Source organism: Pelophylax lessonae, assembly GCF_965119305.1.
Source record: "Pelophylax lessonae genome assembly, chromosome: 4".
NCBI lineage: Eukaryota > Metazoa > Chordata > Amphibia > Anura > Ranidae > Pelophylax > Pelophylax lessonae.
In genome coordinates, this window is record NC_138771.1 from 239692107 (window position 1) to 240268822 (window position 576716).

The following is a 576716-nucleotide window of genomic DNA, read 5'->3' on the forward strand; positions in this document are numbered from 1 at the left end:
CCTCAACCTGTACATAGTGTCTGTATTTTGGAGTATTGCATTCAATTCCCTCAACCCTATCCAGGTTCTTCAAAAATAGAAACAACACACCCAGACTGGTCATTGAGGAAAAGGGTGGCTGAGATCATGTGCCTGGCTGTGTGGCAACCCACTTGGGAAGATTCTGGGCACATTTCCAACAGCTCCTATGGGAGTAAGCACTGAAATGGTAAATAATAGCACAAATAGGGTAAATCTCTGTAACAGGGGCACAGGTAGGAAAAACAACTTAACATTTTTTGCCTTTTGGTATACTTTATTTAAAGCTACAAAGATTTGGACTACATCTGAGAAAACATATCTCCCCTTTGCTTGAAAGGTTTTTCTACCCGCGCCAGTAAGAAATATTCTGGATTTTTAAATCACATACTTGAATTTCTAATTAACTGAATTATAAATAGGATGTTTCACATTTCTATAAGCAGTCACATGAATTATGAAGCAATTACATGTACCAGCAGGATAATATGTTATGCATTGTGTAAGACTGAGAATTTTATTTGATATTTGTATGTTTTTTTTTAATTGATTTTAGGTAACACTTGGTGGTATAAGGACATTGGTTTGAACTTCCCACGGGTTCCATTGTTTAGCAGCCTGGTATACAAAAAAGATTTTACACAATTATGAGTGTTACAATTGTAGTTTATGAAGTTGATGAAGTACTGTGTCCAAATGCCCTGGTCTATACTGGACCATCAGCCACTTAAATTGAGCAGGCAGTCTGTGGGGTACAATACTCACATAACTTTTTTTTAGCAGATTGTAATGGGGAGCTGGGTTCCTTGTGTTTAGGACCCATTTATTCCAGGTGTGGTGGGGGGACTGCTCTGAGCAGCAATTTCCAGCACAGTCCCACCAATACTCAAGTGAATTTACCCTGGGGGGGGGATTTCCTTAAACTAGAGCCGATAGAATCTGGAGCAGCTGTGAAGAGTATAGCAATCAACTTCTAGCTTCAGCTGCTTCAGTAAGGCCTCATTTACACTTCCGGTTGGATTCAGTATAAATACATATTTGAGTTAGGTTTTTACCAACATCCCACCCCAACTGCTCCCCCATAAGCTACACAGGCAGCAGACAGGGGTGTACATATAAAAAAATTATCCAGCTGTCATGTTCAGTGTGCAGTACAGTTCTCGGAATACAACCCATTCAACTGAATAAGGCTGCACTTCAACCGCCCCGCAATCAAATGCAATGTATATGGTTGAAAACAGTGAGGTGGCAACATAATTCCTCCTCACTGCCTTTAACCTCCCTGGCGGTATGATTCTTTCCGATTTAAGGTGCTGAAAGCGGTACCATTATTTTGCATGTAAAATGATGAATGAGCAGCCCAAACCAACTATTTACATATGATTTTTCTTTTCTGTGCGTTCTTCATAACATCTCGGGTATGATAAAGTTTGAAACACAAAATCATAAATTATAATATAATAAATGACTATAAATAAGTTAAAGTATGTACGTATATATGCTGTATATATATATATATATATATACATACATACATAAAAAGTACAGTAAAACTGCAGGAAAGGGCACTGGGGGGCAATCTAATGTGAATTTATTTTATTGTGCAATGTATCAGTGTGTTTGGTGTGTTTTACTTCTGAATTTGCCGCCGGTTGCACCCCCCTTTGAGCGTCACAGGAGACGGAAGCCGGGGCACAGGGAGCATCGGGAGGAAGATCCGCCGCCGCACACCGCCCGCATACATCGCTGGATCCCGGCGACAAGGTAAGTAACCCCTCTACCAGGATCCAGTGATGCTTCTGGCGGTACCCCAAGTGTGGCTCGGGGTTACCGCTTTTGGCACTGAAATTTAACCCCGAGCCACACTCGGGAGTACCGCTAGGAAGGTTAAAATGCCCTCTGAAAATCAACCCACTGGCAATTCAGAGGGTTACATAGTTAGTGAGGTTGAAAAAAGACATCAGTCCATCCAGTTCAACCTATGATGTGTGTGTGTGTGATGTGTATGTTGTGGTCTTTAAGGTGCCCGTCTAATAATTTTTTGAAACTATCGATGCTCCCCACTGATACTATTGCTTGTGGAAGAGAATTCTCCATCCCCACTGCTCTGACAGTAAAGAACTCCCTACGTAGATAAGGTTAAACTGTTTTTCCTCTAGTTTTAGTGAGTGGCCACGTGTCTTATTGTATTCCCTTTCTCTGAAAAGTTTATTCCTTATGCTAGGGTCAACAGTACAGAATTTGTACATTGATATCATATCCCCTCTCAAGCGTCTCTTCTCCAGAGAGAATAAGTTCAATGCTTGTAGTCTTTCCTCATAGCTTAGATCCTCCATTCCCCTAATTATTTTTGTTGCCCTTCTCTGGACTGTCTCCAGTTCCAGCACATCCTTTCTGAGGACCGGTGCCCAGAACTGGACAGAATACTCCAGATGTGGCCAGACCAGAGTCTTGTAAAGTGGGAGAATAATCTCTTTATTTCTGGAGTGAATCCCCTTTTTTATACATGCCAGTATTCTATTGGCTTTGCTTGCAGCGGCTTGGCATTGCATGCCATTGCCAAGCCTGTTGTCCACTAGGACCCTCAGGTCCTTTTCCATCTTAGATTTCCCCAGAGGTTCCCCCCTAGTGAGTAGCTTGTGTTTGTGTTTCTGACACCCAAGTTCATTACCTTACATTTTTCAACATTAAACCTCATCTGCCATGTAGTTGCCCACCCTATTATTTTGTTCAGGTCTGCTTGTAAGGTTTCCACATCCTGCATAGAAGTTATTGCCCTACTTAGTTTAGTATCATCCGCAAATACCGAGATTGTGCTAGATATCCCCTCCTCTAGATCATTTATGAATAAATTAAACAGGATTGGTCCCAGGACAGATCTTTGGGGGGACCCCACTTTCCACACCCGCACAATCCGAGTACTCCCCATTTATCACCACCCTCTGGACTCTCCCCTGGAGCCAGTTTGTAACGCTCCGGCGTTTGTTTAATGAACTGGATTTGCAGCTGCAGAGTTTCCACTCAGTAGTCGTGTAGAGATGTGTTGAATCACCATATCCAACTCTCCAGACTCATCATTGTGGCCCAGCCTGCCTCAGCATGCAAATATACAGACACTCAGATAAGATGTTCCTGGAGTGATAGGTTGTATACGATAGTATAGAGGTGATGTGCTGAAAGGACAGGCGTGAGTAGTGATAGCAATGATAGGCACTCAATAGTAATGTTCAGGAGTGTTAGCAGATGGTGATAGATAGTATGCAGATAGGTTAGCAATCATGTACAAATAACAGGTGGTAGGGGACAGCAGATGAAGTGTACAGGAATTGTTAACTCAGTGCAAGGATATAGATGGTAGTAGACTCAAGAGCTAGCAATCTATGTAACAGTGCAGATGATAGAAATAGTAATGCATAGATAGCAACAGTCTTTAGTATGCAAGAGTAGATAGTGTAAGTTTGATAGGAAGGAATCCCCTGTGGGGTACTTATCACTAGTTGGTTTAGAGAGATGAGGGGTCCGGTAATGAAATAAGGATCAGGTAGCGAGATACAGGATCAGTAGCGAGATACAGGATCAAGTAGTGAGACTCCGGTCTATCCAGATACTGGGAAATAGCTGGAGGCTTCGGCAGCGTCAGACAAGGCTGTATAACAAGCGGTTTGCACGAACACCTTGTGAGTGAAAGCCGGCGATTGAAATAGCCGCTCAGAGCGGCGCCTAGTGATGACGTCATGCGGCTTAAAGGGATAGGCAGGTATATGCGTTCCACCTAGCTGAAAAGGTGGGACGCAATGTGGAAGAAATGGGCTGGAAGGGTACCGAAGGTACCAGAATCTTACACAGTTCTCTTTCCAGGTACTCACCCTATGGTTCATACCTATGGAACTTAGTTTGTACAATAAGTGTTTGTGGGGAACTGTGTCAAATGCCTTTGCAAAGTCCAGATACACCACATCCACTGGCCTTCCTTTATCTCGATGGCAACTCACTTCATTGTAGAAGGTTAATAGATTGGTCTGGCAAGAACGATTTTTCATGAATCCATGCTGATTACTACTAATATAATTTTCTACTAAAATCTTGTATATAGTCCCTTAACGCCCCCTCCAAAATCTTGCAGACTACTGATGTTAGGCTGACAGCTCTATAGTTACCCGGGATATATCTCAGCCCTTTTTTAAATATTGGTACCACGGTGGCTTTTTTCCAATCAGCTGGCACCATTCCCATCTGTAGACTATCAGTAAAGATCAAGAAAAATGGTCTGGCTATCACCTGGAGTTCTTTAAGAACCCTCGGGTGCAAGCCATCCAGTCCGGTGATTTATTTATGTTAAGTTTCTCTAGTTTCATGCTAAGTCTATCTTCTGTTAACCATGGGGGTACTTCCTGAGGTGTATTATTTAATTTAGCATTACAAGCTGGGTTAGTATAGCCCCCCAATTCTTTTGTGAAGACTGAAGAGAAGACATTATTTAGCACTTTTGCCTTCTCACTGTCCTCTGTGGCCAGATTCCCTTCATTGTCTTTTATGGGGCCAATGTGTTCTGGTCTCGCTTTCTTACTATTTATATACTTAAATAACTTCTTGGGTTTTTTTTTTTTTTAACTCTCTTCTGCTATATGTCTCTCGTGTTCTTTTCTAGCCGCCTTGATTTCGCCTTTACATTTCTTATTGCACTCTTTGTACTGTTGGAATGCTGCCAATGACCCCTCAGCCTTGTATTTTTTTAATGCCTTTTTTTTTGGTATTAATATGCCTTTTTATGTTGGAGTTTAGCCACCCTGGGTTTATTTTTGCTCTTTTAAATGTATTCCCCTTTGGAATGCACTGGCCAATCCCTTTGTTTAGTATGTTCCTTAAGCACTCCCATTTTTTCCTCTGTGTTCTTTGTTCCTAGGGTTCTACCCCATTTGGTATTTTCTAGCAAAGAGCGCAGTTTTGGGAAGTTGGCTCTTTTTAAATTCAGTGTCCTTATATAACCCTTGTGTTTCCTATTACTATGATTAATACTGAAACGAATTGACCTATGGTCACTGTTTCCCAAGTTGCCCTGTATTTCTATATCCATGATCAGGTCCATATTGTTGGTAATCAGTAGGTCTAGTACCGCATTGTTTCTTGTCGGTGCGTTCACTAACTGACCCATGAAATGATCCTGTAAAACATTTAGGAATTCCCGAGCCTTGGATGAATGCGCGGTTCCTTCTGCCCAGTCTATATCTGAATAATTAAAGTCCCCCATTATAATTACATTTCCCATCCTTGCTGCCATTCCAGTCTGTAAAAGGAGGTCCGCCTCCCCCTCCTCCTCCCTCTGGTTTGGGGGCCTATAGCATACGCCCAATATTACTTTCCCCATAGTACCTTCCCTTTGAAGTTCTACCCATAGGGATTCTACCTCCTTCTTAGCTCCATTATTATTATTGTCCCTCCTATTTACCTGTACACTGCTCCTAATATACAGACATACCCCTCCCTCTTTTTTACCTTCTCTGTCTCTGCGATAAAGGGAATAGCCAATGTAACATAGCCTCCAAAATCTTAACACTAACTATTTATAAAAATGTTCCATCCTCTTCCTCTTACCTATCCTACATACCCTTTATAAAATAATCTGTATACTAACTTTTTTTTTTTTTCCAAACCTGTCCAGTCGAATGATTCTGCAGCTCCTGCTCTACTGTGTAAGGGAGCTCTAAACAACAGCTGTAAATATTGGGAGTTCTAATGTCACCCATAGGCTGCCATGGTTCAGCTGTTGTCTGTCTGCTCTCCCTTCTCTCCCCCGTAGGAGCCACTCACTGACAAAGGCGAGCCATGTGAGTACATTGGCCATGCCACAGGTACAAAAAAACTGATAGAAAAAACGTGCAGATTTGACTTGAATAGACCTGTTCACATCATGTGCAGAGACATGCATATTTATTATGTACATCTCTGCAAGGACACAAAGAAAACATTTGTTCTCCAGGTGCCCTGTTAACACCATAACACTCGTATCACGTGCAGATTTTTTCTGTGCAGAGATATGTAACATAAATTCTCTGCAAGTGCACAAAAAAAAGAGAATCCTCTATGCGCCCTGTTCACACCATAATGTTTATGTCTTGTCAGATTTAATTACTATGCAGAAAACTGCATACACATTGCAAATTCCTGCGCAGAAAAAATCCATATACAATACCAGTGCTGTGGTGTGAACAGGACACATAGAGATCAAATGTCAGTTTCGTGACACACCATATGCAGAGCCATGAGTGTTCCTGCATGTGTTCTGTAAGGGTGCAAAGAAAATAATTGTTCTCAATGTGCCCTGCTCACACCATATCGCGTGCAGATTTTTTCTGCGCAGAAATCTGCAAAGTGTATGCAGTTTTCTGCATGGAAAAAAACTGAGGTTACATCAACATTGTGGTGTAAACAGGGCACATAGAGATCAATTATTTTCTTTGTACCCTTCGCAGAGGCTGGGTTCACACATATGCGGCCATGGGTTCGTGCCTGGTGTTTGGTGTGTCCCTGTTCACCGGTTCAGATGCGAATCAGGTCTGAATTTGTGCCTGAATTCGCACCTAGATCGGACCCAAAGATTTACAGGCCCCCTTTTGAATGTGAATAAAATTGAAACCTGTGTTGAAACACACCCAAGATCTAATAATTGAATATACAACACATGCGGGTCAATCACTTCAGACCCCCAAAAAAACAAGACAAACATGAAAAAACACACAGATAAATATACTCTTAACAAAAAAGAACATTTTCATAAAAACAAAAACAGGTAAGAATGTCCCACATTGAACCTGCCCCTAATATGCATTACATATAAAAAAACACAAATCGGTCTAATGCATACTGCACAAATAAAGGTGCAAAGATCTACACCTTACATGTTATTGGAACCGAAAAACGTAATTATATGACCAAAAATGAAAAAAAGAAGAAAATATAAATAATTAAAGAATTTCATAAACAAATGAAAAATGTGTATGTATATATGAGAAATGCATGTATGATAAATGGAGATGGACCAGAAACATGCACAAATATATAGGTAGTTTAGGCTCACCTCTATTTTTAAAAGCGAATGGGAGTCCTTCCCGCACTCTTTTCCCGCTCCAAAAGCCCGCTAAAATCAGCTTTTGGGGCTATTTAATCAGCTGCCCAAGACTGTGAGGGTCAATCTGTTCTGAAAATCTACTGATTCCAAGTTTCCCCTCCCTTCCTCCCTCCCTTTTGTTTGTTGCGGCCATAATTATTATGTGGTGATGTCACCTCTATATTTTGAGGGGGACAATGTTATTTCTGATGTAATTGATGGATACATTTTTTTAAATATGTTATGTGGTTGATACGACCCGAGTTGTGATGACTGAGTTGTTTGTGATGTTATTTAATTTGATATATTTATTTATTGTCCTTAAACCAGTAATAAACGGCCGCGGCCTTATTTTGCCAACTCAAGTGTCTGTTGTGCCTAATTTTATTATTTATTTATAGTTGTTAGTTATTTAATATTTAAATCATAGCATCCTTCCTGCCATTCCATAACAGAGTGGGCAACTACATGGCAAATGAGGTTTAGAGCCGGTCCACACTGCCGCGACCTGTCAGGCGACTTGTCAGCCTGACAAGTCGCGCTCCCTCGCGGTCCATTAACCGCTACAGGACCCGTTCTAATAGGAGCGACACAAGTTGCTCCGACTTAGAAAAAGGGTCCTGTACTACTTTGGGGCGACCTCGGAGCGACTTGCATAGACTTTCATAATGTGAAGTCCCTGCAAGTCGCTCCGAAGTCGTGGTGCATGGTAATGCACAAGTTGCCCCCGAAGTAGTAAGGAGTCGTGTCGCCTTAGTGTGAACCGACTCTTAATGTGGAGAAGTGTAAGGTATTGCACTTGTGGACTAAAAACATAAACGCCCAATACACTTTGGGGGGGGGGAACCCCTGGGGAAATCAAAAATGGAGAAAGATCTGAGAGTCTTTTTGGAAGATAGACTTAGCAATAGCATGCAATGTCAAGCTGCAGCTGCCAAAGCCGGCAGAATATTAGCATGCATAAGGAACGGGATGTATTCCAGAGATAAGACTATAATCCTTTCACTTTATAAAACTCTGCTCCGACCGCATCTGGAGTATTCTGTCCAGTTCTGGTCGCCAATCCTCAGAAGGGATGTGTTGGAGCTGGAGAGAGTCCAGAGGAGGGCAACTAAACTGATTAGGGGATTGGAGGACCTTAATTATGAAGAGCGCTTACATGCACTTGATTTATTCTCCCTGGAAACGAGACGCCTGAGAGGGGACATGATAGCGATTTACAAATACCTCAATGGTGATCTCAGCATAGAAAAAAAATATGTTCAGTCGCAACAAATGCATGAGGACACGAGGCCATACAATGCGATTAGAGGAGAAGAGATTTAACCTTAGGCTACGCAGAGGGTTTTTTACAGTAAGGGCTACAAGATTGTGGAATTCTCTACCACACGTGGTAGTAACTGCAGGGAGTATGGCTACTTTTAAAAGACTCCTGGACGTACATCTCAAGGATCAAAACATTCAGGGGTATGGGAAATGATTACGTCCACACACACCTACACAGGTTGAACTGGGTGGACTATTGTCTTTATTCAACGTAACTATGTATGATTTATTCAGAAGAGCATTTACAGCTCCATTAGCCTGGCTCTTATTGTAAAAAGATTATGTCAGTATCTTGATACATAAATCCTCTTTAATGACATGCTTAAAAACAAAAGACAGAAAATGAAAACAGGTGATTGCAAATGAGAATAATAATGCATTTGAAAGTAACAAAGTAGAGGCTTTATTTACATATACACTTTCACACTTCCTTTGCAAGTCTACTTCAAGTACATGTAAATTTAAGCACTCTCAAAAACAATTGCCATTTTTATAAATAAAATATTTGTTTTCACAATACTTTTTTTTTCAGTACAATTAAGCTACTGCAGTTTTTTCTGTAATCCCTTCCTATCTATACGCATTCACTTTAGGGATAGCGGTACAGCCTTTCTCAGGGTGGGTTTCCTAATGGTGACAATAGTGGCTTTATTGGAAGTCAGCTCCACAGGAAGTCCATGTAAGTAGGTGACAACACAGAAGCATAATTATCAGACAAGAACAGAGCATTGACACTCTATGAAGCTACCTGAACAAAGACCTTCATGGCAAGACCAGCAAGTATTTTTCTAAATAAAACTGCAGACTTAAAAATATTGAACATTATTTTTTAAATGACATTAGCGTGGTACAGCTGAAAATCTAAGGTTACTCTGACCACATTGCAAGGGTTACTTTGTAATTTTTTGTCCATGGAAACATTAAAATGAATTTCCTTTTATCTTATCCCTCACTCACAGGTTTCCTCCCAGGTGAATGATTATTCCCCCGAAGTTGCTTCCCATCACAGATCCATTGGTCGCAGCCATTCTGACAGTGCGTACAGTGTAGCAGTCCTGCATTGTAAGTACAAAAACTGCAGGCCCACCAATAAGCCAGAATGTCAGAGGGGAGAAGAGAGGACCAGCTAAGAGACAAGGTTAGTAAAACCATTTTTAAATGTTTCCCTAGATGAGCATTTAAAGGAGAAGTATGGCCAAAACTCCTAGAAGCTAAATAGTGTTATCTTATGTATCCATGCACACTATATTAGGCTATTAGCATATTTTTGAGCCTCAGCGTCTAGGAGCAGTAAAAAAATTATTTTTTGGAGCGTTTTTTTCCAGCAGAAAAAAATACAGAATGCTCCTAAACGCTACTAAAACGCTGCTAACAGCTTTTTTTAAACTTTTATTTTTTATTTTTTTCTTCATGTACTATAAAAAAGCTAATGCTCCTAAATGCTCCTAAAAAGCTATTAGAAGTTGGCACAAAAATTTTATTATCAGCAATTTTTATCCAACATTCTTTTCTAGCATTCTTTTGAGGCTATAAAATCGCTAGTGTGCATGGAGCCTTATTGCTCAGCTTGCATCAGAGTTATTGGTGTTGCATATAATTTATTATTATATATTCCCTTTGTACTGTTTCTGTTAAATATATTATAATAAAACAAGGCTATTTTAACAATGTGTTAACGTATAATAATACAGCACTAAATAGATCAACAAATCAGTGTCTGTATCTACTGTATGTCTCTATGCATTGGTAAATGTTGAATATATTATAATAAAACAAGGCTATTTTAACAATGTGTTAACGCATAATAATACAGCACTAAATAGATCAACAAATCAGTGTCTGTATCTACTGTATGTCTCTATGCATTGGTAAATGTTGCCTTCCTGTGTTCTCTAAGGGACGGTTCACACCATGAATTGCACAGGAACACGCTATGCATTGCTGTATGATTCACATTCGATCCTGGTGCAGTGCAATTTCAGCCCATTCATTTAAATAAGCTGAAATAACGCTGGACAGCACCAAAAGTAGTGCATGCACTACTTTCAAAGGTGTGCGCAGGTGGCGTGCCAGGTGTGCCTGGGCACACCCTAATTACTACCTGTAGTGCCGATTCCCCCTACTGCCTGGGCTTCCCCCATGTTGGCCCCCTGCCCTGCAGTTCTGCTGGCTTCTCTCCTCTCCCCCCAGCTGCTGCGGGGATGCTTTTGGGATGAAATTTAAGGACAACTTAATACAGTGCCTTGCGAAAGTAATCGGCCCCCTTGAACTTTGCGACCTTTTGCCACATTTCAGGCTTCAAACATAAAGATATAAAACTGTATTTTTTTGTGAAGAATCAACAACAAGTGGGACACAATCATGAAGTGGAACGAAATTTATTGGATATTTCAAACTTTGTTAACAAATAAAAACTGAAAAATTGGGCGTGCAAAATTATTCAGCCCCTTTACTTTCAGTGCAGCAAACTCTCTCCAGAAGTTCAGTGAGGATCTCTGAATGATCCAATGTTGACCTAAATGACTAATGATGATAAATAGAATCCACCTGTGTGTAATCAAGTCTCCGTATAAATGCACCTGCACTGTGATAGTCTCAGAGGTCCGTTTAAAGCGCAGAGAGCATCATGAAGAACGAGGAACACACCAGGCAGGTCCGAGATACTGTTGTGGAGAAGTTTAAAGCCGGATTTGGGTACAAAAAGATTTCCCAAGCTTTAAACATCCCAAGGAGCACTGTGCAAGCGATAATATTGAAATGGAAGGAGTATCAGACCACTGCAAATCTACAAAGACCTGGCCGTCCCTCTAAACTTTCAGCTCATACAAGGAGAAGACTGATCAGAGATGCAGCCCAGAGGCCCATGATCACTCTGGATGAACGGCAGAGATCTACAGCTGAGGTGGGAGACTCTGTCCATAGGACAACAATCAGTCGTATACTGCACAAATCTGGCCTTTATGGAAGAGTGGCAAGAAGAAAGCCTTTTTTTAAAGATATCCATAAAAAGTGTAATTTAAAGTTTGCCACAAGCCACCTGAGAGACACACCAAACATGTGGAAGAAGGTGCTCTGGTCAGATGAAACCAAAATCGAACTTTTTGGCAACAATGCAAAACGTTATGTTTGGCGTAAAAGCAACACAGCTCATCACCCTGAACACACCATCCCCACTGTCAAACATGGTGGTGGCAGCATCATGGTTTGGGCCTGCTGTTCTTCAGTAGGGATGATCGAATGGTTCGGGTCATTGACTGTTCGAGGTTCGGCCGAATTTAGAACTTTTTGCTGAAAAAGTTCGGAATTCGGCAACCAGAACCAACCAAAATGCAATGGGCCAGGAAATGGGCTTTAAAAGCCTGTGATTGGACCAGAACCATTAGTAAAAGCCAATTGAGGGGGCAGGAGAATGCTAGGAATGTGATTGGAGTGACTAGGGGGTCCCTAGGCCAATCATTAGTGAATACGCTCCCCAGTATATAAGATAGCCTCTGCCAAATTCCTAGCATTGTAATACAGGGACATGGAAGAGAGTGGAAGCAGTTCTGTTAATTTTACTTTAAAAGTGTCATTTAGCATTTATTAGTGTGAGGAAAGGGATATCTAGTGTAGTTAGGGTGCTCTTTTACACTTTAGTTAGATGCAAAAATTTAGTTTCTGTAGGGAAAGTGTTAAGTGCCAGGGTGACTGTAATGTAGTGTAGGGTGAACTGACACTGACTGCTATGGCAGGGTGACCAAACCCTTCCATATCAGGGTGACCGCTATAGAGAAAAGATAGTTTCTCTTAAGTCACATTCGGTGCACTAATATGGCTTCTCGCCGGTCAGCCTGCTTTTTGGCTTTTTTGAGGACAAGTTTGGAGTCAGGCATGACATCTAAACTTGTGTATTGGGGTATATATACACACACATGTCTGTGTATATATACACCTGCACATATATAGGTGTGAAAGGAGCAGAAAACACTACTTGCGCTAATGAAATAATTAACACCAATATAGTTACGCTCCTATCACACCTATATATGTGTATGTGTAAAATACATATAAGTATGTGTGTATATATACCCCTATACAGAAGTTCAGATGTTTTGCCTGCCTCCAAAGAACCCAAAAAAATGCCCAAAAAAACGCCCAGGTTTGTTGTTGCAGGCATTTTTTTGGGGTTTTTGGAGGCAGGCAAAACATCTGAACCTGTGTAAGTTCATTCTTCTTCCTCATGAATGTACACATAGCACCCCATACTGACAGAAAAACACAGAATTGTTGACATTGTTGCAGATTTATTAAAAAAGAAAAACTGAAATATCACATGGTCCTAAGTATTCAGACCCTTTGCTGTGACACTCATATATTTAACTCAGGTGCTTTCCATTTCTTCTGATCATCCTTGAGATGGTTCTACACCTTCATTTGAGTCCAGCTGTGTTTGATTATACTGATTGGACTTGATTAGGAAAGCCACACACCTGTCTATATAAGACCTTCCAGATCACAATGCATGTCAGAGCAAATGAGAATCATGAGGTCAAAGGAACTGCCTGAAGAGCTCAGAGACAGAATTGTGGCAAGGCACAGATCTGGCCAAGGTTACAAAAAGATTTCTGCTGCACTTAAGGTTCCTAAGAGCACAGTGGCCTCCATAATCCTCAAATGGAAGACGTTTGGGACGACCAGAACCCTTCCTAGAGCTGGCCGTCCGGCCAAACTGAGCTATCGGGGGAGAAGAGCCTTGGTGAGAGAGGTAAAGAAGAACCCAAAGATCACTGTGGCTAAGCTCCAGAGATGCAGTCAGGAGATGGGAGAAAGTTGTAGAAAGTCAACCATCACTGCAGCCCTCCACCAGTCGGGGCTTTATGGCAGAGTGGCCCGACGGAAGCCTCTCCTCAGTGTAAGACACATGAAAGCCCGCATGGAGTTTGCTAAAAAACACCTGAAGGACTCCAAGATGGTGAGAAATAAGATTCTCTGGTCTGATGAGACCAAAATAGAACTTTTTGGCCTTAATTCTAAGCGGTATGTGTGGAGAAAACCAGGCACTGCTCATCACCTGTCCAATACAGTCCCAACAGTGAAGCATGGTGGTGGCAGCATCATGCTGTGGGGGTGTTTTTCAGCTGCAGGGACAGGACGACTGGTTGCAATTGAGGGAAAGATGAATGCGGCCAAGTACAGGCATATCCTGGACAAAAACCTTCTCCAGAGTGCTCTGGACCTCAGACTGGGCCGAAGGTTTACCTTCCAACAAGACAATGACCCTAAGCACACAGCTAAAATAACGAAGGAGTGGCTTCACAACAACTCCGTGACTGTTCTTGAATGGCCCAGCCAGAGCCCTGACTTAAACCCAATTGAGCATCTCTGGAGAGACCTAAAAATGGCTGTCCACCAACGTTTACCATCCAACCTGACAGAACTGGAGAGGATCTGCAAGGAGGAATGGCAGAGGATCCCCAAATCCAGGTGTGAAAGACTTGTTGCATCTTTCCCAAAAAGACTCCTGGCTGTATTAGATCAAAAGGGGGTGTGACGAGACCAATCTCGCCACTGGGCGTTGGAGAAGCCTGGTTGCTCGCCTCCTGCAATATGACTATGGACCCTCTCATCAGCCCAGGCTAAACGTAAACCCCATGGCAATTTGACTGTGTTTGTGGCATCTGAGCGCTGTTTGGATATGTTGAGCGCTCAGATCCAGGCTATCTGGGGATGGGTTGAATGTAGGGGTTCTGTTCAGTAGACTGGGAGTTATGCATTTTTGTGTCTTTTTGTGTTTCTTTAAACATGTGGCTAATGGAGCCTTGCCTCTCCTGGAAGCTAAAACGTATTCCTGTAAACTGTAAGGAACAGGAAGCCAACTCCTAATATGGGCATTACAGGAAGTTCTGAGGAGACGGGCGGTCTATTGACACTGAGAGTAATGTGTATTGAGGGCTCGTTAGGGAACCATTGTTCTGTGTCTGACTATTGTGTACATTGATTGCCCCCTGGGGCTTCTGTCTCCTTGCATTGGTCAAAGCTATCTGACCAATCCCTGTTGACTCATTTTCAAGCCCTCATTTGCATATGCTGGAGAGGACCTTAGTGAGAACTGCAAGTACTTTACAATTGACCAATGGGAAAGCGGTTGTTGGGGGAAGGATGTTCCAATTTCTGTATAAAAGTGTGCTCTGTTCTTCCAATAAATGTTGTTCCTGTTTTACCCTCATCTCGGAGCTTTGTCTCGTTATTGGGGGAATCTGCTACAGGGATTGCTATGGTCTTCCATACTCCCTTAGAGAATCACTGAGCTCTTGTAAGAGCTTGTGTAAGAGCTTATTCTGCTGCACTCTCTGGGGAAAGAGAGGTTCACCCACAGGAACCTGGAGCCTTGTCGTTGGTCCAGGGTGGGTAGGAGATGCCAAGACCCTAACCAAGCTGCGGCGGTTCGTGGAGTCTGAAGTGCTTACGGTGTCTGGTGGAGTGCTTGGAGCCCTCGGGAAGCACTAGGAGCGTCTGTCAACGGAGGTACCTGCTCAGGGGTGCCCTGTTCCGTAGCAGGGGGCTTCTACTAAATACTGAGTAAAGGGCTTCAAAATTGTGTTTTTTGATTACCGAAGTTCGGGTCCCATTGATTTCAATGGGGTTCTGAAATCCGGGCCGAACTTTTGGGAAGTTCGGATGTTCTGGCCGAACCGAACTTTTGAAAAGTTCGATCATCCCTATTCTTCAGCAAGGACAGATAAGATGGTTAAAATTGATGGGAATATGGATGGAGCCAAATACAGGACCATTCTGGAAGAAAACCTGATGGAGTCTGCAAAAGACCTGAGACTGGGACGGAGATTTGTCTTCCAACAAGACAATGATCCAAAACATAAAGCAAAATCTACAATGGATTGGTTCACAAATAAACAAATCCAGGTGTTAGAATGGCCAAGTCAAAGTCCAGACCTGAATCCAATCGAGAATCTGTGGAAAGAACTGAAAACTGCTTTTCACAAACGCTCTCCATCCAACCTCACTGAGCTCGAGCTGTTTTGCAAGGAGGAATGGGCAAAAATTTCAGTCTCTCGATGTGCAAAACTGATAGAGACATACCCCAAGTGACTTACAGCTGTAATTGCAGCAAAAGGTGGCGCTACAAAGTATTAACTTAAGGGGGCTGAATAATTTTGCACGCCAATTTTTCAGTTTTTTATTTGTTAAAAAAGTTTGAAATATTCAATAAATTTCGTTCCACTTCATGATTGTGTCCCACTTGTTGTTGATTCTTCACAAAAAATTACAGTTTTATATCTTTATGTTTGAAGCCTGAAATGTGCCACAAGGTCGCAAAGTTCAAGGGGGTCACTCAGATAAATAGTAGGCTAGAAATAATTGGAAATGGACATATGATTTTATGTTTTGACCACAGATGCAGGGTTAGTGTAAGGGTCCTTTCACAAGAGCTGTGCGCCTGATGGACTCAGTTTTGCTCAGCGGGGATCGATCTGCCGATTCCCGCTGAGCAGGTGGATGACAGCTCCATCTCTGCCTACTTTGCAGAGACAGACCTGTTAAATCCCCACTCTCCTCTATGGGAGATCGGAAGAGAACGGACCGCCTGTCCGTTTTCATCCAATCCTATCCGATCCTTCAGACGGATGGAAAATAGGGTTTCCATCAGTCCGGATTTCATGGACAGGATCGGATCGGATAGCAGCGAATGTCAGCGGAGATGTCACCCCATAGGGCTGCATGGAGCATCCGATCAGATGCGCCTGAAAAACTGACAGACGGACCGGATCGGAAAGCCCGTGTGAAAGGGGCCTTAGGGGGTTAGGAGGGCTCCTTTGCAAAGACACTGGCCTGCATTGGCAAAACAGTGGGGTTGATTACTAAAGGCAAATGGACTGTTCATTCTACAAGGGAAGTTGCACTTTGCAATGGAGGGGTGGACTCCCACCAGGCTCACCTGCCCTCTGCCTATCTATTATAATGCATTTGCTTCCACTGTGGAGGCTCTCAAAATTTAGAGTTAGGAATAAAGAAAATACTGGTGTGCCTTGATGGAGCTCTGTACCTTATGCATTTATTTGCAAATGTGTGCAAACGAAACCCTTGTTTTTAACTAATACTGTTAGACAGGATAATTTGGTTGGTTAGCAGGCTGGTCGGTAAGTTGAGCTGGGAATTTCTTTGGGTTTGTTTTGCATAGACACTGGCCTGCATTGGCAAAACAGTGGGGTTGATTACTAAAGGCAAATGGACTGTTCACTCTACAAGGGAAGTTGCACTTTGCATTATAATACATGTGCTTCTACTGTGGAGGCTCTCAAAATTTAGAATTTGGACTTCAGAAAATACTAGGGTGCCTTGATGGGCTCTGTAGCTTGCGCATGCATTTGCAAATGTGTGCAAACTAGTGGGGTTGATCACTAAAGGCAAATTAAATGTTTACTCTGCAAGGGAAGTTGCATCTTGCAATGACACTAGAAAAATAACAAAAACAAGAGAAGGGCGCACCGACCTAGTGCAATTCCATTAAACATTAATTGAAAGATAAAACAAACGGTGTCATACATCATACTCACAAACACATGTAATTTGACATGCGTATTGATTCCATGCGTTTGTGAGTATGATGTATGACACCGTTTTGTTTTATCTTTAAATAAATGTTTCATGGAATTGCACTAGGTGGGTGCGCCCTTCTCTGGTTTGTTATATTTCTAGTTCTTGCGGACCCCCATGGTCCTGAGAGGGCAGGAAGACCGTAGGCGATACAAACACCTGAGCGCAGGAGAGTAACTTTTTAGATTGAATTAAATCCCCCCCCCCCCCCCCAGGTTAGTGAATGAGGCAAATTCTGCTGATGCCCATCATCCAATCATGCGCTATCAAAAATGCTTTTTTTTTTTTTTTTTTTTTAATTTTCCTTGACCGTAACTGGGTATTCTTTCATAGTGCAATTTCACCACAGCCATTATGCTCATGGGAAACATATTGCAGAGTGAACAGCCTATTTGCCTTTAGTACACCAACCCCCCAGCCCCCACATTTCCATGGTCCCCCTATACCCCTCCAGCCCCCACATTTCCATGATCTCCCTATACCTCTCCAGCCCCCACATTTCCATGGTCCCCCTATACCCCTCCAGCCCCCACATGTCCATGGTCCTCTATACCCATCCAACTCCCACATTTCCATGGTCCCCTTATATCCCTCCAGCCCCCACATTTCTATGTTCCCCCTATACCCCTCCAGCCCCCACATTTCCATGGTCCCCCTATACCTCTCCAGCCCCCACATTTCCATGGTCCCCCTATACCTCTCCAGCCCCCACATTTCCATGGTCCCCCTATATCCCTCCAGCCCCCAAATGTCCATGGTCCCCCTATACCCCTCCAACTCCCACATTTCCATGTTCCCCCTTTACCCCTCCAGCCCCCACATTTCCATGGTCCCCCTATACCTCTCCAGCCCCCACATTTCCATGGTCCCCCTATACCTCTCCAGCCCCCACATTTCCATGGTCCCCCTATATCCCTCCAGCCCCCAAATGTCCATGGTCCCCCTATACCCCTCCAGCCCCCACATTTCCATGGTCCCCTATATCCCTCCAGCCCCCAAATGTCCATGGTCCCCCTATATCCCTCCAGCCCCCACATTTCCATGGTCCCCCTATACCCCTCCAGCCCCCACATTTCCACGGTCCCCCTATATCCCTCCAGCCCCCACATTTCCATGGTCCCCCTATACCCCTCCAGCCCCCCCATTTCCATGGTCCCCCTATATCCCTCCAGCCCCCAAATGTCCATGGTCCCCCTATATCCCTCCAGCCCCCACATTTCCATGGTCCCCCTATACCCCTCCAGCCCCCACATTTCCACGGTCCCCCTATATCCCTCCAGCCCCCACATTTCCATGGTCCCCCTATACCCCTCCAGCCCCCCCATTTCCATGGTCCCCCTATATCCCTCCAGCCCCCAAATGTCCATGGTCCCCCTATACCCCTCCAGCCCCCACATTTCCACGGTCCCCCTATATCCCTCCAGCCCCCACATTTCCATGGTCCCCCTATACCCCTCCAGCCCCCACATTTCCATGGTCCCCCTATACCTCTCCAGCCCCCACATTTCCACGGTCCCCCTATATCCCTCCAGCCCCCAAATGTCCATGGTCCCCCTATACCCCTCCAGCCCCCACATTTCCACGGTCCCCCTATATCCCTCCAGCCCCCACATTTCCATGGTCCCCCTATACCTCTCCAGCCCCCACATTTCCATGGTCCCCCTATATCCCTCCAGCCCCCACATTTCCATGGTCCCCCTATACCCCTCCAGCCCCCACATTTCCACGGTCCCCCTATATCCCTCCAGCCCCCACATTTCCACGGTCCCCCTATACCCCTCCAGCCCCCACATTTCCATGGTTCCCTTATATCCCTCCAACCCCCACATTTCCATGGTCCCCCTATATCCCTCCAGCCCCCACATTTCCATGGTCCCCCTATATCCCTCCAGCCCCCACATTTCCATGGTCCCTCTATACCCCTCCAGCCCCCACATTCCCATGGTCCCCTATACCCCTCCAGCCCCCACATTTCCATGGTCCCCCTATACCTCTCCAGCCCCCACATCCCCATGGTCCCCTATACCCCTCCAGCCCCCACATTTCCATGGTCCCCCTATATCTCTCCAGCCCCCACATTTCCATGGTCCCCTATACCCCTCCAGCCCCCACATTTCCATGGTCCCCCTATACCTCTCCAGCCCCCACATTCCCATGGTCCCCTATACCCCTCCAGCCCCCACATTTCCATGGTCCCCCTATACCCCTCCAGCCCCCACATTTCCATGGTCCCCTATACCCCTCCAGCCCCCACATTTCCATGGTCCCCCTATACCCCTCCAGCCCCCACATTTCCATGGTCCCCCTATACCCCTCCAGCCCCCCCATTTCCATGGTCCCCCTATATCCCTCCAGCCCCCAAATGTCCATGGTCCCCCTATATCCCTCCAGCCCCCACATTTCCATGGTCCCCCTATACCCCTCCAGCCCCCACATTTCCATGGTCCCCCTATACCCCTCCAGCCCCCACATTTCCATGGTCCCCCTATACCTCTCCAGCCCCCACATTTCCACGGTCCCCCTATATCCCTCCAGCCCCCAAATGTCCATGGTCCCCCTATACCCCTCCAGCCCCCACATTCCCATGGTCCCCTATACCCCTCCAGCCCCCACATTTCCATGGTCCCCCTATACCTCTCCAGCCCCCACATCCCCATGGTCCCCTATACCCCTCCAGCCCCCACATTTCCATGGTCCCCCTATATCTCTCCAGCCCCCACATTTCCATGGTCCCCTATACCCCTCCAGCCCCCACATTTCCATGGTCCCCCTATACCTCTCCAGCCCCCACATTCCCATGGTCCCCTATACCCCTCCAGCCCCCACATTTCCATGGTCCCCCTATACCCCTCCAGCCCCCACATTTCCATGGTCCCCTATACCCCTCCAGCCCCCACATTTCCATGGTCCCCCTATACCCCTCCAGCCCCCACATTTCCATGGTCCCCCTATATCCCTCCAGCCCCCACATTTCCATGGTCCCCCTATATCCCTCCAGCCCCCCCTTTTCCATGGTCCCCCTATACCCCTCCAGCCCCCACATTTCCATGGTCCCCCTATACCCCTCCAGCCCCCACATTTCCATGGTCCCCCTATACCTCTCCAGCCCCCACATTTCCATGGTCCCCCTATACCTCTCCAGCCCCCACATTTCCATGGTCCCCCTATATCCCTCCAGCCCCCAAATGTCCATGGTCCCCCTATACCCCTCCAACTCTCACATTTCCATGGTCCCCTTATATCCCTCCAGCCCCCACATTTCTATGTTCCCCCTATACCCCTCCAGCCCCCACATTTCCATGGTCCCCCTATACCTCTCCAGCCCCCACATTTCCATGGTCCCCTATACCTCTCCAGCCCCCACATTTCCATGGTCCCCCTATATCCCTCCAGCCCCCAAATGTCCATGGTCCCCCTATACCCCTCCAGCCCCCACATTTCCATGGTCCCCCTATATCCCTCCAGCCCCCAAATGTCCATGGTCCCCCTATATCCCTCCAGCCCCCACATTTCCATGGTCCCCCTATACCCCTCCAGCCCCCACATTTCCACGGTCCCCCTATATCCCTCCAGCCCCCACATTTCCATGGTCCCCCTATACCCCTCCAGCCCCCCCATTTCCATGGTCCCCCTATATCCCTCCAGCCCCCAAATGTCCATGGTCCCCCTATACCCCTCCAGCCCCCACATTTCCACGGTCCCCCTATATCCCTCCAGCCCCCACATTTCCATGGTCCCCCTATACCCCTCCAGCCCCCACATTTCCATGGTCCCCCTATACCTCTCCAGCCCCCACATTTCCACGGTCCCCATATATCCCTCCAGCCCCCAAATGTCCATGGTCCCCCTATACCCCTCCAGCCCCCACATTTCCACGGTCCCCCTATATCCCTCCAGCCCCCACATTTCCATGGTCCCCCTATACCTCTCCAGCCCCCACATTTCCATGGTCCCCCTATATCCCTCCAGCCCCCACATTTCCAAGGTCCCCCTATACCCCTCCAGCCCCCACATTTCCACGGTCCCCCTATATCCCTCCAGCCCCCACATTTCCACGGTCCCCCTATACCCCTCCAGCCCCCACATTTCCATGGTTCCCTTATATCCCTCCAACCCCCACATTTCCATGGTCCCCATATATCCCTCCAGCCCCCACATTTCCATGGTCCCCCTATATCCCTCCAGCCCCCACATTTCCATGGTCCCTCTATACCCCTCCAGCCCCCACATTCCTATGGTCCCCCTATACCCCTTCAGCCCCCACATTTCAATGGTCCCCATATATCCCTCCAGCCCCCACATTTCCATGGTCCCCCTATACCCCTCCAGCCCCCACATTCCCATGGTCCCCTATACCCCTCCAGCCCCCACATTTCCATGGTCCCCCTATACCTCTCCAGCCCCCACATCCCCATGGTCCCCTATACCCCTCCAGCCCCCACATTTCCATGGTCCCCCTATATCCCTCCAGCCCCCACATTTCCATGGTCCCCTATACCCCTCCAGCCCCCACATTTCCATGGTCCCCCTATACCTCTCCAGCCCCCACATTCCCATGGTCCCCTATACCCCTCCAGCCCCCACATTTCCATGGTCCCCCTATACCCCTCCAGCCCCCACATTTCCATGGTCCCCTATACCCCTCCAGCCCCCACATTTCCATGGTCCCCCTATACCCCTCCAGCCCCCACATTTCCATGGTCCCCCTATATCCCTCCAGCCCCCACATTTCCATGGTCCCCCTATATCCCTCCAGCCCCCCCTTTTCCATGGTCCCCTATACCCCTCCAGCCCCCACATTTCCATGGTCCCCTATACCCCTCCAGCCCCCACATTTCCATGGTCCCCTATACTCCTCCAGCCCCCACTATTCCTTCCTGGTAGCATTATAATCGTACAACTCCCGCTATTAGTGTGTCAGGTCTTGTCCCCCTCCCCTCCTCAGTGTCTGAGTCTCCTGGCCCAGTGACCGGTGTGTAGCCCCCCATGAAGTCCTCCATGAGCGCCCAGACTGCGGACACACTGCAGCTGCCAGGGTACAGGAGCATCCTTCACAAGCCGGGCTTGGAATGACATCACCCTCAGCCAATGAGCGGCGGCGCTGTGAGCTGTCAGCCGTGTGCTCAGCCTCAGCAGCTCCAATCACAGCCCGGGGAGGGAGGCGAGCTGCAGAGAGGACTGGCCGGGCTGGGACTGCAGGCAAAGCGGAGCGGAGCAGGGGGAGGGGGTTCCCAGGTGTTCCGAGCTCAAGTCACAGTCCACTGCTGCATCAGGAAGGTAGGAGATTCTTTTTTTTTTTTTTTTTTTTAATGCAAAGCATCTTCAGTCATGTTACACCTATAGTGATGATGATGATGATGGGGATCGTGGTGGGTGGAGGGGCACCCTTCATCTCTCCAAGGGCAGATGAGCAGCATTATGGCAGAAGATGTAGGATCGGGTGTGTGATGGAGGAGATCAGTGCTGCCTGTGCCCTGTATAGAGGAGTGGAGGAGCTCTCACATTCATCAGCCAAGACTTAGCTGTGACCAGCATTTTAATGCGCACCTTGTGACCATGGCTCCCATGTCAGCTCTGCTCCTTCCTATGGTATAGAAAAAAAAAGGTTTTCTTATTGAGATCACCTCCCTAATAATGATCATGGCATCAGTTCTAGGGCTGGATGATCATTTCATAAACCTCAGATGGCTTCAGGCATCACTTGACAGCTGTCAAATTTGACATAACTGGGATTTTTTTTTTTTTTTTTTTATATCTATGTGAATACTTACCAATCAAATGTCATGTGTTGCCCATCCACCCCCCCCCCCCCCCCACCCCCAAAAGCACACCTATGCAGATCTGTCCTCCATACCAGTCCTCCATACTAGACCAGTTTAAATAGCAATGCTTGTGATATATTCCTGGGACCACCTAGTCCTCCCAGTACAGGAGTCGCCGTGATTGATGTGGATCTGAATGCTAGGGATCAGCCAACACCAAACTAATCATTGCTGCCTCTCCCCCCTAAGAAGATTAATTCTCTGCCCAGGGGCTCATCTGACCACAGGGGTCCGAAAATCCTTCACATCAATTACATTCTGTATTAATAAAAAAATACATATTTAGAGGAGATGTTTCTCTACCCATAATATTTGCTGGGATCGTTCTATGGACGTGCTCCAGATGTATAGATCTTCTATTGTCATCCTTTTCATGCAGATTTCACAGTGCTGTGTAATTATCTGTATACAGTATAGTCAATGGTGCAGATTGTGCTGTATATACTGGGAGCCAACACTGGCACATTATGCTGTGAGACTTTTCTATGGGGGGGTCTGTGTCTCCCCCTGCATCTGCTCCATTATTGGGGCCCTTTATAAGCTTTTGCCTTCTGCATATGTAACATGATAGTAAGCAATGTATGGGGATGTCTGCCCTGTCGTGATCTGTAATTCGCAGCGGTTGCAGTAACATCTGCTAGTGAGATAAAAGATTGTATGGGGGAACAGTTGTTACTACTACAACGTTAGCCCTATATTGCCATGGGTAGTAATAGATCTATATATCTATAGAACTGGTAACACCCAGAGCACTGTGCATGTGTTTTTTAGAATGATGCTTTTTTTCACAGTATATATAAAAAATAATTATATTCAGGCTGCTGTATAAGCAAGGTACATATATAAATGAACACTGAGCTATTACAGTGTGTTTATGTCTAAGGTATACAGTAGCAAAACTTGGGATCCATGCGCAATATAAATGTTACAATGTACAGTGTAAAATTAAAATATTAAACCTTTCTTTTTTTTATCTTGGCACATTGAGAAAAAAAATAAATAATCGTTCCCCAGTGAACTATTTCTTACCCCAACACTTTACAGGGGACAAGGTTACAGCTTTTAATACTTCTGGCTTCTGCTGTCTCCATGCCGCTTCCCTGAACCTCTAGTTTCACAGGAAAGAGTGACAGTGGGCAATGAAGTCTGGAGTCATTTAGCTTCGAGAAGGGAGTGCCTTTCCATTCTAGACTATGGGGCTGTGTGTTTCTTTTGATGCACACAGTGTAGGGAGACACAGTTCCTGCATGCAAGAGTGGCTAGATAGCATGCTGAAAAAAAAGAGAGCCATTCTGAAACAGGAAACCAGGGGCAGCCATCATGGTTACCAGTTTAAAGCCTAAGATTCCTTTCGCTTTAGCTAGTTCACATGCGCCAATGTGGCCCAAACAAATGATTTCCATATGTCAGTTATTTTGCCTCTGTCAGTGCAGTATTATCAGAGAAGCAGCGTCAGCTACATCCAGTACATTATGCAGTGATTTGTTTCGGCAGCATCATGGGCAACTTCCCATCTGCTGCCGGGGAAAACATTCAATCGTGTTGAATGATTCTCAGCCATTCGAAAGAAGCCTAGAATTTTTTTAAAAGAATGCACAGCTTCTTCTGATTGGCTGATATGGGGAGGCAGATGGATGACATCACATAAATATTTAAGGTAAAGGAAACAGACTTAAAGCTGCCCCTAGTTGGATTGAAATGTGGCTGGTTCAGTAGGGTCCGGCTGAGATATGATCCATCTATGGGAAGACTGATTGTTCTTAAGTCGATCCATACTGAACTGGCTGAATTTCAATCCATGTGTGGCTGCTCTCACCCAACAAGAGTCATTCAAACGATCAACTTTTGTCTAAGGCCCCTTTCACACATGTCCGTTACGCCGACAGACTCCGTTTTTCTCAGCGGGGGATTGATCTGCCGATCCCCGCTGAGCAGGCGGATGACACCTCCGTCTCCGCTCTGTGTGCGGAGACGGAGGTGTCAGATCCCCGCTGTCCTCTATGGGGGAATTGAATGAGAACAGACCGCCTGTCCATTCTCATCCAATCCGATCCGCCAGGCGGATGGAAAATAGGGTTTCCATCCGTCCGGATTTGATGGACAGGATCGGATCGGGTGTCAGCGGACATGTCTCCGCTGACACCCGCTGCCCCATAGAGATGCATGGGGCATCCGTTCAGATCCACCTGAAAAACTGACAGGCAGATCTGAATGGTCCGTATGTGTGAAAGGGGCTTAATGGGCTTGTTGGAGAATTATTCCCAATCAGCGCTGATCAGTGTATTCTGACAGCTGGGAGAGTCCCCGCTGTTACAATGCAGTGTCTTAGTGAGGAGGATTCCTCCATCTACCTTGCTTGTTTGGATGGAGATAACCGCTAATTGTTTTCTGAAAGAAAAAGCCTTAAGCCGGCCATACATGGATCGAAATTTGGCTGGTTCAGCGGGGACAGGCTGAGATTCGATCCATCTATGGGTAGGCTTATTTTAAGTCAATCTATTGATCAACTTGGGTACAATCACCCTGTCAGATCTTTTACATGTGACTACTGTCGGCTATAGCTGCTAGCAGTAATCATTGTGTTCTGCTGGCTAGGAAGGCTCCCCCCCCCCCCCCCCCAGGATACAATAGTGCTGCTGGAGGCATTTCTCGATCAACATTGGCTGTGTTGGTGAGGAAATTGAGCAGTTTTCATTCCATCAACCTGTGCTGGAAGGAAAGATAATTATCTATGGGCTGCTTTAGGCTCCTTTCACACTATCCGTCCGTCGGACGGATTCCGTTTTTCTCAGCGGGGGATCGAACCGCTGATCCCCCGCTGAGCAGGAGGATGACAGCTGTGTCTCCGCGCTGTGTGCGGAGACACAGCTGTCAGTTCCCCATGCATTTCTATGGGGGAAATCGGATGGGAACGGACCGTTGGTCCGTTCTCATCCGATCCGCTGGTCGGATGGAAAATACGGTTTCCATCCGTCCAGATGACATCCGATCCCCCATAGAGATGCATGGGGGGACCGTTCAGATCCGCCAAAAAAACAGACAGGCGGATCTGAATGGTCCGCCTGTGTGAAAGGGGCCTTAGGCTTTAACCTGGAACACAAGCAACAATTAAAAGATAAAGAAGCTGTATACTCGGTAAATTATTAAATCAGCTTCTGAAATTGCTTTAAAAAGCTGAGTATCACTTTAAGGATATCAGCACCAAAAACATTGTATTGCAACAGTTTCTTGGATTTTTTCTAACAGTGGATTGCAAAATGCCCAAAAAATTCACAAACAAGTTTTACGTCTGCTGTTTTCCATTTCCCTTCTCTTGGAAGGAATATAATACTTTCATTGTGTGATTTCTTGTTTTTTTACAAAATTCCTCTAAACTTAGACACTAATGTGCTTTAACTGTGTGACTTTGTGAACTATGCGGCTTTTAGTTTTGTTCAAAGTCCTCCAAACTTAAACACTAAACACGTGCACATGTCTTCTTGTTTTGTCCAAAAGTCCTCAGAATTCTCCAAAACGTTATAAATGTAAATTGATATTAAATCCTTAATTTTCTTTTCTTTGCAGTTTGAGCTAGTTAGTATGCCCAGGGCCGTAGATAAGGGGGTACCACCAGTCCTTCTGTACGGGGCCCAGGCCAGGAGGGGGGCCCAGGCAGCATGGTGAATTCCGTGTGGACAGGGAGGGTGATCGGCGCAGTAGGAGGAGGGGGGGGGGGTAAGTTATCCCTGTAGGACTCTCTCTGCAGCAGCTAAAAGCTGGCTTCTTCTCATCTCCCTCCTACTGGCTTTCAGCTTCTGCAGAGAGAGCCATACAGGGGATCGGTTCCAGTAATCCCCCCCCCCCCCCACCACCACACTGATCAAATTCCCTGTGCACCATAAGTTTTCACCTGCCAGGCTCCCCTGTGTGCCTCCCCTCCTCTCCTTACCGCCAGGCTCTGGCAGGTGCAAGCACACAATAGGATTCTTCAGGATGGAGAGTGGGGGAAGAGTCCAGTAAATATGTCATATTTACCAACCCCTTCCTTTCCTGAATGAACACAATGAGTGATTGGTACTGATCACTCACTGGGCTCATTCATAACGGAAGCATAGCAAACTGTATTTGTTTGGGTAGGGGCCCTGTTGGCTGTATGGGGCCCCATGGTTTCTTGCAGCCCTGAGTTTGCCCCTTCATGCTGTGTTTCACACCATGCCTACCCTATATTTTTATCGAGTCCCCCCCCCCCCCTCATCACTGCCACTCTTTCTGGTTTTAGGGTGACTCTTTTCTCAAGCAGGGTTCTATGGAGCCCCCTCTCTGAGCACTCCCAGGAAAAAGAGTACATGCTGATGTGAGGATGCTGCCTACTCTGACACGTGTATCCTGATAGAAAGACAAACAGAAGACAAGCCCTACATCTTCTCAGTGCAGTGTCATCAATGAAGGGGCACACATGCATATATAGTATGTAGTCCCGAATACTATGGTCAGGTGACTTGAGATTAGATTAAAAAAGAATGTTCCTCACAGTTTATGTAATGGAAAGGAAGAAGACCAAGGATGTGAATTTAAACAGGTACTAATGCAATTCTGCACTTTTTGGCAGAACATTTTTTAATTTACCTGTGCTATTTTATTATTCAGCAAAATGATGAGGCTTCAGTTTTACTTTAACAACTCTTCAAAACTCTACACAGCACTATATGCTCATATGTGCTGATTTCTTAATGATTGTTATACTAATGGGTTTAGCAATAATGGTATGTATTGAATGGTTATAATGATCCTATTTAGAATTTTACTACTTATACATACTTACTTTTTATGATTTTTGTCATAAATAGATCAAGCATATGATAGAATTGAGGATCTGAGCCAAGCAATGATGCCTCCAGAGCAGCCTTCTTAAACTAGTGTTCCATGGAGCTCTAGAGTTCCTCCAGAGGTTGCTAGGAGTTCCTTTAGCAATGAACAATTTCAGCCTCTCAGGTAACTTCCAACTTAGGCCAATGATTGTTTTTTAGCTATCTGTAAGGGGGGGGGGGGGAATAATTCCCAGTGACCACAAATATTATGAGCAATCTTCCCAGTGGCCACCACTCTAATGTACTATGAGCTGTAGATATAGAAATTATTTGTAGGAGTTACTTGAGACTGAAAGGTTATTTCAAGGGTTTCTCTGCATTAAAAAGGTTGTGAAAATGTACTCACATGGCACAGCTTTCATTGAGATGGTTTAAAGTAAACCTGAAGTCCAAAATAAATAGCTACCTTAGTCGGGTTGTACAGCACATAGTAAGTACCTCTGGTGTTGGGCAGAGGCGTAACTAGAACCTTCAGGGCCCCGGTGCAAGAAACCATGAAGGGCCCCCTAAACACTGGTGTCAGTAGTTTTTATTTTTTGGTATTTTAATTGTAGGACAGTGATTTCTCTACATGCTGCCCCTGCCGCCCCTCCTATCCAGGTGTGCAGGGGAGCCACATAGGCCCCCTGGAGCATGGGGCCCGGTTGCAATTGCAACCCCTGCAACCCCTGGAGTTACGCCCCTGGTGTTGGGTGTGTTTTATGCTTAAACACTCTAGAATGCTTTATATGCTTTGCTTTATGCTTCATATATATATATATATATCAATAGCTCAGTCCGTTTTCATCCAATCCTATCCGATCTGATCCTCCAGAGGGATGGAAAATAAGGTTTCCATCTGTCTGGATTTCACAGACAGGATCGGTTCGGGTAGCAGCGGGTGTCAGTGGACATGTCACCACTGACATCCGTTGCTGCATAGGGGTGCATGGAGTATCCGATCAGGTCCATCTGAAAAACTGACAGGCGGACCTGATTGGAAAGCCCGTGTGAAAGGAACCTTAGGGCTCTTTCACACGGGCGTTCCGATCAGATCCACCTGTCATTTTTTTTGGCGGATCTGATCGGATGCCCCATTCAGCCCTATGGAGCAGCGGATGTCAGCGGTGACATGTCTGCTGACACCCGCTGCCATCCGTATCCGATCCTGTCCGTGAAATTACAGACAGATGGAAACCCTATTTTCCATCTGTCCTGGGGATTGGATCGGATGGGATCGGATGAGAGGGGACAGGCGGTCCGCTCTCATCCGATTCCCCATAGAGAGAAGCGGGGCTCTGACACCTCCCTCTCTGCACACAGTGTGGAGACGGAGCTGTCAACCGCCGGCTCAGCGGGGATCGGCGGATCGATCCCCGCTGAGCAGAGCACGGTCCGCAACGGAATGCGGACCGTGTGAAAGGGGCCTAACTGAAAATAGAACCAACATGCAGGGGCCTTCAGGCAACTAATATGCATCAACAGTACTGTAATAACAAAGTATTTTGTAATGCAAATTTACTTTAAACTTTTTAAAAAAAAAACACTCTAAACTTTTTTGAAAACTGTGGTGCACAGTTAGCATACCTCCCAACTTTTTGAAATGGGAACGAGGGACACATATTAACAAAAGCATGTAGGCATATGACACACCCCCTGCCACGCCCCCTTAAAGGAAAATTATTAAAAAAAAAATGTTAAACTCACAAGTACTTTTTTTTTTTTTTTTTCCATTACTATTCCTTTATACTGTTTTAATTACTTTATAATTTTGAAAATGGATAGCACTGGGAACACTTTTTGAGAGATAAAAAATGCATTTGATATACAACTTTATAGATCAGACCAAAATAAGGGACAAATGAGAGGGACAGTGGGACAGTGGGACTTTTTTCTAAATCAGGGACAGTCCCTCAAAATCAGGGACAGTTAGGAGCCATGACTTAGTAGTTTGTGTGTTGGCCAAGGGGATGAGGGTAACAGCGCACATCATCTTTAGAGAACTTTCCATGCATTTCTGCAAGTAAGGCAGCCCATTGAAATGAATTGGCTGCCCTACATGCAGCACGCAGCTGCACAGATGTGAACCAAGAGCTCATTCACAGGTGAGGTTGGGGGACAGTAAAACCATGAAGTTGAGCCATGTTTTTACACATAACCAATTTCTCCCTCTTTAGCTGCAGAGGTTATACACATGCAGTAGCCGTAACAGGAAGTATACCCCCAGGTGAATGGGGCTGCGTTGCAACCATCGCTCATTCACATGCATTGCATGCAGCTGTGGCACGTTGATGCTGCATTTAGGAGGTTGAAACAGGCGTTGAGGAGGTGACAGATCACCCCCTCACTACCCGTTCAATGACTCTGAAAAGCAATTTGAGCATGGATCACTTTTCAGAGGAGCAGCAGTCCTTGTCACTATTGTGAAGAAGACTTAGCGTCGGTTCACACTGCAGCGACGCTACTTCGCACCGCGACCTCCGAGGTCACGGTGCGAGCAGCGCGCCGCGACCTCGGAGCGGCCGCCATGGACTTCATAACATTGAAGTCTATGGCAGTCGCCTCCGGGTCGCCCCAAAGAAGCTCCGGACCCTTTTTCTAGGTCGGAGCAACTTGTGTCGCTCCTATTAGAACTGGTCCGCAGCTTCCCTATGGGAGGCGACCTGCTGCGACCTGTGAGACGACCAGGTCGCCTCACAGGTCGCCCTAGTGTGAACCGGCACTAAAGAAAAGCAGTTTTGATCATACAGGATTAAGCGTCAAGAATAAGGAAGTTTTGCACACTCTAGTAAGAAGCCTTTTCTCCTAGCCGCAGCGTTTGGCAGCAAAAAAAGCCAAATACTTGTAAAAGTGTCTAAAACTTTTACAAATTTTTTAGGGCATTTACAGGCGTCAAGAGCTTTGGCATTAGTTAATTTTATTGGAAAGAATAATAATTTATTCTAGCCATTAAAATGAATTAACACTCAAGTGCTAAACATGCCTAGCATTTAGGCGTGTTTCGATGCGTTTATCAGCGCAAGGTTTTTTTTTTTTTTGTCAAATCCCTGCTGCTCCTGGATGCACTGGCAGTGGGGGTACTTTCCTGCCACTAAACGCTGCTAAAAGCCTATGTGTGCATGGACACATAGGCTAACATGGGGGGGGGGGGCATTTAGAGGCAGGGAAAAAAAAAAGCCAGATGCCCCTAGAAGTAGCTGCAAAAACATCCAGTGTACACAAGGCCTAAAAGTTATGTAAGAACATACAGTACATTCTCACGCATGCATATAAACATACACACACTCACACAATAGAGCTGCACGATTATTCCTTAAAAAATCGCAATCTCGATTCACCCCCCTTATGATCTTAAAACAGCATTTCTTCCATTCTTACAGAGCTGTTCTCTGCTCACTCATAGCTGTCAAAAAAAAGAGCCCTGGCAAATGTTTATCAACATTGTTAAGGCTGCTAGATAACTATAAACACAATGTTTTACAATGTATCTTTTTGTTCTTTTAAATCAAAGGAATTCATTTCTGTCTGTAAGTGAGGGCAGTTTACCCTCTTAAAGACTCAACCTCGGTTCACATTTATGCGATGTGGGAAGGCTGCGAATCCGCAGCCTGTTCCCGCATCGCACGCACCCCCGGCAGTTCACACTGCCATATGCGATACGCTGGGGGTGTCAATGTAATCTTAACGACACCCCCAGTTTGATCGCATATCGCAGTGCGATCGTGCAGTTCGCACAGGATGGGATCGCACAAGTGTGAACCGCTGTGCGATCCGATCCTGATGCGGCTGCCAAAAAGGGTCCCTGTGCGTGTTTGCTGCGGCTGCGGTGCGAATTTAGCCATACAAACTGTATGGCTAAACTCGCACCGCACAGCCGATCGCATGTAATGAAGGAGCAGTGCGCTCCGACATTACATGCGAACCCCGCACAAGCACAAGTGTGAACCGGGGCTAAGTGGCGGTTCACATTTTTGCGATGCAGGAACGCTGCGAATATACAGCGTATTCCCACATCACTTCCGCACCCCTGGCAGTTCACACTGCCATATGCGATACGCTGGGGCTGTCAATTAAAAGTTATTGACACCCCCAGATCAGATCGCATATCGCAGTGCGATCTGACAGTTTGCACAGAATCAGATCGCACTAGTGTGAACCACCATGCGGTCCGATTCTGAAGCGGACCAAAAAAAGGGTCCTGTGCGTCTTTTAGTGCGATTGCGGTGCGAATTCAGCCATACAAACTGTATGGCTGAATTTGCACCGCACAGAGATCGCATGTACTTTTAGGAGCAGTGCGCTTGAATTACATGCGATCTCTGTGATCACACAAATGTGAACCGGCACTTAAATCTTTTTCGGACCCCCAAACATATATATATATTTTTTAGCAGAGACCCTAGAGAATAAAATGGCGATCGTTGCAATCTTTTATGTCGCACTGCATTTGCGCAGAAGTCTTTCAAACGCAGTTTTATGGGAAAAAATACACTTTAATGAATTTGAAAAAGCTAAACAGTAAAGTTAGCCCAATTTTTGTTGTATAATGTAAAAGATGATGTTACTCCGAGAATCATGAGAGAATCGCGATCTTTATTCTAAGTAAAAAAATTGTGATTCTTATTTTATCCAGAATCATGCAGCTCTATCACGCATATACCCACAAACATGCGTACTTACACACACACACATTTATACACACAAAATCTGCAGGACTCTACCTGCACTCACTGCTGGGTACTGCACTGCCCTGTAGGGGGAGGCAGAGAGCTCAGGACTCTGGAAGATGCCTCCCCCTTCCTCTGCTTTGCACATAAATACTATGCTGTACGATGAGCAGGAGTTTGGTCAGATCTGAATGCCCTTCTATACCACGATGCTGCAGCACCCCTGACGACCTCAGATGGCACCATGTTTGAGAAAGGCTGATATGGACCTTACTGTAGACATTCTGTACCTCTCTTTTGCCTAAACTAACTTTATCATTCATTTTGTAGGACTCTGTGGCTGCAAGTCCACCAACATATTTGTGGTGACAAACTAGCCTACCAGGCATCCTGTTCCTAGTTGTGGCTCCTCCGATCATGCCATCAGTATATTTCAGCGAGCAGAATTAGAAGTGGGCAGGATATAATAATGTACAACTCCTGATTTTTGTGAGACCAGAAGAACAGAAGGTGCCTACGCACTGGCACTGTGTGGACGTTCTCTGCTGGTTTTAGCTTGGAATAATATGCCAAAGCTACAATTTTTTTTCCTGTTTCCTGTTCACAAACTGAATAATGCAGCAACTTACAATTAATTGGATACACTGTATTTTACTTATGGTAGTTATTTTGAGTTGTAAAAAAAAAAAAAAAGAAAACCAATAAAAAATAAAAGAAGTAATCATTCAATAGTAGAAAAGAACAAAACAACTAGTTACAAGAGAAGAAAAAAAAAACCTATAAAATAATTACGTTTACATATCCGAAAAGGAGTGGGAAGAAGCAGGGCTGAAACTAGGGAGGGGCAGGGGGGGGGCATTTCTGCCCCAGGCACTGCATTGAGGGAGGCACCACCGCTGACAGAAGTAGTAACAGCGGTATCACTTCTCCTGTCAGCCCGAGGAGGAGAGAGCCAGAAGCGGTGAGTGCTGTGCTCTCTCTCCCACTCTTCTGCCGGCTTCTGTCCCCGCCCACCTGCCTATCAGACTTGTTCCACGGAGCTCAGGAAGTGATCCAAAACCCCCTCAGTTCTGTGAGTGATTAAAAGACACAAAAACCGACCAGGGGTGACATCAGTACAGCTCCCCTACCTGTCAAAGTGCGGAGCATGGAGTACGGAGAAGCCAGAAGCTCCTAGTAAACCCCTCCCTCCCCTACTCCCTGCCAGGGCAGCGCTGCGCTCCTGTGCCTGCAGAACAAGGAAACCCAAGCAAACAATACTGATGCTTGGTGGACTTGTTGTGCAACTTCACAACACAGGAGAAGGGAGCTCACATGAGGATTCCTTCCTCCCAGCCAGGGTTGGGACAAAGGGGGGCACACTAGGAGCTTCTGGCTTCTCCTACTCCGTACTTTGACAGGTAGGGGAGTTGTGCTGATGTCACCCCTGGTTGGTTTTTGTGTCTTTTAGCCACTCACAACCTCTAGCAAAGAACTGAGGGGGTTTTGGAGCACTTCCTGAGCTTCGTGGAACAAGTCTGATAGGTGGACGGGCGGGGACAGAAGCTGCCAGGACTTGACCCAGACGGATGTCATACTGCTGAAGCACTCAGAATACAGGTGCAGTGCAATGATATTCTACTATACTAAAGAGGAAATGCAGTCTGCTCACAGTATTTGTAATAAAAACATATTTGCCGTTCTGAAGCTTCCCTCCAACTACTAATATTTACTGTGATTCTGTACTTGCCAAATATTATGCAGAAATCTCCCTCCACTAAGTCTGGCTGCAGCCATTTTAACTGTGGGCAGCTGAAGCTGCTGACTGTTTACTTCCTGGATTTACACACCCACATCCACATTAATACAGACACACACACACACATATATATATATATATATACATATACTGTATATATACATACATACAGACACACACACCACTGCTTCCCTGCACATTTTTCTCCTCTTGATGAATACTCATGGATCTCTGCAGTCTCCTGTTATCCCCGCCCTCATCCAGCTCCCTCCAGCTCTCATTGGCTGTCCTATGACTCATCCTCCCTCCCTTGCTGACAAACTCTCACGAGAGTGAGAGAGAGTACTGTGCATGATGTAATTAGCCAAGGCTTTTTACAAGACAAGAAAGAGGAAGTGGGCTGTACAGCGTATTTACTGGCAAAAAAAAAAAATGCTTTACTATCCAAAGTTAAAATAACAAGAGCAGAGGATTTAATAGATGGAAAGATGAAAAAAATTACTAAAGAGCCACTTTAAGAATTTGCTCATATGTGCTCAGTGGTTCTTTATAAGAATTCTTAAAATAACTTTATGTGATATTTAAAGGATTATTCTGGAGGCACTGTACTTTATGTGTTTTCACTTTTAGGGCTTCACTACAATTGTGGTGGGGAAAGGGGGGGGTGTAAAAACATGTGGCTGAGCCATGTTTGTACTGCCCCCAACCACTCCTCCTTAAATGATTGTAAAGATAAATAAACCAAAAAAAAAAAGAAAAAACATTTCTATACTTACCTGCTCTGTGTAATGGAATTGCACAGAGCAGCTGCAAACCTCCTCTATTCGAGTTTCCTGCCAATGCTCCTGGCCCCTCCCCTCTCTCCAGTTCCCCCATGGGAAGCCACAGACAGCGGGACTCAGCCCCGCCCCCCGCTCCCTTTTCACTGGCTTTGATTGACAGCAATGGGAGCCAATGACATGTCCTACTGACACTGTCCTTTTTGGAAGGGGGGGGGGGAAATTGAAATGTCCCCAAATGTTACATATGTGACATTCATTTCTGTTTTAATCAAACTCAGCATGGGATCAGTCTAGGATCCCCTGCTGAGATTGAAGGGAGGGTGCCTGTGTGAAAGGGGCCTAAAAACAGTATATGAAATGCTCTAAACATATAGTAAACACACGTTCATGAATATGAGAGATAAAAGCATAAGTAAAAGACGTGAAATGTGTTTTAAACTACGACAGATTATGATTTACATAGGCCCTAGGCAGTACTTATACCATAAACAGCACGCTTTTCTCTGAGACTTGATCAGTCAGTGAAACATCGCCATAGCTGCCTATTTCACGTTATTTAATTTACATTTTTATTGGAATACACTTCACATCTCTCATCATATCTTTTTTAAATCCAGAAAATTTGATATTCCTTGTATTTTTTAAATGAAAAAATAATATTCATCTTTCGAAAAAAAAAAAAAAATGTTTTCAAGGCAGTCACCAAACTCTCTTCAACGTACCAGTTATAATCTAACAGTAATAGTACTGAGAGTCCCTACATCCATAAAAATACTGTTCTCCCAAAGATGTCAGTTTTCATATCAGTAACACATTGTTCTCATAAATAATTCCCCAGAGTGTCATATCCTCCCAAGACCATTGAGATATAGACCACAAGGCACTCATCTAAGCTTACTATATTTGGACAAGATCTATCTCGTAGTATTTAACTTAAATGAAGAATGCCTTTCACTCCTTTTCTCATCATGGTATGACCCATTATGTTCTACCTCTGTTTGTACTAAAGAAGAACTCCTCTTAAACATACACTTTAGTTAGAACTATGAAAGTGAATATTTTATTTGTGCTATCATTTATGTTGCCGTTATGTGTTCATTGCAAAAAATAGGTTTTCACCCATAACAGCGTTTCTAAGTGAAAGGCAGGCTTTATTTTTACAAATACCTTGTTAACCTATTTTCAACAATTATGCATTGCTATGTGCTGCTGGCCCTATTATGCATGTCAACACATTACAAACATGCACATCCACTACCATTCAAAACAATTGCTAACCTTTTTTTTTTTTTTTTCCCACAAATGCTAACCTGTTTTTTTATGAAATGATATGCAATAAAGAATAATTCCAGGCTATATTTTATATATATATATATATATATATATATATATATACATTGGCCCGGCTTGGACCAAGGTAATCATGTACATGGCATACCCACTGGAAGGTAGAATCACTGAAGTAGATAACACTACTCCAGTAATTTCCACCTGTCGATCAGCTGCACTCCTGATTACTCAACTAAGGAGGTCAGCCACTTGGCATGGGCACCATTTATAGAAATCTTTGTTTTTTCAAAGCATTCACTAATTGGACTAGGCAGAGAGGCAGGACGGTGACATCACACCCTCCACCTTGTCCAATCAAAAAATGCTTTGCATTCTTTTAGAAAATGGAAATCATTCTCTGAATGGTGCACCACCTGTGTTCACAATGCATCAGGCCGGCTACTTATCATGGGACAAAGAAGCTAATAGAGATCACTGCAGTAGTGGTGTCAACTTTAGTGATTTCCAGCTTCCAGGGACATTAGTCAAATATAGTATATACCTAGTTACATTGGTCCAAGCTGGATAAGAATAACTATGTATAATCTAGCCATGCCTGGAATTATTCTTTAAATGCCTGCATTAATACATGCAGGCCTGAATGGGACTCCTTCACTTTACCTATGCAGGGAAAAACAACCATTTTGTTTAAAAGTTCAACTTCAGGAGTACATCCACCTCCAGGAGAAGGCCCTCCCTTGTAGTGGGGCTGTGCCAAGTGTAGAGGACGGTATAAGCAGTTTTACTTACCTGATCTTAAGTTCCTCTGGTTGCCAGGGCTCCCCTCTGCTGCAACAGTGGACTGTACTATCAGTCTTGATGTCATCATAGGACCTTAAATATAATAGCATGTTATCTGCGTATAAGCAGACACATTCATCTAGGATATCAGCCCGAACTCCTGTTAGTTGTGGGGAAGTTCAGATAAGTGTCGCCAATGTTTCTATTGCCCGGACGAATAGCAGGGGGATAGTAGACAATCTTGCATAATTCTCCATCGAATAGGAAAGGGAATAGAGATGCACACATTAACTCTAAGACGCGCCATAGGGTGAGTATATAGGATTTGAACCCAAGTTTTTGATTTGTACCCAAAGCCAAATTTCCTTAGGCTTGTGGTAAGGTAGGGCCATGTAATGGAATCAAAGGCTTTATATGTGTCTAGGGCTACGACAGCCCATGGGATGTTTGAGGCAAAGGGAAATTGAAGGTCGGTAAACAATCTTTCTATATTATTATTCATAGATCTACCTGGATTGAATCCAGTTTGGTCAGAGATATTAAGTGTGGCAATCATTAAAGTCAAACGAATAGCTAGAATTTTAGTGAGGAATTTGAGATCTGTATTAATTAAGGAGATAGGCCTATAGGATTCACACCAACATCAGAGGACCTTAGACAGCTAGAGCATAGGAGAGAAGAGGCTACATTAGCACAAAGGAGCCTGAGGGAATGAGGACCGGGTAAATAAAAGTGCTTTACCGAGTTCTCTCACACACTAATCAGAAGGTAATATCTTCAGTGTGGACACAGCCCCACTGTAAGGGAAGATTTTTAGGCTTCTATGGGTTCAGATTTAAAGTACAAGTCCAACCATCGTTTTGGACAGCGTGGGGATGATTTAAAACCCTTGTCAGGTTTTTACTACTATCTGGGGCTCAGTTAGGGATTTGCCCTCACTTCCTCTCTTGCTTATAATGATTTACCAGACAGGAAGTGAGGAACGCTTTCCAAGAGCAATACAGACGGAAGTTCCTCTGGGCTGTATTTACTAACTTTGGTATGCCTTAATTTAGGACTGTTTTTAACATAAAGCAACTGTAAAAAACAGCAAACTTCTACATCACTGAAAAGGACCTGCAGGAAGGTTTACTTCTTTGGGAGTAGTGTTGCCCTTGTATGCTAAGCAGCATTGTTTCCAAATGCATACTATATATATATATATATATATATATATATATATACTACATAATAGAGCAGCAGCCCACATTGTGCTCATAAAATATATTCTATAAGGCCACATTTACATGGGTGGCAGTTAAAATCGGTGGTTGAGCCATGATTTTTCTGACCTCCACCACCCAGTCACAAATTAACATTGCCATTGACCATATTAGGACTCACTGCCATGGTTGATGTGCCAGGCAGTACCACCGCCAGAGCAATCTATCTATTCATGTGAAAAGGGCCATGGAGCAACTACCTCTGTAATGCACATGGTTGCGGCAGGGTGCTGAAGGTTTTAGAGGGTTATAACAGACATCCAGGAGGCTATATATCACCTTCAAGGAATCTGTCAGTTATGCAGTACATCTCTGCAAAACATACACATGTCCTGATGTTTTATGCCCTTAAAAAAAGTGTAACGTTACCAGTGTGTTTAAAAACAGGCTAAGGCATTTTACACTACTGCTTTTTACAATCCCGAGCACATTTTGTTTGTGTAGTTTAAATAAAATACTTGTTGAACAGGTATATGTCCAGTGAGCTTTTAAATGTTAGAGCTGACGGCGCAGTGACTTTGCTGGGCTGAAATCAAATCCAATATTGTTAATCTTGCCTGCTGGACTACAGATTACTACCTATTCTTGACCCTATCTGTTCCATTCCATGTGCATACATTATTATTTTCCCCAGCAAAATAATACGGCTGCCTTGACTCTTAAGAGCCTGCCCATGCACTGTTTATAGGGAAATGTCTCTTGGGATATGTAGTTCTGGGGACCTGCCTATGTCAATAGAAAGAAAATGAGCTCCCAGCAGCTGAATTTTACAAGCGTAGTAATTGCATCATAAAGAGTAGTAAAAGCTGTTTTATGATCTAGAGAACTCAAAAACAACATACTCAAAGATAAAAGAAATAAAACTTCAAACAAGCTAAATAGCTCTGGCAAGGCTGCTCGCATACAGGAAGGCTTCAATGGGCACCCAACAGTAGCTCAAACCATAAAAACACGGAAAGGGGTGCCAGACCAAAATCACATAAAAAAGTCCACAACCAATTTAATTGATTGCTGATAAATAAGTTATATGAAACTAGCCAATGCATTTTGGGGACAACACCACTCCATCTTGATCAGGGCTTAACACAGGAGAAAGCTTGGATGAACTCATAGAAAACAGTGCCTTCACAGATTTATATCAGAAAAAGTATTGAACGCTCCTCATGGAGAAAAAAACCTGACAGTTGCTGAGCAGCAATGGATGATCTAGAGGGGGGTAGATTAGTTTGAGGGTACATTTGAGCAATGCCTGGAGGTACACTTTAGGCATCAATTAATTTTGGAAATGTTTTAAAGATGGGCAAAGAAGCTGAAACGAAAAATATGTTAGATAAAACAACAAAACAAAGATACACAATATAATAAATGTTAGATTTGGAACATTCTTTACAGACTTAAAAGAGAAATATGGGCTTCTAAAAAAAGAAAAAATACTCACATGGATGAATGTAGTATCGATCAGATGCTGCATCTGTTCCCCACCGGCTCTAACACTGAGAACCGAGCAATCAAAGACCACTGATCGATCGGTCCTTTAGTGAGCGTTGAGCAGTGCAGAGGGCAGGAGTGGCTGGCTCAGGCTTTCAGGGGCTCAATTCTAGTCCAGGTATCTGGGCAGATCCCAACCATATGATTTTCAGTGCCTGAACTGGCTCTGTGACAAAACAGGTCTCACTGTAATGCCCAGAAGAAGTATAGATAAAATAGCTTTGGTTTTACTTCTTCTTTAACCCCTTTGCGCCAGCGCCTCCTGGGCCTTTAAGGGATTTCAGATGCTAGGAGGTGAGGTGGGATTTATGATCATGCGACCGATGTGATTAGCAAGAAGCGATCGGGAGCTTTCCGTTAGCCGCTGATACCTGGCCTTGGAGTATGCAGGATGCGTGCTCTCAGCACAGTTGTGTCTGCAAATTGGTATGAAAAATACGTGGCCCCTCGGCACCAAGGCCCACCTGCCGAGAGGTCACATATTTGCATATTGTCGGTGCCTAAGGGTTAAATACAATTGAAAATCTGTGTGTAGACATGTGCTCGACAAAAAAATGTGTTTTGTTTAGATTAATTAATCTAGTTATTTCGTTTTGTTAAATTTGGTTGATTTATTCAGTTAGTATTCAGAATTCGTATTTTGGAATTCATTCTATGTATTTTTCAAATTTTGTTCGAATTTGCAGATTTTTTCTCGATTCAAATTGTTTGAATTGATAAATTTGAATCAGTCAAATCGAACATTTTAGATTTTTTTCCGATTCAAATGCGGCAGCCGAGTAGCCAAACATCTGATTCTCATTTAAACACATTGATCTCGTTTGTAATAATATTAAGTTTATTCAAAATATGCAAAGTATTCAAATTAATAAAAGTAGTATCTTACTTTCAACATTTTACTATGTACAATACTGTGCAGAAGTTTTAGCCAGCTGAGAAAAAATATTGTCAAGTACAAATGCTTTTAAATATTTATATATTTTCCTGGTTTATTTATTTATTTTTTTTCCATAAGAAATTTTTATTGAGATTTTAAATAGAAAACATACAAAATATATACGGTACATGAAAACAGATGCATGAAGTGTATACAGAAAATTGGTATATTAATAAAGGATTGACATAACATAGCAAAAACGACTAGAGTATACATCAGTATGATTGTAGCGGGTTTATGCATCCCATTAACATATACAACATGGCCGGGTGTTGATCTTAACCTGTATGACGGGGTCCCTTGACGCAGGGAACCAGTCCAGTTAAGGACAGGCAGGAAAAGGAGTCATGTGCCACAGCGGCATCTTTTACTGGGTACTGTTAGCCAGGTTGTATACAAGGTAGGGATTGGTTTTGGCCAGGAGGCAAGGAAGGGCCCACTGGTTATGAAGTAGTGAGTCGTTTTAACCGGATAAAGAGGACGAACAACAGGTTGGAAGGGAAGGATGGGGAGGGAAAGGGTTGGGTACTGGTTTATTTTTATCAATTTTATTTTTATCAATTTTACGCTTGCAAAGTGAATGAACAAAAGAAAAATATTCATCAAATTATCACACTGACTCTTTAAGACCCCGTTCACACTGGGGCGACTTGTCGCCTGACAAGTTGCCGTGGGTCACCTGCCATAGAGTAGCACAGGACCCGGTCTAATAGGAGCGACACAAGTCGCTCCGACTTAGAAAAAGGGTCCTGAGCTTCTTTGGGGCAACCTGGAGCGACCTGCATTGACTTCAATGATATGAAGTCCGTGCCGGCCGCTCCGAGGTCACGCACCGCGACTTCACAGGTCGCCCGGCAAAGTTGGGTCGCGCCTATGTGAACCGGCTCTAAATCACTTTTGGCTTAACAAAAATAACATTATTTTGAAATGGTACACTAATAACACACACAGACTTTGATTTCATCAATATGTTTACAGTTCAAATTCAAATGGAATTCGAGGAAAAAAATTTGAGTCAAATTTCCATTTGAATTTTGGAAATTCGGAAGAATTTAGTTTCTTTATTCTGAGAATTCAGTAAAATGTTGTTTGTACTGTAACTGGGGGATTCGGATATATCCAAATAATGAAAAGTTTGTCTGAATATTTATTTGTAACGAAACGAACCGCACATGTCTATCTGTGGGTAGATGTCAAATAATGCAGTACATAGTAGATGATCTAAAAATGTCTCTGAGGTTTAAAAAGAATCTAAAACTAAGAACAAAAAATATATGTATTGCAGCTTACCTTTCTTACGATGTGTCTGAATTTGTTTTTTCACAATTTCTTTTGTTATTTTTTTACCTGCTGACAATCCTATTGTATCTAAGAGGAGCAGCATTGTCACCTTAGAAAGGCAGTCTGTTAGGACTGTATGACACCTCTCCATAACATAGGAGAGGTGTTTTGTAGTATAGTGAACAAAGATGGCTGGGAACAATTCTAATTTATAACTGTCCACAGAGGAAGACCCCAGCTCAGCTCACAAGATTTCTGACTGGTTGAACTGCTTTTTTTTATTATTTCTTTTTTATTTTTGCACTTGTCAAACACATATAAAAAAAAATGCCTTCAATGGTATATTTAACAGACCATATCGTAGCAAATACGTGAATTGTATTGTTAGAGTTTACATACTCTTTACGTAGTCTGGAAAGGCATACTGCAAACCAAATCCAATAGCTGGCTCCAATAAATTTGAACCGATGTGGATTGTGCCAAAGGTAAAGGGATATTATTATGTAGCAGAAGAATGAAGGCCAGATTTCCATATGCTGCATTGCATGACTTATTATCTTTTCAATATGTTAAACTCAGCAGATAAACAGTCATTGTGCATTGATTGTACAGAAACATGTCATCAAGTTTTTTTTTTTTTCTTGCAGAGGTTGACTTTTTCACATAGAAAATCAACAATAGGTTTTTTTGAAAAGGAATAGAAACCTTTTTATACAATCTGCATACATCAAAGAGGATTGATCTTCATTGGTCTGGGGTTATGTAGAAGGACCATTTACTGAATATTATATTGAGTAAACAAGTGGTTGTTAAATCTTAGGATTACAGTGTCTAGTGTTTGAAAATAGAACAGCATTGTTGTCCATAAAAAAAACAGATTCTTTCATTCTCCTGTAAAAAGGGACATTGGATTTGACAGGTTGCAGACAATTTGTTTTCAGACCATTTCTATACCAGTAGCATTTCCTTTCCCAGAAAGTATGGATTGACTAGAAAGCTCTTGTAGCAGATAAAAGGGAGCAGTGCTTCTGAATGATTATTTTTTAAAGGTTCAGGTTTAAAAATAGTTACCCGTGTTCATAAGAAAAATAAAAACATAATGCTTTTTGCAACACCCAACTTTGCCAGTGATTTGTTGCATATTGCTAGTTATTTTTACCCATATTTATAACCTGCCAACATTTTAGGCAGCAAAATCAAAGTGAATTGTTAAAACTACATGAGAACCCTTGGTAAAATGTATTTTTTACCTTTTATACATTATTGTTAATTAAAAGGTCTATTTCTAATAATCCATATTGTGCATATTGGTCAGTAATACATTGATCTCCACTTTATTTTTTTTATATACAAGGTCACACATCAGAACAAATAGTAGATGTCTGCAACACATTATGGATCTATGAAGGTACCATCATGGTTGATATAAAATTAAAATTTCACAATAGACCTCTCTTCCCCTATTCAAGGGTCACATTATATAGCAAAACAAGTAACATAACCAAAGAAAGAGCTAGCATTAACACCTAAAATTGTAGTGTTGAAGGAACTACAGAGCGTGGCAGGGGACACACCCAATAAAGTGTTGGACGTGATGATTCTTCTTTGCAGCGAAGACTTCAAAAACACATCCCGGACCAGGTAAGTATAACTTCTCTTCCATTACATTAGCTATATGTTTGTATTTATTTTAGTATGGATAGTCTACTGACGGGAATGGTGCCAGCTGATTGGAAAAAAGCCAACGTGGTACCAATATTTAACATAGGGCCGTGATATATCCTGGGGAACTATAGGCCGGTTAGCCTAACATCAGTAGTCTGCAAGATTTTAGAGAGGATGATAAGGGACTATATACAAGACTTTAGTAATGAAAACGGTATTATTAGTAGTAATCAGCATGGATTTATGAAAAATCGTTCTTGCCAGACCAATTTATTAGCCTTCTATGAAGAAGTAAGTTGACATCTAGATAAAGGAAAGCCTGTGGATGTGGTGTATCTGGACTTTGCAAAGGCATTTGACACAGTTCCCCACAAACTAAGGTACATATGTATGGACCATAGGGTGAGTGCCTGGATTGAAAACTGGCTCCAGGGGCGAGTCCAGTGGGTGGTGATAAATAGGGAGTACTTGAATTAGTCGGGTGTGGAAAGTGGGGTCCGTCAAGGATTTGTCCTGGGACCAATCCTGTTTAATTTATTCATAAACGACCTAGATGGAATAACCAGCACAATCTCGTGGGCAACTACATGGCAGATTAGGTTTAATGTTGAAAAATGTAAGGAAATGCACTTGGGTGTCAGAAATACAAATGCAAGTTACTCGCTAGGTGGTGATCCTCTGGGTGAATCTAAGATGGAAAAGGACCTGGGCAAGTAGTTTGGAGTGGAGTAATTTCCATGGTTATCTCTTGGACCTCAATGGTGCCGTTATTTGGGGCGTTGTAATTACTGGCTAACTGCTGTGGTGTTGTATCGCTCGGTTGTGTGTCTAGCACTGAACCGCTCTACCTCTGAGAGATATACGGTATACTGCCCATCTCAATCTAATATCTGGTAAGGAGATTGGATTGCTTTGCGGTCGTGTGGTGTGCTTTTTCTATTCACACAGAAGCTGGTGGATGACATTCATCTCTTCTCTCATTGACACTTAACTGGATATTGTTAGAGCTGCATATTGACTTATATTTGTTATTTACGAATTTATGCTGGCTGCTTGGTGATTCTCATCTGTTCATTCATTTATACATTTAATGGCGTGGATTTTCCCTCTATATTATTTATAACTTTATGATTGCCACATCCAACACACATTTGCTCACTCTGTGGCATTCTCTGTCTTACTGGCCCTCATATATATTTCAGCCAACTATGTGAGTGAGGCTGATTAAATTAATGATCACATTTGCTTAACTGAACCATGGCTGTTGTTAGGACCTAGCAATGTCACCTGGGAAGCACATGCTACACTACTGACTTTTGGGATGCAGATGTGACAGTAAAAAGTAGTTGGGGGAGCTAAGGGATGCAGCAGAACATAGCATTGACATGATACCTGGTAGTGGTAAGGGGCACAATGACATATCTGAAAGTTAGAGATGATTTGCTTTATTTGTTGAGGCCTTCTTCCGCAAAAGCTTGTTGTGATTTTCAATAAAAATATGTTCAAAAAGTTCCTTTGTTATCTTGACCCCGAAAGTACTACTCTTGACTCAAAATACTTGTTGTAAGCATACATCTTACAATAAGCCAAACTCCACACATATATAAAAGACATCAATTATTGCAGCTCTAAATCCCTTAAAGTGTTTTGTAAAGGTAAACGTTTTTTTACCTCAACCACTTGCCTACTAGGCCAATTCTGACATTTCTCTCCTACATGTAAAAATCAGCATTTTTTTTTGCCAGAAAATGACTTAGAACCCCCAAATATTATATATATTTTTTAAGCAGAGGCCTGTTAGAATACATTTGTCAGTATTGCAATGTAAGGCTTTACAATCACTATAAAGGCCTGCTTACATACTCGCCTTCAGGCTTCAGCATTGGTGCTACACTGTAGATGTTTTGCACCAGCTTTAAGACTGAAAAATGAGCAATCGCATGATTGATGATTGGTCTGCTCCCAGTAAAGAACTGTAACAGTAAGACAGGGGAGGTCGTGGGTGTGGCTAGGTGCAGATCTCAGCTGCGTGCTAGAAAAGGTGGAGCCAGCTGTGAATCAGACAACTGGGTGGATCCCAACAATATTGTCAAAATCTTCCCTGTGCCTGGTATACCTCTGCCCCTTCAGCTGATAGCAGGCAGCATCGTCACTATCAGCTGACTCTTTCTTGGTCACAGGAGTGCAAAAGTAAATGTAGTCTGGTGACCGTACCGAGAAGTGAAGCCAAAAAAATTTGACCATACTTCTCCTTCAAATTTATTTTTGAAATGCAAGCAAGTGAATTTGACTTGGTATCAACCTCTTTTACTCTACTGTATAACAGAGCTTAGACTGGGGAGGGAGAACCAGCTCAGGGATCCAAACAGTTGTACTGCAGTGTAAGGAGCACATTGACTTGATGAAAGAGCAGAGTGATAGAGTGAGATGAGCTCATCATTGCGCTTCTTCTGATTTTACTGTCCAGTCACAGGCTGGAAGAGGGACAAGACTTGTAAGTGTTAAAGAAAAATGGGTGAATGGCTGCATACTGCGACATTGCGGTGGAAAGATCGGACCCCTGACTGACATTTTTGACACTTTTTTGGGGGGACCAGTGACATTACTACAGTAATCAGTGCTAAAAATATGCACTGTTACTGCTATAATGACACTGGCAGGGAAGGGGTTAATAGTGTGGTTGATCAAGGGGTTAAATGTGTACCTAGGGACGTGTTTCTAACTGTGGGGGGGTGTGGCTTATGGAATGATCATAGAGACCTGTGATCCTATATAGAAGGATCACAGGGGCTCTGTGACCATTCCAGGGAGAAAGACGGTTGGCTGTGTTTACAACAATCACGGGTGTCAAGCGCCACCACCTGACCCGTGCATTGGCTTCCCCGCTGACGACGGGGGCAGGAGCTACCTAGCTGCAGGCGTGCAACTGACATAGCCCTACGCCGGTTTGCCTGGGGGAGCCACACTGCCGCAGCAAATACACGGCGTGTAGTCGGCAACCAGTTAACCATAACACAAAATAATGATAAACCATGATCAATCGCTGTTATCTGCATGAAACATGTTAACATTTCTATCTCCTCGTGCACTCTGTGCTGTATTTGCTTTGATTTGTTGATCACTACAATAAAGATTTGCCATCCTTCCAGAGTGTACAACCAATTATCCATTTTTCCTTGTTGATCTCAGAGGCGAGCTAGGCAGGCACCTCTGCTTCGGAAGCAACGTTAGCCTTGCAGCACTCACATCATGTTTTCTCATCATTGGACAAGTGTTAGGGAACTTCAGAGAAAAGCAATGATGTAGATCCTTTAGCATGCCAAACTGCTCTATTGTTTTTATATGTACAGCTAGCCGTTTGCCTGGAGTTCTTTAACCGCTTGCTGACCTCCATATGTGTCTATATGGCTTGCCAGCAAGTGGTTATACCAAGCCCATGGCTGCACCTGCACCTGATCTTGGTGTGATTTTTTACAGCCAGTGATCAGCTGTTTAGTGAAAGTGATTGGGGCAGCTCTTGCAATCAAGGCTGAGGAGTAAAAGGTAAATGAGGCACAATGCACTATTTACATTGCAATATTTCTGGAGTTAAAGTGATTGTAAAGCCTCCTTGTAACCTTGTAAAACAACCCATCCAGTTTAAAATAGAAATGAAAGGCAAAACATTTTTGTGTCGATATAAAAAAACATTATAAATAACTTTTTTCCTTTTTTTCATAAGTGATCACATTCCCTCTGTTCTCAGCTGCATAAGAGCTAGGGGGAGGAGAAGCAGCAGTACACTGAGCTTTCCAGTGAATGGCTGTGCAGCAGGGTCCTGTCAGGACAAGTCTGATCATTGGAGGAATGTACATTGACTTCCCAGCATAGCTAGAGAACTGATCACAATGTGCTCTCCTGCTTAGTGTGGTCAGTTTCTAATAGGAATAGTAGCAGGTACACCAAGGATTTCACACAAGGGAAGCAATACAAAGAGAACAGGACACTTTCTCATCCAAGTACACGGTACAGCAGGCACATACTAGGATTATGAAGTGTTGGGGTAACAAACACTTTAAAGTGATTGTAAACCCACTTTAAAGACTTTTACCTATAGGTAAGCCTATATTAAGGCTTACCTATAGGTGCTATAAATATCTCCTAAACATGCACTGTTTAGGAGATATTTACAGTGAATGCAACCGATGACGTCATCGGCGCATGCGCTCTGAAGGAACGGCCAACCGTGGCGTTCCTTCAGAGCCCTCTGCCGTGAACATCAGCTCCTGTGCGCATGCGCGGGAATGATGCAATCGCGCCGCCGGCTAATCAGATGGCCGGAGGACGCGAACCAGAAAGCAGGATGGCCGAATGTGTCGGCCGTCCTGTCGCTGACCGGGCGGCACTGCGGGGGGCTTTGTTTTAAGGTAAGTACTTCATAATGAGCTAGTATGCAATGCATACTAGCTCATTATGCCTTTGTCTTTACAGGTTTATTTTTTTCTAACTTTATTTGGCTGAGTTTACTTCCTCTTTAAAGCTTTAAGAATGAGACTACAGGATAATATTGCATATTTTATAAACTGTTTATTTTCACTTTTGATACATATGCAGAAGTAGAGGCATTTTAAAATATATGCTACATTTAGTGAATCCCCTTCAGCTCATTAATCTTTAATTCCCCCCGCTGACAGCAGACGCTGCCATTTTTACTGGACAGAGTTGATGAATGCAGTTGATGGATGTGGCTGTGCAGAAATAAACAATGTAATAAAATACCATGACTGTTCAACTGATTCCCTGCTTACATTATCAACTATACAAATCATATTTTGACACAGACATTCCATATTTCTTATAGTGATTCATTTTGGAGATGGGCCGGATACCTATTTTAGTCCTTGTCACATTTAATTCCAGGCCAGTACAGCAAAGAAATGACACCGTAGTTAATGAATCTATTTGGTGGTTGTTCATGTTTGGGCCTGTTTCAGCATCATGAAGTAGAATCCTAGCTTTGTTTAGAGATGCTTTTGTGTCTTTGTAGAATTGGTTGTGGCTGTGGTGTATGCAGATATCAAGTCTGGAAGAGCAAGGGCCTAATTGTAACCACAGCAGCTCATTGTGGAAGCTACATAGGCTGACTGTATAGGGAACAGAATTCACAGTGATCAGTGGTCCATTAACGGGAGCTGTTTTGTTGACGACCATAATGTAGAGGAGTTGTGTTGTGTGCTATGGCAGGCCGCCAGTGTGCATGAAAAAAAAAACACTGCAATCACTGCTAAACCATAGAACGCATAATAAAGATAACTGGCACAGTAAACGTATTGAGTACAAAGCAGAGGCAATCAATACCACCATTCACAATCAGTTTTATTAGGCAGCTTAAAAAACAAAAACGTGCTGTGGATATACTGCAGTCATCTCTATTATGTTTATGATGAAAAGTGTTCACCCAGTTAAAATATAAGAAGTGTAATCACACAACTAACCCCTGGAAAACAACCACCTGGTGATAATACTTTCCTACATATTTATCTTTCACAAACCTGCAAATGGTAATATTAATGTGTTATTTGCTGTTTTCTGTCAATTTTTTCCCGAATATTAGATTAGCTTCAATCATTCAGTAAGGCTTATTGCCAAAGGAGCATTTACTACTCATGTTTTACGTGTTTTATTGCTCTGTACAATGTATTATCTACATTTGTTGTTAAAACTTATTTACTTCAATAAAATTAGGGCTCTTTCACACGGGCGATCCGATCAGATCCGCCTGTCAGTTTTTCAGGCGGATCTGATCGGATCCTCCATTCAGCTCTATGGGGCAGCAGGTGTCAGCTGAGACACCTCCGCTGACACCCGCTGCCATCCGCATCCGATCCTGTGCTTGAAATCTGGACGGATGGAAACCCTATTTTTCCATCCGTTCAGTAATCGGATCGGATCTGATGAGAGCGGACAAGCGGTCCGCTCTCATCCGATCCCCCATAGAGGGCAGCGGGGGCTGAGACACCTCCCTCTCCGCTCTGCAAGCGGAGACGGAGCTGTCATCCGCCCGGCTCAGCGGGGATCGCAGAACGATCCCCGCTGAGCAACACGGATCCGTCTATGGAGGCGGACTGTGTAAAAGAGCCCTTAGTTTGGGAAAAAAAAAAAACAAATGTATCTAGATAAAAAAAAACAAAAAAAAAAAAAAAAAAAAACATAAGAAGTGTAATAATAGTAGGTGTCGAAATCCCTAAGCCTACTTCCCAACATTCAGAGATGGAAAAGTAGGACACATTACAGCACAATGTAGGCATATATCACACTGCTGCCACACCCCAATTGTGTGAATCATCATGTAAAATAAAGTGTATGTCAAGGGAAAAAAAACATATGCAGTACATCTCTACAATATTTGCACTTTCCCTCATGTTTTATCTCTCTAAAGACCCTTCGTATACAGAAAAATATGGACAGACAAACAAATTCTCCTGCACTCGATGTGGTGGTGATAAGTCTCTATGGCTCCGGATATATGTACAGATTTTGCTGCCCTCCTGGGGTCGGGAGAAACCTGGTGAGAATACTGGATGGCTCCGAGGAAGAGGGGATCTCCCCTCGAAACGCGTCAGCCATTCGGAGGGTCCTCTGGCATGCTGGTCACTGTCCTGGAGACCTGGTTGCTTTGGGTCCATTTTGTGGATCAGTATGCTTTTACCTAATTTTATTTTTGTGAATATAACTCTTCTTAATTAATTTGAATAAATTCTACTTAGGTAATGCACAAGGTCGGTGCGTCCTCTTTTTGTTCTTTATACAGAAAAATACCTGCTGATCTGCCAATAATGCAAGTCCTGCTGTATGCTGACAACACACAGTATTTTATGTGTATTGAGTGGTGTCAGGCCTTCCCATTATTATTAATATTATTATTATACAAGATGTATATTGCACCAACAGTTTCAATTTGTCTTTTGCTAAACTTCTTAAAGTGTTACTAAACCCAGGAGCCTGCATTCACTATATCTGGTCTCCCACAGTACACAGAGCATGGAAATGCAATTATTTTAGTAAATATAAACTGCTAAATACCTTTTCTTATCAGCAGTTAGAGCAGCCTTGTGACTTCTAACAGTGTCTGGTTAAAGCTTGTTGGAATAGTTTTCATTCTCCCCTGACTGTCCTATGAGCCTGCAATGCCCCTGACCCTCTGTCTGGACAGTGCTGATTGGCTCTGTGCTGCTCACATGCACCCTCCCAAGAAAAAAAAAACTCTCTAGCAATACACACCAAACTGAGCATGTACAGCTTGCCCCCAATGCTCTGTTCTATCAGGAGATGGTTAGGGGACAGTGATGGAAGGGGAGGATCAAAGAAGACAGGATCAAACAGACTTTTTACTAGGGAATAGGGATTGGCCGATCGACCCCCTGTTAGGGTCACGGCAGAACTTTCGAACATCACGAAAGTTTGGAACTGAATAACGAACTCCATTGAAGTCTATGGGATCTGAACTGGAAAAATCAAAAGTGCCCATTTTGAAGGCTTATATGCAAGTAATTGGGCATACAATGGTTATTGGGGTCCTGGTACTGCCTTGGGGACATGTATCAATAAAAAAAGGTTTGTACAAAAACATCATTTTTAAGTGTAATTTTAATGATTTCTACTAATAAACAAGGCTGTGCTACACTATTGGGATTCTCTCTTCCCCATTTATGAGTGCCAAGCCACAAGATACATGAGATGTGACATCCTCCAACTTACCATATACAGCTTAATAGACCCACATGTAATATTGCCTGCTTTGGTGGTACAGCACATTCTGCAAATTCACCAGATGGAAAGGCTGGAGTTGTAAGGCCAGCAGCTTTGACAAGCTTGAATTTAGACGCTTGGCATGTGGGGTGGCAGTTACTGTATTTTTTTTTTGCCTCAGAGATGGGGCCGATACATTTGCCTGCTACAGTCCACAGCTGGTGGTGTGCTACTGGCAGGTGTGCTGCAAGGACCTAGGACACCCTTCACTTTACCATTATCCATGGCAGTGGAGGCTGCTGAGAGGTCATGAGGTATAGCAGGGGTAGACTGAGGGGAGGACTGAGGAGCAGAATTGCATCTCTTTTGTGTAGCTTCCAGGTGCTCTTGCCAAAGGGCTGAGTGGTGGGAGGTTAAATGCCTTGTTAAACATGTGGTACCCAAATGACTGATGTTTTTGCTACACTTTATGTGCTTGAGGCAAAGTTTGCAAATTGCAACAGTGCGATCGGCTGCACATGTGCTAAAAAAGGCCCAGACAGCAGGGCTGTGTTAAGTGGGCTGGGAGATAACATCTCCACAATCTGATTGATTAGAGTGGCTGCTCTCTACTCTTCCAAGATGGCTGCCTCGTTGAGGTTGTGCCTCACCCTCACTTTCCTCCTCTGCTCTATCCGGCACCCAAGTCGTGTCAGTGACTTCTTCATTATCACCCCCTTCACCCTCATTATCACTGGAGACAACTTGCCAATACACTGCGGATGGGGGAACTTGACTGCCAATTTGTGTACCAGTGTTTTCCCCTTTCTGTAGGCTCATTATCCTACCTTCCTCAACCTCAGAACCAACATCTGAATCAAGTAATGGCTGTGCATCGTCAAGGAGCAAGTGGCTGACGCAGTGTTTAAATAACTCAGCTGACTCCTCTATACCCAATGCTGGGGTTATGGCAGGAAAAGCTGCGGACAAGAAGGCATAATAAGCCACTCTGGCAGCTGCAGTTGACTGCACACTAGTCTCTGCTTGGGTGACAGAGGATGAGGATGGTTTAGTAAGCCAGTCCACCACCTGCTCTGCATGCTGTGACTGAATAGCATGGGCAACATCACAAAACAGAGGAACTGATGCCCTGCCTTAGGACCGACCACATCCACCTTTGCCTGTGGACTCATATGCTGCTGGTCCCCTCACAGTGACTTGGGAATGTCTGCCTCTCCTTGTTGGCCTCCTAACAGTGGAAATGTGTACTTGGATGCACTTAAATCAATGGAAAGTAGTGTTTGGTGCACTTTAACCTGAGTACTTACTACACAGGCACATTCCACTGGCACACTACAATATACTGCAGTAAAACTGCACTGGCGCACTTCAATATACTGCGTTAAACATGCAGTAACACACTAAAATATACTGCTGTAAACCTGGAGAAATGCACTGAAATATACTGCGTTAAATGTGCAGTACGCACTGAAATATACTGCATTAAACATGTAGTAACGCACTGAAATATACTGCGGTAAACGCCCAATAACCCATTGAAATATACTGCGTTAAACAACACTAATGCACTAAAATACACTGTGTTAAAGATGCAGTAATGCACTGGAATATACTGCATTAAACATGCACTAACACACTGAAATATACTGCGTTAAATGTGCACTGAAATATACTGCATTAAACGTGGAGTATTGCACTGAAATATACTGCGTTAAACGTGTATTAATGCACTGAAATATAGTGGTTAATCATGCAGTAACGCACTGGAATATAATGTGTTAATCGTGCAGTAATGCACTGAAATATACTGCATTAAACATGCAATAACACACCTAAATATACTGCGTTAAACGCGCAATAACACACTTAATTATACTGTGTTAAACTGCATTAACGCACTGAAGTACACTGCTTTAAACGTGCAGTAATGCACTGCTATATACTGCGTTAAACGTGCACTAATGCACTGAAGTATACTACAGGAAACCTGCCCTGACAAAATAAACACTGAGACTAGCCCTGACACTAAAGTAAAAATGAATGGTCACACTACACTCACACTGAAATATCACTAGATTCACACTAAACTAATATTCTACATTGACAATAGAATCACAGTAGTATACTATATCATGCTAACTCTCTAGTAGCACTGAACATAGCCCTGTTCTATCTCTCTCCGCACCAATATCACACTGCAAATGGCCGCTACTGAAAGAATAGTTTTATAGTGTGGGGTGGGACTAAGAGCAATGAGCAATGATTGGATAGAGTCATCATGATAGTATCCAATCATGGCTCTGACAGTGCTATGTGCCCTGATTGGGCAAAGCCAATCAAGGCTTCCAATGCACCGCGCGGCGCCGAAGTGCATTGTGGTCGTTCGGCTGGCCGAACAAACGGTTGATCGCCCTGACAGTTCAGGTGTTCGTCGAATAGGCCAACAGCCAATGTTCAGCCCGAACTCAGGCTCGGGCCGAACTGTTCCCCCAACCCTACTTTTTACACAATGCAGAGGATTAACCCCTTACGTTCCTCAGTGGGTATAACAAGCGTGCTTTACTGTATATACAGACTGATGTTTACTGTTGTGGGTTTAGTAACACTTTAAATCAGGGTTTCTCAACTAGGGTTCCCCCAGAGGTTGCTGGGGGTACCTTGACCAATGAGCAATGCCTGCCTCCCAAATAAGTTCCCACTGACGCCATTGATCTTTTAAGCTATCTGTAAGAGGTTATTCTTGACCACAAGTGTAAGGAGAATTCTTCCCACTGACCATCACGCTAATGTATCATGAATTGTAGATATAATCATTTTTATTGTACACTGGAAAGTTATTTCAAGGGTTCCTCTGTGTTGAAAAGGTTGGGAAAGGCTGATTCCAATGCATCCCCTTCATATTCCCCACAACATAGAAACAAATCATTCTGTAGTCCTAAGATAACAACTAGAAGGGCTAATTAGACTCCTTGAAATAACACAGGCACAAGACGCAGAGCTAGTCTGAATTTCTGACAAGATCAACAGGGATTCTTTATAAAAAAAGATATAACAAAGCACTTTTAGTGGTTTATTTAGCAGACTAAAAGATAGTAAAAAAGAAAAGTGCATTCTTAGGGTTTACTTTTATTTTATCATAGAGAATATATTATTATAATATTGTTATTAAACAGTAATTTTATTATGCCAACAATTTGCACCGAACTTAATTAAATGAATTAATTTATTAAATTAAGGAGAGCTACAGTTAATACTATTCAATACAAAAGGGATGAGACAGCCCTGCTTTTTAGAGCTTACAATGTAAAAGGAAGGGTCAAGTGATACAAAAGTTAAAGCAGTATTAGGCCCCGTTCACATACAAGCGACGCTACTTCGCACCGCGACCTCTGAGGTCGCGGTGCGAGCAGCGCGCCATGACCTCGGAGCGGCCGCCACTGACTTCATAACATTGAAGTCTATGGCGGTCGCCTCCTGGTCGCCCCAAAGAAGCTCCGGACCCTTTTTCTAAGTCGGAGCAACTTGTGTCGCTTCTATTAGAACGGGTCCGCAGCTTCCCTATGGGAGGCGACCTGTGAGGCGACCAGGTCGCCTCACAGGTCGCCTTAGTGTGAACGGGGACTAAAACTCCAAACCAAAAATAAAATGTATTGCTGCTTACCAAGCATTAGATGGTGGCTACATTTGTTTTTTTTTTTGGTTTTTTTAGGCTTTTTTCTCTGTTTTCACCTGGTGAACTGGCCAGTAACACACCTCCTGTAATAGAATGCCCCCACTCTGAATGAATAGGCACTCAGGGTACATTTGGACAGCAGCATTGTCAGTCTGGGTGGGGAGAGTAGTGTATAGCTCACACTTTATCAGTTACAGCAACATCTTTTTTATTTTCTTTTTGGGTTAAGATTTTACATCTTTACATCAATAAATAAAAACTGATCTTTTTAAGCACCCATGCTGGTGTTAAATGACTTTCTCATCCCTAACAAATGATACATATGTAGAGGGATTGCTCTTTTGAAAAACAATAGACGTTCTGTCTGGATCACCAAATGATAATAGAACAAAGAAAGCCTAAATTAGAAAACGAGTGCAGTCATCACATCTAAGAATTGGTAAGCTGCAATATAATAAATGTTTGCTTTGATGGTTCATACTGTTTTATTAACTGTGAGGATGACCTGATGGGGGAAGTAAAAGTATAGTTTATTAGATCGGGAGGGATAGGCTTCTTTAAAAGACACCCACAATATTGGGTAACATGACAAGTAGGCTTTTGACTCCTACTTTTTCTTTTTACTGGCTTTAAAAAATGTAATCATTTAGAGCAGAAGTCTTCAAACTACGACTTGCAGTCCAAATCTGACCCACTGCAAGATTTTATCTGGCCCTCTGATGAAAGAGGGAAAACTGATGAGGACCCTGATGCAAGGTAGGACTCTGATGGGAACCTCATGTAAGGGGACACTCTGATGTAAAGGAGAATCCAATGTACTTTGTAAAAAGTTCAGGCACACTGGGTGCAGGGTCAGTTCACTAAGGTCACGTTCACATCTAGGCGTTGCTATTTTTACGGGCATTTTACAGGTGTTTTTTTCAGGTGTTTTTGCAGCGTTTTTGTGCAGGCATTTTTAGGTTGATTAGTGAGCAATGAAAAAAATAAAATAAAAATGCCTGAAATCTGCCAAAAAAAAAAAAAGCTTGTACTTTTTTGAGAGACAGGCGTTTTTCTTAAGGCAACAGACTGCTCCAATGTGAACAGGTGCAATGGAAATGAATGGGATTTGTCTTGTTGGGCCTTTTCAGAGCTAAGGCTTAGAGAGCAGAAAATCGCCCAAAAACACCTAGATGTGAGCAGAGCCTTAAGGATTCAGCATGCAATATAAAGATCACTCATTTTTCAGAAATATCGCATGAAATAAAAACAGTCAATTCATCAAAGTAAGATATCGAAAGTAAGGTAAATACTGCAAAAAAAAAAAAAAAAGATAAATCATTAAACTCATTAAAGAACACACACATTCATTATTTATCATCTGCCAGTAGGCAGTTGGTATTTTAGCAATGTACAAAGTAACAATGTGGGGAACTCTGCACTGGCTAGTAAGTTAAAAGTATACAATGTATCAGTGTGAAAATGTTCTTTTCTGAGCTCAGGAATGAAAATTAAAAGAAAATATTTTTTTTTGTATGAAAGCACACTGCTGTAGAATGTTTTCAGTTTAAGCTTTGAGCTTTTTTTTTTTTTTTTTTTTTGCCCCTAGAAGAAAATAGTGTTATCCTAGGTGTCCATGAACACTAGTATAGGCTAGAAGCATTTTTAAAGCTTTAGCCTCTAGGAGCAAAAAAAAAAAAAACACCTTTTTTTTGGAAGTGATTTGCCAGCAGATTTTTTTGTTCTTAGCCAGTGGCCCACCTGTTTCCTTAGCAACCAGTGTATAGCTGTGTGGCATCCTTAACAACAGATGACTCATCAGCTGTCAGCGGTGTTCCCTGCTGACAGCTGAATTTAAACAAAAAAAATAGCTGGCAGTACAAATTGAGAAAAAAAAAACAGCGTGGGGGTCCCCCCCAATCCATATGGGGCCCTTTATGGTCTGGTATAGATTTTAAGGGGCTGCATGCTCGGATAAGGGCTGGTATTGATTGAGAGGGGGACCCCACACTGTTTTTTTTTATAATTTTTGGCATGGGGTACCCCCAAATGCATACCAGACCCTTATCCCAGCATGCAGCCTGGCAGGGTGGGACAAGCAAGCGAGCTTTGGGGTAGGGGGGGATTCCACCCCAAATACCCTTGTCCCCATGTTGGTATGATCTGTTTGACCTGGTCCCAAAAGTATATAAATTTTGGGCAGGACCAATATATAGCAACAAGCCCTCTTCCCTCTGGCATCTCCAGCACACCGTAGGGAGCTTGTATCATCTGGCCAGGATTTTATATCCCATTTCCTGTACAGACCTCAAAATGGAGGCCCCTTATGTCACCTAAAGGATTCTCTCTTTTTTGACTTGCTGTGAATATAATGTTCAGGACTCATTCCCACTTGGTGAGCAATGTCAGTGTAATTGTCTAAGCAGGTGTCTGGTAGAGTGGATATACAAACAGAACAGGTCGTGTTGCGTCGGTTCAGTGTCTAAGCACAAGATTCAAACTGAGTAAGTGGGGGTTTTTAATGTTGTTTACCATTTTCATGCATATTTGCTATTTTCTTCCAAGTCATCATTTGTTTTTAGACACAAGAAGGGCACTTTTGAACCTTCTAGCATTCTCCACGGTAAGAGAGGTGAAAAGTACCCTGCATGCAAACATTGGGCCATTAGAGAAAGTATTAATAGAATATCACAATCTGAGACGTTACTATTAGACCCCCCCAAATGTTTTCTGAGCGTGAGATTATGGATGATTTGTCAAATGGGAAGATTTTGGATAATACAAAGCTTCTGACCTATATTTTCTTTGCAATGGGAACGTCTTTATGAAATTTCTTTTCATGTCTTGGCATTGTGTTATGCAATGGGGACAACAGGGTTTATACAGCTTCTGGTGTTCTCTGTCTGACTGACGCAAGAGCTTGTGCAGCTCTAATGTTATGATGATGGCTTGAAAGCTTCTACCACCCAATTCTTGGCTGGCACTGTGTTATTTCATACACGCTGGCAATATTTGTTAGCATGGAATGTGAAAACATGGCTTGTTGTTCAAATCCTTACTATATTTCCACATATTTTTTGGGTTAAAGTGTTTAAATTATTGTCATATCCAGCCTCATCTATTATGTGATAAATATATAAACTTTGGTTGGAATGCTGTGATTGGCTTTACAAGTTATAAAAGAATTATGGATCAGAAAGTAGGTCATGTTGTTCTGTTCTATTTTTAGGTGGCAATGTGGGATACACAAAGCCATATAGCCTTTGAATACATTGAACTATGTGGTTCAATGATTCCTTTTGTTGGAATTACTCTATAGAGTTCAGCAGGTTTACGTTTAATTATGGAATTTTGAATAATAAAAAAAAAAAGTTGGTGGCTTATTAAAATATCCATTTTAGCAAGGTCTTAACTATGCATTTTTGGATCTCTTCAATATAATTTAAAGTAAACCTTGACAAGGTGAAGGCTGCTATTTGCTTACTGAGATTACCAACGCTCTGAGACTTCTCTGCCTGCTTTTAAGTTGTCATGGTGTCCACACAAGATAATTTTTGATCAAGTACAGCAGCTGCAGATAGTCTTGGATATTAATATGAGGGTGGGCAGATATCATAGTCACCTACACAAGCTGCCCATGTTTTCAGCCTATGGGGATCAGGGCTGCTGTTAGAAATCGCGGGACCCTGTACAGACTACCTGGCAGGCCCCCCTCAAGAAAATATTAAAGATGTATTTAGCTAAAATTACAACAAAATCACTATTAGCAGACAGAAATATAACATAACTCACATAATTCCTGCTAAATATAAAAAAAAAAACTATGTTAAATAAAAATGAAGATGAGATAAGAAAAATATACAGGCTGGGCAGTTGGAGCTCAGTGATCAGAGAGACAGAGAGAGAGAAACAAAGTTACAAAAAAAACTCCTGAGCAGAGATAACATTAGAGTCAGTGCTGGGAGGGGGGCCCACACAGGGAGGGGGATTAGTGAGGGATGACTGTCTCTTTCTAAGCAGATACAAGCTGATCACAGGGAGAAGGACAGATCAGATTCAGGTGCTGGAGGAAGATTTCTGTATTTGTTGTCCATCATGAATCCCCCTCTCTGTGTGGGTCCCCCTGTGTGCTCGGGCCCCCTACAAGAGGGCTGGTGGTCCCCCCCTATCAGCAGCCCTGATGGGGATGACTACTTTGGTCCCAGCATCCTGGGAGGAAAATTATAGCAGTCATATTTTCACATTCTACAGAGTACACAGATATAGAAGCCATATCATCTGTGATTGCAGTGGTTGGAAACCTCAGGCATGAAATATGAACAAAGCATATCCCTCTATAGTGTGTACTTGTCTCAATTAGGAGCACTAAGTGCCATTTCTGTCTGCTGCTTCGTTCCTCTGCTATCTGCATGAGTCACTTCTGACAGGTTTTCTTGACACAAAGAGGAAAATGGTGACAGGGGAGGGACCTCCAGCAGAGTGACAGCCTCAGCTCTGTTTCTATGAGCTGTATGGAATGGGGTGTGTCTCTTCCCTCCAATCAGCTCTCAGAACTTTCCTCACTGAGCTCTGCAGAGTGTAACTTTAGCTCTCCGCCTCCTACTTCATGAAAGCTTTAAAATGTAGCACTTTGAATAGATGTAGAGAAGAGATGGCTGCAGATAAACAGATCAACTTATGTAGGAGGATTTGTTTAATCTCAGTGTATCAGTCGCTTCACTGGGCATACTTACTTCACTGGGTAAGGGTTTACATCCACTTTAAGTATATTACATTTGAATTTTTAATACAATGCAGAATAAACATCAACATGATCTGCTGACAGGGCATGTAGAAGCACACTGTGTGGGAGACTCTTACTCCACAAATCCTGAGCCATCTGACCTCAAAATTATAATTACAGCAACAAATCAAGCCTGCATCTATTCCACAAACATTGCTCACACAGTGGTTTAGGGGCCTCAAATTGAATGCTACCAAAAAGAAACCATCAGCAACCATATGGTCTAATTAAGGCGGTGGCCATTCCCTGCCAGCTATCTCCTGCATCAACTTGTGAGCTGTTTGAGGAGATGCAGCAGTAGAGTGAAGTAGAAAGGCTGCTATGGCTATGCATGTAATGATCACCCATTCCCTATCCTCTACAGGACCTGAGGTATAAGCTGGACTCACACTCAATGAAGTTCCTAAAAACATGCACACTTCACACACTTCCCTGGTGAGAAAAATAGATTAGGTAAAACCAGTGGTGGGATTCAAAAATTTTAGTAACCAGTTCCGACTTTCCCAGCAGAATGACCAGCGTGCCCCCTTTCAATGCACAGTGACCAGCGTTCCCCCTTTCAATGCACAGTGACCAGCGTGCCCCCTTTCAATGCACAGTGACCAGCGTTCCCCCTTTCAATGCAGAGAGACCAGCATGCCCCCTTTCAATGCACATTGACCAGCGTGCCCCCTTTCAATGCACAGTGACCAGCGTGCCCCCTTTCAATGCACAGTGACCAGTGTACATGCCCCCTTTAATGCACAGTGACCAGCGTGCCCCCCTTTCAATGCAGAGAGACCAGCGTGCCCCCTTTCAATGCACAGTGACCAGCATGCCCCCTTTCAATGCACAGTGACCAGCGCTGCGTGCCCCCTTTCAATGCACAGTGACCAGCGCTGCGTGCCCCCCTTTCAATGCACAGTGACCAGCGTGCCCCCCTTTCAATGCAGAGAGACCAGCGTGCCCCCCTTTCAATGCACAGTGACCACAGCATTGCCCCCAATCATTGCAGAGTGCCAGCCACAGCATTGCCCCCAATGATTGCAGAGTGCCAGCCACAGCATTGCCCCCAATGATTGCAGAGTGCCAGCCACAGCATTGCCCCCAATGATTGCAGAGTGCCAGCCACAGCATTGCCCCCAATGATTGCAAAGTATCAGCCACAGCATTGCCCCCAATGATTGCAGAGTGCCAGCCACAGCATTGCCCCCAATGATTGCAGAGTGCCAGCCACAACATTGCCCCCAATTGCAGAGTGCCAGCCACAACATTGCCCCCAATTGCATAGCGCCAGCCACAACATTGCCCCCAATTGCAGAGTGCCAGCCACAACATTGCCCCCAATTGCAGAGTGCCAGCCACAACATTGCCCCCAATTGCATAGTGCCAGCCACAAGATTGCCCCCAATTGCAGAGTGCCAGCCACAAGATTGCCCCCAATTGCAGAGTGCCAGCCACAACATTGCCCCCAATTGCAGAGTGCCAGCCACAACATTGCCCCCAATTGCAGAGCGCCAGCCACAACATTGCCCCCAATTGCAGAGTGCCAGCCACAACATTGCCCCCAATAGCAGAGTGCCAGCCACAACATTGCCCCCAATTGCAGAGTGCCAGCCACAACATTGCCCCCAATTGCAGAGTGCCAGCCACAACATTGCCCCCAATTGCATAGCGCCAGCCACAACATTGCCCCAAATTGCAGAGTGCCAGCCACAACATTGCCCCCAATTGCAGAGCGCCAGCCACAACATTGCCCCCAATTGCAGAGTGCCAGCCACAACATTGCCCCCAATTGCATAGCGCCAGCCACAACATTGCCCCCAATTGCAGAGTGCCAGCCACAACATTGCCCCCAATTGCAGAGTGCCAGCCACAACATTGCCCCCAATTGCAGAGCGCCAGCCACAACATTGCCCCCAATTGCAGAGTGCCAGCGATCCCCCCCCCCCGCGAGACCCATGCACTTACCTCACGGACGGTCTCGCAGTCGGCTCCCCGCGTCTCCGAGTCCTCCCGCGGAGCCTCCTTCTCGTCCAACGGCACGGTGTTTGCCTTTCGGCCAATCAGGAAGCGGGAGGACCCGCTCCCTGATTGGCCAGGAGGAGGATCATGTGACAATAGCGAATTCTCATTCGCTATTGTCACAGAATGGGCGGGCCGTGGCGCCACGTCTGCCCGAGCGCGGGACATTCAATTGTCCTGCGCGTCCTCAGACGCGCAGAGGGATTCAGCCGGTTCTGCAAACTTGCAGAAAGTTAGCAACCGGTTCTATGGAACCGGTGCGAACCGGCTGAATCCCACCACTGGGTAAAACAGCTCTTGAAGTTAAACACACACTGTTAAATTTACATTATACCTTCTTTTTCTGTATGTGGATGATGGCACTGTCATTATTTTAATTAAAAAAACAAACAAAAAGAAAACATCTAAGTACCCTCTTTCCTGACCAATATACAGCTGTCACATGACTCAGCTCTTTCCCAGTTTGTCTGGAGGGAAACAGTGGTAGGAGGAGCTTCTAGTCTTCTGCTACTGATCACATGTTAAAACAAAATTTCCTTTGGGATACAGAGTAAAAATAAATAATATCAATAAACTGTTACATTGCCATACAAATATATGCAATATATATATATATATATATATATATATATATATATTTATATATATATATATATGAGCTTCTGAAGACGTAACATTGATGACAAAACGCGTCAAGCTGGGACGCACGTTGCAACGCGCTTGTCTGTAGGTGGAACGCACGCCGACATCTAGCGAGTCCGGCTTCCATCGCTTCCACTTTACAGTGCGGGAGTCCGCATGGGAGAGTTTTTAAAATTTTTATGCTCAGGCTGCATTTAGGGGCTTTTAATAAAGGCTACAAATACATTTTCACACAATGAGGAGTCAGTTCTTCATTTTTGTTCCCTCTTTTTTGCATCAACCTTGGGGCCCTTGACCACTGAGAGAAAGGCGGATCTGAGGACCAGCTGCAGGCTGTTCCTAGTCATAGAGACCATTGAAGCTTTCCTTGATCCTCTTGTCATATGACGAGGAGGATCAACATCGTCTGGTATAGTGTCACTCTCTTCTTAGTGGGATTTATTTATAACCATGGCAGGAAGAATGTGCTGTTTTTCTTGATTATCACGGAGGATCACTATTGGGACTTTTTTTACCTAACATTGAATTTTTAATAAGTTTGTGCTCACTGTAATTAGGGTTAATTTAATAATGTTGTTGCACAAGCATTTTTTTTCCTTTTATATACTTTATACCTGTTTATCTGATTTGGTATGATAATCTGTATACACTTTTTAGAGCAAGCGCTGTTGCCTGTATAGAGTATATCACTCTTGCGGATTACACAGCATCATACAAATATATATTTGAAATCAAATCAACGCATGGGTACGTTGGTTCGCGGGAGCGCTCCTGGGGGCGCACGCACCGCCGGAGGCACGCCTGCCCCCATTAGGAAGCAAAGAAGATGATCCACGGGGCCGGCGGCCGCAATTGCTACCGGGCCCCCGGGATCTCTCCCCACTGAGAGAGAACGACGATCTGTTGTTGTAAACACAGCTGATCGTTTTTTTCTCTCTGGAATGAACACAGAGCGCCTGTGATCCTCCTATTTAGGATCAAGGATTTCTGTGTTGATTCCACAAGTCCCTCCCTCATACAGTTAGAAAACACTCCCCTAGGCTCACACTTAACCCTTTGATCACCCCTGGGTAAACCCCTTCCCTGCCAGTGTCATTATTACAGTAACATATTTTTAGCACTGAATACTGTAGTAATGTCACCGGTCCACCCAAAAGTGGCAAAAATGTCAGTTAGGGGTCCCATCTGTCTGCTGCAATGTCACAGTCCCAATAAAAATTGCTGATCGCATCCATTACTAGTAATAAATAAATAAAAATTACATAAATCTTTCCCCTAGTTTGTAGACGCAAAAACTTTTGAGCAAACTAATCACTAACTTATTGGGATTTTTTTTACCAAAAATATGTAGCCGAATACAAATTGGCCTAAAAAGGATGAAAAAATTAGATTTAACTTTTTTTTTTTCCAGCATTGTCATTTTTTTGTTTATAGTGCAAAAAATAAAAATTGCAGAGGTCATCAAATTCCACCAAAAGAAAGCTCTATTTGTGGGGAAAAAAGGACATCAATGTTATTAGGGTACATTGTCGCACGCCTGCGCAATTGTAAGTTAAAGTAACGCAGTGCCAAATCGCAAAAAAATGGCCTGGTCATTAGGGGCAAAACCTTTCCGGTCCAGAAGAGGTTAAGTAGTTAATGGGCATGGAGGATGATGGAGGGAGTGGGCTGTCATTTACCACTGTGTATACACCCACATGTGTGACTCTATAGTCACATGGGCTGCTCAGATGTGATAGGGAGAAAATACTCTGAAAACTTGTGCACTAGCTGCCAACACTGCTCTGCAAAATCCCTAACTGCAGTGGGGACATAGACAGGAGGGGTGAGATAGAGAACAGCAGGATCAACAAGTTTTTTTTGCAGAATACAGAAAAAGAATCTCATAGTGAGTATGAATAGCATGTAATACAGAATTTATTGAGAATTTTATAATGATATGGGTTTATTCAATAATCTATAATAAATTAACGCAACTCAACCGTAGCAAATAAAATTAAAATAAAATAACCACGTAAATATTTCAAGTTGCTGCTAACACCACAAAGTGTTTTCACTACGCTTGCTAAAAAATAAACCTTAAAGCAGAGTTCCGGCCTCAAATACATTTTTTAACTAAAAATACCCCTATAAAACGAATCCATTGCGATTTACAGAACCGCTATTCTCATACTTACAAGGTGTACAGTATTGGATTTTAGTCAAAATCTTACTTTTAAAAACACTGTCTGGGCGCGGCCATCTTAGACATGGGCATCTGAAGCCACAGTGTAATCTGCTGTGTCCTTCTTCCTGATTCCAGGGAGTGCTCTGGGAGTTCTTCCTGATTCCAGCCTCCTGGGAGTGATGACAAACAGCTCCCAGGATGCAATGCAAAGGCGGAAGTGATGTCGGTGGCCGTGGCCACAGAGGGGGGAAAAAGAGGAAGTACAATCAAAAATGCCCTGAAAATAAGGTAAGAGACCCCCGAACAAAATTGAAAATGCCCAATTGTTGATCAGCATAGCGAGCACTCTAGGAATCACTAAAGTTGCAAACTAGGCCGGAACTCCCCTTTTAAATCCGGTGCAGCACTACTTCAGTTCTACAGTGTATAGCTATGCAATAACAAACTAATTCTCTAAATAAAGTGCAATATAATACGAACCATATACAATTAATCAATATGATATAAAGTGCCAAAATACAAACACCTTTCCTATGCAATTAATGATATGCCATTATACTGTCATCAAAATTATTAATTAATAGTAAAGTGCAAAAAGTCCTAAAACTCCATAAACCAAAAAGCTGTAATTACAGTAAAAGGTGGTTCTAGAAAGTACTGACTTAGGGGGACTGAATACAAATGTGCGCCACACTTTTCAGATATTTATTTGTAAAAACATTTGAAAACCATTTATTATTTCCCTTCCACTTCACAATGTGGCACTTTGTGTTGGTCTATCACATAAAATCCCAATAAAATACATTTACGTTTTTGGTTGTAACATGACAAAGTGTGGAAAATTTCAAGGGGTATAAATACTTTTTCAAGGCACTGTAGTCTGATTTTCTTTTAGGGTGTTTGAAATCGAATGCTGACGTTTATGGTATTTCATTGTATAAAGTTGCTTACCCGTTTATTGGTTGCTTTTTGGGTTTAGGCCCACTCCAGTTGGGGATCAGTCGGCTAGGAGTTTATTTACATTTTAGTTATGGCATATTGCCAGAGACGTTATTCTTTCTGTGTATTTTATTGTGTTTTATGTTTTTTGTATTACTTGATTACTTGATCCCTCGATTACGTGATTGTACTGCATGTTTTTCCCCTGCTCCTTCCCATGCCCTGTTGGGTACTGGCTTTGATTCTCACCAAAGAAACTATGTTTTTTATATTTTCCCATAGTTTACATGACTAAACTGAACACATTCAAGCCTTTTTCCTGAATATAAAAGCATAGGTTTAACCACTTCAGCTCTGGAAGGTTTTTTCCCCCTTAATGACCAGGCCATTTTTTGCGATTCGGCACTGCGTTACTTTAATGAAAAATTGCCCAGTCGTACGATGTTGGGTACAACAATTGATGCAGTTTTTTTGCCACAAATAGAGCTGGTGGTATTTGATCACCTCTGCAGTTTTTAGATTTTGCACTATAAACAAAAAAAGAGCGACAATTTTGAAAAAAACACATTTTTTTTTACTTTCTGCTATAAAACCTTCCCAATAAAAAAATTAAAAAAAATCAATTTTTTTTTTTATCAGTTTTGGCCAATTTGTATTCTGCTACATATTTTTGGTAAAAAAAAAAAATCCCAAAAAGCGCAAAAGTTATAGTGTTTACAAACTACGTGATAGATTTTTGGACTTTTTATTTATTTTTTTGTTCTTATTAGTAATGGCAGCGATCAGGGATTTTTAGCGGGACCGCGACATTGTGGCGGACAGATCAGACCCCAAACTGACATTTTTGACACTTTTTGGGGACCAGTGACATTCATACAGTAATCAGTGCTAAATATTATGCACTTACACTGGCAGGGAAGGGGTTAACACTGGGGGTGAGCAAAGGGGTTGATGTATGCCTAACAATGCTTACTGACTGTAGGGGGGGAGGGCTCTGTGACAGGCACAGAGAGATCTGGGTTTCAGCTTAGCTGAAACTCCTGATCTCTCCCTGCCTGTGTGACAGGAGAGCCGCCTGCTTTGTTTACATAAGCAGGTGGGTCTATTGTCAATTTCTCAGACGATTGCTCAGGCACCGCCGAGACCGCGTGCATAAAATCAGGTAGATACGTGATTTTTGCGCAGCCGAGCCGCCCTACCGCAGTATATCTGCGGTGGGTGGTCGGCAACTGGTTAATTGACTCCCTTTCAGTATAAACCTAATGTGATGGTGGGAGATTGCTATCTGTGGCAAAAGTGTCTTATACAGTGAGGGAAAAAGTATTTGATCCCCTACTGATTTTGTACGTTTGCCCACTGACAAAGAAATGATCAGTCTATAATTTTAATGGTAGGTTTATTTTAACAGTGAGAGACAGATAAAAACAACAAAAATATCCAGAAAAGCGCATTTCAAAAAAGTTATAAAGTGATTTGCATTTTTGTTAATGATTAACTTTGTAAATGATAAATAGAAGCTGATTGGTTGCCAACACAGCTGTTTCAGATACATTCCCTTCATTGTGTTTACAGGAAATTGGATTGCACACGTGGTATCTGCTCTTGGGACTTTAAGAACAGACTTTACTGGTAAATGCTTTTATTATGACTTCCAGAAACATCACTGTGGTCTGCCAGACTAGATCTACATCCGGTGGCCTGCAATATGCAGTCTGTACATTTTTAATTGGTTTATTACCATTCTAGCACTGCCACTCACATAGTTTACAAAATCCAGCTGTGTGTTTTTATTGCTTAAATATTCTCCAAAGTGTGAATAGTAAAGACGGAGAGCCAACAGATACCTATTGAATAAGAAGTTATCAGTATATAACAGTGGTCTCCAAACGGATGTGACCCTTTGCTTGCTTTTATCCAGCCCTTGGATCATTATTCCTTTCACTGATACCAACAATGGGGCATAATTCCCTTCCACTGAGACTAGTGGAGGGGCACAATTCCTTCTAATGACACCAACGATGGGGCACAACTCTTCCTACTGACATCAATGATGGGGCACGATTCCTCCCAATACCACAAACAATTGGGCCCAATGATAGGGCACAAATTCCTCCCACTGACACCAAATATGGGGCACTATTTCTCCCACTGACACCAAGGATGGGGCGCAACCGGTCTCACTTAAAGGCAAGGATGGGGCACAACCGGTCTCACTTAAAGGCAAGGATGGGGCACAACTGCTCAAACTGAAAGGCAAGGATGGGGCACAACTGCTCCTACTGAAAGGCAAGGATGGGGCACAACTGTTCCCACTGAAGGCAAGGATGGGGCACAATTGCTCCCAATGACACCAACAATTTGGCCCAGTGAGACCAATGATGGGGCACAATTCCTCCCAATACCACAAACAATTGGGCCCAATGAGAGGGCACAATTCCTCCCACTGACACCAAATATGGGGCACTATTTCTCCCACTGACACCAAGGATGGGGCACAGCTGCTCCCACTGAAAGGCAAGGATGGGGCACAGCTGCTCCCACTGAAAGGCAAGGATGGGGCACAGCTGCTCCCACTGAAATGCAAGAATGGGCCACAACTTCTCCCACTGAAAGGCAAGGATGGGGCACAATTGCTCCCACTGAAAGCAAGGATGGGGCACAATTCCTCCCAATGACACCAACAATTGGGCCCAGTGAAACCAATAATGGGGCACAATTCCCCCGAATGACACCAATGATGGGGCACAACTCCTCCCACTGACACCAATGATGGGGCACAATTCCTCCAAATAACACTTTTTTTTCAGCTTGTAAATGCTCCTCCACAAATATGCCTGTAAATGCCTAAATGTACATGTACACATAGGCTAGTAAATAGTTGCTTCTACAGGCTGAAAGAAAACACGTCAAACACCTGTATAAGCAGCATTTTTGTATGCCCAGTGTGCCTGAGGCCAATGTGTTAACCACTTGCCGACCAGCCGCCGTATATAAGTTATACGGCGGCAGGTTGTCAGGTTCCTGCAAATCAGGGAAGCCGATCCACAGGGCACCGGCAATTGCTTCCTGTGAAGAGAGAACGGTGGTCTGCTGTTGTAAACACAGCAGACCGTTGTTCTCTCAGCTATCAACACAGAGCCCCTGTTATCCTCCTATTCAGGAACACAAGTCTCTGTGTTGATTTCACAAGCCCATTCCCCCACAGTTAGAAAGCACCCCCTAGGCTCACACTTAATCCTTTGATCGCCCCTGGGATAACCCCTTCCCTGCCAATGTCATTTTTACAGTAACAGTGCATATTTTTAGTGCTGATTACTGTAGTAATGTAACTGGCCCCCCCAAAAATGTCAGTTAAGGGTCTGATCTGTCCGCCGCAATGTCTCAGTTCCGCTAAAAATCGCGGATCGCCGCCATTACTAGTAAAAAAATAAATAAAATAAAAATGACATAAATCGTTCCCCTAGTTTGTAGACGCAATAACTTTTGCACAAAACAATAAAAATACGCTTATTGCGATTTTTTTTTTTTTTTTTTGGCCTAAAATTCTGAAAAAATATGATTTTTAATTTTTTTGGGAATGTTATATAGCAGAATTTAAGAAAATATTATTATTTTTTTTTCTTCCAGAATTGTCGCTATTTTTTTGTTTGTAGCGCAAAAAATAAAAATTGCACAGGTGATCAAATACCACCAAAAGAAAGCTCTATTTGTGGGGAAAAAAGGACATCAATTTTATTTGGGTACAGCGTCACAGAACTGCGCAATTTTTCGTTAAAATTACGCAGTGCGGAATCGCAAAAAAAGGCCTAGTCATTAAGGGGGCAAATATTCCCGTCCATAAGTGGTTAAAATGTTTCCAAGTGATTTTCAATATACTTAAAGCGGTGTTCCGCCCCCTCCCCCTCCAAAAATTAAAAGTCAGCAGCTACACATACTGTAGCTGCTGACTTTTAATATTAGGACACTTACCTGTCCTGGAGTCCAGCGATGTCGGCACCGCAGCTGATGTTTCCATTGGCTGTCGGGTGCTGCTGCCACCATTGCTGGTAAGGGAGCCCGGCAGTGAAGCCTTGCGGCTTCACAGGCAGGTCCCTACTGCGCAAAGTGTGCTGCACATCCGGAGTGTAGGAGGAGGGGACCTAACTGCGCCGCGGCGCCGTTCCCGGAAGTGGGGAAGGGTACCGGTCAAAAACAGGTACCCGTTCCCCCCTCCCCCGTGAAAGGTGCCAAATGTGCAAACTAAATGTTGTTCTTTGTGGGTTTATATCTACTTTAAGGCTCCATTCACATATGTGCGGCCGCGGTGCACAGCAGGGGTCCGGGCGTCCCTGTTCACCGATTCAAGTGTAATTCAGGTCTGAATTTTTGCTTGAATTCGCACCTGAATCGGAAACCAAAGACGCACAGGACCCTTTCCTAATGCGGACCGCAGCCGCCCCAGGGATGTGTGAATTGCCCCATTGAGAGCCAGTCACACTCTCTCGTCATGCGAATTAGATGCAGGGAAACCCACATCCAGCTTGCATAAGTGTGAACCCAACATAAAGCAGTATTAGACCCAAAATCAAAAATGTAATATATTGCAGCTTACCCATCCTTAGATGTGGTTGCTGCGTTAGTTTTCTTTTTAGGCTTTTTCTCCCTCTGTTTTTACCTAGTGACCTGGCGAGTTACATACCTCCCTAATTAGAGTGCCCCCACTCTGGATGAAGGAGCAACAGACACCTTTGGGCAACAGTATTGTCAGTCTGGGGGGGAGGGGAGTTTTAGTTGTACTATCAGATTTAGATACACTAACAAATTGAAGCCGAACTCCAGGTAACAGTTTATAAACAATTACAGCAAACAATTTTTTTTTCCTTTTGGGATAAAGGTTTTACACAAGTAAAAAAGGGCTGATCGTTGACAGTATCTCAAGCCCCTAACTGTACCATCTGCAGGACAGCTTGTTCTGTTAAAAAAAAAAAACAGACTTACGGGCTAGTTCACCTGCTAACATTTAGGCAAACAAAATCGCGGGACGCAATACGCTCCAAAGAAGCTCTTGTACTTCTTTGGAGCGTATTGCGTCCCGCGATTTTGTTTGCGCGATGTTGCCGCGATTCGGCAGGCGGAATCTGCGGCAACATCGCTCGGCGTTTGGAGGGCTATTGCAAATCAACGGGCAACGCTAGGCGTCCCGCGATTTGCAATAATCTCCGGATCGCGGGCGGAACCGCGGCGGTTCTGCCCGCGATCCAAACGCTGACATGTGAATGCAGCCTTAAGAAAGAAAGCCTAAAAAAAGAAAACTGATGTAAGTATTGGTAATCTGAAATAAAATACATGTTTGCTTTTGGGGTTAATAATGCTTTAAATGTATTTTCATTTGTCCTACAGAATGGAGATAACCGGCATCTATAAAAGGGGTGTTTTTCAGGGTGTTATTTAGACGGTGATGCCGTTGTTGCCATGGGAACCACACAAGCTACCCCCAAGGCTTTGTGTACCAAATTAATAGAGCAGTTTTGTGATTTACATAAACTGATAGAACTGATAGTGTGTATTTAGAAAATAGATAATCCATTATTTATAAAGCTGTCTAAGGAAATCTCGGCGTTGTGCTGCCATAATAGGTTCCTTCCTGGGCAAGATTAATACGTATCAGATGAACCCAGATGGCTTTGGAGAAAATTAATTTGTTTCAGTTTAATGGCAGAAATGTTTGATTATATTGTGTGTATGTCTGTAGTGTGTGAACAAGACGTGATCTCGGAGTATCAGAATAAGATCCTGTGGGATCAGGACATCTTAGGAGATATTGATGCTAATAACAGTAGCCTTGGAGAGTGTCTGCTGTCTGATTGGCTGATATACTCAGGGGACGAATGGCTGTCAGATGCCATTAACTTTTTACTTGCCAGAAATTATGGGAAGAATTCTTTCTCAAGACAATAGACTTACAGTATTGAGATGATTGATGCCTAAAAATGATGCTTGTTATGTTATATACAGGCAGTCCCCAGGTTGCAAACAAGATAGGGACTGTAGGTTTGTTCTTACGTTGAAATTGTGCTTATAGGGGAGGATACCGCGCTCAACCAAGTATCATACCTTCAAATTAAATATACATGTAAATACACAATGATTATATGTAAAAATGAATTATATATAAATTATATAAAACCATATCAAGTGACTCATCAATGAATCAGTGCAAATATAAGTGAAATCGTGAATAAAGTGCTGTATTAAGGAAGTCTCTAGTGCAAAAAAGCCACAGGAGATATCTCAATCTCAGGACAGCTGTTATCAAAACACTGCGACTTGATAGCAGAGATAAGTTCACCTTCACTCCTTCACCCCTTCACCCAGTGTGTGCAAAATAACTGCTTACCAAAATTATCAGATCCCTTGATTATAGGGTGTCAGATAAGGCGGTGATTTCACTCAACTGCTCATAGAAGGACGATGTTCCATATAGGTCCCTCCACAATGAATGTGTGCAGCTGGTATATATAGAAGTCACTCTCCCTTAAGGTGCATTGGTTCTCCACCAGTTATTAAATCATTAGGACCGAGGCATATATGTAGAGACAAGAAAGGGGGGCTCTCATGGCGTAGTATCAGCAATAAATAATTTAATAAATCGTAAAATTGCACTTACTACAATTAAATTCTAAAAAAGCCATTAACAAGGAGACCGCGGTTTCAAAGCATGGAGAGAACGCTTCCGCGTTCCACCTGCGTTCCAACTGCGTTCCAACTCGAAACCAGAACTTCCGCTGTTACGATCTCACGACCCAACGCGTTTCGTCAGCACGTCGCCAACGTCATCAGGCGACATGACCCCCGATGACGTTGGCGGCGTGCTGACGAAACGCGTCGGGACTATAATTTTTTGCACTAGAGACTTCCTTAATACAGCACTTTATTCACGATTTCACTTATATTTGCACTGCACTGATTCATTGATGAGCCACTTGATATGGTTTTATGGTTTTATATAATTTATATATAATTTATTTTTACATATAATCATTGTGTATTTACAAATATATTTAATTTGAAGGTATGATACTTGGTTGAGCGCGGTATACTCCCCTATGAGCACAATTCACGTTTTTTCACGTTTTACGTTGCAGCTCACTTGTTGGAATTTTTCCACATACACAAACAATTTATTCTTTTAATTTGACATCCATTAGCGCAGGTTGTTTGGTGACAAACACCAAAATTTTTCCTTAAGTTGAAATTATTTGTAAGTCGGAACAGGTCCAGCCAAAAAAATTATTTGTGGATAGCACAGGGAAGGGTAAACACCCCTGTACCATTTGTTTTGCTGTCGGTGCCCCTGTTCAGAAGATTTCACCTCACTTTCTTTCCCTGTGACAATTGGATTTTGAAAACTTTGGGTTGTTGTGGAAACAAGGATTGGTGATAAAGCTTCAGTGGAGACACCTTTTTCCCATGAAAACTCTCCCAGGAGTGAATTTCCCTTCCTAGAGGTAAATTTCCTCTCACTTCCTGTTGTCTCCCTCCGTTTGCAAGTAGGAGTTGTTTGTAAGTCGGATGTTTATAACCCGGGTACCGCCTGTATTCATTTTAGTTAAATTGTGCCAAGAAGTTGAGTAATAGAGGAAAAATAAGGTTCCTAGCACCTATATAATCCAAAAAATGTGAACAGACAGGGTGGAGAGGAATGAAAGTTCTACTGCTTCAAAAGGGCCATGACACAAAATGTTTACCTGCCATCATTTTTATATTGGATCTATAAATATAATATACTGGTTGTAGGGATATTGTTAAAACCACTTCCCGTCCATAGGATGTCCTATGACATCTTGGACTTTCAGTGGTTGTACCGGTGTTCTGCAGAAAACTCAGACTCGCCAAAATCTTCATCAACGTCACTTCCGGTGACTCACCATTGGAGATTTAGACGAGTTTTATACTGTGATCGGCTGCTTTGGAGGCCGGAGGGGAGATCTTGGGTCTTCATAAAGAGGACCTGTCATGTCCCATGCTCTCACAAGGGATTTGGCTAAATCTGCAAGTACATCTAACACTCCTCCCCTTCAGACTGACAATGCCTCTGTCCAAAGGTGCGACCAGTACTCCTTCATTCAGAGTGAGGGCACCCTAATACACAAGGTGTGTTACTGGCCAGATCATCAAGTGAAAAGAGTTTTATACTGTGATTTTCAAATAAAGGAAAGTAAAGTTTTTTTATATATTTGTCTATATTTTCGGTGTCTGATTATGCCTAAAAATAGTCCCACCTTTGGAGGGTTTTTTCCTTTTGGTCTGGACAAGTTGGCGGTTTTCACAGAACACCGGTAGAGTATTCACTACGGTACACAACGAGTTGTCTGTTTTTACAGAGCATCGGGTAGGGAGGAAAAAAAGTCGCCACCTTGGAGGCATCTCTATGATATAAGAAACAGGAAGTGATGGGAATTTTTTCTCCTCCAGGTTTGTGTTTAATAGCCAGGTGCCAGTCAGTAAAGCATCCAGTCAGACCAATCTGTATCTGATCGGCTGCTTTGGAGGGCAGAGGGGAGATATGGAGTCTTTGTGTTTTTGGTTATTAGTGGGCAGACTAAAAATTTCCACTCATTATATTGTGTATCGTAGTGTATACGCTGCCGAAGTTCTGTGAAAACAGCCAACTTGTTGAACTCTTCAATTATTGCTGCTGGAGAGTCACCAGAACTGACGTGGTTGTAGATTTTGCTGTGTAAATACAGTGTGACATAAAAAAATGCAACACTGCCTCTGCTTAAAAAAAAAAAAAAATATATATATATATATATATATATATATATATATATATATATATACAGTGGGTACGGAAAGTATTCAGACCCCCTTAAATTTTTCACTCTTTGTTATATTGCAGCCATTTGCTAAAATCATTTAGGTTCATTCTTCTTCCTCATGAATGTACACATAGCACCCCATACTGACAGAAACACACAGAATTGTTGACATTGTTGCAGATTTATTAAAAAAGAAAAACTGAAATATCACATGGTCCTAAGTATTCAGACCCTTTGCTGTGACACTCATATATTTAACTCAGGTGCTTTCCATTTCTTCTGATCATCCTTGAGATGGTTCTACACCTTCATTTGAGTCCAGCTGTGTTTGATTATACTGATTGGACTTGATTAGGAAAGCCACACACCTGTCTATATAAGACCTTCCAGATCATAATGCATGTCAGAGCAAATGAGAATCATGAGGTCAAAGGAACTGCCTGAAGAGCTCAGAGACAGAATTGTGGCAAGGCACAGATCTGGCCAAGGTTACAAAAAGATTTCTGCTGCACTTAAGGTTCCTAAGAGCACAGTGGCCTCCATAATCTTTAAATGGAAGACGTTTGGGACGACCAGAACCCTTCCTAGAGCTGGCCGTCCGGCCAAACTGAGCTATCGGGGGAGAAGAGCCTTGGTGAGAGAGGTAAAGAAGAACCCAAAGATCACTGTGGCTGAGCTCCAGAGATGCAGTCAGGAGATGGGAGAAAGTTGTAGAAAGTCAACCATCACTGCAGCCCTCCACCAGTCGGGGCTTTATGGCAGAGTGGCCCGACGGAAGCCTCTCCTCAGTGTAAGACACATGAAAGCTCGCATGGAGTTTGCTAAAAAAAAACACCTGAAGGACTCCAAGATGGTGAGAAATAAGATTCTCTGGTCTGATGAGACCAAAATAGAACTTTTTGGCCTTAATTCTAAGCGGTATGTGTGGAGAAAACCAGGCACTGCTCATCACCTGTCCAATACAGTCCCAACAGTGAAGCATGGTGGTGGCAGCATCATGCTGTGGGGGTGTTTTTCAGCTGCAGGGACAGGACGACTGGTTGCAATCGAGGGAAAGATGAATGCGGCCAAGTACAGGGATATCCTGGACAAAAACCTTCTCCAGAGTGCTCTGGACCTCAGACTGGGCCGAAGGTTTACCTTCCAACAAGACAATGACCCTAAGCACACAGCTAAAATAACGAAGGAGTGGCTTCACAACAACTCCGTGACTGTTCTTGAATGGCCCAGCCAGAGCCCTGACTTAAACCCAATTGAGCATCTCTGGAGAGACCTAAAAATGGCTGTCCACCAACGTTTACCATCCAACCTAACAGAACTGGAGAGGATCTGCAAGGAGGAATGGCAGAGGATCCCCAAATCCAGGTGTGAAAGACTTGTTGCATCTTTCCCAAAAAGACTCCTGGCTGTATTAGATCAAAAGGGGCTTCTACTAAATACTGAGCAAAGGGTCTGAATACTTAGGACCATGTGATATTTCAGTTTTTCTTTTTTAATAAATCTGCAACAATGTCAACAATTCTGTGTTTTTCTGTCAGTATGGGGTGCTATGTGTACATTCATGAGGAAGAAGAATGAACCTAAATGATTTTAGCAAATGGCTGCAATATAACAAAGAGTGAAAAATTGAAGGGGGTCTGAATACTTTCCGTACCCACTGTATATATATATATATATATATATATATATATATATATATATGTGATGTCTGGAGGTTCTGAGTAATTTTCTAGCAAAAAAAAAATATGATTTTTACATGTAGAAGAGAAAAGTCTTTTCTAATTTTGGAAAAATTGAGGAAAGCTTTCCTTTTATGAAGAGAGGATCTGGGTAGAGAGGGTGGGCATAGTCGGGCACTCTGAGTGCCAATGAGGGCTCTGGTAGTTCCATTACCCCTGCCGCACTAGAAGATTATGACAACAGGGGTAGAGGGAATAGATAGAGGAGGATTTCAGCTAATAGAGTAGACAGTACAAGGGACACATCCTCTTGATTGTAGGTAATGTCTCTTTTTTTTAACTCTTGACTACATTTAGGCTTTAACCACTTGCCGACCAGTCACGTTGACTGTACTGCGGCAAAGTGGTTTGTTTTCGTCCAGCTATGTAGACCTACGTTGCTGGACTCCTCCCCCTGTAGGCGGCGCTCGTGCGCCGCCGGAGGCGCACTCCCGCTGTTTTCAGTCACAGCGGGAGTCGGGCCAGGGGAGGAGCGGCGGCGATCACCGCTGCTCTTCCCCGATCTTCGGGGAATTGAGTGTGGAGATCCGCCTGCTTGTGTAAACAGAGCGGGCGGATATCCTAAGTGACAAGGAGTGACAGATTGCAGTGTTCAGCATAGCTGAACATGCGATCTGTCCCTGACTCACTCAGTCACCTCCCCCCACACACGTCAGTAAGCACCAGGCATACATTAATCCCTCCCTCTCCAATAAAATTAACCCCTTCCCTGCCAGTGTCATTTTTACAGTAACAGTGCATATATATAGCACTGATTACTGCAGTAATGTCACTGGTACCCCCAAAAGTGTCAAAAATGTCAGTCAAGGGTCCGATCTGTCCGCCGCAATGTCGCAGTCCCGCAAAAAAAATCGCAGATCGCCGTCATTACTCCTTAAAAAAAAAAAACACCAAAAATGACAGAAATCTTTCCCTTAGTTATTAAACGCAGTAACTTTTGCGCAAACCAATCAAAATTCGCATATTGTGATTTTTTTTTACCAAACATAGGTAGCAGAAAAAAATTGGCCAAAAATTTAAAAAAATTTTGATTTTTACATTTATTTTTGGGGGAATTTCATATAAAGAAAATGTTAAAAATATTGTTATTTTTTCAAAATAAACGCTCTTCTTTTGTTTATAGCGCAAAAAGTTAAAATCGCACAGGTGATCAAATACTACCAAAAGAAAGCTCTGTTTGTGGGAAAGAAAGGACGTTAAAATCGTTTGGGTACGGTGTCGCACGACTGCGCAATTGTCAGTTAAATTCGCACAGTGCCGAATCGCAAAAAGTGGCCTGGACGTAAGACAGCAAAATCCTCCGGTGGTAAAGTGGTTAAGAATACCAAATGACTTTTGTTTGTTTTTTTTTTTTTTTTTTCAAGCAGAACTACACTCTCTCAGTCATAATTGACTGTTTTTGATCATCATGCTTATAGCCTTAGTAAATCAATAGGAATGTATATTGTATTTATTTTTATTTTTTTACATTTCACTCCGTTCTTACATTTCACTTCATTAATTTCCTGCTTTCTGGCCTAGGCAAATGATGTCATACATCCCAGGAGTCTTCAGAAGGGGAGGGGGGGTAGGTTTTCTCAGCTAGGCACACCTTCCTGTCTGCATGACTGAGCTAAGGGCAGATGAATTCCAGGAAGTAAATGTTACATGAATTACCTGCTGTTACCTAAAATGGCCACAGCCAGAAATGCTAGGTTTTTTTTTCAAAGTGATTCTCCGTAAAATAAAACATGGAGACATGGAAAGATGGGTGAGTTTGCTTTGATTATTTAAAAATGAATTAAAATGTAATTCCAGTCAAAACCTAAGTAAGCTAAAATACCCCCCACCCCAAGCCTTTTCTGTCTACCCTGTAAAATGAACAGATGGCTAAACAGTATTTCCCTATTCTGAAGTCACATGATTGGGTCCTAGAGCTGGCTTTAGTGTAGAGGAGGGACAGCTGACAACGGGTGGCCCAAAGTAATTAGCGATGACATCACCCAGGCAGTGATCTCTGCTCTTCACAGAAGCCGGCCGCTGGAGAGATCATGTGACCAGACTGGGGCGCCCTCAGAATATGTAAGTATACACATCTTCCCTTTTACAGGGTAGATAGAATAGGCTTAGAATGGGGGTAAGAGTACATTTTAGCTTAGTTAGGTTTTGACAGGAATTACACTTTTTAAATAGCGTTTTTGGTTTGTGGTGCTCAGATGCGGTGTAGTTCAACTTTCATTTTCCTGGAGTTCTGCTTTAAAAAGCAGCACTTTGTTTTGATGACACCAAAGCATATGGAAATAGTTTATGATATTGACTTTACATTTATTTAATGCACTTGCATATAAAACAAGTTCTTTTTGTCTGAAGTGACTTATGAGTTGGATGGACGCTGTCGTAAGGTGGCTGACAAAGCTAAGTAACCATGGTTTACAACGCAGTTATGCTTGAATTGGACACCATCCCAAACAGGTCTGGGCTCACTTCTTTCTCTTTTGTTACACAAGATTGAAAGTTTCCACTAACACATTAGTATGTAACAAAATGAGGCCTGATCTGGCTGTTAATGTTGTTTGGGTTACTAGCCTTCACTTTTGTTACTTTTATTTCCTAGAAGAGAACATTTGTGGTTCGAGCTATCTATCTGTCTGTCTGTCTATCTGTCTATCTGTCTGTCTGTCTGTCTGTCTGTCTGTCTATCTATCTATCTATCTATCTATCTATCTATCTATCTATCTATCTATCTATCTATCTATCTATCTATCTATCTATCTATCTATCTATCTATCTATCTATCTATCTATCTATCTATCTATCTATCTATCTATCTATCTATCTATCTATCTATCTATCTATCTATCTATCTATCTATCTGTCTGTCTGTCTCTGCTGGAAAAACTCTAAAGCTGGATACACACCATACAATTTTCTTTAGATTTTTTCCTTTAGATTTACCAAAACCTTATGAGGTCAAACCTAAACACTTTCAATTTGTATGCAATCAGGCAGGCCCTTGCACTACATAGATGCAGGTAAATCTAAAAGGAAATCTAACAACAAAAGTTGTATAGTGTGTATCCAGCCTTATGCATCATTCAGAAAAGGGTTAACACCCTTTCTGTGTGCAGGCCTCATTTCTTTTTGTGCCTGCATCCACCCCAAGCTGCACACTGGCAGCCCTTTAGGCCCTGTTCACACCTGAGCATTTTTTAGCTTGTAAAACACTCATCTCGGAAGTCTCAAAACACCCAACAAGCAAAATCCCATCCATTTCAATGGTCCCTGTTCACATATGAACATATTGGTCCCTGTTCACATATGAGCATATTGGTCCCTGTTCACATATGAGCATATTGGTCCCTGTTCACATATGAGCATATTGGTCCCTGTTCACATATCAGCATATTGGTCCCTGTTCACATATGAGCATATTGGTCCCTGTTCACATATCAGCATATTGGTCCCTGTTCACATATGAGCATATTGGTCCCTGTTCACATATGAGCATATTGGTCCCTGTTCACATATCAGCATATTGAATACAGTCAGTTTTTTAAATTTGGCGCCGTTAGCCGCCGAGTAAACCGAAAGTGGTGTCACAGCGCCAATTCTGGGATAATACATTGGAGACCCGATCAAAGCCGAATCTGGCTATGTTCGGGACTCCAACCAGCTGGCGGGGGCGTCCCCTCCCGCTCGCTGGGATAACGGCCGAGTGGGTTCCGAGACGCATCGGCTGTTATCTTCTGAAAACCGCCCGCTGGCTCTAAAGATTGGTACCGAGAAGATGGGAGAAGATGACAGTGCCTTGGACCAGCTGGAGAGCTTCGTTTGACAGGAAAGTCAGCCATAATGTGCTAATATGTGGTGCATGCTAGCCCATTATAGCATAAACCCCCTAGAGCAGTGATGGCGAACCTTGGCACCCCAGATGTTTTGGAACTACATCTCCCATGATGCTCAAGCACTCTGCAGTGTAGATGAGCATCATGGGAAATGTAGTTTGAAAACATCTGGGGTGCCAAGGTTCGCCATCACTGCCCTAGAGGCTCATAAAATAATAAACAATTTAATTTTTTTTTTTTTTCTTTTGTCATGTTTTAACTTTTTTTTATTTTTTTATCTGCATGCTTGTTCAAAGTTTGTGATTCACCCAAGCAGCTCAGAAGTAGGTCAGCAATTGCCACTCTTGTATTTATCTGTATTTAATTATGTACAGGTTTCCTTAACCACTTTAAGACCGAAAGGATTTGCCCCCTTAATTACCAGGCCCTATTGGTGATCAATGGGTTAAATGTGAGACTAGGGGAGTGATTCTAACTGTGGGGAGGCGTGGCTTGTGAAATGACCATAGAGACATGTGATCCTATATAGAAGGATCACATGAGCTCTGTGATCATTTCAGGGAGAAGAGCGGCCGGCTGTGTTTACAACAGCCGACCGTACTTCTCTCTCTCAGCGGGGAGAGATCGAGGGTGTCAGACGGCAATCTGAGCCGCCTGACCCATGCATCGGCTTCCCCGATGCCAAGTGGGGGTGGGAGCGCGCCGCTGGCAGCGCACCCTCGCCCCCATCTTCACGCACCCGACTGACGTAGGTCTACATCGGTTTGCGCAGGAGAACCACCCTGCCGCAGTAAATAGGCAGCGGGTGGTCGGGAAGTGGTTAACTACTTGATGATCGCTGCCGCAGATATACTGTGGCAGGCTGCGTGAACCGCCGTACCTGTATGCCGGTTGGTGAGAGCACTCCTAGGGGCGCGCATGCACCCCCCATTAGCCAGTGGGGAAGCTGACTCACAGGGCCGGTGGCTGCGATGGTCGCTGGGCACCTGCGATCACTCCCCATGGAGAGAGAACGGCGGTCTGCTGTTGTAAACACGGCAGACTGTTGTTTTCTCAGGAAGGGTTAACCCCTTCCCTGCCAATGTCATTCTTACAATAACAGTGCACATTTTTAGCACTGATTACTGTAATAATGTCACTGGTCCCCCCCCAAAAGTGTCAAATGTTAGGGGTCCGATCTGTCCGGCACAATGTCGCAGTCCCGCTACAATTCACCAAAAGAAAGCTCTGTTTGTGGGAAAAAAGAACATCAATTTTATTTAGGTACAGTGTCGCACGACCGCGCAATTATTCGTTAAAGTAACGCATTGCCAAATCGCAAAAAAAATGGCCTGGTCATTAGGGGGGCAAATCCTTCCGGTCCAGAAGTTGAGTCTAAGTAAGCCAGCAGCACTTCTTCCCAGAAAGAATAAAGTGTGTAGACGTCCATAATAGATATAGATCACACTCACCACAGATCCATACTCCTTATTACAGGGAAATTCTAACATGACTTGCTTGGTTTACACCACACAGCACCCTCAAGCCATCCATAAATCCAGAGCAGGATCATTTCCTGTCGCAGAGCTCTGAGTGTCATTCTTCTGGTGTCATTTTGAAAGTCACGGATTTGTTGAAGGCATCAAAGAAAGATCTGTTCTGGTGTAGTACATCACCCATATTACTTGCAAGATAATCTGTCTCTACTGAATTTAAAGCTGTAGTAAAGTAAGTTGAAGATGAACAAAAAAAAAAAAAATCTCCTGCAAGGCAATGTCATATTGTGCTAGTATGCGATGCATTATGAAAGACTTACCTTAAACAAAGCCCTCCAACGCCACGCTGCCACCTCTGGAAGGGCTGTTGGTAGTGACCAAGCATGTAGCAGTCTACACGTAGTGTGAAATGCGTCTACTGTCCTACCCTGCGGTACCTTGTACCACTTATGTGAATAAAGGAACTTTTCATTGGATTCCGTGGTGGTGTGCGACCATTTTCTTCTTTCATGCTTCTCCTGGTGGCGGGCCGAGGTTCAGCACCCACCTCGAATCGTGGACTTTGACTAGCCTGAGCGGTGTAATCTCTCTTCATTATACCTCTGGGAGGGCTTCCATTTTTCCACAGTCTTCCTCTGGCTATTTGAGTGGCCAGAGGCGCAATGACATCGCAGGAGCCGCTGTTTATGGCATGGGCTCTGAAGGTCTGGCACGGTGTGCTGGACCTTTAGAGCACATGCGCCGGTAATGTCTCCAGCTGCATGCACTCTGAATATCTCCTAAACAGTGCAAGTTTGAAGGATATTCGTAGGGGTGCACCGATTCAATATTAGGATCGGGTATCGGCCTCGATACTGACAAAATAGCTGGATCTGGGATTGGAAAAATTAACAGATCCACGGGTCGATCCATGTTTACATGTTTACAATGCAGTGGCTGCTGGTGCTCCTCGGGCCGGGGGGGGGGGGGGGGGGCGTCAGACGGACCGCACCATATACCCCTACCCGGACCACATCAGGCCACACACCATATCCATCCATATATTCATTCGCTATTGTCACACAACTGGGTGGGCTCAGGGGGCAGTGCTTCTCCCATCCCCAATATACAATAAACAAAACAAACCAAAGATGTCGGAATGGTCATTGTCTCAGTTCTCACACCTGGGTTCACAACTTAAATGTGTGGAGGGTGTTACCGAGGCTAATGGCAGACCCACATCAGGCTCAAGGCCTGGAAACATTGCTACATTAGCAATAGCAGCACTGGAGACCCAAGGACCACCGAGGGACCGGCCCGAGTGAGAACAGCACTGGATCCATGAACTGGTAAGGGTCCTTTTACCACCTCTGGACAGGAAGATTTGCCCCTTTAATGACCAGGCCCTATTTTGCAATTCCGCACTGCATAACTTTAATGGACGATTGCACGTTCATGCGACGCTGTACCCAAATGAAATTGATGTCCTTTTTTTCCCAAAAAATAGAGCTTTCTTTTGGTGATATTTGATCACCTGTGCGATTTTTATTTTTTGCGCTATAAACAAAAAAAGAGCGACAATTTAGAAAAAATAATATTTTTCAAAATGTTATATGAAATTCTCAAAAAAAAATTTAAAAATCAAAATTTTTTAACATTTTAAGGCCAATTTGTTTTCTGCTACATATTTTTGGTAAAAAAAAATTCAAAATAAGCGTATTTTTGATTGGTTTGCGCAAAAGTTATAGCATTTACTAACTACGGGAAAGATTTCTGTCATCTTTATTGTTTTTTTTTAACTAGTAATGGCAACGATCTGCATTTTTTTTTTTTTTTTTGCGGGACTGCGTCATGTGGCAAAATTTTTGACACTTTTGGGGTTACCAGTGACATTACTACAGTAATCAGTGCTATACATATGCACTGTTACTGTAATAATGACACTGGCAGGGAAGGGGTTAACTTTATTGGTCATCAAGGGGTTAAGTGTGTCCCTAGGGGCGTGATTCTAACTGTTAGGGGGCGTGGCTAGTGAAGTAATCACAGATCACAATCCTACATAGCATAGAATGACAGACGGCTGTGTTTACATCAGCCGTCTGTCTTTCTCTCTCTCCTGAGGGACATCGCTAGTGGCCGGCGGACATTGGAGCCGCCGGTCACATGCGCAGGCTGAGCAGGGAACGAGCGGGGGTGGGAGAGTGGCGGCACGCGCTCGCCCCCTACAGGCTCATGGGCGAGCGATGTACCCCTAAGTCACTTTGACTGTAGGGGGCTGACTTCCGCAGTATATAGTCGTGTGGCGGTCGGCAAGTGGTTAATGTAAAAAATAAATCGAACAGCCTGTGCAATTAACCTTGCTGTACGACTGCAGTAATAGAAAGCTTGTACAAGATAATCTGCCTAGACATTGCACAGTCTTCAGATGAGCATACTGATAACCTTGTACTGAAGATAAAGTGCATTAACGCACAATCAGTGTCCTACATTACGAAGCAGGAAGAACAGCCAGTATACATATATACATATCGAGAAATTTTATCCATGCAGATAATTCCCAACCATAAATATGGTCATGGGAGGCAAAAGGAAAATCCTGGGGGGGGGGGGGGGGGTGGGAGATGGGGCATTTGGGAATATGTGGGGGACACTTGGCATTGAAAGGTGAAAACTGAAATGACAGTCACATGTAGTAAGTGAAAGCAGTGTGCATATGGCTATGTTTGCAGTGCAGTCAGCGTTCACTATATATAGGATTTACAGTAAGCTGACCTTGCTCCCTTACAGCCTTTAGAGTAGAACTAAAGGCAAAACCTTTTTTTTTTTTTTTTTTTTTTTTGCATTAGACTGAGGAGGGATTGGAATATCTGCCAGTTTTTATCGCTATCTGAGCCCGTTTAGGGAGATTCACCCTCTCTATTTTTTCTGTTTACCGTTATCACTGAAAGTAGAAGAAAATCCCACATTTTTAGTGGTCTTCACAACGGGTTAAAAGGGGAAGTCTTCCAATGGGGACAATAGTTCTGATGACTATTTCCTTCATCTTGGAGGGATTTTCTCTCACTTCCTGTTGTGACTATAGGACAGGAAGGGAAGGATTATCTCCATAATGGGACACCCTGTTTACCGTTATCACTGAAAGTAAAAGAAAATCCTAGATTTTCAGTAGTCTTCACAACGGGCTAAGAGGGGAAGTCTTCCAATGGGGACTATAGTTCTGATGACTATTTCCTTCACTTTGGGGGGATTTTCTCTCACTTCCTGCTGTGACTATAGGACAGGAAGGGAAGGATTATCTCCATAATGGGACACACTGTTTACCGTTATCACTGAAAGTAAAAGAAAATCCCAAATATTTAGTGGTCTTCACAACGGGTTAAGAGGGGAAGTCTTCCAATGGGGACAATAGTTCTGGTGACTATTTCCTTCACCTTGGAGGGATTTTCTCTCACTTCCTGTTGTGACTATAGGACAGGAAGGGAAGTAATATCTCCATAATGGGACACACTGTTTACCGTTATTTCTGAAAATAAAAGAAAATCCCAAATATTTAGTGGTCTTCACAACGGGTTAAGAGGGGAAGTCTTCCAGTGGGGACAATAGTTCTGGTGACTATTTCCTTCACCTTGTAGGGATTTTCTCTCACTTCCTGTTGTGACTATAGGACAGGAAGGGAAGGAATATTTCCACAGTGGGACACACTGTTTACCGTTATCACTGAAAGTAAAAGAAAATCCCAGATTTTCAGATGTCTTCACAACGGGCTAAGAGGGGGAAGTCTTCCAATGGGGACAATAGTTCTGATGACTATTTCCTTCATATTGGAGGGATTTTCTCTCACTTCCTGTTGTGACTATAGGACAGGAAAGGAGGTAATATCTCCATAATGGGACACGCTGTTTACCGTTATCACTGAAAGTAAAAGAAAATTTCAGATTTTCAGTGGTCTTCACAACGGGTTAAGAGGGGAAGTCTTCCAATGGGGACAATAGTTCTGGTGACTATTTCCTTCACCTTGGAGAGATTTTCTCTCACTTCCTGTTGTGACTATAGGACAGGAAGGGAAGGAATATCTCCACAATGGGACACAGATGATAAAAAAAAATCTGATGGGCTCTAACCTTCTCTTTCTCTATGTAAAGTAATAAAATGTTTCACCTTCTACTTTAAGAACATTGGTACATTTTACATCTGTATTTAAGCATTCTCTTCTAGAGTTTTTCAGTATCCTTACCTTGACTAATTTATTAATCATCATCAGCAACAGCTTGATGTATTCTATTTTTGCCCTTAATTTGGATAATGACCGAAACATTGTCACTGTGGAATCCAGAGACATAAATATTACATCTGTCTTATCTCTTCACCTCTAAAATTGCTAATGAATCTCCGAACAGTGTCTGGTTGTGTTCTAACCTCCAGACCATTGTTTTCTTTGTTTGCCATCAGTTTTTTTTTACTACATTGGTAAAAACTGTCTTTTCCCTCAGTGACCTTTTTCTCTAGAAGAAAAACCTTTCATTTCTATTTTCTTCAAAGAATTGCTCTTCTATTTCAAAGAGTTTAATGTTTTCTTCTTCTGTAAATAAATAAGTCTCATCTCAGATTTTCATTCTACTGTTCTTCAATTCAGGGTCATTTATTTTATCTCTTGTTATCGCTCTGTTTTATCTGATTTTTTTTTCCAAAATGTATTTTACCTTAAAAGATAATTTTTATATTGTGCTCCAATTATACAAGTTATCAAATTTCCCGTTAAGGGGTTCATGGGACTTTGTTTTTCTTTGTTGTTTAAAGCGGATCTGTATTGCATAGTTATGGCACTTTTCCACTGCAAGTACCGGCTCGGCTCCACTCGGCCCTGCTTGGCTCGATTTGGTTTTCCACTGCATGGTACCGCATGGTACGGTGTTGGAACGGTTCGGTACGGTTTGCTTTTCCACTAATAGTAAGTGGGTGGGATAACAACGATTCTCTGAACAATCAGTAGCTAGTAGTGACAAACAGTCAAGGCTGCATGCAAAGGATTGTGGTATGTGGTACCGGTACGGCCCTCTTGGAACCACAACCAAGGTGGTACTGTTTAAGCGAGCCGTACCGTTCCATGTAGTGGAAAAGCGCCGCCGTACCGAACCGCACCATACCATGCAGTGGAAAAGCGCAAAAGCGAGCCGAACCGTTCGGTTCAATGCAGTGGAAAAGCGCCATTAGATTGCTCCAGCTTGGCCTTATCTAAGGCTGGCCATACACAGTTGGAATCTCAGCCTGTTCAGCAGGAAATTAGTAACCCTCTAAGCTCAACAGGGACTGTCTTGTAGGGGGGGGGGGGGGGCTTGTGTTGGGTGGGCCGCAGGCGAGGTGCGCAAGAGGTGGGAGAAGAAGCTCGGGAACAAGAGTAGTTTTAACTGGCACTTTTCTGCTGTGCACAGACAGCAGAAAAGTTCCCTTTTTGCTGGCAACACTGCTTGGAAACCCCTCCACAGTAGTGGAAGACAGGTCCCGGTCACAAGTGAGACCTTTGTGACCCTAGTTTTCTACCACTGCTGGACACTCTAGCAAGGGGAATCCTTTGTAGCTCTCTTTGTTTGTGAGGGGGCTGGGCAACTGTGTTTGCCATTAACCCTGTACTTTGCAGGCAGATATTCATTATCAATTGTAACTAGATTTGAGCACCATCTAACAAAAGGTAAAAGGTTTATAGGCTGACCTTCTTGCAATGTATGCAAGACATTGGTCAGACTTGGTACAGACTCACTATGGCATTGGTCAAAAGTTCCTTTAATCAGCCATGACACCTCCTCCTGAGAAACATCTAAATAGTAAGATATTTATTTATTTTTTTTTTTTTTTAGACATGATGTGTTATAGGAAGCAAATATCAAGTACATTGTGCGGTTTTCTCAAATTTGACTGCAAAAGTGGAAATACACTTTAAATTGAACCTTCAATAAACCTAGGCAATTCAAAATGACTATTTAATGAAAAAAGTGTCAGTAGAGGATGCTTCCCTTGAAAATGATCCACAGGCCCAGAGATTTTGGTTACTAAAGTTATATACACATTTTCTGGGCTGCCCCTCCCAAACCTCCTTATTGGTCAATGAGGCTGCCTATTACTGGGGTGTCTAATAAGGACACTTGGGAGACAGGAAACTCTAGATTTGCCTGAAACTACTGCCTAGAGCCCTTGATCTTTTATTGCTTTGGTAAGCATAAGGTAACCATTGTGTATGCATTTTTTATCCTATCCCAAGTTTGAATTGATCGGGTTTGGGACAGGGTTACTTCTCCATACAGTCAGGTAATGTTTAGGAATTATTCTATTGTAATTCTTTGTTTATTATTATATTGAAGGTGCATATCATATAGCAATTATGTGAAATCAATAAAGGGAATTGATCAAACAGATGGAAAATGGATCTTTAGGAGCATCTGCATTGATCTAGCAAGCATTATCTTTGAAAAAAAAGGGGCACTATAATACATTATACTTACCTATTAAGTTAACTATGGAAAAAAAGACTTCCAGTCATTAAGTAAACCGCCCATGAACTGGTTTTAAAAAACAATCATACTCTGGTTAACCACTTAAGGACCAAGCCTATTTCTGACACATGTTGTTTAAAATCAGTATTTTTTGCTATGAAATTACTTAGAACCCCAAACATTATATATACATATATATATATATATATATATATATATATATATATGTATGTATGTATGTATGTATATATATATATATATATATATATATATATATATATATATTTTTTTTTTTTTTTTTTTAGCAAAGACTCTGGAGAATAAAATGGCAGTTGTTTTTTGTCATGCGGTATTTGGTCTTTCAAGTGCAATTGTTTACTGAATTAAAGAAAAACTAGTAGAGAAGACAAAAAAAGGGGCGCACTGACCTAGTGCATTACCATAAAACCATTTATTAAAATATTAAAAAGTGTACAAAGTACTCAAAAGACTGGTGTGATACAACACACATCAACATTGCATATGCAATCTCCAAGGTAGCCAAGGTCCCAAATGTAGCGAATAGACATGCAGATGGTCGCATGGGGCTGCTGTGGCTGGGTTGACGCATTTCAGGGGCGAACCCCCTTCCTCAAAGCCAGAATGAGTGCTGCAGCGCTCTTTCTGGCTTTGAGGAAGGGGGTTCGTCCCTGAAATACGTCAGCCCAGCCACAGCAGCCACATGCGACCATCTGCATGTCTATTCATGAGTGACCCATAGAGGAAGTTTTTATCCATACTGATATGGAGCTGCAGTAGGACTGTTCAGAGGGAGACAACTTGGATATCAGAGATACCGGTGGTTGCTGGCAATATTTCCCATACCTGACCTGTAATAATTTACATCTGGTAAGAGTTTCATCCTCACTATCTTACAAGGTGAAAGATTCAGTTGTGGGAAGACTTCATGCTGCACTACACCAGCCCTTGCAAGTTATAAAGTGTATGCTATCTTGTTAGCTGGTAAGGGTACCATCACCATTCCCACTTTTCACATGGTGTTGTGGAGGACACAAGTCTGTGAACCATTATTGCACTTTCTCATTTGCACTTTATCATCAAAAAGTTTCATGTACACATGTTTATGCACTCTTGAGACTTGAATATTATATGCGTGTTTTCACACACAAAGTGCACTTTTGTTGTGAATTTTATGTATTTTATTCTTTTATTTTATTTTTAAATAATTTATAACCTTTGATGGTTTTTTGAGCATCACTTCAATTTCTATCACATTTTTGATGATTCTGATTATATATACTATCAAGCGCACTCATACACCTTTTTCCATACACTCACTCCACTTAGGTCGGAATTTCAGTTGCTGCTGATAGGACACTCACCAGTTTGCACACCTTCAATTTTTTCTAATCAATAGCGAATGAATATTCGCTATTGTCACACGGATCCTCCTCCTTGCCAATCAGGAAGGGGGTCTGAGACCCGTGTCCCGATTGGCTGAAAGGAGAAGCCATCCCATTCGCCATGGAGGAGGAGGGAGGAGACGCAGAAGACTGAGGAGGAAGAAGCCGCCGTCGCTGTGTGCTGCTGCTGCCTGCCCTCCCTCCACATATTAAGGCAGGGTGAGTGAGTCGTTGGGGTGTGGGTATGGTGTGCGGCCTGGTGTGGTCCATGGGGGTGCAGTATGGTGCAATCCATCTGCCCCCCCCCCCGGCCCATGGAGCACCAGCCATCACTGCTGTGGAGGCCATTGGAGTACTGTGAACTCATTGTCATGTTCAAGAAACCAGTTTGAGATGATTTGAGCTTTGTGACATGGTACATTTTCATGCTTGGATTAGCCATCAGAAGATGGGTACACTGTAGCCATAAAGGGATGGACATGGTCAGCAACAATTCTCAGGCAAGCTGTGGCATTTAAACGATGATCAATTGGCACTAAGGGGCCAAAAGTGTGCCAACAAAAATATCCCTCGTGCCATTACACCATTACCACCAGCCTGAACCTTTGATACAAGGCATGGATCCATGCTTTCACGTTGTTTATGCCAAATTCAATGACCCTTTCATCTGAATGTTGCAGCTGAAATCGAGACTCCTCAGACCAGGCAACGTTTTTCCGATCTTCTATTGTCCAATTTTGGTGAGTCTGTGTGAATTGTAGCCTCAGTTTCCTGTTCTTAGCTGACAGGCGTGGCACCTGGTGTGGTCTTCTGCTGCTATAGCCCATCTGCTTTAAGGTTCGATGTGTTGTGTGTTCAGAGATGGTATTCTGCATATCTTGGTTGTAATGAGTGGTTATTTGGGTCACTGTTGCCTTTCTATCATCTCAAACCAGTCTGCCCATTCTCCTTTGACCTCTGACATCAATAAGGGCTTTTCGTCCACACAACTGCTGCTCGCTGGATATTTTCTCTTTTTCGGACCATTCTCTGTAAACCCTAGAGATGGTTGTGCGTGAAAATCCCAGTAGATCAGCAGCTTTTGAAATGCTCAGACCAGCCTGTTTGGCTCCAACAATGATGCCACGTTCAGAGTCACTTAAATTCCCATTCTTCCTCATTCTGATGCTCGGTTTGAACTCCAGCAAAACGTCTTTACCACTTCTAGATGCCTAAATGTATTGAGTTGTTGCCATGCGATAGGCTGATAAGCATATTTGTGTTACCAAGCAATGGAACAGGTGTACCTAAATAAAGTGGCCCATGAGTGTATATTGCTTTTAAATAATTAAGAGCAATCAGAGAGTTAAGGCTCGTACACACTATAAGAAAATCGGGCGAACATTTTCGTCCAAAGAATTTTCATACAATTTTTGTATAGTGTGTACACAACTTTCTACAGCCGATTCTGAATTTTCGTACGAATTTCCGTTCATCGGTTCCGATTTCCTGTGAAATAACGAGGAAAATCAGACGATCGTTTGCCCAATTTTCTTATAGTGTGTACACTTTAGGCTACAGGAAAAATGAAGTGCAAATTTCTTATAGGGCCACATTCTTGACCATTACAATATATTCTGAGATACATGCACATAATAGCTAGTCTATGGTCTAACATATGCAACAATGGTGACTTGCTCTTTTTTTAACCCCCACAGTATTATAAAACAATTCTTTCAATAGACATTGCATAGGGAGTAATACCATATCCCATGGCCTTCAAAAACAGTATTTATATCCCTGGAAAATATTTCAGAAAACAGATAAGTATGATAAGCAAAAATTGTACTAATGATCTTTTATCTCTTGATGCCAGTAACCCAAATATGTGCTATTTCCCATTTCTCTTTTTAATGTGCATTCGTGTAAACAGAACATCTTTGTTATTCCATTTTCTCTCTACCGATAATAACTCCTAATCTGTTGGTGTTAGGGATGTGTTCAGTAATTACCCAAAGATAGAGCTAGTTACAAGAATAGAAAATACAAATACTATTTGACGCTGTTTTTAGGTTAATTTATTAATGGATGTTCGTTATTTTTTTTATTTTCATCTGTTTATTGTAACCATGGCTTTTAATACATTTTAGAGCAACATATGACATTTGTTTCCTATTATTGTGCACAGACATTTTTCCATTTGTGTATTTCCATTAAAAGCTAATTAGACTTGTGCATGCCAGCATTATAATAAATCACATTCAGTTAAGAAGCTTCCATGCATGTATGTATGTGTTTACTCATCAAACTGTATTAACCAACTCCTGTATTGTAGATTTATATATCTGGCTCCCTCGTAAACATGTTACAAAAGGATGTCTGTTTTTACATGTACACAGTGGAGTATTGAAAACTCTTAGTGCCAGTCAGTACTAGGGTTTTGTCTTAAGAGGCCATTAGTATCTTGTCATTTTGTAAACTTACTCTTAAAGGATTGTCATAGCAACCAATATATTGTAAATTAATATAGATGACAGCGTCAAGTTCCAGTTTGTACCTGGAATGCTATTTTATGACATTTTAGAGCTCGCTAGCTGCATATGTATAAGAAAAACAATAAATAGAGCTTTATGAATCATGAATTTTTTCTAATGTTCAGTTTTACAAAATCTTAACCTAAAGGCTCCTCTAGGACCGCCTAAACTTTCTTTACCTTCCCTGGCGGAGCCAAATCCTCTTTCATTTGTGTCTCACACGCTCATCTTCCCAAACACTGCAGATCACAGTGGGAGGGTTTCAGTAAGGCTCCTTTCACACGGTCCGCATTCCGTTGCGGACCGTTCTCTGCTCAGCTGGGATCGATCCGCCGATTCCTGCTGAGCAGGTGGATGACAGCTCCGTCTCCGCACTGTGTGCAGAGAGGGAGGTGTCAGAGCCCTGCTGCTCTCTATGGGGGAATCGGATGAGAGCGGACCGCCTGTCCACTCTCATCCGATCCGATCCCCTGGACGGATGGAAAATAGGGTTTCCATCTGTCCAGATTTCATGGACAGGAACGGATGCGGGTGTCAGCGGACATGTCTCCGCTGACATCCGCTGCCCCATAGGGATGCATGGAGGATCCGATCACATCTGCCTAAAAAACTGACAGGTGGATCTGATCGGATCGTTCGCGTGAAAGGAGTCTAACAGGAAGTGCTGTCAATGCAGAAAGCAGTGTGGAGGGCCAAGTGTGGCCAGGTGCTGTTTGACATACTACTGGTTTGTGAATCAGCAGTGAAAATGCTGATAGGCACACCTTCTACAACATTTTTTCATCCCTCTGTACAAGCAGGCACAACCTATGTGAGTGGCAACTCCGCTCTGAGTTGGGGAGCAGTGCAGCATTGTTGTCACACCAGGGAAGCTGCATTAGGTTGGAGGGTATTTGGGGGACTTTGCAGGGCTAAGAAGAGAATACTGTAAGCGCCTAGGCACTTATAATTGGGTTTACATTATTATATCTTATAATTGATAATGATGATCACATGAAATAAGTTCAGGGGAGGACTGGGCCAGGGGGCAGGGGGGCAATTGCCCCCTGGCATGCTCTGATACCCCATAAAAAGGCTGCACTGCTTCTGCCACAGACATGTCTAAAGGATTCCTGGTGAAGAGAAGAAAAAAGTCCCCGCCACTGACCTACTGAGTGCTGGTTGAAGACAAGGACAGAGCGTAGGCCTCCTTCCCCAGCATGGATGGTGTAAATCTGAGCAGAGGCCAGTTCCATGCCCCACTGGAGACCCTCTTCCCTGGCCAGCCCCAACCAAGCTGTCCCAGTTCCCTCCAATCGCCCCCTGCTGGCCAGGTCGGGAACCCGGATTCAGCCGGTGAGTAGAGAGTGCCTGGAGCAGGGCTTCAGCCTGGAATGGGGGTCAGGAGGAGGATGAGAAGAGGGAGAGTGGGAGGGGGTTGAGTCGCTGCACCATGGACCTATGGTTTGTACTTGCCCCCTGGACTGAAAGATGCCAGTCTGCCCCTGGATAAGTTACATTGGTTGACGCTGAATGTAGCTGTTGGGTTTAACAGTTGATCAGCTAGGTTAGAAAACCTTCCCTAAATGCTATCACCTAGCCTTGCAGCATACTGCCAAGAACTTTCCCCGAGGACTGTCAGATCAAATCTGCACAATCAACCATCCTGTAAATTGTATGGCAAATTTAGAACTCGGTAAAGTACCAAAAGACATGAGATACTAGTTGCCTGATCTGGCCACTGTTGGACAGGTTAGAAATACTTTAAATGCTATTTTCCCTGTTCATAAACTGGGGTTGACTATGGGCTCCATTCATGAAGCTGTATGGAGCACCTTAAAAAATGTGGTAAAATACCGCTCAGCGTTTTTTAAAAAGTTTTTTTTGCATTCACAAAAAAAACCGCTACTAAAATAACGCATGACTTAATTAACCACTTAAAGACCAGCCGTATATCTGTGGCAGGTTGGTCCACCTGCGCAAACCGCCGTACCCGCATAGCGGCTCGCTGAAGCGGGTCTCGGGCACGCCCACGCGCCTCCGGTGGCACAATCGCAGACCTGGTGTCTAGCCCGGAACCCGGCGATCGCTGCAGGGTCTGACAGAAGCCGGTGTGCTGTTTTAAACACGGCACACCGCTCACCTGTCACTGATTGAAACAGGGCTCCTGTGTTCCTTTTATGGCCCCCAAGTCTGGCCCCCACACAGTTAAAATCACCCCCTAGGTACACATTTAACCCTTTGATCGTCCCTGGTGGTAACCCCTTCCCTGCCAGTGTCATTATTACAGTAACAGTGCATCTTTTTAGCACCAATTACTGTAGTAATGTCACTGATCCCCCCAAAAGTGTCAGTGTCAGTTATGGGTCCAATCTGTCCGCTGCAATGACGCAGTCCTGCTAAAAATCGCTGATTGCCACCATTACTAGTAAAAAATAAATAAATAAAAAAATATAAAAATTACGAAAAATTTCCCCTAGTTTGTAGACGCGATAACTTTTGTGCAAATCAATCAAAATACACTTATCAGGATTTTTTTTTTTTTTTTTAACAAAAATATATGGCAAAATACAAATTGGCCAAAAATTATGAAAAAAATAGATTTTAACATTTTTTTTTATTGGGAATGTTATATAGCAAAAAGTGAAAAATACTGCTTTTTTATTCAAAATTGTCGCTCTTTATTTGTTTATAGTGCATAATCAAAAAACGCAGAGGTGATCAAATACCGCCAAATACCACCAAAAGAAAGTCCTGTTTGTGGGAAAAAAAGGATGTCAATTTTATTTGGGTACAGCGTGGCATGACCGTGCAGTTGTCAGTTAAAGTAACGCAGTGCTGAATCACAAAAAATGGCCTGGTCATTAAGGGGGCAAATCCTTCCGGTCCAGAAGTGGTTAAAGAAGTAATTCGGTATTTTAGTAGTAAAAACATGCAGTAATATAACAACTGGTGGTAGCCGGGTATTTGTTTAAGTTAGCAAACACTGTATTGTTAAGGAGCAGGTGGCCGCCCGCTCCTTAAAAATCAGCAAACAAAATGGTTGTTAAAGAGCAGGCGGCCGCTGCTATAGGGAGCTCCTTTAGGTAGCACCTTTGCTTTTAGCTTTTCCAGACCCCCAATGAAACCAATGAAAAAAGGAGTGAAGCACCAATTTGGATGCAAACTTAAAGTAAAGGCGCAAGGTCTTTTACCTTCATGCATTTTATGCATGAAGGTAAAAAACCTTCTGTGTGCAGCAGCTCCCTCTAATACTTACCTGAGCCAATGGCTCCCGCTGCTGTAAATGACAGCCAGTGACCCAATCAGGAGACGGTAGGGGCGAGGCCGACTCATGGCTCCATGTGTGGGGGCACCAGGCAGGAAGGAGGAGCCAGGAGCGTCGGCATGGGACCTGAGAAGAGGAGGATCGGGGCTTATTGTGCTAAACCATTACACAGAGCAGGTAAGTATACCATGTTTGTTATTTAAAAACACAAAACAGGGCTTTAACCACTTAAGCCCCGGAGGATTTGGCTGCTAAAGGACCAGGGGTTTTTTTGCGATTTTTTACTGCGTGACTTTAACGGACAATTGCGCGGTCGTGCGACGCTGTACCTAAACGAATTTGACGTCCTTTTTTTCCCACAAACAGAGCTTTCTTTTGGTGGTATTTGATCACCTGTGCGATTTTTTGATCACGCGCTATAAACAAAAAAAGAGCGTAAATTTTGCAAAAATAACAATATTTTTCACATTTTTTTATATGAAATTCCCCAAAAAAAAAAGTAAAAATCAAAATTTTTTAACATTTTTCGGCCAATTTGTTTTATGCTACCTATGTTTGGTAAAAAAAATCGCAAAAAGCGTATTTTGATTGGTTTGCGCAAAAGTTATCGCGTTTACTAACAAAGAGAAAGATTTTTGTCATTTTTGGTGTTTTTTTTTTTAACGCATAATGGCGGCGATCTGCGATTTTTTTTTCGGTACTGCGACATTGCGGCGGACAGATCGGACCCTTGACTGACATTTTTGACACTTTTGGGGTTACCAGTGACATTACTGCAGTAATCAGTGCTATACATATGCACTGTTACTGCAAAAATGACACTGGCAGGGAAGGGGTTAACTTTATTGGACAGGGAGGGGTTAAGTGTGTCCTAGGGGCGTGCATTCTACTGTGTAGGGACATGGCTATTGGTGTAAAAGCAAAGATCAACCGTTCTACATAGTAGAACGGTCAGATCTTCACTTTTACACAGGGAGAACTGACAGGCAGCTTGTTTACACAAGCTGCTCTGTCTTTCTCCCTTCACAGGAGCGATCGTAGTGTGGCCGGCGGACATCGAGTCCGCCGGTCACACGCACTGACTTGCCTGTGAACGAGCCGCGGCGGGCGCGCGCCTCGGCGGGCGCGCGCCCGCCCGCTATAGGCTCGCAAGTCAGTGACAGGCGAGTGACGTACCGATACGTCACTCTGCCTGGCCGGGGCTGACCGCCGCAGTATATAGTCGTGCGGCGGTCGGCAACCGGTTAATATCGCTTTAAACCTGGTACACGCTATTACTGAAAAGCTTGGGAGAAGCTTGATGGACTGACTATGCGATATTAGTACAGCGATCTCCCTGGTGCGCTATTGTGTTCTGACAGGGGGACTGCTCTTGAACTGGCCGATTCAGGCTAATATTTGGCCAATATTCGGCCCATGTATGTCAGACTTTAGACTTTTTTTGAAAGTACAAGGAGCACAAACAGAAACAATAGCATCCATTCCCAATTACTGGAGTCAAATGAGGATAAGATTGTGACTTCACAAGGTTAACTAACAAATCTAAAAAATATTCTATATATATATATATGTGTGTAAAATAGTTTTTTCTTTGGTAAGTACAAACATTTCCATACACAGTATGTTGAAAGAAAGAAAAAGAAAGAAAAGGAAAAACACATTTATGTCTTTTTGCGAAATACCTGAACTGTGAATATCTTAATGGCTTTCCAAGTGTCATCTGCAATTGAGCAGTTCAGACCATTTCAGGTTAGCTATCTTTTATATTCAGAAAATGTGCTGAAGGCTGGATCACATCTCCTATTGAGTACTTTGTTGCTATTTCTTTTTTCGAAGAGAAATACTGAAGGTTAAAATTGCCTTGCAGGTTGAATGCAATTTAGTGCACAGCATGTTTTTATTCTGTTGCACAAACACCTTCTGTTAAGTGCCAGAAATATATGATGTCATATTTTTTTTTCCTTTTTAGAAACTCATAATTCACAATATTCTTTTCAAAATTTTGCTTACTTTGTTCTCAGCTTGAAAAAGCTTGACATTGCAAGTTGTGACATCAGTGTGCAGTGTAAAAATGGTGATAAGTGGACAGGCTTGTTTAAAGCTAGGTTCACACATGTCCGGTCAATCACTTCCCCCCACCCTGATAAGAAAGAAAAGCTATGATCTGAGGTCCTCCTTGTTAAAGGGGGATTCCAGATTCTGATAAGCCCCCTGCCCACAGACTCTCACAACCACCGGCCAGGGTTGTGGGGAAGAGGTCCTTTCCCCCATCAACATGGGGACAAGGAGCTTTGGGGTGGGGGCTGCCCCAAAGCACCCTCCTATTGAGGGTATGTGGCCTGGTATGGTTCAGGGTACTTGCTTGTCCCCTCCCCTTTCCTGGCCTGCCAGGCTACATTCTCAGATAAGGGTCTGCTATGGTCTGGTCTGGATTTTGAGGTGGTAGCCAATGACATTTGTTTTTTGGCATGGGGGTTACCCTCAAAATTTGGCACAGGGGTTCCCCTACAATCAATACCAGACCTAAGGGTCTGGTATTGATTGGAGGGGACCCCCACACTATTTTTTTTTTTTTTTCAGATTGAATTTGTGTTCAAAACTGATCAGATTTGGGATTCAGATGCATTCCCATAGAAGGCAGTGAGCCTGGAATTTGCATCTAAACCGCACCACAGTGCTCAAAAAATGCACAGGACTCTGTAAATTTGCAGTGAATTCACACTGCCACTGCGCCGCATATATGTGAACTGGCTCCATAGAAAAGACTGCCGGTTCACATGTCATGCGAATCAGATGCGGTTCAAAACACCTCCAGTTTGCATATATGTGAACGGAGATGGTGAAAAGAATAACTAAATGCTATGAAAACTGAAAAAATGATAAAAATTATGATAAAGTCTAGAGTAAATATCCTTTTCCAGTTTGTGTCTTAGGCTTAGTGCAAATTAACATTTTAAACTAATTTGAGGTAATTTTAAGATTAGACAGATCAATTTCTAGCATTCAACATCCAGCAAAATGACTTCACAAACTGATGAAGAAGTAAAAAACAAGTGCAGGGGACACTAGTCCTTAAAAAATGTGTATTGTCAGTATAGATATTTCCTATGTGTAACGGAGCTCCAATACCCAGCCTAGGTATCTCCGCTGTATCATCCTTGAAGCTGAGGAAGTACTTAAATATCCAAGGCAAAATCCCCCCAGTAACTGGACGACACACAGTTCTGAGAGTCAAACTAGACTACGTTTGTTTATTGAAAAGACAAGGGATCTCCAATCTAGGAAAACCCCTCCCTCTTTGAGCCATCCCACACACATGGCTGAACATCCCATAATAACCTTACTCACAGGCACAATAGAACAATAGACTGCAGGTATTTAACAATAACAAACCCCCACCCATCTCCTGAGGGACACTGCTCCCTCACTCTTCCAACACAAATCACACTCTTAGTGTCCATTCCGCTACACTGCTCCCCCTTAACCACAAGCCGGCATACACAGTCTGATCCATAACGGATCGGCTTGGGGATGTCCGGGGAATACTCACAGATCATTTTTCCAGTTCAGTTTGTCACGATAACCCGTCAGCATTGCCATTCTGTTGTCCATACAAGTAGGGCTGAAGCTTCTTTTCCCTGGGCAGAAGCTTTCTTCTCAAGTAGGTTACGGGTTGCTCTCTGCCATCTTCTCCAACCTGGCTCAATACTGCTCCCAATACAAACATTAAAGTGTCTGGACCTCAGAAGGCCAGTAGGTCTCTGTGATGTGGGCGTGGGATCTGGACTGGCAGGAATGCTGAGGGCAACTGGCCTAGGTCGTTCCCCAATAAGATGTCGGTGGGGAGCTCCCGTATCAACCCCACATCGATCAGACCTGACCCGTCACCCCAATTCAAGTGGACCCTCGCAGTGGGTAGCCGATGTACTGCTCCCCCTGCCATCCGTACCACTACTGAGCCTCCGGTTCGAGCGGAATCTGGGACCAGGTGTCGCTTGACCAAGGTGAGAGTAGCTCCCATGTCTCGGAGACCTTGCGCGGGCTTTCCATTTAACTGGACGGATTGTAGATGGTGCTGTCTGTTCTCTGTAGTGGCTTGCACCAGGTTAGCTTCGTGAAGGGTACCCAATTGCTCCTTGGTGGGTTTGAACCTGGGTACGACTGGGGGAACCTCTGCGGCATAGTAGGGGACCGTTGTCCGTGCTGAAGGGGGTGACCCGGGTCGGATCCCTGCAGCTTGGTTCCTGCTCTGGGTACAGTTTCGTCGATAGTGCCCAAACTGCTTGCACCTGTGGCACTGTACCCCACTGCGGGACGGGTATCTGGGTGTCTGATGTTTGGAGGAGTTTCGCCCCCTCTGTGGTAGTGGGGGTCCTGTTCGAATCCATGAAGCATGGTTCCGATTCTGAGTGCAGTCTCTCTGATAGTGCCCAAATTTCTTGCACAAATGGCACTGCACTCCGTTGTGCCCGTGGTATAGATTTTCTGGGCGCTTAGGGATTAGTCCTGATCTTTGTGGTGCTGGTGACCCTGGGTTATTGTTCAGCGGTCTGGGGTTTGGACTGAAGCTAATCTGCGATTGCCTGCGGGCATCCTGATATTCATCGGCCTGCCTGGCCGCTTCAGGGAGAGTGGTAGGTTTGCGGTCCCTTACCCACTCCTGTACCCCTGGGTTTAGTCCATTATAGAATTGTTCCAGTAAAATCAGCTGGGTGATCGCTTCTGCTGTGGTTGCCTGACTGGCTTGTAGCCAGGCTTGGGCTGCCCTCTGCATATGGCAAGCCCATTCAGTGTGGGAGTCCTTCTCCTGTTTCTTGGTTTCCCTGAAGCGTCTCCTGTACACCTCTGGGGTGATGGCATATCTTGCCAAAATCACTTCCTTTACCCGGCTATAGCTTGAGATTTCCTCCTCTGGCACGGCTCTGTAGGCTTCTGCTGCACGGCCTGACAGTTTACCAGCTAGGATCCGTACCCAGTCTGTTAGTGGTACTTTGTACAACCTGCATTGCCGTTCAAAATCTTGCAGGAAGCCATCAATCTCTTCCTCTGCTTCCACAAACATTTTAAAGGCATTATGTGGTACCTTTAATCTTGTCTCTGGTGCCTGTGTAGTAGTTGGCCGTCTCTCCAAGGCACGCTGCTCTGCCAGCCGGAGTTGGTTCTCCCGGTCCTCTCTTGCTGTGATAAAGGCATCCACTTGGGCTAACGTTGCCTGTATCAGCTCTATTGAGGGGTTTTCTCCATAAAACGCTAGCCTGCGTTTCACTTCTTTGTCAAATTCTGTATCCATGGCTTCCGTAGCTATACTGCGTGCCCGATCCTCCTCGGTCATTTTGCAATCAGCGTGGCTTTGGTTTTATTGCTGGCGATCTTCCCTCTCACTTCCAGCAAATCCTTTAACGTGGCTCGTTTTAATCCAGCATAGTTCGTCTCCATTCACACTTCCATTCGTGTAACCGAATTTGTACAAACTGCTTCCTCTTGCTGCAAGGCTTGCATCCCACCGCTGCCACCAATGTAACGGAGCTCCAATACCCAGCCTAGGTATCTCCGCTGTATCATCCTTGAAGCTGAGGAAGTACTTAAATATCCAAGGCAAAATCCCCCCAGTAACTGGACGACACACAGTTCTGAGAGTCAAACTAGACTACGTTTGTTTATTGAAAAGACAAGGGATCTCCAATCTAGGAAAACCCCTCCCTCTTTGAGCCATCCCACACACATGGCTGAACATCCCATAATAACCTTACTCACAGGCACAATAGAACAATAGACTGCAGGTATTTAACAATAACAAACCCCCACCCATCTCCTGAGGGACACTGCTCCCTCACTCTTCCAACACAAATCACACTCTTAGTGTCCATTCCGCTACACTATGAAAGAAAAGAATATTGACGGCCACTTGAGACGATCTACAAAGTACCATGGTCAATGGATTGTAGGCTTGGAAAGCAGTTTCCACGGAATAAATTTCATTCAGTCCCCCATAGCCTCATTTATCCCCCAAATATCCCAATACTTCTAGGTATGGAAAAGCAAATGACAGGCTTTCCTACCTTCCACAATGCAGCCTTTATTACTTTAACTGCATGGCTTATGCATTGTCACATGGGAGCAGGGGTTCATTAGCCCATTTTATAATGCAAATGTATACCACAAATGTGCAGAGGGGGAAAGGGGGCTCTGGTTGGCAAACGTGGAGGCATGGGAGCTCTAGTTTTTGCTGCAAAAATGATATTTCCAATTTTTTGTATTGCCATAGAAATTGCTTCCTGTGCATCACTTTTAGACAGGAAGAGACCCGGTTCACACATGTGCGATGACAGACATTGCATGTGATTCGCAGCGCACTGCTCTGCAAATTACATGCGATGTCTGTGCGATGCTAATTCAGCCTTACAGATTGTATGGCTGAATATGCATCGCATTCGGACTAAACTCTCACAAGACCCTTTTTTGGGTCCGCACCAGAATCAGATCGCATTGGTGTTCACACCTATGCGATACGATTCATGTCCAAACTGACAGTTTGCACTGTGATATGAGAACTGATTTGGGGGTGTCATTAACTTTGTATTGACACCACCAGCAATTCGCATATGACAGTGTGAACTGCCTGCGAGTTGAGTGCAATGCAGGAATAGTGGATTTGCAGGGTTCCCGCATTGCATATGTGTGAACTGGGACTAAAGTTGCCATTACATAAAGGACCAACATTGAAGTGTGGACTAAATATCTAATTAAAAGTAATGTGTGGGTGTTGATCTGTAACAAGAAAAGACAGTTCAAATGGGGAAATGATGCCTAAAATTCTAGTATTATTCAAAGAAATATCTGGTTTCTTTTAAACCAATTATATTGAATCAGAAGGTAATACAGCGCTTTTTTGTATATAAATTGTGTTAAAAAAGGGCAGAGGAGACAATCTCTCATAGGAAGAATACTCAATAACTCAAACATCACTATCAGAGTTGGTTAGTCATCAAGTTAAAAACAAATCACCCTGCTATTGAAGAAAAATATGTCCTTAAAAACAAAAAAAAAAAAAATAGCAAGCCTTTTTAACAGCACAGGCTCATCACTTTTAGTTAAAAGATGTAATGTATGCTGTCATTATTATGCCTCTCATATTATACAAAAAACAACACAGCTAAGCTTACATCAGTCAGTTGGCTCAATTCTTGCTCATATGTTGGTTTGCTATTTGTTCACATATTGATTGCTATGATCGGTTTTGGTGTGCATCTCCAGTCCTACTTAATGTAATATGTCAGTTTTTTACCCTATCTCTTTTGCATGCTTTTCAGTTACTGGAGCCATGAGAAAATAATCCCTCTTATTTTCAGAATGTGAATTATTTCTTTGTGTAAACTTGTTAGTAGATTACACGTTTCGCTATCTCTAATACTACTACTTTTAAAATGTAGGAGGGTACAAAATACAAAATTTCCCAAACCTAACCTAAGTTTCTTTCTATTCATGGAAGTTTTGCAGCCCTGTCCATTTATGTTTGTTGTAATATATCCTTGTTATGACCTAAAATCATATTTTTTATAGTTTCAGTGCAGTGTTTTGGACAAATGGTCTCCAATCTGTGGCCCATGGGTCAGATGTGGCCCTTTGCTTGCCTTTATCTGGCCCTTGGGACATTATTCCTCCCATTGATACAATGCACTTTTCCTCCCACTGACACCAACAATGGGGCACATTTCCTCCCACTAGAATCAATAATGGAGCACTATTCCTTCTGCTGACACCAACTATGGGGCACTATTCCTCCCACTGATACCAACACTTGCCAATATTCCTCCAACCAATGCCAACGATGGTGTACAATTAATCTTTCTAATGATGACAGGTGTTATGTAATTTTTCTACCCCTACAGACCATCAATCCTGAGGCATTGTTTACTCCCAATGGCGCTGAGGCATTTTCTACTCCCACTGGCCACAGTCCGGCATCCCTAAAGTCTGTAAGACCGTGCTCTGGCCCTTTCTTTAGAAAGTTTAGAGATCCTTGCTCTAGACCCATCTCTCAACTTTGCTTATACAGTAGGTGTCAATTGCTTTGCAAGCTGGAAATGTCTGTATCTTATATGGGGTGGTAGTATTGTTTCAAGTTATATATTTATTCCACCAAGTTTCAATATATGATTTATGAACTCCAAATTTGAAATAAAGCTCCTTAGAGTGTAACACCTGCCATTTTTAAGTTTATGAGTAAGGAAGAGTTGGATCCTTTATCAAAGTTTAAATGTCATCTTGTACCTGTTTCCACAGAGTTCCTATCCTCGTGACAACAGTATTATGGTAGTGAGTTTTGTTTACCCAGCTGTGGCTCCAAAGGGTTTTGCTGATGGAAAAGTAAGGGCCACTCAAACAAGACAGGCAGGCAAAGTAGTGTGGAAAATAACAGCCCACTACAAAGGGCAGAGCATTCTTTAGAATTATCAGATCCATCCTCTAAGAGTTAACCTTGACAGAAAGGTTTCCTAAGGGAATCAGACAACTGGCAAGGGAAAATGGATGAATGATTTGTGGAATGTGAGAATTTCGTATGAGATAAACATTATTGATGATTAGAAGATACATACCTACTTGCTGTGTAGGAAATAGGATTGATTGGTAAGATAAAAGAAAACAAAATCCCCTATATTTTGTAGTTATGACTGTAATAAGAGTTTTTCTTTGGAGTTTTTGGAGTATTTATTCTAACCATGTGGTGCGTTCTTATCACATCTGACCCAGGTGCCTCTGGCATACTATATACACTCAGAATAAAAAGTATCACATGCAGTATGTGTTCCAGTTGAATAAAACCCATAAGAGGAGAATGCACATTTCTATACCATAGAGAAAATACATTAAAAAAGGCCACGGGATAATTATAGTGGATATCGATTCCCAGGATGGAATGCAAACTCTAAAGTATATGAATCAAAGGTTGGAAAACAAAGTATACAAAAATGCAGATAATATGGATTTACCTAGCTGTATCTAGCAGATAAGATATTAGAGATGGAGAAGAGATTTGACAGAGTGACCCCCCATAAAGCATATAGACTAATGCATCAGAAGGGAAAAGAGGCAACTACCTCAAAGAAGAGAATAATATATATATATATATATATATATATTATATTATATATATTTTTTTTAAATAGTAAAAATAAAACGTCTACACACCCGTGTTAAAATGTCAGGTTTCTGTTATGTAAAAAAAATGGAACAAAGAAAAATAATTTCAGAACCTTTTCCACCTTTATTTTGACCAATAAACAGTACAACTCAATTGAAAAACAAACTGAAATCTTTTAAGCAGGGGGGGGGGGGGGGAGTAAAAATAAAAAAACGAAAATAATGTGGTTTCAGAAGTGTGCACACCCTCTTATAACTGGGGATGTAGCTGTGTTCAGAATTAGGCAATCACATTCAAACTCATGTTCAATAGGAGTCAGTACACACCTGCCAGCAAAAGCCATGGTCTGCAGAGAGCTTCCAAAGCATCAGAGGGATCTCATTATTAAAAGGTATTAGTCAGGAGAAGGGTACAAAAGAATTTCCAAAGGATTAGATATACCATGGAACACAGTGAAGACAGTCATCAAGTGGAGAAAATATGGCACAACAGTGACATTACCAAGAGCTGGATATCCCTCCAAATTTGATGAAAAGACTGGTCAGGGAGGCCGCCAAGAGGCCTACAATAACATTGACCACTTCCCGCAAACCGACGTACCTGTACATCGGCTTGATGAAGTGGTTGTACCGGGGTGATGCCCGCAGCTGCAGGCATCAACCCAGTACTGTTTTTAGAGTCAGCGGTCGGCTTTCTGGTGATAACAATCGATGCGCTCAGCAGCCGCTCTGCCTTTATTCCAGCGAGCGGGAGGGGACCCAGAGCCAGAGCCTAGACCTGAATCTGAATGCAAATCTTTGGGGTGATCTGAAGAGGGCTGTGCACAGAAGATGCCCTTGCAATCTGACAGATTTGGAGTGTTTATGCAAAGAAAATTGGGCAAATATTGCCGTCACAATGTGTCATGCTTAGACTCATACCCAAAAAGACTGAGTGCTGTAAAGAAATCAAAAGGTGCTTTAACAAAGTATTAGTTTAAGGGTGTGCACACTTATGCAACCATATTATTTTATATACACCTAAAAGATTTCAGTTGTTTGTTCAACTAAGTTGTACAGTTTATAGGTCACGTTAAAGGTGGACAAAGTTCTGAAATTATTTTTGTCCCATTTTTTACATCACAGAAACCATTTTAACAGGGGTGCCTTATCGAAATGTCAAAATAAAATCTCTCTCTTTTGGACTATATACAGGTACATCCCATAAAATTAGAATATCATCAAAAATGTATTTATTTCAGCAATTCAAAAGCGAAACTCGTATATTTAATATATGTGATATATTTCAAGCATTTCTTTATTTTATTTTTGATTATGGCTTACAGCTATGAAGATCCAAAATTCAGTATCTCAGAAAATTTGAATATTAGATAAGACAAAAAAAAAAAGGATTTTTAATACAGAAATATTGGCTTACCGAAAAGTATGTCCATGTTCAGTATGGTATGCATTCAATACTTGGTCAGGGCTCCTTTTGCATGAAATACTGCATCAATGAGCCTTCAGCTCATCTGCATTGTTGGATCTGGTGTCTCTCATCTTCCTCTTCCTCGTGGTATCACTGTGCTTGATTGACCAGCAAACTTGCCTGACATAAACCCCACTGGGAATCTGTGGGGTATTGTCAAGAGGAAGATGAGAGACACCAGACCCAACAATGCAGATGAGCTGAAGGCCACTATCAAAGAAACCTGGGCTTCCAGAACACCTCAGCAGTGCCACAGGCTGATCGCCTCCATGCCATGCCGCATTATTGCAGTAATTCATGTAAAAGGAGCCCTGACCAAGTATTGAGAGCATACTATACTGTACATGGACATACTTTTCAGTAAGCCAACATTTCTGTATTAAAAATCCATTCTTTTATTGGTCTTATGTAATATTCAAATTTTTTGAGATACTGAGTTTTGGGTTTTCACTAACTCTAAGCCTGAAATAAATTAACTTCATTATGATATTCAAGTTTTTTGAGATGTTCCTGTGTGGGTGTGTGTGTATATGTATGTATGTATGTATGTATGTATATATACAGTGGGTACGGAAAGTATTCAGACCCCCTTAAATTCTTCACTCTTTGTTATATTGCAGCCATTTGCTAAAATCATTTAAGTTCATTCTTCTTCCTCATGGATGTACACAGCACCCCATACTGACAGAAAAACACAGAATTGTTGACATTGTTGCAGATTTATTAAAAAAGAAAAACTGAAATATCACATGGTCCTAAGTATTCAGACCCTTTGCTCAGTATTTAGTAGAAGCCCCCTTTTGATCTAATACAGCCAGGAGTCTTTTTGGGAAAGATGCAACAACTCTTTCATACCTGGATTTGGGGATTCTCTGCCATTCCTCCTTGCAGATCCTCTCCAGTTCTGTCAGGTTGGATGGTAAACGTTGGTGGACAGCCATTTTTAGGTTTCTCCATAGATGCTCAATTGGGTTTAAGTCAGGGCTCTGGCTGGGCCATTCAAGAACAGTCACAGAGTTGTTGTGAAGCCACTCCTTCGTTATTTTAGCTGTGTGCTTAGGGTCATTGTCTTGTTGGAAGGTAAACCTTCGGCCCAGTCTGAGGTCCAGAGCACTCTGGAGAAGGTTTTTGTCCAGGATATCCCTGTACTTGGCCGCATTCATCTTTCCCTTGATTGCAACCAGTTGTCCTGTCCCTGCAGCTGAAAAACACCCCCACAGCATGATGCTGCCAACACCATGCTTCACTGTTGGGACTGTATTGGACAGGTGATGAGCAGTGCCTGGTTTTCTCCACACATACCGCTTAGAATTAAGGCCAAAAAGTTCTATTTTGGTCTCATCAGACCAGAGAATCTTATTTCTCACCATCTTGGAGTCCTTCAGGTGTTTTTTAGCAAACTCCATGCGGGCTTTCATGTGTCTAACACTGAGGAGAGGTTTCCGTCGGGCCACTCTGCCATAAAGCCCCGACTGGTGGAGGGCTGCAGTGATGGTTGACTTTCTACAACTTTCTCCCATCTCCTGACTGCATCTCTGGAGCTCAGCCACAGTGATCTTTGGGTTCTTCTTTACCTCTCTCACCAAGGCTCTTCTCCCCCGATAGCTCAGTTTGGCCGGACGGCCAGCTCTAGGAAGGGTTCTGGTCGTCCCAAACGTCTTCCATTTGAGGATTATGGAGGCCACTGTGCTCTTAGGAACCTTAAGTGCAGCAGAAATCTTTTTGTAACCTTGGCCAGATCTGTGCCTTGCCACAATTCTGTCTCTGAGCTCTTCAGGCAGTTCCTTTGACCTCATAATTCTCATTTGCTCTGACATGCATTGTGATCTGGAAGGTCTTATATAGACAGGTGTGTGGCTTTCCTAATCAAGTCCAATCAGTATAATCAAACACAGCTGGACTCAAATGAAGGTGTAGAACAATCTCAAGGATGATCAGAAGAAATGGAAAGCACCTGAGTTAAATATATGAGTGTCACAGCAAAGGGTCTGAATACTTAGGACCATGTGATATTTCAGTTTTTCTTTTTTAATAAATCTGCAACAATGTCAACAATTCTGTGTTTTTCTGTCAGTATGGGGTGCTATGTGTACGTTCATGAGGAAGAAGAATGAACTTAAATGATTTTAGCAAATGGCTGCAATATAACAAAGAGTGAAAAATTTAAGGGGGTCTGAATACTTTCCGTACCACTGTATATATATATATATATATATATATATATATATATTATTTTTTTTTTCCTAACAAGCTTTGTTTTGCAAAAACATTTATTATGGGGTGCACCTATTACAAATGAGTCTGAGAGCACTAAGGACTTAGAGGATCTAGAAGAAATGGAGAAGACAAAACAAACCCCTTACACTGCTGATGGAAATGGTATGTAAATTCATACCTTTGAAAAAATAATTCACAGAATATTATCAGTGAAGAAACTAAAATATGTAATAACAGTTACATTTCAATTCAAATCTTGTGTGCAGCTGAATGTTAGATACTGTTTCAAATAAATTATGAAAGGCTTGATGTTTTATTAGGAAGTTTCTTAGAGGAATGTATGAAGGTATTCTTGGAAATGGAATGTGGAAATTAGGATATAGTAAGCAAGCCTTATTATAAAAGGGTGCAAGGCTATCAGCAATAATACATATTGCTTGTATAAAATGGCCCTGTCATATGAAATAAATGACTGAAGGTTATATATCAAAGAAGATTCAGGGAGCATAATAAGGTGGAAAAAGTAGAGTGGCAAAGCACGGTGGTTGAATGCATTCAATAACTAAGCAAGGAGGATAGGAAACAGGAAATGGTGGAGTGTAGCCAAGGACAGAGAAGAATAAAGTAGGCTCCTGCAGAAAGAGATGACTCTTGATAGTTATTGCACTGCTACTGATGATACAGGAGAATGAATCTACTATAAGCTTGCATATATCAACTATGTGGTTTTTTCAATATCCCGCTACAGTGGTCACTTACCAAGGGACACTAGACATCAACACTTAAGATTTAGCACTCTTTATTTTTTCCACTGAGGTAGCCACAGATATTCAAAAAATGCTATACCAAGAAATTCTAGTGTGCTCTTTGGATGAGATAACAGGGTGTGCATGGGAAGGAAAATGGAACAAGGTGAAGAGGGCAGTGGTTTGTAACAGGATAGTGTGTGATGTGGTACCTGAAAGGATAGGAGAAAAGAAGAAAAATGAATACACAGTCCCATTCAAGCAACCAAATTGTGCATTCATTACTCTGAATCTCTCATGCCCAGCTAGTAGCCCAGGGGACATGTGAACCTTCTGGCCTACCACTGTAGCTACCTTTGCTTGCTCTTACTGTCCCATGCAGAATCATTGCATTTTCCTCTAGATTCTTCTAGTATGATGTCAAAAATATGCACCACAAATTCTTACCATTCTTGTCTTTCTGAGAAATAGGTGTTACCTGTGATAAACACTTTTGGGCTCATTGAGTAAGTAGTGGTTGGGGCAAAGCACAGAGTACAAAGTGCAGTGACACATACCAAGTAATGAATATTTTAAAGGATTCTGATTAGTTGATATTTGTAGTGCACTTTGCAATTTGAACTTTTTTTTTCTACCAAGCACATCAAATATTATTAATGTGTATGTATGATTCAAATTCAAAATCATATGTCCACTTTCAAATTGAATTTCAATTATGTCTAGGCTACTCTTGCTAGTATGAATGGTCCTGAAGTTTGGAAAAAATACTTTTTGAAGTTCTCTTTGCATTTACTATCTTAAATTCTGTGACATGTATTCACTATTCCCTGTAAGTAGACTGCTGTGTCACACGTTTCACAGAGCCAGTCTTCTGACCTATAGAGATGCTGATAGAAGGAGTTTTAGGAGGTGAAGTCAGTGCCGGGCCGGTGCAAGGATTTTTGCTGCCCTAGACAAAATAAAATTTGCCGCCCCCCCATATGTTATCCCACCCTCCATCCCAAGTTGCTGAAGGGGTTAAAACCAGTGGCGGCGTGTGCTCCATCAGTCGGGGGGGCGTCAGACGGACCTGGCCACACCATATTCCCCCGGGCGCCAGTTCACTTACCTTGTTCCTCCGGACGGCAACAGCTTCACCCTCAGTCTCCTCCATGTCCCCTCTCGACGGCCGTGTCCTCCCTCTTCCTCTGCCATTAGGATGCCTTCTCCTTTGGCCAATTGGGAAACAGGTCTCAGGACCCGCTTCCTGATTGGCTGGGAGGAGAATCAGTGTGGCAATAGCAAATATTAATTCACTATTGGCACACAACTGGGTAGGCTCAGGGCGCAGTGCTCTACGCCCCGAGCCCACCTTTATTGAGCCTCTGGCTCTAATCACGTGCTTCAACAGAAAAAAAAAAAACCCTCATTGGAATCCATGCATGTAGATTAGGGGGGTTGTACGCATGCCCCTGCGCCCCTAATGGACAGGCCAGCCGTCACTTGTTAAAACCCCTTCAGTGACTTACGGTAAGTCACTTACCTCAGGTCAGGCTCTAGCGGCGCCCCCTGCTAAGTTGCGCCCTAGGTGGCTGCCTAGGTCGCCTTATTGGTAGTGCTGGCCCTGGCTGAAGTCCGTATATGAATCACTGCTTGCAAGCAGTAAGTTACCTTGGGATTTGTAGTCCTTAGAAATAAAAAGTAAACCAAAGGGATGAGCAGCAGTGAATCTGCAAATCATGCAGGTTGTTGTGGAAACAGGTGACGAGCAGGTGGGCAGCACTCCCAACATATTAGGAGATTGGGGGATGTCGGGGGAGATTTATTAAAACCGGTGCACTCAGAATATGGTAACGCTGTCCATGGCAGCCAATCAACTTCTAAACTCAGGTTGTTCAATTAAGCTTTGGCAATAGAACCTGGAAGCAGATTGATTTCTTTGCAGAGCTACACTAGATTTTGCACTCTCCAACTTTAGTAAATAAACCCCTGTTTGGCTTGCTATCACAAGGCTGATATTAAGAAAGAAGGTGTATGCTGTAATTATAGATTTACTTTAATATTACAAGTCATAATATATTACTTTGACTTTTGGGCATATTACCCATCATATTGCTACAAACATTTGACATTATGTTGATTTGACAGATATTTTATTAAACATATTAAACTTCTTTGCAATAGTATGGATCCACACAAGAGGCTTGAAGTTTAGCTATCTGTCCAAATCTGGTCGAGAGTAGTTAATTTGTACCACGTATATGGGATTTGTGTATTTCTTTTCACATTGGTGAAGAATCAATAAAATACACATACAATTCCTATACGATATGAGGCTAACTGGGTATTATATTAACATAACTTGGCATGTGGCGATCCCACAATCATTGGGAAAAGATACATATGTGTCTTTTATAGTAACATCCACTACTTACACAGTGGAAGGAGTACTAGCCTTTGTGATGTAATTTTATTTTCAGTGGTGGCATTGCCTCCAATTAATAAGTAATCTGTATATAAAGCTTTACCTATGGCCACAGTGTGGTACATAGTTGCCTTGCACCATGCAGGTGGGGATCCTTTTTTGACTTGTGTCTTCTGTTTGGTGGTGGGGGTGTGTGAGATTTTCCACTATGAAAGTTTTTTTTTTTCCTTCTTGCTCAATTGATTGTTATCAATATTTGCTTAGTTAGGGCCCATCATGAAAAAAGCAGGTAACTGCAATGGCAAATATAAAACAATACAGGAACCTCTACCTACCTTTCCATTGGGATGCTGAACCTCTATTTTAAAGTACTGATCTTATTGTCTGTTCTAAACCAGTACCCACCCCCCCCCCCCCCCGGTACATCATTAGCCGCACACAAGTTTATATACTCACAGATGGCTGGAGTGTTTTTAACTCCTTAAACAGCTCAAGACTCCTACATTTACCCATTTCATTGGGGCTTTACATACTGTATATGTCCTAAGCGGTGTGTTCTGGCAGGTGATATACAAATATTAGATTGGTTCCTCTGAACCTGAAATAGGGGACTGGGTTTCCCATGTGTGGCGCCCTTTGATGGACACCCCTTAGGAATGACTAGAAGAGCTCCTGAAGAAGCGTTGAGTTTGCGAAACATGTAGAGCTTACACTCTAGCCAAATATTCGGTTATCCATACCTCTAGAAGGCACCGTAGGGAGTCCTCCAAACCTATGGACACCTATGGTTAGGTCTGGTATGGTCCTAATGATTTTAATATTGTTATGTATTTTAATGTGTATTGTGAATTTTGTATGACAATTAATACATTTTCCTTTTAACCATATGTTTTATTGTGCCTATAAAGTCCATTTTGTCCAATATCGTTTATGGGATGTGGCATATAGTTCTATACTCTCACTCATATGCACTCATTGGTACCACCCCATATTAGTGTATAACTTCAATATTAATTTTTTCTCAAACAGAAAACAATAGATTTCTGTGTGTCATGTTCACAGCAGAATGCAGTGTTACACTGCAGTCCAGAGCAGTGCGATAGTTTGCATCATTTTGCATAATTTTGCACCGATTTGCATGTCTGCTCAGTAACAGCCGTGCTGCTGTGCAGTGACATGAATGAAGTGTCACAATTTGTACACTCCAAATAAAGTTCCTCCCCGCTGCATGACTCTGCAGCCCAAAATGCTGTACAGGCAGCAGCGGTTTGGGCTGCAGATTAGTGTGAGTGGGCTCTTAAAAGATTCTCTCTTGCTCAATAAATTGTTATATTTGATTGTGCATAACTGTGCACGGTAGGTTTTCTTAACAATGATGTGACGGGCCTTGGTTGTATTATTTAGGTGTTACATGTGACCTGTGATTCCATGTGAGGTGGATCTCACAAGCTATGGATGCGTTAGGGATGTTATTTTTGAACATGAAACAAATATTTGATATTTGGAATCTGTATGCATTTTAGCATAGTCTGCGTTATAAAAAGCACTTATCAAACCAAGCTTAGATGGAATTGTGCTAGGGAAAAGATGCAGCAATTTCAAAGGGAAAACGTGGGTGGCATGGTAGACTTCCGAGCATTTTATTGTAATTTATGCTTGCAGAAAATTGGTTATCACTGAAAAGCATAAACACACCTATTGCTTGTTTAGTGGCTTCAAAAAATAAAAAGTAAAAAAAAAAACTGCATCTTCTCTGCAATCAATATTCCATTACTGGCTGCAATGATGGCTACAGGAAGTGCAGGAAGATTTTAGTGCATTGAATTATGTATGCTGCTCTCATTTCACTGTCTCCGGGCGGACTGAAAGGGGTGGCTGCAGTGACTGGGAGAATTTTCTGCATACAGTCACTGCAGTGAAATGCTTCATAGTTCCACATGTACAGGTTATAGTGCTGGCTGAAAAGCTCAAGCAGATGAATCTGGAGCTTACAGCTAAAAATGCCTGATTTGATGGCAGTTCTACAATGCTCACAGACTGGTTCAGTGGTGATTAACATGCAGTTTATGGAAGGCAGAACACAGGATGTTCTCTACATGACTTTGCTTGCTGAGATCACATTGTGAAATCTCTTTCTCTCTCTCTGTTCTGCGGCAGACGGTTAATATGTGGAGCACCTTCCCAGGACTAACTTCAATTTTAAATCCATATTCTCAGTAACCACAGTGCCTGTGTCCAGGTAGGTAACCTAATTACTTTCATTAGGTTCATTATTTTGTATTTTGCTGAGATGGTGATTTTGATGTAATAAACTGCACTGATTGCTCACAAATTACATAGTCAGGATTATCTGATAGCAGCCGCTGCTAGACACCCATAATGCAGTATATCTATACACTGCAGTATGCTACAAATTATATTAGCGATAATAACATTTTAACAACATCATACCGGGCAGCAGAGGAGTAATGGACTAAAAGGAAATGGAATTGTGTTTATTTTAGTAGGAAATTATAATGCTTATACTTGCTGTATTAAAAATAATCATAAACATACTGGTAATAATATGAAAATGTTAAATATGTAGTTTCATATCTTAAAAACTGAACAGCTTTGGAGTTCTGGTCATAACAATTTTATTATAATAAGTTCATGTTACACCACTTGGCACACATCTGCCACACTGGCAAGGGGCAAGGTATAAACTATATTTATATGGTACTAATGAACAGAGGATCGTTATCATAAGTTGTCATTTAGTTTTGACATGCGGAACTGGGCGACATTATCTTATGATAAAGACCTATGAATAACTATGATTACATTTTTGGACCCTATCCTAAGCAGATATAAGTTTGTATCTCAACTTGGATAGTGTACAAAAAAGTGGTTCCTATTTTTTTACTTTTTCCAATGAGGGTATTTGTCTTAGCTAAATCCATAATATTATCAGTAGCTTTTTGGATGTGGAGTATATTTTTGCATAAGAAAAGATGTATCAAATATCATGAGTGAAAGTATTCCCACTTTTCTCATCTTCAAATTTTCTAGTACAGGGGTGTCAAACTCAATTTCATCACGGGCCGCATCAGCATTATGGTTGCCTTCAAAGGGCCAGTTATCTACTCTTGATCGTATTATATAATTGCCTCTGCATTCAAATATTACTGGTTTTAGTAATAACTTAAGACTTAATCTTTGATTGGCAGGTGCAGACCGGCACAGAGACCACTCACACTCCCGTAGCAGATGATGCAAGTCTGAAAAGGAGAGTTGCACACTGCTGGTATCATCCACAAGAAACTTTATTAGAGACTTCTCAGACAGAGCACCAGGTCAGAGCCATGTTCCCTCTGAGTAGTCTCCAATAAAGTGTCTTACGGATGATACCCGTGGTGACCCTCCTTTTCAACTGGAAAAGAATGGTATAATTATAAGCAGATTTCCAGAGCACCCACACCCCCAATTACATCAGATGTTAAGAGCCCCCCACCATCAGAAGTCAAGGGTCCCCCACCCTCCCTTACATCACAGTGCAACCCCCATAAGAAGCTAGGGGTGGTGCTGTGGGAGAGGTGCGATGACCACGTGAAATGGCCTGCAGGGCCGAATTCCGCCCTTGGGCCTTGTGTTTGACACATATCCTCTAGTGCAGTGGTCCTCAACCCTGGCCTTCAGGGCCAACTAACAGGCCAGATTTGCAAGATAACTGAAATACATCCCAGGTGATATAATTTGCTGCTCAGTGATTGCAGTACTCTAGTCTGCATCTCCCCAAGGTAATACTTAAATTCTGGCCTGTTAGTGGGCCCTGAGGACCAGAGTTGAGGACCACTGCTCTAGTGGGTTCAGGATTGTCATTTCCATTTTTATTCAACAAGGACACAGTTTTGTAGCCTTGGTATTTGCAGCTAGCATACATGGGGCCCACTCTAAAGCCTACTGTTAACATGCCAATCTTTAGCACTCTTTTATTAAAACAAATACTATTTTCAGGAACTAGTTTTTACATTCTGAACATCTTTGATTACAGGACCATAACCACAGTCACTGAGCTTTGAGCAAATAGTCCCACTTAGAGGAGACATGTTTGCTAAGAAGTCTTCCATCTCCAGGTTTACAAAGTTAGTTAAAAATATGCATCTGAGTATAGAAAAAAACAAGGCTCCTTTCACACGGCCGCTCCGTGTGTCCGCAAATCATCCCATCCGTTTGCGGATGATTTGCGGACATAATGTAAGTGAATGGCACTGCGGGTGTCAGCGGAATACCATCCGCTGACACCCGATTTTCCTCCTGTCAGTTCTGTTCCGTTTTTACGAATGGAACAGAACCCCATTTTTCCTTCCGTGTAAAAAACGGAAAGGAAGGAAAATCGGATGTCAGCGGTGTCATCCGCTGACATCCGCAGTGCCATATACTTACATTATGTCCGCATATCATCCGCAAACGGATGGGATGATATGCGGGCACACGGAGCGGATGACACAAATGTCATCCGCTCCGTGGAAAAAAAAAAAAAGTCCCGCAGCGGACCTTTCACACGGAGCGGCCGTGTGAAAGGAGCCTATAAGGTCCAAAGCAAACTTCACCCAAAGCTTGAATGTAGTCATTTGCATGTATGCTCTATATTCTACTCTGAAGTCTTAGAAAAGTCATATGCAACAGGGGTTGCACATGACTCCATGACTCCGGTCCAGGGAGGGATCAGTTCATCTTAAGATCCCAGGTAAAACATTTCCAATGCTTGGCCATCATTATTATTATCAAATATATAATTTACTTGTTCAGTGCTATCTATAATGTGTTTTTTCCAACCGTTTACCATTGTATTTATGAAGCAGCATTTTGCCTACTAATCTAGAAAAACAAAGAACTGATGTTCGAGAAAAACAGGACATAACTTGATTACCTTTGGATGATATACAGGGGTTGATTTACTAAAACTGTAGAGTGCAAAATCTGGTGCAGCTGTGCAAGGTAGCCAATCAGCTTCTAACTTCAGCTTGTTCAATTAAGATTTGACAAAAAAACCTGGAAACTGATTGGCTTTTATGCAGAGCTGCACACGATTTTGCACTCTTCAGTTTTAGTAAATCAACCCCACACTGTCTATGTGGTTTAGATCACACCGACTGGTGTGAAAAGAAATCTGATCAGCTCTGCATCAGTGGTTGACTGGTGGCATAGGTGGTATGGCAAGTCCTCATAAACCCTGTATAATAGGAAGTTGTCATTTATGTACGTATGTTGCTAGACATCAGGATTTGGAATTTATTTAATACCAGGCTTGACAGAATTGGGTAATTTACATTCTGTTCTGCAACTAAAATTACCACTTGCCGTCCTTAGGCTGTATATATGGCCTTAGGATTGAAAGTGGTTATACCAGGATCATGGTAGCGGCAGCCATGATCCTGGTATCAAATTTGTCAACAGTGCTCAGAAGGGGGCCACCCATTCTACCCAGGATCGCTTTAAACAGTTGTGCCATCTGAAGGAGGAACATCTATTCCTCCCTCTCATCTGTGACGAATTTAGCCAGAAGTGATGAGGAATCGGATTTTGTCACTTCTGGTTTCAGTTCATTGTTTACCTGGCTGGTACCTGCCAGGGAGTCAGCTGAATTAACCAGTCTGTGTTTACTCGGCTGCCTTGGACTGAAGAGAAGGGATCAGGGGTCTTATAGATCCATGATCTCCCAATAAAGATTGCCTGTCCCTGCCTAAGCTATCACAAAGTAAAAAAAAAAAAAAAAGTTAATAAAATAAATTAATAAAAAAAAAAAAAATTAAAACCCCCTCGTCCCCCTGTGCTCATTTGCAAATGCAAATACGCAAGTAGTTCCGAAACACATATGTAAACAGTAATTGTTAATGCATCGTTAATGAGATATCACCACAAATGTCAGAGTAAGAGCAATAATTCTAGCACCATAACTCATATTTAAAGTGGAAGTAAACCACCATTTCAGCCAAAGAAGCTGCCATCTTGGCCTCTGTTTAATCTGCAACTGCCATGATGCTGCTCATGTTATCCGTTATGACACCAGCCATTGGATGGTTTGGTTGAGAGCACAACCAATGTGACAGCTAGCATTTCTGTCATGCAGGAAATAATAACCATTTTTTGAAACATTTAAATCAATGGGTTTACTTCCGCTTTAACTTTAATATGGTAATCTTTAAAGACTTTAAAAGCAGCACCAATGGGGATTTTTAGGTACTGTAGTTTGTGGCCATTTCATGGGTGTGTAAAACTTTCAGTCTTGACATGCTTGGTATCTGTTCACCGGTGCAACATCATCTTTTATATTTTATCAACAAAATTAGGTATTATATTGTGTTTACGTGCACAAAAATACATTTGAGTGTACTTTTTTTCTGAAAAGTTACATTTGATAAATGGCTGTGCAAATGACATAGAAATTTTCAAAAACCACTATTTTATGTTCTAGGGCCATTGCTTTCATATATAATGTTTGGGGGTTCTAAGTCATTTTCTATCAAAACATTACTGATTTTACCATGTATGTGAGAAATTAAAAAACGACCTAGACGGCACATGGTTAAAGTAAGCTTGTCACAAACTCAAACTCAGTAAGTGAAAAAAATGTGAGCCTGTGTTACCATTTGTAAAAATGACAGACAATTAGTAGATCTAGCTTAAGTTATATGCATTTCCTAATAAATGAGCTTTGACCCTCCCTGCTGCTTCCTAAACCTCTTTGTTAGTTGTGAGATGAGCTGTCTTTTTGGCCAATAATGAGGTTTGGACAAGAAAAAGTTGAGATTTGTTTATAACTTCAATTTAAAGTTGTATTAATCCCCAAAACATAAATGTATTATCTTGCAGTTTATCAAATTTTAGATGTGATTGCTACATTTTTTTTGGATGTTTTTTTCAATCTATTTAGGCCTTTATTTTACGCTCATCAAAACTGCCCACATAGGGCGTTTAGGGAACATTTTAAACTTGTTATTAACGCTGGTAAAATGCCAGTCTAATGCCCATAATAAAGCTCATTAACACGAGTCCAACGCACATACTAACACTATAGGAGCGTTTGGTATTAAAAAGGTAGGGTGGGAGCGCTGCCTAATGTTAAAACCTTAAAGTGCAACTTAGTGTTGTAAAAAGTGACAACAGTGGTAAAAACTTGGTGTATAAAATGATTAGCATGTAAAGTGATATGTGCATATACTGTAGATCTTGATGAACGAAATGTGGTAAAATGTGATATAAAAATGAATTGGATATACCATGAGTTATATACAATCTTATTCATGCATATCAAAAAATACATAAAAATACATAAAAAAGTGCTCTAGTGCATACAAAATCCCCCAACTATACCACACACTGTGGTATGGAGGTAAAGTGAGAGTGCGAGCAAAATATATAACACCAAATACAAACACAAAGTCCAATATAAGTGCTCGGTGTCTATATACCAAGTGCAGTGACCAAAAGAAAGGCACAAAGTTCCAATATAGATAATGGGTGACAAAACTCTGATGATAGCTATAAGGAGTGACCCCGTGGTGGGCGGTGAAGTGCTGGGTGATCCCTCTGGTAAGAAAACTCACTCACCAGAAACACCCACCCCACGCAGGGGTATTGAGCGGGTGTGTATGTATATCCTACGACCAGAGACTCCTGATATCTTCCCCTACTCCTGGATGGGAACGTCCTAGAAGTGGTCTGGAAGGTCCTATATGGAAGGGTCCCCTGGGATGGTGGTCGGGATTTACTGGGCTCCTATCGGTAGGAAGTGGTCTGGGATGTCCACGGGGTGTCACTCATAATGTTAAACCAGGGAATAATAAACAGGGCACATAGTGTGATACCGTATGGGCAATTTTATTATAGCAAAGTTAGAGAGGTAGTCACATTACAGAAGAAGGTTGCAAGCATATAATCATCTGAACGGAGCGTGAGTGCGGTCCAAGCCTCGATCTCGATCGCGAGAAAACGGAAGTGAAGCGACACGCTGTACGTGTCCCGTAATAGATACGTCCTCAGCAGCCAGAGCACTAGTATGCACTAGAGCAGTTTTTTATGTTTTTTTATGTATTTTTTGATATGCATGAATAAGATTGTATATAACTCATGGTATATCGACATACGTTACACCTTTTTAGGTTTGGTATCCAATTAATTTTTATATCACATTTTACCACATTTCGTTCATCAAGATCTATATGAACATATCACTTTACATGCTAATCATTTTTATACACCAAGTTTTTACCACTGTTGTCACTTTTTACAACACTAAGTTGCACTTTAAGGTTTTAACATTAGGCAGCGCCACCACCCTACCTTTTTAATACCATACACATATAGTCTTCAGGCTATAATTTAGGGAGGCTGCAGCCTAGTTATTTAAATTTTTTACACATCCTTTTACCTTTGCACTTATCCTCCTTTTCATCCAGATAGACCATTAGCGCAGAGTTTTATATCTTTTATTTTTACTATAGGAGCGTTTGCTAAGCGTTAGAAATTTAGTCAAGTGTGAACAAGCCCTTACAATGGTCAGCTTCGATTTATTTGTGTGAATGATTTATCCCAAACAGAAAAAAAAGATTGTTGCTGTAACTGCTTAAAAATTGTTACCTGGAAATGAGATACGATTTGGTAGTCAAGTCCATCTAAATCTGTTCATCTAACACTACCCTTTCCCCGGATCAACAATGCTGCTATCCAAAGGTGTCTCCATTGCTCCCTCATTCAGAGTGGAGACATCCTAAGATGTGTGTCATTGGCCCAATCACCAGGTGAAAATCAAGAAAAAACACCTACAAAAAGGAAACTAATGCTGTCGCCACATTTAAGGTGGTTGTGAACCCTTACATATACCCAGTGAAGGGACTACCTTCTGGTGATACATAGAGATGAACCAAATCCTTCTACATACAGTAAGGTGCATTGGTCTATCTGCAGTCTTCTCTTCTTTACATTCATTCAAAGCACTGATTTTATAAACTTTTCTGAGAGTTCCGAAAAAAAGGGGGCAGAGAGCTGAAGTTACACTCTGCAGAGCTCAGTGAGAAGAGGTCTGAGAGCTGATTAGAGGGTTGAGACACGCCCTCTTCACACAGCACACAGGAACAGAGTTGAGGCTGTCAATCAGCTGGAGGTCCCTCCCCTGTCACCATTTTTTCTCTTGCTGTCAGGGAAACTTTTCAGAAGTGATTCATGCTGATAGCAGAGGAACAGAGCAGCAGACAGAAATTATACATAATGTTTTTAATTGAGACAAGTACACAACCAAACATGTTACACTTTTTTTGTTTTTGTATTTAATACCACTTAAATGCTCTTTTTTCATGGAAGGTAATCTCTTCTTATTTATTTCTCATTTAATGCTTGGTTCGAACTGCCCAAGTTGGTGAGAAGTTTAGTTTTAATGAGGCCTAAGCTAAATACTGGCAATTCTCCAGCCTGTTTGCACAGGACTTCTGTTTATTTCTTTCCGTTGAAACAGTATGGTGCAACCACTGAAACAGTCCCTATCTACTGGGGGCCTCATCATTTGAAAATGGCATTTCAGCATCCAACTACAGACTGGGAAACGTTGCATTTTATGTGTTCCCTCTAGGTGCCAATTGTTTTGCTCTCAATTCTCGGCTTGCTTTTTCTACTCAGATGCCATTGTTCTCTACTTTTGAAATATGACCAGAGTGCCCTCTATTACAGTACATTCTACGTAACCTTGGATCTTAAAAACTTTTCACGCTGCATTTTTCCCACTTTTTTTTTTGCTTAACCTCCTTATTCTCCTTACTTAGAGGGGTATTTCACCCAATATGGCTTAGTCTGTTCCACCATGCCATATTGGGAAAATAAGAAGGTGGTCCATGGACAGTGACTACTGTTGTGGTTATCTGTGGAATACATTGGGAAACATTGTGACCTCATTAGTTTTAATGTAACCTTCATTTCCTCAATGTGTTTGGATTGCGGACAGCTCCGTTTCAGTCCCTATACCCTGCATTCAGCGGAGAGTGGGAGTGCTACCTTGAGAATGGAGGATGGTGTGTTTTTTCTTCAAACATAGACCATATGTTTTGAATGTAGTATTATTAATCCCCATGGAAGATGCACTTGAATTGCTCCAAAAAAGCTGCAACTGGCATTTTATAAAAGGCATAAAAGTAGAATGGAACAGCATCCTAACCTGCATTGATTTAGGAAGATTTTTAATTTTAATATTTGCTAAATTGCTGTTTTCTGTGTTTCTTACTATACATATCATTGGGGTTGAAATTCAGGTTGTACATGATTTGCCAAACTGTTGAACAAACTGACCCAACCAAAAAGTTGTCCACTTAAATTCCTAGCTGTTAAAGTGTGTGCAAACAGCTGGAGATCTTGGGCAACATCACTGCCAAAATGTGGCCATGCCAACCAGTATTACGAGGCCTGTGTTCACATTCCAGCAGCTCCAGGAATCTGTCATTTGGTGACAGGAGTGTTAACATCATTGGGCGATGGGTTTTCATGACTGACAAGGATTTGCATTACTTGATGCTGTGATTAAAGGTGGAATTATATCACTAGATGATGTGATTTACAAAAGATTTACATTGGGGACATTATGGACATTTTATTCTTGTTGAATTTATTGTTTTCTATATTGTAATGAAAGGGCTTTGTCACTCAGTTGGTATGTTTATTTGTGTTTAACTCTTTGTGGTAATAGGTACTAAGGGATTAATAATGTATCTCTGCACTAATTCCCCTGGGAAGGGACAGATATTTAGGGTCCTGTTTTTTATAAAAGGGGCTTTCAGCTTCTGATAAGTCCCTCTAACAAATCCCTACACTGAGGCATGGTGCCGTGCAAGGGTAGAAAGATTTACAGTCCCCCTCCTTTCAAGGTACCCTCAGTATTGAAAAGCATATGGCCTGGCCACGGAGGCTGTATGCCTGAATAAGGAACTGGTCACAATTTTAAGGGAAAATCTGCACTGTTTTTTTCCTAGCTTTCTTTTAAAGTGTCAGTACATCTGGAAAAAATTGGGAAAATAGTTTAGGGTTCTTGTAAAAATTCCAATCAGATTCTTACCTTAGCATCCAGCCTGGGTGGTCAGAAAAGGGAGGAGAGCAAATGTGCGGCCTGTCTTGCTGCACCAGACCAGGCCACAAGCCTTTCAACATTTGGGAGATGGGGGGTACCTTTCAAGGGGAGGTAGCAAGTCACTCCCCACCTTACAAGGCACTGTATCCCAATGTTGATAGACAAAGACCTATCCCCCACATTCTGTCCCCCCAAAAGGTAGGGGGGACTTTTAGAAATTTGAAAGCTTTTTGTCCATCCCACTACCAGTAGAATAAGTACAAAGGCACATTAGTACCCTTTATTACTCATTCCCCAAAAAGTGACATAAACCAACACACACATACAGTATATTGCAAAAGCTTTTAATAAAATTAAAAACAGTCCCCAGATGTAAATTCATTGTATTTCATTGTGTCCAGAGATGCAAATCCATCATCAATTATGATGCAGCCCCCTTCACACCATTGCATTTGCTTGCCAGCTTACCCTAATCACAGTCCCTGACTCCCATCCCCCATAATCATGCCTGTAGGGGCCCCTCCAATGTTCCCACCACACCTGCCACAATCCCTGCTGCCACTATTCCATCACCCCCTGACCCCATCCCCATCCCCAACCATGAACGTGCATGCCTGCTAGCACTATTTAGTAAAAATAGTGGACTCAAATCATATGTGGCTAAGGCAAGTTTACTAAACTAGTGAGTGCTCTAATGTAACTGTTACTGATAAATATCATACTTTAGGCTTCCTCGTGCTGTTTAAATAATTTACTTTTTCATTGTATATAAATGATTTTTTACTCCAAAGCATTTCTCTGTTAAGTCTGTTTATTTTGGCATTATACTAATGAAAGACTGAAGTGTAACTTTTTCATTCAGGCTTTATAAATATTGAAAGCTATTGTCATGTTAAAAAACCAAAGGCAAAAAACAGACAAGGAGGTTCCAAAATGTTATGCTGGCCATAGATGGTTAGAATCTTGGCTGGTTTGGCAGGGACCAGCCGAGATTCGAACCATCTCTGGACAGGCTGATTTTACCCAAGTTGATCCATTGATCGACTTGGGTACAACCAGCATGTCAGATTTTTACATGCAATTATTACCAGCGGCTGTAGTCACTAGCAATAACTACAGGGACAACTCCCGCTGAGAGAACACAATAGCTCAGCAATCAATGTTGATAAGGGAATCAAGCAGTTTCCTTTCCTTCAATCATTGCATCATCTCTGACCTGCCTTATTTACACTACCACCTTCCATTAATGGTGGGAACCAGCCTAGCTCCCAACCTCTTTATTGGTACAATACGTGTCTTTGAAGTTATAGCTGGATGGGAGGAGAGGGGATGGGGCATGACCTTTCTTTGTAACACGGATGGCTGTACAGAACATAAATACTTAAAGCAGAACTAAACTCTCTCAACCAACATTAACCGTTTTTAATCCATTTGATGCTAACAACAATAAAAGGTTAGGAAAGTACCGTATTTATCGGCGTATAACACGCACAGGCGTATAACCCACACATTAATTTTAAGAAGGAAGTTTCAGTAAAAAAACTTAAATTTTAAATAAAGAACTTTGAAGCAAAATAAGGGTTAGTGCCCATCTGCAGCTGCACCAGTGCACATCAATGCAGCCTCACAATTGCCCATCAATGCAGCCTCACCATTGCCCATCAATGCAGCCTGATCAGTGCTCATTTGCAGCCCCACCATTGCCCATCAATTCAACCTGATCAGTGCCCATCTGCAACCACACCATTGCAACCTGGTCAGTGCCCATATGCCCCCTCACAATTGCCCATCATTGCAGCCTAATCAGTGCCCAGCTGCTGCCTCACTATTGTAGCCGGGTCAGTGCCCATCTGTACCCTCACCATTGCACATCAACGCAGAGACGCCGGATTACAGCGCGAGGATCTCATGTTTATTCTGCGGCCACTGTAATTCGAAGTCCTGCCTCATGGACCGTCTCCTATGATAGACAGAACACTGGTCCAATGCCGGGACATGTGACGTCTATCATAGGAGCTGGGACTTCATATTACAGTGGCTGCTGAGTAAACAGGAGATCCCTGCTCTATGTAATCCGGCAGCGCTCACCCCCCCCCCCCCCCCCATTCCCCTCTGAGGCAACCCAGGTCAAATATCGGCCTATAACACGCTCACACGATTTACCCTATATTTTCAAGGGGGAAAAAGTGAGCATTATAAACTGATAAATACGGTATTTTATATTTCCTTATTTTAACCCTTTTTTTTTTTTACATTTCTTTAGTTGCTTCCTGGTTTATGATAATGCAATACATCCCAGGAGTCTTCATGTGCATTTTTTTCTTTCATTTTGAGGTAGGGAGGAGGGACTTTCTCAACCAAGCCTGCTCTCCTGCCTGCTTTCCTGAGCTAAGGGCAAATACATTCCAGGGAGTAAATGCTACATGAAAGAAAATATTACCAGTGACAGATCACTGTACTCCTCTTGATAATTTTTTTTCCTCGTGTTTTTCAGTGTTTTTTTTTTTTACCTTTGTAATGGCATATTGTTTTGAACATTGTAACATTGGTGTTTTAACACCATTATTCTGATGGATTTTGTGGAAAAAAGTACCCATACTGTATGATGTATCAATGTGAAAGGTATAGTACTCTGTTCGGTAACTTTGGTGAAATTTCTGTGTCACAATATTCAGCAACAGAAACCTTTTGCTAAATAGCGCATTTTTAGTAGTTTTTTAAAGGTGTTTATTTTAAGCTTTATACTTTTGCAGCATACAGACAACAACAACAATCGCCAAAGTTAGGATGCAGCCCTAGAATAGTAAAACACAGGGTGTGCACAAGGGGGGGATCTCTGTTAACCACTTCTGGACCGGAAGATTTCCCCCCTTAATGACCAGGCCATATTTTGCGATTCGGCACTACGTTACTTTAACGGACAATTGCGCAGTCCTGCGACGCTGTACCCAAATAAAATTGATGTCCTTTTTCCCCCCACAAATAGAGCTTTATTTTGATGCTATTTGATCACCTCTGCAATTTTTTATTTTTTTAAATAGTGACAATATTTTTCACTTTCTACTATATAACATTCCCCCCCAAAAAAATTAAAAATCAAAATTTTTTAACATTTTAGGCCAATTTGTTTTCTGCTACATATTTTTAGTAAAAAAAAAAAATCACAATAAGCGTATTTTGATTGGTTTGCGCAAAATGTTATCATTTCTACTAACTACGGGAAAGATTTATGTCATTTTTATTGTTTTTTTTTTATTACTAGTAATGGCCGCGATCTGCGATTTTTAGCGGGACTGCGACATTGCGGTGGACAGATCGGACCCCTAACTGACATTTTTGACACTTTTGGGGGGACCAGTGACATTACTACAGTAATCAGTGCTAAAAATATGCACTGTTACTGTAATAATGACACTGGCAGGGAAGGGGTTAACACTGTGGGCGATTAAAGGGTTAAATGTGTACCTAGGGGCGGGTTTCTAACTGTATGGGCGTTGGGCTTGTGAAATGATCACAAAGACATGTGATCCTATATAGAAGGATCACAGGAGCTCTGTGATCATTTCAGAGAGAAGAATGGTCAGCTGACCGTTCTTCTCTCTCAGCGGAGAGCGATCGCGGGTGTCAGGCGGCAATCGAAGCCATCTGCCCCGGACATCGGAGTCCCCACTGCCGATTGGGGGCAGGAGTGCGCCACCGGCGGCGCACGCTTGCCCCCCTAGCTGCAGGCGCTTGACTGACATAGACCTGCATCGGTTCGCACAGGAGGGCCAACCTGCCGCAGTAAATTGGCGGTGGGCGTTCCGGAAGCGGTTAATATAAAAATGCAGTCCTTGAGCTCCAGTCAATATGAAAGACTGCAGCAGAAGTTGGCATTTGCAAGCGTTGTTATAAGAGCAGCACAGATACCAGTATTTATATGATTGCATTATCTCTAAGCCAGCGTCCCTGTCCAGTACATGGAGACTCTACATGATCGCTGAACAAAGATTGCTCTGTCCTTCTGGACAGAAGAGCAGATAAAGGCATTGTTTGGGGGGAGTACTTTGATCTATGCGAAAGATAATAAATACCTGGAAGGTCACACCTAAGTTTGCCATATGTGAATTGAAATTTGGCCGGTTCAGCAGGGACCAGGCTAATTTCGATTCATGTATGGGCTAGGTGGTTGTACACAAATCGATCGATTACTCCGCTTATGTACAACCAGCCTGTCTGGTTCCTCCTGAAGGTCAGTGCCAGCAACACTGATCATTGTTTTCTGCCGGCAGGGAAGACTTCCTGCCAGGAGAAAACAACAGCTCAGTTGAGAGTGTGTTGATGGTGGAATTAGTTCATTTTTTTTTTTTTCAACCCGCTGATTGAACGGGAAAAAAATGAATCATGTATGGTCTGCCTTACACTAAGCTGGTGATACATGGATGGTTCAGAAGCATCTGGCAGAATTTCAATCCATGTATAAGCAGGGAGGTTGTGCAGAAGTTGATCTATGGATCAACTTTTGTACAGACACCCTGTTGGATTTGTTCTGCTTGATCAGCGCTGCAGGCTATAGCGGGCAATGCTGATCAGTGTATTCTGACAGTGGGGAAGTCTCCCTGCTGTCAGAATACAAAGACACAGTGGGGACTTAGTGGGCATGAGGGAATCAAGTGAACTTACTCATCCCGAGCTACGCATCTTATGGAGCTACCTGGTCTCTCATTTGGCACTAGATCTCTCTGTGGGATGCGTAGCTTGGTTCGCTCCATGGGCTGTGTGGCTCCGGATGAGTAAATCCACTCTGGCAATGTCTTAGCTACACCCTGTTAGCAACATCAAACTCCTGGGGAAGTGAACTATGTTTCACAAAAAAGCATTGAGATTTATGATGTTTTCCATCTCATTCTGTTGATTGGCACAATGATTGATGGATTTTTGTATGAAGAATTAATATAATTATGTACTGAAAAGTGGAAAACTGTAAAACAAATTGTTCCTGGTGCAATTCTCAGTTGTTAAATTGATTTTAATTTGATATGGTCTAAATAAAAAATGTATCTTTTATATATTTTATAAAATCTGTGTGTGTATATACAGTGTATGTGTATGTACAATATACATATATATATATATATATATATATATATATATATATATATATATATATATATATATATTTTTTTTTTTTAATATAAACTGTGTTTGTATGACCTCCATGTCCCATGGGCAATTATTTTCTGACTTCTTTGCTATCAGACTAACATGGGGGGCTGAATAACCTGAATAACCCATTGAGCTGCACGGTGTTGCTCATAAATGGCTGCCAGTTTCAAACCAGAGCAAAGACAGATGGTAATCATGATGCTAAGCATTTATCAAGTTACATGTGTTATATGGCTGTTTAATTTTCCTTATAGTAATGCTAGGGTGGACTTACACTTTTAAGTAGGAAACAAATGCTAGAAAAGTTTTCATTATTATTATCTATTTAATGTTCCATGGCTAAAGGGGATTACATTATTTCGAGTTTATTATTCAGAATATATTGACAGGTCGTTTATATAATAAATGATCTTAAAAAAAGAAAAAAAAAAAAGCCATTATACGAGTAGAGAGAAAATTGGATTCAGTGTTTTAGTTGAGTTTCAAGTTAGAACAAAACTGGTCATTTGTAGTTTTCACACATTTAGGAAATAGGGACTAAACCCATTGACTTGATTGATAGTTTGAAATCATAAAAGCTTTAACATAATATATTTTTGATTTATATATATATATATATATATATATATATATATATATATACTCCCTCTACAAAGAATCTGTGGGACTTTCTGTAAATTATATTTGTATTTAAGTGTTTGAGTTTTGTGGAGCCTAATTTAACAATATCTCTTGGGTCTATGTTCTATTTTTTGGCAGTGAATAAAAAGCATTTCTCAGAAATAGTTATTAGGGATAATATAATTTGCTATAAAGTTTTGTTTCCTTTTGGGCTCCATGTCTTGGAGTAGTTGATAATTGTAGTCCTTGGTGAACCCCACTATCCCTGTAATTCATAGCCAGCAGTACAGAATTTATTATTATTATCCAAAACAAAGAAACATTTAAACATTTTTGTATAGAATTTAAAGACATAAAAGTGATGTTCTATTAAACTCCATTGTCCTCTTCCCCCTTCCTGTGTGGCATAAGCCAACTTCAAACAGAGACCATACTTGTGAACATCTAGGTAAACTGAATAAGTTTTGTTTTTAGCCCTAATTGGATAAATTAATCATTGGAAAAAGGAAAGCAGTTTCCTGCAATAACTGCCTGCATAGGCAGAATTAAAGGGGGTGATTTACTAAAGGCTAATAGACTTTACTTTGTATGGAAAGTTTCCCTTGCAAGGGAACACTTCCCAGTGCTTATCCAATGTGATTAAATTTCACTTTGCAAAGATATGTCATGTGCAAAGAAAATAAAAAAAAAAAAAAACAGAATTTTGCTTGCACATGATTGGATGAGAGAAGTCAACAGAGCTTCACCTCATTCACTAAGCTCTGGGACAATTCCCTTACAAAGTGCAACATCCCTTGCAAAGTCAACAGCCTATTTGTCTTTAGTAATTCAATCCCATAATATCCATAGGAGGACTTTTTCAAAGATTCTTCACATTCAAATATGAATGCAAATCACCAGTGCCATATACTTATTTTTTTATTTATTTTTTCATTTTAAGGCGTATTTAAACCCAAAAACAAAAATGTAATATATTGCAGTTTACCAGTCCTTAGATGTGGTGGTTGCATTAGGTTCCTTTTTTTAAGCTTTTTCCTTTATTTTCACTTGGTGATTTTGCCGGTAGCACACTTCCAGGCCTAGGACAACAATGCTCATAATCTGTATAGAAATCATTATGGAGTCCTGCCTCTTCCTTATTCTCCATATTATTATTATACAGGATTTATATAGCATAGAGGGGCGTGAATCTGTCAGCATAGACAGGAAAGACAGGTTATCAGTTTGCAAGCTCAATGGGCAATCCTTTGGATCAGGGGTTTAAATTTCCTCCTCCCCCTCCTCACTATCCTACTTATTAATATTATTATTTTTTCCAAATATTTTATTGTTTTTCAAAAAGAAATACAGCAGGAAGTAAATTTGAGGTCGCAGCCACTACAGTCAAGAAGTATAGTAGGATGTACAATAACCTTGAACAATGATTAGGAGCTAAGTGCAGTCAGTTTAAAACTTTAAACATTTCAGAAATACAGGCATAGCATAAAGGCTCCAGTGAAACAGTGCGAAAACAATGTTTAAGCAAAGTGGAAAGTAAAGAGTTTTGAACAACTATATCTTAATGGATTATGAAAGATCTTGAGAATTATATTCCCATCTGAAGGAAGTTCATAGCTGGTTTTTGTGTGTGGTTGGACTATCTCTGGAGTACCTAATAATAAGCTTTGTTAACCACTTTAGCCCTGGAAGATTTTCCTGCTTAACGTCCAGGCCACTTTTTGCAACTTGGCACTGCGCGACTTTAACTGACAATTGCACGGTCATGCAACGCCGTACCCAAACGAAATTTACGTCCTTTTTTTCCCACAAACAGAGCTTTCTTTTGGTGGTATTTGATCACCTCTGTGCTTTTAATTTTTTGCGATATTAATAAAAAAAGAGAGAACATTTTGCAAAAAAATTGACATTTTCTACTTTGACAGTTAAAAAATATCCAATATATTCAATTTTTGTCATATATTTATGCCAAAATGTATTTAGCTACATGTCTTTGACAAAAAAATTCTGAATGAGCGTATTTTTAACTGCTTTAAGCTAGGAAGATTTTACCCCATTCCTGACCAGGCTATATTTTGCGTTACTTTAACGGACCATTGCGCTGTACCCAAATTAAATTTATGTTCTTTTTTTCCCCACAAATATTATAGTATTTGATAACCTGTGCGATTTTTAATTTTTGAAAAAAAGAGCGACAATTAAAAAAAAAAAAACAATATTTTTTACATTCTGATATATAACATTCCCAAAAAAATGTATAAATCAACATTTTTTAACATTTTAGGCCAATTTGTTTTCTGCTACATATTTTTGGCAAAAAAAACGCCACAATATGCGTATTTTGATTGGTTTGCGCAAACATTATTGCGTTTACTAACTAATGAAAGATTTGTCATTTTTATTGTTTATTTTTTTTTACTAATAATGGTAATGGTAACGATCTGCGTTTATTTTTTTGGGGGGACTGCGACATTGCCGCGGACAGATCGGACCCCTAACTGACATTTTTGACACTTTTGGGGGTACCAGTAACATTAATACAGTAATCAGTGCTATAAATATGCACTGTTACTTTAATAATGACACTGGCAGGGAAGGGGTTAACACTGTTGGTGATCAAGGGGTTAAATGTATGCCTCATGCTTACTGACGTGTGTGGGGGGAGGGGTTTGTGTGACAGAGACACAGATCGCAGGTTCAGCTATGCTGAATCCTGTAATCTGTCACTGTCTGTCACAGGGGAGATCCGCCCCTTTTGTTTACACAAGCGGGCGGATTTCCTCACTCGATCCCCGGCGATCGGGGAAGAGTGGCGGTGATCATCGCCTCTCCTCCTCTGGCCCGACTCCCGCTCTGTCTGAATACAGCGAGAGGGGAGAATCTGGTGACGTAGGTCTACGTCTTCAGACCTTAACCACTTGCCGACCGCCGCACGACTATCTACGTCGGCGGTCAGCCCCTCACAGGCAAAGTGACGTAGGGCTGCGTCACTAGCTTGTGAGGGTCTAGGGAGCGAGCGCGCGCCCCCGCTCCTGCGTGGTTACGGACCCCCCCGCGCATGTGACCGGCGGACCCGATGTCCGCCGGTCACTCTGCGATCGGCGGGGGAGAGGGAGAAAGTCAGGCGGCTTGTGTAAACAAGCTGCCTGTCATTCTCCCCTGTGTATGAAGGATGATCATACGGTTCTACTATGTACGCCCCTAGGGACACACATAGCCCCTCCCTTTCAAAAAAAGTTAACCCCTTCACTGCCAGTGTATTTTTACAGTAACAGTGCATATGTATAGCACTGATTACTGTAGAAATGTCACTGGTAACCCCAAAAGTGGCAAAAATGTCAGTCAAGGGTCCGATCTGTCCGCCGCAATGTCGCAGTACCGCAAAAAAATCGCAGATCGCCGCCATTAGGCGTTAAAAAAAAAACAACAAAAATGACAAAAATCTTTCCCTTTGTTAGTAAACGCGATAACTTTTGCGCAAACCAATCAAAATACGCTTTTTGCGATTTTTTTTTACCAAACATAGGTAGCATAAAACAAATTGGCCGAAAATGTTAAAAAATGTTGATTTTTACATTTTTTTTGGGGGGTAATTTCATATAAAAAAATGTGAAAAATATTGCTATTTTTGCAAAATTTACGCTCTTTTTTTGTTTATAGCGCGTGATCAAAAAATCGCACAGGTGATCAAATACCACCAAAAGAAAGCTCTATTTGTGGAAAAAAAAGGACACCAAATTAGTTTAGATACAGCATCGCACGACCGCGCAATTGTCCGTTAAATTCACACATTGCCGAATCGCAAAATACCCCCTGGTCAGGAAGGGGGTAAAATCTTCCGGGGCTTAAGTGGTTAACGAGCCACTTTGCCACAGTACTGTCAATGTGAGCAGTCGGCAAGTGGTTAAGGACTGCAGCGTGTTCAAAGGGTATCCTATGCTTGTCCTTAATGCGATTTAGGGTGTACGCTGGGAAATTGAGAATGGGGTGGGCTAGAGGGTATAATGGAGAAGATGTTTGTAGGGGATGGGGCAAAGGTGAAGATCTATCTGTGTTAGTGGGGCGGGGGGGACTAGGGTAAAGATAGGAAGGGGTAGAAACACAACATGGTGGCCTCCATAATGTACAGCCGGCTGTCAGTGGGGCTGAAGAGTCGGACTGCACTGGGCTGTGCTCCACAGGTTCTTGGTGGATTCCCAGGTTTCTTCGGTTGTCATGGGTTACAAGCACAACAGCACAGGAACTTATCACTGCATGAGTATCTTAGCATGGATCTTCATAAAGATGCTGGAATCTCCATTCCTAAAGGCTTTGTTGCAAGAATGCCAGAAGAGACTTATACTGTAGCTAAAGAAATAGGTTCAAAGGATTTGGTAGTTAAAGCACAAGTGTTGGCTAGTGGTCGAGGCAAGGGAACCTTTGAAGATGACCTTAAAGGAGGAGTGAAGATTGTATATTCTCCAGAAGAAGCCAAAGCCATTTCCTCACAGATGATTGGAAAGAAGTTGTTTATGAAACAGACAGGAGAAAAGGGCAGGATATGAAACAATGTGTTCATCTGTGATCACAGATATCCCAGGAGAGATTATTACTTTGCAATTACTATGGAAAGGTAATTTCAAGGTCCTGTGCTGATTGGAAGTTCTCAAGGTTACATAGTTACATACTTACATACTTACATAGTTAGTGAGGCTGAAAAAAGACATCTGTCCATCCAGTTCAACCTATGATGTGCGCGTGTGTTTGCTGTTAACCGTACATTGTATACCCCTGTATGTTGTGGTCTCTAAGGTGCCCATCTAATAGTTTTTTGAAACTATCAATGCTTCCTGCTGATACGACTGCTTGTGGAAGAGAATTCCACATCCATACCACTCTTACAGTGAAGAACCCCTTACGCATTTTAAGGTTAAACCGCCTTTCCTCTAGTTTTAGTGAGTGGCCACGTGTCTTATTGTATTCCCTTACTCTGAATAGTTTGTTCCTTATGCTAGGTTCGCCAGTACAGTATTTGTACATTGATATCATATCCCCCCTCAATCGTCTCTTCTCCAGAGAGAATAGGTTCAGTGCTTGTAGTCTTTCCTCATAGCTGATGTCCTCCATTCCCCTAATTATTTATATAAGGTGGAGTTAACACTGAAGATGTTGCTGCTAAAAACACAGATACTATTGTAAAAGAGCCAATTGACATTGTAGAAGGCATCCAAAAAGGTCAAGCTGTTAGGCTTGCACAGAAAATGGGTTTCCCTGAGAACCTTGTAGATGAGGCAGCTGCGTGCATGATCAACTTGTATAATCTGTTCATGAAGTATGATGCTACAATGGTGTAAATTAACCCAATGGTAGAGGATGCTTCAGGAGTAGTGATGTGCATGGATGCAAAAATAAATTTTGACTCCAATCTAGCATATCGTCAAAAGACAATTTTTGCTCTCCAAGACTGGTCACAGGAAGATAAAAGCGAGACCAGCAAGCAGCAAAAGCTAACCTCAACTATACAGGCTTTGACAGCTTGACTGTTGAACGCCAGGTGCTGAAGGATAGAGGTTTATCTGAGTCAGTGATTCTTATGCTGTTAAAAGCTAGGAAATCTACTTCTAGGAAGATCTACCATTGTACATGGAAGACGTACATTGTGTGGTGTGAGTCTCTTGGAGTTCATCCTCGCTCCTTCTCGGTGGCTCGGATCTTGACCTTCCTTCATTGGGGGGTTGAACAGAAATTGACCTTGAGTACCGTCAAGGGCCAGGTGCCGGCTTTGGCGGTCTTCTTTCATTGAACCCTGGCCACACACTCCCTGGTGCGTACCTTTCTTCAGGTTGTTCAACATTTGGTTCCTTCAGTGCAATCTCCATTACTGCCTTGGGACCTCAATTTGGTGCTTTTGGTCCTCCAGAAGTCTCCCTTTGAGAATCTTCGGGCGATTCCCTTGCTTACATCGTCGCTGATTTTCATTTGAGTAAAGACAATGTGTTGCCTTCCCTGTGTCCCAGTCCTAAACATCCAAAGGAAGTTGCCTTGCATGCCTTGGATGTGATCCAGGCAATGACTGTGTACTTGGCAGCTACGGAGTCTTTTAGGAAGTTATACTCACTATTTGTGCTCATGGATGGGCCTCAGAAAGGGTTGTCTGCTTCCTCTGCGACCATTTCCAGATGGATCAGACAGACGGTTTTTCAGGCCTATTCCATCAGGGGTCAGGTTCCTCCTTTTCTATCAAGGCGCACTCTACTAGGGCGCTTAGTGCCTCCTGGGCCTTCCATCATCAGGCGTAGGTGATACAGATTTGCAAGGCAGCCACCTGGTCGTCGGTGCACACTTTGACAAAGTTTTATAAAGGGAATGTGTTGGCATCTGTGGATGCTTCTTTTGGCTGAAAGGTTTTGCGAGCTGCTGTTTAGAGAACCTGATCCTCTGGTTGAGCTCCGGTTGCCTGGTTGGCTACTGTTTAGCCTTGGAAAAAAAATGTTTTTGTTCCCACCCCTAATGTGTAACACTGGATATGAATACCCAGAGCTGTGTCCGTCAATGAACGAAAGAGAAAATGCGATTTCTCTTACGTCCTCCGACAGTCGCCGCCATCTTCATATTCGTCACAATGGGGTATTAGACTTTGCTCCGTAGGAGTAGCTAGGCAACAGAATATGTCAATATTAAAGCTTTTAACATATCCCCACCCCAGAGGGTGGTCCCCTCAGTCTATACCCTCCCGCTTCCTGTTTCCTACTTCAGTTTCAATGTCTAGCTTGTTAGGAACGTTGGCTTGCCTTCGCCTTGCGCGAAGTCTAAACATCCGATGGGGGTGGAGTTGCACTCCTTGGATGTTGTTCGGGCGATTAGGATTTACCAAACATCGTCTGAATCTTTTCGCAAGTCGGATTCTTGTTTGTCCTTCCGGGGGTCCTCGGAAGGGCGTAGCGGCGTCCGCTTCTGCCGTCGCCAATTGGTTAGGACAGGCCATTGAACAGGCCTATGCCTTGCAGGGAAAAGTTTCCCCTTTGCCTGTGGAGGCGCACTCTACCAGGTCTCCGAGTACGTCTTGGGCCTGTCGTCATGGGGCTTCTGTGGCCCGGGTGTGTAAGGCGGCGACTTGGTCGGCCGTGCACACCTTCACTCTATTCTACGGAGTGGTTGTTCAAGCATCGGCAGATGCTTCCTTTGGCCGCAAGGTTTTTAGTGCGGCGGTTCCTTAGGGTCCCTTGTTTTGGACCTTTGGGCTGTTTGGGATTTCTTTTTATCCCTGGGTTCTTTGTTTTTTCCTGGGTTATTGCTCCCGTTGAGCAAGTTTTTTCTCATGTTGCCCAGCTGGTTTCCTTCCTTTGGTAAGGTTCCTTTCTTTGATGTGGAGACTGCGTTGCCTTTAGGCGCGGCTGCGTTTCCCACCCCTCATGTTTGCACTGCTTTGGGACGTCCCCATTGTGACGAATATGAAGATGGCGGCGACTGTCGGAAGACGTAAGAGAAAACTGAATTTTTGTAAAATCTTACTTGTAAAATTCCTTTCTCTGAGTCCTCCGACAGTCGCCGCCCCGCCCCTCTTTTGGGGTTTAGGTACTCTACTGCTATTCCACTGAAACTGAAGTAGGAAACAGGAAGCAGGAGGGTATAGACTGAGGGGACCACCCCCTGGGGTGGGGATATGTTAAAAGCTTTAATATTGACATATTCTGTTGCCTAGCTACTCCTACGGAGCAAAGTCTAATACCCCATTTTGACGAATATGAAGATGGCGGCGACTGTTGGAGGACTCAGAGAAAGGAATTTTACAGGTAAGATTTTACAAAAATTCCGTTTTTTGATTTACCATAAAATCCATTTGTCTGATGTTCATTGATGGACACAGCACCCACCCCTCTGTGGACTTTTAATTCTTCTGACACTGCTGTAACTAAACTGAGTACCTGAGTATAGAAGAGAGAGGGAATATACAGTACCACCTGGGAATGCCCATAGGCGTAGAACTCCTGCAGGGGGCAGTATAACCCAATGGTTATGAAGATCAGAAGCTTTGTCTGTCAATAGACATCAGAGAAATGTATTTTACTGTAAGTCAAAAATTCTAATTTTTTTCCACGTAAACCAAAAGTGTCAGAAAAGGCTTGGTCTTCAAGTGGTTAGAAGAGTAGGTCACGTGTGACATTAGCTTCTAATATTGGGCATAAAATGCCAGGACAGTTCAAACACCCCCAAATGACAACATTTTTAGAAAGTAGAAACCCCAAGCTATTTGCTGAGAGGCATGTTGAGTCCTTGGGATATTTTTAGGGTTGAGCGAACACCTAGATGTCCGTGTTCGACGGGTTCGGCCGAACTTTAAAAAAAAGTCCGGGTCCGTGTCCCGGACTTTTACCGAACTTTTCCCGGACACCGAACCCCATTGAAGTCAATGGGGACCCGAACTTTAAGGCACTAAAATGGCTCTAAAACACCAAAGGAAAGGGCTAGAGTGCTGCAAATGGCAGCAAAACGTAATTAAGAGCATGGCAAGTGCTCTGCAAACAAATGTGGATAGGGAAATAACTTAAAACAACAAAAAAAAAACAGAAAAATAAAACAATGTTCTTCTTCATCTCTGAAGGACGAGGCCCATATGGAGTAGGAGGGAGGTTGAGGTGGTGGTGGATGTGGCGGTGACATAGGCGTGCGCACAGGGTGTGCTGGGTGTGCCTGGGCACACCCTAATCACCTAGGGCACATAGCATTGCCAGTGAGGAGATGGGAAAGATCTCCCTGGGACCTGCTCTGCTCTATTTCTCCTTGCCTACAGGTACATGGCCCCGATACATTACTCTCCCTGCTGGCAAACACATGCATGTGTATTTCAACTTTGGGGTGCACACCTTAATGCAATAGGCTGCGCACACCTATGGGCGGTGTAGGTGGAAGCGGCGGTGGAGGAGGACCAGGGCCGGATTAACAGCATCATGGGCTTGGTGCTGAGGATTTTGAAGGGCCTTAAGGGCCGTGCCTTGCCATGCACCCAGAGGAGGAAGGGTGCAGCCATGCATGCCTAATTCAACATGGGATGCTGTCTCTGAAGCCCATAAACACATCCATGCATCGCCAACTGTCCCTCCTTGTCCGGCCTTCACGCTGTGTGGGGAGGTTCTGAGGGTGCTGCCTGGGGAAGCGAGCATAGAAGCCAGACTTCTGTGTTTACAAGTGACAGAAGAGCGGTAACAGTGAATATGGCCAACCCGGGGCCTATATAAAAGGTAGGGGCCTGGAGCTGCAGCTCCAATAGCCCCTACATTAATCTGGCCCTGAGGAGGAGGACGAGGTAGCCAACACTGCTTCTTTTCAAAAATTTTAAATGAGGGTACACCCCAAAAGAGTGAGAAAGAGCAAAAATGGAACAATGGGTGGGTAAGGTCGGTATCCATTGCTATTCTGCATAAGGTACGGAAAAGTCCCATGGGATCCATGCCTGGTTCATTTTAATGAACGTGAGCTTGTCCACATTGTCTCTGGACAGGCGGCTGCGCTTGTCTGTTATAACGCCCCCAGCCGTGCTAAATACCCGTTCAGATAATACACTGGCTGCAGGGCACGCCAGCACCTCCAAGGCGTAAAGGGCAAGCTCAGGCCATGTGCCCAATTTGGAGACCCAGAAGTTGAAGGGGGCAGACCCGTCATTCACTACATGTAGGCGTGTGCACACATACTGCTCCACCATGTTGGTAAAATGCTGCCTCCTGCTAAGACGTTCCATCTGAGCTGCTGGTGCTGCTGTTTGTTGTGGCGTGCTGACAAAGCTTTTCCACATTTCGGCCATGCTAACCCTGCCTTCTGAGGTGCTGGCGGTGCCCTGGTTGCGTTGGCGACCTCCTCCTCCTCCTCCTCTGCCTTGTGCTTCCACTGTGGCCCCGCTGTCAGATGGGAATGCCAGCAGCATGGCGTCTACCAGCGTGCGCTTGTACTCGCGCATCTTGCGATCGCGCTCCAGTGAGTGAATTAAGGACGGTACGTTGTCCTTGTAACGGGGATCCAGCAGCGTGGCCACCCAGTAATCAGCACAAGTTAGAATGTGGGCAACTCGGCGGTCGTTGTGGAGACACTGCAGCATGTAATCGCTCATGTGTGCCAGGCTGCCCAGAGGCGACGAAAGGCTGTCCTCTGTGGGAGGTGTATCGTCCGTGTCCTCTGTATCCCCCCAGCCACGCACCAGTGATGGCCATGAGCTGGCCTGGGTGCCACCCTGCTGTGAACATGGTTCCATCTCCTCCTCCAGCTCCTCCTCCTCCTCATCCTCCTCATCCTCCAGAACTGTGCCCCTGCTGGACAATTGCGTCCCTGGCGTTTGCGTGTGCAGGAACCCACCCTCGGAGCCCCTTGCGAATGACTGCCCTGAAAGCCTTGGAAATGTTACCTCTTCATCCTCCTCCTCCTCCTCATCCTGTGCCACATCCTCTTCCATCATCGCCCGAATTGTTTTTTCAAGGAGGCATAGAAGTGGGATAGTTAAGCTGAGAACGGCGTCATTGCCACTGGCCATGTTGGTGGAGTACTCAAAACAGCGCAACAAGGCACACAGGTCTCGCATGGAGGCCCAGTTATTGGTGGTGAAGTGGTGCTGTTCCGCAGAGCGACTCACGCGTGCGTGCTGCAGCTGAAAATCCACTATGGCCTGCTGCTGCTCGCACAGTCTTTCCAGCATGTGCAAGGTGGAGTTCCACCTTGTGGGCACGTCACATATGAGGCGGTGAGCGGGAAGGCCGAAGTTACGCTGCAGCGCTGCCAGGCGAGCAGCAGCAGGGTGAGAACGCCGAAAGTGCGCACAAACGGCCCGCACTTTCTGCAGCAGCTCTGACATATCGGGGTAGTTTTTAAGGAACCTCTGCACCACCAAATTCAGCACATGCGCCAGGCAAGGGATGTGCGTCAAACCGGCTAGGCCCAGAGCTGCTATGAGATTTCGCCCGTTATCACACACCACCAGGCCGGGCTTGAGGCTCGCTGGCAGCAACCACTCATTTGTCTGCTGTTCCATGCTCCTCCACAACTCCTGCGCGGTGTGTGGTTTGTCCCCCAAACAGGCAAGTTGTAAAACTGCCTGCTGTCGTTTACCCCTGGCCGTGCTGAAGTTGGTGGTGAAGGTGTTACGCTGTCCGGATGAGGAGGCGGTAGAGGATGAGGAAGCGGAGTAGGAGGAGTTACGAACAGGAGGCAAACTGAAGCGCCCTGCAATCCTCGGTGGTGGAAGGACATGCGCCAAATTGCTATCCGCCTCAGGCCCATCCGCCACTGCATTTACCCAGTGTGCCGTTAGGGAGATATAACGCCCCTGACCGTGCTTACTGGTCCACGTATCCGTAGTTAGGTGGACCTTGGCACAGATGGCGTTGCGCAGTGCACACCTGATATTTTCCCCCACTTGGTTGTGCAGGGAAGGGATGGCTTGCCTGGAAAAGTAGTGGCGGCTGGGCACGACGTACTGTGGGACAGCCACCGACATAAGGTTTTTAAAACTGTGCGTCTCCACCAGACGGAATGACAGCATTTCAAAGGCCAATAATTTTGAAATGCTGGCATTCAGGGCCAGGGATCGCGGGTGGGTAGGGGGGTACTTCCTCTTCCTCTCAAGTGTTTGGGAGATGGAAAGCTGAACGCTTCCACGGGACATTGTGGAGATGGTTGTTGGTGACCCAGGTGGTGGTGTTGCTGACAGATCGTCTGTTTGCGGGGTGGCAGGTGCCGGTATCACTACAGATGTGGCTGGAGCGGCCGAGACTGCAGCAGAAGAGGAAGCAGGATGAGCCAGAGACGTTTCTTGGTTTTGAAGGTGTGTACTCCACTGCAGCTCGTGCTTTGCACTTAGATGCCTGATCATGCAGGTTGTGCTCAGGTTGAGAAGGTTCATGCCTCGCTTCAAGCTCTGATTGCACAGGGTGCAAACCACTCGTGTCCTGTCATCAGCACATTTTCTAAAGAACTTCCACGCTAGAGAACTCCTTTGAGCTGACTTTGGTGCGCTCGTTCCCTTGCTGCGTTGGGCAGTAGCGGGCGTAGTGTCTAGGGCACGGCCGCTCCGCTTCTGCACCCTGCTCCCTCTTCTGCTGTGCTGGTGGCTCTGTGCGACCACCGCCTCTTCCTCCAAACTACTCAGGTCACCTGCATGACGTTCATTCCATGTGGGGTCGAGGACCTCATCGTCCTCCACATCATCTTCCACCCAGTCTTCACCCCTGCCCTCCTTGTCGGTCTCCACAATGCTGAACGCCGCAGCAGTTGGCACCTGCGTTTCGTCATCATCGGAGACGTGCTGCGATGATCCTTGCATGTACTCATCTTGAGAAATAAGTGGTTGGGCATCGCTGCACTCAATCTCTTCCACTTCTGGGGCAGGGCTAGGTGGATGGCCCTGGGAAACCCTGCTGACAGAGTCCTCAAAAAGAATAAGAGACTGCTGTATGGCTTGGGGCTCAGACTGCTGGCCTGATTTGCAAGGGGGTGAGGTGAAAGACGGTTGGACATTGGCTGCAGGTGCCAACTCTGACCTTTCTGCAGTAGACTGGGTGGGAGACAATGTGAAGGAACTGGAGGCACTGTCAGCAGCAAACCAATCTACTATCGCCTCAACTTGTTCTGGCCTCATCACTTCTAGGGGCGTTTGATGCCCTACCAAATACTGATGCAGGTTCTGTCGCCTACTCACACTTGAGGAAGGTGTTTCACTTGTGCGTGTAGCTGGCACAGATCGACCATGTCCTCTCCTTGCAACAGGAGCTCTACCAGCAGCACCACGACCCAGGCCAGGGCCCTTATTTGACGGTCTCCTCATATTTCTGTAATTTAAGATCTTGCCCTAGAAAGGTTTTTATTGAATAGCGGAATAGAAAATATGATCCAAAAAAAGTGTATGTATATCACACGTACACAACCACACTAGGCCCCAATTACTATTGTTTGTACCCCTAAAAGGCTAGATGAGGAGTAGGGGGAGTATGGAACAGGCAGCACCCTCAAACCTTCAGAAGTATGAGATGAACCCCAACAACTTGGAAAGGTGGATCTCTCTCACACGTACCGACACAGACTATCCCGCAATTCAATTGATCCTCAAAGGTTTTTATTGAATAGCGGAATAGGAAATATGATCAAAAAAAGTGTATGTATCTCGCACGTACACAACCACACTAGGCCCCAATTACTATTGTTTGTACCCCTAAAAGGCTAGATGAGGAGTAGGGGGGGTATGGAACAGGCAGCACCCTCAAACCTTCAGAAGTATGAGATGAACCCCAACAACTTGGAAAGGTGGATCTCTCTCACACGTACCGACACAGACTATCCCGCAATTCAATTGATCCTCAAAGGTTTTTATTGAATAGCGGAATAGGAAATATGATCAAAAAAAGTGTATGTATCTCGCACGTACACAACCACACTAGGCCCCAATTACTATTGTTTGTACCCCTAAAAGGCTAGATGAGGAGTAGGGGGGGTATGGAACAGGCAGCACCCTCAAACCTTCAGAAGTATGAGATGAACCCCAACAACTTGGAAAGGTGGATCTCTCTCACACGTACCGACACAGACTATCCCGCAATTCAATTGATCCTCAAAGGTTTTTATTGAATAGCGGAATAGGAAATATGATCAAAAAAAGTGTATGTATCTCGCACGTACACAACCACACTAGGCCCCAATTACTATTGTTTGTACCCCTAAAAGGCTAGATAAGGAGTAGGGGGGGTATGGAACAGGCAGCACCCTCAAACCTTCAGAAGTATGAGATGAACCCCAACAACTTGGAAAGGTGGATCTCTCTCACACGTACCAACACAGACTATCCCCCAATTTAACTGATCCCCAAAGGTTTTTGATTAAATAGCGGAATAGAAAATATGATCCAAAAAAAGTGTATGTATATCACACGTACACAACCACACTAGGCCCCAATTACTATTGTTTGTACCCCTAAAAGGCTAGATGAGGAGTAGGGGGAGTATGGAACAGGCAGCACCCTCAAACCTTCAGAAGTATGAGATGAACCCCAACAACTTGGAAAGGTGGATCTCTCTCACACGTACCAACACAGACTATCCCCCAATTTAACTGATCCCCAAAGGTTTTTGATTAAATAGCGGAATAGAAAATATGATCCCAAAAAAGTGTATGTATATCACACGTACACAACCACACTAGGCCCCAATTACTATTGTTTGTACCCCTAAAAGGCTAGGAGTAGGGGGAGTATGGAACAGGCAGCACCCTCAAACCTTCAGAAGTATGAGATGAACCCCAACAACTTGGAAAGGTGGATCTCTCTCACACGTACCAACACAGACTATCCCCCAATTTAACTGATCCCCAAAGGTTTTTGATTAAATAGCGGAATAGAAAATATGATCCCAAAAAAGTGTATGTATATCACACGTACACAACCACACTAGGCCCCAATTACTATTGTTTGTACCCCTAAAAGGCTAGGAGTAGGGGGAGTATGGAACAGGCAGCACCCTCAAACCTTCAGAAGTATGAGATGAACCCCAACAACTTGGAAAGGTGGATCTCTCTCACACGTACCAACACAGACTATCCCCCAATTTAACTGATCCCCAAAGGTTTTTGATTAAATAGCGGAATAGAAAATATGATCCCAAAAAAGTGTATGTATATCACACGTACACAACCACACTAGGCCCCAATTACTATTGTTTGTACCCCTAAAAGGCTAGGAGTAGGGGGAGTATGGAACAGGCAGCACCCTCAAACCTTCAGAAGTATGAGATGAACCCCAACAACTTGGAAAGGTGGATCTCTCTCACACGTACCAACACAGACTATCCCCCAATTTAACTGATCCCCAGAGGTTTTTGATTAAATAGCGGAATAGAAAATATGATCCCAAAAAAGTGTATGTATATCACACGTACACAACCACACTAGGCCCCAATTACTATTGTTTGTACCCCTAAAAGGCTAGGAGTAGGGGGAGTATGGAACAGGCAGCACCCTCAAACCTTCAGAAGTATGAGATGAACCCCAACAACTTGGAAAGGTGGATCTCTCTCACACGTACCAACACAGACTATCCCCCAATTTAACTGATCCCCAAAGGTTTTTGATTAAATAGCGGAATAGAAAATATGATCCCAAAAAAGTGTATGTATATCACACGTACACAACCACACTAGGCCCCAATTACTATTGTTTGTACCCCTAAAAGGCTAGGAGTAGGGGGAGTATGGAACAGGCAGCACCCTCAAACCTTCAGAAGTATGAGATGAACCCCAACAACTTGGAAAGGTGGATCTCTCTCACACGTACCAACACAGACTATCCCCCAATTTAACTGATCCCCAAAGGTTTTTGATTAAATAGCGGAATAGAAAATATGATCCCAAAAAAGTGTATGTATATCACACGTACACAACCACACTAGGCCCCAATTACTATTGTTTGTACCCCTAAAAGGCTAGGAGTAGGGGGAGTATGGAACAGGCAGCACCCTCAAACCTTCAGAAGTATGAGATGAACCCCAACAACTTGGAAAGGTGGATCTCTCTCACACGTACCAACACAGACTATCCCCCAATTTAACTGATCCCCAAAGGTTTTTGATTAAATAGCGGAATAGAAAATATGATCCCAAAAAAGTGTATGTATATCACACGTACACAACCACACTAGGCCCCAATTACTATTGTTTGTACCCCTAAAAGGCTAGGAGTAGGGGGAGTATGGAACAGGCAGCACCCTCAAACCTTCAGAAGTATGAGATGAACCCCAACAACTTGGAAAGGTGGATCTCTCTCACACGTACCAACACAGACTATCCCCCAATTTAACTGATCCCCAGAGGTTTTTGATTAAATAGCGGAATAGAAAATATGATCCCAAAAAAGTGTATGTATATCACACGTACACAACCACACTAGGCCCCAATTACTATTGTTTGTACCCCTAAAAGGCTAGGAGTAGGGGGAGTATGGAACAGGCAGCACCCTCAAACCTTCAGAAGTATGAGATGAACCCCAACAACTTGGAAAGGTGGATCTCTCTCACACGTACCAACACAGACTATCCCCCAATTTAACTGATCCCCAAAGGTTTTTGATTAAATAGCGGAATAGAAAATATGATCCCAAAAAAGTGTATGTATATCACACGTACACAACCACACTAGGCCCCAATTACTATTGTTTGTACCCCTAAAAGGCTAGGAGTAGGGGGAGTATGGAACAGGCAGCACCCTCAAACCTTCAGAAGTATGAGATGAACCCCAACAACTTGGAAAGGTGGATCTCTCTCACACGTACCAACACAGACTATCCCCCAATTTAACTGATCCCCAAAGGTTTTTGATTAAATAGCGGAATAGAAAATATGATCCCAAAAAAGTGTATGTATATCACACGTACACAACCACACTAGGCCCCAATTACTATTGTTTGTACCCCTAAAAGGCTAGGAGTAGGGGGAGTATGGAACAGGCAGCACCCTCAAACCTTCAGAAGTATGAGATGAACCCCAACAACTTGGAAAGGTGGATCTCTCTCACACGTACCAACACAGACTATCCCCCAATTTAACTGATCCCCAAAGGTTTTTGATTAAATAGCGGAATAGAAAATATGATCCCAAAAAAGTGTATGTATATCACACGTACACAACCACACTAGGCCCCAATTACTATTGTTTGTACCCCTAAAAGGCTAGGAGTAGGGGGAGTATGGAACAGGCAGCACCCTCAAACCTTCAGAAGTATGAGATGAACCCCAACAACTTGGAAAGGTGGATCTCTCTCACACGTACCAACACAGACTATCCCCCAATTTAACTGATCCCCAAAGGTTTTTGATTAAATAGCGGAATAGAAAATATGATCCCAAAAAAGTGTATGTATATCACACGTACACAACCACACTAGGCCCCAATTACTATTGTTTGTACCCCTAAAAGGCTAGGAGTAGGGGGAGTATGGAACAGGCAGCACCCTCAAACCTTCAGAAGTATGAGATGAACCCCAACAACTTGGAAAGGTGGATCTCTCTCACACGTACCAACACAGACTATCCCCCAATTTAACTGATCCCCAAAGGTTTTTGATTAAATAGCGGAATAGAAAATATGATCCCAAAAAAGTGTATGTATATCACACGTACACAACCACACTAGGCCCCAATTACTATTGTTTGTACCCCTAAAAGGCTAGATGAGGAGTAGGGGGAGTATGGAACAGGCAGCACCCTCAAACCTTCAGAAGTATGAGATTGTGTTCACTGTACCCCACAAAGATTGAGTTCACTGCACCCCACAATGATTGTGTTCACTGCACCCCACAAAGATTGTGTTCACTGCACCTCACAAAGATTGTGTTCACTGTACCCCCCAAAGATTGTGTTCACTGCACCCCACAAAGATTCTGTTCACTGTACCCCACAAAGATTGTGTTCACTGCACCCCAAAAAGATTGTGTTCACTGCACCCCAAAAAGGATGTTGTTCACTGCACCCCAAAAAGGATGTTGTTCACTCCACCCCAAAAAGATTGTGTTCACTGCACCCCACAAAGATTGTGTTCACTGCACCCCAAAAAGATTGTGTTCACTGCACCCCAAAAATGATTTTGTTCACTGCACCCCAAAAAGGATTTTGTTCACTGCACCCCAAAAAGGATGTTGTTCACTCCACCCCAAAAAGATTGTGTTCACTGCACCCCAAAAAGATTGTGTTCACTGCACCCCACAAAGGATTTTGTTCACTGCACCCCAAAAAGATTGTGTTCACTGCACCCCAAAAAGGATTTTGTTCACTGCACCCCAAAAAGATTGTGTTCACTGCACCCCACAAAGGATTTTGTTCACTGCACCCCACAAAGATTGTGTTCACTGCACACCAAAAAGGATTGTGTTCACTGCACCCCAAAAAGATTTTGTTCACTGCACCCCAAAAAGATTGTGTTCACTGCAGCCCAAAAAGATTGTGTTCACTGCAGCCCAAAAAGATTGTGTTCACTGCAGCCCAAAAAGATTGTGTTCACTGCAGCCCAAAAAGATTGTGTTCACTGCAGCTCACACACAGAAAAATGGATGTGGATCACTGACACCTGCCTATCTCCAATCCCACACCACACAGCAATATCGATTGTAGTTTGTAGAACACAGTTTCCCTAAAATTCAGCAGACTCTGTCCCTAACAGGATTGAGAAGAGATCGTAGATCAGGATTGAGTGCAGACCCCACCCCCCACACAGCAATATCGATTGTAGTTTGTAGAAGACACTGACCCTATAATTCAGCAGACTCTATCCCTAAAATGCCTACAACTCGCCCTGCCTAAACACTCCGACCTGTCCCTCAATTCTATCCGGACACAAATGGTTTTTTCCTGCCTATCTTTCCCTAATCAGCAGCCAGCACGTTGATGTGTGCTCTGTCCCTGAATCTAAGCAGCATAATGACGCCGCTGCGGCTGCCTCGAACTTATAAAGACTTGGTCACATGCTTCAGACGGCCAATCACAGCTACTGAGACATTTGCAGGCATGGCTGGGATGGCTTAAGGCACACCAGTTAAACGATTGTTGATTGGCTGTTGAAAGCCCGCCATGAAAAGAGCGCCAAAGCATGCAAAACCCGGAAATAAAACGACCGAACACGGATTTTTACCCGAACATACAGTAAAGTGTCCGTGTCCGTGTTCGGGTACAAAAAATCCAATTATTCGGTACGAACACGAATAATACAGGCCGTGTTCGCTCAACACTAGATATTTTATATTTTGCCCCAAGTTTCGGGAAAATTAAGATTTTTAAGCCTAGCTGTCTACGGGACCCGAAAACCAATCACCGCCTTCGGGTTTTCTAAGGGCGTAAAGTGCTCATTTTACTTCCTCACTACCTATCACAGTTTCAGAGGCCCTGAAATGTTAAGATAGCACAAAACCTTCCAAATGACCTAATTTTGGAAAGTAGACACTACAAGCTATTTGTTGAGAGGCATGTTAAGTTCATTTTATATTTTGCCACAAGTTTCAGGAAAATGACAAAAAAATTTTTTTCTTTTTACACAAAGTTGTCACTTAAATGATATATTGTTCCAACATGCCATGGCTATATGTGAAATTACATCCCAAAATATATTCTGCTGCTTCTCCGTAGTACTGGAATACTACACATGTAAGACTTTTTGGCAGTCTAGCCGCGTACAGGACCCAAAAACCAATCACCGCCTTAAGGCTTTCTAGGGGTGTAAATTGTTGTTTTGACTCCTCACTACCTATCACAGTTTTGGAGACCATGAAATGCCAAGGCAGCACAACCCCCCCCCCCCCCCAAATGACCCCTTTTCAGAAAGTAGACAGGCTTTCTAAGGGCGTAAATTGTTGATTTCAATCCTCACTACCTATCACAGTTTCAGAGGCCATGAAATGCCAAGATAACACCCCCCCCCAAATGACCCCTTTTCAGAATCTAGACAGCCCAAGGTATTTGCTAAGAGGCATGGTGAGTATTTTGCAGCTCTCATTTGTTTTGGAAAATGAAGAAAGACAGGGAAAATGTATTGTTTTCTTTTTTCAATTTTCAAAACTTTGTGACAAAAAGTGAGGTCTGCAAAATACTCAGCTTAAGGTGTCTACTTCCTAAAAAGGGGTAATTTGGGGGGGGGGGGGATTGTGCTGTCTTGGCATTTCATGGCCTCCAAAACTGTGATGGGTAGTGAGGAATGAAATCAACAATTTACGCCCTTAAAAAGCCTGAAGGTGGTGATTGGTTTTCGGGGTCCTGTACGCGGCTAGACTGCCAAAAAGTCTCACTTATATGGTATCTCCGTACTCTGGAGAAGCAGCAGAATGTATTTTGGGGTGTAATTCCACATACACCCATGGCATGCGTGAGCAATATATCATTTCAATGACAACTTTGTGTAAAATATATATATATATATATTTTGTCATTTTTCAAACACCAGTGACAAAAAAATTAAATATTCAATGGGCTCAACATGCTTTTCCAGAAATTCCTTGGGGTGTCTACTATCCAAAAATGGGTAATTGGGGGGGGGGGGGGGTTTACTGCCCTGCCATTTTAGCATTTCCAAAAAATGAGCAGTCAGAAATTAAAAGCTGCGTAAATCCCAGTATATGCACCATAGTTTGTAGACGCTATAACTTTTGCGCAAACCAATAAATATATGCTTATTGAGATTTTTTTTATCAAAGACATGTAGCTAAATACATTTTGGGCTAAATGTATGACAAAAATGTAGTTTAGTGGATATTGGAAGAAAAAGTAGAAATTTTTGTTTTTCCCAAAATTTTGATGGTTTGTTTTGTTTATATCGCAAAAAATAAAAACCGCAGAGTTGATCAAATAACACCAAAATAAAGCTCTATTTGTGGGAAAAAAAGGACATACATTTCATTTGGGTAAAGCACTGCATGACTGCGCAATTACCAGTTAAAGTCACGCAGTGCCAAATTGCAAAAAATAGCCTGGTCATTAAGAAGGTAAAACCTTCCGGTCCTTATCTGGTTAAGCTTAGTTACGTTGCTGAGTCAGATGAAATGTTTTGTGCTGTTGTGTTAAATAGGAAAACGAAATGTGAAAGTAACAACTATTATTTTGATACTGATACAGGAGATGTCTACTGCCAGCACATCTTTCAGTGTAATCATTGTAATAACAAGTGCTAGGCTATCATCCTCTCAAACACCTTGCTGAGCTAATACATCCTTTATACTGGTTTTGTCCCAAGGTGTCCTTTAGTTTTTTATTACACAAGCCCATATTTTACTGAAGAATGCTTGCAGTGGGTTCTATTTCTACTTTATAACTTCATAGCTAGCCCAAAAAAAAAAAAATATTATAAAAGGAAAAACATTTTAAGCAATATTAAAATTGTCGATGCAAACCTAACCTATATTGATTGCGTTGGATCTGGTAACAACTGAATATTTCCCTTGATCTCCTCGATTTTTCCTGGATCTTGAACAGAGCTGAAACAATGAGTCTCCACTCATCTGTAGAATCAGTTTTAATTCCTTTTTTTATGCACAAACCATTTACAAGCTCCACATAAATCAAACAAATAAATAAAATCTCAGTAATCCTTTTGAATATAGTTTAAGCCTTCCCATCAAAGCCTCATTATTCTCTATGTTTGCAGCCAAAGTTGCACAGCTGATATTGAACTGGAAAGGTCAAAATAAACAACAGGTTATCCAAAGAAAAAAAAATCAATAATATATCCCCAAAAATTCTTTAAATATATTGATTGTAAAAAGGGCTTGATTTTAGCATGCAGGCTAAACTAACTTCTAACTTCAAACGTAATACATATTTTAATTCTGTACAGTAAAAGCTTGGATTGAGAGTAATTTGGTCTGAGAGTGTTTTGCAAGGCAAGCAAAATTTTGTAATAAATTTTGACTTCATAAATGAGTGATGTCTTGATATACAAGTAGTGTCATGCCACAACTGAGTATAAAAGAGAAGAGGTGCCTCTATGTAGCAATATGGTTATATTTAATGAAGGTAGAACATTTAGCAACTCACATGGTTGATGATTAAAAGAGGCACATCTAAGTATGCATGCAACCGGGTAAAGCCGTCCACATAGACCATCCTCCACACCACAATCAATGTCATTCCTTCCACGCTGTGCTCCACAAGCGCTTCAAGTCTCGCTTTCAGATTGCTCTTCTGGTAGTCTTCCCGGTCCCGATTGCAGACTTGACAGCGGTGAGAGCTGACGGTGCAGAGGAGGGTCAATGTGGACAGCTTTACCCCAGATGCCTGCATACTTAGATGTGCCTCTTCTAATCATCAACCATGTGATTTGCTAAATGTTGAACCTTCATTAAATGGAACCATATTGCTACACTTAGAGGCGCCTCTCTTCTCCTTTATACTCTGTAGCTCCTGCTGGATTTTGCTTCTAATCCCATTGTGGAGGCTGCTGTTTGTGGATGGAAATTTCATGGTTATACAACCTATCATATTGCTATAATCTTTTAATATGGACTATAAACTGAAAGACTTATGAATAGGTTGTGGGATGAATCATCTGAGTTTCCATTATTTCTTATGAGGAAATTAGCGTTGATATAGGAATGCTTTTGATTACAAGCACGTTTCTAGAATGAATTATGTTCACAATCCAAGGTTTTACTGTATGCACAGAAAAAATGATGGTACTGTCTTTTTAATATAGCACTGTTGGACCATACAAGAACTGCATAATCATTCTAACCAAGAAGATCTTAATTAATTACCTGCAGGTACTTTTGCTAGTCATGTACCCCAAGAGCATGCATTCTATTTTGGGTCCCTATCATATGAAAAACATTGGAAGCACTGGTTATGAGGTGAAGCATTGTAGGATTGTATGAAATGAAGCAAAATATAATATAATCTTCATTAACTAAACTTTTTTTGAACTGCTCAATATCAAACTCTAATTTCACTCTTAGTTAAATTAATCATTTAACAGGACATTGGTCTCTGAGTTTTAAATGCCTAGGATAAAAGTGAGGACTAATTTAAAAAACATAAATCAGATGCTTCTTTTGGTCTTCTAATAAAAGAAGTAAATGAAGCCCACCTCTGTTTGAGAGTGACAGTAATTATTGGCTCCAGAGCACAACATGCACATATTTCACCATAGCGATAATTGTTCTCTCTGGTGATTGCGCTATTACTACTCATTTAGTTGACTGCTTAACACACACCAGAACCTTCTTAAAGTATTTAGTGTCAGGAGAAGGGTCAATTAGTGGTTGATACCTACATTGAATTTGGAAGTGAATTATCTTTTTTTGCATTTTCAAACATTCAGTAACCACAAAAATAAAAACATCTGAGTTGGTATTCAATAAAGTATTGAACACAGAAATTACAAAATGATGGCTTTTACAAAAGATAAATGTGAAGCTTTTAGATTCAATGGTTTTCCAAAAACTTATATATATATATATATATATATATACACAGTATATGTCCTAGACAGCACGTGGTTATACCAAGATCATAGCTGCAGTTTCAACCATGATTTTGGTATAATTTTTTTAAAGCCAGCAATCGGCTTTCATGTAAAAGTGATCTGGGTTGCTGTACAGCCACCTGATTACTTTTACAGTGCTGTGGAGCCCCTTCCCTTTCCCATCTCTGCCCATTGCTGTTTCCTGTCAGATTCTCCTCCATCTACGCTGTGGGACTGCTGTATAGGGATGATCGAACTTTTGAAAAGTTCGGTTCGACCAGAACACGTGAACTTCCCGAAAGTTCGGGTCCGGATTCCAGAACCCCATTGAAATCAATGGGACCCGAACTTCGGTAATCAAAAAACACAATTTTGAAGCCAATAAATGCCCATAAAACACAATAAATGCCCCTAAAAAGAGCCTAGGGTTGTGAGTCATGCCCCAGGGACTATTAATCACACAAAAAAGTTCTTAAAAATTGTCGTTTTTGATAGAGAGCCAATTATTGAAAAAATTATTTAAAAAAAAAAAAAAGAGATTTCTTTGGATTTAGTGTCTGTGGGGTCTAAAAAGTGTACCTGTGAAGTTTCAGCTCTGTAACATGTCCAGAACCAGAAAAAAAGATCATTTTTCTTAGAATTTTTATTAGCACAGGGATGGGGTTGCGCTACTTTCACACCTGGGTGTTTTTGTTTCAGGCATTTATTGGGCATTTTTTGAGTGTCTTTGGAGGCAGGCATGACATCTGAACTTCTGTATAGGGGTATATATACACACACACGCATATATATATATATATATATATATATATATATATACACATACACACATATAGGTGTAAAAGTAGCGGAAACCCATCCCTGCGCTAATGAAATTATTTGCAGGGATGGGGTTCCGCTCCTATCACACCTATATGTGTGTATCTGTATATATACATATATGTGTGTATGTATATATACCCCTATACAGAAGTTCAGATGTTATGCCTGCCTCCAAAGACGCCCAAAAAATGCCCAATAAACGCCTGCAACAACACACCTGGGCGTTTTTGTTGCAGGCGTTTATTGGGCATTTTTTGGGCGTCTTTGGAGGCAGGCATAACATCTGAACTTCTGTATAGGGGTATATATACACACACACATATATGTATATATACACATACACACATATAGGTGTGATAGGAGCGGAACCCCATCCCTGCAAATAATTTCATTAGCGCAGGGATGGGGTTCCGCTACTTTCACACCTATATGTGTGTATGTGTATATATACATATATGTGTGTGTGTGTGTATATATACCCCTACACAGAAGTTCAGATGTCATGCCTGCCTCCAAAGACATCCACAAAAAAGCCCAATAAACGCCTGAAACAAAAACGGCCAGGTGTGAAAGGAGCGGAGCCCCATCCCTGCGCTACTGCAATTCTAAGACAAATGATCTTTTTTCTCTGGCGGTCACCCTGACATGGAAAAGTTTGGTCACCCTGGCATAGCAGTCAGAGTCAGTTCACCCTAAACTACACTACGGTCACCCTGACACTTAACACTTTACCTACAGAAACTAGATTATTGAATCTAACTATAGTGATATATAGTACCCTAACTACACTAGATATCCCTTTCCTCACACTAATAATTGCTAAATGACACTTTTGCAGCAGGAGTAACAGAACTGCTTCCACTCTCTTCCACAGCCCCTGTATTACAGTGCTAGAGATTTGGCGGGGCTATGTTATATACTGGGGGGGCGTATTCACTACTGATTGGCCTCTGGACCCCCTAGTCACTCCAATCACTTTCCTAGCATCCTCCTGCCCCTTCAATTGGCTTTTACTGATGTTTCTGGTCCAATCACAGGCTTTTAAAGCCCAGTTCCTGTCCCATTGCATTTTGGGCGGTTCTGGCTGCCGAATTCCGAACTTTTTTCGCACAAAGTTCGGAATTCGGCTGAATTTCGAACAGTCAATGTTCGGGTCGAACCGATGGTCGACCCGAACTGTTCGATTATCCCTACTGCTGTAAGCCATTGTACCTGCTACCCACAGAGTAGATGGAGGAGAATCCTTTTCTCCATCTCCTCTGTGATTAATTAAACCTGAAGCGACAAGGATTTTGTTGTGCGCAGTTTCAGAGCTGTCTTTCCCAGGCCGTTACAGCCAGAAAAGTAGCTACTTAAACAGATTTGTGTTTTATCAGTGACCTTGGAGGACAGAGGAGGCATCATGGGCCTAATAGACCCATGATGTCTCTATAAAAGTACCTGTCACTGCCCACAGCCATCTCAAAGGGTCTTGTGCACCTCTGGTCATAGCAATAAAGTTAAATGAAAAAAATAAATAAAAAAGTGTAAAAAAAAAAGTTAAAAAAAATATGTTCCCGTGAACATTAGAGTGAGAGCAGTAATTCTAGTGCTGTAGTTCAGGTTTAACTCTAAACTAATAATCTGTAAAGGCTTTTAAATAATCCCCTATGTGCAATTTTAAGTACTGTGGTTTGCCGCCATTTTACAGGCGTGTGCAATTTTAAAAGTTGACATGTTTTGTATTTATTTACTTAATGTAACATTATCTTTTAGATTTTACCAAATATTGTGTTTTTGCACACTAGAATAATTTTTTCCTGAAAAATTGTGATTGACAAACGGCTTTGCAAACGTCATGTGACATAAAAAAATTGCAACAACCACCATTGCTATTCACAAGTAAAAAATGTGCATTTATTATTTTTTTTCTACAGGAGCCTGCAAAGTATTTTCCCCGCGATCAGTGGATCATGGGTTTGGTGTCAAGCTCCTTAACACTCTCCCACCACCTTTCTGCTTATATGGGCTTTCAGTTTGAAAGCTGGAGGAAAAGTGAATGGACTATGAGCGCCCTGATCAACCTGCTCGCAGTCCATTGAAACTCCAAGTCCGTCTGCTGCTGTTGCAGACATTACTTGAAGTTAATTTATTCATTCACAGGTCCCTCTGAATGAATGACGCTGCTCTGCGGGCAGATGGAGACTGACACAACTGCGCCGATTAAAAGGTGACAGCAGTCGCTGGAGAGAGGAAACCCTGCCTGCTGTCTCAGAGATGCGGGGTGGGGGTTGCTGAACATGTTACATGTTAAACCCTAAATACAAGTGTAATATGTAACATATTAAGAGAGGGAACTTATCCTTTAGAAGAGATTGACAGATGGGTAATCATTTTCTGTAATTTGTAACACATGCACCATGAAGATTTACCTTTAGTTAATTCTGTCTATAATGAACGTCGTATTCATTGCTTTATATCATTGTCTCTGTCTTGTAGATTGGGAAATATACAAAGACACCAAATCTAAAAGAAAACAGTTTTATTATAATTTAAGCTAACACTGTAACAAGTACATTCCACAAGGGATTAAAAATTCTAGGACTAAGGCTCGGTTCACACTATTGCGATGCGGGAAGGCTGCGAATTCGCAGCCTGTTCCCGCATCGCACACGCACCCCCGGCAGTTCACACTGCCATATGCGATCCGCTGGGGGTGTCAATGTAATCTTAACGACACCCCCAGTTTGATCGCATATCGCAGTGCGATCGTGCAGTTCGCACAGGATCGGATCGCACAAGTGTGAACCGCTGTGCGATCCGATCCTGATGCGGCAGCAAAAATGCCTCCTGTGCGTCTTTGCTGCGGGTGCGGTGCAAATTTAGCCATACAAACTGTATGGCTAAACTCGCACCGCACAGCTGATCGCATGTCATGTCGGAGCAGTGCGCTCCGACATGACATGCGAACCCGGCACACGCAGAAGTGTGAACCGGCTCTAAAAGGAAAATAGTATATCCAAATGGGAAAATCTAGATGTATTGAAACATGAAAGGAAATCATTTCAAATGCAGAAGAAATAAAATCAGCAAATATTGAAAATATAAAACCGATTACAATGGATACCCTAAATTGTTCAATTTTTTAATTAAAAGAAACGTAATCTTGATGATATAGGTTATTTGGTAGATAATTTAGGAATTTTAAAGCAGAAGCTGAGATCATAAGTACATATTTTTAATTAGCACAAATGCCAGATAATATTATAGGAAGTAAGAACCAAGGCCTCCTTCCTAATGCGGGAGGTAATAAGATTACTGTATGTCTAATAAGAACAAAAAGAAACACCTGGCCCAGACGGTAGAGTATTTATCCATCCATGAGTGCTATATAGGCCAGCATCTCTCATTTTCTTACACTCATTTTAATGGGACAACTTTTCAGGACAGATGTATACTGTATGTTCTATTATTGTAGAAGGGGTTAAAAAGAATAAAAAGAAAAGTTAAAAAGAAAACTACAAATTTTTTAAAGGGAATTTACAAAAATCTATAGTAGAGAATAAGGTGGTAACAGGCAATTAACATTGGTTCATGATAGATAGGATTTGTCTAATTACATGATCAGTTTCACTGAGGAAGCAAGTTCATACTTATTGCAGAAATTGTTGTTGATTTGATGTATTTGATTTATTTATTTATTTTTTTAATTGACACTGTTCTCCTTGATAGTACAGAAGTTGTGAATGGAAAGATTAGATAAAAAATTTTCTGTATGTAAATTTCAGATTAAAGGAGAAAGGGCGAAGACTAGTTGTTAATAGAATAAAAATAGCAATGGCTACCACAAGGATTGTTAGCAGGCCCAGTTCTGTACAATCTATTAATTAGTAATCTGCTGGATGAAATAGAAAATCTTATTGACATTCTATTGGAAAATCATATTGACATTTTTGTTGGAAGCATAACACTTTTTCTTTACAATATAGTGCAGTAGTTCTGAAACACTTTCTGTTGTTCCTACCTTTAGAAATAAAATTAATTGGAGTAATTAACTGAGCAAAATGTGTCAAGTTCACAGTGACTGTGAGAGCCAAAGCAAACTATGGGAGCACAGCTATAGGTGCAATCGTTAATATTTGTAAGTAGGAAATCATCTGTATTGTAAATAATACACATTTTAGACAAAATCTGGACTTTAGTTCATTGCAATAGGCAGTCTGGAAAATGTGTGTTCACTATTTTTCTTTAAAAATACAATGTCGCCTTGCTAAATACATGTCAAATGACCGTGTCAGTGTTATGCTTACCCCCAACCACCTTAAGTAAATTACAACTACCAAATTACACTATGCTGATTAGTGTTGGAATGCAGAGGGACCAGTGGCACAATCCCCTCTGCCATGTGATAGAGCTCAGGCCTTGTGATTGGCTGCTAGGCCTGAACATGGCGTTATGGGAGGAGCTCACTTTCCTTGCTTCTCCCTCTACTTGGCAATACCAGGTATTTGGCATAAGTGGCCACAAAAGAAGGAGTGGCTCGAGAATACTGGAAAGATGAGTAGAAAATGGTTGGGAAGAGCAAGATGATGGTGTGTTTTTAAGTATGTGATGTCCTCTTTTTCCCCGCATCTTTTCAACTATATGTGGTTGTGAAAACATTTATTCAAATTTGTATTCTTGGATATGATCAAAGACCAGATTATCATTTGGTGGTAGGCATTGCCTACTGTCAAGGACAGATAAACCAACAGAAGTTACAGATGCTTTAGATAAAGGACACATGCTGAAGTATAAGTGCAAGCTATGGGCATAATGCTATCAAATTCTCAGGTGCTGTGTCCCCGAGTCAGACTATGTAGGACAGAAGCTGACAAGGTTTGAAATAAGGATATGATCACAAGAATATCTTTATATGTCTTGTGCAGAATCATTTTGTCTTTGATCATTTTAATTTTTTGATGTAAAGAATGTTGATAATTGGCTGTTGCTTGTTCTCAGAAGTATAAAAGGGTAATAAAAGTATACAGACATCAAATGTTTGTAGTTCACATCCATGCAGTGTGCACTTACAAATGCACAGTATTCTTTTCTGTGCAATTTGATGTTCACAGACTTTGTAATGGCTTCTAATACCAGCACGTTCTATAAAAAGAGCAGAGGTCTAATTTTGTCTACTTTTGATTGCACGCAGCGTCCTCTGATTCTTTATGAAAATGCAATGCAATTAATAGTTTCATCTTCATCGAACAAAGATTCCTTAGTGCTTTTTCCTATTTTATTACACATCACACTGGTGTGTACAGTTTATTGCTTACTGTTGTAACCACATAACAGAATATGGGTTGACAACTGTTTTCCTGCATATCTAAGGGCTAGCTCAGTAGGGAATTTTATCTACAAGCTCTATGTTACCTAGCAACTCTCTCTGAATTGGAGGGTTTCTACATTACCCTTACATCTGTCAAGGATTCTTAAAAAACAACTACGTTGTTCTGTGAATGAACAAGGAAAATTAGTCATTGCCTGATCCAAAGTTATCTGCTTCCAATATATGTTTTAAACTAATTAAGCTCGATTGGTTTACGCATGTAAATTTGGATCGAAATGGAGTTGATTTTGTAGAGGTCGATTAGCTTTCCAGAGAGACAGTTGCAATATTTCACAGTATTTTTGTCCTTTTTACAGTATTTTTGTATTTTTTAAAAGCAATTCCAGAATAGGTGAAGACAATCAATGATTCTGGTGACTTAGAAATCGAATGTTTCGCAGTAAATCGATAGTCCCCTTCATTCACCTTCAAGTTCTCTATAATCCTCTCATGGGCATTGATACCACTGGGTACCAGAAGTATGTGCCCAGTATCTCTGGCAGGTTCCCCAGGTCCGAACATTGTGACTATCCACCACTGCAGGCATTGCTACATCACCATGCAGCCTGTCAGGGCAGTAGAATTTAGAGCTGAGGGAAACTTCTCTGGGTTTCTCTTTAGCTCTACCACATCACATGACACAAGTCAAGGGGGGCCTGGAAGGAATCCCCTTGCTTACCACATTGCACTCCTGACCCCTGCATCATGTTAATTTTCAGTGACACGATATCTGCACTCTGTGTTACACACTCCTTACCCTTGCACTCTGCACATTATATACTCACCCCATTCCTTGCACATTTACACATTCCTTGCACATGTAGTTTGTACATTATGTACTCCTGACCCCTCAACTCTATGTATTACTTACCCCTGATCCCTGCACTCTGTGTGTTATACTCTCCTGCCCCCTGTACTCTTTGTATAACTTACCTCTGCATTCTGTGTGTTAGACAATTCAGGCCACTGCTCTGTGTTACAAACTCTTAACCCCAGCAGTCTGTGCGCTACGTACCACTGACCCCTGCACTTTGTGCACTATGTACCACTGACCCCTGCAATCTGTGCACTATGTACCACTGACCCCTGCACTCTGTGCACTATGTACCACTGACCCCTGCACTCTGTGCACTATGTACCACTGACCCCTGCAATCTGTGCACTACGTACCACTGACCCCTGCACTCTGTGCACTATGTACCAATGACCCCTGCACTCTGTGCACTATGTACCACTGACCCCTGCACTCTGTGCACTATGTACCACTGACCCCTGCAATCTGTGCACTACGTACCACTGACCCCTGCACTCTGTGCACTATGTACCAATGACCCCTGCACTCTGTGCGTTACGTACCACTGACCCCTGCACTCTGTGCACTACGTACCACTGACCCCTGCACTCTGTGCACTATGTACCACTATGTACCACTGACCCCTGCACTCTGTGCACTATGTACCACTGACCCCTGCACTCTGTGCACTATGTACCACTGACCCCTGCACTCTGTGCATTAAACATCCTTGACCCTTGCATTTTTGAATTACACACTCCTGACTCCTGCATTGTGTGTTATACACTCTTGCCCCTTGCACTCTGTGTGTTATACATTCCTGACCCTGCATATGCACTACTGAGCCCTGCACACAGAGCATTACACACTCCTGACATCTGCACTCTGTGCTTTACGCACAACTGACCCTTGCATGCGTGACAAACCCTGTACTATTTATACTGAACGTGTGTGTTTAGTATCACTTTAAGGTGGGATCAGAAAAGGTTTTAGCTTTCTCTCTGTTTTTAGTGTGCACAAAAGCATGTGCAATGAAAGTGTTTCATTTGTGAAAACTGATTGTGCTTAGGTTAATACATGTCTGTAAGACTCCCGCTTGCGAAACAGCAATTAAAGCATGTTTCATGGGTTCAAGGACTGTGGCATATATGTGCCATGCATACAATGAGTAGTCTTAAGTTTTAATTACCCATGCCCTTTAAGCCTTTCCCACTGTTTACTGAATTTGGCTGCGCCCCCTGTTTGCCACCAGGTGCCCGGGATCATTTACAGTCCTATCAATACCTCTGCTCCACAGCCATATTTCACAGGGCTTCTCAAATGTGGTGTAGGTGTGTCACCTTCCTGAAGCGTGTACCTTGCAACATATCCAGTCTGTGTTTGTACTGCTAACAATAGCATGTTTAAAACTACTTGGTGACTGTGAAAAAAAAAAGTGTTAAGGATACTTCCCTCAGAATATTAATCAACAAATTTCATTGCTGGATGCTAACTGAAAGTGTAAGGGTCTATTATAAGAGTTTAGGTTGGCTATACATGTTCAACTTTTTTGTACAATTTTCAGTTGGATTTACCAAAAAACATATAATATGAGGTCAAGACCAAACAACACTTTCAATTGTATCCAATTAGGCAGGCCTTTGTACTACATAGTTGAAGGTTAATTTAACCACTTTAATACAGGGCACTTCCCTCCCTTCCTGCCCAGGCCAATTTTCCCCTTTTAGCGCTGTTGCATTTTGAATGACAATTGCGCGGTCATGCAACACTGTACCTACACCAAATTTATGTCATTTTCCCCCCACAAATAGAGCTTTCTTTTGGTGGTATTTGATCACCTCTGGGTTTTTTCCTTTTTGCTAAACAAATAAAAAAATACCGAAAAGTTTGAAAAAAAAAGTTTTTTTGTTTATGTTATACAATTTTGTAAATAAATAAGTTTTTTCCTGCACTGATGAGCACTGATGAGACTGCACTGACAGGCACTGATGAGGAGGCACTGATGGGGTGGAACTGATGGGGTGGCACTGATAGGCGGCACTGATATGCGGCACTGATAGGCACTGATATGTGGCACTGATAGGTAGCACAGATATGCAGCATTGGTGGGCACTGATAGGCGGCACTGCTGGGCACTGATAGGCGGCATTGATGGACACTGATAGGTGGCACTGATGGGCACTGATAGGTGGCACTAATGGGCACTGATAGGCGGCACTGGTGGGCACTGATGGGCACTGATGGAGCGGCACTGATCGGCACTGATGGGCGGCACGGATGGGCACTAATGGGCACTGATAGGCGGCACTGGTGGGCAATAATGGGCACTGGTGGGCGACACTAAAGGATGGCAATGATGGGCACTTGTGGGCAGCACTGATAGGGAGGACACTGGCGGGCAGCACTGATGGGGAGGGCAATGGGGGGCTCCCTGAGCCCTGATTGCCATCCCTGGTGGCCATAGTGGGCATCCCTGGGGTCATGGTGGGCATCCCTGGGGTCATAGTGGGCATCCCTGGTGGATCTAGTGGCATCCCCCCCCGAGGGTCTGCACTGGTAATCAATGATCTGATTACCAGTGCCGACCCCCCCCCCCTGTCAGGGGAGCCGCCGATCGGCGCTCCTTTACTCGTGCCTGTCAGGCACGAACTAAGGATAGCCGATCAACGGCTGTTCCTGTTTACGATGTGACCAGCCGTGATTGGACACGGCTGATCACATGGTAAAGAGCTACGTCAGTAGTCTCTTTACCGAGATCGGAGATGCAGGGTGTCAGACTGACACCTCGCATCACCGATCGCCGCTCTGCGCGCCCCCGGGGGGCGCCCAGAGCTGTGTTATCCTGCCGCCGTCATATGACGTCCGGTCAGGATAACACAACCACATTCCCGCCGTCATTCTGTTATAGGGCGGGCGGGAAGCGGTTAAAGAAAATTGTAAGACACTTGTATAATGTATGGCCAGCCTTAGCCAAATGAAATGTAGAAACTACTTGATTCTTGTTTGGTTGTGCAAAACATTTTTTTCTGTCTGGATAACTTCAATAACAACTTGACATGTAAAATACAGATCAATAGAACAAAACCACAGCAACACTGAGAACAACTTGAGCAACAGTGGAGGCCCCACAGCCTGCCCCTGTCACATTGTATGAGGAGAATCAAGTCGGTCCTCTGAGCCATTCCAATTTTTTCCCGTGTTGAGCCCTAATGAAGTGGCAGTAGTGTTGCCCTAAAACACATTGGCTGCATTTATATGACTTTTTTTTTTACCAAGTAAAATATTCTTGGACTCTTTCATTTGTTTTTGGTTAGGTGATCCTTCCTCTAATTCTAACGTATTTAAAGTATAACTAAAATCAAAACTTTTTTTTTTAGCTTTGGATAGAGAGAAGAGGGATTAGAACTCCTGTCAGTTTTTATTGCTGTCTGTGCCCCCATTAGGGAGATTCACCCTTTCTATTTGTCCTGTTTACCATTATCATTGAAAATGAATGTTAAAGAAAATCCAACATTTTGGGTTGTGCCCAGAAAAGTATAAGAGGGGAAATCTTCCAATGGGGATACTAGTTCTGGTGACCTGGGGGTCCCCAAGAGATTCTCTTAATTTGCAGGGATTTCCTCTCACTTCCTGTTTGGCTATGGGACAGGAAGTGAAGTGAAATCTCCGCAATGGGACATAGATTGCAAAAAAAAAATCTGATAGGGGTTATACCCTCCCTTACGCTATCCAAAATGGAAAAAAAAAGGTTTTGCCTATAGTTCTACTTTAATATTATCTGTTTTCCTGTTTGGGAGATTACCCTCAACTTCCTGTACTAATAGAGAGCTTTGTTGTCACTAGAGCAGGACTTCCTACCTTACTTCTTGTTCCCTTCATTTTTGTTTTACTATACTGACAGCATTCTTTGGCATGAAGTGAGGACAGGGACAGCAGTACAAACCTGAGACTAGCCTTTTCTCACTCTAAAATATAAAACGTTTTATCTAGGTATTGACTTTTAATGTGAACCTTGTATGAAAAAACCAATAAAGAAATATTGATTTTTGAAATGTATAGCTTTTTCCGGCACTAAAAAGTACAGATCAGTATGGCCGTGAACCTAAAGGCAAAAACCACACTTTTAAAAAAAAGAGCTGAAAATGATGAAAGTGCTGTTACCATAATTCTGTTTCCATATCCTAGCAAGTTGATTATCACAGGAGTTGATTTACTAAATCTGGAGAGTGGAAAACCTGGTGCAGTTCTGCATAGAAACCAATGGGTTTCCAGGTTTTATTGTCAATGCTTAACCACTTCCTGACCACCCACCGCAGTTTTACTGCGTCAGGGTGGCTCTCCTACGTAGACCTACGTCGGTCGCGCGCGGGAAGCTAGAGGGCTCGGCAGTTGGCGGTCAGCACTCAGCAGCAGTGAAGCCGATGCACGGGTCAGGCGGCTCTGATTGCTGCCTGACACCTCCAATCGCTCCCCGCTGAGAGAGGACGGTTGTAAACACAGCCGACTGTTCTTCTTCCTGAAATGATCACAGAGCTCATGTGATCCTTCTATATAGGATCACATGTCTCTATGGTCATTTCACAAGCCACGCCCCCCACCATTAGAATCACTCCCCTAGGCTCACACTTAACCCATTGATCATCCATAGGGTTAACCCCTTCCCTGCCAGTGTTATTATTACAGTAACACTGCATATTTTTAGCACTGATTACTGTATTAATGTCACTGGTACCCCCAAAAGTGTCAAAAATGTCAGTTAGGGGTCCGATCTGTCCGCCGCAATGTCGCAGTCCTGCAAAAAAACGCAGATCGCCGCCATTACTAATAAAAAAAAAAACAATAAAAATGACATAAATCTTTCCCGTAGTTAGTAGACGCGATAACTTTTGCGCAAACCAATCAAAATAAGCTTATTGCGATTTTTTTTTTTTTTACCAAAAATATGTAGCAGATAACAAATTGGCCTAAAATGTTAAAGTTTGATTTTTTTTTTTTTTTTGAGAATGTCCTATAGCAGAATGTGAAAAATATTGTTTTTTTTTTCCAAAATTGTCTCTCTTTTTTTGTTTATAGCGCAAAAAAATAAAAATCGCACAGGTGATCAGATACCACCAAAAGAAAGCTCTATTTGTGGGAAAAAAGGACATAAATTTTATTTGGGTACAGTGTCGCACGACCGCGCAATTGTCTGTTAACCACTTGCCGACCGCCGCAGTAAATAGTACTACGTCGCTAGCCTGTGAGGGTCTCGGGAGCGAACGCACACCGCCGGAGGCGCGCTACCGCCCCCGTGCGGTCACGGACCCCCCCGCGCATGTGACCGGCAGACCCGATCGTCCGCCGGTCTCTCGCAATCGTCGGTGGAGAGGGAGAAAGGCAGGCGGCTGATGTAAACAAGCCGCCTGTCATTCTCCCCTGTGTAGGAATAGTGATCATACGGTTCTACTATGTAGGACCGTTGATCACTGTTCCTACACCTCAAGCCACAGCCAATTACAGTTAGAATCACGCCCCTAGGGACACACATAACCCCTCCCTCTCAAAAAAATGTTAACCCCTTCACTGCCAGTGTAATTTTACAGTAACAGTGCATATTTATAGCACTGATTACTGTAGTAATGTCACTAGTAACCCCAAAAGTGTCAAAAATGTCAGTCAAGGGTCCGATCTGTCCGCCACAATGTCGCAGTCCCGCAAAAAATAATCGCAGATTACGCGTTAAAAAAAAAACAACAAAAATGACAAAAATCTTTCCCTTTGTTAGTAAACGCGATAACTTTTGCACAAACTAATCAAAATACGCTTTGTGCGTTTTTTTTTGCCAAACATATGTAGCATAAAACAAATTGGCCGAAAATGTTAAAAAATTTTGATTTTTAAATTTTTTTGGGGGATAATTTCATATAAAAAATGTGAAAAATATTGTTATTTTTGCAAAATTGACGCTCTTTTTTTGTTTATAGCGCATGATCACAAAATCGCACAGGTGTTCAAACACCACCAAAAGAAAGCTCTGTTTGTGGGAAAAAAAGGACGTCAAATTCGTTTAGGTATAGCGTCGCACGACCGCGCAATTGTCCGTTAAAGTCACGCAGTGCCGAATCGCAAAATAGGCCCTGGTCAGGAAGGGGGTAAAATCTTCCGGGGCTTAAGTGGTTAAAGTAATGCAGTGCCGAATCCCAAAATGGGGCCTGGTCATTAAGGGGGCAAATCCTTCCGATCTTAAAGTGGTTAATTGAACAAGCTGAAGTTAGAAGCTGATTGGCTATCACACACAGCTGCACCAGATTTTGCACTCTCCAGTGTTAGTAAATCAACCCCACTGTGTTGGAAGGCTATTATATAAGGGTATTTGTATGATCTTTCACAATGCCCTATACATTTAAAATATTTTTGGAATGTCAGAACTAAGGTTATCAAAACATAAATGTCTAAGATTCTAATAAGGATCTTGTTGGGTGCAGTGTTTGCCTGTTGTCAGTGCATGGAATACCAGCCGTTAAGGTGAACACTTGCATTAATAGACCAACTGAGGAAAGTGTTTAGCTGACTCCTCATACAGCATGCATTAACAGAAGCTTGCTGTTTCTGTGATGTAAAAAAGATTATCCATAGAGTAGGTCACAGAGTAATTAATGCCAATGCTAAATTAATTACTAAAGTGACAACAGTATAAAAATGAAAACAAATGATCTGAAAAGACTTGGCGTCCTGTGACAGGCAATCCATGAATCCAATCAAATTAGACTTTTCCGTTTGACTGATTCCGTTGAAATAGTTACATCTCTGAAATCTGGTCGTTGGATTTAATCCATAGCGGGAAGGTTTTGTACAGGTTTTTAATATTTACTGAAGTGTAATATTTTTTGGGTAGGGGACTGAAATGTAGCTATATATTACCCAGTCATAAAAACAGTGTGATAGAAAAGCTTTGGTTACTTTAGGGGCTAACCGTTCATCTCTTTAAAAATATGGGCTCCCCAACTTCTATGCAGAGCACATATTCAATCAGACTAGAAAGACACAATAGATACCTAGACAGGCTCATTTGTCAAATCGTAGCAGGGATTAGTCATGGATATTCAAAGCATGAAGCTTGGTAAATATCAGGCAGTCGAATCCAAGGGTTGATTCAGCTTGTTTCTATTCCTGCTCAGTATCTTAATCTTCTGTTTATTGCAGTAATTGTTTTCAAGTTGAGGTGCCGTGAAACTCAACTGTGCTTCATCTTACAGTCCTTTCATGTAGAACATGAAGACTTGAGGAACGCAAAAATGTAATATTAAGTGACGTTACCATGTTATTTATACTGAAAGACTACTGGAATAGGCCCCAGTAATTACAGGTGTGGCAAGGCCCGTTATAGGCCTTGGCTTTTGGTAAAATGTTTATGCATTTGTACTTCTTGAATGTATTTTTGGTCTTATTAGTGTTTGAAACCCTTTTACTATGTAAATTGGGTGTATATATATATATATATATGTATACATATACACATATATATATACAAAAGTGAGTACACCCCTCATATTTTTGTAAATATTTTATTATATCTTTTCATGTGACAACGCTGAAGAAAGTACACTTTGCTACAATGTAAAGTAGTAAGTAGTGAGTGTACATATTGTATAACAGTGTAAATTTGCTGTCCCCTCAAGATAACTCAACACACAGCCATTAATGTCTAAACCGCTGGCAACAAAGTGAGTACACCACTAAGTGAAAATGTCTAAATTGGGCCCAATTAGCTATTTTCCCTCCCCGGTGTCATGTGACTCGTTAGTGTTACAAGGTCTTAGGTGTAAATCGGGAGCAGGTGTGTTAAATTTGGTGTTATCGCTGTCACATCGGTCACTTGAAGTTCAACATGGCAAAGAACTCTCTGAGGATCTGACAAAAAGAATGTGTCTCTACATAAATATGGCCTAGGCTATAAGAAGATTGCCAACCCTGAAACTGAGCTGCAGCACGGTGGCCAAGACCATACAATGGTTTAACAGGACAGGTTCCACTCAGAAAAAGGCCTCGCTATGGTCGACCAAAGAGGTTGAGTGCATGTGCTCAATGTCATATCCAGAGGTTGTCTTTGGGAAATAAATGTATTAGTGCTGCCAGCATTGCTGCAGAAAATGAAGGGTGGGGGGGTAAGCCTGTCAGTGCTCAGACCATACACCACACACTGCATCAAATTGGTCTACATGGCTGTCGTCCCAGAAGGAAGCCTCTTATAATGATGCACAAGAAAGTCCTCAAACAGTTTGCTAAAGACAAGCAGACTAAGGACATGGATTACTGGAACCATATCCTGTGGACTGATGAGACCAAGATAAACTTATTTGGTTCAGAGGGTGCCAAGAGTGTGTGGTGGCAAACAGGTGAGGAGTACAAAGACAAGTGTGTCTTGCCTACAGTCAAGCATGGTGGTGGGAGTGTTCTGGTCTGGGGCTGCATGAGTGCTGCCGACAGTAGGGAGCTACAGTTTATTGAGGGAACCATGAATGCCAACATGTACTGTGACATACTGAAGAAGAGCATGATCCCCTCCCTTTGGAGACTGGGCTGCAGGGCAGTATTCCAACATGATAACAAACCCAAACACACCTCCATCATGACCACTGCCTTGCTAATGTAGCTGAGGGGAAAGGTCATGGATTGGCTATTTCCAGACCTAAACCCTTTTGCGCATCTGTGGGGCATCCTCAAATGGAAGGTGGAGGAGCAAAAGGTCTCTAACATCCACCAGCTCCGTGATGTCATCATTAAGGAGTGGAAGAGGACTCCAATGTCAACCTATGAAGCTCTGGTGAACTTCATGCCCAATAGGGTTAAGGCAGTGCTGGAAAGTAATGGTGGCCACACAAAGTATTGACACTTTGTGCCCAATTTGGAAATTTTTACTTAGGGGTGTACTCACTTTTGTTGCCAGCGGTTTAGACATTAATAGCTGTGTGTTGAGGTATTCTGAGGGGACAGCACATTTACACTGTTATACAAGCTGTACACTCACAACTTTACATTGTAGCAAAGTGTCATTTCTTCAGTGTTGTCACATGAAAAGATATAATAAAATATTTACAAAAATGTGATGGGTGTACTCACTTTTGTGAGATACTGTGTGTATATATATATATATATATATATATATATATATATATATATATACAGTATATATATATATATATATATATATATATATATATATATAGTCAAATGTAAATATTTCATATTTTTCTTTCCAATTTTAAACAGAGAGAAACTAAAGACATTAGACAGAATACGTGGAAGAATTGCTCCAAAGAATAATCTGCTAAAATGTGGCCTATCTTAACTCAACTTTTATTGTACATTTTCTTCTGCTGGGCAGGTAAGTTTTTGTTTTATATACAAATATTATGAGTATTTCAATGTGGTTCACATAACCTTTAGCACCATACATGTACAACATACTCAAATGTTCATAATTAACATGTTTCTATACCCACATTTTCTTTTTTTTTCAGTTTATCTTTTTTGCAAGTATACTGCTGGGGTGATTTTCCCTCATTTTTTGTCTTGGAGACACAACTAGAAATGATTGGAAAATATCACCTAAGTGAGTGGAATTCTCATCTCAGAGAGTTGTCACTGAAATGTTTGCCCCCATTGGGTGATTAACCCTTGTATCTTGCTCTGCAGACAACCCACAATGTTGGATTTAGGCTCCATGTACACGGGACGTTGTAAATGGCCGTTTAGGACCAGTTGGGCATTTTTTTTCAGAAGCCCCTGAACCCAGCTGCATGTTATCTTATCTGTCCATTTACACAGGGTCGTTTACAGTAATTTGCAGGCAGTTGAGTTCAAGGACGTTTTTTGGAACGCAATTATTTGCATTCGAACGTGTGTTTCCCGGCATTTCAAACGCAAAAATGGGACCGAACGCGACCGAACGTGATGAAGTACGCTCAGCCGCGTTATACGTTTTTTTTTTCTTCCATTCAAAATCAAGGGTTCCCTATGGGAGCCTATTGATTTGAATGGAAGTCGCACCGCAAGTCGGATCAGGATGAGGCGGGGCCTCCCGATGACTTGCGCTGTGAGAATCTTGAGGGGGAACTCCACACCAAAAATGGGAAAAAACTGCGGGGGGGTCTCCCCCAGGTTCCAAACCAGGCCCTTCGGGTCTGGTATGGAATTTGAGGGTAGCCCCGCGCCGAAAAAACGTTGTGGGGTCCCCCCCAAAATCCATACCAGACCCTTATCCGAGCACGCAGCCCAGTAAGGCAGGAAGGGGGAGGGGACGAGCGAGTGGCCCCACCCCCCCTGGACCATACCAGGCCACATGCCCTCAACATGGGGGGGTGTTGGTGCTTTGGGGCAGGGGGAGCTCTGCACCCCCACTTCAAAGCACCTTGCCCACATGTTGATGGGGACAAGGGCCTCATCCCCACAACCCTGGCCGGTGGTTGTGGGGGTCTGCGGGCAGGGGGCTCATCGGAATCTGGAAGCCCCATTTAACAAGGGGGCCCCCCAGATCCCGGACCCCCTCCCTATGTGAATGGGTATGGGGTACACTGTACCCCTACCCATTCACCCCATAAAAGGCAGTGTATGTAAATAACGACAGGAGATGTTTTGGAAAGTTTATTAAAAATCTTCATCCGGACTTCTCTGGTCTTCTCCCTCTCCACTCTTCTTGTCTTCTGCTCTTTTGCTGTCTGCTCTTCTGCTGTCCAATCTTCTGCTCTTTTGCCCTCGGCTCTTCTTCTTCCTCCGGTCCTCCTCCGACCCTATCCCCGGTGATTATGCCGGTCTCCGGTCTCTGCAGCTTGTTATATAGCCATTAGGGGCGTGGACTCCCAATGACGTCATCGGGAGGCCCCGCCCCTTCATGTCACAGATGACGTGCCCTCCCGGGCTGCGTGCTCGGATAAGGGTCTGGTATGGATTTTGGGGGGGACCCCACGCCGTTTTTTCAGCGTGGGGCTACCCTCAAATTCCATACCAGACCCGAAGGGCCTGGTTTGGAACCTGGGGGGGACCCCCACGCATTTTTTTTCCCATTTTTGGCCTGGAGTTCCCCCTCAAGATTCTCACAGCACAAGTCGCGTCGCAAGTCGGATCATCCTGATCCGACTTGCGGTGTGACTTCCATTCAAATCAATAGGCTCCCATAGGGAACCATTGATTTTGAATGGAGGCAGAAAAAACGCAGCTAAAAGCAACGTGGCCAAACGTGCAATAACGCCAATGTAAAAAGCTACTGAAAGCACGTTTAACAGCTGCTTTTTCCCGGCGTCAGAACTAGCTTTGCAGCACGTTTTTTCTAACTTCCCGTGTACATGGAGCCTTACACTCACATAAAGAATAAATCTCTGCAGCAGGGAGACAGAAGGTCCCACCCTTTCTCTATCCAAAATAAAAGAGAAAGTTTGACCTTTAGATGTATTATGGTGGGAAGTAATGATAGACCTTGTACCTCAGCTCCCCTCGAATCTATATATTCTAGCGGTTCTTCTAACTGGTGCATGTACAAGTCAAATGCATGACAGCAATCCAGGAAATACAAACATATTCCAATGCTATTCTAAACAAAACATATTTCAGAAAAAGGGTGGATAATTTTAGTTAATGATTGGTAGGTTAGACTGTGATGTGCTTTACTTTTACTATGTAAATTTGCACATAGATTTTTCAAACCCACAGATATAAATCTTGTCTTTTTTTGTAGAGGTGCTCGATAAAGTGGAGTATTTAAGGGTAATTTTTTTTTTTTTTTTTTACTTTACGAATTAATTCCTGTTGATGTTGTGTCTATATGAAAGGAAGTGAAGAAAAAGCCACCCAATGGGACAGAGACAGAAAAAAAAGATTTTTTTAAATCATTCGTTACTTCATTCAAAATTGAATAAAATGTTTTGGCTTTACAGACACTCAATTGTAGCTCTGTTACCAGCCTTGATGGGATGGATAAATATAGATTAGTGGAATGCAATAAATGCTTAACTTTCCCATAAAAACTGCTACTCCAATCCACATTGATCACATGCTTAAAAAACCAAGGTTTGGGATACATTATCTTGGTGAAGGATAGGATTATTGATTTGAATTAAAGTATAAGTAAAGGCAAAACTTTTTTTTTTGTTTTAGATAGAGTGAAGAGGGATTAGAACCCCTGACAGTTTTATTTCTGTCTGTGCCCCCATTAGGCAGATTCACTCTCTCTATTAGTCATGTTTACCATTATCATTGAAACTGAAAGTAAAAGAAAATCCCAAATTTTGGGTTGTCCCCAGAAAAGCAATAGAGGGGAAATCTTCCAATGGGGACACTAGTTCTGGTGGCCTGGGGGTCCCCTAGAAATTCCCTTATTGCAGGGATTTTCTCTCACTTCCTGTTTGGTTATGGGAAATCTCCACAATGGGACACAGATGGTGAAAATAAATCTGACAGGGGTTATAACCCTCCCTTGCTCTATCCAAAATGTAAAAAAAAAAGAGTTTTGCTCATAGTACTACTTTACTATCCTCCCTTTAGCAGAAAATCGGTGACCGGGCTGGCAAAACATTTCCTTCATTGGAGAACACATAACTCCCTAAGGTTTTAAACTTTTGAACTGGCCAAACACTGAGATTTTTTCTACAACATAGATAGATGAATCTGCATTGCTGATTAGTGCATTCCGACAGCAATTGCAGTTGGTTGTCAGAATAACTAAACAGTGAGTTCATCTGCTTAGACACAGACAATGTTTGGCCAACAATTTTCTTTGTGGCTCCTTAAATTTTTCAACTGAAGGATGTTGAGAGTGCTGACAGGGCCACCCACTGAGGGAATTTTATGCCGTCATCAGTGTATGACCAGACAGGTAAGACAGTTTAGGCTAGTTTGGTTAGACAGGTAAGGTTAGCATTTTAGACTTTTAAATAGTTGAAGTGTTACTAAACCCACAACAGTAAAATCTGTCTGTACAGTATCTCACAAAAGTGAGTACACCCCTCACATTTATGTAAATATTTTATTATTTCTTTTCGTATGACAACACTATAGAAATGACACTTTGCTACAATATAAAGTAGTGAGTGTACAGCTTGTATAACAGTGTACATTTGCTGTCCCCTCAAAATAGCTCAGCACACAGCCATTAATGTCTAAACCCCTGGCAACAAAAGTGAATACACCCCCTAAGTAAAAATGTCCAGATTGGGCCCAAAGTGTCAATATTTTGTGTGGCCACCATTATTTTCCAGCACTGCCTTAACCCTCCTGGGCATGGAGTTCAACAGAGCTTCATAGGTTGTCATCGGAGTCCTCTTCCACTCCTCCATGATGGCATCACAGAGCTGGTGGATGTTGGAGATCTTGTGCGCCTCCACCTTCCGTTAGAGGATGCCCCACAGATGCGCAATAGGGTTTAGGTCTGGAGACATGCTTGGCCAGTCCATCACCTTTATCCTCAGCTTCTTTAGCAAGGCAGTGGTCATCTTGGAGGTGTTTGGGGTCGTTATCATGTTGGAATACTGCCCTGCGGCTCAGTCTCTGAAGAGAGGTGATCATACTCTGCTTCAGTGGGTCACAGTACATGTTGGCATTCATGGTTCCCTCAGGGAACTGTAGCTCCCCAGTGCCGGCAACACTCCTACAGCCCCAGACCATGACACTCCCACCACCATGCTTGACTGTAAGCAAGACACACTTGTCTTTATACTCCTCACCCGGTTGCCACTACACACGCTTGACATCATCTGAACCAAATAAGTTTATCCTGGTCTCATCAGACCACAGGACATGGTTCCAGTATTCCATGCCCTTAGTCTGCTTGTCTTCAGCAAACTGTTTGCGGGCTTTCTCGTGCATCATATTTAGAAGAGGCTTCCTTCTGGAACGACAGCCATGCAGACCAACTTGATGCAGTGAGCACTGACAGGCTGACCCCCCACCCCTTCAACCTCTGCAGCAATGCTGGCAGCACTCATACATCTATTTCCCAAAGACAGCCTCTGGATATGACGCTGAGCACTTGCACTCAACTTCTTTAGTTGACCATGGGGGGGACCTGTTCTGAGTGGAACCTGTCCTGTTAAACCACTGTATGGTCTTGGCCACCGTGCTGCAGCTCAGTTTCAGGGTCTTGGAAATCTTCTTACAGCCTAGGCCATCTTTATGTAGAGCAACAATTCTTTTTTCAGATCCTCAGAGTTCTTTGCCATGAGGTGTCATGTTGAACTTCCAGCGACCAGTATGAGAGAGTGAGAGAGCGATAACACCAAATTTAACACACCTGCTGCCCATTCACACCTGGGACCTTGTAACACTAACGAGTCACATGACAGCGGGGGGGGGGGGGGGGGAATGGCTAATTGGGCCTAATTTGGACATTTTCACTTAGGGGTGTACTCACTTTTGTTACCAGCGGTTTAGACATTAATGGCTGTGCTTTGAGTTATTTTGAGGGGACAGAAAATGTACACTGTTATACAAGCTGTACACTCACTACTTTACATTGTAGCAAAGTGTCATTTCTTCAGTGTTGTCACATGAAAGGTATAATAAAATATTTACAAAAATGTGAGGGGTGTACTCACTTTTGTGAGATAGTGTTCGTGCAGCCTGATACGACAGTCAAAAGAGAATAAAAACTCCTCCTACGAGCTTTAACCAGTGCTCGGACGGACACTGATCGAAGGCACAAGACTGCTATATACTGCTGATGAGAAAAGGTATTTAGCAGTTTATATTTGCTAGAACTATTTAATTTCCATGTTCTGTGTACTGTGGGAGACCAGATATAGTGAATGCAAAGCCCTGGATTTAGTAACACTTTAAGATTGCTCCTTTTTTATTCACTCCCTAAAAGGTGATAATATTTAATGATAAATCCATTTGGCCCAGGAAATAGGAGTTCACATGTTCTTGGAAAATACTTACCAGGTATGGAATTTTATACATAAGTGCATTGATCCGGCTTGGGCCAATGTAACTATGCATATACCATACCTGTGGTATCCCTCTAGATGCTGGAAAACACTTTAGTAGACACAGCTAAACTTAGCACTTAGTACAGGGGCACAGAGAAACAAACAGGGATTTTTTCAGAATAACAAAAGGTAGGAATCTACAATGTGGAATGTTTTTTTCTCAACAAAAGTGAAGTTACGCTTTAAATATTGGAGCGAGGCCTGGTCTCACTGTTTCGGCTCGACTCTCCAATCACTGCTCCCTGTGTAAGTCCAGAGTCTTTGGCCGGGATACACACAGACCCTTAAGGCACCCGATTAGACCAGGAAAGACCCCTGACCTACTGTATAATCACTGGACCTCCTCCCCTGCTGCCTTCTCTGGATCCCCTAAGCTGAGGCTGCTGTCAGTGGGTGAGTCACTTAACTGTGCTTGTGGCAGAATGCTGTTCATCCTTGCTGTGTGCCCTGTGTGATAAGAACTAAACTCCTACTGTGCCAACCCCTGCTCTGCCTGGATCCCTGCCCTGTGTGCTAAGGACTTGACCCCTGCTATGCCAAATTCTGCTCTGCCTGGATTCCTTCCCTGTGTGCTAAGGACTTAACCCCTGCTGTGCCAAACTCTGCTCTGCCTGGATTCCTGCCCTGTGGGCTAAGGACCTAATCCCTGCTGTGCCAAACTCTGCTCTGGCTGGATCCCTGCCCTGTGTACTAAGGACATAACCCCTACCATGCCAAATTCTGCTCTGCCTGGATTCCTGCACTGTGTCCCAATGACTTAACCCCTGCTGTGCCAAACTGCTCTACCTGGATCCCTGTCCTGTGTGCTAAGGACCTAACCCCTGCTGTGCCAAACTCTGCTCTGCCCGGTTCCCTGCCATGTGGGCTAAGGACTTAACCCCTGCTGTGACAAACTCTGCTCTGTCCAGATCACTGCCCTGTGTGCTAAGGACTTAACCCCTGCTGTGCAAAACTTTGCCCTACCTGGATCACTGCCCTGTGTGCTAAGGACTTAATCTGTGCTGTGCCAAACTCTGTTCTGCCTGGATCCCTGCTCTGTGTGCTGAGGACTTAACCCCTGCTGTGCCAAAGCCTGCTCCATCTGGATCCCTGCCCTGTGTACTAAGGATTAAACCCCTACTGTGCCAAACTCTGCTCTGCCAGGATCCCTACCCTGGGTGCTGGACTTAACCACTGCTGTGCTGGGCCCTGCCATGCCTGGATCACTGCCCTGGGTACTAGACTAAACCTGTGTTATGCCTTACTGTTGCCCTGAAGATTGTTCTTCCTTTTGTTGTGGCATACTGCTGCTGCGTGGAGAGTTAACCCTTGCTGTGCCGTTCTATTGTCTGGAGGGTCACCTCCCCTTGCCATACCTTATCACTGTCCTGTGGACTGTCCCACTCTCACTGTTCCCTCTTCCCCTTCAGAGGGTTCTTTCCACTTCTGAGCTAATTGTTTTTTTGTGAACTGTCTGTCTGTGTTGTTCCCCCCTCTATTCTATGCACTGTTTATCTGTATTGTACCCATTGCTACTCCGTGAACAGTTTATCTGCATTGTGCCCATTGCTACTTTGTGAACTAATTATTTGTGGCGTTCCCCAACGCCACCCCTCCTGTACACCCAAGTCTCCCAAGAAATGCCTGCCTGTCGGATTTTGTGTGATCTGCCTCCGTGTGCTCTCTCTGCACTCCAAGCTCGATACAAAAGCATTTTCTCAATGAATGCAAAGCATTGAATGGTGCCCGTGATGAGAGGTCGACCTCCTGTGGAATCCCACAGGTTTAGTATATGCATACTAGTAAACCAAACCAAACTGGACCAATGTATATAATGCCATACCAGGAATTCTCCTTTAAAGCACCTCAGTTACCAATAGTCTTTATATACAGTATATCATCGTATGGAACCATGTGTTGAGTGTACTAATAATATTTTGAACAATGATAAGCATAGCATATATACTGTAAGAACTCTGGAACAGTTTTACTAATGTTAGGTGTAGAATAAAAATGGCTAGATGGGTTTAGGCAGGGAAAACGAGCTAAGGGTTGCAATTTTTCACGAGACTGAATATTTGAAAGGTATGATATTCAACCATTTTAAATCTCACATAGTCATTTCAAATGGACACCAATTTTTATGGATATCTATTGACAAAAGTTCAGCAAGTTATATGAAGCTGCACCCAGGAAACGTAAGTAAATATAATACAGGTATATTTACATAATAGGATTTGCTGCACATGTGATATGTGACACCTTATGTAGAATTTTTAGTTTGTGCTTTAATGTAGGTATTAGGTGACCTGAAACCGACATGTGTCACTTGTTACTGCAGTGTGCATGTGGCCATTTATTTAAATTCTTTAATGTGTCACATAGCACATTGATGTCTGTGCCTGGAGTGAAAAGAGGACATCGTTTTTAAAGGTCAGCAGCAGTTAGAGGCAGTAGGAGTACGTGCATGACAGTGTGAGCTGCGACAGATGTTTTACTTCAGACAGGGGAAAACCTTCCTACACTGCCTGCTGTAACTAATGCTGCATGGAACAAGAAGGTTTATGATAAGAAAAATGTAAAGGATAAGTACATTTTTTTGTTGGATAGGTCCTTCATCTCCATGGTATTTGGGGTTGATAACTGGGACCATAGAAAAAAACGTCAAATATGCATCTCTCTTTGGTGTAAAATAATCCAGGGACCCCTCCTAAACCTTTGTAGCACCTGCATGGCATAAAAACATAGTTGCCCACATTTTAAAATAATTTTCAGGATGGTTTTGTTTCACTGGTCTCTCTCTTTCTCAAGATTGTGTCTATATATAAACATATAAGAATGCATATACTATACATACAGTATATACTATACTGTGCAAACATTTTAGGCAGGTGTGAAAAACGTCTGTAAATTAAGAATGCTTCCAGAATTATTAGTGTTATTATTGTATTTTAATCAATTACCAACTTGGAAAGTAAATGAACAGAAGAGAAATCCAAATTAAGTCAATATTTGGTGTTACCACCCTTTGCCTTCAAAACAATATCAATTCTTTAATTCTTCTAAGTACTCTTTTGCCTCGTTTCCACTGAGTGGTACGGTACGGTTCGGTTCAGTACGGTACGGTACACATTGCGTTTCCACTGCCAATTGTACCCTTTCATGATAGGCGTGGTGTAGCAGGAAAGCTGTGATAGACGATTCTCTGTCAACCAATCAAAGTTCTGCAGAGTGTAGCTCCACCCTGTTGGTACGGGTCTAATGTGCTTGGTACCTCAACGAAAGGGTACCAAAAAAGTGGTACGATACGGTTCGGAATTAGGGTACCATTCATAATGGAAACTGCATAAATAGCGTACCGTACCGAACCGAACCGTACCAGAAAGCTCAGTGGAAACGAGCCATTACACGCAGTTTTTGAAAGAACTCGGCAGGTAGGTTATTTCAAACATCTTGGAGAACTAACCACAGATCTTCCGTGGATGTAAACTGCCTCAAATCCTTTTTTCTCTTCATGTAATCCCAGACAGACTCCATGATGTTGAGATCAGGGCTATGATCTCAACATCATGGAGGCTAGCTCATGGAAGCTAAACCATCACTTTCAAGACTCGTTGTGCTTCTTTACACTAAAGATAGATCTTATTGACATTGGCTGTATGTTTGGGGTCGTTGTCCTACTGTAGACTACATTTGGGGCCGATCTCATGCCTAACCTGATGGTATGGTATGATGGATAAGTATCTGCCTGTATTTCTCTGCATTGAGGACACCATTGATCCTGACCAAATCTCCAACTCCATTTGTAGAATTGCAGTCCCAAACTTGCAAGGAACCTCTATCATGCTTCAGTGTTGCCTGCAGACACTAATTGTGTACTGCTCTCCAGCCCTTCCCAAACAAACTGCCTTTTTGTATTTCAATTTTTGCTGCCATGTTTCTGCACCAAAGTTTTTCATGCATTGGACATGGAAACAAAGCTAAGTGACTCAACTTTGCACAAAAGCATAGGAGCTGGGGTGCAGGAAAGTGGCAGAAGATCCTGGAAAATTTGGTTTGGCCCCAAAGAGCCCTGATCTCAACATTATTAAGTCTGTCTGGAATCACAAAAAGGATTTGAGACAGCCTACATGCACAGAAGATCTGCGGATAGCTCTCCAAGATGTTGGAACAACCTACCTGCTGAGTTCCTTCAAAAACTGTGTGCAAGTGTACCTAATAAAATTGAAGAATTGATGCTGTTTTGAAGGCATAGGGTGGTCACACCAAATATTGATTTGCTTTGGATTTATCTTCTGTTCGTTATCTTTCCATTTTGGTAATTGATAAAAAATAAACTATTAACACTTCTATTTCTTACCAGTTGAAGACCAGGCATTTTATGGCACATTTTGTTTACATGTAAAAATTCGTATTTTTTTATTTTTTTATTTCTGGAAGCATTTTTAATTTACAGCTTTTTTTCACACCTGCCTAAGATTTTTGCTACTGTACTATATACACATGTATATACACACATCCTTATCAAATACACATACGTTCTTACACCTATGTGTGTTTCTTCCTAAAAAAAAAACATTATGGCGTCCACCCAATTTGACTCTAATGCGTTTCCTTTTTTTTCTTTATTGAGTGTAATGGGACATTCAACTGCAAGGTCAATCTGATGTGTTACATGCGGCAGAATTTGTTTCCCTTTTATTTACGAGTACAGTAAACTGGATATTTGAGAATGGAAGAGTTTCAGAACAATTTTTTTTTTTTTTCAGCTGAACTCTCACTTTGGCTTTCCTTGTTAAGACAGGGACTTAGGGTGTGTTAGAGGAAAGATACCTACTTCATGTTCCTTCATAGACATATTGCTAAAGGACTTTAGTTAAAGTAAAAAACTGTTTTGGCCTTTTATCTTCATTGTACTTTGTACTTCAATTTTGACACAATTGCGGATTCTGCAATAAAGATAAGCTTGGCTCGTATTGTCTGTCAATGCTTTATGTTAATTGTGTGATATTATTAGCAATGGCTAGATTTATTGATTTTTGTGGTAACTGTTTCTGTGGATTGAATTTTAGAGGATGGAAAAAGATATGGGCCAGTTTTTGAAGAGCAGCCAATTGACACCATTCATCCGGAAGAATCTATTGATGGCAAAGTTTCAATGAACTGCAGAGCCAGAGCAAATCCAACTCCAACATATAAGTAATTATTGTTTTCATGTACATAACATTATTCAGTTTTGTTAATCAAATATATGAAGTAGAAGGGTTTGCAGGACATCATAGAAGCTGTGCAGATTGTAACTGTAATTGTACATTGCAAGTTTAGATATGATTGGGTACAAGGGATAACACAGAAAATATATTATTACTTAAAAGGAACCTGTAAATTTAAAGTATATTACCTTCCAATGTTTTCTTGGGCTCAAAGTGCAGGCATATCTTCAGTTTATCTGCTAAAATTGATTTCCCAAAATTTTACTTGGCTTACATCATCTTACCCAGCCCACTATGTCTTCCGATTGGCCAGTAAAACTGGTCATCACTTTATGAGGAAAAGTGTTACGGGTTTTGGGAATTTTAAATAAATAAGGACCAATATTATTATTGAAGTACCTTAAAGTGGAACTTCACTGTCTTAATCAACATGTACTAGTTCTAATCCTTATGCTGCTAGCATTAGTAAAAGGATAGGAAAATATATCATATTTACTTGCTTTACACTTTTTTTTTTGCATTTTTTTCAGTTACTTCCTGGTTTCCATGCCTCATCAAATGATGTCTTACATCCCAGGAGTCTTGAGGAGGGGAGGAAGGGTTCTTAGCTCAGCCAATAACTGAGGCGGATTCCAGGAAGTAAATGATACATGAATCACCTGCCCTTACTCAAGATGGCCACGGCCAGAAATGCCAGGGGGCTTTTTTCAAAATAATTTCTCAACAAAATAAAGCATGGAGGCATAGATGTATGGGGGCGTTTGTTTTAAATACTATAAATTAATAGAAATAGCATTTTTGGTTTATGGTGCCCAGATGCAGTGCAGTTCCACTTTAATGAGGCACTGTCTGTATTGCCTTTTGCAAGAGAACAAAATCCAACCATCTTTTTTTTCCACTGTGGGTGTGAAAATGACAAAATCATTTTCAGGCCATGATATAGCTAGTAACAGTTAGCCAAATTCAGCTGGATGTGTGTCCTGCTGAATGTGACTAACTACTACTAACAGCTTGCATATACAGTGCCTTGCGAAAGTATTCGGCCCCCTTAGAACTTTGCGACCTTTTGCCACATTTCAGGCTTCAAACATAAAGATATAAAACTGTAATTTTTTTGTGAAGAATCAACAACAAGTGGGACACAATCATGAAGTGGAACAAAATTCATTGGATATTTCAAACTTTGTTAACAAACTTAAAAATTGAGCGTGCAAAATTATTCAGCCCCTTTACTTTCAGTGCAGCAAACTCTCTCCAGAAGTTCAGTGAGGATCTCGGAATGATCCAATGTTGACCTAAATGACTAATGATGATAAATAGAATCCACCTGTGTGTAATCAAGTCTCCATATAAATGCACCTGCACTGTGATAGTCTCAGAGGTCTGTTTAAAGCGCAGAGAGCATTATGAAGAACAAGGAACGCACCAGGCAGGTCCGAGATACTGTTGTGGAGAAGTTTAAAGCCGGATTTGGATACAAAAAGATTTACCAAGCTTTAAACATCCCAAGGAGCAAGCGATAATATTGAAATGGAAGGAGTATCAGATCACTGCAAATTTACGAAGACCTGGCCGTCCCTCTAAACTTTCAGCTCATACAAGGAGAAGACTGATCAGAGATGCAGCCAAGAGGCCCATGATCACTCTGGATGAACTGCAGAGATCTACAGCTGAGGTGGGAGACTCTGTCCATAGGACAACAATCAGTCGTATACTGCACAAATCTGGCCTTTATGGAAGAGTGGCAAGAAGAAAGCCATTTCTTAAAGATATCTATAAAAAGTGTCGTTTAAAGTTTGCCACAAGCCACCTGGGAGACACACCATACATGTGGAAGAAGGTGCTCTGGTCAGATATAACCAAAATCAAACTTTTTGGCAACAATGCAAAACGTTATGTTTGGCGTAAAAGCAACACAGCTCATCACCCTGAACACACCATCCCCACTGTCAAACATGGTGGTGGCAGCATCATGGTTCGGGCTTGCTTTTCTTCAGCAGGGACAGGGAAGATGGTTAAAATTGATGGGAAGATGGATGGAGCCAAATACAGGACCAATCTGGAAGAAAACCTGATAGAGTCTGCAAAAGACCAGAGACTGGGACGGAGATTTGTCTTCCAACAAGACAATGATCCAAAACATAAAGCAAAATCTACAATGGAATGGTTCACAAATAAACATATCCAGATGTTAGAATGGCCAAGTCAAAGTCCAGACCTGAATCCAATCGAGAATCTGTGGAAAGAACTGAAATCTGCTGTACACAAACACTCTCCATCCAACCTCACTGAGCTTGAGCTGTTTTGCAAGGAGGAATGGGCAAAAATTTCAGTCTCTCGATGTGCAAAACTGATAGAGACATACCCCAAGCGACTTACAGCTATAATTGCAGCAAAAGGTGGCGCTACAAAGTGTTAACTTAAGGGGGCTGAATAATTTTGCACGCCCAATTTTTCCGTTTTTTATTTGTTAAAAAGTTTGAAATATCCAATAAATTTCGTTCCACTTCATGATTGTGTCCCACTTGTTGTTGATTCTTCCCAAAAATTTACAGTTTTATATCTTTGTGTTTGAAGCCTGAAATGTGGCAAAAGGTCGCAAAGTTCAAGGGGGCCGAATACTTTCGCAAGGCACTGTAATATTGATAAAAAGGTACAATGTTATTTAGTAAAATTCCAGAAATAGAAGAAAAATGACATAAACTTTTGGATGTGGTTCAGATATTTTGTTTCTATACTTCCATAGAGTAGCAAATATAAGAGTTTTCTTGTAACTGTAAAATGCATTGTGCCTTAAATTTAAAGTAAAAAGATTAACGTTGGGGTAATGCAGAAACATGTCTGGGGCTACAGTGAATTGTACATCCTTGTTTAAAATGTACAAGCCAATACCTAAGGCAGCTTGTCTAAGCATATACAGCACCTCTGATTTTTGTAGATGTTCACATACACTTGGTCTATGTAATCTACCTAACTACAGAGACATCATACAACGTGGGTAGAGGAGAAGGAGAATGGAAAACAAACAGCAGCTGAAAACCATGGCAGGTGTCTGTTTTTAATCTACACAAGATACTCATTTTGGGAGTCACAGATGGCCTTTCTGCTATAAAAGCAGCACTGGTTCCCTCTCAATTTCCAAGCATGCTAAACTATTGTTATTTTACATGTCCTACTATGCCAGGAGGGAGATTCTACTCAAATGGAAACTTTCTACCCTGCCATCCTAAAATGATTGGTGCTCAGCTTTTAGAACTGTGCTTCCAATGTTCCAATTGATGTACTGTATATGAGTAGAGGCTACACAGCCAAATTTGAAAAAAATCTGGGTCTGCATGGACAGACTCAGTCTGACCCTTATCTCTTGCTGATATATTGTATTTTGGAAACTTTTAATAAAGTTTTTTATTGTAAAAAAAATAAATAAAAGCAGCAGTGGTATTTTCATGGACTCAGATAAAAATATTAATATGTTTTAAGTGTATTAATTGTTCAAAGTAAGGTATCCCTTTGGCTTTGAAAGTGTTTATCACCTTGAGTTAGCATGGACTATATTGTCTAACATGAAAACATTAATGTTTCAGGTGGAGACTAAACAACTGGGACATTGATCTTCTAAATCCACGCTACAGTATGATTGGAGGTAATCTATTAATCAACAATCCAGATAAATCAAGAGATACTGGAAAATATGTCTGCATAGTGACCAATGAATATGGAATAATCAGAAGCCACGAAGCCAGCCTCAACTTTGGATGTAAGCATTCATTTAAGTATCTGAAAACAGCAGGGGATACAAAGCAAACCACAAATAACACTGCTTATTATCAGACTATAAGTCTTTGCATATCCATGTTACTGCATCTTCTAAATTCTATGTATCATAGTAAATGTACTAGTCATTTTTGACAAACTTGACACCAGTTACTATGTATCTCCCTCAACTTCTGCCCATTTGTATGCTTCTCTGTCTTTATCTCTAGAGACAAGCAAAACAGTGTGGAAACTTCAGAACGAACCATTGCAAACATTAACATAGATTTACTGTATGTAATACTTTGCCAATCCAATGGTTCTTAATCCACCAACCTGATTTTAGGCACTCTCTTTGTTTTAACTTTTTAATTAAAAAATGTTTGTCTCCACATTCACTTTATACTGAGCTCTACCAGGATTGTGATTTAATTATATGGGCTGTTAAGTCCATAGTAAGCCAACTTGTGTGCCAGTTAGTAGAGGGCATGTATTTATATTAAACAGTAATGCTTGGTAGGAGAAGGGGGTCTGCACAGTATTTTTTTTTTTAACATAAAAGGAGTAAAAATGTCACTCTGAACCATAAATTGAAGCAACACATTCAAATGCAAATCTGGTACAAATCTCATAGGTCAAAATATTTAATGAATTTATTTTTTATTATTTTTTTTTTAGGTTGGTGTGTTAGAACATGTTTGCTATGGTGTTTTAATAATGCACAGTTTTAGGCATTACATCTTTGTGTTTATGTATATTGAATTGTTAGTGCACTGTGTGGGTGCCTACAAGTAGTAGTATACAGCCGCATAGTATGCATGGCAGAGTGCTTATTACACGTATTTTCCTATCCTGTGTAAGGTTTAAGGAATGCAACAAAATAAGTACCAGTTTGAAGTGATTGGAATTGCTCCCAGAAGCTAGTTGCCATGACATTGCCACCTTGCTGATTTAGTAACATACACTGCCCACCATAATCATGCACTATAACTGAATAGAAACTGCAGCAAAAAATATACAGCTTTATCCAATATATCAAGCATTTGCTTAATTTATGTTTTTTTTTTTTTGGTTTGTTTTTTTGTTTTTTTTAACAGAACGTTTTTGCTTAGTTTATATTTAGTTTGTACGTCTTCATTTTTTCATATGCTCCTTGCTGGAATGCAAGTGTGGCTAGCAAAATTTTTTAATTAAAAAATGTATCCCAATACTCTGAGGAACATTTTACCATATGGCGGCACACTGCCTTTTTTTATTTACCATTTCTACAGCAGGAGTTTTGCCTAGTAATTCAATGCAATTGTGGTTGTAAAAAAATAAAAATAAAAATATAGAAACATATAATGTGTCGGCAGATAAGAACCATTTGGCCCATCTAGTCTGCCCAATATACCTGAATCCTATGATTAGTCCCTGGCCCTATCTTGTATGAAGGATAGCCTTATGCCTATCCCATGCATGCTTAAACTCCTTCACTGTATTTGCAGCTACCACTTCTGAACAAAACTCTTGTATATTACTAGTCCATACAAAATATTTTTCCTTGATTTACTGGGTAAACTGCCCTAACTACTTCAGTGAAATTGTACCAATTTGTCTTACTGCCATCTAGTGTCTGTGGCTAGATGTGCAAGCCACAAGCAATTATACTACAAAAAACAGTTTTTTGAAAGGGCTATATAGGAGTGTTGAAAGTGGAAATTATTTAGCCTAAGTCTATGGTCTCGTACAAACAGACATGCAGTAGTACCCCTATTAGACCCTTTCCTAGGAAAAATATGAAGGAGGACTAGAGCATGAACTATTGCAGACCCTACAATCCATTCTAATGTTAACATAGATTTATATAATGCAAAGCCAACACTTTACTGAACACATGTTTATTGGTCCATTTGACTCAGTGCCTTTGTTTGTCCCAGGGGTCAAGAATCACCCAGGATGGCCATCATGAATATAGGGCAAGAAGCTTGATTTGATTCTTGCATGTGGGACCTAAATCCCCTTGCCGAGTCCTTAGTCTATGATATTGTTGACCTGAGCATCAAACAACCCTGTAAATAAATATAAATTATATAAAGTATATGCACATTTATTAGCAAACTGTGCTGGGTTTACTTCCCTTTATATGCTGTACATCACTTTAATTTACACTTACTGCCTAAAGCCTTCATATTGAACTGTTATCCATTTGAGTTATTTTAACTACTGTGTATTATTTTGAGTCATTAGCATACATTTCCTTGTATTCATTTAATGACATTTCTTCATGAATTTATTATAATTTAGACATTATTTTATTTTCAACCGTATTCATGTTTATTTATATACATGTTCTCCATGGTGTCTGCACAAAAAACATAGTTAAGGCTTAATAAATCATTTATAACTGTTTACATTTATAAATTAATTCTTTAATAAAGCTGTTATTATTGCTTTAATGAAAGTATAAATAAAAAGCTACATCAGACTTTTCTTGATTTCATAGTGTTTAACATTCTCGTACAACTTTGGCTATGCAACAAGCAAAAAATACAGGAATGTATTTTTACCATGTTCCACCTAAGAGCTAATAAGGTGCAGGTAAAAGTGAGCTGTACAGGATCACTTGACCTTGACTTTAAGGCATTTCTATTCTACAGAAACCCACAATTATAATTTAACATTTAAGTGTTCTTAGATTACAAGATATACCATATACTGTATACAATACAGTGACATTTTGAAACATATCAAACTTGTGCAGCTAGAGACAAAAAACACAGAACAAACCATGATAAAAAAAAAAATCACCTAATAGACCACACAGTGCATAGGAAACAAAAAGCACCATTTTACAAAAATGTTATATTTTTGTACAGAACACAAATCTTCAAATACACAGTGCATAAAGGAACAAAGAATGGTTCATAAGTAACAGTGCCAAAGCTCCAAAAAGGCTTCCACTGTGTATAAATAAGTTGAAGTCCCATTTGCATCAATCAAAACAATCTACAGTATATGTATCCTCTTAGAAATGATCCCTCCCCACCACTATGATCCACTTCAATAAATGTGCAATTCCCCATCCTGTGCTCACACTGAAAACTCACCAAGGGCATGACCTTTTTGGATATGAAAGAGTATAATGCTCTTTCTCAAAAATGTCCTTTTGCTGCAATCTCTCCTATGGTCCTCTTCTCCCAGTGATGCAAAAAAAAAAAATGAAAAGGCTCAAATAGTGAAATGTATTGTATTTAGGGAATAATTCCAGGCATCAGCATGTTATACATAGTTCCAGCTTGAACCTATGTAATTCTGTATATACCATACATGGCTGATGCCCCTAAAAGCTTGAAATAACTAATGTAGACACCGCTATTTCGGAGATCTCGACTTGTGTTTTTTTTTTTTTTTCACCTCTTAAGTTCCTCCTCTACTCACAGGGAATATCAATGTCTGCATTCTTTCACTGAAATATAATAGGTTGGTGCTTTTTATTTTTTTTAACGTGGTCCAGGTGCAGAGAATGTTCTTTGCCCTTTTTAAAAAAAAAAAAAAAAAAAAGGTCAGCAACTACAAATACTGTACCTGCAGACTTTTAATAAAAGTGCACCTACCTGTCCACTGGTCCTGTCCAGTGGTCCTGTCCTCACCCGAACTGGTTCTCTGCCAGTCTTCTGATCCCTGGCGCTGACATGTTTACTGTGAGTTATTCCTTGCGGCTTCACAGCTGGCTGCCCACTGCACACATGCACTGCACTTGCTGCTCTTTGTGAATGGTCCTACAGCCTTCTGGGACCTGTGATGTGTCCCAGAAGATTGCCAGCAGGGGCAAGGCTGTCCAACCAGAAGTGGGTCCAATCAAAACAAGGTACCCGTGTCCCCTGCGCAAAAAGGGTCAAAAATAGAAGAGGATGGAGGCGGAGGATGGCATACGGTGATTGACATTAATTTACTCATATAGGTATCACTGCATGATGTACCACTGATATCCACAGGGGTTGATTTTCTAAAACAGGAAAATCTGGTGCAGCTCTACATAAAAATCAGCTTCCAGGTTAATTTGTCAAAGCCTATGTAAACAAGCTGACGTTAGAAGCTGATTAGCTACCATTCTCAGCTGCACCAGATTTGGCACTCACCCATTTTAGTAAGTCAACCGCAGTGTGCTAAAATTGCTCCCCAAACATAAAGGAACAAAAATCAAGAAGCTTATCAGAACCTATTTTTTATCATAGATCTGTAAGTATGGTTAGGTTTGGTTGCCACATGCAAGACTCTTTCTGTAGAGAAGTGGAAATTGATTAAATCCAAATAACATTTTTTTTTTTAGATTTGAATAGAATACCTGTGCATTTGATTGCTGGGTATGTACATGTTGGGGTAATTACTACTTTTGTCATGTCCTAGTGAAAATAACTGAGTGGGAATCTTCCCAGTGGGGACACATTTAAAGTTTTATATTTTACTGAAAGCTTTTCACCGCTTTATGGAAAAAGGGTTTTTATTGCTGTCTCTTTCCCAATAATGTGAGAAGAAATGTGTCCAGTGGGAACACAGACAACTTATAGGCAAGCATTAAAAATACAATTTACCAGTCTTGAAATGATATATTGCATTGTGTAAGTGGATAAAATATCCTCAATAATTATTATGTAATTTATTTGAATATAGATCTTGACCCTTTCCCTCCTGAGGAGCGACCAGAAGTAAAAGTGAAGGAAGGCACAGGAGTGATGCTGATTTGTGACCCTCCTCCACACTTCCCAGGTGATAACCTTCAAAATGATCATTAAATTGTTTCTTTCCTACCTGTCCTTATTCTATGCCAACAAGACCAACAGCATATGTTTCATTATCATATGAGCTGCCTTATTTTCTTCCTTTTTAAATACTAAAACAACTTTCTAGGTTAAAACATAAGTCTGGATTGTGAATTCACAAATATTGTAAGAAATATTAGAAAGTCACGTCTTTGTGAGCTGAATCCACTCCTTCCAGGCTAGGAATATAATTTCTTTCTACCACCACTGAAAATAGCCTCTTGGGACTTTAGTGGCAGATGGGAGTGACTAATTCATGGTGCATGACCAAGGTCTAAACTATTCAGGTAATCACAGATGTCCTGCACTCGCCTTCATGCTACAATGAATGAAAAAAATAAATGGCACACTGGGAAATAATTGTTATGCTACCCAGTGAGACCAGTTGGCTGCTTACAAGATAAGTGCACTTTCAACTTTAATCCATTAATTGCCCACCCCTTGCCCTCAGTAGCAAAATACCATGTACACTGAACAAAATTATAAACGTAACACTTTCATTTTTGCCCCCATTTTTCATGAGCTGAACTCAAAGATCTAAGACTTTTTCTATGTACACAAAAGGTCTATTTCTCTCAAATATTGTTCACAAATCTGTCTAAATTTGTGTTAGTGAGCACTTCTCCTTTGCTGAGATAATCCATCCACCTCACAGTTGTGGCATATCAAGATGCTGATTAGACAACATAATTATTGCACAGGTGTGCCTTAGACTGGCCACAATAATCGGCCACTCTAAAATATGCAGTTTTATCACACAGCACAATGCCACAGATGTCGCAAGTTTTGAAGGGAGCATGCAATTGGCATGCTGACTGCAGGAATATCCACCAGAGCTGTTGCCCGTGAATGGAATGTTCATTTCTCTACCATAAGCCATCACCAAAGGCGTTTCAGAGAATTTGGCAGTACATCCAACCGGCCTCACAACCGCAGAACATATGTAGCCACACCAGCCCAGGACCTCCACATCTAGCATCTTTACCTCCAAGATCATCTGAGACCAGCCACCCGGACAGCTGCATAGACCAAGAATTTCTGCACAAACTGTCAGAAACCATCTCAGGGAAGCTAATCTGCATGCTCGTCCTCCTCATTGGGGTCTTGACCTGACTGCAGTTCGTCGTCGTAACCGACTTGAGTGGGAAATGCTCACATTCAATGGCATCTGGCACTTTGAAGAGGTGTTCTCTTCATGGATGAATCCCAGTTTTCTTAGATCTTTGAGTTCAGCTCATGAAAAATGAGGGCAAAGACAAGTGTTGCGTTTATAATTTTGTTCAGTATAGAAACCCATACATTGGTACAGGATTTAAGCTCTTAAACTGCCCTGCAGATCCACATCCTGTAGCCTGTGCTATTCAGGTTAAATACGGAGCAGAAAGCCTGTTGCATGCAACTGGTGATAACAGAGGAATGCCATGGATCTTAATGGCGAATCATATCTGCAAATTAGCACATACTACTGACAGATTACCAATATATCATTTGGATTTCTGCCCTGTATAAATCCAGTACAGGCTGCAAGAGCTCTGATCAAGCAGTGAAACCTAAAAGATATTTATATCAGCAGCAAAAGGTATTGCAATTTTTCTTTAAGAACTTGCAAACCTCATCTTCTAATATACATATGCTGCCCTCCTTACTTTTAAAGTGTTTGTTACCTCAAAACTTCATATTCCTGATAAGTGCCTGCTGTATCATGTAATTTTATAAGAAAGTATCCTGTTATCTTTGTATTGCTTCCTTTATGTGAAAAACCCTGGTGTTCCTGCTAGTCCCCCTGCTTTCCTATTAAAAAATGACCAGAGTACTCAGTGATCAGTTCTCTAGCTATGCTGGGAACTCAGTGTGCTCTACACCAATGATCAGACTTATGCTGACATGCCCCAGCTGTACAGCCATTCACTGGAAAGTTCAGTGTACTGCTGCTTCTCCTTCCCCCAGCTCTTATGTAGCTGAGAACAGAGGGAATGTGACCACATATAAAAAAAGTGAAAAAGGGTATTTATATTTTTTTTATATCTATACCAAAATGTTTTGCTTTTCATTAATATTTTAAACTGAATGGATTGTTTTACAAGGTGAACGTTGACAATCACTTTAAGATTTTCTTCTAGTGTGGAAACTGACACTTCAGTAGGATTTCACACAACTGTATCACTATAATCATTGTGATTTTACAGTCCTTGGCACTGTGTACCTTGGCACTGGTCATCTACTATAATAGTATGTGATAGGATATGCCACAATCATCCAGTTTGGGCTTTGTTACATATGTTACTGAGAAAGGGGGAGTTATATTACAGAAAACAAAATACAAAAACAGAAATGTTAGAGAATTTAGAGCACAAGAAAAGATTGCTCATTTATGTTCCAGTGCTCACTATTTAATTAATCAGTCAATCAGTCAATATATGTGTGTGTGTGTGTATATATATATATATATATATATATATATATATATGTATACATATTATATATATACATATATATACATATATATATATATATATATATATATATACATACACCTCTACGTGTGTATATATATATATATATATATATATGAGGTGTATATATATATATATATATATATATATATATATATATAGTACAGTAAAACTGCAGGCAAGGGCACTGGGGGGCAAACTAATGTTAATTTGTTTTATTTAGTAATGTAATCCAATAGGATTACAATATATCAGTGTGTTCGTGTGTTTTACTTTTCAAATTTGCCGCCGGTTCCACCCCCCTGCGACATGACGCTCGCAGGGAACGGAAGCCGGGGCACAGAGCATCAGGCGGAAGATCTGGCCACTGTATGCTGCAGGAACACATCGCGGGATCCCGGGGACAAGGTAAGTAACCCCTCTTCCAGGATCCAGCGATGCTCCCTGGCGGTATCCTGAGTGTGGCTTGGGGTTACCGCTAATGGCACTGAAATTCCACCCCGAGCCACACTCGGGAATACCGTTAAGGAGGTTAAAGGATTTTAAATAAACGGTGCTGCACTATTGGCATGCCATTTGTTTTCCATGTTTATTTTGACATCCTATGGTTGATGAGAGAACGTGGCTTTTCATAGAAGTATTGCACATCTTTGGTTCAAAAGCTCTGTGTTCCCCGGGACCTGGGGGCTCTGGTGAGTGCATTGTGTTTCTATACTTGCACGTGGTGGAGCACTGAGGTAGCACTGGATTCAAGAAGCACAAATATTTATACTAAGATGTTTGGACTTTATATAACTTTCATTATTGTGTTGAAACAAAATACACGTTTTGTGGACTTTGCTGTTTATTTTTCACTATTGGTTTGGAATGACATGCATTTTAGATTATTGTCACACTCATTTTCACTAGTGACATTCAGTATTATTTTCAGCACTTTGAGATTTATACATTTTTTGTCACACTTATTTGTTGTATAATTCACATCACTTATGGATTTGCACTACATGTTTTGAGCTGTTTCCTTTAGCCATAGCATTGCATGTATATCATAGGTCATAATGTAGAGTCAAAAAGGGGTAATACCTAAGGTGTTTAAATACCAGGTATTGTTTTATATGTCATTTTATGGTTTTGGATAAGTGCTTAAGATTTTTTGGATATACTATTTGGTATAGATATTTTACCACACTATTATATTAGGAAAGGGATATTTACCCCTGGCACCCCAGGTGTGACAGCGCCTTCTCTCTGACATTCACATCCATTTATTCTGGCCCAAGCCAGAAGGCTAGAGGCTGCAGTCACTAGAGTAGGTTTTTAAGGGACTGGCGCTGTGTCTAGGTATTTAGTTCCATACCATGGATATCTCTAGAAAGCCTTGCACAAACAATTGCCATTATTCCTTGCATATTGTACAACAGATTTTTTTGGATCCTCTGACCAAATAAGGGTTGAGATTGTGTAGGCGATTAAACAATAGTTAATAAAAAAACATTGAATTTTATTAATTTATTATTAAGAACAAAAATCATTGGTGACACAGTCATACAAAATACACTCAAAGCCCGAAGGCAGTGACATAGAAAAGTTGCAACACAATAGGGAAATGGTGATTCGTGATGTTATGCCTTGTCATTCAGGCTTGGGATCTGCTGTGGATGTAATTTAAACATCGGGACTCCAACGCGTTTCAACTTGTTAAAATATTGCCTTTTTCAAGGAAATGACCACTTCTATAAAAGATAATTGTAAACAATTACTGTCTCCTTGTAGCAGAATAGAAGACAGAGTGTTGATCCTACTTACATACAGTGATTTATGCAGAGATGTTTAGACCACACATGGGAGCGCTTTTGTCCCCCTCCACCCCCTGGCATACAACAGGACCTCAAAAGGAGAGGGTACTGTTATCCATACAAGGAATAACCAAGTCCGCTTGTAAGGTTCCAAAATTGGATGGTAGTATCAATTTAAATTTTATAACAATTGAAAAGTACAAACTTTCCACTTACTAGGTGTCTTGTTAAAGCGTGTAGGACTATTGGAATCCTGGTAGGGCTCCTAGTCTTGCAGTGAGATTCCCTATGGGACGCCAAAGCCTCTAAGGGAAGAGGTTTAAAAATGGGGGTAAAGAAAGGGGAGGTTTCTTCCATTTTATCTAAAATTTGCTTAAGGAGCAAATATAATAGACTTATTCTCTAATGTCAGTATGCTATAGAAGGTATAAGGGGGTTCCTCCTCCACTCCTATCCCCATATGGAAAACCAAGCAGTATACTCCTGTCCACTCGTGAGAGACGCACATTCCTCCCCTCTGTGGTGAGGGGAATGGCATCTCTCACAGGTCCTCGGCGTCCTTTTGTGTGGATCGCGCATGCGTGGCACCGCGCCGTGCGATCCTGTTAGTCTGGGCTGGCCGGCTCCCTGTCTTGCCACTGCGCGTGCGCCAGATGGCTGCGCGCGCAGTGGCAATGGAACTGCCTCTCCCGGACAACACAAAAGGACGCCGCCAACACGGAAAGGATCTGCCACAGACCTGGAACTTTTTCTGGTCATTGGAGGCCCCTAGATGAAGAAAGAGAGAGCCTCCAGTGGCTTTGCTGCACCAGCAGAAGTGGGGCCTGTCCATGCCGGGTGCAAGCCTGAAAAAAGGTGACAACTAGAAACAGCACTCCCATGTCTCCAGCCAGACATCCCTGCATTTACATAAAAGCATTGAAAATCAAAACATCATAATAAAATATCCTGCATTAGTCATGTGAAAAAATCATATACCAACACAAGACATTCACAATGTCGTTTTTTGTTTGCCATTTGTCCAGGTAAGTCGGGTAAGATGGAGAGTCTAATTCCACTAACAATTTATAAAATAGGGACAGGCTATGTGAGGGTGGGTTCTTGTGATTGAAAATAGCTTTCACAGGGGTCAGTTCAGACAAATCTCTCAGCGGTTGAGGTAGAGTGTGTGTGAATCACGCTAGTTGGTTATAGCGCCAATTATCCATGAAAGTAACAGACTCGGACCGCACCAAGAGGGAGAGCGCTTTGAGACGCTTAGCGTGAAGGACATGGTGTAAGAGGAAGGGGCCCTTCGGGGACCAGTCCGTGAAGCTTTTGTCCAATGATCCAGGTAGAAAATAATCATGATGAAGCAGTGGCATTAGAGGAGAATTGCAGGGGCAGGAGTATTTTCCAGGTAAAGAGTCCCAAACGGCCAGAGAGGAGCTTGTTAATGGGGATATCAATTTCAGGTAATGTCTGGGCCGATTTAGGTATCCAAGGGGCGACACCCAGATCCAGACCGGCCAGTTGCGTTTCTAATTGAACCCATAGTTTGGTTGTCCCATGGAACTTCCAGTCAAAGATACGAGTAAGTATTGACGCTTGGTAGTATGCTTTAATATTTGGGAGGGCGAGACCTCTGGAGCATTTGGTTCTAAACAGAGTTGTTCTAGCTATAAGTGGGTTCTTGTCCCACCAGATATAGTGGGAAATCAATTTTTGTAATCGTGAGAAGAAGCCTACAGACACACCCAATGGGATCATCTGAAACAAAAATAGAATTCCGGGGAGGATGTTCATTTTTATGACGTTATTTTTCCCAACCAGGAGTAGGACAAAGACGCCCAACATCTCAGGTCAGATCTAATGGCATTCAGCAGGGGAATATAGTTGTACTTGAAGAGTGAGCTTAAGTGGGGAGTGAGGTAAATACCAAGATACTTCATGGTAGAAGGTTGCCAGCGAAATGGGAAATACGGTTTAAAGTTACGGTTTAAAGTTAGACACCTCTGTAGGCACAATATTAATGTTCAATATTTCTGATTTGGAGAGATTAATCTTAAAGTGAGAAAGCGTTTGGAAGGAGTCAAACATTGTCAACAAAACAGGTAAAGTGAGACGAGGTCGTTGTACAAAAAATAAAATGTCCTCCGCATATGCGGCGTATTTGTGGGTCGTATGACCCACCGTTACGCCGTGTATGTCTACGTTGTGTCGAATGGTAGCTAAAAAGGGTTCTAAAGAGAGGTCAAATAGTATAGGTGACATGGGACAACCCTGTCTTGTGCCATTTTGCAGGGAAAAAGGTTCACTCAATATGCCATTGACCCTAATCTTAGCCGTTGGAGAGGAGTGAAGAGAAGCAATTCGGTGGGTCATCAGAGGGCCTATGCCGAAGTGTTGAAGTGTGAGTATCAGGTAGTCCCAGGCCACCCGGTCAAAAGCCTTCTCGGCATCTGTGGACAGTAGTAGGGTGGGCTTGGAGCACCTGTGGACATGATGAATCAGCGAGATGACCCGCAAAGAATTGTCTCTGGCCTCTCGGCCGGAGATGAATCCCAAGTGGTCAGCAGAGACCCAATGTGGGAGTAAGGGGAGTAAGCGGTTAGCTATGACTTTCGCGTATAATTTTATATCCGCATTGAGTAATGAGATGGGACGATAACTACTACAGTTAGTAGGGTCCTTTCCGGGCTTTGGTATGATGGTAATATGAGCAGAGAGGAACTCAGAGTGCAGTCCAGTGTCAGTGGAAATGGAATTGGGATATGACGTCAGCTGTGGGAGTAGAATGTCATGAAAAGCTTTATAATATCTTGTGGTAAAGCCGTCTGGGCCTGGTGCTTTGCCAGTAGATGTGGATTTCAGGGCATTGCGAAACACTTCAACGGAAAACGCAGCCTCTAATTTCTCCAAGGAGGAGTCAGAAAGGCGAGGCAATTTAGTATGTGCGAGAAAGGAGGTGATAAGCTTGTGCCTAGCCTGTGAGGGGGGGTAAATAGTTTTTGAGTTAATGTTATAGAGGGCTGTGTAGTATTCCCTAAAAGCCTCAGCAATTTTTGAGGAAGTGTGGACCAAATCTCCGGAAGGGGTCTTGACCTTGGGAATAAATGAAGATGCTTTCTTAGCATGTAGGGATCTGTCCAGTTGTTTGCCAGGTTTGTTACATCATTCGTAGTGCTTCTGGGAAATTAGGTGGAAGTGTCTTTTGACCTCTAGGTGGAGAAGATCCCTAACCTCCTCCCGCTTTTGCGTCAGCGCCTCCAGGAGTGATTTATGAGCAGATAATTTATGCGCTCTTTCGAGCACGGACACTTGTCGCATTGCTTCCTCCAAGCGTTGACCGTGTTCCCTCTTTTTGCACGCTCCAAGTTCTTTTAGTTTACCACGGATCGTGGCTTTCTGGGCCTCCCAAAGTAAGGGAGAATCCACCTCCGCTGCGGAGTTTACAATGAAGTATTGCTTGAGTGACTCATATAATGCCAAGACATCTGCTGGGTCAGAAAGAAGGAAATCGTTCAATTTCCAGTTAATAGACTTGGGCGGCAGAGAGGGCACGGACAGGGTAATGGAGACAGACGCATGGTCAGAAACAGAAGCAGTTCCTATGGAGGTGGAGCGCACAAGGGGGAGATGGAAGTGGTCAATAAAAATGTTGTCTATGCGTGAGTAAGAATTATGTGTTTTGGAGAAATAGGAATAATCTCTCGCTTTAGGGTGGAGGATTCGCCATACATCCATTAATTGCATAGCCAGGAGTCTCTTTTTTTATAAAGGATAATTTTTTAAAAGAAAGTGAAGAACACGCTGAGGTGTCAAGTGTTGGGTCCAACGGCATAATAATATCACCCGCTAAGATCACTAGTCCCCTGCTGAAGTCCATCAATTTGGTCAGAACTTGTGAGAGAACGGGCGTTTGGTCGTGGTTCGGACAATAAACATTTGCCAAGTGCCTATAGTTCCCCTCAAAAATAGATAACGACCATGGTTATCAGCTAACATTTCCGAAAGTTGAAAGGGGATGCTCTTACTAAACCTGATGGCCACGCCTTTGCCTTTATTGGTGTCTGAAAGGCTATAATACCATTGCGCATACCTGTGTGAAGAGAGTCGCACGGAAGAGGTGTGAGTCAGGTGAGTTTCTTGAAGAAACACTATGGAGCAAGAGGATTTCTGCAGTTCCCTGAAAATGTTAGGCCTTCTAAAAGTGGTGTTCAGACCCCTGACGTTGTATGACATAACCTTCAGCGTGGTCATGGCTGTAGCAGAGCAACCCTTCGTGAAAATAGCGTCCACCTAGTCCAGCCTGGGGGAGAGGGGGGGGGGGGGTAGAGGGCAGGGAACAAGGGAGAAAAGGAGAGAGAGAAAGGGAAAGAGAAAGAGAAAACTTACAAGAAATAATCATATACAATCAAACATGTGTGGGTGTTAAAGGCAAATCACGCAACGAGTTGCAGTGAACCCTAGGGGCGCAGTGACGCCTGTCAGTCAGAACCGCCACAGTAGCAGAAAGGTCAGTGGCAGGACATAGACCACCAGGCAGCACTGCCCCCCAAAGGAAAGGGGCAAGAACCAGTAGTGGGGACTACATAGTAGCTCTTGGACGAGCGGGCTCTCTCTGGAGTTTCCGCCAACAAAATAATAAAAAGATACATTCAACCACATAACTTACGAGAGAGAAAAAATGGTCCATGGTAAAAAACAAAAAGGGAAAAACTCAGGGGATGGAGAAATCCAAGGGGGGGGGGGGTGGGAGCAACAATGTTCTCAGGCCCACAGGTGTAGTCCAAGAGGAAAAAAGAACAATACGGCACAGTTGAGAAATAGGCATATTAACTTGCAAGGGGTACCTCAAACTTGCTTTTGAGAGGAGCCAGGTGTTCCTGTGCGGCGTTTCTTGGAGGGCGTTTTGCGCCATTGGGAGTCAGGTGTAACAGTAAACGTTGGGATGCAGTCATGCCATCCAGGAAGCTCTACAGGTTTTATACCTGTGTCATTGAAGAAAGCTGGGAGATCCTCGGGGAATAGCAACGTGGAAGAGCGACCCCCAATCGCGGTAATCAAACATGGCGGGTAACCCCAGTGGTAAGTGGAGCCTTCCTCCCGAAGCTTTTCCAGTAGGGGTTTTAAAGCTCTGCGGCGTTCCAGCATTTCTTTAGACAGGTCAGGGTAAATGTTGAGGGATGCCCCATCAAAATCTATGTTTTGGGTGCCCTGCAGTTTTACCATAATGGCGTTTTTGTCTTTATAGTAGTGAAGCCTACAGATCACGTCTCGGGGTAAGTCTGTGGAGAGATTGCGAGGGCGGAGGGCTCTGTGAACCCGGTCAAAGTGGAGGGGATCAGTCGCAGCTCTGTTAAGTATGGAGTTTAAAATACCCCTTTTGGTGTCTTCCAGGTCGCAATCTTTAGTGGCCTCTGGGAGGCCTCGGATTCGCAAGTTGTTTTTGCGATTCCTGTTCTCCAGGTCTTCAAGCTTGTATAATGCTGTACAATGGGCCATAGTTAAGTGGGTAACTTTCTCTTGGAGCTCCTTGATGGTGTTTTCATGCAAGTCTTGGCGCTGTTCCGTTTCCTTGACCCTCCCTAGTATGTGGGACATGTCCGCACGAACTGCAGTGATTTCTTTTTTAGTGGACTTTTCCAAAGTGCGGAACATGCCCGCCATTTCTCCTTTAAGGCTCAGTAACAGGGACGCCATGTCCGAACCTGCAGGGGAGGGGGGTTCCTCCATGAGCTCTGAGCTGTATGTCGAGGCTGGTGAGGCTCTACGGGGAGATGCACCGTGTGCGGAAGGCGATCGGCTTCACTGCGATGCTGGGGCCTCCCCACTTGCGGTACTGGGGCTGTCAGCAATGAGGAACTGCTTTATAGAGCCTGAGGATGACTTTTTGGTAGCTGACCCCCTCCGTGTCTTCTTACCAAAAGTTGCTTGTTGTCCCTGGGTTTTTGCGGGCATGTTAAGAGGTATGTCGGCCGGAGAGTAGACAGAGCTCAGCTTAATCTCATCTGGCCTGCAGCATTAGAGTCACAGTCACACAAAGTCCAGAAGCAGATGTCTTGAAGATGTTAAGAGAGGGTGACAGTCTGTAAAATAGGCAGGCAGTTCAGTAAAGGCTTGTGTGGCTGCACAGAGGAGAAGAGGGGAATGCGGCCTGCTGGAGGACAGTGTCCCCTTGTGGGGGTCAGGATGGCGGGTAGCACGGCCCTGGCTTGTTTCTCGGTGGGGTGGGATGTAGGTGGATGGCGTTGGGGTAGCTTGGGGGTATTGGAGGAGAGTCAGGGCACGTTGGAGCTTAGCGGGTCCCGGGGCTCTTCCGGGTCCCGCCACAGGAAAGGCCGCGGCTTCAGCAGGTGGCTAGGCCTCAGGCCGGAGCTCCGCAAATCAGGGGCTCCCGGACAAAATAGCGGTGGATGCCTATCCCTGGGGAGTGGGGGAGTCTCCTGGTGGTGTTATTGAGCCCAAAGAGGTGGCAGAAAAGGAGGATGGAGGCCGATTTTGTGTTGTAGGAATGGAGCTCTCTTCTCTTGCGTCCGTCTCCATCGGCTTCCGGACACGCCCCCCTTCATATCTAATGTAGTACTTTTTATGTAAATATACAGAATATCATGAGATCAGCAAAAAAAATACAATAAATATACCGAATTTAGGCTACTTATTCAGAGGAAAAAGGAAAGAAAGAAAAAAAATGAAAATAAGAATAAAAAAAAGGAACTAAAAATAAAGATGATGAAAAAATATATAATTATAAAAATAATTTAAAAACATTTAAAATAAAAAAATTTAAATTTAAAAATAATAAAAAATAATTCCACAATGTTTTTCTCCTTTGCTTGCTCCCATTATCTCTACGTTTGTGGCGTAGCCATGGGGACCAGTTGTGCCCCATTCTACGCCAACATATACTTGGGGATGTGGGAGCGGGACTTTTTGGCAGATAAAGCCAATTCTATGTACTCCTGCCATATTATGTTATGGCAGAGGTACATAGACGTTATATTCATTGTCTGGAATGGCCCGGAATGCCTTATTGGGGAATGTTTACGCAAAATGAATCAGAACACCAAATCTGTTCTTTACAATGACGTACAGTCCAGATGAGGTGACTTTCTTGGACACTCGTGTCTCGGAAGATATGAATGGGAAACTAAAAACCCGACTATTCAGGAAAGAGACTGCTGGAAACACAATACTACATGCAGACAGTTTTCACCCAACACCACTAAAGAAGTCAATCCCATACAGCCAGTTTCTCCACATGTAAGTAGGATCAACACTCTATCTTCTAATCTGCTACAATTCTACAGTCTGCTGTTGAGTAATTGTTTATAATTATCTTTTATAGAAGTGGTGATTTCCTTGAAAAAGACAATATTTGAACAAGTTTAAACGCATTGGAGTCTCGATGTTTAAATTACATCCACAGCAGATCCCAAGCATGGATGACAAGGCATAACATCAGGAATCACCATTTCCCTATTGTGTTGCAATTTTTCTATGTCACTGCCTTCGGGCTTTGAGTGTACTTTGTATTACTGTGTTACCAACGATGAGACTGAGACGTTTTTGTTCTTAATAATAATTTAATAAAATTCAATATTTTTTATATTAACTATTGTTTAATTGCCTACACAATCCCAACCCTTATTTGGTCAGCGGATCCAAAAAAATCTGTTGTACAAGGTATTTAGTTCCATTCCTTCATGCTGCCTATCAGGATTTGGATTGTCTGACTTAGAAGAAAACTTAGTTGAGCCAGGAGCAGCATTTTTAATAATGCCTAAAGTGAAATTTAAAAAATGTCCAATTCCTTTAAAAAACCTGCCTGGAGGATGCCCTAAACCTGCCTGTGAATTAGAATATCTGTGGGATGCATACAACCTACTACAGCAACACTGTTATTTACAAAGTAGAACAAATGCCCCTTGCCAGCTTGTTTTTTGTAATGTAAAAACAGCATGGAACCCTTTGAAATACATACCAACCCCTTTTGGGGGACATTTGGGGGTGTCTCCATGATGTTTATAACATAAAAAAAATGTCAAGATTGAAATGTCATTTACTGGAAATGTTTGTTTTTATGTTTGTGTTTTTTTCTTAGCAAATGTCACTTTTGCTGTAGTAAATCCTACAGCAAGAATGACATAAGAAAAATGCTGTGGAGGCCCCCCAAAATCCATACCACTCTTTGGTATGGATTTTAAGAGGAAACCCCACACAAAAAAGAAAAGAAATGCATAGGTTTCCCACAAAATCCATAGCATGCCCTTTAACTGAGCATGCTGCCTGTCTGTCCAGGAAGGAAAGGGGAAGAGCTTGAGGTCCCTTCCTGAACCATACCAGTTCACATGCCCTAAACATGGCCCATTCTGCCAAGGGGGAAACAATTTTGGTAGGACAAGAGCCTCTTCCCCACAAACCTGCCCCAGTGAAGGGCTTATTGGAAACTAGAAGCTCACTTTAACAATAAGGGGGCACCCAGATAAGAGCCCCCTATGTAAATGAGTTAGGGGTACATAGTACTCCTACTCATTCACAAAAAAGCATACAGTAAATAAAAACAAACACGCACACAATGTAAATCCATCATCAGTCATGCCATCCACCAAAAGAAAAAACTCAACTACTCTAACACAATGACAATTAGCAATAAAAGGGAAGGAGTGGAGATCGTGGTGACATCATGCCCAAATTTGGCCATGTGGCCATATTTAGGCAAAGAAGTCTTTGCTCCCCTGCTTTGCTTACATTGCTGGGGATTCCTGTGACATTAGTGGTTGCTAAAGATGTAGCAGAAAGCTGTCATATTCATCTACTTTGTACGCCCTAAACATTTGGTGTTCAGACAAATGTCTGAATAGGGAATGATTGGATCGAACACTGAGCTCATCCCTATCTGCCTCCAGGTAGGTGGCATTAAACTTTTCCAACTTAAAGGAGAAGTATGGCCAAAGCTCTTTTTGCCATACTTCTTCTTTGGGTCACAGTAGTGCACTTAGTTCTGCACTCCTCTGACCCAGATTCAGCTGACAGCAGGCTAAAGTCTGCTGCCAGCAGACTCCACAGAGCCAGTCCAGACTTTGCAGGGATCCCAACAATAATGTCTGGATCTGGCCAGATATCTGACAGGCAGTTGGCTCAATCTCTTAGCGCACCGCTCAGAGCCTGAACCAGCAGTTCCCACCCCCTCCACAGTCCGGTGCCCCAATGAACGCTGGAGGGACAGATCAGAGAGCAGTGACTGACAGTCACCACTTGCTGCTCAGAACGGAATCGAGAAATGAGCGATCAGTGGTCTTTAATCTCTCAATTCTCAGTGTAGAGCTGGTGAGGGACAGCTACAGCATTGGATCAATGCTGTAGCCATCTAGGTGAGTACCTGTGTTTATTTTTTTTACAATCCCATTCTTCTCTTTTTAATATAAGCAACTTCTGATTGTGTATGGTGAACTTAACACCAAAAAGGGAAATTAAACATAAAACAAATGTGTTAACATTGTTTAGGTGCTACCTTCAATAGACAATGTACCATGCTTTTAGGCATTTTCGTTTGGTTAATAAAATTCCACTTTTCCTTAAAAGTTCAGATTTATAAAATATATGCATTTATAAAAGGCCTGCGATCTGATATATGATGTATTGTGGACAGATATTGCTCTTGTACTGATTTTAGCAGAATCACAGAGGAAGGAACTTCTCCTTCAGAGAATATAAAGTCTCTTCTCTGAGACTCTTTGAAGATGGCACGCTATTATCAGAGGTTGGCATTCGGAAAGGTTGTGCAGAGTTTTAGTGAGTAGAGTCGCAACATAAAAGTGAGGTGAATCCTTCATATCTTTCATATGAGGAATGCCTTATTCAGATTCTCTCCTGACTGATGCCACAGTGAATAGTTCTAGTTTTCTATCCATTAGATACAATTAAAATATAAGTTTGGCATGGTATAATATAACTTTAATTTACATATAACTTTTTTTTTTTTTTATAAATCTAAAAAACCCACCTCAATAGTAAAGAGCATGCTGGTTGGTATTAGCATAGCTGCACAGTATCCATGATATTGTTTGTGTGTTTGAGTGTGTTTTTGAATACAATGAGAATTTTACATTGCGTATAACACTCATTCCTTACTATACATGTTTGACAGCTTGAAATTAACTATAAACTAGCATGTCTAAATAATTATCTTTCTTTTCATACATCATGGGACACAGAGCCATAAATCATAACATATGGGTACCCCTCCCACACAGGAAGTACCTCAGTTTTTTCGCCAGTGTCTAAAAGGTGAAGGTCGCTGTGGAAAGGTGCTCCACATGTTTGTTATGTTTCAAAGAAGAAGAATGAAGATTATGCTATCATACCCCAATCAAAGATCATTGAATCTAAGGGGATAGCTATCGGATCTATCCAAAACAATGGACTAAAAGGATGGTACCCGAGCCTTGGGAAGCAGATACAAGGTTTTGCCTGTAACTCTGTCCTTTTTAGGTACTGGACCCTGGGATCTGGACCCTTGGGATACCAAACCCCAAAGGTGCTCCGTGTAGGGTGCTCTACAGATCCAAGGCCGTGGCCCCTCTTATATAGGGGACCCTGTCCTTGAAGGTCTTTATGACTATGCTCACCGTGAGTAGTGAAGATTGGAATCTTGCTTTTAGCAGTTTCCTGCAGTAGGACTGGTGAGTCCATTTTAAATATTTACACAGCAAAAAAACAAAAAAAAAAAAACCTTAAAGGGTTAAAAATTGCAAAATTTTTAATATTTTATGCACTGTTACCTTTATTAATTACAGAGACTTGTGCCAGGTGTATTACTGCTTGTATTCACATTGTAACAGATTATGCAAAGTATGTTTACAGTTTGTTTAAACCATATTGTTACACTGTTGTTCTTACCCTGCGCTGATTATCTGAAAAGCTTCAGCTGTGACAAACAAGACTCAGCCTAAACTGCTTTCTCTCCATTTGTTTGTGTTAGCCCTGGCACATAAGCATTCGCATGGTCGCCTCTGCTGGACATTGTCGCAGGTTTATGCAGAGTATGTTTAAAGTATGTTTAAAGCATATAGTTACTCTTATGTTCTTACTCTGTGCTGAGTATCTGAAAAGCTTCAGCTGTGGCAAACGGGATTCAGCCTAAACTGCTCTCCCTCCCCATTTGTTTGGGTTAGCCCTGACGCATAAGCGTTCGCATGGTCGCCTCTGCTGCATGGCGTGCCGCGTGTCTACGGCGTTCGTCCATTCATGCGCACTCGGGAAAAATTTGCATTTAAATAATAGGCGTTCGCCACGTGATGGGCGTGGTCTAATGCGGTTTGGCATGCACATGGACGCCACGCATGCATAAAAGTGCACATTCTGCAAGGAACGGTTTCCAACACACTGGCCTCTGCTAGTCTGAAAGGGGACACAGAGCATCAGCAGCTGGGTTGTGTGAGTCACTGTGGGTGTATGTTACTGGCACTAATAGGTCCTGTATCTTTGGTAAATCAGTGTTGTGTTCCCTTGGCTCACTGCGCCCTCCTCATCGGTCTTTTCCCATTCATCCACTCTTGGAACAAAAAGTGTATAATGACTGGGATCATCCAGATAGGATGTTTGTTCCTCCTAAAAGGTTTTCATTGTTATATCCTATGGAGAATAAGTTTTCTAAGAAATGGAATATTCCTACTGTGGATGCAGCCATTTCTTCGGTTAACAAGAATTTAACCTGTCCTGTGGATAATGCCCAGGTTTTTAAAGATCTAGCGGATAAAAAGTTGGAATCTTTATTGAAGGCCTTCTTTGCGGTTGCAGGTTCTGCAGTACAACCAGCAGTAGCAACCATAGAAGTGTGTCAGTCTTTGAAAGACCGTATAAAGCGAGTATCTAAGATGGTTCCTTCTCAAGGAGAGTCTGTGGAGGATCTGTCAGATCTACCTCGCACTTTTTTTTTTCGCAGTAGATGCTGTTACGGACTCCATGAGGCAAATGTCACGATTTGCGCTGATGACAGTGCATATGCACATATTCCTGTGGTTAAAGAGCTGGTCTGCAAAATTACCTTGTAAAAATTACTGGCTAGCTTCTCCTAAGGCCTCTCAGTGAAGGAGCGCCCCCACTTGCTTGTGTGGGGGGGAAGGCTCCTGTGGTTCTCAGGGGCATGGGTGGAGTTGATTCAAGACTACTGAGTTGTCTCGACCATTTCACAGGGATACAAGCTGGAATTCCAGGTGTTCCCGCATCCTCGGTTTGTGAGGTCAAGTATACCAACAGATCCCCTAAAAGAAAGTTCTCTCATTCAGGCATTGGACCAACTGAGAGCTCAGAGGGTGATAACTGAGGTTCCAGAAGAGGAAAGGTTTCAGGGGTTTTACTCAAACATATTCGTAATCCCCAAACCAAACAGGGATGTGAGACCTATTTTGGATCTCAAGGCGCTGAATCAGTTTCTGAACATTCGTTCGTTCCACATGGAATCTGTTTGTTCAGTCGTAACCTCCCTGCAGGGAGAGGAATTCCTCGCATCCATAGACATCAAGGATGCATATCTTCATGTGCCTATATTTCAGACCCATCAAAGGTTCCTGCGTTTTGCGATTGGAAACCATCACTTTCATTTTGTGGCCCTGCCCTTCGGGTTGGCCACAGCACCAAGAGTGTTCACAAAGATCCTAGCTCCAGTATTGGCTGTTCTAAGGTCCCGAGGGATATCAATTATAGGATATCTGGACGATCTATTACTAATAGATCAATCTGTGTCAGCTCTAAGCCAAAATATTATTCAGACTGTACATTTTTTTAATGTCTGGGTTGGATACAGAACTTAGCAAAGTCAGCATTACAGTCAGTCCAGCATCTGGAATACCTGGGGCTTCTTGTCGACACAGTGCCGGCAAAGATATTCTTGCCAGCAAGAAGGGTCTCAGACCTGAAGACTCAGGTTCGGTCTATAGTAAGACTGAGCTATCCATCTATATGTCTTTGCATGACATTACTGGGGAAGATGGTGTCCACATTCGAGGCAATTCCCTATGCTCAATTCCATGCCGGACCCTTGAAGAACAACATTCTGTCTGCGTGGAACGGATAAACTCAGTCGTTGGACCGGTTCATAACTCTTCTACCAAGTGTACAACGGAGTCTGAATTGGTGGTTGTAGACCAGAAATCTGGAGAAGGGGAAATCCTTTCTTCCAGTGACCTGGAAGGTGGTGACTAGGGAATAGGGAGTCTCTCATATCATTGGGAGAATTCTATCCTTCCTACAAGCAGAAGTAGAAATGAAATTAGCCCTGAGCACAATTAAAAGGCAGATTTCAGCTTTATCATTTTTTTTCCAGGAACCAATCGCTTCCCATTCGTTGGTTCAAACCTTCGTCCGGGGAATATTGCGTTTGCTTCCTCAAGTGAAGCCACCGTGGTGTCCTTGGGACTTAAATTTGGTGTTGGCAGTTTTGGTTCTTTTGACCAAGAAACTGGTCTTTTTGATTGCGATAACTTCGGCTAGAAGAGTATCAGAACTAGCAGCTCTTTCTTGTAAAGAGGCATTCTTGATATTTTATCAAGATAGGGTGATTTTATGTCCTCACCCAGATTTTTTGCCCAAGGTAGTGTCCTCCTTTCATTTGAATCAAGACATTATACTACCTTCTTTTTTTCCAGATCCTCACTCAGAGGAGGAAAAGTTACTGCATTCCCTTGAAGTAATGCGTGCACTTAAATTTTATTTACAGGAAACAGCTCGTATTCGTAAGACCGAGAGCTTGTTTGTGCTGCCAGAAGGCCCCAGGAAGGGGTTGGCAGCATCTAAATCTATGATTTCCTGTTGGATTCGCCAGGTTATTACCCAGGTGTATGGTTTAGTAGGAAAGGTTCTACCTTTTGCTGTAAAGGCACATTCTGCCAGACGAGTAGGTGCCTCTTGGACACATCGCCATCAAGCCTCTACGGCTCAGATTTGCAAGGCCGCGACTTGGTCGTCGGTGCATACGTTCATTCGTTTCTATATAGTGGATGTTGGGACCCAGGAGGAGTCTGCTTTTGGCCGCAGTGTACTGCAGGCGGCGGTGTAATCCTTCTGTTAAGGGTCAGATGGCGGTATTTTTTGGTGTCCCCCTCACCTCAGATGCATTGCTTTGGGACGTCCCATATGTTATGATGTATGGCTCTGTGTCCCATGATGTACGAAAAGAAAAAATTATTTTTATTTCTTGAAGTACATTACGGGACACAGAGGTCCCTCCCCTCTTTTATGGGGTCTTTTATTGCTTGCTACAAAACTGAGGTACTTCCTGTGTGGGAGGGGTTATATAGGGGGTTATCAATTCTGATTGGTTGCCAGTGTCCTTCACCTATAGGTGGCCTATATAACCCATATGTTATTATTTATGGCTCTGTGTCCCGTGATGTACTTCAAGAAATGGATTGTACAGGTAAGTATGAATTAAAAATATACAAAATACAAATTTTTGTGCAGAATGCAATTTTTTTTCAATTTTGTAGTGCATGAGGATAAGCAGCTCTTTTACCGTATAAAACAGACAATTTCACTGTATAAAAGTATTTCAAATTGGCATTTAACAGACTTTTATTTCTCTCGTTCTCACACAGATGACCTTAATTACAGATGGATCCTAAATGAATTTCCAAATTTTATTAATGTGGATAAACGCAGATTTGTTACCCAGACAAATGGAAATTTGTATATTGCAAAAGTGGAACAGTCAGACAAAGGAAATTACTCTTGTTTTGTAAACAGTCCTTCAATCACAAAAAGTGTCTTTAGCAAATATACTTCACTGTTGCCCCAAACAGAATGTAGGTATCTCTCTACAACATACAATATACAAGTGATATATCATTGTCATTATAATATTTATTTACAGATGTATACATTTTTACTTGCACTGATTATAAACATCAAATGTCAAAGCTAGACACCATAGGATAAATGAGCATTTTTAATATGGTAATCAATAGTGCAGTGGGTATATTCAAAGGGGAGTTGTGCATAGTAACCCAATTTATTATTTTTCTGATTTAACTACACTAAACGGGATGGTTATCATGGATTACTTTGGTTTGCTAAAGCTTTGAGCATTATGAGCATTTTTATAAATAAATCAGTGTGGTTAATTTACTAAAACTGGAGAGTGAAAACTCTGGTATTTTCCGTTTTTGCACATTTTAAAGTGGAAGACCAGGCTCTGACTAACTAAGCCTAAAACTGCTTCCACCCCCTCCTAACTCTTATTCTAACTACACTGTAAAAAGGAAGATGCTTAAACGTACCTATTTCCAGATTGCTCCGGTCTGGTCAGGTGATCGGCTCCCAATGGCGACTTCATGGGAGAGGAGGGACAGCCAACAACGGGTGTCCCATAGTAAGCCTATCAGCATTCTTTCCATTGCTGGCGGCTGCTCCTCTCCCCTAAAGCTGGCCCCTGGGGAGAACAAGTGACCGGACCAGAGCACTTTGAGAATCGGTAAGTATAGGCATCTTCCTTGTACAGGGTAGTTATGATAGGAGTTAGGAGGTAGGTGGGAGACATTTTAGCCCTAGTTGGTTAGAGCCCTGACTTCCACTTTAAATACTCTATCTCTGTAGAATTTGTCAGACACTCTACTTCTTGAATTCTGAATTAACATCTTTAGAGTTGCCTCCCTATGAAATTTAGACACCGGTATACCATCTTTCATACATATACACTACTGTACAAATGTTTTAGGCAGGTGTTTAAAAATTGCTGTAAATTAAGAATGCTTGTAGAAATTGAAGTGTTAATAGTTTTTGTTTTTTTTATCAATTAACAAAATGAAAAATAGAGAACATGGAAGATTGGGAAGGAAGGATTTTCCAGGCACATAAAGTAATTAAAATCAATATTTATTCAAATTCCATAAAACGAAAACAAAAGGGGGAGGAAAAAGGGAGCAAAAAACAAATAATGAGAACATATACAATATAGAACCGATTAGGGCCTAAACGGCTCACCAATCATCTGTATAACATACAGCAGTTCTAATAGGTGTGATTCTACACAGTTACAATGCTGTTAGCCATAATAAAGACTGTAAATACGTAACGGGGATCCTGTCAGAGGTCAGTCCAATGGCAGGCACCGTCCCACACAAGATCAGATAATGGTGACAAAGAGTAATGGTTCAATTGCTCAACATGTTTCGCCTCATGTAGAGGCTTTGTCTGGAGCCTAATTGTAAGTATTGTAGAGGGATTCTGTATAAAACAAAAGGTGTTGTTATTAGAAATATATATTATTCACAAACGAGTGTTATCCTATAAAATTTAAGGACCGCCTGTATGTTGGTGGTAACATATCCAATCACTGGTTGGGAATATACATGCGGATGGGCGGTAAAACCCCCATGGGCGCAACGGGCAATGCACCCCGGAGGCTCACCAATTGATCACATGTGGGGGACCACACAGTAAAGATCTATAATTATATATTTATGGGTGATAAAAATACCAACGAACAAGAGCAGGTGGTTTTATACATACCTGTATATTTGTTATGCAGGACAGAAGTCACAGCAGAATAATTGGTAGTTAATAACGAAGGGACACTCATGGGCTAGTCAGAGCTCGGTATCATATGAAAAAGAGCTGGCCCAGGATTGGTAAGAACCTGGCTGTCACCTAAGTTAAGGTATAATAAACCAGTTAATATCTAGCTACAGGATGTGGTCAAACAACTAATCCAAGATTATACGAGGAAAGGAAGCTGCCGTGTAGATAATAGTATGGCAGGAAGTGAGGACGAGGTATCTGCTGTGTAGGTGATGAGCCCATAAGGAGACCATAAACAACCCCCAACCGGATATGGAGACATGCAGGAAGGTAGTCACCAGAGCACAAAAGATATTTGGTGAATAGTAGTCTAAGTGTATAAATCAGATAGTGCACTTTAAAAAAATGGTTAAACCAGCCACAAAAGAAGGGGGGGGAGAAAGGAAGGTAGCCAAAGGGCATAGCGTCTTACCAAGCACTCAAAATAATGAGAGCATTTCCCTATAACTAAATGGGTGAAGCCCATAAGTTATACCATATAAAGGTGGTGTGTGGATTGCCTGTAGTAAATATAAATAAAATGATATTATATATACTGCCAAAGAACAACTTCGTATTCAGTCTAAAGTGAAGTAGGCTAATTCAGAGTAAATACCTTTAAACAGCTCTGTACTATGTGTCCATGGTGTCCTCTCCGGATGGGGAACCGCCGCCATACTGAAGCCAGGGTGTATGGCCTCTTTATAGTGGTAAATGAACAGAAGATAAATTCAAATCAATAATTGGTGTGACCACCCTTTGCTTTCAAAACATCATCAATTCTTCTAGGTACCCTTGCATACAGTTTTTGAAGGAACTCGGCAGGTAGGTTGTGCCAAAACATCTTGGAGAGCTAACCACAGATCTTCTGTGGATGTAGGCTACCTTTGTCTTTTCATGGTAATACCAGACAGACTTTATGATGTTGAGATCAGGGCTCTTTGGTAGCCAAACCATCACTTCCAGGACTGCTTGTTCTTCTTTACACCGAAGATTTTTCTTAATGACACTAGCTGTACATTTGGGGTCATTGTCCTGCTGCAGAATAAATTTGGGGCCAATCATATGCCTCCCTGATAGCATGGCATGATGGATAAGTATCTGCCTGTATTTCTCAGCATTGAGTACACCATTGCTTCTGACCAAATCTCCAACTCCATTTGCGGAAATGCAGCCCCAAACTTGCAAGGAACTTCCATCATGCTTCACTGTTGACTTCAGACACTCATTATTGTACCACTCTCCGGTCCTTCAGCAAACAAGCTGCTGCAGCCAAATATTTATAATATATCAGTCCAGAGCGTATACTTCTATTTGCCTGCACCCCAGTTCCTATGTTTTTATGCATAGTTGAGTCGCTTCGATTTGCTTCCACGTCAGGGGTATGGCTTTTGGAGGCAATTTTTCCATGAAGATCACTTTTGGCTAGACTTCTCTGGACAGTAGATGGGTGTTCCTGGGTCCCACTGGTTTCCACCAATTCTGTACTGATGGCAATTCTGGACATCTTCCGAGGTCAAAAGGAAGTAAGCATGATGTTTCTTTCATCTGCTGCTGCATTAAAGTGATTGTAAAGGGTTTTTTTTTTTTTGTCTTTTTGTTAAATTACAATACATGTTATACCTACCTGCTCTGTGCAGTGGTTTTTGCATAGAGCAGCCTGGATCTTCTCAGGTCCACCTCCAGTGCTCCTGGCTCCTCCCTGCTGACATGCATGCTCGTTCCTGACCTCTGCTCTGTGTATCCATAAGACAAGATGAGAGCTGCATGCAACAGGTTTTTTTTTTTTTATCTTAGTGCACAGAATGCAGTAAGGTAAAAAAAACCTTCTGCTTTTACAACCACTTTACCTTTCCTTGGCCGACCACTGCGTCTATGGTCCTCAATATTGCCTGTTTCTTTGTGCTTCTTTAAAAGAGCTTGAACAGCAAATCTTGAAACCCCATTCTGGTTTGAAATGTTTGCCTGGGAGACACCTTGCTGATGCAGTATCATTACCGTGTGTCTTGCTGCTGTGCTCAGTCTTGCCATGGTGTATAACTTGTGACATTAAACTGTTTTCCAGAACCTCATCTTAGTAGCAGAGTTTGGCTGTTCCTCATCTAGTTTTAAGCCTCCTACACAGCTGTTTCTGTTGCAGTTAATGACTGTGTTTCAACCTAAGTATGAAATTGATGATCATTAGCACCTGCTTGGTATAATTAGTTAATCATACAACTGACTCTAATACTACAAAATACCTGACTTTGTGCAAGTGTAAAAGTGTAAGAATTAATGCTGGTTTGAAGCCAGAGGGTAGTCACACAAAATATTGATTTGATTTCATTTGATTTTGATTTTTCTTTGCATTTTGTAAATTGATATAAACAGATATAGATATATATATATAAACAATTGAAATATATATTTTTGAAAGCATTCTTGCTTTACAGCATTGCCACACATTTTACACAGTGAAATATATATATATATATATATATATATATATATATATATATATATAGCCCTAAACCTAAAATCCCACTTTTCAGAAAACAAACCAAAAAAGGCGTTTGCTTAAAAGTAGATGGTGTTTACTGGACATTTATACATTTGAGTTTATTTACTAAAGGCAAATAGACTGTGCACTCTGCAAGTGCAGTTGCTCCAAAACTTAGTAAATTAGGTAAAGATTCACTTTGTAAAGAGTACCCAATGCAAGGAAAATGAAAAAGAAAACGCAAAAAAATGTTTTGCATGCACATGATTGGATGATGGAAGTCAGCAGAACTTATGTTTATTTACTAAGCTCTGAAGCAGCTGCCCTTTCCATAGTGCACAATCTATTTGCCTTGAGTAAATCAACCCCATTGTTTAGCAAAGGTGCTGTTTTTGACATGTAATGGCTGAATTTTGTTGTTGATGTCAGATGTTATTTGTTGTCTTTGTATTGTAGCTGCAAAACGCTATGCCGCAGATATTCAAATTGGATTCTCAGATATTTATGCTCTGAAGGAACAAAATGTGACACTGGAGTGTTTTGCTTTGGGAAAGTAAGTATTACATTAGCACAATGAATTTATAAATGCTGAAAAATTACATAAACATAGCTCTTTTTATGGAAAGAACATAATTACAGATAAGTGTTTAATTTAATTTGGAACCCTATAGCCCTTTTTAGATGGGCGGACTCCGCCAGCGAATTCCCCTGCTCAGTGGGGAGAATCTGCTGATACCTGTTGAGCAAGCAGATGACAGGTCTGTGTCCACTTCACTTATGCGTAGTGGACACAGACAGCACGCTTTCCTCTATGGGCGGTTGGATGGACACATACCACCTGTCTGTTTCCATCCAACTGTCATCTGATTCAATCCACCAAGTGGTCTGTTTTTAGGGGATAGGATGGGATCACATCTCAGCGGGTGGCAACAGACACATTTCCTTTGACATCTGCCGTTCTATAGAGGGCAATGGATGGTCTGATCGGGTCTGCCTAAAAAACTGACTGGCGGACCCTATCGGCCCGCCCGTGTGAAAGGGGCGTAAATCTGCAGGTTTCAGTTACTGTCTGTGCTTCCACTGGAGAGGTTTACATTCAGTTCTGCATTGTCACCAGTGCAAGAAGTGAAAGGAATCGGTAATAAAAACAGCAGAAAAACACTTGTTTACTAATATGGAAGGGTTAGAACTGCTGAGATTTTTTATTACCTGTATTCCCGAAGATTGAGCTAATAAAAAAACTTCACAGTGGGGACACAGAAATAACAACAGAGGCTCTGATCCTCTCCTACTTTATACAGAAAAAGATTAACATTCTGGCTTTTTACAAATATTTCCAAGTAGTATACTTTGGAAAAGAAATGTGTTATTTTTAAAGAGATTTTTTTTTTTTTTTATTCCTCTGCAATAATCCATCCTAATCTTACAGTACAGGACACAGTCAACCTATTCATATAACTTGGCTTATGTTATCCTACCCTCAGGTAATTAGACACTAACAAAGTTTTGAGGACATGCCCCCCTGTGGCTCCTCACATATAACCCAACCCCACTCTGTGAGGGCTATTGTCTGTGGGAGATGAACCTCTTTTCCTTCCAGAAAAAACAGATTCACCACTGTATTATTTTCTTTTAATATTTCCTCAAGTTTTCTTTAATCAACCTCACTCTCTACAGAAGCAGTGTATCTGCATCGGTGCAACTTCGGTAAAACCTTGGGAATTGTACCCAGACCCAACAATGTGGGGGCGGCCTGCATGGGCGTCCGCAGAACTTTTTTCAGGGGGGGGGCATAATTTTAAGCTCACCCATGCTCCGCCCCTTTTCAACAAATGTCATAAAGGGGAGGGGCTTAGTCATTATACCTTTTTTGAGTATGTATTTATAAAGAGCAAACAGCAGCACCTATTCTTAAAGCATTTGTTAACCTAAAAAAAAGAAAATGATCCTGTTCACTTAAAGCATGTTATACATCACAGTGCTTTGCTGTGTCATTTTGACCCTTCTATCACCTAACATACCTGGCTGATCCTGCCTGGCTATGTCCTCCCTCTGTAAACTGACCACCATATACCATGGCTTCTGAGCCCTGACACTGTGGTCAGTTTAAGTGCCTCGGTCACCTGCAGCCCTCCTGTCCTCCTCTGTTCTCTCTCCCCCCTCTCTCCCTCCCTGTCTGCTCCCATGTCAGTGCCCACCCACCCCCCCTACCCTCCTGCTGCTGTAGTTTAATTTAAAGTTTCTTATCCTGTCTACAGTCTGTTTAATAATCCTGTGTGCCCCAGTGTCTTTATAAAAATAAGCCATTCGTTACCAGTTTTCAGAGCGCCACTCACTGCTCACGTGCCCTGCCACCTCTCTCCTCCTCTCCCCTCCTCCTCCCCTCCCGACTGACATCAGTGAGGAATCCTTGGCCCCACCCTCTGCAGACAGCTGTCACACAGGGAGAGGAGAGAGCCAGCGGGTCACGTGAGCGGCGCTCGGCCCTCTGAAAACTGGTAAAAAACGGCTTATTTTTTTAAAACACAGGCGCACAGGATTATTAAACAGGCTAGACAGGAAGGTATAAACTGGCTTAACAACCTCTTGAAAAGGGAAGTTGATTTCAGGGGGGGTGGGTAAATGCCCCCCCCTTGCCCCTACCTGCGGATGCCCATGGTGGCCTGTAAAGTTGCTTTGGGCACTGGATCCTGAATGTCACTTGGTGCAATGCATTGCGTGAGCTGTAGGATGCTATATAGGTCCAGGGCCAAGGTCCATCACAGTGGAACCCAGTCACTGCAGACCCCTTTGGGAGTAAATCCACCATGGTGGCAAAGCCTGAACTTTATATTATATACAGTCCAGCATTGTGAATAGGTAAGGCAGGGTCACCCCGTATGTTTGATTGTTACTGTGTAAAATGGGGCTTTGTTTGTAAAGTTTCCACTTTATGGTTCAATCTTTTCATACTTGATGCTTAAGTTTATCCATTCAGAGCTTAGTCTCAGATGGATGACCAAGTGTTAGCTCACACCACCTAACGCACTTTAACACTTCCACCTAAAGTCTTTATAAAGTACTCAGGTGCTTTCTCCTGTCCTTTCGTCACAAGGATCTTCTGCAAGATGGTCTACATCTGGGTTACCACATACTTGTCTATGGCGGAGGCCAGGTGAAATAGGAGATAACTCTAAGGCCTCTTTCACATATGTAATCTGATCAGGCCGGCCTGTCAGTTTTTCAGTCGAACCTGATCGGAAGGTCCATGCATTACTATAGACAAGCAGGTGTATTTGGACTATTTGGACCTGCCTCTGGGTCTGGCCCAGTTCACTAAAAAAACAGAGGGGGAATCCATCCTCTTTAGGTAGATTGTATAGTTGGGTATAAAGCAGAGTCTGTTTACTCAAAGAGAAGAGCAGGCTCTGTCTGTGTTTGCTCTACAGAAAGAAGTGGACACGGGTGTGTTATTCTGCCTGCTGTTCTCAGATTTCAGGGAATCTGTGAGCTGATCCCTTGCTGATCAGAATGTAATCCACTCCATATGAAAGGGGCCTAAGCAGCAGGTAAACATTCGTCCTGCCGAAGGCCCACTAAAAACTTAGCCTCAGAGTGATGATGTGTCCTTTGCATTGGAGCCTGAACCAGTCTTAACACCAGCCACATCATCTGACTCTAGTTCTATTTCAGGGACGCAACAAGTGGCCTATTTGACAAAAGAATTTTCTGTGTCTCTCACAATTTCTAGAACAGATTATGGCTTTAAGGCAGTCATCCTTGTCCAGACCTCAAACGCCCTGCCTCTTCACCAATACCTGTTTCGCAACTGGAGTTAGGTCCTAGGATATTGTTGGAGGAAGCTGCAGAGGGTTTTTCTCACTGTCACCATATTAAAGAGGGAGCTTCCTGAAATATGCTAGCTAATGTTGGAAAACTTGTTGCCTCTGTATGCAAAAGCCTTGGTATTGTACAGGTAGACTCCCCTTCATATTGCCAATCCCCTTTGGCCACAAAGAGAACTGCCAGGGCCTGCAAAACATTCCTTGTTCAGGAACAGATAGATTGAGCTGTCTATGATGATTGGAAAACTCTTGAAAGGATTTTTACTCCCCCAAAAATCTTTGCTAAACTCTATCCAGTTGAGAAAGAGTTTACAAAGAAATTGTTTATCCCCATGGTTGACCCTGGAATCATTGTGCTAAACAAACATCTCACTGTACCTGTTGAAGATGTTCCATCTTTTAAAAATTCTGTGGACAGAAAAATTGAGACGCTCTTGAAACGGAGTTCCACTCAAAAGTGGAACCTCCTCTTATCTATATTCCTCCCCCTCCCTGGTGCCACATTTGGCACCTTTCAGGGGGGAAGCGGGTACCTGTTTTTTACTGGTGCCCTGTCCCCACTTCTGTTGGACCTCCCTGCGGCGAGGTACATAACCAGTTCGGCCCCCCTCCTCCTTTCTCCTCCTTCCCTTGCTGCCAGGCAAGTAAGAGTGTGCAGTACGCAGTGGGGAACCGGCTGTGAAGACGCAAGGCTTCACTGCTGGGTTCCCTTACTGGCAAAGGCAGCGGCAGCACCTGACAGCCGATGGAAGCATCGGCTGGGGTGCCAACATCGGTGGATTCCAGGACAGGTAAGTGTCCTAATTTAAAAGTCAGCAGCTACAGTATGTGTACCTGCTGACTTTTATTTTTTGGAGGGGGGGGGGGGCGGAACTCCTCTTTGTCCTGGCAGACCCAGCCCTGCAACTAGCTTTGGCTGCTATTTCAGTATGTCAAACTGCAGCTAACTGGACCAGGACAATGAGCAACCGACATGGCCCTGTCTTTCTGGATCATGTGGTTGCTGAGCATTTACATTTGCTCTTTTTTTGTGTGTAGATACCCTGGAATATGTCATGAGACAAATATCCAGAATGGCTCTTCTCTCTGCACATATGCACAGGATTCTCTGCCTAAAGGCCTAACAAGCTGAACCTGCCTGCAAAAGACACCTCACACATATGCCTTTTCAAGGAAGATGCCTGCTTGGTGAGGCGTTTTACCAATTTATTAAAGAAGTCACAGGTGGAAAAGTTTTGTTTCCACAGAGAAAGGTAACAAAACCCTCCTTCAAGTGCTTCTACGTCCCTTACATACAGAGCACCTTCAACTTTAAAGCTTAAGTTCAACCCTTCAGGCAGGACATCAGGTCCGGAACAGAGGCGATGCAGGGTAGACCGCTGAGGTTAAAGGGGCACTCCACCGAAATTGCAGGTTCTAGATGCATGGCTTGTCAGAGCTCCCAGCAGGTTTGAAACAGGAACACACCGTGACAACTGGAGCTGGCATGAAGGACCGCCAGAGCAGACACACGGGAATAATGTGGAGCCAAACCGGAGATGGAAGCATAGTCAAAGGGGAAGCCAGGGTCAGCAATGAGCAAGTATTGAGGTACCAAAGGAAGCCAGGTCAGCAACGGATAAATTACAGGATCCTTTAAATACACTATCTTGCGCCAATGGACACTGTGGACCGTGTGTGCGCCTTCCTGCACATATGCGCACATGCATTGCTGTGCATATGCGCGCACCTGGATACCATTCCATGGGCAATACCCTTCACTTGCACACGTCTGTGTGCCTGATGGGTTTCTGTAGCTTCCTGACAGACTGCCTAGATCGGGGTCGGTAACCCGTTGATCGCAATCTACTCGTCATTCTAGGTTGGTGATGAGTAGATTGGATCCCTCCTTGTCAACCCCAGGAACCTGGGCAGGATGGGTGGCGGGGGGGCAGCATTTATAGGAACTAATCCCCTGTATTTTCCTCCTGCAGCAGCTGAAAGCCATCTTTTCCCCCTTTCCCTACCACCGGCTTCCAGCTGTTTCAGGAGGAAATTACAGGGGATTATTCCAGTAAATTCTGTCCCCGCTGCCCCTCCTGGCCAGGGAATTCTTTCTTCTGCTGGCCAGGCTCCCCCGTGTGCCCTCCTGGCCCCCCTTACCCCCACAGCACTTTCCCTTTTCTCCCTCTGGCTGCTGCGGGGGGATTGTTTTAGGATGATGAGCAGGAGAAGGGGTCAGTAAATTTGTTGTAACTTGTAAATGAGCACAGCGAGTGATCAGTACACTGATCACATGAGTGAACAGGGGATGAACAGGGAGTAGATCTCTTCCTGTTTATTCATTCTGTGCAGCTGAGGCTGCAGAGATGGAGATTGGGAACTGTGTCCTCAATCTTTTTTCTCTGTCTTAAAAGTGAGACATCATGGGTCTGCTTAGGCCCCTAATTTTTCACTGAGGCCCCCAACAGGGCTGCAAAAAAGAACTAAAAAAATAATGTAAAAATAAAATTGTAAAAAATAATACAAATTTAACTACTACTACTAACATCATTAACTGCTCTACTGACACCTTCCTCTGCCCTATTGTCCTGTCCATTGCTTTTATGACACTGTCAACTGCTTTAATTACAATGTCCAGTGCTCTACTGACACTATCCACTGCCCTACTGACACCATCCACTGCCCTACTGACACTATCCACTGCCCTACTGACACTATCCACATACCTTCCACTGCCCTACTGACACTGCCTACACACCATCCACTGACCTACTGACACTGTCCACACATTGTCCAGTGCCCTACTATGACACTGTTCAATGCTCTAGTGACTGATACTGTTCACTTGTAAGGTGGTAAGTTTATATTTTTACAGTGACATTTATTTTTTTATATTTTCCAATTTTTCCTTACTATTTAGTTAGGCCTTGCTAGTTATTTTCTTCCAAAAAAAAAAAAGGGTGCCAAACCCTAGTGATCTTTGATCTCTTTCATGTTATTCAAGTAGATTTCCACCTCCCAAAGGTCCCTTCCCCTGGTCTAGATGGTGCTAGATTTTTTGTCTTTTGATGGTATGGGTTTTAGCCACAAGGTTCTTGCAGCACCACTCCGAACCTTTTTCAAATTTGCAAAGTTTTACCCTTGTTGTTGTTGGGCTTGTTGGCACAGTTTTGTTGCCTAGCTGTTTCTTGCCCTTTTTTTCGTTGTTTTAGGATGTCCTATGGTGTATGAATGAGTTGCCTGTGTTCTGCACTGTACAGCTAAGATAAGAGGAATTTTGACTTACCTGTAAATTCCATATTTTAGAGTATAGTACAGGAGACAGGCTACCCTCCCTAAATTATCCTTGTTACTCTGCATTGCTTGCTACATAACTGAGGACTCACTGAGTGGGGTTGGGGCACCACAGGGGGGGGCATGTCCTCAAAAGCTTGCCGGTGTCCAATCACCTGAAGGTACAAGCCATTAGCCTATGGTGTATAAATAAGTTCCCTGTGTCCTGTACTGTACACCAAGATGTGGAATTTACAGGTAAATCAAAATTCATCTTTTCTAATTTTGTGACTATTTACCCTAACATGCCAATGTTCTGCCAAGTAGAGGTGGGTAAGTTTCTGTTAAGAAGTCTGTGGGAGATGTAATTTTATTAAAAGGGATACATTTGTTTTCCCACAAACACTAATATATGTTCTCACTTTTAGCCCTGTACCTGTAATCAGATGGCGTAAGCTGAATGAAGCAATGCCTACCACAGCTGAAATTAGTCAGTCGGGAGCTGTGCTAAAAATTTATAACATACAGCCAGAAGATGAAGGGACATATGAGTGTGAGGCTGAGAACATTAAGGGGAAAGATACAAACAGGGCATATGTTCATGTACAAGGTAAGAAATTTATACCTTTTTCCTAATATTTTTAAAAAAATTATTTAATAAAAATAGGTAGAAGGATTACTGAACATTGGTGTTAGCCAGCTCACAATAATGTATTTGCTTGTGTGAATTATTGAAAAGCCTAAACCCCAACTTTGCACTTAATTTTTCTTTTAAATGGTCTTCCAAGACGTTTGAGAATATAAATCTCACTCTTGCTGCTATGGTCACCTGCTGCCTGGCACTGCCCTCCGCAGTAATGTTTCCTGAATTTAAATATCATTCTTCTGGGTTAAATGAATGAGGACATCCTATGAGTTCAGGATGCAATTGACCTACCCTGGGGGAGGTGTCACTACGGCACCCTGCACTCACAGCGTAATGATATATAGAGAGTTGTGCTGATGTCATTACAATATTGCATGATCGAAGACGACCCAGGGCTTGAGAAGAAGGGAAAATGAAGGGGATCCTGGGTGTCACGTGACCAGTCTGAAGACATCAAAAAAAGATACGTTTGCAAAAAGAAAAAGAAGGAAAGAACCAGTGAGAGCTGTGGGTAACCCAGGAGACCAACACACCCACAAGTTTCAGTTATCCAGTGCAATTCAGGGGACCAGTGCTAGTGATCAGAGTTCAGGAGCTTGAGCATGGGAGAGATCAGTATTTATTGCTTTCTTTTACAGGAAAAGGGAGGTTAAAAAAATACCTGCTACAGGGTTGCTTCAGGAGTACTGTGGGAATATGTAAGCTGTCATTGATGACTTCTTTCTAGGCATGCTAGTTGCTTAGCTGTCACACTGACCTTTTTACTTAAATACTATAAAGTTACTGTATTTACTTAAGGAGTAAAGAATGTTTTCTCAGCATAGTGAATAAAGATAAAGTGGCTCTAAACAATATCCCTATTCTTCAAAAATAGTCCATACACATCCACTAATTAATGTTCCTGACATCCCTGGATTCCGGGACAGGTAAGTGTCCTAATATTAAAAGTCAGCAGCTACAGTATTTGTAGCTGCTGACTTTTATTTATTTTTTTTGTGGGGGACTGGACCTACCCTTTTAAGATGCCGGTAATATTGCATCCCATTGGAAGATTTTCCCTCTATTCCTCATGCCTAAATTTTGGACTTAACCTCACTTTCCCAGTGACATTGGTGATCATGGCAATTAGATGAAGCAAATTTAGATATCAGGGACACAAAAAAACAAGAAAAAAAAGATTTTTCCTTAAAATCAAAGTGCCAGGCCTATTACTGCTATCTTTCTAGTGTGGATTTTATCTAGTAGTTCTGCATTTTAACACTGTATTTATGATCATACCTTGACACAAACACCTTAGTTTTAATGCAAAAATCTCATTACTAACTGAAGGCACGTACGCTTGTTAGATGATCCATACATAAAGCCAAGCAGATTGTGCTGCACATGCGATCGTAGGCAATGCAGTAGAATTACATCCCTACTTAAGAGCATTTACTAATGACATTTAAAAGGGATTTTCTGGGATAAATTTGAGTTGGACTGCTGCTTCTGACCCATCTCTCTTATAAGCAAGATTCTCATTGAAAATGTTTTTATCACATATAGAGTTACCAGGTATTTTTACCGGGTACTGTTGCTCTACCGGTAAAATTTGAAGCTGCAGCTCTAGGTATTAGTGAAGTAAACAATGTGTGTAGAACAGGGGGTTTCCAAAAGTTTAGTACAAAGGCCACATCACATATTGTATAAATTTTCCCGGGCCAAAAAAACAAAACTGTTTTATAAATGAATGAATAAATTTAAATGAATGAATAAACGCACTCCAAAAAATAACTTCAAACTAGAAGCCCTCCTGTAACATAAGGGTCCCCCCTTAACACTGGAGACACCATTTCAAATCAGGAAACCGCCATTACATTAGAGCCACTCTCCACTTCAAATCCACACCTTCACACCAGAGCCCCCTTGTACATCAAAGCCCATCTTTTCACATCTGAGTACCCCCTTCACATTAGAGTCATCTTCACCACAGTGGCAGTATGACTTAGGGCGGAAGGTGGAGCAGTATTGGACAGAGGATGGGATGTGGAGATGGTCCTCCTCCGGCACTATAGCAGGAAATTGTGTCTTGGTCTCTATGCATCATTGGTTGTTATGGTACTGGCCTGCCCACCTGCACCCTCAAAATGCATGATGCAAATAGGGAAAAAATTGCTAGGGACCAGAAAAAAAAAAATCTTGTAGCAGGCTGACCCCTTACCATTCCTCATTACCAGACCCCTATAAATGAGGAATAGTCAAAGCATTGTACTGCACTGAATAACAGGAGTCCAATTTTATGTTACCATGGGAAAATCCATTAAAGTGAGACATTAGCTAACAATAAATTCTGTTAAAGTAGTTGTATCAGGCAATTTTTAGCCTTTGTTGCATCTTAGTGCTGCTGGTCTCCTTCAGCCTCTTCGCTTGCTGCCTTTTCATGCATGACATTTCTCAGGGCAGCTTTTTTTGATTGTGACGACAGTGGACCATGCCTTGTGTAAAGTATGGTAAAACAGCCACTTGTAGCCTCCATTGGAAGCTGGTGTGACAGGGTGAAAACTCAAAGGCACAACTGGGAGGCAATTGTTACCCTATAACAGGAAGTTTCGTTACAGAATCACTGAATTTGCTTTATGAAAGCTGCATATTTGAAAATATTAAAAATTACGTTTGAAATGACATTGACATGTTGAAGCTAAACATGAGATTTAAGATATTGGGTTTACATGTACTTGGAAAGTGAAAATGAAAATAAAAGAAAAGCAATTTATGTGATGAGTTCTTGCTTATACAGTACATTTGGTAAATCTCTGCATTTGCGAAACATAAATTCCATTTTTTTAAATTTTGCCTTTCAGCTGCACCAGAGTGGGTGGAACATATAAATGATACAGAAAGGGATATAGGTAGTGACCTGCATTGGCCCTGTATTGCCAAGGGGAAGCCAACTCCCACCATTAGATGGTTGAAAAATGGGGACTCGGTAAGCACTTTGTTCAGATTTATCTGAAAAACTGGTGTGATAATTATTACATAATTTTATATATGTGTTAAAAGAGACAACTTATTATAAGAACCAGTGGGGACAGGGGGGCCATTTGTTTGTTATTAATGGTATACTAATGAGGGGGCACATTGGACACCTTTGCTGCCATTGTGCTATTGCTGGGAATCCAGTGTGCCCCTGTAAGTTTAAGGAGGGGTGGACTAACTCCGGCTCACCTGCCCTCTATCTATCCATTAGAATGCATGTGCTTCTACTGTGGAGGCTCTCCTAAATGTACAATGGTCAGGACTGCAGAAATATCAGGGTGCCTTGGAGCGGCTCTGCAGTTTACGCTTGTATATACAAATATATGCTAACTGAACCCCTGTTTTTAAGGCAAACTGTTATAATTCGGTTGGCAGCTGACTGGTTGACGAGTTGAGCTGGGAATTTTCTTTAGTTTGGTTTTTTAACTTATTAACTTACTAACTTATTAACTTACAGCAGAGAGCTGTACATGGTCAAAAAGGAGCGTATTTTTGCGACTGTCAGTCACAGGTGTTGGTGTGCAGCTGGGGCCAGCAGCCTGTATAAATCAATGACAGACTGACACACACCACAACTGTACAGATCCGCCAAAATGCGCTCAGCCTCCAGCTGCCTCTTGTGGTATGACACCATGTGTTTTTTGTGGACCAAAATGGCAAGGAATAGCTCTGTTCAGTTGTTAAACTACTGAAACCATAACCCCTCATTTTCTCAACATTGTTAAGCACAAAGCACAGGGCAGCTGACTTTTTAAAATCATGAACAAATAAATTTATTCACTTATTAAACAGAGCTAAAGACTTAGCCCACCATAAAAAAGTAATGCACATATTTTTGGAGGAAAAAAAATGTACATTCATTTATTTTTCACAGAAGTGTGCAAAATATTGCACCCAGGATCAATGTATCATGGGTGCAATGCCAGAATCTTTCTCCTGTTCTCTTCCCATACTGAGGTACAGGCTTTAAGGGGGAAGTGTTAATAGACTATGAATGAAGTGATTATCACACTTGTATTGAATCCCAACCATGGCACTACCTGCCTGGAGTTTGCATGTTCTCCCTGTGCCTGCGTGGGTTTTCTCTGGGTACTCTGGTTGACACACTCCAAAGACATGCTGTTAGGTTAATTGGCTTCTGTCTAAACTGGCCCTAGTATGTGTATGTAAGAATGTGAGTTAGGGACCTTAGATTGTAAGCTCCCTGAGGGCAGTGACTGACGTGAATGTACAATAAATATGTGTAAAGTGCTCTGTAAGTTGCCAGCTCTATATTAGTACCTATAATAAATAATAAACAAGTCAGTTTGTCATGTTGACAGATGAAATAAGTAGATTATTAATTCACAGATCTCTGTGATGCATCTGTTATGGGAAGGGGGTTCCCATTTACACCATTTTACATGTTACACCCTAAATACAGGGTAACATGGTGCAAAAGATGAAGTTTATTAAAACTCTTTTCTCTGACGCTCATTGACAGACTCATATCTTGATATCAGTAGGGTATTGCTGCCCCCTACAGGAGTAGGACACTAGGCAGAAAAAAGTTTCGGCTACACCTATGGGCAATCCCAGGGGGTATACCCTCTCTCTTCCTGCTATAGGATGTCAGTTTTTTTCTGCCTAGTCAAGAGTAAGGACCTAAGTTCCTTGCTGGGATCTCTGGTCATGGCAAGCTTTTTAGATAATTCCTTTTTTTTAGCTACGGTAGTTTTTTTCTCCGGATTGTTCCTGTGAGATCTACAAGCAATTATGCCGGATCTGAGCGATGGGCTGGATGTTGAGATCCAGTGGTCACCCCAGCCGGCCAACAAGTGCGTGCAGGCTCTAGCTCCGCGCTGGGTCGGCCGTGACATAGTCCCACTGGACGGGGACTGGCCCGCAAGTTAAACGTCTCGCCAGGTCGCATACGACCGGTCTGTGGCCGAATCGTAGCGTACTGGCGGACAAACCCCCCCCACTTCGGTGGCGAGGGGTTCTGTCAGGAGTTTGGCTCCCGACCGTTCCGGTATGGTGAGTAAATGTTCCCCCCTTTCCTCCTGTCGGGTTCTGGGGTGGACGCAGGCCCCTCCTAAGGACGGTTGGACCCCCATTTCCCAGGTTCCCCTTGGTCCCATTTCGCACCCCCACCCATTTGCCCCATCCCCCACTCCCCCCACTTGGTGGGTCTCCGTCACTACTGGGGATGTTGGAAGGCTGTATCTGGATAATAGGCCGCAAATTGGGTCGGGGGGTGGGGTGTGCCGCCGGTGACGGACGAACGTTTGTGCGGGGGGCTGGGGGGGTCCCCCTTACCGCCGTGGGCCCGCGCAGGGCTGCCATTTTCTTGTAGCCTCCATGTGCCCTGCATGGCGGTGGCCATCTTGGTACACCCGACTCGTTTTTTTCAGTGCATAGAATCACTGAGTGGGAGTCCTGGAGGCTAGGGATTATCGAACGGTTCGGGTCGACCATCGGTTCGGCCCGAACATTAGGTGTTCGAGGTTCGGCCGAATTTAGAACTTTTTGCCCAAAAAGTTCGGAATTCGGCAACCAGAACCGCCCAAAATGCAATGCTTCAGGAAATGGGCTTTAAAAGCCCGTGATTTGACCAGAACCATTAGCAAAAGCCAATTGAGGGGGCAGGAGAATGCTAGGAATGTGATTGGAGTGACTAGGGGGTCCCTAGACCAATCATTAGTGAATACGCCCCCCAGTATATAAGATCGCCCCGCCATATTCCTAGCATTGTTATATTGGACATGGAAGAGAGTGGAAGCAGTTCTGTTAATTTTACTTTAAAAGTGTCATTTAGCTATTTTTAGTGTGAGGAAATTGATATCTAGTGTAGTTAGAGTGCTCCTTTACACTTTAGTTAGCTTCCAAAATTCAGTTTCTGTAGGGAAAGTGTTAAGTGTAAGGGGACCGTAGTGTAGTGTAGGGTTAACTGGCAGTGACTGCTATGGCAGGGTGACAAAACCCTTCCATAGCAGGGTGACCACTATAGAGAAATTATCATTTCTCTGAATAGCTTCGGCACACCCATACGGCTTCTCACCAGCCAAGCATTTTTTATGCTGCAGGGGCTGCCACTGCCAGTGCTTTTTTGAGGACATGTTTGATGTCAGACATGACATCTGAACATGTGTATAGGGGGTATATATAGACATATATGTCTGAATATATACCCCTAGACATATATAGGTGTGATAGTAGCAGAAATAAATGCTTGCGCTAATGAAATCATTTACAGTAATATATTTCTGCTACTATCACACCTATATATGTCTAGGGGTATATATTCAGATATATATGTGTATATATACCCCCTATACACATGTTCAGATGTTTTGCCTGCCTCAAAAGAAACCCAAAAAATGCCAAAAAACGCTAGCGTCATTTTTTGGGGGGTTTTGGAGGCAGGCAAAACATCTGAACTTGTGCACAGTACCACTATACACAAGTTCAGATGTTTTTCCTGACTGCAAGAAATCAAAAAAATGCCTGCTTTGAAACCGGCAAGGTGTGGAGAGAAGCTAACCCCCTGAGCTGAAAGTTTTCTAATACATACAATCCTTTTTTTTCTGGTTCTGGACATGCTACAGAGCTGAAACTTCACAGGTACACCTTTTAGACCCCCCAGACACAACATCACACAAAAAAAGTTCTTAAAAATTGTCATTTTGATAAAAAAGCCAATTATTGAAAAAATTAAAAAAAAAAAAAAAAAAGAGATTGTTTTATTTTTACTTTGGATTTCAGATCTGGGGGGTCTAAAAAGTGTACATGTGATGTTTCAGCTCTGTAGCATGTCCAGAACCATAAAAAAAAAGATTGTTTTGTATTAGAAAACTTTCAGACAGGGGGTTGGCTTCGCTGCTGTAACACCTTGCCGGTTTAATAGAAGGCATTTTTTTGGGTTCTTTGCAGTCAGGAAAAACATCTGAACTTGTGTATAGTGGTACTGTGCACAAGTTCTGATGTTTTGCCTGCCTCCAAAAACCCCCAAAAAATGCCAGCAAAAACACACCTGGGCATTTTTTTTTTGACGCTAGCGTTTTTTTTGTCATTTTTTTGGGTTCTTTTGAGGCAGGCAAAACATCTGAACTTGTGTATAATGGTGTATATACACACATCCATATATTTATATACATACCTAGACATATATAGGTGTGATAGTAGCAGAAATATATGCTTGCGCGAATGAAATCATTTACAGTAATATATTTCTGCTACTATCACACCTATATATGTCTAGGTGTGTATATAAATATATGTATGTGTGTATATATACCACTTTACACAAGTTCAGATGTTTTGCCTGCCTCAAAAGAACCCCAAAAAATGCCAAAAAAAACGCTAGCGTCAAAAAAAGTTTCAGCTCTGTAGCATATCCAGAACCAGAAAAAAAGATCATATAGGTGTTAAAGTTAAAGGAGGGTCCCGACCCACATTCCTGTTCTACTGAAAAATTATCTATTTTTTTTTCATGGTTCTGGACATGCTACAGAGCTGAAACTTCACATGCACACATTTTAGACCCCCCAGATACTAAATCCAAAAAATCAAAAAATCTCTTTTTTTTTTTTCAATAATTGGCTTTTTTATCAAAAATGACAATTTTTAAGAACTTTTTTTTGTGTGATTAATAGTTAATGGGGCATGACCCAGAACCCTAGGCACTTTTTAGGGGCATTTATTGGGTTTTAAGGCTTAAAAATGGTGTTTTTTGATTACCAAAGTTCGGGTCCCATTGATTTCAATAGGGTTCTGAAATCCGAACCGAACTTTTGGGAAATTCGGGTGTTCTGGTCGATCATCCCTACTGGAGGCGTGTATGGTGGTGGAGCCCCTCCCTAGACCCGGGCACACCGCTCTGCAGGCATTCCTTTGAGAGGAAGATCGCTGCTGACACATGCTGCTGAGACATTCTGGGCCTTCTGGTGCATCTTGCTGTGGGTTGGTGAGCCTTGGGGGGTCTCTCTCTCTCTCTGCTGGAGGTCTCTAGGACCACTTGGGGGCACTGTAGCGCTGGGGGACATTTTCCTAACCAAAAAAAATAACTTTTTCTTTTTTTCAAATTTTGCTAAAGGGTTCCCCTGGTGTACCATGGACCCTGCTGAACATGTGTCCCCACCTGATTCCCTCGAGGTGGCCGCAGGGCCCTCAGGTTCCCAGCTGACTATAGATGCACTTTCAGTGGGCTAGAAAACGCCCTCCGCCCACCCCTGCCTCGTCTGATACCTCAGAATCTGAGTCTTAATCTGGGTCTACTGCCTCGCGCCCCGTCTCCTCTGATAGTGAGGATGACCTTTCTGCCTCCGCTGCCGCGCAAGACAAGGCGCTGGTGGATGCACTGATTGTGTATGTACATGATACCCTAAAGATGGAGGTCGCAGCTGTGACTGCGACTGATGCACAGGTTGCTTTTGGCACTCGCAAACCCTCCAGGGGGACAAAGGCGCTACCCTTTTGAAACGTTTCTCATTAAAAAGTGGACGGTGCCGCCTACGGTGGATCCGCCGGTCTCCAGACTAAATAAAGCTACTGTGATCCCGGTGGAGGATTCCCCGTCCTTTAAGGATCCGGTTGATCGTAGGGTGGAGTCTGTGTCCCACACTATGTTCTCCTTAGCAGGGTCTGCCTTAAGACCGGTGTTTACCATTGCCTTGGTTTCGCAAACATTAACGGAATGGGCTAAGTTACTATGCCGTGACCTGGAGGGGAGACACCTTCCCACTGCCCTGTCAGTACTGCTGGACCAAATGGTGCAAGGGCTGCAATTTATTTGCGATGCCGCACTGGATACTGATCCAATGCTGGGGCGTTTGTAGTTTTCGGCAGTGGTCCTCCGGCGCATGCTGTGGCTGAAGTGCTGGTCTGTGGATCAGGCTTCAAAGAAAGACTTGACTGATCTCCCTTTTCAGGGGGATCGCCTGCTTGGAGCTACCTTGGATGATATTATCAAAGGTCTCACTGGGGGCAAGAGCACCTTCTCCCACAGGCTACCAAGGGTAAGGACCCCCGTAGCAGACGGCGACCCTCCTTTTCAGCACACAAGAAGTTTTTTCGTCCCTCTGGATCAGTCAACAAGGCAAAGCCCTTCAAGGCCCCCTCAGGGGGGGGGGGGTTTCAAGTGACCCTGGTCTGGGAAACAGAAATCGAGTTCCTCCAGACCTGAGGACAAGGCCACTTCGGTGCGCCCCCAGTGCGCCCCCACCCATATCAGGGGTGGGGGGATGTCTTTGCCGGTTCCCGGAAACCGTGGCTCTCCAGGATTCAAGTGTATAGTGCAAAAGTATACCTGCGCTGCTAACAAAACAAACTAATAAATAAATCTAAATAATTATTGTGTATAAATAATCTGTGTAAAGTGCTAGTGCTCAACTCAAAATACACAATCCTATATCTTAAATACCAATCAATATAAAAATATACATAAATACAGATTTTATATACGTGAAACAAATTAATGTGAATAAATCCTTCAATTAAAGACGTTCTGAAATAGTGACAGTCTTTGTGTAAAGTATAAGTCCAAAGTACTGCGTGCTCATAAAACAAGTGCCGTTGCTCTCTCTACATGGGTAGGTGCTCCCCTCCTGGACCCCTACTCACCAGAAGCCAAATAATACACCGCCTTCAAAAAATTTCCTTAGATAGGACGAGCCTTATTGGACCATCAACTCAATAGCTTTACTGTAGATCACATCATCCAGGTATTTGCTCCTCACACAGAGCGTTATCAAAAGCTTTTGATAACGCTCTGTGTGAGGAGCGAAACGCGTCAAGCCGTTCGTCCGAGTACGTACTGCGCCTGAATACATCCACCTTCTGAGTTACGGGGACACGGGGAGTAAGTACAGTCGTTTGGATTGGCAACCCGTGGGATGACTTTTAGGCGCTTGAACCTTTGCCATATTGTAAGTGTATCTTGTATTGTGTGCATCGAATAAAGTAGTTACATACTTCACGATGCCAGCATCTCTTTTCTTTTTTTGAGCAAATACCTGGATGATGTGATCTACAGTAAAGCTATTGAGTTGATGGTCCAATAAGGCTCGTCCTATCTAAGGAAATTTTTTGAAGGCGGTGTATTATTTGGCTTCTGGTGAGTAGGGGTCCAGGAGGGGAGCACCTACCCATGTAGAGAGAGCACCGGCACTTGTTTTATGAGCACGCAGCACTTTGGACTTATACTTTGCACAAAGACTGTCACTATTTCAGAACGTCTTTAATTGAAGGATTTATTCACATTCATTTGTTTCACGTATATAAAATCTGTATTTATGTATATTTTTATATTGATTGGTATTTAAGATATAGGATTGTGTATTTTGAGTTGAGCACTAGCACTTTACACAGATTATTTATACACAATAATTATTGAGATTTATTTATTAGTTTGTTTTGTTAGCAGCGCAGGTATACTTTTGCACTATACACTTTATGAAGGTACATCACCTTTTATACCAGCAGCAGCCTACTATACAGTGGTATCAGTATATTTATAATCCTCAGCTCTAGCCTGTAATCCTTATCTCCAGGATTCAAGACAAATGGGTTCACAACGTCATACGGTCGGGGTACAAGACCTAGCTCCCCCCTCCTTCCCCACCTGTTATGTCTGTGTGGGGGTGTTAAGCAGGCGATGGGGGCTGGAGGGGGGAGGGGGCGCGCCACTGGCTGCAAAAAAAATGAGTTTTCAGGGGGGATGGTCCTGGTGGGGGCTCCTGCCAGGGTCCCTCCTTACTGCTCTTTCCTTTCTGGGGGTTCTTTGGGGGTCCTGGGAGCCATGTGGGCGTCGCGTGTAGCCGCCATTTTGTCGTTGATGGCTGCTGTAGGTATCAGTGTGCATGTTTGCGTAGTCCGGCGGCCATTTTCTTGTAGTTTCCCATTGATATAAAGCAGCGGCCATATTTTTGAAGCCTATCGAGTGGTGATTCGGCGGTGGGCCTCTAGTGTTGCTTCCTGGTTTTCCTCCTTCTCTATGATCGCTGCACAGCATGCAGCCTGGCCTTCTACTCTATCCTGAGTCGGTGGTGGTGAGTCCCTGTGGTTGCAAACCGGCTCCCTCTTTCTGCTATAGCAGCAAACTTGGTACGCTGTGACTTGTGGTGAAACTTGTGCAGTGGTGGGGGGTTTTTCAGCAATGATCTTTCCTTTTTTGCTACTTGTCTCCGGGTTAACCCATGGAGTCCCTGGAGCATGTCTCACCACCTGACCCCCTCTCAGAGGTTGTTGGGCCCTCTGGATCCCATTCCGCTTTGTCTGCTATGACGATGGTCCTAGAATCACTAGTGTCCAAGATAGATACGGTCCTGCAAAACAGGACGGGCAAAAAGCATCCCCGCCTTCACCTGCATCCTCTGTCTCCTCAAAATTTTAAGGTTGCTCTGGCCGCTGCAGACGGGAGTCTCTGTACTGGGTCTACTTCCACGCACCCTGAGTGCTCTGATAGTGAGGATGATTCCTCTTTCACTACGGCTGCACATGAAAAGGCGCTAGAAGATGCACTGATTGTATCAGTGCAGGAAACCTTAACACTGGAGGACGCAGCTACTGCTGCTGTGTCGGAGACGCCGATACATTTCGGTACCCGCAGATCTCAAAGGCGGCAAAGGTTTTCTCCTTTCCACCTATTTTGACAAAATTGTCGTGAGTCAGTAGGGTTTCCCTAAACGCTCTTTCGGGGTGCCTAAGCGTTTCACTAGAAGGTATCCTTTTGAAGAGTCCCTGTTAAAAAACTAACAGTACCGCCTGTGGCGGATTCTCTGGTTTCCAGGTTAAATGAAGCCACCCTTCTCCCAGTGGAGGACTCTGTGTTTTAAAAACCCTTTTGACAAGAGAGCTGAATCTCTGGTCCGACATCTTTTTACCATGGTAGGTTCCACCCTTAGACCGGTGTTTACCATAATTTTGGTTTCCCAGACCATAACGGAATGGGCAAAGCTTTTCGCCAGGATTTGGAAGGGGAACAGATTCCCCCTAACCTCACGGAGCTGGCGGGCCAGTTGGTTCAGGGGTTGCAGTTCATCTGTGATGCCTCTCTGGATGCGGTTCCCTTAGTCTGCAGGGTATCTATAACAGGGGTGATCCTTCAGTGCATGATATGGCTTAAATACTGGTCTGCAGACCAGGCTTTCAAGAGGGCCCTGTCTGATCTCCATTTTGTGGGAGATCGCCTGTTCGGAGCTTCCATAGATTAAATCATTAAGGGTTCTACAGGGGGGAAGAGTACTCTTCTCCCACAGGCTAAAAAGAGCAAGGAGTCTCGTTGCAAACTTGGCTCTTTCTTTCCTCAGGATCTCAGGACAAGGGATTGTCGAAACCAGTTTGAACCCCCTCAGGAGGGTCAAAGAGACTGTGGTCTGGTAAGCAGAGGGCGGATCCCTCCAGGCCCGCAGATAAGCCCTCTTATGCCTAAAGGGGCACCCTCACTAGTGTCTGGGGTGGGGGGACGTCTTTGCTTCTTTTCAGACCCGTGGACCTCCTTGATTTAGGACAGGTGGGCCCACAAGCTAATCCGGTCCGGTTACAAGATCAAGTTTCGGTCTTGGCCTCCGGCAAGGTTCTTCCCTTCCAGCCTGCGTTTGTCCCCAGATCACTCAGTCTTCTCAGGGCAGTGCAAGATCTGCTCTTACAAGGGGTCATTGTTCTGGTTCCAGAATCTGAATGCTTTCAGGGGTTTTTATTCAAACCTATTTACTGTTCCCAGGAAGGAAGGCAAAGTTCGTCCAATCCTGGACCTCAAGGCCTTGAACCGCTTTGTGCGGGTACAAAAGTTCCGGATGGAGTCCATTCGCACGGTAGTGGCATCTCTTCATCAAAGGGATCCTCTGGCCTTTATCGACATCAAGGACACTTACCTTCATATCTCAATTTATGTCAGGCATCAGCGTTTTCTTCGCTTTGCCATGGGCGAGGAACATTATCAATTTGTGGCGTTACCCTTTGGTCTCGCCTCAGTTCCTCGGGCGTTCACAAAAGTGTTGGCCCTGGTGTTAGCATTGTTGCGACAGCGGGGGATTGCCGTGCTGGGGTACCTGGACGATCATCTACGAGCAGAGTCTTCAACTGTTCTACAGGACAATCTGGACATTACTGTGTGGAATCTGCAGGAGTTCGGGTGAACTCTGAATTTTCAGACGTCTGCTCTGGTTCCGTCCACCAAGTTGGACTATCTGGGTCTGACTCTGGACTCGGCCTCAGCCAGGGTGTTTCTCCCATTGGACAGGTTCCAGAAGCTGCAGGATGCCATTTGACTACTGTTGTCCAGCAGTCGGTCGTCTTTCCCGACTTGCAAGCCGGTGCTGGGCCTGATGGTGCCTACCTTCAAGGCGATTCCGTTTGCACAGTTCAACACAAGACCCCTGCAAAGGGAGATTCTTGCCAAGTGGGACCAGAATTCAGTCTCTGGACATTCTGATCCTGTTGAGCCGGGGTACGAGAGTGTTCCTGATTTGGTGGCTTTGCTCTCTGGCTCTTCGACAGGGAAAATCCTCCCTTTCCCTGTACTGGACAGTGATCACCATGGATACCAGCCTGTACGGGTGGGGAGGTGTTTTGGGCACGGACTGTGCTCAAGGGGGTTTGGACTCTGGAGGAGTCCAGGCTAGCAGTCAACGTACTGGAAATTTGGGCAATCAGACTTTGTCTAGGGCCCTGGGATCAATTTACTACTTTTCAACTTATTATTGAATACACTTAATTAATATATAAATAAATATGTGTTGTTAAGAAACAACATCCAGACAGGAGCTTACCTGTTTATGTCTTGGCAGACGACTTGACTCAGCAGGAATACTTATGGTTAATCAAAAAAAAAAAAAAAATATATATATATATATATATATATATATAAAAGTCCTTCTCAACAAGAGAATTTAGAAGAAAAAAAATGGGAGGTTTGGAACTTTAAATGAGAGACATTGCAAGGCTGGTTGGACAGAAGATAAAAACATTTATTGATACATACATACATGATTGGTAACGTAAGATACAGAATAATAAAATAATAAAGAAGACGGGTAAGTAGTCCCCAAATCCCAGTACATCTCAATCAACAAGGCAGAGATTCCAGAAGGTAAAAAATATTATGATACAAATCATGACATCATGGGACTCTACGCGCTTCGTGGACTTTGTGTATGCCACTTCTTCAGGAGTAGATGTGTGATATGTATCTAAAAAATAAATAAACATAAGGAAATTGCAACTATGATGATGAAGGGAACTGGAAAGGGGAAGGAGGGAAAGGGGGAGGGACAAAGCCCCCAAAAAGTCCAAACTTGCATAGAAGTTCTCATAGCACAAGCATTGGATGTGAAGACACGACCATGGGTGCCTCCCATGGGAGCTGAGGGGACACAGGGCAGGCAGGCAGGGTGAGATGCCACATATGTGGTGAGTCTGGGTGATTCAGTAGTGTTGGCAGTAGTAGCATCATAATATCTAATAATGATGAGGTGTATAAAATATATAAAGTGCATATGAATAAAAACATGATGTTGCTTTCAAGCAAGTGCATATTAGATGAATGAAATAAGGTGGGTGATAAGGGAGAATGTGGTTTATAAGAGAGAAGACAAAGAAGTCTAGCCCAATCCAAGGAGAGTGAATGAAAGCCCTTGTGGAGAAATCATGAGCCACTCATGATAGAGAAACCAGAAAAGGAAGGTGGGGGGGAGACAAATTATATGAGAGTGTGGGACCTAGAGTGAACCAGAGTCCAGGTATCCCCAGGGGAAGTAACCAGTGGGGCATAGCCGTAGTGAAAGACAGAAGGCAAGTTACCAAAGGAAGTGTTGATCCCAGAACTCAGACCACACAGTGCCCAGAACATCGCAAACCGCCTCCAATCACTGTGTTCCCAGCGTCACGTCGGTGTAACGTGGTAAGGAAGCCGCGGGAGCGGAGGAGCAACATCATGTTTTTATTCATATGCACTTTATATAATTTATATATTTTATACACCTCATCATTATTAGATATTATGATGCTACTAATGCCAACACTACTGAATCACCCAGACTCACCACATATGTGGCATCTCACCCTGCCTGCCTGCCCTGTGTCCCCTCAGCTCCCATGGGAGGAACCCATGGTCGTGTCTTCACAGCCAATGCTGGTGCTATGAGAACTTCTATGTAAGTTTGGAATTTTTGGGGGCTTTGTCCCTCCCCCTTTCCCTCCTTCCCGTTTCCAGTTCCCTTCATCATCATAAGTGCAATTTCCTTATATTTATTTATTTTTTAGATACATATCACACATCTACTCCTGAAGAAGTGGCATACACAAAGTCCACGAAACGCGTAGAGTCCCATGATGTCATGATTTGTATCATAATATTTTTTACCTTCTGGAATCTCTGCCTTGTTGATTGAGATGTACTGGGATTTGGGGACTACTTACCTGTCTTCTTTATTATATTATTATTCTGTATCTTACGTTACCAATCATGTATGTATGTATCAATAAATGTTTTTATCTTCTGTCCAACCAGCCTTGCAATGTCTCTCATTTAAAGTCCCAAACCTCCCATTTTTTTTCTTCTAAACGAATAGGGATGGAGTTGCACGATACAAGGCCCCTTCGTGCATCTCACTCAAAGTCCCAAACCTTCCCCCCTTTGCTTTTGCTAAACAAGAGAATTTAAGTGGTAAATCCAAAAAAGAAATATGTCTTTCTCTGCAGGAGGACTTAAATGGTTAATCCACAAGGACGTATAACAGTCTTTCTTAGCAGTAGTAATGAAGTGGTTAATCCAGAAAATAAACATAACAGTCTTTCTTAGCAGGAGGACTGAAGTGGTTAATCCAAAAAAAGAAACATAACTGTCTTTAACTGTTTTTAAAATACATCAGGGCAAAAAAATACATCAGGGCGTGGTAGCCATTCATAGGTGTGCCATACATAAAGTATTTACTTATGTGTGGCCACCATGTTCTAAGTGAGGGGTCAGAAACCTGTGGCATGTGTGGCATATAAGCAGAGTTGTAAGTAATCAGCACCCTCATAGATAGTATAAGGCAGGCAGAGAACAGAAATCAACCACCCCAGGAAAGTGATCAGCAGGCTATATGGCACTCACCCTCCTTCCTCTCCCAGTGGTCCACAGTGAAGGGGAAGCCCCTGTTTGCCCTCTCCAGGGCCTAGCACACCTCACACAGGAGCTCTAGGCTGGTCTTGGTGTCCTGGCTCTTCTCCTTCAGATCCTCTACTGGGGTCACAAAAGCTGCCATGAACTCCTGACCCCGCCAGGCCACCTGGTCCTCCTATGACACCGAGGCTGCCGTCACTGCCCGCTATTGCTGAGAGAATCCCACCACCAGTCTAGCCACCACCGCTGCCGCCAGCAGGACCGAGGAGCTGGCTCTGCAACCCATGAACATATCCTACATAACAGCCCACATACGTACTCACTGATGCAAGTATCCTCCTCGCGGGAAATGCAGACCAACCTCCGTAAACTGTGTGGGCGGGGTCCTGAATCCATCGCGTTTTGACTGTTCTGGCTGTAATTTGCGAGGGCTCGCACAGCACAATTTAAGCGGGCACCCCCCCCCCCTCAGTTTGCGAATTCCCGGTCTAGCCCATTGGACAGTTCGTCTTCAGGGGTGTCCAGTATGGATTCAATTGGACAATGCCACGGCCGTGGCATATGTCAATCATCAAGGGGGCACAAAAAGTGTCATAGCGGCTCGGGAAGCAGCCGTCATTCTAAGGTGGGTGGAACGTTTTGTTCCAGCCCTCTCAGCTGTACATTTCAGGGGTGGAAAATTGGCAGGCGGATTTCCTCAGCCAACAGGCCCTGGACCAAGGAGAAAGGTCACTTCATCCGGAGGTGTTTCATCAGCTGTGTCTCAGGTGGGGAATCTGTTGGCCTCTCATCTCAACAGAAAGGTGCAGTGTCGGGATCCTCTAGTCGATGCCACGGACGCACTGGTGGCTCCTTGGGGACAGTACCATTTGATATACACCTTTCCCCTTCTCAAACTTGTGCCGAGACTTCTGAAAAGGATTGAGGCAGAAGAAATTTCCGGTCATCCTGGTGGCCCCAGACTGGCCTTGACGGTCTTGGTACGCCGACCTGGTATGACTGGTCGCCGATGTCTCTTGGCCACTCCCTCTCAGGGAAGACTTGTTGGCCCAAGGGCCAATCTTCCATCCTTCTTTACAGTCGCTGGCTTTAACGGCTTGGCTGTTGAAAGCCAGGTGCTGAGGGATAGGGGGTTGTCTGACTTGGTGATTCCCAGGCTGTTAAAAGCTAGGAAATCTACCTCTAGGAAGATTTACCATTGCATCTGGAAGTCGTACATTGCGTGGTGTGAGTCTCTGGGGGTTTCTTCCCATTCCTTTTTGGTGGCTCGAATTTTGGTGTTCCTCCAAAGAGGTGCGGAACAGCACCTGGCCTTGGGTACCATCAAGGGCCAGGTTTTGGCCTTGCCAATTTTCTTTCAATGTCCTTTGTCTAAGCTTTCCTTGGTTCGTGCCTTCATTCAGGGGGTTCGCCACTTGGCTGCCCCTGTGCGGTCTTTGTTGCCTTCGTGGGACCTCAATTTGGTACTGTCGGTTCTTCAGAAACCGCCTTTCCAAAATATTTGCGAGATTCCTCTGCTTTCTTTGTCCCAGAAGGTAACCTTCTTGGTGGCGATTACTTCTGCACGCAGTGTGTCCGAGCTGGCATCTTTGTCTTGTCATTCACCTTATTTGGGGGTTCGAAGAGATAAAGTTGTGCTTCGCCCTTGTCAGTCATTTCTCCCTAAGGTTGTCTCTGGTTTACATCTGAATGAAGACATTGTGGTGCCTTCCCTGTGTCCTAAGCCTAAGCATCCTAAGGAGATTTCCTTGCCTTCTCTGGATGTGGTTTGGGAGATCAGGGTGTACCTGGTGGCAACCGAGTCATTTAGGAAATCAGATTCACTTTTTTTCCTTACGAACGGTCCTCGCAAGGGGTTGGCTGCGTCTGCTGCAACCATTTCCAGATGGATCAGAAAGACAGTAGTGCAGGCTTATTCAATCAAGGGTCAGGTTCCTCCTTCCACCATCAGGCTTCAGTGATGCAGGTTTGCAAGGCAGGCACCTGGTTGTCCGTGCACACTTTTACAAAATTTTGCAAAGTACATGTGTTGGCATCTGTGGATGCTGCTTTTGGCCGCAAAGTTTTGCAGGCTGCTGTTTGAGAGGACTTGGTCATCTTTCAGGGTGTATTGTTTTCAGTGTTGGTCATGTAACCTAAAAAAAGTAATTAGTTATAGTTACTAGTTACTTCTCCCAAAAATTAACTGAGTTAGTAACTGAGTTACATCCTTAAAAAAGTAACTAATTACCAGGGAAAGTAACTATTGCGTTACTTTAAAAAAATAATCAAATATGTCAAATAATCTTGTATGCCCCTTGTATGTTTGGTATTTGCTTAGTGGTACCTGCGTGGTATTTGCAGAGTGGTACTTGCATAGTATTTGCTGAGTGGTACCTGCGTGGTATTTCCTTAGTGGTACCTGGGTGGTACACTGGTACGGTACCTCAGTGGTATTTGCTGAGGGGCACTGATGGTACCTGAGTGGTATTTTCTGAGTGGCACTGGCTGGCTGCGTGGTACACTGGTACCTGAGTGGTATTTGCTGAGTGTGGCACTGTGGTACCTGCGTGGTACACTGCCAGTGTATAGGGTGGGTGGGTAGGTGTATTTTGGGGTCAGTGGGTGTATAGGGTGGGTGGGTAGGTGTATTTGGGGGTCAGTGGGTATGAAGAGTAGGTGGGTGGGACAGGTGTATTTGGGGGTCAGTGGGTGTATAGGGTGGGTGGGTAGGTGTATTTGGGGGTCAGTGGGTGTATAGGGTGGGTAGGTAGGTGTATATAGGGGTCAGTGGGTGTATAGGGTGGGTAGTTAGGTGTATATAGGGGTCAGTGGGTGTATAGGGTGGGTAGGTAGGTGTATATAGGGGTCAGTGGGTGTATAGGGTGGGTAGGTGGTGGTGGCTGGTGGTGGTGTGGCACACTGGTGGTGGAGGTCTGAGTCCTGAGTCCTGTCCTGACTGTGACTGAGTCTGTGAGTAACCGTATTTTGTTTTTTGTTTTTGTTTTTTGGTACCTGTGCTGCTGCTGCAGTGCTGCCTGGCTGGCTGCTGGTGGTGGTGGCTTGCTGGTGATGGTGTGGCCTGCCCAGGCACACTGGGGTCTGTCTGGCTCCGTCCTCCTCTTCCAGGCTTGTCTGTCTGTGCTGTCTCTCTCTTCTGGCTGGCTGTGCCTGTGACGACTGTGGTGGTGCGGTGGTGGACTGGTGGTGGACTGCCTGGACTATATATTTAATTTTATATTAAATTCAATCATATGGCCTCTGCCTTCCTCATGGCCTGGGCCTGGCACGCTGTACTCCGCACTCTGACTGCCACTCTCTGCTCTCTGTCTCCTCCTCTCTTGTCGACTGAGGCCAGTACCCGGTCATAGAGGAGAGAAGGAATTACAATTACCCTTCTGCCATCTAGTGGCGGTAGATGTAATTGTGGTAATGTCGCCCAAGTAATGGGAACAGCGTTGCCATGAGGGGGAAGAATAAACATGTTTAAGTAACGACGTTTACTTTAACGCAGTTACTGCCATCACTGATTGTTTTCAGGTGAGCTCCAGTTGTTCTTGGTTGAGCTCCATGTTACCTGGTTGGCTAGGTTTAGCCTTTGGGAATTTTTTCTGCTGTATTTTTACCACCCCTCATGTTTGACACTGCTTTGGGACATCCCAATGGTCAAGAAGATTCTGGAGTTGTGTCCGTCAATGAACGAAAGAGAAAATTGTATTTTTGTCTTACCGTAAAATCCTTTTCCCTGGTGTTCATTAACGGACACAGTACCCACCTCTCTATTGAGTTGGGTTATTTTTCTTCTGACACTGCTTGCAACAAAACTGAATGCCTATAGCAGGAAGTGGGAGTATACCCCCTTGGACTGCCCCGTAGGCGTGGTAAAGCTTTTTCCTGCCCAGTGTCCTACTCCTACAAAGTGGAATTTCATTGCATTCACTAAGTTCTGTTGTTAATTCCCTTGGTAAGTGCAACTTCCTTTGCAAAGTGAACAGCCTATTTGCCTTTAGTAAATTAAATCGTTTAGAGGGGTCATGGGAGAAGCACAGATTGTCTGTCCTAAATATTACAGGCTACCCAGCTTTCATGCTGATGCTGCTTCAGTATCTGGACTAAGCATGCAAATATAGATCTTTTACATAACTCTTTATTTGGAAAGAGGCTGGAACCCACCAAGTATCTCCCATGCCAAGTCTACTTTAGGATCCATGATCAATTATATTAGCCTGATGAGTTCATGTTTAGGTATAAGTAACCATTATAAGAACTTCAACACCATGTTGTTATACCTCATGTACTGAAAATGAACCTGATGAGCCTTGTGTTAATTTGTATTTTAAACAAGGTATCCGAGTCACCAATATAGTGGTCAAAAATATTTTTTGTGGGAAAAATCAAACCAGCCTTGTTTGCAGTTATTTCCCGGTATTTATTGGTCTGCATCTGTCGTAAAGTGTTATATCTAGCATGCAAATTAAACTACAAATGGCAGTTGCAATCTAGTTCGTATTTTTCTTCCCTTCAGTTTTTTGGCAAAAAGTTTGATTTCACTTTAACCTAAGCATATACTGCTTTGAGCATTTGCCTAATGTCATGTTATACTAGGAATAAGAATATTTTTACCCTTGGCTCAATTTTTGTTTTTCAGTATGGTAAAGGTGAACTGAAAATCCGAGGTTTAACCATGTTCCATGCTGGAATGTACCAGTGTATAGCAGAAAATCACTATGGAGTCATTCAAGCAAATGCTGAACTGAAGATCCTTGGTTAGTGACCCTAATTTCATTTAAACAAAAATTTTAACTTGTTCATAGTACAGTTTGCAAAGGTAATAAGTAATTTTTACTAACAGTCTTAATGGTTTGTTTGTGTCTTCTTCAGCTTTAGCACCAACATTTGAATATAATCCTATGAGAAAGAAGATTTTAGCTGCAAAAGGTGGTCGTGTCATTATAGAATGCAAACCAAAGGCTGCTCCAAAACCCAAATTTTCATGGAGTAAAGGAACAGAACTGCTCATAAACAACAGCAGGTTTGTGCTGAAAACTTCTCACTCCATTGCATTTCTTTTTTGTTGAAAAGCTTTTTACCTGGAAGCTCATTGGTTTATCTGGGCATTGGTTGTGGACATCATCATCGCTGTTTACTTCATCTATTGTTTCCTTATTTTGATGGAGGATAGAGGTGTCTATATATATCACAAGATTACACTGCTTGAACTAAACATCAGACAGCCCAAATGTTAACAGATGTGGCTGCATACATCCTTGGATATTCTGTATCTGTATGGCTGTATGTTGGGAGTTTACACACACATGAACTTTAATGGCAACCCAGTGTTAGTCCGTTGGGTTTAATATTGAGTTGGCCCACCCTTTGCAGCTATAACAACTTCTGGGAAGGATGTCCACAAGGTTTAGGAGTGTCAATGGGAATGTTTGACCATTCTTCCAGAAGCCCATTTGTGAAGTCAGGCACTGATGTAGGATGAGAAGGCCTGACTTGCAGTCTCAGCTTTAATTCATCCCAAAGGTGTTCTATCACGTTGAGGTCAGGACAGGCCAGCCAAGTTCCTCCTTCCCCAAACTCACTCATCCATGTCTTTATGGACCTTGCTTTGTTCACTGGTCCAAATAATTTGGTGGAGAGGGGATTATGGTTGGGTTGTTTTTCAGGGGTTGGACTTGGCCCTTTAGTTCCACTGAAGGGAACTCTTAAGGCGTCAGCATACCAAGACATTTTGGACAATTTCATGCTCCCAACTTTGTGGGAACAGTTTGGGTATGGCCCCTTCCATGTTCCAACATGGGTTTGCATCAGACTGCGACAGCCTTCCCAGAAGAGTTGAAGCTGTTATAGTTGCAAAGGGTGGGCCAAGTCATTTTTGAACCCTTCAGTCTAAGACCGGGATGCCATTAAAGTTCATGTGCGTGTAAAGGCAGGCCTTCCAATACTTTTGACAATATAGTGTAGGTGTACAATGGTCACAGCAATATATGATTATAATTTCATTTTACTTTTCAAGTAAAAACTAACATCTCCAAAAGTGCTTTTTACCATATATTTAGTCCTCTAATTGACAGGATAGGCTAATTATCCTGTAAAGATGCTGACACTGCAAAGTAATGTACAGTCTTTGTGCTGCCATTTGCAGAATGACCTGTTACGGAAGCAATGACAAAAGCCTATTTTTTTACAGCTTCTCTTTCTTAAGCCCCCGTTCACACTGGGGCGACCTGTCAGGCGACCTGGTCGCCTGACAGGTCGCCGTAGGTCGCCTTCCATAGAGAAGCTGTGGACCCGTTCTAATAGGAGCGACACAAGTCGCTCCGACTTAGAAAAAGGGTCCGGAGCTTCTTTGGGGCGACCCGGAGTGACCTGCATAGACTTCAATGTTATGAAGTCCGTGCCGGCCGCTCCGAGGTCGCAGTGCGAGCAGCGCGCCGCGACCTATGAGGTCGCACCGGCAAGTAGCGTCGCCCCAGTGTGAACGGGGCCTAAAAAGCGTTTCTCAAGTCAATTTCTTTTAAATTAAAACAATAAACATGTTATACTTATAACAGGGCCACACAAAGACTGCCCAGTCCTGCTCTTTTGGGGCCCCCCTCCAGTGCTCTTTGCTTCTCTTCTACTCCATCTGCCCCATAGCAAAGCCCAAATAGAAGACTAGGATATATTTTATAGGACTGTCTTTTTTTACAAAGATGCAAATCTGATAACAACCCAGTTTCACCCAGGGGAGGTTATGCATTAAGGCGAATAGTGTTCGCTGTGCAAGAATCTCTGGATGTTCTAGTGCTCCTATCCATACAAAGCCTAGTGGTCCCTGGGACCTGGGGACTCTGGTGAGCGCAGTATTTTTATCGTTCACATGGTGGAGAACTTGATTTAAGGAAGAAAAGCACATTTATTATATACTGGTTGTGATCACAGTGATTGGAGAGCATCACAGATTACTGGCACTTTATTTTGCAGTGGACTGTCACTTTCATTAATTTATTGTATATTCAATTTATTATTTTTTTTACTCGCACTTTATGTAATTTATAGGGTGTTGATATATACTCACCTGTTTCAGATTATTATATGTACATGTACGCATGTCTTGATATAACAGCGCCTAATGCCCCGTACACACGTGCAGATTATCTGCAGACTTTTGTCTGCAGACTTACCTTTTCTATGTAGTGCAAGGGCCGGCCGGATTGCATACAAATTGAAAGTGTTTAGGTTTGACCTCATATTATATGGTTTTGGTAAGTCTGCAGACAAAAGTCTGAAGATAATCTGCACGTGTGTACGGGACATTACTTTACTAGATATCGTATGTAAACCAGGCAGATTGTCATTCTGTGAGTACGGAAGACATGGATCCTGTGTTTCTGTAAAGCAGAAACACAGATTTGTGTCTTCCACTGGTAAAAGCACCTCCCCACTACACTAAAACATTAGCTAGGCACACAGTTAACCCTTTAATCGCCCCTGATGTTGAACCCTTTCCCTGCCAATATCATTAGTACAGTGACAGTGCATATTTTTAGCACAAATCACTGTAATATTGTCACTGGTCCCCAAAAAAGTATCAAAAGTGTCAGTTAGGTGACCAATTTGTCCTAGGTGTCCAATTTGTCTGCCGCAATATCGCAGTCCTGCTATAAGTCGCTGATGGCCACCATTACTAGTAAAAAACTAAAATAAAATATTTTAAATAATTTTTTAAATAAATAATATTTAAAATAAAAAACTATTGGGATTTTTTTAACCCAAAATAGGTAGCAGAATATATATTGGCCTAAATTGCTGAATAAATTCGATTTTTGACATTTTTTTTAATGGATGTGTTGTAGAGCAGAAAGTAAAAAATATTGTGTTTTTATTTTCAAAATTGTCGTTCGTTTTTTGTTTATAGCGCAAAAAAACAAAAAAAAAAAATGCTGAGGTGATCAAATGCCACGAAAAGAAAGCTCTATTTGTGGGGAAAAAAAGACATACATTTTCTTTGAGTACAGTGTCGCACTACCGTGCAATTGTCATTTAAAGTAGTGCCGTATCTCAAAAAATGGCTTGGTCAGGAAGGGGGGTAAACCTTGCAGAGAGGTGAAGTGGTTAAAAATTCAATCACATTAGGAAGATTTAGCAAAGAATGAAACATAGCATGTTAAGCTAGGATAAAATGTTGGAAAAGTGAGTGTAATTTGTGTAGTGTGAAAAATGATATCAGGTAGCCTTTTGATGCAGTTGAAGATGTGGTCACCACAAGGTCATTGAGCAGGGAATTCACAGCTCATTGATTGCTCTGCTGCACTACCACATAGGTAGCGGTGAATCATCTCTACAATAACTGTGTTTATTGTGAAGGTGAAATTGTGAAAAGCACTGGCTTGGTATTGTGTGCCTGCCTTGTTTCATGATACATATGATAGACTTTGCTGCCATCTAGTGTTCTTAAGTTAAAACAGAATATGTGTGCATAATTAATTCAAAAAATACTTTATAAAGCAGTAAATGAGACATTCACCAAATATTTACCACATGTGATGCATGTGTTTTAATTTGCAGTGAATGTCACATTTATTGCTTTATAAATATGCCTCCTAAATGATATCTAAACCCAAGAACAAAAATGTATTTTTTGCAGCTCATCAATATTTGTATGTGGTGGCTACATTTGTTTGCCTTTTTTTCAGGCTAGGAACATTTTAGTACAAAGTTTATTGGATGATCTTGACAGAAATACAGTATGACCCTTGTCACTTAGTGTGAGCTCACCTGGAAGCATAAAGAATTGTCATCTTCTTTTGTATAAACAGCTAATCCCATCATCTCACATGTAATGTAAATAAACAAAGGCAGCCATGTTTGAAATCCAGCCTTGGTGACAACCGTGGCTCCCTTCTTAGGTACCATGGAGGAGTAAGTGTAGGCACCCAGGGATGTGCCATTTGCAGGATTACCAGGTAAAGAAATAAATAAATGGAAATAAAAGCATTAAAAAAGAAAATGAATACAGCCAGCTCATCTAAGGACTGGTAAGCGGCAATATATTACATTTTTGGGTTTAGATATGCTTTAAAGGGCTTTTATCACGGACATTTGTGATGGAAACCTTTCACTGCCATATGAGTCTTCTCAGGTCTTTTGCTCTAAAGGCTTCCTTTTAAGTCAGACTCAATCCACAATTTTACAGCTATAAAAGCAGCACGCCACTAATCCCTAATCTTTATATTCCTTCTGCTTTCCTCTCCCTCCAGTTTACCTGCAGTAATTCATCACTCCAGCCTTTCCCTTTATGACTGTCACATAGTCAATGTCAGAAATGTATTTATTTGTCATATTTTTGCCTTGACTAACCACTTCCCGTATCATTGTTCCTTTGGTTCCTATAATGCACCTATGATACCACTGTAGAGGTGTGCTTTTTTTAGCATGACTTGTTATCGCATTGTTTATTAGGATATCAATCTGGGATGATGGCAGCCTGGAAATCATTAATATAACAGTTCTTGATGAGGGAAGCTATACATGTTTTGCAGAGAACGATAGAGGAAAAGCTAATAATACTGGAATGCTTTCTGTTACAGGTAATATCTTTTTTTTACTATTATTATTATTTCTTACTATCAGCACTACTGTTGCTTCTACCGCTACTACTGCTATTACTGCTTTTTCTTTATGAAGTACTAACATATTCTAAACACCAACAATATTCTGTAGTTCTACATTGTGAATGCAGTTAGGTTTGCTTATTATAAGTGCTGGATATATGAATTCATGATATTTTATTAGGGACTAGGTAATTAAAGCATTGCTCCTCAACCATCTTGCCCCTCAACCATGTTGCCATCAGTGTTCCCTCAGGCTGCCATGAGTATGGGATCCAGTTTGGCCTGGATAAACATCATGAGTTGCCATGTTATGGGTAGGCTGGCTCCTGCCTGCACCTTAGCTTTAGGGTCAGGACACACAGCTGGCTCACCTGTACCATAGCAGTGCTTGAGGCATACAGGGCATGTGGCATGCAGGGCTAGGGCTGCTGTCAGCATTCAGGAGAAGATGGAAGACCGTCTCTTCCATCTCCCACCTTCTGCGCCACCACTGAAGCAAAAATGTAAAGGCTCTGATGTAAGGAAATGATTGTGTATTTGGCGGGCTCTGTAATAGGGGAGGGGGTCTGTGTGACTGGAGGGCTGTGTGATTGGGGATTGTTTGATTGAGGGGACTGTAATGATGGGTAACTCTGATGTGATGGGGATCCTCGGATGTGATGGGTGGACCCTGACGTGATGGGAGGACTCTGACAGGAGGAAAGCAAGGAGGGGGGAGGCACCACTAGGTGTAGTATTAGACTGTAGACATTTATTGTGCAAGATAAAAACAATTCCAGCCCGTCATAAGCTGTGTGGTCTCGATGGTTGTAGTGGTCCTGTGAACTTCACAATCTCCTTGAATGCCAAGAGAAGGTGGTTGATGTCTGGATATCCAGCAGTAAACCTCCACGCTCACCAGCATAGAATGCGAAAGCAGAAATGATGTCACCAGTGCACGGAAGTCTGGACCATGGGCTATCACAAAAGGAGGCTTCGAGCTCAGGGCTCACAGCTCCTTCGCCTACTGCTTCCTGGAGGAGAGCAGTTTAAAAATGGGCATAATAGGATATCCTGCTGCTACTGCTGTAGTACTACAACAACCAGCAGACTGATATTAAATTCAACAATTAGTAAAACAATTAAAAGTTTTAGTAGGGCTAAATGAAAACCATAAATACAATATAACCAAGAATACATATTGAAAATACAATATTATTGGGAATGCATGTAAGAAAAAACGAAGAGATATAAAGAATGCATATAAAAAGAAAAATGAAAAAAGAAAAAGAGGGTCATAAATAAAAATGCAAGGAATTTTTATGGAAATAATCTCAATAATAATGATGTATCTGTGGTATAAAGGTCATCAGTGAGCCAAAATCACATAGTACACTAGTTGCCAAGGTTACTTACTTTACGGAAGAAAAAAACACCACTCCCAATCAGGAGAAAGAATCGATATCCAAAAACAACCAATTTATACAGTATATATATAAACGACCGTAAGGGTCCACTGTGGAGAAAAAAAAATATATATTTTATCTACAGTACCATCTTAAAGGTGTTTGCAGTAATATTACTTGAAATTACTCAAAATTACTAGAAATTACAAAAAATTTGAGTAAGGAGTGCACCTAATTTTCTTCATTGAGTCCCCCTGGTGTGAGGGTATTTAAGAAGTATATCCAGTGGGTCTCCTGCTGACGCAGACGTTTGAAACGCTCTGCAACAGCGAGACTCCCAGGGATGGCCTCAATGACCCAGACTTGGAGGCCCTCTGTGGATTTTTGATGTTTTTCTAAAAAATGTCTGGGAACACTGTGTTTTTCACCCTTTTTCGATGAGCCGTCTATGTTCACCGAATCGCTTACGTAAGGTGCGAATGGTTCTGCCTACATAGGTTGTATATTCTGACCTTATAAAAATGTGCAGATCTTTCTCTAGGAAGACATCCAATCTCACCATGTCAGAACAAATGGCTCTTGATCAACTAGCCCTCAACAATATTATTATTAAAAAAGTCGCAGACAAGGGAGGAGGTATTGTAATCCAGGATAGATCTGATTACATTCAAGAACCCTTGAGACTGCTCTCAGCAACATCTATACAAAGCTAACCCAGGACCCACTACCCACATACACTCTAGAAGCCACTGCTCTAGCCAATAGAGCATTCACAAATGGTACCATTTCCAAAGCTGAGTTATCTTTCATTAATAAGGGAATACACCTGGATGCCCCCTTGTTGCTTCAATGGAGAGGGTAACTAGCGGTTTTTCCATGTATGTCGATCGTTTTTTTTAGCCTCTAGCCCAGAGCCTACCATCATACATCAGAGACAGCACACATTTATTAGAGATGCTCTCACCTTACACATGGGGACCCACCTATTGGTGGGTCTCCCCAGATGTTGCGTCCCTTTATACATCTAGCCTCATGACATAGGCCTGTGGGCATTAGAGCATTTCTTATCCGAAGATCCCTTGGTTAATCCCAGACAGGCCCACTTCATCCTTGAGGCAGCGCCATTTTACCTAAAACATAACTATTTCGAGTTTGATGACATCCACTATTTACAATCCCAAGGCACATCTATGGGGGCCAATTTTGCCCCCAGCTATGCCAATCTGACCATGGGGTACTGGGAGCTCCAGTACATTACTCATAGCAAACTCTTTGCCTGCCCATATAATATATTGTGGTCGCTACATCAATGACATTATTATAATTATATGGGACGGCACAAGAAAGAGTGTGAAATCATTTGCTCAGTTCTGTATTCAGAATACCCTAGGACTATCCTTCACCCATGTCATAGAGCCTGACAGTTTAGCATTTATGGACCTGGAACATCACCATAGCAGTGCTCAAATACATGTTACCAATTTTGTCAAACCTACTGCCAGCAATTTGTTCATTAATTATCATAGTTGCCACAATCCGAAGTGGATAAAAAATATCCCCAAAAGTCAGTTCCACAGACTCCACCACAATTACACCAGGGATGAGGATTACAATAGTCAGGGAGAACTCCTTCCCAAAACATTTTTGGATAAGGGCTATCCTCCTACTGCTCCAATGAACTAGACGATCCTCAACCTATATGCTTCACAACCCAGTTCCATGATAGTTATAAACAAATGGAGAATATTCTATATAAACACTGGTCGATTCTACTGGAAGTGCCATTCTTAACTACATACCCCATTGATCCCATTAGTCGGCATGTACCAATGCCGGAAAAAAACGTGTCTAACTTGCCAATTTGTCCATCATGGTAAAAAGCTTTTACGGTCAAGGGTAAAGCTTGCATCATCAGGGAGTTCCATATTTGTTTTAGCAATTATGTTGTATACTGCCTGACAGGCCCTTGTGGCCTGTTCATGTAGGCAGAACCATTCGCACCTTACATAAGTGATTCGGTGAACATAGACGGCTCATCGAAAAAGGGTGTGAAAAACACAGTGTTCCCAGACATTTTTGTAAAAACTTCAGAAATCCACAGAGGGCCTCCAAGTCTGAGTCATTGAAGCCGTTCCTGGGAGTCTCCCTGACTCAGAGCGTTTCAAACATCTGTGTCAGCAGGGGACTTACTGGATATACTCCTTAAATACTCTCACACCAGGGGGACTCAATGAAGAAACCTTTAAGATGTTATATATATATTTTTTTATTTTCTCCACAGCCGACCCTTACGGTCATTTATTTATTTATTTATTTAAGTATTCAGACCCTTTGCTCAGTATTTAGTAGAAGCCCCCTTTTGATCTAATACAGCCAGGAGTCTTTTTGGGAAAGATGCAACAAGTCTTTCACACCTGGATTTGGGGATCCTCTGCCATTCCTCCTTGCAGATCCTCTCCAGTTCTGTCAGGTTGGATGGTAAACGTTGGTGGACAGCCATTTTTAGGTCTCTCCAGAGATGCTCAATTGGGTTTAAGTCAGGGCTCTGGCTGGGCCATTCAAGAACAGTCACGGAGTTGTTGTGAAGCCACTCCTTCGTTATTTTAGCTGTGTGCTTAGGGTCATTGTCTTGTTGGAAGGTAAACCTTCGGCCCAGTCTGAGGTCCAGAGCACTCTGGAGAAGGTTTTTGTCCAGGATATCCCTGTACTTGGCCGCATTCATCTTTCCCTCGATTGCAACCAGTCGTCCTGTCCCTGCAGCTGAAAAACACCCCCACAGCATGATGCTGCCACCACCATGCTTCACTGTTGGGACTGTATTGGACAGGTGATGAGCAGTGCCTGGTTTTCTCCACACATACCGCTTAGAATTAAGGCCAAAAAGTTCTATTTTGGTCTCATCAGACCAGAGAATCTTATTTCTCACCATCTTGGAGTCCTTCAGGTGTTTTTTAGCAAACTCCATGCGGACTTTCATGTGTCTTACACTGAGGAGAGGCTTCCGTCGGGCCACTCTGCCATAAAGCCCCGACTGGTGGAGGGCTGCAGTGATGGTTGACTTTCTACAACTTTCTCCCATCTCCTGACTGCATCTCTGGAGCTCAGCCACAGTGATCTTTGGGTTCTTCTTTACCTCTCTCACCAAGGCTCTTCTCCCCCAATAGCTCAGTTTGGCCGGACGGCCAGCTCTAGGAAGGGTTCTGGTCGTCCCAAACGTCTTCCATTTGAGGATTATGGAGGCCACTGTGCTCTTAGGAACCTTAAGTGCAGCAGAAATCTTTTTGTAACCTTGGCCAGATCTGTGCCTTGCCACAATTCTGTCTCTGAGCTCTTCAGTCAGTTCCTTTGACCTCATGATTCTCATTTGCTCTGACATGCATTGTGATCTGGAAGGTCTTATATAGACAGGTGTGTGGCTTTCCTAATCAAGTCCAATCAGTATAATCAAACACAGCTGGACTCAAATGAAGGTGTAGAACCATCTCAAGGATGATCAGAAGAAATGGAAAGCACCTGAGTTAAATATATGAGTGTCACAGCAAAGGGTCTGAATACTTAGGACCATGTGATATTTCAGTTTTTCTTTTTTAATAAATCTGCAACAATGTCAACAATTCTGTGTTTTTCTGTCAGTATGGGGTGCTATGTGTACATTCATGAGGAAGAAGAATGAACTTAAATGATTTTAGCAAATGGCTGCAGTATAACAAAGAGTGAAAAATTTAAGGGGGTCTGAATACTTTCCGTACCCACTGTATAGTATGAGTTTTATTACTTTTGAAATTCTTTACATTTTTATGTATGACCCTCTTTTTCTTTTTTCAATCTTCTTTTTATATACCTTCTTTATAACTCTTCTTTTTTTCTTGCATGCATTCCTAAAAATATTGTATTTTCAATATGTATTCTTGGGTATATTGTATTTATGGTTTTCATTTAGCCCTGCTAAGTCTTTTAATTGTTTTACAAATGTTTTCATTTAATATCAGTCTGCTGGCTATTGTAGTCCCACGGCAGCAGCATATCCTATTATGCCCGTATTTAAACCGCTCTCCTCCAGGGAGCAGTAGGCCAGTAGAAGGAGCTGTGAGCACCAAGTGCATAGCCTCTGCCTTCTTGTGTGATAGCCCGTGGTCCAGACTGGTGACTAGATTTCCGCTTCCGTGTTCCACGCTGGTCAGTGTAGAGGTTCACTGATGGATATCCAGACATCAACAACCTTCTCTTGGCATTCAGGAGCTTTAAAAGTTCACAGGACCACTACAACCATCGGGACCACACAGCTTATGACGGGCTTGAATTGTTTTTTTCTCTTGTGTTTTTAATCTTGCACATTAAATGTTTACAGTCTAATACTTTATTTAGTGGCGCCTCCCAACTCCTTGCTTTCCACATGTTTTACAGAGCTTCTGGACACACTCTGAGTACGGCTGCCTCGTTCACATTTGAATCTGCACATTTGAATCTGCCTGAACAGCAGACTTTTACTATACCTGTTTTATACATTGTTCGGTCAGAGACATTTTTTCATTTGGACTCTAACATGAAGAGGTGATTTTGACATGAAGGGGAGCTTCTGATGTAAAGCCAGCTTCATCAAGATGGCTGTGTTCGTTCTCCCAGTGTTAGGTTTCCAATTGATGCATTATAGACTGGGGTGCCTCAAGATTTTGCATACTTTAAAAGGTGCAGCGACTGAAAAAAGTTTGAGAAACACCGAATAAAAGTATGTCTAGAGCTGTCAACTAGTGCATTTATGCCAGACAGCCATTTTCGCGGTTTATTTTAGGTTCAGCACCAAGCCTTAGAAATTTTTAGCCTTGCTTCTGTGCCTTTTATTTATATACATTTTTTACATTTTTATATACATTTAATATTTTGTCTATTATTTATCCAAGTTATGGATTTTAATAGCGGCTTTATTTTCAGCTGAAGAAGACCATCATTGTATTTTAGGACTATAAGATATTAATGATTCTGCCTATGTTTTATATCCTCCCCTCTGCCACAAAGATCACTTTTGCACCATATTCTAAATACTAACAATTTTTTGTAGACATAAATTGTGGATGCAATTAGGTTTGCTTCTTTTAAGTGCTGGATGTATGAATTCATGATGTGTTATCAGGGACTAGGTAATAAAAGCAGTGTTTCTCAACCAGGGTGCCATTTGTGTTACCCTGGCATGCCACGAGCATGGCACCCAGTTTAGCCATGTCATGTATTGCTATTTTGTGGGTGGGCTGACCCCCTGCCCACACCATGGCTCTAGGGTACAGCTTGCTCACCTGTACCATAATAGTGCATGAGTCTGATCCAGGGCATGCAAGGCTAGGGCTGCCCTAAGCATTCAGAAGAAGACAGAAGACCGTCTCCTCCAGCTCCTGGCTTCTGCCATGCCGCTAGAGCAAAAAAGGCAAGGCTCTGATATGAAGAGGTAACTGTGTGACTGGGGGCTGTGTGAAGGGGGGGCTCCTTCCACTCTTCACAGTGCATGCAATTTGACTGGTTGTATAGGTAGTGATCTCCTTAATGGGAGGGGACAGCCCAATAAGGACAGTAGGCAGAGACAGGGGGGGGGGGGGGGTCACCCCCTTCCACCACCTGTAAAACTGATAGAGTGGCTTTATAGCTACTTGGATCACTTACGAAAAAGAGAATCGCCTGCTGAAAAAAGCATACCAGGATCATGACTTTAGCTGTAGCCATTATACTGGTATAATATATAAGATGAGCCTGCATATATATGTATGATGGTATTGAGGTGTCTAATGCACAGAGTGCAGGGGTCAGAGGTGCATAACATGTAAGGCTCCTTAGTGTGTAACACACATGCCATTATACAACCAAAAAAAAAAAATTACCCCAATATCTTAGTACAATAGCCCCAGATTCCTCCCAGTACAGACCCTCACCCCCCCCCCCCCCCCACACACACACACACACACATTCCCTTCAATACAGATCTCTCCAAATCACCTCAGTACAAATATCTCTCTCCATCCAAATCCAAATATACCCAGTACAGATCTTTCCCCCAAAACCCAAGTATAGAATCCCCCCAATCCATTCAGCAAAGATCCCTCTTTCCCTCCCTCACTCCCCCTAAATCCGCCCAGTACAGATCTTTCTCTACAAACACCAATTTTCCCCAGTACAGATCATGTCATATCCCTCCAGTACAGATCTCTTTTCCCCCAAATTTCCCCACTATAGATCTCTCTCCTACCCTCCCAATCTCCTTAAACAGATCTCTCTCTTCTCTCTTCCTCCCCCCAAAGTACAGATCACTACCCCCATAAATGCCCCAGTATAGATCTCTCCCCGTTCAAATGCCCCAGTACAGATTTCTCCCCCTCAAATCCCCCCAGTATAGATTTTTTCATCCCCTGAAAAGCCCACTCCCTCCTAATTCCCCCCCCCCCCCCATATAGTTTCATCCAGTACAAAGCTCTCTCCTAAGTCAATTTCCCCGCTACAGTAATCCACCCCCCTTCTAAAGTCCACTCAGTAGACCTCAGATTGGGGCAGCGCTTAGTGAGGGGAAGTCCCTTGCTTGTGTCATGTGAGACTGCACATCATAGGTTAGGTCCTTGTATTGTATCTGAGGTCTTACAGGGAAACAGGCATTCATTGAGATGAGATGCCGGACACATGCCCTAGTTGATGTAATGTGTACAGTGTATTGACAATAAATGTAATTACCTATGCACAATTTGTAGGGATGATATACAAAAACCTAAGGAAATGATGAAAAGAAGAGAAACAGCTAACAATATTAACTGGTCAGAGTCTTGGCCTAAAACCAATCTGGTTTGCTGTGGCCAGCAGCTTGACATTCGCTCCAGTTTTGCGTGCTCCTTTGAAGATCATCCCATAATGTCTGAAATGTATAATGCTGCCCTAGAGATGCATTGCTGTCCATTACTACTCCCTCATTGTCAGTGATCCCTCATTCAGCACAGACTTATTACATTACTTTAATAGAAGACCTAATTCATCTACAATTGCTTTTCTTTTGTAACCTTCTGTGAAATGAAATAATGCAGAAGGTTCCAAGGTGATTGAAATAGACAAACATTAATATACTTGATGTTATTACTCCAAATATTGAAGTAACATCTCACAAGTTATTCCTAATAAAGAATGGCATACGTGCTGCTTACAGCAATTGTAAAAACTGTTTTCAGTGACTCCATTTTTACATAATTCATACATTTCAGGAGTGTATACTGTGAGTTGTGAAAAGCTCTTCCTCACTTCTGCTCTACCAAATGGTGTCTTCTTTGTCAGTTAGAAAAGAATCACTCTGTTTGCCATCACATTTAGGTTCTAGTGGTCATATGACCATTTATTCCTTGTCTTCCCTGTTATTGTGGTGTATCTCACAGATAACACAGGCCCACATCGTGCCTAGCTCTCTGTTTTCCTGGGCACGTGAAGCAAACTGTTATCATTCCATTTTACCATTTTTTTCTCCAATCAGAAGCAAACTCTGTTTCTTGTGGACACCAGGAGCATATTTAAATGTTGTTGCAGCAAAGAAAAGTTATTGCTCATGTCATTCAGTTAGTTGAACTACAATATTATGGCACTCATGTTCAGGAGAGCCAATGTATATACTGGCAGTGGTGCTTTAGTACCAACTTAAAAGAAAGTAGTAATTTGGGGAAAGAGGGGGAGAGCTTTGCAGCCCTCACTGTGCACACACTATGGAAAAGTCCAGAAAAAGTCATTACTGCCCCAATATACTAAAGAGTAGGGAAGAGAAAACATTTTAGAAGGATGAGATAGAAAACTAAAATAGAGTTGATTCTAAAGCTGTTGACACTATTTGTGCATTTATGCTAGACAGCCTAGAGATTTTGTAGCAATGTGTCTGTGCCTTTTATGATATTATATTGATATTTATTTTCTTATCTGTTTTTTTACTCAGCTATGGTTTTTAATGGTAACTTTCTTTTTGAGTGAATGAACATTGATATTGTATTGTAAGACTAAAGGGTTATGATGATTCTGCTTGTGTTTTATATCCTCTCAGCTGCCACAAAGATCACTCTTGCACCATACAATGCTGATGTGACTGTTGGGGAGAATGCATCCATGCAGTGCCATGCATCTCATGATCCTGCTCTGGACCTCACTTTTATCTGGTCTCTAAATGGCTTTGTGATTGAATTTGATGATGACAGCAACCACTACGAAAGACATATAAGGGTAAGTTGACTGACTGTATAATTCAGTACTGGTTTGGGGGAAATAGGACCTAACAATGTGTTACAAGGGCCGAAATTAAGATCATCAATAGTATTATATGTAGTGATGGGCCGGACACTCCCCCCGGTTCGGTTCACACCAGAACTCCCAAACGTGGAAAAAGTTGGGACCAAGCCACGAACCCTATTAAAGTCTATGAGACCTGAACTTGAAAAATTAAAAGTCTCCATTTTAAACACTTTTATGCAAGTTATTGGCCATAAAAAGAGTATGGGGGACCAGGTACCGGGTACTGTATGTATTAATGCAATTGTTTTTAAAAAAATATTGTTTTTAAAGGAGCAGTGATTTTAATGATGCTTAAAGTGAAACAATAAAAATGAAAAATGATTTTAAATATATTTCCTGGGCGGGTCCCCTTAACCTGCCTGTAAAGTGGCACATCTTGGAACATGCTGCAGCAAAACTGACATATATTTAAAGAAAGAAAAATGACATTTAAATTGATTTTCCTGGCTGCAAGCCATTGCTGGCAATACAACAATGTAAATAAAAACAACAAGGGGATCCCACCTCCTGAACCATACCAGGCCACATGCCCTCAACATGGGGGAGGGGGTGCTTTTTGATGGGGACAAGGGCCTCTTCCCTGCAATCCTGTGCTGTGGTTGTGGGGGTAGGAGGCTTATCAGAATCTGGAAGCCCCCTTTACCAAAGGGGCCCCCAGATCCCAGCCCCTCCTCTATGTGAATGAGTAGGGGTACATTGTATCCCTACTCATCTACCCCAAAAAAGTGTCGAAAAGAAATAAACGCCACACACACTGTCTTGGACTATTCCTTTTTTTTTAAAAAAAAATGTCCCCCGATGTAGAACCATCGTCAATTATGACGCCCACCGCCACTACCAGACCCAAAAAAAGAAAACCGTGGTGCATGCTGGGTTGGTGATGTCACATGGGGGCGGTGTCACCAGAGGACATTGTCAGGTTGCCCTGCCCCTTCCCTATTTAAGAACTGTCAAACCACGGAGCAGGCAGTGGACAGTTAGCCTTTGTCGTGGGCAGAGCTTTTTTTTTTGTTTTGTTTTTTTCCGGGTGTGGCGGTGCAGTGGACATCATGATTGATGATGGATCTACATTGGAGGACGTTATTTTTTTTATTTTTAATAAAGGAATTGTTAAAAACTGTGCGTGTTTTTTTATTTCTTCTTGACACTTTTTTTGGTGAATGAGTAGGGGTACAATGTACCCCATACTCATTCACATGGGGGGCAGGATCAGGGGGAACCCTTGTTAAAAGGGGCTTCCATATTCTGATAAGCCCCCTGCACGCAGACCTCCCCTACCACTGCCCTGGAGTTGTGGGGAAGAGGCCCTTGTCTCCATCAAAATGGCACCTGACCCCATGTTGCGGGCTTGGTATGGTTAAGGAGTGGGGGGGGGGGCGCTCCCTCGTCCCTCCCTTTCCTGGCCTGCCAGGCTGCATGCTTGGATAAGGGTCTGGATTATGGGGGGGGGGGAACCCACACCATTTTTTTTAAATTTTAACGTGGGGATTCCCCTCAAAATCCATACCAGACCCAAAGGGCTGGGGGGGGGGGGTTCAGTCCCAGGCTCTTTTTCACATGCATTACTTCAGCCAATTAGGGCTTAGAATGCCTTCTGTAATGCACTAAACATCCCGCCGAGTGCTCCGCAAATTTGAGTGTTTGCGATAGGGCGATGATCGGGCCGAACTTATGCTCAGTCCGAACTGCTCACCCAACTCTATATGTTATAAAAACCATAACATATAGGGTATTTTACCCTATGTATACAGAATCCTTTTTCCATTATTCTGAAATATAGGAAGGCAGTTAAATCTAGGTTTGTATATATTATTGAAGCAAAATAAATTTTATAGATTAAGGCTTGAGGACCACCATAGAATCCTATGGTATAGTTAATGGCAATGAGCCCCAAATTTGTCCACTCTAAGAAATACACTCAAACAAGAAGATGATTTGCGTTAACACTAAAGAATAAGGATGCAGTGGTGCTTACAGACATCCAGCACCATCTTATCACTGACAAGTACCTGCAGCTACATGACAGATTTGATGATGTCACCCACTCAAGACACTGCAAGACTGTTGTCGACTGGTTACTATATGTTATTGCATTTTATGTCTTCATCCCTATTGTTAACAAGCATACATGTCCAAAATACCAAATTCCAAAGTGACGAATCACAAAAAAATATATATTTTCTGTAAAGTAAGTTTTAACATTGGAATACCAAATGGCTCATATCACCATTGCTTGTGAACTCTTGCTACAGTTATGTCCAGGTTGGATCTGCCGCTGATTGTCCACCATGATTAGAAAAGTAAATACACCAGCTAATGGTATCTTAGTTGTATCTCTGAGTGTCATGCTATTCTGATTTATTAAATAAAAACTAGAGAGTGCAAAATCTGGTTCAGCTATGCATGGTAGCCAATCAGCTTCTAATGTCAGCTTGTTCAATTAAGCTTTGACAAAAAAATACTGGAAGCCAATTGGTTTCTATGCACAGCTGCACCAGATTTTGCACTCTCCAATTTTAGTAAATAACCCCCTGTGTTTAGGCCCAAAGTATTCTCTTCCCCTTTTTATTTGTTGTCTCTGTCTGTCATATGGACAGCAGCACCATTTTCTACTCAGTAAGGGATCTGTTACACGAGCATTGAAAATAGGTGGTTGGGTCACATTTTTATTGCTTCCTGATAATCTAGCAACACCGTTCAAAATTATTAAAATAGGGAGCAGATGGAGGTGTTCACATTGCAGCATTAGCATTACCTTGTGTTGCGTTGAGACAAAAATGAATGTTGCCTGCAGTGTTCGGCAGGCGTTGATGCTTCACAACCACCGCCATTAACTTATATTGAAACATACCACAAGTGCATCATAAATGCACTGTAAATGCACCTATGGCATTTACATTGCGTTAAGGGTGTGGTTGCAAAGTGTCAAACATGATCATTCACCATTTTAGCCTTGTACAAATTAAAAAAAAAAAAACACATCTCACAGGGCATTTAAGGAACATTGCCTGATGCAAAATGAATGCCTGTGCAACACAACTAAAACATTAATTAATGCTATAGGTGCGCTCAGGGCTGCTGTAAGAAATCACTGGGCCCCGTACAGCCTATCGGACAGGGTCCCCCCAAATTTCAGAACAATATTTTCTGTAAAAATACAGCAGTTGAAAACTGGCTGGAGGGAGAGGAAGAGAACTCGGATTTCAACCTCTACAGAGAGAGCCATACAGTGAATCGAATCCAGTAATTGACCTCCCGCCAGAACGATGATCATCCCTTCCCACATCTAATTCCCTCTGTTGCCTGGGCCGCCCTGCTGGCCCAGGCCCCATACAAGAAGGCCAGTGGTACCCCCTTATTAGCAGCCCCTTTTTTATTCAGTTTTAGATAGAATGGCAAGGTTTTTGTTGCTGTCTTTGCCCTGTTAATGAGATTTACAGTCTCTAATTGCCCTAATTACCAGTGTCAGGAGGAATGAAAATGGATGTAAACTCAAAATTTTAATTTGCCACCAGAACAGGAATAAAGGAGAAGTCTTTTAATGGGGACGCTTGTTGCTGTGACAGCTGTCTAAAATAGAATTTATCTCAGATTGGAAAGATATTATATCACTTCCTGTCTAGTCTGCATAACACAAAGTAAAGGGAAATCTCCCTAATCAGCAGCATATGAGCATAAAGCAGAAAAAAAACTGACAGTGGTTTTAACCTTCCCTTACTCTATCCAAAATGAAAAAACATTTTTTTCTTTAGGTATACTTTAACTACCAGTTAGGTTTCATTTTATTGTCCTTAAAAGAGTTTGACTGCCAGTTAGATTTCATTTTATTGCCCTTAAAATAATTTGATGTGTGCTGTAAACACACAAAAAGTAATCATTTTTTTCTTTAGTGACTCGTTTTATTCCTGTAATTTGTAACTTAGTTACATTGAGGCTTTTGACATCATGGACTAAATACTGTATGTGGTCAGAAACTGCTGATGCATTCCTGTATGTGTGCTTTGTAAGCCTTCTCTGTGCCACTAAGCTCACAGCCTTCAGGAAAGGATGCCATAGTGACACCACAAACTACATGTTGGGAGGACTGCACGCTTTCACGGGGAAACTATGTTTATTTTCCCCTTTACTTCAAGCCAGTAATACTCCCCAGTGTGCAATACTGCTAAATGCTGGTTGACCACTGGAGACATTTACAAGGTGGAACCATAATGTGGTAAAACCTATCATATTAAAGTTATTTTTGGAAACCGCAGCTGCGTTGCTTTTAACAGCAGCATTTCCAAAAATACATGCTTCTGTAATTGTTTGCATCATGTATCGGTTACATGGTATGACCTTCATATATCATAATCCATTTTAATCAAATACAACAATGTCTTAAATCGGCGGTATGAATGTACTGAATAGTTTTTCAAGAACTGTAGCAATCCATGTAGAGTAAACTCACCCTTATTAACTAATAAGAGCCTTTTAGGGGTGGCAGAAAGTTAACTAGCTTTAAGTGGAATCCCCAACCACAACCTATTTCATATGACACTAATTATATGCACTGATAACACAAAACTGCATACACTATTACCAAGGCAAGGCTAAAGAGTTTCCTGTATACTTGCATAAAAAACAATTCTATAAAAAAAAAAAAAATAATAGTAATAGACAATTATTTCATTAATAAATGTAAAATAAATCCAAAAATACAATAAATAAAGGCTTGGTGTGTACAATTCTAAACATTCTTAGTGAATATCTGGTTTACATGCTCCAACTATTTTGTTATAGGTCTAATATACTGTATATACAGTATGTAGTTCTAAGTAGCATTTATGTATTAGGCCTTTTTAGAACCCCAAGTACAAAGAGATTCTTGAGTGGTCGCTAATCGTTACTGGGATATTGCAGGGATATTACAGCTTTAATCTATAAGGTACATTCCACAGCAGATTGTGTTCATTTCTGATTTTATTATTTCAGAGTTGTTTGATATCATTCCAGTTTTGGGACTTTTCTAATTACATCTTTACTTCTAATAAACATATCTCAGTCTACATGTGTTATTTAAATCCATAAACTATTCATTCTTTTACAGTGATTGAGGAGACTAAAACTCACTATTTAAATTATGTAACCATGATTTCTCCCTTTTTTAATGCAGTCATTTTTATTAAAATAAGAAAGTGTAACAGAGAGTGGTATACAACACAGAGATAATGCAGGAAATATACATACAATAGCATGTACATCAGGTAATTAGATCAATACAAATACAACCTAACTTTGGTTCAAACCATATAAATGCATTTATCAGTCCATACTTACCAAACTTGGTCAAATCCGATGCAATTGAGTGAGTTAATCGCCAGCAGGCGTTCATAAGAATGATTGCGGCAAACAGTTTTTATTAAACTCAGATAGATTAGGAGAATCTTGGAATTTCCAATTTCCATTTCCTAAGAATAGGAAATGGAAATTGCTAATCTCTGCTAAGAGATTATGTAATAGGTTGCTCAGTTGCCCACAGTTACGCCAGCAGTTGGGGGACATGCTTGGGAAAAATGTTGCTAGTCTAAAGGGTGTGTAGTGCCACCTGTGTATAATTTCACATATCATTTCAGAGTGGTTAATGCAGTGTAAGTATCTATATATATTGACTTGAGAGCTGATTGCCACTTCTTCGGGGAATATGATATGGTAAGTTATTTTTCCCAATTTTCCATGGTGGGGGGGGGGGGTTTAGGAATGAGATTCTATTATGTAAAATATTATAAGAAATAGAGATACCCTTCTCTGGTGTGTCTGTGAGGAGTAGAATGTCCAAGCATTAGGTTGAATTTGTAGAACAGGTACGGGGTGTTTGGACATAAAGTGTAGAATGCGGGAGCAGTTGAATTGTGTTTTGCTAGGGAGGTTATGTTTGTCTCTCAAGTTTTCCCAGGTTTTGAGCTTGGAATTAGTGAAGAAGTTTTATATCACCACACAGGTGAAGCGGCTTTGTATCCAGGATCGGTTTAATAGCTTCCAGAGCCGGATAGGGAGATCGGGTAGTGCAGTCTGGGTGAATTGCATACACTGGTTAAGTAGGACTCGCAATGCATGCAGTGAAGCTGTCATATGGGGAGATAAAGTAGCTGTGTCCCGCGGCCTCCATGCATCACATAAGAGCAATGAGGTAAGGTCCTGGGTAAGTGATAGGTCTGTCTCAATATCCAGCCACAATGAGCCTTCCTTACTTCTAAACCAGTGTTTAATTTGGCCCAGTAGTACTGCCCAGTGGTAGTCCTGAATGTTTTCTAGCCCCATGCCCCCAGCATATCTATGTTTAATCAGATTTGCGTGTGCACATCTTGGTTTTTTGCATTTCCAGATAAAGGTGTTTAATAAACCTGAAAGGGATTCGAGATTTGATCCCAGGATGGGGATGGGGATGGGGAGCACCCTAAAGATGTAGAGTAACTGAGGGAGGATCATCATTTTGAAAGCCGCAAGTCTACCTACCCAAGTAGACTCTCATTGCGCTCTTAACTTTGTTGATAAGGGGTAAGAAGTTGGCCTGGACTAGAGCTGTTGCAGAGGCTGTTGGAGTAATTCCCAGAAAAGGTATACCATGAGAACGCCAAGTGAATGGCAGATGGTCCTGAAGAGTTTGTTTAACCTTGGGAGAGACTCCTAAGTCTAGGATTAGGGACTTAGAGAAATTGGCTTTATTGTTTGAAATGGAGCTTAATTGTGTAAGGATCTTGTGTTCCTGGGGCAGTGATGATGCCGGGTGTGTTAGGAGTATGACTTCATCTCCAAAGAGATTAATAACATGCAGTCTGTGGTGGAAATGGATCCTCTAATATGAGGATTTGTGCGAATAGATTTTGTCAGCTCTATCACCAGGTTAAAAATTGTAAGGAATAAAGGGCAACCCTGACGGGTCCCGTTAGATATAGTAAATGTTTTGGATAAGAGGCCTGACGTGTAGACTTGAGCAGAAGGATGAGAGTAAAGGGCTAGAATTGTTATGAATATGGAACCCTGAAAACCAAACTTGAGCAACACACTTGACATATATTGCCAATGAACTCTATCAAACTCCTTTTCTGCATCAATAGACAGAGAAGGCGTTTGAGTTGTTTCTGCAAAATGCATAACATTTAGAATTCTCCTGGTTGCATCATAGGATTGTCTACTTCTTTTAAAGCCCATCTGATCGCACTGTATTAAAAAAGGTATGATGGTGGTTAGGCGCTGTGCTAGTAGTTTGGCGTACACTTTAAAATCAGTGTTCAAGACTGATATGGGCCTGAAATTGGCCGGCATAGCAGGATCTTTCCCAGATTTGGGTAAAGTTACTACATAGGCTTTAGAGCTTTATATGGCTGAATTCACACCGTATCCGCAGCAAGATCGCACAGGACCCTTTTTTCCAGCCGCATCAGGATCGGATCACACAGTGGTTTACACTTGTGCGATCCGATCCTGTGCGAACTGTCAGATCGCACTGCGGTATGCGATAAAAATGGGATTGTCGTTAACATTTAATTGACACCCCCTGCATATCGCATATGGCAGTGTGAACTGCCAGAGGTGTGGATGTGATGCGGGATCACGCTGCATATTCGCAGCGTTCCCGCATCGCACAAGTGTGAACCGGCACTAAAGCATCTCCGGGGGAAAAGATGAAGTATGGCCCGCTGTAGTAAACACAGTAATAAGGTGAGGGGCTAGTAAAGTGCTAAAGGTCTCGTAATATTCGTTGAGTAATCTGTCAGGCCCTGGAGACTTACCATTGAATAAAGATGTTATAACCGTCTCTACTTCACTCTGGGTAAGTGGAGAGTTTAGGTGCAGGAGCTGAGTTTCTGAATGTTTAGGAAGATTTTGTTTCTCTAGAAAAGCAGCAATATCCTCCATGGAGGGCTGAGGAGTATGAGGGTAATTTTTGGGATTATAAAATGCACCATAATAATCTTCAAATTGATCAGCAATTTCTTGTGGGTTAATTACTTTATGTTGAAGGCTGGGGTGAATCAAGTGAGAGATCTTTGATTTGGACTGTGCAACTTTAATCCTACTGGCTAGGTATTTACCTGCCTGACTGACATTAGCGTATGAATAGAGTTCTAGGTGTCTTAAGTGTTTATCGTATTGTTACATTAAAACGACTCTCAATTGCTCTCTAAGATTGTGAAGAGAGTCAGAAACTGTCATTGAGGACATTGACTTGTTGATAGTTTTTAGTCTTTGGGTTTCTGCGGTAAGTTTGTTGAGGCATAGGTTATAGCATCTTTTAACTCTAGCTCCCTGTTGTTTTCCCCTTATGAACACTTTATGTGCATTCCAGAGGGTATACGGGTTTTCAACTGACTCAACATTAAATGCAAATAATTCTCAGAGATGCTGGGCAATTCGTTTTGAACCTTTAGGCTCTTGAACTAGTCTAACATTGTGGCGCCAGATGGGAATAGAGGAGGAGACACCCTGTTCTTCAATAGCAAGGGATACAGCAGCATGATTTGACCATGTGATTTCATGTATACGGGAAGAAGATACTTTTTGCAATAGCCATTTGTCAGTAAGAAACATAGCAATATGAGAGTACGTATAATGTCTGGGGGAGAAATAGATATAATCCTTCCCATTTGCATGTTGGCACCATCAGACATCATATAACTCCTCAGTATGGAGTAGGTGACTTAGGGGGGGTTCTATGTTTCAGATTGCAGGAATAAGAATCTAAGTGAGGGTCTACTGTGAGATCCCCACAAATTAAAAGATGTCAGTACTTGACTGAGTTTATGCACTTAAGTAATCTGTGGAGAAACCTCAATTGATGTGGATTAAGAGCGTATTTCGCCACCTGGGTGTATGGATGTGTGTTTATGTCACATGTGAGGATGATGTAACATCCTTCACTATTCAAAAATGATTATTTAGGTTAAAAAGCCAGGGTATTGCATATGGCTAGGAACACCAATCTCTTTTTCCCAGACGCACAAGAAAGAAAAACATGGGTAGTTTTCTTGGGTGCATTTAGGGATATTAGAGGCAAGGAAATGTGTTTCTTGTATGCACATAGGATTTTCTTTTACTATCACTTTCATTCATAACAGTAAAATAGATAATTGGAGAGGGTGAATCTCTCTAATGGGGGCACAGACAGCAATGAAGACTGACAGGTGTCCTAACCCCTCTCCACTCTATCCAAAACAAAATAAAAGTTTTGCCTTCAGTTATACTTTTACACAGGAATCGTGCACAGAACATGGAAAAGCTCTAAATTTCTGACACAACAAACAGATATATATTTGAAATTAATGAACAGGTATAAAAAATGTTTTTAATGGTATATTTAACAGAACAAATCAAATCAAATAAGAAAACAAATTTACACACGTGGTGCATATGAGAAAGAGGTGGCGTGACACCTCCTCACCACCTGTTTAAGCCCGGTACACTCTATAAGTTTTTTTCCCTTCCAACCCAGCGGGTTCAACGAAAAATAAAACTGTCAGCTCTGTTCAAAGCCGCTGTTCTAACAATCTAACGTTAGTACAGCGATCTCCCCCCAGAACACTCTGATCAGAGCTTTCAGCGCGAGAGCATTGGTCAGGAGCCGTCAGCTGCTGGTTTTCTAGCATGCACGTCTGACAGAAACCGTCTTCTGTCGGACCAGCTGGCATACACACGGGCCGAATGTCGGCCAGTTTTTATTATCTCCTGACATTCGGTCTGTAAGTACAGAACTTTAAACCTTGCACCAGTGGTTGTTGGGTGCCCCAATTCAGGTAATTGGTTCACTTTTTGCAGGCGGTACATCATGGGCGGGGCATATGTACACCCCCTTTGCGGCCTTTGCAGCTTAAAGGATAAGGTCACCTTTTAAAAAAAAAATAATAATAAAAGCACATCTATTTGCAGGTAGAAAAATGTGCATTTATTATTATTTTTTTTTTATTTAGAGCCTGGAAAGCATTGCACTCGGTGGATTTGTAACATGTAACATGTTACACCCTGAATATGGGTGTAACATGTTACGAAGGGTGAACTTATCCTTTAAGAGTGAGCAGTATAAACAAGGCATTAGGGTTTACATTCTCTTTAACATACCCCAGCTGTACCTAAAGCTTGTTTTTAAAGGTTTCAAACAGGCTTCTTGCAGCTTGGTGAAAGCTTTTCAAATATTTTCTAGTGCTGTACACACATTAGAAGCCTGCGTGTACAATACCTGATTGTCTTTCCCACCAATCATGATTATATTGCATGTATTTTTTCCTACTGAAATGCGTAAAATGGAAATTTATTTTGTACATTTCTTCTAACTGCATCATGGCCGTTTGTTAACAGCACATTTTAACACTAGAGCCAATCAGCTAAAAAATGCATATGCTTTTTATCCATCTTCAGAGTTGTTTTGACTGATTTTGTAAGCGCTGCCAGCATATTTCGATGTGCTAGTTTCCTGCAGCAAAACGACCAAGGGCGCAACTACTTTACAGCTATAATTGCCATGGTTTGTGCGCTGGATGCCAGAATCATCTCTAATGACTTAACACATTGCTCAACTCTTAAACATCTGAGTAATCAAGGAACTGAAGGCCTGGCAGTTTTTTGTAGTCTGGTATCTGTTCGTGTTTAGTTTTTATTGCTGGTGTTAATTAATATGTCTTAATTATCTGAGGTGACTTTAATTACTTTGACTTTGAAAATCACAGCTTCAATTTCTAAACTGCAGTTTGTGAACATACTGAACATTAATTCAGAAGTGGTTAGTTATGCATTTTCAGAAAAGTGGGCAGATAATAATAATGGTCTTGTACAGTTTAAAAAACAAAAACTAATTTTTCTCATAAAACTGCATAAAAACAACATCAAATCTCTCACTAGTTGAAGTTAGCTTGCGTATTTGTGATTCGCCATTTTTTTATATAAATAAATATAATAAAATCCACTATGGATTTCTTTCATCTGTTTTGCTCCCAGCTATCCATCTGTAAAGTAAAACCAAGCTATTTTAATCTTTTGAAGTTATACTGGTGAATATGATGATGATGAAAGTCTAGCAAAAAAGCAGTATGGAGATATATTGGGCAATCCACTGGGACTTTTGCTAGTCATTAGTGAAATTCGCAAATGTTTATGTCTTACAAACAGAAGAAATATATGCCACGTCACCCCTTGTACAGTGGCTTTCTAAATTCAATAATGTTTCTTGTAAGCAATAAACCATTGTTTAATTATAAACCCTCAAAATGGCAAACTGCAGCTTAGCTTAGCATTTTCCAAATGTCAATATTTGGAAGGATCTTTTTTTTCTTTTTTTGATCAAACTGTTTTTATTAAGAGGTTTGTAGGTTTTACAAAAAACAAACATAAAAATAGAAAAAAAAAACACAAAAAAAAGCAAAAGAAAAAAAGAAATACCGTAAAATGGACAGCAGCATCATAATTTTGTGCGGTTCTGACATACAAATCACTTTAAAGCTTGTGATCAATAAATCAAAGAGCAGTCTCTGCATAAACAAAACATGTCTAGCACTCTATGTGGGTTATCTCTGCACTATGCAGAGTGCTGGGCCTTGCGAAATTTTATATAAGTTAAAAAAAACAAAAAAAAAAAACACCAGGGTGTATAAGACGTGTCATAATTTTAATTCAGCACTGAATAATGCCACCATCCCTACACCTATGAACATTGTGTCCGCCTACAATTTCGTCCATACCTATCGTCCTGTATGCCATCGGGGATGCGGTGTCATGTAGTAGTTGTGTCAAGTAGTCAGATTTATCTGGGGATTTATCTGGGGATGCGAATACAAAAGCATAAAACAGATGCATCTTGATATCTATTAACATGAATGGATCTTTAGCATTTAGGTAGTTTATAAGGTGCTAAAGCACGCTTCTTTAACACCAGTAAAGAAATATTGTAGAAATAAAGATGTAAGCCATATGAGGCCTAACCATATGTAAAGGTGATCTGTGTTTTATTTCTAATTTCACCATGCTAAAAGGGAGTATATGCAATGGCACTGTTTTAGATGACTGAATTTAACAATTAACTGTTTAAACATAGACAAAGCTGCAGATGGCTTTTATTATTTAAAGTGCCTACAAACATTTTTTTTTTTTTCAACAGAGCGATGTTGGTAGTGAGCTTATTATCAGAAATGCACAACTCAAACATGCTGGAAGATATACTTGTATTGCACAGACCATTGTGGACAACTCTACTGCATCAGCTGACCTGGTAATCAGAGGTAACCAGTGCTATGTATAAGCATGTAACTAGTCCTTTATTTGTGCATTATTCAGAATTTATATTCAAAGTGTATGTATAGCCATAACTTTTTTTTGATAGAAAAGGGGTGGGTTAGATCCTCTGGCAGGTTTGTATTGCTAAATATAAAAAAAAGATAATCAGCGCAAACCAAATTCAAACAGAAAATCAATCTCGTGCACAAGGCTGCAAACAATCAGTGCCAAACAAAAAACACCTGTGAAATCTAAAAATAATAATATTGCTGCGCCAAGTGAACATCAATTAATTGGAGATAAATCGGTGTTTAAATAACAAGTGTTAAATAAATATCATGTGAAAATTAATCCAGTGATATAAATTAATCAAATTGTCCCAATCAGGTGATATAAGAATCACTAAAATTAAATTGTCCCCAATCACACATCAAAGATCGTGTCAAAATATCGTGACTAAATCTTCATCTATAAACGTGATTAAAGGTGTTGCATGCTCCACTCCAAGTGCTCCAAGTGACTGGTGACAAACTAGCAGCTCACCTCAAGGAGAGACTCCTAAGAGTCAAAACACACTTTGGAATATTCCAATAGCCTGGTCTTCCAATCACCGCCTCCTGCTCCTTTCTCCAAATATATGCAGCTTCGGTGTGGAAATAAAAAACAGAATCGAGTGCTCTCTGCTAGGATGGGCTATTTATTCAGCATAAACATCGGTATTACACTTACATTTCCATGCACTTAAAGCTGTGCGGGCTGTCAGCACATCAAACTTTGCCTGTATTCTTCCGGGAATCGGCGTGATGACGCCCAGGCTCCTCCCCCGTACGCGTTACGTAATGAACTTCGTCAGCAGGGTGGAGCCAATCATCTTCTAAGGATCTATATAGCGCCAGTACTGCCGTAATCCCGCCCCACTCAGGGCGGAAGAGGACAAAGTGTGTTTTGACTCTGTGGAGTCTCTCCTTGATGTGAGCTGCTAGTTTGTCACCAGTCACTTGGAGCACTTGGAGTGGAGCATGCAACACCTTTAATCACGTTTATGGATGAAGATTTAGTCACAATATTTTGACACGATCTTTGATGGGTGATTGGGGACAATTTAATTTTAGTGATTCTTATATCACCTGATTGGGACAATTTGATTAATTTATATCACTGGATTAATTTTCACATGATATTTATTTAACACTTGTTATTTAAACACCGATTTATCTCCAATTAATTGATGTTCACTTGGCGCAGCAATATTATTATTTTTAGGTTTGTATTGCTGTCTGTGTCCCTGCTGGGGGAATTCATCCTCTCTATTTGTCCTGGTGAATGTTTTCAAAGAAACAGAAAGACCTGGTAAATCCAGTGTTATAGATGTCAGAACACAAGGGGAGTGCAAATCTTGGAATAGAAACACCAGTTGCTGTGACAGCAACATAAGGGGAACATTTTGGCCCAAATAACTTAGGCATTAAACCTTCCTATGCAAATCCGAGGAACTGTGTATACCAGCAACAGAAATATATTGAAATGCTTAATGAGTAGGTAGTCAGTAACACTTTTTACTTTTTTACATTTTAAAGTGTCCCTAAAGTTTTCCTTTGTTATAGTATAATAATAACTGTTATTAATATTATTATTATTAATAATAATATTAACACAAATCTAGATTGTTAGAATAATTTTTTCATTCTTTGCATATTTTACGTTGCTATATTAGGTGATCTGCACTACTTACTGTTGTACTGGAGTAATATTGTTTTCTTTGCTAGGTCCTCCGGGTCCTCCTGGTGGTGTTAGAGCAGAAGAAATTAAAGACACATCTGTGAAACTTACCTGGAGTAGTGGAACAGACAATCACCAGCCAATTTCTAAATATACTATTCAAGCTAGGAGTTCATTGTCAGAAGAGATGAAAGCTATAAATGCGTTGTTAGATGAATGGAAGGATGTAAAGACAGGTTTGTAATGATTTACTATGCTATATCTATAATACTGCAGGATATCTTATCACTTTAACATAGTACACCCTAAACTCTCTGAAGTGTTTTCCTTTAATCAACACATTGCATGGAGAAACATGAGATAGATGAAATTGGAATTGAGACATTATGGAGGAGAACATGAGAGGCAGGAATGCTACAGCATTTAGCAGCACAGAGGAGCACAATAGAGTTTCATGGAGAAGACTAGGCTATCTGGGATTAGAACAGAGGCAGCATGGAGAAAAAGGAACAGAGTGGGGAGTGTGCACTATGAATAGAACAAAACAGAGGATGTGGTCAGGAATACCCGTACTCTCTGAAATTAAGGTCAGCATTATTGATACAGGCAGTCCCCGGGTTACAAACATCCGACTTACAAACGACTCCTACTTACAAACCGAGAGAGACAACCGGAAGTGAGGATAAATCTAGCCTTAGGAAGGGAAATTCCCTCCTGTAAGAGTTCTCATGGGGAAAAAGATGTCTCCACTGAAGCTTTATCACCAATCCTTGTTTCCACAACCCAAAATTTTCAAAATAGAGTTATCATAGGGATAGAAAGTGAGGTGAAATCTTCTGGACAAGGGTACAGACAGCAAAACAAATGGTACGGGGCTGTTAACCCTTCTCTATGCTGTCCAAAAAGCTTAATTATTGTTTTGGCTGGAGCTGAACCTAAAAAAATTTCCTGTTCCGACTTACAAACAAATTCGACTTAAGAACAAACCTACAGTCCCTATCTTGTTTGTAACCCATGGACCGCCTGTACTATTAATATTACACAGGATTTATACAGTGCCAACAGTTTGCACAGGACTTTACAAAGTGAGGGCAGACAGTACAGTTACAATACAATTTAATACAGGAGGAATCAGAGGACCCTGCTCGTTACAGCTTGCAATCTAAAAGAGAGGATCAAATTATACAAAGGTTAATAACTGTAGGGGAAGATCTGATGGAGTCTTCTTCAAAGAGATGGCATTCAGGGATCACCTGAAGGTGGATAGAAGAGGAATGTGACCGATTGAGATAAGAAGATGGGAGAGGCTCTGGAGAAGTCCTAGAGGCAAGCATGGGAGGAGGTGACGAGGGAGCTAGAGAGCAGGAGGTCTTGGGAGGAGCAAAGAGAATGGTTTGGTTGGTATTTTGAGACATGGTTTACTGATGGACATGATGGTGTTTAAGGTGTGGAGCATTCAACAATTGGTGGATATAAAGCTGAAGCTTTATGCATTTCATGCTGTAACTTTCAGATTTGCCCCACAGTGTGTTGTGATTATTTTTTGAATGTTGTTACTGATGCTTTTCTTTTTATGTGCTTTGTATCACAGGTGAGTACTGAGAAAACAAAAGTTTGATTCTGTTCACATAAACAAAGAGTACATGATTTAATGTTGTTACCCATACAATAATGTTTGTTTCCTCATTTAGAGCTTTCTAATATTGAAGGAAATATGGAGGCAGCGAGGGTAATAGACTTAATTCCATGGATGGATTATGAATTTCGTGTAATAGCAACCAATACATTAGGAATCGGTGAACCTAGTTTACCATCACCAAAAATAAAAACAGATGGAGCTGGTAAGTGCACTGCATAGTACATAAACTGTGTAGGCATTAAAAGTGTATTTTATTACAAAATATGTAAAAATGTGCAGGGATTTCTAGATTCATGAAAAACATAAGTGAGTTTGTTGGCTAAATAGACGTATAGTCTGATTGTGTTTGGACACTTGTGCTCCCATTTTAGCAACCAAAGCCGCTGCACTATGCTGTAAAAAAATGACAATATCACTTTTACATGATTTGGCCTTCAAATGGAGCTCATTGCATTGTTGCTATTCAAATTTAATAAACCCAGACTCCATCTTGTGGCTTGTGATGCTAACCAATAAGGACTGCTTAACATTTCTTTACAAAGCTAGAGCTAAAACAAAGTCCATATTTTTGTACAGGGTTGACATTTCCTGCAGCCAGTATATATTTAAAGATGATTTCTAGATATGGCATTGTTTACAAAGTTACATTAATCCAGCTTGGACCAGTGTAAGTATGTGTATGCCCTATCTATGAGACCCACCTGGAAAATGTGCCTACTAAAGTGACCTCCACTGGCTTCTGTGTCCCATGCCAAATGACTGCATTTCTTCTTACTGAACAATGGAAGCTGGAAATTGGAACTCAGCACAGGCATCATTAAGGGAACACTTTGGTGTTGGTTGGTGTGGGTGGCAGGAAAAAGTATCTGTCCTGTCTTCTTTTTCAGGCATCACTTGCTTTAAAAGTTTTTCTATATATTTCTGTTTGTATAGCAATATGAAATGATCTGTGCTGATTAGCACCCTAAGCTACAAGTTAGAGTTATATTTTTTAGATGTGGATTGCTTTTTCTTTGGCAACAAAGTCAATTGAGTTGATGATATTAGTGTGATATAATATAGGCTATCTGTTTTAATGATACCATGTTAAAGTTGCTTGCATACTAACTTCCTGATGATGGTTATATTACAGCTCCAAAATATGCTCCTTCAGATGTTGGGGGTGGAGGTGGAACTAATCGAGAACTTACAGTGACATGGACAGTGAGTAGTCATGAATTATTCTAACACTGCAAAAGAGAATGCATTAACTTCAGGTGTTTATAACCACTTTAACCAGTTCTGGACCGGAAGGATTTGCTCCCTTAATGACCAGGCCATTTTTTTACGATTCGGCATTGCGATACTTTAACGAAAAATTGCGTGGTCCTGGGACATTGTACCAAAATAAAATTGATGTCCTTTTTTTCCCACAGATAGAGCTTTCTTTTGGGGGTATTTGATCACCTGTGTGATTATTATTTTTTGCGCTAAAAACAAAAAAATAGCGACAATTCTGAAAAAAAAATATATATATATATTTTTCACATTCTACTATATAACATTCCCCCAAAAAAATGTAAAAATCAAAATATTTCCTTTAGGCCAATTTGTTTTCTGCTACATATTTTTGTTAAAAAAAAAAAATGGCAATAAGCGTATTTTGACTGGTTTGCGCAAAAGTTATAGCATCTACAAACTGGGGCAAAGATTTATGTCATTTTTATTTATTTTTATTTTTTTACTAGTAATAAGGGTGATCTGTGATTTTTAGTGGGACTGCGACATTGCAGAGGACAGATTGAACTGACCCTTGACTGACATTTTTTACACTTTTGTGGGGACCAGTGACATTACTACAGTAATCAGTGCTAAAAATATGCACTGTTACTGTAATAATGGCATTGGCAGGGATGGGGTTAACCTAGTGAGTGATCAAAGGGTTAAATGTGAGCCTAGCGGAGTGTTTACTAACTGTGGGGGGAGGGGCTTGTGAAATGACCATAGAGATCTGTGATCCTATATAGAAGGATCACAGGCGCTCTGTTATCATTTCAGAGAGAAGAACGGTCGGTTGTGTTTACAACAGCTGACCGTTTTTCTCTCTCAGCAGGGAGCGATCGTGGGTGGCCAGCGGCAATCCCTGGTGCCGACCCCGTGCATTGGCATTCCCGCTGCCTAGTGGGGGCTCGCCCCCCCCAGCACCAATGGCTACGTCAGTTCACACAGGAGGGCCAGCCTGCCACAGTAAATGTGCGGTGAACGTGTTAATTGCATGAGCAATAGCATTGTTAATAAGGCTCCATGTACACAGGACGTTGTATATGGCGGTTTAGGAGCAGTTGGGCGTTTTTTTCAGAAGCCCCTGAACCCACCTACATCTTATCTTATCTGTCCATGTACACAGGGGTCGTTTACAGTCATTTGCAGGCAGTTGAGTTCAGGGACGTTTTTTGGAACGCAATTATTTGCGTTCGAACGTGTGTTTTCCGGCGTTTCAAACACAAAAACGCGGCCGAACGCGATGACCCGCGTTTGGCACTCGCATTTTTCCATTTTAAAGGGGAATGATTTTTTTTACCTCTAGGAACGGTTTTAAACGCAAACGCCCGCTAAACGCGGGTGCAAACGCGACACAACGGACGTTTTAAACGTCCTAAAAAAAAATTAAAAATTCCAGCATTCAAGAGACTTTTAACAACGTCCCATGTACATGGAGCCTTAGGATTTTACAGGCTCATGTTACACACAAACACCAAATCAATGTCGTTAAAAAAATTTCCTTTCTGATGAATATAATGCCATTTATTTTACAGAGAAACTTCTGTCCGGAAGCTGTATAAACAAAAAGTTGGCAGATGGCAAGGGACTCGTCACTATTAGTGTCAGTGGTTTCCCTGCAGCTGATCTTTTACCTATTACTGACTTATAGGGATGTGGTTCTGGTTCACTGTTGCCATTAGATCAAGCTGAATCCTGCAGGTTCGGGATTTGCGGTCTTGGCAAATTTTTGCAGGGTTGTCCGTGAACATTTTTCTTAAGCCATAATGCAATGTATGGCCTTTGAAACATGGCCAGCAGTCTTAGAAGGGACAAGGAGCAGGCTTTTGAATAAGCCATCCCCTTCACTATAAAAGGGAGAGTGCAGAGCAGCCATAGAGTAAGTGAATTGGAAGCTGTTGTGGGGAAGACTGACAAACTGCAAAGAGAGAGATTATGATAGCTAGTTGTTTGGTCAGATAACCCATTTGCTGTCTTTTTTTGTTCTTACTATTGGTGCATTTTTGTCTTTCATTTTATTTTGTGGTTGGTTTGAGGTAAGTGGTCAACCGACAAATCCTGTTTACATTGTGATCAGCTGTGATTGGATACAACTGATCACGTTGTAAAAAGCCGCCGTGATTGGCTCTTTACCTCAATCACAGATCACTGCTAATGCGCGCCACATGTCATATGGCGTTCTCCTGGCAAAATTAGACCACGCTGTAGCCGTAATTAGACTATAGCGATGTTGTGAACAGATTAAGCTGCCTTTTGTTCACAGTATGTGGCTACAGTAACAGTATGCACTCAACCAACTCAATTATTATCACTCTCATTCAATGACCCCCCTACCTCCATAAGTAAAATAAAAGTTAGTAATTAAAAGTGTCTTGTTGCTGGTCAATTTTACACTGCTGTATCATCTGGAGCTTTATAATTCCTTGCAAAAGCTTTACTGAAATTGGCAAGCATCAGAACACTTGTGCATTGACAAGAACAAGGACAACAAACTTCTGGGTAATTTCTATCTGCAAGTCAAAGCAGGTCTATCACCTTTTGATGAAAAAGCCATTTTCTCAAACTAATTGTAAAATGAAAAAAATAAATAAATCACAACCAGATATGCATTGCCAGTTTCATCATATCTTGCACTGATAACACCCTCACCCAAAAAAATCAGTTTGAAGTAATAAAGTGGCAAATGCAGCTCATTGTGCCAAATTGTAGGAAGGGCCCATAAACAAATAAAACCTACATTTTTTTACTGTATACACAGCAAACATATGCCACAGTCCTTGTACCAACAAAATATACTTATATTACTGTGCCACATGTGAGAATCTAAAAGACACTTATAAACCTCTGCATATAAATTAAAAAAAAATGAAACAGTTCCATTACATATGCTTTCTACACACAACCTTAAATAACTTCATAAATGCATAATGTACTTAGAGTGCAGTGCTCAGGAGAATGGCATAAAATTAGCAACGTACAGAGTGAAGTAATCAGTAGTATTAAATGCACAACAGTGTCTATAGTGCAGGATGCATTGCGTAAGGCACAATGAATGGGCCAGGAGTGCATAGTTTAGATGTGCAGGGGGCAGGAATGTGTAATGCAAAGAGTGCAGAGCTAAGGAGTAGGTAAGCCACAAACTGAACGGGTCGGGAGTGTTTAATGCAGAGAGTGCATTGCTCAGGAATGCAGGGGGAAGGAGTGTGTTACGCACCTAGTGCAGGGGTAAAAATCACTCCAAAGGCCATATCGCACGCAGTCCAGATTTCCACCAACAGCCCCAATTCCATCCCAGTACAGATCTCCCCCACAGCCCTAAAACATCATCTGTACAGACATACCCCAATACAGACCCCCCCTACCTATTCCAGCCTAACCTGTACTCCCCCCAGTACAGACCCCTCCTTCTAGCCTAAACTCTTGGTACAGACCCCCAGGTACATAGCCCATCAGTACTGACCCCCTTCCAGCTTAACCCCCCCCCCCCCATTACAGCCCCGGCACTTACAACCTAACACCTCAGTACAGATCCACACCCTAGTACAGACCCCCTCCTAGCCTAACCTCTCAGTATAGCCCCCCTTTCAGTCCAACCTAACCCCTCAGTACAGACCCCCCTCCCAACCCCTCACTACAGATCCCCTCTCCCAGTCCAGACCTCCCTCCCAACCAGTCCCCCCAGTACAGACCCCCTCCCAGCTTAAACCCTCGGTATATATCCCCATCCTAGCCTAACCCCCCCAGTACTTACACCCCTTTTCAAGGACAGATGCCTCCTTCCAGCTTACCCCCCTCCCCCACCCCAGCACAGGCCCCTGTACAATTCAAATCTCCCCCTAAATTTGCAAGATGCAGTGTCAATTAAGAAGAAGGGGGAGGTCTTTCACCTCTAAGTTTTGATTTGGCAAGTTTGGAACAAGATTCACTAAACCTTTAAATCGTTCATCAGTATCTACTTACCATGCCTTGTTTTGCACCATATCTCTGTGTGGAGCTGGCTATCTTAACCTCCCTGGCGGTCTGATTATGTCAGAATTTTTTATCTCAAAGCAGTACATTGTTTTGCATGTTGTTTTATATTTTAGGCCTGTAATTCTTAGGAATAACACACTTAAATCTGTCCAAACAAGAGTCTAGTAGACATCCCGGATAGGATAAAGTTTGAAACACAAAATCATAAATTATAATATAATAATACATTTTATTCAATAATATAATCAAACCAAAAACACTGAAATGTGTACAAACAAGGGGTGCGATATTACTAGTCAGTGTAATAATGGTTTAGTAAACATCTCGGGTATAAAAGATTTTGAAACATGGGACTGCACAAAGTCCGACGTCATAATCGGGACAATAGAATCTGGTTTCCTTTATTATTTTCCTTCCACTGTCATCTCTCTTCAAGCAACAAACCATGCACATCCTTGTAGGTGTTGACTTTTTCTCGGTTGGTGGGATGTAGTCCATGAAGTGACAACCAGTCAGGCGTTCCGGGTTGAAAACACCAAGCAGCATGACATCCAGATCTATTCCCAGCCATTGATGGTGTTTGGTGATTCAGAAAGATATGTTCAGCAACTTTCCAAATGAAGTTTGAATGAATCACAGGCTTGTCGCACAAGCATTGCTCAAGAAGTCCGAAGGATCTTCTTACAGTACTTCTTTTGCTGTTTCCTCATTGCTGGGTAGAATGTCATTGCTTGGTCGGCTCTGTAGACACCTCCTATGGTGTTGTTGTAGACTATCACTACTTGTGGCTTCATGACTTCTTTCCCACCTTTCATGCGTACCATAACAGTGGAGGTATTATGCACTGTACTCATTGGGCACACATCTTTCTTGTCCTGCCATCGCATTGCTGTCAGTTTTGTTTTGCAGTAGAACCTCAATAGGTTAAGGAGATGTATAAAAGTTGTCAGTTGTTACACAATAGCACTATGGGGCATCGGATGTCAGTGGAGACATGTCCGCTGACATCCGACCCGATCCGATCCGTCAAATCTGGACGGATGGAAACCCTATTTTCCATCCGTCCAGCGGATCAGATGGGATCGGATGATAACGGACTGACGGTCCGTTCCCATCCGATTTCCCCCATAGAGATGCATAGCAGGGCCGGCCCTACAATGGGTCCTGCTGGGTCCATTGGTCCCAGGCGGCAGTTTGAGGGGGACGGCAAATTGACACCCACATTTTTTTCTAGCAGTTTTGTGTGCAGGGCCGCTGCTATTAGTTCACATAAGTCAGGGGCACCGGAGGTGCCCCCTCCTCATTGTCCGGGTTAGGGACAGCAGAAGGAAAGGGGACTTCTGGACCGACAAGCTCCATGTCTCCCCCCGTCAAGGCGGGCAGATGGTGCATCCCAGTGAGCCGGGACACAAAGCAGCATCAGCAGCTGGGCTTTCTCTGGAGCCTGGCCGGGGGGCGGAGACTAATGGTCAGCTAACTCGTGAGGGCTGGAGCTGATCTCGGCAGAGGTGTCACTGCTGCTAGTGTCAGACACTGCCAAAGTGAGTACAACTCATAGGCGTGCTGACCCTTATCATCTCATGCATGTTACATACTTGCCCACAGCAGTGACTGTCCCACTACAGCTCCCAAACTCTTTTTCTATCTTCCCCCAGAAATCTCCTGTACATTCCATCTGTGCCCTGATTTTCTTAGATCCCCCCCTCATCTCCAGTGTCTGCTCAGAGAACCTGGAGGCGGGTTCTGCTGACACTGTGCAAGGAGGGGGTGAGCTGATGTTCTAAAAAAAGTCAATTTAAGGAGATAAGCTAGCCATTTTACATCAGCACTAATCAGGAGGATTTGATTGCAGGGAGATGAGAATGATTAAGCTAATACTATCCCTACATACACCCCCCCCCCCCCACCCCCACACTCTGTGTATGTCCAGATAATGTGAAGAAACTTTATGACCATTCCATTAACCCTCTGTTATTAAAGTCTAAATTCCCCACATTACCTAACCACTAAATACAAGTTAACTGTCCTCAATAAATAGAGCAGAGCACAGTGTACACGGCCATTTACATGGTAGTGCAATTCTATGAATACTACATATTTGGAGAAAATCTGTTATTTTGAATTTACACAGTTTAGCTTTTTTTTTTTTTGCACACAAGCGCAGGTGTGGTTTTTATGCATCACATGTAGGGCTGCCCATTTATTTCAATGGGCTGCCCTACTCATGAGCAACATGGAAAAGAAGTCCCTTCCCCATCCCCCACCAGCACTGCCACTGATCCCACTTTCATATACTACCCTAGTCTGTCCGTATACTACCCTACCTAGCCTGTCCGTATACTACCCTACCTAGCCTGTCCGTATACTACCCTACCTAGCCTGTCATATACTACCCTACCTAGCCTGTCCGTATACTACCCTACCTACTCATGTAAATCTGACTTCCTGTTAAATTTTTAATTTTAATTATTTTGATCTAAAATAATGCATGTGGGTTCCTTTTGGTGGGCGTGTTTTTTTTTTTTTTTTTGGGGGGGGGCAGCATTTCATTCTTGGACCCAGGCAGCACAATGTCGTGGGCCAGCCCTGATGCATAGGGAACTGACAGCGCGGAGACACAGCTGTCATCCTCCTGCTCAGTGGGGGATTGGCAGATCGATCCCCCGCTGAGAAAAGCGGAGTCCGTTTGACGGACTACAAGTGTGAAAGAGCCCTTAGGGTTTCCTGTGAAAATGTAAAAATAATCTACTCCAGGTTCTAGTTCTATCCATCGCTAGAGGGTGCTTCAAACTGGGCTGAATGTGTTTTTAAAATTCAAAAAATTAAACTCGCTACTAATAATTATAAGAAGCAAATTTGTAGAATGTTGGTCCAGGAAACTATCTGATTGCTTTTAGTGATCAGGAAGAATTTTGTTCCTGTTATACTAAATTGGACCATGCTTTATATAATCGAATTGCCATCATTTGGATAAACTCCAAAATAATTATTTTTTTAACCTGACTAACTATATAACTCTATTGTTTTTAAACTAGTTAGTACCCAACAACTAAACTGCTTTCTCTCTACAGCCTTTAGCAAGGGAATATCATTACGGTGATGGATTTGGATACATTGTTGCATTTAAACCGTTTACTGAAAGAGAATGGAGAAAAGTAACAGTTACCAACCCTGAGAGTGGCCGATATGTTCACAAGGATGATACTATTACTCCAGCTACACAGTTTCAAGTAAAGGTTCAAGCCTTCAATAGATGGGGAGAAGGTCCATTCAGTAGCACTGCTGCCATTTATTCTGCAGATGAAGGTAAATCAAAAATCTGTTCCTGTACTTATGAACAAAAGAGCATAGGTTGCCATATAAGCAGAAGTATCATCAGAGAATCATCTTTAAGAAAATAAAGGTGCTATTTCCTCAATCTGAGCATTATGCCAGGTGAATAGATCTCAGTTTTAAAAAATATTACCTCTTCTTGAAAAAGTTCCATTGACACTCTAACAGCATACAGCTACACCAAGGGAAAAACATGCTGGGGTTCCAGTTTAGGAAGCCAATTATATATACCCATGGAGACATGAAAAGGCCGAACGTTTAGAAATAAATAGGAAAAAAAATATTTTAATAGAAAGCAATATATAGTACAGTAAAATATATTTTATGTAGTGTGCTTACAGGGGCAACTATACCACATAAAAGCAGAAACATTTTCCCGTAATCTAGGAGAGGCATTTATCTACCGTGTGGTTATTTCACAGATGCATACACAGGTGTACACAAAGTGAGCCAGAAGTCTGCACTTGTACTTGGAAAGGAAAAGATCATAACAGCTAACACTGCCAATGGATTTGCAATAGCAAAAGCTGTTGTCACTGGCTGTATGACATGGAAAGGGTTAAAATAATTACAATTTGAGGATGAAGATAATTAGGAGTAAACAAAGTTAATAGTCCTATAAGCTCTATCCAGGAACTGCTTCAGCAGTCTGGCTGAGAAAGATGAGAATTTAGGAGAAAAAGAATCATGAACAATGATTTCTGCAGCCAGCACCATGTTGATGTCATGGGCACAAGGATTAAGAAAGAGGGGCATACCATTATGTACAGATAAACATTTTGTGTACAGTTGAGGACCCTGTGTAGGTAGCTACTGACACCCATGTTGAGTGGGAAAGGGATTTTGAAATGGCTGCAAGACATGGACTAGCCACGAAACATCTTCTTCGTGTCCAAATAGTGTGTGGATCTTTCAGAAACAAAACACATGAACTGCAAAATCATTCATTTAAAAGCATAGCTCCACCTAAAAGGAGAAGCTCTCATTTGGCACTTGTTGGGGTGGGAGCGGGTACCTGGTTTTGACAGGAACCTCCTGCTCCCACTTCCTGGTAAGATCGCCGCACCGCAGTCTACGTAATTTCCAGCCCCTCCTCCATCACCCCCCACTGCCTTCTAGGACACACAGAGGTCCCACAAGATGGCGGGACCATTCAGAAAGCGCGGCGCGAATCTCGCATATGCAGTGGGAAACAGGCTGTGAAGCCGCAAGGCTTCATTTCCTTTTTCTCTTACTACAGATGCCGACGCCTGTACCCTAAGCCGATTGATGAATCGACTAGGGGTGCCGACATCACAGGATCCCTGGACAGGTGAGTGTCCTTCTATTAAAAGTCAGCAGCTACAGTATTTGTAACTGCTAACTTTACTTTTTTTTTTTTTTATTGACTGGAACTCCTCTTTAAGTCTGATAAGAGTAAAATCTCTAACTTTGCCATCAGCTCTTTATGCTAAGGATTTGTATGAATCATTTTTGGTTGAAATGTCTTTTAAAATGCTAAATACATTGACAATGCACTCAATTTATGTATTGATTATTTTTTATATGATATATGATCTGGTCCACTAAGGCAAAGAACAAAATAATGTGCTTTAAAAGACAATAGAAATCAGATCTGATTTCTTTAATCAGAACATTAGAATCTGCTGCTGTGGTTTACGGCACACATTGCTCTGCGCCTTACTGGAGAGACCCAATAGCCATGATAATACGAGGATATGAGCTTATATTTTTATTAACTAGATGTATTTTACATTTACAGTAGGTGAAACAAGTTTAAAATTAAATAAAAAATGCTAAAGCTGTGATTGCCTTTGCTTTCTTTTACTAGCACCCACAGAACACCCTACAGGTGTGAGGGTATTAGTGCTGTCCTCCTCTGAAGCCAGTGTGTCTTGGCAGCCAGTAATTGGACAAACTGTCACAGGTTACCAGGTGAGAATGCATTCTTGTCATTCATGAATAAAACACAGCTGTTTTTGTTTAGAGATAACTTGCTTCAACGTAGTTTTCTGCCTAGAGAATATATAGGGGAAATATTTTTATACACTACTGTGCAAAGGTATATCAAAATTGTAAATTAAGAATTCTTTAACCACTTGCTGCCAAATAACGTACCTGTATGGCATTTGACTTCAAATGGTTGTATCGGAGTGATGCCTGCAGCTGCAGGCATCACTTCAGTAACATCTTTTTAGTGCCGACAATCGGCTCTCTTATAATAGCAATTAATGCAGCTCCGGCCCCCCGCCATCTTCCGCCACTCGCCCGGGCTCTTCCATCCCACTGGGAGGCCCGAGGGACCAGCCAATATGTCTGCCGGAGACCCGAAGATAGCCCGAATCAGCTTTCATCAGGTCTCGGATATGGTAACCCGAAAGCGACCTCATGACATCACTTCTGAGTTAGTGGAACTTTAAAGGTACCAGTTTTAAAAAATCTAAAGTATTCAAAAACATCAGTCTTGGCGTTTTGAATGCTTGCAAGTGCAAAGGATGGGTCTGGGGTCCCTCAACAAAGAGTACCTGTCATGTGCCTATTGCTGATACAAGGGATGTTAAAAATTAAAAAAAGTGTATTTTTTCCCCCCAAAATCTGTGTTTGAAAAACCACTGTGCAAATACTGTGTGACTGGGGGTTCTAACAAATTTTCTAGCAAAAAAAAAAAATACAAATTTTTACATGTAAACAAAATGTGCCATAAAATGCCTGGTTTTTAACTGGCAAGAAATAGAAGTGTTAATATCTTATTTTTATCAATTAACAAAATGTAAAGTAAATGAAGAGAAGAGAAATCCAAATCAAATCAATATTTGACATGAATGGCTGTGTGTTGAGTTATTTTGAAGGGACAGATAATTTACACTGTTATACAAGCTGTACACTCACTACTTTACATTGTAGCAAAGTGTAATTTCTTCAGTGTTGTCACATGAAAAGATATAATAAAATATTTACAAAAATATGAGGGGTGTAATCACTTTTGTGAGATACTGTATATGTGTATATATATATATATATATATATATATATATATATATATATATATATATATATATATATATATATATATACACACACACACACTATATTACCAAAAGTATTGGGACACCTGCCTTTACACGCACATGAACTTTAATGGCGTCCCAGTCTTAGTCCGTAGGGTTCAATAATAAGTTGACCCACCCTTTGCAGCTATAACAGCTTCTGGGAAGGCTGTCCACAAGGTTTAGAAGTGTGTCTATGGGAATTTTTGACCTTCCAGAAGCGCATTTGTGAGGTTAGGCACTGATGTTGGACGGGAAGGCCTGGTTTGCAGTCTCCGCTCTAATTCATCCCAAAGGTGTTCTATTGGGTTGAGGTCAGGACTGCAGACCATTCAAGTTCCTCCACCCCCAATCTCACTCATCCATGTCTTTTTGGACAACATGCTTCATTTCAAAGGAACAATCAGAGAGTCTAAAAATTGTCAAAGGAGCCTAAATCTCAAAAGGAAATTGCTAAATGATAATTTTCAATATTTTTTCATGCCTGACTAAAAATTGACATTTGTAACAATTTTTTTATTCCTTACCATAATAAATAAAGAAATGATGTACAAAACCACTTCCCTTAAAAGGTTCGGTACTGGCGCGATCAAGACAAAGAAGCTGCAGCCCACAGACTACAAGTTGAAAACTTAGAAACCATCAAACTGGAAGGATTAAGGCCAGATACTCACTATAAACTAGATGTTTGCGCATTTAACAGTGCAGGGGATGGGCCTAAAAGTCATTCTACAGAATTTAGGACTAAGAAAGCACGTAAGTACACATTTTCAAATTGTTTTCCTTGTTGAATAATTTAAAGTTAATCTCTGTTCACAGTAAAGACCAAACCTTAGGCAGGTATGTAACCAAATCATACATGCAGTTATGTTGGCATACCTTTTAGACCTTACCATGAGCCCCAAAATGAATGAAGCATTAATATACAAATTCTGCCTTCAGTCTCTAAAGTTGTTTTTGACCTGTAAGTAAGTGCATGGGGGGATGGAGCAAGAACAGCTTTAGGAATAGAAGTCGGTATTTGCATACTAGATTTCTCTCCAAGATCTAAAGATTCTAGGTGTCTGCTTCATGTACCAGCCTAAGATTTAGACATAATAAAAATAAAAAAAGGTTTAATTTAAGGGAAGAAAATGTGAGTAAAGTAACCCCTTGCAAGAAACTCAAAAGTGCAATTTAGATCATCTACTTTATTTAAAAAACATGTTTATGAATTGTGAAACCCATTAGGAAAGAAAACCTTGTTATGATATCTATTTAGTAAAAGAAAGTACTGAAATACTGGAGACAATAAATTGCTGAAGTTTCCTTTACGGGCATTTTTCGTCATTTTTGTTTGAGCATTTTGTACGAGCACTTTAGAACCATATTACATATACGAGCATTTTAGAACCATAATACAATCATATTACAAGTGTTTTACATGTGTATTCAAGCTTCAGGCATTTTTTTTTTTTTTTGCCAATTGAAAACAATAGAGCAAGAGACCAGTTTGTATAGGCTCAAAAATGCCTTAAATATGCCTAAAAGCTACAGGCATTTGCTCATATGTGAACAGTCACCATTGTAAAACATGGGATTTTGGATGTTGAGTTTGTTGGATTGGATTCAAGATTTGAGCAACAAAACTCTCAGGTGAAACTTGATGGAACTTTAGATGTATATGGCTAGTTTAAGATATATTGCATATATTATTGAAATGTGAAGAATTACATGCAGGTTTTTTTTTTTGGTTTTGTTTTCTTTAGCTCCTAGTCAGATACCTCGAATCATTAGTGCTGTGAAGTCTGGATCTCATTATATTATCACTTGGGAACATGTGACACCGTTATACAACGAATCTGCTGTCAATGGATATAAAGTAAGTTATAGCCACATTTAGAGGTACAGTAACTGTTAGTCCTGAAAAGAATGGTTTTGGGGCCGATAGTTTCAGCACCTGAAATGCTAGTGTTGGTTTTCAGGGTTTATTTAAGTGTTAGGGGTTAGGGTGGGATTCAAGTTAAGAATTTAGATTGTTAAGTCTTGGGTTATGTTTAGATTCAGGTCAAGATTTTAAAGTACTGGTTTAAGGATATGGTAAGAGAAAGGGTTAAGTGATAGCTAGTGGTTAAATATTAGGAGATCATTTTGGGGGTTAAGAAGAGTGTAGGGGTTTGGGTAAGGGTAGGATCAAGGGTTAGGTTAAACTTAGGGCTCAAGGATATGCAGGTAAAACTATGCTAAAATTTACGTAACACCAAAAACTCTGTTGCTGAGGACTACCAGAACTGAACGTCATAAAAACACAGGACAAGTATCATCTGCCATTTATTTTTTTTATATTCCTTAAATATTTCCTTTTCCCAAGGTTTTGTACAGGCCAAATGGACAAAATGATGGTAAGCTGTATTCAACTGGGCATCATTCAGTAGAACTGCCAATTCAAAAGGAAGGAGACTATATTGTGGAAGTTCGGGCCCATAGTGAAGGAGGAGATGGTGCTGTGGCTTCCATCAAACTTTCTACTAGTAAGATTTTCTTTTCCTCAAATAAATAATGCTTTACAAAGCTCACAATATACAGCAGGGCAAATGTGAACATATGCACTATATGTTTAGAATAAAGCTTAAAGCTCAGTGTTTCTATGACAATGTTGCTGTCATCATAGTTGGTGAAAAGTAGTTGTAAACTAAAGCTGATGTCAAAGTGCAAGCTTACAATTTCTTGATAATTTTATGATGCTAAAAATTTTTGTTTGAAATAAAAGTGGTTGACAAACAGCCCAACAGAAGAACATACTGAGGCTGAGGAGTTAAGAATCTGCACACAAAAGTTGTATGAATATTTACTCTAATTTTACAATTATGTAAATATCAAATTCCTGTTTATTTATTTCATCTGTACACGATTCGATAACGTGATTGAGTATTCCCACAATTTGTGAAGATTCTTGACTCCTTTAGTAAAAAATGCAGTGTTATTTAAAACATAATAAAGGCATCAAAAAATGCTGGACACTGTACTGTACAGTGTAATTCTAAACTTCAGATGGTAGGGTTGATTTAGTAGCACAGGTTTTGTTTACAAAGTAAATATTCATTTACGTTAGTGAATGAGGTGAATCTAAGTGAAAATTCACTTTGCAAAGAATACCCATTCATGTGCAAGCTAAAAAGTTAGTTAAGTTTCACATTATAACTAAATTAAAATTAATTTATCTTCCATTCATTGACACAGCTCCATATTCTTCACCATAGGGTTATGCTGCCCTCTACAGGAGTGGAACTAGGCAGACAGCACAAAAGCTTTGGGGAAGAGCAGATCTTGGGTCTGTGTTTGCTATACATACCCTTGCTTGACAGTTCATGGATCTAGGGATATGCACTGGCTTGTGGTCCTTTTTGTTGCACTGATTTCTTCCGAAGACAAGTTAAATGCAATTAAGGAGTTTGAAATCTAACTGCGACCAGCTGCGTTCATAAAGAAACCATTTATAGAGGAAAAAGACAAGAGGTTTTTACTCATCTAGAAGAATCTATTATCGTTTATTCTTACAGTGTGATTGCCCACACCATGCAAATAGATGTTGGATGTTCACACTGGTGGTGGATTTTATGGTGATAGAATCATCCTTCATTCACAGGATTCACTTCATTGGATGATGAATTAAATTAATTGTTTTTTCACCGGACTGTGCAATATTGATCACAGTTTGGACTTTTTAAATATTTTTGATTTATTTTTGATTTATTTACACTATATATATAGATTCTTTTTTGAGACACCCATATATTTATCTATATATAGTATTTGCACTGCTAGGTGTTCTTATAAGTGGCGTGTTCACTATTTTGATATATGTTGGTTAGAAGCAGCTGCATTTTATATATGGTTTGTTCACGTATGATTTTCCAAATATAAATTTTAGTTATTTCACATATAACATATTAACGTGAGAGATTTCACTATATTGATACAAAAGCTTGGCTACGCCCTCTGGGCCATCCTCAGCTGGCATAACCCCCCTCTCTGCTAAGAGGTATTCAGCTTTTGTTTGCCTAGTTCAGGAGTAGGACCTAGTCTCCCTGCTGGGCCGTAGGTGTCAATTTGTTTGCTATTTGTTTTTGGATCTCGCTTTTTTTTTCTGTGGAGATCTTCTAACAACTTCCGGGTCCCATCAGCCCGGCCAGCAAGCGCATGCAGACCGTAGCTCCGCACTCGGTCGGCCACGATATAGCCCCACTGGACGGGGGCTGGTCCGCGAGGTAAACGTCTTGCATGGTCGCATACGACCAAGTCTCGGCCTGAGTTGCAGCATTCCTTCTGACCGACAGCTCCCCCCCACTTTCCTTCTGGCCAACAGCTCCCACACTCCGGTGGCGGGGAGATTTCTCTCTTGGGAGTGTTAACTGCACGCTTCTCTGGATCGGTAAGTAAAGGCCCCTCCTCTCCTTTCCTGGTTTTGGTGTGGGGCACAGGTACTCCCTGGAGTGGTTGGTCCCTCTGGGGGTTCTCTACCCCCTCCCACTTCTTGGGTGGCATTGAGCTGGCTTGTCTGCCTGTGCTCATGATGAGGGGGGCTGGTGCCCAGGCTGTGGGTGCCCCTGGCCTTGGTACAGAAAAGAAGAGAATGTTCACACCTTACTGGTCTTAATTAAAAAAGGGATAATACCCAAACCTTCTATCCATACAGTGAGGTGACCCCCCCACTGTAGTCCGTTGACAATCATATATATGTAAAAAACAAAAGATGGGAGGAGAAGAATACTTCCCCAAGAGTCAACAGTGGACACCAGAATGTGAAAAGGTAAACTTTATTGAAAAATATATATTTATGAAACATGGACTCCATTAAAACACAGACACCAATCTACTTAAAAGAAACAATTGTCAACTAAAATAAAATTATATGGGGTAGCTGTAATAGCCAAGAAACATTTCCAGAACATGCATGTACTTGGATCAGGATATAACAAGTTCTGCAGTAATGAATGCATTGTAGGTAGCCAAGATTATCTCCAAAAGCATGTCAGATGAAAACAGTCTCTATGGCTTTGACCTGCCAATTAGGGGAACAACAATAAATCAGCAGATATTGTAGTGGTGTGCTATTGCACTGAAAGTCACTGTCATAAGCTTGCTGATATGGCACTAAGACTACATACCAGCCAGGGGTATATTAGGAACCAGCCAGGAGTACATTAGTGGTATATGGCAAAACAGAGGCATTCAATACTGACATATGTCTGTGCTGGGATGATCATATACCTCCTCCAGATGATGGCGGACCCGTCCTGGTAGTTTTTTACCCTATGTTCTGGGCAGTCTGTATTAGCCTAAGGCTCCAGCGTGTGTCCTCCATATGGTCTTTCTCTTCTGCCCTCCAGGCTCACGTGAGCAGGACGATGAGGGGTGGGGCAGTACACCGTCACTCGGCTGTAAGATACTCGACTTCAGGTAGCCAGACCCATAGGACTTAGGAAGTTGGGAGTCCCCAGAGTTTGCACAAAGGTGACGGGGTGCTGGCGTGTTTCACCAGCCAATGAACGCTGGTTTCCTCAGAGCTGGGGGGTGGCCTCTCCTGAATCACTCCCAATAGGCATCCCATTGGACACACCTTGGCAATTCCAGGTAATCAAGGAATTACTGTAGAGTGTCCACTAGATGTCCTCAGAGTGCAGAGAGAGACATCCCCAAAGGCAATCCATTCATAGCAAAAGTTGAAGAAATTAGAAAAACATTTAAATCAAACAGACCGTGATACCAATCCTTCAAATTTGCACCCTTTGTACAGATATAGACAAATATCCCATAGTTATATTCCCCAATAGAGACTGAGACTAGGGGCCAAATTTTCTAAATATATGAATATATGGCACAAATGCACTCCCAAAGAATAGGACAATACAGACAAGGGGAATGATGAGGTGGATAAGATCTGGGAAGGGTAGGGAAGAGGGAGGAGGGGTGGGAGGGGAAAGGGCGGGGAAGGAAAGGCCCCTGGCCTTGGCCAGGGTCCCAGGCAGATTTAACTGCCAGGGTGCTGTGGGGCATCCACCTTTCCAAGTTGCTCTGTGGGAGTAGTCTGTCTCTGGGTTTTCCCGCATTAGCGGCGGGTGGCCCCCCTTAGGGGGTCCATTTGCAGCCTCCTATACGGGCCTCCTTTGGGGGGACCCCCTTGCTGGATTCTCTCGTTGCCCCCCTTTTTTTGAGGGCCTCAGACGGTGCCTGCTGTGGGGGCTTGAGTTACTGACACCCTGTGCGGGGTAAGGATAGCGGTTAGCTTAGCGATTCTCATCGGATCCTGCATCTGGTTCAGTGGCTGCAGATTGGACCACCCTGCATCTGGTTTGGTCTGAGTCCACGCTTCCCTGAACCATTAGACAGTGAGGATGATTCCTCCATGGCTGCTGCGCCACACAAAAGAGGCACTGGTAGATGCATTGATTGCGTCAGTGCAGGAGTCATTTATGTTGGAGGATGCAGCCGGGGCTGCTGCGGCCATATCTGTTCCATTTGTCACCCATAAACCATCCCATGTGGTTATGGTTTTCTCTTATTCAGCTTATTTCGACAATTATGTCTATAAGTACCACCTGATACGACCCATGATGGTCCCAAGACGCTTTGCTGTCTGGTACCCCTTGAGGGGTCAATTCTGAAGCAGTGGATGCTCCCACCGGCAGTGGGTGCCCTTATTTTCCAGGTTGACTAAGACAACCATGTTTCCGGTGGTAGAATCAACAGGTTTTAGGACTGACAGACGGGGCGGGCAGAATCTCTAAGGCCTGTTACAAGTATACTATGGCTGGTACCTTAGTGAGGCATGTTTTGGCTTCCGTTTGGGTGTCTCAGACACGGGCAGGGTGGGCGACACTTCGGGCAACGCCATGGCCGTGGCTTTGTGAATCACCAGGGCCGCACAAGGCGTGTGGTAAAAGGTGCAAGTGATGTTGGGACCGGCGCTACCACATAAATATTGTGTTTGTGCAATTTCATACACTGTGTAATTCATATAAAACATATAAAAGTGCATATAGTGCTTAAACCAAAGTGCTGCGTGCTGTAAACCTTTTATATATTCGCATGGGCTGTGCTCAGTGTACCATATAAACACATGTATACATATAAAGTGCTGAGTGCTATTGATAACCACGTGTGTGATTGCGTGCTAAACAAAGTTTGGCGCCAGTGGGTGTACCACAAATTGCACCGTTGCTTACCGCACTCTTAGGATGGTGGCTCAGCACTCCCTGGTCACTAGAACAGAAAACAAGCCTCCATTGCGTAGTATATCCTTGTTAGGGTAAAACAACGTAGCATCCACTCACATTTAGGGAGTTCACTATCAGCTTGAGGTGTTCGCCGGGTCGCTTCCGCGTTCCACCAGCTCAAACCACCGTTCCCGGAAGTGACGTACTGACGTACGCAAACCACGCCCTACGCGTTTCGTCATACGACGTCATCTGGAGCGTGCCATCTATCACTACTCCCGGTCTTTTTATAGGCTGGGTCGGCGCCATCTTAGTGTACTGATTTTGAGGCCGGACACGGCGGCCATCTTGGTGCACCCATACCGCAGCCTAAACAGCTTAATTCATCATGTGAACTCCCTATTTGTTACGTGTGCCGCATATATAAACATACATTTTATTTAAAACTTAAAATACGACTCCGCATATTAAAACCTTGTAATATATTACATATATATTTTGTGCTATAATTGTGCGAACCAGTGATGTGTCTGATTTGATCGGGGTGAGCCGATAATCAGTGCTGCCGATAAAAATCATAAGTTATGTGAATCAATAGTAAAAAGTGATTCAGTGATGATGTTGACTTTTTCATATTTAATATTTAATAGTGGGCCCAAGTGACTGTGCGATTAATAGACTATAAAAAATTATAAAAAGTGCCCATACATGTAGCAATAATATCGGTGAGATAAAAATCGTACAAAAAAAATTTTTTATTACTAAAATTATATGTATATAAAAACTTTATAAGAAGAAATTCTCCATACAAGTCCAATCATAGATATAAGTCCATGTTGCTTGTGACTTTGTATTTTCTGGGTTAAAACCCATAATTTATGGAAAAAATAATAATAATGCAGTTCCAGGCGAAAAAATATTAAAAGACTGAAAGATGATACCCAATAGGATAAAAACAGGATAACGTAATAGATTGGTGAAACTGAAGGTAATAGGATACTTGCAGTTGGTTATTCCCATGAGGAAGAAACTTTCTTGAAATGAGGAATTTTCAGCGAGAAGTTAAAGGTATAAATATTCTATATGATAAAAAAGGTTCACTTCATAAAAAGGGTTCACTTCATAAAAAAGGGGGTTTTTCTTCATAAAAAAATCTTGGAAGATGATGAAATTAGATGCGTTAAAACCTGCATAAAATGCATTAAAACCGCATCTAAAATTGCAAAATTAAAAAATCAAAAAATCAATCAAAAAATCCGACAATGAAACAGGAGTATGTTGATGCTAAAAATATTTCTCAAACATTCAAAAATTATATATATTAAGGAGATCTAAAAAGGTCAAAGGAGGCTCCTAAAAATTATTAAAAACTCTCAAAAAAGGCCATTAAAACTGTATCTTAAGGAAGGTGGGTCGGGGAGGTTTCCTTAGAAATCGGTGATGAAACAGTTTAAGTCAATATCGATGTTTAGGCCTTTAGGCTGAAGGGTCTGCATCAGATATATCCACTTCGTTTCGTTTTTAGATACATCTATTCTCTTGTTACTTCCTCTCCAGTTATTCTTTATTTTGTCTATGGCATAAAAAACCATTCCCGTGGGGTTCTTTGAATGGTGAGTTTTGAAATGTCGTGACAAGCTGTGTTTATCGAACCCCTTACGGATATTTTTAACATGTTCCCTTATGCGGACGAAAAGGGGTCTGGTGGTGCGGCCTACATATTGTAACCTACATGGACATTCCACCACGTAGGTTACATGCGTGCTTGTGCACGTTATGGTATCTTTAATCTCATAGACTTTTCCTGTACTTTGTGCCGTAAAAGATGTTGTTTTTCTTTTCTTTTCCCTTGATGTTCTACACGGTAAGCATTTTCCGCATCTAAAGAAACCTTTCAGACTGGTTGGAAGAAGTATTTTCTTTGGAGGGTCAATGACATTGTGCACTAACCGATTTCTCAGGTTCGGTGCTTTCCTATAAATGAAAGTGGGTTTTGTGGGGAGGATGTCTCTTAAAGTAGTGTCTGCTTTCAATATAGGCCAATGTTTCCTTATAATTTTCTCTAGGGCCTTATGTTGGGTGTTGTATCCTGTTAAGAAAGCAAACTCGGTGTTCTTATTTTCATTTGCTCTATTTGGCGTATCCTTTATCAGATCTTCCCTATCCATCTTTTCCACTATCTTCTTGATATTGATGAGTTCACTGCGTTTGTATCCTTTCTCAACAAACCTATCAATTAATATCTCAGCTTGCGTCTCAAAATCCGTTGGGTCACTGCAATTTCTCCTAATCCTCATCAGTTGCCCTTTGGGGATGTTGCCTAACCACTTGGGATGGTGGCAGCTATTTTTAGGAATGTACCCGTTCCTGTCGGTTTTCTTAAAATATGTTTTGCTGGTGAGTCTGCCATCTTTTTTGGTTAGTTCTAAGTCCAGAAACGCAATATGTTCACGATGAAAATTTCCTGAAAAAGTGATCCCATATATATTAGTGTTGATTTCGTCGAAGAATTCTTGTAAGGAATCCTCATTTCCCTTCCAAACGATAATGATATCGTCAATGTATCGACGGTAGTATTTCAACTCATTCCTGGGTATACTGAACACCTGCTCCTCCTCCCACTTTTGCATGAAAACGTTTGCCACACTGGGGGCATACTTAGCCCCCATGGCTACGCCTTTCTTCTGTACAAAATAACTTCCCTTATACCAAAAATAATTGGATTCCATTGCTGTTTTTAATCCTTCTAATATGAATCCAATCTGTGCTTCCTTCATATTCGTGTGGGTGTGAAGGGCCCAATCCACTGCTTGTAGGCCATCTTGTTGCTTGATGTTTGTGTAGAGGGAGTTGACATCTATTGTCACCAAGATGTCACTCTCCTCTATTTCCAAATTTTTGATCTCGGCGAGCAATTGCTTGCTGTCCCTTAGGTAGGATTTACCCACTGGCACTAGAGGCTGCAGGAATTGGTCAAGGTATTCCCCTAACCTTGAATGTACAGAATTAATTCCGCTTACAATGGGGCGGCCTGGTGGCTTCTTGTCATTTTTGTGTATCTTTGGAATGTAGTATATGACTGGGGTCTTTGGTTTCTCTAGGCAAATGTACTTGGCTTCCTTCTTGTTTAAAATCCCCATCTCGTTCCCCTTCTTCACGTATTCATGTAGAGTTTTCTCAAATGCTTCTTTTGGATTTCCCTTCAGCTTAATGTAGGTGTCTTTTGTATTAAGAAGATTCTCCATTTCCTCCTCATAATCCTTTTTGTTTAGAATCACCAGTCCTCCTCCTTTGTCCGCTGGCCTTATTACCACTCCTTTTCTTTTTTCCAGTTTTTTGATGGTTTCCCATGTGTTTTTTTCTTTTCTGTTCTGAATTTTTAATGCTCTAATATCTGCTTCCACCATCCGTTTAAAGACCTCCAGATTCTCATTGTGAGGATTTTTGGGGTTAAACGTGGAGCGATTTTTCAAAGTCGTGTGTTTATATTCACTGTGCGTGGATCTTTGTGTTTGCTTTTGTTTTAATGTGAAATGTTTTTTGATGTTTAGCTTTCTAACATATTTATTGAGGTCTATGTAGGCCTCAAATTTGTCTAGATTCTTCCCTGGGGCATATTTGAGCCCCAGATCTAGTATTTTCAACTCCTCCTCATCAAATTGTATGTCACTTAGATTAAAAATACCTTTGCCTATTGGTTTCTTCTCCTTTTTCTGTCGTTTCTTCCCTCCTCGGGTTCCTCGTGGTTTTCGTTTCTGTCTCTTTCTTGATGCCGTATTGTATCCTCTCTGTTCCCACGGTGATCCCCTTGTGGTCGTTGTTCTGTCCAATGATCCCCTCGTGGTGGTGCCCGATGCCAATTCTGCTGCCAGTGTCCCCATGGTCTGCGTGGGCCTCCTCTTCCTCGTGGGGGTCTTCCTCTGTTGCCTTGTTGAAAAAAACCCCTCCTAGGTGGGGGTGGTGGCGGTCCTCGATTGTCGTATGAAGGTTCTGTGTAATATTCTAATGGGGCATATCTGTTGTATGTCTCATACCCATAATTGTTAATGGGTGTTCTATTGCCATATCCATTATAGTTGTTGATCGGTGTCCTGTTTTGTGCATTCTGATAGCCATTCCTGGGTGTTCTAAACCCTTGGTTGTGTGTATTAGGCCTGGGGGCACCCCTTGGTGGTCTGACCTCTACCTGTCCATGGGTGTTTGCCCTTGGTGTATCATTTTGGGTCCCAACCTCCATCCAGGTGTCATCCTCATCTCGATCTTCTGAAGTCTCTCTTGAAGGGGTACTCACTGGATCCACTTGTACTGTTTGTACCCCATAAACTTCATCTGCCTGCCATCTGTAAACTTCATTATTTTTATAGTCTAAAACATCTCTTTTGTATTTTTTCTGTTTTTTCCCTTGGATCATTTTGTCATATTTCTCTATTCCTTCCTGTAGTGTTTTCTCTTTATCCTTATATTCTCTTGTGTCTGCGAATGGTGCTAGTTGTTCCTTAAGTGCCACAATGACTCCTTCCACTTTTTTAAGCTTTAATTGCCTTCTTTTTATGATCATCAGAAGTAAATCCTTCTCACATTTATTAAAAAACGTGAACCAATCATCCATATAAAGTGGATCATTTATGTTGTCATTGGGCGCAAGGTCCCATCTTAGTCTCCTAGGGGTTATTTTTTCTTTTGTATATTTTTCTAAGGTGGCTATATCCCACCAAACTCTCAGCTGTTTCTCCATATTGTGTCTCAGCTGTTTAAATGAGCTATCCATATCCTGTCTACTTATGACCACTTCTTGGTCAAAAATAGCTTCTAAATTAACAGTCCTCGAGTTCATGTACTTGAAAATCTCCATTGCTGCCGGGGTATGTGATGGGGTTACCATGACAGATATGAAAAGGGTTTAAATACCAGCGCTATGGAGTTTTCAGTACTTTTTGGACTAAAAAATGGTGGTGTAAGCTGCCCCCAACCTACCACTGAGGTAGTAAAATGGTAAAAGGTGCAAGTGATGTTGGGACCGGCGCTACCACATAAATATTGTGTTTGTGCAATTTCATACACTGTGTAATTCATATAAAACATATAAAAGTGCATATAGTGCTTAAACCAAAGTGCTGCGTGCTGTAAACCTTTTATATATTCGCATGGGCTGTGCTCAGTGTACCATATAAACACATGTATACATATAAAGTGCTGAGTGCTATTGATAACCACGTGTGTGATTGCGTGCTAAACAAAGTTTGGCGCCAGTGGGTGTACCACAAATTGCACCGTTGCTTACCGCACTCTTAGGATGGTGGCTCAGCACTCCCTGGTCACTAGAACAGAAAACAAGCCTCCATTGCGTAGTATATCCTTGTTAGGGTAAAACAACGTAGCATCCACTCACATTTAGGGAGTTCACTATCAGCTTGAGGTGTTCGCCGGGTCGCTTCCGCGTTCCACCAGCTCAAACCACCGTTCCCGGAAGTGACGTACTGACGTACGCAAACCACGCCCTACGCGTTTCGTCATACGACGTCATCTGGAGCGTGCCATCTATCACTACTCCCGGTCTTTTTATAGGCTGGGTCGGCGCCATCTTAGTGTACTGATTTTGAGGCCGGACACGGCGGCCATCTTGGTGCACCCATACCGCAGCCTAAACAGCTTAATTCATCATGTGAACTCCCTATTTGTTACGTGTGCCGCATATATAAACATACATTTTATTTAAAACTTAAAATACGACTCCGCATATTAAAACCTTGTAATATATTACATATATATTTTGTGCTATAATTGTGCGAACCAGTGATGTGTCTGATTTGATCGGGGTGAGCCGATAATCAGTGCTGCCGATAAAAATCATAAGTTATGTGAATCAATAGTAAAAAGTGATTCAGTGATGATGTTGACTTTTTCATATTTAATATTTAATAGTGGGCCCAAGTGACTGTGCGATTAATAGACTATAAAAAATTATAAAAAGTGCCCATACATGTAGCAATAATATCGGTGAGATAAAAATCGTACAAAAAAAAATTTTTTATTACTAAAATTATATGTATATAAAAACTTTATAAGAAGAAATTCTCCATACAAGTGAGTACCCCTTCAAGAGAGACTTCAGAAGATCGAGATGAGGATGACACCTGGATGGAGGTTGGGACCCAAAATGATACACCAAGGGCAAACACCCATGGACAGGTAGAGGTCAGACCACCAAGGGGTGCCCCCAGGCCTAATACACACAACCAAGGGTTTAGAACACCCAGGAATGGCTATCAGAATGCACAAAACAGGACACCGATCAACAACTATAATGGATATGGCAATAGAACACCCATTAACAATTATGGGTATGAGACATACAACAGATATGCCCCATTAGAATATTACACAGAACCTTCATACGACAATCGAGGACCGCCACCACCCCCACCTAGGAGGGGTTTTTTTCAACAAGGCAACAGAGGAAGACCCCCACGAGGAAGAGGAGGCCCACGCAGACCATGGGGACACTGGCAGCAGAATTGGCATCGGGCACCACCACGAGGGGATCATTGGACAGAACAACGACCACAAGGGGATCACCGTGGGAACAGAGAGGATACAATACGGCATCAAGAAAGAGACAGAAACGAAAACCACGAGGAACCCGAGGAGGGAAGAAACGACAGAAAAAGGAGAAGAAACCAATAGGCAAAGGTATTTTTAATCTAAGTGACATACAATTTGATGAGGAGGAGTTGAAAATACTAGATCTGGGGCTCAAATATGCCCCAGGGAAGAATCTAGACAAATTTGAGGCCTACATAGACCTCAATAAATATGTTAGAAAGCTAAACATCAAAAAACATTTCACATTAAAACAAAAGCAAACACAAAGATCCACGCACAGTGAATATAAACACACGACTTTGAAAAATCGCTCCACGTTTAACCCCAAAAATCCTCACAATGAGAATCTGGAGGTCTTTAAACGGATGGTGGAAGCAGATATTAGAGCATTAAAAATTCAGAACAGAAAAGAAAAAAACACATGGGAAACCATCAAAAAACTGGAAAAAAGAAAAGGAGTGGTAATAAGGCCAGCGGACAAAGGAGGAGGACTGGTGATTCTAAACAAAAAGGATTATGAGGAGGAAATGGAGAATCTTCTTAATACAAAAGACACCTACATTAAGCTGAAGGGAAATCCAAAAGAAGCATTTGAGAAAACTCTACATGAATACGTGAAGAAGGGGAACGAGATGGGGATTTTAAACAAGAAGGAAGCCAAGTACATTTGCCTAGAGAAACCAAAGACCCCAGTCATATACTACATTCCAAAGATACACAAAAATGACAAGAAGCCACCAGGCCGCCCCATTGTAAGCGGAATTAATTCTGTACATTCAAGGTTAGGGGAATACCTTGACCAATTCCTGCAGCCTCTAGTGCCAGTGGGTAAATCCTACCTAAGGGACAGCAAGCAATTGCTCGCCGAGATCAAAAAAATTTGGAAATAGAGGAGAGTGACATCTTGGTGACAATAGATGTCAACTCCCTCTACACAAACATCAAGCAACAAGATGGCCTACAAGCAGTGGATTGGGCCCTTCACACCCACACGAATATGAAGGAAGCACAGATTGGATTCATATTAGAAGGATTAAAAACAGCAATGGAATCCAATTATTTTTGGTATAAGGGAAGTTATTTTGTACAGAAGAAAGGCGTAGCCATGGGGGCTAAGTATGCCCCCAGTGTGGCAAACGTTTTCATGCAAAAGTGGGAGGAGGAGCAGGTGTTCAGTATACCCAGGAATGAGTTGAAATACTACCGTCGATACATTGACGATATCATTATCGTTTGGAAGGGAAATGAGGATTCCTTACAAGAATTCTTCGACGAAATCAACACTAATATATATGGGATCACTTTTTCAGGAAATTTTCATTGTGAACATATTGCGTTTCTGGACTTAGAACTAACCAAAAAAGATGGCAGACTCACCAGCAAAACATATTTTAAGAAAACCGACAGGAACGGGTACATTCCTAAAAATAGCTGCCACCATCCCAAGTGGTTAGGCAACATCCCCAAAGGGCAACTGATGAGGATTAGGAGAAATTGCAGTGACCCAACGGATTTTGAGACGCAAGCTGAGATATTAATTGATAGGTTTGTTGAGAAAGGATACAAACGCAGTGAACTCATCAATATCAAGAAGATAGTGGAAAAGATGGATAGGGAAGATCTGATAAAGGATACGCCAAATAGAGCAAATGAAAATAAGAACACCGAGTTTGCTTTCTTAACAGGATACAACACCCAACATAAGGCCCTAGAGAAAATTATAAGGAAACATTGGCCTATATTGAAAGCAGACACTACTTTAAGAGACATCCTCCCCACAAAACCCACTTTCATTTATAGGAAAGCACCGAACCTGAGAAATCGGTTAGTGCACAATGTCATTGACCCTCCAAAGAAAATACTTCTTCCAACCAGTCTGAAAGGTTTCTTTAGATGCGGAAAATGCTTACCGTGTAGAACATCAAGGGAAAAGAAAAGAAAAACAACATCTTTTACGGCACAAAGTACAGGAAAAGTCTATGAGATTAAAGATACCATAACGTGCACAAGCACGCATGTAACCTACGTGGTGGAATGTCCATGTAGGTTACAATATGTAGGCCGCACCACCAGACCCCTTTTCGTCCGCATAAGGGAACATGTTAAAAATATCCGTAAGGGGTTCGATAAACACAGCTTGTCACGACATTTCAAAACTCACCATTCAAAGAACCCCACGGGAATGGTTTTTTATGCCATAGACAAAATAAAGAATAACTGGAGAGGAAGTAACAAGAGAATAGATGTATCTAAAAACGAAACGAAGTGGATATATCTGATGCAGACCCTTCAGCCTAAAGGCCTAAACATCGATATTGACTTAAACTGTTTCATCACCGATTTCTAAGGAAACCTCCCCGACCCACCTTCCTTAAGATACAGTTTTAATGGCCTTTTTTGAGAGTTTTTAATAATTTTTAGGAGCCTCCTTTGACCTTTTTAGATCTCCTTAATATATATAATTTTTGAATGTTTGAGAAATATTTTTAGCATCAACATACTCCTGTTTCATTGTCGGATTTTTTGATTGATTTTTTGATTTTTTAATTTTGCAATTTTAGATGCGGTTTTAATGCATTTTATGCAGGTTTTAACGCATCTAATTTCATCATCTTCCAAGATTTTTTTATGAAGAAAAACCCCCTTTTTTATGAAGTGAACCCTTTTTATGAAGTGAACCTTTTTTATCATATAGAATATTTATACCTTTAACTTCTCGCTGAAAATTCCTCATTTCAAGAAAGTTTCTTCCTCATGGGAATAACCAACTGCAAGTATCCTATTACCTTCAGTTTCACCAATCTATTACGTTATCCTGTTTTTATCCTATTGGGTATCATCTTTCAGTCTTTTAATATTTTTTCGCCTGGAACTGCATTATTATTATTTTTTCCATAAATTATGGGTTTTAACCCAGAAAATACAAAGTCACAAGCAACATGGACTTATATCTATGATTGGACTTGTATGGAGAATTTCTTCTTATAAAGTTTTTATATACATATAATTTTAGTAATAAAAAATTTTTTTTGTACGATTTTTATCTCACCGATATTATTGCTACATGTATGGGCACTTTTTATAATTTTTTATAGTCTATTAATCGCACAGTCACTTGGGCCCACTATTAAATATTAAATATGAAAAAGTCAACATCATCACTGAATCACTTTTTACTATTGATTCACATAACTTATGATTTTTATCGGCAGCACTGATTATCGGCTCACCCCGATCAAATCAGACACATCACTGGTTCGCACAATTATAGCACAAAATATATATGTAATATATTACAAGGTTTTAATATGCGGAGTCGTATTTTAAGTTTTAAATAAAATGTATGTTTATATATGCGGCACACGTAACAAATAGGGAGTTCACATGATGAATTAAGCTGTTTAGGCTGCGGTATGGGTGCACCAAGATGGCCGCCGTGTCCGGCCTCAAAATCAGTACACTAAGATGGCGCCGACCCAGCCTATAAAAAGACCGGGAGTAGTGATAGATGGCACGCTCCAGATGACGTCGTATGACGAAACGCGTAGGGCGTGGTTTGCGTACGTCAGTACGTCACTTCCGGGAACGGTGGTTTGAGCTGGTGGAACGCGGAAGCGACCCGGCGAACACCTCAAGCTGATAGTGAACTCCCTAAATGTGAGTGGATGCTACGTTGTTTTACCCTAACAAGGATATACTACGCAATGGAGGCTTGTTTTCTGTTCTAGTGACCAGGGAGTGCTGAGCCACCATCCTAAGAGTGCGGTAAGCAACGGTGCAATTTGTGGTACACCCACTGGCGCCAAACTTTGTTTAGCACGCAATCACACACGTGGTTATCAATAGCACTCAGCACTTTATATGTATACATGTGTTTATATGGTACACTGAGCACAGCCCATGCGAATATATAAAAGGTTTACAGCACGCAGCACTTTGGTTTAAGCACTATATGCACTTTTATATGTTTTATATGAATTACACAGTGTATGAAATTGCACAAACACAATATTTATGTGGTAGCGCCGGTCCCAACATCACTTGCACCTTTTACCATTTTACTACCTCAGTGGTAGGTTGGGGGCAGCTTACACCACCATTTTTTAGTCCAAAAAGTACTGAAAACTCCATAGCGCTGGTATTTAAACCCTTTTGCACAAGGCGTGTGTTAGCAGCCCTGGAGGTGTCTGGCACTCTCCAGGGGGCAGATCGTTCTTGCCCTCTCTGCCGTGCACTTTTCTGGCATGGAATATTGGCAGGCAGATTCCCTCAGTCGTTAGGCGTTGGGCCAGGGGGAATGGTCTCTTCATCTGGACATGTTTCATTAGATATGTCTGCAGTGGGGCACCCCCGAGGTGGCTTTGTTGGCATCCTGACTTCACAGAAAGGTGGCGTGGTTCGTGGCCAGGTCGCAAGATCCTCTGGCAGACACCACGGATGCTCTGGTGGCTTCATTAGGCCGGTGCCATCTGATTTACGCCTTCCTTCGCTCCAGCTTCTTCTGCAACTTCTATGCAGGATTGAGGAGAAAGGGATTCAGGTCATTATGGTGGCTCTGGACTGGCCTTGGTACGCTGGCCTGGTGTGACTGGAGGCTTCCTCTCAGGGACGATCTGTTACAGTCACTGGCTTTGATGGCCTGGCTGTTGAAAGCCAGGTGCTAAAGGACAGGGGCTTGTCTGGTTTGGTGATTCCAACTATGTTGAAGGCGAGGAAATCTACATCTCGAAAGCTTCATCATCAGATGTGGAAGGCATACATTTCCTGGTGTGCGGTTCACAGAGTCCATCCTCGTTCCTTTTCGGGGCTCAGATTCTGGCCTTTCTTCAACAGGGTGGAATCAGGAACTGGCCTTGTGCACTGTGAAAGGCCAATTGTCTGCCTCGGCAGTCTTTTTTCAAAGACTTTCGGCTTTCCATTCATTGGGGAGTACATACCTTCAGGGGGTTCATCATTTTACTCTGCCTGTAAGTTCTCCTCTGTCACCATGGGATTTGATCCAGGTTCTTTCGGTTCTTCAAAATCTCCCTTTGAAAACATATGGGGGATCCCTTTCCTTACTCTGTCACAAAAGTTGGCTTTTTTGGTGGCTATCACCTCTGCTCCCAGGGTGTCGGAGTTGGCGGCTTTGTATTGTCATTCTCTCTATCTGGTTGTTCACTGGGATAAGGTGGTCTTTTGACCAGGGGTGTTGTTCCTCCCAAGGGTTGTCTCTGATTTCCATTTAAATAAGGATATTGTTCTGCCATCCTTGTGTCCCAGGGTATTTGCCTTTTATACTCTGGATGATGTTCGAGCTATTTTGCAGCCACTGAGTCCCTTCTGGGGTCAGTCTCACTCTTTGTGATTATGGATGGGCCGCGGAAGGGGATTCCTGTTTCATCTGCTACCTTTTCATCAGACAGACAGTGACCCCAGGCTTATTCGCTTATGGGCTGGGTTCCCCCCTTTCCCTGTGATGGCACATTCTACTCGGGCACTTAGTGCTTCTTGGGCCTTCTGTCATCAGGCGTCAGTGACTCAGGTGTGCATGGTGGCCACTTGGTCATCGGTGCATACATTTTTAAAGTTTTACAACATGGATGTTTTTGCATCTGCAGTTGCCTCCTTTGGCCGAAAAAGTTTTTGCGGGCTTCAATTTAGAGGGTCTGTTTTTCCCTCTTGAGGATGTATTTCAGGTTGGGCTCCTGTTGTTCTAGTTGAGCTACTATTACCTGGAATGGCTTGTGTTTAGCCTTGGGTTTGTTATTCCCACCCCTCATGTTTGACACTGCTTTGGGACGTCCCTATGGTGAAGAATGTTGAGCTGTGTCTGTCAGTGATTGGAAGAGAAAATAGTATTTTTGTACACACCATAAAATCCTTTTCTCTGAATTCATTGACAAACACAGCACCCACCCTTCTAAGCAGTTTTCATGCTTTTGTTACTGCTTGTTACAAAACTGAGTATCTCTAAGCAGAGAGGGGGGTTATGCCAGCTAAGCACAGCCCACAGGGCATAGCCAAGCTTTTGTGTTGTCTGCCTAGTCCTACTCCTATAGAGGGCAGCATAACCCTATGGTGAAGAATATGGAGCTGTGTCTGTCAATGAACTCAGAGAAAAGGATTTTACTGTGAGTACTAAAATCCTATTTTTGAAAAGTGAACTACCTGTTGACATAATGAAAGGAGGGGGAGGGGGAGCTTATTTCAATCATCCAATCATTTGCAAGAAAAAAAAAAGTACTTTTCCTTGCATTTAATTGTTTACTTTTATTCACTGCATTGTTCCTTGGGATCATAACAACTTTGAAAGTATTCAGTCCAAGCTCTTCTTTTTGCACACATGCATGCCATAATCTTCTTTCCTATGAGAAAACTAACCCACACTGGTGGATGATGCTATAATTTATAAACATAATGTTGGTGGATGAGGATTGTTGTTAACAAGATAATTATTATCCATTTGTTTTCATTACAGGTGACACAGCAGGAATATTACCCAGTATTCTTGGTATACTGCTACCAACATTTGGCCTCCTGTTTTACCTTGAATTCTGAATGTAGGTCTGAGTGCAGTGTACTCGTTTCTCATCTCTGGAGGATACCATCATTCGCTAACTATTGTGATAACATCTTAAGCCAAAAAAAAAGAAAAAAAATATAAACCTATATATACCCAACAGAGTTATTATGAACTTTAAATAGGAATTAAGGCATTCAGGAACTCCTCCGAGGAATTATTTTCAAGGATAATAGATCATTTTTAACTTGTTCCAATATGCCTTATGAAACACTTTCGCCAATCTGTGACAGTTGCATGATCAAATGGGGCAAGTTACAGTGTTAAATTACAATAACTTAGACTGTACAGTGGAATTAAAGTCACCATCCATAGGTGATTCAACTTTAATAACAAATTGTGAAATATAATAGAGTTACAAATGTTGTATATGGTATGTGTAAGAGTAACTACATCTGTCTGTATTAACTGTTTTGTGTGCTGCATATTTTTGTTATTTTTATTCGAGCCTTGGTGAGGCCTCTGGACCGACAGTCAGATCAAAAACAGTCATTGTAATAGACAGAACTTCATGTCTTCAACAAATGAATGTAGATTCAGTATGCTGAACATGACAACTGAATATAAGAACTCTGAAATGTACACATATCACTGAGTGGTTTCAGGTGCAGGCATGGGATAAAATCCAGAGTGATCTATTTCCATTATGTGAAATTTTGCACATGCAGTTGTTTTGACACGGTGTAAATAGTGCAATAAATGGCCCACTTATGAATGTAAAGTATATTTATAGCAAATAAGCTGTGCTTAGCAAAAGTAGTAAACACTAAAATATTTCAAAGCACCAAGATATATTATAGGGGAACATATGAATCCATATGATTCATACAATAAGATATTTTTAGGAGCATGGAAGCACTGGAATGAACAGGTATCAAGGATTGACACTGAAGCATTAATATAATTTGTCCCTAACAACAGATTGGAGAATATTAATCTTACATAGATAAGTACGGGAGAATCACTTTTCCAATACAGTGGCAATACTTTCTGCCAAAGTTGCATGTACAAAAAAAAATAATGATGTAAGTGCAATGAACTTTGGAGGTATTGTCCACAGTCGCCAATCATATCTGACCTTTTTTTTTAAAGAAAATTAGCACCATCTTGGGTATGGTTATTCTATGGAACATCACCATAATCAATTGCATTACTATCAATAAATATTTGAATCTGTTTGATAAATCTTTTGTTTATTTCAATAAGGTTAACGCAGGTTGCTCCTACAGAGAAAACATTTTGAAAATGTAATTTATATAGTATATAGCTATAGCAAAACATAATGCATATGTTGCAAGAAATAAAAAATGCTAGCGGTGCTTTTGCAACACCCATTGCTGGCAATGGGATTCCCCAAACCTTACACTCAAAACACTATTTCAGATGAAGTAAGCCAACCAGCTACCAATGGTAAAAAGCTATTGTAAATTTAAATTTCATGTACAGATCTGGGTTTTAATACTTTATTATGTCTTTAATGTAAAAAAAAAAAAAAAAAAAAAAGAAAAAAAGAAACTGCCCACATTGTGCCATGACTCATATTTGTGACATTTCCAAAATGAACCTGCATTGGTCATGTCTGTTAAGCCAGAACTTTTTTATGATTTTGTTTATCAATGTTCTCATGGACACAGGTCTCTGGTCTATTAACCACCCATGAATGAAAAAAAAACATAACATCACAAAGAATAGCTGTTCATTTGGTATGGTATGGTATGGTATGGTATGGTAATTGTTAATGTGACCTTTCTTCACAATAGTTGTGTAACAGTGGATGGCGTGGAGATGTGGTTCAGCTTGTGTTACAGTGATGTATATGTTGAAACAGTAAAATAGGAGAAAACAAGTGAATGATGATAAGCACAACACTTTACTCTGAAATCCATACCTCCCAACATCTTAAAAAATGTAAGCATTTTTGAAATTTAAGTCCTTCCCTCTCCAGATTTGTCCATCATTTAGCAATATATATGATCTACTAAGCCCCACTACTTTTTTGGGCTCATAAATCACAATTGACTCTCCAAATTAAGGAAAGTTGGGAGGTATGAAATTGTTGTGTTACTGACGCTTCTGAAATTAATGAATGTGTTTGTTCTGACTTTGTCTATCTATATCTTTTTTTTTTTTTTTTTGTATTGTTCAGTCATTATTTTAAAGTTGTGCTTTGGTATTTCAGTTCATGTGTGAATGGTAAACACAGTATTATACAACTGGGTCCAGTAATAGTGCAATGTTTCAATTTCTTTAAAAGAAATCTGAAATTGTATTCTTTTTTTATTGGTAGCACAACCTAGTTAGCTGATTGGGTAGAGTTATTTTATCTTTATAGAGCTAATATCATAGAGGTCTTTATTAAACTATCAAGAATGAAAGCTCAGATACGTCTGTGTACTCCTCTCTTTATTTTCTTGTATTTTTTATTTTGTTTGTATTTCATACAAGCATTAAAATATCTTAATGTGCTTTAATTCATGTAATACTTTGTTTAATAATTGGTGATTTCATTAGAGCCTAAATATGCTAAAATGCTAAAATGTGATGCATCACTGGTTTTTAAACAATCACAGAATGCAAATGGAGTTTTTTGCATGGAGGGAATAATTCCTTTAGGCTGCCTGGGACAAGCAAATCTGTGGCTGCCCCCCTAGTACTAACTACTAATTTTCCAGGACTGGTTGCAAATATCTCTTGACACTGGCAGTGTAAAGTAGCAAGAGAAAGAATGAAAATGTGTTCCTCTTGTTCCTTTGAAGAACCTAAAACTGGACATTTGTAGCTTGCTATGCTTTAAGAAAGGTGAATGGAGAATTGATATGTTATGGATACAGCTTCATAAATCTGCTGGTCATACATCTAGAACTTGGGACTGGCAGTACTGGGCTTACTTAAAAGAGTGATTCATCCTCTTTTAGCAGAACACTAAAGCACAGGCACAAGTTTTAGTTGGCATGATACTCATGCTCATTTTACTACAAGTATGTACAGTCTTAAATGCTATTTTGCCAAATGCATGATGGCCTTTTTTTCTATTTTTTTTTTTTTTTTTTTTTTAATGTTCTGAGTTTTTGCTCTGCAAATCCTTTAGCAAAATACTTGTTTACTACAGTAAGTTAGGCATTCAATAGCAAAAGTTTGATTTGGATATGTAACAAATTTGTGCTTTGAGCCTTATGTCAAAAACTATTAGCTTCAGGCAAACGTAAAATATATATCACCTAATCAGATCTAAAGCTGTTGATTATAACAAGGCATTTTTTTTTATTTAACTGCAAGACTAAAGTGACAATGCACAGTGCTTTTTTTTTTTTTTTATTTACTTTGTCTGTTTATATTTGTTATTTCTAAGTGAAATAGGCAGGGATTTTATGTTATCATTTTTTTATGAGTGACCTTGGTTCAGATTAAATATCAGTATTACTCACAATGTAACAGCTGGCTTTTAAAGTTACCAAAATGTTTTGTTTTGTTAAAAAAATCACCAAAATAAAGGCGTTTGACAAACTATGTTTGATATTTAGTAATTTGTTCATGCTTTGATTCTTAGTGAGGAATTTTGGGAAAACGCCTAAGTGCAGATTTGTTATATACAGTGGGGATCGAAGGTTTGGGCACCCCAGGTACAAATTTGTGTTAATGTGCATAAAGAGGCCAAGGAAAGATGGAAAAATCTCCAAAAGGCATCAAATTACAGATTGTATGTCAACAAAAGTTAGATTTTATTTCCATCATTTACACATTCAAAATAACAGAAAACAAAAAAATGGTGTCTGTAAAAGTTTGGGCACCCTGCAGAGTTAATATCTTGTACTGCCCCCTTTGGCAAGTATCACAGCTTGTAAACGCTTTTTGTAGCCAGCCAAGAGTCTTTCAATTCTTGTTTGAGGTATCTTTGCCCATTCTTCCTTACAAAAGTCTTCCAGTTCTTTGAGATTTCTGGGCTGTCTGTCATGCACTGCTTTTTTAAGGTCTATCCATAGATTTTCAATTATGTTGAGGTCAGGAGATTGTGAAGGCCATGGCAAAACCTTCAGTTTACGCCTCTTGATGTAATCCCCCGTGGATTTCGAGGTGTGTTTCGAATCATTATCCATTTGTAGAATCCATCCTCTCTTTAACCGCTTCCATACAGAGCAGTTAGACACCCTTCCTGCCCAGACCAATTTTCAGCTTTCAGCACTCTCACACTTTGAATGACAATTGCTCAGTCATGCTACACTATAACCAAACAAAATTTTTATCATTTTTTTCACACAAATAGAGCTTTCTTTTGGTGGTATTTGATCACAACTGGGGTTTTTTTTTTTTCGTGATATATGCAAAAAAAGAGCAAAAATTTTGAAAAAAAAAACACTTTTTTTTAGTTTCAATTATGAAATTTTGCAAAAAATAAATTTTTCTTCATACATTTGGGCCAAAATGTATACTGCTACATGTCTCTGGTAAAATTAACCCAAATTAGTGTATATTATTTAGTCTGTGTGAAAGTTATTGAGTCTAGAAGCTATGGTACCAATTACTGAAAATTGATCACACCAGATGTACTGACTGCCTATCTCCTTTCTTGAGGCCCTGAAATGTCAGGACAGTACAAATACCGACCAAATGACCCCTTTTTGTAAAGTAGACAGTCCAAGGTATTTAGTAAGAGGCATGGTGAGTTTTTTGAAGTTGTAATTTTTTCCCACAATTCTTGGGAAAATGAAGAAAAAATTTTTTTTTTTCTTTTTTTTCCCACAAAGTTGTCAATTTATAAGCTATTTCTAACACATAGCATGTACACAGCAAAAATTACACCCAAAAATACATTCTGCTACTCCTTCCGAGTATGGCGATACCACATGTGTGAGACTTTTACACAGCCTGGCCACAAAAAGAGACTGCACGTCCAAGAAGCACATTCAGGCGTTCTAGGAGCATAAATACACATAAAACTTTCTTACTACCTATCACACTTTTCAAGGCCCTAGAGCACCAATACAATGGAAAAGTCCACAAAATGACCCCATTTTGGAAAGCAAACACTCCAACGTATATTCTATGAGGCATTATGGGTCGTTTGAACATATCATTTTTTTCCACAGGTTTTTGGAAAATGTGGGAAAAAAATGAAAACTTTTTTTTTTTACACAAAGTTGTCAATTTATAGGATATTCCTAACACATAGCATGTACACAGCAAAAATGACACCCCAAAATACATTCTGCCACTCCTCCTGAGTATGGCAATACCACATGTGTGAGACTTTTTCACAGCCTAGCCATATAGAGGGGCCTAACATCCAAGGAGCATCATCATGCATCCTAGCCACTTGCCTAGGCCTATTTTTGACATTTGGTGTTTACAAGCTAAAATCAGTTGTTTTGCTAGAAAACTGCTTAGAACCCCCAAACATTATATATTTTTTTTTAGCAGAGACCCTAGAGAATAAAATGGAGATTATTGCAATATTTTTTATCACACCGTATTTGCGTAGCGGTCTTCCAAACGCAATTTTTTTGGAAAAAATTCACTTTTTTTAATTAAAAAATAAGAAACCAGTAAAGTTAGCCCAATTTTTTTCCATAATGTGAAAGATAATGTTACGCCGAGTAAATAGATACCCAACATGTCATGTTTCAAAATTGCGCACGCTCACGGAATGGTGACAAACTTTGGTACTTAAAAATCCCCATAGGCGACAATTTAAAAATTTCTACAGGTTGCCATCTTTGAGTTACAGAGGAGGTCTAGGGCTCAAATTATTCCCCTTGCTCTAACAATCATGGCGATACCTCACATGTGTGGTTTGAACACCGTTTACATATGTGGGCGGGGTTTCTGTATGCATTCGCTTCTGCGCGCGAGCTAACGGGGACAGGGCGCTTTAATTTTTTTTTTTTTTTTTTTTTACTATTTATTTTATTTATTATTTTTTATTTTTACACCGTTTAAAAAAAAAAATTGATCATTTTTATTTCTATTAAAAGAAATGTAAATATTCCTTGTAATAGAAAAAGGCATGACAGGACCTCTTTTTTGTGAGATCTGGGGTCAAAAAGTCCTCAGATCTCACAAGTACACTAAAAGATAGAAAAAAAAAAAAATAAAATAATTATAATATAAAATGAAAAAAAAAAAAAAAGGACCTTTAAACCGGTTGCTAGGCAACAACATTTTCCGTAGCTCCGGTCCTCCAAGACCATAGAGTCAAGTGAGGGCAAGCTTGCCCTCACTCGACATCCTGTCTGTGAGGATTCGGGACCGGATCGTTTTCCCCGCTGCCGGCGGGTCCGGTAAGTGGGGAAAAGGACCGGAACGCGTCGGGAGGGGGGGGCGCCTCTTTCGCCATCCCGGAAGGATGATCCCACGGCGAATCCGCCGCTGGGACCACCCTTATCGGAAAGCCAACCGTCCACCGTTTAAAAAAATACCAGGGTTATGGCAGCTATCTGCTGCCATAACACCGGTATTTAGGTTTAAACAGAGGACGTATATAAACCTTTTTGGACTTGGACATGGTGGCTGTATGAAGGGTGACAGGTACTCGGGTACTTTGTTGGGCAGGTGACAGGTTCTCTGGTACTGATGAGCAGGTGGCAGGTACTCGGGTACTCCGATAGGCAGGTGACAGGTACTCGGGTACTCTGATGGGCAGGTGACAGGCAGGTGATAGGTACTGATGAGTAGTACTCACTGACTGATAGGTGATACTGTACTGATGGGTACTGATGATCAGTACTGATACGTGATAGGTACTGATGAGTACTGATTAGTAGTGATGGGTACTGATGAGCAGGCGGCAAGTACTTGGGTACTTCAGGCGTCAGGTACTCTGATGAGCAGGTGGAAGGTACTCGGGTACTCTGATGGGTAGGTGACAGGTACTCAGGTACTCTGATGACGGGTACTCCGTTGACAGGTACTCAAAGTACCCGAGTACCTGTCATCAGAGTACCCGAGTACCTGTCATCAGAGTACCCGAGTACATGTCATCAGAGTACCCGAGTACCCGTCATCAGAGTACCCGAGTACCTGTCAGAGTACCCGTCATCAGAGTACCCGAGTACCCGTCATCAGAGTACTCGAGTACCTGTCATCAGAGTACCCGAGTACCTGTCATCAGAGTACCCGAGTACCTGTCATCAGAGTACCCGAGTACCCGTCATCAGAGTACCCGAGTACCTGTCATCAGAGTACCCGAGTACCCGTCATCAGAGTACCCGAGTACCTGTCATCAGAGTACCCGAGTACCCGTCAGAGTACCCGAGTACCTGTCATCAGAGTACCCGAGTACCTGTCATCAGAGTATCCGTCATCAGAGTACCTGAGTACCTGTCACCAGCCCATCAGAGTACCCGAGTACCTGTCATCTGAGTACCTGATGACAGGTACTCGGGTACTTTGATGGGCTAGTGACAGGTGCTTTTTATTGGGGGGGGGGGGCAATCAGTGTGGTTGGGGTGCACTGTAATTGGTAACTAGCTGTTACCACAATCTCCTCCTCACACAGGATCAGTGTGTGAGGAGGAGAACACGGTGACAGCTAGTTACCGTGTTCTCTGTTGACATTTGTGACCGGCTGTGATTGGACACAGCCGGTCACGTGGTAAAGAGCCAATTTCATTGGCTCTTTACCTAGATCGGGGATCGACTCTGTCCGAGGGACGAGCCTCGTCCCCGATCGCTGCTCTGCGCGCCCCCGGGGGCGCGCATTGCAGAGAGAACGAGCGGCTCGTGCTGGAGCCGCTCATGTGATCGGCTGTGATTGACACAGCCGATCACGTGGTAAACAGCCAATTTCTATTGGCTGTTTACCCTGATCAGGGATGGGCTATGTCCGAGGGACGAGCCTCATCCCTGATCGCGCCGCTGCGCGCCGCCGGGGGCGCGCAGTAGCAGCTAGAATGGGCCGACGTCATATGACGGCGGCCCGGATCTAGACAACCACTTTGCCGACGTCATTTTACATGACTCGGTATGGAAGTGGTTAACTTCAGCTTTTTCACAGATGGCTTCAAGTTACCATTTAAAATTTGCTGAAATTTTATTGAATCCATTTTTCCTTCTACTCATGAGATGTTCCCTGTGCCACTGGCTGCAATACAACCCCAAAGCATAATTGATCCACCCCCATGCTTAACAGTTGGACAGAGGTTCTTTTCATTAAATTCTGTGCCCCTTCTTCTCCAAACGTACCTTTGCTCATTCCGGCCAAAAAGTTCAATTTTAACCTCATCGGTCCACAGAACTTGTTTCCAAAATGCATCAGGCTTGTCTATATGTTCATTTGCAAAGTTCAAACACTGATTTTTGTGGTGAGGACGTAGAAGAGGTTTTCTTCTGATGACTCTTCCATGAAGACCATATTTGTACAAGTATCTCTTTATAGTGGAATAGTGTACCACAACTCTAGTGTCTGCCAGATCTTTCTGGAGGGATCGTGCAGTCAAACGTGGGTTTAGAATTGTTTTTCTCACAATCCTGCGAGCTGTTCTGTCTGATATTTTTCTTGGTCTTCCAGATCTTGCTTTAACTTCCACTGTTCCTGATGACTGCCATTTCTTAATTACATTCCGAACAGAGGATATTGACATCTGAAAATGCTTTGCTAGCTTCTTATAGCCTTCTCCAGCTTTGTGAGCGTCAACTATTTTCAGTTTAAATTTTCTAGACAACTGCTTAGAAGATCCCATGGTGCTGATTGTTGGGGCAAGGTCAGATGAGTCTGGGCATTTAAAACCTTTGAGATTGACATCACCTGGTCTTCGCAGACAATGATTGAGAACAATCCATGACACTGGCAGGTCTCAGCCTTGCAAAGGGGGCAGTGCATGCTATAAATTCTGCAGGGTGCCCAAACTTTTGTAGATGCCATTTTTTTGTTTTCTGTAATTTTGAAAGTGTCAATGATGGAAATAAAATCGAACTTTTGTTGACATACGTATAAGAATGTCTAATCTGTAATTTGATGCCTTTTGGAGATTTTTCCATCTTTCCTTGGCTTCTTTATGCACATTAATACAAATTTTTACCTGGGGTGCCCAAACTTTCGATCACCACTGTGTATATATAACTGCTCAAAAAAATTAAAGGAACACTTTTTAATCTTTTTTAAAAGTATAACTTTTTAAAGTAAAGCATCAAGTCTATTAAACTCCTAGGATATTGATCTGGTAAGTTAAGTAGCAGAGGGGGTTGGTAATCAGTTTCAGCTGCTTTGGTGTTAATGAAATTAACAACAGGTGCACTAGATGGGCAACAATGGAAGATCTTCAAAACTGGAATGGTTTTATAGGTGGAGGTCACTGACTTTTTTTTTCCTACTCCTCTTTTCTGACTGTTTTTCACTAGTTTTGCATTTGGCTAGGGTCAGTATCACTACTATTAGCACGAGGCGAAACCTAGGCCCTATAGCGGTTGCACAGGCATTCCAACTCCTCCAGAATGACACATTAATATGTGCCATTGCCAGAAGATTTGCTGTGTGTCCCAGCACAGTCTCAAGAGCATAGAGGAGATTCCAGGAGACTGGCAGTTACTCTAAGAGAGCTGGACAGGGCCGTAGAAGGTTCTTAACCCATTGGTAGGACTGGTATCGGCTCCTTTGTACAAGGAGGAACAGGATGAGCACTGCCAGAGCCCTATAAAATGACCTCCAGCAGGCCACTGGTGTGAATGTCTCTGACCAAACAATCATAAACAAACTTAATGAGGGTGGTTTGAGGGCCTGACATCCTCTAGTGAGCCCTGTGCTCACTGCCCGGCAACATGGAGCTTGATTGGCATTTGCCATTGAACACCAGAATTGGCAGGTCTGCCATTGGCACCCTGTGCTTTTCACAGATGAGAGCAGGTTCACCCTAAGCACATGTGACAGATGTGAAAGGGTCTGAAGAAGACGCAGAGAATGTTATGCTGCCTGTAAAATCATGCAGCATGACCAGTTTGGTGGTGAGTCAGTGATGGTCTAGGGTGGCATATCCATGGAGGGATGCACAGACCGCTAAACAATGGCACCCTGACTGCCATTAGGCATCAGGATGAAATCCTTGAACCCATTGTCAGACCCTACGCTGGTGCAGTGGGTCCTGGGTTCCTCCTGGTGCACAACTATGCCCAGCCCCTAGTGGTGAAAGTATGCAACCAGTTCCTGGAGGATGAAGGAATTGATACCACTAAATGGCCCCCAGACTTGCCTGACCTAAATCCAATAGAACACCTCTGGGACATTATGTTTCAGTCTGTCTGATGCTGCAAGGTTGCACGTCAGTCTCTTCAGGAGCTCAGTGATGCCCTAGTCCAGATCTGGGAGAAAATAACCCAGGACACTATGCGTCGTCTCATTAGGAGCATGCATACAAGCACTTGGGGGCCATACAAACTATTGAGTACCATTTTGAGTTGCTGCAATGAAATTTCAGCAAAATAGACTAGCCTGCTGCATCATTTTTTCACTTTGATTTTCGGGTTGTCTTTGAATTCAGCCCTCTGTAGGTTGATCATTTTCATTTCCATCAAACTATGTGGCATCCTTTCGTTCCTAACACATTACCCAGTCCATATCAGTATAGATATCCAGCATGATATTGTTCCCCATTGAGATCTGATGTGTTCACAAGGTGTTTTTTAATTTTTTTTGAGCAGTGTGTACACCCCTCACATTTTTGTAAATGTTTTATTATATCTTTTAATGTGAGAACACTGAAGAAATGACACTTTGCTACAATGTAAAGTAGTGAGTGTACAGTTTGTATAACAGTGTAAATTTGCTATCCCCTCAAAATAACTCAACACATAGCCATTAATGTCTAAGACGCTGGCAACAAAAGTGAATACACCCCTAAGTGAAAATGTCCAAATTGGGCCCAATTAGCCAATTTCCCTCCCCGGTATCATGTGACTTGTTAGTGTTACAAGGTCTCAGGTGTGAATGGGGAGCAGGTGTGTTAAATTTGGTGTTATTGCTCTCACTCTCTCATACTGGTCACTAGAAGTTCAAAAGGGCACCTCATGGCAAAGAACTCTCTTAGGATTTGAAAAAAAAGAATTGTTGCTCTACATAAAGATGGCCTAGGCTATAAGAAGATTGCTAAGACCCTGAAACTGAACTGCAGCATGGTGGCATAGACCATACAGCTGTTTAACAGGACAGGTTCCACTCAGTACAGGCCTCGCCATGGTTGACCAAAGGAGTTGAGTGCAAGAAAATAGATGTATGAGTGCTGTATGATGTATGAGTGCTGCCAGAATTGCTGCAGAGATTGAACGGGTGGGGGGTCAGCCTGTCAGTGCTCAGACCATACACTGCATACTGCATCAAAGTGGTCTGCATGGCTGTCGTCCAAGAAGGAAGCCTCTTATAAAGATGATGCACAAGAAAGCCCACAAACAGTTTGCTGAAGACAAGCAGACAAAGGACATGGATTACAGGAAACATGTCCTGTGGTTTAATGAGACCAAGATAAACGTATTTGTTTCAGATGGTCTCAAGCGTGTGTGGCTGCAACCAGGTGAGGAGTTCAAAGACAAGTATATCTTGCCTACAGTCAAGCATGGTGGTGGTAGTGTCATGATCTAGGGCTGCATGAGTGCTGCCGGCACTGGGGAGCATCAGTTCATTGAGAGAACCATGAATGTCAACATGTACTGTGACATACTAAAGCATGCCATGATCCCCTCCCTTCAGGGACTTGGCCCCAGGGCAGTATTCCAACATGATAACGACCCCAAACACACTTCCAAGACGACCACTACCTTGCTAAGTAAGCTGAGGGTAAAGGTGATCGCAAAGCATATCTCCATACCTAAACCCTACTGAGAATCTGTAGGGCATCCTCAAACAAAAGGTGGAGGAGCGAAAGGTCTCTAACTTCCACCAGCTCTGTGATGTCATCATGGAGGAGTGGAAGAGGACTCCAGTGGCTACCTGTGAAGCTCTGGTGAACTCCATGCCCAAGATGGTTGAAGCATTTCTGGAAAATAATGGGGGGCATTCAAAATATTGACACTTTTGGCCCAATTTGGACATTTTCACTTAGGGGTGTACTCACTTTTGTCGCCAGCGGTTTAGACATTTATGGCTGTGTGTTGAGTTATTTTGAGGGGACAGCACATTTACACTGTTATACAAGCTGTACACTCACTACTTTACATTGCAGCAAAGTGTCATTTCTTCAGTGTTGTCACATGAAAATAATAAAATATTTACAAAAATGTGAGGGGTGTACTTACTTTTGGGAGATACTGTATATATATATATATATATATATATATATATATATATATATATTAGGATTGGGACTCCTGCCTTCACACACACATTAACTTTTACGGCATCCAAGTCTTAGTCCGTAGGGTTCAATATTGAGTTGGCCCGCTCTTTGGAGCTATAACAGCTTCAACTATTCTGGGAAGGTTTAGAAGTGTGTCCATAGTAATGTTTGACTATTCTTCCAGAAGTGCATTTGTGAGGTCAGGCACTGGTGTTGGATGAGAAGGCCTAGCTCGCGACGCAATCTCCGCTCTAATTCTTTCCAAATGTGTTCTATTGGGTTGAGGCAGGCCAGTCAAGTTCCTCCACCCCAAACTTGCTCATCCATGTCTTTATTTACCTTGCTTTATGCACTGGTCCAAATCATTAGAGAGGTAGAGGGGGATTATGGTGTGGGGTTGTTTTTTAGGGGTTGGGCTTGGCCTTTTAGTTCCAGTGAAGGGAACTCTTAAGGCATCAGCATACCAAGACATTTTTGACAAATTAATGCTCCCAACTTTGTGGTAATAGTTTGGGGATGGCCTTTCCTATTCCAACGTGACTGCACACCAGTGCACAAAGCAAAGTCCATAAAGACATAGATAAATGAGTTTGGGGTGAAGGAACTTGACTGGCCTGCACAGTCCTTACCTCAACCCGATAGAACATCTTTAGGATGAATTAGAGCAGGGACTGTGAGCCAGGTCTTTTCGTCCACATCAGTGCCTGACCTCACAAATGCGCTGCTGGAAGAATTTTCAAACATTCCCATAGGCACACTCCTAAACCTTGTGGACAGCCTTCCCACAATTGTGGAAGCTGTTATAGCTGCGAAGGGTGGACCAACTCAATATTGAACCCTACGGACTAAGATTGGGATGCCATTAAAGTTCACGTGCCGGAAAAAAAAAAATGGAGCACGCGCAATGTTTTGGAAGCAATGGAATGCCTGGCTACTCCACCCAGCATGTACTGTCCGCTTATAATTACACCTAACCAGCATCACCCTTGTCTTAGCTCACTTCAAGGTATCAAGAAGAGTTATCTCACTCTACTGTACAATCTAGAAATTCTAAACAATCCCACAGTTGAAACTGTACAGCACTACCTACTATCTCTGAGGATATGTTGTTATCTGCCTAATGCACTTACACAGATCTATTTTTCATGTTGTTATCGTGGTATTTGTCTTGCTATTGTACTGACTTCCATAACCCCTTGGGTTGCTTTTCTGTTTATCTTTATTTTCTCCATAAAATAAATTTCAAGTAAAAAAAAAAAAAAAAAAAAAAAAGCCAAACGTCCCAATACTTTTGGTAATAAGTTCTAAAAAGTCAAGTATACTGTTTTTTTTTTTTTTTTTTTGTCTCTTACAATTGTTTTCAGGCTTCTTTTTTGTCCTCTGCTACTAGTGCAATGTTCGCTCTATGCGTACTACAATTCCCATAGCACTGAATATGTCTGCATGTAGATGTGTAGTCCACCTCGGGGGAGCATGCAGAACAAACATGGCCATCCTAGAACAGAAAGTGTGAGAACAGCAGAAAAGAGCTTGCATTAGAGAAATTAAACAAAGTACGAGGGAAAAGGTACATTCTACTTATTGCACATACATGCTTAATACTTAACAAAAATGGGCTGCACTTCATAGCTGAGCTTTGTTATCATTGGACATTAAACATTGAGACTTTCCAGCATTGATTACAAAACCCTGGTGCAATTATGTTAGCACAGCTGAAAACTGTTGTGCTGATTAGAGAAGCTATAAAACTGGCCCTTCCTTTGAGCTAGTTGAGTATCTGGAGCATCAGCATTTGTGGGTTTGATTATATTCTCAAAATGGCCAGAAAAGGAGAACTTTCTTTTGAAACTCAACAGTCTATTCTTCTTCTGAGAAATGAAGGCTATTACATGCGAGAAATTGCTGAGACACTGAACACTTGTTTAATTATAGCTGCTAAATTCCCCCCCTTTTTTTTTTTTTTTAATCAGGGAAAAAAAATTGTAAGAAAAAATAAACCAAATAATTTAACTTGAAGATGCCAATCTGATGAAATATTTTCTTTCAATAGCCCTGATTAAGAAACTAGGCAGGGAAAACACTGGGTTCTGGGGACCAGGGGCTTTACCCAAAAAATTGGATGCAGTGCTGTATACAATATATAATTTCTGAAATACAATATACTGTTCTATTAACCACTTGCCGACTGCCGCACAACTATATACGGTGGCAGTCAGCCCCTCCTGGGCAAAGTGACGTACCGGTATGTCACTCGCCTGCGAGCCAATAGGGGGCGAGCGCGCCGCCAGAGGCGCGCTTCCGCCCCCACTCGTTTGCTGGGATCCCCGCGTGAGTGGCCGGCGGCTCCGATGTCCACCGGCCACTCGCGATCTCCCGCTGGAGAGGGAGAAAGGCAGGCGGCTGATGTAAACAAAGCCTCCTGTCATTCTCCCTGGTGTAACAGCAGAGATCATACGATCCTGCTATGAAGGATCGTATGTCTCTGTGGTTGCATCAAAAGACACTCCCCTTGACAGCTAGAATCACGCCCCTAGGGATACACTTAACCCCTTGATCACTAATAAAGTTAACCCCTTCCCTGCCAGTGTCATTTTTACAGTAACCGTGCATATGTATAGCACTGATTACCGTAGTAATGTCACTGGTACCCCCAAAAGTGTCAAAATTGTTAGTCAGGGGTCCGATCTGTCCACCGCAATGTCGCAGTCCCGGAAAGAAAAATCGCAGATCGCCGCAATTACTAGTTTAAAAAAAAAAACATTAAAAATTACATAAATCTTTCCCTTAGTTAGTAAACGCAATAACTTTTGCGCAAACTAATCAAAATACGCTTATTGCGATTTTTTTTACCAAAAATATGTAGCAGAAAACAAATTGGCCTAAAATGTTAAAACATTTTTGATTTTTACACTTTTTTGGTGGGAATTTCATATAAAAAAGTTAAAAAACATTGTTATTTTTTCAAAATTACGCTCTTTTTTTGTTTATAGCGCAAAAAATAAAAATCGCACAGGTGATCAAATACCACCAAATGAAAGCCCTGTTTGTGGGAAAAAAAGGACGTCAATTTCATTTGGGTACAGTGTCACACGACCGCGCAATTGTCCATTAAATTCACACAGTGCTGAATCGCAAAATAGGCCCTGGTCAGGAAAGGGGTAAAATCTTCCGGGGGCTTAAGTGGTTAAACCCAAACACATATTAATTGCACAGGTTCTGTGGCTGATAAAGGGGGTAATTAAACTCACTCACTGCCTTATCTGCATTAAATTAGCCCCAGAACCGGTGCAGCTAATATGTGCTTGGGTTTAAAGGGATGAGGTGGCAACCCTTGGAATATCACATGTTGAAACCTCAGAGGTGCAACTCCACTAAGTGTCCTCAAGAGATTTTATCTTCTGCACCCTCTGTGGAGGACGGGATGAATTATGAGACTTTCCCCTGGTAATGGTGGTCAAGGAGGGTTGCCAATCAATAGTGATCCTTCTTGATGGCACATATTCTTGGGTCCTTTTGTAGGCTTTGAAGCATGAGGGAGCCTATGCACCGCAATTTTGCGGAGGCATAAGAAGCAGACTCCTCAGGGTCACTGAGGATTACAGTATCTGGTACTACCTCCCCCCAGCCACGTTCTACTCCCAAGGGTTCTGGGGATAGAAAACCATTTGTTGAAGGTTGACATATGTCTTCCTCTGCTTCAATGCCTCCAAAACTGCCATAATCCTCCTCCTCCTTCTTCTCCTCTTGTGTGTTCTGTGTTGTCTGAAGACTGGTGTCTGTATAAAGCGGGCCTTGAGAGAAAAGGAAGTCCTCTTCCTCCTGCAGCTCTGCCTCGAGTGCTCTGTCCATAATGCCACACAAAGACTGCTCCAGCAGGAAATCAACAGGGATTTTGTCACTGATGCATGCATTGTCACGGCTCACCATTCTTGTGGCCTCCTCAAATGGTGACAGTACAGGGCATGCATCTTTTATCAGCAGCCACTGGCGTAAGGAGTAAAAGCTGAGCTGGCCTGAGGCTGTCATTGTGCCATACTCACACAGGTACTCATTGATGGCCCCCTGCTGCATGTGCAGCTGCTGCAGCATTGCCAAAGTCGAGTTCTACATGATGGGCATGTCACAAATCAGGAGGTTTACAGGCAGGTGCAATTCCCGCTGAATTTCAGCCAACAGAGCACTGGCTGTGTATGACCGCCTGAAATGGCTACAGACTCTTCTGGCCTGCTTTAGCAGAACTTCCAACCCTGGGTATCTCTTTAGGAAATGCTGCACCACCAAATTGAGGACATGTTGCAGGCATGGTACATGTGTCAACTTTCCCTGTCTAAGGGCAGACAGGAGGATTGTGCCATTATCGCACACCACCATTCCTGGCTCCAGCTGGAGTGGTGTGAACCACCTCTGGGCCTGCCCCTGCAGAGCTGCAAAAATCTCTGCTCCGGTGTGGTTCCTGTCCCTTAGACACGCCAACTGAAGCACTGCATGGAACCTTTTAGTCTGGCTCGTTGAATAGCCCCTTGAACGCTTAAGGGGGATTTGTGGTTCGTAGGACAATTCTGAAGAGGTGGGCATGAAGGAGGAGGGGGTAGAGCTGACAAATCTCGCATCATCATCACTAGCTGTATGGAGATGTGGCGGCACAACAAGCTGCAACACTGAACCCTGTCCTGCATCCTTCCAAGCAGAGTTACCCAGTCTGCTGTGAATGAAATATAGCATCCCTGATAATGCTTGCTGGACCACATGTCAGCAGTAATGTGGACTTTGCCTCTCACTGCCTTGCCCAACAATGCCACAACATTGCCTTTCACGTGATAGTACAGAGCTGGAATGGCCTTACATGGAAAGAAATACCGACTGGGAACCTGCCATTGTGGTGCACATTCTGCAAATTCACAGAAGGGAGCAGAATCCACCAGACAGAAAGGCAGAAGTTAGAAAGCCAGCTTTGACAAGCTTGCATTTAGATGCCGGGCATGTGGGTGGCAGTGACTGTATTTTTTTTCGCTGCAGCAGATGGGGCAGAGAAATTAGCCCGCTATAGTCTACAGCTTGTGGTGTGCTAATGGCAGATGTGCTGCAAGAACTGGGACACCCTGCCTTATACCATCATCCCTGTCAGTGGAGGCTGCTGAGAGTTCATGAGGTATAGCAGGGGTAGACTGTGGTGAGTGAGGAACAGGAACAGAATTGCGTCTCTTTTGTGTGGCTTTCAGGTGCTCTTGCCAATGAGCTGAGTGGTGGGAGGTTAAATGCCTTGTCAAGCATATGGTACACAAATGGCTGGTGTTTTTGCCACGCTTGATGTGCTTGAGACAAAGTTTGCAGATTGCAACTGTGCAATCGGTTGCACATATGCTAAAAAAGGCCCAGACAGCTGAGCTGTGAGAAGGGTGCTGGGAGATAACAGCTCCACAATGTGATGGAACAGAGTGGGTACTCTCTACTCTTCCATGATGGCTGCCTCGTTGGGGTTGTGCCTCACCCTCACTTTCCTCCTCTGCTCTATCCAGCACCCAAGTCACATCAGTGACCTCATCATCTCCTTCATCCTCTTTACCACTGGAGACAACTTGGCAATTTGCTGCGGCTGGGGAACATTTTCACTCCCAATTTGTGTACCAGCGTTCTCATGTTCCTACCTTTCTCAAACTCAGAACCAACATCCGAATCGAGTAATAGCTGTGCATAATCAAGGAGCAAGTGGCTGATGCTGTGTTCAAATAACTCAGCTGACTCCTTCATGCCTGATGCTGGGGCTATGGCAGGAATAGCTGTGGACAACAAGGCAGATTTAGCCACTCTGACAGCTGCAGTGGACTGTGCACTAGTCTCTACTTGGGTGACAGAGGATGAGGAGGATGAAGGTGGTTTAGTAAGCCAGTCCCCCACCTCCTCAGCATGCTGTGGCTGGATAGCACAGGCAACATCATTAAACAGAGGAAATGATGCCCTGCCTGAGGACTGACAATGTCCAACTTTGCCTGTGGACACATACGCTGCTGGCCCCCTCACAGTGCCAAGGGAATGTCTGCCTCTCCTTGTTGGCCTCCCAGACATAATGGGAAGCTGCTTATTAACAAAATGTAATAAAAATGTGGAAATGTGTAAGTGGATGCACTTAAATCAATGCAAAGTAGTGTTTGGTGCACTTTAACCTGTGTACTTACTACACAGACACACTCGACCGACACACTACAATATACTGCAGTAAAACTGCTCTAACGCACAGAAATTTACTGCAATAAATGTGCACTAATGCACATAAATATATTGCATTAAACCTGCAGTAACGCACAGAAATATTCTGCATTAAATATGCAGTAATGCACAGAAATATACTGTGTTAAAGGGCACATAATGCACTGAATTATACTGCAGTAAACATGCACTAATGCACAGAAATATCCTGAACGCACAGAAATATTCTGCGTTAAATGGCAACCTACCTTCAGTACTTACCTGTTGATCCTGCCTGCTGCACTTTCCATTACAAACTTCTTCCAGCCGTGTGCAGCCTGCACCATCCTCAGCGCTCCTGGGTCCTAGTGCTCACCTCCTCTGCTGTTCACCTGCAGAGAGATCTCCCTACCACCAACTCTCACAGCTGGCAATCTCTGCTACTTTGGGCTCTGTGCTTCCTGTTACTACCTTCAGGGACACAAAGCTCTCAGCCAAAAGGAGAGCCCTCTAAGCATTTCAGCTTCAGGACCAGGTACGTGACAGTTCCAGTCAGCCATAAGATGTCTGAAGCCAACAGAGGTGCGTCTCCACTAGAGGCTTTGTGCCAACAAGTTACAGCCCTCACACAAGCTGTAGAGATTCTACAAGAAGGCTATATGCAACTAGAAGGTCACCATCACAGCATACCCTCTACATCCTTTTTTGCTTACCAGAATACAGCACATGCGGCCTCTGCTCCAGCTTCTGCTCTTTTTGAACACACCACTGTCATGCCTACGGTAGTGGCATCTCCACCTGAACCAAGAGTCCCCATACCCAAACGTTTCTCCTGGGACCAAAGAAAATTCAGATCGTTTAAGAATGCTTGTCAGTTATACCTAGCTCTGCAGCCACAGACATTCTCCCTTGAAACTGTCAAAGTCAGTTTCATCATCTCCTTGCTCACAGAAGAACCACAATCCTGGGCCCATCATCTTATGGAACAAAGTAACCCTGTCCTAGACTTCAGCCTTTTTTGGAGCCATGTCACAGCTCTATAATGACCCCCAGCGAATGGCTTCGGCCAAGGTGGCCCTGCACACACTCCAGCAAGGGAACCGGCCTGTAGAGGACTATACGGTTGAATTCTGCAAATGGTCAGCAGATACAGACTGGAATGAGGGCTGCACTCAAGTACCAGTTCCCGCTTGATCTGTCCAAGGCGCTTAAAGATGAGCTGGCCCGGGTGGAACCTCCTGCTACCCTTGAACGCCTTATACAGTTGGCTATACAGTTTGACCGCCGATTACGGGAGCAGCGGTCCGAAAGGATTCAATCTTACAAACCGCCAGTAATCACCACTACACCCATATCCTCTTCAGCACCTCTTGATAGAGAACCCATGCAATTCGGCCTGGTGTGGCCTTCCGTGACCCCTGAAGAGAGGATCCGCCGGCGGCAAGCCAACCTTTGTCTATATTGTGGCGGTACTGGACATTTTCTTCGAAACTGCCCTGTGAGACCCAGTAAGTTCCTGTCCTCTCGTCCCACATATGCCTCGGTCGCTGGATCCTCTCCCGCTCATATCATCTTGCCTGTCTCACTGCAAGTGGCAAAAGGGGAAGTCAAATTCCAAGCCATAGTTTATTCAGGCGCCTGCAGTTGTTTCCTCAATCTTACATTCGCTAAAAAATTACGGATTCCATTTAGACCTAAGAGACCGAGTCTTACTGTTCACCTAGCAGGTGGCACCATTCCCAAGTCGGGCCCATTACCTAAGAAACTGAACCAATTCTAATGATTACTGACTCTGGACATCAAGAGTTCCTGTGTTTCGATGTTCTCTACTCCCCCATGTTTCCAGTAATATTGGGCATTTCCTGGTTGCAGGCCTATAATCCCAAGATTGACTGGTCTAAAGGGGAAATCATGTTCTCTTCAGTCTACTGCCAGCAGCACTGTTTCGCTCCTGAACCATTGGACTCTCCCATCTGCCTGACTGTTCAGCCAGTCTCAAATGTCGGTCAGTATGTGCCTACCAGCTATCATGACTTCCTGGATGTGTTCAATAAGAAGAAAGTCGATGTGTTGCCACCTCATCACTCCTATGACTGTCCTATTGAGCTACTTCCAGGTGCAGAAATTCCTTTTGGTCGGATTTTCCCATTATTATTATCAGAAATAGAGCCGGAGGCTCTACGAATCTACATAAATGAGAATCTGTATAAAAGATTTATCTGTCCATCCCGTTCCCCTGCAGGAGCAGGAATCTTCTTTGTTCAAAAGAAGGATCATACACGCAGACCTTGTGTAGATTACAGGGGATAAAACAAAATTACCATCAAGAACCGCTACCCGCTCCCTCTCATACCCAAACTATTTCAAATATTTTGAGCAGCTCAAGTTTTCACTAAACTGGATCTACGAGGTGCCCACAACTTAGTCCGAATTAGACAAGGAGACGAGTGGAAAACGGCCTTTCCGAACCGTCTCTGTTTCCGTTTCGGACATTTGAATACCTTGTGATGCCTTTCGGACTTTGCAATGCCCCGTCCACTTTCCAACAACCGATAAATGATATCTTTAGAGAATTTCTGGATCCTAAACCTAAATTACCTATAGCACATTTCTAGAGGGTACTTCATGTGTGAGGTGGAGTTCCTTAACAATTCACATGGTTTGCCATCTGGTAGGATATATCATTATCTTGAGGAGAATTAGATACAACTTCATTCCAATATATGCTTTCAGTGTTATTGGCACATGGACCTATTTCCATAATTATTGAACTTTATGGACTAATCAATTCACTGTTTGATTGTACATTGATATATTTTTAATATTTTTTTTCTTGCATATTAACCAGAAGTGCACTTCTATACATTCTATATATATTTTTAAATATACAGTATATGTTTTCACATCACTTTTGGTATTCAGGTGATATATAGGTGCAGCTCTTTGGTAACTCATTACACTTCAGCGCAGAAACACACCTTTGTTTAACAAATGTCCCAGAACATTACAGGGGAAGAAACTGTCATGTTCCAGAACATTACAGGTAAAAGGACTGCCATGTACTAGAACACTACAAGGGAAGAGACTTTCATGTACTAGAACACTACAGGGGAAGAAACTGTCATGTACTAGAACCAGTGCTTTAAGTGGGCCGGTACGCACGGGTACTCAGTACCGCCACTTCCAAATATGTCTCTTGAGCATACCGCCACCTCTCCGTGCACCTTAGTGTACCGGTACGCTCATTTTCCACTCCAGAGCCAGACCAGTCACCACCAGTGAGTACCCCTGCTCTGGAGTCCCAGCCCAGGCCAGCAGCATCGGCAGAGCTGCCACGCTGCTGGCCTGTACTGCAGTGCACTGGTTGCTATCGCCGCCCGGCGTCTAGCAACCAGTGATGTCTTCTGAGGAGGAGGAGAGCGAGGCCCCAGCATACACTGCAGAGCCTTCTTCCTCCTCTGCTGCGCACCGAGTGGAGTGTTGGCTCCACCCACCTCCTCCCTCCAGCTACTCTAGGCCAGCACAGCACAGTGAGTCCCGTGTGTCAGCCTCAGCCTAAAAATGTAAGTAGGAGCAGTTCTGGGGACCCTGATGTGGGGTGGGATGGGATAGGATAGGATGGGGGGGCTCTGTGGGACCCTAATGTGAGGGGGATGCTCTGTGGGGACCCTGATGTGGGATGGGATGGGGGGGCTCTGTGGGGACCCTAATGTGAGGAGGGGGTGCTCTGTGGGGACCCTGATGTGGGATGGGAGAGGGGGGCTCTGTGGGGACCCTAATGTGAGGAGGGGGGTGCTCTGTGGGGACCCTGATGTGGGATGGGATGGGGGGGGCTCTGTGGGGACCCTTATGTGAGGAGGGGGGTGCTCTGTGGGGACCCTGAAGTGGGATGGGATAGGGGGGGATCTGTGGGGACCCTAATGTGAGGAGGGGGGTGCTCTGTGGGGACCCTGATGTGGGGTGTGGGGGTGCTCTGGGGACCCTGATGTGGGGGGGGGGGTGCTCTGTGGGGGCCCTGATATAAAAAAAAATGTATAGGCTATAATAGAGTACCGACACCTCTTTTGGCCCACTTAAAGCACTGACTAGAACACTACAGGGGAAGAAATTGTCATGTACAAGAACACTATAGGGGCAGAGCCTGTCGTGTTCCAGAACATTACAGGGGAAGAGACTGCCATGTGCTAGAACACTACAGGGGAAGAGACTGTCATGTTTCAGAACACTACAGGGGAAGAGACTGACATGTACTACTACACTACAGGGGGAGAGACTGCCATGTACTAGAACACTACAGGGGAAGAAACTGTCATGTACTAAAACACTACAGGGGAAGAGACTGTTATGTTCCAGAACACTACAGGGGAAGAGACTGCCACGTACTAGAACACTACAAGGGAAGAAACTGTCATGTTCCAGAACAGTACAGAGGAAGAGACTGCCATGTACTAGTACACTACAGGGGAAGAGACTGCCATGTACAAGAACACTACAGGGGAAGAGACTGTTATGTTCAAGAACACTACAGGGGAAGAGACTGCCATGTACTAGAACACTACAGGGGAAGAAACTGTCATGTACTAGAACACTACAGGGAAAGAGACTCTCATATTACAGAATGATATAGGGGTAAAAGTCTGCCATGTTAACCCCTTGGAGCCTATGCCTTTTTCTGACATTTGTTGCCTACTAGTTAAAATCAGTATTTTTTGCTAGAAAATTACTTAGATCCCTCAAACATTATATATATATATATATATATATATATATATATATATATATATATATATATATATATATATATTGTGACAGGAAGTCAGGTAAATCTGGGAATGTAGTCACAGGCAGGAGATACATTTCCACCTGATTTAGAAAGTTCACTAATTACTATAGGGTGTTGGCTACAGAGCTAGCCAGCAGGAAGTTGAAAGGCCTTCAGCTGTTCGGAATGAGGAAATGAAGGCCTCTATAATTTGTCCAGAGGAAGTCTATGGATTGCTGCCTCCTGTCGCCGTGTGGGCTGAGAGAGGAGGACAGACATATGTGTGCCTCCCAACGCTGAGGAAGCCTGGGAGAAGGACTGCTGTCTCCTGAAGCCATGTGGGCTGGGAGAAGGAGGACAGTCAGATGTGTGCCTCCCGACAAGCTGGTGAGCATGGGAGAAGACCCCTGAAGTGATGTGCGCTAAGGAGGGTAAACAAGTGTGAAGACTACTCGAAGTAAGGTCTTGGATCATCTCAAGGTGAGAAGAGAAACTATTTCCACATAGAAATAGTTTCTCTTCTCACCTTGAGATGATCCAAGACCTTACTTCGAGTAGTCTTCACACTTGTTTACCCTCCTTAGCGCACATCACTTCAGGGGGTCTTCTCCCATGCTCACCAGCTTGTCGGGAGGCACACATCTGACTGTCCTCCTTCTCCCAGCCCACATGGCTTCAGGAGACAGCAGTCCTTCTCCCAGGCTTCCTCAGCGTTGGGAGGCACACATATGTCTGTCCTCCTCTCCCAGCCCACACGGCGACAGGAGGCAGCAATCCATAGACTTCCTCTGGACAAATTATAGAGGCCTTCATTTCCTCATTCCGAACAGCTGAAGGCTGTCTATCTATCTATCTATCTATCTATCTATCTATCTATCTATCTATCTATCTATCTATCTATCTATCTATCTATCTATCTATCTATCTATCTATCTATCTATCTATCTATCTATCTATCTATCTATCTATCTATCTATCTATCGATATATATACAGTATATATATATATATATCTATATATATATATATATATATATATATATATATATATATATATATATATATATATACATATATATATATATATATATATATATATATAGATAGATATATATATATATATATATAGATAGATATATATATATTTTTTTTTTACCTTACAGAATAAAATGGTGATTGTTGCAATATGTTATGTCAAATGGTATTTGCGCAGAGGTCTTTTAAATGCAATTTTTTGGGAAGATATACACTTTCATTAAATAAAAAATAAAAAAAACACAATATAGTCCAATTTTTTTGTATAATGTGAAAGATAATGTTACGTTAAGTAAATAAAAACTGTGTCATGCTTTAAAATTGCGCACACTTGTGGAATGGCAACAAACTATGGTACTGCATTCTGTGTGTTTCTCCTGAGCCCTGCACTCAGGAAGTTATTTGCTCCTTCTCCTGGCACTTTGTGCATTATGCACTCCAGACCCATGATGAACTCTGTGTGCTATGCAATTCTAAACACTGCAAATGCACCACTGTTCATTACATAGTCCTAAGCCTTACACTCTGTGTATCACTTATTCTTGGGCCCTCCACTCTGTGTATTACATACCTTTGAGTCCTGTTACTTACACCTGAGCCCTGCAGTCTGTATGTTACTTGCTCTTGAGCCCTGCACTCTGTGTGTTACTTAGTGCTGAGCCCTGCACTCATTGTATTATGCACTCTTAAGTCCTGCACTCATTGCATTATGCATTCTTTGTATTACACAGTTCTGATCCCTGTCCCCTGTGCATTACATGCTGGGAGACTGCATTCTATGTGTTACTTACCCCTGTGTCCTGCAATTTGTGTATTACTTATGCCTGAGCCCTGTGCTCTGTCTGTTTCTTACTGTTGAGCCCTGCACTCATTGCATTATCCACTCCTGATCCCTACATTCTGTGCATTCCGCAATCCTGACTTATGCATCCTGTGCTGCCTCCACCCTGTGTGTTACACGCTCCTGAGCCCTGTACACTGTGCATTACTTACTCCTGAATTCTGCACTCAGAGTATAATTTACTTCTGAGCATTGTACTCTGTGTGTTACTTACTCCTGAGCCCTGCAGTCTGTATGTTAGTTACTGTTGAACCCTGCACTCTGTACGTTATGTACTCCTAAACCCTGCACTGTGTGTGTTATGCACTATTGACCACAGGACTCAGCTGTACTCAATCCTGACCCCTGCAGTCTTAGTATTATGTACAAACCAGATTCCAAAAAAGTTGTGACACTGTAAAAATTGTGAATAAAAACAGAATGCAATGATTTGGAAGTTTCAAATTTCAATATTTTATTCAGAATACAACATAGATGACATATCAAATGTTTAAACTGAGAAAATGTTTTATTTTAAGGGAAAAATAATTTGATTTTAAATTTCATAGCATCAACACATCTCAAAAAAAAATTGGGACAAGGCCATGTTTACTACTGTGTGGCAGTCCCTCTTCTTTTTAGAACAGTCTGAAAATGTCTGGGGACTGAGGAGACAAGTTGCTCAAGTTTAGGAATAGGAATTTTGCCCCATTCTTGTCTAATACAGGCTTCTAGTTGCTCAACTGTCTTAGGTCTTCCTCTTTATGATGCGCCAAATGTTTTCTATGGGTGAAAGATCTGGACTGCAGGCTGGCCATTTCAGTACCCTGATCCTTCTTCTACACAGCCATGATGTTTTATTTGATGCAGCATGTGGTCTGGCATTGTCATGTTGGAAAATGCAAGGTCTTCCGTGAAAGAGGCGACGTCTGGATGGGAGCATATGTTGTTCTAGAACTTGGATATACCTTTCAGCATTGATGGTGCCTTTCCAGATGTGTAAGCTGCCCATGCCACATGCATTCATGCAACCCCATACCATCAGAGATGCAGACTTCTGAACTGAGTGCTGATAACAACTTGGGTTGTCCTTGTCCTCCTTAGTCCGGATGACATGGCATCCTAGTTTTCCAAAAAGAACTTAAAATTTTGATTCGTCTGACCACAGAACAGTTTTCCACTTTGCCACAGACCATTTTAAATGAGCCTTGGCCCAGAGAAAACGCTGGCGCTTCTGGATCATGTTTAGATATGGCTTCTTTTTTGGCCTATAGAGTTTTAGCCGGCAACGGTGAATGGCACGGTGGATTGTGTTCACCGACAATGTTTTCTGGGAGTATTCCTGAGCCCATGTTGTGATTTCTATTACAGTAGCATTCCTGTATGTGATGCAGTGCCGACTAAGGACCCGAAGATCATGGGCATCTAGTATGGTTTTCCGGAATTGACCCTTACGCACAGAGATTGTTCCAGATTCTCTGAATCTTTGGATGATATTATGCACTGTAGATGATGATAACTTCAAACTCTTTGCAATTTTTCTCTGAGAAACTCCTTTCTGATATTGCTCCACTATTTTTCGCTGCAGCATTGGGGGAATTGGTGATCCTCTGCCCATCTTGACTTCTGAGAGACACTGCCACTCTGAGAGGCTCTTTTTATACCCAATTATGTTGCCAATTGACCTAATAAGTTGCAAATTGGTCCATCAGCTGTTCCTTATATGTATATTTAACTTTTCCGGCCTCTTATTGTTACCTGTCCCAACTTTTTTGGAATGTGTAGGTCTCATGAAATCCAAAATAAGCCACTATTTGGCATGACATTTCAAAATGTATCACTTTCAACATTTAATGTTATCTATATTATATTGTGAATAAAATATAATTTTTTGAGATTTGTAAATTAGTCCATTCATTTTTTACTCACAATTTGTACAGTGTCCCAACTTTTTTGGAATTGGGTTTGTACTCTTGACCCCCACACCCTGTGTATTGAGTACTCCTGAGCACTGCACTTCATGCTTTATACACTCTTAACCACGCATTCTGTGTGTTATGCACTCTTGACCCCCACATCTTTTGTATTATGCACTCCTGACCACTGCACTTTGTGTTTTGTACTTTTTTATAGGTAAATTTTACACCTACTAACAGTAGGCCCAGACAGTTTTAGCAGACCTTTGAACTTTACTGCAAAGTCTACTTTAAAGTAGAGTTCCAGCCTTTTCTGTGTTTATTAAAAGTCAGCAGCTACAAAAAGTGTAGCTGCTGACTTTTAATAAACACGCATTCACCTGTTCCAAGATCCAGCGATGCGGTCTCCCGAAGCCTCAATCCTCTCCCTCTGGTCTCAGTGGCACCGGCATCACTAGTGTGGCATCCGGCTGTGACAGCTTGCGGCTTCACAGCCAGGTGAGCACTGCGCATGCGCGAGTTACGCTGCGCGTCTTGATTGGCCGACGATCTTTTGGGACCTCTGACATGTCCCAGAAGATTGCAGGAAGGGAGGGGAAGAGGAGAACTTTGCTCGAAGCGCTGCGGCGCCCCGAGCTGAAGTGGGTGTGGGTACCTGTCAAAACTAGGTACCCGCTTCCCCCCCAAAAAAATTACACTCCAAATGTGGCATGTCAGGGAGTTAGGACTACTTAAAGCAAAAGTTCCACTTTTGGGTGGAACTCCGCTTTAAAGAACCCTTTCAAGTAAAATTAGGTCTCTTTTTTTTTTACACTAAATACAGATAATGTAGAAAAGTCTGGTAAATGATGCCCGTGTAATATCACATTTTTAGCTGTATACTTATTTTAAATTTTGTTAGTTCTTGATTGCAGAACTGCTGTCAGCTTGCATGATAATAAAGGAAACATACACTTAACATAATGAATACCCAGCTGTCTATGAAATGAAAACATGCAAGAGAGCTTATATTAGATACTTTGCGGTAAGTAAAAAGTCTTATGGTGAACAACAGCCAGCAACCACTGTCCCACCGCCTGCTTTCATCATCGGTCAAACCCACTGAATTCCTACATCTAGCAGAGATTGAAAACTTTCTAATACTTCTGCGATGGGCCTGAAGACGGTTCTGCATGTAATGCAGGTTTGAAACATGCTCCAACAAACAGCTCTAGGAAAGAATTTCAAAAAAGTGTGACTTCTGTGTTAGGTGTGCTTTACTTTAATTGGGTATATGAAGATATTATACCCTTCATTGCCAACCTATAGCTGGTCAACCCTGCACAGTTCAAGGAACTACATGCAGAACCTGTTGTGGCCGGCAAACAAACGACTGCAGAAGGATTTACTAGGGCCATACTAAGGGTGAGATGTCTGATTACAGTCTATATGGACCAACTCGACTATAGCAAGGAGCTACATGTAAATGACATGGATGGTGACTTGGTAGAGAGTTGTGATGCCATGGTGGAGGATGTTTGCCAGAAAGGATGTGGATTGGTACTGGTACACGAAGAACAGACCCTGGGACCTCATTGCTGTCTCACGTCACTAAAAAGTGAAAATGCATCATTATTTGAGAAAAGCACCCGAATGGAGGAAGAATTCAGATACCAATCTAGCAGATGGAATAAAAGAGAAAGATATCTCCTGTCCCAGCTTCTAACAGCTGAGAATGAAATACAACTAATAGCTCTGGAATACCAAAAGAAGTTTAGTCACTGTCTAAAACAGCTGGATAACATCTCCAGGAGTTTACCTGCTGTGTGTAAGGTAAGAGCTTTTAGATTACATTATGCAAAACTGCACAATAAGCTTAGTCTATTTAGGTGGTCTTGGCTTGACATATTATCAAATAACCTACATGGCTTAGGACATGTGAAAAAGGTGCGCCGTCTTTTAAAGGTTTTTCAGAATGCATCTTATAAAATTGGTGTTACTACCTTAAAGTTGAGCTCTAGGAAACCTAAAATCCCTCCCTTGCAGTAGAGATGTCCAATGCAGGATCCATAGCTCTGCGTTGGGTGTGAGGACCTTGAAGAGCATAGGGGAGTGCCATCTGCCAGGGATTGGAGGATCAGGTAAGTAAACCTGATTTTTAGTCCACTAGACAGAAACAAGCCATTAACCCTTGCAGTGTGGGTCATTCTGCAAGGGAGGGTTTTTAAGTTTTATGGAGTTGAGCCTATATTTTATAAAAAGCAAATAGCATTTCAACGTGTGTGAATAAATAAATGCCTGTGCTGCTAGTAACAACCCTTCCCTTAATATCCTTTACTACATTACATAAAAAGAACATTTACTTATGGCAAGCCTTTCTGAATATTTGATACATAGCCTATTTAAAAAAATGTAGAAAGTATTCCATAACACCCATTCACAAATCATTTTTTTACTGCTCTATCTAAACAATACTGAAATCTGATTGGTTTCTATACATTAATGCGCATGACATTTCTTTAGGCTGCTTTATAAGGTAATTTCCTTCATTTGTGAGATTTATCTGGTAAAGAATGTGTGAGACAGAGCTTAAAGTGGTACTAAATAGTGATCGACTGATATCGTTTTTTTACCGACGATACCAATACCGATATTTTGGTCATCAGATATTGGTATCGGCCAATATCTGTCGATATTTTCGGACATTACATTTTTTTTTTTTTTTTTTAATGTCTACAGGTACTGTGGTGGAGGGATCTGAGCAGGGCCGACGCTACCGCTAGGCGAACAAAGCAGCCGCCTAGGGCGCAGCCATACCTCCCGCACCTAAGCATCCCTGATTCACCGGGACTGTCCCCGGCGAATCAGGGCTGAGTCCTGGAATGCTTGCGGCGGTGCGGGCACCTTGGTTCCCGCACACCGCCAGTGAGTTACACACACACACACGGCAGCTGGTCTCTCTCCCCAGCTGCCTGTGTCAGTGCAGAGAGCACTGAATCCGCCCCTCCCCCTTCCTGTGTGTTTCCTGTACACAGAGGAGAGGAGGCGGGCAGCAGCTCTTCTCTCTGCAACAGCGCCGTTGTGATCTGAGGTCTGTAATGTTTATTATAAATAATACTAACTTGCAAGGGGGGATGTGTATGGAGCTAGGGGGGTGGAGATGGGGGGGTGTATGGAGATGAAGGGGTGTGTGAAGATGGAGGGGTGTATGAAGCCGGGGGGGGTGTATGGAGATGGAGGGGTGTGTGAAGCTGGGGGGGGGTGTATGGAGATGGAGAGATGGAGGGGTGTATGAAGCTGGGGGGGGGTGTATGGAGATGGAGGGGTATATGAAGCTGGGGGGGGGTGTATGGAGATGGAGGGGTGTGTGAAGCTGGGGGAGGGTTTATGAGGGGGGATGTATGTCATCTTCCTACCACCCCACCCCCTGTCATCTTCATCCCCCCCTGTCATCTTCCTACCATCCCACCCCTGTCATCTTCATCCCCACTGTCATCTTCCTACCATCCCACCCCCTGTCATCTTCACCCCCCCTGTCATCTTCCTACCATCCCACCCCCTGTCATCTTCATCCCCCTGTCATCTTTCTACCATCCCACCCCCTGTCATCTTCATCCCCCCTGTCATCTTCCTACCATCCCACCCCCTGTCATCTTCATCCCCACTGTCATCTTCCTACCATCCCACCCCCTGTCATCTTCATCCCCCCTGTCATCTTCCTACCATCCCACCCCCTGTTAACTTCATCCCCCCTGTCATCTTCCTACCATTCCACCCCCTGTCATCTTCCTACCATCCCACCCCCTGTCATCTTCCTACCATCCCACCCCCTGTCATCTTCATCCCCCATCATCTTCCTACCATCCCACCCCCTGTCATCTTCATCCCCCATCATCTTCCTACCATCCCACCCCCAGTCATCTTCCTACCATTCCACCCCCTGTCATCTTCCTACCATCCCACCCCCTGTCATCTTCATCCCCCATCATCTTCCTACCATCCCACCCCCTGTCATCTTCATCCCCCATCATCTTCCTACCCTCCCACCCCCTGTCATCTTCATCCACCGTCATCTTCCTACCATCCCACCCCCTGTCATCTTCATCCCCCCTGTACCCCACTACCAGCTTCCTACCACCCAAGCCCCTTAAATTTTCTGGTGCACATCATATATGATGAATGCAGGGACATTTTTTCTTCCAGTGAGAACAGGGACACAAGGACATTTCTCCTTCCAGTGAAACCACCAATGCAGGGAATTTTTTATTTCAGTGACACCACGGATGCATTTCTTCCCAAAACCCTGCTCACCCATAGTGCAATGACCCTGTTTAAAATGTTAGGGCGCAAAATAGTCTGGCATCGGCCCTGGATCTGAGGATCTAAAAGACCCCAAGCCCCTCCTCTGCACTTAAAGCATTACAAATGCCAAGTTTGGCTGTTTTGAATGCTGTAAGTTTTTGAATTCGGTGCTACCAGTACCCGGAAGTGATGTCATGACATCATTTCCGGGTACTCGGCGGCGTAGAATTCAAAGAAATGGATACTCAGTCAGATGGCGGCGGTGCGGCAGTGAAGGTAGGATGCCCGGGTCTCCCGGTGGGACAGGAGACCTGGGCGAGCCGCGGAAGGCGACGGGAGGGGGGTGACGTCCTCTCCCACTCCTTGGAATGACAGCCGAGCGGCTTCTCAGCCGCATCGATTGTCATTACAAGACAGCCGACCATCGGCTATGGACACCGGTACCTCTAGCTGCATGCATCACCCCGGTACATGCACTTTCCCGAAATATCGGCAATATCGGTAAATCAAAAGGCCGATAATCGGTCGATCCCTAGTACTAAACCCACAACAGTAAAATGTATATGCAGTAAAGAGTGCTTGTTATACTCAGTTTGAAACATAAGGGGTTAATCCTCTGCATTGTGTAAAAAGGGTGTTTAATCCTGTGTTTCCTGTTCCTCGCCTTCTTCCACTGTCCCCAATCAATATCCTGATGAGAAAGATCCTTAGGGGCACTCTGCACATGCTCCGTTTGGTGTGTATTGCTAGAGATTTTTTTTTTTCTTGGGAGGGTGCATGTGATCAGCACAGGGCCATTCAGCATTGGCCAGATAGAGGGTCAGGGGTGCTGACCTCATAGGACAGTCAGACGAGAATGAAAACACCTCCTACAAGCTTTAACCAGACACTGATAGAAGTTACAAGACTGCTTTATACTGCTGATGAGAACAGGTATTTAGCAGTTTATATTTACTAAAATAATTGCATTTCCATGTTCTGTGTACTGTGGGAGACCACATATTGTGAATACAGGGTCCTGGGTTAAGTAACACTTTAAGTAAAGGACTAAACAATAAAATAAAAACTGTATTATTTTAAGGTTTATTGACATCATATAAATAATGTTTTTAATAGTTTCAGGAGCAGTTACATTTTTGCACTAAATCTTGTTGGGATGATAAAACAAGAGCAATAATGAAAAGGATCGAAATAATTTAAATTTGAAATGATTTACAACCTTGCCAGCTGGTCATAGAATCTCTTCTGAAAAGGAGGATTAACCAGCCTGAAGTCCAATTCTCTTTTTTAGCAGACACCATGTGACCAATTGCCTAGGCAGTTTAGAGTTTACTCTAAGGCTGGCCATACATTATATATTCTTGTACAATTTCCTTTAGATTTACCAAAACCATATAATCTGAGGTCAAACCCAAACACTTTCAAATTGTATGCAATGAGGCAGGCCCTTGCACTACATAGTTGAAGGCAAATCTAAAGGAAATTGAACAAGAAAACTGTATAATGTATGGCCAGCTTTATACTGGAGAGAAAAAAAATCCTGCACATTTTTTAGACACTTTCGCGTTTATTTACTAAAGCTAGAGAGGGAAAAATAGTCACAACTCTGCAGAGAAACCAATCAACTTCTAACCTCAGCTTGTTTAATTTAGCTTTAGCAAAAAAAACCTGGAAGCGGATTGGTTTCTCTGCAGAATTGTGACTAATTTTGCACTCAATTGCTTAAGTAAATAAACCCCTTGCAACAAAGAAGTGTTTTCTCCTTTACAGTATAGTTAGTAAAACATATAACAAAAACCAATACTATTATCTTCAAACTTTTTTTGAACTCTAAGAAGGTTTAAAACATGAAAAAAAAAAACAAGATGGAAGCTATATTTTATAAATACAATGAACTGTGATGTCACCAAAAACATATGCAAATAATAATTAAAAGTGTAAACTATATAAATACATTATATAAATAGGTTGCATTGTGGTGTTATTTTATTTCATAAAGATTTTTTTTGGACAAATATTATGTTCTGTATAAGCACTGTTACTTTATTTTTCCTATATTAAGGCCATTAACTTAATTGTACAGTACATAATTGTTTTTAACCAGTAGATGGCAGTAAAGTACCACTTTATTAGATAGTGGAATGCAAATAAAAAGAAGAGTTTGATCTCAACATAATAGATAATTTTCAGAGAGTGCAACCGATATATATATATATATATATATATATATATATATATATATATATACATATATAATATAAATACAGTGCAGTCTGTGTATATCCAAAAATTGCTACACATGTGACTAATAATAGGTGAAAAAATCAAAAACAAATACTCATACTAAAAAGCGTACAATGTAACTATTGTACACAAGAAAACAAAACAAAACAGAAAGGGATCAAAAAAATCCTTCAGTGATATTTAATCAGTCCAAAAGTGAGGGAATGAATCCTGCCACCTCTGTGAAATGATTATGTTTGGAAAACGTGCTCAAAATCAATCCACCACCAGTGACTCCTAGCAGCACACCTCCAGCTTTGACTCCTGTTTCACCAGAGATTCAAAGCACGGTGTTCCCCGTTAGGGATAATCAGACTCCGGATGGATGGATGGATAGTTGTATCTGGATGTATCAAATTTGCAATGTATCCTCATACATGACACTCGACCATGGGGAACAAAAATGACATATCTAGTTCTCTCTGTAAAAATGTTTATTTTCAGCATAGTATAAAAAAAAGCTCACTCATAATACAGCACTAAGCTGTGCCAGCTGTAATAGGCTTTATATAGAAATCCACTGGCTCACAGCCCTAAAAAAAAAGTTTAGGATTGTGGCGGTTTTTTAGATTGATTTTTCCTTAAAATTTTTCCTCCTGGAATGTGCAGTTGCCTAAATATGAACCCTACAAAGCAAAACCATTTTTTAACATGAATCTGCAGGTGTATATCTATGCACATCACAGGTGATCTACATGCAGCTCTATTCCTATGTAGCATAATATTACATTATTGCAACAATTTTAAATGTATTGAAGAAAAAGGTGTCCAGCGTCTTAGAAGACTGCTATGGGCTGCTCATCCATCTTTAACATCGCTCTACTTTCCTTCTCTGCTGTCCCACACATGTGCTGGCATCTGGCATAGAAAATAATAGCTTATCTCTAGAGACTCCTTGGATCATATGATCATAGACATGCTGAATGTGCTTATATTCTGTCTAGACATGCTATATTTCCACTTCCAGAAACTCCACTGTCACCTAGCTTTTCAGCTGCCACATGCGACCTCATAGTATCAACCAAACCACACAAATATTTGCCAAGAATCAATAATAACCTTTTAAAGGAGCATTAAATTAATACAATCCACTATGTTTTATAGGAATTACTAATAAGGTTTGCATTATGTGACGCAGAATCCTACATTTTATTTTTGTTTTCTTTTATCAGAAAGGTTCTCTATTGAAAAATCACCATTTACAATACTTGCTTTAATCAGGGTTTGCCTGAGAGTAGTAAAGGTGAAGGGGAGAGAGTGGAAGCACCCCTATAGTCTAGCAACATCCACAGAGGTTAAGTCCATTAAAGCGGAGTTCCGGCCTCGGGGGTGAAATTTAGCTAAAAATACTCCCGGGACAGTCAGGGCTAGTACATTCCATAATGGATAGCCTCTGTACTGTCCTGGGTAGCACTTACCTTTTAGAAGAAATACTTACCTTGAATATTTCTTCTCCAGCGCTGCCATCTCGGATGTGGGCATCTGAAGCCAGCGCGTCCTCTTCTGCGTCCTCTTCCGTGTCCTCTTCTCCCAGAATGCGCCTACACCGGCCTCGCTCGTCACTTCCGGTGTGCGCGCGTCATCCCTCCACAGCTTCTGGGCATGCCCAGAAGCTGTTTAGCAGGGAATGAGGCTCCCACACCGGAAGTGACGAGCGGGGCCGGTGCAGGTGCATTGATTCCTGGGAGCGATGACGCTCACCTCCCAGGAATCAATGGAAGGAGGAAGTGGCGGCGCGGGCGGTCGCAGAGGGAGGAAGTGGAAGAAAGGTGAGTATATTTTCTTCAATAACAAGGTAAGTAAACAAAAAAAAAATTGTAACTATACATTTGTTTTTCAGGTGACCTAGAGCAAGCGGATGGCCCAAAATCCATTATGTCGATTTTGAGGCCGGAACTCCGCTTTAAATGAGTGGAATAAATTCTATCCTTGTATAAATCTATAGGATATCAAATCTAGTGAGTGTATACCTGGTTTATCCCCCCACCTGCCCCATATTTGTTTCTAATTTGTTCAGAGTGTGAAAGAGAGACACCTATTGGCAAAAAGTGTGCAGGCAAAGGATACATTCCTGATACACTGCCATTACATGGGAAATTAAACACAAATAATGAAAAAAAGTGTTTTCTTTATTACTCTTCATTTACACTGGCTTTTGAGATTTATAAATGCAACAATTTATAAATTGGATGATAGATTTAGCACTGTAAAACACTTTTTATGATTAAATATTTTTTCTACAGGTACAGTACTGTGCAAAAGCTTGAGGCAGGTATGAAAAAATGCTTTAAATTAGGAATGCTTTCAGAAATAGAAGTGTATATTGATCAGTTAGCAAAATGGAAAGTAAATGAATGGAAGCAAAATCCAAATCAGATCAATATTTGGTGTGATCAACCTTTGCCTTCAAAACCCCATCAAGTCTTCCAGGTACACTTGCACACAGTTTCTGAAGGAACCTGGCAGGTAGGTTGTTCCAAACATCTTGGAGAACCTACAACAGACCACCTTTTGTGGATGTAGACTGCCTCAAATCCTTCATGTAATCCCAGACAGACTCGATGATGTTGACTTGCTAGGAACCTACACCATGCTTCACTGTTGCCGGCAGACACTCATTATTGTACCTTTCTCCAGCCCTTCAACAAAACAATTGCCTCCTGCTACAGCCAAATATTTCAAATTTTGACTCATCAGTAGAGTTGAGTGGACACCTTGATGTCCGTGTTCGGCGGGTTCGGCCGAACTTGAAAAAAAAGTCCGGGTCCGTGACCTGGACTTTTTCCTAACTTTACCCGGACACCAAACCCCATTGAAGTCAACGGGGACCCGAATTTTCAGGCAATAAATGGCTCTAAAAAACCAATGGAAAGGGCTAGAGTGCTACAAATGGCAGCAAAATGTAGTTAAGAGCATAGCAAGTGCTCTTAAAAAAATTCCCCTTTAAATTTGTAATTTTTAAATAGCAGATTAGAACAGCACTCTGTAGTAAAATATAGCTGAACGCTGCACACAACAGACTGATAAAAATATTTTTTTCCTCCCTCCCTCCCTCCTCCTCCTCCTCCTCCTCAGTGGGCTCAAGTGAGGGCAAAAAGATCGTTCACTGCACCACCCCCCACACAGCAAAATCGATGTAGATCGCTAACGGACGATTGTTCTGTCCTGTGTCTCCTAATCTCTCCCTGCCTACTCTCTCCAGCCTGTCCCTAAAATGCTCAAATATCTTTCCCTGCCTACACTCCGACCTGTCCCTGCATTCTTTTCAGGCACAATGTTTTTTTTGCCTGTCTGTCCCTAATCAGCAACAGCCAGCACCGTTCTGTGCGCTCTCTCCCTACACTACAGCAGACTGACGCACTGCGCGCTGTGTCTCTAGCTTATAAAGACCTGGGTCACATGCTTCAGCTGGCCAATCACAGCCATGCCATTAGTAGGCATGGCTGTGATGGCTTCTATGGCACACCAGTTAAACGCTTGTTGATTGGCTGTTGAAAGCCTGCCATTAAAACCGCGCCATTACATACAGGAAATAAAATTACCGAACACGGATTTTAAACCCGAACATACAGTAAAGTTTTAATACAGTCCGTGTTCGCTCAACACTACTCATCAGTCCAGAGCCCCTCCTGCCATTTTCCGCACCCCAGTTCCTAAGTTTTTGTATATAGTTGAATTGCTTAGCTTTGTTTTCATGTCAGAGGTATGGCTTTTTGGTTGCAATTCTTTTATTAAGTCTATTTCTCTGGAGAGTAGATGGGTGTATCTGGGTCCCAAAGGTTTCTGCCAGTTCTGTGCTGATGGCACTGCTGGACATCTTTCAAAGTCAAAGGGAAATAAGCATGATGTGTCTTTCATCTGTTGCATTAAGTTTCCATGGCTGATCACTCACTATGCTTCAGGCCAAAATGAGGGACATATGAAGAGGAGAGAGGGACAGAAAGACTTTGTTCCAAAAGAGGGACAATTCCTCCATATTAAGGACAGTTAGGAGCTATGTGCTCCATGTTGGAAAATAAGGCATTTGAGTCTCAATGTATCATTCATAAGACATAGCCATTTTTTTTTTTTTGCAATTGAGGATTGATTTTCAGTGCTGCAGAATAAGCTTCCTGGTGGATTTTGTAGCCTCATCTACAGCCAACTCATTCAAACTACCTTAGGTCTAGTGGAAGATTCAACTGGAAAATTGTATTGAGAGTGGTGATAACAGAATGCTAATATCTATGTCTTTTTGGGCACCTCTAAAGCATATAAATAGGATTTTTGTCATCTGTCCTGCACCTACTAGATGTGGGCTTATCCAATTTACCTTTTTTTAAATAATTTTAGTTATGCATAATGGACTCTCAATGTGACAGTTGAAATAACCTCTAAGTTACATTAAGTGAACAGTGCGTCACCAAATTCAGGGTACGTTCCCACTGCTACCCAGTAATGGGTCCCACAACATCTCTCTTCCACTTATCTACAGCCCTACAGGTAAGGTAACCCATAAGGGACATACTATATCAGTTACATATACAATTTTCTATGAAAATAGTGTTTTGCCTAAAATTAAACACAACCGTCTCTGCTCAGAGAGGACAGTAAGGACTGAGGTCAGTGGTCACTTGATTGCTCAGCTCTCTCTCTCTTAGAACTGGCGGGTTGATGCAGCAGCAGGTAGGTAAGTATGTGTTTTGTTTTTTAGATTTCTGTGTTTCTCTTCTGCAAATGGTAAAGGGCAGGATAGGTTATCCCCTGTGGGGTCCCCTGGCACGGTTGAATATCATCTTTGTATTTGGATGCACACCTATCATCACTACCTGGGACTCTCTTTATGAACTTTTTTCAGTGGCTACCCTTGATCACCTCATACTTCATTTGATTATATATCATTTATTTGATTTGTGTATTCATGTATTCACTTATGGTCACACGATGTTTGTTATTTTGGTTTAGCGCTGCAATTTTCCATTTTTTCAGGATAGGTTATAGCCTGAGAGCAATCCCCATCCAGCAAAAGTAGTGCAGCTTTGAACCAGTTAATCGTTGGCCCAGAGTTAGTACTGAATATAGATAGTACAATCATAAACTCAAATCTTACAGTCAGTTTCAAAATGAAACATCATGTTTCCAATGCAACATTGAAAGATGTAGGCTGTCCATTCACTTGTACATCAGAGACCTCTTCTTGCTTACAGGTATATCAATCTTTGGTGATCGGGTTATCCATGCCAGTTGTCTAATTGTTTATGGGACAAATCAATTTTATGTATGGGACATACTGTATACATGGCAATGTGGTCTGCAGATAATTGAATCTTCCTCACCATCCTACTTCCTTGCTGTTTGATATATGGTTACGTATCTAGGCATCCAGTTACTGTCAAAGAAGTTCTCAACATGTGTTAAATACTGACCATCTTTTTCTAAGGGTGCTGCTGTTAGAGCTTAATGAAGCCTCAGCATTTCTGGCATAATTCACTCCCTCTTTACTTTAGATGAAAAATATGTACCTGTCATGGCATATCTATGAGCGAATGTAGGAATTGACATTTCCTGTTCCTGTCTGTAGCATCAATATTTTAGACATTTGCACCAAGATGTACTTCAGGTGCTGAAAATTTCTGGACATGGTTAGGGGTGAAACTGGATTTTTTTTTATTCTACAAAAATACTATAATGTAAAATAGTTTGTAACACAATGTAAAAAAAGTTAGTTAACTGTTAGTTATTCTCCAAAAAATAAATATAAAAAGAAAAACACTGTTTATGAAGGAGTGCATTTGACATTTACCAAACATTTACTCCAGTTGTAACTTTCTGGTGCTCCGGTTTAAATTACCGGGGACTATTCACCTGCAGTAAATGACCGGGAAATATCTCATTCTCTGGTTTTTAAATATGCCCCAAAGGGAATCATAACCAATGATAACAAATGTTGCCATTTATAGGATCTAATCCTACATTATGTGCAAAAGTGGATGTGTTTGATTGAAAAAGCAACTCTCTCTCTAACTCAGCTATAGATAGGCACATATAGTTATTATGTGATAACTTCTTTATAATGAATGCTAGAGTCATTTAAATGTCATGTGTGCCTATATGATATATATAGATTATATTTTGTCACTTGACATGTCCCAAGAAGTATGTTTATATCGTCAATCATTTTATGGCATATTTTTATTTTCTTGCTCGTGGTGACAATGCTTACCGGCTCCGAGATGTTATTACAGGGTATTGTGTGCTGGAGGCAACCAGACATATTGAAAAATAAGGTTGATTCAGTTAAGTTCCAATCAGCCCTTAGCAGAAGTGCTGCACTCATATAAAGCAAGATATCAGTCACAATAAAAAAGGACCTTTGTTTCATGTCTCTGTATGTAATTTGTTTCAAAATTGATATAGAAAGGTTTATTCCCGTAATCTATTCATCTAAAAATTAGATCTAACCATTGAGAAAAAATAAAAATTCTGATTAAATGTTCTGTTTTCAGAAAAACTTTCTATGCAATGAACGGCTCATACATTGAACTGGTCATAAAGTGTTTGAGGTAAACCTATAGGCAAGCCAAAGTAACTAATTCAACAAATGGAGAAGAAGATGGGGGTAACTATTTCAGATGCTACACCTTCAGGCCCCTTACACAGGGGAGGGCAGTTGTCCTGCCGCTGGTAAAAGCATGTTGTGTTATTTTGAAATTCCAACACTCCTGCAACAAAGATTACTCACACTTGTAAATTGGGTTTATATGTGATTACTTGGGTTTTCATGCAGATCTGTTTAGCCGTAGTAGAAGATTCTTGCCTTTTGTATAACCACTGTTTACTTATTTTTTTTCTTTGTATTGCGATTAACTGCATTTATATGCAGATCGCTGCGTTACATCGCTCCTGGGCGCTGTCAACTTTATTTTTCTTGAATGCACAAAACAGTATGTTGTGAAAACTTTTATGAATGCAGTATGTGAATGGGGCCATAGGGATATATTGTCTGCATTTAGCTGCATAAAAATAAGTTCCTCTATCCGCAGCTAAAAGCTGAAATCAAATCGCTTGTGTGAAAGGGGCCTTACACATCTTGTGGACTAGAGCAACATATACATTTTAGCTATGATCTTGTTAATAACCATGCCATTACTTGTGTGTATTAGTTGTTATGATGACAGTAATATTATGTTTTTGGTAGAGAACATAGAGAAGATTTAGACCCCGTTCACACTGGGGCGATGCTACTTGCCGGGGCGACCTCACAGGTCGCGGTGCGCAGCTCGCACCGTGACATCGGAGCGGCCGGCACGGACTTCATATCATTGAAGTCAATGCAGGTCGCTCCGGGTCGCCCCAAAGAAGCTCCGGACCCTTTTTCTAAGTCGGAGCGACTTGTGTCGCTCCTATTAGAACGGGTCCACACAGGTCGCCCCAGTGTGAACGGGGTCTTATACAGATGAAACTTTTAAAAATATTTTGTGTTTTTTTTTTATTACTTTATTACAAAAAAGAATTGGGCAAAAAATCTCCAATATAAATGGTAAAAAAAAGAAAGAAAGAAAATAAGCAGAAAAAATAATTGGTAGGGGAGAATGGAGGGAGGAATAATTATGGCTAAAAAAGTTTACCTAAGGGTTCACCGAAGTGATAAATGGGTCCTATTTCTGTTACCTGAAATGAAGCTTGGAGTGCCACTCTAAGCAAGAGGAAAAATAAGATTCCCCCTGGTCCTCAGAAGTAGGGGTGCCAGTATGCAAGCTCATTTATCCAGTGGTGATATAATCTATAAACATGGAGAATGCCGCACTCCCAGTCTGCCTGGAGTGTAAGTATAGAAGTTACATGGCCCTAATCAGCACTGCTTCACAATCCATACTTCCTTATATGTTTGCCTCACCGAGGCTTAGTCATAGATTCATGACTAAGCCCCGGTAGGTGGGATGAAATTAATCAGGGGACGTGGTTTGTGGAGCAGCGCTGGCTGAGGCTGTTTAACATCTTACGCTCTGGTCGGATTGGGAGCGCGGCATTCCCCATGTTTATAGGTACAACTTTTATCAAATTTTTTTCAGTTGCCAGGTTGCTTTAACTTGCAATATGTGCAGATCAAATGCCTACAATCTGCATATAAAATAAATAAAATAATTATTAATATTATTGTTACAGTGTATTTTTAAGCAAAGCCTGCAAACCGTGTTTGTGTACAAGCTTTGTTTCTACAGGAGAAGTTCAACAAAGACTGCTTTGCAAGGTAGCCTCCAAATGTTGAGGGCATGGGACCCGGTGGGGTTTAGGGGGGGGGGGCATACTCTCTGACTCCCTCCATTTCTGGACAACCACACTTGGATAAGGTTTTTTTCTATTAACCTCTTCCTGTCTGCGCTATAGCCAAAAGACGGCTACAGTGCGGACCCTAATTGCCGGGAGGGCGTCCATGTATGTCCTCCCATGCATGAGCTGCCTGCGTGCTCCCTGCGGAGTGCACGCGGCTCGCTCTGTAATCAGTGAGTCCATACCATGTGATCAGTTGTCAGCCAATGACGGCTGATCATGTGATGTAAACAGCAGCCGGCGATCAGCTGTTTTTTTCTCCTCACGCTGTCAGAGGAGGAGAAAAAAGTGCTTATCGCCACTGCTGTTAGAGGGACATTGGTCCTGAAGAGGAGAGGGGCATCTGTGCCCACCAGTGTCACCTACCAGTTCCCATCAGCGCCATCTACCAGTGCCCACCAGCACCACATACCAGTGCCACCTATCAGTTCCCACCAGTGCCACCAATCAGTGCCAATCAGTGCCTCATCATGAGTGCTGCCCATAAGTGTCACCTACCAGTGCCTATCATTGCCCATCAGTGCCACCTATCATTGCCCATCAGTGCAACCTATCAGTGCCCAGTAGTGCCGCTTATTATTGCCCTTCAGTGCCACCTACCAGTGCCCTCCAGTGCCACCTTTTAGTGCTGCCCATCAGTGCCCCCCATCAGTTCCCATTGGTGCCACCCATCAGTGCCCACCAGTGCCGCCTTATCAGTGCCTATCAGTGTCACCTATCAGTGCTCATCAGTGCAGCCTATCAGGGCCTATCAGGGCCCATCAGTCCCGCCTAATTATTATTTTTTTTTAATTTTCTGTCTTTTTTTGTTTGTTCAGCAAAAAATAAAAACCCCAGTAGTGATTAAATACCACCAAAAGAAAGCTCTATTTGTTTGGAAAAAAAATGATAAAACTTTAATTTGGGTACAGTGTTGCATGACCACACAATTTACATTCAAAGTGAAACAGCAGTAAAAGCTGAGAATTGGCCTGGACCGGAAGGGGGTTTAAGTGCCCAGTAGGCAAGAGGTTAATTTTAGGGGACCCTGCAATGGTTTTTTGTTGTATTCTTTCCTTTATGGAATTAAAAACAAAAAAAGGCATAGGGTCCCTTTGAAAATGAAAAAAGACCCTTATCTAGGCATGCAGCCAGGTTGACTAGGAAATGCTGGGCCTGAACCATACCAGGCCACATGCACTCAACAACTCAGCATTAGATGGGTACCTTGCGGGGGGAAGGGGCAAAGCCTCCTTCCCTTGCAAAGAACCATGTTCCATATTAATTAACCACTTGCTTCCCAGCAGACGTATATAAACATCCTGGGCAGCAAGCGGTTAGACCAGGATCATGGCTGCGGCTAGTACATTGCTGCAATACCGTCCCTCTTCTCGCCACCGCCAGCTGTCTTTTCCGGGCTCTCACCCAATCCACTGGGTCAGCTGCTCACAGAGGATGTGGAGGAACATTTGTTCCCCCATCTCTTCTGTGATGAGTGAAGACAGAAGCAACAGTTTCGAAGCTATCATACCCTGTCAATTACAGACAGAGAAGCAACTGATCTGTGTTTGATCAGCTGCCTTGGTGTTTGGTCAGTTGCCTTGGGGGGCAGGGGAGACATAGACCTCTGGTATCTCCATAAAAAGTACCTGCCACTACCCAAAGCTTGTTCACCCCTTGTGATAGCATTAAAGCTAAATGAAAAAAGGTAAAAGCACCCCTGTACCCCCATGCACACATAGGTCCAGCACTCATGTAAATCCTGATTGTACCACACATGTAGTGTTTAAAACTGAGAGGTATTGTGATGCAATGGAAAACAGGAAGAAGTCTCATAGCCAATAAATCTTGTTGACACATCTGACCCTATATGGCCAGTTTAGGAAAAAGTACTAAATCAATGACAGGTTACAAGTTTTGCTGTATACATGATTAATCATAGGTGCTAATCATTTATGCAACAGAATAATTAAACATCGCCCATGTAGCTTGGTCCCTAAAGTGAAAAAAAAAAAATCTTTTTTTTATGTACATGTTTGGACTACCAGCTTTCAGCTTTCATGGCGTGCGTTTTTAATGTTGGTTAAATTTATGTAAACAAGGGAGCTGTAATTAGCGCACAAAGCCTCTTAGAAGAGTGCATTAAACAAGATTAGCTTACACCTAGCCTAGATGTAAAGGGAAAAGCTTTAGCAGTTTCTTCAGTTGGGAAGCGTAAGCTAAACATCCGTGGTGATTCTTTACCGTATTCGTGAAATTGGCTCATGGGTGCAGCACTCACTGAAAGTGCTTGAATTTGTAAATGTCTTCATTTGCATAATTGGTTTCTCATCTCCCCAAACAGTTATAATTTTTGACCTGTTTTTGTGTGTGTACTTGCCAATAATGGAAGCACTTCTGGCTTCCGTATTCATGTATTCCGAGCTAGCATCTGCGTTCATAGACAGGCAGGCAAGAAGGAGTTAAAATGTCAATCAGAGATGATTAGTAACAACTGCAAACCAGGTCTTGGAAAACATAACTGTGCGCTCTTGTATTTGCTGGCGTGATTAATGAACACAAATCAAGGCTGACAACTCAAGCCTACAGCTGGAAGGCATAGCTTTGCTGAAAATGTTACACATAGGTAATCTTCAGCCTCCTTTACTGTTTTTTAGGTGGAAACAAATACTCATTGCCCTCAGAGGGCTGGTCTTTAATGTGCGGGACTTAAAGATGAAAAATGCACTGTTATTCCTTTTTGGTTAGCAGCATGCCCTCACTACTGTAATATGTTAGTGAAATTTTCGGAATTTATCACAGAAATGGGTATTATTACAAAACCTGCAGGATATGAATATTTGTAACCTGGCTCTGCTTAGGTTTGTCTTGACATGTCAGTTGGGTTTTCAGCTCTTAAATTAGAATTAAAGGCAAAACTTCTTTTACATTTTTGGAAAGAGTAAGGGAGGGTTATAATCCCTGTCCCATTGGGGAGATTTCCCTCCATTTTCTGTCCTTTAGTCACAACAAGAAAGAGGATGGAATCCCTGGTTGTCACTAGTGTTGGGCGAACGGCTGTCAGTATTGGAGGGTTTTCAGTGGGTGTTTGCCATGAAAAATGCCCTGCAATGCACTGTGAGCTGCATGTTGCATTTTGTGCCCTAATTGGGCAAAGCTTTGTAAAGGAGCCAGTCACGGGGTTCATAACAACCGATGAGTCATCAGCTGTCAATAGGCTTCCCCGCTGACAGCTGGATAAAAACAAAAAAAAAGCCAGTAAAAATAGTAAAAAAAAGGCATGGGGTCCCCACAAACTCCATACAAGACCCAAACATGCAGCTTTGCAGGCTAAGAAAGGTTGGGATGCGTTAGTGCCCCCCCTCCTGAACCATACCAGGCCACATGCCGTCAACATGGGCCTTGCTTTGGGGCAGGGAGGGGCTCTGCCTCCCCCATCTCAATGCTTCTTGTCCCCATGTTGATGGGGACAAGGGTCTCTTCTCCACACCCCTGGGCTGTGGTTGTGGGGGTCTCCGAGCAGGGAGTTTATCAAAATGTTAAAACCGCCTTTAACAAGGGGCCCCCAGATTCCTCCCCCCCATGTGAATGAGTATGGGGTACATTGTACACCTACTCATTCACCAAAAAAAGTGTCAAAAAGTAATAAAACAGAGAAAGTTTTTGACAATTCCTTTATTAAAAAAAAAAAAAAAAAAGTCTCCCCCTGTTATTAATACATTATCAATCATGACACAGTTTAAGGTGTGTATTTTACCTCTGGATGTCCAATAAGATATAATATACTGCCTACATTTATTAACTAATACTACCTTAGGGGTCATTATATCATTATATTGACCACCAATATTTTAGGGGAAGCACTACATCGACCACCAATGAAGGAGGGCACTTTTGCACTTACCACCAATGTAAAAGGACAGTTTAATAACCATGAGAGTAATGAGGAACCTCTCTGCTGACCCCCAGTATAACAGGGTACTTATCTCACCACTAAGGTAAGGATGCATTTTTCCACTGACCACAAATGTAAGGGTGCACTTCTCCACTAATCATCAGTGTACAGGGTCCACCCATTTGATGGAGCACTTCTCCAATGACCACTTGCTGAATATAGCACTACACTGATAGCCAATACACGGGGGTCTTTTTCATTGACTGCTAATACTTCTCCACTGACCACCAATGTACAGAAAGTGTGCACGACACTTATTAATCAGCCCACTGTATTAGCCATACTTCTGACAGCTGCATTCTGTATACTGTCCTGTACATGGATTAGTCCTTACTGCTAACTGTTTTAAGCTGTGCTGTGCAATACATACTCCAGGCCAAAATGTTCATTGCTTCGACAGTTGTTAATAGATAAGTAGTCTTCAACTATTTTATTTAGGTTTTTCTTTAAAGTGAACCAGTGCCAGATCTTTGCTACAAAAGTATTTGAATAATCTGAAATGCAGTAAAATCCTTTTTAACCACTTGCAGACCAGCCGCCCCTAGTTTTACTGAGACAGGTCGGCTCCAGCATGCGAAATGACGTACCTGAACGTCGCTTCGTGTAACAGATAGTAGTGGCACGCATGCACTGCCGGAAGCATGCACAGGCACCGATTGGCCAGAAGGGGAGCCAATTAGCGTGTCCTGCGCACGCAATGTCTGTCGGCCACCCGCGATCGCTCCCCATGGAGACAGAACAGCGGTCTGCCAATGTAAACAGAGCGTAGTCACTCTTTTTTTATTTATAGCGCAAAAAATAAAAACCTGCAGAGAAAGCTCTATTTGTGGGGAAAAAGGAACATCAATTGTATTTATGTAAAGCGTCACACGACCGTGCAATTTTCAGTTAAAGTAATGCAGTGCCGTATAAAAAAAAATTGCCTAGCCATTAAGGGGGTAAAACCTTCTGGTCCTTCAGTAGTTAAATAAGCCATTGTCCACTTCTGTATCTATAGGCACTATGGGGAAATTCATTTTCACACCATAGACAGAGTGCTTTCCTTTAAAAGCAGATATTTGCAGGCTGACAATTCTCTAATGTGAACAAGCAGCAGGTGTTTCTAAGATGTTAGAATCCTACGGAAACATAACTCTAGAGTCCTGCTTGTGATTTTTGGGGATCTTTTGAGAATTAATAACTTCACATTAAAGATGGCTAAAGAGAATGGGGGTGGCTTGATTTAAATTGGTTTTACTGAATGTTAGGAACATTAGCTTGGGGCTTATGTGTTTCTGTGAGAATTTGCTTGTGGTCCAGTAATAAAAGTCTAGTTATAGCCAAATTTGTTTTTCTTTCGCTAATGGAACTGCAGATAGCAATAAAACCTTGCAGGGGTTCTAACTCTTCCTCACTCTATCCAAAACTAAAAAACTGTTTGGGCTATAGATACACTTTAATGTATAATTAGTGGGCTGGGGCTGCAAGAAGGACTATGTGCAGTATATAAAAAGAGTAGCCTCAGATTCTATTTAACAATGACCAGTGGTGTATTTAGGTTTTGTGCTGCCCTAGGCCTGAGCCTGACCAAACTTGCTCACCCCCTAATTTAAATATGACCCTCCCCTTCCTGTAAAGGCCACACCCCTTCCTTTTTCTGACCCGTTCTGTCATCTGTAAACCACAGACCACAACCACAGTGTATCAGTGCCCATCAGCGTAGCCTCATCAGTTCTCAACAGTTCAGCCTCGTCAGTGCAGCCTTATCAGTGCTGTCTCATTACTGCCCATCAGTGCAGCTTCATCAGTGCAGCATATCAGTAGCCTTATCAGTGGCCATCAGTACAGCCTATCAGTGCCCATTAGTGCAGCCTAAGATATTTGGACTTGTGTTTGCTGCCACTGATTGTAATTATAGGAATATTTCACTTATTTGTATAATGACTAGGACGTCCATAGTCATTATACAAATAAGTGAAATAATCAGTGGCAGTAAGCAGGTCCAAAATATTATTGCCATCATATACAATTAAAAGTGTTAATTGTATATGATGCAATTCAATATGCTCGCTCAAGGACAATGATGTTTAAAGAAATTAAATTATATTATTGACATGATGCCTGCCATACCTGGGGGCAGAGGAGGGTAGGTGGAGCATTAGGCCTCACATATTAGCATTGGGGGCCGTCGGGCCTGTTGTATTAAGTGTGGTTGGCAGCCTGCGCTCTGTCCAAATGTTCTCATCCACCGGTATTATCATACCCGCAGGTAGCAGTGTGAGTGCTTTATGTGGGTGCCAGACTTATTTGCCTTCTGGACCTTGCCCTTTGGCCCGTTTCGCCCCATAATAGTGAACCTGGATGTGGATTTTAGTAAGGTATTTTAATAGATATCTCGCTTTAGATTATATCCCGCAGTGTCACCGAGATACAGAGAGTGTATGTTGGTTTCCAGTGTCTCTGGTGTTGACAGACGTGCGGGGCGGGTTTAGCCACTATTGTCCAATTAGCGCAGGGTTGCCAGAGGACGTTGGGCTTTTTAATGAGGAGCGGCATGGGTAGACTTCACCCCTACCGAGGAAGTCAACGCTGTGAGGGCATTCTGACGTAACGAGTATGGGGCGGAGCCTGCATACCTGACACTGCATCTCTTCCGAGTCTGAAAGCACGCATTTGTGAGTACCGCTTTCATTTATCTAATAAACGGCTACGAGCTTCCAAAAAAGAGAGCACTAGATCTCCTTCTTTATTCCCTTATATGCCTCATGATACCTGGCGGTGAGAGATGGATTACAGCTTTCCTCCATCTGTCTCCTGTGTAAGGACAACAGGCTGGTATTGACCCGTGTATCCGGGTCTGTCTTTAAGGTGAGAGGCCAATCTATATAGTGAAGGGATCCTTTCCACTCACGGAGGTGTTTTCCATTTGGGAGCTGGATTTATTACATGGACCTTTTTTGGCACTGATGATTTTGAGCATTTTTGATTCACTCATGGACACTTATTGATTTTGCACATATCTATTGCACTGTTATTCCCTGTATATTTCACATTATATCTGGCGCATCACTATTATATATGATTTACTATTTCGCCCCATAAGACTGGCACTATGCTAAAAGTGTAGCGCAAGCTGGCAGGGACCCTTTTCGTGCAGGAGCAGGGAGGAGGCTGTTTTTTTTTTTTTTGTGCGGGTGCAGCTTTTTTGCTGCCCCCTTGCAAAGTGCCGCCCTAGGCCTGGGCCTTGTTGGCCTAGGCCAAGATACAGCACTGACAATGACCATTTAAAGTAGTTGTAAAGGCAGAAGGTGTTTTATCTTAATGCATTCTATGCATTAAGATAAAAAGCATTCTGTGTGCAGCAGCCGCCCTAATTCCTTCCATGATCCCCATCTCTAGCCAGCAATGTGCATGAGTGCATCGGCCGTCCGGGACTCTCCCTCCTGATTGGCTGAGACACAGTAGCAGCGCAATTGGCTCCCGCTGCTGTCAATCAAAGTCAGATAGCCAATCAGGAGAGAGAGGGGGAGGGCCTGAACCACGGCTTCTGGTCTGAATGGACACACAGAGCTGCGACTCAGGTGCACCCATAGCAAGCCACTTGCTGTGGGGGCACTCAACAGGAGGGATGGGCCAGGAGAGCCGAAGAGGGATTTGAGAAGAGGAGGATCCAGACTGCTCTGTGCAAAATTCCTTCACAGAGCAGAGCATGTTTGTTATTTTTAACAGCAAAAACCTGAGACTTTAGTATCACTTTAGACCAAGCTGAGTAGGATATGACCTTCTCCACCATTCACTGTTCCCAAGGTCATTGGCAATCTTAGCAATTCCCTGGGTCAGACTATAGCAACATGTTTTATTTTGGAATTACTTTATGGCACTCTTTTGCATGTATTTCTATTCTTTGAAAGGAAAAATGGGAATAAATAAATTCTTCTAATAAGCAGCCACATGCTGTTTATGATGATAAAAGAAAGGTTATAGTAGAGATTTATAGCTGAAACACAATTATTCTTTTCTAGAAGACTAGACAGTTAAACAATGCAAAAGATTGGTTTCTAAATATTTTGGCTCTAAGGAATAATTATATGCAAAATGTAAATCTTAAAATTTGAAGCTTAAAGGTAAAGCAGTTATTCTGTCTACCAGTTATCATTACTCTACATACCTCAGTTATGTTAGTATGACACAAAGTCAATACCTAAAGGGGATGAATATGAGTTTTGCATATACAATCTTCCTATATTTATTATTTTCCACAATACAAAATGTAAAATCCTTTTTGTTTGGGCACATAAATATGAAGTATTGCAGATGAATTATTGAATTTTTATATACAGCCAGCAGGTGGCACTCTGCTTTCCATTTTGTTTATTTAGCTGTGTATCCTTATCTGTTTTGCTGAAAGAAATCGGTAGCTCAATCTAAAATATAAATTCATACCATGGAATACATCCGTGGGGTCACATCCTTCAATCTATCCCCTCCCACCATCGTTTTTAGTATACTGTGTCCAAGATTTTAATTAGAGACAAGCAGGATCAAACATAATTATGTGTGTGCCAAATTTTACATGCGATTATTGCAAGTGGCTGTTATAGCCGCTAGCAATAATCACTGTCTTCTCCCGACTGACCACCCCCCCCCTCCCTCTTGGAAAAGACAATGGCTCGGCAGGAGGGATTACTACATCGACACTATCTGTGTTGATAGAGGCCTTTAACGAATTTCTTTCCGGTACCCCGTGGTTGCAGGAAAGAAATTTGCTACGTCTATGGCCTTCCTAAGTGTTGACATCTTATGCTGCCAGCTACTTCCTTTGTGCACGCATATATATTTACAGTATGCACACATTTTTTACCCAGGATTCACACATTTTCTAGATAGATTAAACTCAATTCAACATTTATAAATAAACAATATAGTTTTTAACTGTCACTGGTGCCTTGGCTTTCCCATATGGTATTTAAAAATATCTGCCTACTCTAGAAGTTCCTATTTTTTCACTTCTAAACTACAATTGAGGGGGGATATGTTCACCATGTATAAATACATAAGTGGTCAATTTAGTGAACTTGGTGTTGAGTTATTCACTTGAAGGTCATCACAGAGGACAAGGGGGGACTCTTTACATCTAGAGGAAAAGAGAAGGCTTCTTCACAGTAAGCACTGTGAAAATTCCTTAAGAACTAGTTCTGGCCAGCTCAGTAGATCTTTTTAAAAAGAGCTGGATAAATTCCTAAATGCACATAATATAACCGGATACTAATATTTATAGGGTGTAACACCATGGGTTGTTTATCCAGGTACTATCCAATTGCCTCTTGGGGAATCAGAAATAATTTTTTTCCCATTCTGGAGCAAATTTGACTATGCTTTCTGAAACTATTTAGCACATATTTTTATTAAGCATAACTAAACCCAAGGACATTGAGCAGGAACATTTTCATCAAATACAGAAAGTATCTGTTCATCCTGCCAAAAATGTAGTATTCTTATCACATTCTGTGAGCTGCACTGAAAACAAAAACATCTTTTCTTCTGTTAGATACTGATCTTTCCACCCTCATGTAATGGAGGTGAAGATATACAGTACATGTTTGTAGTCCTCCCTGTGAGACAAACATGGAATGTAGCCTCCCAGGAACAGGAATGGGTTTTTCACAGAATCCCAAGGTGAAAAAAATGGAAAAATACTGAAAACTGTATTGCAGTCCCCTAGTATTAGGACTGGTAAACTTTAATATGTTACATCCCTTTTTTGGTGACCACTAACAGGTTCTTTCTTTTTTTTTGATAGGGTGTAGAAAATGTATTTATTGTGAAAATGTTATCAATTTGTGTCCCAGTAATGTCTGTGAACAAAATGTTTCTGCTTCAGTGACAAAAGGCATGAGTGAAAACAGATTTATGAATCTCTCTTGTAAGAACTCTGACAGCAATAAAAGGTCCAACCCTTCCCCACTTTATCCAACACTTGGCTGCACGCTGCCCAAAAACATCAGCTTGAAATTCCTGCTCTGGTGCTAACAATTCAGGAAATAAAGCCCCATTGTTTGTGTGATATGCTGTAGCTGCCGGAGCACTTTTAGGTGAAGCTGGATCATGGATTGTAGCAGCCGCCCCGATGGAAAGAGGGGTTCCGCCGCCAGAGATGTTTTCTTCCCTCTAGTGGGAAGGATGCTGTAGAGAAGAGCAGGAATCGCTCTTATAAGAGCTAGTGATTTAGCGATCCAAGCAGAAGAGCGAGAGAGCTGATATAGCCTTCTCCCACAAACATGAGATGAGACTATATGTTGAGGGTAAGCAGAAACTGTTTATTGAACCCACTCACCCACTCACACACATATACACTATCAGGTCAGGTGAGTCTGATTACATTATCATATGCAGATGAAATTGTATATAGAAATAAAATTAACCTGAACTAATTATCTAGCCATCTGGACAGAAACAATATGTGAGTTCATTACCAATTAACAATTAGCAATGGGATAGACAGGCTTAACAGAATCCACATCCCACCTCAATACACAGACAATAGGAAGAGTCCGCCTCTGACATTGAAGTACAATACACATTATCAGTAGTATAAACACAGGATCCCCAATAGATAACAGGTGAGTATCAGCATTAGCATATTCAACGATGTGTGGAAGACAGGTGGTTGAGCTGATGATATTAGCAATCTGCTAGCGGTCCGACTGTTCGGTTGTTTATTCGGAAGATGAATAAAATTAACATAAAATGAAATAGAAGGTAAAGTCCCAAACTCATAGGAGAATGAAACGAAGCGGTTTACAATCCAGGGAACGGGTGACCCCTTTGTGGAAAACTCTGGCAGACCCGGTTTGACCCTTTTCCGATCAACTTGGGATGTCCAAGTTGATCAGATGGGGGCCTCGCACTCTTCTCCCAAAAAGCAACTCAAAAGGGGAAAACCCAACAGATTCCTGCGGCACCTCTCTGTAAGCAAACAAGAGGGGAGGAAGGAACTTCTCCCAGTCTCTGCAGGCATCGGTAAAGGTCCTCAACATCTGCTTAAGGGTACCGTTGAACCGATCACAGAGACCGTTAGTCTGGGGTGGTAAGGTGAACTATGTATCGGCTTAATACCACAGACTTTCCACAGTTGTTGGGTTAATTCTGCGGTGAATTGTGTTCCTTGATCGGAAATAATTTCCTTGGGGAACCCCACTCTAGTGAATATCCAAGCCAGAGCTTTGGGAATGGTCTCTGCATGGATATTCAATAGAGCCATCGCCTCCGGGTAGTGGGTAGTGTAGTCCACCATGGTAAGGATGTACTTCTTACCGGATGGACTGGGCCTAGCTAGGGGACCCACTAGGTCGACGACTTATCTACTAAAAGGCTCCTCAATATTGGACATAGACACTAATCGAGCTTTGGGGTGATCATTACCTTTCCCCACCCGATGACAAGTGTCACAGGTTTTACAATACTGTCACACATTCCTAGATACTCCTGGCCAAAAGAAGTTCTGGGTCAACCTATGGGATGTGCGGTGTACTCCCAAATGTCCAGGTAGGGCTATGGCATGCCCAATCCTGAAAAGATCCCACTGATACTTCTAGGGAATTACTAGTTGGTGCTTCTGGGAGGATGGGGCTCCCCCTTCACCATAAACCTCCATTAATCTGTACTTCTCTGGGGTATCCCAGGCTAACATGGCTGGGTCTGGGGTTACAGTTGGGGTTTTGTCTCTTACCTGAGTATCTCTGGCATGTAAGTTGGCTTCTGCAGTCCTCGCTTGCATGCGAGTGGTGACAGGAAGAGCTTCAGCAAGTTCCTTGGGGATGTAGGCAGAGGTTATGGGACCTATGTCATTCCCCACTAAAACTTCAGCAGGTAAGTCTTTCATGACCCCCCTGTTTATGGTGCCGGATCCTGCTCCCCAATCTAGATGAACAAGGGCAGTGGGTAGGCGATATACAGCTCCCCCAGCTACCCGGATGGCCCGGGTTTGTCCGGTATATCCTTTGTCTCGTACTAGGTGGCACTGGACTAAAGTCAGGGTAGCTCCATTGTCTTTTAATCCACAGGCCAATTGCCTGTCCACCAGCACAATTTGCTGATGATGTTGCCGGTTATCCTGGGTGGCTGCTTGTATCGGATCAGCCTCATGCACTACTCCTCAATATTCCTCTGTGTCAATCTCTGTTTCCAGGCAGTGGGCAGCCGGGGCTGGAGCTCTGGATGTTGCAATGTTGGGACAACCCCAGGGGACAATCACTCTTAAGATGTCCAAATTGCTTACAATGGAAACAACGCACCCTGTTCCTGGGTGGGGTGGGATGGGTTGTTGTCTAGGGGGTCCCCGGTAAGGTGTGGGACCTGGGGGTACAGGAGCCCGGGATTCGGGTCAAGGGAGGGAAGGCCTTACTGAGGCATGCTCTGCTTTCTTGGAGTCAGTATATTCGTCGGCCAGACGAGCTGCTTTGAGTACGTTGAGCGGTCGCCGATCCTGAATCCATACCCGTATCTCCGGCTGCAGGGTATTGAAAAAATGTTCCAATAGAAACAGCTATAACACATCCTTTCCTGATATGGCTCGGCAACCGGTAATCCAGTGGAAGGCTGTTCTATGGACACGGCAGGCCCACTTGGTGTAGGAATCCCTGCTGGGCTTTTTGGACTCCCGGGAAACCGTCTCCTGTACACCTTGGGGGTGACTGAGTACTGGGCAAGCAAGGCCTCCTTGACTGCCGGGTAGAGGTGAATCTCCTCATCAGGTATAGCTCTAAAGGCTTCGGCAGCTCTACCTGTTAACTACCCTGCCAGGATGGTGACCCATTCGTCCGTGGGTACTTCGTGTAAGGCGCATTGTCTCTCAAAGTCGGCTAAGTAACCATCTATTTCCCCCTCCGATTCCTGGAAACTCCTAAAGGCTGTGAAGGGTACCTTTTTCCGTTCTGTTGGGGCTGGAGCGTTCTCCACAGATAGGCTCACTGGTCTCTAGGTCTCCGTCATGCGCAGCTGGTATTGTCGCTTCTCCTGGTCCTCAGCAATAGCGGCATTCATCACCTGGGAAATTATGTATGCAGGAGGATTGGGTCCATACAATGCCAACCGCATATGCACAGTCCGCATCAACTCATCCTCCAGGTTTGGGCTACTACTTCACTCATACTATCGTTTCGGTCTATTTCCATCAGCTCGGCAAGTAGTTCCATTTTGGTAGGGTTATTTGCTGGCTGGCCACGGTTCTCTAACAAATCCTTTAAGATTGACTGCTTCAAGGCTCCATAGCGATTCTCCATTCACTCATTCCGTTCTCGAAACCAGATGTAGCATCTCCTCTAGGGGAAAAGAACCATCCCACTGCTTGCCACCAGTTCTAGTGGCCGCCCCGATGGAAAGAGGGGCTCCACCGTCAGAGATGTTCTCTTCCCCCTAGTGGGAGGGATGCTGTAGAGTAGAGCAGCAACCGCTCTTACAAGAGCTAGTGATTTAGCGATCCAAGCAGAAGAGCGAGAGAACTGGTATAGCCTTCTCCCACAAACATTAGATGAGACTCTATGTTGAGGGTAAGCAGGAACTGTTTATTGAACCCACTCACACACATTATATACAGGTCAGGTAAGTCTGATTACATTATCATATGCAGATGAAATTGTATACAGAAATATAATTAACAAGAATAATTATCTAGCCATCTGGAAATAAACAATATGTGAGTTCATTAACAATTAAAAATTAACAATGGGAAAGGCAGGCTTAACAGAATCCACATCACACCTTAATACACAATAGGAAGAATCCGCCTCTGAGATTGAAGTACAATATACATTATCAGAAGTGTAAACACAGAAGCCCCAATAGATAACAGGTGAGTATCAGTATTAGCATATTCAACAACGTGTGGAAGACAGGTGGTTGAGCTGATGATATTAGCAATCTGCTAGGGGTCTGACTGTTCGGTTGTTCGGTAGATGAATAAAGTGAACATAAAATGAAATAGAAGGCAAAGTCCCGAACTCATAGGAGAATGAAACAAAGGGGTTTACAATCCAGGGACAGGGTGATCCGTCACATGGATCGACTGAGGAAATAAAAAGAGGATCAATCTAAATAGTTCCATATTACAGAACCACCAATGGTTTGAAGGGTAACCATATACTTACATAGCACGGAATTATCAAAGTGTATACAGATTTTTTGTGCACCACTACCTTTTATTGTTGGGTCTTCTATAAGTAAACTATAATGGAGCCATGTTGTACAATAAAGCAATGTAAAGTATGCTTGCGAAATATGCCTAATACAAATGTTTTATTACAGTTAGATTTTAAATTATAAAAGTTATCATTTGAACATATTGTTATGCAAAATGTGTTCTGTAAATTATTTTCTTAATGCATATTTTTTTGATACCGATAAGATATTGAGTAATACAGTACATGCAGCGCTGTTTTTTTTTTTTTTTTTTAAAGAAAACAACTGTGTAACAAGGGAGACATTTTTCTGTGAAGGCCAAGCCTGTTTCTCAGTTGGAGGCATTGTAAATGAAACATATGGATAGATTTTGCTTAACTAAATATGACTCTATTGCTATTCAAAATCCTGCCTCAAAGCAACTAATAACTATCATCTCTGCAGACATTGCTGACAAGTACATGTTTTATGTTTATTTCCTAACAATCCTGGAGCAATATGAAGACCGGTTTTCAGAGACATCAAGACAGTGATAGTTGAATAACAGTGACAGCCTGTGCTCGCTCAGCAGTCATTCCATTTACATAAAGCAGGGTAACACAGGCATCAAAGACACTCTAGTGAGTCGGCATTCACAGAAAATGATATGTCAAAAATAACAATTACATCCTTACTATTCTCTTCTAGACTCACTATAACATGGATCATGAATGGGATTTTTTTGACTCAGGATTCTGTGTCCCTTTTAGCAATCTTTTCATGTGTAAGTGTTGAAAATAAGCATTGGTTGAAGAATGCACATATGCACAATAAATATCTTGCAGGAAAGAAGAGAAACTGTTGGGGGCCTTTTGCCATTAAAAAATATAATTAAAAAAAAATGTTTTATTGTAAAATGTATTTCTTGTAGTACATTGAGGTACACAGTATTCATAGACAGTTGGGTTACAGTGCCGTCTGCAGGGCTATTCGGAAACTGACAAACAACAGAACAGTGACCTGCCTGGTATACCTCCTACTACTCACAGCAAACCTCTGTTTTGTAGAAAAACAGTGCTTAGGAGCTTAAGTGCTTCAGAAACACAGGGGAGTGGGATCAATGCTCCTTTAATGAACTGCAAGAAACAGATTTTCTTGTAAGTACTTTAGTTTTCATTCAATGAAACACTGGATTTTTAGACAACTTAAACATCCAAAAGCAGTCCAACTGAGGGGTGGGCAACAGCAACATAACACTAACAAGTCCACATAACAAAACAACAGAACTGGGGGCTGCCTTTATCTCAGAAAAGCTGCCTGAAGGACCTAATGCCTGAAGTTAGTTTTAAATGCAGCCTGAGCATTCAGCTGGCAAATCCTAGGGAATGTAGTGTATCTTGATAGGAAAGCGTGGAACTCAATCCACCATTAGCTTGAACAAAAATTTGTCTCAGCCACCAAAAATAGGATAAATGAGAGCCTGGTTCCCCTTTATAGGGACCATCATGAATGACAAAGACAGTGTAGGCAGTGGCTGAAAAGGTAGACAGACACAGTGCAGGCTACACCGAGACAGTGAAGAGAAATTTTCACTTTATGCACTTGTACTGGATAAAAAGATCCAGAGCAATGTCCTGGTTGAAGTGAAAATCTGAAAACACCTTATCAAGAAGGAAAACACATCAGGAAGAGCCAATGCAGAGTCTGATCAGGTTGGAGTACCACATATGCTTGGGCAAATCCAAGGCAATAAGTATCAGAATGTCCTCCATCTTGATTCTGTGGAGCAGACGAGGAAGGTATTTCAGGGGAAGAAAGGTGTATATCAGGCTGTAATGATCACACAGAGGCACAGGGGATTCACTGCTACCACCAGATGAGCTCTGCACCTGGAGACCAACATGTCCAGTTTTTTGTTTAAACTAGTAACAAAAAAAATGTATCCAATACATGCTAAGTACATCCTTGTGGGCTATTACAGCGCTAATGTCCATAAAAAAATCCTTAATTCCAGGTCCCTTTTCAGCTTTCTTCATGAGCACAAGCATGCATAAAACCACTGAACAAAAAGCAAAGGTCTATGTATAAGAGATATACAGTGTTGCTAAAACTTTGTAACATTCTATTGTAGGCACTGCTGATTGAGGTAGTCTGCCTGCCATTTGTCCACACCCAGGACTTAATTATCTCTAGTTCTCAAGGCTTCTGATTCCAACCTGATCATTCATGTATGCCACTGCTAGGGATGGGCTTCGTGTTCGAGTCGAACCTAAGTTAGACTCGAACACAGCCGTTCGCCAAATGGCGAACAAATGGGCTTCTTTGCGGGAACTTCAAGTTCCCGCATCCATAATGCACTGCGCACTGGCAGTGCATTATGTGATTGGCCAAAGCATGGACTCTGCCCTCCATGCTTTGGCCAATCAAATCATCTGTGCCATGATTGGCCAAAGGCAGGTGCCTTTAACCAATCATGGCTCAGGGGCGACTGTTAAACTCACTACACTCTCCCTGAAGGAATAATTCCACTTATAAAACACCCGCTGGCCAAGGGAATCCAACCCACAACCTCTCAATTGCAAGCCTGGTATTCTACCACCTACGCCACCGTCAAGCCTGCTTAGGCTGAACACACTCTTCCTGCCTAACTAACTAACTTCTAGAGATAGAAGTTAGTTAGTTAGGCAGGGAGAGTGCGTTCAGCCTATTCCAATTCCTTGGCCAGCGGGTGATTTTTAAGTGGAATTCCTTCAGGGAGAGTGTAGTGAGTTTAACAGGTAGTGTAGTATAGTTAATAATACATTGCTGGCAGGGAGAGAGATTTTTTCTTTTTACAATTTGCTGAGATCAGATAGTGCAGTGTATACCACAAAGTTATATATATATATATATATATATATATATATATATATATATATATATATATATATATATAGGCACTTCAGTTTAATTCAGTTTATATCAGTTTTAGTATTAGTAATATTAGTTTAGTATTGCTGAAAAAAAACGGCGATGATCATGTCGCCCGCAATTGAAATGTTTGAGTTTGACAGCTCTTTTATAGGGATCTGACATCATGAGTGCACCATAATCCACTGCTCAGGTGCAGTGAATAAATTCCATGACGTCATGTAATCTATTCACTGCTTCTGAGCAGTGGATTATGGGGCGCTCGTGACGTCAGATCCCTATAAAAGAGCTGTCAAATTCAAACAGCTCATTAGCGCAGTAGGCATCTTGAGAAGTAGAGCTCCTTTTTTTCCCTATTTTTTTGGTTGCGGGCGGTTGGGCGGGTGACATGATCATCAGGGAACACTATTTAAATTTTTTTTTTTAATAAAGGTCTTGTTCAAAACTGGCTTTTGTTTTTGTACACTTTTTTGGTGAATGGGTAGGGGTATGATGTATCCGATATCCATTCACATAGGGGGGCAGGATCTGGGGGCCCCCTTGTTAAAGGGGGCTTGCAGATTCCGATAAGCCTCCCCCCACAGACCCCCACAACCACAGCCCACAGTTGTCAGGAAGAGACCCCTGTCTCCATCAACATGGAGGCAAGGTGCTTTGGGGTAAGGGGGACAGCCCCCCCACCCCAAAGCACCCCCCCCCATGTTGAGGGCATATGGCCTGGTATGGTTCAGGAGGAGGGGCGCTCATTTGCCCCCACCCCCATCCTGGCCAGTCAGGCTGTGTGCTCGGATAAGGGTCTGGTATGGATTTTAGGGGGAACCCCACGCCACTTAAAATCCATACCAGACCTGAGGGGCCTGGTATAGACTGGGGGGGACCCCACGCCATTTTTTTTTTTTCATTTTCTTATCTGTATTGCGGAGCCGACAATACATTACATCCGCAAGCAAGTTTAAATTACATTTTTTCCTTTAGAAATGTCAGTATTGCTGCAGCAGGCTACATACATCGCACAAATTTGCGACTTTACAGGCACATTAAGAGGGCCCCCCAGGCACGATATTTAAAGGAATTTTTCATTTTTATTGTTTCACTTTAAGCATTATTAAAATCACTGCTCCTGTAAAAACGATAGTTTTACATTTTTTTTTTTTTTTGCATTGATTAATGTCCCCCAGGGCAATATCCAGGTCCCCATACACTTTTTTAGGCCAATAACTTGCATTTAAGCCTTTAAAATTAGGACTTTTTTGATTTTCCATGTTCGTGTCCCATAAACTTTTTTTTGAGTTTGCATGTTCGCTAGAACATTTCCCCTGTTTGAGATGTTCTGGTGTGAACCAAACAGGGGGGTGAGTTCCAGCATTGTAGGGAAAATCGCTCAGAGTTCCAGAATGTTTATCTGCAAATAAGATTCTTCCTCCAACCAAGTCCCCTCCACTTAGAAGGGGTTTGGGATTCCTCCCCAGTTCGTCAGGCTAGCATCCATTGTGAGGGTCTGCCAAGAGATTGGGAAACATCATTTCTCCAACTCCAGAGCTGAATGCCTGAGCCACTAGGCAAGAGATAACCTGATCTTCGGTGTCAAGGGAGTCCATTTGTCTATAGACTAATACAATTTTCTTAGGATGATATGAGCCTTCAGTGTTACTGAGGAAATGGAATTGCTTTTTATGAAGGCTATCAAAGCCTAGGATTCTCATGCAAAAGCACAGAGTGAGATAGCTTCTGAACATGAGATCAAGACTTTGAGCAAAGGGTTAAAAGTTTTATCTAGTAAAACAACTCTGGCTTAAGAGTAGACCTAGATACTGCAAGCAATGTGTTAGTATCAGCACTGTTTTTGAAGATTCAGGATCCAACTGAACCTTTTAAGGTCTAGAATGATGTCCACAAGACATGTCAGTCAGAACCTGTACATGCCAAATGTTCCTTCAGTTATCCACGATAGGTATGTACTGGGAGCATAACAAGGCCAGCACAGGGTCTAGTACCTTGGTGAATGTATCTTTGATTTCCACAGAGGCAAGAAATGTTCCCTGATGAAGGAAGACTATGACAGACCACACAAAAACGTTGGACCTGAATGAAGACATTTAAAGGGTAACTCCACATTCATGGGAAAAAAATAGCAAATGATATTAAAAATATATAGCATATACATTTGCTACATGATTCATATTGTAATTGAATTATACTATAAATGACCTATCCTTTTCAATCTGCAGCACTGTCATTTTTTTGTAAAATGCAATGCAATATTGCAACCTGGAGACGTTCTGAACAAAGAAGTTAAACAGAACGTCTCTCCAGATGTAATTTCCTGCTTGTGTGATTGGCTCACTAATTTTTCCAGAAGTCTGCACTAAGATACAAGTCAGATTTTTGGCATTCCCTGCAACAAAAACGCAATTTTTGGTGAGATACTCCCTTAGGGGCATGTGTCAAACACAAGGCACAGTGGTTGAATCTGGCCCTCCAGGCCATTTCATGTTGCCCTTGCAGCCAGGGCTTTTTTTCAGCCAGAACATGGGGGAACTCCATTCTGGCACCTCTGTCTCTCACCCTCTGATTCCCGCTCACCACTATCACTTGTAACCACAGAAGCCTCCTGTGTTTACAAGGACAGCTTTCCTCTTGGCGGGTCGCGCCTCTCACACATATCTACATACCCTGCATGTACTCATGGCGAGGACAGGTGACGAACAATGAGCTCCCTGCAAGTGCACAGTACACTCCTGAACTCTGCACTATCTATGTAGTGCATTCCTGAACTCTGCACTCTCTAAGTAGTGTATTCCTGAACTCTGCACTCTCTATGTAGCGCACTCCTGAACTCTGCACTCTCTATGTAGCGCACTCCTGAACGATCTATGTAGTGTACTCCAGAACTCAGCACTCTGTACATAGCGCACTCCTGTACACTGCACTTTGTACATAGGACACTCCTGAACTCTGCACTCTTTATGTAGTGCACTCCTGAACTCTGCACTCTGTACGTAGAGCACTCCAGAACTCTGCACTCTGTACATAGCGCACCCCTGAACTCTGCAATCTGTACGTAGTGCACCCCTGAACTCTGCACTGTGTACGTAGTGCACTCAATCAAATGTTTGGAAATTGAATTCTTAAACACTGGAGCATCTTCAACAGGAATAGTGAGTGCTTTATTAAGATAGGACACTACCAGAGCTACAATGGGAATGCCCAACTTCTTAATAATGGACTACTCAAATTGATATTGGTCAGTGTAAATAGATTTTCCATTGATATTGGAAGGTGAAAATAGTTTCAAGAGTTTTCTTGTCTCTTTATATGAAACCTTTGAATAGGGTGTAGAAAAGTAAGGTTTTGGAAGTTTAAGGGATCCCAGACTAGTATAGCATTAGTAGAAGTTATACACTACATTGTACAAAGTATTGGGATGACTGCCTTTACATGCACATGAACTTTATTGGCATCCCAGTCTTAGTCCGTAGGATTCAATATTGAGTTGGCCCAACCTTTGCAGATATAACAGCTTCAACTCTTCTGGAAAGGCTGTTCACAAGGTTTAGGAGTGTGTTTATGGGAATGTTTGACCATTCTTCCAGAAGCGCATTTGTGTGGTCAGGCACTAATGTTGGACGAGAAGGCCTTGTTTGCAGTCTCTACTCTAATTCATCCCAAAGCTGTTCTATCAGGTTGAGGTTAGGACTGTGTGCAGGCCAGTCAAGTTCCTCCATCCCAAACTCGCTCATCCATGTCTTCATGGTCCTTTGGCCTGGCCCTTTTGTTCCAGTGAGGGCAACTCTTAAAGTGATACTAAAGTCTCATTTTTTTTTTAAAATAACAAACATTTTATACTTACCTTCTCTGTGCAGTGGTTTTGCACAGAGCATCCCAGATCCTACTCTTCTTAGGTCCCTCTTTGGTGCTCCTGGCCCCTCCCTCCTGCTGAGTGCCCCCACAGCAAGCAACTTGCTATGGGGGCACCCGAGCTGAGTCACAGCTCCGTGTGTCCATTCAGACACAGAGCCACAACCCTGGTCCCCTTTCTCTCCTCATTGGCTCACTAAGTTTGATAGACAGCAGAGGGAGCCAATGATGCCCTGCTGCTGTCTCAGCCAATCAGGATGGAGAGTCCCATACAGCCCAGTCTCTTGTGCAACATTGCTGGATTGTGATGGGGCTTAGGTAAGTATTAGGAGGGCAGAGGGGGGCTGCTGCACACAGAAGGTTTTTTATCCTAATGCATAGAATGCATTAAGATAAAAAACCTGTTGCCTTTACAACCACGTTAAGGCATCAGCATACGGTTTCTTTAAACCTGGAAGTTAGGGCAGCTGTCTGTAACTCATCAGGCGGAAAACTAGTCAGCAAGGTTGACTGAGACTCTTCTCTTCAACAGATAGAGCCGCAGCAGCAGAAAGCTCAGAGGCCACTACATCTTTGGGTATGTCAGAAATGGCTCTGGAGGGGATAACATTGAGATTTACTTACATCCTCTGCATTTAGAGTCACCAATCAAAGTTTCAATTTGGCTCATAACTGCAGAGAACTCCTAGCCAATCAGGAGGCCTCACCCTTTGGAGTTAAGGAAGACTTAGAATAATTAATGGACTAAAACAACAGTCCTGGACAGTGGGAAAAAGCATTGCAGGCCACAACTGAACTGTTAGTGGACAGTGAGCTAGGGAGACCTGATGTAGTTTGATCTTCTTGACGAGATGCAATATAACTCAAATTAGTAGATAAAGCCAACTGCTGAAAGGAGAGGTTAACATGGACAGAGGTGACCAGGCCACTGTATGAAACAATGACTAATGAAGGAAAAACAGTATGCCTCTTGCAAACAGAAGCAACGGTGGGGAGATGCTACCTCATGCTGAGTGGTAATAGGATGGGGAGTGCACATGAGACCATTTATTCCTCTGTGTTCATACCCTTTTCCATAGAGACCAAAGATAAAAATGGCACCCAATAGTCCAAACAAAAGAAGTAGCCTCAGACACCTGATCTACATAACCTACTCTTAATTGAGTCTTCAGAGGTTGGGTCAGACCAGAGTAGGTGCCACAGGTCTAGACTTGGAAAAAAAAATCTGTGGTTAACAAAGACAGCACACAAAGGTCTTGAACGCACTACAAACAGAGCCCAGTGGTGTGGTTGAGTAAAAATTGGCTGGTAGCATAATGGTTTGATGTCAGTGCAAACAGGCCTTAGTGTGAAGACAGAATGCACAAGCAGCTGTTTAAAAAAAAGTGTTACAGTCTGTAGATCTCAATGGGTAGACTGGTTCAATGTTACCAAAGTTTGATGGGAGCTTAAAAGGCCATCAAAAGCCACAGTCCTTAAAATTAGAAAGGAAAAATTGGCACCAATTTAAAGACAGCACAAATTGGCCTACAGATAGAGACAGAATGCACTGCTCAAAGGATTGCTGATGTACTTGGCCTTTGCTGTGTACAGTCCATCACTTTAGCACACAGGACCTACTTCTGGAGCTGATTGCCTCTACTTCCTCCACCTTTGGTACCACTGCCTGTGCCTTTAGTTCTTCCTTCCATTTTGGGTATATTTTAGGATATATCCTTAACTTTTATTTTTACAATTTGGATGGGAAATTGATGGGTAGGTGGGTGATAGAGTGAGTTGTTTTTTAAGCTGCATATTTACACAGTTTTGGCACAGTCCACCAACATTCTGCAGCAATGGTTCTACCGCGCATGCAGGCCCAGCATTAAGTGACAGGACTGCTGATTTCTTTTCTTGCTTCTAATACCTTTTTTGCAGTTCTCGTTAGTAGATGTGCTGTCAATGTTCAGGCTGAACACAAGTTCAGATCAATCTTTAGCTTTTTAAGTGCTCAACTGAATCCAGGTAAGTTCCCCAGCTCATCCCCAGTGTCAGGAAGGAGCTGATTTGTATCTCCAAAGGTTGCTACAGATTAGAGGGAATAAGCATTACTGTCATACTAAACAAATGCTAGATCTGTTCTTGAGTTAGTGCAGAGTCTTTGCGATAAGCCAAAATGTCACAAATACTTAACACAAGTGTGGTTGCATCAACATGTGAATGTAAATCTGGGCCATCCACTAGACCAGTGTGCACTTCTGTGCTCTCTGCCACTGCATTGATGTGTATATGTTTCACCTAGACTTCTCATCTATACATGGTGAGGTGCCCCAGGGTTGAAGTCTGAAATGGAGAAAAAATTATTTTTTTTATCAGAGTCCTAATAAGTCCTGTTCTTGGTCATCTGTAGAGTTTTTAGGTGGTAATAGACCTCAATTCTTAGGTCTACATCATACCTTGTAACAGGATCTCATTATTAGTGTCAGCCATGCTCAGGCTTTTATATATGTGAGCTGACTGATGCTATCTCTTGCTGCTGGGTGAAAATGCAAGTTGACAGAACATGAAAAAAGTTCACATGCTGCTTGTTTGCTGGGAAAACCTTTAGAGGGCATCCTGCTAGTCAGGAATTGACTGTGAGTCCAAGTATGTATACATTCCAGTCTAATTATATAGTGATGATTTACTTCACCTTTAGCAGCCATCTTTCCCTTATGGCCAGTGTGCCTACCAGTACCTGGATGCCCCAGGACAGTATGTGCTCTGTCTGTGGGTATTGATAACAAGCCCACAGAAAAAAAACTTAACAAACAGCAGAAGTAGGTATAATTCCAGGTGAGACAATAGCACCAAGGATCCTAGGAAGAAATTGGGAAAATACGTTGTTGTGAGAGTAATTCAGAAAATGTAGCCAAAGGTCAGGATAGGCAGCAGACAAGACAGTAACAGTGCCAAAAATAAGGGCAAGAAGCAGTCAAGAGAGTAACCCATTAAAGATAAGATAATAATAAAGTAGTGCAGCGCAATCCTAGTGGTAAAACTATACATAAGAAATAATTGTATTGTAAAGTCCCAATGATATCAGGTATCCATATAAGCAGGTAAGTCCCCAGTGATATGTGGTCCTAAGGCAAATCCGTATGATTCTTGTGTCCACACGGGTGCTCATGCAAACCCACCACCTGTTAACACTGCCGCTCACCTTTTCAATGAGACCCTACAGGGTCAACCAGCATGTCATCCCAAACAGAAAATGAATGTACATCCTCACACTTCCTTCCTTAACGGTAACCAATGAATGCACCTCCAATGCGCTGACAGCTCCTCAGAAATAGTACCGTAATGTGTAAGAGAGAAAAAGAACAATCTAATGCTCTCTGTATGAAATTAATAATGCCTTTATTCCATAAATCATTCCACTCACATTTCAGAAGAAGGTATTGCGCATATCTGCAGAGTTTGAGAGCGAGCTTGCATCAGATCCACCAACCCAGAAGAGTGAGAGACGGCTGCGGGTCACGTGACATCCCCCGTACGCGTTACGTCCGAAAAGTAGGCGGGACTTCTTCAGCGGGGGTCAAGTACCATATTGCGAACCCGTCTTTAAATACATCCACAACGTCCGCCCGACCTCCTGTTGTAAATCCACTAATCAGCAGATTGTGACCAAAAACAGGAAGTGATGCATACTAAGGGCGGAAGTAGCACTATATAACTTGTAAAAAGGACCAGCCTATATTCTTGTATAAAGTGCGTAAGGGCAAATTTTAAAACTATCAAAGAACCAGCTTGGAAAGTTAAATTAAATGCAATTTAATAAATACTATGCCCAACTTTAAAAGTTACAAAAATTATTGCAATAATAATTAAAAAACAAACCTCCCATGATCCATAGGATTCTATGGGTGGTAATCGTCCTGTGACACAGGCTATATCTCTACTCTCCACTTGATGGCGGGCCTGAGCACTAACTATTACAGATACATGCAATAAATACATATACATCACATATAAAATTTATAAAAAACCGCAAACTGAATAATAAAAAGACAATTGATGAAATTACCAATTAAAATATACATACATAGGATAAAATAAAAGGGCAATATTAGTTCATCTATCAGAAATAAAACAGTTGAGATCAAACTCAACATTGAGTCCCATTGGCGTTAAAACCTTGCATTCGTAAATCCAAAAGGACTCCCGACGACTTAACTGTCTGATAAAATTCCCTCCTCTCCTGTGTGGGTTGACTCTCTCTATTCCCCAAAATTGTAACCCACTGGGATTTTTTTGATGGAATCTTTTAAAATGTCTTGAAACACTGTGTGTTTCAAGGGCTTTACGAATGTTATTAACATGTTCGCCCACTCTGACATGTAATGCGCGAGAGGTGCGTCCTATATACTGGAGGCCGCAATCACACTGTAGCATATATACCACCCCTTGTTTGGTACAGGTAATCAGATTTTTAATTTTATATGATTTATTGGTGGCTGTAGCTACAAATTCTTTTCGTTTCTTTAGATTTTTCTTGCAACTTTTACATGTAGCACATTTTCCACATGTATAAGTGCCGGATAAAAAAGAAAAAATGTGATTCTCCCTAGTGCGGGGTGGGTCAACAATCCCTGGTGCGATTTTATCTCGCAACGAAGAGGCTTTACGGTAAATGAACTTGGGGTGTTCCGTCAGATGAGGCCCTGAAATTTTGTCCTCTTTAAGGATAGGCCAATATTTTTTAACAATACGTTCTACTTTTCTGTAGTGAATATTGTAGTCAAGGATGATTCTGAAACCTGGATCCACTGAGTTATTTTTATCTCCATTCAAGAGAACATCACGATTGCTCCAAATCTTTTCTAATGGAGTCCTTTTTATATCCTTTTTCAAGAAAACGCTTTTCCAAAACCTCTGATTGTGCTTGATAATCACTATCAGAAGCACAATTGGGTCTTAATCTAGTAAATTGTCCCCTTGGAATGTTGCAAAGCCACATCTGGTGGTGGCAACTATCCAAGGGGATAAATGCATTCCTATCAGTTGGTTTGAAAAAATGTCTTGTTCTCAAGGAACCTTCATGTTTATAGATTTCAAGATCAAGGAAGGCAATCTTTTCCCTCTCCAAATTCCATGTTAATATGATGTTTTTGCAGGGCAGCCATATCTCCCTCTGATACCATGAATACATCATTAATATAGCGTCTGTAACAGATGAGTTCTTGCGGTAGGGCACCAAATACAGCCTCTTCCTCCCAGTGGGCCATGAAAAGATTGGCCACACTGGGAGAAAACTTGGCTCCCATCGCCACTCCTCTCGTCTGGAGGTAGAAGCGATGGTCATACCAAAAGTAATTTCTGTTTAAACAGAAGTCCAAGCTTCTGTACAGAAATCTTTTATGTTTATTGGTTAAGGCTGACGTAGCAAGAGACCATTTTACTGCTGCCAAAGCATCCTCATGCTTGATGATAGTATATAGAGACCCAACATCAGCAGTAACTAATACACTCTCATCAGAACACGGCAAGTTGCTCAAAATTTGGATCATATGCTTGGTGTCTCTCAAAAAAGATCTTGTTTCCCTCACAACTGGCTGTAGATAATGATCAATATACTGACCCAATCTTGAAGAGATGGAATCAATTCCATTGACGATTGGGCGACCAGGAGGGTTAACTATATTTTTATGAATCTTAGGGAGACAGTAGATAATTGGCCTCCTATAGAACAGGGGATTGAGATACGATGCCTCTTTATGATTTAATATCCCATTTGTTTCCCCTTTTGTCACTAGAGAGTGTAGTTCGTCCTTAAACTCTAGCATAAGGTCTTTAGGGAGAATCTGATATGTACTCCTATCACCTAGGAGTCTTAACATCTCCTCCCTGTAATATATTCCACTTAGAACTACCAAACCCCCTCCCTTATCCGTGGGGCGGATCACTATGTCACTCCTATTCTCAAGTGACTGAATCTCTCTTTTGATATACTGGGGGTCAGAGACTCTTTTAACATCTAGTTTCTCTAAGTCACCGCAAACCATATTGCAGAAAACTTCTAGATGTTTTATGTCTTGGCCTGGAGGGTTGAAGGTAGATCTATTCCTTAAATTAGACTGATTAGTTCCACTGGAGGAGACGTTTTTTGTAATCGGATTAGAGAGGAAATATTTCTTAATATTCAATTGTCGTGTAAATTTTTGAATATTAATATACGTTTGAAATTTGTTAAGATTTCTGATAGGGGCAAATTTCAAGCCCTTATCCAGGACCTTCATCTTATCCTCTGTGAGGGGAATTCCACTGAGGTTAAAAACTCTGGCTCCTATCGGGCCTCTGTTTTTTTGATCTTTCGTCCTCCTCTGCATCCTCTCGGTTTTTTCGTTTGCTTGACTGGGGGTGGTTCCCTCTCCAGGTATGATCCTGTTGTGGGGTTCTCAATGTTCGTAGGGGGAGTTGAGTGTGAGGTCCCCTCCAGGGGGACCCACCCCCTATAAAAGAAGAAGAGGAATTGTTGTTCCCTTGATTATCATAATAATCCTGAAGGGGAGCAAATCGATTACTCGAGAGATCTACTGATTCTCTCCTCACTGGGTAGAAATAATTATTACTCTTACCTCTTCCCCTCCCTCTTCCTCTTCCTCTTCCCCTAAACATCTGCCACTGATTGGTATCTCTACATGGAGGTGCTGGAGCAGGGGCAGGGGCATATGTAGAGACAGGGGGGGACAATAAACATGTCCCCTACCCTGTCCTCTTCCATTTTTACCCTTTTTCCCTCTTTGGTGGAAAACATGGGAGCGTTGGGGCAGAGGTGTCACAATTTGATGTATAGGCCCCTGAGATCTCTCGGCATTTGTATTATTAGAGGAGGAAGCTTCCATTTCCTCATTCCCCCTCCCTCCACATTGGGCAGTGAGGGCTCTAAAAAGGACTGTTGCCATTTAAAGATATCGTTGGAACCAAAATCGGTCAGATCCCTCTGGTATTTGTTTTTCTTTTTCTCTTGTATGTCCCTATCCCATCTTTCCATATTCATTTTTAAATCATTAGATAATCTCTTGAAATCAGAATGATCCTTTTTACGCTCTAATATATCCTTTATATCTTTAATTTGTGATTCAATAATATCTTTTTTCTTACGTTTGCGGTTTAATAAAAAAACTAAAAGTTCTAAACCTTTAGAAATAAAAAAAAAAAACCCATTCCTTTAGGGAGTCTTGGTCCAACAGACCATCATTAGGAGGAACATCCCACCTAAAGCATCTGGGGATTATTTTTGCTGACAAATAATGTTTGAACGACAGTATGTCCCACCAGATTTTCATTTTTTTCTCGAACAAATGTCCGAGTTTTTTAAACAGAAAACCCAAATCCTCTGGATCTTTGGGAAGTACTGGGGTATTGGAAAATACTTCATTTACTTTCACTTCCCTTTTTTCTAGGAACTGAAATATATCCATGTCCTGCTGCTGAATAAAGGAAGATTGCAAACAGAATCAGATAAAAAAGGGGAATATTCAGCACTGAACTAAACACCACCATTTAAAGGACCAGCAGCTATGCACTCAAGGGCAATATCTCCAAAACACCTCCTGAAAACATAATAATAAAGTAGTGCAGCTCAATCCTAGTGGTAAAACGATACATAAGAAATAATTGTATTGTAAAGTCCCAATGATATCAGGTGTCCATATAAGCAGGTAAGTCTCCAGTGATATGTGGTCCTAAGGCAAATCCGTATGATTCTTGTGTCCACACGGGTGCTCATGCAAACCCACCACCTGTTAACACTGCCGCTCACCTTATCAATGAGACCCTACAGGGTCAACCAGCATGTCATCCCAAACAGAAAATGAATGTACATCCTCACACTTCCTTCCTTAACGGTAACCAATGAATGCACCTCCAATGCGCTGACAGCTCCTCAGAAATAGTACCGTAATGTGTAAGAGAGAAAAAGAAAAATCTAATGCTCTCTGTATGAAATTAATAATGCCTTTATTCCATAAATCATTCCACTCACATTTCAGAAGAAGGTATTGCGCATATCTGCAGAGTTTGCGAGCGAGCGTGCATCAGATCCGCCAACACGGAAGAGTGAGAGACGGCCGCGGGTCACGTGACGTCCCCCGTACGCATTACGTCCGAAAAGTAGGCGGGACTTCTTCAGCGGGGGTCACGTACCATATTGCGAACCCGTCTTTAAATACATCCACAACTTCCACCCGACCTCCTGTTATAAATCCACTAATCAGCAGATTGTGACCAAAGACAGGAAGTGATGCATACTAAGGGCGGAAGTAGCACTTTATAACTTGTAAAAAGGACCAGCCTATATTCTTGTATAAAGTGCGTAAGGGCAAATACAAAACCTATCAAAGAACCAGCTTGGAAAGTTAAATTAAATACAATTTAATAAATACTATGCCCAACTTTAAAAGTTACAAAAATTATTGCAATAATAATTAAAAAACAAACCTCCCATGATCCGTAGGATTCTATGGGTGGTAATCGTCCTGTGACACAGGCTATATCTCTACTCTCCACTAGATGGCGGGCCTGAGCACTAACTATTACAGATACATGCAATAAATACATATACAGCACATATAAAATTTATAAAAAAAACGTAAACTGAATAATAAAAAGACAATTGATGAAATTACTAATTAAAATATACATACTGTACATAGGACAAAATAAAAGGGCAATATTAGCTCATCTATCAGAAATAAAACAGTTGAGATCAAACCCCACATTGAGTCCCATTGGCGTTAAAACCTTGCATTCGTAAATCCAAAAGGACTCCCGACGACTTAACTGTCTGATAAAATTCCCTCCTCTCCAGTGTGGGTTGACTCTCTCTATTCCCCAAAATTGTAACCCACTGGGATTTTTTTGATGGAATCTTTTAAAATGTCTTGAAACACTGTGTGTTTCAAGGGCTTTACGAATGTTATTAACATGTTCGCCCACTCTGACATGTAATGCACGAGAGGTGCGTCCTATATACTGGATGCCTCACTCACACTGTAGCATATATACCACCCCTTGTGTGGTACAGGTAATCAGATTTTTAATTTTATATGATTTATTGGTGGCTGTAGTTACAAATTATTTTCGTTTCTTTAGATTTTTCTTGCAACTTTTACATGTAGCACATTTTCCACATGTATAAGTGCCGGATAAAAAAGAAAAAATGTGATTCTCCCTAGTGCGGGGTGGGTCAACAATCCCTGGTGCGATTTTATCTTGCAACGAAGAGGCTTTACGGTAAATGAACTTGGGGTGTTGCGTCAGATGAGGCCCTAAAATGTTGTCCTCTTTAAGGATAGGCCAATATTTTTTAACAATACGGTTTTCTTTTCTGTAGTGAATATTGTAGTCAAGGATGATTCTGAAACCTGGATCCACCGGGTTATTTTTATCTCCATTCAAGAGAACATCACGATTGCTCCTTCCGACGTCTTCCAAATCATTTCTAATGGAGTCCTTTTTAACGCTTTTCCAAAACTTCTGATTGTGCTTGATAATCACTATCAGAAGCACAATTGGGTCTTAATCTAGTAAATTGTCCCCTTGGAATGTTTCAAAGCCACATCTGGTGGTGGCAACTATCCAAGGGGATAAATGCCTTTGCCTTAGGACCACATATCACTGGAGACTTACCTGCTTATATGGACACCTGATATCATTGGGACTTTACAATACAATTATTTCTTATGTATCGTTTTACCACTAGGATTGCGCTGCACTACTTTATTATTATGTTTTCAGGAGGTGTTTGGGAGATATTGCCCTTGAGTGCATAGCTGCTGGTCCTTTAAATGGTGGTGTTTAGTTCAGCGCTGAATATTCCACTTTTTTATCTGATTCCAGTAAAAATAAGGTCAGACTAAAATGAGGTAACGTAAGAAAAAAAAATGATCAGTCAGGAAATGCTATCACAAGCACAGGGGCTAGGTATGATGATGTTTAAATAAGGTGGCACAGAAGTAGGCCATGCCGGGGCTGTGAGCATAGCTGCAGACAAGTTGCGTCCTGCGGCATTGCAACCAGAATGCAGAGAATGCAGGAGGAAGGAGGCACCACAGCACATCAGCTGCAAGCTGCTGACGCAAGACTGAATCATGTTGTTTCCTGGTAAAAAAGGCACAAGCTGCCACTGAAGCTTGTGCCTTTTTTACCAGGAAACAAGACATGCTGAGCAAGTGAGGAACAGGCAGCCATGTAGCCTGAAGTAGAGGTTAATACAAAAGCTGCCTGGCACTGACCTGAGTTTAATTAGACAGAGTTTAGTTGCTCAGACTAGCCGTTTATAAACAGGTGCAGTCTGTATTCCCCACTGTAGGTGGTGCCCAACCAAAGCGGCAACAAAGAAGGGGAAGAAGGTTGTGAGAAACTGGGTTCCTTTATGACTTCCTGTAGTCACAGGGAGACAGCTTTCCAATCGGAGACCATCTTGGGTCAGGCAGAGTCTATTTAAGACTCCGGCTTCCGGGTTTGGCTTGCTTTATGGTTGGCTAGTGGAGGGACAGTGCTTAACGGTAGGGAAAGACTCCTTAGTAGTAGGGAAAGTGCAGAGACTACGCCAACCTCTCTGAGGAAACCTCCCATTTTCGTGTGGACTGGCCAGGCTGAATTCCCGATCCCCGCTGCAGAAGCTTTCTGCATCCTTCCGAGATCTCCATCCTCTATTACTGTTTCTAATTGACTCTAGTCGGTAGTGCCTAACCTCCGGGCCTGTTTGTATGTTGTTAGAACTTTCACAATATACTGTTCTCATCGACTTCGCCTCTAAGTGTATAATTTCCGCCGCACCATGCTGCACCCTACCCACAAGTTGTTTTGTTTTATGCTATGGACTTGCTGTACAAAGCCCTTCTTCATTTAACCTGTGCTGCCTTGCTGAATAAAAGTGCAGAACAAAACAGCTTGGACTGTACCTGGTTGCCCCTGTCTTGTGCATGATTTACTGCTGCCACTATCAGTTGAGCTTGTCCCCCTTACTATATGTATTTATTTTTAACTAATTGAGGATTTAAACCTGAAAGATATGTCCAAAAAACTTCAACAACATTTTTTGGATGCATCTCTTATGTCAAGCTCATCTCCTCCTGTTACCTCTCCCCTCAACACTATTATCTGCAAATACCAGTTGTCAAAAATACACTAAATAAATTGCTTTACATTACAAAGCAGGAGTGGCTGTTGAAAATGATCCTTGCAGATAGTCTGCAAGTGTCATTGAGTAAATACAATTAAAATATGATCTAGAGGAGGGGATATCTAGTACAATCTCAGTATTTGCGGATGATACTAAACTAAGCATGCCAATATCTTCTATGCAGGATGTGGAAACCTTACAAGCGGACCTGAACAAAATAACGGGGTGGGCAACTGCATGGCAGATGAGGTTTAATGTTGAAAAATGTAAAGTAATGCACTTGGGGGCCAGAAACCAGAAAGCAAGCTACTCACTAGGGGGGGAACCTCTGGGTGAGTCTAGGATGGAAAGGGACCTGGGGGTACTGGTAGACAACAGGCTTGGCATGCAATGCCAAGCCGCTGCAAGCAAAGCCAACAGAATACTGGGATGTATAAAAAAGGGGATTCACTCCAGAAATAAAGAGATTATTCTCCCGCTCTACAAGACTCTGGTCCGGCCACATTTGGAGTATGCTGTCCAGTTCTGGGCACCGGTCCTCAGGAAGGATGTGCTGGAATTGGAAAGAGTCCAGAGAAGGGCAACAAAAATAATTAGGGGAATGGAGGACATCAGCTATGAGGAAAGACTACAAGCACTGAACTTATTCTCTCTGGAGAAGAGACGATTGAGGGGGGATATGATATCAATGTACAAATACTGTACTGGCGACCCTAGCATAAGGAACAAACTATTCAGAGAGAGGAGATGCAATAAGACACGTGGCCATTCACTAAAACTAGAGGAAAGGCGGTTTAACCTTAAAATGCGTAAGGGGTTCTTCACTGTAAGAGCGGTAAGGATGTGGAATTCTCTTCCACAAGCAGTCGTATCAGCTGGGAGCATTGATAGTTTCAAAAAACTATTAGATGGGCACTTTGGAGACCACAACATACAGGGGTACACAATGTACGGTTAAAAGCAAACACACACACATCATAGGTTGAACTGGATGGACTGATGTCTTTTTTCAACCTCACTAACTATGTATGTAACTATGTAACTAATATTGTTTTATTTGAGTTAATATTTCCTTTAATAAGTAGATCAAAGGTGTGGCCTTTGATCTGCATGTGACATCAGTTAAAAACAACCTTACATTTTTTTTTGTTTGTTTAATTATAATGCATTACTAATTAAGCCCTTGTTAACCCTTAGTTTCCCAAGTAACTCGTTCCTCCCCTTGCCCCCGTAACTATTTTGTTTTCTTTTGATTTGTTTCTACCATTACTAAATTCTAATTATCTACCATCTTTTTTTTTTTTTTTCAAAGCAAAAGTTTTTTTTTTTTTTTTCAAGAAAAATATAATATTTATTGAGTATAAACAGTACACTGAATAAATAACATGAACGGTAAATAGAACCATGTACAAAACCAGTGTCCAGAAAAATACAAATGTACAAAGAATATGACAGCAACATTACAAAGAACGACATCCATATATCATTGCATTCAGGTGACTATTATAGCGAGCATGTGCCCATGTGCATAGGGGGAAGGAGAAATAAACACACGCAGACATTCTTTCCCAGTAGTAATAGGACCATGCACATCCACCAGTATAGTACACACCTCTACGAAGTATCAAAAACCCACCTGAAGTACTAAGTGCCAAGGATAAGGGAAGGGGAAGGAACAGTGGCAGAAAACTGAAAAGGGAAAGGGGGGGGGGGGGGGGTTAGGAGGGGAAAGGTAAGAAAAGGAGGGGAGGACTCTGCACGCCAGATCGTCTCAAAAAGTGCCACCCTATCCCATGAGCAGCCGATCCATAACCAACTGGGGAGGAGCCAGGGCTGGGTCATCCAACCAAGGTTGCCATAATGAGGTAAATTTCTTGTGGGCCTTTCGATGCTGATATGTCAGTTTTTCCCTGATTAATGAGGCATTGACCTGTGTTATCCACTGGCCCCTGCTCGGCACCCTGGAGGAGATCCAGAATCTAGCATTCAATTTGCGAGCAATGTACAACAATCTCAACACGGCAACATGAGCATTTGGGGTTAGAGTTTCCACCTCCAGAGCACCAAGCAGACAGACCACAGGATCCCTCAGCAGCTGGAAATTATACACTTTAGAAATTGTGGCAATTACCTCCCCCCCGGTAGCGAAACAGTTTGGGACATCTCCACAGCATGTGTATAAGTGTACCCTGGTCTCTCTCACATTTGGGGCACAAGGGGGTAGATCTGTGTCCCCAACGGAACAATTGTACTGGTGTTCTGTAGGCTCTATGAAACAAAAATAAGTGAGATATCTTGTGGGAGGCCGATCTACCATCTTTTTTTAAATTCATTCTTATTTCTTACTTTTTTTAGGGTCACATAACAGGAAAATGCGCAAAATTTGAAAAAAACATACTTTCTATTTGAAAATAATGGTGCCGTGCTTTGTACCAGAAGCATCATTTTAATTATGACAACTTCTAGGATAAAATGTATACTTTTTAAATTATAACTACTTTTTTAAAACTAATTATTTTTTTTAACTTTTTTTTTTTTGTTTGCAAAGCAATATTGCCAAAACAAAGCCTAGCTTCTTTTTCCCTCTAAAAACAATCCCTGTATTACTTAAAAATGAACTTAACTCATGTTCCTAAAAACAAAAAGATAGCACTAACAAATACCAATTCTTCACCAGGGTCCCCGGCACTGCAATCTTGGATGATGGAGCCAGATGTTACTTTTTCGATGTTTCATAGCCAGCATGAGTGAATTGCGCAGCACTGTAAAGTCTGATCCTGCAGCCTCCTGGGACGTGTGTGATGTGTCCCAGAAGGTTGCAAACAGGGAAAATGAGGGCAAAACTGACATCATCTTCTCTTAGGCATGGATTAAGGAAGTGAGAGTGGGAATCTGTTAAAGAAAGTTACTGGCTCCCTGAAAAAAATTAAGGAGATGGGGAGAGGAAGAGGGTAAGAAGCACTTCAATTTTTTGGTGAAGGCCCCCTTTAAGTAATGAAACATTATTGCCAAATAAGCAAGCCTATAGTGGAAATGTAAACATTTATCTCTTCCATAAAGGGTATATGAGTACAAGAGCCGAATTTGTTAAGGAAAGCCTTACTGCAAACAAGCAGCTTTGTAATGGACAGGTCAGCAACAAAATGATTTCTGCCCTCAAAATCAGCCTCAAGTGCACTGTGACCCTCAGTATGTCCCTGTGCTTGTAGCACTTCAGTATGAGACATGGTAATTTGAAGGCCATCAGAAGCCTCAGGAAGAATAGAAATAATATGTGGCAGTACTTGAGGGTTGGCGCTGCTAGCAGCTCAGGTCATAAACAGTCTTATGAGCTTAAAACGGCTGCAATTATTGCATCTTCAGTCTACCTCTGCCTTATTTTTTATTTGTTTTAAAGTGTTACCTCTGTTGACAAAATACATCCTTGTAGAATATATATGATTTTTTTATTGTCCATAAAACTACATGCGGTTTGTAAAACATTTAAAGGCCGTCTCCGATAAATAAATATTTTATATGGTTACTTGCATGTTGAATTTTCTCTTTTTAAGGATATATTTAGAACTCTAGTGGCAAAATCTAGACAATTAAACTAAGTCTGTTCAACTGTCATATCTACCAACACTGCCCTTGTAAATTTTCCATAATGCAACTTGAGTCCAGCTTTACAGAGAACCTATTTCTTGTCAATTAAGGGCAAGTATTGGGTGTACTAGATAGCAGACACAGTAAGGAGCCTTCCGTGTCCTCTCCTATCACTCTGTTTGCCTTTCAGAGTTCATTGGAGCATGAGAGTCTCTCTCTGCCACTCACGATGCAGCACTTCTTCCTTAATAACCCAGTCAACAAGTTCTGAATGTTGCCAGGTGGGAGAGGGTTCTTGGACATGTGTAAGCTCTTACCCAATGTATCTAGCAGGTGAATTGGGCAGCAGAGTGCATGGAAGGTAAGTACAGGCCCCCATACAATTCCAGTGAACCTGAATGAGAAAAGCTCAAAAGAGTGACATCTCTGTTATTCCTTTGTGGGAAGGGGCAGGGACAGAACTACTGAAGAGGAAAGTCACAACCGGCGGAGTCTCTAAGAGATGTGAAGAAGGAGCTGGCATTTGGATTAAGTACACAAAAAGATACGAGAAGTGCTGTGAAAACTGGTATAGTGCCACTGCAATGTTTGCTAAAGTGCTAAAATCTGTTGAGGAGAAGAGGAACTGCAGTCCACACTTCTTTTAGTACAATATGCCATGAAGTGAAGCAATGAGAACATTTGATGGGAAGCTGGACTACTTACCAAATACTCCCTTCCCTTTTTGATTTTGTATGCATGAGCTATCAAAGGGTTTCTGCAAAAATACATGAACAGCTATTAAAAATCACAAAACATAATCTAAAATGGACTTATTTTAGAGAAGAAATGAAACTGCTAGACATCACATCAAAGAGTTTATCTTGATTTACCAGAAAGATTATAAAGCCTATGTGGACTTAGAAAAGCAATCAAAACTGAACTTAATATGGTAAAGGTTGATTGCATCATGGGTATTATTATGGTTCACAAATACATAAATTGTGTCTCTATGAAATAGACTTATTAGTGCAGAGCCAAAATGTGTGACCAGGTCAAGAAAAGGTTTATACGTATCACCAGAGAATAGCTTGATTTATTTAGTAATCTTATCATGAAAATTGGTTCCAGAAGGAAAATTAAATACGCATTTAATATGTAATTAAAGTGGCATTTTAAAATTATTAATACATATGACTATTTTCTCCCAGCTATAAAATGTGCAATTTGATTTATCCAATTTATTTAATGCATTATCTAATGATTTTGATATTGCCTGTAATAAATGAATAAATGAATACGTTTTAGAAGGAGAGTCAGAAGTATTTCAGAAGTTTTGTTTTCTATTAAAGAATTGTGTGTAGCAACTAATATATAAAAGCATATTTGACAACAATGTTAGATTTGTAATGTAGCCAGTCACAAATCTGCAGCAGAAGGCTGATCTGTGTCAGAAATTTACAAACAGAATCAAGAACTTCACAGGCACCAGATTTTACATGTCATCTTGGAGCCAGCATCTCAGTCCAGTACACAGAGAATACAACAACCTATTATCTCCTTGAAGCGCTAGGAACCAGGCTGTGAATGTCATGGATATGAGATACCTTCATTTGAGTCTTCAATTATCAGGCTATAGCAAAACCAATATTATAAGCAAACAAATGTATTGACCTATGAGACCCATAGAAAAAACACAAGTCAGAACAGTCTTAAAATATAACAAAAAGGACTTGACAAGGCACAGGCGTGTGAAACGCGCTGTCATAGTGACGGGACCACGTACACAGGCTTGCATTCCTGGATCCCATCTCCCCAGCGGATTCCATCCCGTTTCCTTCCGGCACTGCAGGGGACATCATCACCGGCCGCCCCACACCAGACGCGGTGTCTCCACAGAGTAAAAACTGCAGTTTCCTCCGTCCGTTTCTAATCACAGTGCTGCGAGTGGCGGTCATCACCACAGCCCATGTTCCTCCCACCTGGCAGTTCAGAGCGCCCAGCACATCAACGTGCCTGCAGTTCCTTCTGTTATAGCTAAGGATCCATCCCTGACTTCTCAATCTGGGGGCAAGTAGGCTGACTCAGCCACTGGTTGTTATTTCATCTGGTTGGTTCCTGTTAAGCCCTTTTTGCTATCTTTTAAGACTGTTTTGACTTATGTTTTTCCTATGGGTTTCATAGGTCAATACATTTTTTTGCTGTTAGTATTGGCTTTGCTGAAGTCAGACAATTGAAGACTGTTGCTCAAATGGAGGTATCTCATATCCATGACTTTCACAGCCTGCTTCCAAGCACTTCAAGGAGATAATAGGTTTTTTGTTCTCTGTGTCACTTCTCCTCAGGGTTTTCTTTTCTCCAGCTGCTATGAACAACAGTTCTGTAATTAGACTTTCTCCTAACTTCCTCCAAGTGGCACCAGATTTTCTTGTGGCATTCAGTCCAGTACATGCTCACCCTTGATAATGCCTAAACAAAGATGTCTCAGTTCTTCTCGGGAGGTAATATATACCTGTAAGGGTTGATTACACTTATTACTTAACAGACATGCATGCACCTAACCTCTTGAATCTCTAGTGCCTTTTTACAATGGTGCTAGGAGATGAACTACTTGTCCCAGTAATATTTTAAAATTACACCAGAATTCACCACCTCCTGTTGGTCTCAGAATAAATACTGGAAACCGCCTGCTGTCAGTGACAGCCAGCATCTAGCACTAAGTCCTAGTGATCGACCGATATCGCTATTTCATTGTCGATACCGATATTTTGGTCAATGCATATCGGTATCGGCCAATATGGGCCGATATTTTCATACATTTAAAAAAATATATATATATATTTTTTTCTTTGACAGGTACTCTTGAGGAGCGATCTGGGGGTCTAAAATACCCCAAACCCCTCCTCTGCACTTAAAAACATTCAAAACACCAACTTTTGGCTGTTTTGAATGCTGTCATTTTTTAATCTGGCGCCAGTACCCGGAAGTGATGTCATGACATCACTCCTGGGTTTTTGCATGGAGAGCATTGGGCTCTGATCGGGGCTTCGGCGGCCATGCAGGCAGGTTGCCTGGTTCTCCCGGCAAACCGCGGAAGGTGGCGGGAGGGGGGGGGGGCGTCCCCTCCCACTCCTTGTAATGACAGCCGAGCGGCTTCTCACCCACATCGGTTGTCATTACAAGACAGCCGACCGTCAGCTATGGACGCCGGTACCGGGGTGATACCTCTAGCTGCAGGCATCACTCCAGTACAAGCACTTTCCTGAAATATCGGCAATATCGGTCACCATGGTGGCCGATTCCGATACATCGCGGAAAGTGCAGATCTGCCCTCGATATATCGGCTTTGCCGATAATCGGTCGATCCCTACTAAGTCCTGGATCTGTAAAAAAACAGCTCCTGGGCTTTTAAATCTTTACAGGTCACTCCATAGGAGCGATAAAGTTTACTTCGGGAGTATAGTAACATCACTGCACTTCCTGTCAATATGGAGACTTGGGCAGAGCTTTTCCAGCTCAGGAGCAGATCACTGCTAGATTACTATTAGAAGTTATCTCTTGCTGTACCGCTGCATTGGCAAATCTAGATCTGGTCTCCATTTACCAGATGCAGATCTCCCATAAAGAAAAGTGTGAAAAAATGAATCAAATATATATGTATGTGTCTACCTTGAACTTTACCATTCTGCTAGATTACTAATGTGATATCATCCTAATTAGCAGACTTTGTTGATTATAGTCTGTGGAACATTTTTAAAGTTTTGTAAATTAGGTTTGCATTGTGTTGGAAAGATATACAGGAAAACGCAACCAAGTAAATAAAAATATATGTAACCAAAGGTGCTACAAAATTAAAGTGAATCTTCTTGAATGACTAGTGATGTGTACAAAATAGTTACCTCTAATGATGCTGTGAACCCATTCACAGAATGCAGGGGGTACTGTGAATATGTAAATGGAGATGAGGAGGGGGATAAATTACAAAATTACTTCTGTGTATGCGAGCCACAGATCCCGAAGTCACAGTGCTGAAAGTACAGTGCCAGTTGTATGAATGAAATTACGATTTTTAAACTAATCAGCACTGATCCAGACCTGGGAAAAACCAACATTAGAGGTAACTTTCATATACACACTACAAGTCAGAAAAAAACTTTTTTCCTGGAGTTACATTAGCGTAGACCAATTAAAAAAATGTAAAATACATTAGGGTAGATAATAGACTTAAAAGCTAAGCTGCATGGAACTGAGACCAAAAAAAAAAAACACTCAGGGACTCAAGGGGTTTTAGAGAGAAAAAGATCTTGGGACTTGTGTATTCACCGTCACTGGAAGTTAAAAACAGATAATTAATGGTTTGAATTGCTTCAGATGGGACAGTCATATTTGCCAGCAATATCTCCATATAGGAATATAAAGATTTATTCCCATTTGCCATGAAATCTGTAATTCCTAAATGCTGTGTATATTACATATCTTTCAATGTCAGACAGGTTTTCCTTTTGTTTGTGTATTGGGAGGGAATGTGGACTGTCTCATTGTTAAGTGTTAATGACCTCACATTGTTCTGTCTGTCTGCTTTAAGAGAAACGTATCATGGGATGTATATAGGTGTGTGGATTGGATTCTAAGGGGGAGGGGGGATTGTCCCACATTGTATATTTTTGTGTACACGGTATGGGAGTGTAAAACTCTGTTTCCTATTGGATTGTGAATGTCACATCCAGTCTTCAACAAGGTCCACCTGGGCGGTAACCTTGTGGGTGAAAACTGTATATAAGTCTGTTTCTTGTTCAAAAAAGTCGTTCTAGAGTTACTTCACCCTCAATCTAGAGTCCTGTCTCGTATTGGGGGAATATGCTACAAGGGATTGCTATGGTCTTCCATACTCCCTTAGATAATCACTAAGCTCTTGTAAGAGCTTGTGTAAGAGCTTGTTCTGCTGCACTCTCTGGGAAAAGAGATGTTCACCCACGGGAACATGGAGCCTTGTCGTAGGTCCAGGGTGGGTAGGAGACGGCGAGACCCTAATCATGCTGCGGCGGTTTGTGGGGTCTGAAGTGGTTACGGTGTCTGGTGGAGTGCTTGGAGCCCTCGAGAAGCACTAGGAGCATCTGTCAATGGAGGTACCCCGTCGGGGTGCCGGTTGATCCGTTACAGGACTCAAGTGAGGAAAAAGAAAAAAATATATCTTTTTACCTTTATGTTTTCTATGGTTTGAGAGCTGTCATAATAAGTAAAGGCCAATGAAAAATATTGTTCTATGTATACAGTACTCAGCATATTAGCATCTGCACCCTAACTGTAGACAAAGATTGAGAACAAAAAAGACATCTGTTCCATATACCTGTTTATTTAGTTTGTCCTCACCATCAGAGCCATAAGTCATGGTTTCTATGCATTACACATAGAAACCTGAAGATCACAAGCTGTTAGAAGATACCCCTGCGTTAATTAGGCTACATAGTAGAGAGTACATGTGATGCCAAACCTGCACTGAGAATAAAGTAACAGTGGGGATACCCTTAGATGTGCATTCTGCTTTTTATCATTGGCTGTCTGGAGTCAAATAAAATGAGAGAATAGGCAGGTTTAATGCCTCGTACACACGATGAGATTATCAGACTGTACAGTTCTTTTTTTGCATGTTAGTTTCTATTTTGAAAACAAAGTGTTTACTAAGACCCCGTTCACACTGGGGCGACCTGTCAGGCGACCTGGTCGCCTGACAAGTCGCCATGGGTCGCCTGCCATAGAGCAGCACAGGACCCTTTCTAATAGGAGCGACACAGGTCGCTCCGACTTAGAAAAAGGGTCCGGAGCTTCTTTGGGGCGACCAGGAGTGACCTGTATTGACTTCAATGATATGAAGTCCGTGCCGGCCGCTCCGACGTCGCGGTGCGAGCTTCGCACCGCGACTTGACAGGTCGCCCCGGCAAGTCGAGTCGCCCCAGTGTGAACGGGGTCTAAAGGTACGAAAATTCTCGTATGACAGAATAAAAATTCAGAAGATATGTAATGTGTTGTTGTGTATTTGTAGTGTATTTTCGGAAGAAGACTGTACTGATCTGGTATCGTACGAGAAAATTTTTTTCTGTTTTTCCCTTTGGATAATATTGAATGGACTGTCGGGATCGGCTCTCGAAAGCTCTGTATTAACCATCAGATTATTGTACGATTGATATGAAAGCGGTATTTTTCGTCCGATTTTCTGATCATGTGTGTGGGCCCTTAGCTAAACTTATGCAACAGTTGCCTGTGATCTCCACTGATTACAGGAGTGCATTGCATCAAATAAAGTCATCATAGTTTATGATTTCTGGTAATGAAGCCATTGAATCAAACAGGTGTGCGAAGGATATGCATTACTTGTTTATAGTCAGTGCCTGCACATATATCACAGGTTCTTAAAAGTTGAATACAAACAGAGCAATGTTAACATTGGCCTGGGTCTCTCAAATCACAGGCAATGGAAAAGCAAAGGTAGGAGGTTACATTGGCAAAGTTGATTTTCATTCCTCGAAATACATATTAAAGAGCTAAAGGGTTTTAAATGTAACGTTATCATTTAAAACATTTTTTGTCACATTTGTATAATACTGTAGAGCATATATTTAATCATACTCCACAGCATTAAATTCAACTATTTCACACTATAGTGGGTCCCTTACTTGGATTGATTCACTTAATTCATGTATGGACATAACATGTGTAATGTTTTTAATCAATATTGGAGATAAATGGTGTTCAAGTTCAACTAGTATGAAGCTAAGGCCACGTTCACATCGGAGCAATTTTCTGCTTGAAGCATGTAGCCCTAAAATGCTCAACAAGCCAAATCCCATTAATTTCAATGGCCCCTGTTCACATGTTCTGTCGCCGGAAGCACAATGCCTGAAGCTCAAAAAAGTCAATGAGCTTCTTTTTGGCATATTATAAGCATTTTGGCCCCATAGACTTCAAAGAAACGTCTGACTTGAGCGTTTTACAAGCATTTTTACAAGCTTTTTACAAGCGTTTTATCTGCTCAAATAGCAGCTCTCTCCACCCCTAATTTCCTCTACCCCAGTTCCCCTAGTGCTTTCTATTGGCTAAACAAAAATGCCTGAAGCTGTAAATGCTTGTAATAGACTTCTAAAACGCTTTGAAAACGCTTGTTAAAAGCTGCAAAAAAGAATGTCTGCGTGGTTGTTGTAAACAATTTCCCAGATCTATTTCTCCTTACTCCAGAGAAGCCTGAAATATCATTTCACTGTATATGCAGGGAAAAAATAGGGTATTGGAAGTTGGGGTTGTTACTGACACTTAGGGGAAGTCAATAAAACCCTAACAACACTTTTCTGGTGCTTTGGCCCCTTAAAACTCAAAACGTAGAAAAGCCTTATATAGTCATAAACCAATGAATAAATTCAATGTGGCTAATAGATTCAAACTGGATGAAGGTACATATCCCAATGCACCAAATGCCACCAAGACAAAATGTAACCTTTATTTCAGTAATATAAAAGTATGCTTTATGACCATAATTGTGAATTCCTATAGGGTACCTCCACGTAACATAAATCTATATAGATGTCAACTTGTATAGCAAACAATCAATATGTATGGGACACAATGATAGCAATAGCTCAATATCACCCCCGTATGGTACTATTATATGTATACCCCAAACAGTTGTAAGATATATAACTAGAAATGCTTACCAGTATGGTTCTAGAGAATGGCGGCTATCAGTGTTCGCCTGTCCCACCATGAAATGTACATTATTTAGAAAGAAAGGAATAGTGTCTAAAAATCTTATCTTACTTAGTTTGTAAAGATATCTCTCTAATGCAGGTATACTCATCCATGTGGACGAAAAAATTTCAATAATGGGTGAGCCCCATATTCAACATATCCACAACAATCCTTCTTTAGTAGAAAATAAATGTCTTGACAGGCATATTTTTGTACCTCACCCTAGCAAAAATGGAAAAAAGACTGAGGAGGAAAAGATATTAAATCATGTGACCTCTAAGAAAAAAAAGAATGGAAAAATATGTGCTCCCAAAAGGGCCTTAAACCTTACATGTTTCACTCCTGTATTGGAGTTTCAACCTTTAAAATGTTCTGCACCAGATTAACCACTTGCCGCCCGCCCGCCGTCAATTGACGGCAGAGCGGTGCAGCCATTATCCTGGGAAGACGTCATATGACGTGATCCCAGGATACAGGGCAGGCGCGCGATCGCGTGCGCGCCGCCCTGCACTACCGGTGTCGGGGTGTCCCCGGGACACCCCCCGTCACCGGCAGGGGGGCAACAGCCAATGGGCGTGGCTGTTTCCCACGTGATCGGCTGTGTTCCAATGACACAGCCGATCACAATGGAGGCGCCCACAAGATGACCGCGCATGCGCGATCGGGAGCGCGCATGCGCGATCGGGAGCGCGCAGCGCGGTCATGTCGGTGGCACTGTGTTCCGGTCATGTCGGCGGAACACAGTGCCACCGACAGTGACTGTTTACTATGTGATCGGCTGTGAATCCATTCACAGCCGATCAGAAAATGTAAACAAAGAGCAGTAACTCACTGTTACTAGCTCTTCTCTCCTCATACAGTTTCCAGTATGAGGGGAGCAGAGCTAGAAACAGTGAGTTACTGCTCTGTACACCTGTAAAAAGTAAAAATCACACAAATAAATGTCCCCACACAGTCCTCAGCCCCCCCCCCCCCCCCCAATGTCACCCGTCACCCAACAGTCACCTCATCAGTGCCCAGAAATTGACACCCATAAGGCTACGTTCACATCCGGAAATCATTGCAAATTGTGGGACGCCTGTGCGTTGCCGGTTTTTTGCAATAGCACCCCAAACACTGTGCGATGTTGCAGCGATTTCCACCTGCCAAATCGCGGTAACATCGCGCAAACATCGCATGACGCCCAAAAAAGGTACAAGAGCTTCTTTGGGGCGTCATGCGTTGTTTGCGTGATTGTCAAAAAGGGGAGTGATTGGCGCTGCCAGGAAAGTAGGTTAATGGGAAATCTGGGTTAGGCTCCTATAGTTCAAGACCAAGTTCAACACATGCAAATGCACATAGAATGTATGTTGGAATGAGAACTATATAAGTAATAGGATATAAAAACACAATGGGTGTGTAATATGTGTGTAAAATTAACACTATGTGCTGATACCAAATCAATAAATAAATAAATGTGTTCAATACCTAAACGGCTTATTGAGACTCAACATAAATATGCAAATATATGTAAATGTAGGTATAAAAATATAAAAGCATATAAAGATAGTATTAATAAATTATGGTGATATAGAGAGTTAGTGTGCAAAGGTGCTAAAAAATAAATATAGTGCACTAATCAAACGAAATAAGGTGCATTCCGAATAGTCATAACCATCTATTCAATAAAGTGCAACTGCATACTCATAAGCAATGAAAATAAATAAGTGGGTGAACTATGTGCATCCCACACTGGTGACAATATAAACACTAGTAAATAAATAAGTGCAGCCGTGCAAATAACTATATAAATTATGAAAGTGAGAACCATATAAATTCAAAGGCTCAAAAAGCAGGTTCTGTGTATTTTAAAATTGTCCAAAAATAGTGCAATCAGAGTTGGTACAGAAATCATAAAGTTCTATAGTCCATATAAGGATGGAGTAAGGTGCTCTTTTTTTCTATGAAGCCGGGAGTGCAGTGAGTGATTGGAAGATAGGGTGCTCCCCCTCTCCTGGGGTCCTGTGCTTACCGGATGTCCGTACCCCTACAGGGGTAAATGGCGGGTCGATAACAGGGATCGCTCCCATACACCGGCAATCTGGTTCCGTCCTATCCTTCCTATTACCACTCGTATCCACTCCTTGCTCCGGTACACATAGGGGTTAAAGCATCAGGGAGAGAGCTCCAGTACAATTCCCGGGTATATGAAAAAGGGGAAAAACAGAAGCCTCCGATAGTGCAGGATTGCCTTTAAAACTTTTATTTAGATTCCAAAAAAGACATGTACTCACATAAAATCAACATGCAGCGCATCCGTATGGCATAGGGTCCGCAACTACCTCGTTCGCGGTGCTCGCCTGGGATCAGCGTGCGTTCCTAGCCTCGGGATCGTTCAGACGGAAGTGATGTGGTCACGTTCTCGACGCGTTTCGTCACACTGAGGTCATCTGGAGAAGCCTGGCTTCATAGAAAAAAAGAGCACCTTACTCCATCCTTATATGGACTATAGAACTTTATGATTTCTGTACCAACTCTGATTGCACTATTTTTGGACAATTTTAAAATACACAGAACCTGCTTTTTGAGCCTTTGAATTTATATGGTTCTCACTTTCATAATTTATATAGTTATTTGCACGGCTGCACTTATTTATTTACTAGTGTTTATATTGTCACCAGTGTGGGATGCACATAGTTCACCCACTTATTTATTTTCATTGCTTATGAGTATGCAGTTGCACTTTATTGAATAGATGGTTATGACTATTCGGAATGCACCTTATTTCGTTTGATTAGTGCACTATATTTATTTTTTAGCACCTTTGCACACTAACTCTCTATATCACCATAATTTATTAATACTATCTTTATATGCTTTTATATTTTTATACCTACATTTACATATATTTGCATATTTATGTTGAGTCTCAATAAGCCGTTTAGGTATTGAACACATTTATTTATTTATTGATTTGGTATCAGCACATAGTGTTAATTTTACACACATATTACACACCCATTGTGTTTTTATATCCTATTACTTATATAGTTCTCATTCCAACATACATTCTATGTGCATTTGCATGTGTTGAACTTGGTCTTGAACTATAGGAGCCTAACCCAGATTTCCCATTAACCTACTTTCCTGGCAGCGCCAATCACTCCCCTTTTTGACATTTACACCTGACGCTCCCCCATTGGGGGTGCATCTTTTGGAGTGGGCAGCAGCCATTAGTGTTTTATTTATAGAAATTTTACGCACTATTTTATAGATAGTTTATCCTAAGCGCGGATCTTTCTTCTTTTCTTCGTTGTTTGCGTGATGTTACCTCGATTCGGCAGGCGGAAATCGCTGCAACATCGCACAGCGTTTGGGGTGCTATTGCAAATCACGGGCAACGCACAGGCGTCTCGCCATTTGCAATGATTTCTGGATCGCGGGCAGAATCGCAGTGATTCTGCCCGCGATCGCTATGCTCACATGTGGACATAGCCTAAAGTTCACCGGTCACCAGAGACTGCCATCAGTACCGCCGTGCACCATCGCCCGTCACCTGTCACCCATCAGTGACCATCGCCCGTCACCTGTCACCCCCATCAATCACCGTCATCTGTCACCCCATCAGCCATCGTCATCTGTCACCCTATCAATCATCGTCACTTGTCACCCCATCAGTGATCGTCACTTGTCAGCCCATCAATCATCGTCACATGTCACCCCATCAGTGATTGTCATCTGTCATCCCATCAATCATCGTCACTTGTCACCTCATCAATCATTGTCACCTGTCACCCCATCAGTCATCGTCACCTGTCACCCCATCAGTCATCGTCACCTGTCACCCCATCAGTCATTGTCACCTGTCACCCCATCAGTCATCGTCACCTGTCACCCCATCAGTCATCGTCACCTGTTTGCCATATACATGCAATCACTTACTGACCGCCTAACGACTATATGCGTCAGCCATTAAAAGCTAAATACTGGGGTTATGGCAGCAGATAGCCCCCATAACCCCGGTATTTTTTGAAACGGCGGGCGGTCGGCTTTCAGATAAGGGTGGTCCCAGTGGCGGATTCACCGCGGAATTACCCTTACGGTGCAGGGGAAGAGGTGCCCCCCCCCCTCCTGCCGCGTCCCAGACGTTTTCCCAGCTTACCGGACCCGCCGGCAGCGGGGAAAACTATCCGGTCCCGGATCCTCAGAGACAGCAAGTCGAGTGAGGGCAAGATGGCCCTCACTCGACTCTATGGTCTTGGAGGACCGGAGCTACGTCAAAAGACGTTGCCTAGCAACCGGTTTAAAGGGCCGCTTTTTTTTTTCTTTTTTTTTTTTTCCCTCTTTCAACAATTTTTTTTTCTTTTTTAGTGTAGTTGTGAGGTGTGAGGTCTTTTTGACCCCAGATCTCACAATAAAGAGGACCTGTCATGCCTATTTCTATTACAAGGGATGTTTACATTCCTTGTAATAGGAATAAAAATGATCAAAACATTTTTTTTTTTAAACTGTGTAAAAATAAAAAAATAATAAATAAAATAAATAGGAAAAAAAAAATTAAAGCGCCCTGTCCCCGTTAGCTCGCGCGCAGAAGCAAACGCATACGCAAGTCCCGCCCACATATGTAAACGGTGTTCAAACCATATATGTGAGGTATCGCCGCGATCGTTAGAGCGAGAAAGATAATTTGAGCCCTAGACCTCCTCTGTAACTCTAAGCTATTAACCTGCAGAAATTTTTAAAATGTTGCCTATGGGGATTTTTAAGTACCAATGTTTGGCGCCATTCTGTGAGCATGCGCAATTTTGAAGCATGACATGTTGGGTATCTAATTACTCGGCGTAACATTATCTTTCACATTCTGGAAAAAATTGGGCTAAATTTACTGCTTTCTTATTTTTTAGTTCAAAAAAGTGAATTTCTTTCAAAAAAATCGCATTTGGAAGACTGCTGCGCAAATATGGTGTGATACAAAATATTACAACGATCTCCATTTTATTCTCTAGGGTCTCTGCTAAAAAAATATATATAATGTTTGGGGGTTCTAAGTAGTTTTCTAGCAAAAAAAAATGATTTTAGCTTGTAAACACCAAGTGTCAAAAATAGGCCCAGTCTTAAAGTGGATAAATGGACAACTTTGTGAAAAGTGCTACTTGAATGTTAGGCATATGTATGTGGCCAGGCTGTGAAAAAGTGTTACACATGTGGTATCGCCATACTCAGGAGGAATAGCAGAATGTATTTTGGGGTGCAATTTTTGCTATGTACATGCTATGTGTTAGAAATATTGCAAAAATGGACAGCTTTGTGTAAAAAAAATGTGTTTTCCTTTTCTTTCCACATTTTCCAAAAACTTGTGGAAAAAAATGACATATTCAAAAGACTCATTATGCCTCAAAAATTATACGTTGGGCTGTTTGATTTCCAAAATGGGGTCATTTTATGGGGGTTTCCATTGTCCTGGTGCTCCAGGGCCTTCAAAGGTACGATAGGTTGTCAGAAAATTATATGTGTAATTTGTGCTCCTAGAATGCCGGACGGTACTACTTGGATGTTAGGCCTCTGTATGTGGCCAGACTGTGAAAAAGTCTCACACATGTGGTATCGCCATACTCAGGAGGAGTAGTAGAATGTGTTTTGGGGTGTAGTTGCAAGTATACATATGCTGTGTGAGAGAAATAACCTGTTAATACGTCAATTTGTAAAAAAAAAAAAAAAAATCTTCATTTTGCAAAGAGTTGTGGGAAAAAATGACAACTTCAAAAAACTCACTATGCCCCTTATTAAATACCTTGGAATGTCTACTTTCCAAAAAGGGGTCATTTGGGGGGTATTTGTACTTTCCTGACTTTTTAATGTCTCAAGAAATGAGATAGGCCTTCAGTACATCAGGTGTGATCAAGTGTGATCAATTTTCAATGATTAGCACCATAACTTGTGGACTCTATAACTTTCACAAAGACCAAATAATATACACTTATTTGGGTTATTTTTACCAAAGATAAGTAGCAGTATAAATTTTGGCCAAAATTTGTGAAGAAAAATTACTCATTTGCTAAATTTTATGACAGAAACAAAGAAAAATGCGTTTTTTCACAATATTTTCAGTCTTTTTTTATGTATAGCACAAAAAATAAAAAACCCAATAGTGATTAAATACCATCAAAAGAAAGCTCTATTTGTGTGAAAAAAAGGACACAAAATTTTTATGGGTACAGTGTTGCATGACTGAGTAATTGTCATTTAAAGTGTGAGAGCGCTGAAAGCTGAAAATCAGTCTGGGCAGGAAGGGGGTGAAAGTGCACTGTAGGCAAGTGGTTAAAAAAATCCCTGACACCTGTTTTGGTAACTTTACCCACACACACAGCAGGTTTAGGTAGTTCTTAACTCCACTTTTACAAAGTGGTGTTATTAGTGCACTAAATTCTAAATAAAATCACCTCCAGTTTATAGATAATGAAACTGAAGGTAATTAAGAGCTACTCTAAGTTGGTGTAAAGAGACAGGCAGAGTGCCTGTTTCTGTACTCTGTGTGGCAGTGTGGCATATTTGCCTTTACCACCTCCTCCCCTTCCTACCTGTCATTGATTAACCACCTTAGGGTGTACCTGTATGTCCCAGGGTTTTAGTGGTTATACCAGGGTTATTGCCCCAGCTTTCATGATCCTGGTATCTTTTTTAGGGTGGTGATGCTAAATAATGTAAAAGTGATCAGAGCAGCTATAGATCACTTTTGGTGGAAGGGGGTCCTCCCTTCGTGCTGCCTTCCGTTGCCTTCCCAGACTCCCCTGTTCTTCCTGCCAGCCTGGGACTGTAACCGAAGGTTTCACAAACTTACAATACAGATGTAGGAGGAATGGAAGTTCCCCAATCATCTCTATGATCTATAAAATCGAAAGCAACGAGCATTTTGTAACTTCTGATTTTGGTTTGTTGTTTACAAGCAGTTACTGATTTGTAACAACATCTGATCAAAGTGATCTTGGTTTGATCAGATGCCTTTGAGGCCTTAGGAGAGATCTAGGGTCTAATAGACCCTAAATCTTTCTTTAAAAAAGATATGTCATGGGCCATGTCATGACACAAGGGGTGTGGTTCATCCCTTGTGATAGCAATAAAGCTGATAAAAAAAGAAATAGAAAGTTTAAAAAAAAATAGATTTTAAATAAAATAAATAAAAAAAAATGTAAAGAACCCCCATCCCCTAATGCTCATGGGCAAAAGCGAACGCGCACATATGTAAATGATAATCACACCACTTATGTGAGGTGAGGTATGTGAGGTATCATCTCTATTGTCATAGCAATAATAATTCTAGCACCAGACCCAATGTGTAACTCTAAACTGGTAACCTGTGGGCTTTTAAAGCATCGCCTATGCCTATAGAGATTTTTAAATACTGTAGTCTATCACCATGCCGCGGGCATACACAATTTTAAAGCATGACATGTTATGTATCTATTTACTCAGCGTAACATCTTTTAAATTTAACAAAAAATTGGGTATTTATTGTGTGCACTAAAGTTCATTAAAGTGTATTAATTTCCCAAAAATTGCTTATGAAAAACTGCTGCACAAATGTTGTGTGACATAAAAACTGCAACTACCAACATTTTAGTCCTGGGTCTTTGCTGAAAAAAAATAAATAAATATATATATATATATATATATATATATATATATATATATATATATATATATAACATGTTTGGGGGTTCCAAGTAATTATCTAGTAAAAAAAAAGCTGATGTTTACCACCCACTACTTGCTGTCAATCTCATTAAGATCGAACCGCCCACCCAGTTACCAAACTTCAGTTTGTCAAAATGAATTTGCCATCATGTGTGAATTCCTAATATTTCTACAGATTACTGCTCTCTAGTGAAATATTAATGAATTGCTTTGACAAAACAAAAATCCTCTATGCAGGGTCTTTTTACAAAGTGTTAAGAGAAGACTTGATGGGAAATATTCCAGCCTTTGTTAAACTGACTCATTACCTAGACAGTACAATAAAAGTTTAGCTATGGGATATTGCTTTGGCATTTAGCTTTTAATTCTATTGACTTAATATTTAGGCATTTTTTAGTCAAAGGTAGTATAAATTAGATTAATGAATTAATGTCAGGTTTTCCTCTCATTTTCAGAAATACCAGACCAAATATTAGAATGCAGTTTGAACTTTCAAGTCCATGTTTGGCTGTTGTTTTATTATTAATATATTTTTTTTTTTTGGGGTAGGGGGTAATCACATCAGTTCAGAAACTTTTCCACACCCAGATGCATGCATGGTTATTGCTACATTTATAAATGTTTCAGTTGTGGAGAAGTATTTTAGGCAGCAATTCATATTGTTCAGAGCCAATGCCATCTCTATTTCATTTCTATCCATGAAAACTTTACTTGTACAGACTGAAATTGCGGAAGGCATCCAGTACAAGTTACACATGATTAGGGGGGCCCTTGTAGGCTTGGAGCAGACACAATTAGTCCTGTTTGTTGACTAGTCTACCTAAATAATGTTTTATAAGCTGAAACATTAACAAAAATAACACATGTCAATCATATGAGACAGGTTATTAAATGTAACAAAATACAAACTATAAAAAATATAGATACAAAACATAAATATTATATATCTGTCCTCAAGTGATTGTAAAGTCTTGTTTTTTTTTAATTAAAATAACAAATATTTTATACTTACCTGCTCTGTACAGTTGGTTTTGCACAGGGCAGCCCCAATCCTCCTCTTCTCGGGTCCCTCGCTGGAGCTCCTGGCTCCTCCCTCCTTTAGTGCCCCCACAACAAGCAGCTTGCTAAGGGGGCACCCAATCCGAGCTGCAGCCCCGTGTATCCATTCAGATACAGAGCTGCCATTCGGGCGCGCCCCTCTCTCTCTCCTGATTGGCTGACTGAGTTTGATTGACAGAAGTAGAAACCAATGACACTGATGCTGTGTCTCAGCCAATCAGAAGAGAGAGTCCTGGATGGCTGAGACACTTGTGGACTTTGCTGTATAGAGAGGGGCTCAACTAAGTATTTGGGGGGCTGATGCACACAGAAGGTTTTTTATCTTAATGCGTAGAATGCATTAAGATAAAAAAAACATTCTGCCTTTACAACCCCTTTAAGAGTCTAACTTTGTCTAGCAGCTATTTTGGTTAGCAGGGCATATATACTTAACCTATTCCAAAGAACTTATATTTTATTTTTAGTACAAACGCTTTTATTTAGATTAAAAATGACAGACATGTACAACTCTAAGCAAACAAATCCAGTAAGTGAGTCGGCAACACCAAATTCGTATAGAAAATGGATTTGTTACATGAAAAGAGCATACAGGAAGGCTAACATGTTTGTTTTGGCAAACCGTCTTAATCACAGCACAATAATGAAGTGATATACAGAGTATATATATATATATATATATATATATATATATATATATATATATAGTGCAAAAATCTCCACCTACCCAACAAGCAATCAGACAATTGTGCTAATTAAAAATACAAATTGCTTAATTGGTAACCAAGCATAACACTGAGTAAGCATATGGTCATGAACACAATATACAACTCTGAGGCAGACAGTACAGAAGCATATAAAGGCTAAATAGCCATATTCGCAGACATTGCAAGAAACGACTCTTACAAGTTAACAAACAAGCAAACAAAGTAAAATTCACAAAATTAGAAAGAAAAAAGAAAAGAGAAAGGAAAACCAACATATATTGCTTATATAAAACCGTAGCCTTATTATTTATTTAAAAAGAAACATTAAATTCAAAAAAGTTCAGTTATCAACTCACAAAGGTGCCAGAGCAGTAACCACAAAAGCTCCCAGGCCTATTATCCAACCAACGTATCAAGATACCATTAATGATGAGACCATAATGACCATTTGCGGTGGAATACGTACATGGTATGCATAAAATAACATTATTTTGATCACTTCCATACGTTGCATTACTTGAGACCATGGAACTGAGGGGGATCTCCAATTTAGGGCTATAGCCCAGTGAATAGCACTGAACAAGTTATGGGATCATTTCTGGATCTCTGGGAGGTCTGCAAAATACAGACACATAAGTTAAAGCGGAGTTCCACCCTAAAATTATACTTACCTCCATCTTCTTGCTCCGGGTCACCTGAAAAACAAATGGATAATCGCAATTTTTCTTTTTGTTACTTACCTTGTTTAGAAGAAAATATACTCACCTTACTTCCTCTTCCTCCCCTTGGCGGCCACGGCGATTCGTCACTTCCTGGCTTGCAATGATTCCTGGGAGCTGAACGTCATCGCTCCCAGGAATCAATGCGCCTGCACCGGAGCTGACGTCGGGGCCGGTGCAGGCGCCGTCATACCTTGCTAAACAGCTTCTGGGCATGCCCAGAAGCTGTGCAGGGATGACGCTGCGGAACCGGAAGTGACGGCGGGGCCGGTGCAGTGCATCGTGGGACCGAAGAAGACGGAAGAGGACGCAGAAGAGGATCGTGCTGGCTTCAAGCTGCCCACACCTGAGATGGCAGCGCTGGACAATACATTTTCAAGTATTTCTTCTAAAAGGTAAGTGCAACCCGGGACAGATCAGAGGCTAGCCATTGTGGAATGCACTAGCCCTGACTGTCCCGGGGGTATTTCTATTAAAAAAGACTTTCCCAGGGTGGAACTCCGCTTTAAGTAAGTGTAATAAGTGACCCAGTAATTCGGGCTACAGTGGAGGAGGCCTGTTGCCAGAGAGGTTTGAGAGCCTTACACTTCCAGAAAATTTGGAGTTGAGTCCCCCTATCCAGGCAGCTTCTAAAGCAAGTATCAGGTTTCAGTGGGTACATTCTATGCAAAGTAGCAGGGGTGTAGTGCCATCTAGTATGAAGTTTAACTACAGTTTCATTCACTGCTATCGACTTAGTACTCTTGTGCATGTTAGACAACATATCCAACCAATCTAAAGCAGGATAATCTTGTCCCATTTCTGGCTCCCATTGCAGCATAGCTGTGGCTTTAGCAGGGAGACCGTATTCGTTGATCTGTTTAAACAACAATGAGATAGTTCCATAATCCCTAGAGGTTTCGTTATACATCCGTTCAAACACGGTGGTCAGTCTCCCATGCCTCCAACTGTAGGTTTCAGAGAAAGATCTTACGTTTTAGAGGATCTAATGTTTGATGTATATTCAAATAAGTTCTGACCAGCATAATGGCAGGTTTTTAAATGATTAGGCATGGGATAGAAATTGAAATACATTTCTTTTTAAACAAACTTTAGATACACTACTAACATTTCACAGAGGAGTACCTGTAGTAAGTTCAAAGTGTTGGGGATTTTTTATTTTTTTTTTTTTGTTCAATACCAAATTCTCACAAAGGGGGACCTTTTTTTTTTTTCTGAAATGTAACTTTAACCAGACCTGATCCACAGAATATAATCTGTCAATAATCTGTACAATATTTTTCAATCTTCACAATCCTAAATTAGAATTGGAATTAAATGAAATTGTAATATTTACAGCACATGTGCGGTATATCAGTACATCAGATTCACAGCTCAGCAAAAAGTTTTACCCTACCAGTCTTTTGCTGTCTGATGGAGTGAGACTTAAGCCCCGTACACACGCACCGATTGTTGGCCGTAAATTTTCGGCCAACGTCCGATCGACCGATTGTCGGCTTGTTAGTATGATGCTTGCGACAACCGACTGCGACTTTTCGGCCGAACAAAATCTGGTGTGCGTGCTATAAAATTTTTGTTGGCCGTCAGCAGAACGGCCAATTGTTCCTCAGTCAGTACAGATTTCGGCTGACAAAAATGTGATGATCAAGACTGGGCATGCTCAGAGAAGAAAAAACACACGAAAAGTAAACCAGAACATGACATCACTTCTGCAGTTGGTTGTTGTTGGCCGACAAAATTTGTGTGCAGTCTAGAGAACATTTCAACCAACACAACAACACTGGACAAAAGACAGCCGATCGGTCGGCCAACAATCGGTGCGTGTGTACGAGGCTTTAATGTTGAACAATGGGCTGGAGGACAAAGCTCTTACAGAAGAATACTTGGCTTTGCAAGGCACAGTAAAGAAAACAGGATTGCATTATATTTTGTAAATGTTTTTAAATATTGTTACATTTTTTTTCTCCCTTTACTGTTGACATCCTGTAAACACTTTGGGATTAATTTACAAAAGATAAATATGGCTATTCACGTTGCAAGAGGATTTTCCCTTAGCTTAGTGGATGTGGTGACATTTCCCAATGCAAAGAATACTCAATTACATGCAAGGAAAAAACAGTATTTGTGCTTGGAGAGGATTGGATGATGGAAGTCAGCAGTTTTACCTCATTCACTAAGTTAAGAGAAATTTCCTTGCAAATTGAAAACTTCCTTGCAAAGTGAACAGTCTATTTGCATTTAGGCCCCTTTCACACTTGTGTGACCTGAAAGTCGTGCGATTTTGCCGCAATTTTGGTGTGATTTGCAATGATTTTGACCAGACTTGAAGCAATGCCTGTGTAATCTTGAGGACTATGGATCTCCAAATGCATCAAAGTCAGACCAAAGTAGTGCAGGGACTACTTTGAAGTTGTTACGACTTGAAGTTGCACAGATATGAATGGTACTCATTGGAAATCATGGAGTATGACTTGTCATGCGACTTTGCAGTCCCAAGTGTGAAAGGGGCCTTAATAAACAAACCCCAGTGCATATATTCGCTCCATTGGCAGTTGAGCATCATAGTTTTACGGCAGTGCTTATATCTTGTGGATATATTTGCTCCAATGCCAGTTGAGCATCATAGTTTTACTGCAGTGACTACGGCTGAATGTGCCAACATGCTCTGTGTTGGCCAGTTCCTGACTGCCCTATAGCAGTTTTACTGCTACAGGGCAGTGGCTGTGTGCAGGATCACGTATATATACATATTCCCAAACTTCAGGGTAGCAGGCAAGAAAGAGCGCCACCGGCGGCTCGCTCCTGCTGTGATTATGCATAGCGGGAGCTATTCAGCAGGCACCAGGGACTCGATGTATGTCGGCACCTGCCTGTCATTCGTTACACAGGCAGAACGGCAGTTTCTCTATGTAAACAAGGCAGATCGTCATTCTGTCACTACAGAAGGCATGGATACTGTGTTCCTGCAAAGCAGAGACATGAAAGAATGCCTTCCCTTAGTAAAAACACCTCCCACACAGTGCACAAACACTGGCTAGGCACACTGGCTAGGCACACAGGCTAGGCTGCTGATGTTAACCCCTTCCCAATCAGTATCATTAGTACAGTGGCAGTGCATATTTTTAGCACTGATCACTCTATTAGTGTCATTGGTCCCCAAAAAGTGTCAAACGTGTCAGTTAGGAGTTTATTTACTAAAGGTAGATAGGACAAAGGTAGTCATAATTCTGCAGAGAAACCAATCAGCTTCTAACCTCAGCTTGTTTAATTAACCACTTCTGGACCGAAAGGATTTGCTCCCTTAATGACCAGGCCATTTTTTGTGATTCTGCACTGCGTTACTTTAACAGAAAATTGCGCGGTCGTGCAACGCTGTACCCAAATGAAATTGATGTTCTTTTTTCCCCACAAATAGAGCTTTCTTTTGGTGGTATTTGATCACCTCTGCGGTTTTTAGATTTGGGTGCTATAAACAAAAAAAGAACGATGATTTTGAAAAAACGTCATATTTTTTACTTTCTGCTATAAAACATTCCCAATAAATATTTTTTAAAAATGTCATTTTTTTATCAGTTTAGGCCAATTTGTATTCTGCTACATATGTTTTGGTAAAAATAATCCCAAAAAGCATATTTTAATTGGTTTGTGCAAAAGTCATAGCGTTTTTAAAACTACAGAATAGATTTTTGGACTTTTTATTTATTTATTTTTTTATTAGTAATGGCGGCGATCTGCGATTTTTAGCGGGACTGCGACATTGCGGTGGACAGATTAGACCCCTAACTGACATTTTTTGACCCTTTCTGGGACCAGTAGCACTAATACAGTAATCAATGCTAAATAATATGCACTGTTACTGTATAAATGACACTGGCAGGGAAGGGGTTAATACTGGGGGTGATCAAAGGTGTTAAATGTATGCCTGTATGCTTACTGACTGTGTGTGTGTGTGGGGGGGGGGGATTCTGTGACAGTCACAGACAGATCACAGTTTCAGCTTAGCTAAAACTGCAGATCTGTCCCTGCCTGTCTGAGAGAAGATCCGCCTGCTTTGTTTACATAAGCAGACGGATCTTCTCTCGGTTTCCTGGACGATTGCGGGAGAGCAGCGGCAATCCTCCTCCTGCAGCGGCAATCGCCGCTGCTCCTCCTGCAGCCCACCTCCCACTGTATCTAAACACATGCACTCCAGTCACGTAGTACTACGTGACTGGATGCAGCCGAGCCGTCCTGTCACAGTAAAAAGTCGGCAAGTGGTTAAGCTTTAGCAATAAAACCTGGAATCTGATTGGTTTCTCTGCAGAATTGTGACTTTATTTGCCCTCTCTAGCTTTAGTAAATAAACCCCTTAGTGTCCGATTAGAAGTCACTGATCACCATCATTACTAGTAAAAATAAATAAATAAAAATTCCATAAATACATCCCATAGTTTGTAGATGCTATAACTTTTGCGCAATCCAATCAATATACGCTTATTGGGATTTTCTTTACCAAAAACCAAAAAGCAGAATACATATTGGCCTAGAATGATGGAGAAATTGGATTTTTTAAATGTTTTAGAGCAGAAAGTAAAAAATATTGTTTTTTTTCAAAATTTTCAGTCATTTTTGGTTTACAGCGCAAAAGAAAAAAAAATGCAGAGGTGATGAAATACCACCAAAAGAAAGCTCTATTTGTGGGGAAAAGGACATCAATTTTATTTGGGTACAGTACAGTGTTGCACGACCGTACACTTGTCAGTTAAAGTAATGGAGTGCTGTATCGCATAAAATGGCCTGGTCATGAAGGGGGGGGGGGGGTTAAATTATTTGTGGGATTACCAGGTAAGTCATAATTAAAAGCATGAAATATAAAAAAGGATTCAACTTTATGGTATTCTAGGTATATGTACAACAACATATTTGGTTTAAATATACTTTGTTTGGCATGCCTCTCCTCACAATGACTATTAGAGTTTAGTTGCCTTTTAGGATGCACAGCGTGACATGATAAAGGACTACTTTTCACCATTGTAAACACAAACTGCTTATATATTTTACATATGTATTTGAATAATTAGAGAAAGTGTTTCATGTGTATTTATTGTGTGTTAAGTTTTTTGACATGTAATTGTATTTACCTTTATGAATTAAATATTAGGGAATGTTTTAATGCCTCATAAATGCATCTGCCTATGATTTAAGGGACTGACAGAAGCCGTGCTGGGAGACTTTCCTTTTAGCTGTGAAGTATATGCTGACAAAGCAAGATGGTTTTGTATTCTGCATGCAATTTTTCTATTGCATACTGGATAAGATGTTGAAAATAACAATACAAGCTTGCTGAATAAAAGCCTAGGTGAATTTATGTATGTGAGAAAAGCAGACAAGGCAGAGATTTTGTTGGTTCAATTACAGATGTCCCATTGGTGCCCAGCAGCATGGTCCTATAGGACACATTCTCCTAACAAAAATGTTGTATAAGCTGTACTATAAGTGATTGCTTTACTAAGAAACATTATACCTGACTGAACCTGTGAACAGAGATGAGCATTTTATTCAAGGACTGACTCAAATTAAGGTCTAACCCAGACTAGGATAACATGCAAACAGCCGATACATGTGCTGATTTGCTGCCCTTTTTCTTTTTTAAAGCAGAATCTCTTTCAAAATTAACCGGTTTGCCGACCGCCGCAAGTACATATACTGCGGCGGTCAGCCCCGGCCAGGCAAAGTGACGTACCGGTACGTCACTAGCCTGGGAGCCAATAGCGGGCGAAGGCAGGCTCCCATCTCGGGTCTTTCACGGACACCTCCGTGCGTGTCACTCGCGATCGTCCGCTGTGAAGGGAGAAAGGCAGGCGGCTGATGTAAACAATGCCGCCTGTCATTCTTCCCTGTGTAAAAGCACTGATCTAACGGTCCTGCTATGTAGGACCGTTGATCTGTGCTGTTACACACACAGCCACATCCCTGCACAGTAAGAATCACGCCCCTAGGTGCACACATAGTCATTGCATCTCTAATAAAGTTAACCCCTTCCCTGCCAGTGTCATTTTTACAGTAACAGTGCATATGTATAGCACTGATTACTGTAGTAATGTCACTGGTACCCTTTAAAAGTGTAAAAAATGTCAGTCAAGGGTCCGATCTGTCCGCCGCAATGTTGCAGTCCCGCAAAAAAAATCGCAGATCGCCGTCATTACTCGTTAAAAAAAAAACAACAAAAATGACAAAAAATCTTTCCCTTAGTTAGTAAACGCAATAACTTTTGTGCAAACCAATCAAAATACGCTTATTGTGATTTTTTTTTACCAAACATAGGTAGCAGAAAACAAATTGGCCAAAAATGTGAAAAAATTTTGATTTTTACATTTCTTTTTTGGGGAATTTCATATAAAAAAATGTGAAAAATATTGTTATTTTTTAAAATGTGTCGCTTTTTTTTTGATTATAGCGCATGATCAAAAAATCGCACAGGTGATCAAATACCACCAAAAGAAAGCTCTGTTTGTGGGAAAAAAAGGACGTCAAATTCGTTTAGGTACAGTGTCGCACGACCGCGCAATTGTCCGTTACAATCAAGCAGTGCCAAATCGCAAAATACCCCCTGGTCAGGAAGGGGATAAAATCTTCTGGGGCTTAAGTGGTTAAGAAGCTAAAAATGAATAGCCCAATAAAAGATAAAATAACAAAACCAACTTTTCCTTCAATCTATACATTTCCCTTAAAGTATTTTTTCTCTGCCACTAGATGTCCTCATTCTGATCGCTGAACCCAGTTCTCCCGAGCCCAGGCTATCCTGGAACCATCACAGAATGTTAGTGGACAGTGTAGGAAGAACAAAAGAGTAATGAGCTCAGTTCTGGTATCACTCCTATCAGCATGCTTCCTGTCAGTACATGGGCTGATTGGTCCTTTATGCTGATATTTCCTTTCATACTGCAGTCTTACTAGACAGAGACTAAAAGAGGTCAAAATCAGGTACTTACGCTGCTTGCCTTTAATTTGTATTAATGGATAGAGATGCAATTATGTGTGCCTTTTATATCTGCCTAGAGCAGGGGTCTCAAACTGGTGTTCCTCCAGCTGTTGCAGAACTAAAATTCCCATGAGGCATTGCAAGGCTGACAGTTACAAGCATGACTCCTATAGACAGAGGCATGATGGGGCTTGTAGTTCGACAACAGCTGGAGGGCCATCAGTTTGAGACCCCTGACCTAGAGTTTAGCTTTAAAGTATATTTAAAAGAGACGTTTTTTTTTTTATTTCAAAAGCATACATACCTAGGTGGATATAGCATCGGTCTAATGAAGCATCTATCCCCTGCCAGCTCTATGTCTGAGCACTGAGCGATCAAACATCACTGTTCGCTCAGTTGTCCGGGCTCCCTGAGCAGAGAGCTGGTGACTGTCAGTCACCACTGACTGCCCGCCCTCCCTTCCCCACTCACTGGGCTGTAGTCACAATCTTTCCTGAGCCTGGACCAGCTCTGTGACATCAGCTGACAGCGGGCTTCAGCTGTTAAAAAAGGGTCACAGGAATACAGAACGAAAATCCCACAATTTGGGCTGGTCACAGAAAAGAATAAGAGGATAAATGTTCCTAACTCTATCTAAAATGAAAACAAAAAAAAAGTTTTGCCTTTAGAACTAGAAATAGTTCCATTTTAACATTCATTTTTATTTTGTTTTCAAAAAAATATTGTAGCCACCCTGAGATATCAAGCAAGCACATGAAATATATAAGCTGCTATCAATATAGTAAAAACGCTGATGAATAATGTTCTCTATGCTATAATGATATCAGGTGATAGGCTTGTCAGAATCGGTTTTCATTTGGAAGGGTTCCAAACAAAAAACATGGATTACTACACCCGTCTAATAGACCAGATGATACTGACAAATGGGTAAGTTTGCCACGCTCTGCCCTTTTTTTTTTTTTTTGGACCCCTTAACTGGTGAGCTTGATGCAAATAAAAGCAGTAATTAGAAATAAAAGCTTACTTTCCACCCTCCTTTTTTAATTCAGTAAGTAAGTCTTCATCCCACACTCTCTTTGGGGGTCAAACAATATCTAGGATTAAAGTGGTAGTAAACTCTGTTTTTACTACTTATACCTACAGGTAAGTGTATAATAAGGCTTACCCATATGTACTGTGAATATCCCCTAAATTTGCACAGTTTAGGTGAAATTCAGAGTGCATGCAGCGGGTGATGTCACCGTCACATGCGCTCTGAAGGTCTGGCATACCTTACTGGACCTTTTCAGCCTATGCTGTCAACGGTGCTCTTGCATGCATGCGAGCGAGTGATGTCATCGTGCCCCCAGCCACTCATGTAGCCGGTGGCAGTGAACCCGGAAGGAAGACTGGGTGAAGATGGAAGCCCTCTCAGTGGTGACAGTGTGCTGCTGAAGGGCTTCGTTTTAAGGTAAGTCTCCCATAATGTGCTAGCACATTATGACATTGCCTTGCAGTGAAATTTTTTTTGTCTTCAACTGCGTTTTACTACCGCTTTAAAGTAAAACTGTGCAATCCTCAACTTGTCTACGATCTTGCCAGATACATGCTGTTAAGCTTTTTGGGGGTGGGAAACATCTGAATGCACAGAAAAAAAATTATATTTATCCCTATTCTATGCATTCCAATGATAGCTATCCTCCCAATAAGAATAAATACAATTTTCCACTAATAAATTATATATTTCCACAAAAGTATAGTTATTCTTTGGGGAGCTATGATTGTGTCCTGTGGACGCTAGTTGCAGAAGGAGTGATTACCGTTCATTATAAATCCTGAAAATGTTTCTTTTCAATCAAAAAGATGATCAAACATCCAATTTTCAGTGTGACAGAAATTAAGAGTCCCCTCACTTAAAGGGTAATTAGTGAATCTTGATACCATTATCTTATTCTTAGTCCTCAAGTTGCAGAATACAGAGATAGTGAAACTAGCAAAAGAGTGGATTTATCACTCTTCAGTTATCTGGCACAAATTACCTTGTATTAATATTTTATAGTACCTTCCCTTCATCACAAAACTCATCATATAATATGTACAAAATGATATAATATAAAACTGTTTAATAAAAATTAAAAATAAATGTAAGTCCTGAACTTGATGCCCCATTGACAGAACTAGACTGGTAATAAGCATGGGTTACTATACACAAAAGATCACAAAGAGTTGCTGTCCAAGAACACAATTACAAATAATTTTTTCATTGGTACAGGATCCCAGCACATCTTCAGAAGATATTTCCACAAACCCTGAATGTGTGCTTCACGTATGATGATCTCCCTACTGGGAGAAAGTACATATAGTGAAATTTAGTGGCGAAGGCCTCAACACACTCTTTAGATTTCTCTCCACACCAGTTATTTGTCACTCTTACCATAAGTCTTTAGCTATGCATATGATTACCGCAGCTCTTATGTGCATACAGGTGTTCTGGAAACAACCACATACTCCCACCTTAAAAGCGTATTCTATGCTTAGATAGGTTTGCGGAGATTGGGGACAGGATTCACCTGCCACATGACTGTCTTACCTCCTTCACCAAAACTTGGGAGTGCTTGCCTTATTACCAGAAATCTAGTGAGTACCATGCTGTCATAGCCACTTTGACACCTGTAATCTAAGGTGTTTATCTAGCTTCATGATTCACAACATATACTATGCTGGAGGGGAAGGATATATTTTGACTCTCCTTTTCAGTTACCACCTCTATCCCCGCTCTTCCTCCCAACCATCCAAATCCTTTTTTTTCCTCACAGCCCCCCCCCCCCCATTTTCCCTATTTATCCCTACACTGCATTTCCTCCTTCATCCCTTACCTACTACTACCCCCCTATTACCTTTACCTTTTTCTTTCACCACTTTTCCTTCTTTATCTTTTCTGTACTATACACTTGCTGAGACTTTGGTCCTTTGCTGAGCATGGCCTTTCCCTTTGTTTGAGGGATATGCTCACCCCACAGGAATTTGGCTACCACCTCCATGGCCCTCTTTCTCCCTAATACTCAAGGAAGTATTTTGATACCTGCCCCCTATATTCCCCCCAATGACTATCTGAACCCATTGACTATCTAATAATAGTAATGGCTGTAGACCTGTACCTTAGTGACATGGTTTTCCCCTTTTTCCTTTCACAGCATCAAGATGCACTTACTTTGTTTTCCACATGTAACTTCATAGTCGAATGGTCAGCTTAACTATAACACTATATTTGTTACTGTTTTTTCTATATTTTGTAATGACTGGCGTTCTTACAATACACTGCTACGCTTTAATTGTAGCATACACTTTTGCTAGTAAATACTGAGTAATCAAACATTCATTTAGTCTCAGCTGCCTAAATTATATTTAGCATACTGTATTTTCTGTTATGATTCTAATAAAATCTTTATGTAACTAAAAAATTAAAGCCCTTCCTAACAGCATACCCTACAAGGTACCCAACATTGTCTTTATTAGCTGGTAAACCATCCTTTATGTGCCACTATGAAACTAAGTTATTTTTCTGTTAGGAGCCTGACTTCTCCAACTAGAGGCCTAGGCACTTCCAAATACTATTCCTCTCTCCTTAGAGAGTACCTCATTGGCTGATTTGGGTGCTCGTATAAGACAGGAGAATGGTGAATGTTGAGGCTTTGTCCTGAAGACAGGCAAATAGTTACATAGTAAACCTTAGTGAATGATGTGAAGTTGTGCTGGCTTAATCCAATCATGTACAATTAAAAATCCTTTTTTTTTCTTTTTTCTTTGCACATTATTGGGTACCCTTTGCTACATGAATTTTGACTTTTTCATTTCATTCACAAAGATAAGTGAAAATTAATTTTACAAAGTGAAAATTCACCTCAAAAGTGGGCATGCTTTACCCCTTTAGTAAATCAATTTTCCCTTAGCTCAGGGAATGGGCTGAATATCTGATAATTTGCACAATCCAATTATGTGCATGTAAAAATATTGTTTTTTTTTCCATGTACATGATTGGGTATTTTTTGCAAAATTCATTTTCTCAACATTCACTATGCTAATAAAAAATAATGCTAGAAAATAAAAAGTCAATTGCAAAGTCAATGGCATATATGACTTTAGTAAATCAACTCCTATATCTCTTACAATGGCTGCACAGTACAGTATACTTTACCAGTGATTGCACAACATGAACAAAACTGCTTCAAAGCATGAGTCATTTGGCAGCTGTGACTGAGTATTCCGAGAACCTGAACATGCTTTTCGTTATATATATAGTGCCTTAAAAAAGTATTTATACCCCTTGAAATTTTTCCACATTTTATCATGTTACAACCAAAAATGTAAAGGTTTTCTTTGGGGGGGATTTTATGTGATAAACCAACACAAAGTAGCACATAATTGTGAAGTGGAAGGAAAATGATAAATGGTTTTCAAAATGTTTTACAAATAAATATCTGAAAAGTGTGGCGTGCATTTGTATTCAGCCCCCTTTACTCTGATACCACTAACTAAAATCTAGTGGAACCAATTGCCTTCAGAAGTCACCTAATTGGTAAATAGAGTCCACGTGTGTGTAATTTAATCTCAGTATAAATACAGCTGTTCTGTGAAGCTCTCAGAGGTTTGTTAGAGAACCTTAGTGAACAAACAGGATCATGAAGGCCAAGGAACACACCAGACAGGTTAGGGATAAAGTTGTGAAGAAGTTTAAAGCCGGGTTATGTTATAAAAAAATACCCCAAGCTTTGAACATCTCACAAAGCACTGTTCAATCCATCATTCAATAATGGAAAGAGTATGGCACAACTGCAAACCTACCAAGACATGGCCGTCCACCTAAACTGACAGGCATAGAGAGCATTAATCAGAGAAGTAGCCAAGAGGCCCAAGAGATCCACAGCTCAGGTGGGAGAATCTGTTCACAGGACAACTATTAGTTGTGCACTCCACAATTCTGGCCTTTTTTGAAGAGTGGCAAGAAGAAAGCCATAGGAAGTCCCATTTGCAGTTTGTAGGAAGCCATATGGGGGGACACAGAAAACATGTGGAAGAAGGTGCTCTTGTCAGATAAGACTACAATTGAACTTTATGGCCTAAAAGTAAAACGTATGTGTGGCGGAAAACTAACACTGCACATTACCCTGAACACACCATCCCCACTGTGAAACATAGTGGTGGCATCAATATGTTGTGGGGATGCTTTTCTTCAGCAGGGACAGGGAAACTGGTCAGAGTTGATGTCAGAGTCTGCAAAAGACTTGAGACTGGGGCGGATGTTCATTTTCCAGCAGGACAATGACCTTAAACATACAGCCAGAGCTACAATGGAATGGTTTAGATAAAAGCATATTCATGTGTTAAAATGGCTCAAAGTCCAGACCTAAATCTATTTGATAAACTTGGCAAGAAAATTGCTGTTCACAGACGCTCTCCATCCCATGTGAAAGAGCTTGAGCTATTTTGCAAAGAAGAATGGGCAAATATTTCACTCTCTAGATGTGCAAAGCTGGTAGAGACATCTCCAAAAAAAGACTTGCAGCTGTAAATGCAGTGAAAGGTGGTTCTACAAAGTATTGTCTCAGGGGGGCTGAATACAAATGCATGCCACACTTTGCACAGATTTTTTGGTAAAAAACTTTGAAAACCATTTATCATTTTCCTTCCACTTCACAATTATGTGCCACTTTGTGTTGGGCTATCACATAAAATCCAAATAAAATACATCTACGTTTTTGGTTGTAACCTGACAAAATGTGGAAAATGTCATGGGGTATGAATACTTTTTCATGGCACTGTATCAACCAAATCACTTTCAAAAAAGCCTCAAACTACTTTCAATATACTATTAGTTAATTTACCATTGGTGACTTGGCAAAAAGATGTAACAGAAAAGACCTGCTTATATAGTTTTTGATTCATTCCGTATTGCTTTCAGAGTTGATGTTGCATGGGTTCATCTGTACTCTGCTGGTAGAATTTGGTGTCCTATGGCTAGAGGAAGCATTTTCACAAAATTAATGTTTATATGAAGTAAGAGTTCCAAACATTACTTACAGGAGTCTTCAGCCCTGAAAAATTTGCAAGCTCTAACCTGTGCTTGCTGGCAAACTTCACTATTGTTCATTGGGGTTACTGAATACATTTTGGGACTAAACATTGCAGGAGATGGAGGCAGAGTTCAACTTTCCAAGCTCTGGTCAGTGATTCAAACAAAATGAAAGACATTTCCAATCAACATTGGCTGGTTGGTAAGTTGGGATTGGAAATTTCTTTGGTTTTGTTTGAAATACGTCGCCTTTCAGGACTGCAAAGACCTGTTATAGATGGGGACAGTGGCCACTTGTTTGTCTGGTCAGTGTTTGCATAAATCATCACGCTAAATTTTAGGGCTCCTGGACCACTTTTTAAAGAAAGGCACATTTAAACATCTGCTGTTAAACATGATATGTCTCTATTCTAACATTATTCAATATTATTATTATTATTTATGTAATCACAGCTTTGCTTTATAAAACACTATACCCATTATATCCAAATAGTATTATTTTATGTTGTAAATAATTATAGTATTAATTTATGGGTTTCATTCAAACATATATGTATGTTAAATTACATGATATAAAATGAACCTAGTACAGCAGGTATAACCCTGCAATTTTATTTGATTTTAATTCACAGTTTTTTTTCAACATGCGGTCTGTTGTGTTTATTTTTGAATAATAGCTTTTATTCCAACTAAACAAATGTACTTTACCTGTATAATGTTTGCCAAGGAATCTCATGAAGCTTAAAAGCTGCAACGGCCTCCAATTTGTTGTTTTCTTTAAAAAAAGAGAATGGTTTAAGCACTTTATGATGTGCTGTGTAATATTCCATATACATGGGGGAAAAAATGACATCTCTGACATGGATGGAATAAAAATTATGCCAACCAGAACATCAGAGAACATCTGAATTCAATGATTTTCATTAGAATATATAATGATTATTATAGCACCTTTCCCTGGGAATATGACATTTCAACAAATCCTTGTCCAAATGCTGAATGTGAGGAATCCATCTCTTATCTGTGATCTGATTTATTTTTTTCTTATTTGTTTTTGAGGAGAACCAGTTAATGGCCAGCCCTTATGTTACGACATGAAATGCTCAGTACTTATGCCATGACATGATATATAAATATGTTTAAAAACTAGGTTATAAATGGATGTACAATATGCATTTTTCCATAGGTTATCAGCTTTGTTATGGTAAAAGAAACACTTTCTTATGAATAATACAGTATTCTACATAGGCATTATGTAGGTAATAAATGCAGCTTCCCCCTGTCTATCAGGAGGGTTGTAAAGCTGAATGCATTAGTTCTACTTGCTGATAATAAATCATTGTATTTTGTCAGCAGGGCTGAGCTAACTTTTAACTCGTGAAGTCTACATAAACCCAGTGCCATAAGACCAGGAGTGGCTTTTGAAGTGTTTAAACGGCATTGAGCTCTCTTGGGTAATATTTTCAATGAGATATAGTTTGATAAAGCAGTAGCCCCTTCTAGATATCCAGGTTTTGCTACCTCGTTTTTTTATTGGATTAGAATCCTCGTTTGCACTCAATTTACTATATTTTATTTGCATGCAGTAAATTTTTGATAAATATGTCCACTTATTGCTTAAACATTAGAGAAGATGGCCCAACATATATTCATGAGAATGTCTATTCTTGTTACATAATGTTATCTCTATTAAAGTCAATAATATTCACTTATGAATAAGCGATGGAAACTTTACGGGACGAAGGAGATTATTCCACCTTTATAAACAGGATTGTAAATTAAAAAATAAGCAAACCTAACACAGAGTATATTTAATTTTCCTACCATAAAATGCAGCCCTAAGTATGTGCCAATGAAAATATATTTAGTTTACACTGGCCAGAAGCTGCTAGGCACTAAGAGACATACGCAATGAACCATTTCACTTGTCACGCCTTTACACCCCTGTGGATCAAAGCAATTTTTTTCTGCTATGTACCTGCTTATTTGGCATTAACATTGTCACTGCTTACAATAACAAAGTTATATATGTATTGTTTACTAGAACAAACAGGGGTTTCTTTTGGTGATATTGGATTTGCAAAAAATATTTTTATTTTTTTATGCAATCCATAGACAAAAAAAATAAATAAATAAATAACAAAACTAAAAAAACACACTTTTTTCTAACTTGATCAGTGTTCATTTTTAAAAAATAGTGTTGCTGTGGATGAAACATATACATGGTATTTTACAGTTAATGTTGTTTAAGTTGACACTAAATAATGATTATGGTAAAACGTATTGCAAAGTTATTTACAAATTAAATAAAGGCAGTTTTTCTCAAGTTTTGCTTTTTTGAAAGTCACACTAAAAAATGATTAAACACTTGTATAAAACACTTGAATAAGACTTTGGGGTTATTCTGGGAAACACTAGCCATTTCTTCTAAAACTGCAAATAATTGCTCTTGAGAAATCAGATCTATATCTGTAGACCATAAGCGTATTCTTTGATCATCTGATCAACAAATATAATTTGATCATCACTAAGTATTTGGTCTCCAAATAGAAAATGTACACACTAGATATCACAGATTTGTAGATATTGCTAAACAGACTTCTTCCAGTAATCAAAATGGTGTAATCAGTTCAGAGATGCTTGAAAATTAGGTCCTAAAGCTTGTCTGAGCTGCACATGTCTATAGAAGTTATGTGTGGGAAATTGTAGCTATGCTTTTACAGCAGAGAAGCGTTTCAAAGTAGAATCGTCATACAAATTAGACAATTTAGTGAGTTCATTGCCATATGCTAAATCACTCCAAGGAAGATAGATAAGGAAAGTTTGGCTTGCTCCAAAATGATATGAATTAGTGCACTGCCTCATCAAAAGAATACACTTGCTAGCACACTATAGCTTCTGAAGCAGTCGTAATGTAGAATATTTTGCAAATGTTTAGATGGGGAAGAGGTGTCTAGAAGCCCTAGAGCAATCACTTATAGCAGGATATGTCTGGTAGGGCCACCCATGTGTAAATTCTGAAACATGTTAGAAAATAAAGATATAGGTGAGGGACTGCCAAACCACACTTCACTTTGCTTCTCTACTGTCTAGCCAAGGCCATTTTTACAGCCAGATAAATATTTGAAATAATGATTGAAGTTTGGTAAAGATACATTTGGATGACAAGATTGGTGAATTGTGCAGCACAAAAAAGTAATTTCGACACGAGGACCATTTTCAGTAAGTTATTATGGCACACCACTGACCTAGAATTTGAACCAAGACTGTAAGCATTTGGTAGTATCTTCTATTAGTGGGTTCTAGTTTAGAGTAAGATATTTGAAAAGTTTAGTCCAGACATGAACCCCAAGGTGTCAATAGTTTTCTTCTAACTTTATTACAAATAAATATAGCAAATTTTGTAAACTTGTTGGCATCTTGGCACAGATGCTTTTTTTTTACTGGATAGCATTAGTAGCTCATTACTGTAAACACTTCCCCATTTTCTCCTTAAAGTAACAAAAATAAAAAATAAAAAAATAAAAGAAAATGAAATGTTTTGTGTGCACCGGTGTGTCATCCAAAAATATGTGTTCTTTTGTTCTCTATCAATAATAAAAAATTATATCATAAATTAAATTAAAAATGATCTCTACATCCAATATTTTTAGTTTAGCAGATTTAATTAAGACATTAATATTTTAATTAAATTGTCCTGTTGATTAAGGAGAGAATTAAGGCAGAATACAGTTATGTTTTTCTACTGTACAGGTTCACAGTAGGTGCCCCTTTAATGATAATTAAGAAAATAGTGCCAGTGTTTCCTTGTATACCTGCTTAATTTGTGACCAGTTAAAGTAAAATGAATAGGTTCAACAACATCTTCAATAATTCTAATATAAAAAACATAAATAAACATAGCAGTATATTTTTGTATCAATAAGATTGTCAGAATCAGTGTGAAAATCTATAACGTCAATGTACCAAGTCTGCTGCTGTGCAGTTGGGAATGCTGTCTGACTCAGATATTATATAAATCTGTTTATGGGCTTAGTGCCACAACCTAATAGAGTTTAATTATACAGTGTTGCTGAAATTCACATGCATGGCAAATATATAAAAAAAGCTAGCATTAAACATGATCAAATGATAAGAAATGTAGTCATGGTTTTGTCTTTTTAATATAAAAAAATCATCAAACAATAGACAAGATAGTTGCCAGTTAATTGCTCATGATTGCACAGTGATACTGTATATACATCACGCCTGATTGTGTTACTTTATAAGTGACCATTTGGAAAATCTGCATTGGCCAGAAGGACTGGGGTGTCTGAGAACATTTCTGGGTGCATGCGGATAACTTTGAAAGTCTACGGGTTGGATTTAACACTCGGCCATAATTTGTGCCTCTGAGGTTTATTTACTATAGCTGGAGAGGCCAAAATTAGTCACAGTTCTGCAGAGAAACCAATCAGCTTCTAACCTCAGCTTGTTTAATTAAGCTTTAGCAATAAAACTAGGAAGCTGATTGGTTTCTCTGCAGAATTGTGACTAATTTTCCCCACTCTAGCTTTAGTAAATAAACCCCATCTGTGTCCAGGAATAAGGAGGCAATTGATTTTTTTCTTTTTTCAGAATACAGTTGAAATGTAGATCTGCAAATGGAACACCCTGCACGCTGCTTCCAAAAGCAGTAGCAGCCCTTTTTACTAAGAAAATCATTTCACAAGGGCATATGTGCGGGCTCCGACAAGATGGCCGCTTAGCCTAGGAACTCAGTGGTGCAGCTGTCGTTCCTGGCCTGTTCCACCACTCCCCACTGGGACAATAGGCATCCCTGACCCTGCTGCTTCCTGTATGGCTGGTGGAGCGGGAACAAAGAACCTGGTCCCGGCAGCCGCAAGCCAGCCACCCATCACATTCTAATTCTTTAGCTATCTGGGATAGAGTGCGAAACAATCACAAGCTGGTCTCACCTTTTCACTCTCTAAACAATCTGTTTAACAATCCTGCCTTCCCCCTGGTCAGGAACCTGAGACTTTCCACTGGTGACTAAATAAGGGTCTATACAGAATTGGGCACTTTTTGACCCTTTGCCGCCTGTTCTCATTAGCCCATTTTCGATCCAAATTGAAAATGCCTTCATCGGAAATCTTTCTATTTCTTTAAATCTCCCATTTCTTGCAATCCTTAAGCCCATTGGTGACTACATTTTCTGGGATCACCCCTATGAGACATAGAGTATCCAGGAGGCAGGGCACAAGGAAGGTACTGTGTATCTACCATCTATAGGATGTTGCTTGACTCCCCTGACAAAATGTCCCTACATGCAGGTGTGGGACTCGGATCTAGCCTCTGAAAGAAATGTGGAACGTTGGTACTCTGGCTTCCATTTGGCTTATAAGGGTATTTTAAATGTTTCCCTAGTGGAAGCCAATGTCAAAGTACTGACTAGGTGGTACATGGTACCTGTCCAGTTGTTAAAGGTTTATCCGACTTCCTCTCCCCTATGTTTCTGAGGATGCCACTCGCTTGGCACTATGTATTAGATATAGTGGGAGTGTCTGGAATAAGGTATTTGCTTTGATATGGAAGGTTTCAGAGATCCCAGTCCCCCAACAACCCAATATTGCTCTGCTAAATGAAATGGTTGAGCATTCTCCCCGCTCCAAGAAGTGATTAATCTTCTTTATGCTCTTGGCTGCAAAACCTACTATTGCCCATTCCTGGAAAAATACTTCAGTGTGTATCTCATTATATAGATGAAAGGTGTCTTGGATAATGCTCAATGAACAAATTGCCAAAGTGGTCTATGATACTACTAAGCCATTTGAGGCTATCTGGAGCCCCTGGGCTGACTATGTTCATGTGAAGCTGTAGAGCAGGGATCCTCAAACTACGGCCCTCCAGCTGTTGCAGAACTACACATCCCATGAGGCATTGTAAAACTCCGACATTCACAGACATGACAAGGCATGATGGGAATTGTAGTTCCTGAACAACTGGAGGGCCATAGTTTTAAGACCCCTGCTGTAGAGGATCCAAACAAGTTCAGTTCTCCTCTTGGGAACTTCACTTCTTGTTCTCCTCTCTGGGTTTTTCTTGCTCTTCTTTTCCATTTCCCCTTTCTGTTGTCTTGACACTATTCTTTTCTGTCTCTTCAGAAGTTTCTCCTGTTTGGGTTCTCTTCGTTTAGAATGGTTACAGTTGGTACTCTTGACTCTTTTTTTGTATGCATTTTGCATAATTGATTTGAGAAGTTTTTCCCTATAGTCCTTCACATAAGTTGTGTATTGATTCTTCTCGATGCTCTGCACTGCCTACTTTCATGGTGAACATTGGGCGAGGCTACCCAGCTTCCTAATGTTAATTTTGTATTTCTCCTTCTTTTAAAAAATGTTTTAGTTATGGAGAGATGTATATCATTCAATGTATTTGTAAAGCTTCTGCCAGAGTCCTGGCTTATGTAACACTCACGGTATTTTCTCTTTGTCTGACTTCAAATTTTTCAATAAAAATTATTAAATGTAAAAAAAATCACACAACAAACAGGGAGGAGCTTGTACAAAAGGATATTATCATTCAGGTGTGTTTAGTATAGCATGATGTCTATATATACAGCCACTTTATCGCCATAAATTAACATATTAATGAAACCATATTTTATCTATCTATCTTTTTTTTTTTTTTTATAGTGATAGCCTAACAGCTCATTTTATACGTAACATCTATAAGCCCACACAATAATTTTTAGTGGTCATTGGTGACAGATATGTAATACAGTTCCAATAAATGGAATATTGCTTTGTTAAGGTGACCATAAATTATAAATAGATTTACTTGCTTTTTCTGACATAAGGAACATATAAACATGCAGTGTCTTCATTTTGACACAGCTACTGGATGGAGTTTGTCTCCTGAGACATTTGTTAATATACCAGGATTAAAGGGTGTTTTAATATGAAATTTTATGACCATGTCAGGTGGGAATATTTTTCCCCTAATGATTACAACAATTTTTGTTTTTACATTATACCACCTAATTACTCATTGCAAATATAATGAACAGAGTGATTTAAAATTAACATTTTTTATGAGAACAATAACATCCAAAAGATTGAGAGCACTATTAACTTTGTACTTTTTTTTGAGAAATGTTTCTGCAAGGCATATTGTTGTCTTCAAACGCATTGATGTATCATCAGTTTTAAAATTAATTAACAATTTATACAGTACAAATGTGAACCGTATGTTGGTAATAACAAAACTAAGCACATCATGGTATTACTTAAGCTTTTTCAGGATAGAATATATATTTAGGAGGAGTTTTACAAGAAAATACACACATAGAACAGGCATTAAAAATGCATTGTGTTACATTAGAGCTCCTGCCTTAAAGGATAACCCCCAAAAAAAAATATTCTAAAGTTTTCCACTTCCTAGATGTGATAGCTGCATTAATTTTCTTTTTTCAGGCTAAGTACATTTCCTGCAAGTACAAAAAAACTGTTTTTTTAGTGTCCTTGAAACTTTCTGTGCACTGAACCGATATGTCAAACAAAGGTTTCAGCTTCTCTAGCTATCCTCCAAATCTATTGGAGATTGGCATATTGGGCCAATGCTACTCCCTCATAATTACAATAAAGTGAGTGTTGTCACCTTAGAACAGGAAGTGTGTTACTGAGAGGTTCATAAAAAGGGGAAAAAAAGCCTGAAAAAGGGAACTAATGCAGCAACCGCATCTAAAGAGTGATAATCTGCAATATACTTCATGTATATTTTTGGGTTTAAATTTGCTAAACATAATAGAAAAATCAGGTCAGGGCATTTTACAAGCATTAATGAGGAGTTAAAAATACTCCCCAAATGCCCTATGGGCATTTCTTAAACATTTGACGAGCGTTACGGCGAGTTAAAACTGCTCCACAAACGCCTATTCCATTACAGTTAATAAGCTAATTTTAACGCCCGCAACTGCCTGCGAGAGCATTTGCAAAGCGTACGATAGACTTGAATGGGAGGCGTTGAAAGGCTTCAAGCGCCTCCTGACTCGATATAAGGCTTTTTTTTTTAAGCGACGAGACGCTAACACTTCGTGTTTTGATAGTGTGAACAGCACTATGTGCTGTCTATTGTATCTTCTGCATAGGTGTTTGAGGGACATTTTTAACGCCTCTCAAACACCTGCTTTTAATGGCAGTGTGAACTCAGCCTTACAGATTTATTCTAGAACAGGTTAGGCCACAATATAGCTGAAAAGACCAAAAATACAGACACTCGCGAGTTGATTTACTAAAGGCAAATATACTGTGCACTTTGCAAAGTGCAGTTGCATTCTGCAAGTGCAATTGCTCCAGAGCTTAGTAAGTGAGCAGAAGCTCTGCTGACTTTCATCATCCAATCATGTGCAAGTAATAATGCTGTTTTTTTATTTTCCTTGCATGTGATTGGGTAGCCTTTGCAAAGTGAAGGTTTACCTCATTTACTAAGCTCTGAAGCAACCACACTTGCAGTATGCACCCACACTTTGTAAAGTGCACAGTCTATTTGCCTTTAGTAAATAACCCCTGAACTTCTACTCTCAGTCAATACAAATGAGGGATGTTAAAGGCAGACTGGCACTCCACACTTTTCAGAATGTAGGGCAGCTTCTATGCAGCACACATGCTCCTTAGATGAGTCAACTGCATTTCCTGCAATGTTTTTACAACTTTTCAGCGCTTCTAGACTCCCTCAGCAGATGAAGTGAGCCTCAATCCAGGTAGAACCTGTTTCTTTTCCTCTGGACAGCAGGAAGCTTCAGACCCTAGGCTTGGACCTCTCCATAGCACAGCATAGTACACCTTTCCCAGGCAACAGACTTGGGAGGACATGAACCTCAGCAACATACGATCCTCACCAGTCAGCCTGGGAGGTAAGAGAATTTTCCAAGGTCATACCAAATATTTATACCCCCTGCCCCTCCCCAGCATGCACCAATAGCAATAAACCTTCAAATGGATGGCCAGGGATACATAAATATTCATAATTCAGGTTATAGTAGCATTTAACACTATTGCCAGGGACACTCTCCAACAGCAGGCAGAAGAAAACAATAACATTAAGCTAAGAAAAACCCTGAGGAAAGATGGACTATAAATTAAAGCTCATGCTGACTACAGTCCAGAAGTACTAAATTTAAACTAGGAATACTATTGCTTAGGCCATGGTCCCTACACATAGAGATTTACAGACCAGCCTGTAATGTAAAAGGCTCTGTAAAATATGCCATAACTATTGGGTGGTCACTAACATTACGTTTCTATAAAGTAGTGGTAACACCAATTGTTGTGTCTTTGCCCTTTAGTCTAATTTAGATAAATAATTGCTTTATTTATATAAATAATTATTTGTTTTATTAATGCTTAAATACAGTATGTCCAATGAGGATGAGTGAATTGACCTGTCAGAACTACATTTGCTATAGATTAGGACAATTTGAGGCAACATTTTGTGAAATTCTGGATATTTACATCAAACAAATTTGCATAAAATAGTGTTTCTCCTGCAGATCGCTCCAATAGTTATTTACATGACCACATCCCATCTAGAAAGTAAATACATCTTGGATTTCAATTGATATTTGGAAAAATGTTTTTTAATTGTATATTAGCAAGGTCAGTGATCAAAAAAAATACTACAAAATAGTCCCCTTAGTCTGCCTGTAATGTGGTGAAACTGCACCATGTATAGAACCTGCTGACCTGCTGCAGCAAAACCAAAATTTATAAAGAAAAAAAATGACATTTTCCCAGCTGCAAAAAAAATTAAATTAAATCAAAAAAATAAACAATTTCTGGCAATAGAAACATTTAAAAATAACAAACCCAGTGTGCCCCCCCCCCCCCCAAAACAAAAAAAAATCCATACCAGACTCTTAGGTATGGATTTTGAAAGGAACTCCCACATCATAACGTATTAAAAAATGCCGTAGGGGCCCTCCAAAAATCCATACCAGATTCTTATCTGAGCATGCAGCCTAGCAGGAAAGGGGGGGGGGTGAACGAGCATCCCCCCTCCTGAACCATACCAAGCCACAGGCCCTTAAGGTGAGCACCTTGTTGATTGGGACAGGGGCCTCTTCCTGACAATCCTGGGTGGTGGTTGCGGGGGTCTGCAGGCAGGGGGCTTATCAGAATATGGAAGCCTTCTTTAACCTCCCTGGTGGTATGATTCTTTCGGATTTTAGGTGCTGAAAGCGGTACCGTTATTTTGCATGTAATTCTTAAGAATGAGCAGCCCAAACCAACTATTTACATATTATTTTTTTTTACTGTGCCTTCTTCTTTATAACATCTTGGGTATGATAAAGTTTGAAACACAAAATCAGAAATTATAATATAATAAAAAACTATAAATAAGTTAAAGTATGTATGTATGTATACATATATATATATATATATATATATATGTGTATATATACTGTATATATACATATATATATATATATATATATATATATATATATATATATATATAAAAAGTACAGTAAAACTGCAGGAAAGGGCACTGGGGGGCAATCTAATGTGAATTTATTTTATTTTGAATAGTATTAGTGTGTTTGGTGTGTTTTACATTTGAATTTGCCGCCGGTTCCATCCCCCTGCGAACGTCACGTCGCAGGAGACGGAAGCTGGGGCACGGAGAGGATCGGGAGGAAGATCTGCCGCTAGACACCGCCGGGTTACATCGCTGGATCCCGGTGACAAGGTAAGTAACCCTGCTTTCAGGATCCAGTGATGCTTCTGGCGGTACCCCGAGTGTGGCTCAGGGTTACCGTTTTTGGCTCTGAAATTTAACCCCGAGCCATGCTCGGGAATACCGCTAAGAAGGTTAACAAGGGAGCCCTCGGACCCATGACCCCCCCCAATTTGAATTAATACATTGTACCCCTACTTCACCAAAAAAGTGTCAAAAATAAATAAACACAGGAGGCAGTCTTTGAAAATTCCTTTATTGAAAAAAAAAAAACAATGCCCCTCCCCCCGCTGTAGATGTAAAACTCTCCCCCCACAAAGAAGGCTAACCGCCGAATGCCTGCTTTGCCGTGTGACAGTTCTTAAATAGGTAAGGAGCAGGGGGCCACCTGGTGATGTCATCAGGTGGCCCCGCCCCTAGTGACATCACTAACCCAACATGCACTGGTCAGTGATGCGAGGGGACAGTGCCATCAGGTGATGTCACCAGGTGGCCCCCGCCTCTTCCTATTTAAGAACTGTCACACTGTGGAGCAGAGATTCGGCGGTTAGCCTTCCTAGTGGGTGGAACATTTTTTTCGGGTTGTTAAATTTTTCTATTCGGCATTGTTTTTTTTGTTTTTTTAATTTAGCTGTCAGCTGATGACTCATCCGTTGTGAAGGGGGGGCAGCCAGCTTCCCAGCTCCACTCCCTAAAAAACTATTCACTGTGCGTTCAGCGGGTGAACATCCCACAGAGCGCACAGAAAATTTGGGTTTATGGCGAACACCCGAATGGACAATGTTCGGACCGAACTATTCAGCCCGAACCCTTCGGCCATTCCCTAGTCATCATGTCAAGCCCTGTGACAAACTAGTTGTCCAACTTGAGTTGCAGAGGCTCCTGTCCAATCACACAGTCTCTTGGAACCTATTCAGGTGATGGCCTGGTCAGATCAGATCACGTGTTCTTGAGGCCAGGGTAGACACTCAACCAGTGTCTCTTCACACTCACCACATAGATCCCACTGACCAAAAGGGCTTTGCACACCTACACAGTCAGAATGCTGTTTTTTTTTGTAAAATGTGGAGCCTATCCAGGAGTTACAAGTCCTGGAAAAAAGTGCAAAATCTATTTTCTCCACTCAAGACAGACATCCCAGAGCCCCATAACCTGCGCAAGTGAGAACTCTGGGTAACATCCAACCCTTCAGACACCATGACAAGGTGCAGCACTGTCACAATAAGGAAGCACCCCCTGAAGTGTACATGCAGAAATTGGTGGTAAAGCTAAAGTTAGCTCCCAACAGCAAAACAACACTGAACACATCAGGTTGTGAAATCCATTAGAAACTAGAGTTTTCATTAAGGCCTATTCATCTCCCTGTGTTGAGCTTCACTATAAAGCACATTTCTCTTATTTCTCTTTGATGTAACAAAATGTCTCTGCTATTTGTCATATATTTTGTATATTGTGATATAAATTCAAAGACATATTATTATTGTTATATAGTATTTATATAGCGCCGACAGTTTACGCAGCGCTTTACAACTTGAGAGTAGACAGTACAAATGCAATACACTTCAATACAGAAGGAATCAGAGGACCCTGCTCTTTAGAGCTTACAATCTAAGAGGGACGGTCAAGAGATACAAGAGGTAATAACTGTGGAGGATGGGCTGATGGAGAAAATAAGAGCACAGTGGTTAGGTGGTTGCCAGATAGGTTTCTCTGAAGAGATGTGTTTTCAGGGATCGTCTGAAAGTAGTCAAAGTTGGAGATAGTCGGACAGATGGGGGTAGAGCATACCAGAGGATGGGAGAAGCTCGGGATAAGTCCTGGAGGCGAGCATGGGAAGTGGTTACAAGGGAGCTAGAGAACAGGAGGTCCTGGGAGGAACGAAGAGAACAAGTTGGTCGGTATTTTGAGACCAGATTAGTGATGTAGCTGGGCGCCAAGTTATGGATTGCTTTGTAGGTTATGGTTAGTAGCTTGAATTGAATTTGTTGGTTGAGTGGCAGCCAATGGAGGGATTGGCAAAGAGGGGTAGCAGACACAGAGTGGTTTGCAAGGTGGATGAGCCTGGCAGCAGCGTTCATGATGGACTGAAGGGGGGATAGTCTTTTTAAAGGTAAGCCAATGAGAATGGAGTTGCAGTAATCGAGACGAGAGATGACCAGGGAGTGGATTAGAAGCTTTGTGGCATAATTGGTTAGGAAGGGACGTATCTTGGAGATGTTGCGGAGGTTGAGGTGGCAAGCTTTGGACAGTGACTGGATGTGTGGCTGAAAGGATAGTTCAGAATCCAGGATTATACCTAGGACCTTGGCATGGGTGGACAGGTTGATAGTTGTGCCGTTGATGTTGACAGACAAATCAGGGGAAGAGGACCATGGGGGAGGAAATACCATGAGCTCGGTTTTGGACAGGTTGAGTTTGAGGAAGTGATGTGACATCCAGGCTGATATGTCTGTTAGTAAGCTGGTGATGCGTGAGGAGACTGAAGGAGTGAGCTGAAGGGTGGAGTGATAGATTTGGGTGTCATCAGCGTAGAGATGATATTGAAAGCCATGGGTGGCAATCAGCTGACCCAGGGAGGAGGTATAGATTGAGAAAAGGAGTGGTCCAAGGACAGACCCTTTGGGGGACCCCGACAGAGAAAGGAAGAGGAGAGGAGGTAGTAGAGTTGTAAGTAGAACTGAAGGTGCGTTGGGATAGGTAGGATGAGAACCAGTGAAGAGTATGGTCACGGAAGCCAAAGGAGTGGAGTTTTTTGAGGAGGAGGGGGTGGTCTACTGTGTCAAAGGCAGTAGAGAGGTCCAGGAGGAGTAGTACAGAATAGTGTCCATTGGTGTTAGCTGTTAGTAGGTCATTTGTGAGTTTAAGGAGAGCAGTTTCAGTGGAATGTTGAGCGCGAAATCCAGACTGAAGGGGATCAAGAAGATTGTTCTTAGTCAGATGGTCACTCAGTTGGTTGTAGACCAATCGTTCAAGAGGTTTGGAGGAGAAGGGGAGTAAGGAGATGGGGCGTAGATTGTGAAGGTTGGTGGGGTCCAGTGAGGGCTTTTTAAGGATGGGAGTGACTAGTGCGTGCTTTAGAGAATTAGGGAAGATGCCAGAAGAGAGGGAGAGGTTGAAGATGTGAGTTAGAGAGCGCAGAATAGAGTCAGAGGGTGAGCGTAGCATGTGTGAGGGAGCAGGATCCAGGGGGCAGGTGGTAAGATGGGTGTTAGATAAAAGTACAGCAACCTCGTTAATACTAGTAGGGTGGAACGAGGGAAGTAATGATTGTACCTGTGGATATGGGTTGGTAAGTGGGGGAGGTTTCTGCACATTGGAGATCTCCTCGCAAATTGTATCTATCTTATTTTTGAAGTGATTGGCGATCTCCTGGGCAGTGAGCGAGTTAGAGGGTGGAGTTGGTGGAGGACAGAGTAGAGAGTTAAAGGTAGAGAAGAGATGACGGGGACTAGAAGAGAATGTTTGGATGAGCGTGGTAAAATAGGTTTGCTTGGCAGTGAGGAGGCAGGAATAATATTTTAGAAGGACAGATTTATATTTGTTGAAGTCATCCAGGAACTTAGTCTTATGCCACCGGCACTCAAGAGCGCGGCTGCATTTTTTGAGATTTCGGGTGTTGTCTGTTTGCCAGGGTTGTAGGGGTCGGGGCCGAATTCTGCGTGTAGTGAGGGGAGCGAGCTTGTCTAGAGAGGATGACAGCGAGCTGTTATAGATGGAAGTGGCTAGGTTGGGGCATGACAAGGGTGATATTTTGTCATATAGATGGTCAGTGGCAGAGTAGAGCATAGAAGGGTTGAGGTGGCGAAGGTTTCTACGGGTAACTGTTAGGCAGTTGGAGGGAGAGGAGGTGGAAGACAGGGAGAGTGCGAAACTAATAAGGTGGTGATCAGAGAGTGGGAGAGGTTTGTTGGACAGGTTGCAGGGAGTGCATAGACAGGAGAAGACAAGGTCAAGGGTGTTGCCAGTGGAGTGTGTAGGAGACTGTATCCATTGCTCCGGGTCAAGAGATGAGGTTAGGCTGAGAAGTTTAGAAGCAGTAGTAGTATTGGATACTGAAGAAAGGAAAGACACTGCTCCAGGTGTATAGTGTGTGGTGATTGCCAGGAGATAGGATATCCAGTAGAGTGCTGGCTCCGGCCCGCCTCCGTGGGAACACTTGTAGGAAAAGAATTAGCCGCACATCCAGGGATTTCAATAGGTTTTAAATACCTTTATTTCCAAAAGTTGCAAATGATGACACCAAAGACACCAGCATGAAGTCTCGTAGACGCGTTTCACACATACATCTTGTGCTTAATCATTAAGCACAAGATGTATGTGTGAAACGCGTCTACGAGACTTCATGCTGGTGTCTTTGGTGTCATCATTTGCAACTTTTGGAAATAAAGGTATTTGAAACCTATAGGAATCCCTGGATGTGCGGCTAATTCTTTTCCTACAAGTAGTAGTATTGGCATTAACTGGGATGTTAAAGTAACCAAGAATGATTGTGGGGATATCAGAACAGAGAAAGTAGGGTAGCCAGGCAGAAAAGTCATCAAGGAATGTGGATACTGGTCCCGGGGGCCGGTAGATGACAGCGATTTTTAAAGAAACAGGAAAAAATAAACGAATGCAATGCACCTCAAAAGAGGAGAATGTCAGAGAGGGAGGTAGGTGAAGTACCTGTGTAATGTTCTGGTACCTCTGGTACCCTTATTTCCACATTTCTCTCTTAATATTGCGTCCCATCTTGCTATCCAAATGGAATGCATACACCTTTAAGGGCAATGACGTCATCGCCGGGCGCCGCTATGAGCGGCTATTTCAATCGCCGGCTTTCTCTCACTCATTGCTCGTTCAAACCGCATGTTGCCTTGTCTTGTCCAATGCTGCCGGAGCTTTAAGCTATTCCCCTTGCCTGAACAAGACCGGAACCTCGCTACCGATCCAGTATCTCGCTACCGGATTACTCCATTACTCTTGGACCTTGCTACTACTAACCCATCTAGTGATAAGTACCCCGCAGGGGATTCCTTCCTCAACCTAACTTTCACTATCTACTACTGCATACTAAAGGGACTATTACTATCTAAGCTATTTCTATCATCTGCATAGATTGCTAGCTCTTGGGACTACCATCACCTATCATTGCACTAGGTTACTCTCTCTTGCATACTTCATCTGCTGTCCCCTACCACCTGTTACTATACATGATTGCTAAAACCTATCTGCATACTATCATCACCTACCACTCTCCTGAATACTACTACTAAGTGCTCACCATTCTATTGCCTGTCTCTCACCTCTATTCTATCATATACATTCTATCACTCCAGGAACATCATATTGAGTGTATGTATATTTGCATAACAGGCTGTACACAGTGATGAAGTCCTGAGAGTTGGATATGTTGTTCAACACATTCTCTACATGACTACTGAGTGTAATAATTCTACAGCTGCAAATCCATTCACTAACAAAAAACGCATGAGCGTTACAACCTGATAGGTGCTGTATGGGGCTAGAAGGATTCCCACTCCACCTCCCTTCCGTCCGCCTGGTCTAGGAGAGTGAGTCCAGAGGAGGCCGCCATGGGAGAGGGAAGCAGGAGAAGTAGTATCGGCATATACATATAGGCATTTTTTTGACACTGTAAATAATGCACATTCATTCTTAAAATGGGAATTACTCATGAAGGGTAAATGTATGGATGTTTAAGTGTGGTCATATGGCCTACAACTTCAGTGTCTTTAGCGGTTACATTATCTTCACATCAAACTTCCATAAAACCTTGTTTTATCAACCTCCCCTCTCATTTATTAGGTAGAGAACTTGTTGGTATTAGTAACACATGAATTGCAGTCTGTTGAACTAGTAAGAATAAACATAAGTGTAAAAAATGAAGCGAGTAAGCATGATATTTTTTTTCTGGGAGATATGTATTATTTTCCTCTTTTTTTTGCAGGGTACCATATAACATAAAGCTGACTCTGTTATTACAACTATTCACTTTGATAGTTGCATATCAGTGGTGTTGGTGCTTGTAAATACAGACTGGTTTACCAAATGCTTCTTTACAAGTGGCATAATCTTTATTTAGTGGAAAGTAGTCAATAATACCATTGTATTATTCTGCCCCAACAAATGTGCAATTTTCATTCAACTGTATATGAAGAATAGGACCAAAGTCACAAATCTTTATTTTATAATCTCTGCTGAGGCTGGAGTTCAATGCTGGCTTTTGTGTTTTCTCATAAAGCTTGTAGAAGATCTATATTGGAATACACTGTGTAAAGTCATTTGGGGATATTGGAATACATATTGTGATACATGTTTTAAGACCATGTTGGGATACAGAGCATTTCCAATTTTTATTTTTTTTTTAAGATTATTGCGCCTGGAGAATTGAGACCCCAAAGCATTATTGGATTCACACTATAATTACAGCCTGTGATTCCTACAGCTTTCCTCTAATTGCCAATAAACTCTGCCAAACAGTACAACAGAAACCTCGGTGTTAAAGGAATTGTACACTAATTAAAGTGAGCTTTAGTGTGGCAAATTTGAGAATGCCCTTTTTACAAGCTTTTTTCTGTATACAGTAGATACACAGTAAATAGAGTTGTCATCATGGTGCAGGTTTGTTCAAGTGAAGCATGTATAGAAAACAGGTCTAATAGTAAAATATGTAGTAAATCAGCTGTGTAAACTAGGTGAAATGTGTAAAACAATACCTTCGTTATGTTCTGGTATAAAGAGCCTAGACATGTTAGTGAATAAAGAATTGAAAAGGTAACCTTTTTTCTCGTTTGCTAGTCATGTTATACATGATATTAGCAACATGCCTTCTGCCTGGTCCTGGCTGAACACTATATCATACACAATATTTATGCTTTTGAAATTTTAAGAGACTTAATGGATATTGAGGAAAAAAGCAGGAGGCCAGAAGATAGGCTTTTTCCATGCATTCTAAGCCTATACAAATATGGAAGATTTGGATTATATTATAAGTAGGGAATGCACGTCAATTTTGGAATAGAAAGTGGTACTAGCAACACTGGTATGTAGCTATAGTAGGTGAAAATGAGATGTGTTACATACATTTTGTTGTCATAGTCATATATAGTCATAATGATAAAATAGCTATAAAATAAACAAAATTGTCACTAAATAAACAATTGGTAGGAGATAGAGTTTCTTTGCTCCAACCAATATTTTATGTGTATACTGCCTTTGGTGCATGCAAGAATACACTGTAAACTCCCACCTCATTTCTAGAAATCCTGCTGTGCATACCTTAACAATTTTACAAAAGCCCCCTTGCCAGCAGATGATAAAGGTCCAGTTTAACCACTTAAGCCCCGGAAGATTTTACCCCCTTCCCGACCAGGGGGTATTTTGCGATTCGGCACTGCGGGACTTTAACCTCCCTGGCGGTATGATTATTTTGGATTTTAGGTGCTGAAAGCGGTACCATTATTTTGCATGTAATTCTTGTGAATGAGCAGCCCAAACCAACTGTATACATTTATTATATATATATTACATATATATACATATATATATGTATGTATACATATATTATGTATACATATATATATATATATATATATATATATATACGTATATATATATATATAATATGTATACAGTTGGTTTGGGCTGCTCATTCACAAGAATTATGTATATATATATATATATATATATATATATATACGTATATATATATATATATATACGTGTATATATATATATATATATATATATATATATACGTATATATATATATATATATATATATACGTATATATATATATATATATATATATATATATATATATATATATATATATATATATATATATATATATATCTATATATATATATATATATATACTGTATATATATATATATATATATATATACGTATATATATATATATATATATATATATATATATATATATATATATACATATATTTACATAAAAAGTACAGTAAAACTGCAGGAAAGGGCACTGGGGGGCAATGTAATGTGAATTTTTTTGTATTTTGAATGGTATCAGTGTGTTTGGTGTGTTTTACATTCGAATTTGCCGCCGGTTCCACCCCCCAGCGGACGTCACGTCGCCGGAGACGGAAGTCGGGGCTCGCAGACGATCGGGAGAGAGCTCTGCCGCCGCATACCGCTCGCAGTCTTCGCTGGATCCCGGAGAAAAGGTAAGTAAAACCTCTTCCAGCATCCAGCGATCTTCCTAGCGCTACCCCAAGTGTGACTCGGGGGTTACCGCTTTTGGCTCTAAAATCTTACCCCGAGTCACATTCGGGGATACCGCTAGGAAGGTTAATGGACAATTGCGCGGTCGTTCGACGCTGTACCTAAACGAATTTGACGTCCTTTTTTTACCACAAACAGAGCTTTCTTTTGGTGGTATTTTATCACCTGTGCGATTTTTTGATCATGCGCTATAAACAAAAAAAGAGCGTCAATTTTGCAAAAATAACAATATTTTTCACATTTTTTTATATGAAATTCCCCCCAAAAAAATGTAAAAATCAAAATGTTTTAACATTTTCGGCCAATTTGTTTTATGCTACATATGTTTGGTAAAAAAAATCGCAAAAAGCGTATTTTGATTGGTTTGCGCAAAAGTTATCGCGTTTACTAACAAAGGAAAAGATTTTTGTCATTTTTTGTTGGTTTTTTTTAACGCGTAATGGCGGCGATCTGCGATTTTTTTTCTGCGACATTGGGGTGGACAGATCGGACCCTTGACTGACATTTTTGACACTTTTGGGGTTACCGGTGACATTACTACAGTAATCAGTGCTATAAATATGCACTGTTACTGTAAAATGACACTGGTAGTGAAGAGGTTAACTTTTTTTGAGAGGGAGGGGTGGTGTGTGTCCCTAGGGGCGTGATTCTAACTGTGATTGGCTGTGGCTTGAGGTGTAGAAACAGTGATCAACGGTCCTACATAGTAGAACTGTATGATCACTGTTCCTACACAGGGGAGAATGACAGGCAGCTTGTTTACATCAGCCGCCTGCCTTTCTCCCGCTGTCACGGACGATCGTGAGTGCCCGGTGGACATCGGGTCCGCCGGGCACACGCGCGGGGGGGTCCGTGACCGCGCAGGAGCGGGAGCGCGCCTCCGGCGGCGCGCGCTCACTCCCCAGAGCCTCACAGGCTAGTGACGTACCGGTACGTCACTTTGCCTGTGAGGGGCTGACCGCAGCAGTATATGTACTTGTGGTGGTCGGCAAGTGGTTAAAGTGTATATGTGGCCACAAATTAAAGCCATATATATAGCAGAGTTTCCCCATTGATGCAAATTGCTGCTGTTATTTCTTGGTTAGACAACTGTACTTATAAAGGATACCTGGTATCTTGTCAGAAGCTTTCTTTTGTGGGCTGGCACTGCTGCACTGAAATGGCAAATAGCATTGTCAGCCCTCTATGGAAAGCCTTCGACTGAACAACAAGACAATTTTTCAAACTTATCAACATCGTTATTAACATTGGCAATATGCCCTCACAGTGGTCATGAGAAATGTAGTTCTATGGCTGTCTGAACCAATATAAAAAAGGATCGGGGCTAAAGAACAGCTCCGTGGGAACGGCTGCATTAAGGGATGCTCACACCAACTATGTTAATTTGAAAAAATCTTTATTGAAGAGCAAAAAAGACACAGTGTCTGAAATGCCCCCTATGGGGGAACAGTGTACAAAATATAAAGGTATCAATGGTGAAAATATACAACAAACATGACAATCAACATAAAGCAATGACTCACACACACCAAGCCGGCCACACATACACTCCGGAGGTACTGACCAACAGAATAACATACAGGCTGCATACGTTCCTGTACGGAATCTATGGATGCTGCTCTGTTATGAGTCTGTTGGTCGGCATGCCACAATGGAAAAAATTGGCACCACAAAGTGGAAACTTAGTCACTTGAACTGGATTTGTCATTACGGTGTGGTGCACATATTGCATATAATATATGCCTAATTGGTCAGCAAGCTACTGATAAACCAAGTCCCTGGATAAGGTTGGAGTTCAGAAGTTCAAAATTCAAAAAGGAATGAAAAAATAGGAAAAACCAGTAATTTTCATTCAAAAACAATATGTGTCATTCTTGAACTCATATAGATTATGATGATATTTTTTGGGACTCTGCTGCTTCAAATGAAGTCCTCAAAGACTGGAATGCAGTTGGAGGAATGTCTGTGTGTCATTGCTGACGAGCTGGATGTAATTTCAGTGCATTTAAACTGAATAGTAATAAATGACTCCTAGTGGGTGACAAAGGAAGTTCACTTTGATTATAGGGGTAACAGGATCAGGCCAGCATGATCACCTTGCCACAATGAAAGTCTCTCCTTATTAAGAACCAAATACGGGAGCTAGGGGAGAGACGCAGTATTTTTTGTTAACTGCGCAGGCTCACACCACTTCAGGGCTGTGTCTGGTATGATAACATAGTAATTGACATTTAGTCGACCACAGAGATATGGGTATCAACTAGTTATTTAGCCCAGACCTGCCGGTGTTCACTGCCCTTTCTCTATCCCCCTTTTTTGTTCCAAATCAACTGTGGCTCACCGTAAGTTCTCCAGGCTGAAAAGAGCTGCTCAAAGACGGGAGACCGCTGTGACCCCTCCGTGGGTGAAGTGAACATGAAGGCCCAATGTTTTCATTCCGCTATCAGCGTTCCACGAGGAGGCAGCATGTACCATAGGTCGCGGACTTATTACGCCATTCACAGGAGCTGGAACGCATCAGTGGCACTTCCGGGTGTTGTGCGGCCGGCGTGTGACGTCAACGCGTTTCGCGTGCGTGACGCACGCTTCTTCTTCTGGTCTCCCGTCTTTGAGCAGCTCTTTTCAGCCTGGAGAACTTACGGTGAGCCACAGTTGATTTGGAACAAAAAAGGGGGATAGAGAAAGGGCAGTGAACACCGGCAGGTCTGGGCTAAATAACTAGTTGATACCCATATCTCTGTGGTCGACTAAATGTCAATTACTATGTTATCATACCAGACACAGCCCTGAAGTGGTGTGAGCCTGCGCAGTTAACAAACAATACTGCGTCTCTCCCCTAGCTCCCGTATTTGGTTCTTAATAAGGAGAGACTTTCATTGTGGCAAGGTGATCATGCTGGCCTGATCCTGTTACCCCTATAATCAAAGTGAACTTCCTTTGTCACCCACTAGGAGTCATTTATTACTATTCAGTTTAAATGCACTGAAATTACATCCAGCTCGTCAGCAATGACACACAGACATTCCTCCAACTGCATTCCAGTCTTTGAGGACTTCATTTGAAGCAGCAGAGTCCCAAAAAATATCATCATAATCTATATGAGTTCAAGAATGACACATATTGTTTTTGAATGAAAATTACTGGTTTTTCCTATTTTTTCATTCCTTTTTGAATTTTGAACTTCTGAACTCCAACCTTATCCAGGGACTTGGTTTATCAGTAGCTTGCTGACCAATTAGGCATATATTATATGCAATATGTGCACCACACCGTAATGACAAATCCAGTTCAAGTGACTAAGTTTCCACTTTGTGGTGCCAATTTTTTCCATTGTGGCATGCCGACCAACAGACTCATAACAGAGCAGCATCCATAGATTCCGTACAGGAACGTATGCAGCCTGTATGTTATTCTGTTGGTCAGTACCTCCGGAGTGTATGTGTGGCCGGCTTGGTGTGTGTGAGTCATTGTTTTATGTTGATTGTCATGTTTGTTGTATATTTTCACCATTGATACCTTTATATTTTGTACACTGTTCCCCCATTGGGGGCATTTCAGACACTGTGTCTTTTTTGCTCTTCAATAAAGATTTTTTCAAATTAACATAGTTGGTGTGAGCATCCCTTAATGCAGCCGTTCCCACGGAGCTGTTCTTTAGCCCCGATCCTTTTTTATATTGTTACTGCTATTTGGCTGCGGTGGCTCCCCATGATCTAGTAGAGGCTGTCTGATATACTGATGAGTCTCCAGACGGAGTGTGTCAAGCATACACAGACACCATAGTCTCTAGGCCCGGTGTATATTTTCTATGTATTTTCTATGGCTGTCTGAACTTCAAGAGGGCACAAGTATTGTCTGTGAAATCCACTGATGACCTCCAGGCAGAAGCAATAGTTTGAGTAATTTTTGAGAAAAGCATACAGGGCACTTGTATTTAAAACAGAACGTTAGCGTAAATTTAACATTTGTGAGACGGAAGGTCATTTTTATTGCAGAAGAGAAATACTAAATCTTTTCTGCAATAAATGATTCTTCTTCCTTGCAAACTTCCTAAACTAAAAATTGAGCTGCGTGTGCTGGGAGCTAGGATTAATGGACTCCCATGCGCATGCTCCTAATCCTAGCCAAGTTAATCAAGATGGCCTTGGATTCCAAGAGAAGCGGGCAAGGACATATTGGTGCTGGCAAGGAGGTTCACAGACATTACATCGCTGGAGGGTAGGTGAATATAGTTCCGCTTTAAGGTCACATACTATATATCAGGGATCTTCAAACTGTGGCCCTCCAGATGTTGTAGAACTACACATCCCATGAGGCATTCCCAGACATGACTAGGCATGATGGGAATTGGAGTTCCTGAACAACTGGAGGGCCATAGTTTGAAGACCCCTGCTATATATAAAGTTGTTAAAGAGGGTCTTCAACTATTTTAAAAGCACATATACACCATAACCATAAAAAAAGGAAACCACCAAACATCTGTGCTTGTGGGTACCACAAGCACAGATGTTTGCTGGTTTCCATTGTATTTACAGTATACATACAGTACTGTGCATAAGCTTTAGGTAGGTGTGAAGAAATGCTGAGAAGTAAGAATGCTTATAACAATATATATTTTATTTATTTGTATCAATTTACAAAATACAAAATAAGGAAACAGAAGAAAGATCAAATTTAAATCAGTATGTGGTGTGACTACCATTTTAATCAATATGTATATACAGTATTTATAGATCAAAATGTAATATTTGGTGTGGCTCCAACCAGCATTAATTCTTCTAGGTACACTTGCACACAGGTTTTGAAGGAACTCAGGAGGTAGGTTGATCCAAACATCTTGGCGAACAAACAATGGACCTTTTGTGGTTGTAGGCTGCCTCAGATCTTTCTGAGAGAGAGAATTTTTACTGTCAGGTAAACAAGCCCCATAGATAATTAAACCTGCTAGATAAAATTTGGGAAAATTAAAAGAGGCACATGTATATATAGTGAAGCACTAATGTCTTGACCTAGAATGTATTTCGGAAGAATAGACCATTGTGTGTAATTATGGCTATTATCACATTGTACAATGCATAATCCAGTGTTTTCAAATGTAACTACAATACTTCTATAATTGTGCTACAATCTTGGCTGGTAAAGAAGCAAATTGCCCATCCAAACTGAATTATATTTTAGGTTGAATTGTAATTGTCATTAAGTTAATGTTAACTGAAAAAGCGCTATCTGTTAAAGGGCTTCTAGCTTTCTCTTGTAATGATTAGAATGGAGTTTTTTAGTCTTTTTTAAGGAACTGTTCAAGACATTATTTTTGTGCTGAATACCTTTGTATCAATATTACATTCCATTATCTGTCTTACCACACTGTATGATTCTTTTACATGTTTTTTTTTTTTAAATTTCAGTCTATTTAGGAATAAAAATACTCCCATACACAATCATAAAAACAGTCATTAAGTGCTAACATATTGGCAGATATTTATTTATCTCCTTTTTCAGTCACTTTAGCTGGATGTATTTGATAACGTTACGTTGTAAGCTAGCTATTTCATTTATTATATGAACACACTAGTCAGCTGGGACAGACTTTATCTGTTCTTAGGGCGCGTTCCCACTAGAACGCAGTGCGGGAAACCCACGTTCCATGTACGTTCAAAATGCACTGGGTGCATGATCTGCTGCAGATGTCAGTGTAATCCTGCTGACACCCCAAATGCAGATCGCCAACGCAGCACATTTTTGAAAAGTAATGAATGAACTACTCCTACGATCTCTTCCTCGATGCACTACTGTCTGCGATCCAGTGCGATTTCTGCCCATTCAAATCATTGGCCTGAAAATCGCAATGCACTGAGGGTTCCTGTGCAATTCAGGTATGAACTGACCCTTCAACAGGATTTAAAGAAAGCTGTACTGCACATATTATTTATTGTGTTTTTGTGTTACAAAATATGGACAGATGGAAACCAATAGTGCTGCTATGTTGGCAAATCTTAGTTTTTGGAACCTTAATGTAGCCTGCATGCGTTAAATTATTTTTCCCTAGCAGTAATAGAGCTTTTTTATCAGAATCTTAGTGATAGAGAACAGTTTAGATCAGATGAAGCCAGAAAAAGTAGTTGTGGCTTGCCACTCCATTGTGGCACTTTTTCGAAAATCAGGGAACATAGACTAGTAGGGTTGATATGCTTTAAAGTAGATCTAAACCATAATTTGATTATGTTTAATTTATCAAGGCACTATATATTTTAAAGAATCACCAATGTTTTTTTTTTTCCATAAAATATTGTTGTTACCTTATCTCCATTGATTTTGCATCTCAGTGCTGATAATTTCCTTCAGCCTCCTTCAGCCAATTCCTGTCTACAATCATTCACTCCAGCATCTTCTCTCATCATAGTGACAGTGACATAGTCTTCGAAAGGGGCATGTGTGATGCTGACAATGCAGGAGCACAATTGGGAGATGGTATTCACTAGTGATGAGCTAAATGGTTCAGTTTGAGGTTCACAGAATATGATTAAAGTTCAGGTATCCAATTTGAACCCCATTGAAGTCAAAGAGAACCAAATGTTAAAAAACAATAATGCCCATTTTGTAAGCTAATATGCAAGGGATTGCCAAACAAATGGGCTGGGGGACATGTACCAAAGCAAAAAACATTTGTTTTATGTTGCCAGAAAATGACAGCTTTGGGCACTTTACTTCTTTTTGCAAACACGTGGCCAGATGAAGGTCTAATACAGATGTTAACTCTTTCACTGCCAGATCTGCTTTGCATTTCTTGCACACATGCTTAAAAAATCCTTTTTAGCCCTGAGGATTACATAAAACCCACAAAACATTATATATTTTCTGAAAGCAGACACCCTAGAGAAAAAAATAGTGGTGGTTCTAATTTTTTATGTCACACGATATTACCTTAAAGGTAAAATTTCAGTAAAAAATACCCTAAAGCTAAATATGGAACACAAAAACACAATAAATTACCCATTTTTTTGTACAATATAAAAGATGAAGTTGCACCGAGTAAATGGATACCCAACATGTTGTGAAATGGCAACAAACTTCAGTACCCTATATTAAATAGAACAACTTGGGTACACCCAGCATGCTGGGTTTTACCTGTGATTATCGCTAGTGTCTGCCATAGCTGTCTTCCCCTGCCCCCCCCCCAGAGCAGACAATGGCTTGGCAGGAGGGATTCTTACATCTACACTGTCTGGAAGAAAATTCGCTCTGTGTATGGCCAGCCTCAGTGTCACAGAGGAGGTCAGGTGCTAGATATATTGCTCCCACTCTGCTCTGCTCCCTCCCCTCTACCCGGCAGTGACCGTTTTGTCAGTCCTGGGCCTGCAGATGGACAAGCGGAGCCCATGATACATGGCGGGGTGCGTGCGGTAGGCGTCACTACTGGGGGTGCATGGAAACAATTGGGCAGAAGCGCAGCCACCCAAATACTTCCATCTGACAGGCAGGAGTCTGCTTGTCAGATATACACCCAACCCTGGTGTCTGCAGCCACTGGGAATGCATGTAAACCCCCTCTGTCAGGCCCATATGATGTACAGACCTGGCAGTGAAAGGGTTAATGGAGAACACAAAGCAAAAGGTATGGAGTCTCTTTTAAAAAAACATACCTGCCCCCTATCCTTGATGTGGATCTGGTAAGGTTGTCAAGGGGGACCCCACACAAAAAACAAGAAAAAAATGCATAGGCCCCCACAAAATCCATATCAGACCCTTTTACGAGCATGCAACCTGGCTGTCCTGGAAAGGGTTGATCAAACATACCTCCTAAAACATACCAATCCCGTGGGGGGAACAGGGATAATCTAAAGCAAATTTACTACCTTAGGCAGGATATCCATTTCATTGATATTGATGCGCCCAAACCATGAAAGGTAGGTTTATCACACAAGGATTTCTGGACTGTCCGCAGCAGGAATTTATTCTAAACGAATCCAAACTACCAGGCAAAAATCTCCATACAAAGCTTATTAGTTTTGAGTCGTGAATTCTGTTGAGGGAAACAGAGATTGTCTGAAAGACATATAATAACAAATGCTGGCCTTACACTATATGAAAAATCAACCAAAATGTTTGTTTTTGGCCAGTTATTGGGCACAAATCGGTAATCGGTTGTGGCGTTTTTGAGCCGAAAAAACAAAGGACAAGTTTGGAAATTTTCTGCCGAATGAATGATAAATTGAAAGGTTAATGTGTTTCTCGTCCAAACAGTTTGCACTAGGTAAATGTGAAAAAACAAACAAAAAACTGATTCATTTATGTCCATTGAAGGATTTATCGGTCATTACATGATGGCACTATCATTTGCTCTCATGGCTGGAGTGTTCATTTTTCGAAAATTAGTTTGAACGACTTTTTGTACAGTGTATGGCCAGTATTAGACAGGATGTCAATTTTAATGATTCTGATACACCTAAACCACGAAAAGGTAGGTTTAACTTAAGAATATGGACTTCAAGATATTTTATAGATACAGTATATGTCATCATTTAAAAAGAAAAGTTCGTTTGAAGCCGGAAAAATTCCTGAGTGGACAGGAAGATATTTAAGGCCTCAGTTTTCTCATAGTTCACTTAAAAATTGCTAACCCTTCCAAATCCTCAGATTCGCAGATAATTAATGAAAGAGAGGTGTGTGGGCTAGTGACATAGCGGAGGAAGTCATGTGGAAGACCGCCGCATAGACGTCCAAAGTTAAAATAACTATAAAAATAAGAAAAGAGCATTTTAAAAAAATATGAAGGAACACTATCATCATTTAAAAGTTACAAAGAATACAAAATAATCTGTAAAAAGGAAACCCAGACTGCAAAACTTCAAAACAAACAACGATTATAAAAGAAAATAGAACAAACCCTCAAAAATTGTTTAAATATATTAATAGAAAAACACCTACACAAAATAAAGGTGAATAAAGCACCTGGACCAGATGGCTTACATCCTCAAAGTGTTGAGCTCTGTTATTTCTAAGCCATTGTTTCTGATTTTTGGATACTCTTTAATGGCTGGCATAGTACCACTGGATTGGTGTAAGGTCAAAGTGGTGCCTATATTAACCACTTAGCGACCGCCCCATGTACATCTACTGTGGCAGGGTGGCATATCTGGTACGTGATCAGTGCTTCTGGGTAAAGCAGGCACATACTCGCCGCTCTAGCTGTGATTTGTTACAGAACAAGCTGATTAGTGGGTCCCAGTCAAGGATTGATTGCTGGGGCTCCCTGCTCGGCTCTGTCATTCACAGAAGAGAGCTCTGTGTTTATAAACAACTCAGAGCTCTGTACACTGAGACCCCGTTCACACTGGGGTGACGCTACTTGCCGGGGCGACCTCACAGGTCGCGGTGCGCAGCTCGCACCGCGACCTCGGAGCGGCCGGCACGGACTTCATATCATTGAAGTCAATGCAGGTCGCTCCAGGTCACCCCAAAGAAGCTCCGGACCCTTTTTCTAAGTCGGAGCGACTTGCCTGACAGGTCGCCCCAGTGTGAACGGAGTCTTACAGGCGATCTTGCTGTTTTCTTTTTATTCCATCCAGAGCAGGGAAAAAAAGAACAAGATCGCTTAGAAAAGCAGCACATATTATACACATTACACATTGTTAGGCACATAGTTAACCCCTTGATCGGCCCTAGATATTAACTCCTTACCAGCCAAAGTCATTAGTACAGTGACAGTGTATAGTCCTTACTTAGTAACTACAGACCGGTAGATACTGTATTAGTGTCAATATTGATGCCACTGTCAGTTAGTCAGTTAATGTATCCCTAAGCCAGCATCAGCTAGTGTCAGATTGCCCACCACACTATCGCAGTCCCACTATAAGGCACTGACTGCCGCCAATACTAGTATAAAAATTCCAGTTTTTATGCAATAGTTTGTAGATGCTATAACTTTAATGCAAACCAAATAATATACACTTACTGGGATTTTTTTTTTTTTTTTTTTACCAAAAACATGCAGCAAAATACATTTTAGGCTAAAATCATGAAGAAATTTGATATTTTTAAATGTTTAATTGATTATGTTTTATAACAGAGTAAAAAAAAATATTGTTTTTTTAAATGTTTTTTTTTTTTTTATTTATATAATAAAAAATAAAAACCCAGAACTGATCAAATACCACCAAATAAAATTCTATTTGAGAGATAAATTCTATTTCAGAGATAAAATATTATTTTCTAGCAAAAACTCTTCTCAATGGTCTTATATTAAACTCTCAAATAGCTTCCCTACTATAGAAGATAAACTAACTGGTCTGTAGTTACTAGGTAAAGACTTTGATCCCTTTTTAATAACTTGAGCTCTGGAAGGTTTTTGTCCCTTCATGTGCAGGCCATTTTTTTGCTATTCAGCACTGTGATAATTTAACTGACAATTGTAGGGTCATAATAGCAAGTGAAAAAGAAGGAGTATAACTGCGCTAACTAATAAACGACAGCAGCAACTTAAATTGAGACAAACAAAGGTATAAATGTAAAGGGCTAAGTTGCGCTAATATGTGCTATATCGACAAGCGATCATCAAACAAAGCACAATGATTGATAAATTGTCCACAATGATATCAAAATATGTATCCAGATGACAGACACAGTCCAAATTCCAGAATTCCAGGGTCAGATGAACAAAACAGTATTCATATAGTCTCCTTACCGGAAAACGGAATAGAGTTCGCCCAAAAACTCAAATAAAGTTGAATCAACCAGCCTCCAGTCGACATGCTCAGATGTGTCCTCTCATCACCGGGTAGTAATCATATATGGGAGAAAAAATAAAACTCCATAGTATAATATTGTTATACACTCATAGGTCACCCTGAGAAGTGCACACCGTCACCAGAAGGTGTACAGTAAATGTGCTGTACGCGAGTGGGAAGCGGTTAAAGAGAATCCGGAAACAGAGACTGTATTTGGGGCAAGGTAGAATAAGAAACCCAAAAGCATCACACTGGGATAGAAATGTTGGACAGGCTAGGTTCTGCTCAGGCAGGTAAAGAGGTGCAAAATCAGGCAAGATCGGCATCAAGATAAATTCTTACATGCACTGGGCAGGTGAATGCTCCTTTAAAGGGCAGGTCCCTTTAAAGGAGCATCAGCCAATTACAGGGGGAAACAAGTGTGTCCAGTTTTTACTGTATGCACATGCATTAGCCTCTTTTGTGCTAGTTCAAAGATCAAGCATACTGCAACAACAACACAATAAAACATTTACCCTAGGTTCACACCTATGCATTTTTTTGTGTGTTTTGCAGAAACTCACTACAGTCCTTTTAACATTGTTTTCTATGGAACATGCTCACATCCATGCATTTTTCAGGTGGTTTCTTTAGAAAGGGTCAGGGACTTTTTTCCTGCAGCAGATTGCGTTTGTTAGGCTTCAATGGACTCACACAAAAAAAAGCTAGCTTTGATGCGTTTTTACATGAGTTTTGCATTTATTTTTTTTCTCCATAACAAACTGTGTATAACTGGATGTTAAGGAGCCGGCCACCTTACCCTTGTCAATCGATGAGTTATCAGCTATAAGCGAGGTTTACCGCTAACAGCTGATGTATAAACAAAAATTGCCGGCAATAAAAAAAAAATGGTAAAAAAATGTTGGGAACCCCGCTGACAGCTGATGACTCATTGGTTGTTAAGGACGTGACAGCCGGCTTCCTGGCCCACTCCTTAACAACCAGCAATTCACAGTTTGTTAAAGAGGAAAAACACAGGAAAACACATGAAAACTGCATGCAAAAAATGCATAACAAATGTAGGTTTAAAAAACGCACCTCAAAACAAGCTGTAAAAGCACATTAACCACAGCTGCATAGATGTAAACATAGGTTTAAGGTTGTGGGACCTGTGGCTGCCTGACAATTAAACTGGCAAACCATAATATAGCAAAGGATACCATCTGGCTGGTCTTATTAGGAAAATACTGTGATCAATAAATCTCAAGGTTCTCATATTATATATAGTTTAGGGCTCTTTGGCAGAACGAAGCAATGGCAAGAATAATGTATAGTATAGCCACTTAGCCAGCAAGTAAGGATTAATGTTGGATTTCAGTGTTCAGACAAAAATACCCCATGCAATATGTAGGTTCTTAAAAAACAAAAAATACTTTAGACTTTTGGGCTCCATTCACATCTAGGCATTTTTTAGGGCGATTTTCTGCTCAATGGCCCTTGTTCACATCTGAGCGTTCTGTTGCCTTAAGGCAAAACGCCCGCCGCTCAAAAAAGTACACAAGCTTTTTTTTTTTTGGCAGATTCCAGGCATTTTACTGCTTTTCATTGGACTTTTGTCAACTCAACTCAACGCCTGTACAAAAATGCTGCAAAAATAGCAGAAAAAAAACTGCCAGAAAAATGCCTGTAAAAATAGCAACACCTAGATGTGAATGAAGCCTATGATACTTTTTATATTTTTAGTTTATTATATTATGCATTTATTGTGACCTTGCTTATTCCTGTAACCATCTATAAGATTTTCTTTTTTTTTCTTTTTTGTATTCTCTTGCATTTACCAACCGTATAGAGGAAAAAGATCATAGACCAATTAGACCATATTGTTCATTTTAATTAAAATAGATGTTCTTTCTAAAAAGACAAAACATAATGATGATTTAGGGATACGATTTTGACAGCTTTTGTGTTGTACACATGTGACTTTTTCACCCTTCACCTGAGTGGTCATTATAATAGGTTTTTTTTCCTACTTCAGATAAATAATATATGCTAAACTAGCAGTAAATATAAAAATCCACCCATTTTTAATACATGGACTAACATTATACAATTTACATGCTTGCAAACTGTAAAATAAGCATATATATGTATGTATGAAAAATCAGCATAAAATATTGGGCAGATGCCAATTTTTGACTGGCAAAATTGTAAAATACAATAGAATAAATTGGCATCTGCCCAATTTTTTTATGCTGATTTTACATACATACATATGCTTATTTTACAGTTTGCAAGCAAGTAAATTGTATGATGTTATTCCATGATTTAAAAAAAAAAAGCAACAGCATTTATTAAAAAAGTTCCTTTCAATTTTTTTTTGCCCATGGGGTAACACAAATTCACAGGGACTTATCATACAAGCTGCATGGCCAACAAGATATAATTATATTAGGGCATTAGCACCCTGGCATGCTTTTCCTTCACATCTACCTCACCTTTACCCACATGATTTAGAAATATAAATGAATGAGGAGAGATATTTGGTGTGTATTGTAACCCTGTTCATCAGATTTTCAAGGCTATCTTTTTTTTGGCCTCCTGGCTGATACAGCACACAGCTCTGTCTATTCCTCTTTAGGACAGAGCAGCTTCTCTGCTTAACTTGCTCCTTCAATCACAAGACCGGAACTGTTGTCTGCTCACATACAATCTGCTACTTGCCTAACTCAGACACACCAGCCTGTTTGGACTACTCCTATGTAAATATCTACTTTCTAAGGACTCTTAGACCCCGTTCACACTGGGGCGACGCTACTTGCCGGAGCGACCTCACAGGTCGCGGTGCGCAGCTCGCACCGCGACCTCGGAGCGGCCGGCATGGACTTCATATCATTGAAGTCAATGCAGGTCGCTCCGGGTCGCCCCAAAGAAGCTCCGGACCCTTTTTCTAAGTCGGAGCGACTTGTGTCGCTCCTATTAGAACGGGTCCACAGCTTCTCTATGTCAGGCGACCTACAGCGACCTGTCAGGCGACCAGGTCGCCTGACAGGTCGCCCCAGTGTGGACGGGCTCTTATAGAAAAGATATATTTATAGAAAAAATAAAAACAAATCTGACTCCTATTCAGCCAACAGTTTAACAAATTTTTATTACAAATAAAAAAATTATAGACACAAAATCATAAAGACAGAAAACACCAGTTAAACATAAAGGTATACCTATTAAAACTCAACTAACTCCCAGAATAACCATTACAAAATATTAGAGCTGCATGATTAATCGTTAAAAGATTGTGATCTCGATTCAACCTGCCCCACGATCCTAATCCAGCATTTCCACGATTCATGTAGAAAGTGCAGAGCCATTCAACTGCTCACAGATTTAAAAAAAAAAAAAAGTCAGCCGGCAATGTTTAGTAATAACATTGCTCAGATGCTGAAAGAGAAAGATTAAGAAACATTGTTTCTTTCTGTTTAATTATTTACAGATTGTTATTGCTACATTGTAGATGTGTTATACCTTCATCTACCCTGAAGAAGGACTTAGCCCGAAACACGTCCGGTTCTGTTCTGTTGATCACCTACCCTGACTAAGTTTAAATCAGGCTGGCAATTTGTTTTATGGTGTATCTCAGACCAAACAGGGTATCTGTATTGTCATACTGTTTAACAATGCATTTCTATGCTTTTTTTTTGTTTGATTTTGGTACTGTTTTACTGATCCATAGGGTTGTTTTATTCATGTTTTGCCAAAAAGATTGGCATTTGCCTTTTATACAGTCATACTATTGTCTCTGCCTATAAAGTCCCATGGGGGTACCTTTCTATTGAAATTTTCCGCCATGAACTCTGGGTTTGTTATCACTTTTTGGTAATTTGGCAAGGCTAGGGATTTAACCACTTCTGGACTGGAAGGATTTGCCCTTTAATGATCAGGCCATATTTTGCGATTCAGCACTGCGTTACTTTTACGGACAATTGCATGGTCGTGTGACGCTGTACTCAAATAAAATTGATGTCCTTTTTTCCCACAAATAGAGCTTTCTTTTGGTGGTATTTGATCACCTGTGCGATTTTTATTTTTTGCACTATAAACAAAAAAAGAGCGACATTTCTGAAAAAAAACCCCCAATATTTTTCACATTCTGCTATATAACATTCCCAAAAAAAAAATTTAAAAATCGAAATTTTTTAACATTTTAGGCCAATTTGTTTTCTGTTACATATTTTTGGTAAAAAAAAATCGCAATAAGCGTATTTTGATTGGTTTGAGCAAAAGTTATTGCGCCTACTAACTATGGGAAAGATTTATGCAATTTTTATTGTTTTTTTTTTCTTTTACTAGTAATGGCAGCGATCTGCGATTCTTTTGCGGGACTGCGACATTGTGGTGGACAGATCAGACCCCGGACTGACATTTTTGACACTTTTGGGGGGACCAGTGACATTACTACAGTAATCAGTGCTAAAAATATGCACTGTTGCTGTAATAATGACACTGGCAGGGAAGGGGTTAACACTATGGGTGATTAAGGGGTTGAATGTGTACCTAGGGGCATGTTTCTAACTGTAAGGGGGGGGGGGCGTGGCTTGTGAAATGATCATAGAGAACTGTGATCCTATATAGAAGGATCACAGAGGCTCTATGATCATTCCAGGGAAAAGAACGGTCAGCAGTGTTTACAACAGCTGACAGTTCTTCTCTCTCATCAAGGAACAATCGCAGGTGTCAGGCGGCAATCAGAGCCACCTGCCCCGTGCATCGGCTTCCCCACTGATGAGCAGGGGCAGGAGCGCGCCGCCTGTGGAGCGCGCTGCCTGTGGAGCGCGCTCGCCCCTTAGCTCCCTGCGACTGACGTATACCTAAGGCGGTTTGCCTAGGAGCGGCTGCCTGCCGCAGTGTAACTGGTTAAGATCTGTTCACAAAGTTAAAGTGGAGTATAACTGCGGCAGGCAGTCGTAAAGTGGCTAAGATTTGTTCACAAAGTTAAAGTGGAGCTCCTCCCAAAAGGGGAATATCTGCCTGTTTGCCTCCCCCCCCCCTCCGCTGCCACATTTGACAGCTTTTGGGGGTAGGGGGGAATGGTTACTGGTTGTTACAGGTACCCTCTCCCACTTCCAGCTGATCTTGCAGTGGCAAAGGCAGCAGGAAGTTTGGCTCCCCTCCTCCTTTCCCCACCGCCGGGCCACTCACAAAGTCACAAGGTTTTACTGCCGGTTTCTCTTAGTGGAGATGGCCGCAGTTTGATTGGCAGCGAAAATCGACTGCGGCAAAGATACTGCTGGATTTGTGGACAGGTAAGTATCCTGATATTAAAAGTCAGCAGCTACAGTATTTGTAGCTGCCGACTTTTCATTTTTTCTGAAGGCGCCTGGAGCTCCACTTTAAGTTGCTATTACAGCTTTTTGGGCATGGACTACCTGTGTATCTTCAAAATGTCCAACTCTCAGCAGCCTATCTGTGTTGGCCAGACAGGTATGGACAAATGCTCCCCATGTTTTAGGCTTGCTCCCAATGCATCAAATTTACTAAAGCTGGTGCACTTAGAATCTTGTGCTGATGTGCATGGTAGCCAATCAGTTTCTAACTTCAGCTTGTTCAATTAAACTTTGGTAATATAACCTGAAGGCTGATTGGTTTCTTTGCAGAGCTGCACCAAATTTTGCACGCTTCAGCTTTAGCAAATCAACTCCAATGTGTCAGTTGTCTTGCAGCAAATAGGAGCACTTACCTACTAGAGAGTGGGGATGAGATTGCTTTCACTCCAAACTCAGAAGAAATTTGTCAGTGCCAGTTCAGTCAGCTGCTGGCAGGGCATTTCCCATCCAGTAGCTGAATGTAAGCAAAGGTGCAGGAATGCTTGTGACATCATTGACTGATTATGGCCATATGGTCATACCAGATCAATGTCATTGCCCTGATATGGCCATGTGTCCATTTTAGGTCAATTATGCCATAAATATCCCTGCCCCTTTGTGTATGGACAGCTGCATAGTGTAATGTTCTGGTACCTCTGGTACCCTTGTCTCCATATTTCTCCTTTCCTAATTGCGTCCCATCTTGTGTAACAAGGGACGCATATACCTTTAAGACGATTGGGCAGATCTCCTCCTGCTGGCGGAATTCGCCTATAACAACGCTACTCATAGCACTACTAAGCAAAGTCCGTTTTACCTGAATTATGGGTTCCATCCCACACTCCTTCCTCCACGTATCTTGCCATAAAGTAATCCAGTGGCATCTGATTATCTTGCCCAGATAAAGGATTCTCTGGGATTACTCAACAATACCATATCCCATGCTCATAGCCAACAAAAAAAGTACTACGACCTCCGTAGGAAACCCTCTCCCCAATATGCCATTGGGGATCTTGTTTGACTTTCTACAAAAAATCTGAGACTAAAAATCCCTAGTAAAAAACTTGGACCTCTATTTCTGGGACCTTTTCCAAGAAGCTTATTGGAAAAGCTGCAGTACAACTCACATTGCCAGTAGACCTCAAGATACATCCTGTCTTCCATGTGTCTCTACTGAAGCCCCATGTTCCTAACCAAGGAATAAGGCCTACTATCTCACCTCCACCTCCTGTACAAGTGGAAGGCGGAGAAGAATTTGAGATAAAAGAAATTTTGGATTCCCGTTTCAATAGAAGAAGACTCCAGTATCTTGTACGATGGAAGAACTATGGGCCCCAAGATGACACCTGGCTGGATACCTCCGATATACATGCCCCTAGACTGATTCGCAATTTCCACTCGAAATATTCGGAAAAAACAGTTCTAGAGGCCTTCCGGAGCCGGCCTTAAGGGGGGGGTACTGTAATGTTCTGGTACCTCTGGTACCCTTGTCTCCATATTTCTCCTTTCCTAATTGCGTCCCATCTTGTGTAACAAGGGACGCATATACCTTTAAGACCGGATGACATCATTGCCGAGCGCCGCTATGAGCGGCTATTTCAATCGCCGGTTTGCTCTCACTCATGGCTCGTTCAAACCGCATGTTCACCGCACCTACTCCTGTGAAGTCGGAGCTGCTGACATTCTCCCTTGCTGAACTGAAGCCGGAAACCTCGCTGGTGATCCGTATCTCGCTACGGGATCACCCCTCTCCAATGGACACTGTTACTCCTAAACCTATCTAAGTGATAAGTACCCCGCAGGGGATTCTTACTAACCAATCTCCTACTGTCATCTACTACAATTACCAAGACTATCTGTATCTATCTATTCACTATCATCTGCATAGACTGTTAGCTCTTGGGATTACCTTCAACTATCCTTGCACTAGGTTACTCTGTCTAAGTATACTCCATCTGTGTCCTCTTACCATCTGCACTATACTTGACATCAGAACCTATCTGCTTTACCATCACCTGCAACTCTCCTAATACTACTTCTAGTGCTCACCATACAATAGCCTGTCTCTCATCTATATATCCTCATATATTCTATCCCTCCATTAACATCTATTAATATATATGGTATATAACAGGCTGTACACGGTGATGACTGAGTGTAATAATTCTGCAGCTGTAAATCCATCCACTAACAAAAACGCATGAACGTTACACATAGCAGGGAATACCCTGCCAACTGCTGTTTTGCCCTGTACTGACATCTTCCTTCCGGGTAAAGACCAAACCCAAGTTCATTCCTACTAGAGAGAACTCTCTTTTGTGAGCAAAATTCATCTGTCTCCAATCACATGAACACCTTTGAAACAGGCACTATCTGTATTTTTTGCACAATGACAGATCTTCTGTCTGTCACAGGTGGTATTTCTTGCTCACTTTCTGAGAACTCAGTTTGAATTCTCTAAATCATAGGCTTTTTTAGCCACAGCACATCTATATTTAAAATCTGAAAAAGGTCTTGAATTAGTTGAGCCCCTCTAACAAAAAAAATAGTACACCTTGAAATTCTGTCACATCTGTGCAATAAAAAATGCAATGCGTTATCAGAAATAGGACAAATTAGAAAGGAGTTAAAAGCTAAAAAGGAGAGTTATGAGACAGTCAGCTGTAGCAAGAGCTGGTTTCATTTTTACTTCTTCCAGACAGCTATTACAATTGTCTTCTGTGCATTTCTTACCCTAGGGCAAACACGTATGTCAGAACCACAATATCTTCTCAGCTGAAATGTCATTGGGGTAATATTGAGTAGGGTAGACTATTCTCCTTTGTACAGCTGCCTGGGCTGTATTTATATTAGGAATGCATACTCTAGAGAAATAAGCCAAGCAATATTTTGTTCAATATTTAGTTCAATAAGAAAGTTGGTAACTAAAACCTATAATTTAGACCTACACAAAATAAAATCTATATACGACAGAGATGCACGACTCTTACACATGCATTTGCAATGTTTAATATTGCAAAAAGCAAGTTCTTCAACTAAAGCAATGTACATTTGCTCCACTAATTATGATCAGAATATGGCGTTCGTCTGGTAACCATCAATCATCTGCTGTTCAGAAAAAAAATGTAGTATCATCTTAGTAAGTAAACATGTTCAGTTAGAATTGCAATTTTTGATGTAACTCTCTTTTACAAATTATCTCTTTCATTTTTGCCATATAACGTATTTTACAGTTAGCTACGGCTTCCTCAGAAATGTGGTGTGACACAAACTTTATAATAAAAGCATCGATAACTGAAAAAATGTTTCTCTCTAAACAGAAAATACCTTGAGATAAAAAATGGCGCATATACATATAAGACTCTAATATTCACCCAATAGTCAACTACTTTAGGTGTACGTTTAATAAACAGAGAAAAGCCGTGATCGTCAGGATCACCACTAATCTCTGGTGTTTACCGGTTTAGGTAGCTGAGATGAAGAGCAGAGAACATGTTCTTCACTCCTCATCACAGTACATGACCGTTCTGTCACAAACGGCCAGTTTAGAAAAAGAGAGTATATATATATATATATATATATATATATACACACACAGTATATATATATATATATATATATATATATATTCAAACCCTATTCCAAAAAAGTTGGGACACTGTATAAATTGTGAATAAAAACAGAATGCAATGATGTGGACGATTCAAATTTCAATATTTTATTCAGAATACAACATAGGTGACAGATCAAATGTTTAAATTGAGAAATTATATAATTTTAAGGGAAAAATTAATTGATTTTAAATTTTATGGCATCAACACAAAAAAAAGTTGGGACAAGGCCATGTTTACCACTGTGTGGCATCCCCTCTTCATTTTATAACAGTCTGCAAACGTCTGGGGACAAGTTGCCCAAGTTTAGGAATAGGAATGTTGTCCCATTCTTGTCTAATACAGGTTTTTAGTTGCTCAACTGTCTTAGGTCTTTGTTGCATCTTCCTCTTTATGATGCCCCAAATTTTTCTATGGGTGAAAGATCTGGACTGCAGGCTGGCCATTTCAATACCCGGATCCTTCTTCTATGCAGCCATGATGTTGTAATTGATGCAGTATATGGTCTGGCATTGTCATGTTGGAAAATGCAAGGTCTTCCCTGCTAGAGACAACATCTGGAAGCGAGCATAAGTTGTTCTAGAACTTGGATATACCTTTCAGCATTGATGGTGCCTTTCCAGATGTGTAAGCTGCCCATGCCACACGCACTCATGCAACCCCATACCCTCAGAGATGCAGGCTTCTGAACTGAGCGCTGAGAACAACTTGGGTTGTCCTTTTCCTCTTTAGTACGGATGACACGGCGTCCCAGTTTTCCAAAAAGAACTTAAAATTTTGATTCGTCTGACCACAGAACAGTTTTCCACTTTGCCACAGTCTATTTTAAATGAGCATTGGCCCAGAGAAAACGCCTGCGCTTCTGGATCATGTTTAGATTTGGTTTCTTTTTTGGCCTATAGAATTTTAGCCAGCAACGGTGAATGGCACGCTGGATTGTGTTCACCGACAATGTTTTATGGAAGTATTCCTGAGCCCATGTTGTGATTTCCATTACAGTAGCATTCCTGTATGTGATGCAGTGCCGTCTAAGGGCCTGAAGATCACAGGCATCCAATATGGTGTTTCGGCCTTGACCCTTACGCACAGAGATTGTTCCAGATTCTCTGAATCTTTGGATGATATTATGCACTGTAGATGATGATAACTTCAAACTCTTTGCAATTTTTCTCTGAGAAACTCCTTTCTGATATTGCTCCACTATTGTTCTTTGCAGCATTGGGGGAATTGGTGATCCTCTGCCCATCTTGACTTTTGAAGGACACTGCTACACTGAGAGGCTCTTTTTATACCCAATCATGTTGCCAATTGACCGAATAAGTTGCAAATTGGTCCTTCAGCTGTTCCTTATATGTACATTTAACTTTTCCGGCCTCTTATTGCTACCTGTCCCAACATTTTTGGAATGTGTAGCTCTCATGAAATCCAAAATGAGCCAATATTGGGCATGACATTTCAAAATGTCTCACTTTCAACATTTGATATGTTATCTATATTATATTGTGAATAAAATATAAGTTTATGAGGTTTGTAAATTAGTCCATTCATTTTTTACTCACAATTTGTACTGTGTCCCAACTTTTTTGGAATCGGGTTTGTATATATATATATAGTTTTTATATATATATACTGGTGTGTGTGTGTATGTATGTGTGTATATATACTGTATGTACTGGTGTATATATATATATATATATATATATATATATATATATATATATATATATATATATATATATATATATATATATATACTGTGTGTACTGGTGTGTGTATGTATATATGTATATATATACTGTATGTATATGTGTGTGTGTGTGTGTGTATATATATATATATATGTGTGTGTATATATATATATACTGTATGCATGTATGTATATATACTGTATGTATATATTTCTACTGTATATGTGTGTGTGTATATATATATATATATATATATATATATTAGGGCTGCGCATCTTCACTTACCTCACGATTCGATGCGATTACGATTATTAGGGTCGCGATTCAATACGATTCGATTCCGCGATGCATCACGATTACTGCCCGTGCCCAGCTCACTGCCCATGCCCAGCCCACTGCCCAACGGTTTTCACTACAACAGTTTCGGATACACTACAGGAGAGGGTCAGAGACTGCAGACACACTACAGGAGAGGGTCAGAGACTGCAGATACACTACAGGAGAGGGTCAGAGACTGCAGATACACTACAGGAAAAGGTCAGAGACTGCAGATACACTACAGAGAGGGTCGGAGACTGCAGACACACTACAGGAAAGGGTCAGAGACTGCAGATACACTACAGGAGAGGGTCAGAGACTGCAGATACACTACAGGAGAGGGTCAGAGACTGCAGACACACTACAGGAGAGGGTCAGAGACTGCAGACACACTACAGGAGAGGGTCAGAGACTGCAGATACACTACAGGAAAGGGTCAGAGACTGTAGACACACTACAGGAGAGGGTCAGAGACTGTAGACACACTACAGGAGAGGGTCAGAGACTGCAGATACACTACAGGAAAGGGTCAGAGACTGTAGATACACTACAGGAGAGGGTCAGAGACTGCAGACACACTACAGGAGAGGGTCAGAGACTGCAGACACACTACAGGAGAGGGTCAGAGACTGCAGATACACTACAGGAGAGGGTCAGAGACTGCAGATACACTACAGGAAAGGGTCAGAGACTGCAGATACACTACAGGAGAGGGTCAGAGACTGCAGATACACTACAGGAGAGGGTCATAGACTGCAGACACACTACAGGAGAGGGTCAGAGACTGCAGACACACTACAGGAGAGGGTCAGAGACTGCAGATACACTACAGGAAAGGGTCAGAGACTGCAGACATGGTACAAGAGACAGCCAGAAGGTAAGTATGATAGCTTTTTTATTTTATAGAAAAAAATAATAATACCCTTTAGTATCACTTTAACAAATCATTGCTGAGTCTTTTGGTAGCAACTTAGAAAGAATGCAGGTCAACATCAATGAAAGGGGGGGGGGAATAGAGCATTTAGATGAAGGCTGACCAGTGATATGGGGGGGTAATAGAGCATTTAGATGAGGGCTGCCCAGTGATTTTGGGGGGGTATAGATCCGGTTGGCAGACAATAACGAAGCGCTGCATACATCTCCCCCCAGTGAGGCGGGTGACTGGCACTGTGATAGGGCTCGGTAATGTAGCCATGTGACAGTCACCATCACCTCTCATTGGATCAGGCCGGACTCTTCCCTTTTTAAATCGCCTGGTTGCTGTTAATGAATGGAGGGCAGTGTGTGTGAATAGAGCCCCCCTCCCCCCGGCACTCACCTGCTCTGGAGCTGCTCGTAGTCCCCCCGTATCTTGCCCAGTTCTATCTGTAGCTTGGCCCTCTCCCGGGCCGTGTCATCCAGGGTCCTGCGGGCATCGGCCAGCTCGGTCTCATAGAGCTCCTTAATGCCGGAGATCTCCCGGCTGCGGACCTCCTCCCGCTCGGTGACCTGCAGTTGTAGCACGCTGTTCTCACTCTCCAGGCTCCGCACCTTGTCTATGTAGACGGCCAGGCTGTCATTGAGCTCCCGCAGATCCTCTTTCTCCTGTAGCCGGGAGAAGCGGGTCGGGCTGAGCAGGGTGCTCATGCTACTGCGGCGGCTGGACTGCTGGGGGTTGCTGGGAGTCGTGGTCGCCATGAGGCTACGGAGAATAGGGAGAAGACGCGGAGCTCGGGTTCAGCGAGGTGACCGAGGTGCCTGTCACGTGACCAACCCGTGTGAGGGCGAGCCGGCCAATCAGATCCGTCCCAGCGGAGACCGGCCACGGAAGCCTCTTGGAAATGACGTCATTAGGTAATCGATTTTGCAGGCACCCCAAATCGATGCAGAATCGCGAAGGGTCGCATCGCGATGCATCGATTTGGCGATTATATTCAGCAGCCCTAATATATATATATATATATATATGTGTGTGTGTGTGTGTGTGTATATGTATATATGTGTGTGTATATATGTATATATAATGTATGTATATATGTATATACACTGTATATATGTATATAGATAGATAGATAGATATTCAGTTAGTTTTCATGTGTCGGAACATGTCATTACATGTTCTTTTAAACTTTGGTTTCACTTTTTAAACTTGGTGGCAATGTAATCTCACAATATCTCGTGAGATTACAGGTAGTCCATCCAGTTTTACACAGATCTCGGCTGTTTTCAGAGGAAAAACTTCTCCTCTGATCACCCTGTGAGAAGTGACGTTCTCGGCCTCCTAAACAGGGTGCCAGAGGAGATAATTTTTCTCTGAGAACTGCCGAGAAGTGAACTAAGAGAAAACTTCTCAGTGTATTAAACGTACACCTTAGCTTGTAGGCTGCACAAGCATACAATGAGTTTATAATAATTATAAAAATAAAACAATGTAAAAACCACCTAATATCCCATTCTAAATCTTTTACAACTGTCAACAATTAATAAATAATCAATAAATAATTACTAATAGTAATAAGGGAGGAGACTGTGGCAATTATCATGATTGATGATAAATAGCAAAAAAGACTCATAGCACTTAACAGACAGCATAAAAAATCAATAGTTTTTAAACAAAAATAATTAACCAGCATCAATATATCCCTATTGGTTGCAATGATTCCAGATGAATAAAGCATTAGTTAACATCAAACATGTGTTACAAACAATCAACTAATGTGTTTCATTTTATTTGAAGTATCAAGAGAAAACCATGCAATAACTGATATTTTGTACAGTTTCTATAGTTAATACTTGATTATGTAGACATGATTAAAGTGGAATGCTTAAAGTGTTTGTTACCCCAACATTTCATATTCCTGATATGTGCCTCCTGTACTATGTACTTGTATAAAAAAAAATTCTGTTCACTTTGTACTGCTTCCTTTGTGTAAAATCCCTAGTGATCCTGCCAGCCCCTCAGCTTTACTATAAAAAAACCTGACCACGCTAAGCAGGAGAACACACCATGGTCAGTTCTCTAGCTGTTCTGGGAACTCAGTGTACTCTCCTCCAATGATCAGACTTGTCCTGACACACCTCCCCTGCACAGCCATTTACTGGGAAGTACAGTGTACTGTTGCCTCTCCTCCCCCCAGCTCTTATGCAGCTGAGAACAGAGGAAACTTGATCATTTATAAAAAGGGAAAAAAAGGTATTGATAATGTTTTTAAATATCTATACGTGAATGTTTTACATTTCTATTTTAAACTGAATGGATTGTTTTACAAGGTGATCATTTACAATTACTTTAAATAGCTAGGTAAAGCTGACTTTGGTTCTGGAAATGTTTCCAGTAATGATGGATTAAGGGTATATACAGTATATAAGCTAATAATCAACTATAACCATCAAAAAGTAAAAGATTTATATATTACAAGTAGACTATTTTCTCTGAAGTGAAACATTTAGAGGCATTGATAGAGGAAAGCTATAAGAAGTAATCAACATTGAAAGTTCTCCCTGTAGTGCTTAGGACATGTTGCTGCTCATAGTGGCTCAATCCGAAGAAATTAAAAACAACCAGCTTGCATGAAAACAATAAAAAACGTTTATTAAACCACAAGGTCATAAGAAACAATCCTTACAAGTAAAAAACTGTGAACTCCAAACACGATCCTTCAGGGCTTTATGAATATGTAAATCTGTGCTTACCAGCTTCACTTCCTCGCAAAGAAAAAAGCCAGTGGCTGGGGGATCCTACTTGTCTCTAGATGGAGATGTATGGCTGGTGGAGCAGAATGCCAAAAGGGTGCCAAAGCTGATGGTCCTGGTATCAGCTCTATGGAGGCAAAAGGGCTCTTGCAAGGCTGCTCGTGGCACCGATATTAACGTGGTCCAGGGTGATGATTGATGTTATGTCCAGAGCAAAGCCACTGGAAAGCTGGCTAAGGTGACATCTCAACCTCATGCCGGAGCCTGCTGGATGTGGGAGGGGATGTCCGAGGACTGGAGGAAACTAATCCGTGCAGTCCTCAGTCTCCCCCTCATCCATCAAGCTCCAGCATGAGGTTGAGACGTCACCTCAACCGGCTTTCTAGCAGCTGTGCTCCGGACATAACATCAATCATCACCCTGAACCAGGTTAATATCAGTGCCACGAGCAGCCTTGCAAGAGCCCCCTTACCTTCATAGAGCAGATACCATGGCCATCAGCTTCAGCACCTTGCTCCATCAACCACACGATTGCCGGTTACATCTCCATCTAGAGGCAAGTGTGCTCCCCCAACCATGGTCTTTTTTCTATGAGAGGAAGTGAAGCTGGTACTCACAGATTTACATATTCACATATCCCTGAAGAAGCATGTTTGGAGTTCCCAGTTTTTTACTTGTTGGGGGTGTTTCCTATGACCTTGTGGTTTATTATACGTTTTTTATTATTTTCAGGCAAGCTGGTTGTTTTTAATTTTCTTCAGCCACTATGAGCAACAACATGTCCTAAGCACTCAAGAGAGAACTTTCACGGTTGATTGCTGCCCCCCCCCCCCCAAGGATATTCTCTAGCAGTATGGACGGTTGGCTCTAATAACCCTCATGACAGGATACACACATTTCCTTTGGTGCCCAATCTATTTGGTGTTGTGAAAGCTATAAGAAGGCCTATCAAATGTTTCTGGGAACATATTTCAGAGAAGTATATCTAAAACGTATTAATAGTTCCTTTATTTCCACAGATAGATACTCTGAATGGAGGGAGTGATACTAATTGGCACTGTCTGAAGTTTGGAGCCCTTGATCCAAACTTAAATCATATGCTATTTAACTATAAAAAGGTTAAGAGGCTTTGGGATAGAATCACTGGTTGGGTAAATGGTTTAATGGAGAGACGTAGAAATCTGTAATTTAAAAAGATTGTGGACCTAGCCAGTTTCTAGGAAATGTATGGTAACTTAACAACTTTAAAAAATATTGATTACATAAAAAAAAAAAAAAAAAAATATATATATATATATATATATATATATATATATATATATATAAAATGGGTTGAGAAAAGGGCACATCAAATAAGTAATATCACATCAGAATTCCAGATTTTTATTAGTAAAGTTTTATGAGGTCTTCGTTGATAAGAGTCTGACCAATTTTTGCATTGGTCATGTCTATTAAAATTTGTACAAAAAAAGTATTTAATAAAAAATCATCAATTCTTATCAAATTCTTCCTAAATACCTCAAAATACAGATGAATGACTTACAATTTCACAGTTTTATTGAGTTTCAGGGACGTAAGGGATGGTCTGTAATTGCTGATCAATAAATCCAGCTTTCTGAGTTTTTTAGATCTCATTATGAGCCTATGCTAAAAATGTAAGAGAAACTTTTGACTTTTTCAGGACACATGAAATTTCCCTCTTAAAAACTGTATTGTATGCAAGTTCATATTTCATACAGAACATAATATACAGTACATTAAACACTACCTATTTGTCTTGCATTTTATCCAACTCTGCACAAAAGTTTAATACAAATTAGAATGAAACAAACGTGAAAACATACAGTTCATTTGTTTCAAAGCCTGTGCAAGTCAAACTGTGGATATATATTTTCAGAATTATCAAAGCAAGCTGAACATCATATTTTGGGGAATTAAGATGCTGACCTTAATATATATATAAAAAAAAATCTCCCCTCTAGTCAGATAGAAAAAGAACCAGCTCTTAGTGAGATCTCTGCAATACACTACTGACCTGAGACAGTTTGCAACATCAAAGCTATAGAAATCTGCTTTGATGATGGCAACTTTTATCAAAGTATTGGAGCTTTTATACAGGTCAAGTAAACATTCTTTTCTGATTCGGTTCACTTTATTCCAAAACACTGACACACAATATATGGGAGTAGAAATGGGCAGATTGAATGAGTGCTGGGGCATTGAAAAGTGGTAGTGAGCAAGGTGAAAAGGTACTTAGAAGAATACTTAAATGCAATGCAATGAAAACAGGGTAACCTGATTTTATTTATGATGCTATGCAAACTCACACTTATCAACAGGGATCTACAAAACTGTGTACACAATTGTGATGGATTCACAGACCTCTGATACATTTTGCTAAAGTCTTTAGCCTGCTAGGTGTGGAAATCTGTATTCTACCACAAAGGCTGGCAGGGATAGCACCATACTTACACTTTCTGATTAGCAACACTCGTAAACAGTTCAGAAGCTTTTACTGCTTGGAACTGTAATACCATTTTTCAGCATGACTGACACATAATGTGACCTCAGAATCCTATTGCTTCTCAGTGGTTACAGGGGAAATACTAACTTACACCAGAATAATTCAAACTGTAGGCAACAGTAGCTTAAGGTTGCCGCCTTTTCTTCAAGCCAAACATGAATACTTTAGTGGCGCATGGCATATATATATATATATATATATATATATATATATATATATATATATATATATATTTTTTTTTTTTTTTGTAGTATAATCTAAAGGAATGCAAAAGACCGGGGACACCTTTGGGTGCCCAAAAGAGAATAGTAGTGCTAGTGGAACCACTAGTATTCGTTGCTACATCACTGCATTGGCCACTGGCTAGCGGTATGCACAAAGTATTTGAAGCCAGCTAGATTAACAACCATCTTTACATACCCACCTCGCAAATTTGTCCTGCTCTCCATTTCCCCTACTCTCCAACCCCCTTAACACCCTTTTCTGAGTCCCAGACATGCCACAAAATCCCAACAACTTACTATCCAACTATCAGTCCCCCGCGTAATCTCCGAGGCTGGGCAATGCACTCCTATTCCACCCACAGTTGTCAATAAAGTAGCCAGCAGCATGGAGGCTCCACCTCTGTTTTCCTTCTGTAGCCAGTCAGAGCAGCCAGCAACACTGATGTTCTGCCTCCACCCCCGTGTCTGTCTGCAGCCAGCGATGGAGTGCACTGAGTGGATGTGCTGAGAGTGTTGGGGGAAACAGGACGGGAGAACTTTGGCCCCGAGGTGCAATTATTATGCGAAAGGAGCAAAGTCACTGTGGCCCTGATCTCAGAACACAGCCACAGAGGAACAGGTTAGGCACAGGCACAGTGAGCCACAGTCCAGTCTGAATAAAATGTCCGGGTTTCAGACTGATTGAAAACCGTACACATGATACAAAACCCAGACTGTACGGGGGAATCCCAGATAGGTGGCAACCCTACAGTAGCCTGAGAGCTGTGTTCAGACAGCTGATTGTTAGGCCTCAAGTACATGGGCAGAAAAAATGCTGCTGTTAGAGGCATCTTGCTTTTTTTGGTATGCCTCTAGACCCAGTTCTTTGTTAGCCTGTGTGGTCATGCACACCAGGTGTTTAGATCAGTATTATAAGACCAGTGTTTAGAGCCATTAACATAAACACCAAAACTGCTCCCAGAGAGAAGCTTATGAGTATAATTTATGCACACATGCATGTAAGTGTATTTCAATTGACACAATAAATTAATATTGTGGCCAGTAGAATGCATTTATCCTTAAACGTGCATAAATGTGCATAAAAGTGTGTACATACACAACACTGGAGGCATTTTTTTCTGCCAAGGTCTGGCAGAAAAAAATCAGTATATTTGGAGCATTAATTCATACGGTCCATGTGCATGAGACCTTTCGGAGGTGTACTCTCTAATGGTCAAAAATACAAGAAAAAAGACAGGGTTATACGCATAGCAGCCCAAGGTGGAGAAACATGCCGGAATTAGCGGCACTGTACACTGTTTGACACAATAGTATATGTGGAGAGATTGTGAGTAGATACACAGTTTTTTACTAATAACACAAGCAGTTTTACACTATTGGATGATATTATTTGTTTCCTTTGCTCCACTAAAATCAAAGGAGCGAATGAGGTGATCCGACCATGGCTCCCTTTTGGTGTGCCCTGTGGTTCCCTTGCTGCTGGATGAATTGGCTGCAGCAGTGTCCATGTATTCCTTTAGAACACCTATAATATGGGGTCTATTTATTTGGTAAGAGGCTACGTGTGGCAATGTGGTGGATCTCACTGGGGATTTTTTAAGTGGATTATTCACTTAGATAGACTTTGTGGGGCTTTTTATGGGTGTTATTACTGAAGGTCTCATTATATCCACACATTAATTTTCTCACTTATTTATTTATGCATTGGATATATGAATGCTTGCTTTTATTTTTGTTTGCAGTTAAAGGCAGGGTGCAACAACATTGCACACTATAATGCATTTATTTGCCCTAAAATTAACTTTAGTGTACTTTTTTTTACTGAAAATTGGTGTTTCATAAACCATTGCGCTAATCTTGTGTGACACAAAACATTTGAACTACCACCATGTTATCTGCTAGGGCAGGGGTCTCCAAACTTTCTAAAGAAAGGGCCAATTTACTGTCCTTTAGACTTTAGATCTGTAGGAGTAAACAATGCCTGATCTTTGGTATTAGGGGAAGAAATAGTTGGTGTCAGTGGGAGGAATAGTGCCCCATTTTTATTGTTAGTGGAAGGTATTATTGCCCCATTATTTGTGTCAATGGAATAGTGCCCCATTGTTGGTGTCAGTTGGAGGATGATTGCCTCAAGGGCTGGATAAAGGCAAGCAAAGGGGTGCATAAAGGGTGCAGGGCCACAGTTTGGAGACCACTGCTCTAGGGTGTCTGCTTTCAGAAAATATGTCATGTTTGAGGGTTTTAAGTAATCTTCGGGCCTTAAATAATTTTTTTAATGGCTCTGGAAGTGAAAAGGTTGACATGTAAGAGACTCTAATTCCCTCCCTCCACAGTCACACCATTAACAACAGTGGGACCCTTACAACTGTGATCACACTGCATGGTAGTCAAAGTCTAAACATGTATGTACAATGATAGTCATAAATGATCTTGGTATTTGAATAATTATGCAGAGATACCAGATTCCTCCCATAGGTGGCTATATTAGTTACTTTGGAAGTCATAGCTCCTCACACCAAATTTGGAGTCTACAAGGAACACCTTTTGTTCCATTTAAACTGGAAATCCCTTGTAAGACATTGATAGGCAGTCAGGGCTGCTGCTGGAAATCACAGGGCCCCATACAGCCTTACTGACAGGGCCCCCTTCCCCTCGCCAAGGGTGACTGAGAACCTAGATTGATCAGTCTCTTTCTCTGTAGCCTCAGCTGCAGAGATGAATGAATAGGATGCACTCCAAGGCTTCTTGCGCATTCACAAATGGAAGCATAGTGAACACAGTTTACTATGCTTCAGTGAAGAATGGTCACAGGAGTTATTGGTACTGATCATTTACTGTGTTCATTCAAGAATGGAAGGGGCCTGTAAATTACATATTTACAACCCCTTTCCCACTCTGCATCCTGAAACATGTGTGCCTGCAGCAGCTGAGAGGAGAGGAAAGGGGCACATAAGGGGGACCTGGACAGCAGATGGAAGGGGGAGAATGTGCTAGAACCAATCCCCATGCAGTGAAAGAAGAGGAGAAGATGGCAGTTCTGGAAGGGGAGGCAGAAGAGGATCGATGTCTGCAATAAGACAGTACAGCCAGAACTCCTGCTCAGCAGGTGCCCGGGCCCCCTTTTTGAACTGATGGGGTCTGGGCCCAGTACAGGAGGGCTGGCTGTACTGCCCTATCAATGGCCCTGTGGGCAGTAATAGTAGATCTCTGCAACTTTGTTGCCAAAATTGGTATAGTATAGGTAAGTGTATATTTCTGCACCTGAGAATATCAATGTTTGCGCACAGCCACCAATCCAAATGAATAACTGACTGTACACTGGTGTTTGCATACACCCATCTTTACAAATCATGGAAAGGCTGTGGCTCTATACTGGTAACCACACATCCAATCATTGACATGCATACAGGGATGGATGTGCAACCACGCTTGTGTCCAGAGGTGTACATCTGTCCCCGTATTCATGTACAGGCCTGGATATGCGGCTACCTATGTACAGTCACAGCCTGTCCATGATTTGTAAAGATGTTTGCATGCAAACAGCTGTCACAGAAATATCTGCTTCTATTCATGGTGTAAGGCCCTCTGGAGCCCTGTGAATAAAGCCTTAAAATGGCTGAGGATAAGTATCTTCTCCCTGCCTATTTCTAGTTATAACATTTTCAGTTGCATTCTGCAGTTTTTGCATATAACAAACACATATATCAATCATGCACAAAGAATGTATAAATGATTATCAATGACAGAGGTTACAAGTTGTATTACCTTCATGTTTTTGCACAGTGACCTTCCTCTGAATGGTTGTGTAAAATGACAATGTTTGGCACATACAAATATATAAAAATGTAAGTACTTCTCTTTTGATCTTTTCACTGTCATAATCCAGCAAGTAAAATAAGAAAGTTGACATTTTAGATTTTCCACTTCAGTCAATGTATTTTACATGTCTTTATTTTGCCCATGGCATCTGTCTTCTTCCTCTTAACCCAGGGAACTGAAAACTATTGCAAAACATTTTTAACAAGTTCATAGACTCTTAAGCTTATTATAGTATTAAGACATGGAAGGCTGTCTATATTTTTAGTATAACAAAATGCCGCAGTGAATTCTTAACACTAAAATGTTTAAGTGAAAGTTAAATCACGCAGTTAAGATATCTGAGGATAACAAGAAAAGCCACACTGCTTACAATAATCATATATTTCATTGAAATGCTTACAAAGAGTAAATATATCATAACAGGATGTTACAACCCTAAACATAAAACATTTAAAATACCCCAAATTTAGCTAAGAGCCCTCCTCAGATGTGTACATGCAAAATATATCATGAATAACACAGATGTATCAATTGCCTTGCATTTTAAGAAATTTCGGATGTGTTAAAATAGGATATCAAATATATTACACCTGCAAAGAACCCCAGCTGGCATTCACCAATGGGCAACCAACAAGGGAGGACCTGGATTTCCACGAACGGAACCAAAACTGGCATGTGTTACATCAAAATAAACACAATCAAACTATCTACAGTACTTCCTGTGTTTCACTGCTGGAACCTTCTTTCTGACCATGGGACCCTCTGGGTTATACCCAGAGTGCCACAGCCATGTCAAGTAACAGGGTCACATGTCCACCCATTAAATCTTTCAGCACCAGCGGCATTCCAGTCAAGCTCTGCAGCAACTGCAGCCTGTGTTGTACCTTTGCTGCACCTCTGCTACATCTCTGCTGTATTCCAGGTGCATTTACAACCTCCACAGCACTCACAAGTTAACCACTTAAGCCCCGGAGGATTTGGCTGCTAAAAGACCAGGGGGTTTTTTGCGATTTTTTTACTGCGTGACTTTAACGGACAATTGCACGGTCGTGCGACGCTGTACCTAAACGAATTTGACGTCCTTTTTTTCCCACAAACAGAGCTTTCTTTTGGTGGTATTTGATCACCTGTGCGATTTTTTGATCATGCGCTATAAACAATAAAAGAGCGTCAATTTTGCAAAAATAACAATATTTTTCACATTTTTTTATATGAAATTCCCCCCAAAAAAAATGTAAAAATCAAAATGTTTTAACATTTTCGGCCAATTTGTTTTATGCTACATATGTTTGGTAAAAAAAAATCGCAAAAAGCATATTTTGATTGGTTTGCGCAAAAGTTATCGCGTTTACTAACAAAGGGAAAGATTTTTGTCATTTTTGGTGGGTTTTTTTTAACGCGTAATGGCGGCGATCTGCGATTTTTTTTCGGTACTGCGACATTGCGGCGGACAGATCGGACCCTTGACTGACATTTTTGACACTTTTGGGGGTACCAGTGACATTACTGCAGTAATCAGTGCTATATATATGCACTGTTACTGCAAAAATGACACTGGCAGGGAAGGGGTTAACTTTATTGGACAGGGAGGGGTTAAGTGTGTCCTAGGGGCGTGCTTCTAACTGTGCAGGGACATTGCTATTGGTGTAAAAACAAAGATCAACGGTTCTACATAGTAGAACCATCTGATCTTCATTTTTACACAGGGAGAATGACGGGCGGCTTGTTTACATAAGCCGCTCCGCCTTTCTCCCTTCACAGGAGCGATCGTAGTGTGACCGGCGGACATCGAGTCCGCCGGTCACACGCACTGACTTGTCTGTGAACGAGCCGCGGCGGGCGCGCGCCCGCCCGCAATTGGCTCGCAAGTCAGTGACAGGCGAGTGACGTATCCATACGTCACTCTGCCTGGCCGGGGCTGACCGCCGCAGTATATAGTCGTGCGGCGGTCGGCAACCGGTTAAGCTCTGGCTGCATTTTTGCTACATCTACAGATTCTGCTGCACCCACAACATCATAGTTACATAGTTACATAGTTACATAGTTAGTGAGGCTGAAAAAAGACACAAGTCCATCCAGTTCAACCTATGATGTGTGTGTGTGTTTGCTTTTAACCGTACATTGTATACCCCTGTATGTTGTGGTCTTTAAGGTGTCCATCCAATAGTTTTTTGAAACTATCAATGCTCCCCGCTGATACGACTGCTTGCGGAAGAGAATTCCACATCCTTACCGCTCTTACAGTGAAGAACCCCTTACGCACTTTAAGGTTAAACCGCCTTTCCTCAAGTTTTAGTGAGTGGCCACGTGTCTTATTGTATCTCCTTTCTCTGAATAGTTTGTTCTTTATGCTAGGGTCGCCAGTACAGTATTTGTACATTGATATCATATCCCCCCTCAATCGTCTCTTCTCCAGAGAGAATAGGTTCACTGCTTGTAGTCTTTCCTCCTAGCTGATGTCCTCCATTCCCCTAATTATTTTTGTTGCCCTTCTCTGGACTTTCTCCAGTTCCAGCACATCCTTCCTGAGGACCGGTGCCCAGAACTGGACAGCATACTCCAGATGTGGCCGGACCAGAGTCTTGTAGAGTGGAAGAATAATCTCTTTATTTCTGGAGTGAATCCCCTTTTTTATACAACCCAGTATTCTGTTGGCTTTGCTTGCAGCGGCTTGGCATTGCATGCCACTTCCAAGCCTGTTGTCTACCAGTACCCCCAGGCCCCTTTCCATCCTAGACTCACCCAGAGGTTCCCCCCTAGTGAGTAGCTTGCTTTCTGGTTTCTGGCCCCCAAGTGCATTACTTTACATTTTTCAACATTAAATCTCATCTGCCATGTAGTTGCCCACCCCGTTATTTTGTTCAGGTCTGCTTGCAAGGTTTCCACATCCTGCATAGAAGATATTGGCAAGCCCAGTTTAGTATCATCTGCAAATACTGAGATTGTACTCGATATCCCCTCCTCTAGATAATTTATGAATAAATTAAACAGGATTGGTCCCAAGACAGAACCCTGGGGGACCCCACTTTCCACACCCGCCCAATCCGAGTACTCCCCATTAATCACCACCCTCTGTACTCTCCCCTGGAGCCAGTTCTCTATCCAGGTACTCACCTTATGGTCCATACCTACCTTCCTTAGTTTGTACAGTAAGCGTTTGTGGGGAACGGTGTCAAAGACCTTTGCAAAGTCCAGATACACCACATCCACAGGCTTACCTTTATCTAAGTGGCAGCTCACTTCATCATAGAAGGTTAAAAGATTGGTTTGGCATGAACGATTTTTCATGAATCCATGCTGATTACTACTTATAATACCGTTTTCATTACTAAAGTCTTGTATGTGGTCCCTTATCATCCCCTCCAAAATTTTGCAGACTACTGATGTTAGGCTGACCGGCCTATAGTTACCCGGGATATATCTCGGCCCCTTTTTAAATATTGGTACCACGTTGGCTTTTTTCCAATCAGCTGGCACCATACCTGTCTGTAAACTATCCTTAAAGATCAAGAATAATGGTCTGGCAATCACCTGGCTGAGCTCATTAAGAACCCTTGGGTGCAAGCCATCCGGTCCCGGGGATTTATTTATGTTAAGTTTCTCTAGTTTAGCTCTAAGTCTATCCTCTGTTAGCCATGGCGGCACTTCCTGAGGTGTATTATTTAGTTCGGCCTTACAAGCTGGGTTCGTGTAGCCCCCCGATTCCTTTGTGAAGAATGAAGAAAAGAATTTATTTAACACTTCCGCCTTTTCTCTGTCCTCAGTGGCCATTTTTCCTTTATCATCTTTTATGGGGCCAATGTGTTCTGGCCTCGCTTTCTTACTGTTTATATACTTAAAGAACTTCTTGGGGTCCATCCACTGCACCTCTGCTAAATCTACAGTTTTTTGCTGCATCTCTGTTGTACCCCAGCCTCCATTGCCCCTCAGCTGCTTCCACAGCCTCTGTAGAACCCACAGCCAAAGCCTCTGCTGCACCTACATGCCCAGCTGTATTCACAGTCAGAGCCCCCACTGTGCCATCTCTGAACTTGCAGTCTCTGCTTTATCTATAGTCTCAGCAACTGCCAAGCCATCTCTCTACTTGCAGTCTATACCTCACTCCTGCTTACAGCTGCTTAGTTCCTTGTGCCTCTCTCACGTTCCAATACCTCATTACCTATTCTCCTCTACTTCTGTGAGTACCTGTTGAAAAACCTGGTTATTTAGACAGCATAAAAAAAGAAAATGGTCGCACACCACCACGGAATTCAATGAAGAAAAGTTCCTTTATTCACACAGGTGGTACAAGGTGCAGCAGGGTGGGACAGTAGTCACGTTTCACATGACATGGGGCGATCAAAGGGTTAAATGTGTCCCTAGGGGGTGTTTTCTAACTGTGTGGGGGATTTGCTTACTGGATGAACACAGAGACCTGTGTTCATAAATAAGAGGAACACAGGTGCCCTGAGCTCATCACTGACGGAACAGCGGTCTGTCGTGTTTACTTCGGCAGACCACCATTCTGTCTCCATGGGGAACGATCGTGGGTGCCCGGCGGACATTGCATTTTTTTCACTAATGATCATTAACTGAGGTGTATACTGCTTTTATATTACTGCAAACTGTATTTTCTCAAGTTCTTCTGCAGAATATGTCAGATTAGTAAAGTGAAATTAAACTGTTTTTAGGCACTTTCAGCAGCTGATTAAATCACTTATTGAGAATGCAGCTTCTTTTTCTTTTATTTCTTGTCTATGTTCCTGTTCAAGCCTGTACCGTGACCTCTGGCCCAAGTTTCCTTTTTCAGGGTGGCTTCTTTCTTTTGCAACATTTTATTGAGCTACCCTTGTCTGCAGGGACTAAAGTTTTGTCTCCCTACACTGTGTGCATCCATAGGAACACACAGCCCCATAGCCTAGGATGGCAAGGCACTCCCCTGCTTCTCCATCCTTCTTCTCTTCTTTGCTAATCAAAGCTAACAGACTGGCTGGATACTGCACAGTCCACTGTTATTGCTTTCGTGTGAATATTGTAGCTCAGGGAAGCAGCACTGAGAGGGGCCAGTAGCACTGAAAGTTGTAAACTATGGTAAAAATGTTAACTTATATTTTAATACAACTTTAATGTGATAAATTGGGATTGGGGGTGTTCGGTGGGGAAAAAAAATGTTCTTTTGTAGGAAATTATTTGCCATATATCATCATTTTGAAGATTTCTAACTTCCTAAGAAGATACTTACTGCTAATTATCATATCATCACAATCTTTGTGGAATATCAGCTTAATCTTTGCAATATTCTTTTTCCATATAAGAATATGGTTTTAAAATGTAGGATGTGATTTCTTTACCTTAAATGTTTATTAAAACATAACAAACATTGAAAATAGACATGTGTGGTTCATTTCGTTTGAAATAAATATTCTGACAAATGTTTTGAATCCCCTTATTACAGAACAAACAAATTTTGCCAAATTTTCTGTATAACGAAACAAAATTTGTCTGAATTTCCAAAATTCGAATTGAAATTTGACTTGAATTTTACATCAAATTCTATTTGAATTTTAACTGTAAACATAGTGTTGGAATAAAAGACTGTGTGTGTTATTAGTGTACCATTTCAAAACAATGGTGTTTTTGTTAAGCCAAATGTGATTTAAAGAGTCATTGTAATCAGTTGATGAAGATTTTTCTTTTGTTCGTTCACTTTGCAAGTATAAAATTGATAAAAAGAAAGCAGTAAAATATAAATATTAAAAAGCATTTTTACTTGACATTCTTTTTTTTTAATATGTGTATGAGAAAAAGGTGCGCTGGTCTGTGATTAAGCTGCTACCAGAAAAAAATCTTTCTTTTTAAGCTGGCTCAAACTTCTGCACAGTACTGTACATAGTAAAATGTTAAAATTAAGTTACTACTTTTATTAATTTGAACACTTCGCATATTTTGAATAAACATATTATTTATACAAACAAGATCAATGTGTATGTAGCGGGGTTAAACATGCCTAAAGACACTGTTTGATATGTGGGAAGGAACTAGGCTCCCTCTAGTGGTAGCTGCATGGAATTTCCCGGGCTGTGACTTCCTTTTCACAAGATGAAGAAACTACATCTCCCAGGCTGCTTTGCAAGATCCAGGAACTAGGCTCCCTCTAGTGGTAGCTGCATGGAATTTCCCGGGCTGTGACTTCCTTTTCACAAGATGAAGAAACTACATCTCCCAGGCTGCTTTGCAAGATCCAGGGTGCACGGCTGCACCGCATGGCACTATGGGGGAGGTTATTTAAAGGAAGAGAGAAGCGCGCGAAGGGGGGGCCTTTCTGCGCTGGACTCTGAGGAACCAGCGAGCGAGAGTGAAGGACTGACACTGGATATTGGGCCAGAGCCTTTTAGCCTGGAGGGACGACGTGGAACCGTCCCATCTCAAGCACGAGGCACATTCCTGGAGGTCATACTGCTGTTTGCCGAGACCGGAAGTCATCCGCCAGAAGGACCCCGCGCGGCTGGCATATAGCCAAAGGACTGAGACCGCAGTGGAAGCGCGCGAAGGAGAAACTTCTGTTGGTGAGAGGGCACATGCCCAATAACTGACTTTATTTGCTGAAGAGACAGTTTTATCTACAGATAGCGGTAGCGCAGCAGGAGGCGATAAAACCCCGGGGTTTATCACCATACTCTCTCAGGAGACTCATAGACAAACAATAAGGTCTGTAAAGGAGTCGCCAGAGGCTTATCTCTCTCGCAGAAGTTATTGCTCAGTTACGCAGACACCCTGCGGTGACAACTAACAGCTCGTTGTTTTCTCTCTCTTGATCTTTATTCCTAATCTGGATTACAAATGAGCTCTATTCAATAACCTTGCTAGCGAAGATCAACAAGAAAGAAGAGAACTCTGGGGGAGGGACTCAGATAGGCCCACCTACCTGGTACTGTGTCTAGCCTTAATGCAGGAGGAGTGTGGGGGTATTCTTTTACCTTTTTAAAGCTGTTTTAAATAACCTTTTATGGACTTGTATTGTATTGTATTGTATCTCCCCTATTCAATTTGATATATAGTAAACTAAGTTTGGTTAATTACAATCTTGTGCGTTGTTCCATTGTGTCACCCAGAAGGACTACTATTCAAGAAGGTAACAAGGTATTGTTGCATAGTGAAGTATTGTATTCCAACCTGTGTATCTATTTGATAGTCCAGTCCTATTCTGGGTCAGTTGTGCCTGAGGAGGGATCGAGCCAATTTGATTGGGTTGTTAGGCAGGGTGTAGACCCAATAATATAATCAGCAGCTCCTGCGGGGGTGGTGCTACACGTGGGGGCTCGTCCGGGATTTCTACAGTCCTGCAATACAACCCTCTCAGCCATAGAATCCCCTCCCACGCAGAAATGGATCCTGTCGCTGCTGCTGAGTGGTGCAAGGAAGAGAATGTCATAGTGGAAAATGGCCTGGTGGTTGAAATCAAGGGAGAAGCCTGGACTGAAGAAAAGCTCCTCCCTGTTTTGAGGGCACTATCCACAGACAGGAAATTCTGGGTGATTGACATGAAAACTGACACCACTGTCCCACACACGTATGCACTGTGTGAGTGGAGGAAGGGGGTCCCTGATTATTTCAACGGAAACAGTGTAAAAACTACTGACCAAACAGAACTTTTCCTGATACATCCAGGAGTTCCTATTGCGGGTCCCTCATCCACCACCCCTGGGGTATCCAGCCAAGAAAAAGGTGTCCAAGAAGGGCATCCTGAGTCATCACCTTTGTCGACTTTTAGCTCAGAACTGTGTGCTGTTCTTGGGGAGATTGTGGCAAAATGTAGTAGGGACTCCTCGAGCTATTTGATGACTGGATATAGGAAGCTCCGGACATTCTCTGGGAAACAGCCTGTGCCTTCAGCAGAAGATGGGTTCGAAGAGTGGTTAGATACCGCCACTCAGGCTTTGGAGGAATGGGAGGTACCAGAACAGCACAAGAAGCAGAGAATCACAGAGAGTTTAAGGGGACCTGCATTAGAGGCTGTACGTAATCTAAAGCTTAGCAAGAAGAACTGCACTGCACAGGATTATTTGGACATTCTGCAAGATGTGTTTGGTCGGACGGAGAACGCGGCTGAACTTCTCTACCAGTTGGACCACTGTTATCAAGAAGAGGGGGAGAAGTTGTCCGAATTCATTAAACGTCTGGATAGGATTATCCACCAGATTCTGTTAAAGAAAGGAATAGACCCCCGGAAAATAGATGAGACTCGTGCACGACAGGTTCTGAAAGGGGCTCAACCTTTAGATCCCATTGCCATACTGTTACGAACTCGTCGAGATGGCGGCATTCTAGAATACCCCGACCTGATTCGAATGGTCAGAGAGGAAGAGGTCATGTTGGACAACAAGAAGAAAAGTCGGCAGTTTGACTCAACTGCCCGGGTTGGAGTGATAAGTGTGGAAGAGGGTGACTCTCAAGTTGAACTCCTAAAGACCCAAGTGTCTCAGTTGATAGAAATGGTGTCCATCCTGACTGGTCAGGTATCCACTCTACCCAAGGGGAGTATATCGGAGAGGCCAGATGAACCTGTTAGTCTCAGCACAGATCCAGAGCCACGGCCTGCAAGATTGTTAACTTGTTTCAACTGCGGGGGAGTTGGGCATGTTAGAAGGGTATGTCCCAGCTCAGGAAAGGTTGCCACGAAAGCTCGCGAGCCAGCGGGAAACTTCAGAGGACACCGGTGAAGGAGTCAACCGGGTGTCTGCCAGTTTTAAGGGACTCCAGGAGTGGTGCAGGATCAGGGAAACCGAGTCAGGGGGTTAGACCCCAATATAACACCCCCAGTTCTAGACTCCGGGTTACTGAGGGAAGGAGAGTCAATGCACACCGGGTTCAGCGGGGGCCCAGATCAAGGAAGAAAAAGGAGAAGAGGGCCAGGGTACAGAGAACTGAATCAGACAACCAGGCTACATCAAGAGAATTCCCAACTAACTTGGTCGGGCCCTCCCCAGTGGTCTCGGTTCAGGTGGAAGGAATTTACACAAGAGCCCTCCTTGACACAGGGGCCCAGGTGACTCTTTTGTATAGAGACTTCTATGATAAATATCTTACCCATCTACCTTTGCAGAAGTTGGAAGATCTGGAGATATGGGGTATTGGGACCCAAAGTTTTCCCTATGACGGGTATCTGCCAATCAAGTTGACCTTTGATCCATCAGTGGCTGGTGAAGCGGAAACCTTCGACACCTTAGCGGTGGTCTGTCCTCGTCCACCAGGGGCCAACAAAAGCTCTCTCATCGTAGGAACAAACACTGACCTGGTAAGGCGCCTTCTGATACAACTGGTCCAGGGACAAGATGCTCAGGCGCCAAGGATCCATCCCATGCTACGGCAGGCCTACCAACGATTAGTGTTGGAGCAAGAGACCCCCGCAGAAGGAGTTGGACGACTCTGGAAGCTGGATAGAGCAGAAAAGGTCTTACAGCCAGGAGAGGTGGCCTGTTTTAAGGCTTCTGTTAAACTCACATGGCAACAGCCGGGTCCCTTCATTATCTTTGAATCAGGTCAAAAGGAGAGACAGAGAGGGATAGAAGTGATCCCTGAGGTGATCCCTTTGAGGGTGTTACAGGAAAACCGTGGAAGGGTTTTAGTGAGTGTCAGAAACACCTCTATTACACCAGTGAAGGTACCGGCCAGAGTGCTCCTGGGCCAAGTCAACCCGGCTACCCCAGTTGCCCCCATTGATTTCAAAGAAAAGGAACAGGGTGAAGCGGTTATAGAGGAGCTTTGCTCTGGAAACGCTGCCCTCCCGCCGGAATGGGTGAAGAGGGCCAAGGCACAACTTGCTCGATGGAGGGAAATATTCTCTAAGGACGAGTTTGACGTGGGATGTGCCAGGAGCGCCACTCATAAGATCCGCCTGAGTGAGGACAAGCCTTTCAGGGAGAGAGTCCGGCGAGTCCCCTTAGGTGACTTAGAAGATCTACGTCAACAGCTGGCAGAGCTCAAAAAGATCGGGATTATCCGAGAATCCAGGAGCCCGTATGCTTCCCCGATAGTGGTAGTCCGGAAGAAAAATGGATCTTTGAGGCTTTGTATCGACTACCGAACGCTGAACAGAAGAACCATCCCAGACCAGTATACCACTCCTCGAATCGAAGATGCCCTACAGAGTCTGTCAGGGGCGAAGTGGTTCAGTGTGATGGACTTAAAGAGTGGGTATTATCAGATCCCCATGCACCCTGAAGATCGGGAGAAAACAGCCTTCATCACCCCTGTGGGGTTCTTTGAGTTCAATCGCATGCCTCAGGGGTTGTCCGGGGCCCCTGCTACCTTCCAAAGGCTGATGGAGAGGACCGTTGGAGATATGAATTTGATAGAGGTACTGGTATACTTGGATGATGTTATCGTGTTTGGCAGAACTTTGGAAGAACATGAGGAGAGGTTGGAAAAGGTCTTGAAGAGGCTACATGAAGAAGGTCTGAAACTTTCTCCTGAGAAGTGCCAATTCTATCAGTCCTCGGTCCATTACCTGGGCCATATCGTGTCTGAAGAAGGGGTGGCCACTGACCCGGACAAGCTGGATGCTGTTGCTTCCTGGCCGAGACCCACAAATGTGACCGAACTCCGGTCATTCTTGGGCTTTTGCTCCTATTACAGGAGGTTTGTGGAGGGGTTCGCCCAGATTGCCCGACCCCTAAATGAGCTCCTGAAGAATGAAGAAGATGATGTCCCTGAGTTGGTAAAGCCGGCGAAGTCCACCATGGGCCCCCGGAAGGCTAAGGAATCCATCCAGGATCAGTGGACCCCGGAATGCGAAGGGGCCTTTGTCCAGCTGAAGGAAACCCTAACCACTGCCCCTGTGTTGGCCTATGCGGACCCCACAAAACCATATGAACTGCATGTTGATGCCAGCCGAGATGGGCTGGGGGGGGTACTTTATCAGGAGCATGAGGGTCATCTGCGACCTGTTGCCTATGTGAGCAGAAGCCTACTGCCTGCTGAAAGGAATTATCCTACTCACAAACTTGAATTCTTGGCCTTGAAGTGGGCAGTGGTTGACAAATTGAAAGACTACCTGTACGGAGCTGAATTCATTGTCAAGACAGATAATAATCCCCTCACCTATCTGTTGACTACGGCCAAGCTGGATGCAACAGGACATCGATGGTTGGCTGCCCTCTCTAGCTTCAATTTTGGCCTGAAGTATCGGCCAGGAATCGGAAATAGGGATGCAGATGCCCTATCCAGAAGGTTGCATGTTCCACAGGAACCTGCGGAAGAATGGACTCATTTGGCTCCAGAAGGGGTGCGTGCCCTATATCAGGGAACTGAATTTCGATCCCGAGGAGGGTCAAGAGCAGAAGAGATTGGGGTTTCGGCTATCGGAGTACCCAAATGCTACTGCCAGGTGACCCAGGTTGAAGGGGAGGGTTTGCCCCGGCTGTCCAAAAGGGACTTGCGGAAGGAGCAGTTGGAAGACCCTTTGGGAAAACTTCTTTTGGAAGCCTTGGAGATCCAGAGCCCTGAGTTGCTTCTAACTGACTCCCCTCAGGGGGCCCGTCTGTTACATAGAGAGTGGACCCGGTTACAGATCAGAGAAGGAGTGGCCTACCGGAGAGGTCCATCTGAAGATCTGGAGGAGAAGTGGCAACTGTTCTTACCAGCTAAATACAGAGAGGGAGTTCTGGCCGCTCTTCATGATAATCATGGCCATCTGGGGCCCGAAAGAACCTTTCAGCTTGTCAGGGACAGGTTCTACTGGCCTTGTATGAGGGCCGAAGTTGAAGGATACTGTCATTCTTGTGTCCGGTGTATACAGAGGAAGACTCTGCCACGTCAAGCAGCCCCAATGGGCCATCTACAAAGTCAGGGACCCATGGAGCTGGTGTGCATTGATTTCCTTTGCTTAGAGCCTGATCTGAGTGGCCAGGGGAATGTCCTTGTGGTAACAGACCATTTTACCAGATATGCTCAAGCATTCCCAACAAGGGATCAGAAGGCCTCAACGGTAGCCAAAGTTCTTGTAGAGAAGTTCTTTGTACATTATGGGTTACCACAACGCCTCCATTCTGATCAGGGAAGGGACTTTGAAAGCAGACTGATCAAGAGACTGTTAGATATGTTAGGCATTCAAAAGACTAGAACCACTCCCTACCATCCACAGGGGGATGCCCAGCCTGAATGATTTAACAGGACTCTTTTGGATATGTTGGGGACTTTGAGCTCAGAGAAGAAACAGCATTGGGGCAAGCACGTAGCTGCCATTGTGCATGCCTACAACAGCACTGTCAGTGATGCTACTGGATATTCCCCTTATCGGCTGATGTTTGGAAGGGAGGCTCGGTTGCCAGTGGATTTGGCCTTTGGCATTTCGCCTGATCATACCTCTTCAGCATCGCATAGAGGATATGTGGACCGACTGCGGAAGAGTCTGAAAGCGGCCTATGACAAGGCTCAGGCCACATCTGATCAACGTGGACTGCGGAATAAAAAAAATTTCGACCTAAAAGTTCGGATCCATGACCTGCAACCAGGGGACAGGGTTTTGTTGAGAAACTTGGGTGTCCCGGGAAAACACAAGTTGGCAGACCGCTGGAAGTCCCAACCTTATGTTATCTGCAAGCAACTGCCAAACCTTCCTGTGTACCAAATTCGGCCTGAAGGAAGTGTGGGTCCATTGAAGGCTTGGCATCGGAACCATTTGCTGCCTCTCTCTGAAGCGGTTCGTATGCCCCCTGTGGAAGACTTGTCAGAGGCCCCTTCGACTTCTCGCCGGTCCAGACCAGTTACCAGATCTCAGACGACGCTCCCAGATGAGGGAGAGGGAAGTTCTCCATCTGAAGATTTGGAAGATGAAGAGGAGGTACCCGACTGGTTGTGGTCATCTCAGTTGCCAGAACCCACACCTGCCTCCCTGTCTTCATCTGACTTGGCTGATAGAGGAGCCCTTCGGGCAGAAGCCCCTGAATTCATACCCTTTCATATGCTTCCAGAAGAAGCAGCTGAGGATGAAGATCCTGAGGAGGAGGTTGCACCCTTCTCTGAAGAAGAACTGACCTCTCTTGAACCATCAGGTTCCTCTGTGTTGGAACATGAGGAGGGGGACATTGAAGAATCCTCAGAAGTGCCTGATCCTAGCACCTCTGAGAGCATGCCTCCACGGGAACAGAGGGAAAGGAGAGTCATTCACCCACCTAAGAGACTGACCTATGATCAATTGGGTGAATGTTCGGAAGAAGCTGTTTTTACCTCCAAAAGATCTCCTGACCAGCCTAGTTCCTCCACTGTAGATTTGGTGGGGGACAACCCTAGCTCACCCCCAGGCACAACTGTACAAGCCACCCAAGTTTTGGGGGGTCTGTGAGAGATCATGAGAACAAAGTATTGAAGTAGAAAACGTTTGCATTTAAGTTTGTACATAAGGATATTGGGTTTGGCCATTATAATAAGCACAGTTTTTGATGTTCACAATTTGGTTTACTTTGTGAGTTAATGTTTGCGCACATTTTGTTGCTCTGACCTCACTATATGTTTTTTTCTCTTTCTCACCTTTTGATGTTTTTTTTTCAACACAAACTTTAAGATGTAAGTGTTTAAGAAATTGCAAAGGCACATGTGCTTTTTAAAGGAGCACTATATAAAAGCACTAGAAATCAGCACTATATTAACACTGTAGAAATCACTTATTTGCTTATTAATTGCACTTTATCGTTTTACTGTTGCACTGCTATTAGAATACAAAATTGGATGTATTCAGATTGACTTATTTCAGCAAAATGTTAATGTTTTTGTTGTATAATGCCAACCTATGCACTAGGGTACATACTGTTGACCTCTTTGGGGACCAAAGTTTCTCAAGTGGGGGGAGTGTGTAGCGGGGTTAAACATGCCTAAAGACACTGTTTGATATGTGGGAAGGAACTAGGCTCCCTCTAGTGGTAGCTGCATGGAATTTCCCGGGCTGTGACTTCCTTTTCACAAGATGAAGAAACTACATCTCCCAGGCTGCTTTGCAAGATCCAGGAACTAGGCTCCCTCTAGTGGTAGCTGCATGGAATTTCCCGGGCTGTGACTTCCTTTTCACAAGATGAAGAAACTACATCTCCCAGGCTGCTTTGCAAGATCCAGGGTGCACGGCTGCACCGCACGGCACTATGGGGGAGGTTATTTAAAGGAAGAGAGAAGCGCGCGAAGGGGGGGCCTTTCTGCGCTGGACTCTGAGGAACCAGCGAGCGAGAGTGAAGGACTGACACTGGATATTGGGCCAGAGCCTTTTAGCCTGGAGGGACGACGTGGAACCGTCCCATCTCAAGCACGAGGCACATTCCTGGAGGTCATACTGCTGTTTGCCGAGACCGGAAGTCATCCGCCAGAAGGACCCCACGCGGCTGGCATATAGCCAAAGGACTGAGACCGCAGTGGAAGCGCGCGAAGGAGAAACTTCTGTTGGTGAGAGGGCACATGCCCAATAACTGACTTTATTTGCTGAAGAGACAGTTTTATCTACAGATAGCGGTAGCGCAGCAGGAGGTGATAAAACCCCGGGGTTTATCACCATACTCTCTCAGGAGACTCATAGACAAACAATAAGGTCTGTAAAGGAGTCGCCAGAGGCTTATCTCTCTCGCAGAAGTTATTGCTCAGTTACGCAGACACCCTGCGGTGACAACTAACAGCTCGTTGTTTTCTCTCTCTTGATCTTTATTCCTAATCTGGATTACAAATGAGCTCTATTCAATAACCTTGCTAGCGAAGATCAACAAGAAAGAAGAGAACTCTGGGGGAGGGACTCAGATAGGCCCACCTACCTGGTACTGTGTCTAGCCTTAATGCAGGAGGAGTGTGGGGGTATTCTTTTACCTTTTTAAAGCTGTTTTAAATAACCTTTTATGGACTTGTATTGTATTGTATTGTATCTCCCCTATTCAATTTGATATATAGTAAACTAAGTTTGGTTAATTACAATCTTGTGCGTTGTTCCATTGTGTCACCCAGAAGGACTACTATTCAAGAAGGTAACAAGGTATTGTTGCATAGTGAAGTATTGTATTCCAACCTGTGTATCTATTTGATAGTCCAGTCCTATTCTGGGTCAGTTGTGCCTGAGGAGGGATCGAGCCAATTTGATTGGGTTGTTAGGCAGGGTGTAGACCCAATAATATAATCAGCAGCTCCTGCGGGGGTGGTGCTACATGTATAAATAACAATCAGGTTACTCGGCTGCCACATTCGGATCGAAAAAAAAAAATGTATTGATTCAAACGTTTCAAATTGAGAAAAAAACTATAAATTTGAAGAAACTTTTGAAAAATACATAGAACGAATCCTGTATAGAAATTCTGAATATGAATCCTGAAAATGAATTGAACGAATCAACCAAATTTAACTAAACTAAATAACTAGATTAACTAATCTAAACAAAAAAAAAACAAACAAAAACAAAACACATTTTTGCATCATGCACATGTCTAATTGAAAATAACCAACACTTAAAGCGAATCAAACTTGCTGTATATCAAATTATTTAGACACTTAAAGGGGTTGTAAATGCAGTGCTCAAATTCAATGCCAGCCCCTCTGCTAGGATAACATGTACTATACAGTGTATGTCGTTTTTAAAAATTCTTTTTAAACCTTATTTCTCCTCATCAAACAGCGGTCACGTGACCGCCTATCGCTATCTTCCTTCAATGCATGCACTACAGAGGGAGGGGCTGAGATCTCCCTCTGACGTCTGCCGGGTGGTCACGTGACAACCAACCCCTTCCATTCCACTCAAATCTATACTGCATGTTTTTTTTTTTTTTACCTGCCTTGTAACGCAAATTACACTCACCCAAGTGCACCATCCAGGTACCTCGATGATGCTCTACCTGTGTGTGGGGACTGCTTATCCAATGCTGCAGATGTGCCTATGATGGCTGGTTCCATAACAGTCCCCTTTCTGGATACTAAAAGGACTCTGCCACTGGACAGCCAATAGGAATCATCAACATCATGAAGACAGTGATATCGACAGCCAAAGAAGAACAACACCCTACGTAAATATAAGAGGAGCGAAGACTTGGAACTGGAGCATCACATGACCGCTGCTTTAGGTAAGTTATAAGGGCATTTAGATAAGTATTATTTCTTGCGAACGATCAGTTAGAGGGAGGGTGAGAGGGGGGTTAATGTTTGTCCACAGTTGAGCTTTAATAAGTCTCCTCTTTCAAAGACCTCTTTGAATTAGATATTTTCATTCCATACTACTTGTCTGCATTAGATATTTTATATAGTCAAGAAAAAATGAATGTTTTTCTGCCAAGTCGTAGATTTCAGTGGAATGTAAATTATATCAATTACTCTATAGAGATTTGGGTTTTTTTAAGATCACATTTTGACTTGAGGAAAAGAGTAAATTTAAATAAGATACATTTGTAACAAGACACTAATTAAATGATTTCCTGCAATGCCACGTTACCATGGGGAATAGCGGAATGCAAGTTTTCTATGCTGTTATTACAACAAAGATATAAAAAAAAATATTTCAAGGATACACACACCTTTGTTGAAGCCACTGTATGTAAAAAGATGACAGGATTCATAGCCAACTTGTTAATGTGATAGTATTCCTTTTTTTTTTTTAATCTCTAATGATTTTTCAGCATTCTGTTATTCTGTTGTGCTGTCAGTTGTTTTCATAAAATGGCACTCCTTATGTCACTTAATGTATGACAGGTGTCCTCAATATGAAGATGGAAAAGCTGTCTGCATAAAGGACTGGACTGGTATTCCTTCCATTGCATTTAAGTTTTAGACTCTTCATCCTTTCTTTTGTCATTAACACATGTTGACAGCACTGAGATCCTGATGAAGCTGAAACAATACCTGTGCACTTACAGACCAGAATTATCCCTGAGTTTAGATGCATAGCTGCTACAGATTGTCTCTACAACACAGTCTCATCCCTGTCCTGCCCCAACCTGGCCACTTCTGTCTTCAACAGTTCACTGTCATCCACCTTGGATACCTTGCCCCCCCTCACTACACACAGAATCAGGCCCCAACTGCTACAACCCTGGCAGACAGACAATACCAGAAGCCTCAAAAAACCTAGCCGCGCTCTTGGCGTAAGACTAAGTCACAGCAAGATTTTAGCCAATATAAATATGCCCTCCAAAAATACAATTCCAGCCTCCACACTGCCAAACAGACCTATTTTATCACTCTCATTAAGACCCTTTCACCCAGTCCCCGTCAAATCTTTTCTACCTTCAACGCTCTACTTCGTTCTCCATTACCTCCACCCACTAACTTACTCACTGCCCGAGAGATTGCCAATCACTACAAATATAGGATTGATACAATTTGTGACAAGGTCTTTACTCTACAGATATCTCCCCCCACCTTACACTCCTTGTCCTCCTGCACAATCAATACTTCCCTTATTTAACCTAACTACTGTAAAGGAAGTCACTAAACTTTTTTCGAATGCACACCTAACTTCCTGCCCCCTGGACCCTGTTCTTTCTCAAATGCTACGGTCACCCTCTAGCTCTATTCTACACTCTTTAACTCACATCTTCAACTTCTCCCTCTCCACTGGCATCTTCCCCAACCCTCTAAAACATGCACTAGTCACTCCCATACCAAATAAAGCCTCACTAGACCCCACCAATCTTAACAACCTTAGACTCATCTCCTTACTCCCTTTTGCCTCCAAACTCCTTGAACGTCTAGTGTACAACCGACTGAGCAAGCACCTCATTGAGAATAACCTTCTTGATCGCCGGCAACACTCCACAAAACATCTCTACTAAAACTCACAAATGACTTACTAACAGCTAAAACCAATGGCCACTACTTCGTACTCCTTCTCATGGACATCTCTGCTGCCTTTGATACAGTTGACCACCCCCTCCTAATCAAAAAACTAAATTTACTTGATCTCCGTGACTGCACTCTCCATTGGTTCGAATCTTACCTATCTCACCGCACCTTCAGTGTCACTTACAATTCCACTTACACCTCTGCAACTCCACTTACCGTTGGGGTCCCCCAAGGTTCTGTCCTTGGACATCTACTATTCCTCTATCTACAGCTCTTCCCTGGGTCAGCTAATAGTCTCCCATGGCTTCCAATATCATTTCTATTCTGATGACACCCAAAGCTATCTCTCTACCCCTCAGCTCACCCTATCAGTCTCCTCCCGCATTTACTAACAGACATAGCAGCCTGGATGTCACACCACTTCCTCAAACTGAATCTATCTAAAACCGAGCTCATAATATTTCCTCGCCCACATGCCCCTTCCCCTGAATTCTCTGTCAAGATAAATGGAACAACTATCAGTCCTTCCACACATGCCAAGGTGCTAGGGGTAACCCTGGACTCTGCACTGTTCTTTCAGACCCACATCCAATCCTTGTCCAAACCATGCCACCTTAACCTCCGCAACATCTCTAGAATACGGCCCTTTTTAACCAACGACACTACCAAGCTTCTAATTCACTCCATGGTTATCTCTTGCCTTGACTACTGCAACTCATTCCTCATTGGATTACATTTACGTAGACTATTCCCCCTTTGGTACATAATGAATGCTGCTGAAAGACTCATGCATCCTACCAGCCGTTCAGTGTCCTCCACCCCTCTCTGCCAATCCCTTCACTGGCTTCCACTTACCCAACAAATAAAATTCAAAGTACTAACAATAGTTTTACAATGCCATCCACAACTCTGCCCCAGCCACATCACTAACCTGATCTCAAAATATCAATCAAGCCACTCTCTTCGGTTCTCCCAAGACCTTCTGCTCTCTAGCTCCCTTGTCACCTCCTCCCATGCTTGCCTCCAGGATTTCTCCAGAGCTTCTCCCATACTTTGGAACGCTCTACCCAGGGGAGGACTGGGCCAGGGGGCAGGGGGGCAATTTCCCCCGGGCCGCTCTGATGCCCCATAAAAAGGCTGCACCACTTCTGATACAGACATGTGTAAAGGATTCCTGGTGAAGAGAAGTAAAAATCCCCCACTGCTAACCTACTGAGTGCAGGATGAAGACAAGGACAGAGTGCAGGTTTTTCCTTTAGCATGGATGGTGTAAACTGTGTCTGAGCAGATGCAGGTTCTATGCTCCACTGGAGACTCTCCTCTCCTGGCCAGCCCTGAGTTTGGCCAGTGTGTAGAGAGTACCTGGAACAGAGCTTCAGCCTGGAATGGGGGTCAGAAGGAGGCCAGGAAGAGGGAGAGTGGGAGGAGGGCCGAGTCGCTGCACCATGGGCCTCTGGATTGTACTTGCCCCCTGGGCCAAAAGTTGCCAGTCAGCCCCTGGCTCTACCCCAATCTGTCTGACTGCCTCCTAATCTATCCATCTTTAGACGATCCCTGAAAACCCTTTTCTTTAAAGAAGCCTATCAGGCTACTAACTAATACACTGTTTCACTTTCTCCATCAGTTTATCCCCCACAGCTATTACCTTTTGTATCATTTGTCCCTCCCTTTTAGATTGTAAGCTCTAACGAGCAGGGCCCGCTGATTCCTTTTGTACCAAATTGTATTGTAACTGTAATGTCTGCCTTCATTTGCCTTCATGTTGGCACTTTATAAATCCTGAATATTAATAATAATTCACTATACCTGGTCTCCCTCCCACAGTACACAGAACAGGGAAATGCAATAGTTTTGGTAAAAATAAGTAGCTAAATGCACTTTTCTCATCAGCAGTATATAGCAGTCTTGTGACTTCTATCAGTTTCTGGCTAAAGCTTGTGGGAGGACTATTCATTCTCCCCTGATTGTCTACTGAGCCTGCAGGGCCCCTGACCCTATGCCTGGACAGTGTTGATTGGCCCTGTGCTGATAACATGCACCCTCTCAAGAAAAACTCTCTAGCAATACACACCAAAGTGAGCATGTGCCCCCAAGGCTCTGTTCTTTCAGGAGATGGATTGGGGACTGTGGAAGAAGGGGAGGATCAGAAAAAACAGGATCAAACAGCCTTTTTACACAATGTGGATGATTAACCCCTTAGGTAACACAGTGAATATAACAAGCATGCTATACTTAAAATACAGTCTGATTTTATTTTGTGCGTTTAGTAAAACTTTATTCGTTTAAATTAAGTGTTAATGACTCTGAGGTTAAATTCAGTAGATCAATCATTTTCCTGCTATAAATCCTGAGAAACGTATCCTATTCTATACACAGAGAGCTGTCCTGCCTTCTAAATTAGTACACAACTAAAACAATTGACAATGCTACGGAATAACACAGCAATATAGATTACAGACAAAGTACGGGCATACTAACATTCAATACTGTCATTATTAACATAGTGACTACAATAAAAGGCATAATTTTCTTAGTGTTTACAGTCATTCACATTCCACATATAATGCCATATAGCATGAAAGGTATGTATTAAAACCAACATCTAAAGGGTCTGATCACCCAAGGCAAGATTCTGCTGTGCAGCAAGAATAAATAATGTTCAACCTTTGCCAGCAAAACTATGCTCTCTTGTGCATTTGTACATACATTTTCACATGGATGATCATTGTCATTGATGTCTCATTCAGTGAACAGAATTTATGTAGCAAATTTCCCCGAATAATAAATCTGCAAATTTCCCTTGCTCTATCCAAGGTTTATTGTATAAGGAGTATGCACAGTCAGACATCAACAGAGGAGCTTTCAAGTGCTTTTACACAAAGTATGAATACACTCTCAGTTGCATAAGGGGCTTCAAGAGCTGGGGTGGAGCCGGCAGGGGGCAGAGAAACAATATTAACAACAGTACCCTATGGTTACTGTAGCTGTGCAAGGGTTTTTTTTTCGCAGAAGTCTGACCATTGAAGGTCCAATCAGCTTTTTTTTTTTTTTTTTGGGGGGGGGGGGGGTCTGCACAGGTCTAACCATTAAAGGACAGGCAGGCCGTACTCCCAGCATAGCCAGAAAACTGAACACACGGGGGTGGATGTTCTAGAATGCCTAGTGTGGTCAGTTTAACATAGGAAAGCAGGAGGAATGGCAGGATCACCATGAATTTTACCTGAAGGCAGAAATGTAAAGAGAACAGAACACTTTTAAACACAAGTACACGGTAACAAAGACACAAATCAGGAATATGAAATGTTGGGGTAACATACAATTTATTCTCATGCAAATGGACTGTTTCTGTAATTTTGAAGACATTTTGTAACATATCCAAGTAACTTCTTTGGTTCTAATGAGTGATAGGTAAATACCCCAGAATTAATATCTGTACAGGTAGCACCAACACCTTCACAACCAAGAAAAAATGTGTGCTTGTATCAAAAATAAAGCAGCAACCTAAGTGCAAGACAAACACAAAACAAACCAAATATCAAAAAAAGTTGCGCTATATAATATGACAAAAATTAATGAGTTGAATCATCATTAATAAAATAAATGTCCATACTGTGAAAATTATCCACAATGTGAAAGGAAGGCCATATCAACGTGTATAGAAATAAACACCAGTGATAATGTTCAAATATATATTAGCCGCAATGCAGCTGTGCAATTCTTCTGTGATGAGAAAAACCTTCACCACCCAAAGTGAATCCTTCACCAAAACTAAATGGCCTCTTACCAGAAAATCCTTCACCAAAACTAAATGGCCTCTTATTCCAGCCTCATTGGAGAGGTGGTTCCTTTATTAGGAGTATATCCAAGCTAGAAATGGCTTGGATTCACAGGATTAAATCCTTTGCACCGTATGAATTAAATATTGACGTGGATATCAATGCTTTTATAGATAATTCATAAGGGGCTCTTTAAAATATAGGTTGTGGGGGGGGGGGGGTTAATTCTAGGCTAGGATCTATTTAGAGGATGAATGTTTTTTTTTTTTTTTTTTTTTTAATTTATTCATTAGGAGATATTTTATACAATTTTTAATTATAAGTTGTTTGTCCTTTACTGAACTTGATTTGAACTTCCATTGGGCCACATGCTCTCTTGAGTTTTGGAGCATCTGAATATTTGAACTTACATTGGGCCACATGCTGCCATGAGTTTGGGAATATCCGAATATTGTTTAGGCAGTTTTCATATTTTATTAGGCTAAAATATTTATTTTGGTATCTTTAATTTTAATTAATTAATTAATTGATTTATTATTGAACACCAGGGGTTGTTATGCCCCCTGAGGATACATTATTTTGAGTTTCGTTTTTAATTTTCTTTATTCAATTAATTGTTTTTATTGAATACTGGAAATGTTCTCCCAGACCTAATATAGCTCTATTGGGAGCGATGGCTGGAGGTTCAAACCGAGGCTTGGTTGTGATATACAGTTTAAATTGTGGTGGGTCAGCATGCCGCCCGTACCCCAGGACGGCGTTATCTGTGACGAAACTCGTCAAGTCGCGACGTGCTGACGGCACCGCATAGTTTTCCGGAAGGACGGGCGGTGTTGAATTAGCCAGCCGGCTTTATTTTTATGCGTTCTCTGTCTGGATTTCTGAAAGTGCATTTCTTATTTATTCAATAAAAAAAACAAATAGTTACTTATTACACTATGGAGGATCATTATCTTTTTCATGGGGAGTGTTATCAGTCGTTGCAAGTGGAGGCCGACGTGGTGTTAACAGCTTTTTGATGCATACACTTCATGCTACTTCTCACCCTCGAGGCCCTGGCCGGGTTATGCCACAAGTGTTGATGACCTTGAGGGTCACGATTTTCTGGTAAGAGGCCATTTAGTTTTGGTGAAGGATTTACTTTGGGTGGTGAAGGTTTTTCTCATCACAGAAGAATTGCACAGCTGAATTGCGGCTAATATGTATTTGAACATTAGCACCAACACCTTGATTCAATGACAATAGGAAGGCAGATGTTAATTGTCCAAGAACACGATGGGAGTTGGAACTACCCTGTTCTACTTACATAATCCCACCCCTGGTGTCAGGTAGGCTTTATAGTTGAATTTAAATGGTTGAAGGTATAATCTGTTGTCCAAACATTGGGTTAGAGATGTAAAAATAGCATTATATGTTGAAGGCCCCCCACCCCTGTTCAATGATGGTTGTTCCAGTTCTATGTATATGGGCTCTTTCACACCTCTTGCGAACCATGTGTCCCCCCCCCGTCCAGAATGCGCACCTCCCTATCCTCAAATGAATGTCCCCCTTTTTCTTAAAATGTAGAAAAACTTTTAAATCTTGAACAGTAGAATTATCCCTCCTATGTTGGGCAATTAATTTGTTGAGCGGTTGCTTTGTCTCCCCAATGTATCAGTCTTTACATTCCTTACTATGCTGCGCTACATATACCAGGATGCTTTGATTGTGTTTGGGTGTTTTTGGGTGTCCAGGTTTCTGTATATTGCTAGGCTTGAAAGACATAGATATGCAATCTTTGTTAATGATTCTGATTTCTGACACTCCAACAACAAGCAGGATGATTAAATTATTCCATGTGTTCAGCTTCTCCCCACTATTCAGTGGTCCTGTGTTTTTGCTTGACCTTGTGAAAGTTTTAACAAAAACCCAGTCTGGGTAGCAGCAAACTTTTAAGTCAATCCTGAAATGTCCCTAAATGTTCTGACATATCATTTATTGAGGCCCTAAAATGCTAGGACAGTACAAATACCCCCAAAACAATCCTTTTTGGAAAGTAGTTAGTCCAAGGTATTTAGTAAGAGGCATAGTGAATTTTTTGAAGTTGCATATTTTTTGCCACAATTTTTTTGGAAAATGAAGAAATTAAATATGTTTCTACAAAGGTATTTCTCACACACAGCATAGGTATCATTTTTAGTGTTGAGCGAACACGGACTGTATTATTCGTGTTCGTACCGAATAATTGGATTTTTTGTACCCGAACACGGACACGGACACTTTACTGTATGTTCGGGTAAAAATCCGTGTTCGGTCGTTTTATTTCCGGGTTTTGCATGCTTTGGCGCTCTTTTCATGGCGGGCTTTCAACAGCCAATCAACAATCGTTTAACTGGTGTGCCTTAAGCCATCCCAGCCATGCCTGCAAATGTCTCAGTAGCTGTGATTGGCCGTCTGAAGCATGTGACCAAGTCTTTATAAGTTCGAGGCAGCCGCAGCGGCGTCATTATGCTGCTTAGATTCAGGGACAGAGCACACATCAACGTGCTGGCTGCTGATTAGGGAAAGATAGGCAGGAAAAAACCATTTGTGTCCGGATAGAATTGAGGGACAGGTCGGAGTGTTTAGGCAGGGCGAGTTGTAGGCATTTTAGGGATAGAGTCTGCTGAATTATATAGGGTCAGTGTCTTCTACAAACTACAATCGATATTGCTGTGTGGGGGGTGGGGTGAATCTGCACTCAATCCTGATCTACGATCTCTTCTCAATCCTGTTAGGGACAGAGTCTGCTGAATTTTAGGGAAACTGTGTTCTACAAACTACAATCGATATTGCTGTGTGGGGGGTGGGGTGAATCTGCACTCAATCCTGATCTACGATCTCTTCTCAATCCTGTTAGGGACAGAGTCTGCTGAATTTTAGGGAAACTGTGTTCTACAAACTACAATCGATATTGCTGTGTGGGGGGTGGGGTGAATCTGCACTCAATCCTGATCTACGATCTCTTCTCAATCCTGTTAGGGACAGAGTCTGCTGAATTTTAGGGAAACTGTGTTCTACAAACTACAATCGATATTGCTGTGTGGTGTGGGATTGGAGATAGGCAGGTGTCAGTGATCCACATCCATTTTTCTGTGTGTGTGCTGCAGTGAACACAATCTTTTTGGGCTGCAGTGAACACAATCTTTTTGGGCTGCAGTGAACACAATCTTTTTGGGCTGCAGTGAACACAATCTTTTTGGGCTGCAGTGAACACAATCTTTTTGGGGTGCAGTGAACAAAATCTTTTTGGGGTGCAGTGAACACAATCCTTTTTGGTGTGCAGTGAACACAATCTTTGTGGGGTGCAGTGAACAAAATCCTTTGTGGGGTGCAGTGAACACAATCTTTTTGGGGTGCAGTGAACAAAATCCTTTTTGGGGTGCAGTGAACAACATCCTTTTTTGGGTGCAGTGAACACAATCTTTTTGGGGTGCAGTGAACAAAATCCTTTGTGGGGTGCAGTGAACACAATCTTTTTGGGGTGCAGTGAACACAATCTTTTTGGGGTGGAGTGAACAACATCCTTTTTGGGGTGCAGTGAACAAAATCCTTTTTGGGGTGCAGTGAACAAAATCATTTTTGGGGTGCAGTGAACACAATCTTTTTGGGGTGCAGTGAACACAATCTTTGTGGGGTGCAGTGAACACAATCTTTTTGGGGTGGAGTGAACAACATCCTTTTTGGGGTGCAGTGAACAAAATCCTTTTTGGGGTGCAGTGAACAACATCCTTTTTGGGGTGCAGTGAACACAATCTTTTTGGGGTGCAGTGAACACAATCTTTGTGGGGTACAGTGAACAGAATCTTTGTGGGGTGCAGTAAACACAATCTTTGGGGGGTACAGTGAACACAATCTTTGTGAGGTGCAGTGAACACAATCTTTGTGGGGTGCAGTGAACACAATCATTGTGGGGTGCAGTGAACTCAATCTTTGTGGGGTACAGTGAACACAATCTCATACTGAAGGTTTGAGGGTGCTGCCTGTTCCATACTCCCCCTACTCCTCATCTAGCCTTTTAGGGGTACAAACAATAGTAATTGGGGCCTAGTGTGGTTGTGTACGTGTGATATACATACACTTTTTTGGGATCATATTTTCTATTCCGCTATTTAATCAAAAACCTTTGGGGATCAGTTAAATTGGGGGATAGTCTGTGTTGGTACGTGTGAGAGAGATCCACCTTTCCAAGTTGTTGGGGTTCATCTCATACTTCTGAAGGTTTGAGGGTGCTGCCTGTTCCATACTCCCCCCTACTCCTAGCCTTTTAGGGGTACAAACAATAGTAATTGGGGCCTAGTGTGGTTGTGTACGTGTGATATACATACACTTTTTTGGGATCATATTTTCTATTCCGCTATTTAATCAAAAACCTCTGGGGATCAGTTAAATTGGGGGATAGTCTGTGTTGGTACGTGTGAGAGAGATCCACCTTTCCAAGTTGTTGGGGTTCATCTCATACTTCTGAAGGTTTGAGGGTGCTGCCTGTTCCATACTCCCCCTACTCCTAGCCTTTTAGGGGTACAAACAATAGTAATTGGGGCCTAGTGTGGTTGTGTACGTGTGATATACATACACTTTTTTGGGATCATATTTTCTATTCCGCTATTTAATCAAAAACCTCTGGGGATCAGTTAAATTGGGGGATAGTCTGTGTTGGTACGTGTGAGAGAGATCCACCTTTCCAAGTTGTTGGGGTTCATCTCATACTTCTGAAGGTTTGAGGGTGCTGCCTGTTCCATACTCCCCCCTACTCCTAGCCTTTTAGGGGTACAAACAATAGTAATTGGGGCCTAGTGTAGTTGTGTACGTGTGATATACATACACTTTTTTGGGATCATATTTTCTATTCCGCTATTTAATCAAAAACCTCTGGGGATCAGTTAAATTGGGGGATAGTCTGTGTTGGTACGTGTGAGAGAGATCCACCTTTCCAAGTTGTTGGGGTTCATCTCATACTTCTGAAGGTTTGAGGGTGCTGCCTGTTCCATACTCCCCCCTACTCCTAGCCTTTTAGGGGTACAAACAATAGTAATTGGGGCCTAGTGTGGTTGTGTACGTGTGATATACATACACTTTTTTGGGATCATATTTTCTATTCCGCTATTTAATCAAAAACCTCTGGGGATCAGTTAAATTGGGGGATAGTCTGTGTTGGTACGTGTGAGAGAGATCCACCTTTCCAAGTTGTTGGGGTTCATCTCATACTTCTGAAGGTTTGAGGGTGCTGCCTGTTCCATACTCCCCCTACTCCTAGCCTTTTAGGGGTACAAACAATAGTAATTGGGGCCTAGTGTGGTTGTGTACGTGTGATATACATACACTTTTTTGGGATCATATTTTCTATTCCGCTATTTAATCAAAAACCTCTGGGGATCAGTTAAATTGGGGGATAGTCTGTGTTGGTACGTGTGAGAGAGATCCACCTTTCCAAGTTGTTGGGGTTCATCTCATACTTCTGAAGGTTTGAGGGTGCTGCCTGTTCCATACTCCCCCTACTCCTAGCCTTTTAGGGGTACAAACAATAGTAATTGGGGCCTAGTGTGGTTGTGTACGTGTGATATACATACACTTTTTTGGGATCATATTTTCTATTCCGCTATTTAATCAAAAACCTCTGGGGATCAGTTAAATTGGGGGATAGTCTGTGTTGGTACGTGTGAGAGAGATCCACCTTTCCAAGTTGTTGGGGTTCATCTCATACTTCTGAAGGTTTGAGGGTGCTGCCTGTTCCATACTCCCCCTACTCCTAGCCTTTTAGGGGTACAAACAATAGTAATTGGGGCCTAGTGTGGTTGTGTACGTGTGATATACATACACTTTTTTGGGATCATATTTTCTATTCCGCTATTTAATCAAAAACCTTTGGGGATCAGTTAAATTGGGGGATAGTCTGTGTTGGTACGTGTGAGAGAGATCCACCTTTCCAAGTTGTTGGGGTTCATCTCATACTTCTGAAGGTTTGAGGGTGCTGCCTGTTCCATACTCCCCCTACTCCTAGCCTTTTAGGGGTACAAACAATAGTAATTGGGGCCTAGTGTGGTTGTGTACGTGTGATATACATACACTTTTTTGGGATCATATTTTCTATTCCGCTATTTAATCAAAAACCTCTGGGGATCAGTTAAATTGGGGGATAGTCTGTGTTGGTACGTGTGAGAGAGATCCACCTTTCCAAGTTGTTGGGGTTCATCTCATACTTCTGAAGGTTTGAGGGTGCTGCCTGTTCCATACTCCCCCCTACTCCTAGCCTTTTAGGGGTACAAACAATAGTAATTGGGGCCTAGTGTGGTTGTGTACGTGTGATATACATACACTTTTTTGGGATCATATTTTCTATTCCGCTATTTAATCAAAAACCTCTGGGGATCAGTTAAATTGGGGGATAGTCTGTGTTGGTACGTGTGAGAGAGATCCACCTTTCCAAGTTGTTGGGGTTCATCTCATACTTCTGAAGGTTTGAGGGTGCTGCCTGTTCCATACTCCCCCCTACTCCTAGCCTTTTAGGGGTACAAACAATAGTAATTGGGGCCTAGTGTGGTTGTGTACGTGTGATATACATACACTTTTTTGGGATCATATTTTCTATTCCGCTATTTAATCAAAAACCTCTGGGGATCAGTTAAATTGGGGGATAGTCTGTGTTGGTACGTGTGAGAGAGATCCACCTTTCCAAGTTGTTGGGGTTCATCTCATACTTCTGAAGGTTTGAGGGTGCTGCCTGTTCCATACTCCCCCCTACTCCTAGCCTTTTAGGGGTACAAACAATAGTAATTGGGGCCTAGTGTGGTTGTGTACGTGTGATATACATACACTTTTTTGGGATCATATTTTCTATTCCGCTATTTAATCAAAAACCTCTGGGGATCAGTTAAATTGGGGGATAGTCTGTGTTGGTACGTGTGAGAGAGATCCACCTTTCCAAGTTGTTGGGGTTCATCTCATACTTCTGAAGGTTTGAGGGTGCTGCCTGTTCCATACTCCCCCCTACTCCTAGCCTTTTAGGGGTACAAACAATAGTAATTGGGGCCTAGTGTGGTTGTGTACGTGTGATATACATACACTTTTTTGGGATCATATTTTCTATTCCGCTATTTAATCAAAAACCTCTGGGGATCAGTTAAATTGGGGGATAGTCTGTGTTGGTACGTGTGAGAGAGATCCACCTTTCCAAGTTGTTGGGGTTCATCTCATACTTCTGAAGGTTTGAGGGTGCTGCCTGTTCCATACTCCCCCTACTCCTAGCCTTTTAGGGGTACAAACAATAGTAATTGGGGCCTAGTGTGGTTGTGTACGTGTGATATACATACACTTTTTTGGGATCATATTTTCTATTCCGCTATTTAATCAAAAACCTTTGGGGATCAGTTAAATTGGGGGATAGTCTGTGTTGGTACGTGTGAGAGAGATCCACCTTTCCAAGTTGTTGGGGTTCATCTCATACTTCTGAAGGTTTGAGGGTGCTGCCTGTTCCATACTCCCCCTACTCCTAGCCTTTTAGGGGTACAAACAATAGTAATTGGGGCCTAGTGTGGTTGTGTACGTGTGATATACATACACTTTTTTGGGATCATATTTTCTATTCCGCTATTTAATCAAAAACCTCTGGGGATCAGTTAAATTGGGGGATAGTCTGTGTTGGTACGTGTGAGAGAGATCCACCTTTCCAAGTTGTTGGGGTTCATCTCATACTTCTGAAGGTTTGAGGGTGCTGCCTGTTCCATACTCCCCCCTACTCCTAGCCTTTTAGGGGTACAAACAATAGTAATTGGGGCCTAGTGTGGTTGTGTACGTGTGATATACATACACTTTTTTGGGATCATATTTTCTATTCCGCTATTTAATCAAAAACCTCTGGGGATCAGTTAAATTGGGGGATAGTCTGTGTTGGTACGTGTGAGAGAGATCCACCTTTCCAAGTTGTTGGGGTTCATCTCATACTTCTGAAGGTTTGAGGGTGCTGCCTGTTCCATACTCCCCCCTACTCCTAGCCTTTTAGGGGTACAAACAATAGTAATTGGGGCCTAGTGTGGTTGTGTACGTGTGATATACATACACTTTTTTGGGATCATATTTTCTATTCCGCTATTTAATCAAAAACCTCTGGGGATCAGTTAAATTGGGGGATAGTCTGTGTTGGTACGTGTGAGAGAGATCCACCTTTCCAAGTTGTTGGGGTTCATCTCATACTTCTGAAGGTTTGAGGGTGCTGCCTGTTCCATACTCCCCCTACTCCTAGCCTTTTAGGGGTACAAACAATAGTAATTGGGGCCTAGTGTGGTTGTGTACGTGTGATATACATACACTTTTTTGGGATCATATTTTCTATTCCGCTATTTAATCAAAAACCTCTGGGGATCAGTTAAATTGGGGGATAGTCTGTGTTGGTACGTGTGAGAGAGATCCACCTTTCCAAGTTGTTGGGGTTCATCTCATACTTCTGAAGGTTTGAGGGTGCTGCCTGTTCCATACTCCCCCCTACTCCTAGCCTTTTAGGGGTACAAACAATAGTAATTGGGGCCTAGTGTGGTTGTGTACGTGTGATATACATACACTTTTTTGGGATCATATTTTCTATTCCGCTATTTAATCAAAAACCTCTGGGGATCAGTTAAATTGGGGGATAGTCTGTGTTGGTACGTGTGAGAGAGATCCACCTTTCCAAGTTGTTGGGGTTCATCTCATACTTCTGAAGGTTTGAGGGTGCTGCCTGTTCCATACTCCCCCCTACTCCTAGCCTTTTAGGGGTACAAACAATAGTAATTGGGGCCTAGTGTGGTTGTGTACGTGTGATATACATACACTTTTTTGGGATCATATTTTCTATTCCGCTATTTAATCAAAAACCTCTGGGGATCAGTTAAATTGGGGGATAGTCTGTGTTGGTACGTGTGAGAGAGATCCACCTTTCCAAGTTGTTGGGGTTCATCTCATACTTCTGAAGGTTTGAGGGTGCTGCCTGTTCCATACTCCCCCTACTCCTAGCCTTTTAGGGGTACAAACAATAGTAATTGGGGCCTAGTGTGGTTGTGTACGTGTGATATACATACACTTTTTTGGGATCATATTTTCTATTCCGCTATTTAATCAAAAACCTCTGGGGATCAGTTAAATTGGGGGATAGTCTGTGTTGGTACGTGTGAGAGAGATCCACCTTTCCAAGTTGTTGGGGTTCATCTCATACTTCTGAAGGTTTGAGGGTGCTGCCTGTTCCATACTCCCCCTACTCCTAGCCTTTTAGGGGTACAAACAATAGTAATTGGGGCCTAGTGTGGTTGTGTACGTGTGATATACATACACTTTTTTGGGATCATATTTTCTATTCCGCTATTTAATCAAAAACCTCTGGGGATCAGTTAAATTGGGGGATAGTCTGTGTTGGTACGTGTGAGAGAGATCCACCTTTCCAAGTTGTTGGGGTTCATCTCATACTTCTGAAGGTTTGAGGGTGCTGCCTGTTCCATACTCCCCCTACTCCTAGCCTTTTAGGGGTACAAACAATAGTAATTGGGGCCTAGTGTGGTTGTGTACGTGTGATATACATACACTTTTTTGGGATCATATTTTCTATTCCGCTATTTAATCAAAAACCTTTGGGGATCAGTTAAATTGGGGGATAGTCTGTGTTGGTACGTGTGAGAGAGATCCACCTTTCCAAGTTGTTGGGGTTCATCTCATACTTCTGAAGGTTTGAGGGTGCTGCCTGTTCCATACTCCCCCTACTCCTAGCCTTTTAGGGGTACAAACAATAGTAATTGGGGCCTAGTGTGGTTGTGTACGTGTGATATACATACACTTTTTTGGGATCATATTTTCTATTCCGCTATTTAATCAAAAACCTCTGGGGATCAGTTAAATTGGGGGATAGTCTGTGTTGGTACGTGTGAGAGAGATCCACCTTTCCAAGTTGTTGGGGTTCATCTCATACTTCTGAAGGTTTGAGGGTGCTGCCTGTTCCATACCCCCCCTACTCCTCATCTAGCCTTTTAGGGGTACAAACAATAGTAATTGGGGCCTAGTGTGGTTGTGTACGTGCGAGATACATACACTTTTTTTGATCATATTTCCTATTCCGCTATTCAATAAAAACCTTTGAGGATCAATTGAATTGCGGGATAGTCTGTGTCGGTACGTGTGAGAGAGATCCACCTTTCCAAGTTGTTGGGGTTCATCTCATACTTCTGAAGGTTTGAGGGTGCTGCCTGTTCCATACCCCCCCTACTCCTCATCTAGCCTTTTAGGGGTACAAACAATAGTAATTGGGGCCTAGTGTGGTTGTGTACGTGCGAGATACATACACTTTTTTTGATCATATTTCCTATTCCGCTATTCAATAAAAACCTTTGGGGATCAATTAAATTGCGGGATAGTCTGTGTCGGTACGTGTGAGATCCACCTTTCCAAGTTTTTGGGGTTCATCTCATACTTCTGAAGCTTTGAGGGTGCTGCCTGTTCCATACTCCTCCTCCTCCTCATCCATCCTTTTAGGTGTACAAACAATAGTAATTGGGGCCTAGTGTGCTTCTGTACGTGTGAGATACATACACATTTTTTGATCATATTTCCTATTCCGCTATTCAATAAAAACCTTTGGGGATCAATTAAATTGCGGAATAGTCTGTGTCGGTACGTGTGAGATCCACCTTTCCAAGTTTTTGGGGTTCATCTCATACTTCTGAAGCTTTGAGGGTGCTGCCTGTTCCATACTCCTCCTCCTCCTCATCCATCCTTTTAGGTGTACAAACAATAGTAATTGGGGCCTAGTGTGTTTCTGTACGTGCGAGATACATACACTTTTTTTGATCATATTTCCTATTCCGCTATTCAATAAAAACCTTTGGGGATCAATTAAATTGCGGGATAGTCTGTGTCGGTACGTGTGAGATCCACCTTTCCAAGTTTTTGGGGTTCATCTCATACTTCTGAAGCTTTGAGGGTGCTGCCTGTTCCATACTCCTCCTCCTCCTCATCCATCCTTTTAGGTGTACAAACAATAGTAATTGGGGCCTAGTGTGCTTCTGTACGTGTGAGATACATACACATTTTTTGATCATATTTCCTATTCCGCTATTCAATAAAAACCTTTGGGGATCAATTAAATTGCGGGATAGTCTGTGTCGGTACGTGTGAGATCCACCTTTCCAAGTTTTTGGGGTTCATCTCATACTTCTGAAGCTTTGAGGGTGCTGCCTGTTCCATACTCCTCCTCCTCCTCATCCATCCTTTTAGGTGTACAAACAATAGTAATTGGGGCCTAGTGTGCTTCTGTACGTGTGAGATACATACACATTTTTTGATCATATTTCCTATTCCGCTATTCAATAAAAACCTTTGGGGATCAATTAAATTGCGGGATAGTCTGTGTCGGTACGTGTGAGATCCACCTTTCCAAGTTTTTGGGGTTCATCTCATACTTCTGAAGCTTTGAGGGTGCTGCCTGTTCCATACTCCTCCTCCTCCTCATCCATCCTTTTAGGTGTACAAACAATAGTAATTGGGGCCTAGTGTGGTTGTGTACGTGCGAGATACATACACTTTTTTTGATCATATTTCCTATTCCGCTATTCAATAAAAACCTTTGAGGATCAATTGAATTGCGGGATAGTCTGTGTCGGTACGTGTGAGAGAGATCCACCTTTCCAAGTTGTTGGGGTTCATCTCATACTTCTGAAGGTTTGAGGGTGCTGCCTGTTCCATACTCCCCCTACTCCTCATCTAGCCTTTTAGGGGTACAAACAATAGTAATTGGGGCCTAGTGTGGTTGTGTACGTGTGATATACATACACTTTTTTTGGATCATATTTTCTATTCCGCTATTTAATCAAAAACCTTTGGGGATCAGTTAAATTGGGGGATAGTCTGTGTTGGTACGTGTGAGAGAGATCCACCTTTCCAAGTTGTTGGGGTTCATCTCATACTTCTGAAGGTTTGAGGGTGCTGCCTGTTCCATACTCCCCCTACTCCTCATCTAGCCTTTTAGGGGTACAAACAATAGTAATTGGGGCCCAGTGTGGTTGTGTACGTGTGATATACATACACTTTTTTTGGATCATATTTTCTATTCCGCTATTTAATTTAACTGGGCCTCCATGCGAGACCTGTGTGCCTTGTTGCGCTGTTTTGAGTACTCCACCAACATGGCCAGTGGCAATGACGCCGTTCTCAGCTTAACTATCCCACTTCTATGCCTCCTTGAAAAAACAATTCGGGCGATGATGGAAGAGGATGTGGCACAGGATGAGGAGGAGGAGGAGGATGAAGAGGTAACATTTCCAAGGCTTTCAGGGCAGTCATTCGCAAGGGGCTCCGAGGGTGGGTTCCTGCACACGCAAACGCCAGGGACGCAATTGTCCAGCAGGGGCACAGTTCTGGAGGATGAGGAGGATGAGGAGGAGGAGGAGCTGGAGGAGGAGATGGAACCATGTTCACAGCAGGGTGGCACCCAGGCCAGCTCATGGCCATCACTGGTGCGTGGCTGGGGGGATACAGAGGACACGGACCATACACCTCCCACAGAGGACAGCCTTTCGTCGCCTCTGGGCAGCCTGGCACACATGAGCGATTACATGCTGCAGTGTCTCCACAACGACCGCCGAGTTGCCCACATTCTAACTTGTGCTGATTACTGGGTGGCCACGCTGCTGGATCCCCGTTACAAGGACAACGTACCGTCCTTAATTCACTCACTGGAGCGCGATCGCAAGATGCGCGAGTACAAGCGCACGCTGGTAGACGCCATGCTGCTGGCATTCCCATCTGACAGCGGGGCCACAGTGGAAGCACAAGGCAGAGGAGGAGGAGGAGGAGGTCGCCAACGCAACCAGGGCACCGCCAGCACCTCAGAAGGCAGGGTTAGCATGGCCGAAATGTGGAAAAGCTTTGTCAGCACGCCACAACAAACAGCAGCACCAGCAGCTCAGATGGAACGTCTTAGCAGGAGGCAGCATTTTACCAACATGGTGGAGCAGTATGTGTGCACACGCCTACATGTAGTGAATGACGGGTCTGCCCCCTTCAACTTCTGGGTCTCCAAATTGGGCACATGGCCTGAGCTTGCCCTTTACGCCTTGGAGGTGCTGGCGTGCCCTGCAGCCAGTGTATTATCTGAACGGGTATTTAGCACGGCTGGGGGCGTTATAACAGACAAGCGCAGCCGCCTGTCCAGAGACAATGTGGACAAGCTCACGTTCATTAAAATGAACCAGGCATGGATCCCACGGGACTTTTCCGTACCTTATGCAGAATAGCAATGGATACCGACCTTACCCACCCATTGTTCCATTTTTGCTCTTTCTCACTCTTTTGGGGTGTACCCTCATTTAAAATTTGTGAAAAGAAGCAGTGTTGGCTACCTCGTCCTCCTCCTCAGGGCCAGATTAATGTAGGGTCTATTGGAGCTGCAGCTCCAGGCCCCTACCTTTTATATAGGCCCCGGGTTGGCCATATTCACTGTTACCGCTCTTCTGTCACTTGTAAACACAGAAGTCTGGCTTCTATGCTCGCTTCCCCAGGCAGCACCCTCAGAACCTCCCCACACAGCGTGAAGGCCGGACAAGGAGGGACAGTTGGCGATGCATGGATGTGTTTATGGGCTTCAGAGACAGCATCCCATGTTGAATTAGGCATGCATGGCTGCACCCTTCCTCCTCTGGGTGCATGGCAAGGCACGGCCCTAAGGCCCTTCAAAATCCTCAGCACCAAGCCCATGATGCTGTTAATCCGGCCCTGGTCCTCCTCCACCGCCGCTTCCACCTACACCGCCCATAGGTGTGCGCAGCCTATTGCATTAAGGTGTGCACCCCAAAGTTGAAATACACATGCATGTGTTTGCCAGCAGGGAGAGTAATGTATCGGGGCCATGTACCTGTAGGCAAGGAGAAATAGAGCAGAGCAGGTCCCAGGGAGATCTTTCCCATCTCCTCACTGGCAATGCTATGTGCCCTAGGTGATTAGGGTGTGCCCAGGCACACCCAGCACACCCTGTGCGCACGCCTATGTCACCGCCACATCCACCACCACCTCAACCTCCCTCCTACTCCATATGGGCCTCGTCCTTCAGAGATGAAGAAGAACATTGTTTTATTTTTCTGTTTTTTTTTGTTGTTTTAAGTTATTTCCCTATCCACATTTGTTTGCAGAGCACTTGCCATGCTCTTAATTACGTTTTGCTGCCATTTGCAGCACTCTAGCCCTTTCCTTTGGTGTTTTAGAGCCATTTTAGTGCCTTAAAGTTCGGGTCCCCATTGACTTCAATGGGGTTCGGTGTCCGGGAAAAGTTCGGTAAAAGTCCGGGACACGGACCCGGACTTTTTTTTAAAGTTCGGCCGAACCCGTCGAACACGGACATCTAGGTGTCCGCTCAACCCTAATCATTTTAATTACACCTCAAAAAACATTCTGTTACTCTCCCTGAATATGGGGATACCACATGTGTGTGACTTTTTCACAGCCCAACTGCATGGAAAAACACCAAGACAGTCACAAAACACAAAACATCCACAAAATTACTCGATTTTGCAAAGCAAACCCCACAAGAGGCATAGTAAGTCTTTTGAAGATGTAATTTTTTTCTGCCACACGTTTTTGTAAAATGTGGAAAGAAAATGAAAATGTATTTTGTAACCCAAAATTGTCTATTAATAAAATATTTTAAACACGCAGTAAAGGCATACGTAGAATTACACAACAAAACACATTCTACTAATCCCAAGCAGGCCTTTTTTTAACACGAATGCGGGGGAACCATGTCTTGCACCTCCAGCACTGCATGTATGTAATAACAAGTGCTGGGATATGCTGGAGGATCTATTGATACTAGCTGCTGGGGGATCTATTGTCACTGGAAAGGGTCTATAGCTGGTAGGATCTGTTTTTGTTGGTGGGGAATCTACTGTTGCTGGGGATCTACTGTTGAAGGTGGGGTCTATTGTTGCTGGGGATCTACTGTTGAGTGAGGGGTCTATTGTTGCTGGCTGCTGAAGGGTCTATGTTGGCTGCTAGGAGATATATTTTTGATTGTAACTATTGAAGTTGATCTATTGTTTTGGTGGGAGCATTGATTATAGCTGGGGGATCTATTGCTGTTGGTGGGGGTCTGTATTTGTTGGAGGCATCTTCCTTACTGCTTTTCTCGTTATAATTAAGTACCATACAAATTACTTACCAAAAAAGCACCAAAAAAATGATACTTGGTTCTGTATTCTCTAAAATGGGCGGTACTGTAAGGTGGCTAGGACGTGGTACCAAGGGATGTGCTCAAAGGTGGGTAGAGGCAGAGACCAGGGGTAACTCAGAAGGGGGGGAATACCTGCAACTATTCTCTGAGAAAAAAAGCCCAGCTCCCAAGTATAGCGATACCACATGTGTGAGACTTTTCCACAGCCTAACCACAAAATGTAAGACCACCTTAAGGCTAGAGGCATAAATTACACATTTAATTTCTGACTACCTATCACACTTTTGAAGCCCTGGAGCACCAGGACAGAAAAAACACTAACAAAATGAATCACATTTTGGAAAGTAAACTCTCCAAGGTAATTTTAAGAGGCAAGGTGAGTCTTTTGAAGTCTTCATTTTTTTTTTTTTTTGCCACAAGATTTTGAAAAACGCTGAAAGAAAATAAAAATGCATATTTTAATACAAAGTTGTCCATTAATAAGATTTTTCTAACACACAGTATAGGCATTAGTAGAATTACACAACAAAACACCTTTTCTAACTCCCATGTATAGTAACACCACATGTGTGGGACTTTTTCACAGCCTGACCACATAATTCAAGGACCACCTTAAGGCTAGGAACATAAATGTCTGACTACCTATCACATCTTTGAAGCCCTGGAGCACCAGGACAGGAGAAACATGCACAAATTGACCACATTTTGGAAGGTAAATACTCCAAGGTATTTTTAGGAGGCATTTGAAGGCTTAATTTTTTTGCCTTAAAATTTTGGAAAAAGATGAAAACAAATTAAAACATTTTTTTACACAAAGTTGTCAGTTTTATAAGATACTTTTCACACACAATGTGGGAATGGTTACAATAATACTCCAAAACACATTCTGCTACTCCTTCTGAGTATGGGAATAAAGCATTTGTAAAAATTATGAATATGTGTATCACAGAAATCAACCAACACACTGCATAGAAACCAATGTACTGTAATAGTAACCTCTGTATGATTGGTCAGGGATTATACTACATATAGTTTAGTGTAGCATCACCCATAGCAGTTCCCATTCCTATAAGATAAACAAGCCCAGTCTACTGGTACATGGCTGCCCCCAGGAATGCGATGTTCACTGGCCAGGAAGTACAGGAAGAAACTGTACAGAAGAAAAGAAAAACAAAAGAGTCCCTATGGTTCCAGGAGTGCATTTGTCCTCAGAGGATGGCTGGTACTGCTAGGACTAGCGTCTTGCAAAAATGTAGTCAGTGGTACCTGCAGATGGGTCAGTTCCAGCAGAAGGCAGTGACATGGTCAATAAACAAAGGACTGGTCCAGGCAACAGGTGGAAACGTGGTCAATAAACAAGTCAGAGTCAATAAAGGCAGCAGGCAGAGGCAAAACACCTGTGTGGTGGTGATTAGGGACACTTTTTCTGGCTGCACTGGCATTGTACTGATGTAGTAGAGACCAGGTACACAGTTGCTGGCTACACTGGTCTGCTGGCTTTGTCATCGATGTGGTGGTGATCAGGAACAGTGTAGATTCACTAAAATTGGAGAGTGCAAAATCTCATGCAGCTGTGCATGATAGCCAATCAGCATCTAACTTCAGCTTGTTCAATTAAGCTTGAAAAAAAAAATGGAAGCTGATTGGTTTCTATGCAGAGCTGCACCAGATTTAGCACTCTCCATTTTAAATAAATCAACCCCTGTGACTGGCTATTTTAATAGACCTTGTTCACATAGGATATATGAATGTGTACCCCATATGTGGGCCAGGAATGCACAGATGTTCCATGCAATCTGTCTGTGTTTGGGCCTTGCACCCCTGAGGCCTTATGGTGACATTCAAGTTGTTGTGGTGGTGTACAGGTACACTGTGACTGGCTGCACTGGTGTAGTAAGTGTGTAAGGGCTCTTTTACACTGGTAGTTGGGGGGGGCAGTAAAACTCTGCCCCCCCCTTAACCACTCCCTCTTTAGCTGGGAAGATGACAGCTCAGGATGCACACATGTCACAGCAGGAATTATAACTCCTTCTTGTGCTCGGCAGGCATTATTGCCTGCTGAGCGCAGCCCATTCAAGTAAATAGAACCTTGCCGTAACCCTATTGGAACCATGCACAATGTACGTAGTTGTGGTTGTAGTGCAGAAGTCCAGCATTTAGGGAGTTAGAATTGTCTAATACTTTCTGAGGAGTGATCTGAACATGGACCTTCAGAAAGCACCCCAAGTTTGAATGAATCCTTAATTTTTGTAATTCATTTTAACAAATGTATTAGTATTTTTTACACTTTTTATATTTTTTTTTACACCTAAAAAAAAAGATCACTGTCACCAAAACAGTGCAGTGTTGCTATAGTGATACTGCTCTGATCATTGATCAGAAACACTGTACACTGCACTGCACTGATGACAGTGATCAGTGTCAGATCCCTGTTTTATTTATTTAGTTATGTTTTTAGGTGGGTTTTACAGCGCCCAGCACTGCACTAAGCCTCTCTCTCTCCTCTCACAGCTTATCGCTGTAAGAAGACAGAACTGACAGGCTTCCGCTGTGATTGCTGTAATAGGCCACAGCAATCATGTTGGCCCTGTACCCCTTTCTGTGGTCCGCTGTGGCTGGTGGGCACAACAATCATAGATCAAGTAGTTGAGAAGCCTCGGGGCCATGCACCAGCACCCAAAACATAAGAGTATGTCTTCCCGTAAAGAGAGAGCTCCCGCCTGGCTATTTATGTACGGTGGCTAGGTGAGCAGTGATTATAGAAAGCAAAAACTGTGCTTTTGAAATGATACACTCCAAAATATATTAAATTTGCCAATAAAAAGTATTATCTACAGTTTTACTGTCCTACTGCTGTCTATGGCTAACATTGTACACTTTACTGCTATAAAAATATAAGTGGGTTCATTTTCTAAAGTTGGTAGTTGACTTTGCAAATTTAATGTTAGTTAATAAAATGAGCCTGTGCTTACTTTAAAGAGTAACTCGATGTTTTTGGATGAAAACGGGTGATCAATGTACAGTGTGAGGATTTTACCAATCTTTGTAGCAGAATGCTATCTTTTTCTGTTCTGAAAAAAAGCTGATTGCTTTACCAAGCGCTTTCCAGACTGATTCTTGGGTAGGAGAGAATGTGTCCATTACAACCACCTGGTTCACTTTCGATGTTTTAATTAGGAAAGATACATTGTCTGCATCCATTTAAAAATAGTTAACCCTTAGGGAGCAACTTATCAAAAATGAAATCCCTATTGCTAATCTATTCCAATGCAACTCACAAAAGAATTTATGTTACAGTGCACAACACCACAATGTGCGTTCTGTTGATCTGAAATTAAATTCAGCATGACCTATTTTCTAATGAGTTAAGGTGTGTTACAACTAAATAAAGTGGATGTAAAGGCATTTATGCTATATTCTGTGCAGTAAGGTAAATAAAACCTGCATGCAGCTTCCCCGCAGCTCTCTCTAAATACATACCTGAGGAACATCTCGATTCACTGTTGTGCACAAGAGCCAAGGCTCTCTTGGCTCTCTCGTTCCTCATTGGCTCACATATCAGAACCAGTGATGAAGAAGTGTTGGGCAGGGCAGAGCCCCCTCTCAAGCGTCTTGCTATGGGGGCATTTGTGGGCAGGGGGGCAGGAGCACTGAAGGAGAACATGAGAAGATGAGGATCAGGGCTGCTCTGTGCAAAAGCAGCCTTTATTAATACTTTAATTTTGGTGGGCTACCTCAGACAGTACTTTGCAACATGCTTCAGAACAATGCACTATGGGATAATAAGACCCTCACTGGTGTTACAGGTTTTACCCAGTATTTTTGCACCTTGTTGGTAGGATCACCAGGTAGGATTTAATTAAAGATAAGAAATATAAAGAAAAAATAACTTTGTGTCATTACTGAAACAGATGCAACAATAGTGTTTGGATTTAATTACACATTAAAGCAGCCCTTTACTCTGAGAAAAAACTAACTTTTTCACTGCAACTCTGTCCCATCTGTTGTTTTAAAAAGATGTTTTTTTAATGTCCAATTTATACCTTTTTATAGATTTTTTAGCTTAGGTAAAAATGATGTGTCCTAAACAAACAAAAGAGAAGCCCACATCAAGGGACCTCTGTATACACTGCGATCCTAACTCTAAAATTTCCAGAGCCTCCATTGTAGGAGCACATATATCAATGGATAGGTAAAAGGCAGGTGTGCCTGGAGGGAGTAATACAAAATCTCCTGCGCTCAAGTAGAGTCTGACGGAGTAGAGAGAGGTACACTTCAAACTCAGGTGTTAAAAAAGCTACCGGTCTTGCTGCCCCCTTCAGGATCAAGGGTATCCAGAACCAACTGGGAGAAAAGACAAAAAAAGAAAAGAGGGTGCACCGACCTAGTGCATTATCATTAAAACCATTTATTAAAATATTAAAAAGTGTACAGAATACTCACAAAACTGGTGTGATATTACACACATCAACATATCATGTACAATCTCCAAGGTAGCCAAGGTCCCAAATGTAGCGAATAGGCATGCAGATGGTTGCATGGGGCTGCTGTGGCTAGGCTGACGCGTTTCAGGGGTGAACCCCCTTCCTCAGAGCCAGAAAAAATGCTGCTGAGTAACACTCCAGACGGCCAAAGAATAAATAGGAGCTGGCCCCACCTCTTCCTGCTCCGCCCCAATCCCAAGAGTGGGGCAGGAGAGATGGGAGGAGGGGAAAAGGGAGGGGGAGGGGGAAGGGAAAATGGAAAGAATTGAATAGGAAGGAGGGCAAGGGAGGGGGGGGAGGAGGGAGAAAGGGGAGGGAGCATGGAAGAGGGAGGCGGAGACACATATCCCACCTGGACCAAAACTCCCACCCTCCGAGGCCAAACCAGACTGTGTAATCAGTGACATAAAAAACAGCAAGTGAAACACTTCATTTAAAATACAGAGGGGAGAATAAAAGCCAAATGCAACAAATAATAATTATACATTGCAAGAGAAAAGTTCACATTCAATACCATAGATGCCTGTAGGTTCAAAGGAATGCTCTAAAACCTCACTTTCATACTTTCAATGCAACAGCAAGCATGTCAGTGTTCATAACTCCTGACCTGCCGTGCTGCGGAGATTACTCTGTCCATAGAGATGGGACATAGAGAGACAATCAGTATGGTGTAATGTACGGGGACCCTATTGTGCCCAGTCTAGGAAGCCCAGTCTTCGCTGTCATGGTTCTATTGCTGGGTGTCACGTGCGTCCCTGTGCCTATAAGGAGGTATGTGCTCCCTCCAGGTACACCTGCCCTTAACCTATCCATTGATATATGTGCTACTTCTATGGAGGCTCTGAAATTTTAGAATTAGGAACGCAGTATATACAGAGGTCCCTTGACATGGGCATTGTAGCATACGCATGTGTTTGCAAATGTGTGCAAACAAAACCCTTGGTTTTTAACACAAATTGTTAGACCAATTTGGTTGTTTTGCAGACTGGCTCGTAAGTGTGCTTGGAAATCTTTTTTTTTTTTTTTAGCGATGTGCATTGCCCTTCCATTTTGCACATTTTTGCAAATGCTAGTAAAAGGGTGGGGTGGTTGCCATTTTTTTTGTTTTGTAAAAATTAAGTTTTCCTGCTCCTGATGTCTCCAGGGATATCCCCATCATATGTCCCAGGAATCTACAAGAACAGGGGCACACAGCATCTTGAGACCTGGGGTCAGGGACTGGTTGCAAGAAGCTGGAAAAGACAGCTGGCTCCCCATGGTGGCGCAGGACCTGCCATGTGACAATGTTTTGGTGCACTGTAGTAGGACAACACTGGGCTTGTGAATCTGTTTTTTGAAGATAACCCTCCTAAAAAGGCATGAGGTGAGGGCTTGCAGTTACTCCTTTATCTAATATCACTATGTTTCTTAACAAAGAATCCTTATTAAAGGGTATTCTCTTAAATTGTAGAATTCTGCAAAATATTTATTACATATTCATGTAATGATGTTTTAAAAATGATTAAGTTACTCCTCAAGCAGTTTTGAACATATTTATAATGAAATACATGGTAGTTTTAAATTACTTTTTTCGTTATTCTAATTACATATTTTTTAAGCAAAAATATCTGTTAGTTTTAGCAACAAAATGTTCACCCAAAAAAAAAGACAAACACGTTTAAAATTATTTTACATGTAACTTTAATCTTTGTGCTCCCCTATTCCTCTAAGCTATAAATTCTGAACTTGGAAATTGGCAGTTACGTTAAGGAAACTTACTTGAGGTTAGTTAATTCCTGTGTGCATATTCACCCACCAGGAATAGTTGTTTGCTCCTCGGGCATTTAGTAAATCTGCATATTTTGCCCTGCAGCATGGCTTGTGATCGATGGCCCAGGATACAGACATATGCCTTTAGTAAATCAGGGCCAAAGTATCATAAGGTCTAATTCATACCATAAAAGATTTATGCTTTATTACAGATTAATGCTGTGTTGTGCAAAATATGCACATAAGATTTATTTGCACTGCATCCATATTCCCTGGCAAACTGCATGTCTTTCCCATGTCTGTTTTACTTTTTTATTAGTTTTAGAGGGCATAATTGGTACTGAGCTTAAGTAAACATGACAGATAAGAAAGGAGGAACATGTTCTATGAATGAATTAATTATGTTTTTAGCTTTAAACAAAATACCTAAATTCTAAACTTCTGACTCAATGAAAACATATTAGTTGTAATAATAGATTCCAATTATATATTAACCAAAACCAAAAAAAAAAATGTGATTGGACTTTACTGGTACATAGAGGACACACACATATAAATAGATAAAACGTTTAGATAAGTTTATTACAATTTAAAATCACATTTTAAAGAATCCAACATCTGGGTCCCAAAAGTAATGGACCCTCATAAAGCCATACTACACAATTATTGTATAAGCCCATGAGTTATCCAAGAGATCAGAAGTCAACGCGTTTCACATTATTTGCCTTGCATTCTTGGGAGTGGTGATGAGAAGCTTAACTAAAGAAATGCATATATAATGAATACATACATATATTCAAAATATAATAGACTATACACAAAGTTCAATACATATTTAAAAAATGATATGTATGTATATGGGAAAAATTGTGCGACTTGCATACAGATGACAGTTGCTGCAATATCTATGAAAACATTGAGTAGGACCTTTTCCCCAGTTCTTTGGCTGGGATTTAAAGTGTGTTTTTTGTTTTTTCTTTTCTGAACTATGACATCCAGTGAAAGTACCTGTGACCATGGATGGTCATCTGGGTGGCTATATGGATCTTAGAATCTGTAATGGGTCCTCCTGAAGGGGAGGAGATGAGGTGCTGGTGGCCGAGTGTGCCCCATATGGTTGTCAGTTCACATTTACTTAACCCAGCGAGTATATCAGATTTTTCATCTACTATGGGTGCTCCCTTGTGTTTGTATCGGCGGCATCCAGGCCGATGAGAGGTCGGTCTGATGCGCAGGCACGCTGGATGAACCCAGAGGGGGTGATGTCATGACAGCATGTGCAAAAGCACTTGGCTGAATACTGGATGGTGATGTTGAAAGTGGGATGGGGTAATTTCCTGCTCGTTGCCACCACTGCCAGTGGAGGCATGGATGAGGCGGGTGGCATGGGTGGATGATGGCACACCATGAGATCTGCATCCTCCGGATTGTTTGGTGCCAAATTGGGATGTACAATATTAGAGGCACACATTATTGTGGGTAATAAGAGCAGTGGTTAAGCAATCCCTGGCACTCAGGAGGTAAGCTGCATTGAGCCAAGATGATGGTTGAGAGAAGAGCTGGATGTCATTGATAGTACAGCTATGGATTCAATTGTTATGCTTTGTTGGTTTTTTTTTAAGGGGCCCATTTGGTTGGTCAACCTGTAATTTTTATATACATTCACTGATTCTGGCTGATAAACTGAGCCACATCTAGCCTACCTATGGTGTATGTTATAACTTTGCCACAAAGTCCCTGGGATCTATAACAGCTGGATACCCCTAGATATAAGCTTGCTTTATACCATATACCAGATAAATCTATGATGATTATTGCGTAAATATTGTTCTATGTTGCCTGGAAAATTAGGAGTAGAATATAGACCTGGACTGTTTGGTTTTATCTTTAGATGGGACTGTGTTCAGAGGATTGTATTTAGAGGACTCATTTATGCTGGGGATTTTGCAACAAGTAATGGTTTTGCCATCAGGCACTGGCTATTGTGAGCACTGGTTGGTTCATGTTGGCTACTTAATGTTATCATACTAGCTTCCTCTCCTGGTTTCTATTTAGTATTCCATTTACTATTGTTTTCAAGGTTATTGGAGCAACTGTCTTCTGTTTCATTGAAATGTACAGTAGGGCTCACCTCATAGTCCACCAGCTGCCCTCTTCGGTTGCCATTGCCCATTATGTAGTATATATATATATATATATATATATATATATATATATATATATATATATATATTTGAATTTCTTTAGTTAGGCTACTCATCCACATGTCCAAGAATGCATGGTCCTGAGGAAGCAAATTATGCAAAATGTGTCAACTTCTGATCTCTTGGATAACTCATGTGCTTATGCAATGAGTAGCATTAATGGCTTTATGTGGGTCCATTACTTTTGGGACCAGGATATTGGATAAAATTTGATTTAAATTGTAATAAACATTTTTTTGGTTATCTAATTGTAAGTATGTCGTCTATGTACTAGTAAAGTCCAATCACATTTTTTGGGTTTGGCCTTCTGTAGAATTAATGGATGTGGTACATTATTAGCAGCCCAGTTTTTTGTATGTAATCCAATTATACATTAAATGCATGTATTATTTCAAAAATTGCAGAATATAATGTTCCGTACACTGTTCTTTACATATAAGCTTGAGCAGATTTCTCACTGTCTGGTTGTCGACTTAGTCTATGCACATACAATTTGCATAATACCATATGATTTTTATTACCCTTAAAATATTTTGTCTTAAATCATTTAAGTTACTTTCGGCAGTCAGTAAGCTGAATAAAACAAAATGATAGATGTCTTTGAAAGATAGGAGCAATATCAGTGTAACTCCCCCACATCTCCTTCTTATCTTTGAATCAGACTCCCTGACACAACTGATCATTAGAACAAAAGAGGCAGCGCCGGAGCAAGAACTTCATGCACCTCCTTGCGTTATCATCTAATAAACTAGAAAGAACTGCCATTCAAACTGTCATTCACTGGGGATACATAATGAATGGTGTCTGCATGGTACAACAAAGATGACTACCTAAAATGGAAGTTATTTATTTCAGTACAAATAATATAAACCGCTGATTTCAATATATTAAAATGCATTATGAGAGAAGCTATAATAGAAAATCAATATAACAAAATATATTGAATTCTGAATAAAACGATTTAGGAAAATACTAGCAAAAGAAAACTAGTGGAAAACACGCTTTTCTACACTTTCAGTTTTTTTTTTTCATGTTACTGATACATTTGATACTGAACTCCTGTCAGACACTAGACCTTTCAGCTAAAGCCAGCAATTGTATTGTAACAGTACATAATCAAATAAAATGAACAAACATTAGTTGTTGAAGGGCACAGTCTTGCTTACTTTGAGTTTGAGCAGAATGTGTTAAGTATGTAGCACTATTGCTTTTCATTTAGACTTTTAAAGAAACAATCATATATCCATGGGTTATTCCCAGTCTGACTAGATGCCCTTAGGCCAACTTTAAAAAAAATGAAAACAATATGTTTTGTTACACTAATATTAACCTTAACTGATTATCTTGAAGGAGGCTGCCTTAGTGGCAAAAATACAGTTTCAGAGCAGCCATAGGTAGTGGTGGTAGAGGTGGTAGTGGCAATAGAGTCTCTTCCTTTCTTTGTTAAAGTAGATCTAAACCTAAACACTGCATTTTCATATAAGCTTTAAACATATTATTTTAATTGTTGTCTGTCCAAATTCCCAGATCTCAAGGCCATAGTATTGATAGTAGTAGTAGTAGTTAGTCACATTTACATGAACTTTTTCTGTAATATAACTTCAACTTTACAAAACAGGCTCATTTTAATTTGACAGACTTATTACACAATTTCGATTATTGTTTTTAATTTTTCCAAATACTCAGCAAGTATCTTTGTTATGGGGTGAGAACTGTCTCCTAATTGTGATGCATTTGTCAAGTGCTCCTCTGTATGAGAGTACAAGCAGCTGTAGCAACATACATTGCACAGGCATAGTCTACTGTTTTTACTACCAGGACGCTGAGCTAAAGCAATAGTGTGCATCTGACACTAAAAATAATTGAAAGAAAAGTTTGCCTTCACATACACCTTAAAGAACAAGGCCATTGAAGCATCTTGCCAATATTCCTAGACTGTGCCTTAGAATGAAGAAAAATACAGTGTTTAGCTTTTTCTGGAAATACACTTGACTTTTTCAATAGCTTTTCTATGAAGCAGCCCCCAAGGGCTTTACCCAGTAGGCACAGCTCATCCACATTATTCCTTGGGTCAAGTTAATAGTGTTACAACTTTGGCCATTAAATAATACATATTGCATGTATCATGGGATATTACCTAAATAATCAGTTATATACCATAACAGTCCATAAAGGTGCCCACATGATAAACAAGCAAAAAGTTGGGGGAGCAAACCCTGAACATGTATTTCTAAAGCTGGTGCAGCTATGAACCAAGCGACATGCATATAAAAAAATAATAGCGCACACATGCAAAAGAAATGACTATCAAATATAAAGACAATCCATAAATAAAAATGGGGATTTGGTCCCACCATATGGCCATATCGTGCTCAAACCCACCACTACGTCAAAGTACCCCCATTGTTAGTGGGTCCTACACTATCCATAAAAAAGGATGAATCCAGCCTCTCTAACCCTTGGAGAAAACACTCCTTGCTGGGAGAGATGTGCTAATGTACTACAAGGGACTCCTCCTATATCTACTTGATAGTGGACACTGATCAAGTACAGGTGTGTGTGGGGGGGGGGGGTGCTCAACCTCAGAAGTCTGGTCAGACCGAATACATTATAAACAAGCAAAAAAGTTGGGGGAGCAAACTCTGAACATGTATTTCTAAAGCTGGTGAAGCTATGAACCAAGCGACATGCATATTAAAAAAGAATAGCGCACACATGCAAAAGAAATGACTATCAAATATGAAGACAATCCATAAATAAAAATGGGGATTTGGTCCCACCATATGGCCATATCGTGCTCAAGCCCACCACTATGTCAAAGTACCCCATTGTTAGTGGGTCCTACACTATCCACAAAAAAGGATGAATCCAGCCTCTCTAACCCTTGGAGACAACACTCCTTGCTGGGAGAGATGTGCTAATGCACTACAAGGGACTCCTCCTATATCTACTTGATAGTGGACACTGATCGAGTACAGGTGTGTGTGGGGGGGGGGGGTGCTTAACTTGAGAAGTCTGGTCAGACCGAATACATAATAAACAAGCAAAACGTTAGGGGAGCAAACCCTGAACATGTATTTGTAAAGCTGGTGCAACTATGAACCAAGCGACATGCATATTAAAAAAGAATAGCGCACACATGCAAAAGAAATGACTATCAAATATGAAGACAATCCATAAATAAAAATAGGGATTTGGTCCCACCATATGGCCATATCGTGCTCAAGCCCACCACTACGTCAAAGTAACCCATTGTTAGTGGGTCCTACACTATCCATAAAAAAGGATGAATCCAGCCTCTCTAACCCTTGGAGACAACACTCCTTGTTTGGAGAGATGTGCTAATGCACTACAACCGACTCCTCCTATATCTACTTGATAGTGGACACTGATCGAGTACAGGTGTGTGTGGGGGGGGGGGGGTGGGGTGCTCAACATCAGAAGTCTGGTCAGACCGAATACATAATAAACAAGCAAAAAGTTGGGGGAGCAAACCCTGAACATGTATTTCTAAAGCTGGTGCAGCTATGAACCAAGCGACATGCATATTAAAAAAGAATAGCGCACACATGCAAAAGAAATGACTATCAAATATGAAGACAATCCATAAATAAAAATGGGGATTTGGTCCCACCATATGGCCATATCGTGCTCAAGCCCACCACTACGTCAAAGTACCCCATTGTTAGTGGGTCCTACACTATCCAAAAAAAAGGATGAATCCAGCCTCTCTAACCCTTGGAGACAACACTCCTTGCTGGGAGAGATGTGCTAATGCACTACAAGGGACTCCTCCTATATCTACTTGATAGTGGACACTGATCGAGTACACGTGTGTGTGGGGGGGGGGGCGGGGTGGTGTGCTCAACCTCAGAAGTCTGGTCAGACCGAATACATAATAAACAAGCAAAAAGTTGGGGGAGCAAACCCTGAACATGTATTTCTAAAGCTGGTGCAGCTATGAACCAAGCAACATGCATATTAAAAAAGAATAGCGCACACATGCAAAAGAAATGACTATCAAATATGAAGACAATCCATAAATAAAAATGGGTATTTGGTCCCACCATATGGCCATATCGTGCTCAAGCCACCACTACGTCAAAGTACCCCATTGTTAGTGGGTCCTACACTATCCATAAAAAAGGATAAATCCAACCTCTCTAACCCTTGGAGACAACACTCCTTGCTGGGAGAGATGTGCTAATGCAGTACAAGGGACTCCTCCTATATCTACTTGATAGTGGACACTGATCGAGTACAGGTGTGTGTGGGGGGGGGTGCTCAACCTGAGAAGTCTGGTCAGACTGAATACATAATAAACAAGCAAAAAGTTGGGGGAGCAAACCCGGAACATGTATTTGTAAAGCTGGTGCAACTATGAACCAAGCGACATGCATATTAAAAAAGAATAGCGCACACATGCAAAAGAAATGACTATCAAATATGAAGACAATCCATAAATAAAAATAGGGATTTGGTCCCACCATATGGCCATATCGTGCTCAAGCCCACCACTACGTCAAAGTAACCCATTGTTAGTGGGTCCTACACTATCCATAAAAAAGGATGAATCCAGCCTCTCTAACCCTTGGAGACAACACTCCTTGTTTGGAGAGATGTGCTAATGCACTACAACCGACTCCTCCTATATCTACTTGACAGTGGACACTGATCGAGTACAGGTGTGTGTGGGGGGGGGGGGGTGGGGTGCTCAACATCAGAAGTCTGGTCAGACCGAATACATAATAAACAAGCAAAAAGTTGGGGGAGCAAACCCTGAACATGTATTTCTAAAGCTGGTGCAGCTATGAACCAAGCGACATGCATATTAAAAAAGAATAGCGCACACATGCAAAAGAAATGACTATCAAATATGAAGACAATCCATAAATAAAAATGGGGATTTGGTCCCACCATATGGCCATATCGTGCTCAAGCCCACCACTACGTCAAAGTACCCCATTGTTAGTGGGTCCTACACTATCCAAAAAAAAGGATGAATCCAGCCTCTCTAACCCTTGGAGACAACACTCCTTGCTGGGAGAGATGTGCTAATGCACTACAAGGGACTCCTCCTATATCTACTTGATAGTGGACACTGATCGAGTACACGTGTGTGTGGGGGGGGGGGGGCGGGGTGGTGTGCTCAACCTCAGAAGTCTGGTCAGACCGAATACATAATAAACAAGCAAAAAGTTGGGGGAGCAAACCCTGAACATGTATTTCTAAAGCTGGTGCAGCTATGAACCAAGCAACATGCATATTAAAAAAGAATAGCGCACACATGCAAAAGAAATGACTATCAAATATGAAGAGAAATCCATAAATAAAAATGGGTATTTGGTCCCACCATATGGCCATATCGTGCTCAAGCCACCACTACGTCAAAGTACCCCATTGTTAGTGGGTCCTACACTATCCATAAAAAAGGATAAATCCAACCTCTCTAACCCTTGGAGACAACACTCCTTGCTGGGAGAGATGTGCTAATGCAGTACAAGGGACTCCTCCTATATCTACTTGATAGTGGACACTGATCGAGTACAGGTGTGTGTGGGGGGGGGTGCTCAACCTGAGAAGTCTGGTCAGACTGAATACATAATAAACAAGCAAAAAGTTGGGGGAGCAAACCCTGAACATGTATTTCTAAAGCTGGTGCAGCTATGAACCAAGCGACATGCATATTAAAAAAGAATAGCGCACACATGCAAAAGAAATGACTATCAAATATGAAGACAATCCATAAATAAAAATGGGGATTTGGTCCCACCATATGGCCATATCGTGCTCAAGCCCACCACTACGTCAAAGTACCCCATTGTTAGTGGGTCCTAAACTATCCATAAAAAAGGATGAATCCAACCTCTCTAACCCTTGGAGACAACACTCCTTGCTGGGAGAGATGTGCTAATGCACTACAAGGGACTCCTCCTATATCTACTTGATAGTGGACACTGATCGAGTACAGGTGTGTGTGTGTGTGTGGGGGGGGTGCTCAACCCCAGAAGTCTGGTCAGACCGAATACATAATAAACAAGCAAAACGTTGGGGGAGCAAACCCTGAACATGTATTTGTAAAGCTGGTGCAACTATGAACCAAGCGACATGCATATTAAAAAAGAATAGCGCACACATGCAAAAGAAATGACTATCAAATATGAAGACAATCCATAAATAAAAATGGGGATTTGGTCCCACCATATGGCCATATTGTGCTCAAGCCCACCACTACTTCAAAGTACCCCATTGTTAGTGGGTCCTACACTACCCATAAAAAAGGATGAATCCAGCCTCTCTAACCCTTGGAGACAACACTCCTTGCTGGGAGAGATGTGCTAATGCACTACAAGGGACTCCTCCTATATCTACTTGATAGTGGACACTGATCGAGTACAGGTGTGTGTGTGGGGGGGGGGGTGCTCAACCTGAGAAGTCTGGTCAGACTGAATACATAATAAACAAGCAAAAAGTTGGGGGAGCAAACCCTGAACATGTATTTCTAAAGCTGGTGCAGCTATGAACCAAGCGACATGCATATTAAAAAAGAATCGGGCACACATGCAAAAGAAATGACTATCAAATATGAAGACAATCCATAAATAAAAATGGGGATTTGGTCCCACCATATGGCCATATCGTGCTCAAGCCCACCACTACGTCAAAGTTCCCCATTGTTAGTGGGTCCTACACTATCCATAAAAAAGGATAAATCCAACCTCTCTAACCCTTGGAGACAACACTCCTTGCTGGGAGAGATGTGCTAATGCACTACAAGGGACTCCTCCTATATCTACTTGATAGTGGACACTGATCGAGTACAGGTGTGTGTGGGGGGGGGGGGGTGCTCAACCCCAGAAGTCTGGTCAGACCGAATACATAATAAACAAGCAAAACGTTAGGGGAGCAAACCCTGAACATGTATTTGTAATGCTGGTGCAACTATGAACCAAGCGACATGCATTTTAAAAAAGAATAGCGCACACATGCAAAAGAAATGACTATCAAATATGAAGACAATCCATAAATAAAAATGGGGATTTGGTCCCACCATATGGCCATATCGTGCTCAAGCCCACCACTACGTCAAAGTACCCCATTGTCAGTGGGTCCTACACTATCCATAAAAAAGGATGAATCCAGCCTCTCTAACCCTTGGAGACAACACTCCTTGCTGGGAGAGATGTGCTAATGCTCTTCAAGGGACTCTTCCTATATCTACTTGATAGTGGACACTGATCGAGTACACGTGTGTGTGGGGGGGGGGTGCTCAACCTGAGAAGTCTGGTCAGACTGAATACATAATAAACAAGCAAAAAGTTGGGGGAGCAAACCCTGAACATGTATTTCTAAAGCTGGTGCAGCTATGAACCAAGCGACATGCATATTAAAAAAGAATAGCGCACACATGCAAAAGAAATGACTATCAAATATGAAGACAATCCATAAATAAAAATGGGGATTTGGTCCCACCATATGGCCATATCATGCTCAAGCCCACCACTACGTCAAAGTACCCCATTGTTAGTGGGTCCTACACTATCCATAAAAAAGGATGAATCCAGCCTCTCTAACCCTTGGAGACAACACTCCTTGCTGGGAGAGATGTGCTAATGCACTACAAGGGACTCCTCCTATATCTACTTGATAGTGGACACTGATCGAGTACAGGTGTGTGCGGGGGAGGGGGGTGGCGTGGGGTGCTCAACATCAGAAGTCTGGTCAGACCGAATACATAATAAACAAGCAAAAACTTGGGGGAGCAAACCCTGAACATGTATTTGTAAAGCTGCTGCAGCTATGAACCAAGCGACATGCATATTAAAAAAGAATAGCGCACACATGCAAAAGAAATGACTATCAAATATGAAGACAATCCATAAATAAAAATAGGGATTTGGTCCCACCATATGGCCATATCGTGCTCAAGCCCACCACTACGTCAAAGTAACCCATTGTTAGTGTTTCCTACACTATCCATAAAAAAGGATGAATCCAGCCTCTCTAACCCTTGGAGACAACACTCCTTGCTGGGAGAGATGTGCTAATGCACTACAAGGGACTCCTCCTATATCTACTTGATAATGGACACTGATCGAGTACACGTGTGTGTGTTTGGTGTGCTCAACCGCAGAAGTCTGGTCAGACCGAATACATAATAAACAAGCAAAAAGTTGGGGGAGCAAACCCTGAACATGTATTTCTAAAGCTGGTGCAGCTATGAACCAAGCGACATGCATATTAAAAAAGAATAGCGCACACATGCAAAAGAAATGACTATCAAATATGGAGACAATCCATAAATAAAAATGGGGATTTGGTCCCACCATATGGCCATATCGTGCCACATGAGCATGTCCAGCCACATGAACCAGTGACACCAGGTAAAGGTAAAGGGGTTGGATCTTAGATTAGCCTATACCAGTGATGGCAAACTTTGGCACTCAGATGTTTTAGTACTACATTTCCCATGATGCTCAACTACACTGCAGAGTGCATGAGCATCATGGGAAATGTAGTTCCAAAAAATCTGGGGTGCCAAGGTTCGCCATCACTGGCCTACACACTGAATCTTGCTGTGTACAGTTCTGAAAGTTCTGGACCCAAGAAGGATTTTTTAATTACCTACAAGGGTGAATATCCTTCAAATTAGGTCTATAGTACAATGATACATAACCTGCATATAGCTTGTTAAAACTCTGTAAATTCTGGCATACACAGTACTCCATCTGGACAATTTTTTTTGTTAAGCTGCCAGTGCCTCTTTGAGGTTGCAATATGAGCAGTAGCAGTGGGATGTATTTTTGTACTTTAAATGAAGGACAAAGGGAAATCAGGTTGTCATTCTGGCTGGTATAATTCCCAGAGAAATCTGTTATTGCTGATTTTACCTCATTCACTGCCTCTTTTTCTATGGCAAATTCACAGATAATATCGGATGTGCATTAATCATGTATGGTTAAGTTTACCATACTTTGCATAAATAATTGTATAATTGAGTTATTTCTGCGCGTCCTTGAATAACCTCACCATCACATTCAAAATGTGATGTCTGGAAAAAACACTAAGTGATATGCACAAGTTTGGTTTTGACAAGCTATTGGGGTTTCTACTTGTGCTAACAGCTGCTTTTTTCATTTAAATCAACCGTCTTAAGCTATAGATTTCCTCATTCCCCAAGTCAATTATGAAAACGATCCTTTAGAGCAACCTGAATGACATGATCTCAGGAGGAAATCTTGACAACAGTACCCTGCACACTGAATATATTTAGAAAACAATTAGCTATCCAACACTAATGCCAAAATCTTCATGACAAAAAGATATAATTGAGGAAGCACTCAATTCTTCTACAGTTACTTTTTCCCTTGCAATTTTACTATCCTTGAAAAGGAACAAAGAAACAAACAGAGCCATCTGGATTGCACAGATAAACACCTTTTTTTTAATTAATTAAATATATATTAAACGTACAATTCAGAGGCTTGATCTTAAGCTTGATCTTACAGGCCGAAGTCAACACTTTTGACATCAGGTCATTCACAGAGAAGCAGAACTGTCCCTTAAGATTGTTGGCAGATAGGGGGCAGATTGCAGGTATAACACATCTATAAAAAGACATTGAAAGGAGTAAGCTACTTAACCACTTTAGCTCCGAAAGATATGACCCCCTTAATGATCAGGCCATTTTTGTGATACGGCACTGTGTTGCTTTAACTTAACTGCGCGGTCGTGCAATGTTGTACCCAAATAAACTTGATGTTCTTTTTTCCCCACAAATAGAGATTTCTTTTGGTGGTATTTGATCACCTCTGCGGTTTTTATTTTTTGCGCTATAAACAAAAAAGACAGACAATTTTCAAAAAAAAAAACAATATTATTTACTTTCTGCTAAAAAAAAACAATATTATTTACTTTCTGCTAAAAAAAAACAATATTATTTACTTTCTGCTATAAAACACATTCAATAAAAAAATTTAAAAAATCTAATTTCTTTATCAGTTTAGGCCATGTTGTATTCTGCTACATATTTTTTGGTAAAAAAAATCCCAAAAAGTGTATATTGATTGGTTTGCGCAAAAGTTATTGCGTTTGCAAACTATGGCATAGATTTATGGACTTTTTATTTTTTTTTATTGTTTTTAATTAGTAACGGCGGCGATCGGCAATTTTTAGTGGGACTGTGACATTGCGGCGGACAAATCTGACACTAAGTGACCCATTTTGGGGACCAACGACACCAATACAGTGATCAGTGCTAAAAATATGCACGGTTACTGTATAAATTACACTGGCAGGGAAGGGGTTAACATCAGGGGAGATCAAGGGGTTAGGTGTGCTCCTAGGGAGTGCTTTCTAACTGTAGTTGGAATGGGCTGACTGCAGGAAGAGAGAGATCTATGTTACATGTTAGTAGGAATATAAGATCTCTCTTTTCCTGTCTGACATAATGGCGGTCTGCCTTGTTTACATAGGCAGACCGCCGCTCTGTCATTCTCCTGAATTGACCTGCTGATTGACTCCCACTGTGTCCAATCACAGTGGGAGCGTGGCTCAAGGGGCGTGTGCTCGCCCCCTAGAGCCCTTTTACAAAATCATGTACAGGTATGTGATTTTGCACTTAAGGGCTGCCCTGATGCAGTAAATGTACATTGGGCGGTCCTTAAGTGGTTAAACATAAACTCATGCAGAAGTAGTGATCTTCAACTAGGGGAACAGAGCTGGTAACTTGAAGATAAGGGGTATCTATGCCACTATTTTTAGTTTAAGTCCCCCCATTGTCTGATATAGATTTGTTATACCTGAAATTTGTTTCTCTCTCTTCTAGTTGCCTTCAATGGGAAATATTTTATTCTCAAAGATCTTCAAATGTCACAAAGACTCTAAAGTTGGGTTACCATTTGTTTCTAGCAGCTGAGGACCTGTTCACATCCTTACGTGCAAACAAGACTTTTTATGCATTTTAACATACGCCAGGTTAAGGATATTCACTTGAATAGGCTGCCTAATGCTCCAAGATATACCAAATATGGTGCATGTGCCATTTCTGACCAAGCAACACAATGCCTGTGTGTTGGCAAGGTGTGTTAGGCTGCCACTTAGAATGAATGGCACAGAATTATACAAACACATGTAGTGTGCATTACTGCAATGCAATAGTCTTAATGTACACTTACAGATTCCTGTTGTGTGTTTAAATTGGAAGGCTAGCAGGCTATCAAGATTCTGTGACTGTTGAAAGTAAAAGAGAGAAAAAAGTTGGGGTTTCATTGCCTCTGTGTGCACTTTGGAGATTCATTTTTCCAGAATGCTGATAGCTACAGAGGCAAATGAGTATTTGTACCTGTTCTGCTTGTGTAAAATATGTAAATATTTTGGTAAACATTGTCAGGGCACAGATTCACTCTAAGGAATAAGTATCCAACTTTATCCTTTAGGAATGCTTATGATCAAGCCTCTATATTGCATGCTACAATTTTTTTAATTAACAAAAAAGGTGTTTATCTATGAGATTCAATGTGCTCTGCCACTTCCATTAGTGCCATATCACATGTAAATTTGTTGAGTTAGCAATGAATGACTTTTCATTGAATGAATGAAAGTTCACTAACTTTCTGTAAAACATATGTAAGGATGATGTTTTATTATTCTAATTAGAAAAAAACTAAAAAGTTGCCAGTGTTTTAGAGGCTCTGGTCAGGGTCACTTTTACCATTAGGAACAATAGCCCTTAGTCAGCTTTTCCCATAAAGTTATTGGATACTTCATTTTTTCCACCTACTACAGAAATACAGTCATCCTGTAGAGGCTTGTGTATGAAATGTCACAATGTCAAAGCCAAGTTATCCAGGACAATATACTCAAGGAGGCACTGGGAACTTTTAGACTTGTATATGTATTTAGATGAAGGAGGACTTCAAATACGCTCAATTGCTCTGGCTAGGCTGCTCCCATACAGCAAGGCTTTCCTTGATGGGCACCCAAAAGCTTAGCTTAAAATATAGAAATACAGAAAAGGAGTGTCAAACCAAAACTGGATGAAGGACCCCAAAATAATTGTATTTTTTGTTTAACCACTTTAGAACCGCTCACAGTAATACTACTGCGGCAGAGTGGTTCGTTCTCGTCCAGCGACGTAGTATTAACGTCGTTGGACACTCCCCCTTCTGGGCGGCGCTTGCGCGCCGCCGGAGGCTCGCTCCCGCTGTTTTCATTCACAGCGGGAGTCGGGCCAGGGGAGGAGCAGCGGAGATCGCCGCTGCTCTTACCCGATCGTCGGGGATCGAGTCTGGAGATCCGCCCGCTGTGTGTAAACACAGCGGGCGGATCTCCATAGTGACAGGGAGTGACAGATCGGACTGTTCAGCATAGCTGGACATCCGATCTGTCCATGACTCACACAGTCACCTCCCCCCCTACACGTCAGTAAGCACCAGGCATACATTAACCCCTCCCTCTCCAATAAAATTAACCCCTTCCCTGCCAGTGTCATTTTTACAGTAACAGTGCATATATATAGCACTGATTACTGCAGTAATGTCACTGGTACCCCCAAAAGTGTCAAAAATGTCAGTCAAGGGTCCGATCTGTCCGCCGCAATGTCGCAGTCCCACAAAAAAAATCGCAGATCGCCGCCATTACGCGTTAAAAAAAAAACACCAAAAATGACAGAAATCTTTCCCTTTGTTAGTAAACGCAATAACTTTTGCGCAAACCTATCAAAATACGCTTATTGCGATTTTTTTTACCAAACATATGTAGCATAAAACAAATTGGCGAAAAATTTTAAAAAAAATTGGTTTTTACATCTTTTTTGGGGGGAATTTCATATAAAAAAATGTTAAAAATATTGTTATTTTTTCAAAATAAACGCTCTTTTTTTGTTTATAGCGCAAAAAGTAAAAATCGCACAGGTGATCAAATACCACCAAAAGAAAGCTCTGTTTGTGGGAAAAAAAGGACGTTAATTTCGTTTGGGTACGGCGTCGCACGACCGCGCAAATGTCAGTTGAAGTCGCACAGCGCCGAATCGCAAAAAGTGGCCTGGACGGAAGACAGCAAAATCCTCCGGTGGTAAAGTGGTTAAAAAAGTCATACTTGCTACCAGCGGTTAAAACTATCTTGGACTCATTCATCCAGTTTTGGTGTGGCGCTCCTTTATGTATTTCTATGGTCAAATCCAAGTTAGGTCCAGTAAAATGATAAAATGTTCTGTGTAAAGAGATGAGCAGTTCAGTGTTGATGTTTTGGGCCAAAGACTGTGGGGGAAATTTGCTAAAACTGGAGCACTCAAAATCTGATGCAGCTGTGCACAGTAACCAATCAGCTTCTAACTTCAGCTTATTCGATTAAGCTTTGACAATAAAACCTGGAAGCTGATACGTTTTTATGCAGAGCTGCATCAAATTTTGCAGCCGACAGTTTTAGTAAATCAACCCCTGTGTGTCTACAGACTCTGGTGATGAATATTAGACTTGTTTCTGATGCTACAGAACTGGGCAAAAACAACTACTGACCTCTTATTGTCTAACAGAAGTATCCTAAATTCATCTGTTATTTTTTTTTCTTTTTTTTTTTTTTCATAAAAACCCCAATTATCATAATTAGGCAAGATTTATTAGCCTTTTATACATATGAGTAACCTTAGACTAAATGCATGCTATAACACTCACTCATTGATAGTATTTAGTGGCAGTCTGGTAGATTTTGTTCAGTAAGTTTGTGTTATTTTTCTGAACATAATACTTCCTGTGACAACTGAAAAATTAGACATTATATTATAGGAAAAAGAAAATCTTGTGTGTAGTCAATATTCTATGCATAGTGTGCACCGATTTGATTACAAAGAAGTGCTATTTATAATATGGGTGAAAATCTAATAATGAAGTATTATGTAATGAGATTAAAAATCTGCACTTTATTAAACACCGGCAGATGTGTGACTGTAGTATGATAATAGAATGATTGGGAAATTGGATTAGCTGCTAAGTACAGTATAATGTACTAATACTTTGATTACAGTAATTCACAGTTACTGTACAGCAAGGAAACATCCCTCTGCTTTTATTAAATATCAAACGTATTTTTTAAGTAACTGTAATTTTTGAATAATCATACAAAAGCAGGTGGAATTGTCTGGTCTATTTATATATTATGTTTCTTCTTGTATGTAGAGTCAAAGAAAAGTGCACCAATCGCTCCAACCCTCCAAGATCTCTTGAATGAGATATGGGGGGGGGGGGGGGCAGTTAGGTAGGGAAATGCTAGAACCCCTGTCTGTTTTTTATTGTTGTCTGTTTCCCTGTTGCAGATTTCCCTCACTTCTTGTCTGGTGAAAGGTGGTCCCCAGAGGAGAAAGTGAGGAGAAACTTCTCTAATGGAGTCCCAGATAGCATTAAAACCTGACATGGGTTCTAACTTTTCCCCATTCTATCTAAAACCCCAAAAATTAAAAAAAAATATAGTTTTACTCTAGCCTTCAATATAGACAAAAACGATTATTTCGAGTTTGACTTGGATGTTTGTTATTGGATGGTGGAGGGAGGAGACAGATCCCATGCTGGCGAGTCCAATATGAGTGCTGCCTAGAATGGTACCAACTTTGTAGGAGCCTAATAAGGCAGTTGAAATAGCAGTGATGATGACACGCAATATGGGCATCACTAGCAGTGTGCGCCTGGGGCAAATGTATCTGCTGGGGGTGCACCAGGTTTTACCACCGCAACTGACCACATTTTTCTTTCTATAGTTTTTCATTTGAGCAACTGCCAGCTTATGTCTTTGGCCGCCAGCCCTCACTCTGCCTGTCAGACCTGTAGAACAGAACTGAGGAGGAGTTTCACAGCACTCCTCTCAGCTCTTTGCTACGGGTTTGAAAGATGGGGGCAAGAAAAGAAGCAAGCAACTGCATAAGTAAGATAGTTAAAAAAAAAAAAAACATGTACAGTTCCAGTACTGGGACCAGGGGCACCCACCAGCAGATGCAACACAACGCCAAGGTCTAGTGAGTACATTTCAGGGATTAAGGGAGAAATGTGTGCTTGTTGTGGTTTTGTGTTGGGCATTGGGGGGATTGTATTGGTTAGACGGAGGAAATTCTGCTCCGGAGGTACTCTATATGCTACTTACTCTTGACCTGTGCACTCTTTGCATTACTTACTCCTGACCCCTGTGATCTCTGCATTATTTACTTCTGACCTCTGCACTCTGTGTTACATTCCCCTGAACCCTGCACTTTATGCATTATGCACTCCAGAGCTATCCAAACGTTACTTACTCTTGACCTCTGTGTTCTGTGCATTATGCAGTTTTAACCATTTCACTCTGTGCATTACTTACTTCTGACCTCTGCACTCTGTGCACTTCACAATCCTGAGCCTGACAATGTATGATTTATGCACTCCTGGCCCCTTCACTCTGTGCTTTACACACTCCTGACCCCTGGACTCTGTCTGGCTTGCACTCCTGAACTATGCACTCCATGTGCTATGCACTACTGACCCCTGCGTTCTGTGCGATGCTTAGTCTGAACCATGCCCTCTGTTCATTACCTACTCTAGAGCCTTGCTCTCTGTGTATTACAATTTCCTGACCTCTGCACCCTGTCAATTATGCACTCCTGACCCCTGCATTCTGTAAGGATGTACTCCTGAGTCCTGCAGTCTGTGTGTTTCTTACTGCTGACCCCTGCATTCTGTGCAATACTTACTCCTGAGCCCTGCATACTGTGCATTATCCATTCCTGACCCCTTTACTCTGAGATGTATGCACTCAAGACCACAACACTTTGCACTTTACACATTCCTGAATCCCTGTGCTTTATGCATCCTGACATCTGCACTCTACTCTAAGCCCTACACTCTGTGTGCTAAGCACTCCTTTCCCCTGCACTCTGTGCATTGCTCATTCCTGACCTCTGTAATCTGTGCGTTACTCACCCCTGAGCCATGCACTCTGTCTGCTACTTACTCTTGATCCAGAGCAGAGTAAGCTCGATTTTTTTAACCATACCCTTTAAGCCCCCACTCCACTTTGGTCAAACCTACTTTTCATTGCAGTTCTGAGGGTACCCAAGGGTTGTCTTTCACAATCCCAATATCATCCCTGAAGGGCAAAGTTCAGTAACTTAAAGGCTTCTAATTGCTGATGCCAACCTAAACAGCTGTTCTTGAAGGTGCTTGTTGTACCAAAAAAAGGAGCGGGCATCGGTATTCAGGAACCTTTGCTCACATTGCAATTAATCACAGACAAAAGGAAACGTTAAAGACTATGCTCTCATGCAGTTTTTTACAGTATGTCCTTGGTTGTGAACTCAGTGAGGTTGATTTACGAAAGGCAAATTGACCATGCACTTTGCAAGTGTAGTTGCACTGTGCAAAGACATTTGTTCTGGAGCTTAGTAAATGAGGTAAAGCTTCACTTTGCAAAGAATACCCAATCACATGTAAAGAAAATAAAAACACAGCATTTTTTCTTGAACATGATTGGATGATTGAAGTCAGCAGAGTTCCCCTCTTTTACTAAGCTCTGGAGCAATAGCCTTTGCAGCATGCAAAGTGAACAGTCTATTCGCCTTTAGTAAAGCACCCACAGTGTGTCAGAAGCCTGGCCTAGGGTTTTTTAAATAGAACATGCCAGATATCACAATAAACAGATACAGGTTTGTGACAGTTTTATTTATTTATTTATTTTCTGAATTATTATGCTGGGTAACTATACATGGTTTGTCCTTTTTTAATCTTTTTTTAAATGAGATATGGAATACTTCTGCGTCTATACTACATCTTTTTGAGAATGCTAATTGTATGTTCCAGCTTCACCACTCAGTTAGTCATTGTACTGTGACAGGCATGCTACATGAAGTTGGAACTCCTATTATGCATACTTGTTCTGGTTCAGTAACGAATTATCATTTTCAGAAGGTGGTCAGGAATGGCAGTGTTGTGTATATGTTAGATGCATGAAAAATGCAGTCAAACGGCTGGCACTAACATATATGTTCTGTACAAATAGAAGAGATGGGGGATTTTGGGACTTTAAATGAGGCGCACGGTGGGACTTTCCGTGCGTCTCCATCCCTATTCAATAACATGAAAGAGAGAGGTTGGGACTTTAAATGAAAGACATGAAGGCTGGCAGGGAAAGGGTAAACAGCATTTATTAGTACATACAGGTGTATACACATAGCAAATGAAAAATGTATAACAAATAAAATCATCAAGATAGTATAAAATTGATAAGAAATCCCCAAATATAAGTACAAAAAAAACAACAGGGCTAATTCCAGAGAATGATACAATAGTAAATTGTGTGCATGACATCCAGAGAGTATAAATTCCAGATAATGTAGTAGTTTAGTTTGTAGCAAACATCATAACCTCAATGCGTTTCATGGACCCAAATTGCCACTTCATCAGGAGTAGATGTATGTTAAAAATCTGTAGAAAATGAGTAAGGAATGTGGGCACAATGAGGATAATTGCAATTGAAGGGGAAAAAACAAAAAGGGGAAGAGAGGGGAAATGAAGCCCCAAAAGAACTTCTGAAGTTACTTGGCAGCTCACATTATGCGGCATAGTATCTGGAGAAGGCCAAGGGTATCTCCCACAGGAGCTGAGGGCGCACAGGCAGGGGAGCAGGGTAAGACACGCTGCACACATGATGAGTGTGGGCCCAGGTATATAGAGTGTAAAACCATAGATATGGCAACTGTATACAAGTGTCTGTAAAAAAAAAAAAAAAAAATATATATATATATATATATATATATATGTGTGCGTGTGTGTGTAAAAATGTCTGAAAAATATAAATATAATATAATATTGGTTAAGTGTATACGGATAAAAAGGTGCCATAGTACTGTGAAGGGACATGGGGAAGGTGAAAAATGTGGCTTGAGATGAAATGAATGAAGAGTGTAGCAGATCGAACCCAAAGATGAATAAGAACCCATATGAGGAAGTGGGAAAGCACTGTGCAAATAGACCCAAAAATGGGAGGGAGAGGGAAAAAAAAAGGGGAGAAGAAAGCTGAGGAGATGTGCACAGGTGAAGACCCTGCAAAAGGAAGTACACCAAACAGATTGTGACCATAGCAGTGAAGTGTAGAGACTGACAAAAGGAATTGGCCAAAAATCATACCAAGAATAATGTCCCAGACTCAAACTGATAGTGTCCCGTGTCCACCAGGGATTCGCCCCGCACTGTAAGCCCAGCGTCACGCAGTGTATAATTGACAGCGCCTCAGGAACAGAGAACACAGGGCATAACCATCCCGTGGGCTGTCTGATATACACTGAGCTGGACAATCAAGATTCGGCGGAATGGCGCCAAAACGTGACGTCACACGCCATGTTCTATACAAAGTTGCATTATCACATATTTACAAATAGTGCTCTAACTGTGATCAGCATAAATGAACTTTAGCTTCAACATAGCTCTTGTTTAATGGACGGAGTTTGTGATCACAATCACATGATCATGATGACATCACATGATTGTGCATCCTTGCACTTAACCAATCCTGTGTAGTGGACCACACATTTAGGGTGAACCAAGCATGTATATTAAAAACACAGTTCCAGAAAAATAATATTTGGGAAGTGGATCATACCTACGCAGCTGGCTACCCTTTAATGTCTGTGGTCATCTTAAATCTGCAAGAAACTTTCTCCTTTTTTGCATTCAGTGACCTTCAGGAAAAGCTGTGTATTCACATTCTGTTTATTTCTATACCCATCCTTCTTTGCCTGTTTGTCTGTTCGTGTTTTATGTTCTTTTATCTCAGAACCATTCTATTTCCCTTCTTGTTTCCTTCTCACTTGTCTTATTTCTCCCCTCTACTTGTCTATCTGTCTAGTTTTATCCTATAATCTGTGAATTAAACAAAGTCTGCTGACCTGACATCCTCAATGGGGCTTTAATCTTTTTTTACTATCTCCCTGGATGAGAAAATACAATTTTGTCTGCACAACTCATCAGTGACTTTAAAGAAAGGAAGATAATATGGGGAAACCTGTTGTGCAGTAAGGTAGATATAAGATAAATCATGGAGCCTATGGCTTTCAAAAGATAAAAACTAGATCCCTGGAAAGAATAGTTTAGACTTTGGCGTAAGTTACCAAAGTATGTTTCAGGATGCTATTGGTAGTCTATAGGATAGCCTGTTGATCATTGTGGACAGAAATTTATAGTCTATATCAATAGCCAAATTACAGTTTAGACTGTTTAGTTAAAGCAGTGGTTAAACCCAAAACTAAACATTTAGTATAATTCAGTTTACCATTTCTTAGATGTGATGGCTGCAGTAGTTTTCTTCCTTAGGCTTGCTTTTCTCTATTTTCATCTGGTGATCCATCCAGTAAGTCTGTTGTTTTTCAAAAGAAGATAGATGCATCAGTTTACAGGGATGAGACAAACCATTTACCACTGATAGGGCTGCTTACAGTGACCAGCTTTTATTTATTTACGTGAAACCTTTATTTCAAAAGGAAAGAAAACGGTGTGCTGTAACTGATTTTAAAGTGCGAGGCTTCTGTTTGTTTCTGTATGTAAGTCTGCTAGTACATCTAACACAATCCTCCCCCAGATTGACAATGCTGCTGTCTGCTGTGCTCCTTCATCCAAAGAGGAGGCACTCCAATACAGGAGATGTGTTACTGGCCAGATCATCAAGTGAAAGCAGATGGAAAATGCCTAAAAAAACGAATGCAGCCACCACATCTAAGGATTAGTATGCTGCAACACATCACATGTTTGGTTTTTGGTTTATAGCGCTTTAATCATATGCCTCATATATTATTTTTTGCATACATTTTACCTGTTGTAGCTTAATAACAATACAGGAAGCATTTAAAGGGGACTTTTGTTTATAATGAAATAGGATATCTGCTAATAACACTCTCATTTACTTTAAAAATCTACCTGCTGTTCCCTTTACTCATGAAATTTTACATTGTGAAGTGACCAAGAAATAGATCTGCTTTGAGACCATGGCACATGGCTGGATGGCAAGCACTGGTAAATACCATTATAAGGATCCCACTGTTTAAAAGGGGGTTATGGTATTTACCTCCACCTAGAATAAGAATGTGTAGTCAGCGGTTGCAGCTATGCTAAAGAAGCACCCGCTAACTACAATGGGTATAAATGGGAGGAAAATTTTTCCATGTACCAAGATGCCAGGGCTCAAGTAGTAAACATCTGTCAAGAACACTTTTAAACATTGTAGTTATTTTTTAATATCAGAGTTTTTATTTTTTTCTAAATCAGGCTTAATGCTTTTAAGATTGATGTGATAAACTTTTGGACATTTGATTAAACTTACTTTAGGTAAGAAAATACAGTTTCACTTGATGATATAGATATATTTTACATGATGCAAATTTTTTATTTTCATATGAATCTTTTTTTTAACATCTCTGTGACGGACTCCGGACACCCTGACTGGGTATCTCCATCAAGAAGCTGCTTCCTAAGCTCTGGAACACGAGATCCGTGAATCTGGCTATAGTTACCCCAAGAACTCAACAGTACAAGTTTTGAAGTTAACCAGAATCAAACTGTTTATTGAAACACAGGCACAAAGAGATATACACTGTGGAACATTCCCCCCTCCCCCTTAGCAGCCAATCCACATACACATATACATCCCATAATAAGTTGATCTTAAAGCAGACAGAAACAATAGAACAATGGGATACAGGTACTTTTTTTGTTTAATACATTTTTATTGAAAGTATTGTGAGAAGAAAAAGATAACATGTAATGCAGTCATGGTCAAATGGAAAAATAGAATCTGGTGAATACCAAACATATCAACAACATTGAGAGTAACAACCAGATAAATGTGATGGGAACATTAGGTAGTATGATGTAGACCCAAGAGACACAAGACCATGCCCATTGCAATTCTACATGGGCACAGGCATAGTCATAATCCCATGAGGCAGCGCCATTGCAGCATATATATGTATGACGTGCATGAACTACACAATGCATATAGAGATAAAGCCCAAAGAAAAAATAGGATAGTTATATAGAAGAGAAGATCAGAAAAGAAAGGAGGAAAGTAAGGGAGGAAAGTGAGGGAGAGAGTGGCAAAAGGAAAAAAGGAAAAAGGGGGGAGTGAGGGAAAGGAGGGGGGGGGACGTGGCTGTTTGTAATAAGAACGACTTAATCTTATGCATAACCCACCAACAGTAACTAACACAATATTGACAATGACCAAAGTTAGATCTCTGGAAGGCAGTATCATGTGGGCGGGTATTAAATCCAATCTAGGGAGAGGATTGGGACTTAAGGGCAGCAAAGTCAGCAGTGAAGGTGAAAGAGAGCCAACAGGCCCATATCTTGTGCAATAATGAGGAAAGGCCTCTTTGAGTGTAAGTCAAATCTTCCATTTGGTATGAGCGATCAACTCTTTTGAGCCATTGGGGGATTGATGGTATTTCAGTCTGTGCCCAGAAACAGGGAATGAGAGATTTAGCAGCGTTCAGTAGATGGGGGGGGGGTGATAGAATGTTTGTAGGAGCCCACTGGTTCTTTTGTACAGTGGAACAGTACCACCCAAGGATCATTTGGTATTGGAGAGCCTTGAATTTTGTGAATCTATTTAAGAACTTCTGACCAAAAAATTAGAATTTTGGGGCAGAACCACCACAGATGGGCATGTGATGCGTCAGCTCCACATCCCCTCCAGCATTTGGGGGAGGTGGAAGGGTATATGTGGTGTAACTTAGACGGAGTGAGGTGCCAATGAGTAAGTAACTAATATTGCATTTCAGCTGTCCCTCGTTGGCGGCTGTTTCCGGGACTCGCGGCCCCTACTGCCCTGAATGCACGTTTGCCATTGTCTATATGTGAGTACATTTCTTAACTTGAACAATAAAAGTTAGATTTTAAATGGTACATCACTATATGAGGTCTTCCTTTTGCATATCACCTCGGAATACACCTAACGTAAGATGAAAGGGAATACCAGGTTTTATTGATCATACACTGCCCTGCTGAGAGGAACGATCCAGGGATATCTTCACCCACGAGTCCATTACACAGGAATCGTTGGATAGAGGCCATTACCCCAAGGCTTATTACCCCTGCAGGGGTGCATATCTCTGGTGAGTGTGGGATATACTGGAGGGGTGCACTGTTCTTTCACCCAGTATCTAACACCCGGATCACTCGGAATATACCTATCAATATTACTGAAGCACCATTTTCACTTTGTAGCACTTTATGGACTGTTTTTTTGGATTTTTTGATGTTTAATTTATTTTAGTCTGGTGTTCTTACCTGACATTTCATACTTTACGTCACTGGCACATTGATTACTGTTATTTATCTTTATTTATTGCACATATTACCTTGTGTTCACATTCACTGTGATTTTTAATCTAGAACAGTTCTGTCATTTTTACACTTTTATAATTTTTTTATATATACTGTATATTTTTTATATATTTTTACTTACAGTGTTTATTGCACTCTTGGTATATATTTATATACGTATAATAGCACTTTATTCATTGAATAATTTATTTAACCCCTTCCATATATATATAATAATATTTTTTTTCTCATCCAGTAAGGCAGCGCCAATTTACCTCACCTTACCTTACATGTAGGGTTTCCGGTCTAATGGGGGCTCCGTCTCATAGGGAGTTAGCATAGGATGTTAAGTGAGGGATAAGAGCGTCTTGGAATGATCGGTAGTACGATGTCGTAAAGCTGTCAGGTCCAGGGGCTTTACCTGAGGCCATGGAACATAAGGCTGTGGATAACTCCTGAGCCGAGAGGGGTTGTTCCAACGCCAGTAAGGATTCTTGGGGGATCTGTGGGAGATTAGCTCTCTGTATGTAGTCTCGGATTGTCATTGTTCTATTGGGGTCAATCATCGTCTGAGAGTTTACATGATACAAGTCTTGATAAAAGGAGCGAAAGATACTAGCTATGGACTTCGTGTCGTGAATCAGCGTAGATTGAGCATTTTTAATCTTTGATATGTAGGAGGCAGATTTTTTTTTGCTGAAGCGATCTCGCTAAGAGCCAGCTTGGTTTGTCACCACCAACGTTGGGATAGCACGCGGAGCTTATTTTTGTGGTCTGTGTAATATAGTTGTTTCAGAGCCTTGCGCTTTTGAGACAACTGCAGTAAAAGGGAATCTGAAAAGGAGAGTTTATGTGAACGTTCTAAGGTATGGATGTCACGCATTAAATTAGTCTGTGCGAGTAACCGTTCTTTCTTCTGCCTTGAGCCTAGTTCAATGATTTTGCCTCATAAGGGTCTGTCTCCATAGACTGAAGTTGAAATGGAGTGTGTTTGTGGAAACCAATGGTGACCCCCTTGGCTTTGCGGACATCTGACAAGCTGTAGTACCAGATTGGATAATCAGAAGAGGAGAGCCTGGTATTGGTGAAATGAGTAAGATACGTTTCTTGGAGAAAGATCACATCTCCCTTTAATCGTTTGAGCTCCCTGTAAAGGGAGTGGAGTTTACTTGAAGTAAGTAAGCCCCTGACATTCAGGGACAGCAGATTAGGGTCGCCATGGATTACCACACAGTAACTCCTATCACAACGCAAAAACATAAAAACAGCCCGGTTCCAAGAGACAGAGAGAAGGGAAGGGAGGGGGTCAGAAGGGATGAGGAAGAAAAGAGCAGAAAGGAGAGGAAAAGAAAGAAAATTAAAGAAAGATTAGAAAGCATAAAGCCAAGGTATACAGGTACTTAACAATAACATACCCCACCCCACCTCACTATCTAGCAAGGGTCTATGAGACACTCCTGCAATATTCCAGCAATCTGAAAGGTCAAACCGTTCATCTTCATATATTTCCTAAAGGGGCACTGTTCAGAAATATTATTGTCCCAAGTAAAAGAGCCCCTCACTCTTTTAACACAAACCACACATATAGAACCCAGGATAACTGGGATAACATGAAATGCTGAGTCTTGTGTGGTTGTACAGCGAGTCTGATTAGTTCACACCCAACTGAGGTTCTTGGTCACCCTGTGCCCCTAATAGACACAGGGTGACTTACTCATAAGAGGGGCCGGGGAAGCTGGACAAGGAGTTTTCTAACCTTTCTAAAGTAATCTGGGTTCCACGAGCCCCCCACCAAAAGTAATGTCACAATTACAATAGTAAGCTGTCATAAATTCAATACAAAACTGACATAAACTTAATGCAACTTTAATAAAAGAGTAAGATTTGTCAACTATTCAGAAAGTGTTAAAGTATATATTTACTGGTAGGATCAAAGTGTATCCAAATCCAAAAAACAAATATTAAAAAATAACAGCCCTTAGATGTGGGGTCTGAATCAGTTTTCTTGTTTCAAGCTTTTTCCCCTTAATTTTCATCTGATGATTCTGCCAGTAACACACCTTTAGTCCCAAGGTGTCAATGCTTACTCACCCTAATGTATAAGGACAACAGAAACAGGATAGGACTACAGGACCCTGGCTCTCACCTCTTCTCCATAACATAGAGGGATGTGGTTCTGTAGTCCCCAGAGATCGCTGAGAACATGATAAGATGCTAACAGTCAGCACAACCAGGTATCAGAGAAGGTCGACGAGTACTATTTGCACTTAACAAATTTAAATTAATGCTTTATAACAGGGATAAAATAAGAAAAGTAAATTTTTTGTGTTTCAAAGGTGTGTATTAGCTAAAACATGCCCCCACTCCTTATGATTGGTTGCTCAGATACTGAGCACTGCCTTATGGGAGAAGAGAACGACCATGCACATTCTCCTTGTATCCAGAAAGGTGGGTTTTCAGTGTGGCTCTGGTGGCTTTCTTTGTCAGGTGAGGTGTAACCTGGCACTTCATGGTGCAACTATCTCTTACTACCCCCTACTATGTATTTTACACAGGTACTATAGCTTTGCTCCAAATAAACATATTAAAATGTCATTATATTGCATTAGAAACACACCAGTGGTTTTTGATGCTATTTGGATTTTCCCCTGGGCTATATTTAACAGTTTAGTTCAATTTGCTTTACTATTAAAAATGCATCTGCGTTGTAATACAATAAATATTCAGTTGTAGTTAGTATGTTCTCAGCTGCCTGTGCCAAGCAAGAGGTGGTCACAGTATCTCCTCATTATAGATGTCAGTAGACTTAGACCATGATGGATGTTGTATTAATTCAGGACACAGACACTCTCCTATTGTTACTGCACATTAGACAAATGAGCTCTTACAGATGCATACCCTTCCTCCACCACTCCAAATCTAACTGGAGTGCCAGGACTGGTTATTACCTTTAATAAACTCCAAAGTACACTGATATGTCAATGCAGGAAAAGAACAAGAAGCAGCACCTGCGCTGTAATTGATATCTCTAAATATAGTAGAAAGATGCATTTTGCTCAAAACTGGTGACAGGTATTTTTTAAGGGTAGCCACAAATTTTATTTCAATCTCCAGGTCTTGTGACGACCCATTTATCTCTCTGATTGCATTACATTTAGTTACTGTCAGGAGTCAGGACACAGCAAAGAATAATTTAATATATCACAGTCAACTACATACAGCACACGGCCAGCTTGAGCATCATTTTGGATTTTCTATGGTAATAAACCCTACATCTACAAATTATGTTCATGGACATACCTAAATATTATCTGCTTAGTGTATGCGTTATTTATATTTTATATTTTCCTATAGAGACAAAGACCTTTTTCAGGGTAAAATTGTAATTTTGCCATAGGTGTTATAGATACAGTATATAGCAATGTTTCATACTGAATCTTGATATACTATCAGCATGAAAAAAACTTACATTGATTGAATCAGTCTGTTAATCCTAAAAAGGATCAGAATTGGGCATATACTAAAAAAGGATCAAAATTGGGGTGCTAGAGCAAATATCAACCTGCAACTGAAGTCTGAAAATAGCAAACTACTGGTTTGCCCAACAGACTTTATTTAGATTTCTTTTTTTTTATGCTGTAAATGTTTGTGTAGTAAAAGTGTTATGGTGCTTAACCTGTTTTTTTGCAGTTTCTACATTTGTAAAGAATTTTTCAGATAATTCCCAGTTAAATAAAAATTACATACTTACCTAGCTGTAGCCAAAGTTCTAGAATGCCTGTCTATTGCCACCATTAAATTTAAACTTAAAGCCCAACTTCAACTTCAAATGTTTAATCAATAGTTCAGCGTGAGATTAAATAGAAATACTGCTTTATGCTGTAATACTCACCTCCCTTCTAGTGCTCCCTCTGCCCCCCCCCCCCCCACCACCACCAAGAAGCTCCATTTCATGCTGCTGCTGCTACTGGTCTTCCAGGTTGTATAATGCACATTATCACTTAAAGTGATATCAAAGGCTCATTTTAATTTTTTAAATAACAAACATATCATACTTACCTGCTCTGTGTAATGGTTTTGCCCAAAGCTGCCCCTATCATCCTCTTCATGGGTCCTGCGCCAGCACTCCTGGCCCCTCCCCCTTTGCGAGTACCCCCATAGCAAGCGGCTTGATATACATAGTAAGATATACTGTATGCACAATTTTGATCCTTTTTTTAGGATTAACAGCATGCATCATCACAAGTCTTTTTTCATGCTGATACTATATCATAAGATTCAGTATAAAACAACGATATACACTATATCTATAACACCTATGGCAAAATTAAAATTTTACAATGCAAGAGGTCTTTGTTTCTATAGGAAAATACAAAATATAAACAATGCATACACTAAGCAGATGATATTTAGGTATGTCCATAGAAAAAATTTGTAGATGTAGGGTTTAGCCAATTGCAATGGGGGCACTCGTGCTGGCTCACTCCCAAGCCTTCTCTGTGTGTCCATAAGACACACAGAGTGTAGCTCAGCCCTGCCTCCACTCCCTCCTGACTGGCTATGATTGAGGATAAGGAGGGTGAGCCGCTTCTCCTGTGCACATCACTGGATCAAGATGAGGCTCGGGTAAGTATTAGGTTGGGGGGAGGGGTCTGGGGGGGTGGGGGGGATACATGACATTAAAAAACCTTAACCCTTACGATCATGATAACCCACTTCATGTGAGTCCAGGGAATCATGAAACCAGCTCTTGGAGCTAGGGGCAGGGGTCTTCACAATGCCCTGTACTGGCAGAATAATGCTAAAAAGAAGGCCACTGATGTCATTGCATACAAAAAAAGAGGGGGAGTCGGGCTTTAATCTTTTGGTAGTTAAAAAAAAAAAAAAACCTCATGCTTACAAGCTTGCAGCTTTGTGCATATAGATTATATTGTATGTGTTTTAATAAAAAGGAGTCAAAGCTGTGGTTGATTTTACCTTGCTACATTCTTTCCTGGTGTTTAGGCAGCTATTGTATTTTTCTCTAAAATGTCTATGAGCAACTCAATTTAGGATATGCTGCTAGGCTTGCAAAATACTTAGGACAGTTCTGGGTACATAAAAAAATGGGACATTGCATATTGCAATACACAGTGCAACCCATGCAATGCCATATGCATAAGTGTCACCTCTCCAGTTTCTAGAAGTGTTGTCTCTCTGGGGTGAACCTGAGGCATACAAGCAGCACAGTGACTGTAGGGGGAATATAAAATGTTTAACATCACAAATGTAATATTTTAAAAACACCAAAGCTTTAGCTGTAGAATTCCGGCTTTAATAAGGTGAGTTTTGCCATGTTTTACAGCATTTTTTAGCGTTAGAGCGTTTTTTTACAGCTGAAAAACACCTCTTAAAACCCACTAATTGTGGGTTTTTTTCAGCCAGAAAATACCCCTGCCAAAAACCACTGATAAAAGCCAGAGATGTATAGTAACTAAGTAGAACTACTTCACTACTGTACTTAAGTACCGAAAGGCGGTATCTGTACTTTCCTAGAGTAGAATTTTTTTCTCCTACTTCCACTTTTACTTCACTACATTTTTTCAATGATTTCAATACTTCTACTCCGATATTTTTTTTTGTGCTGCATAGTTTCTCGTTACTATTATAAAAATTACCACTGCCAGAACAGTAGATGGCAGGTTTCATGAAGCTCAAAACATGTGTATTATCAGCGCATACGAAAATAAAAGCTACTGTATGAATAAATAAAATCTGCATTTGAAATAATAAAAAACAATATGATGTTCAAACTTTTGACTTCTTTCTTTAATAACTACATAACACAGTACTTGTACTTTTACTTTCAGTACTTGAGTAGCGATTTTTTTTTTCAAAACTACTGGTACTTTTACTTTCAGTACTTGAGTAGCAAAATTTAAAAAAAAAAAACTACTTGCAATACTTAAGTACAAAAAATGTTGAATACTTTAGTACTTCTACTCAAGTCACTTTTTGATCGAGCACTTCCACTTCTACTCAAGTCACTTTTTGATCGAGCTCTTGTACTTTTACTCAAGTATGGGTTTCGAGTACTTTATACAACTCTGATAAAAGCCCATTTGTGCATGGACATGAAAATAGTTCCTAAGTTCCTAATTTCCACTTATACTCATAATTGACAAAAAGCATGTTACTTTTGCTAATGTAAATCATTGTAACAAATGAATTTGCATATAAAGATTCGTGTGATGGTTACAGAAGTGACAACAGATTGTATGTTGTTTTGTAGTAGCATGAAATAATCCAATTACATAAAGTGAAATGGTAAAAAATCATATATGTGGCTGGCCTACAGCTCCTCGACTATCATTGATAATTTTCGACACACTGCTGGATTATTGTACGGTACACAGAATCGGTCTGCACTTTCCTCCTTATTCTTACTTCATTCAGGCTTCATGAGTGTCTGTCATTCTATGGTGCACATTTTTGATCCTAGGGTATACATATGCATATACATTTTGATTCTTGAAATCGAGAAGTCTGACAGATGATAGTGGTTTGTCTTTGTGATAAAATCAAGAACTTGTGACAGCAAATAAAATAAATTATTGATATTCCAGGAGCTCACGGCACACACATATGTAAAAGCAGATGTACAAAGGGAATAAGTAACTTAGACATTCTTATCCACTAATTGCACAGTGTGGGCTAGATACATAAAAATATTTTGTTTGTTTAACTTTCATGGTTTTATGTGGCAGTTTTTGAAGAATGAATTTTATTTAAATTGCAGTATAGGGCTCTATTGTAATGTAGTATAACATTCTGCATGGAATTGCCTATTGTTTTGTAAAAAAAAAAAAAAAAAAAAAAATGATCATAAAAATGAGTCTTTTTCAAAGCAAGCAGATTTATTAGTAGACAGTGGAAGCTGGAATTGCCAGTTTCTCTTCACGCTCTGTGCAGTGCAGACAAGGAAGTATAACAAAGAGCCCACAGATGGATGCAGATTGGTGAAGGGGAATAAAAATATTTTCTTCCTGAACAGGAGAAGCCAACGAAGATATATCAGTTGCAGCATAGATCAGGAAAAAGGCAGCAAATACAACATAAGTATTTAAAAAGATAGAGACGCCATGAAAGCAGTGTAAAATCTTGCAAGCACACTCATAAACACAGCAGCAGTTTTACACACCAGAGAACCAAACCATTCCTGACCTTAGATCCTCAAGCCTGATCAACACCAGCCCAACTATCTAAGCCACAAGAAGGACTACAAGCATAGCCATATGAACAGTGCTTTAAGTGGCCCAAAAGAGGTGCCGGTACTCTATTATAGCCTATAAATTCCCCCCACCCCCACCCCACATCAGGGTACCCACAGAGCGACCCCCCCTGGCCTGGGCTGGGACTCCGGAGCAGGGGGACGGACTCACTGGTGGTGACTGGTCTGGCTCTGGAGTGGGAAATATTCTTGGGGGGGGCAATTGAGGGCGCAGATGTCCAAAACGAGCGTACTGGTACGCTAAGGCGCACGGAGAGGTGGCGCTATGCTCAAGAGTCATATTTGGAAGTGGCGGTACTGAGTACCAGTGCATACCGGCCAACTTAAAGCACTGCATATGAACAAGCATTTGACCACCAATCACATTACTAAAGCCACAAGCAGAATCCCCAACTGCCATGAAGGAGTCAATCCTATCATTCAGTTGTTCCAGTGTTCTTCCTTGCTCTCAGACTGACCCACATTTCCAATCTCTGCATTCCTGATCATCTAAATGAGGCCAGAATTATGATATTTTGTGAGCAGGAAATTGCAGTCTTCTGACAACAAATGTGATCACATTTGATCACTTATTAGAAAGATTGATATAGCCTTAAATTAAGGTTTCTTGAAAGACACAATGGGGTTAGTTTACAAATTTATGAAAGGAATAGAAACTGAACACACTGAAACATATGTGTCAGGCATTATTGGTTCTCCAATAACCTGTCTTCAAGGAGTCAGAGGATTGATAACCAGAACTCCTGGTTCCAGATCACCTAATCGCTGTGATAGTCTTTGAATTGGATAATACAGTGATCAGTCACAGTGAAACTCACTCTGTGTTTTCCTCTCTGTGAATGGAGAGAAGAGATACATTGTATCTCTCTCCATGCAGAGAGAAAAACTGTGTGTAAAAATAAATAAATAAATAAATAATAATAATAAAAAGAAGAAAAAAAATAGCTAGTGTGATCTAGATCAGTGCCAGGGTTAATGTTTGGATCAAGTAAGGGTCAAAGGCTAAGGTCAGATTCAAAGGTCATGGTCAGTATATTTTGGGCAGAATTTTTTTTTAGTATCAGTGTCAATTAACATCAACTGTCTTGGATCTTAATGTACGATTGATGCGCAAATAACTTAGCTGTGCTAATAAGTGCACTTTTGGATATTAATATACGCCAAGCGCAATTAATCCTATTGTGCTAAAATGCACAGTTCTCATCTCTTTTGTATAAGGCAATGTAGCGTACTCAGCAGTACCCAGTAATACAGACACAGGCTGTTATCACATTGGATGCTCGATGGAATGTCCTGTAGTGCATTGAGCTCCATTTATTTATGGGACAACACAGGGATAACAGCTGGAAGTGACAGCTATACAACATCAGTCAATCAGTTACAAATGTACAGTCACATGACATAAGTTATTCACATAGAATCAGCCAATGACACACCTGTATACATTCAAATATACAATAGAAAGGGGGAGTACATGATCATGAATAAGCAGAACAGCGTGCACAGCTTCCCGCCGTTGGTGTGTGGAAATCCGAACACCGTAGTTAACAATGAAACCATAGTGTAGCGGAATTCACGCCTAACACTACACAATGAAACCAGAGTGTAGAACCATGAATGCTGCTCTGATCAATCTCCTGCATGCGTTTCCACCACTACTACTAGCATGAATCCCACTCAGCAAGGCTCAGAGAACAATGCCTAATAGGATTATTCTACTGTTCCCATAGACGTGAGGCTATCTGCAGGGAAAGAGCCATGCAGTTTCCACTATGGTGATCAGGCACAGTAGAAAGACATGAGCGTGTATCCCTTCATAAAGGCAGATAGATATCAAAATGATATTGACTTCACAGAGCAAACATATTCCCACCGAGCAAACATATCTGCACATTATACAGGGAACCCCGCTAGTGGCCATATCCTTGCTGCTTGATCCTTGAACTCCGCACCGCAATACACATATATCTCTACCGGCAAACTGACCAGCGCATAGCGCATGGCGTGTTCGCGGGCAGAGATGTCTATGTAGAGCGAACGCATCTACACATCTAAGTGAAGGTTTTCACTGCCAGTAGTCTTTCATCAATGTCGGCTTACCCATACACGCTCTAATGAGCGTATTGCAAGCAAACCGGCAATAGGAGCCATAATGACAAGCTAAATAAAACACATCCTGAAAAATATTCACACTAGTCCTAATAAAATTAAAAAAATAAAAATAAAATAGAGCGTCAGTGTGGTTTAGGTAGAAAAAAAAAAAGAAGCAACAATTGTTTTGGGCTGTATTTCAGGGACATACAACAGCTTACATACACATATGCAGTGTCACTGTGATTGTCTGGAGCAGGAGAATTTATTTTCAGTTGTTCTTTGGTGGTAGATTATGGTAGTAACAAGAAATATACAACTAAATAAAAAAAAAAAAAAAAGTACTATTTTGGCCTTTGATGATAAAACAAAATCAGGAGATATCCATTACCATTTACCACTAAATGAAAGCCTAATTTGTCCTGAAAAAAACAAGGTATAATCTACCTGGATGCACAAAGTAGTGGTGATGATATGTACAGTTTTGCTAACACATGTCAAAATTGCGATTTTTTTTGCAGTACTGCGACATTGCGGCGGACAGATCGGACCCTTGACTGACATTTTTGACACTTTTGGGGGTACCAGTGACATTACTGCAGTAATCAGTGCTATAAATATGCACTGTTACTGTAAAAATGACACTGGCAGGGAAGGGGTTAATTTTATTGGAGAGGGAGGGGTTAATGTATGCCTGGTGCTTACTGACGTGTGGGGGGGAGGTGACTATGTGACAGAAGGACAGATCGGATGTCCAGCTATGCTGAACACTCCGATCTGTCACTCCCTGTCACTTGGGAGATTCGCCCGCTTGTGTTTCCACAGGCGGGCGGATCTCCACACTAGATCCCCGACGATCGGGGATGAGCGGCGGCGATCGCCGCTGCTCTTCCCCTGGCCCGACTCCCGCTGTGACCGAAAACAAGCAAGCGCCGCCCAGAAGGGGGAGTGTCTGACGACGTAGTACTACGTCGTCAGACGATAACGAGCCACTCTGCCGCAGTAATATTACTGTGGGCGGAGGTAAAGTGGCTAGAGAATAATAAATGGAGATCGTTGCAATACTTTATGTCACACCATATTACAAATGCAATTTTTTGGGAAAAAATACACTTTTTTGAATTAAAAAATAAGAAAACAGTAAAGTTAGCCCAATTTGTTCTATAATATGAAAGATAATGTTACACAGAGTAAATAGATACCCAACATGTCATGCTTCAAAATTGTGCACGCTCGTGGAATGGCAACAAACATTGGTACTCCATAGGTGACGATTTTAAAATTTCTACAGATTACCAGTTTAGAGTTACAGAGGAGGTCTAGGGCTAGAATTATTGCTCTCACTCTAACGATCCCAGTGATGCCTCACATGTTTACATATTTTGGCGCAACTTGCGTGTGGGTTTGCTTCTGCGCGCGAACTCGGAGGGATCAGGCGCTTTCAATTTTTATTTTTTTTTCTTATATATTTTACCTTTTATTTATTTTTTTTATACTGTCCCTTTAAAAATTTTTGGTCACTTTTATTTCTATTACAAGGAATGTAAACATCCCTTGTAATAGAAATAAGCAGGGCAGGTTCTCTTTAATGTGGGATTTAGGGTCAAAAAGACCTCAGATCTCACATTTACACTAAAAAGCAAAAAATAAATAAAAAATGTGCCCTTTAAGGCCGTTGGGAGGAAGCGATGTATGACGTCGCTTCGGTCCTCCAAGTCCATACAGTCCAGTGAGGGCAATCTTGCCCTCACTCGATTTCCTGCCTAGGAGAGGAAAGGACCAGATCAGAGGGACATGTGTGTTCCAGTGCATTTTTGGTCCATTTAGGTGTGTTCTAGTGCATTTTTGATGCATTTTACAGCGCTCCAGTACAGTCCAGTGCAGGACAAATCAGACACGGGGTGACACTTTTGACATTTTTTTAGGGACCAGTGACACTAATACATTGATCAATGCTAAAAATATGTACTTTCACTGTACTAATGACACTGGCTGGGAAGGTGTTAACATCTTACCTGTGTGCCTAGGGAGTGCCTACTAACTGTGGGAGAGGTGTTTGTACTATGGAAAGGCAGGGATCCATGTTCCTGCTTAGCAGAAACACAAGATCATTACCTTCCCTTTTCACAGAATGGAGATTTGTCTTGTTTACAAAAGCAGACCACCATTCTGCCTCTCTTCCGAACGATCGACTCTATGCCTGCCGGGCCTGCTGATTGGCTCCTGCTGTGTCTAGTCACAGTGATAAAGGGTTGCCGACAGCACACGTGCGCGCCCCAGACCCAGAAGTGCATGACCACATACAGGTTTGTGATCCTGCACAGGAGAGCTGCTATGCCGCCGTATATGTACAGTATATGGTCAGCAAACGGTTAATCAAAGTCAATGAGGACAGAGAGGGGGCGGGTCTGAGCCACAGCTCCCTCTCTGAATGGACACACAGGGCAGCAGCTCAGCTCGGGTTCCCCCATAGCAACCTGCTTGCGGTGGGGGCACTCGGCAGGAGGGAGGGGCCGAAAGCTCCAGCAAAGGACCCGAGAAGAGGAGGCTCTGGGCTGATAAATAAAACATGTTTGTTATTTTTAAACAAAAAAAAAAAAAGAAACAAGCCTTTATATCACTTTAAAAGCCTTTACATGTCATTTAGAGTTAAATGTGAATGATGGTCCTAAAATATTGCCTGCAATCCAGCATGCACGGCAATACCTCTACAGGAACAAGTAGTAGTTGGATGGGGAAAACCTTCAATGCCAACAGAAAGCAGACAGTTGACTTGACAAATGTGTTTAAAGGCCCATGCTGCCATCTAAGTAAACCTTACATAGGTTGCAGTAAAAGAGGTAAAACCAATGAAATTTGGATATGATAACTGAGTCTAATGACTGTGAGCTGGTGTTATAATACTTAATGCCATTTCTTTTGATATCGTATCTACGTGTGCTTGTGCACAGAGGCTGCTGTAAGCTTTATGTTGCTTCCTCTGTCATATTACAGCTATCTGATCTACACAGCCTGTGCAGTCTTCCCCTTCCCGATAGACTTTTTTTTTCTAAGGGCTAAGGTCTGTCGTTGAATGAATAGAAAAATATGGAACTGGAAAATATGGAGTTCCTGAGACAGCAGGGACATGGAGAAGCAGTGGCGGCTGGTGCTCAAAATTTTTTGGGGGGCGCAAACAGAAAAATGTAATAGGCATTGCTTTGCAGCGAAAAACGCTGTAAAAATTGCGTGACTTTGAGGTCACAAAAGTGTGAAAGGGGCCTTCTATAATTAAGCTATAGTGTGCCCCCTTTCAATGCAGAGTGACCAGCGTGCCACCTTTCAATGCAGAGTGACCAGCGTGCCCCCTTTCAATGCATAGAGACAAGCGTGCCCCCATTCAATGCAGAGAGACCAGCATGCCCCCTTTTTTTTTTTTATTAAAGATTTTTAACATACAAAAATTTTAATACATACCATTTCGTTTTTCAGAAAAAAATGTTTTCCCAAAAGCAACCCCCCCCTTCCTTCCCTCACCCCCTCCTTTTCCCTACCCCCCCTTTCTTAAATCAGTAAGTAATCCCTAGTTTTTTTTAAATTTTGCCATATCTCCCATATCTCAACCCTATTCTCATATTGCTCTTCTCCCCACACTCTTAGAGATTCTAACTTTCTTGTTTTTTCCACTCGTAGGAACCATTCTTTATATAATGGGGGTTCCTTTTTTTTCCAATTTAGGGGGATTAAACTTTTTGCTGAGTTTAACAAATGGGGAATCAATGATTTTTTATATTGTTTTATCGACATTTTTGTCTCATGAAATAAACATACCCAGGGGTCTTCATTAATATCTATATTGGTAGTTTTTTTAATTAGGCTGCATTCACATGTCAGCTTATAATCGCGGGCAGAACCGTCGCGGTTCCGCCCGCGATTCGGAGATTTATTGCAAATCGCGGGACGCCTAGCGTTGCCCGTTGATTTGCAATAGCCCCCCAAGCGCCGAGTGATGTTGCCGCGATTTACGCCCGCCGAATCGCGGCAACATCGCGCAAACAAAATCGCGGGACGCAATACGCTCCAAAGAAGCTCTTGTACTTTTTTGGAGTGTATTGCGTCCCGCGATTTTGTTTGCGCGATGTTGCCGCGATTCGGCGGGCGTAAATCGCGGCAACATCGCTCGGCGTTTGGGGGGCTATTGCAAATCAACGGGCAACGCTAGGCGTCCCGCGATTTGCAATAAATCTCCGAATCGCGGGCGGAACCGCGGCGGTTCTGCCCGCGATTATAAGCTGACATGTGAATGCAGCCTTAAGGATAATACTTCCTTCCAGTATTTTTTAATTTTTGGGCATTCCCACCAGATGTGTGATATTGTACCCGCTACCTGACACCCCCTCCAACAATATTTTGAGCTCTCTAATTGGTATCTCCCCACTTTATCTGGGGTATTATACCATCTGGAGATAAGTTTGTAATTCATTTCTGCCGTACTCATATCTATCGCGGAGTTGTGTACTAGTTTTAAACTTTTTTCCCATTGCAATCCCTCACTACGGGCCCCCGATTCCTTTTCCCATTTTTCTATGAATGGAGGCACTGTCTGTTTCTCTCCTTCATTAAGGATTTTATAGATGTTTGAGATACTATTTCTTATTTTCTCCGATATGCATATTTGTTCGAATGGTAATAATTCATTCATCTCTCTTATCGGCTGGGGTAGAGAAGCAACAAAGTGTCTCAACTGACAGTACCTCCATTCGGTAAGGTTCCAGTTTACCCTCTCTTTTAAATCAAATAACGTGATAATTTTTCCCTGTTTCATTATATCCTTTAACCTTACATCCCCCTCTCCCATCCATTTTCCGTATTCCCTTCCCTCCCCTGGTGCAAAAAATGTTGTATCCTGCAGTGGTATTAGTGGTGAATTATATTTCCATTTTTCTCTGGTGTATATTATATCCCAAATTTTTAGTGCCTGTCGTGTAATAATGTGCGTGTTACTATTCAACTTTCTATATTTGGGTGGAATCCAGATAATTTTGCCTAAATATGTGTCACTCATTGTGTTTTCTATTTTAACCCAATTTTTTTCACTCTCTTTTTTCCCCCATTCCATCACCCGTGTAAGAATTGATGCCTGATAATATTTTTTAAAGTTCGGTAGTGCTAATCCCCACTCTCTCTTACTTTTACTTAATGTTGTGTATTTTATCCTTGGTTTTTTATTTTTCCATATAAACCTAGTTATCAGTGCTTTTAATGTTTTAAAGAAGACCTGTGGGATCTGTATTGGTATCATTTGAAGTTTATATGATATTTTTGGTATGATTGCCATCTTTATGATATTAATTCTTCTCATCCATGATATGGCTCTTGATATTACTCTATTTATTTCTGTTTTTATTTCATTTAATAGGGGCAGGAAGTTTGCCTTGTATAACTTTTCTGGGGATGGTGTTAGTTTAATTCCTAGGTATTTTAATTCCTATCTTCTCCATACAAAGAGTTCTCCGTATTGCTTCAAAATTTTTATTGTGTTTGGCAAGGAAATTCTAGGGTTGGAGACGTAGAGCAGTAAGTCATCGGCAAAAGCCACGACCTTATGCTCTACCTCCCCAACTTCTACCCCCTTGATGTCAGTGCATCCTCTTATTGTTGCGAGTAGTGGTTCTAAAGAAATTACAAACAGCATTGGATAGGGGGATAGGGGGCATCCCTGTCTCGTTCCATTGTACATTTAAAATGGTTCGGACAATGTCCCATTTATTTTTATTTTTGCTGAGGGTTGGCTATACAATGTCTTGATCCATGCCATCATTCTAGGCCCTATACCCAATTCCTCTAGTGTTTTTATCATGAACTCCCAATTGACCCTGTCAAATGCTTTCTCAGCATCTATTGACAGTATCACACTTGGGGTCTTGTTTTTAAGCATTTGTTTCATCAAGAGGATCGTTATAATACCATTGTCTCTCCGTTGCCTACCAGGTATGAAACCCACCTGGTCGTTGTGGATCCACTCATTATTCATCCCTTTCATTCTTGTTGCTAGTAATTTTGTAAATAATTTGGTATCTGCGTTTAAGAGCGATATCGGTCTGTAACTAGAACACAGCGTTGGATCTTTTTCTTCTGTTAAGATGATTGTGATTGATGCCAAGAGGGCTTATTTACTCATATTAAATTGGGTACCTAGTCCATTCATGTACCCCTCTAGCCTTGGGGCAAGGAGCTCCTTGTATTGTTTATAATAACTAATAGTGAACCCATCCGGTCCTGGGCTTTTCCCTGCGGTAGTATCTTTTATGGCTCTTAATATCTCCTGTTCTGTAATTGGAGCCTCATTTTTCTGTAATTGGAGCCTCATTGGAGTATTCATTTTTCCTTTTCTCCCCGTCTGCTTCTCCTCAGTTCCCCCGCGTCTCCTCGAGTCCTCCCGCCTCCTCCTCGGCCAATGGCATGCGTTTGCCTTTCGGCCAGTCAGGGACCCGCTTCCTGATTAGCCAGGAGGAGGATCCGTGTGACAATAGCGAATTTTCATTCGCTATTGTCACACAATGGGTGGGCTCGGGGCGCACTGCTCTGCGCCCCGGGTTCACCCTTTTCTGAAGCCTCTGGCTCTAATCAGTTTAAAAAAAAAAACCATTGAACTCCATGCGTCTGGTGCCCTGCATGTAGATTAGGGGGCCGGACGCACGAATAGGGGGGGGGCGCCCCCACTGTGGAGAAGTCTTTAGCTGGATGATGATGTGCTCATGTTACTCCCTTCCTCAACCTCAGAACTAACATCAAATTCAAATTATCAAGAAGAAAGTGGCTGATGCTGTGTTCAGATAATTCAGGTTCCTGTTCATACTTTTCCCTGCAGTTTTAGTTCCAGCTAAAGGCATTAGAAACTCAACAAAAATACATGACCCCTATTTTCATTTCATGTGTGAGCTGAGCTGCATCTGCCACAGGATGATCTTCCCCAGTCAATGATTGACCCTTTGAAAGCACAATATATTTATTTTAAGGTGAGCGGCCACTGCGCTCAGTGGTGGATTGTCAGTTGTTGGGATAGAGCACCGTTTGAATCACTATGTACCTTGATTTCATTGGATCACAGCACATACTGTGACTATAAACTGTTTTTCTTTGTTTCATCACTATTTTGCACTGGACTTGGATATTTTATTTTGTTTGGTCTATATATTTTTTCTCTTTCTATATTACTACTGGACTTTTTGCATTATTTGCTACACATGTTGAATGTTGCACATTATTTATTATTTGTGTATATATTGCACCTTTGTTTACATTCAGTATCTATTTGCACAGGTAGGATTACCTGATTGGTATTTTTTAGATGCTTTTAGCAAAAATTTATATATGCAGATTTATCGCTTTGTTTCACTTTATTTTAATAGATACAGCGTCGTTCCATATGTTTCTATCCATATTTCTAGTGTATGTGGTGACACTACCGGGATCGGCAGCTTTATCTTTGTTTCATGATTATACTCATTATACACGCTTTTCTTCTTTATTTACACTTGGTAGCACATTGGTAATTTTATTTCCTTTTTAGGCCCTGTTCATAACTGAGTGTATTTCAGCTTGTAAAACGCTCATCTCTGAAGTCTCCAAGCGCCCAACAAGCAAAATCCCATTCATTTCAATGGTCCCTGTATAAACATCTGAGCATTTTGTTACCTGAAGCAAAACGCCTGAAGCTCAAAAAAGTACATGAGCTTCTTTTTTGGCAGATTGCAAACGATTTTGTTAGATGTTATTCTATATTTGTACCAATAAAACTTGAAATTCTAACTTATGTGAGTGGTTGCCCGCTATAGTGCCATTTAGGGGGTATCTCCTTTCTGCCATTTTGTTAGATGTTAATGCCTGCCTCCAAACACCTGCAAAAAACGCACGAAGAAAGCCAGAAAAAACGCCTGAAAAAAACCCCAAAAACGCCTGAAAAAAGCCCAAACAAACACCTGAAAACTATACGCTCAGGTGTGAATGGAGCCTTAAGGTCTGTTGTTGCCTACCACTGACAAGTAGGTAAATAAAAAATTCTTACCTTAATTGATGCATTCTTGCTTTCTGAGTAAGACACTCAAAAAGTGTTAAAGTCAGAGACAACCAGAGGTTTTTTTTCAGAGGTCACCAATGACAGCTTATATAGTTTTCTGATGTGTCTTTTAATAAATGCCATAATATTATGTATCCTTACCAGTTTTTCTTCATTCTGATGATTCTCATACTGTATCTGTATTTTTCATTTAAAGAGATGATGAACTGATGAACTGTGCTACTACAACAAGGAACAAGCACCTGTTTTCCTTCAAGTATCTGCTTGAAGAACATTATTCCTATAATGTATTCCTTTCATTAATTAGTTTGTTTACCTTTTTTTCGACATAAAAAGGATTGGTATTTAGTCATGTTTTGACAACACCAAATTAGGCTTAACTCTTTAATTACATGGAGGGAAAAAAAATCACCTTTTTTCCAAATCCTTCAATTAGATGAAACAGCTGTTAAAATATAATTAAAATTTCACATGGACAATTTAAGTTCTTGGAATCTTTCCATTAAATAACAAAATATTTGCATATATGTATAGTCTTTATTTCTAGCTTGTTTTGGGCATGGCACAAGGATAAATACTTTATAGAAGATGTGTCCTATATGATGGATCCTGGACGGAATGACCAAAGGGAAACTCGGAAAATAAAGTAATGGACATTTAATATTTCACTCGGCATGGTACCGGCATTATTTTTCAACCACACATATCAGACCTTGGGGTAAATTCATAAAAGGTTTTCTTTCTCTCACATGAGATAAGATGCCTTCCAACATTACTGCTGAAGATCATTCAACAATGTGCCTACAACAGTTCATTGTTTGATGAATATGTCACGCATGAAAGAAACAAACCTTTAAAGAATAGTCAGCCCAAGAAATCTAAGTCTTGGAAAAAGTTCCATTGTATTGTATTTGTTTTAAAGGGTCACTACACTCAGTACACTCTCTACACTTCTATAATGTGTATTTTGTAACTTTTCAAGCAAAATGAATAGCAAACAGAAAATACCTGCAATAGAACTGGCTGTTCAGCACTAGCAGCTTTAAGTCCCCATTCACACTAGCGCTACTTGTCAGGCAACTTGGTCGCCTAACAAGTCACGGTGGGTCGCCTGCCATTGATTAGCACAGGACCCGTTCTAATAGGAGCGACACAAGTCGCTCCGACTTAGAAAAAGGGTCCTGTACTACTTTGGGGCGACCTGGAGACGACTTGCATTGACTTCAATGATATGAAGTCCGTGCATGTCGCGCCGAGGCCGCTGTGCACAGCGTGCACCATGACTTCACAGGTCGCCCCGGCAAGTCGTGTCGCCCCTGTGTGAATGGGCTCTAAGAGTCTCTGTTTACCATATTGTGGCTACATTCTCCTCACCCCATCTACTTCATGCATGCAGCATGGTATTGAGAAGGTATACATAGCTATGACTCAGAACTTCCCAACATACTGACATCCCCAGAGAATGCTAAGTATAGATAGGAACAAGGAGACCTGAGCTGCAGTGTAGTATTCAGGGCCTCCGGGTTTTATAAGCCATAATGCTTTAAACTGCTTAACCGGAAGGATTTTCCCCCTTAATGACCAGGCCATTTTTTGTGATTTGGCACTGCGTTACTTTAACTGACAATTGGGTGGTGGTGTGATGCTTTTCCCACAAATAGAGCTTTCTTTGGTGGTATTTGATCACCTCTTCAATTTTAATTTTTTGCGCTATAAACAAAAAAAGAGCAACAATTCTGAAAAAAAAAAAAAAACGAACAATATTTTTTACTTTCTGCTATAAAACATTTCCAATAAAAAAAAATTTAAAAATCAGATTGATTTTTTTCATCATTTTAGGCCAATATGTATTGTGCTACCAATTTTTAGTAAAAAAAATCCCAGTAAGTGTATATTGATTGGTTTGCACAAAAAAATTTATGTTATTTTTCAATTATTTTTTTTACTAGTAATGGCAGCGATCAGCGAATTTTAGCGGGACTGCAACATTGCGGCGGACAGATCAGACACTTAACTGACATTTCTGACACTTTTGGGGGTACCAGTGACATTACTACAGTAATCAGTGCTAAAAATTTGCACTGTTACTGTCCTAATGACACTGGCAGGGAAGGGGTTAACACCAGGGACAATCAAAGGGTTAAGTGTGTCCCTAGGGGATGCTTTCTAACTGTGTGGGGGATGGACTTGCTGGATGAACACAGAGACCTGTGTTCCCAAATAGGAGGAACACAGGATCCCTGTGTTCATCACTGAAAGAACAGACCCGGCAGACATTGCATCCGCTGGACTGGCTGATTGGTTCCCGCGCGTGCCCCCACTAGCTGTCTCATGAAGGTATGTTGTTTTGCGGGAAAGAGCCGACCTGTTGCAGTAAAAGTACGGCAGTTGGCCGGCAAGTGGTTAAAAAGGTCTTATGCACTGTTTATTTTGCCTGTTTATCCATTTGACATTCGGGAGATTTACCCCTTTCATGACTTTTCTTAAACTGACAATTGCGGGGTCATACAATGCTGTATCCAAACAAATAGAGCATTCTTTTGGTGGTATTTGATCACCACTGCATTTTTTGTTTTTATGCGCTATAAACAAAAAGATACCAACAATTTTGAAAACCAAAAAAAAAAATATATATATTTTTTACTTTCTGCTATAAAACATATCCAATACATTTTTTTTTGTTAAAAAAAAATCGAATTTCTTAAATTAAATGTAGGCTAATATATATTCTGCTACATATTTTTGGGAGAACAAATCCAAATAAGCATATATTGATTGCTTTGTGCAACAGTTATAGCATCTACAAACTATGGGCTATATACTGGACTTTGTAAAATGTATTTATTTGTATACTAGTAATGGCGATGATCAGTGACCTAAAATGCGACTGTGATATTGCAGCAGACAATCTGACACTAACTGACATGTTTGACACTTTTTTGGGAACCAGTGACACTAATACAGTGAACAGTGCTAAAACAATTCACTGTACTAGTGACACTGGCTGGGAATGAGTTCAACATCTAAGGAGATCAAAGGGTAAATGTGTGCCTAGCCTGTATTTCTGTGTACTGTGTGTGCTGTTTTTACTAAGGGATGTGATGGATTTTATTCCATGCTTTGCAGGGAAAGAAACTCAATCACATCCCCGCTGTCAGGACGGAGCCCTGCATTGTTTACATGGGCAGAGCTCCATCCAGCCTCTTTCCTTGACGATCGGCCGGTGCCAGCAGACATCCATTTGGCAGGCACCCATAGATCAGCTTCTGCTGTGATTGATGCACCCCCACCTGGAAGTGCATAATCAGGTATATATACATGATTCTGTAAAGAACGGCCTCCCTGTATTGTTTTTCTGAAGAAATCACAGTGCGTTTGTCTGTGCCCATGTGGTTTTAATGGGAGTGGTTTCATCAACCAGCTGCTGGCACGCCAAGGCACGGCAGTATTTTATGAAGCCCTAAATCTAAATTTTGTGAGCCTCCATAGTAGAAGCACATGCATTATAATAGATAAATAGATATAATAGACAAGCAGAGGGCAGGTGAGCCTGGAAGGAGCCTATCCCTCCTTAAAAGCACAGGGGCATACTGGACACCCAGCACATAGCACCATGGCAGCAAAAATGTCCAGTGCATCCCCTCACTAATGTTTCAACAGTAGAAACAAATGGCCACTGCCCCCATTTATAACTGGCCTTTGCCGCAAGGAGCACATGGCAGGGTAAGGCATGCAAAACAAAACCAAAGAAATTCCCAGCTCAACTTACTGACCAGATTGCATTTCACATTATGCCCACAGTAAGAAAGTGCATCCCTAATTTCACAGTGATGTTTATGTACATGTCATGATGCTGACAATAAATTTGCTGGCTGAAAAAACTTAGAAGCAGGATATTAAGTGGTTATATAACAGTTTACTAATAGTTATATAATAGTTTACTGTGTCCTACATGTCAAGTACTTGGAGACGCTAATTAAAGTGGTTGTAAACCGCTGGACGTTTTTTTTTCCGCACCCTGCAAGGAAATTATTGCCTTCAAAATCCAAAATCAAGAGGAGGTGTTCTCTTTATATTTTAAATGTACTGTACAAAGCTGTACTTGCAAATTTTTGTCTAAGCGCAAATTTTTGACTAAGCGCTAACATTTGAGCGAAACGTGTCTACCTGTTTGTCCCCTGCTCCATCTGTCACTCACTTGTCATAGAAAGCTTTAATAAAAGGATTTTTGGAAGTGCAGCCATCTGGAATAATTTCCTTATTTTATCAGTGCAGTTGACTACAGTTCCACAAGACCATCGTATTGGTAACTATAGGTGTTTACATCATTCTCTCTGTTCTCTTGTCTAACAGTCTCTCAGTACCCAAGTTATGGATATTGTAGAAGGAAGAAACATGGCACACCGGATTAAGTTTGAATACTTCACTGGTAAATATCAGCTTGATGGAAGATATGAGATAACTTATAGGGGTTAATTTACTAAAGATTACTAGGCTGATCACTTTGTAAGGGCAGTTGCACTTTGCAAAGGAATTATCCACAGAGCTTAGTGAATGAGGTGAAGCTGTGCTGACTGCTGTAATACAATCATGTGAAAGCGAAAATGTTTTTTTTTTTCCTTTCAGGTGATTATGTATTAATTACAATGTGAGATGTTGTCACATTCAATAAGTTCTTGGGAAAATTCCCTTGCAAAGTGAACAGCCTTATTGCCTTTAGTAAATCAACCCCATAGTGTCTCAAACGTCTTTTTTCTTTGTCTTTCACTTATTTCACTTCCAATGGATCAACAATAGGCCTTTCTGTCATGGAACCATGAACCAGACGTACAACAACAGATAAGTGAAAATAAGAAAGCTTTATTGAAAAACAAGCTATAAAGCAAAAGTCCAAACGGATGGCGAAACCGATGCAGAGTCTTTGCGAAGCCAGGGGTCAGGAACCAGCAGGGTAGTCAGACGAAGCCAGGATCAGGAACCAGCAGGGTAGTCAGACGAAGCCAGGAACAGGAACCAGAAGCAGCAGCAGTCTTAGAAGCATGTGAACACAGGAGGACCAAGCAGGGAACTGAAGCCACAGACCTCCTATATATATGAGCTAGGCATCCAGCTCCTCCCAGTGGGAAGGAGAAGCCGCAGGGTGGGAGGCTACAAGGGACCCAGAAACCAAGATGGCCGCCAGCACATGTCAAACGAAGGAGAACAGCAAGAAGGTAAGACCATGACAGTACCTCCCCCTCAAGGGCCCCTCCTCCACGGAGTAAAGAACGGTTTCTGAGGGAAGCGTGCGTGGAAGGCTCGGAGCAAGGCAGGAGCATGGACATCTGCGGAGGGAACCCAGGAACGCTCCTCTGGACCATAACCACGCCAATGAACCAAAAACTGCACCCGACCGCGGACCAGGCGTGAGTCCAGGATATTGCTCACCTCATACTCCTCACGATTGCCCACTCGGACCGGACGAGGCCGAGGAACCGAGGAAGTGAAACGATTACACACCAGTGGCTTCAACAGGGAGACATGAAACACGTTGGAGATCCGCATGCCAGGAGGAAGCGCAAGGGCATAGGCTACCGGGTTTACCCTGCGAAGCACTCGGAAGGGACCAACAAAGCGAGGCGCCAGCTTGGGAGTGGGCACTCGAAGGTTGAGGTTGCGGGTGGACAACCATACACGGTCTCCGGCCTGGTAGGAAGGAGCAGGCGCTCATCTGCGATCAGCCTGGAGTCTCTGGCGCTGCGCAGAGACCTCAAGGGACTTCTGGATCTGTACCCAAGAAGCACGTAGGACGGAAAGGTGATCCTCCACAGCCGGAATATCCTGGGGAGAGAATACCTCAGGTAACACGGCAGGTTGGAACCCATAATTGGCCATGAAGGGAGACGTCCCAGAGGAAGAGTTCACCGCCGTGTTCCTGGCAAACTCAGCCCAAGGCAGGAGGTCAACCCAATTGTCTTGGTGATCGGAGACATAGCAACGAAGGAATTGCTCCAAGGCCTGATTGGATCGTTCTGCGGCCCCATTGGACTGAGGGTGGTAGGCCGAGGAGAAGGAGAGATGAATCCCCAACTGGGAGCAAAAGGCGCGCCAGAACCTGGACACAAACTGACTCCCCCGATCCGACACAATCTCCTTGGGCAAACCGTGCAACCGGAAGACCTCCCTGGCAAAAATCGTGGCCAACTCCTGTGCAGAGGGTAACTTCTTGAGAGGAACACAGTGGCACATTTTGGAAAACCGATCCACAATCATGAGAATGACCGTATGGCCTCGGGATGCAGGGAGGTCCACAATGAAATCCATCCCCAGGTGTGACCATGGGCGCTCTCCGGTGGCTAAGGGTTGCAGAAGGCCCAACGGAAGGTGCCGAGGGGACTTACTCTGGGCACAAACGGAGCATGCCGCAACATATGCGGCGATGTCGGAACGTAGGGAAGGCCACCAGAACAGACGTGAAACAGCCCAGGACAGCTGATTCTTTCCAGGATGCCCCGCGGTCTTGGAGTTATGGTAGGTTCGCAACAACCGAGTGCGCAACTCCTCAGGCACAAAACATCTGCCGTTGGGTCTCCCAGAGGGAGCACCAGATTGAGCCGCCAAAATCTGCTCACCCAGGGGAGAGGTCCGGCTGGTGCGAATGGCGGCCAGGATCTGATTCGGAGGTATGACCGAAGTCGGAATCGACTCCTCCCTGGACAGGTCGGAGTACTGCCGTGATAAGGCATCCGCCCTGATGTTCTTGGAACCGGGTAGGTAGGAGACCACGTAATTAAAACGTGACAAGAACAGAGCCCATCTGGCCTGACGTGGTGTCAATCTCTTGGCCTCAGAGAGGTAGGTCAGATTCTTGTGGTCCGTCAGGATGAGGACCGGAACCACCGAACCCTCGAGCAAGTGCCTCCATTCTTTAAGAGCCTGCACGATGGCCAATAACTCCCTGTCACCAATCTGGTAGTTGCACTCCGCGGAAGACAGTTTCCGGGAGTAAAACCCACAAGGAAGCAGAGGACCCTCTGGTGTTCTACGCTGAGACAGAAGGGCGCCTACTCCCGTCTAAGACGCGTCCACCTCGAGGACAAAGGGCAACCCAGGGTTGGGATGCGACAGAATCGGAGCCGACACAAAGGCGGACTTTAGAGCCTCAAAAGCTCGGATGGCCTCGGGCGGCCAGACCTGGGAATTACTGCCCTTCCTGGTCAGATCCGTGAGAGGCTTGGCTAGCATGGAAAAGTCCCTGATGAACTTCCGATAATAATTGGCGAAGCCCAAAAAGCGCTGCAGGGAGCGAAGACCACTGGGCTGGGGCCACTGTAAGACAGCCGAAACCTTCTCAGGATCCATGGAGAACCCCTCAGCGGAAATGATGTAACCTAAGAAGGTTACCTGGGATCGGTGAAATTCGCATTTCTCAAGCTTACCGAACAGCTTGTTCTCTCGCAACCGTTGCAACACTCGTTTGACATCCAGAATGTGGGTCTCCATGGACTCAGAATATACCAAGATGTCATCCAAATAGACCACCACACACTGCTGCAACAGGTCACGGAAAACATCGTTGATGAATTCCTGAAAGACTGCGGGCGCATTGCACAGCCCAAAGGGCATAACCAAGGATTCATAATGACCGGTCCTGGTGTTAAACGCGGTCTTCCACTCATCGCCCGCCTTGATCCTTACGAGGTTATATGCCGCCCTCAGGTCGAGTTTGGTAAAGACCGTGGCCCCTTTAAGGCGATCGAACAGCTCGGAAATCAAGGGTATCGGGTAAGCGTTCTTGATCGTGATGCGATTGAGACCCCTGTAATCGATGCAAGGCCTCAACTCACCGCCCTTCTTTTTCACAAAGAAAAATCCAGCCCCTGCCGGGGACGAGGATTTGCGAATGTGTCCGCGTGAAAGCGCCTCCCTCACGTACTCCTCCATGGCCTCATTCTCCGCTACTGACAGTGGATAGACTTTGCCACGAGGAGGAACGGCACCAGATTGTAACTCGATGGCACAATCGTATGGGCGGTGCAGAGGTAGGGCAACCGCGCGCACCTTATCGAATACATCCCGGTACTCCTCGTATTCAGGGGGCAACAGAGAGTCCGAGGAAGTACACAGCAACTTGACAGGCCCATGGATGCAACTAGCCCCACACTGCGGTGACCACGAGAGGATCTCGGCCGATCTCCAATCGAAAATCGGATTATGCTTCTGGAGCCAGGGGTACCCCAAGACCACCGAATAGTGTGGAGACGAAATAACCTGGAAGCAGACCGACTCTCTGTGGACGGCACCAATGGCTAACCCCACTGGAAGGGTCTCATGAGTCACGTGTGGCGGCAGAAGGGGTCTGCCGTCTATCGCCTCAAGAGCCAGAGGAGAACCTCGAGCTTGTAGAGGAATGGAATTGGCGGCAGCGAACACACTATCAATGAACAAACCACCAGCACCAGAGTCCACCAACGCCTGGGTCGTCACCGAGCCCCCGACCCAGGAGAGGACAACAGTGATCAGTGGTTTGTCAACACGGGAAACCGGGGACGAGGAGACTCCACCCAAGATCTGCCCCCGACAGGATCTCAGGTGCGAGCGTTTCCCGGACGGTTCGGACATGCCAACCGAAAATGCCCACCGAGACCACAGTACATGCATCGGCCCTCGCGTCTCCGGAGTACCCTCTCCCCCTCGGACAGGCGAGCAAACCCCAGCTGCATGGGTTCACCCCCAGACAAGTCATCCCCAGGAGGCGTGGGAGGAGAGGGAGGCACGGGTGGGACAACAAAGGTAGGCGCCAATCTGTTAGGAGGCCTCCGCAGACTCTCCTTAAAGGAAGGTCTCTCCCTGAGTCTGGTGTCAATCAAAATCAGGAAAGAAATAAGAGACTCGAGCTCCACTGGTAGGTCCTTAGCTGCAACCTCATCCTTCAAGGCATCCGAGAGACCATGAGAGAAAGCAGCGACCAGAGCCTCATTATTCCAGCCCACCTGTGCTGCCAGGGTACGAAACTCAATGGCGTATTCAGCTACGGATCGTGAACCCTGTCTGATGGACATAAGGAGCTCCGCAGCAGAGGCAGCACGAGCCGGCACATCGAATACCTTCCGAAGAGAAGCAAGAAAACTGGAAAACTCGGCAACCACCGGATTGTTGTTCTCCCATAAAGGGCTGGCCCAGGCCAAGGCCTTGTCCGAGAGCAGCGAGATTAAGAAGCCCACCTTTGATCTCTCAGTAGGAAAGGCATGTGGCAGCAACTCGAAATAAATGCCCACCTGGTTAAGGAAACCTCGGCACTGAGTTGGCTCTCCCCCAAAGCTCTGTGGAAGGGGGGCAGAACCGGACATACCCCGAAACACCGCAGGCGCAACAACAGGTGTCGGGGTAGACTCTGGCGCAACAACCGGAGCGGCAGTAGGAGCGGACCCAGGAGCGACAACCGACCCATCGGCAACGGGAGCGAAATGAGCCGTGCGTTCAAGCAGGGTTTGCAACGCCACGGCGAACTGACCCAACAGGTGATCCTGCTGATCAAGTCTGGCAACCAGCGTGGGTAGTGAGGATGGCCCTGTACCGTCAGAATTCATGGCCTGTGGTACCGTGCGTTCAAGCAGGGTTTGCAACGCCACGGCGAACCGACCCAACAGGTGATCCTGCTGATCAAGTCTGGCAACCAGCGTGGGTAGCGAGGATGGCCCTGTAACGTCAGAATTCATGGCTTGGTCCTAATGTCATGGAACCATGAACCAGACGTACAACAACAGATAAGTGAAAATAAGAAAGCTTTATTGAAAAACAAGCTATAAAGCAAAAGTCCAAACGGATGGCGAAACCGATGCAGAGTCTTTGCGAAGCCAGGGGTCAGGAACCAGCAGGGTAGTCAGACGAAGCCAGGATCAGGAACCAGCAGGGTAGTCAGACGAAGCCAGGAACAGGAACCAGAAGCAGCAGCAGTCTTAGAAGCATGTGAACACAGGAGGACCAAGCAGGGAACTGAAGCCACAGACCTCCTATATATATGAGCTAGGCATCCAGCTCCTCCCAGTGGGAAGGAGAAGCCGCAGGGTGGGAGGCTACAAGAGACCCAGAAACCAAGATGGCCGCCAGCACATGTCAAACGAAGGAGAACAGCAAGAAGGTAAGACCATGACACTTTCTAATGGGAAACTCACAATATTAGCCTCCCTGGCACTCTTGAGGCACCACCTGAGCTCTGTTGGGCAATCAATCTGGGTTTAACCACTTGCTGACAAGGTCTTTCTGGAACTTTTTGTATACAAATTTAAATTAGTATTTTTTTCCTAGAACCCCCAAATGTTATATATTTTTTTTAGCAGAGACCCTACAGAATAAAATGGCGATTGTTGCAATATTTTATGTCACACTGTATTTGCTCAGCGGTCTTTCAAACACATTTTTTTTTGGAAAAAATACACTAATGAATAAAAAAAAAACACAATAGTTATCCCAATTTTTTGTACAATGAGAAAGATGATGTTGCTTCAAGTAAATAGATACCTACCACTTCATGCTTTAAAGTTCTGCATGCTTATGGAACGGCGACAAACTACAGTACTTAAAAATCTCCATAGGTGATGCTTAAAAGCTTTTTACAGGTTACCTGTTTAGAGTTACATTGAAGGTCTAGGACTAGAATTATTGCTCTCACTCTAGCGATCGCGGCGATACTTCATATGTGTAGTTTGAACACCGTTTACATATGCGGGTGCCACTTATCTGAGCATTCGCTTCTGCTCATGAGCACGTAGGGATAGGGGGCTTTAATTTTTTTTCTTATTTATTTTACTTTTTATTTGTGTAATTTTTACACTGTCCTTTTATTTAGTTTTTGCAAACATCCATTGTAATAGAAATAAGCATGACAGGTCCACTTTATTGAGATATATGGAGTCAAAAAGAGCCCAGATCTGTCATTTACCTTTAAAAACAAAACAAAAAAAATTTACACTTTGACTTTAATAAAAAAAAAAAAAAAATGTCCTTCTGCCCGAGAACTGGAAGTGATGTCAGAGGTCACTCCAGTCCTCTAGGGGCATAGAGTCGAATGGGGGCCATCTTGCTCTCACTCCACTTCCTGCCTAACCATTGACTTCATTGGATCGTTCCGGGTTTACTGGCTCCAGCAGTTGGAGGGGGGGCACCTCTTCTGCCACCTCTAAAAGTGATCCCACGGCGAATCCGCCACTGTACTGTACGCAAAATTGCCCTCAGAAAAAAATTATAATGGGGCTATGGCAGTTAAGGCTAGGACACACTATAAGAAAACCGGGCGACCATTTTCATCCAAAGAATTTTCGGACGATTTTCGTATAGTGTGTACACAACTTTCGACAGCCGATTCTGAATTTTCTTCCGAAAATTCTCGAAGAGAAAAACTCCAAAATTTTTCTCGTATTGAAAAAATGAACGATTTTCATTTAATGTGTACTGTTTTCGTATGATTTTTATACAAGAAAATCAGAAAAGAAAGAGTGCGCGTGATCAGAAACAAAAAACAACAAAAAAAAGCCTTTGTTGAACGAGAATTTTTGTATGAATTTTTATCATTGGTTCCGATTTGCTGTGAAACAACAAGGAAAATCGGATGATCGTTCGCCCGATTTCTTACAGTGTGTACCCTACTTTAGCTGCTGCCATAACCCCAGTATTAAACGGCAATGTAATGATATATATATACTGTGGTTTTTATAGGCTTTTACATTATTTTTAGTTATTTTAAAAGGGAAGGCATAAAAATGCACGCAATAGGCAAATACCAGATGGATCAATAACATATCCAAAGCAATATTCTAATTTTTAAACATTGGTTAAACAAAGATCTTTCTGCACATAGCATGCTCAGTGAAAGCTTGCTAGGAGCTGTCCAGCACATGCTGGCAAATTCCTGCATTGGGCACATCCAGGCCATGCTGTCATGAAATTTGCACCATGTGCATAAACATTAGAAATTCATTGTTTTTTATAGGATCTATTCACATCGATGTCATATAGATCTGCATGCTTCATTTTTGTACATTGGTCCTAATTCTCCATTTAATTCAATGAGGTTCACAAACTCTGTGACATGCAACAATTAACAAAGCTAAACATTTTAACGTGTCTTAATAAGAAGTCTGCCTGTGTTCTAGTCTCTTTATTATGTATGTGTTTTTCTGTTTTCTGTTACTAACCAGAAAACCAATTCCTCTGCCTAATATTATTCCTACAAATTACTTTACCATGCCTGTGGGTCATAACCAGTATTATTATGTCAAAAGCAGTAAAAAAAACCCTTACCTTTTACTCATAAACCAAATTTATGTTCAGAATATGTCATTTTACATAGACTTTTGCTAATCAAAAGGGAATAGTTAAAAGGACAGTGTAAAAACATAGATTTTTATTGTTTTAGCTGCCAATAGATGACAGCTTCTGTTCAGTCAGTTTTGTGATTTATTCAAATCTACTACCCCAACAGGCAGTTAACACACTTACTGTATTTTTCATTTAGGAATTCCGCTACAACACTCCTCTGCTTCCAATAAGTCAGCATAAAAACATCTGTCAATTTAGAAGGGTAGTGATTCAGTAAGTAGTAGAGTTGAACCAAGAAGTAGTAGGGTGACATGGCTGTGCAGAGGTGTGTAAATCACACTGGCTATAGAGAACATTTATTAATGTCAACTGTGTTAGGCAGTTTGCCTATTGTTCTACTTTAATGAGCACTTGTGCATTGCAGCACACTAAGAAAACAAATTTTGTGTAATATTACATGTTTAGTATTGCTGGGTTTATTATTATGAAAATATAAGGCTCTTTTATACAAGGTTGACATATTGGCCTATACATATATTTTATATATTTTATTAATAATACTGATTTGCAAATGTAGTTTATAAAAGCATTGGATTCTAGGACCTGCTCATCCGTAAACCTGACAACTGTATAAAGAGCAATGGAGAACCCAGGAGTTGGTGCTGTTTTCCTTTTGAGTTTTTCCATCTGTGTAGTTGGACACTTGTTACAAGTACAGAATAACGTAGAGACACCCTGTCACACAGAATAAAATAATTAAAAATCGAAAAAAAGGAAAATGTAAACAAGTAGCAAAAAAAATAAAAATACAACACTAAGCCCACAAGTTACTGTTAAGGCTAAGTTCACATGTAGACGTTTTGGGGCGTTTTTGGGGAGTTTTTCTGCTCTAGGATCAGCTCAAAAAATGCCCAACAAGAAAAATCCTATTAATTTAAATGGCCCCTGTTCACATCTGAGCGTTTTGACGTTTGAAGCAAAACCCCCAACACCTAAAAAAGTACATGAGCTTCTTTTTGGGCAGATTACAGGCATTTTTATTTTTTTCCATTGGCCACTAGTCAACCTAAAAACGCCTTCCCCAAAAGCCTGTAAAACACCTGAAAAAACGCCTGTAAATAGCAACGCCAAGATGTGAACGTAGCCTAAATAAATATATCAATATAGCACCTGTACCCCTCTAATATACTTGACAAACTAATAAATACCACACAAGTAACAATAAGAACAACTTTCTCAACAGTATTAGACAGGCCCATCGCGTCTATCCAACTAGACCATTTTGCAGCAAACTTTAGCAGAGCATTGTGAGAGAGCTATGTATATTTCCCCCAACAAAATATATTTTTTCACTTTGGATTTCCACTCATCTACTGATGGTGGAGTAGAGGATACCTATCATCAAGCAATCAGTTTTCGTACAATAAAAGAGATCCTAAAACTGCAACAATTAGCTTTGAGTCCAATGTATTGAAATCAACATATCCCAGGATACCTTTTTTTAAAATATAAATTATTTTTATTAGTTTTGCAAAAAATAAACAAAAAATAAAAATTACACAGCAGAGCCTTGGGCATACCCAGCTCAAAGTAAACAACACATCAACAATAACATAAAAAACATATAATTCCAAAACATAGTCTAACAAAGCAGCTGTTCAGCTGCAAATACAGGATTATGAAGGAGTGTAACTCATTAATTAGGATTATATGCACCTTCGAGCTACTGGACGCATAGTTAGGTTACAGTACCTCCATAGAGCATAAATCGACAAATACTCATTTCCAAGAAGGCTAAATATCTTAGGCAGAAGCTGTCGAGGGGGATTCAAGCCAGATATTCCAGACTTTGGAAAATGTATAAGGACATCCATGGGAGAGGTATGTGGCTTTATATAATGGTAGTATCGCATTCAATAAGGACTGCCAAAAAACTATAGTAGGAGCCTCCCTACATTTCCACTTTAATATAATGGCTTTGTGGGTGTAGAAAAGGAGTAAACTAAGGAGGGTTCTAAGCACCCTACGAGAAGCTAGAGGGGTCACCAGACCAAGTAAGCAAACTTCTATGGTGAGAGGGACCCCCACTGTAATTAATGTAGCAATGAACTATGTAACTTCAGCCCAAAACATTTGCATTTTTGTCCAGAATATATGTTTGAAATCTGCTTGTTCCTCTGAACACCTCCAGCACTGAGAGGAAAGGTCATCAGCAAATAGTGCCAATTCTTCAGTTATTAAAACCACCATTATTCCCCCAACTCCGTCTGACAGCCTCAAGGCAGAGGCCAAAGGTTCCATTGCCAAGGAGAATAGGGCTGGTGACAGAGGACAACCCTGTCTCATGCTCCTCTCCATGACAAATGCAGGGGAGAGATCACCACACAATTTGATTTGTGTCGTGGGGGACTGGTATAAAATATCATTCCACTTTTGGAATTTAGGTCCAAATCTGAAAATCTCCAAGACCTTGGCCATATATGTCCAATTGACTGTGTTGCAAGGCTTTTTCTTTATCTAAAGTCACAATTATTCTGGTTGCCTTATCCCCTGGGGGAATTTGGAGATGGGTAAAACCCCATGATGTCTGTGGACTTGCCTGGCATAAATCCAGTTTGATCAATGTCGATGAGGATGGGGAGCACATTGAGCAACCTGGTGGCCAAAACGTTGGTTAGTATTTTAAGGTCATAATTTAATAAAGATATTGGTCTATAAGAAGAGCGATGTTGTAGGTCCTTCCCTGGCTTTGGTAACAACACAATATGTGCTTGATACATAGTTTGGGGTGCGCCCCTGTGTCTAGACATGTGGAGTAAAGTGCTTGCAACTTAGGGGCTATGGTGGAAGCATATGTTTTATAAAATTCCCCTGGGAGACCATCGGGCCCCGGAGTCTTATTATTGTTAAGGGATCCAATAGCTGCCTCATTTTCGAGCACTGAAATTGGTGATTCTAAGCTTTGCACATCTTCTAAAGCTAGGGATGGTAGAGATAATATCTGAAATTCTTTAATTTTGATGGTCTTGAATGGGTAAAAAGTTTGACTATATAGTGCCCTGTAATAAGAGTGAAAGAGTGAAGAAGACGCCCCCAGTTGAAGTCAGATATGACGAAATGCGAAGGGGCGTGACCAAACGGCGTTCTTGGTTACCGAACATGGCGGAGATATTGGAGTATCCGGAGGAACTTTCTACTTGGCGTGAAGCCAGTTCAAGCGTCTGAAGGGCTCCATAGCTCCGGCTGGATGTTGGATTATGTTTTATATGCGATAATGTTCTTGTAAACAAGTAAGTGCAATGTGTGGGATTTTTTAAATAAAGCGTGTGGAACCGTTATCACACTAGTGGAGCATTTCTTTCTTTCATGCACGGGAGTTACATCATCCAATTAGGTGGTTGTGGCGGTCCGGTGGAGTAATGCTTCTTGGAATCCATGCGTTTTGGGCCTGATCCATGAAAGTGGGGGGGCATGGTCATTTGGTGAGTGTGTCATTCAGCTACTAATCCCGGAACTGTGGTGGTGGAGAGTGGGGTGTTCTTTCCTAATATCACAAAATATTTCTGCTCCTTGGACACGATTTGCATGTACTTAAGAGTTCATGGACTTTATAGACTATGTTGTGCTGAGAACTGTATTATAAGGTCACTTCTTATGATTTTATTGTATATATAGGTCTTAGCCTTTGCACTAAGTTTGGGAACAATTGTGTGGTGGTGAGGGGTTCCCACCATCCTTGCGCTACTGTTATTTGTGACATATATGTTTTTTACTATATATATATATCAAATTTCATCCATTTAAGAATGAAAATCCGCCAAAATATCTTTAGGATTGGTAAGCCGATCTCCATTAGTAGACAATATAGCAGGAATAACAGTTTGCAGATGTGGTTCCGCCACCAGGTTGGCAAATTCCTCATTGTTTTTTTTTTGCAAGGCAGAACAATCTTACCTGGCGATACCAGAGTCTAAGGCCCAGTAATGATTACCTAGACAGTAACTGACAGCCCTCACAGATAAAACCTGTAAAACATATCATGTAGGAGCATTATAAATGCAACAAAGAACCCAGCCAACACTGTTCCAGATGTGCTGTTTGTGGGGTTTTATTCTGTATAGCCCACAGCTTGGCCAGATTATTTATCTTTGTACCTGGGTAAGATTTAAGCTATCCTAAGGGATAATAGAGAACAGTTAAAATGGCTGGGTTCTCCAACTTAATACATGGAACTTCCAACAGGTGACGGTCCTCCCATATTACAGTGTTGGGTCAGTAATGACATAGGATACCAGCAGGTTATGGAACTGACACATTTTCCATTGCATATCATTACCAGCAGGACATTTGCCCATCTTTAAAACATGTATGGTCAGCCATAGCCATTAGATGATTAGACAATTGCCACCAGCCCTGTATTCTTACAGGTACTTTCTTTTCAATGTATATGATAATAGGTATATGTTTGGCAATGTAGACATATAGATAAACTATAGTATTTGCTTTTTATTCTGTTTGTACACACAACTCCCTTGCTTTTTGAGATGACATTGGATGTCCTCCCAAATCATCTCTAACCCGAACTCCAAACTCCGGCTTATCACCATTCATGGCCTATTTCACTAATATATTTCACTAATATATGCAAAACTAGATTATTCTCCTGGAAGTTTAGCTTGATGGGTCCAAACAATGTAAACACAGGGGTGAAAAATATAAAATGCACAACAGGGAGAATACAAATAAAAAATAATTAACCCTTTATGTGCCAGAGATGTGCCCAATGCATTGATTTGAAGGTGTTGGGGACCCTTCTGGTACCTAAAGTGTTAAAGGTGCAACATTATTTAGCTTTATATATCCCCTAATGAAAAATCTACAACAAATAATTTACCAATGTTTGAAAAGAAGAAAAACTGCTTTGGACTATAACAATATTATCTGAACAACGTTATACTAAGTATTTCTAACTACTTTGTGTCAACAAATATAGTTGTACAATCTGATTTCTAACTGTGTATGCAGTATTTTATATTTCATTTGCTAATCGTTACTTTGTTCATCCTGATCTCTGACCACATGAGGAGGAGAAGTGCTGATTTCCTATTTTTAATTTGCAGAGAAAGGTACCCACACAGCAGATTATTGGTGCATGAGGGTGAGAGGGGCAACATGTTTCTTCTTGTACTATGGGAAGGAAATGGATCTGGCACAGCTCTGATGTCAGCAGAACCATCACCTTTCTCACAGACGATGTAGATTTTAATTGCACAGGGGGATGAATCTCCTCTTGCCAGTTCCAACGTGACATTGAGATAGATGAAGCCATTTGTTGGCATTATTAGAGCCAGCTGTGTGTTTGGCTGCAGTTACTGTACACTTCATATCTTGTGCATAATCCTCACTTTCAGAGGGAATCACAAGTATCTGAACCATATGGTAAATGATTTTATTATGATCAGAAGACACTTGAAGCCAGTTAAACAGAAGAGTCCTTCAGAAGTTCTTTTTAATGGGATAATACATTTTTATACATTTTAGCAATGCAGAACACACACGCATATATATATATATATATATATATATATATATATATATATATATTGTATATATAAATATTATAAATCTTCAGAAAGATGCATAGGATGTGAAATGTAAAACCATTGTACTGTGCAAGAAACAAACAGACGTAAAGAATAATAGACACAATGACAAATAACAGAATAAGTAAGAAATATAAAGAGCTTTGAACTTTAAGATTATTTTAATTTATTAATAAATATTTTTACAGACACATGGGGGAGATTTACTAAGACAGGAGCACACAGAATTTGGTGCAGCACTGCGTAGTAACCAATTAGCTTCTAACTTCAGCTTGTTCAATTAAGCTTTGACAATAAAACCTAGAAGCTGATTTTTTTACACTGCACAAGTGCACTACATTTTGTATGTTTTACTTTTAGTAAATCTCCCCCAATTCGTTCATGGATGTTCTGCTTCTTTAGGAGTAATTTATATTTGAACCTATAGCCATGCGTTTTTAACCTCACACTTAGTTTATCAACAGTATATGCTTCATATCTGATAATTGTTCCTTGCATGACAAACACACAATGGTGATTTGCTAAAGGATATGTGCATATCTTGGGGCATTAATCATGCGTGGATAGGCAAGTTGTTTCCTCGCTGCACCTGGCTAGAAGTGGGCTGAACACCCCCGGTTTGGTTCACGCCAGAACTGTCGAACATTGCAAAAGTTTGGACCCGAACCCTATTAAAGTCTATAAGAACAAAGAAAATCCTCCAAAAGGTGGGACTATTATAGGCATTATTGGACAACAAGCTCAAAAAGAGCATGAGTATATAAATATATAATAAAATATAAATTGTGTTTATCACAGTGATAAAATTGTCCAAAGGGAAACAGGGGCATGAAAAAATGTGTTGCTAAGATGTATGTGGAGACGGTGTTATAATAGTATTGGAAGAACCTCTATGACAAACAATAAACAAGAGGTGAGACAACTGACGCATTTCGAGACTTCAAAGGTTATGTTCTTCTTCAGAGATGCTCACATATATATTTACATAGATGTTCTAAAATACAAAACACAATTATGAGTAAAAAATATATAGATATAGAAAAAGTACACATATGCATTCAATATATTGGAGTATAATATGCACCATAAGATGAAACTGACCAGACTCGAGCGGGACGCTGCACGTACAGGATCAGCCCATTAAATATTTTAAAACCAATGAGTGAAAAAATGCCTGTGTTGACGTAAAGGTGAGCCAAAAATATGGCGGTGGGCCCAGAGTCCCCACCAAATGGATTGATGCCCCTGGAGGTGCAAGGTAGGGCCCAGATCAGCTGGAAAACCTGAGGGTTGCATAAAAATAAAAAATATAATACGTATAGGCCATATCTTTGTATTATATATTACTTTTCAAGAATAAAAAATAAAATATACAAACACTAACTGCCAGAATGGTATTTGAGAATGGGAAGTTTAGGAACACTTACATCTAGTGAGCATGTGGGCGCAGCCATATTGGTGTAGCCAATATCCGGATTAGCATTTGGTCATATATTGACCGAAAATGTCCAAATTGGGATAGGCTAAAAGTGGAGTCAAGATCAAAAACAAAGCATAGCCAGGTATAAGCCAATCTGGATATAATCATTTTACAAGAAACTAATAGGCACATTACATATAAAAAGAAATAGTATAAGGACCTACCAGAGTTTCAGCAACACACATATAAGTGTACATATTGCTCTCCAAATAGAACTGAAGCTATAGAAGGCTTCATTGGATTAAATAGGCAGTCATGGCTTGGGAATGAGCCAATTAGTGTTTAACTGAGGGAGTCCAGTTGCAGCAGTCAATAATGGCAGCGCTGATGTCAGGGCTCCAAATAAGCACATTTCATATAAAAATAAATAGTTTAAGCACCTACCAGAGTTTCAGCCAAATGCATATATGTGTACCAATTTTTCTTTAATTTGTTCAACATTGTTCGAGACCAATGTAGACCTGCAATGTATCGGTGATTATGAAATGGATAGATAGCCTTTTAAGTCACTATAGGACTGTGATTTGCATCTGCTGTGTGATTAGCCATGCTGGATACAAGTGATCCTCAAGTCTAAGCCCCTATTCTTTGTTGTTTCTGTGTTTTGTGTCCTATGCTTCCTATATGTGTGAAAACTTTGTTTACATGCATGTCATTACAATTGATGCTGGATCTGCACATAGCTCCATCCCCTTCGTGATGCCACGCAGCGAATGGGGCTGCCGGCCTGTCCACCGACGGATGGATGGTGAGGCGGCTGGTCTCTCCTTGCTATGGGCTGGTTGTTTCCATCTTGTGTGCACGGTCTGTGATTGGTCATCGTCCTGGATGCCTGCCACCCCTTTTGCAACCCACAGACATGTCATGCACCGGTGGGCGAAAGAAGCGGCACAATGCTCTTATTTGTAGTTGCGCGGCGCACCCTCGGCCCGGGGTGGGGGGGGGTTGGTTTTGGAGCCCTCCCACCAGCTCTGCCATTATTGGCTGCTGCCACAGGACTCCCTTAATTAAACACTAATTAGCTTATTCTCAAGCCATGTCTGTTTATATAATCCTTTGAAGCCCTGTGTAGCTTCAGCTCTATTTGGAGAGCAATTGGTACACATATATGCATGTGGCTGACACTCTGGTAGCTGCTTATACACTACTATTTCTTTTTATATGCAATGTGCTTTTTTGGAGCCCTAACATCAGCGCTGCCATTATTGGCTGCCGTCACAGGACTCCCTCAATTAAACACTGATTGGCTCATTCCCAAGCCATGACTGACTATATAATCAATTGAAGCCCTGTATAGCTTCAGTTCTGTACACATGTATGCATGTGACTGCTTATACTATTTCTTTTTATATGTAATGTGCCTGTTTCTTGTAAAATGATTATATCCAGATTGACTTATACCTGAATATGCTTTGTTTTTGATCTTGACTCCACTTTTAATATATCCCAATTTGGACATTTTCGGTCAATATATGACCAAATGCTAATCCGGATATTGGCTACACCAATATGGCTGCGCCTACATGCTCACTATCCTAGATGTAAGTGTTCCTAAACTTCCCATACTCGAAAACCATACGTGCAGTTAGTGTTTGTATATTTTATTTTTTATTCTTGAAAAGTAATATATAATACAAAGATGATATATTTTTTGTTTTTTATTTTTATACAGCCCTCAGGTTTTCCGGTTGATCCGGGCCCTACCATGCACCCCCAGTGGCATCACTCCCTTTGGTGGGGACTCTGGGCGGATCACCATATTTTTGGCTCACCTTTAAGTCAACGCAGATGTTTTTCACTCATTGGTTTTAAAATATTTAATGGGCTGATCCTGTATGTCCTGATCGAGTCTGGTCAGTTTCATCTTATGGTGCATATCATACTCCAATATATTGAATGCATATGTGTACTTTTCCTATAGCTATATATTTTGTACTCGATATTGTGTTTTGTATTTTAGAACATCTATGTAAATATATAAGTGAGCATCTCTGAAGAAGAGCATAACTTTGAAGTCTTGAAACGTGTCAGTTCTCACCTCTTGTCATAGAGGTTCTTCCAATACTATTACCACACCGTATCCACATACATCTTGGTAACAATTTTTTTCATGTCCTTGTGTCCCTTTGGACAATTTATTACTGTGATAAATAAAATGTATATTTTATTATATATTTATATCCTCATGCTCTTTTTGTGCTTGCTGTCCAATACTGCCTATACTAGTCCAACCTTTTGGAGGATCTTCCTTGTTCTACATTTATTAGGATGATGGCATTCTTTCAGCTTCCCACCACTTTTCTGAAAAAAATGCTTTAACCACTTCAGCCCCGGAAGGTTTTACCCCCTTAATGACCAGGCCATTTTTTGCGATACGGCATTGCGTTATTTTAACTGAAAATTAGCGTGGTCATGCAACGCTGTACGCAAATAAAATGTATGTCCTTTTTTCCCCATAAACAGAGTTTTCTTTTGGTGGTAATTAATTACCTCTGCGGTTTTTATTTTTTGCGCTAAAAACAAAAAATAAGCGTATATTTTTTGGTTTGCGCAAAAGTTATCGCGTCTACAAACTATGGGATATTTTTATTACATTTTTATTTTATTTTTTTTTTCTTACTAGTAATGGCGGCAGTCAGCATTTTTTAGGGGGGCTGCAACATTGCAGTGGACAACTTAACTGACACTTTTTTGGGAACCTATATTACAGTGAACAGTGTTAAAAATATGCCCTGGTACTGTACTAATGACACTGGCAGGGAAGGGTTAACATCAGGGGCAATGAAAGGGTTAACTGTGTGCCTAGCTAATGCTTACTAACTGTGTGGGGGTTGCCCTGACTGAGTGAAAACAGAGATAGGGGTCCTGCAGCAGGAACACAAGATTCCTCCTCCTCAGAGAGCCTTCTTGTTTACATAGGCAGATTGCCATTCTGCCCCTCCTGGGAATGATCATGAGTGGCCAGCAGACATCAGATTTGCCAGACCCACTGATTGGCATCCCCTGTGTCTAATCAGCTTGCGCGTGACCCCCCCCCCCCTCCCTGGTGTCTATATCACGAAATGATGCATAGGAACGTTGTTTCACAAGTGGTTATATATAGTGCCTGTGGCTCCCCTTAGTCTGCCTGTAAGGTGGTGCATCTCTATTGTGTATAAAACCTGCTGCAGCAAAACTGACTTTTATAATGAAACAAAAATTACATTTAAATTGCTGGTAACTCAATACCATTGTTGGCAATACAAAAATGTTCAAATAAATGGTGTGGGGGTCACACCCCAATCCATACCAGGGTCTGATATGGATTTTAAGGGGAACCCCATGCCAAAAAATTAAAAAAAGGTAGTGGGTCCCCCCAAAATCTATATCAGACCCTTATCTGAGTTGAGCAGGAAAGGGGAGGGGGAATAGGTGAGTGCCCCCCACCTGAACCATACCAGGCCACATGCCCTCAACATGCACCCCCACCCTAATGCATCTTGTTCCTATGTTGATGGGTACAAGGGCATCTCTCTGACAACCCTGGGCTGTGGTTGTGGGGGTCTGCGGGTCAGGCATTTATCAGAATCTGGAATCCCCCCTTAACAAGGGGGGCCCCCAAATCATGGCCCCCTTCAATGAGTATGGGGTACATTGTACACCTACCCATTCACCATAAAAAGTGTCAAAAAATAAATAAAGACAGGAGTCAGTTTTTGATCATTCCTTTATTAAAAAAAAAAAAAGTTCCTCAATGTAGAGTCATCCTCAATCACAATGCCCACCACACCACCGGACCCAAAAAATTTTTTTAAAAAATGCTCCACCCGCGACAAAGGCTTACCGCCAAATGCCTGCTCTGCTGTTTTTACAGTTCTTAAATAGGTAAGGAGTGGGACCACCTGATGACCCCGCCCCCTTGTGATATCACCAACCAGGAAGCCCATTGACAGCTGATGACTCATCCGTTGTTAAGGACACAGCAGCCAGCTTCCCGGGCCCCTCCTTTACAAGCAGCTGTTCACTGTGCGCTGATTGGACAAAGCTTTGCTCAATCAGGGCTTAGAATGCACTGTGCAGCATGCAGTGCATTGTGGGGCGCTTGGCAGGCAAACATCCCATCGAGTGCCCCGCAAAAATCAGGTGTTCGCCAAAGGAGCGTCCAGACGATGTTCGGGCCAAACTTTTGGTCGGCTTAAACTGTTCGTCCAACTCTACACGTGGCTGCGATGTGTGTGTACATGTGTGCCCCGTTGCATGCAGTATAAGAAGCGTGTGGCACAGGTGGGTCCTTTGCTTATTTATTTTGTGTTAGAAGTTCCCCTTATTCTTTTCTCAAAAAGTTGGGAGGGAGGATTGCTCCAATTAATGCATTTTATTATGCCTACTTAATTAAGTGCTTATATTACTCTTTATATAACATCTCTTCCTCTACTTCCTTCCACTAAAACGTGGCTATTTTAATACACAGAACTGTCACCACTCTTCACAATACCTTCCTTCACAAATGAATAAATCATCCAATCCTCTGTTTTAGAAATAACCAATCTCAATTATAACAAAATGTGTTCAAAAAGTAGTAAATTATATAGTCCTCTCGTGCATAACAAGTCTCTTTTATCCAATACAAAGTTCTCTTGCCAGTACATAGGTGCTGTGTGATATTACATGCAACCTTCTCTGTGCACCATGCAAAAAAAAAAAACCTTTAGATGTATAGGAACCTCTTTAGTGCAGTGCTCTCTTCATAAAGGGACACAACGTTTTCATTAAAAAGAAAGGGTATGAAAGAAAACCACTTCTGCTGTTTTCTCCCTTTGGAAAATCTATAATGCTGTGAAAATCTTGTTTCCTGCGTACATCCTGTATCAAAGGTTTATCAGTAAAATAAGGTATTTACAATTTTACACCAATAGCAAAAATATATAAAATATCAGTTTAAAAAATGTATACATTAAAAAAAAAATACAATTACCCTAAACCCTTATACAGTAATATAAATCAGTGCTGGTGAACATACAACACAACAGTAGAGATAAGAGAATAAAATGCATTGTTCTTTTAGTGCCATGGATGAATTCAGCTTGTTTAACAATTCAGTCTTTCTTGGCTAAATGAGTAGTGCAGCGTTTGATTAGAGAGCATCTATTTTATTGTAGCCAATGTTGTTAAAACCACTGTTTTCTGCTGTGGCTTTAACATGGAATATCTTACTAAAATAATCCACAGGAGACATATTGGTGCTGTAATCTTTTTTTTAAAGTATGATAAAAATATCGTTAAATTTGTGCTATTTGTAATGTGGTTTAACACTGTAAAATATCCGAATACTTAGTCATTTTATCAGTAATTCTCTTTTATATTTTCTGTCTAAGTCTGTCATGAATATGTCAAAATATATCACCTGTGCAACTGCTGTGTGGCAAAATCATGGCCTTTAAGTACATGCCACTTTTTCCCGTCTGCTGGCATTGACTATAGTTTATACATAATGGATGAAGCAGGGTGCAATGGTCTGAACACTTGGGACTTGACAGATTATCTTGTGATATATTACAATTAGACATGCTTCAATGTCACTTCATTTATTCAACTAGGGAACTCAACTTCGAAGCTGAACTACTAGATTTATGAAGACCACAAGCCACTCTTCAAAATGAAAACTGATTAAAGTTGAAAAACAGACTTTTAAATCATTTTTATGTTTATTTAAATTAATTTTAATTGTTTCAATAAGGTTTAGTTCACACAGTACATTTGCAGATTTTTGGGATCTCAAAACAACATTTTAAATTAAATGTCCTAAAAAACAAATGTGTGATGGCAGCATATATTTTTAAAGCAGTGAAACTGACATTTACCAAACATTCACTGCAGGCAAATCTTCCATCATCAGTTTTAAATAACAGTAATTGGTTCACCACCAGCCAATGTTGGTTAAAGTCACATTCACTTCTTTAAAAATATGCCCCTTAGTTGAAAAACAGCTAATTTTAAGTCTGAGTTTGCATTTGCACAATAATAGTATGACATATTGCAGTTTGTATTCAAATATTATTGATATTTTAAATTTACAACCATGAAAGCACAGATATTCTTACAGAAATTATGAGGTTTTTTTTTCATACTGCAATATTTTATTTTACAATATTTTATTTCTGGAAATGTACTATCAGTGCCTTGCCACATGACCTTACCCAGCCATGATCAATTGGCAGCATGGCCTGATCTAGGGGGGGTGCTGGGGTGGGCTATGTGCCCCAGATTTCAGCTGCCCCCCCCCCCTCCCAGGCAACCCATGGACTTTATCCAAAAGAAGAAGCTATCACACAGCCCAGTCTCATACAGCCAGTACACTCCCCCTCCTTCCCTGCATGGACAGGAGAGGAGAGAACGATAGATGTGCACCACCTCCTCTTGCCCCTCTCCTCCTGTCTGCCCTGCCCACACTCCAGTTCTTGGTCAGTGCTGTGCCTGAGAATATATGTGGGTGGGAAATTTGCAGCACCACAGCCTGCAACTACCTGGTGGCTGCCTGAATGATTGCTCTTCCTGAGCCACCATAGACCAACCAGGGGTGAGGGAGGTGAGCTCTGCAATGTCTGTGACTAAACTCTTACCATTTCCCTACTTTCTATCTCCTATCTGTCTCTCTTCCCTACTCTGTTTATGTACATATAACACTCAGGGACAAGTTTAGTACTATTGGGGATGGCTGACAATCTGCTGGTTGGATAAACTTATGGAGTTATTACTCATAAGTTTGGAAAGCTTTTGTTTAACCCATTCCTACCCACCCCCAGCATGCCTTTAGGGGCTTTTTCACATGTGCTTTGGTTTCTGAAGATCGATCTGCATTCAAATCGCTCTTCAGAGAGTGTTTGGCAGGCAGTAAGAAGGTGTTGTATCACCTCCTCACCACCTGCTTTAACCCCTAAAACTCTGCACTAATGCACTGCACTTAAATGGGTCACATTTAGCAGGCACTGTGCCCACAGAAAGCAACAGTGAATATAATTCCTGCCGTGGCCACAAAACATCAGCGTGACAGTATGTGTACACCCACAACTCCGTGTTGCCAACCATCCATAAATTTACAGTTTGTATAAAACAGACACTTTTCTGCTATCCGTAAATATCCATGAACAGGAGAAAAGTGCATGTAAAAAAATCCCTTTGTCATGGGCGCTGACTGGGGGGGCACTCTCCCCGACTTTGATGTAAGGGGGGCACTCTGCCAAACTCTGATGTAAGGGGGGACCTCTGCTGGACACTGATGTAAGGGGGACCTCTGCCGGACTTTGATGTAAGGGGGACCTGTGCCAGACTCTGATTAAAAACATATTATATATCCTGTGCACACCCATCTTCTGCCCTGCTGACTCACTACACATTGCCCTGATGAGCATCCATCCTCTGCCCTGCTGACCCTCTACACTCTTTCCTGCTGAGCACCCATACACTGCCCTGCTGACCATTCACCCTCTGCCCTGCTGACCTCCTGTACACTGGCCTTCAAACTGCTGACCCCTGCCATACACTACCAAACTGACCCCTGTCCTCTGCCTTGCTGACACCCCATACACTGCCCTGATGACCTCCTATACTCTGCCCCCCCGGTATTTTTTACTGTACCCCCACATCAGACTTGCAAGAAACCCGCCCTGATTTGTAGATGAGTGATTTGATCTATAAATGCATAAATGGCTAATTCCCTCTATGGGGAGGAAAATATTTGGCAAATAATGAACCTTAACCACTTAAGCCCCGGAAGATTTTACCCCCTTCCTGACTAGGCCCTATTTTGCAATTTGGCACTGCGTGACTTTAACGGACAATTGCGCAGTCGTGCGACGATGTACCTAAACGAATTTGACGTCCCTTTTTTCCCACAAATACAGCTTTCTTTTGGTGGTATTTGATCACCTGTGCGATTTTTTGATCATGCGCTATAAACAAAAAAAGAGCGACAATTTTGCAAAAATAACAATATTTCTCACATTTCTTATATGAAATTCCCCCCAAAAAATGTAAAAATCTAAATGTTTTAAAATTTTTGGCCAATTTGTTTTCTGCTACATATGTTTGGTAACAAAAATCATAATAAGCGTATTTTGATTGGTTTGCGCAAAGGTTATTGCGTAATGGCGGCGATCTGTGATTTTTTTTGCGGGACTGTGACATTGCGGCGGACAGATCGGACCCTTGACTGACATTTTTGACACTTTTGGGGGTACCAGTGACATTACTACAGTAATCAGTTCTATACATATGCACTGTTACTGTAAAAATGACGCTGGCAGAGAAGGGGTCAACTTTATTCGGGAAGGAGGGGTTAAGTGTGTCCCTAGGGGTGTGTTTATAACTGTGCAGGGATGTGGCTTTACATGTAACAGCAGAGATCTATGGTCCTACATAGTAGGACCGTTAGATCTCTGCTGTTACACAGGGAAGAATGACAGGCAGCTTTGTTTACATTAGCCGCCTGCCTTTCTCCCTTCACAGCGGATGATCGCGAGTGATCGACGGACATTGGGTCCGCCGGTCACACGCACGGACTTGTTAGGGAACGAGCCGGGGCAGGAGCACGCCTCCGGCGGCGCACGCTCACCCCCCTATTGGCTCACAGGCTAGTGACGTACCGGTACGTCACTTGCCTGGCCGGGGCTGACCGCCGCAGTATATGTGCTTGCGGCGGTCGGCAAGCGGTTAGGTGGCATGCAGCTCTAGCAATGGTAATGATCTAATGGGTTTAACACAGTATATTAGGAATCATTGGTGTTGATTTACTAGATGAAAATAGGCTGTTCACTGCAAGGGAATTTGACCCAGAGCTTAGTGAATGAGGCGAAGCTCTAGTGACTTGCAAGGAATTGGGTATTTTTTGTAAAAGGTCACCACATTTATTAAACCCCGGGGAAAAACCCTATGCAAGGTCATCCTAGTTGCCTTTAGTAAATCAACAACTTTGTGTCAACTGACACAATTTTGCATAAATGCTTTACATAAGCACATGGGTGTCAGCGAGATGAACAGTGATTGTCAGTCAGATGAACCTTCGCAACTGGACATATTCCTTATAGCATGGTGACTACTTTTGTGCGCTCACCTAGTGCTATGATAAGTGGATGATTAAGTGGATGTAAAAACTTTAGTATGGTGGTCATATGAGGGAAAGCAATCATTTTATTGGAACTTGAAGCTCCTAGTATGGTTAGATGTTGGTTGACTGTCATCTTCATCCTTGATCTTGATATTGAATAAATGGAATAACCCTTAAAAAGGAAACAAAAATACCCGCAAGTCAGTATCCCTACAAAATCTCTCCTGGGATCTTAAAAATAGACATTAGGGAATGGAAATGCATGGCAGGTTGAAATACTGGCCATGCATGTATGGGGTCATGGCAGGACAACGACGAAAATAATAGGATTGGCCAGTTAAGCGGGTAATGCGGATAGGTCAATTTCTTTAAATTTTAATGATTGGACAATGTAATAAACGGACAGGATGACTGGCTAAAAACTTAAAAATTTCAAACCTTGAATAGCTATAAAAATAAGGCAAAAATCCGTTGGTAGCATTAGTCAGCAGGAGCAGACCAAAGGCTTGTCCCTCCCTCCCGCCCCTATGTCTATATTTTTGTCTATTTCTTTTGTTTTATTGCCTTTGCTGAAGGGTTGTTTGTAATTATTTATTACAAAAGTAATGGGTAACTTGGGCTTTAGGGCTAAGTTGCATATTGAGTGAAGTATGTGTTATTAGTTCGAGCTCTAGGGCTGAACTATGTTCACACATTTTTGTGTAAAATATTTAAAATAAAAGGCCTCGGCCATTTGTTACCACAACGCAGGTCTGCGAGCCATAGTTATTTATTTTAAATTAAGTAATATGTTTGTTGTTGTTGTTCCTCCTATGGCACCATACAATTAGAACCTAAACAAAAGTTTTTCCCTAGAAAACATTAATAAAAATCAGAACAAATATGGCTAAGCATTAAAATTCCCTACTGGTCTCATGAAAAAGAACAGACATGAAATAAATAATTTGAAAAAATGTCTCCTGGCCTTCTTAAAAAATAAAGATGAGTGGAGGAATGTCTAGACACGAAAGTTGATCTAGCTCCCTGGTGCCTAACCTGTGTCTGAGGGGCACACACTGCCCTTTGCCAATTATTGTGCAGCCCTATGTAGATTTGGAGCTTATTTAGGTTAAAGAAGGAAACATTTTATTTAGATTGCTTGTAGTAGTTAAATCGTTTGGTTTATTTATTTAATTATTTTTTTAAACTATCTTGCTTTTTTGTCTACCCCTGTTGTCTCTTTTTTTATGCCCCTTGCTGAAAAATATCAAATGTGGCATAAGTAGCTTTAAGGGGGCTGTAAAGAGCAGTAATCTCTAACAGTCTTATGTAACATGTCTTCAGTCTGTGACTGACTCCTGAAGCATGTCTATGGTATTCAACAACTCCTATCAATATGCAGGTAAACAGATAGAGTTCACAAGTTGGAGTCCAGCCCCAGAAGGTTTTATTCAAATAAGCATAATACAGCCAAATATGCATAATACAGCAGAAAGTAAACATTGCAACGTTGCTTGCTTAGTTATAGTGCTATTGACTAAACACCTTAGCGCAAAACACATTGCAGCTTTCTTGCTGCTGTAAGGTCTCCCAGCGTTTAACTAAAACTTGGGAACACTATTTGTGTACAGCATGGTCCTTGTGATGGGCAAGGCTGGTGAGTCAGTGACAAGGAGGGAGTGTAAATGCAGGTTGATCCCCTAGCAGCAACAGTTTTTGCTTATAGAACTCCTATTGTATTGTCTGTCTTTGCTCATCTTCTGGAGTATGTCTTCTGTTTCTGACCATCTCTTGTAGCATGCCTGTGGTTTTTGACCATCTTTTGTTGCATGTCTGCAGTCCCTGATAGCTTTCTGTAGCATTACATTCACTGAATATTCTGTGTGGCCCTTTGGTGACGTCAATGACCCTATATTATGTTAGTTGACCACCACTGATCTAGCCTCATAAAAAGAATACCAAGAAAGGGTTTTGCTAAGCACTACTATGCAGTTGTGGCTTTAGAACAAAGAAATAAACAAAACACTACAAAAATTAACTTTATGGCAAAATCTTTGATCTCATCATTCCCGTTTTGATATGGCAAGGACAGCTCACCCCAACCTCAGTACTGTAGTGTCTCCTTGGAACTGCAAAGTGAACAAGCATACATGTAGTAAAGAGACAAAAAAATCATCTCTTCAAAATTTTAACAAGCAACAAAGCCTTAATGCATTTTTGTAGATGCTTCAGTTTTTATACGTTCTAAAAAACAGAAAACACCCCTGTAATTAAATAATCTTTGTAATAGAATTACTCAACCAGTGTAATACAGAAAACAAGATTTCACAGGACTTTCTGGATTTTGTAAACACTGATAATAATTGATGGATGACCATCTTAGAAGACCCTGACAGCCTGGTTCCCTGCCCTTTGCACTGTGACAGATCAAGCTTTACAAGTGTGAAATAGCCAATTACTACAATGCCCATAGAAAAGAAAAGGCCAGTGAGCATATTGATACTGTGGGACACTGTTGCTGTATCTATGGAAAAAGCAAAGATAAAGTTATTTTGTGCGCAGCTGATCCCACCATGATTTTACAATGCTATTGAACATCTCAAGATGAGAATATGGTGTATTTTCCCCTTGTTACAGCAGGATGTCCTCCCTTCTATTGACCTAAGGTTTATGATGCATGATATAATCTTGTAACAGAGGGTCTAATTTACAGAAATAAATTCTGCCTTTAAAAGCAGTTAAATAGGTAATAGGGAGAGCTGTAGTCATAGATTTTTTGCGAAAGCATTAAACACTATTTTTGGTTGGAATGAAAAGTCATATAGTGTGCAGAGCGCTAATACTCACCAGCCATTTGCTATTGACAGAACAATTTATCTTGATAAAAGACAGTGAAAAATTCCAATCTATTCACTGACATCACATTATCAGCAGTAATATATGGTAGCATCTAAATATAAGGTAGAGATAGGATACAGCTGAGAGCGTCCTAGTAATTTTCCTGTAAATATACTATGCACTGGCCAATGAAAAAAATTTGCTTCCTTTTACATTGTAATTGAACAACCAATTTTATGGCAATCCTAAATTCTTACTAGGCTCAATTGGATGTAGCATAATGTTTCCTTTGAATTCCTTATATGTTTCAGTAGTAAAGTAAAAATTATAAGTCTGACAGTACAAGAAAAAAATACAGGTCTAGATAACTAAATTAAATAATCCATTCAACTTTAATCTTGGAGCAGAAATTGTCTTTGGAAGACCTGGTGACCCAGTGGTTATTACAGCTTGACGCTGTAAATATAAAATAGCTTTTTTAGGTAAAAAAAATTAAATATGTGAACGTGGTAGTCTTCATTGTAGTGGGGAAGCTCACAGACCTTTATTGGGAATTATAAAAGTCTACTATTTAACTCTCAAAATGTTACTCTCTAATAGGGCAGCACTTCTTGCCAGATCAAGAATATATACCGGTTAGACTATACACAGCGGGAGCTGATTGGTGGTTACCGCGATCTCGATGTCCTCCGGCAGCCCCTGATTGTTCAGTACAGAGGCAGAACATCAGTCTGCCTATGTATACAAGGCAGATCGCCGTTCTGTCAGGAGGGAAGGCATGGATCCTGTGTCTCTGGAAAGCAGGGACATGGATCTATGTCTTCCCCTAGTAAAAGCACCTCCCACAGTACACTAAAACACTGGCAAGGTACACAGTTAACACTTTGATCACCCCTGATGTTAACCACTTCACAACAAGAGTTATTAATATATAGACAGTGCAAATGTTTTAGTGCTAATCACTGTATTAGTGTCACTGGTCCCCAAAAAGTGTCATAAGTGTCAGTTAGCGCCACCATTACTAGT

The 576716-nt window shown here is 41.8% G+C and overlaps 2 protein-coding genes and 1 pseudogene across 4 annotated transcripts in view; all 3 read left to right on the top strand.

Moving 5' to 3' along the window:
- The first annotated feature begins 22177 nt into the window (after positions 1-22177).
- Positions 22178-301318, top strand: CNTN1 (contactin 1). The gene is made up of 24 exons (XM_082252863.1): positions 22178-22318; positions 113094-113175; positions 166935-167049; positions 177694-177820; positions 181419-181591; positions 186241-186336; positions 205218-205424; positions 210113-210209; positions 217164-217345; positions 220222-220346; positions 238108-238225; positions 238341-238491; positions 242913-243040; positions 252491-252666; positions 264857-264977; positions 266739-266927; positions 268383-268532; positions 269463-269533; positions 276634-276868; positions 278727-278830; positions 280515-280698; positions 281691-281803; positions 282293-282452; positions 300202-301318. Exons 3-24 carry the CDS (start codon positions 166998-167000, stop codon positions 300279-300281), a joined length of 3039 nt encoding a protein of 1012 aa, XP_082108989.1. The 5' UTR covers positions 22178-22318; positions 113094-113175; positions 166935-166997; the 3' UTR covers positions 300282-301318.
- Positions 131895-154077, top strand: LOC309552596 (succinate--CoA ligase [ADP-forming] subunit beta, mitochondrial-like; annotated as a pseudogene). The gene is made up of 3 exons (XR_014226153.1): positions 131895-132438; positions 132916-133351; positions 154021-154077. The product of XR_014226153.1 is annotated as a succinate--CoA ligase [ADP-forming] subunit beta, mitochondrial-like (transcript).
- Positions 301319-328483: 27165 nt separating the features above from the next.
- The window catches only part of PDZRN4 (PDZ domain containing ring finger 4), a 649539-nt gene continuing 401306 nt past the window's right edge, over positions 328484-576716 (top strand). Inside the window, exon 1 of one of the 2 annotated variants that reach the window (XM_082253101.1) lies at positions 328484-329084. In XM_082253101.1, coding sequence (XP_082109227.1) covers positions 328701-329084 — 384 coding nt within the window. In that variant the 5' untranslated portion in view covers positions 328484-328700. The remainder of the gene's footprint in view (positions 329085-576716) is intronic. The other variant, XM_082253100.1, reaches the window with a different exon arrangement.

Excerpts from the sequence above, each read along its gene's own strand:
- CNTN1 (XM_082252863.1), top strand. The coding sequence starts at position 166,998 with ATGTGGCCTATCTTAACTCAACTTTTATTGTACATTTTCTTCTGCTGG. Across the intron at positions 177,821-181,418 it reads AATCCAACTCCAACATATAA|GTGGAGACTAAACAACTGGG; the intron begins GTAATTATTGTT and ends TTAATGTTTCAG. Across the intron at positions 181,592-186,240 it reads AGCCAGCCTCAACTTTGGAT|ATCTTGACCCTTTCCCTCCT; the intron begins GTAAGCATTCAT and ends ATTTGAATATAG.